This window comes from Myotis yumanensis, unplaced genomic scaffold (genome assembly GCF_028538775.1).
Source record: "Myotis yumanensis isolate MYYU_CA2020_CCGP unplaced genomic scaffold, mMyoYum1.0.hap1 SCAF_2, whole genome shotgun sequence".
Classification (NCBI taxonomy): domain Eukaryota; kingdom Metazoa; phylum Chordata; class Mammalia; order Chiroptera; family Vespertilionidae; genus Myotis; species Myotis yumanensis.
Window position 1 is genome coordinate 26,862,171 of NW_027223753.1, and position 532,999 is coordinate 27,395,169.

At 42.8% G+C, this 532,999-nt stretch overlaps 12 protein-coding genes, 1 long non-coding RNA gene and 1 pseudogene across 32 annotated transcripts; 7 read left to right on the forward strand and 7 right to left on the reverse strand.

Annotated features, from left to right (window-relative positions):
- Positions 1 to 865: 865 nt before the first annotated feature.
- Positions 866 to 8,439, reverse strand: UQCRH (ubiquinol-cytochrome c reductase hinge protein). The gene is made up of 4 exons (XM_070404826.1): positions 8,277 to 8,439; positions 4,825 to 4,848; positions 3,937 to 4,098; positions 866 to 1,074 (listed from the first exon to the last, which is right to left on the reverse strand). The coding sequence occupies exons 1-4, from the start codon at positions 8,328 to 8,330 to the stop codon at positions 1,042 to 1,044; spliced, it is 273 nt and encodes a 90-aa protein (XP_070260927.1). The 5' UTR covers positions 8,331 to 8,439; the 3' UTR covers positions 866 to 1,041.
- Positions 8,440 to 8,773: 334 nt separating this feature from the next.
- Positions 8,774 to 28,694, forward strand: LRRC41 (leucine rich repeat containing 41). Of its 3 annotated transcripts, none has more exons than XM_070404842.1 (10): positions 8,774 to 8,972; positions 12,744 to 12,830; positions 13,473 to 13,543; positions 21,054 to 22,194; positions 25,746 to 26,006; positions 26,535 to 26,699; positions 26,790 to 26,888; positions 27,460 to 27,582; positions 27,806 to 27,881; positions 27,991 to 28,694. In XM_070404842.1, exons 1-10 carry the CDS (start codon positions 8,774 to 8,776, stop codon positions 28,208 to 28,210), a joined length of 2,442 nt encoding a protein of 813 aa, XP_070260943.1. In that variant the 3' UTR covers positions 28,211 to 28,694. The 3 variants fall into 3 exon arrangements, with proteins under 3 accessions (XP_070260943.1, XP_070260945.1, XP_070260944.1); XM_070404844.1 differs by lacking the exon at positions 8,774 to 8,972 and adding an exon at positions 9,067 to 9,165; XM_070404843.1 differs by lacking the exon at positions 8,774 to 8,972 and adding an exon at positions 10,687 to 11,248.
- On the reverse strand, positions 28,534 to 51,263 carry RAD54L (RAD54 like). Its single transcript, XM_070404847.1, has 18 exons — positions 51,214 to 51,263; positions 51,047 to 51,130; positions 49,263 to 49,382; positions 44,276 to 44,336; positions 43,433 to 43,568; positions 42,990 to 43,059; positions 42,569 to 42,857; positions 41,996 to 42,120; positions 41,542 to 41,692; positions 35,811 to 35,937; positions 34,713 to 34,787; positions 34,468 to 34,598; positions 33,792 to 33,902; positions 33,498 to 33,621; positions 33,180 to 33,258; positions 32,683 to 32,862; positions 29,112 to 29,275; positions 28,534 to 29,018 (listed from the first exon to the last, which is right to left on the reverse strand). The coding sequence occupies exons 1-18, from the start codon at positions 51,214 to 51,216 to the stop codon at positions 28,808 to 28,810; spliced, it is 2,241 nt and encodes a 746-aa protein (XP_070260948.1). The 5' UTR covers positions 51,217 to 51,263; the 3' UTR covers positions 28,534 to 28,807.
- An 865-nt stretch (positions 51,264 to 52,128) lies between these two features.
- LOC139003242 (uncharacterized) lies at positions 52,129 to 52,851 on the forward strand. The gene is made up of 2 exons (XR_011470229.1): positions 52,129 to 52,420; positions 52,579 to 52,851. It is a non-coding gene; the product is annotated as an uncharacterized lncRNA (long non-coding RNA).
- Positions 52,852 to 56,240: 3,389 nt separating this feature from the next.
- Positions 56,241 to 68,747, reverse strand: LURAP1 (leucine rich adaptor protein 1). The gene is made up of 2 exons (XM_070404845.1): positions 68,445 to 68,747; positions 56,241 to 62,924 (listed from the first exon to the last, which is right to left on the reverse strand). Exons 1-2 carry the CDS (start codon positions 68,640 to 68,642, stop codon positions 62,403 to 62,405), a joined length of 720 nt encoding a protein of 239 aa, XP_070260946.1. The 5' UTR covers positions 68,643 to 68,747; the 3' UTR covers positions 56,241 to 62,402.
- Positions 68,748 to 72,250: 3,503 nt separating this feature from the next.
- Positions 72,251 to 82,138, forward strand: POMGNT1 (protein O-linked mannose N-acetylglucosaminyltransferase 1 (beta 1,2-)). 2 transcript variants are annotated; one of them, XM_070404827.1, is made up of 22 exons: positions 72,251 to 72,346; positions 72,809 to 72,964; positions 73,813 to 73,927; positions 74,052 to 74,170; positions 74,830 to 74,895; positions 74,983 to 75,096; positions 75,961 to 76,078; positions 76,269 to 76,367; positions 76,525 to 76,652; positions 76,995 to 77,065; positions 77,294 to 77,369; positions 77,564 to 77,647; positions 77,736 to 77,777; positions 77,971 to 78,029; positions 78,361 to 78,433; positions 78,516 to 78,644; positions 78,729 to 78,854; positions 80,309 to 80,373; positions 80,569 to 80,613; positions 80,826 to 80,961; positions 81,283 to 81,392; positions 81,477 to 82,138. In XM_070404827.1, exons 2-22 carry the CDS (start codon positions 72,845 to 72,847, stop codon positions 81,562 to 81,564), a joined length of 1,983 nt encoding a protein of 660 aa, XP_070260928.1. In that variant the 5' UTR covers positions 72,251 to 72,346; positions 72,809 to 72,844; the 3' UTR covers positions 81,565 to 82,138. The 2 variants fall into 2 exon arrangements, with proteins under 2 accessions (XP_070260928.1, XP_070260929.1); XM_070404828.1 differs by lacking the exon at positions 80,569 to 80,613.
- A 2,120-nt stretch (positions 82,139 to 84,258) lies between these two features.
- Positions 84,259 to 89,084, reverse strand: TSPAN1 (tetraspanin 1). Its single transcript, XM_070404830.1, has 8 exons — positions 88,957 to 89,084; positions 88,451 to 88,515; positions 85,814 to 86,020; positions 85,529 to 85,603; positions 85,314 to 85,412; positions 85,086 to 85,235; positions 84,887 to 84,970; positions 84,259 to 84,701 (listed from the first exon to the last, which is right to left on the reverse strand). Exons 2-8 carry the CDS (start codon positions 88,505 to 88,507, stop codon positions 84,654 to 84,656), a joined length of 720 nt encoding a protein of 239 aa, XP_070260931.1. The 5' UTR covers positions 88,508 to 88,515; positions 88,957 to 89,084; the 3' UTR covers positions 84,259 to 84,653.
- Positions 89,085 to 92,326: 3,242 nt separating this feature from the next.
- Positions 92,327 to 92,894, forward strand: P3R3URF (PIK3R3 upstream open reading frame). Its single transcript, XM_070404831.1, has 2 exons — positions 92,327 to 92,570; positions 92,851 to 92,894. The coding sequence occupies exons 1-2, from the start codon at positions 92,327 to 92,329 to the stop codon at positions 92,892 to 92,894; spliced, it is 288 nt and encodes a 95-aa protein (XP_070260932.1).
- A 35,461-nt stretch (positions 92,895 to 128,355) lies between these two features.
- On the forward strand, positions 128,356 to 217,685 carry PIK3R3 (phosphoinositide-3-kinase regulatory subunit 3). The gene is made up of 10 exons (XM_070404829.1): positions 128,356 to 129,181; positions 179,649 to 179,757; positions 181,687 to 181,785; positions 187,197 to 187,377; positions 188,023 to 188,148; positions 195,710 to 195,852; positions 198,829 to 199,005; positions 206,372 to 206,446; positions 206,883 to 207,053; positions 214,036 to 217,685. Exons 1-10 carry the CDS (start codon positions 129,076 to 129,078, stop codon positions 214,232 to 214,234), a joined length of 1,386 nt encoding a protein of 461 aa, XP_070260930.1. The 5' UTR covers positions 128,356 to 129,075; the 3' UTR covers positions 214,235 to 217,685.
- A 6,219-nt stretch (positions 217,686 to 223,904) lies between these two features.
- MAST2 (microtubule associated serine/threonine kinase 2) lies at positions 223,905 to 394,029 on the reverse strand. 10 transcript variants are annotated; one of them, XM_070404841.1, is made up of 31 exons: positions 393,599 to 394,029; positions 352,976 to 353,123; positions 345,761 to 345,903; positions 316,024 to 316,055; positions 296,279 to 296,473; positions 265,531 to 265,622; positions 258,678 to 258,753; positions 255,753 to 255,773; positions 253,865 to 253,943; positions 250,701 to 250,855; positions 248,557 to 248,632; positions 246,268 to 246,477; positions 239,512 to 239,613; positions 237,075 to 237,207; positions 236,225 to 236,286; positions 235,883 to 235,968; positions 235,262 to 235,470; positions 234,136 to 234,274; positions 231,592 to 231,724; positions 230,105 to 230,270; positions 229,491 to 229,592; positions 229,104 to 229,226; positions 228,814 to 228,923; positions 228,314 to 228,468; positions 227,816 to 228,099; positions 227,513 to 227,707; positions 226,847 to 227,073; positions 226,575 to 226,697; positions 226,022 to 226,158; positions 225,723 to 225,916; positions 223,905 to 225,425 (listed from the first exon to the last, which is right to left on the reverse strand). In XM_070404841.1, exons 1-31 carry the CDS (start codon positions 393,776 to 393,778, stop codon positions 223,960 to 223,962), a joined length of 5,553 nt encoding a protein of 1,850 aa, XP_070260942.1. In that variant the 5' UTR covers positions 393,779 to 394,029; the 3' UTR covers positions 223,905 to 223,959. The 10 variants fall into 10 exon arrangements, with proteins under 10 accessions (XP_070260942.1, XP_070260935.1, XP_070260936.1 ...); XM_070404834.1 differs by lacking the exon at positions 296,279 to 296,473 and having other exon boundaries at positions 316,024 to 316,052; XM_070404835.1 differs by lacking the exon at positions 296,279 to 296,473 and having other exon boundaries at positions 225,723 to 225,913.
- Positions 274,539 to 275,402, reverse strand: LOC139004373 (large ribosomal subunit protein eL42-like; annotated as a pseudogene).
- A 40,174-nt stretch (positions 394,030 to 434,203) lies between the features above and the next one.
- Positions 434,204 to 464,856, forward strand: IPP (intracisternal A particle-promoted polypeptide). Of its 7 annotated transcripts, XM_070404850.1 has the most exons (10): positions 434,204 to 434,243; positions 437,148 to 437,489; positions 441,383 to 441,814; positions 445,161 to 445,316; positions 447,405 to 447,572; positions 452,516 to 452,653; positions 453,657 to 453,779; positions 456,497 to 456,717; positions 462,689 to 462,809; positions 463,419 to 464,856. In XM_070404850.1, the coding sequence occupies exons 2-10, from the start codon at positions 437,198 to 437,200 to the stop codon at positions 463,475 to 463,477; spliced, it is 1,710 nt and encodes a 569-aa protein (XP_070260951.1). In that variant the 5' UTR covers positions 434,204 to 434,243; positions 437,148 to 437,197; the 3' UTR covers positions 463,478 to 464,856. The 7 variants fall into 7 exon arrangements, with proteins under 7 accessions (XP_070260951.1, XP_070260949.1, XP_070260952.1 ...); XM_070404848.1 differs by having other exon boundaries at positions 462,689 to 464,856; XM_070404849.1 differs by lacking the exon at positions 434,204 to 434,243 and adding an exon at positions 434,481 to 434,527 and having other exon boundaries at positions 462,689 to 464,856.
- A 4,104-nt stretch (positions 464,857 to 468,960) lies between these two features.
- On the reverse strand, positions 468,961 to 476,229 carry TMEM69 (transmembrane protein 69). Its single transcript, XM_070404855.1, has 3 exons — positions 476,143 to 476,229; positions 473,076 to 473,214; positions 468,961 to 471,449 (listed from the first exon to the last, which is right to left on the reverse strand). The coding sequence occupies exons 2-3, from the start codon at positions 473,115 to 473,117 to the stop codon at positions 470,736 to 470,738; spliced, it is 756 nt and encodes a 251-aa protein (XP_070260956.1). The 5' UTR covers positions 473,118 to 473,214; positions 476,143 to 476,229; the 3' UTR covers positions 468,961 to 470,735.
- Positions 476,230 to 477,975: 1,746 nt separating this feature from the next.
- GPBP1L1 (GC-rich promoter binding protein 1 like 1) lies at positions 477,976 to 526,895 on the forward strand. Of its 2 annotated transcripts, none has more exons than XM_070404857.1 (12): positions 477,976 to 478,073; positions 495,973 to 497,005; positions 497,827 to 497,940; positions 501,679 to 501,808; positions 502,204 to 502,490; positions 515,190 to 515,262; positions 516,450 to 516,643; positions 521,489 to 521,629; positions 522,323 to 522,481; positions 523,684 to 523,808; positions 524,727 to 524,829; positions 526,020 to 526,895. In XM_070404857.1, exons 3-12 carry the CDS (start codon positions 497,881 to 497,883, stop codon positions 526,170 to 526,172), a joined length of 1,425 nt encoding a protein of 474 aa, XP_070260958.1. In that variant the 5' UTR covers positions 477,976 to 478,073; positions 495,973 to 497,005; positions 497,827 to 497,880; the 3' UTR covers positions 526,173 to 526,895. The 2 variants fall into 2 exon arrangements, with proteins under 2 accessions (XP_070260958.1, XP_070260957.1); XM_070404856.1 differs by lacking the exon at positions 477,976 to 478,073 and adding an exon at positions 478,468 to 478,593.
- Positions 526,896 to 532,999: the final 6,104 nt, after the last annotated feature.

The following is a 532,999-nucleotide window of genomic DNA, read 5'->3' on the forward strand; positions in this document are numbered from 1 at the left end:
AAAATAACACTCCAACCAAGCTACCCCGCCAGGGCTGTCATCACATATTTTGATTCTCAAATTGTCCCAGATTTGAATAGTGGTTTTATGTACTTTTGACACGTTCCTATTGTTGAGTACTTCCTTCTTTCTGGAACAAAATGGTTTTTCTTGTATTTTCCCTGCCTAGCCCTGGGATCACCCAGGGGCTCTGGTTTCTTTTATTGGAGAATGAAGACCTCTTTGTGGGCTGAGCTAGGGAAAACATATATTCCCTGCATGGACACATATTGGCATATATATTTACTTACACTGAAATCTGTATTTACTTAGTTTATACCAATACCTTAACTCTGCAGGGTTCATTCTGTTTTTTTTTTTCCTTTTCCGTATTTGTAATTGCATTCTCTGCTAGCTTCCATTATCTTCAATATCCCACCTACCCAGATTGGTATGGTAACCAATCTCTCATTGCCAGCACCACCTACCTGGGTGCCCCTCCTTTCTCACCTTGCTTAGACTCCAATAACCCTACCTACACAAACCACAAACCTATCCCCTCTTCACTCCTTTTAATATATATATATATATATATATATATATATATATATATTTTTTTTTTTTTTTTTTTTTTAAGAAAAGCAACTTTGTTGGGAACCAAGACCAAAAAACTGTCAAAAGACACTTTTAAAATAAGCTTTCGTATGAACTGGGTATTTAATAATGATATTAAGCAATTACTGTTCATTTTAAATGTGATAATGGCATCAAATAAATACTGTCCTTATCATTAAAGAGATACATACTAGGTGATGGGTACAGAGGGGTTATTATCTATCCTTATGCTTGAAATTTCAAATAAGAAAATCCAATTAAAATAAAGGTATCAGATTACTGGACTTTTATTAAGATGTAATCACTCCTAAGTACATAGAAGCAACTTGCCTAACCAAAATCCATGAGGTGTTCACATGAACTTACAGTTACACAAATAAGAAACAAATGGCATATTCAAAACCACAAGGAAATATCCTGATGTCCAAGGGTGATTAATCTGCACATTTATTTCAAGCTGTTAAAGAGTTTGTGGGCCACCTAGAAGGAGGAAAGAAAGGAAGTCATTAATTGGCAGCTTTAATGTCATGGCTTACAGGGTTCTGCATAACCTAGACTGGTCCTGTCCCTTCTCTCACGATTCCCCTTCTCACATACTCACACCCCTCCTGAGCCACAGTGAAATCCCTTGTTACCCGAATCTCCCTTCTACCTGGAACGTTCTTTTCCATTTTCTCTCATCTTTTCCTTTAGAACTTAAGTTAACATGAAAGGCTTCTCTAGGCCCTATTTCTACACAAATCTGTTCCTCCTCTGTCTTCCCCACAGAAACATATACCTCCCATATCATAGTGCTTATCAATTCCACAAATATTTATACAATTCTAAATGCCAGGTACCGTTCTAGGTGCTGAGTGAGTTACAAAGGTAAACACAATAATATCTCCGCCTCTTATGGAACTTAGAGATAACAGAGAAATATAATATAGACATAAGGTCATTTCTGAAAGTGATAAATACTGAATAAAGTTAAAAGATGCACAGCCTCTTAAAATTTTTGGTCGCTGAAGGCTATCCTAAGATGGTTAAACCCAAGAGACTTACCAATTTACTAACTGTTCTCTGGCTCATAATGAAGAAAGAGACCATGCCTGTCTCACTCCCTGATCTTAATCTAGTGCTTTGCTCATAAAAATAACCATTTTTAACAATACATTTTTGTGGCATTAAGTACATTCATACTGTCCCACCATCATTAATCTCCAGAATTTTTTCACCTTCATCAACTGAAACTCTGTATCCATTAAATAATAATTCCCCATTTTCCCTTCCCTCAAACCTTGGCAACTACCATTTTTATTTCTGTCTCTATGAATTTTACTACTTAAGGTATCTCATATAAGTGGAATGACATTTGTCCTTTTGTGATTGATTCACTTAGTATGTCTTTAAGTTTCCTATTTTGTTTATCCATCAACGAACACTCGGGTTGCATCCACTGTTTGGATATTGTGAATGCTGCTATGAATTACATGTTACATTGTCTCTGTAGTCTACCTGGTTTTAACATATGCATAAATATATTTTTCAAGTCCTTGAACAAAGTCTCAATTCTTTTGGGTATATACACAGAAGTGAAACTGCTAGATCAATATAGTAATTCTATGTTTAGAGTTTGGGGTAAAGTGCTTGATTTCCTTTTTTTTATTTTTGAGAGAGAGGGAAGGAAGAGACAGAACAGATTTGCTGTTCCACTTATTTATACATTCATTGGCTAATTCTTTTTTTTTAAGATATGTTATTATTGACTTCAGAGAGAGGAAGGGAGAGGGAAAGATAGAAACATCAGTGATGAGAATCACTGATTGGCTGCCTCCTGCACACCCACTACTGGGGATTGAACCTGCAACCTGGGCATGTGCCCTGACCAGGAATTGAACTGTAATTTTCTGGTTCCTAGGTCGATGCTCAAACCATTACTCAATGGCCAGGCAGTTGGCTGATTCTTATATGTGCCCTGACCAGTGAATGACCCTGCAACCTTGGTGTATAGGGATGACTCTAACCAACTGAGCTACCCGGCCCGAGCCTTGATTTCTTTTTATTGCCAAAGAATATTTCACTATATGGATATATCAGTTCATGGACACTTAAGTTGTTTCTACGTTTTGGCTATTAAGAATAATGATTCTGCTGGGCCAGTGTGGCTCAGTGGTTGAGCATCTACCCATGAACCTGGAGGTCACAGTCCGATTCCCAGTCAGGGCACATGCCCACATTGCAGGCTCGATCCCCAGTAGGAGGTGTGCAAGAGGCAGCTGATCGATGATTCTTAGGTATATACCTGAGTAGAACTGCTGGGTAACTCTATCTTTAACCCTTTGAAAAATGACACTGTTTTCTACAGGCTGTACCAATTTACATTCCCATCCGCAGTGCATGAGGTTTCCAATTTTTCCACATAGGCCCACACTTGTTACCTATTTTTTTGATAGGAGTCAGTCTAGTGCAGCAGTCGCTAACTGGTGGCCCGCGGACCACGTGAGGTCCGAAAGGTTGGCGACCGCTGATCTAGTGGATGTGAAGTAGTATCTCATTGTGGTTTTGATCTGCATTTCCCTGATAGCTATGGTATTGAACATCTTTTCATAATGCTTATCAGCCACCCAATCGGTTTTAACATAAGCAACCATATCAAACTTTGCCTACCCTATAATTTATTTTATTATTATTTTTAATGTTTTTTTATTTGATCTTTTAGAGACAGAGGGAGAGTGTGTCTACCCTATAATTTAAAATACCTTATTATTATGTCATAAAGTCAAGCAATTTTACTTAAAAAAACCCACAAAAAAAACTTTTTGGACTAACTGCTATGTAAAAGACACACTGGAAGATATACATTATTTTAAAGAATAGCCGGTTACTTAAAAGGACAAAATCCAGCCGAAACCGGTTTGGCTCAGTGGATAGAGCGTCGGCCTGCGGACTGAAGGGTCCCAGGTTCGATTCCGGTCAAGGGCATGTGCCTGGGTTGCGGGCACATCCCCAGTAGGAGATGTGCAGGAGGCAGCTGATCGGTGTTTCTCTCTCATCGATGTTTCTAACTTTCTATCCCTCTCCCTTCCTCCCTGTAAAAAATCAATAAAATATATTTATAAAAAAAAAAAAAAAAGGACAAAATCCTGCTTCCCCACTGTTTAGCAGTACAAGTTGGGATATCATTTCTCTACTCTGAGCCTCAGTTTCTTATCTGTAACATGGGGATGATATCTGCCTCAAGTGAAAGTGGTAGGATTATGTAAGATTACTTATGTAAAGTGCCCAGCACTGTACGTGCATATACTGGGCCACACCCTGGCCACTGTAAGCTTTTCCCCTCTTGACTTTAGGCTGACTTACACAGTGGTCCCTTGCATGCAAGAAGTCAAAGAGCTCCTCCGTGCAGTCCTCCTCTGTTTGTGACCTGGAGGAAACGCGCTCATCACAGAGCGCTAGCCGCTCCCGAGCCTTTACACATTTCTCCAACTGCTCGCATTGCTCTCTCACTGTTGTCAGGGGATCCTGATGGAGAAACAAACAAACAAAACAGAAAACAAAATGGGGGTTTCAGGTGGCGATCTACAAACCATATGCTTTGATTAATACAACCACTAAACCAAGGCAAGGTGCTGCCTCTGAATTACCGGGCAGAAGGCCAGCTGGCAGAGCCACACTGCCACCAGAAATGGCAGAATGGGGTCTCTCATTCAATTCTGATGCTAAGAGTAGGAAAAAGTTTCACATTTCTGCCTTCCAAGGTTGCCAGTATGCACTGAAAGCCTCAGTCCTATCTGAAAAATAAGGTGATAAAGGAAACCTGGCCAAACTTGAAGATCTATAGGAGGCCTTACTTGTTAACATAGCATTTGGGATTATGTAATGCCTGTGACTTTCAATCTGTCAGCAAGGCCTATGCATCCCAGCTAGAAAGGCAATGTTAACATAGAGAAGGGCCGTCCAGGGAATGGTCCTTTCAGAATTATTAAACCACGAACAGCAGAGGACTGAGTGCCAGGCCCTCAAAACGCTGCTCTGCTCCCCTGACACAATTGGAGAAGCCCCAAACCCAGAAACGACCCAGCTTCCCAGGCCCACACCCCAAACACTCCCCTGCATAGGAAGTAAAGGCCTTTCCCACTCCCATTCTCTCCAAGTGTCAAATACAGAGACTCTCAAAATGGCTTCAGAGTTTTATGAAGCGCAAACTTCTTTTTATTGTGATGGTTCCAAAACGGAGACAGCTCTTACCACTAATTCCTCCTCCTCTTCCTCCTACAAAAGGAAAACAAAATTAATGTTAGCAGCATTTTTATGACATATGTATTCCCAATCATATTTATCTTGTAATTACTGATGATAGACATTATATTAACCATGTTTTTAAATTTCTGTATTTTATGATGTTTTGACATTTTAGGGGCCCTGCCAATCCTAGAGACAGCCCCTCCCAGGGCTGGCTAATTTCTAGAGATAGCAACAACTTGCCTGGGGACATGCCTCTCATATGCAAAACAACCAATCCAAATCCCTAACCAACAACTACTTACTTATCTAACTCTCCCCTGCCCTAATCACCCCAGGGCCAAGTACCAAACAACTAGGGACCACTCCCCTAGCCCAGAGGCAACTGAAATGATTCTAACTACCCAATCCTAACCTTGCTAAAGCTTGCCTATCCTGCCTCACCCCTTCCTTCCCTTAGAAACCAAGGCTCTGGTTTCCCCTGCTCCTTCTGCTCCTGAGTGGTCCAGGCACTTCTCTATGTGGTCCTAGATGGTATGGCCTTATTACTCTAAGTTCTTCGGGGAACTATCTATAATAACAAAAGCGTAATATGCTAATTAGACTGGACAGCCGAAAGACCTTCTGGACGACCTTCCCGACAAAGGACAAAGCCAGGGCTGAGAGGGCCGAGCCCTTTGCACAAATTTCGTCCATCGGGCCTCTAGTACGTAATAAACTCTTCCTTCAAAAACAATCCTCTCAATGTCTGTAAGCTTACTGTACCTCGTTAAAACAAATCCTGGGTACACTTCAACAAGGACAGACTATCTCACTTTCATTAGCAACAACCTAAAGCAGCGTCGCCATAGGTGGTCCGGGAGGTCCCAAAGGTTGGCGACCGCTGACCTAAAGAATGCACAACACTATTGTGTATAAAGCACTTTCATATGATTTGATTAATCACAACAGCCCTAAGGGACTCCCAGTTGAGACGTAACAGCAATTATACATTTTCTGATATAAATTCAAGCTGCCATAAGTTCATATGGAACATTAAAAAAGTATTTTGTTCTAAATTCTGGTGAGTCCCATTCTTACTAGAAATAGCTAAATTTAGTCCTTACATCCTAAAACCAAGTTAGGAGAAAACTAACATTTTTTTCTAGATTCTGAACTTGAATTGGGAATATGAAAATGGCCAAACCAAAACTCTCCTTTAGCCAGAGCTTAACTAAAGATGGTTACAGCCACTGCTTTTTGGCTTGCGAAACTCCAGGGCTCTACGTAGACTATCAATATAAGATGTTGATACATGCCTCCATCCACAAGCTTGGAAACACCAGGCCCTTCCTATTTATTTCCGGTTCTGGTGCACATTCTCAAACTTAGCTTTCTGTCTTCCAAAGAGAACAATGTAGAAAAAAAAAAAAAATTCCCTAAGGGAGCATCAGCATAGACCTAAATCTGGGGCAAAGAGTCTATCTGATCAGTATTTCAACCTGTCACACATGTGTCCACATTTGGGAGAAGGGAAAGAGAAGGTATAGAAGGAAATAAAAGAACTAGCTCAGCCATCCCTCAATGTTTCCAAAATTCCAACACAATCTGGCTCATTCTCTACCATGTCCTTCAGAGAAGGGACCAAAACAAAGCCCGTGAAAGCTACGAGGGGTAGGGCAGGTTCATTTATTCCCACAATTGGCAAAGGCCTCTTCTAAACATAAAGACGTTTCCTTGGTCGGTTTGGCTCAGTGGACAGAGCGTGGGCCTGTGGACTGAAGGATCCTGGGTTCGATTCCGGTCAAGGGCACACGCCCAGGTTGTGAGCTCCATCCCCAGTAGGGGGCGTGTCATTGATGTTTCTATCTTTCTCTCCCTTCCTCTCTGAAATCAATAAACACACTTAAAAATAAACATAAAGATGTTATTTAGGAGGAAAAATTCTAGTTTTCCATTAAGTAAAGTTTCTTGACCTTGCTCTTTAAAGAAAATCCATACTAAAAAAAGTTTAAAAAACACACAAATCACACTCTGCCTGAGTTAGAAACCAGAAATCAATTTTCCTAGAAGCAAGACCTTTATATCATCCCCCCATTAGCAATACTACGACATTAATTGTTCTGTGTCTTTGATAATTTTGTGTCAAAAGTATCATGACTTGTTTTGGAAAAACAAACCCAACTACAAGTCTGGTTATGGAATACTTCCTGTAAAACTTCCAGTCAATGAGAAAAACCAACATTACACTAACTAAAAAGATTTAATCTCTGGGAGACCTCCGTTTTCTTAAATTCAAAACTGACTACTTATTCCTTTTCTTTGTCTCATCTGCCGCTGTGGTGAGCCCTACTGAAGTGTCTAATATCCTCCCTGAACTTCCTAGGGCTGGCTCCACGTCTTTCTGGTCCTCTTTCTGGAAACAGTAAGACTAGGAAAAATTATGGGATGAACTAGTTTCCAACTATCCCGAAGCCATAAGCACAAAACTGGCAGAGGATGGGAAATGTGACTGGCAACAAACGCCAGCTGCGTCTGCACGGCTGTGCCGCACTGTGGCCGAGTCTGAGCCCGGGACCTGCTCCTCGGTTCAGTCCCTGGCTCCGGATCCAGGAGCTGTGTGTCCTCAGACAAGACGCTTAACCTCTCTGCGCTCGCTTCCTCACCGGTGACAGGGCAGTACCAGCATCTAATACCTCGTCGGACGATTGCGTGGCTTACACGGATGAGCACACATAAAGCACTCGGAACAGGAAGCAGGCAATACTTATTACATCGGCGTTCTTACTCTGGAAAAGAACTCCCTTATGCCGCACATTCCTACACTGTCCCCAAAGAAAGATACCTTCCCCCTGCCCCCTCTAAGAAAAAGAAACCACTTCTTCACAGAAACCGGTGTAAAGGCACGTCTCCGGAACCTCCACAGAAGGTGTATGTGGCAGCGGTTCCTGACCGGAGCTGCTTCCCCAAACACGTCAAGTCAAAAATATAGGTAGTATTTTAAAAAACGTATTTTTATCGATTTCAGAGAGGAAGGGAGAGGGAGAGATAGAAACATCAATGATGAGAGAGAATCGTTGGTCGGCGGCCTCCTGCCCGCCCCCTACTGGGGACCATGCCAATTGTGGGGACCCAGGACCAGGCGCGTGCCCTTGACCGGAATCGAACCCAGGACCCTTCAGTCCGCAGGCCGACGCTCCGTCCACTGAGCCAAACCAGCCAGGGCTGGAGATGGTATTTTTCCAAAAGTAGTCAACACAGCATTGTCGCTCTTCACCATAGTCACAGAATAGGAAGGTCGAGGCCCAAAGACTAGTCATCTACTCGCCCAAGGTCACTCGACGGATTCTGGGGGTCAAGGGAGCCAGCGCTCCCTGCCCTGCACACTCCAGCGGGAGGGAGGTGGAAGCGGGGCCACGAGGGCCCCGGACGGGTTTGGGCGGGCTCGGTCCCGACCCCCGACCCCCTCCGGGCCTTACCTCCTTGGGGTCTCCGGACCCGGTCAGCATCTTCCGCTCGTCCTCCAGCCCCATGTCTGCCTACGGTTCTGGATTGAACACGAGCAGCCACAGCAGCGCCTACTCCACTTCAGAACCAAGAAGGACTTGCAAGGGTCACTCGGCGGATATCCGGCGACCTGGCCGGAAGTGCGGCAGACTCCTCGCAGCCCTGAACATACGCTCGGATTGGCATGTACCACCGTCCACAGGCAGGGGCGAGGGGTGGCTGGTATTTCCACCTGAGAAGGATTTACTAAGCAATGTCTCTTTCGTCCAGCCAGACCCAAATATGTTGATGTCGGGATTTATTTGAAATACTGCCCTCCAGGAAACTTTGTAAGTAGGCGGATCTACGCGCTGTTCCTTTAGCGCAGTTCTCCTTCTCACCCACATCGCTGATGAAACCGTCCTAACTGCTGACCTTTTCAAGATGGCGGCCCGCGGCTGTCACTCTCGGGCTCGCGCACCTCCCCAAGATGGCGGCGCCCGAGGCCTGGCGCGCCCGGAGTTGCTGGTTCTGTGAGGTAGCGGCGGCAACGACCATGGAGGCCACGTCCCGGGAGGCGGCGCCAGCGAAGAGCTCGGCCTCGGGCCCCAGCGCTCCCCCCGCCCTGTTCGAGCTGTGCGGGCGGGCGGTGAGCGCCCATATGGGGGTTCTGGAGAGCGGGGTGTGGGGTAAGTCGCGGGGTGAGGGGCTACCTCTGGCAGTGAGCGGAGGCGGCCCGGCGGCCGGGGGGCGCGGGGGGCGAGGCCGGGAGGCCCGGGGCAAGGCCCAGCCTGGGGCGCTGGAAGCCCGGCCGTCCGGTCGGAGCATGAATTCCGCGACTGACGAGGCTCGGCCGAGTGGAGACGGGGACCCAACCGGCAGGTGGACCCTCACCGCGGCCTGGCCGGGGGGCGCAGGGGGCGAGGCCGGGAGGCCCGGGCCGGGGCGAAGCCGGCGGGGCTCGGACTTCAGAGGCTGGACTCGCGGACCGGTTCGCGGGCACCGAACTGACACTCGGGCTGGACCGGGCTGGGGAGGCGAGGATGTCGAGCCGACGGGCAGGGATGGCCCTGCTGTTTGGGGGCGGGGGCCGAGGTGGGGAGGCCCGGCCTGAGGCCAGGAGGCCCGGCCCGGGGCCACCCAACCTGATTGACAGCGCGGAGCCTCCGCTCTCCGCCTGACACCCATGGGGGCCGAGACCCCGGAGGCCCAGCCGAGGGGAGAGGGCAGCCCATTGGGTTGAGGATGAGGAAAGGGCCGGGGCTGGGGGAGAGGCCGAGAGGCGTGGGGTGCCGAGGCCTGTCTGACGGCCCGGGGCCGAGGGGAGCGGACCGAAGACGGGGGCCTCGATGCCAAGCTGATGGAGCGACCGACTGACGGGCCCGGCCGGGAGCGCCCGAGGCCACTCGGATCGGCTTGGGCGGCGGGGCAGGGCCGAGAGCGGGTGAAGGGAGGCCCGGGGCCGGTCCGCAATCCGGGGAGGCTCGGATGACGGACAGGCGGGAAGGGCCCCGGAGGCCCCAGGCGGGGCCACGGCCCGGGTACCCCGTCCTGGGAGGGGGCGCACCGCCGCTAGGAGGCCCCGATCCGAGTGGGAGTGAGAGGAGGCCCCAGGCCTGAGAGCGGCGCGACCCGCGGGCCCGGCTCTGGTGGAGGGCGCCCGCGCTGGGCAGCCGAGGCCGGCGGCCGGGGGCGCTGGGATGGGGAGCCTGGGAGGACGGAGCGAACCGCCCAGCCGAGGGGCCGGGGAGCGTGGCAGGCCGCGGTGGGCCGAGTAACGGAGGGGAGCAGGCCTGCAGCCATGGGCACTGGGAGGCCTGGTGTGGGTGGGTGCGCCTGGTCGCAGCCTGGCCGCTGACGAGTCAAACTCGGGTGGGCATCGTGAGGACGAACAGTGGTGATGGAAGGGTGGAAAGGAGGCCCTGGAGGACAGGCCTGCCGCGCGGGGACGGGGAGGCCTGGGGCCTGACAGGCGGTGGTTGAGGGGTGGGGTTGAGGCCTGGGCTGAAGTTGGTGCCTATCGCAGGCCGGCCCAGGCCTCGGGAGGGGGAGGGGAGGTGGAGGAGGCCTAGGCCTGGGGGTGGGGGGGGAGGCCTCGGGAGTGGTGGTGGCGTCTCTGCCAGGAGGAAGGCCCAGGTGAGGGCAGGATTGGTGGCTCCAAGTCCTGGGATGGGGCTCTGGGTTCTGCCATGAGGAGGATGTGGAGAAAAGGCCCAGGAGTATGGGTTTGGGGGGTGGGGCCCCTGGGAATAAGCCCCAAGGCTGTGGAGATGGTCAGGGAGGCCCAGGATGCGGGCAGGCCTTGGTGGGGGGGCTGATCCTGAAGAGGCCGGTGTCTTTATGTGGGGGGGGCGGGGCGGGGGGGGGGGTGAATGCCTCAGGCCCAGTGGGGGAGGGGTGGGGAGCCTCGGCCAGGATCTATGAGAAGGGCCAGGCTGACCACAGGGACAGGAGGAAAGCCTCTCTGCGACCGGGCCGGGGCCGCAGAGAAGCCCTGGGGCAGGTGGAAGAAGGCCGGGGCCTGGCTGCTCAGCCTGGCGCTTCTAGGGCAGGAAAGGCCCAGAGGAAAGAGGACTCGGTGTGGGGGCCCCGCGTGGAGAAGAGGAAGCTTTCAAGGTGTGGGCTGGAGAGAAGCAGGGAAGAGCCCGGCTTCAGAATGGAGAAGGGGAGAGGAGCGTGTGGATCATCTACAGGAGAGTGGGTGGCTCCCCCGGGGGTAGATTGGAGGGAGAGGAGGAACAGCTCCATGGCCGGCTCCAGGGAAAGTCGCAGGAAACGCTGGATGTTAGGCCCCTTGGAGGAGCCGAGGAAGAGGCCTGCGGAGCAGTGCTGTTTGGGAGGGAGGTCTCAGTGCGGCCTGACAACCAGGAAAGGCTTCCTGGAGGAGGCGGACTGATTTTACTTTGTGGAGAAAGTGAGTCGAGGTAGCAGGAAAGGATACAATGAGGAAACATAAGTCAAACAGGCATGTTATACCTTGAATGCCAATGTATGGGTTGACTTTATCTGAAATGCAGTAGAGAGCCTCCATTAGTGTAATAGCATAGGGAATTCGTGCTTTTATTCAGCAAGTACTTTGAGTACCTACTATATACAAAGAATTGTACCAGATTCTTGAATAGCAAGATTCAGTTATTCTACAAATAAATATAAAAAGAGATACTAGAACGGAAGTTTTTAAAGATTTTCATTAATTATGGTATACTCCAAGTTCTTAAACTTATTCTTGGCTGAACAGAGATGCTATTGACAGAATAAGAATAGTAATCACCAACATTTAGTGAGCTTATCATGGCCAGCATGGCCTTAAAAAGATTACAAGCATGATCTTTTAATTTTCACAACAATGTTATGAGGTAGTTATTATCTCTTTTAAAATTGAGGAAATTTAGGTTTAAAGACATTAATTTGCCCATGGATTCATAATTTAGTGGTACAATCAGGATTTTATCCAGTTTTGTGCAACTCTAGAGACCAAACCACTTAGCCATATACTGTAATGCCTCTCAGATCTAGGGAAGTCAGCAAGTAAGTTTTGATTTTAAGATATACTGAATTTTGCCCTGACCAGTTTGGCTCAGTGGATAGAGCGTCGGCCTGCGGACTCAAAGGTCCCAGGTTCGAATCCAGTCAAGGGCATGTACTTTGGTTGCAGGCACATCCCCAGTAGTGGGTGTGGAGGAGGAAGCTGATCGATGTTTCTAACTCTCTATCCCTCTCCCTTCCTCTCTGTAAAAAATCAATAAAATATATTAAAAATAAATAAATAAAAGATATAGTGAATTTTGAGTATAGAACCTAACTATTTCTATTCTTCTTAGGAAAGTACTAGTTTTGGACATAGGGGGTGCCCAAAGAATGGAAGTAGCCAACCTGGAAGAATGGGAAGGGAATTCAGTAAAGGCTTAATAAAGTGCATGTGATACTTAAAAGATGAGTAGTTGTTATTCAGAAAGTGACAAGGATATTCCTGATGAGGAGAACAGCTTAAGAAAGTGAATCTCATGTACAGAGGCAGAAAGCAGGGTAACACCTTATATAAATGAAAAAAGTAGTTTAGTGTGGCTGAAGTGTAGGAGACAAAGCAGGGAGCTGGAGAAGTTTGTAGGACCCAGATTATGAAGGACTTATTTAATCACACATATTCAACAGGACTTTTTAAATGTAGGATCATTCATTATGCTTAGACAGAAGCAAACTGACCAGCTCCTAAATGAGCATATTAGCTTGCTTTGTGGGCCCTTGTAAATGTGTAGGGCCATGGAATTCTAGCTGCCAACTAAGTGGCTAAAGATAAGTGAACCAGAGTTTGAATTATCTTTAGGTTCATGTCTACAGGTTCCATTTGTCAAAAGAGAAGTTTGCTCTTCTTCTTTTTCTTCTTTTTTTCCCCCCAATAGGATAAATAATGCTTAGAACCTTGGCAGAAAAAAGTAAATTTTGTGTTTTGGTTTTTGTAGCCCTCCCAGGCCCAATACTTCAAAGCATCTTACCTCTGCTCAATATATATTACTTGGAGAGGATTGAGGAAACTGCCCTCAAGAAAGGTGAGTGTCTTTCTCTCTCTTTCTCAGTGAGTGATTGTAAGCAAGACACCATAATGTTCTTCAGGTAAATATTACACCTGATACCTCTGTAAAACTTCAGGATTTTCAAAAAGTACCCTCACACCTACTTTCTTATCTGATTCCTCAGTGCCCTATAAAACAAAACAAGTGTGTGATTCCTGGTATACTAATAAAGGTGAGACCACAGTCAAACCACAATTAATAGCAAAGCCAGACTAGAACCCAAATCTTCTGAATCTTTGTTTTTCTGTTTTACCAAGTTGCCTCCCAAGCCCCGCATTGGACACATCTGTTAAGAACTAACATTTATCTAATTAACCCTGATGTGCCAAGCACTGTACTAGGCACTCTGCCTGAAGAAACTTATTAAAACTTTTCAACAGTTCTGTGAAACAGTTATTATTAACTACATTTTACAGATAAGGAAACTAAGGAACAGAAAATTAAGTAACTTGCCCAAGGTCACACAGCTAGAGTGTGGTTTGCTGATATTTAAACCAAGGCAGTTTGTCTTTAGAGCCAGTTGCTCTTGTGAATCCAGAGAAGGACATTAAAAGGCTGATATACTTCACTCATGGTGGCCAAGGAGCAGCCAAGTAAATGTGATGTTTCTCCCTACAGGCCTCTCCACTCAGGCCATCTGGCGCCGACTATGGGATGAACTGATGAAGACAAGGCCTTCCGGTCTGGAAGTAAGTTAAGACATCAGGTAGAACTCTGGCCTGACTTTGCACAGTGAAAGCAGGAGCAGTACACAAACATAAGTTGTATATGGGTAAAGTGCAGGGAGGAATGGATTGAATGTGGGAGGAGAGCTCTGATGGCTTATCATAAGATCCCTCACCATTTGGCCTTTGTCACTGACTTGCTTGCTCACTGTGTTTACAGGTGACACAAAATAGAGAAAGGTAGTGATCACAATGATGGCAGAACCCCGATTCACAGAGGTCTTAATAGGCCTGAAGCAATGGTCAAACTTAACAAGATAAAATTTAACATGATAAGCCAACTCTTTTTATTTTATTTTATTTTATTTTATTTTTATTGATTTCAGAGAGGAAGGGAGAGATAGAAACATCAATGATGAGAGTCATTGATTGGCTGCCTCCTGCACACCCCCTACTGGGGATCAAGCCACAACTCTGGGCATGTGCCCTTGACCAGAATCGAACCTGGGACCCTTCAGTCTGCACACCGATGCTCTATCCACTGAACCAAACCAGCTAGGGCCAACTCTTTGAGTCTAAAAAAATTCCAATTGGGTGATCTCAGGGTAGGGGATGGAGGGGTCTGGCTTGTATAAAAAATTAAGGGGTTTTAGTCAACAGTGTGCTAAAGCCACTCATATAGAGACTGTACCCTGAGCTATGTGAACTAATGTAACTATAATATAGGCCGAAGGACAAGGGGGATAGTAGACCTGCCTGGCTCTGCAGTAGTCAGGCTACTCCTGGAGTATGGAGAAAGAAGTCAAAGCCACATCATGTGAGTCACATATGGAAGACTGGAGATGTTTTTCCTGAAAAAAGAGAAGACTTGGGGAACATGAACTCTTTTGAAATATTTGAATGGTTGTCTCATGAAAGAGGGATTAATTTACTTGTTCTGTGTGGAAGCTAAAGGAGGATAAATGTTTGCTAAACTGAGTGTAGAAGTTTTAAACTCTGAGCTTATTGGTGATGAAACATGCGAATTCCAGTGGTAAGAAGCTTTCCATCTCTAAGTGTTCAAATAGATCCTAGATAACTACTTGACACAAGGATATTGTAGAGGAAATTCAACATGGTAAAAGTTTGAACAAGATGAGTTTTAGGGCTCCTTTTAACCCTGAGATTCTGTTATTCATTGGTTCAGCTATAACTCATTAGAGATCTCATTTAAGCAGAACTTTATTTTTTACTCTATAATTAGGTGACTGGACAGATTGAGTTCAATAAACATTTACTAAAACTTACCACATACCAGGTCATAGGCTAGATATTGGAAATACATACACAATTCCTAATATTGAGGAATTATCAGTTTAGTGGGGAAATACATCATGTATGGTAGGGTAAGTGGTGTGATAGAGAGTAGCAAGGAGGCTGAGGGGAAAGAGAACAAAAAAATCTTTTCTAGGAAAGAGTGTTTGAACTGGGATTTATATGGTGAATGAGGCCAAATGACAAGGAAACAAGCTCTTATCTGGAACTGGAGATTGCATTTCTGGGATGCACTAGGTTCAGTAATATTCAGCTCCATATCCTTCAGCTTTTTCACTTTCAGATTTGGACACAACCCCTGGAGTTCAGTGTGATGACACTAAGGCCTAACAAAATCCTCAGGCACTATGTACAGGAATTAGCCCTTATTAGGAAGAGAATTGTATGCAAAAATATTAGAAAACAGTAACGGCTACATGCAACCTTTCAAGAAACATGAGATTCACTTTGTTCCATGTTTCCCAAGTAGTGTGGTTGACTAGCCAGTGATGGAGATTGTGATATCTTTCTCTTGGGGAAAGCTTTTTTCCCCAACATTAGCTTGAGCTTCCTGAAAAAGAATGTCTATTTGTTAAATTGTGAGGGTTTTTTTGTCTCAAAGCATTTCAGAAATTTAGGAAATTCCAGGCTTGGTGATCTAACAATCACCTAGACAGGGGTCCTGACTTGGAGCATATTCATTTATTCCAGAGGGTGTCTTCTTCTGCTTCCCACTTTTGCATGACAGTAACTGTCACTTCATTCATGATTTGAAAACACTTATTGAATGCCTGCTCAGTTCCAGGCACTGTACTAGGTTCTAGCAATACAGTGGTGAGCAAATTAGACATAGCCCCTGACAGCTTATAAAGCAATAGTATTTCTTTTTTTTTTATATATATATTTTATTGATTTTTTACAGAGAGGAAGGGAGAGAGATAGAGAGTTAGAAACATCGATGAGAGAGAAACATCGATCAGCTGCCTCCTGCACATCTCCTACTGGGGATGTGCCCGCAACCCAGGTACATGCCCTTGACCGGAATCGAACCTGGGACCTTTCAGTCCGCAGGCCGACGCTCTATCCACTGAGCCAAACCGGTTTCGGCAAAGCAATAGTATTTCTAACTGTAGTACTAGTGTGTGTGTAGTAAGAGATCTGTAGAGTACTATAGATATTCTGGAGACAAAGCAGTATGGAAATGAAGGATTATTCAATAAATGATTCTCTAGTAATTGATTAACCATTTGGAAAAAATAGAGTCTCAATTTACAATACACTAAAATAATTTCTATATGAATTAAAGATTAAATTGTAAAAAATAAAAACACAAAACAACTAAAAAATAATAAAGGTTAATGGTGCTACAGAGTGCTAATTATTAAGTGGACAGGATCAAATAAGAAAATATGGACATATTTGACCATATAAAATGCCAAAACTATGAATACAATTTAAAAGATACCTAAACTGGGAAAGAATGGTTGCAACAACATTTGCAAATCAAAGGGATACAGAGAATAAGACAAAAGCCCCAGTGGAATAAAATGAGTAAAGATTTGGATAAGTCACAAAATATATAAAAATCTCCAATAAAGTGAAAAATGTTCAATCTCAATAATAAAAAATGAGAAAGTAAAATTGTACTTCTTATATTGTAAAATCTTGTTTTGATTTGGTTTTGTTTTAAAAGATAATTCTAGGGATGGGTAAAACTTGCATTTTAATATGCTATTGGTGGGAGCAGAAATGTTACAACTTTCTTGGTGGGCAATCTGGTGATAATTGTCAAGAGTCTTTAAAATATTCCAATTCTTTGGAAATTCTGCTTAGAATTTATAGTATATAAAAATTGAGATACTCATGAAAATTTATTTCCAGATGTTCATTACAGCAAAGTTTAATATAAAAAAGCTAGAAACAATTTAAATACTCAATAATACAAGAATTATTAAATACTAGAGGTCCGGTGCATGGCATTTGTGCACTGGGGAGGTGGCAGGGGGGGGTCTGTCCCTCAGCCCGGCCTGCGTCCTCTCTCAGTCCAGGACCCCTTGGGGGATGTCCAACTGTCAGCAGGGAGTTGGCCTAAGCCAGCAATCAGACATCCCCTGAGGGGTCCATAGCACTGCCGTGAAGGTGGCAGAGGCTCCCACCACCGCTGCTGTGCTCCCCAGCCAGACTCCCTTGTGGGAGCACACTGACCACCAGGGGGCAGCTCCTGCATTGAGCGTCTGCCCCCTGGTGGTCAGTGCACATCATAGTGACCAGTTGTTCCTCCATTCAGTTGATTTGCATATTAGGGTTTTATATAAGATAGTACATCCATATTTTCAAAATATTAATAAAGTCATATTCTAAAAATATTTAAATACATGGTGATAAAAATGTTTAATGAAATGGTGCTATAATGTTTTAAAAAAGCCTTTGAAACTTCTGAATTGTCTCAATGTTATAAAAACAGGTATCTAAAGTTATTCACATACATATATGTACACTCCATAGAGTTGGTTTACACATGACTTTTTATTTTTATTGAATACAGAGAGGAAGGGAGAGGGAGAGACACATCAATGATGAGAAAAAAATCATGATTGGCTGTACACTGCATGTCCCCTACTGAGCCCGCAACCTGGGCATGTGCCCCTATGGGAAATCAAACCTCAACTTCCTGGTTCATAGGTCTATCCTCAACCACTGAGATACCCCAGCCAGGCTGCACATGATTTTTTGCTTTATAATTCCACAAAAAAATATTTCTATCATCAGAAAGGCAACAGTGGACAATAGTTTAGTACAAGAAAACATTTTGCCCTTCCTAGCTTGTACACACACTTCTTCTTCCCTCCCCCTTCTCTTCTCCCCCTCCCCCCAATGTCTGAGCTGCCAGCCCATTGTGCATAGGCCAAGGATTATGTTGGGGGCAAATATCATTTCACCTCTTTGGTGATGCCTTATTTCCCCTGCTGTCACTAAAATGAAAATATATGTGTGTGTGTGTGTGTGTGTATATATATAATTTTTTAAATTGATTTCAGAGAGGAAGAGGGAGAGAAATAGCAACATCAATGATGAGAGGGAATCATTAATTGGCTTCCGCCTGCATGCCCTCCACTGGGGATTGAGCCCACAATCTGGGCATGTGCCCTTGACCGGAATCTAACCTGGGACCCTTCAGTCCTCAGGATGACGCTCTATCCACTAAGCCAAACTGGCTAGGGCTAAAATGAAAGTATTTATTTTTTTAAATATATTTTGTTGATTTTTTACAGAGAGGAAGGGAGAGGGATAGAGTTAAAAACATCGATGAGAAACATCGATCAGCTGCCTCCTGCACGCCCCCTACTGGGGATGTGCCCGTAACCCAGGTACAAGCCCTTGACCGGAATCGAACCCTGGACCCTTCAGTCCGCAGGCCGACGCTCTATCCACTGAGCCACACCGGTTAGGGCTAAAATGAAAGTATTTAAATCAGTTTTCATTGAGTTATACAGGTCCATAAAATGAGTGGCTTGGACTAGATCTCTCAGGTATTTTTTAGCTTTGAAGTTTTAGCATAGATTTTAAAAAGTAGTGATGGAATAAAATGCAGTGAAAACTGCTGTCTGCTCATGCATTAATTCATGAGAATAAAAGCCACTGAGATAGTTGTCATAACTAACTTTATTACTCATTTAATCCTCACAACTTTATGATGTAAGTATATCTTCTTCACTTTGCAAATGATGAAACTGAGGCAGAAGGAGGTGCAATGACTAGCCTAAGGTTAGTTTGTGAACAGAACACCCCAGCATTCAAGTTGAGGCAGTCTGGCTCAGGAGCACATGCTCCTAATCACTATATCATGCTGCTCTCACATGATATAGAGTTTGAAGTGTTTCATTTCTGATAGAACCAATACTCTCTTCATCAACCAATAAAATGTCTGAAAAAGCCCAGTATATAGTTATCTAAACTACGTATTTCACATGCCTCATGGTCGGAAACAGCCACAATATCTTGGTCCACATCTTTGTCCATATTTTAGGCCCAGATCTATAATAACCATCGAACCTTCTCATTTTTGAAGTTGAAGCCTTGCTAGTGTTACCAATGTTTTTCAAGGGTGTGAGTGTGGCCAGTGAATGTGTAGGAAAAGTGCCAGAGTGAGGTAGGATTTATATTCAGGAATAACCCTTTTGCTAAGTAGAGATTTGGTTGCCAGGTATTTTTTTCTGTTCCCCTAACGCCCCCAACTGCTACTGGTGAGAGAGGTCCTCTGTTGCCATGCAGTTACCTCAAACATGAAGAAGTCATTCCTAATTAATATTCCAGCAGGCAAGCTTGGGGAATAGTGAGGGTAAAGGGAATGACACTTTGCCTCAGAATAATAGGGGCCCAGTTCCTGCCAAGAACCTCAGATATAGATTGGGGGTCACTCTGGTATGAGGGAATGCATAGAGGTCGGGTAAGTACCAATGTGTCTTTTAATCATGGGAAACACTCAGGCCCCCATTACCTTTGCTTCAGGCTGAGTAAGTACCCTGCTTAGCAGGCTCTGCCTCCATCAAGTCCATTTCCAATTGCCCCATCTTGGCTAATTATCAGCAGCAGAAGTTACATTTTGTATTTTACAGTTTACAAAGTACTTTAACTTTCATTGCCTCATTTGATCTTCACAACAAACCTGTGAAGCAGGTTTTACAGATGAAGAGAAGTTCAGAAAGGTCCAGAGTATAGTAGCAGAGCTGGCACCTGTATCAAGGTCAGTCAACTTTCTATGCACCTTAGGAGAGAATGGCAACTTAGAGAAGTCTGTGTCCTTTTGGGGTAGATAGCAGTAATTCCTAACCTCTGAGATCAAAATCATTAGGGGAGGCTTAAAAACAAACAGATGCACAGACCTTATTAATCAGATGTAACATAGAATCTTCAAGTCTGGGTACCCAGTATGAATTTTGGGCGAAAAAGTCCCACAGTAAATGCTGACGTGCAACTAAGGTTCAAAATCACTTGTACTTAAGTTCTTCTAAATGTATCAGAATAGCCTGATGAAGTCTCATATCCATCAAAGCAAACAACTATTGCCTTGGAGAAAACAAATTTAAGATTTGGTTCCTGCTCTCCAGGAATTTCTAATATGTCTGGGATAAGATGTACATAGGCAGAGACTCAATACCATAAGGCATGTCTACCAAAGTCTAAGACCTGAGTAGTCCCAACAAAAGAGGCAGGATGGTGAAGGGGGCATACAGAGAGACAAACACAGTGTGTGAAAGATTAGTAGATCCTTTCAGGAAACCAATTTGGTTTGGCAATGGGAAGCATTTTGGGCAAATGTAGGAAAGGACATAGAAAGCAGATTGGGTCAGTGAGGTAATCAAGTTTGGCCAGAGCAAAGCATTCATGGAGTAAGATGTGTGGGAAATAAACTTCTGAGGTAGGCAGAGGTTATATTGCGGAGGGCTTTTCCTGACAAAGTGAGGATCTTCAAATTAACCCTGGATAGTGGGAAGACATTGGGGATTTTATAACAGATAATGTACAAAAAAGAAAAATAAAGCAGAATAATGTAATCAGGTATTTCACAAAGATAAGTCCAGTGGACTTGTGAAAGTTTGGAATGGGGGAAGGGGAACAGAGAGCAGTCAGGAAGCTAATAAAGTCAGGTGTGAGATGATAAGGTTACTGAACAAAGGTGGGTAGTTTTAAGAATGGTAAGTTGGGATCAAATTCTAGAAACAAACATGGGAGAATTTACAGGATTGAGTAACTTTCACTTGTGAAGCACTTTAGCAAAGTGGTTTCTGGTACCAAACTTCCTGGGCTCAAATCTTTGTGTTTTGTAAAAAAAAACTTTCTTACTGGGTGTTTGAGAAACATCAATTTGTTGTTCCACTAATTTGTGCACTCATTGGTTAATGTTTGTATGTGCCCTGACTGGGGATTGAACCCATAACCTTGGTGTATCAGGATGATGCTCTCACCAACTGAGCTATCCTGCCAGGACCTGGACTCAAATCTTGATTCTGCCACTTCCCTGTGTAATCACAGGCAATAATCTATGTGCCTTTTTCTTTTTAACCTGTAAAATGAGGCTTATAGTAGTAATACATGCCCCAGAGATGTGAGGATTAAATGAATTTGCATAAATTACTTAGAATGTTGCCTGGCACAATAGCTAGGAGGAAGCTAGTACGATGCTGGTTCCATGGGTAGCACTCTTAGTATCACAGCTGTCTGGCATGTTCTCTGCTTTCAGAGTGTGACCTGTTGGCGAGCCAAGTTTATGGAGGCCTTTTTTTCCCATGTTCTACGTGGAACCATTGATGTGTCTTCTGACAGGCGTCTTTGTGACCAGCGCTTCTCACCTCTTCTGCATAGCTCCCGCCATGTCCGGCAGCTCACCATCTGCAACATGCTGCAGGGTGCAACTGAGCTGGTGGCTGAGCCAAACCGCAGGGTTCTGGAGACCCTGGCCAGTTCCCTGCACACCCTCAAGTTTCGCCACCTGCTATTCTCTGATGTGGCTGCTCAGCAATCACTTCGACAGCTGTTGCATCAGCTTATTCACCATGGGGCTGTCAACCAGGTGTCACTGTACTCCTGGCCTGTGCCTGAGTCAGCCCTTTTCATCCTTATCCTTACCATGAGTGCTGGCTTCTGGCAGCCAGGCCCTGGTGGCCCTCCCTGTCGCCTCTGTGGAGAGGCCTCCCGAGGCCGGGCCCCATCCCGAGATGAAAGCTCCCTCCTGCTGGGCTCACGCAGGCCTCGCAGGGATGCTGCTGAGCGATGCGCTGCAGCCCTGATGGCTTCCCGTCGGAAGAGCGAAGCCAAGCAGATGGCCCGAGCCCCACCCACCACTCGGGTTACACGCCGGAGCACACAGGAGAGCCTGAGAGCAGGTGGGATAGACCGTAAGAGGGAGCTGCACCCTCCAGCCACCTCCAATGAGGCTCCTGGCACCAAGCAGCCACCCTCTGCTCCAGCCACCTCCTCTGCCTCTCCTTCTTCTTCCACATCCGCATCCAAAAGGGCTCCAGCTAGCTCAACCCCACAGCCTAAGCCCTTAAAGCGTTTTAAGCGAGCCACAGGGAAAAAGGGTGCTCGCACTCGTCAGGGGTCTGGTGCAGAGTCTGAAGACCTGTATGACTTTGTTTTCATTGTGGCTGGTGAGAAGGAAGATGGGGAAGAGATGGAGATTGGGGAAGTGGCTTGTGGAGCTTTGGATGGGTCAGATCCCAGCTGCCTGGGGCTTCCAGCGCTGGAGGCCTCCCAACGATTCCGCAGCATTTCCACCTTGGAGCTCTTCACAGTCCCACTCTCAACAGAGGCAGCTCTGACACTGTGCCACCTGCTGAGCTCCTGGGTGTCTCTGGAAAGCCTCACACTATCCTATAATGGTGAGTGCCCCAGAGGGCCAGGGTTTGGGTCTTCCAGCAGCACATGTATGCCCAATCCTATGGAGGAATACCTGGGGTATGTGGCCCTGCCTGCCTCACAGGGAGGCAGAAAGCATATAGCATGGCAGGCTGTTGGTGTTAGGGAAGAACATGGGGTCTGCAGGCATGCTTACTAGTTGGAAGGGTTCCTGAGGGGCAATGAGAATCTGAAAAATGAGTACATTTTAGATATGGTAGGTCAAGGGCCAGTGGGAATAATGTATGCAAGCCCAGCTGGACTGAAGCTGGATCCCACTAGGCATATAAAAGCAGCTGTACAGACAAGGAAGCGTGGGACTTTTTTCTTTTTTAAATCCTCACTCCAGGATATTTTTTCAGAGAGAGTGGAGGGGGAGATAAATATTGATGTGAGATACATATCAACCGGTTACATCCTGCCTGCAACCCAGGGGGGGGGAGGGGGAGTGGGAGGGGAAGGTAATCCACAAATCAGGTACATTTCCTTGACCACAAATTGAACCTGCAACCTTTCCATGTGCAGGCAGGCAGTCTAACCACCTAGACACACCAGCCAGGGCAGAGGTGTGGGGCATTTTATCATACCAGCAACCTGCAAAGCAATTCTTTCCTACCTGGTTGTGCCCAGCTAGGCAAAGTTAATTCTGGCTAAATTTAGCAATTTGCCTAGTTTGCCGAGCATTGCTAGAGAAAATCATACAACTATGTATATTGGTGCTACTGTAGTTACCAACCTTAGATAAATCCTGTGTTTGCAACATCAGCTCCCATTCTGCCACTTCCAAACCTTTACCCCCCTTCCTTTCTTACTAGTAGGTGACCTTACCTCCTACTTCAGATAAAACAGACACCACCACACATAAACCCCTTCCATTTATTAGCCAGCCTACAAACTCCTCCACCACAGTGGAAGAGATAACCATCCTGTCTAATGCTTTTTTTTTTTGGTGCCCTTGGCCAGAATCGAACCTGGGACCCTTCAGTCTGCAGGCTGACGCTCTATCCACTGAGCCAAACCAGCCAGGGCTAAAGTTAACTCTTGCCTGTGCTCTGGATCCATACCCTCTCACCTTCTTAGGAAAGCTTGTTTCTTCGTATTAAGAGCTTTCATATACTGCTTAGTATGTGCCAAGCATACTTTAAGTATTCCCATTATGTTAACTTAATCCTTACAACAACCCTGTGAGGTTAAGTGACTTGCCCAGGATACCTAGGTAGTACACTGTAGAGCCAGGATTGAAACCCACACAACCAACCAGCTCCAGAGTCCATGCTTTTAAACCACTACTTAATGTTGTCTCCTCTCCATTGTCCCTCCCCCACCATCTAAACATTCAGTTGGGTATTTACCAAAATCTACCACCACCACCTCTCTATCCCATATTAACTAGACTTATTTTCTCTTGCCCTTCACAACCTCAAGAGTCACCTGTTTCCTCTCACAGCCCATCCAGTCTTGCTTGCATACCCACGATACATCAAAGATCTGTCAGCAAGTTCTTCCTTTGTTGCTAAATTCAATATATACCTTTCAGTCCTCACATTAGTTCTTGGCAGCATTTGCCATTAAGCAGTGTTCCTCATGAAATATTCTCATTCCCACTTCCTCAAAACCCTTTTCTCTGGATGTTTCTCTCTTTCCTAATGGTCAGAGCTCTCCCACTTTACACACTTCCTGGACAATTCTGTCCATTCCCTTGGTTTCAAAGGCCAAGTATGCTGAAGACCGCCCCTGTTCTAACATTAGTTCAGATCTTTCTTTTAAGCTCCAGACATATTCATCCAACTGATTACTAGATATCATTTCATAAACCACAAGCTCCCCAACCTGAATGTATCTTCTTCCCTCTATGATGCCCCTTCTCTTAATGGATATCACAGTTGACTCAGTTGCTGAAAAAGAAACCTGCATTATTTCTTACTCCAAATATATTTGGTTACCAGGTCCTATCTTTACAGTCTATTTCTCAAATCCATTTATCCCTCTCCACATCCTTAATTCAGAGTATTATTGCTTCTCACCTGGATTCATCACTTCAGCAGTTCCTCCTGAGTCCATACTCACCATGCAATCCACTGTCTATGCTGAAGTCCAAGCATTTTTTTCTCAAAAACTTAAATCATTTTTTAATTTAAAAACCCTTCAGTGATTTCCTGTCACCATATATCTTAATTTTGCTTACAGGGTCATCTTGTTTTCACCGCTGCTTACCTCTATCTTTAACATTTTACCCCCATACACCAGCCACTTTGATTTTTCAGTTCTTAGAACCTGCCACTCTTCTTCAGGCCTTATATATACCAGGTTCTCTGTGCCACTATAACTCTTCTCCCTCCATTTAGCCTATGTCCTTTATGTTCTTTATTGAAAAGAATGTTTTTTAAAAAAATTTTGAGAGGGATATATAGAGAGAAACATCAATGGGCTGTCTCCTGCATGCTCCCTACTGGGGGTCAAGCTCAGAACCCAGGCATTTGCCGATTGGAAATCAAACCAGTGACCTTTTGATTCATGGGTTGATGCTCAACCACTGAGCCACACTGACCAAGGTCCTTTGTTTTTTAGGACTCAGCTGGAAATCTTTATTGATGTAAGCTGAACTGGGTCTTATGTACGCATCCTTTGTACTTCCACAGTACTCTACTTACCCAGTTCCCATCATGTTTTTTGTTATCAGGCTATAGAGGCAGGAACAAGACCTGTTGCTCACTACTGTCTTAGCAAAAAAACCCCTACCTTATTGCTCTAGCCGGTTTGGTTCAGTGGATAGAGCATTAGCTTGCAGACTGAAGGGTCCCAGGTTCGAATCAGGTCTAGGGCATGTACCTCAGTTGCAGGCTCCTCCCCAGTCCAGGCCCTGGTCGGGGCACGTGCAGGAGGCAACCAATCGATGTGTTACCTCTCACATTGATATTTGTCTTTCTCTCTCTCTCTCTAAAAAAAAAAAAAAAAAAAAAAATCAATGGCAAAATATCCTCAAGTGAAGATTTAAAAACAAAATAAAACCCTACCTTATTTACCAAGTTCTGGTTTAGTTGAATGAAATAAGCAAGCAGATTCCACGGAATTATTTGCTTTGAGGCATTAAGCAACTTTCCTAACCTTCTGGATCCTACTCCTTTCTGTGGGATGTGTTTATCCTTTTTTGCCCCATTCCCACCAAATAAATTTTTAAAGTGGTCCCTATTGGATCATTGTCCTTGGTTCTCAGACGTTTCCCATGACTTGCAGAAAAAGTCCAGAGACCTCTGCTGCTGTCTAGGTCTATCATACAGCTGGCAGCTACATGCTGCCCCACCATATCCTGTCTTGTTTTATGACTGCCTGACTGATGCTTGAAGGCATAACCCAGTACAGTAGACATCAGTTTGCTGGTTACCTGAGGAAAAAAGCAAGATAGCATAGTTGAGACAAGTGATTTTAAATAATCTGACCCAAAGTTCAAGATTTTATAGTTATCAGTAGGAATATTTGGAGTTGTCTCTGAATGCTACCTTTGCTGACACTCCCACATGACTCTTTCCTGCCATAGGCCTGGGCTCTAACATCTTTCGCCTGCTGGACAGCCTGCGGGCCCTGTCAGGCCAGGCTGGATGCCGCCTCCGTGCCCTGCATCTCAGTGACCTGTTCTCACCACTGCCCATCCTGGAGCTGACACGTGCCATTGTGCGAGCCCTGCCCCTGCTGCGGGTCCTCTCTATTCGTGTTGATCACCCCAGCCAAAGGGACAACCCTGCTGTGCCAGGGAATGCAGGGCCCCCTAGCCACATAATTGGGGATGAAGAGTTACCAGGTGAAGCACTGTGTGTGTGTCTGTCTCTACACAAATGTGCAGGTGCATTTGTGTGGGGAAGGTGGGAAGATCTCAAATTCAGCCCTGCCACCTGGCTTATCTGGAATACTCCCTTTATCCTGCTATTCTTAAGGGCCCAGACTACAAACCTAATAAGGAGTGACCATGGCAGATCAGCCTCCAGAAAAGGGGTCTGAACCAAGAACAATTGTTAAACTAAATTAGGTCCTCCTGCTGCATGTATATTCCCTGAACTTCTGTATGTCTCCTATCCCACCACTCTGCATACTTTGTTATATTTGCTTGTCCAATTAGTCTAGTCTTCCTGGACTAAAAGCTCCATGAAGATAACGACTAGATTTCATATGTACTGCTCTATTCCCAGAACCTAAGACAGTGCCTAACATATAGTATAGGCACTCATGGACAAGTACACATATGACTTTAGTGAATCCCTTAAGGTCAGAATAGGACCTGCTATGCGGGTGAAGTAGATGGCCAGCTGAAATCTTTCCTTACCATATCCAGAAAACTGCCTGGAACAGCTGGAGATGGGGTTTCCACGGGGAGCCCAGTCAGCCCCACTGCTCTGCTCTGTACTGAAGGCCTCAGGTTCTCTGCAGCAGCTGTCCCTGGATAGCACCACCTTTGCCTCTCCCCAGGATTTTGGGCTTGTGTTGCAGACACTCAAAGGTAAGAACCAGAGTGGTAAAGGAGGGCAGACGGAACCTTGCATTATTTGTTGGAAAAGCTAATAAGGCCATGGCCTGTGCCCCCATCCAGAGTATAACCTAGCCCTGAAGAGACTGAGCTTCCACGACATGAATCTGGCTGACTGTCAGAGCGAGGTGCTCTTTTTGCTACAGAATCTGACTCTTCAAGGTAAGTTTTTTATCCAGAATCTGTGCATTCCTCAATGCTTATTGTGGCTCTGCCACTGTCTCACTGAGTGAGCCAGTTTCTATATTGGCCTTATGTCAACTATAATATAGAGCCTGCTTGGCCTTCTTTTTAAAAGATCCCAAACTCAACTCCTCCTATACTACACATGGAAAATTACTCCTAAAATTACTCTAAAAAGTGCCTCACCCAAAAGTTTTTACCTTTCAGTGGCTGACAGAAATGATGGTAGTGGAGAGATTAATGTGCTAACAGGCTCTCCTCATAGACTTGACTGCTGTTCCCCAGCCCTACAAAGAGGGCAGTCAATGGATAAGTGAAAGTGAATGGAGACTTTTGCCCATGCAGAGAACCTTCCTAAGTGAATATCTAGGCTTAATCTGTGGTTTGAATCTTGATTTAGTTCTAGCCTTATTGGGGGTCTTGGATAAATTCCTTTCTCTTTCTGGGCCTCTATAAAATGTTCACACCCTTTGCTAAGGCCAACTGGGGCAGGAGGGGCAGCACCAATCCTAATGCAGCCATCAGAATTTATTCTAATTTCTCTTGACAGAGATTACCTTCTCCTTCTGCCGTCTGTTTGAGAAGCGCCCGGCCCAATTTCTGCCTGAGATGGTTGCTGCTATGAAGGGCAACTCCACATTGAAGGGCCTCCGGCTGCCAGGGAATCGCCTGGGTGGGGGCAAGGCCCTGGGAATGGAGAGGGAAGAGAGGGGGGGGGGGGGAGAAGCCAGTCTTTTGACCTAGAAACTCAGTGGGAGCATGGGGGGGGGGGGGTGTTAGAATATAGTTGTGTGCTGAGACTTCAGAAGGCTGGGCTCCTCCCCAGCCAGAAATAGGCTGGGATACCCTTATTTCCTATCCTGAGTGTTTACCAGCATTTCTCCCCTTCTCCCTAGGGAATGCTGGCCTGCTGGCCCTGGCAGATGTTTTCTCAGAGGATTCGTCCTCCTCTCTGTGTCAGCTGGACATCAGGTATACATTGGGGGTTGGGAGGAGGGGAGGAAACACAGGATAGAGCTGCAGGAGCACAGACCAGAGATTAGTTGCTTCCTGGGTGTCTAACCCATCTCATCCCTACCAGTTCCAACTGCATCAAGCCAGATGGGCTTCTGGAGTTCGCCAAGCGGCTGGAGCGCTGGGGCCGTGGAGCCTTTGGTCACCTGCGCCTCTTCCAGAACTGGCTGGACCAGGATGCAGTCACAGCCAGAGAAGCTATCCGGCGGCTCCGGGCTACCTGCCATGTGGTTAGCGACTCGTGGGACTCATCCCAGGCTTTCGCAGATTATGTCAGCACCATGTGATGGGGCCCCATGCCTCATAGGTCCGTGCTCAGTATCATCAGCTTGCAAGGGCTGAGGCATGGGCTGCCCAGAACTCCCAACCAATTCTGTCTTTCTCTTTCTGCCACCTTTTTCCCCTCTATTTTCCTTCTTCCCTTGCACTGAGGTTCTGGAGGCCTTGGTGGGGCCCAGCAAAGGCATTCCCAGAACTGGGTTTAGAGGCTTTGGGCCTCTTACTCAGCAACCTGAGAACCCTGAGCCAGGAGGTTACAGTGGTCATCAGTCACTGAGGACAGCCCCCCCTCCCCCTGCTCTGGGGTTCCTGCTTTCCCACCTCAAGCAGGTACCCAAGCTTTAGAGAAATATAGGAGTGCCCACTACCAGGCCTCTTCTATGCTGGGCTCACCATGCTGCTCCCAGGCCTCAGTCCCTTTCATACCTTTATTCCTTTCTTTTTTTTAACCAAAAAAGTTTTTCTTATAAAATAAATTTTGGGCAAACATCATGCAGCCCTCTTGATGATTTTTCTCCCAGAGAACAAAATCCAGCAGGGCCCTATGGGGCAAGGAGCCCCTCTCCCTGTCTCCTCCCTCTTAACAGATGCACCCAGACTAGTTATCAGCGGAGGCCCCGCTGCTCTTCATGGGAACGCTGGTGGAAGACGAAGGTGATAGCAGTGGAGGCAGCATCCCAGGCAGCCTGGAGTACCTCATCCCTGAGCCCCCGCTTATCAGTGCTATGGTTCCATTGAGCGAGGTCTGAGGTGCAGTCAGAACCATCAGGGGGTGGCCTGATTTGGTGGTTGTTGACACAGCGGCGGCAGCGCAACCTGGGGGCAGAGGAAAAAGCTGTGGTCACTGTACACCCCATCTCCAAGCTATAAGGCAAATTCAGATAATGGCTACAAGGGCACTCCACCCACCTATCATGTGTGTCACTGAGGCTAGCCTCATCCAGGGTAAACAGCTCCTTCAGCTCGCCCAGAGAGAAGTGTCGTTCCACATCCTGCTCTTCATCCACCACACAACTACTCAGTGCCTTCTTGTGGCTCTGACGCTGAAAGATCTTCTCCTCGATGGTTCCTGCCTGGGGGAAGATTGGGGGAAGCAGGGAAGCAGGGCTGAGTCATCTCCATACATAGGGAGAAGGAAAAAACAGGGAATGAAACTATAGCCATCCAAGAGGAAGAAAGATAAATGAAAAGTAAGAACCCTGCAGCAATACCTCTGCTTAGCTAATCCCATTGTGTAGCCCAGTGGTCAGCAAACTCATTAGTCAACAGAGGCAAATATCAACAGTACGATTGAAATTTCTTTTGAGAGCCAAATTTTTTAAACTTAAACTATATAGGTAGGTACATTGTTATTAACTTAATTAGGGTATTCCTAAGCTGGCCTTTGCTAAAAACGTCCTCAATCTGAGGGGTCAACCTCAGCGAACGTACCCCACTTCTTCTAACGCCACTTCTTCAAAATAGACTCGCCCAGCCCTGACCAGTTTGGCTCAGTGGACAGAGTGTTGGCCTGCGGACTCAAGGGTCCCAGGTTCGATTCCGGTCAAGGGCATGTACCTTCGTTGCGGGCACATCCCCAGTGGGGAGTGTGCAGGAGGCAGCTGATCGATGTTTCTCTCTCATCGATGTTTCTAACTCTCTATCCCTCTCCCTTCCTCTCTGTAAAAAATCAATAAAATATTAAAAAAAAAAAAAAATAGACTCGCCCAGGCCAAAAACCGACTTCTGCGCATGGGCCACGAAGTTTCAATCACACGGTACGTGCACGCCCGCACGTGGTATTTTGTGGAAGAGCCACACTCAAGAGGCCAAAGAGCCGCATGTAGCTCGCGAGCCACGGTTTGCCGACCACTGGCCTAGCCTATCTCTTGGGAATATGACTTGTGCAGGTCTGCCCATCCAGGATGTTTTCTGTACCAATGGAAGGTTTCAGGACCTGGCTAAATTCCTTTAGGGTTAGCTGAGGTTTGTCTGTAGCAGCTTCACCAGACTTCCACACCAAGCCCAAGTCTCACCCAATAACTATCATTTGGGTATTATATGCCAGACCCTGTGCTAACACTGGGATATAAAGAAGAATCAAATATCCTTATTCTTGAACTCAGACTAGTGGAACAGACATATAAGCTACTTGGTACAATAGATTTCTGTACAGACTAGTAGCCCACAAGAGGGATGGGCAAAATGGAATAGTGTTGAAAAGCTTGAAAGTAAAGATGATCCTCAAGCTGAATCTTGAGAGAGAGAGAGAGAGAGAGAGAGAGAGAGAGAGAGAGAGAGAGAGAGAGACACTACATCATTTAGAAGGGCCGAGAGAAGGGAAGGCATTCCTTGCATAGGAACAAAGGAATAAGCCTGGCCTATTGTGGACTGAGGCGTTCAGCCTATCCAGATGACAGTGGAAGTACAGTAAAAGCTGGGACTGAGAAAGTCAGCAGAGTCTGTATTGGAGAAGCTTGGATGCCAGGCTGAAGAGCTTGACCTTGTCCTAAAAAGCAAAATCAGAATTTTTTGAAAGCTCATTCTGAAAAAAGTATGTAAAGAATGGGTTAGGATAAGACCAAAGGTAAAGAATTAGGAAGCTGCTTGCAATATCCAAGTAAGAGATTACTGTGACTTTAGCATGGGATGGAGAGGAAAGTTAAATTAAAAAAAAATTCAGGAGTTTAAAATCAATGGTAATTGGAATCTGATTGTTAGGAGAAAGAATAGACTAGTAGGATAATGCCCAGATTTGGGTTGAGTGGCCAATGGAACCATTAAATGACAAAATTCAGAAGGGGAACATGTTTCATCATAATGTATATGAAGTACTTGTAAGATATTCAGGTGGAGCCCAAGCCCATTTGCCTCAGTGGATAGAGCATGGCCTGCGAACCAAAGGGTCCCAGGTATGATTCCAGTCAAGGGCACATACCTTGGTTGCAGGCTCCTCCCCAGCCCAGGCCCTGGTCAAGGCTCATGCAGGAGGCAACCAATCGATGTGTTTCTCTCACATCAGTGTTTCTCTCTGTCTTTCCCTCTCTCTTTCACTCTCCCTAAAAAATAATGGAAAAATATTCTTAGGTGAGGATTAACAAAAACAAACAAATAAACAAACAAAAAATATTCAGGTGGAAATGTACAGCAGGTGATGGATACATGGGGCTAGAACTCAGGTATGAGATCCGGGCTAGCCCTGGCTGGCTTGGCTCATGGATGGAGTGTCGGCCTGTGGAACGAAGGGTCCCAGGTTTGATTCTGGCCAAGGGCACATGCCTGGGTTGCGGGCTCGATCTCCAGTAGGGGGTGTGCAGGAGGCAGCCAATCAATGATTCTCTCTCATCATTGATGTTTCTCTCTCTCCCCTCTCCCTTCCTCTCTGAAATCATTAAAGAAATATATATATATTTTTAAAAAGAGATTTATGGAAGAGTGCAAAAGGCAAGGGGAAGAAATCAAGCCTCATAGCTTACATTTTTTTTCTGTGAAGTAGGACAAGGTCTCTGCAGAAGAATGAGAGACAGGGTTAAGAAGGAAACTTGAGGGCAGTAGTGAAGGCTTAAAGTGGTTGTTGAAAGAAAATGAGATATGGCCCAGCCAAAATGGTGAATGTGATTAGTGGCAGTGCCCATCTGTAAGTGCAAATTTATCTGGTGTAAAAGCTGAGAACAGCTGTACCAAGTGAAGTTGGTATTAGGGAAGGAGTTCCTAAAAGGATACACAATAAGGATCAGGCCAAACAGAAAAGAAAGTAAAGCTAGATTTGAGGACTGGGGTCAGGGTACTAGGGACGTTAGGTTGAAGCAGATGTAGGAGGTATAAGAAAGCTGGAAGGACAGGAAGTGATAGCTGTTAACTAAAGTTTTGGGTACTATGTAAAGTTTCAGTATTGTTTAAGTTCCACAGTGTAGCCTTTAGAGTAATTAAAATTGGGGGAGGTCAAGGAAACATGAAGGCCAGAATGCTGGATAACGGCATGGTCCTTGAAGTCCACCAGGATGATAGCTGGATTGGGAAAGAAATAAAGATTGAGCTGGTGTCTAAAAAATCATTAACGAATTATGAAAATAGCAGGAGGTAGATGACTGTTGTAAGGAAAAGAGAAATCAAACTAGACAACTTGAGCTTCAAAAGAACTATAGGATGGATGGTCTGAGTGATCACTGAGAACTTGGAGAATGCCAATACCTCTTTTTAATACCATGGGACATGGAGTATAAGAAGACTACAAGGCCACATCAGAGAGTAGAAATCAGGTATGAAGGAAAGTAGGTGTCCTGTGAAAAGGATGGGGCCACAGGGGAGTTTGTTAACTACTGAACACAGGTATCCAGAGAGCATTGTAAAGAAGGGTTTGAAGGAATGGGGTGGAGAGAACAGAAGAATAAAAGGCTCCTGGCTAAGCCCATAGCTAAGGCCACTGCTAGAAGCAGAGGGCCCAAAGAGTGGCACTAAAAAATAACCCAAGATGGTCCTAAAGGTCTTATTCCATCCTTACAGACAGCAGGCGGTAGATATAGCAGGTCTTCTTTTGACCGTCACGCCAGACCCGAGCCATAGCTTGTTCATCATTAGCCGGGTTCCAGTCAGGGTCAAACATGACCAGACGGTTAGCCCCAATGAGATTGAGGCCACAGCCCCCCGCTTTGCTGCTCAGCATGAAGATAAAGTCAGGACTCTGGAAAGAGAGGAAGCAGAAAAGAACCTTTCGCAGTCTGAACTAGAATCCTCCTCAGCCCAGTCAACTGTTCTCTCACACATCTATATTCTTAGGCTCAGACCAATTGTGAGGATCACCAGTTTGCATACCATCCAACTTCCTAGCCCACAGAGTCAGTTCCCAGCCCAGCCATCATTAACCAGCCTAACCCTACCACACCCACCAGAAAAAAAATCCAGGAAGACACTAGAGCGCAGTCCCCTTATAGCTTCTCTATCAACCCTGATCCTGATGTTACTACATTGGTGGTGTGGGGGCAAGGGTTGTGCATTTACCGATGGACTGTTGAAGCGTTCTACAACCTTGGCTCGCTTCTTAATGGACATGGTGCCATCCAAGCGGACATACAAATACCTAAAGGGAAATCCAAAGATCAAAACCCAAGAAAGAAGCAGAGTTTCTTGGAGCCAGAATTATGAAGGGACTACACTAACCATACTTGAGGCTGTTTCATGCACAGCCTGAGGCCCCACACTCACAAAGGGAGGGGCAAGAACGAGGAGCCAGGATTCTGTTCTGTGGGAACACCTAAAAGACCAGGGGCTATTCTGCTTGGGGAGGCACTTTGGCAGCCTAGTTAGGCTCTTCCCTACCTTCGGGCCCGGCACAGCTTCTCAAAGAGGTCCAGGGTCTGGGTGTAATTGGACACCAGCACTACTTTATCACTGCTGCGGCTTCGGGTCACCGCCAGGATGTAGTCAAGGACCAGCATTTTACCTGGGGAGATGAACTATTAGTCCCCAGTGTGTCAGCCCAATGGCCCAGAATTCTTACTCTTGATATCCTGCCTTGAGACAAGATAGGTTTAGAATATAGAGACAATCCCCCACCCTTCATCCTAGAGAAGCCAAAACAACAACAACAACAAACGGTAGGAAAGGGCTCACCTGACAGCTGGGGCTCTAGAACCTTGGAGCTATAACCAGGGGGGAATACATCCAAGGCTCCTTCAAAGCCATCCTCTTCTTCCACACACTTGTCATAGATGAGAGCTGGATCTGGTAAAAAAATAAAAATTAAAATTAAAAATTAAAAAAAAGCCAGCTACATTGCTTTCGGAAATTTCCACTTCAGTTCTCATTAGAAAGAACCTCCTCTAGAAAGAAGCCTCTCCAAATGACCTTCTTCAGCACCAGATTTGCTTGGTCCCAAAATTCCAGTGTGTAGTCAGTGCCATCTGGGAGAATGAATGGATAACCTGGCTCACCAGTGTGTTCTCCCAACAAAAAGGAAGCTATACCAGAGACAGTACATTTGTTATTTTTATTCCTGTCTGACATTTTGTGTGCACATGTGTGCATGAACACACACACACACAGTCCTACATACCCCAAGCATCAAGCATAGGCTGGGCAGAGGATAAGCTGAAGTTTTCAAAGCAAAGGGTCTGGTTGACAAAGTAAACAATGTAGGGCTCATGCCTTGGGGAGGGCCGGAATCACATATGGCCTCTATGAGGACCCTGAGGACAAGTGTTAGTGAAGGTGGCTGGATCACCTGCGGGAGCCTACCCTCCTTGCTCACTCTCACAGAAGATCTCTGAGGATCATGGACCCAACTCACGATTACAAAGCTTCTTTAGTGAGGTGATGGAAGACAGGGAAGATATACTCATCTTGCCCTCACGCAACTCCTCTGCTGGCTTGGCCTGTCTCAGAAACCTCTGGTATAATTCAGTCTGAAGCGGTGTCAACCTGAAAAAAAGGCAGCTGGGTCAGTGAGAAAGGCTGAACCATACTTGGCCCCTCTGAGGACAACTTGAAAACTGGGCTTTTACTCTCTCCACACCCCTAAGTTGAGTTCAGTACCTACAACAAACCACCTGCTCAATCTTCACAGGCAGATACTTAGACAGGATATCAGATGTCCTCCGTATCAGACACCTAGAGAGAACAAGATAAAAAGGTAGCTGCTGGTAAAACCACCAAAAAAACTACTGGAATAAAAATTACCACCTAAAGGACCAAAAATGACTCTTTTGTACTATTAAATGTCAGAGACCCATCAGTACTAGGGCAAAGATATCTATACCGGGGTCGCAGTCATGGGAACGGAGACCCTTACAGTCTAGCTTTAACTGACAACTCTTTCTCTTCCCCTTCAAAAGGTTAGCTGGTCTTCAAGAAGAGGTCAAGGTCTCCCATTGTGTCTAGTGTTCTGATAGGGAAAACAAGCTGCAAACCACTAAGTCCTTAGGGAAGTTTCTGCATTTGCCCAATTGCTCTTGTCAAATGACCCAAGGCTCGATGAAATTAAGCCCACACCTCCTAGCAGACCAGGAAGAACAGGGGTCAGGCACCTAAGCAGCAGGTCCCGACACACTGTCTCCTTCCTGCCATCTAAAATTGGGAGGGAGAGGTGGCAATTGGGAAGAACAGGACTCTTCAGGATGTAAATCATCAAGTGTATATATCTATAACAGGAGTCCAGAATGTACCTGCCCTCCTGTGCTATGTGGGCCCCATAGAAAAAGCCATCTCAGTCTGGAAGCCACACCCATTCATCAGATCTACCCCTACCTATGAGGCCTGGGAAGGTAAGCGTGGTTCTTTAGGTTTGAGATCAAATGGTAAGAAGCTTCTGAAATACTAACAGTGTTCTGCGGTATATTTTGCTCAGGAAATCCAACAGCATCAGGAAAGAGCTTCCTCAGCAGGTTGCTAAGCAGACCAAAACCAGACCACAGGACTGAGGCCAGGAAGAAAGCAGGGACTTGGCCTGCAAGACCCTCTATTTTATTCTGTAGTTACAGTGAGAACACAGATCCCACTCCCTTCCTAGAATCCCGGCCTTCATAGGTCAAGGTCCCAAAAGATTGGCCTTGGATGGCTTAGGGGGCAACTCTGATGACCTCAGTTGGGGGAACCCAAATGAAGAGCTGCCTTCTAGTCCCACCCTGCCATTACCTATTCACAATGCTGGTGAGCTCCCGCAGTCGCTCCTCTCCTCGCTGCCTATCTGCCTCACTGGCAGCTGCATCTCTACCTTTCAAAATTGGCAACTCAAAATGCTTCTTGAACTCATGGGCAGTTCCTAGACGCAGAAGAGAAGGGGAAATTAAAGAATGTAGAAAAAGAATTATTTCCCACTGCTAGTAATGGCAGACTTCTTTGTTACAGACCAACCTTCCTGCCAAGACCAACAAAGCTAAACAAATTACAGGCAATTTGTTTGAATGAATTGGAGAGCTACCAAAACATAGAAGACTTAAAAGGCCAAATAGTGAGATAGTAGATTAAAATACAAACATGAACTAATCACATTAACTATAAATGGACAAAATAATCCAATAAAAAGATATTCCAGCCTGGCCAGTGTGGCTCAGTGGTTGATGTTGACCCATGCACCCAGAGGTAACTGGTTAGATTCTGGGTCAGGGCACATGCCTGGGTTGCAGGCTCCATCCCCAGTATGGAGTGTGCAAGAGGCAGCCCACTGATGTTTCTCTCTCATCGATGTTTCTATTTCTTCCTTCCTCTCTCTAAAAAAATCAATAAAAACACACATATTTTTAAAAAAGAAAATCCAATTATCAGATTGGATTTTTTTTAGAGCACCCACCTATATACTGTTTGTAAGAGATAAAGGTGCATGTATTAGTACAATGAAGTTCATGCCACAGTGTGGACAAACCTTGAAAACATTACACTAAGTAAAATAAGCCAAAGACAAAAGTGCAGATATAGGATTCCACTGATATGAAATATCCAGAATAGGTAAATCCTTACAGACAGAAAGCAGATTGGTGGCTGTCAGGGTCAGGGGTAAAGGGGAAATAGAAAGTAACTGCTTAATGGGTATATGATTTTCTTTTGGCCAGAAATTTAAAAAAAAAAAAACCAACATCTCCAAATAGCCAATGACTATATTAAAAGATATCTAACTTTATTCAACATTAGGCAGATGGAATGAGATATTACTAAACACCAACAAAATGACTAAAATTATTTATTTATTTAATTTGTTAATCCTCACTTGAGGATATTTTTCAATGGCTCTTCAGGAAGGGAGAGGGGAGGAAGGAGGGAGAGAGAGAAACAGAGACAGAAAAACATCAATGTGAGAGAGACAACATCGACTGGTCGCATCCCGCATGCACCCGACTGGGGGTGGGGATGGAACCCACAACCCAGGTATGTGCCCTTGACTGGAAATTGAACCCTCGACCCTTCAGTGCACAGGCCAAAGCTCTAACCACTGATAAACACCTGCCAGGGCGACTAACATTTTTGAAAATTTTAAAGATAAATATTGGTGCCCTGACCGGTTTGGCTCAGTGGATAGAGCATCGGCCTGCAGACTGAAGGGTCCCGGGTTCGATTCCCATCAAGGGCATGTACCTTGGTTGCAGGCACATCCCCAGTAGGGGGTGTGCAGGACGCAGCTGATCTATGTTTCTCTCTCATCGATGTTTCTAATTCTCTATCCTCCTCCCTTCCTCTCTGTAAAAAAATCAATAAAATATATTTAAAAAAAAAAAAAAAAGATAAATATTGGTGATACAGAGCCATGGTTAACAAACTACAGCCATGCGCCAGCCACCTGTTTCTGTAAATGAAGTTTTATTAGACTACAGCCATGCCCATTATGGCTGCTTTCACTCTACAATGGCAGAACTGAGTAACTGTGACAGAGTTTGCCTGTGAGCCTAAAACACTATCTAGTCCTTTAAGAAAAGAAATTGCTGACCCATGATATAGAGTAGACACTGGAATTCTCATACTCTGCTGGTACAATCACTTAAAGTGATTATAGAGCTGAACACATGCATAACATATGACCCAGCAATTCCACACTTAGGACAGAGAAATGCTTATTATGCTGAGGTAAAAACATGTGCAAGAATGTTCATAGCATCATTATTAAAAGAATAAAAAAACTGGAAATAAAAATTGTCTATCAATAGTAAAAGAAATAAATCATGGTATATTCACTAAAGGGAATAGTATACAAAAATGAAAAACTACAACTACAGGCAACAACACGGATGATTTCTCATAAATATAATGAACAGAAGAAACCAGATGCAAAGGAATATATACTGTATGATTCCATTCATATATATAAAGTTCAAGAATATTTCTGGGGAGAAAAAAGTAGTGATTAGGAGGGGGTGGGAGAGTGCCTCTGAGATGGGAGGGCTGCTGAGATAGTGAAAGTAGCTGATCTGGTGGTGGTCACTCCAATGTGTTCTTTGTGAAAATCTTGCTGCTCAGCTGGTCCTCACCTTAAGTGATTTTCCTAAGCGCTGTCAAGTTGGGGTGACACTAAAAAACCGTTCCACAATATCTAAGTGCAGGAACTTCCCAAATGGTGGTTACTGGGGCAGGGGAGAGTGAAAAATAGGGAGCTATTGTTTAATGGGTAGAGTTTCAGTTTTGCAAGTTAAAAAAAGTTCTGGAGATAGATGGTAGTGATGGTTGCACAACAATGTGAATATACTTAATGACACTTAATTGTACACTAAAAAATGGTTTTTAAAAAAAGAAAGAAGCTGCCCAAGACTGTCTGCTCTGAGGTCAAAGCTCTCGTGAGGTAACAAAAATACCTGGAAATATTATTTCCATCTACAGTTCATAGTGACCCCGTGCTCTGCAAAGAGCCTGCCACCTCTGCCAGAGAAAAATAGCCAGGGTGGGGAAATCCCAGCCACAGCAACCAGACAAAAAGAAATAAAAGGCATCCAAATTGGAAAGGAAGAAGTAAAACTGTCATTATTTGCAGATAACATGATACTATAGAGAGAACCCTAAAGATCCCACCAAAAAAACTACTAGAACTGATAAATGCATTCAGTAAAATAGCAGGATACAAAATATTCAGAAATTGGTTGCATTTTTATACATCAATAATGAACTAACAGAAAGAAAAACTAAAAAAAAAAATCCCATTTACAATTGCACCAAAAACATAAAATACCTAGGAATAAATTTAATGGAAGCATATACCATACACATGGATACCCAAAGCAACCTATAGTTTCAAAAAAATCCCTATCAAAATTCCAATGGTGTTTTTATAGAACTAGAACAAATAATCCAAAAATGTATATGGAACCACAAAAGACCCTAAATAGCCACAGCAATAAAAAAAGAACAAAGTTGGAGGGATCACAAGATTATAATAATCAAAACAGCATGGTATTAGAATAAAAAACAGACACACAGATCAATGGAAAAGAACAAAGTGCCCAGAAATAAACCCACACCTATACAGTTAACTAATACATGACAAAGGAGGCAAGACTATACAATGGGATAAAAATAGTATATTCAATAAATGGTTTTGGGAAAATTGGACAGATACATGAAAAAAAATGAAACTAGACCATCTTTTTATACCATATACAAGAATAAACTAAAAATGGATTAAAGACTTAAATGTCAGACTCAACACCATAGAACTCCTAGAAGAAAACATAGGCAATAAAGTCTGACATTTCTCTTAGCAATATTTTTCTGATATATCTCCTCAGGCAAGGGAAACTGAAGAAATAATAAATAGGACTATAGCAAATTAAAAAGTTCTTTTGCACAGCAAAGGAAACCATCAACAAAACGAAAAGATGACCTACTGAATGGGAGAAGATATTTGCCAATGATATATCAGATAAGGGGTTAATATCCAAAATTTATAAGAACAAACCAATAAAACAATCCAACTAAAAATGGGTAAAGGACCTGAATGGATACTTCTCCAAAGAGGGCATACATGGCCAATAGACATATGAAAAGATGCTCAATGTCACTAAGTGTTCAAAGAAATGCAAATTAAAACCACAGTGAGAGACCTGGCCAGGTGGCTAAGCTGGTTGAAGCATAGTTCCATACACCAAAAGGTTGTGGGTTCAATCCCCTGTTGGGGCACATACAGGAGGGAACCAATCGATGTTTCTCTCTCCATCAATGTTTCTCTCTCTCCCTTCCTGTCTCTAAAATCAATTTTTAAAAAGATCCTGGCCTGCCCTGACCAGTTTGGCTCAGTGGATAGAGTGTCAGCCTACGGACTGAAGGGTCCCAGGTTCGATTCCGGTCAAGGGCATGTGCCTTGGTTGCGGGCACATCCCCACTGTGGGGTGTGCAGGAGGCAGCTGATCGATGTTACTCTCTCATTGATGTTTCTAACTCTCTACCCCTCTCCCTTCCTCTCTGTAAAAAATCAATAAAATATATTTCTAAAAAAAGATCCTCCAGTGAGGATTAAAAATAAAAACAAAACCAAACCACGATGAGCTATCACCTCAAACCTGTCACAATAGCTATCATAAAAAAAATCAGCAAGTGTTGGCAAGGATGTGAAGAAAAAGGAACCCTTATGCAACATTTTTGGGAATGCATATGTTGCAGCTACTACGAGTAGTATGGTTGGAGGTTCCTCAAAATATTAAAAATAAGACTGCCTTTTGATCCAGCAATTCCATTTCTGGATATATATCCAAAGAAACCCAAATCTAATTTGAAAAGATATATGCACCCCTATGTTCACCGAAGCATTATTTACAACAGATAAGATATGGAAATGCCTTAAGTGCCCATCAGTAGAGGAGTAGATAAAAAAAGTGTTGATAACAGCCCTAACCGGTTTGGCTCAGTGGATAGAACGTCAGCCTGCAGACTGAAGGGTCCCAGGTTCGATTCTGGTCAAGGACATGTACCTTAGTTGCAGGCACATACCCAGTAGGGGGTGTGCAGGAGGCAGCTGATTGATGTTTCTAACTCTCTATCCCTCTCCCTTCCTCTCTGTAAAAAATCAATAAAAATATATATATTTTTAAAAGTGTTGATACATATATACTATGGACTATTACTCAGCCATAAAAAAAGAATGAAATCTTGCCCTGGCTGGTGGCTCAGTTGGTTGGAGCATCATCTTGTACACCAAAAGGTCACAGGTTTGATTCCCAGTCAAGGCATATACCTAGATTGCAAGTTTGATCTCTGGTCAAGGTGCACATGGGGGGCAGCCGATCCACATTTCTCTCAAACAAAAACAATGAAATCTGCCTTGGCTGGTTTGGCTCAGTAGATAGAGCGTCGGTCTGCGGACTGAAGGGTCCCGGGTTCGATTCCGGTCAAGGGCACATGCCTGAGTTGTGGGCTCGATCCCCAGTAAGGGGCGTGCCGGAGGCAGCCGATCAATGATTCTCTCATCATTGATGTTTCTATCCCTCTGTCCCCTCTCTCCCTTCCTCTCTGAAATCAATAAAAATATATTTTAAAAAAAAACAAAAAACAATGAAATCTTGCCCTAGCCAGTTTGGGTCAGTGAACAGAGTATCGGCCTGTGGATTAAAGGGTCCTGAGTTCGATACCCAGTCAAGGGCACATACCTTAGTTGCAGCCTCATTCCCCGACCCGGTCTGAGCATGCAGGAAGCAACCAATGGATGTATCTTTCTCACATCCATGTTTCTCTCTCCTCCCTACCCTCCACTCCTTCTAAAAAATAAAAAAATAATAATAATTATTATTATTATTATTATTATGGCCAGAATGGACCTTGCTGAGTTGCTTGGCAGAGCCAAGGTCTCCCTGACAAGAGAAGTCCTCCTACAAGTACTAGCATTCTCTTTTCTCTCCTCAGCTAGAGTTACAGGTAAGACTCCTCTCCAGTGTAGCAAACAAGGCTGGATTCTTACCCAGTATGCCTGAATTAACAAAATGTACCAAGCTGAAATACTCAAGGAGATCATTCTGGATGGGAGTCCCGGAGATGAGCACCCGCCGGCTGGTGTTTAAGCTGTCCAGAGCCTGGTAAGTCTGATTCTCAGAGTTCTTGAGTCTGTGTCCCTAAAAGGAAATTCTCACTTAGGCCTGGGCACAATATGGCATCCCTAATAGGAGCAAAGTCTTATGTAGAGAATCCAATCTCTAGCCATCAGTCCACAGCACCTCACCCTCCTCGGAGTTCCAAAAAGTGCTTACTCCCTCTTTTGACAGATTGATATCATGGGCTCTCCTCTCATTTGCCTCCTCCAAAGCAGCATGTTCTATACTCAGCATTCCCCAGGGACTGACAGACCTTGGAGGGAGTCCTCAGTGAGGAGACTCTGACAGACTTTCTCCTACCACCAAGACTGCTGAGTCAAGTACCTCATCACATATGACCAGACCAACACTCCCTTTCTGGAGGATGCCAACATGAAGGCGGAAGGTCTCGTAGGAAATGATGAGGATAGGAGAAGGCACTCTGGCTCCACGCTGGTTCATGAATCCTTCTACAACAGAAAAGGCGTCAAGGAACAAATCTTAGAGTATCTTAAAAAAAAAAGTTTGATAGTTGTTTAATTCAGCCTGGAAATAACTATTTCAACTATTTTCCATAGAATTCTCTTCTCTGCCACCCCTCATTGCCTTCAACCCTGGCCATCAGTAAGCATTCACATAAGAAAGGAATACAATGCCCAGCTGGTGTGGCTCAGTGGTTGAGCGTCGACCCAGGAACCAAGAGGTCACTGGTTCAAGTCCTGGTCAGGGCACATACCCGGGTTGCAGGCTTGATCCCCAGTAGGGGACATGCAGGAAGCAACCGATCAATGAGGTTTCTCTCATCAATGTTTCTATATCTCTATCCCTCTCCCTTCCTCTCTCTCTAAATATCACGAATAACATATAAAAAAGAAGAGTAGTTTGTGTAGAAGAGTAGTTTGTGTAAAGACTCCATACCCAGCTTTTTATCTATCTCGTCCTTAGAGCCTCCATCGATGGCCAGAGGTTGAATCCTCCCTCCAAGCCATTTCCCAACTTCATTGTACCAGTTCTTCACCAGGCTGGAGGGCGACACCACCACTGCCTTGTCAATTTCTGGCTTGCACTCTGGACTCTGGCGCAAAAGCGTCCACATCAACGTGATACACTGCAGTGTCTTGCCCAGGCCCATCTCATCAGCCATAATGCAGCCATGGCTGCCGGGGATGCGCCGACTGGTGACACAATCCCACAGGAACTTCACTCCCTGGGGAAGAACAGCACTCAGCCCACTTTGGCATCCACTCTGCTGCTGTCCTAAAGATGGCAGCCTCAAGCTCAGACCCTAGCCCATAACTCATTTCCCCGCTTACCCCCTCGCCCCCACCACCCCACTTACCTCTCTCTGATGAGGCCGCAAGACCTTACTGAGAATAGGATCAACAACCACATGGACAGGGAGTTTTTCCCTGAGAAAATACAGCAAAGAAAACATGGAGCTCAGACATAGGCAAGGGCATGCCCTAAGGAAGCTGTGTCCTGCTGATCCAGAAGCCACAGAGGCAGCTGCCTAAAAAAGGACCCTCTTGGCCTAGTAATCAAACCATAGTAAATTCCTGCCCCGGGGAAATTTAGGTAAGAGGGATGGGCTCTTTATGTTATCACCTCAACCCCGCCTGCTCCTGAGTGAGGAATCCCCACCTTGGTCGTGTCCACATGCTCTTGCCTAGGCACTCTCCTTCCCCACCACTCTCTGGATGGCACAGCAGTCATGACAGCACTCTGAAAACATATGCCCGTCCCCAGGGATCAGAACTGCTCAAGAAATACCAACACACATACTTGTCAAGCTTCAGCTGGTCATGGGCGCTCAGCGGGGGAGGTTCATACAGAACCAAGGCACCTTCTTCCAGGGGGTCATGGAGGGCCCGGCGGACCCCAGTCCTTTTGAGGCCCAATGCCCGAGAGCCCAGAGGACCTAGAAACCAACAATCTGTTAACTAAGCCTCTATGTTGAGGAGCTCCAGCAGGCCCAGCTCAAATTCCTATCCTTCACCAACCTTTCCTAAGCCTCCATATGACCCTCTCTCCCAGAACCTCTCCAAATACAGTTTGGGCACTGCTACCTGACCGTATCCCAGTCTGCCTCAGATCAGAGTCTCTATTATTTTAGTTTGCCATTCAACTACAAACCTCAGAAGGGCCCGGTCTTGTTCATCTCAACTCAAGTCAATCCTGGAAAGGTCTAAAACCCTGAAAGGGCCTTTCAAGACTTAGAGCTCTTGAGAGTTGGCCTCCTCTCTCCCAGCCCCAGTGCACAATGCTATGCTCTATATAGGACAAGGAAAACTTTGTAGAATCTAAGCCTCCAACAGAGTCAACCTCATAAAGATGCCATTGAACTCACTTGGACTAAATGAAACCTGGACCCATCAGTCACCCTGGCCCACCAGGAGCTTCCTGAGCACTGCACATCCCCACCAAGAAGATGAAGGGCGGCCTTGCTGACGCTATCAAACAGCTTTCTTTCATGCAGACCTCAGTGGAGCCACCCCATACACAGTCACCACTGGACTGGCATCTTCAATTCCAAGGTAAGCTTATATGTTCAAAAGCTGAGGTTTTAATCTATCCAGGCACACTGACGCATGACAGAGTTAAAAATAGAAAAGTCTCCATTTTTACCTTGATAATTTGGAATGGGGATTTTGAAAGGCTTTGACAAAATGCTTCGAATAAATGCTTCCTAAAAAGAAACAGAGAGAGAAAAACAGGGATTCAGGACTCTTTAGAGATGTTATGGAATACTATTTCTACAAATGCAGCCTAAAATGCCTATGTAAGCACCGTAATACAGTAAGAGCATTGTATTTTTATTACAGCTCATTAAGAATCACCTAGAACACTGTGCTCCATATTAGATTTGTACAACAGCTTCTTTTCTTGCTTTCTTTGTCTCTTGATTAAAATCTTCCCCTCAAGAAAACAAGAACCGAGGTCTCCTTCCTCTCACTGGTAACAAATGTGTTACCATCCTTATCTTACTAGACAAAGCTGGCCATTACTCCTCAAATATTCTGTCTTTGACTTCCAGCCACCGCTCTCCTACTAGTCCCTTCCCTGGGACCTCATGCTCACTCCCCTAAGGGGTTTTCTTTTTCCTCGGCCTAATCACCCTTAAAAGTAAGTGTTCCTCGGGGCTCGGATCTAGGCTCTTCTTTTTCTTTTTTAATCCTCACCTGGGGATATTTTTCCATTGATTTTTAGAGAGAGTGGAAGAGAGAGGGAAAGACAGGGAGGAAACTGCAACAGAGGTACATAACCTTGACTAGAATCAAACCCGGGATCTGTAGGTCTGCAGGCTAATGCTCTATCCACTGAGCCAAACCAGATAGGGCTCTAGGCTCTTCTGACTGCACACTCACCCTGACACTTCAATACACGTTGGAGGTATGGTACTAAATATCATCAATATGCTAATGACCCCAAGTCTATTTCCAATCAGAACCTCTCTCCTAGGCTCCACACCCACATTTGCAACCACCCCCAAACCTAGACATTCTGGTGTCTAAGGCTAAAGTCCTCATCTCCAGGGTTGCACTATGACTTTTGTGGGTCTGAGGCACTTTTGCCTTTGGGGCCAGAAGATAAGTAGTTTTTGCCACCCCAAAATGTGCCTTTTGGGATATGAATTGTTTTTTTAGGCTGGTTATTTTTAACAAACAGCATTCTTGGAAGAAGCTCTGAAAACCAAGTAGCAGTTATCCTGGGTAAAAGGACATCTACATTTGTAAGGGAAATCTTTATTTGTAAGAGTGTGTCCCTCACTGAACCCGGCCTGCCTCTACTATCAATGGAAAAGGCTTGGACTTAGATCTGCATACCCTTGTTTACTGCACTTTTCCTGGTCACCTCCCCTGACTCCACCACCATTTTTTGTTTTTTGGTTGAGGTATTTAAGGTGATGGCTTCTGCCATTTTGGCGAGTTACAGTTTTCCTGGGTCTCAGGAGGTATTCATATGATTATATATTATGAAGCTGTAATTTTTCTCCTGCTAATCTGTCAATGACAATTTGATTATTAGTCCAGCCAGAAGAACCTAGGGTAGAGGAGAATTTTTCCTCCCCCAGAGGCTCCTCCTCCACTGCTTTCACACAGGCTGTTCCCTCCATCTAGGTCACGTCCACTCTCTTCACCTGGCTGACTTCCGTGCCATCACAGTATGTCCCTCAAATTCAGGTCTTCACCAACCTCCAGACTGTTAGGACCCTACTGCATACTCCCACCACACCTGCACTTACTGTCATATAGTTACTTGAATGAATCCTGAATGAAAAGTCCCAGAGTACTACATGTAACCATGTAGAAACTTCATTTCTTTAATATAACTTTTCTCCTTTCTTTTCTTCTGATTCAAACTGGTTTCATCCAGTATCCTTCTTCCTTGCATGTCCACTCCCTTAATCATTAAGCCCGCAGGACAAAGAGATTCTGATCAGAATCAAATAATCTTAGGACAAAGCCTCAGGTCTGTTGACCAGCAAAGACAGTTTCAGTCAAACTAGAGACAACATCTAAGCCTCAGTTGTTTCAGCTCCAGGCCCCAAAATGCAGGAAAACCAGACGAACTGGGGCCATGGCTGACAACCACTCTCTACCCTAGCACTGACCAATCAGCAGAACCACAACCCTAACTCCATTAGTCACCATGATTAATGATGTTTCTCTAACGTAGCCCATCCATGGAAGCCATCTGGGAGCCAGGCTTATGAGCATTAATTCATTTGTGACTCCGGGTGTGGGTCATTTCCTGAACTAATAAATCCTTATTTTCTTTGCTGCAAGGTCCTGTTCGAGTTTTATTGAGCTTTGATGCACACAGGGAAGCAGACTCCTTTAGACCAGTAACATACATATCATTTGTTTATAACTCAATAAATAAACTTAGTGAATTACATACATACGGTAAAACTATTACAAAAAGCAAGAGATGATGAACATAATTCAAGATAGTGATTTACCTCTGGGGATGGGAAAAGGGGGGAGCGGTCCTAAGCCAGGAGTCAGATATCCTTAACACTGCCACGGAGGCGGGAGAGGCTCCTGCCACCGCCGCTGCGCGCACCAGCCATTAGCCAGGCTTCTGGGTGAGCAGCGCTCCCCCTGTGGGACTGGGCCTAAACTAGCTCTCCAATATCCCCCCAAGGGGTCCCAGATTACAAGAGGGCGCAGGCCCGGCCAAGGGACCCCACCAGTGCACAATCAGGGCCAGGGAGAGACACAGGAGGTTGGCCAGCCGGGGAGGGGCCGTGGGAGGTCTCCAGGGCGTGTCCAGCCCTTCTCGCTCAGTCCTGATCAGCCGGATCCCAGCAGCAAGCTAACCTACCAGTCGGAGCATCTGCCCCTGGTGGTCACTGCCCGTCATAGTGACTGGTCAACCGGTCGACTGTCTGTCCCCTGGTGGTCAGCGCATGTCATAACAAGCAAATGAGCGGCCTTAGCATATTACGCTTTGATTGGTTGAACAGCGGACCAGTCGACCAGACACTTAGCATATTAGGCTTTTATTATATACGATGTCACATATGTATTCTTTCACATTTATCACATAAAAATGTTTCTAAATGTTTGCTGCATGCACGCACAAATAACCTCCATTACATATTCCCATAAACAGATTCCCATTTTTTTCCTTCAAAATCTCCCTGTAAAGGAAAAGCACACTCCTGTATGTGTCCTCTACTCTCAATACTACACTGCTTCACTTCTGACTCCACATGTGTGTTTTCCACACATCAAGCAATTCTTTGGCACCACCTGGGTGTCCTACAATTTTTAAAAAATACATATTTTTATTGATTTCAAAGAGGAAGGGAGAGGGAGAGAGAGACAGAAACATCAATGATGAGAATCATTGATGGGCTGCCTCCTGCATGCCTTTTCCTGGGGATCAAGCCCTTAACCCAGGTATGAGCCTTGGCAGGAAATCGAACCGTGACCTCCTGGTTCATAGGTCGATGCTCAACCACTGAGACACTCTGGCTGGGCTACAATTTATTCTTAAATCCTCACCTGAGGACACATTTTTATTGACTTTTAGAAGAGGAGAGAGAAACATTAATGTGAGACAGAAACATCGACTGGTTCTTCACATACACACCCCAACAGACCAAGTAGCAAACCCACAACTTAAGTGCCCAGACTAGGATCAAAACTGCAACATTTTGGTGTACCGGATGACACTACAACCAAATGAGTCACTCCTGCCAGGGCTGGGAGTCCTACAATATAACTCAATTCTGATATTATCTACACACAGAAAGCATCAGATTAAGACTTCACAAGACTGCTTCCCCACCACCACTGCAGGTGGTTCTGTCTGACAGGCTATACGTTGCAGGGGTCCTCAAACTTTTTAAACAGGGGGCCAGTTCACTGTCCCTCAACCGTTGGAGGGCCGGACTATAGTTTAAAAAAAAACTATGAACAAATTCCTATGCACACTGCACATATCTTATTTTGAAGTAAAAAAACAAAACAGGAACAAATATAATATTTGTATTTGCATGTGGCCCGCGGGCCGTAGTTTGAGGACCCCTGCGTTAGAGGTTCCCACAACCCCTCCTTGGGTTTGATTAATTTACTAGGGCAGCTCAAAGAACACAGAAGAAGTTTACTTACTAGATTACCGGTTTATCAAAGGATATTAAAGAATATGAATAAATAACCAGATGAAGAAACACGGCAAGGTCTGGAAGGTTCCCAAGCACAGGAACTTCTGTATCTATGGGGTTTGGGGTGTTCCACTTCCCAGCTCATGGATGCAGTGCTGTTTACCAACCCAGTTGCTCTGGGACCAGGAAGCTCTCCAAACCCTGACCTTTTGGGTTTTTATGGAGGTTTCTTTACATAGGCATGATTAAGCATTGGCCATTCATTGGTGGGTTGGTTCTCCTGGCAACCAGCCCCAAAATCAGGTGCTTTACAAAAGTTATCTCATTAACACAAACGCAGGTGTGGTTGAAGGGGTTATAAATAACATTACTGAAATTCCAGAGCTCAACATCACAGTCCCTCAGAAAACTTGGTGGAAAAAGCTTTGGATGGAGCCAGGCAGATTTGACTAGGTTACACTGCAACTTTGGACAAGTAAACCCCTCCAAGACTCAGCTTCCTCATCTTAAAAAAAATGAGGGTTACACAAGATAATGCACAGAACCTGCCATAGTGATGATTACGTTTGATTTTACTAGACGAAACACATGAAAGCTGTAGGACTCTAAGTACTTCTTAAAACCATATGCAGAGTCAGAGACTGAACCAATACCCTGCCATGGCCTTCTTTCTCCTGTACCCTCATGTCCTCAGGAATCTGAGCCACCTGAGATCTGGTGAAGAGGACTCCACGATGTTTCTCTCCTCCCCTCTCCCTTCCTCTCTCTCTAAAATTAATAAAAAATATATATTTTTTTTTAGAAAAGGGGACTCCAAATCAGCACACATCTCTCAGGAGAAGAGGCCAGGCCTCTTCCAGTCCCCTGGACTGTGAGCAGGCCCACAGTCCCCACCAAAGTCTGTCTGCTGGCTACTCTAGTGTCTCCAGGGGTAGGAGCCCCCCTAGGCAAAACGACAGGAAGCATATACATTGGCAGGCTGTGGTTCTGACTTACATGCTGACTGCTGTCCAGACAGGGTGGTCGATTCGTTAGTTGGGTCAAAGCTTTCCGAAAAGGAGACAGGAAACACGCCTGGCTCTGGGTCTCACTGCTGGATTTCCGTTTCTTAGGAGTCTAGGAGAGAGTAGCGGGAAAGGTGAAGTCTAGAATACCACAATGGCAACTAACATTTAAAATGCTTTGTAATGTTAAACCCTGGCCGGATAGTTCAGGTGGTGAGTTAGAGCATGGTCCCAACACACCAAGGTTCTGGGTTGGATCCCTGGTTAGAGCGTCAACCAACGAATGTACAAATAAGTGAAACAACAAATCAACATTTCTCTCTCTCTCTCTCTCTCTTTCTCTAAAAATCAGCAAATAAAATTATTTTTAAACTTGATTAAGACACTTATTAAGTGCCAGACCCTGTTAAAAACTAATCACACTTATTACCATATATCATTTTCACAGTGATTCTAGGTTAAATATTTATTGTCCTTATTTAACAGGTGAAAATTGGAGCTTAATGAGTTTAAAGAACTTGCCTAATCTGAGATGGGGCACTGGAAGAGGTGAATGAAGTGGGCCTGTGAAGGGCAAGTCCACCAGTAGCATGGAGTCATGTAACCCCAAATCTTCACTCTAAAAGGCCCAAAGAATAATTGAGCAACTGTTTGCTTCCGCCCCTGAGTTTTCTCAAAGGAGAGACAAGAGTACAGCTGTCCCCAACTCTCGGGTCACTAAAACCACTCTCCAGTCAGTTCACACCATGGCAGTGAGGACCCCAACACCAAAAACATTTTCAGGAGCAACCAGAGCAGACAGCACCATGTATGACCCAGCTGCACCAAGGGCTGCCCAACTTCAAGTCTGAGACCCAGGTAAGTGGCAAGGGGCAGCCAATGTGCCGCCATCATAGGTAGAGGAGCCCCCCGGTAATACCAGGGGTGCAACTACAGAGCAAGCCCCACTGAGCCATCAGGCAAGAACCCACTTGTACCAGCTTGCCAAGGTACTTGAAGCTTCAGTGATCACAGAAAGGCACACCAGGAACAAACACCAGGCCCCTTCCCTCTCTCCGCATCAAGTCTGACATGCTTGCTCTCCATGCTTTTACTCACAAACTGCCCCTGCCCAAAATCGCCTTCTAGACCTTCTTTAGCTCATCTTTTCCTCCAAAGTTCCAGTGGGCAAGCCCTTGAACTGCTCTCTCTGAAGTTAATGCAGCACTGTCCTATTGATTTTGGTTTGCACAGATCCTGCCTACAGCCAGCCTCCGAAAGCCTGGGAAGAGGGAGAGAGCACAGGACCCAGCTCACAGCTGAACATACTATACTCGAGTATTAGCAGAGACCGGAGGGGAACCACCTCTCCAATCCAGGCCCACGTGAGCTCAGGCTGCTAAAGTGGACCCAGTACATCCCACTATTTTGTGACATTGGGTAAAGGGACAAAAAGCAAAAGAACAGGCTGCTAGTTGCTGTTGGGGAGCATTTTTTTTTTTTCTCAAGGCAGCCAAAGGGCCCAACCCAAGGTGCTCTTTTGCTTTGGAATACTCCTTCCTACCAGGATAATTGAGTCTACATTAGCTTCTGGTGAGCACTTGAGAACAAATATTTTATTTATCTATGTTCAATGCCTGACACATAGTAAGCACTCATTAAAAGGTTACTGAGAGCGGCCTCTGGAGGTCATCAGGTTCATTCCATGTAACCCCAGAAACTAAGTCCAGGATTCCTTTCTGCCCAAACACTCCTGCATCCCCACCTTTTCTATCCACTTAAGGGCAGAGTACTCACCACTACCCCAGGCTGCCAATCTTCATCATCAGGTCTGCCCTCCGGTTTCCTCTTGGCCAGCTGGCTGGGAGCTAAGCTCCTCCTCTGAAAGAGAATGGAAACTGAGCCCCCGCAGGAATCCTGCAGCCTAAGCCCACCGGCCCCAGTCTCCCCGAGGCCTCACTTACCATCCTAGAACCAGGAGCACAAATATCAAGTACCCATCAGCCAAAAGACCAAGGCACCCAGAAGCTGAAAATGCAGAACCAGGGCCAGTAGAGAGCGGCCTGCTATATTGGCGAGAACGCGTCTAACTAAAGAGGAGGATGGAGGGAGGGAATTCAGCCAGTGCCTGGGGTTTGGGCCCAAACCTGAGTGGCCAGTTAGCTGAGGCCGGAGAGCAGGCCAACCAAGCAGAGATCTGGGACGGCTGGGCAAAGTGGAGTCGGCACAATGGCCTCAGGTGGGCATGAAGGAAGGAAGTAGTTAGGGGGAAAGGCGGGGGAAGGGTAGTTACAAGCCAGGAGAGGCTGGGGTGGAAATCCCAGGCCAGGAGAGAGAGGCTGGGGTGGAAATCGGGGACCTGGGGAGGCGAGGCGCCCGAGCCCAGAGAAGGGGGTTTCCCAGGTCTGGACCGCAGATGCGAGGTCCGGACGGAGGGAGGCCGAGCAGGGATCCAGGCAGGACAAGTAACAGACCCAGGCTCGGGAGGGGAGCCCCAGACGGAGCTAAGAAAACGGCTGAGACGAAGGTGCTCCCGGCACGCCGGCTGAATCTGGTTCTTCCCAAAGCGCGCGTTAACAGCCGCCGGGGCTCTCCGGTCCCGCCAGGCCGGGGCAATCGAACCTCCCGCGGTGCGGCTGCCGCGCCACCCATTGGCTCCGTTCGATGCGTTCGGCGCTCGCGACCCAAGGAAGGGGCGGGCCTAGTGCTGCGACGTCACAGGTGCTCGGCGCTCCGCAGCTGAAGAGGCGAAAGGGACCGGCTTGGGGGTGGGGTTTAGGCGGGAGGGCGGGGCCAACGGCGGCGGGAGCGTGGAGCGAGGTGGGCGGGGCGAGCAGGCGGGGCGGGATTTCTGAGCCGGTGGGCGGGTCTCCAGCTCTAGTGCTGCGACGTTTCTGTCGTAGCGGGTGAGCTGGCCTGGCAGCAAGCAGCCCAGTGAAAGCTGAGGGTTATAAAAGGCAGTGCAGGTCTCCTCCCGGAGGCCCGGGAGCGGAGGTCGGGTTTGGGGTCGGACATGGCCTCCCCAAGGGTGGAGGTTGGCATTCCGTCTGCTCCGGCAGGGAGAGCCCCCAGGGAATGTGATCTTTTTAGTTGGGGATGTTTTGGAGAAAACTGCCTTCGTTTGCTAGGCAAAACCGGATTTGGAGTTTTTTGGAAACTTACTCTGTCAAGGTAAGAAATGACCAAACCCATTTTGTTTTTTTGTTTTTTACTGACATTTTTATTGATTGATTGATTTTTTGTGTGTGTGAAAGAAACAAAACATCGATGTTGTTCCACTTCATTCATTCATTCATTCATTCGTTGATTCTTGTATATGCCCTAACCAGGGACGCTGGCAAATTGGGAAAGAAGCGCTAATCAACTGAGCTACCCAGCAGGGGTCAAACCTGTAAGAATTGTAAAGAGCACGGGTCGGAAGAGATCAACCAAGGAACTTGTATGCACATATGCATGACCCATGGACACAGACAATGGAGTGGTGAAGGCCTGGGGCGGAGGCTGGGAGAGGTCAATGGGGAAAAGAGGAGACATATGTAATACTTTCAACAATAAAGATTTTTTTAAAAATAATAAATAAGCTGAAAGGAAAAAAAAGAGAATTGTCATGAGTTTATTTGAACCAAACTGAAGACAATGGTCAGGAAGCAAAACTTCAATGGATTGAGAAAATGCTCTGGAAAAGGGCAGTTTTGCCCAGCCAGTGTGTCTCAGTGGTTGAGTGTGGACCCATGGACAAGGAGGTCATGGTTTGATTTCTGGTAAGGGCACATGCCAGGTTTGTGGGCTGGATCCCAGTAGGGTGCATGCAGGAGGCAGTCAATAATTCTCTCTCATCATTGATGTTTCTATCTCTCCCTCTCCCTTCCTCTCTGAAATCAATTATATATATATATATATATATATATATATATATATATATATGGCAATTTTGCACCTTCTTTTATATATTACAATCAAAAGAGGAACCTAAGTGGGTTCCATGAAATCCATTGGTGATAGATTAGGGAGGGGGGAAAAAGCAAAATGGGGTGGGGAAACCTTTGGAATTGGATAAAAGGTAAAATGATACATTTTTTGTTACTTTTTTATTGATTTTTAGAGGGAAAGAAACATCAATGTGGAGTGAGACATCCATTGGCTACCTCTCACACACCCCTACTGGGGATCCAGCCTGCAACCCAGGCATGTGCCCTGACCAGGAATTGAACCAGCAACCCAACTGAGCCATACCTGCCAGGGCGACACATACTTTTTTTTTTACATAGGTGGGTACAGGATAATTAAGTCAACAATTAACACAATAACAATGACAATGAGGGGATTCGTGGTCTCCTGGCTCCAGTGTGGTAGTGTGTTTTGTGGCTATACATTTGTTTTTGTTGTTGTTAATCCTCACCCGAAGATACTTTTCCATTGATTTTTAGGGAGAATGAGAGAGGGATAGACACACACACACACACACACAGAGACATTGATTGGTTGCTTCCTGCACAGGATCAAGCCTGCAATGGAGGTATGTGCCCTTGACGAATCCAACCCGGGACCCTTCATTCCTGGGCCAATGCTCTATCCACTGAGCAAAACCGGCTAGGGCTGGATATACATTTGGATATAAAACTATAAAAAAGATGCCCTAGCTGGCTTGGATCAGTGGATAGAGCGTCAGCCTGCGGACTGAAAGGTCTCAGGTTCGATTCCAGCCAAGGGAACATGCCTGGGTTGCAGGCTTGATCCCCAGTGGGGGGCATGCAGGAGGCAACCAATCAATGATTCTCTCTCATCATTGATGTTTCTAACTCTCCTTTTCCCTTCCTCTCTGAAATCAATAAAAATATTTTTTTTTAAAAAAACTATAAAAAAAGTTGTAAAGAACTAAATACTCCAGTCAGGAAATGGTTACTGATGGCAGAGGAAAGGGTTTATACTTGGGATAGGGCCATGGCCAGGACTTCTGGGTGGGTTTTAGTTCTTGACATGGTAGTGGTAACAGAAGTGTTGGCCATAGAATCTTTCATTAAGTCTTACACTTGTTTTCTGTGTTCTCTACATTTGTGCTTTATTTTACGAGTCCAGTTTTTAAAAGAATAATAAGAATTATGAACAACTTTATGCTAATAAAGTCAATAACTTAGATGAAATGAACAAATTATTTGAGAAACACAACTTACCAAAATTAATTCAAAATGAAATTAAAAGACTGAATAGCCCTATATGTATCAAAAAAATTAAATTTGTTATAAAAATAAATCTTCCCGTAAAGAAAACCTCATGGCCTAGATGATTTCACTGATGAATTCTATCAAATACTGAATAATACTGCCAGTCTTACCAAATGCTTTTAGAAAACAGGGGAGGAGAAAACACTTCCTAACTCTTTTTAGGAGGCCAGCATAACCCTGATACTAAAACTTTTTTTAAATTTATCAGAAAATTGGGGCCCTAGCCAGTTTTGCTCAGTGGATAGAGCATCGGCCTGCAGACCAAAAGGTCCCAGGTTCAATTTCCGTCCAGGGCATGTACCTCGGTTGCAGGCTCCTCCCCAGCCAGGCCCTGGTCGGGGTGCATGCAAGAGAACCAATCAATGTATTTCTCTCACATCGATATTTCTCTTTACCTTTTCCTCTCTCTTCCACTATCTCTAAAAACCAACGGAGCCCTAGCTGGTTTGGCTCAGTGGATAGAGCATTGGCCTGTGGACTGAAGGGTCCCGGGTTTGATTCCAGTCAAGGGCACATGCCTGGGTTGCGGGCTCAATCCGCAGTGAGGGGCTTGCAGGAGGCAGCCGATCTCTCTCATAATTGATGTTTCTTCCTCTCTCTCTCTCCCTCTCTCTCTCCTTTCCTCTCTGAAATAAATAAAAACATTTTTTAAAAAGAGAGAATAAATCTCATTAAAAATAAAGAAATAAAAATCAATGGAAAAATATCCTCAGGTGAGGATTTAAAAAAAAAAGAAGAAAATTGGGGAAAACTGAATATCAACTATATTATATTGAGAAATTATTAATTTTTAGGTACAATAGTGGTAATAAAATCCCTTATCTTTTAGAGATACATACTAAAACACAGATGAATTGGAATTATACCTAGTTTTGCTTCAAAATAATCTCAGGGGAGAGCAGTTGAGGGAATAAATAAATCAAGATTGGCCATGAATTGACAATTACTGAAGCTGACTGATGGTTGCCTGGAAACCCATGATATTATTTTCTCTATTTTTGTGTATGCTTGAAATGTTATATAATATAAAAAATAACTGCAAGTGATTAAGATACTAAATATATAAAAACTACAAGTTCACAATAATAATTTAAAGAGAGAGCATCCCTGGCTGGGTAGCTCAGTTGGTTAGAGTATTGCCAATGTTGTGGATTCAATCTCTGGTCAGGGCACATATAAGAAGCAACCAATAAGTGCATAAATAACTGAAACAACAAACTGATGTCTCTCTCTCTCTCTCTCTCTCTCTCTCTCTGAAATCAATTTAAAAAGAGAGAGAGAGAGAGAGAGAGAGAGAGAGAGCAGCCTGGCCGGCATGGCTCAGTGGTTGAATGTCAACCTGTGAACCAGGAGGACACAGTTTGATTCCTGGTCAGGGCACATGCCCGGGTTGCAGGCTTGATCCCCAGGTGGGGGCATGAAAGAGATAAATAAGGAAAGAGATTTAAGCATTTACCTTAACATTCTGATATGAACTTTAATTCAGGGTAACCAAATGGTCCTAGAGGATGTGAAAAAGTTTTTCCATACAGAATTAGAACTAATAAAGGGAGAAATAATGGCCTTTGAAAATCATAATTTTATAATCCCTGGTGAAATAACCAATTCATAAAATGGTCATTAAGGGATAGTAAAATGATTTGGTGAAAAATTAACAGGGAACCTTATGATGCAGGATCAGGCTGTCACCACCTGAAAATGGAAGGAGCCTGGGACCTGAAATGCACAGTGGAGGAGAGCTGTCCAGCCAGAATACCTGTTCTCCTGTGTAAGTGAAAAATAAATCTTTATTGTGTTAAATCACTGAAATATGGAGCAATTCATAATAAAAGTTAGCTCATTATAAAATTATACCATTTGTATATATTAAAACACATAAGTATTCTATATAATAAAAGCCTAATATGCAAATCGACCGAACGGCAGAACGACCAGTCACTGATGCGAACTGACCACCAGGGGGCAGATGCTCAACACAGGAGCTACCCCCAGCCCATAGGCCCCAGGCCAGCCAAGGCGGGTGCCAGCAGGGGGCTCCCCTGATCTCCCCATCAGTCACCTCGCAGAGGGAGGCGAGCGGCGGTGGTGGGGGGCGGGGCCAGTGAGCAGGTGGGCACCAGGCCGGCCAAGGCAGGTGCCAGTGGGGGCCCCTCAATCGCCGCACCGGTTGCCCCACAGATCGGCCCTGATCGCTGGCCAGGCCTAAGAACCCTATCCGTGTACAAATTTCGTGCACCGGGCTTCTAGTATGTATATATTAAAGACACAGACATAGTGAACACACTGGAGTGTATGCCTGGGTCAGGGAGATGAATTAGAATAAGACTCAAGGATCAAAAGCAAATAAAACAAGAGACCTAGTATAAACCAATGATGAGAGTTTAACTATTAAAGAATAACAAATAAGGAAAAAATTACCCTGGCCAGGTAGCTCAGTTGGTTAGAGTGTCATCCCAATAAGCCAAGGTTGCAGGTTCAATCCCTGGTCAAGGTACATATGAAAATCAACCAATGAATGCATAAATAAGTGGAACAAACTGGTGTGTGTTTGTTTTTTCAAATATTGTTTTTCTTTATATATATATATATATATATATATATATTTTTTTTTTTTTTTCATTGATTTCAGAGAGGAAGAGAGAGATAGAGATTGAAACATCAACGATGAGAATCATTGATCGGCTACCTCCTGCACACCTCCTACTGGGGATCAAGCCCGAAACCCAGGCATGTGCCCTTGACCGGAATTGAACCCGGGACCCTTCAGTCCCTAGGCCAACGCTCTATCCACTGAGCCAAACCAGCCAGGGCCAAACTGGTGTTTCTCCCTTTATCTAAAATCAATCTTTTTTTTTTTAAGAAGGAGAAAAATCTACCCTTTTCAGAGAGAGCCTTGGCTAGTTTGATGGTAATTATCTTCTGCCTTGAGTTCAGAATGTTTCTGGAGAGGAGGCAATGTTGAAGACAGAGTTGTCCAGCAGGAGAATTTCAGGCCTGAAAAGTTCCCTAAACTGAGACCTTCATTCTCACCTCTTCCTGGTAGTGATGATTCAGGAGGCACTTGCTATTCTCCAGACATGGAGCCTGGACCTGTCTCCCTTGGCACCAGCCTAAGGGAGGCTGGACAAAGCATAGAGCCTCATTCTGGCCCTGGGTGCATCCTTCTGCCCACCTTCCATCTCTACCTGTGGTTGATGTTCATGTCCTAATTCCCAGAACCTGTTAGTATCTTAGCTTATATGCCAAAAGGGACTTTGAAGATATGGTTGAAGATCTTGAGGTGGGGAGATGATTCTGGATTGTCTCAGTGGACCCCATATAATTACAAAGACATGTAATCAGAATGTAATTCTCATAAGAGGAAACAGGAGAATTAGAGAAGAATGGAAGCAGAGGTCCGAGGAGTGAAGATGCTATGCTGCTGGCTTGATGATGGAGGAAGGGGCCATGAACCAAGGAATGTAAGCGACCTCTAGAACCTGGAAAAGGCCAAGCGGATTCTCCCCTAGAGACTCCAGAAGGTATGCAAGCTTGGCAACATTTTGACTTTTAATTTAGCCCAATGAAACTGATTTCAGAGCTGTGGCCTCCAGAACTGTAAGCTAATGCAATTGTGTTATTTTAAGCAATTAAGTTTATGGTAATTCATTACAGCAGCAATAGGAAACTAGTATGCTGGCCCTGCCGCTGGGCAGCACAAATCTGTTCTCCTAGGAAAGTGAGGTTTGTGAGAGTGGGAAGTGGAGAGGTAGATCTCCTAGAAGCCCCTGCAATCAAACTGAACTAGGTTCATATTACCATTCATTTATTACTTATATTACTACCTGAGCAAATGTCTAAGCAACAATACATTGTTAATAATGCATTGTTTATAGGGTTTCTAAGAATTAAATAATGTTTTAAATTACCTATTACCTAATTACCCACTTAAAAAAGTCACATCTCCTTGAGGGTTTATACACATTCATTCCTCCATTCAGTCAACAGGTGTCACTGAACACCCAGTGTGTGCCTGGCACCATGCACAGTGAGCTTGTGTCTACAACAAGCCCCAAGCATTTCTCACCTAAGGTGCCACTGAGCTTCCAGTCAGTCCAGTGCTCAACCTCGCTGCCCCCATCCTAAACGCAGGCCCTTACACTTGTCCACTCACATGGTCTCGTGTCTTCATGATGTACCCATCCCAGTCAGCACCACCCCTGATCCTCTCAGGCACTATTTCTGCAGTTGCCAAGAGCAAGTGCACCTCTGCCTTTATCATGAGCTCTGACAAAAGCCTCAGGCCCACTTGGAGGACAGTATGCTCCCTCTGATCATACTTGTAGCACTCCCCTTCCATCTCATTCTCTCTTAACTCCCCCACTTCCCTCCCTTCTCTTTCTCCTAGCTAGCTAGGAAGGTCTAAGTTAACAGGAGAGCTAAGTCTCAAGCAGCAGGTCCAAAGGCTGGTAGGAGGGAACAAGGATGTGTGTTTCCTGGATTCCTGAACATCTCTGCTAGTGAAATAGGGTATAAGATATTAAGATAGGATGCCCAGACCTACCTGGAGTGCCCAGGCATCCCAACTCACCGAACCTCTCCAGCTCCTCAACACCCTCACATGCCTATCCAGTTCAGCCCCTGCCATTAAACTGAACTAGGTTCATATTACCATTCATTTATTACTTATATTACTACCTGAGCAAATGTCTAAGCAACAATACATTGATAATAATGCATTGCTTATAGGATTGCTAAGAATTAAATGTTTTAAATTACCTAATTACCCACTTAAAGAAAAGTCACATTTCCTTGTAATGCCTTGACATATGGAGCCCCCAACTCCGTAGGACCCATCTGGTTTCCTAATCTCAAACCTCTCCACCCCAGACCCCACTTCTAACCTCCGCCGAGTGGAGTTTTGACCCCATGATTTTCGGCCCTACTCACCCTCCCTTCCCAGAAAAATGGCCCAGGATTGATTTCCCTTATATCTGCAGTCCAGGTTCGTGTACCTTTTACCCAATCCAAGTCCAAGGTTCTCTTTCCTCAGAGCCTATAGCCCTTTTCTAAACACTGAGCTGCCTCTTTACAGTAGGATGAGTACCCAAATATTAAAATAGGGGAAAATTGCCCTAGACGGTTTGGCTCAGTGGACAGAGCATCAGCCTGCGGACTGAAGGGTCCCAGGTTCGATTCCGGTCAAGGGCACATGCCCGGGGTTGTGGGCTCCATCCCCAGTGGGGGTCATGCAGGAGGCAGCCGATCAATGGTTCTCTCTCATCATCGATGTTTCTCTCTCTCTCTCTCTCTCTCTCTCTCTCTCTCCTTCTCCCTTCCTCTCTGAAATCAATAAAGAAATATATTTTTAAAAATAAAATAGGGGAAAATTGCTTTCAGTCCCTTTAGGCTTGGGTGTATTAACTGGGTGAGGTGGAGGAACAGTCTAACCAAGTGATAGAACTGTGGGCAGGCAAGCAGGCGGGAGACACCTGGGTTCTCTAACCTGGGCATTGCCATGGATGACACTGGGCAAGTCTCTGACTCTCTAGGCCTGTCTCTCCAGTCTGTCTGTGCTCTGAAGGGGCTGGTCTTCTGTCAGGCTGTGTTTGAATTTGGAGGTTCCCGCCAGCCACTCATGGCAATGGTGCATAATGACCACAAGGTGGCAGGCAACTTCTTCAGCTCAGAAGTTTGTAGACTAAACAAATAAGCAAGCTTCAAAAAGGAATACAAAGCAGTTCCCAAGGGCACACTACAAAATGGCAACAGAGTAGGAATTAGAAAAGGGTATTTGAATTTCCAGCCCCGGGGGTGGGGGTAGGAGGTCAGGAGCTCCAAGACCAGGAGGGGTGGTAAGGGGAGGGCTAGTGGGCAGCAGAGGAGAGGCCAAGAATATATTTTAGTGATATCAATCACATTGAGGGGATGGGAGGAAGAGAGAGGGTCTTTAGGGGACAGCCATGGACTGAATGTATTGTCCCACAATGATTGGGGTGGGGGTGCAGAATAAGAATTGAGGAGTTTAGGGGAAGTGGAGATGATCAACCTGGCTTCCTTCCCTTCTCCAGCATAGAATGAAAAGTAGAGAAATTGCAGCAGTTATTCTAGGATTTGGGGAAGACTCCTACAACTCAGGAGGTTACAGCAAATAGGCAAAGATCACCTGATATCCTTTTCGCCTTCCAATAATCTAGTTTCAGGGCCCAGGAAAGATAGGGACCGACTTATGGGCAGTTACCTGGGGTTCAAAGGGTTAATTTCCAAGAATTCATTCTTTGACATCAACCCTTGTCTCCTTGTCCCCTCCCCGAGCCTCAGGTTGGCAGCTTCCCTGAATTCCTTCTTTGGTGCAATTTTTTAGGGCCCTGGGACCCAGGCCCTGAGCCAGTCCCCTGCTCCCTCCTCGGGTCCTAAGAGTCTAGGGCTTGCTCTGAGGAAGGAAAGTGGCCTTTCCCTCAATCTCTCCCTCCTCCTCGGGATGTGGGCCCTAGAACTAAAGAGCCTCTGTCTTTCCCTGCCACACCACACCCCCCATTGTAATTCAAACAAGGGGATTCCTGTGTCCCAGTCCCTGGGCAGGTCCTTTTGATCAAATGGTAGAGGGTCGGGGCAAGGTGGGGGAGGGGGAATCACGGGGTTAGAAAAGCAGACACCTCCTCACTTTGGAGATTCTGGTACACCTCCAGAGCTCTGGGACCTCCAGCGTGTCCTCCCTAAGCAATGGGGACTCATCTGCATATAAGAGGCCCGAGGCCTGAAGTGGAAGTGGAAACTGAGAAGGTGTGGAGACACAAAGGCTGAACCTCCTGGCAGACAGATTTGGAGCCAGAATACAAGAATGGGGACAACCCAGGGACGGGGTAAAACACGAACTGACTGTGGCAGGGCAGGCCAGGACTTTTGAGAGCAGTAGGTGGGGGCCCTTGCCAGTTTCCCTCCCTAAAAGCACAGATATAGGAGTGCTGGCACCAGGCAGGGATGTGGTTACAGAGGAAGCGAGAGCCCCTAGGATGAAATGAGAATAACCCTGTTTAAAAAGTATGAACCTTTCTGAAAAGCAGCGTAAATATCTGACAGTGAGAAAGTTTCTTGCCAGGAGGGGTGGTATGTTCCCCCTCACAAGAAGTAATGGTTTGGAGAATAAATGGCATGGTCTGACTTAGCAGCAGGGGTTCGGATACCGCTATACTGACCTATTACCACCAAAGGACTGGTTCAGTGGAAGGGTTAATCCATCCTGGCAGGCAATGACATCACTCACCAAACAGGAAACCGTGGTTCTACCAACCCCAAAGGTTACTAGGAAGGCTAATCCTGAGTGACCATGTCCCTCCACAGCCATCCATCTTGGCCAAGGTTTGGGGGGGCGGGGGAGGGGAGAAGACAGCCAAGGCTCTTAGACATTGAGTGAAGCCATTATTCTCACATCTCTTCATGAGTGACCTCCTAAGGGCCCTAAATCCTTCACATCCTTACGTAGTTATGGAGGAAAAGGAAAGAGAGACCATCACACCCTCAAGAGCAGGGGTGGGGAAACTTCTGCCAAGGGCCATTTGGATATTTATAACATCGTTCACGGGCCATACAAAATTATCAACTTAAATATTAGCCTGCTATACTTGGTCAAACATTTAGTTAACTCATCCCTAATGCCTTGGCAGGGCCAAACCAAATGATTTCCTTATGCGGCCCATAGGCTGAACGTTTCCCACCCCTGCTCTAGAGTTAATATATCTATGGGGGAAAATATATATATATATATCTCCCCAATAGTTGAGGGATAGAGCACAGCCTCCCCAAGGACCAAAGAGATGGTGAAGCCAGATTTCCATGGTAACTGATTTCAATGCAGCCTCTTCCTAGTCCCAAATTGAGAGAGAATGAATTTCAAGGGAGACTAGGGCCTAGTGAAGAAAGAGCCACAGCAGAACAAAAGGGTGGAAATGTTGTTACAGGAAGGTCACATCATCCTGGCACTGCCCCCAGTACCAGTGGACCTCAAAGCCCAGCTCGGCATTTTCATCCTCTGGTGGTTCAGGAGGTCCACCTTGGAGCCCCTCCTCTGGGGGCTTCCACACAGCCCTCAAGTTCCCTAGCTTGGTGGCTGTCAGGTCCAACTGAGTCCTGGCCCTCTCCCCACCAGGTATAACCTTTGCCCAGTCCATCTCAGGATGGGGAGCCCTAAGGTTGCCCGGTTCATCCAGCTCAGGGGGTGCCACGGTGTCCAGGAAGCTGCCAATGGAGACACTGTCCAGCTGGTCAGTGGAGCTGACATCTGGCAGGCTGTCCCAGCTGCCTCTCCTTGAGTGGCCTGGGCTCCCACCTGTCAGGCTATATTGACTGCTGGTGAGGCTGCTGCAGTGGCTGGTCAATGTCCCCCGTTCTTCCAGCAGCCAGCGGAGCGCCTCAATGCCCTCATTCAAAGTCAGCAGCTGCTGTAGGATCTTCACGTCAATGGCTCGCAGGTAAGCCTGGGGGAGTGGGAGAAGGAATCAGTTTCGTTCTGGGCCATGCATTTCCCAAATGTTTCCAGAGACCCCTACCTTGTGGTCCAACCAACTATGTTTCACTCTCAAGAAGCAGGGAGCCCTGGCTGGTGTGGCTCAGTTGGCTGGACATTGTCCCGGGCACCAAAGGGTTGCCAGGTTTGATTCTATCAGGGCACATGCCTGGGGTGGAGGCTTGATCCCCATTGGGAGGCTTGCTGGAGGCAGCTGATCAATCGATGTTTCACTCTCATATCAGTGTTTCTCTCTCTTCCTCTCTCTCTAAAAATCAGTAAAAAAAAAAAAAGGTTTTCTTTTTTTTACAAAAAAGCTTGGAAAAAGAGGGTTTGGAGTGTGGGCTCAGAAGCAGACAGATTACTGTTTTAAAACCTCAGCTCACGCCCTAACCGGTTTTGCTAAGTGAATAGAGCAACGGCCTGTGGACTGAAGGGTCCCAGGTTCGATTCCGGTCAAAGGCATGTACCTTGGTTGCAGGCACATCCCCAGTAGGGGGTGTGCAGGAGGCAGCTGATCGATGTTTCTCTCTCATCGATGTTTCTAACTCTCTATTCCTCTCCCTTCCTCTCTGTAAAATATCAATAAAATATATTTTTTAAAAAAACAAAACCTCAGCTCTACCACTGATTGTCAACACCACTATAGCCAACTTTCGTATCTTCTTTGAGCTCGGTTTCCTTGTTTGTAAAATAGCGTTAAATCACTCACCTCACAGGGTGGCTGTGAGAATTTTGAGATGCTGTCTATTAAGTACTCAGCATGGTGCCTGCCACAGAGTTAGGTCTCAGTAAATGTTAAATATTAAAATCTGATCCTACTGAGCTTTGAACTTCATAGATAAGTATTACTACTAACTCCTGAAACAACCAGTCCAGAGTCACCAGTAAACTTAGAAACAGCCAACGAATAGTCTGACAGGAGGCCAGCTGTTAATTGGGAGGTAGACTGGACCAAAAGAAGACAGGAGCTGAGGGATAAAGAGGGAGCTAACCTGGTCCCCCAGTCACTTCAGGGTGCCGGTAGCAGTTATTAAGGGAGGGAAGAGTTGGCTAGAGCTTCGTAGGGTCAGAATCCCTCTGACTAGGGACTCAGTGCTTTCCTCCACCACACACTAGTCTCCCTGCTTGTTCTGGGAGTAAGTCTGACTGACTTGGTAATCTCTAGGGTCCCTTTCAACTCAGAGGCACTGAATCATCTTTCCCAAACACAAGTTTGAACCTGTCCCTCCCATGCTCAAGAGCCTTTATGGGCTTTGCACTGCTCTTAGAGAATAAAATGTAAACAGTTTAGCAGCTGGCATTCAAAGGCTTTCATAATATGGCTCTTGCCCATCTCCCTAGCTTCACTTCTAGCATACCTCCCTGGGAACCCCCGGTTCTGCCACCCGACTTAAAAGCTCCTTTTATTTAGTGTTATTTTTAGTCAAAGTAATAGATAGTCAAAGATTAAAGAGGCAAAAAAAAAAAAAAAGATTAAAGAGGCAAAAAGTTCTGCAAGATTTATTATGAAAAGTAACAGTTTCCCATCATTGTCCTAAATCCCACACTCCATAGACAACTATTAATTTTTTTAGCTGTTTATTTTGGTACTTACCTTCTAATTTCCAAATAACATGCTACTTACTAATTTTTAAGTCTTAGCTATTTTCTACTGACTTCTCACACAATAGGTTAAGGATTTAACTCTTTCAATTTACTCCCCATTCCTCTGCCATACAGGCACCTTTCCCATCTCCCCATATTCCCATTATATACAATAAAATTAATTATTCAGTGTTTATCTTATTAAAATTCAATCACAGCTAAGCCATGTGGTTTACTATAGTTACCTTATATTTCTTACAACTTTATGTTTTCCTTAGAATAATAATACATTGCCCAGCCAGCGTGGCTCAGTGGTTGAGCATCTACCCATGAACCAGGAGGTCATGGTTCAATTCCCAGACAGGACAATTGAATATGTTATTATTAATGTTATAATATGTTATATTAGTATTATTCATGTTATAATATTACTACTACTACTACTGTTTTGCTTAGTTTGCTATATAGTTGTCAGTAAGTCATCACCAAATTCTCCCCCAATTGTCTTAATTTCTCAAGGCTTTTAAACATATCATATACTTGTATCTATTCCATCTTAGAGGCAATAGATATATTGTATCTATTTCCATCTTAGAGGCAATAGATATATTGTATCTATTTCCATTTAGAGCCTTGAAAATTAGTGGAACTTAGCCAAAGCAATGTCTCCTCCAATTCAAGTATCCTTGCCAGCCCTAGCCAGTTTGGCTCAGTGGGTAGAGCGCCAGCCTGCAGACTGAAGGGTCCCAGGTTTGATTCTGGTCAAGCGCATATGCCCAGGTTGTGGGCTCAATCCCTGGTGTGGGGCATGCAAGAGGCAGCTGATCAATGATTCTCTCTCATCATTGATGTATCTCTCTCCCTCCCTCTCTGAAATCAATAAAAAGCAAGGCTTTTTTTTTGCCAGAAAAATAATACTCATTTCACACCATCTCTTTGGAAACAGAAGGAGGATAAACAGCTCAGCAGAGATGCAGCCTCAGAGGCCACTCCAACCCAATTCTCTTCCCACAGGGATTCAGGTTCCCCACTCCTCCCCTTAACACATACACATCAGACTCTCGGCCCAGCCCCGAGGCTGCAGTATGGCTTCCTTATCATTCAAGTCAAATCAGGACCTAGGATAAAATCCCAGTCCCGAATCCCTGGTCATGGATTGAGATTCTCAGACTATTATTACTAGGAAGGCTCTTAGATCATCTGGTCTCACAATCACTTGCCTTCACCCACGTTGGGAAGAGGCAGGCAAACTAAGGCCAAGCGAGAGGCCCTGCTCAGGATCTCAAGACCATTCAGCAGAGCTAGGACTTGAACCTATGCCTAAAGCTTTTTAAAAATACATTTTTTAACTGATTTCAGAGAGGAAGGGAGAGGGAGATAGAAACATCAATGACGAGAGAGAATCATGGATCGGCTGCCTTCTGCACGCCCCAAACTGGGGGTAGAGCCCACAATCCTGGGCATGTGCTCTGACCAGGAATTGAACCATGACCCCCTAGTTCATAAGGTGGGTGCTCAACCACTGAGCCACACCAGTGGGCTAAAGCTTTTTGTCAAACTGTTCTGTGGGGTTGTTGTCATAACAACAGTTATTTGGCTGGTAGTATGAAGAGGAAGTTGCCACTGTTTTTCCTTTCCACATACTAATGCCAGAGTCTGGCTGGGCAGGAGGGAAAAGGCCTAGAGGCAGGGATGACCTTGGCCTCAAGGGCAAGACTGTCCCCTCCCTGCAGGAGAGCTGGGAGAAAGACTGTTGAAGGACAGTATTTAGAGGGCTTGGTCCAGTTCTGTCACAAGTGGCTCCAGGGTGGAACCCCCCTGCCCTGCTCCTTGTCCTCCCTGGCTGTAAACCCGTGGGCAGGGCAGAGTGTAAAAGAGATTCATGACATCCTGGCCTGAAGAGGGAGAAGGGAATGGAGCAGGGATCCGTGGGGCACATAGGGAGCCTCTCCCTGTTAGGGCCCCCAGAAAGCTCCCTCCCTCCTGCCCTTCAAGGGCAGCCGAGGGCCCCAGGCCAGGCTGGGTCAAGAGTGGAGACCTAATCAGAAGTTAAACGTACCCCTTAAAGTTTACAAACAGGGAATATCCACCAAAGGCAGAAAAGAGTTAGAGCCCGAGATACGGGGCATGGCTCCTCCCTGTGTGACCTGAGCACCTACAAGCATGTTTCATCTGTGAGACGGGGAGAATGACGACGGCTTTCCTCATGTGAACGACATAAAATATGTAAGGTGTCTGGCACAAAGCAGGTCATCTAGGTTCAAAGCTTGGCTCTGCTTTTATATATATATGTATATATATTTTATTGATTTTTTTACAGAGAGGAAGGAAGAGAGATAGAGAGTTAGAAACATCGATGAGAGAGAAACATCGATCAGCCACCTCCTGCACACCTCCCACTGGGGATGTGCCCGCAATCAATGTACATGCCCTTGACCGGAATCGAACCTGGGACCTTTCAGTCCGCAGGCCGACGCTCTATCCACTGAGCCAAACCGGCTGCGGCTTGGCTCTGCTTGTTAACTTTTCGTTTGACCTGGGGCCATTACTAACCGCTTTGTGCCTCAGTGTCTTCATCTATAAAATACCACTTACCTAATGGTGTTGCCATGAGGATTAAGAGACGATCTTGTAAAGTGCTCGGCCTGAAGTCTGATACACACACTTGGTAAAAGTTAGTTTCCAAAGTAGGGCCCTCTAGGTAGGCTCTTTCTAGGCCTTGAGCTAAAGTCTGTCCAATGAGGCAAAGCCAGGCCCCTCCCTTAGGTGGACACTACTTTGGAGAATTTGGCTCACCTCCAGCCTTCAAGGCCAAGTGCTCACATGGCATTCAAATCCTGCCCCCGGGGAGCCTTCCCTGACTGCTCTGCCCATAAGGCTCTCCTCCCAGCCGCTCAGGCTGTGCGGAAGCCCCCAGGACCTCCTCCCCCTCTCCCTCACAGCTCAGCCTGGCACAGAGCTGGGCACACAGCGGGGCTCCAGGAAGACATTAACTCACATCCTCACTGTGGCCTCCTGGTTCTGGGCCAGAGAGCAGCTGGCAGTTCCTCCGTTCCCTAGAATTGGCTGTAAAGGGATGGCAGGTGTAAGTCACCACCTTCACCGGAATCAGGGCCCCGGGGAGCCTGGTGGTCCCAACTGCTCTTTTGGCTCTGAGTCTAGACCCAGCAGCGACGGGGAAGGGGGAGGGCGCCTGGTTCCTGTCCTCCCCAAGGAGGTGCCGATGAGATCCAAATGTCCAGTGCCCCCCGGGGTGGGTGAGGAGGGGACTGAGTCAGAGGTGATGAAACCAACACTGATAGTGCTGCTACTCATGTCTGCTGCGGTTCTAGGAAATTTCAAATATTTTAAGGGAGATCGGGAGAATGTTAGTGAAAGAAAGGATGTTTTTAGTGGCCCTCGTCCAGGCAGTTTTCACCCAAATCTTTACTGTGCTGACTCCAGCCGTGGACACTGGGGCCTCAGAAGAACAAACCCTGGACCCAGTTTGCTGGAGGAGAAAAAACTGGTTGCCTTATAATGGCGACTAGGGGATAGATGGTCCTGTGGATGAGGAGGTAGGGGTGGGAGGTGGGGAGATTTCTGCTGCGCTAGGTTCTCAGCGCTTCCCAGTCTTCGCCTCTCCCCTCCCAATTATTAGGCAGGAAAAACTTCCAAGAGACTGTGCCTCCCACCCCAAGCCTTCAGGACCCATCTACACTCTACTCACCCGTGGGGAAGCAATTGATGACCCCAGGGTATAGGGATTGACCTGGGAGAGATCCCGTTGAGTTAGGTGGGGAGTTTAAACTCCCTGGGCTCCAGTCCAACTCCGAGTCGTTCCTCCACCGGGGACTCAGGGACTCGGGGCTCGGGTCCTCCTCCAACCCCCACCTCCGCCCAGCCTGTGGAGCCCCACACTCACCAGCTCCATCTTCAGCGCCATGATCTTGTCCCCCAGCCCATGGCCCGAGCTCGGCGCCCCGGGGAGCAGCAGGGTGCCGGAGGGTCCCGGCTCCCGTTCCCCGCGAAGCCCGCGGAGCAGCCCTTCGGGGGTCTTCCTGCCCACCTTGCTCTCCACGTCTCGCAGGTCAGGCGTCTGGGACTCTGCAGTCCCCTCCATACGGGCCTGTAGCCTGAACCGAGCAGAGCGTCGGGACGGCGGGGTCCCGCTCCCTAGGGTCAGGTCTCCGCTGCTGGTGCGGAGCGGAACCGGTGGGTCCCTGCCCGCGCCGCGCGCGGGGGCGGGAGGAGCGCGCCGTAATGCTCAGAGAAGCCGCGCAGAGCCGTGTGTGTGTGTGTGTGTGTGTGTGTGTGTGTGTGTGTCTGTCTGTCGCGGGGGCGGGAGGAGCGCGCCGTAATGCTCAGAAAAGCCGCGCAGAGCCGTGTGTGTGTGTGTGTGTGTGTGTGTGTGTGTGTGTGTGTGTGTGTTGTGTCTGTCGCGGGGGCGGGAGGAGCGCACCGTAATGCTCAGAAAAGCCGCGCAGAGCCGTGTGTGTGTGTGTGTGTGTGTGTGTGCGCGCGCGCGCGCGTTCGAGTGCTGCGAACACAACCTCTGGCCTTGGAATGCTTAGGGCTGGGCGATTCTAGATTTGTAACTGAAGGAGCATTGTAAGAACTCAGCGCCTTCTCCCAACCCCCCCCCCCCCCCGCAGGAATCCAGCCAAGTACACAGCAGGCGCCCAATAAATGTTTGCTGAATGAAGGCTAAGCATGCTCAGTCATGGATGCGGGAGTTTAAGGAACAGTGGTAATGTAACCCGACAACCAGTGGGTCCCGGCTGCCTGTCACTATTTGAGCCAATTAAGCAGAGACAGGGTTGAATCATATGAGTGTTTATTCCAACAATGGCGGCAGTGTGGGAGAGCAGTTCTTCTACAAAAAGCTGTTCTGCCCCTCCCCACAAGCCAGCCGCTTATGTTGGGGAGAGGGACGAAGATTACATGGGGAAGTAAGAATTACAGGCATGGGAAAGTAGGCAAGGTATGATGGTTATAGGTTACAGGCAATGCGGGCTGGCGGGGGGGTCGCAGAGGGTGGGCACCTCCGGGCGCCTCCAGGACTAGATTGTTTAATCTTTCCATAATGATAGGTAGTTCTGGGAAAAGGAGGATAGACTGCATTCCAATGTTGGCTCCCATGTCCCGGGCTGTACAACTCTCAGCCAGGTTAGAATGTGTTTTCTCTAATCAGACAATCATGGTTAACAGCATGATTAATATTTCTTATCATTTTAGCTAGTCTCCACTATTCCATTTCTGCCCCTAATAGTTGCAGAGAGTTGCAGAGGGTGAGAGAAGAGCTGGGTCTAAAATAGTGGTTAGAATTTAGCAAGCCACTGACACCGCCTGTGTAGCCACTGCATTTAGACTAAAGCCGTGGTCGGCAAACTGCGGCTCTCGAGCCACATGCGGCTCTTCAGCCCCTTGAGTGTGGCTCTTCCTAAGCCTTAGGAGTACCCTAATTAAGTTAATAACAATGTACCTACCTATATAGTTTAAGTTTAAAAAATTTGGCTCTCAAAAGAAATTTCAATCGTTGTACTGTTGATATTTGGCTCTGTTGACTAATGAGTTTGCCGACCACTGGACTAAGGGAGTGAAAAGTGAAGTTTGACTGGCTAATGAGGAGAAAAGTTTATAGCCGAAGAGGTGCACCTGGGCCAAATCATGCTTGATCTTGTGAACTGATACTTGAACTGATACTTCTTGTGTTTGACCATGCATGTGAATTACTGTATCTTTGAATCTTGTCAAAATGCAGATTATGATTCTGTAAATCCAGGGCAGGGCCTAAGGATCACACTTTGAATAACAAGGTTATAGAAGATAATTCTAAAGTGCTTGGATTTTATTCTACAGGCAATGAGGAGCCATGAAAAACTTATGCTTTGGCTTGATTTTTTAATTTTTATTTTTGTTGTTGTTGTTGTTGATTTCAGAGAGGAATTGAGAGGGAGAGAGAGTGATAGAAACATCAATAATGAGATAGAATCATTGATCGGCAGCCTCCTGCATGCTGCCTACTGGGGATTGAGCCTGAAACCTGGGCACGTGCCAGGCTGAGAACTGAACCGTGACCTTCTGGTTCATAGGTCAATGCTCAATCACTGAGCCACACTGGCTGGGCTTGATTTTAGTTTTTAATCCAAGTAATTCCAGCCCGTGGTTACAGGATAAAAGATAGTTACACCTGCCCTATCCTTTCCCACCTCTAGTCCCAATGCCAAGAGGCAATCACTTTTAGCTATTTTTTCCTGGTATTTATACTTATAACCCCACAATGGGTTTATACCACTATTTCTTTCTTCCTTCCTCTCTTTCTTTCTTTTTGTTAATCCTCACTCAAGGATATTTTTCCATTGATTTTTAGAGAGAGAGTGGAAGGGAGGAGGAGAGACAGAGTGAAACATCCACGTGAGAGAGATACATCAATTGGTTGCTTCCCACACGCACCCCGACCAACGCTGGAGATTGAGCCTGCAACTGAGAGGTACATGCCCTTGACTGGAATTGAACCCAGGACCCTTCAGTTTAAGGGCCAATGCTCTATCCACTGAGCCAAACCAGCTAGGGCTATACCACTATTTCTTTTAAAAATATATCTTGCTGAAACCGGTTTGGCTCAGTGGATAGAGCGTCGGCCTGCGGACTGAAAGGTCCCGGGTTCAATTCCGGTCAAGGGCATGTACCTTGGTTGTGGGCACATCCCCAGTAGGAGGTGTGCAGGAGGCAGCTGATCGATGTTTCTCTCTCATCGATGTTTCTAACTCTCTATCCCTCTCCCTTCCTCTCTGTAAAAAATAAATAAAAAATATTTTTTAAAAAAAAGAGTGAAGTCTGGCCCTCACCGGTTTGGCTCAGTGGATACAGCAGCAAGCAGGGTCCGGGTTCCATTCAGGGCCAGGGCTTGTACCTCTGTTCCAGGCTCCGCCCTGGTCCCGGGCGTGCAGGAGGCAACCAATCCATGTGGTTCTCTCACATCCACGTTCTGTCTTTTCCTCTCTTTTCCACTCTCTCTAAAAATCAATGGAAACATATCTTCGGGTGAGGATTTAAAAAAAAAAAAGAGTGAAATCTGGAGCCAGGCAGTTAGTATTTGAGTCCTAGCTCTCCCAACTCGGTGACACTGAGCCTCACTCTCTTCCGCGGTAAGATGGGGACAGGAGCAGCGCCTCCCTCTGAGAATCCTACCCAGGTGTCCCTACCTGGAGCTGCTGGGGAGCTAAGTGAGCGGTACCGAGTGGTACCGAGTGCTCCGCACAGTGACCGGCACGGAGCAGGCACCGAGCAGGCGCATTCCCGTGCCACACAGGGACCCGGACCGAGGCGGGAAGGGACCTGCCCAAGGTCTAGGTGAGCGGCAGAGCCAGGCATCGGGCATTTAATTCCCTTTATTCTTCCGAGGCCGGCCCGCCGCAGACCCGGTGCAGCCTGCCCCGGCTCCGGGGACGGTGGCCGGTCCCAGCCCCGCGTCCCCGCCCCGGGGGTGCCGGGAGGTCCGGTCCAGGCTCCAGCGCGCCCACTGCATGGGCTGTGCCGCCTGGCGGTGCGGGAGGCGGGGAAGCAGCGCCCCAGCACCCACCCCGCCGGCCGCGGAGCTGCGGGGACTCCCCGCCTCGCGGGCTGCACCCCGCCCGCCGCTGCCGCCGAAGCGCCGCCCGCCGCCCTCTCACCCCGCAGCGGCGGCGGCGGCGGAAGCGGGGAGGCGGGCCGGGCGGCCGGGGCGGGGCCGCGAGCGGCATGGAGGAGGCGGAGGCCGCGGCGGGCCGGGCGGAGCGGGGCCGGCCCGGGAGGGCCCCGAGCGGGGCCCAGGGCCCCTGAACCGTGAGTGCCCCGGGCGGGGAGCGCGGCCGGGCGGGGCTCCCGAGGCCTCAGGCGGCCCCGACCCCGCGAGGAGCAGAGCGGGACCGGAGAGGAGGCGGCGAGGGTGGCACGGGGTGGAGGACGGGCCGGGGAAGCCGCCGCCCTCGCCCCCCAGGACGGGGAAGGCCCGGGGCTTGGTCCTGGTGGCGGCCGATGAGCCCTGAAAGCCGATCGTTCGCCCTCTTCCTCCGGGTCCCTGGGCAGCCTGCCAGCCCCCGGTCCCCCGTCCCCGGGGGGTCTCCCGGCGACCCCGCGGAAGGGCTCCTTCCCGGAGAAGTTGGGCCACTTTCCCGGGTCGCACGGTATGGGTGCCGGCGGGCCAGAGCTCCCGGGAGGCCCGCCCCCATCCCCCCGAGGCCTCGGACTCCGGGAGGAGCACCTTCCTCCCGGTGACCCGCCGGTCGGTCCCCTCCGTTTGCCAAGGCATGGGCTCGGGACGGCGCTGACCTCCTGTCCGGCATGGACGACTGGAAACCCAGCCCCCTCCCCAAGCCCTTTGGGGCGCGCAAGAAGAGGAGCTGGTATCTCACCTGGAAGTATAAGCTGACCAACCAGCGGGCCCTGCGGAGATGCTGTCAGGTATAGAGGCGTCCCAAGCCTCGCAGGGCTTCCTCCCGCCTTCCCCAGCCTGGGCTGTAAGCACTGGAGCCTTCTTGGCTGCCCTCACCCTAGAAAGTGGGGGTGTGGGGGGACAGGTTCCTCGCGGGGAAACCTCTCTGTGTCATGTCCCTGTAGGTACTGGTGTGGGCCCAGGACAGCCGTCTAGGCTTCCGACAGGAGCGTGAAGGCTGATGAGAGGCTTTGCCCAGGAGCCCACACCAGTCAGGCCGTCAGGGCTAGGACCCAGGTCTTCTGATGCTCAGCTGGTTCCCTGGGACTGGCTCCATCTCTCGGAACTAATTGTGGGGGGAACCGAGGAAATGAAAGCCTCACACTGAAAACTACAGGAGCTCTGGGTAGGGAAGAAGGGAAGGTCAGGGGTGTCCCTGAGGAAGGTGGTCATGACACTGGACCCCGCTTGGAAGAGTAGAGTTGACCCTGGGCCAACAGGAGGAAAGACCCCAGGTTCTCCCTGTGCCATCCCTGCCGCCAGGGCCCTCCTTTCAGGAAGACCCTCAAAGATCTGCAGGGAGGCCCTAGCTGGTTTGGCTCAGTGGATAGAGCGTCGGCCTGCAGACTGAAGGGTCCCAGGTTCAATTCCGGTCAAGGGCACATTTCCAGGTGCGGGCTTGATCCCCTGTAGGGGACGTGCAGGAGGCAGCCAGTCAATGATTCTCTCTCATCATTGATGTTTCTATCGCTCATTCCCTCTCCCTTCCTCTCTGAAACCAATAAAGATATATTAAAAATAATAATAATAATTTATTTAAAAAAGAAAAGATCTGCAGGGAGTATCCCTCTTTAGTCATCCCCATTCCTCCCCTCAGACAGGGGCTGTGCTTTTCCTACTGGTGACTGTCATTGTCAACATCAAGTTGATCCTGGACACACGACGAGCCATCAGTGAGGCCAATGAAGACGCAGAGCCGGAGCAAGACTATGGTGGGGCTTGGCTGAGGGTGGGGTTGGTGTGTGTGTCAGGTGGGTTCCCCGGGATCTCACGGCTGAAACAGCAGGCAGATCCCAAAGGATGAGACTCCCTCCATGACCTGTGGTTTCCTCACAGATGAGGCCCTGGGCCGATTGGAGCCCCCACGGCGCAGAGGCAGCGGACCCCGAAGGGTCTTGGATGTGGAGGTCTATTCAAGCCGCAGCAAAGTATATGTGGCCGTGGATGGCACTACGGTGAGTGGGCTGGTGTCCGCTGTACACTCCTTTCTATTCAGGGTGTGGTCCGCTGGCCCTGGGACCCACTGCCCGAGTAGGAACCGTCCCTCTGCCAATTTCTGCGTGGGTGGCTTTGGAGGCCTCAGTTCCTCATCTGTAACCTGGGACTAATCATGATTTCTACTTGTGAGGATTAAATGAAAAGTACATGAAGTATGTTACATGTAGTGGGATTTTATCAGGAGTCATTACTAGTATTAGTAGGTAGTTAGTTCATTGTTATTTATGTCATAATTACTTCCTGGTCCCTTCATTAGCCTTAGCTTGTCCCAGGCACTGGGACCTGAAAGTCATCAGATCTGGCCCTACTTAGAGGGATTAATCGACTAGAGCATGATGTCTCCAGCATGAGGCAGAGACAGTCACGTGCTCTAAGAGCCGTGAGAGCCGTGGAGGGGAAGGCCGTAGAGAGATGTGAGCTCTTGTGGTGCGGTGCTGTGGAGGCTTCCTGGAAGAGGTGGCCTTCAAGCTGGGTTGGAAGAGAATTGTGTCAGAGGCATAGATAGGCAGGTAGAGGTTTCATTTCATGCAGTTGTTGTTTTTCTTAAGTGCCAATAAGACAGAGAGACCTTGAATGCCAGAGTGAAGAGTTGGACTTTGTCTCTGCCACCTTGTAGGTACTGGAGGACGAGGCCCGGGAGCAGGGCCGGGGTATCCACGTCATCGTCCTCAACCAGGCCACGGTGAGCTTCTAGGGGTAGGGGACCTGGAGGGCCGAAGCTGAGTCCTCCCTGCTGGTGGCACATACTCAGTGGTATGTGCTTTGCCAGGGCCATGTGATGGCAAAGCGTGTGTTTGACACGTACTCACCGCATGAGGATGAGGCCATGGTTCTGTTCCTCAACATGGTGGCACCCGGCAGAGTGCTCATCTGCACCGTTAAGGTCAGTGACTACCGTGGCCCCATCCCCTAAGACCCAGCTCCAACCCTGCCCACGGTCCTGTGTTCTATGCCCCTTATATGGCACACTGAGAAGAGACTCTGGAGGAAGGTAACGCAGGTTCCGGTACTAGCCTTGTTATTTTTATTAATTGAGCATGTAGTTACTGAGCACGTACCGTGTGCCAGGCACTGCTGTGGCTACGGGGGCTACAATGGGAAGCAAGACAGAGTCCCTGCCCTTAAGGAGTTTGCTCCAGCAGAGCAAGATTTAAAAAAAAAAAGCAGCCAAATTAATGTTTAATGTCAGGAAATGATAACTTGTATGAGGAAGAAAATAAAGAAAGGGAGACAGAGTGATGGGGGATGTATTTTAGAAAGGGGAGGCCTCTGTAAGGAAATGGCATGTGAGCAGAATGCTGGAGGAAGTGTGGAGCGAGCCATGTAAATATCTGGAGGAAGAGTATTCTAAATAGAAAGAAGGGTATGGGTAAAGGCCCTGAAGTGGGAAGGTACTTGGCAAACTTGAAGAATAGCAAGGATGCCCGGGGAGCTAGAGCAGAATAAGGGGGGGAGAAAAGAGTGGGGAAGAGGGCAGAGAGAGAGCGGGGGACAGAGGTGCATACTGTGTGGGATTATGGTAAGGATTTATTAGCCCGGTGACTTCGGATGATTCTCGGATTTCTCCCTAAGCCGTCAGTTTTCTTACCTGTGGAATGATAGTATTCCCAGAGGGTTGCGGTGATAATTTAACAAGCTAATTTGAGGGAAAGGTCTGACGTGGTGCTTGACACTTAGTTGGTGCTCCATGAGGCCAGGTCTCCTGGAACTGTGCTGTTCAGGCTGACCACCTTCTCTGGTCTCCCAGGACGAGGGCTCCTTCCATCTCAAGGACACAGCCAAGGCTCTACTGAGGAGCTTAGGCAGCCAGGCCGGCCCTGCTCTGGGCTGGAGGGACACCTGGGCCTTCGTGGGACGAAAAGGAGGTGCTGGCACCATAGTCCACCCACCCTGTAGTATTAAGGGCCTAGGGGAGCAGAACCCCCGATGGGATGGGGAGGGAAGCAAGTAGGTGCCAGTGGTGGTGAGTTGGATGAAAGTGGGCAGGGAGATGGGAGGAAGCTCCAAAACTGGAGTCTGGGGCCCCCATTATTCCTCGTTCCTGCCCCTTGCCAGGTCCTGTCCTCGGGGAGAAGCATTCTAAGTCACCTGCCCTCTCCTCCTGGGGGGACCCAGTCCTACTGAAGACAGATGTGCCGCTGAGCTCAGCTGAAGGTGGGATTAGTGGGGGCTGGGCTCTGGGGCAGCGCTTGGGCTGGGCTGGGCATTTGGCTCCCCTTCTTGGGGCTTTATTCTCTTGACTGGGTGCCTGGAACTCTTCAGACCGCACTGGCCTCATGCCCCCATCCTGCTGACCCTATCTCTCCCTCAGAGGCAGAGTGCCACTGGGCAGACACAGAGCTGAACCGTCGCCGCCGGCGCTTCTGCAGCAAAGTTGAGGGCTATGGGAGTGTGTGCAGCTGCAAGGACCCCACACCCATCGAGTTCAGCCCTGACCCAGTGAGTGGGGCCTTAGGCAGTAAGGCTTGGACTCCTTCCCAGCTTGGCAAGGGGCCCTAGGACAGATCCAGGTTGGGCTTTCTCTACCTCAGCCTGGGAGGGAACCAGGGGCTGAGGATTTACACTGAGCTCTGAAAGATGGGGCATCCTGGGGAGGGAGGGCAGGCCATGTGAGCAAAGGCCCAGAGTCAGAGTTGGGCTGAGTGTGTGGAGGGCCCAGGACAGGGAAGACCCTCTGCCTTTTCCCGGAAGTCCCCCTCACCCCTCAAGAACTCTTCCCTTGGTAGGGATCCCAGTTTGAAGAGGGAATAAGGCAAGAGTTAAAAGCTGTTTCTCATTCAGCTCCCAGACAACAAGGTCCTCAATGTTCCTGTGGCTGTCATTGCAGGGAACCGGCCCAATTACCTGTACAGGTGAGCGTGGCAGTGGGCTGCATCCAGCACCAACAGGAGGGTGCTCAGTGGGTGGGAACCCCAGGCTCACCTATCTGTAGAAGGAACTCTTGAGGTGGGCAGGAAGACGACAGATTCTAGGTCCATTTACATATGTGGGTGAACATGGGGAATGTGGGCCCAGCTATAACACAGGGGAGCCCTGCATTGGGGGTACAAAGAGGCCTAACTTATCCTTGGGCTCCCCAGGATGCTGCGCTCTCTGCTCTCAGCCCAGGGAGTGTCTCCTCAGATGATAACCGTGTTCATTGATGGCTATTATGAGGTGAGTGGGATTTGGGGGCTCTGGGTGGGGCAGAGCACAGTGTTTCAAGTGCTGAGTAGCAGTGATCACTGAGGACTGGCGAGGGAGATAGCCCAGGCAAGGGCTGTGAAATGTGGGGGCTTGGCATGCCAGGGCCTGCCGAGGTGGGCAGGGGGGAGGTGACTCGTTGGATGACCAGTGGCCATGCCCCCCAGGAGCCAATGGACGTTGTGGCACTGTTTGGTTTGAGGGGCATCCAGCACACTCCCATCAGCATCAAGAATGCCCGCGTGTCTCAGGTACAGCCTTGGCAGGGATGGAAGGGGCAGACACCGGGCAGCACCGTCCACCCTAAAGCTCATGTGCCTGTTTCTGTTCCCCACCCAGCACTACAAGGCCAGCCTCACTGCCACTTTCAACCTGTTTCCGGTGAGTAGTAAGAACAAAACTCTTGGGCCTAAGGAGGGGAAGCATGAGCATAAAGTCTGGCCTTAGTAGCAAACTCTTTATCCTCCTCATCTGGAAAATGGGGAGCGTGCTGCCTGAGAAGTGGGATGAGGGTGGAGGAGACATGAGATTGGAACGGTCCCCTTGAGATCACGTTGTCCCCCTCCCGCTGCAGGAAGCCAAGTTTGCTGTGGTTTTGGAAGAAGACCTGGACATTGCTGTGGATTTTTTCAGGTGAGGGGAATGCCCTTCCATTGCAACCTCTATAAGCTGCATGGGGCCTCTTTGCTTGACTGGGTCTCCAAGGAAGAAGGCAGTGAGCTGTCTTGGAGCGCTTTCTGGAGGAAGCAAGCTCAAAGGCGGGGGAAGAGTCTGAGCAAATGTTGAGTGGCAGGTGTTGGGCTGGAGTAGAGAGTTGAAAGGATAAATGGAAAATGAGATGGAGATTTAAGGGGAAGAGCAAGGGGGCATGACTTTTGAGTTCCATCTCCAGCCCTTTGTGCATCACTGTATGACTGGGTTTGTCCTTGTCCTTCCCTGAACCCCTGGACCCTGCCTCTCTCAGTTTCCTGAGCCAGTCCATCCACCTGCTGGAGGAGGATGACAGCCTATACTGTATCTCGGCCTGGAATGACCAGGTAGGCTGAGAGGCCAGGGGTCGGCTGGGAAATTTGTAGAGGCCCCGAGCTAATACCTCCCACCGTGGTCGCCTATCCCCAGGGGTATGAACACACGGCTGAGGACCCAGCATTGCTGTACCGCGTGGAGACCATGCCTGGGCTAGGCTGGGTGCTGAGGAAGTCTTTGTATAAGGAGGAGCTTGAGCCCAAGTGGCCCACACCAGAAAAGGTGTTCTGGCGGGGTAGGGTAAGTGAGCCGGGGTCCTCTACCAGCTCCAAATCTCTTGACCTTCATAACCTTCCGTGCCCCCAGCTCTGGGACTGGGACATGTGGATGCGGATGCCTGAACAGCGCCGAGGCCGGGAGTGCATCATTCCTGACGTTTCCCGATCCTACCACTTTGGCATCGTGGGCCTCAACATGAATGGCTACTTCCATGTGAGTGGGAGGGATGTTGCCAGGGTGGGGGTTGGGGGGGAGAGGAGGGCACAGTATGGCAGATAGCACAAGGAGCATGGACTCTGGAGCAACCCCAGGTCTGCCTCTCACTAGCCACGTAACCGAGGGGAAATTACTGATCCTCTTTTTTTTTTTAATCTTTACCCGAGGATATGTTTTTTATTGATTTTTATAGAAAGAGAGAGAAACATTGATATAAGAGGGAAACATCAATCAGTTGCCTCCCTACATGCCCCGACTTGGGATCAAACCCACAACCTAGGTATGTGCCCTGACCTGGAATCAAACCCAAAACGTTTTGGTGTACGGGACAATGCTCTAGCCAACTGAGTCACCTAGCCAGGGCTACCTATCCTCTTTAAAAAAAATGTTTTTATTGATTTCAGAGAGAAGAAGGAAGAGGGAGAGAGAGAGAGAAACATCAATGATGAGAATGATGATCAGCTGCCTCCTGCACACCCCCTGCTAGGGATCAAGCCAGCAACAGAGGGTTCCCCTGTTCCAACCCCAGGATGTGCCCTGACTGAGAATTGAACCATGACCTCCTGGTTCATGGGCAGATGCTCAACCACTGAGCCAAACTGCTGCGCCTACTGATCCTCTTTTACCTCAGTTTTTTTATTTGTAAAATGAGAATTAAAATACTGTTTACCTAGTAGGGTTGCTAGGTTATGAGGTTTACTAGTAAATGAGTTGCTATAAGCAAAATGCTTTGAACTGTAAGCATTATATAAGGGTTAGCTCGTATCATTTTTATTATTACTATTCTTAGCATGAGGCTGGGTGCGGGGAGAGTATTTCTACTGCCAAGCACATATCTAGCCCTGCAAGTCCTGCCCTCTCCTGTCCTTGGAAGTTCTGCGGCCTGAACAGGGAGGTCCCAGGTCTCCACCCCCTATATGGCTGTGTCCAAAGGGCCACTCCTGTTATAGCAAGGGAGGCCTTGAGACAGTCCAGCCTGAAGGAATGGACAGCTTCCAGATTGAAACCTCCTAGAAGTCAGAAGGGCCCTGAAGACCAGCTAATATAAGACCTCCACACATTTCCCCAAGAGGGGCAGGCATTTACCTCAGCACCTTAGTCACAGGGGTTTCTGCCCCCAGTCCAGCCAGCCCCTTTGCCCACTACTTCCTGGCTTCCGTGGACCTAGAACAGCTGGTCCAGGGAGAACCACTGGGGACAGGGACTAGCTCAGGGGTCAGTGGCATGAGCTGCTGGTGTGGAAATGAGCTCTCTGGCAATGCTTAAGCCCAAATTAAAGGCAAGAAGAGCCCGCCAAGGATGTTGCAAAGAGGACAGGAAGACAAGGAAATTAGAGGGAACTTTACAGGTCCAGGACTTAATCTGTGGGCCTATGGTTATGTAGTGGGTCAGTGGGCAGGTGTGGGCCAGACAATGGAAGGCTCTGATTTGCACCTTCACACCCGCTCCAGGAGGCCTACTTCAAGAAGCACAAGTTCAACACAGTGCCAGGTGTCCAGCTCAGGAACGTGGACAGGTAGGGGCTGGGGACAGGGGGCAAAGGGCAGGATATCTGGGAGTCTTGATGACCATTATTTGACAGTCCCTTCCAACCCTGGGGCCTGGATGTTTATCCCAGCCTGCTGTCCCCCAGTTCCCATGTGAACCTCAGCCCTGCTCCTGGGATCTTGGGGCTACCCTCCCCCTTGAACCATTTCTCCCTCTCCTTCAGTCTGAAGAAGGAAGCTTACGAAGTGGAAGTTCACCGGCTGCTTAGGTATGGCCTAAGGCATTAGGGGTATGTGGCAGGGAGTGAGGAGGAGTCAGATACTAGGGTCTAGGCCTCATAATTTGTGGGGCCCGCTGCAAAATGAAAAACAGGGCTCCTTGTTCAAAATAAGAATTTCAAGACGGCAACAACTAAGCAAGGGGCCTTGTGTGATACACTCATGAGTGAGGGCCTGTCTTACTCCCCTCCCTGCACTGCAGTGAAGCCGAGGTGTTGGACCATAGCAAGAACCCTTGTGAAGACTCTTTCCTGCCAGACACAGAGGGCCATACCTACGTGGCCTTTATCCGAATGGAGAAAGATGATGACTTCACCACCTGGACTCAACTTGCCAAGGTGCCCCTATGCCACACCTACCCTAGAAATGCCCCTTCCCCCAAGATACAGGGAGCCTTTTACCTTAGAACCTTTTCATTACACTTTTCAGACCCATCTTTTAACCTCCTTGTCCAGATTTGTATTTTAAAAGCTGCTACCTCTTAGTAGAAGTACTTTAAGAAAAAAATTAATTTGAGAGATGGTAAAAAGGAAAAAAAAGATGCTATCTCTTGCAGATTGAAGAGACTGCTGAGGAGGGATGGGGGCTGGGCCTTGGGTCCTCAGTGGCCCCTCCCCACAGCTCTCTGACCCATGCCTCTCCCTACTCCACCCCCACAGTGCCTCCATATCTGGGACCTGGATGTGCGTGGCAACCACCGGGGCCTGTGGAGGTTGTTTCGGAAGAAGAACCACTTTCTGGTAGTGGGGGTCCCAGCCTCCCCCTACTCGTGAGTGACTCTTTTCTGCCCTTTGAAATGGGAGACTGGCTGGATGGGACATAGCTAATGACCTCTTTCCTATTACCTTCCCAGGGTGAAGAAGCCACCGTCAATCACCCCAATTTTCCTGGAGCCACCCCCAAAGGAGGAGGGAGCCCCAGGAGCTGCAGAACAGACATGAGACCTCCTCCGGGACCCTGCAGGGCTGGGTACTGTGTACCCCCAGGCAGGCTAGCCCTTCACCCCATCATGTAGGATTTTGTAGACACTGGCAGGGGTTGGGGCTGGTTTGTTTTTAACATGAGACTTAATTACTAACTTCAAGGGGAGGGTTCCCCTGTTCCAACGCCCCTATTTCTGAGTTGGAGGTCTATTTATTTACTTCCTTGTTGGGAAAGGGCAGGATAGTTGCTGGAATCCCTGAGCAGCTGATCCTGCCCTTTGTATACTCCCTCCTCCCAGGCCTGGCTCAGAATTTAACCTATTTATTTACTGTCCTGAGGGCCTTGGAAACAGGGTGAAGCCTGAAGGAACTTGATTCTTTTATGGACTGGGGTGCTGCCCTGAGGGTGTGGCTGGCTCTTACTCAGGAAACTGCTGTTCCCCACTCCTGGACAGGCCCAGCAGGGGCCCGCCCACTGATGCAGACGCATTCAGAGACCCTCACCCTGAACCAGGCCTCTACTCAGCCTCATCTTTGTCCAGGTTTCCAAAGCTGGATAAGGTGGTCATTGATTAAAAAAGGAGAAAACCTCTATGGATGTGTCTCGTGATTGTGTGTGTGTGTGTGTGTGTGTGTGTGTGTGTGTGTGTGTGTGAGAGAGAGAGAAAGAGAGAGAGAGAGAGAGAGAATGCTCATGAAGGATGGTGAGTTTTCCTTACTGCCCTCCATATAAGGTTTATCTTACATTTGGGGCCATTTGGCCACCAGGGGATGCCCAAGTCTCAAACTTCAAGGTTTTTCCCTAGGCTCCACCCTAGAGCCTGACCTGTTGGGGCTGAGCTTGGAGTAGCCACCCCACACCCCTTTCCCACTGTTTAACCACCAACCTGTTTCCTGCCTAGCTTGTCAGGGCCAGGCACTTGTCCCCAGATATGGAGCAAAAGAAAGCAAAGAGGGATACTTAGATGTGGGAAGGCAATGGGAGCACAGGTGAGTATAGTGAGGCATGGGCGGGAAGAAAGTGGGTGAGACAGAACCGGGTTGGGCATCATTCAGGAGGCTAGGACTGGGCTGCAGATGGAGACATAGGAACAAGGATTTCTGTGGCCATTAGTGCACTGTATGCAGATTTCATAGCTGGGCATTTTTTCTGAAGAAAAGCCATTGTTTTTTTTTTTTTATCAGATTCTCACCCAGCCAGTGATCCAGAGAGGTTAAGAAAATCTAAATCATAAAGGTACCAGAAAATGAATGGGATTGGCTATAGGGAATGGATGAGATACCCCAAGCAGGGGAAGTATGACATTTACGGGAGCTGTGAAGGACTTAGGATCAGGAGAGTACAGAACACTTCTAGAGCAACGGTCTGCCTGCAGAGCCCGTGGGAGGCGAGCCTGGTGAGCACCTGTAGAGCCTTGGCCAGGAAGGCAGGAACTCCCGCCCTCTCGCCGGCTCTCTGCCCCCCTGCCTCCCCCACAGGAGCCTGGAGCGCAGCTCGGCGATGGCACGGGTAGTGTGTGGCTAGGACGTTTCTTGCCACCCTGCTGATTTCAGTGTTTGCTGTAGCTAGAGATAGTGTTTGAGGTGCCATAACAGCCAGATTGAGGAGCAATTAGCTCACTATGAGGCGGAGGCCCACCCTGGGCAAACAGATCAGCAACCTTCCTTGTCAGGCCCTAAACACTGGCCCGCCCCACCCAGGCTGAGCACTTCCTGGTGTTGCTGGTAGTACCCACCATCAAGAAAGCCTGGACCCATCTCAGGAGTTGTGTGTGCAAGGCATAGTAAAGTGGGGAAGGGGGCTCATTGCCCACCCCCCAGCAGGCTCCTCATTTTGGCCTCAAACTAGCTCTCAGGCACCGTATGGCTCTGGCCAGGCCACTTCCTCTCTGGGCCCAGCAACAGGTGGTAGTTCCTGGCTACCTTAGGAAAATCTGGGAAGAGGGATCCAGGGGTCAAAGGGAAACAAGGGGAGGACTGGTTAGCCAGGCTGGGCTTTGCTTGGTAGCAGACACCATGTTCTCTAGCCATAGCTGCCTCCTGGTTCGGCAGCAATCAGATCTGTGTGGGGGACATTCTGGCCTTCTGGTAAATCTGTCACCATATCAGATAGTGTGGGCCTGAAACTAGTCACATGTGTTTCTAGGCCTAGTTTCTTGAGGATGGGGGTGGTTAAGACAACATGGAGATCAGATCTGAAGAGCACCAGGCAGGCCAAGACCAAGAACACGTTCTTTCTGAAGTCCCCAAAGCAGGGAGCGGTGTGGGGCTTTGCCTGAGTGGGAAGGGTAGGCAGCTTGGATCCTCCAATGGGGCTTCCAGAGGGCTTCTCAGAGTCTAAGGGGTGACTCCCTCCCATTGCCCTGGCAATATTTTTCATCTCCCCTGCCCCCACTTGGGCACAAGCTTGTTATTTTCATAGCTTTCTGGTCCAGTGCCCCTACTCAGGAATGAGTAGTTTCAGTCCAAAGTCCTCCCACATTATAGGAAGGCAGGCTGACCCAGCCCCCACCTCCTCCCTCAGTGCCCTCTCGGCCATCCCTGTTATGCTCCCTCCCAGGCCTGGAATTCACATGGAGAGAAAAAATAGCCACCCACCTCCACTTCTCTTCTGCTCCCTTCCCAGGGGCCTTCTGAGTCTCTAGCCCACAGGAATCTGAGGCCAGTTTAGGCAAGATGGGTCCCTCTCCCCAATGATACACATGAAAAGAGTCCCAGTGGAAACAATTTAATTGGTTTATGAATTCTGAAATGCCTTCTACACATCCACCCGGTTACTACTAATTTTGCATGTGCTCAGGATATAGGGTGCCTTATTCCCCAGTGGAGTACTGGGGTCACCAAGAGCTCCTGTTGTCCTGAAGGGGTAGCAAGGGTTTGAGAGACAGACTAGAGGAATGGGCAGGAGAACTGGCTACCCTAGAACTGGCTCTGGAACAGGTGGGCCCCAACCCCACCAATAGAAGGGGTAGTCCCCATGTGGCCCCACTCTGGCCCAAATGACACTGTTAGATCCTGTCGCCACCCTGATCACGGCCTTTTGGCAGTGCCAGGGTGCTCTTCCCAGTTCCTGTGTGGCAGGAGCAGTGGCGGAGGCAGAGGCAGACTTATTTCAAATTGCAGTACAGGTACATGGACACAATCATGGCAGCCAGCTGGTGGGGAAGGAATAGGGAGAGATGAGGGGACATGATCATGGTCCTTGAGCTTTCGTCCCCTGCCCCCCAAACTCCCTACATGAAGCGGTTAGAAGTCTGTGTCCTCTAGAGAGGCCTCAGAGATGGGACAAGCACCTCTGTTCCAGTGGGGATATCCTGCTCCAACCTTCTCACCCCCTTACCTCCAAGCCCCCAATTCCGGCTGCCACACCACCCACAGTGATTGCATTGGTTCGGACGTCACTCAGAAGCTGCTTGAAGCAACCCTTGGGGAAGGGAAAAGAGCATCTATAGTCAGCCCCTGCCCCCCCCCCCCCCCGCCCCGCCTTTCAGCACTCCCAGGCCATTCAAACAGCCCCAAACTTCCATGCCAGCCCACACCTGTACAGGTCTGTCCTCGGCCCTCTTCTTGGTGCAGGGTTCCGTGCCATTGACATCATTAAAGCAACAGTATGGGGGAAAGACCTGGTTATCTGTGAAGTAGGGAGACTCCTCAAAATCCGTGTAGTTGTTGAAGCCACAGCACTTGAGCTGGAGACAAGGAGGGGAGGGTGTCATTGGGGCCTTGCCTCTCTCTCCCCACTCCAAAGCCTCCCCAGCCCGCCTTACCCCTTCCATGGTGCTGTTCCACACTTGTGTGAAGTCCTTCTGGGAGCCATAGTCCTTCCTGATGGTTTGCACTGCCACCAATGTCAGGTAGTGCTCAGCCTGGGTAGAGCAGGACAGTGCTTAGGGCCTGAGAGGCAGGGTGGCCATTCATGGGCCACAACCCACTTCCAGGGCTTTGCCCAATCTTACTCCCTTGCCCCATCCTCAATCCTCACCACTGAGGTATACACCAAGGCGACCACAGCAGCTGCGACCTCAGCAATGAAGATGATGAGGAGGATGAAGAAGAACTGAATAGGAAACAGGGGTCTGAATTTTAGGGAGAGACAGTCCCTCGTGAATCCCTTGCCCTAACCCACCCGCCATAAAAAGGAGGCAGGGGCCCCTTCGCTGAGGCCCTTGGAGTCCAGAAGAGCGTTTGGGGATCCCCAGGGCCTGGTGTCAAAGGTGAGGGGACCCCAAGCCTTGGTTATGGGCCTGTGGAACTGGGTTTGACACACCATCATGAGGGCACACTTGTTCTCAGTGTGAGCACCGTAGCAGCCCAGGAAGCCAAGAGCAAAGAGCACAGCGCCAGCTGCGATGAGGAAGTAGCCCACGTTGACAAACTGCATGGCACTGGACGACAGCGGCCCGAAGATCTTCAGGAAGGATGGCCCATCGACTGACACCCAGATCCCCACTGCCAACAGGGCCACACCACATAGCTGGAGACAGAGAAGCAGACCTTGAAACAGTGCTGGCCAGCAGTTCCCTACCACACAATTGAGTCAGGAAAATGGGAGATGAGAAATTTCCCCTTTTATTGGCTAAGAAGTCTAAAAACTCATCCAGTAGGGAGGGAAAACATCCTGTAAAGCCAGAAGGATGGGAGCTGGGATACCCACAGCCGCACCAGGCTGCACACCTAGGCAGATATAAATGGGATCAGAGGTTCCTAAAATATCCCTGTGGTGGTAGGGGGGGGGGAGGGGGGGACATGGGGGTGCCCAGACTTTCCCTCACCGATGCCAGGGTCCTGACACATAGCTAGGAGTGAAAACAAGCAGGTGAGCACCTACCCCACCCTATTTCCTCCCCAGGCTATGGGTGTCTGGAACACCTATGTCCTCTGATAGGTGGAAACAGGGGGGTGGTAGCATTGAGCAGGCTCAACAGTAACCCTGGTAACGAAGGCGGGGTTGAGGTTTACACCTACTCCCAACCTTGGAGAGGAAGGTGGTGAGAAGGGACAAGGACCCTGGGGCCCCATTTGGCTCCTTTCCAAGGTTCAACTCCAGGCCTGCCCTTTATCCAGCCTAGACCTCTCCTTGTAGAGACTGAGGGGGGAGTACAGTCAGAGCTCTTGGAGGCTCCCTAGCTCAGCTCCAAACCTCAGAGGGAATCCTGAGGCCCAGAACGGGGAGGAGGGCACTGCCCAGTTCCCAAACTCTTACAGCAAAGCCTTTCGGAACCAGAGTTTCAGGGTATGAGTCATCCTGACACAACCTTGGTGCCCAGTCCCCACTTTCCAGCTATAGGAACTGAGGCTAGAACCAGGAGTGAAGTGGCAGATCATGGCTGCATTCCAGGCATGTTTGCCCAAGGACAAAAAGCTGGACTTTCAGCCTGCAGGGTCAAATTTCAAGGAGTCTGAGGCCTGCCCTGCCCTGCCCAGCCTGGCAAGGCCTGGGCAACAGAGGCCAGAAACCAAACCGGATTTGCCTTTAACCCCCTCCGGCCAGAGTCTTTACTGTCCAAACTGATGGGATCCTGTTGTCTTCTCTACATACATGAATAATGGCTGGTTCTCCAAAGCCAAAGGGAGCCCGAGACACAGCCCACACTGGAGTCAGAGTGTTTTCTTACCCCAGACCAATTTCTCCAAATTCATCTACACTCCATGTCTCCACTTCCTCGCCTTTGACTCACTCTAACCCACTCTATGTGGCTCCCAGGTCTCCGGTGACACCCTATGCTAAATCTGGGAGACGCTTGATACAATAACGTCCTTGGCCTCTCTATCTCGCTCTCCTTGTTTTCCTCCCTTGCTCTTTCTCCATCTGCTTCCTGGTGGTCATTTCTTCGCTTGTTCCTTATAAGCTGGGCTTCTTGGAGTTCCCTCTCCCTGAGTGCTCTCACCCACTGAGTAGCTTCCATGACCACCTACAGGCACATGACTTTCACATATCATGTCCAGTTCCCACCTGAGCTGCAACTCTGAGCTGCCTATGATATACCCCCACGTTGCTCACACCACAAACAGGGGCATCATCTCCAAGACCTCTGTCTCCCTTGCCTCCTCTTGCATCCCTCAGCCACCATCTGAGGCTTTCTCCTTTGTCTACTTTGTACATTTCTCCCCATCTCCACCACCACCTCCAGGATTTATGCCTCATTGCTCAGCTTCCTCAAACATGCCCCACATAATCTGTTCCTGGTTTTCTGAGCAATGTCTGATATTACTGCCTCTGGGCCTTTCTGCATGCTTTACAGTTCCCTCACACAGGGCAAATCCCCGGCCTCAGCCACTTCCTCCAGGAAGTCTTTTCTGACCCGGTGGACTTCATCCCCCTCCTATGGTCTCCCTTAGCCCCTGTGTTAACACCAGAAATACTACGCTGTAACTGTCTGCCTATCTGGCCTGCTGGACCTGAGGTCCTCCAGGGCAGAGAAAGAGCTTGCTCACCTATTACCCAGCATTCAGCACTGAATCTGAGGCTATAAACGTGTGTTTAATGAATAGGGCTGCTTGAGGCAGACCTTCTGCTGTGAGGGTCTGGTCTTCTCTTCTTTCAGCTCCCCATCATACAGAGGCCACCAAATTTCCTCCCACGGTAGGTGACTTAGGGCAAACCCCTTCCCCCCTCTGGGCCTCAGTGCTATGAAAAAGGGAGAATTGTTCCCATTAACCTGCCCTGCCCTAAGTCTGGACTAAAGCTTCCTGGAAGGGAGGGGATCCCCAAGTTTCTCTACTCCAACTCATGTGTCATCCAGGCTGCGGAGTGAACTCAGCATTTGGGGAGACCTCTGCATCATAAAGGGACACTGGCAGGAGACTCTGGGCACAGTGGCTCCAATTCCCCAGCTTGAGCCCTGCTCAGGTTGTTATCCACTCCTGTAGGGAGCCCCAAAGAGCTCACAACCCCCATACTTACAAAGATGAGAAAATTGAATAAGATCATCATGGTCTTAATGAAGCTGTAGCACTGCATGGTGGCTCCTGGGAGGCAGACATGTATGAGTTAGAACCTCCCCCTGCAACCCCCAGGCTGGCCCTGGCCCTGACATTGAACCCTGACAAATCAGACTCCAGACTCCAGAACCCATATGTTACCAAGCTTCCCCTGCATCTGGACTCTGACACCTCAGGACTTTTCCCAATTCCCATCCTGACACTCCTACCTCTCTGTACTGCCCAGACCCTCAACCAGCACCTGACACCCAGATCCTAACACTCCAGGTTCATCCCCCCGCACCCAAGCCCAATGTCCACACTGTAGGTCACTCCATGCCCTTCCCTGGCACCTATATATCCGTGACCCCTGCCCAAACCAAGAGTAGACTCCTCCAGGGCCCTCCCCAGGGTCCTTCCAGCTTCCCGAACCTGCTTTCAGATTGAGTTCCCTTCATAAGACAATCTCTACTCTATGCCATCACCCACCTGTTCAGGACTCTTGGTAGTGACTTCTGAAAGAAGGATCTGCTGAGGCTCCAGCGGGGACAGATAGCTCCAGGGAACTGCCACTGAGTGGGCAGACAGGCAGCTGGCTCTCACACAACACTGCTCACCTGCAGGCGGGGCAGGTGTTTTAAAGGCTTCCTCTGCCCGCCTGCCCGCCTGCTCCACCCCAGCTCTTAGGCCTTCTCTTGCCCCTGCTGCCCCCTGCTGCCTGGAGATCCGTTCCCACAGCCACAAGAGCAGTGGGACTCCACCTGCCAATACCAAGCACGGGCAATACCCTTCCTGATCTGAGAAGGGAGAGAGAAATCTGGGGATGGGCAGGGCCCCAGAACTTCTGAGTGCCACCCCCCACCACAGTGCACACATGTTTCTTACCCTGTATCTACAGATACATTCATACACACCCTACATGCTGTGCTCACAGGCATACACACCTACCCAAGTTGCCATCTATATATTCACACACAAACAAAAACACCTACTGATGCTCACGAGTACACACACACACACACACACACACACACACACACGCACGCACACGCACGCACTTTCAAGGCAGTGACCAAGGTTTGGCAGCTTCTGCTCCCTCCTTTGAATAATAAAAAGCTCCTAGTTCTTTTCCTTTCACAAAAAGTTCAAATTCCCCATCTTCTTCCTCCCTTCATCTCTCCTCCTCACTCTTCTCCCTCTCCACCCTTTTCCCCCCAAACTTCGCTTCTTCCCTTCTTCCCTTAGCACTCTGTGTACACCCCTTCCCTTTCTGCCAGCAGGTGGCACCATGGTCTCAAGAAAGCATCACTGCCAGCTGTAAGGCCCTGCAACGCCCACCATCGAGGCTGCCATCCCACCTCCTATTCCAACATTCCTGATGGAGGTGCTGGGGCAGTCCTGGCTTCTGAGTCACTCAGACCAGGTGCTCAGATCCTGGTTCTGTTGCTTATTAGCTGTGTGACCCTAGGGGGCATTTCTCAGACTTGGTTTTAATGTCTAGTCGGTATAACAGAATTGTTATTGGGCTTTAAGAAGAGATTTTCTCCCCAATCTGGGACATAAGCACCCTTAGTGCAAAAAGGTCCGAGTGGGGAAAGTCCCAGCCAGAGCCGGTACGGCATGGACAAAGTGGATTTTAAATTTTGTTTTGTTTTTGTAATGGGAGGAGGCAGCTGAAGAGACAAGAGAGGGGGGAAACTGACAACACAATATTTTTACGGATCATGTTTTAAACGCAATACATATATAGTAAATCATTTTTCCTTCACAACAATCCTATGAGATAGATTCTCTTATCTCCTTTTTATTTTTAATCCTCACCTGAGGATATTTTTCCATTTATTTCCAGACAAAGTGGAAGGGAGAGGGAGAGACAGGAACATCACTGTGAGAGGGACACATTGAGCCTAGAGGTACCTGGCCTTGACCTGAATCAAATCGGGACTCTTCAGTCTGAGGTCTGACACTCTATCCACTGAGCAAAGCCAGCCAGGGCTCTTATCTCCTTTTAAACATGGGGGAACAGAGGCACAGAAAGGTTAAGTTCTTGCCATGATCACACAGCTTATAAGTGGCAGAGCCAGTATTCAGCCCAGTCAGTCTGGTGCCAGAGTCTACGTCTTACCCCCCATCAAACAGACTGTCTACATTGATGGAATCTTGAAAAAGGCAGGACGGACTGGCTTCCAGAAAGAGCAGGGAAAGAGGCCTTGGTCTGGGACTTGAGTAAGAAGATGGCCAAGGGCAGGTGGGTTTATAGGTATAGTGGCTAGAAGTGGATGGGGGCTGGGTTGGTTTCTAAGACTGAGGATGGCAAGAATGGAAGCTGGAAGGGCAGGAGGTGTAGGGACTTTGAGTGTGGCGTGGAGGGCCGCTCAGTCTCCCAGCTGTCTCCTGAGGGAAAAGAGACAAAGTGGAGGCGGGGAAGTGGGGAAGGGAGCCTGTTCAGGTGGAATACGAAGGAAAGAAAGAGGGGGCTAAGATTTAGAGGAAAAGGAGCAAGCCCAAAGTTCCACAAGAACTCAGTACAAGGCCTAGCAGAGCCATTGATGTTTCTGTCTCCTACAAGAAAGGAGATAAACCCAGGGTTGGAACCTCTTACATCCCCTGGTGATCTAGCCATTTCTCTCCCTGCACTGATTGTCCACATGGCTTTCTCTTTTGTCTCGGGAAGAACTGGAACCAGGTCACATTAATCTATGTCCCCAGTGTCCTGCACATATGAATTTGTTTGTGAACATTTCCTGAATGACTGAATGAGTGCAGAATAACAAGAGTTAAATGTCGGGGCTTTGGACCTTGGCCATGATGGATCTGAATCCCTGCCTGACCCTGATTGTGTGACATCACCTGAACCTCAATTTCCTTATACGATCAACCTTCATCATTCACAGATTACATGTTGTGAATTACTTACTCATTAAAATTTATTTGGAACCCCAAACCAATATGCATGGTACTTTTGAGGTTATTCATGGACATGTGTACAGCTGCAAAAAATTTGAGTTGCCCAACTTGCATGTTCTCAGCTGAGGTTGAACAGGAGAACACCCTGCCTTCTCATTTCAGCTATTATAATGTAATATGATGTGGTCTTTTTAGTGTCATGCTTTTTGCATTTGGGGGCTTTTTGTTGGTGATTTTGCTGTTGAAATGGCCCTAATGTCATGCTGAAGTGCTATCTAATATTGCTAAGCACAAGAAGGTTGTGATGTGCCTTCCAAAGGCCACATGTGTGTTATATGAACTTCATTCAGGTATAAGTTATAGTGCTATTGGCTGTGAGTTCAATGTTAATGAGTCAACATTAATTTTTAAATTAGGTGTGTTTAAACAGAGAAACACATAAAACTAGGTGATGTACTGATCAATCGCTTGATGAAAATGTTATGACCTGGTAGGAATCTAACCCCACACTTCTCCTAGGAGCATTGGTTCAATATTTGCTAATCCACTGTTCATAGTGGTAGCTTTATTAGAACATAACTACCATCAATAACAAGAGTCGAGTGAAATGGGAATAATTATAGAATTTCCTTGTAGGGTTGTTGTTTGTAAGGTATTTGGTATCAAATTTGGCACATAGTAAGTGCTCAATAAAATTGTTAATAGTGTTAATGTGGATGAGTGAGAAAATAAGAATTGATTTTCCCCTACTCGGAGTTCCTTTTTCCCAAAGGGCCGAGCTGAGGTTTTCTGGCTGGGCTGACCCACGGAGAGAACCTGACCTATGGGGAGGGGCCGGGGACCAGGACCTGTAATAAAGAGCCCCACCCATATACACTCTGTATGTCATAAAGACCTCAGCTGCCCTGGCCAGCAGCACCCTTGGGCACACTCACAGAAGCTTTCTGTGCCCATGGGGCCTTCTCAGCTTGTCCGTGCCCCTCGGCCCCAGGGCTTACGTCCCCCTTACCGCAGGCCAGGTATGGGCTGGCCTCGGCCCAGGTTTCCCAAGATGTTCAAGTGTAGCCGCAGAAGGTACCGGCAGAAACCCCAAAGCCCAACTGCCACCACTGCAGCCACCAATCTTACCACCATGGCCAGAGACATCAACAACACCCACAATGTCACCACCAGTGTGTGGATCCTTCCACTGCAAGGTTAGCCAAGGGCCCCGAGCCAGGATTTGGGGTTGGAAAAACAGGGTCACTGAAGTTTCCCCCACCTTAGCCCTGCATAGGAACTCAAGGGGACACATGCTCTGTGAAATATTACCCCAAAGGTCTTGATGGCGGTCTTCCGAAAAGGCGGAGAGCCTTAATGGAAGACGTATTGGCTGGAAGTGGAGGGCTTGGGGAAGTGAATGAATCTAAGAGCAGTGGAGCTTCCAGGACTGCTTGCTGCCTTCCTCACACTCTTCCCTCTCCTTCCTCTCCTCAGTTCTCAGACGCCTCTGTCAACCTGGCAGCTTTCTGATCCTCTAGAAATGCCCAGAAACTAGTCCAGAAGCTTGGCTGGCTCCGGACCTGTATCTTCTGGGGGCCATGGGTGGTGAATAGCAGCCTAATACAATCATTTCTGCCCACTCCACTCTGAGGTATTTGCAGCTGACTGCAGGGTACGAGGGCTGGGACAGGCGTCAGTGACAGCAGCCGGGATCACAGTTAGACAGTGGAAGGACAGGACAAGGTCAGCACCAACTCCCCACCTTTGGCTTCAGCTTTTGATATACCCTATGAGGCCAGGGCCTTCCTGCCTTGCACTCACATCTGCACAGGGGAAAGGGTCTGCATAGACAACTTGGAACCTATAGGGAGCCAGGTCCTTGGGGAGGGAGATAGAGGAACAGATCAGGAAAGGATAGGAGGAAAGAGATTTCACTGCTTGCCTGTGACCCTGTGAATGATTCAGTGCGGTGTATGTGGCTCTGTGTGCCTGGGATGGTCAGTGTGTAGGTGTAGCTGCTGGTGTGTGTGTCTGAGACCAGAACAATGGGAGTGTAAGTGGCCATGTGACCGAGTAAGCCTTGGCAATCGAATGTGCCTCTGTGGCCAGCTGTGAGTGTTAAGGTGTGTTTGTGAGGGTATGGGTGTACCAGAGAGAGAGGCATCAGCTCTGCTAAGAGGAATGAAGGTCAAGAGGGGGAGGGGGCAGCCTGAACAAGGAAATGGTTGCTTCTGAGAGGGTGTACCACCTTCAGCCCCCAGTCACTCTCTGAGGTCAGTATTTTCCAGGACAGGAAAACAGCTGAGCCAGGCCTCTGGGGGTGGGGCAAGACAGCTTGAGTCCAGAAGAGGGAGGGTGCTAAGCATTCTGGCCTGGGGATTTTCCATTTGAATTTCTGAGTGTGCGCCCATGTGCCACTGGGTGTAACTGGGTTTCTGCGGGATGTGTCTCCATGGCATTGTGTCTCAGTGGCAGGAAACGTTGTGAGGGGCCCTGTCTCTAACGTGTCACTTTATGAATGGGTTAGTGTGTGTCTCAAGGTCCCAAAATCTGGCTCTAGTTCCAGGGCTCCCTTCCCTGAGGGTTGAGACCTTTGGCCTGGCCCCTGGGGTTCAGGAAACCTGTGGGGAGAAAATGAATTGTGTCTGTGTCCATCTTTTCCAAAGCCTGCCCGAGAATGGGACCCTGAGAGGAGGGGAGGGACAGAGAATTCCCTGACATATCGTGGCCAGACAGTATTGGGTGGGGGATGAGATTCCTGAGGGTACTGGGGGAGCACTGAACTTCAATCAGAGCTGGAAGGTGGCTGGGCTAGTCCCCAAGGGGGGCTTACACATATAAAGACACATGACACAATCTGTGCAGACATGTAAATATAAGTGGACTGACAGATGCACAATGTATCAAATACACATGCTTGCAAGTTCATGCCTATAAACAGAGATATGCACAGACACTAAGACACATAGACCTCCTCACATGACACATGCAACACATCCACATGCCTACAAATGAACACACACACAAACATGCATGCACTCAGACACAAGCATATAGACACATGCAATCAAACTCATGCCAACCCAGACACACAGACACACACACATACATGCAGACACACTCACCAGACTTCCCTGCCCCTGCAGCCCTGGGACCCAGAAGCCTCCCTCCCCTACATCAGTGTGAGTGTGCGTGTGTGTATGCATGCCCAACACTGTGTCTGTGTGTCTCTGTGTCTGTGAGAGTAAGTCTGTATGTGTGTGAGTGAGGGGGTGCTGAGCTGTGGGAACCCGATGACATCATCTCTTCTGGCTATTTTTAGCTCCCTCTGCAATGCTGGCTCCTCCACTGCCCTTCCCCCTCCAGGCTCCCACCTCTCCTCCCCGTCCAGACTCCAGAGGCAACAGCAGCCAGAGGGCACCCACCACCCCAGTCCAGGTGACCCCGTGGGTGACTGGGTTAAGGCTCACTCTCTCCCACCCTGCCAGAGCTCCCCAGAGGCAGAGAATACTGGGGAGCTCCCAGGCCAGAGGAGAAGGCTTGGGCTGTGTGGCAGCTTGGATCAGGGGCCTTGGTTAGGTGAGCTGACCTGGCTGGTCTCCAGCCCCTGGAGTGCCTCTGCTTCTGCTTTTCAATCTGAAACTCTGTCTCAGTCAGTAGTGCCTGCTCTGTGCCAGGGAGGGTGCCAAGTTCTGGAGATAAAGCAGTGAGCAAGACAGTGGGAGTTCTTCCTGGTGGGAGTCGCAGCTCCATGGGAGACAGACATTAAACAGATCACACAAGGCCCTGCACTAAATTGTGGGGAGGGCACTGAACACTGGTAACAGGGGGGCTTGGTCCTGGATGATGTTCTCTGTCTCTTTCAGTCTCCCGGAGAGAGCCCCTGAAACCAGGAGGGCATAATCCCTTTCCTTGCATCTTTCACCCTGACAGTCAAACCTCCAGAATTCCACAGAGCAGGGCTTCCTTCCCACAACCCAGGCTGTGCCCCCAACATTGCACCAACCCACTATCTAAGTGGTGGCCCACTGCTATTCACACCCCCCTTTTCTTGGGAACCTCCTCACAGCGGATCTGTAGATGAGAACACTGAGGCCCACTAGAGTAGTCAAAGTCATAGACATAAACGAAAATGGTGGTTGCAGGGCTTGAGGGGGAGGGAAGAATGGAGGGTTATTATTTAATGGGTCCAGAGTTTGGGTTTGGAGTTGGATGGTGGTGGTGGTTGCACAATATACTTAATGTCACTGAACTGTACACTTAAAACATGGTTAAAATGGTATAATTTGTGTCCTGTATATTTATCACACATACACACAAAAAGCTGGATTAAAAACAAAACAAAAATACTAAGGCCCGAAGAGGGCCTGCGCTGGACCACACCTCCGAGCACCTGTGAGCAGCCAAGCGGAGATGGAAGGCAAGTGGAGGAGGAAGTGAAGGTGGCACAGGTGTGTTGGAAGGCCTGGGTGTGAGAGGAGAAGAGGAGGGGGAGGAGGACGGTGGCCTGAGGGGTCCATGCCCTGAGAAAGGTTTCCTGCTCCAGCCAGTCTAGGCAGCCAACGGGGAAAATCGGGTTTGGCAGCTTCAAGCAAGTCCTCAGAGCTGGAGGGTGTGTGTGTGTGTGTGTGTGTGTGTCCAGACAGCTCTGGGGAGGTGACTTGGGGGCAGGCCCCTTCTCTAGCCCAGAGTCTAGCCAAACCATTGGGGGAGCAGTATGTAATCCTGGGACCCTTTGGAATTTGGGGGGAACAGCTCAGGACTGGAGGCAGGAATCCCGAATTCCAGTCCTTGTTCTGCCCCAAATCCCAGATGTGATCCTTGGAAAGTCCTGCCCCCTTTCTTGACCTCTCAGAAAGGAGCCCCTGGAGGATCAGGTTTCCCGCCCCTGACTCCCGCACTCCGGGTTTTCCTGGGAGTCTGACTCGGCACAGGAACCTGAGTCAAAGGATAGGGGTTCAACAACCAGACCAGCCCCAGGGCGCCAGGTTGGAGGTCACTTGTCACCAATCAGTCAATGGCCGGAAGCCCAGCTCCAGCCCCACAATGCAGTACCGGTCACCCCACCCTTACCAGTGCCCTCACCCAAACCCCCCACTTCCGGCCTCTGTTCCTTCCTCGCCTTCAGGGAAAGCTCCCTAGGGAATCTCCCATATCTCCTCCACTGGCTCCCTGCCCAGGGCTTAATCCTATCTCCCCTCAGGCTAGACTCTCAGTAAACGTTCTCTGGAGCATGGGACAGGCCAGGAAGGAAAGGCAGTTGGGTGGAAGGGCCTCAAAGGTGGAAGGGCCTCAAAGGAGCCTGCTTTTCCTCTACCTTCAGATACTGGAGCCCTAATGAGGGGTTAGGGGGGATGGACTGAGTGTTGGGGCCTAGGACTGGGCTGCCTGGGCATATCACACTGATGGATATCCATGGGAGTGCTACCCTTCCCCTATCCAGCCATCTCCTTTCTTTGTTCTCAGTGAATTCAGAGAAGTAAGCCCAGAGCTAAGACTTGTCTCTTCTGGAAAGCAATCACAGAACCCCCAGCCAAGTGGGTACTGGCTATTGTTGCTATGTCAATGACAAATTCATGAAACACAAACATCATAAGTTCTAGATGCATAGAATCTAGTCATGGAATCTTAGCATCACAGAATTCTAGCACTGTGTATCTCAGTTACAGAATCTTAGACATATAGAATTCTGACATCACTGAGTCCTAGAGTCCTGAGTCCAGTTAGTGAAGCCTTTATCTTTAGGTGGATGTCTAAACCAGAGGATTCCCATTGGTGCTGGGCAAAGGAGTTCATACATGAACACTAAGGAGGAGGTGGAGAGCCAGGACACATGAGCTTTGGGAGAGGTAACAAATCTGTAATTAAGCAGAAAGAAGACAGATCTCCTCCATGAAGACCCAGTCCTGGTTCCTGAGGATGAGGGCAGGTGGGGATAGAGAGAGGGGAACTATATAAATAAAGACAACATAACCTAAAGAAAAAATCAAGTAGCACAATACATGGCCCAAGGCCTCCAGCTTGCCTGTGATTGGGGTTAACATCAGCCTAGGACATTTTAATGACAACCCATGTCTGGCTTTTTTGGGAAAGAAAAATATACAAAACAGAAAAGAGTCCTTATACCACACTTTTCTTGGGGTTGCTGGGAGGAGCAGACTCTCTCGAAACAGGATGCTGAGCCTTGAGCAACATGGTATGCACCAGGCCACCCTGTGGTGGGTGGTAGTCAGAGCCTCCAGAAAGGTCTTGGGAAGGACCCTGGTGGAGGGCACCTGTCTGGGTGGTGCCGGGAGTGGAGCATCCTTATAGAAGTAGCCAACTGTGAGACAGCACTTTGTCTGATTATGGCGTTGGTTCCTCAGGAAACAACAGGGCTATTTACCTCGCATTTTGGGGAAACTACTGCAACCTCAGGAACCCAGAAGGAGCAGCTCCAGAGAGAGGCAAATGCCAGCCCCTCCTGGGCATGGGAAATGGGGCAATGTCAGCTGGAGAGCCTCTTGCTAGGCTGCTTGTCTTTGGACTCAGCTCAGTACCTCAGCCCTGACCTCTCTCTCCACACCTTCATTTGCCCCTCTCTCTCTTTGCTTGCCTGCTGTTCCACCTGCTTACATCTGCTGTGTGACCTTTGGCAAATGCTGTCCCTCTCTAGGCCTCAAACCTCCTTTGTTCTCTTTTGAAGTCTATAATTGGGTCCTAAGTGCAGCTTTTAGTACTTTACAGTCCTGGTTTTGTGCAGGTCAGTTCTAACTTCAGGTATCTCCATGCTCAGCCTCCAGAGAAAAGTGTCAGGCAGCTTCAGGGGAGAATACAAAGACTACGAATAGAAATAATGTTCACAGTTGACATCCGACGCAGGATGGGGCAAAAGTAGATTTACAGTTGTTCGAATAGAAAAAGACATGCAGGTTATGATTATTGCAATAGCTTTGTTAACTCTGTGTTTCCCCGTACTCCCAACACAAACCTACTTTTGCCCCACCCTGTATGTGTCAGTGCCTATGACAGATGTTTTCATAAATCTTACACAACGCCCAACAACCACCCTGTTTATGTAAGTCATTGCTCCCATTTTTGAGATGAAGGAACTGAGGCTGAGGGAGGTAAATAACGTGCCTAAGACCATTCAGCTGGGGAGTAACAGAACTGGAATCTTAACTAGGATAGTCTTAATCTGAAGGCTGTTATTTCGGACTAGAGGCCCCGTGCACAAAAATTTGTGCACTGGTGTCCCTCAGCCCTACTTGTGCCCTTTCACAGTCTGGGACCCCTCGGGAGATAACCACCTGCTGGCTTAGGCCGCTCCCCGGGTGGTAGATGGCAGGCCCGATCCCTCGGTGCCTGCCCCACCTCCCCGGGTCGTGCACATGGCAGGGCTGATCTGGGGGTTGGGGCGCCGCCCGGGTCGGGTCACACACAGGACGCCCCAGGTGAGGTTGCACACGGGATGCCCTGGTGGGCCGGCTGATTGCTGCTGCCCCACCAGGCCACCCCAGGTCCAGTCGCACATGGACACCTGCCACCCCGGGTCGCAGGTAGCAGGCCCGGATGGTGGCAGGGCAGGCGGGATGGCGCTGTCCCGCCCTGCCCGCAGTATGCAAATTAGCCGCCATCTTTGTTGGCAGTTAATTTGCATATCGCACTGATTAGCCCATGGGAGGCATAGCGAAGGTATGGTCAATTACCATGTTTGTCTATTATTAGATAGGATTAGTATTATTCCATGTGGTTTTAATAGGTCAAATAAAAACCCAAGGATGAGAGTTTCAGGGAGAAGTGGTCCATGTGGTCAGCCCTGAGAGGAGATGAGTTCCTTTTTGGGAAGTGTTCAATAGGGGCTGACAACTTGTACTGTTAAAAAAAAAAAAAGCTGATGGAGAGGCTCTTTCTATTGGTTTTCTCAGCTCAAATTGGAGATAGCTAGGTTGGGGTGGATGTGAGAGGTTGGAGTAGAATAGCTGGTCTTGGGGCAGGCGGGGGGGAGGGGGGGTCAGGGATTTGAAGGGCTGTTGCCACTGCTCCTAGAGATAGTGTATATGTGTTGGGGAGGGTCTGTGAATGGGGGCTGCTTCACTCTCTGGGATGGGCTAGCCCCCTCCCCCTCAGTTGGAGCTGAATCCCTAAGCCTCAGCAACCTTGCGCAATTACCTCAGTTAACTGACTCAAAGGAGGCGGGAGGACTTCAGATGTATCCTTGAACCCTGCCCTGCCCAAGGTTGGGTCATCACAGGAGGCAGGAGCCAGGAAGTCATTGGCTCAGAAGGTCAGGTCTGGAGGCAACCCTGGGGGTCATCTTATCCAGATTCTTTGCATAAGTGTGAGGGAGGAGTTTGAAGTCTAGGAAGGAAACAGGACTTGCCAAATAGCACAGCCACTGCTGTCCTCATCAAGTCCTGGTACTCCTCTTGGCCCTCAGGACATAGTTGAATCTGTTCTGATTCTTGCTCTTGAGAGCTTACATCCTAACAGGGAAAACAGGCTTTGTAGATGGTGTCAGGGCTAAAAGAAAGGTTCATACTTTGTACACAGGGAGCTTCGCGAGGCCAGCACACAGAACCTTATAGGCTTCAAGAAAGAAGCACAGGTGGTTTTTAAGCTGGGCTTAAAGAAGGGACAACATTTTAGCTGATGCAAAGGGCTGAAAGACTGCTGGCTGGGAAACAGCATGAGCAAGAGGGGACACTGACTTGCTATGTGGGACCAATGAGTTGCCCTGCAGGCTGGCCCATGTGCTGGAAGTCTGATGGGTTATTAGTATAAGCCTGGGCTAGGACTTGAGGTCAAGACTGTCTGTGCTCTGTAAGCACCTAACAGTCACAGAGGTGCAGGCCACAGGTATACAGGGCCCAGTAGGAGTCTGGTGGGGGCATCTGAGGAGTCTGTGATTGGGAGATTCCTAGCGGTAGAGGTGGGTCTGCTGGACTCTCACCACTCGGCCCAGGCGATTTCCTTTAAGACATACACATGCACGTAAAGTCTCTGTCCCACCTCCCTCGACAGGACCCAGGCCCAGCCCGAGATGGGGCCCAGCCAAGGGGAGGAGATGCGGCTTCCTTCTCACTTCCCCACAGCTCCTAAACCTGCCGCTGGGCTGGGCCGGGACTGGGTGGAGACGTCCTCGGTTTCGCATGCAAATCCGCTCCGGATTTATTCTCTGGGCGTTCTTTCCTTAAAGCGCGACGCCCCCGGCGCCAGCATAGGCTGGGAGTGCCTGCTCCGGCCCTGACCCCAGGGCGCCAGGGCCTAGAACTGGGAGGCGAGGATGCTTTCTCTGCCAGTGGATCCTGCTGCTCCCGCCCTCGGGGATGAAGGGAGGGGGTCCCGGGATTGGGCGGGGGCTGAGCTGTAATTAACTACCACGCTGGATGGGGAGCTGAAGCCTGGTCTGGAAGACCCTCCCAAGGAGGAGATCGGGAGCCCCTTCCCTCCTCCCCCCCAAGAGGCCCACCAAGGGTGTGGGGTGTGGAGGGGATCTTGGGCAGGTGAGACCTACCAGGCCTGAGGTTTTGGTAGAGAGATCTGAAGGTTTAGGGCTAGAGAGATGGGGTGGAGGACGAGGGGAATCCCCGGCCCAGGAGGGGCAGCCCCAAGCCTGAGCCGGGCCCGGGTGCCTAGCCTGGTCTCTGTACAGCTGTGGTTTGGGCGCTAAGAACCAATTCGATTGATCCCTACCCTCGTCTTCCAGGGATTCCAAGCTGGAGTTAAATCTCAGAGGCCTGAGAGCCTGGGTGGATGGAGTTGGAGAGACGGATGGGGGTGCTTCGTGCACTTCCAAGGGCTCCAGTTTCGGAAAACAACTGCAGAAATGGTGAGAGCAGTTTATAGAAAATGCTATCCAAACCAGCATGTATGTATCATTATGGAGAGATGGCACTTATTGAATGCTTACTGCATGCCGGACCAAGAGTATTCAGTACATTGACAAACGAGATGTTTACTTTTTCTTGGTATTTTTTTAAGCAGAAAAGGCCAATACTGCTTTTATAAATTAAAAAAAATAAATAAATAAAAGGAAATATATCTGGGATTCAGTGCTGCTAAATTTGGCCTTGGAAATTTTGCTTTAATGGGGGAACAAAAGTCTCTGGAAGAGTGGAAATCTGAGCTGAGTCTTAAAATGTGAGGAGCTAGTCAGTGAAAAGGGAGGAAGAGAAGGATGTTACTGATGGAATAACATGAGCAAAAACAGGTGAGAAACAGCACAGTGAGTTTGGGAAAACCCCAAGGTGTGAGAAAGGGAATGGAGAGAGATGAGGTTAGAAAGGGAAGCTGGGGCCAGACTGGGGGCTTAAGTGACTGAGGCTGGTTTTCTCACTGAGAGCTGTCGAGGGGTTTTTCAGCCGCTGCTGGAGGAGATAGGCTTCCTGCAGGCCCTGTGGAGGCAAGGAGACCTGTGAGGAGGAGGATAGTGGCATGAACTGCAGCAGCAGCCTTGGGATGAAAAGAAATGGATGGATCTGACAAGTAGAAATGACAGGACTTGGTGATGGATTGCATGGGAGACATAAGTGAGAGGGAGGTGAAAGGACTGTATCCTGATTTTCTACCTGGGTCCCAGGGTGGTGCTACTATCTGAGACAGGGAGTGGGAAGAGTAACACATTTGAGGGGAAGCTGAGTTCAGTTTTGGACATGCCTGTGACCACACCCCTGGACAGACCCTCAATAATTGGGGTCCTGTCGTCCCACCTGGCAATTACTCGGTCCAGAAGATGGGAGGGGTATCATTAGGCACTGCTGGCTGTCTGTTCCTTGGCTGCGGCTGGCTGGAGGTCTGGGTGGGGAGGTGCTGGGGTGGGGGTTGCCACCGCTGGGCTAGCCTAGTGAGTGTTTTTTTGTGGTTCTGGGCCTCCAGGTGGTTACTTTGGACACAATCATGTTATAGGAGCTTGAGGATTGGGTTGTCAGGTTGTTCCCAAAGAGAGTCCCAGGAGCCGGGCAGTGCTCTGTGCTGCTGAGATTACTGTCTCCATTGGACAGCTGAGGAAACAGGCTTAGAAATTGAGAGGCAGAGCCATGACGTGAACAAAGGTCTATGTGATGTCTTCTCACAGTACTAACTGCCCCATCATCAAGGCTGACATTTACTCCAAGAGGGACAGGGAAAGCACCAGGGCCATGGCTCCTTGGGGGAGATGTGCAATCTGGAGGGGTAGTGGGTTCAGGGAAAGCTTCCTGGAGGTGGTGCCATTTGTGTTGTCATAGAAGCAGCATCTTGTTTTCTGCCTCCTCAGCCAGCAATCGTTGGCAATTGGCCATTGCCTGCAGCGAGGGTGACCTTGTCATCTGGGGGAGCTCGAGGCAGAATGTGTCCACAGAACCCAGAATGTGGCAGGCTGGAATTCTTTCAGGCATTTCAGTCCTGAAACGAGGGCACTGCTACCTCAGTCTTTGGAATCCATCAGCCTGAGTATCCCTTTGGCATTGGCTCTTCACTGGCAGCTGGAAGCCCAGTGCCTATTCATTTTCATATCAGGGTTCAGCACAAGTTTATGTTCTGTTCCCAGGTTTTGTTTTACTTTTTAAAAAGGAGGTATCGTGTGATAAACTGATGAATTCTTTCTAAGGGAGGACTGGCAATTACAAGAAAAGCTGATCTTCCTGTGGATGATTGGGGAAAAGTTATACTACCACAAAATGTAGCAAACCTTTATCGATCACCCACCAGGTGTTCCCCTCCCAGGTGTTCAAGTGGCTGAGGCAGACTTACATGGTAAAGCAAATTCTTGGGAGCTCAGAAGGGGTAACTTAAAAAAAAAAAGTTTGCCCTGATCGGTTTGGCTCAGCGGAGAGAGCGTCGGCCTGTGGACTGAAGGGTCCCGGGTTCAATCCCGGTCACAGGCCTGTACCTTGGTTGCGGGCGCATCCTCGGGGGAGGGGGGTGGGGGTGGGAGGGTAGGGGGGTGGGGGTGGTGGGGGTGGTGGTGGTGGTGGTGTGTGTGTGCAGGAGGCAGCTGATCGATGTTTCTCTCTCATCGATGCTTCTAACTCTCTATCCTTTCCCTTCCTCTCTGTAAAAAATGCAATAAAATATATTAAAAAAAAAAAGTTTGCACCCTAGCTGGTTTGGCTCAGTGGATAGAGCATCAGCCTGCGAATTGAAGGGTCCCGGGTTGGATTCCGGTCAAGGGCACATGCCTGGGTTGTGGGCTCGATCCCAGTAGGGGCCATATAAGAGACGGCCAATCAATGGTTCTCTCTCATCATTGATGTTTCTATCTTTCTCTCCCTCTCCCTTCCTCTCTGAAATAAAAAAAAAACCAAAAACCTAAAAATAGTTTAATATTTGCTTACTGTGAAAAATACAAGCAAGTAAAAATATATAATACATGTATATATCATATATATAAAGCATCTAAGAGATAAACACTAACATTTTATATATTTTCTTTCTTTTTTTTAAAGATACCCTCTTGAAGAGCAAGTGCCTTTTATTTATTTATTATTTTTTAAAAATATTTTTTTATTGATGTCAGAGAGGAAGGGAGAGGGAGAGAGAGATAGAAACATCAATGACAAGAGAGAATCATTGATTGGCTGCCTCCTGCACGCCCCTCACTGGGGATCGAGCCCGCAACCCGGGCATATGCCCTTGACCAGAATTGAACCTAGGACCTTTCCACTGAGCCAAACTGGCTAGAGCTATATTTTCTTTCTCTCTCTCTCTCTCTCTCTCTCTTTCTTTCTTTTTAATTTCTGGGCATACATGGTTTTCTTTTACAAGGTTAATATACTGCATAGACAGCTTTGTATCTTGCTTTGTAATTCGACAAAATTATAAGAACTAGCCAATATCATTTAAAAGTCTTTAAAATTTTCTTGCCCTGGCAGGTAGCTCAGTTGATTATAGCTTAATACCAATATACCAAGACTGTGGGCTCAATCCCCGGTCAGGGCACATACAAGGTGCAAGCAATAAATGCATAAATAAGTGGAATAACAAATTGATGTTTTTTTTTCTCTGTCTCTGACTCTTTCTCTCTTTTTCCCTTCCCCTCTCTAACAAGCAATCAATAAATAAAATTTTGATGGCTGCATAATTTTCTACTACATGGAGTTACCATATTTTATTTTACCAAATGTCTATCCTTAGACATATAGATTCATTCATTCTTTTTTTTTTTTCTATTATAAAAATGCTGTGATGAAAATCTTTGTGCATATATATTTTGGAATATTTTCTTACCAATTTTTCTGGAAGTGGAATTACTGGGTCAGAGGATCAAGATATTTTGAAGGATCTTGATATGTATTGCCAAAATGCTTTCCAGAAAGGTTGTGCCAATTACATTCCATGACCCTGATAGAAATGTACCTGTCTAATAGCATAGCACTGAGTATTAACATTTAAAAAAATTCTTTCTACTTGTATGCATATATGCTTAACCCATGGACACAGACATAGGTTGATGAAGGCCTGGGGTGGGGGACAGGGATGGACTAAAAGAGGGTCAATGGGGGAGAGAGCGGGAGGGGACATATGTAATACTCTCAACAATAAATATTTAACTTAATTCTTACTAATTCAATAAGCAAAAAATGGAATCTCATTTTTCTGATGCTGAGAAGTTTTTTGGAGGCCAGAGTGGCAAGGGTCTACTAGGTCAATTTTGGTCTAATCTGACCAAATTCCTCTACTGATCAGACTGTCTCCTTCACTAAATTGGTAGGATTTGGCCATCATTGTAAACATCTATAGTTTTTACTTGCCTAGAATTCTCTCATTTCTTTGTTACAGTCTCCCAATTATTTGGGGGGGAATATCCCTCCTCCATTTTGGTCCATGTAGTTCCAGTGGGCCTGCCTCATCCCCGAATTCCCGAGATAGGCTTTGGGACACTGGCCTGGTCAATCATCACAGTGATTTAGTGATGGCATTTCACCCAAGTTGGGCAATGGAAGCCTTTTTCTAGAACAACGGGGACAGAGCCCTCTCTCTTATTAGGGGGTTGGTGATAGGAAGAGTTGGCTGTTTTTGCAACTCAGGAAAAGCTCACCTGTGACAGAATTCAACATTAGTTAAGTAGTGCCAAGAAATGGAAAAGATATATACCTGGAAACTTTGTTTGTGATCCTGGATTCAGACGCCTGGCTTTTCATTTACATGTGGTGACAAATTCCCCCTTTAAAAAAAAAAAAAAAAAAAAAGAAGGAAAGAAAGAAAAGATGCCAGTTTGAAAAAGTCCCATGGTTTCACATGGTGTTCAGAACAGGCAAATGTGCCTGAATTGTTACAGAATTATAGATCCTGAAGGTTGAAGGATATTCACCACCATCTTCATTCATATTTTATACACAAATCTTCATCTTTTTTATTTAGATATCAGTCTAGCTTCTGCTTGCATAATTCCAAGGGTGAAGCACTCACTGCCTTTGAGGTAATCTGGCCCATCTTTGAAGAGCCAGCACTTTTCTTTCTCATGAGCTGGAAGAAGACAAAAGAAGGGAAGAATCTAATCTGATGACTCAAATATTTGGCTATATAAAAGGGAGAGGTTAAAGAAGTTGAGTTTAGCATATATGCCTAACCCATAGACTCAGAAAACAGTGTGGTGATGGCCAGAGGGAAGGGATAGCAGGGACTGGGTGGAGGTGTGCAAAGGAAGTGGGGGAATGGGGACATCTGCAATAGTGTCAACAATAAAAAGAGTTATAAGAAAAAAAGAAGTGGAGTTTATAGGGGCAAGATAAAGCTAAATGGTTTGAAGGAGATAAAGGGTTTTTTGTTTGTTTTGCTTGGAGAATTTGGGAGCCAGGAAGGGAGGGCTGTGGAGAAAGAGAAGAGAAAGGAAACTGAAATAATATGGCATAGTAGCAGAAAGGCTTTTAAGAACAAGAATGTCTAAATTTGGGGGGTTTTCTGTGGTTATGCTAAGTCCCTTCTGTGCCATGAATCTTCAGTGAAGTCTGGTAACAAAGCCTTCTGATAAGTGATAATTTTTGGCATGCATATGGTAGTTATAGAAAAGGTTGAAGACCGGGTGCAGGTCAGGGATAACACATGTGAGATGTGAGGCAAATCCATAAGCTAAATTCAGATAGTGGAAGCACAGATTCAGGGACAGAGGTGATTAGGACAATGTGATTGTCCTGATTTTTTCAAAAATCTTTGGGAATATTTGGGGGGATCTTTGAAATGAGGGTTTGACCAATCTTATCTGGTTCCTAAGAGACAACGAGAACCCTAGCTAATAACTGGATTGTACTATATTAAGATTAAATCAGCCTCCCTAAAGCTTTCATATGATCCAAAGGTATTTGCCCTTGGGGGGGCCAAGCCTATTCAGTTTGTCCCACATGGCAATAACATTGTCATCTGGCTTTGGGGTCAAAATCTGGGTTTGAATTTGGAATTTCCCCTGACCAGCTGTATGACCATTTTATAATCTAGTGGGAAGAGACTGAAAATATGCAAATAAAATAAGGAATGTGACAAGTAAGTGCTATGGAGATGAAGTAAGAGGGAGCTGGAGAGCCACGGGGGGCGGGGGGGGGGGGGGGCGTCATTTGCCATTTTATATACGGCAGACAGAAGAGACCTCATTGGTTAGGTGATTTTGAACAGAGACCTACAAGAAGGGAGGAAGAAAGCTCTGCCTATACTTAGGGGAGGACTGTTTCAGGCAGAGGGGAGAACAATTATAAAGGCTCTGAGGTGGGAGTGTGTGGGATGTGTTCAAAGGCTAACAAGGAGGCCAGCGGCTGTTTGTCATCTAAAAAATGTTGGTGATAATAGTGCTTGTGTCATAAAGTGGATGTGATGAGTAAATGTGATAATGTTTAGTGCAATGTCCAGGCCTTGTGAGCTATTGTTAAGATGACAGCTGAGTCTTCGACCTTGTTGACAGTTCTTTTGGATAATGATTTGTGGTTCTCCCTCCATTCCAGCTCTTACTCTGATTTATGCTCTTGTTAGCCTATAATCTGCAGTTTGTTCATCAGTCACTAATGGTTACCAGCACCTACTATATCTTACACAATAGGTTACAGGGCTTTCATAAGATGCCTACTGTCCCCTGGGGGAGAATGCAAACAGCCACCATACAAAGCAAAGCACAACCAAGAGACTAATTAGCAAAGTGTTCTGGGAGTTCAGAGGTGAGTTCACCAAAGGCTTCCTGGAGAAGGTGACATTTGGGCTGACCTTTGAGGAAAGGCTTTTCATGTTTGGAGATGAGGTGGAGAAGGCATTCCAGGAGGAAGAAAAAGCTGTGAGCATGGGCACAGAGGCTGGCATGCCCAGGTCACAGGTGAGAAAGGGGAAACTGCCTGGCATGGTACAAACATAGTGCATTAGAGGGTAAGAAATGGGGGGAAGATTTTGAAGGGACTTGATTGTCAAGTTATAGAGTTTGGACTTACTCTGTAAGTAACAGAGCTGTCAGACATTTTAGGCAGGGAGTGATATGGTCACAATTGTGTTTTCAAATGATCTGTCTGGCTGCAGAGGAGGATAGTTTAGAGTCAGCAGGAACATGAAGGTGGGGTGGGGGGGAGACCCAGCAAGGAGGCTGTAACAACTGTCTTAGTGAGTACTGATGAGGTCTTAGGAATGGAGATGGGAAGAAAAGATGACAGAGATGCAGGGAGAAACAGAATGCTCTAACTCTTCTCTAAGGATCACCAGGGAGCATATAGGAATTGCCCAAGTACGGTTACAATGAATTGTGCTGTTAACTCTTCTGAAATTGGGCTATTGAGGTCAGCTATTTTCAGTTCCACTTCACTGAAATACCATTCAGAAAGAGGAGATGGACAGGAGTTATGAGTCTGCCCTGGGCACCTTCCTGTTTTGGCATTTGATAACTGCATGAAACTTTAGCATCTTGGGGCACCCTAACCATCACTCTGTCTTTTAGAGATCAGCTTTCTGAGCAGGGATTTCTCATGACTCCCAAAGCAGCTTGAATTGAGAGGTGGAGAATTGAGTTTTGGCCCTAGGAATGTCAGGTTTAAAGCTCTGTAAACTTGGAGCAAATAATACTAGGATTCCCACATCATCTTTTCAAAAGGCTTTTTTTTTTTTTTTTTTTACTTTCTAAATGGTCTAGCTAGCCAAAGAAAGAAATCAAAGATCATCTAAAATTTGATAATTTGGGAGAATCCTAGATCTGCCATGTTGCCAATTCCTTTAAAAAAGGAAAGTTAGGCCCAGCCGCGATGAACCAGGAGGTTATGGTTTGATTCCCTGTCAGGGCACATGCTTGGGTTTCGCAGGCTCAAACCCCAGTGTGGGGTGTGTAGGAGGCAACCAATCAATAATTCTCTCTCATCATTGATGTTTCTATCTCTCTCTCTCCCTTACTTTCTGAAATCAATAATAAAAAAATATATATATATATATTTTTTAAAGGAAAGTCAATTCAGATTCTGGGCTTCTTCGTTCATGATACTAGTTGGCTGAATCCATAGTATCACTTTCAGGAGGCTGAGGAAGGGGTTTGTCTGATCTTGAATATGGGTGACTACTCAGTCACCTCCTGTGGAGCTTCCCCAGTGACAGACAGCAAAGTGGTGGACTGACTTTGGGGTAGAGGGACTTTGGGGGCGGGGGGCCCAGCTGAGCATTTTTCAACTTCAAGCATTTTTGCCCACATTAGTTAATTAACTGACAGTTTGTCCAAGTGGAGCTGAGGGATGGTAGGACTCAGGGAGCTCATGCCAGATCACGTTTCCAGGGTCTGGAAGGGACTGATAATGTGACTGCAGTCCTAGGGCCAGAGTGCTGGAGTGTTTGGAAAGGGGCTAATGGACAGGAGCTAATGGACAGGCTCTAGTGCCAAGTGCATGATGGTCAGCTGGTTTGTCCGAGACAGTGTGATAAATGCCCCATTCGGTCCAGGAGCAGTCATGGTCAGAGAGACCCAGGCAGACCCCGTTACTGATCTGATGACAAGTGCATGGGGTATTAGCTGCTGTACCACAGATGTCGTCTCCGGAGGACTGTCTCTTTATCCAGGAGACTGAATGAGATTCTTCACGGCCAGAGATGTCACATATGATTTGTTTGAAACAGGAAATTTCAAATCAGAACTCAGCCAATGATGAACTCTCCTATTCTTCACTATGTGTTTATCTTCTTTAAGAAAAAGCAGAAAGAACATGCCCATTTTCAGAAAATGAGTGTGTTAGCACAGCTCATAGTAGCTCGGTGTAGGCATCCGTAATTTCACCTTTTAAAATTCGCTTTTAAAATTTTACATAAGTAAATGTATTATTTTTGTGTGAACATTTCTGTGGGTTTAGACCATAGGTTGGCAAACTAAACTGCAAAGAGCTAGATAGTAAATAGTTTAGGTTCTGTGGATCTACAGTCTGTCATAGATACTCAACTTTGTGTTTGGAGCACCAGAACATCCACATAGAATAAATACATAAATGAATAAGCATGACTTTATTTATAGATACTGAAATTCAAATTTGTAATATTTTCACAAAATATCCTTTTGATTTTTCTCTCCAATCATTTAAAAATATAAAAACCATTCTTAGCTTGTAGAGACACAGGTGATGGGCTGAATTTGACTCTTGAGCTGTAGTTTTCTGACCCCTGGTTTAGACCAGGTTTTCTCAGCCTTGGCACTATTGGCATTTAGGGCCAGATAGTTCTTTGCTGTGAGGGGTGTCCTGTTGCACTAAATGTTTAGTAGCATCCCTGGCCTCTACCCAACAGCTTCCATTAGCATCACCTCTCCTTTTGAATTGTGACAAATAAAAAAGACTCTAGACATTGCCAAAGGTCCCCTAAGGAGCAGAATTACTCCCAGTTGAGAACCACTGGTTTGGACAATCACATACAATCATTTAATCACCACCACAATCAAGATACAGAACAGCTCTATTATTTTTTTAAAAAGAGTCCTTTATATACCTTTGTAGTCAACACCTCCTTCCATCCCAATCCCTGGCAGTCACTGTTTTCTGTTTCTACAATTTTTTCTTTTCTAGAATAACATAAATGGAATCATACAGAATGTAGCCTTTGAAGTTTGACTTCTTTCATTTAGCATAATGCATTTGAAATTCATTCATGTTGCTGAGTGAATCAGCAATCTATTTCTTTTTATTGCTGATTAGTATTTGAATTTATGGATATATATCACAGTTTATCCATTCACCAGCTAAAAGATATTTGTGTTGTTTGTAGTTTTTTGTGATTATGAATGAAGCTGCTTTAAACATTTGTGAGCAGGTTTTTGTGTGAACGTGTCTTTATTTTTCTTATATAGTCAATACCTAGGAGTGGAATTTGTGCATCATATGGTAATTATATGTTTAATTTTATAATGAAAGCCAAATTGTTTTTCAAAAGTGGCTGTACCATTTTAAATTTCCACCAGCCATGTATGAGAATTCCATTTGCTTAACTTTTATCTGTTTGTTTGTTTTTGTACCATTCTAATAGGCATGAAGTAGTGTCTCATTGTGGTTTTAATTTGCATTTTTCTAATGATTAATGGTGTTGAGCATCTTTTTATGTGCTATCTGTATATCTTCTTTGGCAAAGTGTTTGCCAATTTTTAATGAGGTGGTTTGTTTTCTTATTACTACATTCTTTATATATTCTGTATACAAGTCCTTTGTTGGATATGTGATTACAAACATTTTTTGGCAGTCCATAGCTTTTCTTTATTCTCTTAAGAGTATCTTTCACAAGCAGAAGTTTTTTTAATTTTGAGGAAGCCCACTTTACCACTTTTTTTTCTTTTATGGATTGTGCTTTTACATCATATCTAAGAATTCTTTGCCTAACCCAAGGTTACAAAGATTTTCTCTTATGTTTTCTTCTAGAAGTTTTAGATTTTATATTTAGGTCTATGATCCATTTTGACTTAATTTTTGTTTAAGGTGTATGTGTTTTTTGTTTTGTTTTGTTTTCAGCACATGGACTTCTACTTTTTTTCAGCACCATCTATTGAAAAGACTATTCTTTCTCCATTGAATTGCCTCTGCACTTTTGTCAAAACTCAATTGAGCATATATGTTTGGGACTGACTATCTCTGGGTTCTGCATTCTGTTCCATTGATCTATTTGTCTACCTTTTGCTAATATTGCACTGGGGCTACCCGTCCAGGGCAATAAAATTCTTAAAGCTGAATTCTTTTGAAACAATTGTGAGTTTTTAAAAAATATATTTTTATTGATTTCAGAGAGGGAGAGGGAGAGAAATAGAAACATCAATGATGTGAGAGAATTAATGATTGGCTGCCTCCTGCACACTCCCTACTGGAGACGGAGCCCACAACCAGAATTGAACCTGGGACTCTTCAGTCTGCAGGCTGACTGACACTCTATCCACTGAGCCAAACCAGCTAGGGCAACAGTTACGTACTTAATCAGTGTTCTGGCATGCTTAACACATTTAAGATTGTGAAATATTTAAAATCCAAAACTTAAGTTTTGGTGAAATACTTGGATCAATTGGAGGGTAGCAGAATTGATGACTCATAGTATAAGGGTGCTGAAAAAACACTGAAACACTTGGGGCTTTGGGCAAATTGCATAGCTTTCTAAGTCACAATTAAGAAGAACGAAGGAATTCAACAGTGCATTCAATAAACATTTGTGGAGGAGTGTTTCAGGTATTGGTTTATAAATATAAATCACACATCTGAGTTTATAGAATTTACTTTCCAGGTGGGGATATAGTCAATCAACAACAACAAAAAAGTAAGTAAAATTATTTCAGATTGTGATAAGTGTTAGTAATAAACTAAAATAAAATACTGGAATAAAGGTTGAGTGGAGGGGGCTACTTTGGCTAGCATTGTCATGGAAGTCCACTTGGAGGAAGTAACAGTTGAACTGAGACCTGAATGAAGAGAAGGAAGTAGTTATAGTGAAGATTTGTGATAAAGAGCATGATAGGTAGAGGGATAGCAGGCAAAAAGGCCCCGAGGCCTATCTGATCCTGACAGATACAAGGCCAAAGCTGATGTGAATGAATGTTGGTCTATGTGGGGATTGGGGGGGTGGGGGTGGGGTGAGAGGATGAACTGAGAGATAAGGGACCTTTACAATCAACCCTCCACTGTGCTTCTTCCTCATCTGCCACTCTGCTCTGCTCCTCACATGCTACTTTCTAGGCATTCTGAACTTCTCTATTCTCTAAACAAGCTGTTCTTAGTTGTCTTGCGGAGTCTATTCCCTCAAGCTGTAACCATTCTCTCATTTCTTTGAGAAAGATAATTTCCCAAAGTTTTAACAGGGCATCTAGATGAAGCCACCTACCCCACCCAGACTACCTGCTTACCTCTGGACTGTTACATGACAGAATAAACTCCTCTCCTTTTTGATATACTAGAGATTGTGTTAGAGCGATTTAGCCTCTACTCTAACTTTTTCTCACCTGCCTGGTGAACTCCAACTAACCTATTCTGCAAGACAAAGCATTAAGTACTACTTTTTCCATCCTGTCCAGGGAAAGTTCACTGTTTCTTCCTCAATGGCTTCAGAGTACTTTGCATGTACAGCTATTATTATACCATTTCACTCAGTCAATGAACATTGACTAGGAGCCTAATATAAGTCATGTACTGTGGTAAATAAGGACCATAAGGTCTAGAAATAAAAATAAACACGTGAAGAAATACTTGTGAAGTATTTCACTTGAGAAGTAAGTTGGAGGGGAGCACAGATATCCCTCATTCTTCCTTCCTCCTCAACTTCCACATTCAATTCTAACAAGCTGTCAAGGAATGAAAAAGGCTGTATAATCCAGATCTTAGGAAACTAACAATGGGAAGAAGGGAAGGAGGAAGGCAGGTAGCATCAGAACAGCTATTGTAAGTCACACCAGCCTCAAGGGGCAGATTTCAGCCCCACCAGCAGAGGAGGGAACAGCCAGAACAGAATGCATTGCCCCTCCTGGAGGCCAGAATGGGTTGCTGTCTGTGTTCACTTATTGGAGATGCGGTAAGCTCCTGGGAGTCATCTGTCACAGAAGCTGAAAAGTCATGGTGGCAAGATGACAAGCCTTTGAAGAACTTATTCAAGAGGCCCTAGACTCTAGAGCAGTGGTTCTCAACCTTCCTAATGCCGCTACCCTTTAATACAGTTCCTCATGTTGTGGTGACCCCCAACCATAAAATTATTTCCGTTGCTACTTCATAACTGTAATTTTGCTACTGTTATGAATCGTCATGTAAATATCTGATATGCAGGATGTATTTTCATTGTTACAAATTGAACATAATTAAAGCATGGTGATTAATCACAAAAACAATATGTAATTATATATGTGTTTTCCGATGGTCTTAGGCGACACCCGTGAAAGGGTCGTTCGACCCCCAAAGGGGTCGTGACCCACAGGTTGAGAACCTCTGCTCTAGAGAAACTCTCAGACATGGCTGACAGACAATGAGGTAAGGTTAATTCCTATAAGTAGGGAAATGGGTGTTTATGATAGAATGACTTGGGTATAAAAAAAGTTATAAAATAATATAATCTCTTTTGGTACAGGCAAATGAGGCTGAGGATATGTGGGTTTATTTGGGGGTTCCATCTGTGAATTTTAGGAATCTAACTAAAGTTTATTTCTATACCATGCATTCATCACTATCACTAGAAATAGAGCCAATCAAAATGTTTAGGACAATGATCAATATAACATTAGAAAATGTGCACATGGAAGTAGATGGAGACTTCTAGAAGCCTTTTGAATTGCATGATTCGAAAGATAACCTGAAATTGAAAAAGCTATGTAAACTTCTATTAGATCACTGAGCATATATAAAGAGAACCCATCCAAGTCTTCAGGAGGGGAGAGAACACAGCCTTACTTAAGTTTTTTAAAGATGTTAACTAGTCTGTAGCCCTAAGGAGATGCCAGCGAATGGAGTTACAGTGTTGGATATGGTTAGAAGTGCTCCTGTATAAAAATAGCCCCAACTTCCACCAGGAACATTGGCCTAGTTACTGGGTATAGATGAAAGAAAAAACCATTCAGTTAGAGACTTATGAGAATCCCAAAGTTGAGGGTATTTGGGGGGAAGGGTATACCTAGCATGAGAAAGTATATTTTTGGTTGGGCACTCTAATGAGATGCTCTGAGTGGTGGGTACCAGATGTGGAAAAGTGATAGCAGAATCTCTGAGTCTGACAAAGAGTTTTCAAGGCTACCAAGACCTCAGTGTCACTTGGCTGAGTGTTGAATGCTCTGACCAAGTTAGTAGGAGGGTTTATAATCAAAGGGCTGTTCAGATTTTTCCTCTGCTATATTAGAGGGCACAAGAAAAGGTGCCTACTGTTGAATTGGGGCTCTGTTTCTTATAGAAGGCAGAAGAAACAGAGCCAAAGATTCATACAGTGTGAATCAGGTCACCCATGTAATAGGCAAGGACTAGGGCTGTCCTAAGGTAAGATTTTGGGGAAAGTTCCATTTGTCAGACCAAGAATAGTCTTTTAGATTCTTTCAATTGTTAAAACTAACATGGAAAAAGGAGAGGAGTCAGTTCAAGTCATGAAGTGAAGGAAACTCAACTTAGGTGATTGTGGATACCCAGACTGCAATGACTACTATACTTGAGTACTTTATGGGACAGAGGCAAGCCAACCAACTAAGCCACCAGCCAGGGCAAACAGGATGGATTTTATCTGTCTTGTATAAGCCTACCAATATGAAGAGGTGGGGGTTTCAGGAACCCTTGTTACTTACTGTTCAGAGGTTACTGGAGAAAGTAACTGGTCATTTAAATTTACTTGGAAATATTTACTTATTCATTTATATATAAATATATATAAATTCTCCCAAACCTTGGAAAAGCATAAACAGTGGCTCTTCAAAACAAAAAACAAAACAAAACAAAACCACCCACAAAACAAAACAAAACAACAAAAAACAGTGGCTCTTCAAGAGTAGTGAACATATTTTTTTTTTAATATATATTTTATTGATTTTTTACAGAGAGAAAGGGAGAGAGACAGAGAGTTAGAAACATCGACCAGCCGCCTCCTGCACATCCCCCACTGGGGATGTGCCCGCAACCCAGGCACATGCCCTTGACCGGAATCGAACCCGGGACCCTTCAGTCCGCAGGCCGACGCTCTATCCACTGAGCCAAACCGGTTTTGGCAGTGAACATATTTTTTATCTGCCTAGATTTTCTTTGAGAAACTGCCCCTTCCCAGTTCTCAATCTATGTAGTTTGGCCACAGCTGACCCCATATTCTGTTTCTAAGGGTGCCACATGACCCTAAGCCTGTCCAATTAGAACGTTTTATTCGACTAGACTCAGTAATTGGTTCAGAAGTGAGCTTGTGGCCCAAGCAAGGCTAATGAGACTCAACCCCTAGAATTTTTCTGCAACTATATGGAGAAACTTGTACTCTGCTAGATGGAGTTGCTAAGCAAGTGGAATGTCGGCCTACAGTTCCTGGAAGCTATCCTGGGGAAATATTGTTACCACCTGGGGAAATATCAGATGGAAGGAGAACTGAGAATTAATCTGGTTCCTGTCAGCATTGAGGACCTCTCTACTTAGCAGTGTGTCAAGTGAGGCTACCCCTTTATTTGGATTAAGCTAGTTTTCTGTTAGTTACAATTATAAAAGCATGCTAATACAATAGTGGTACTAAACCATATGGGAGACATTACAACTTGAATAATTTTGCTTGGCCTCAGTGAAAGGTGATGACATGTAATATCACACAGAGGTAAGTACAGACTGCAGGAAGGGTCTCCATTATTAACAACTAGTCCTACCCCATCCATTATAGAAAATTAGAAACATTCATAATGTTTATGTTTATGCAAAATTATTCCATGATTTCAAAGGTCTTTTGTGTTCTCAACTTGGCATTATCAGGACAGATCTAGAGCACCAAATTCAGAAGTCAGCTTAAACTCCAGGAAGAAGTCAATTCCCTCACACCTTGACCTCTTTTGGGAGTTGAAGGCCTTGGTAACCTTGGTGAGCTACTTAGTTCAGGCTTGTCCTGGAAATTACTGACCTTCGCTGATAGCAATTTTGAGGGCATCAGAGTAGGTGCTATATTAGAAAAATGAAGAAGAAAGGAAAGTCTATCATTTTTGTTATCTCAAGTCTACCTGACAGTGAGGTGCAACACTAACAAAAAAGCAGAATTCCTGGATCAAAAGTGGGAAATCACAGGTAACTTCTGAGGAAGAGCAGATGTGTCAGGCCCTAGACTACACCTCCTTTGCCCTTGTGTTTTCCAGCGCTAGGCTGGTTGTGTCTAGTAACTGGCTACTTCAGGTCTGTGAGCATGCTGATGGTTTTTCTTTACTAGTGACACTCACAGGCCACTGAGAATTAGGCTCTGAGACAGGTCTATCAGGAAGCCTTGGACACCATGTTGTGAAGGCTGAGTTGGAGAGAGGAGTGATGGGCAGGACCCAAGCAAAGTGTATGTGTGTGTGGTTTGTCCTCAAAGAAAACTCTCAAAGCTTCCCAAGGAAGAGGACTAGAGCATATGTCAAGGGAGATAGCTTCAAGACCTGATTAATGGGGTTATACAGAACATTTGACATTTCTGGCTGCCTAGCATCTGAACACCCTTCCCATTTTGGAGGACTCCCAAATCAGATGGGAGGCAGGGCCCGTAAACTCTAATACATTGTTGAGTATGGTGCCAGGAGATGCAAGAATGAACTAAAATCCTATTTTTAGGATTTGGGGCTGTTCATTGAGCTCAAAATAGATAATTAGAGGTAAGATATACATATAACCTGAGAATGGGAAAGGAAAAGTCACAATGATTGACCAAAATAATTTACATGGTCAATTGAAGGTTTGCATGAAGGTTTATTTGGTGAGATAGAAGGATTAAATGGTCAAGGATACATACCTCTGTTGTGGGCTTGATCCCGGGCCCTGATTGGAGTATGTGTCGGAGGCAACCAATCCATGTGTCTCTCTCATATCGATGTTTCTCTATGTCTCTCTCCCTCCTTTCTACTCTCTCTAAAAATCAATGGAAAATATCCTCTAGTGAGGATTAACAAAAACAAACAAACAAAAAAGATAGAAGGATTAAATAGATTTTATTTAATGATTTGTTATTTTGATTTATAACTTTTAAATATTTTGACATATGGTTTGTGAGCTCCCATTTTTTTTCTTACTCTGGGCCCTGCAAATGTTAGGGGTGGACCTAACCTTAGAACAGGGACAAAGCTAGGTGTTAGGAAGCAATAGAGTCAAGAAATTGACTACTACTTGTGTCCTTTCCATTTCCTACTCCTTCTCCTTTCAGAGCATTTCCTTCATTTTTCTTTGGCTTTCTGAACACTGGCTTCGTTTGAAGCTCAGCTCTCAAGGTGGACAGTGGCTACAGCCAGCTCTAGAAATTCCATGCTGCAGGTCTAAACCCCGGGAGAGACCAGTTCTTGTTTGAGGTAGTATTTTCAAATATTTGTGAAAGAAATTTTGTCTCAGCCTGTGTCTCATCAACTATGCTGAGGGAGAAGGTCATGAACAAATTAAGAAGAGAACTGTCATAGTGAACTGGGTGGAGGTATTAAAAGGTGTCTACTCCCATGGGATAATTGACCAACCAGCCTGAGTTGTCAAGCCACTCACACTCTCAGGCCTTAACCCATAAGCAGTGCTCTTGGAACTGGTTGATCCACCCAGGGAGGTCCTGGAAGTGAGTGAATCATCTGGAGAAGCAGAGGAGGAAAATACTACCAATAAATGGAAAGATTTTCAACCAGAAAGGCTGTAACCTCATTTTGCAGTAAGCCATTAATAGGTAGGGATGTGCTGATTACTTAATCAGTCATCAAGTGCGGCCTTATCTACCGCCAAAACATCTCTTAAATCTACACAAGGCTCTCCATCTTTTGCCTACATTGTTCCAACAATTTTTTTTGGTTTGTTAATTCTCAACTGAGGATATTTTTCCATTGATCTTTTAGACAGTGGAAGAGAGGAAAACATCAATGTGAGAGAAACACATCGATTGGTTGTCTCCTGCATAAGCCCTGACCAGGGCCTGGGCCCAGGAGGAGCCAGCAACCAAGGTACATGTCCTTGACCAGAAATGAACCTGGGACCCTTTGGTCCACAGGCTGACACTTTACCCACTGAGCCAAACCAGCTAGGGCTCAACAGTTTAAAAAAAAACAAAACATTTTTATTGATTTCAGAAAGGAAAGGAGAGGGAGAAAGAGATAGAAATATCAATGATGAAAGAGAATCATTGATCAGCTGCCTCCTGCATGCCCCTCCCTGGGGATGGAGCCCACCACCAGGGCATGTGCCCTGATCAGGAATTGAACTTTGATCTCTTGGTTCATAGGTCATGCTCAACCACTGAGCCACGTTGGCCGGGCTCAACAATGTTTACTTTGTCTTCAAATGTCTTCAGAGTTTGCCCCTTCCATTCACTCTTTCGATCTGTGATGATTCTCAAATACAAATCTGATCATGCCACTCCTTTGCTGAAAATTCTTGAATCCATCCTCTCTCTCCCTCTCCTTTCCTTTCTGAAATCAATAAAAATGTATTTTTTTTTAAATTGTTGAGCCCTAGCTGGTTTGGCTCAGTGGGTAAAGTGTCAGCCTGTGGACCAAAGGGTCCCAGGTTCATTTCTGGTCAAGGACATGTACCTTGGTTGCTGGCTCCTCCTGGGCCCAGGCCCTGGTCAGGGCTTGTGCAGGAGACAACCAATTGCTTTTAGTATAAAGTACACATTTCTTATCTTGGCTTACAAGACGCTTTATGCTTACTCTATAGCTTATTCTCTCACTGTCCTCTACTTCCTTCAACATTAGAACAGCCTGCACAATTTTCAGTGCCTCTAAGAGATACATGCTTTCCTCCAGGCCTTTGCACGCGTTATTCTCCTTGGCAGCCTATATTTCCACTTGGCCTGTCATCTAGAAAAGGAACTAACTTAGATGTGTTGTTTTTGAGGTCTTCCAGGAGGCATGCAGATAGATAGGAGATGGGTTAGGACTGGTGCTTTAGGAGGTTGAAGAGGGAGGCATCCTGAGGTCAAAATGGGTGATTAGCTTCCTACTGGAAGAAAGACATGCTTCCTCAGAGGGGAAGGCAAGAAAGCAAGGATGGGTACAAGTTTATAGGCTCTGGAGGGGTTATAAGGAGAGGGGGCATTATGTCTGTTGGTCTCTGTGAATTAAAAGTGTAGGTCATATTTACTCATCTGAGGATGGAAGGTAGCCTGAGATGAGTGGTGAAATTTAGAATGTCATAGGAAACAGATTCAGGATAAGCAAAAGGAATACTGATTATGACCAGAGACCAGCCCAGAGAGAAGTTGGTAAATGTTTTTACTAGTATTTACCTAAGCCCAGCTGTCTAAGTATAAGAGCAGAAGGAGGACTCTAGTTTTGGTCTAGGGTTTGGCTTTGGCAGGGTGACTTTTTTGGAAGGATAGGAGAGAGACACAGTTGAAGGTATTGGGATAAAATGATTTAAAAGATTCACTTTGGGGTGTGGCCTGTGGTTCCTAATACTGGAGCTAGTCTATGACAGAGTTTTATCAGTGTGAACACATGCTTAGTTTAAAGTGACCTAGAGTCACTTCTTGGGAAAGATGGTCCTTTATTTTGAAATTATATTCTCTCTACATCTTGATACTAAAATGTCTTTTAAAAATTAAATTATGGTGTGTGTATGAGTTTCCTAGGGCTGTCATAACAAATGATCATAAACTGTGTGGCTTAAAACAACAGAAATGTATTCTCTCCCAGCTTTGGAGTCGGAAATCGAGATGTTGGCAGGACTGTTTCTTCCTGGAGGCTTTCAGGGAGAATCTGTTCCATGATTCTCTCCCAGCTTTTGGTGGTTGTAGGCAGTTCTTGGTGTTTCTTGACTTGTAGGTGTATCATTCTAATCTCTGCCTCTGTCTCAAACTGCTTTCCCCTCTGTGTCTGTGTCTCAAATCTCCTGCCTTCCTTTATAAAGACACCTGTCATTGGATCTAGGGCCACCCTAAATGCCCTTTTTTTTAAAAAAAAAATATTTTTATTGGTTTTAGAGAGGAAGGGAAAGAGAGAGATAGAAACATCAATGATGAGAATCATTGATCGGCTGCCTCCTGTACACCCCCTACTAGGGATTGAGCCCACAACCGAGGCATGTGCTCTGACAGGGAATTGAACTGGTGACCTCTTGATTCATGGGTTGATGCTCAACCACTGAGCACCCTGGCTGGGCCCTTTTTCCAAATAATGTCACATTCAGAGCTTTTGAGGGGTTAAGACTTGGACATATTTTTTTTTGGGGGGGGCCACTATTCAAATCACTTGGCCAAAAATAAAAAAAGTGGGGGAAGGTCAGAGAGTGTCATCTATTAAAGTTGAGATTCCAGAGAGGGAGCAATTCCTGGGAATTTATTGTCTGGTTCTTGTTTGCAGGGTACTGGGAGAACTTAGAAAAAAAAACCAACCAACAAGGTCTTATGTCAGGATAGGGTACTAGGCTAATTTCCTTCATTATCCTGAAAAAGAAGACAAGGGACAAATTAGAGTTGTGGTTAGGAAATGCATCCAGAAATCAATGCTGCAAGAACAGAATCTGGAGGAGTATGAAGTTAAGAGTCAGCAGTCAAGGTTAGGAAAAGGTTAAGAAACAGAATAAAGCTATTGGAGGAAAGATGGGTAAATAAAGGGTGCTATATTGCCCTTATCTTATGGACTCAAGGAGAGTTTAAAAGCCCAGAGGGCAGCTAAACTGTTATTGTTTGTTCACATGAGTCTCTCCTACTAGATGGTTGGCTCATCAAAGACAGAAATAGTGTTTTAATGAACATTCAGCATAAGATCTAGCCTGTGGAAGGGGTTCATTGAATTGAACTGAAAGAGCCTTTTTCATTTTGGACTTCTCTCCCCCTCTACCTTTAACATTTAATATATCTACTTTAAACACAACTATTATATTTCATATTTTATGTATATGATGACCAATTTTCATTTTTGTTTATTATATGAAAACTAGAGGCCCGATGCATGAAATTCGTGCAAGGGGCTCAGCCCTCACAGCCCCGGCTTCGTCTGGAAGGTTGTCTGGAAGGTTGTTCTGCTGTTTGGTCTAATTAGCACATTAGCTCTTTATTATATAGGATATGCTGCTTTTGAACATATATCCCCAGTACCTTGTATGCCTTTACTTAGCCCTAATATTACATAATTTAGAAATTCACTCATTGGTACTAAAAGGGAAGAAATAAAAGTATGGGGAATAATAGTAATCTTCACTGAGCATCTCCTTTGCAAGAAATATAAGATGAGCAGAACACGGGTAGTCTCTACTCTTGAATTAAAAAAATGTTACTGTGGCTATATATCACTTTTCAGTCAAATTCTCAGAGCTAAAGACATAAAGTAAAGTGACCAGGCCTTTACATTCCATGCTTATATCTTTCTTATTCAAATGGTGATCTTTGAGCCCTAAAGGTTTCAACATTTTCCCAGATTTCAAGGATGATGACCCTGCAGGAAGGTATCTAGGGAGGCCTTTGGTTTAATACATAGGTTTTATAAAATATTTATAGAAGATGCTTACAATTATATTGTTCATAAAAGTGAAGAATAATGCTATTCATTTTATTTTTATTTTTAAACCAAAATTTTCCAATACAGGAACTGGACTGATTTTGCCCTCTAGCAATGAAACATATTAGGCAATATTTAGATTTGATATCTGTGGAATTACAGGATGATTACTGTACATTCCAGAAAGGAGGCATGAACTACAAATTGTTCCAAACTATTGAAATAATGACTACAGGAAGCGAGCATACTTCAAAGCCCTATATGGTGTTACATTTCAGAAATGAGCTGGGCTGGAAAATGAAACCAGCTTCTCTTCTTGCTGTTGAGTTTTCCTGAATTTCCTACAAGCTGCTTGGAATTTTGCAAACAATTCACAGCTGATAAAATAAAAGGGCAGCGGAACTGTCTGTGGTAAAGACCCTAGAGGCAGCCAATAGGAAAGAAGGGTCACTGTCTGCCCTTCACAGTTCTGTAACTAAAAACTGTACAGTTTTAAAATGTTCTTTTTTGTGCTTTTAAGTAAATGGGAGTCAGCTGAGGAACTACAGAAACTATCATCAAGGTAACCTGAACTTTGACTGCCCTAGACCAGTGATGGCGAACCTATGACACGCGTGTCAGAGGTGACACATGAACTCATTTTTTTGGTTGATTTTTCTTTGTTAAATGGCATTTAAATATAGAAAATAAATATCAAAAATATAAATCTTTGTTTTACTATGGTTGCAAATATCAAAAAATTTCTATATGTGACACGGCACCAGAGTTAAGTTAGGGTTTTTCAAAATGCTGACACACCGAGCTCAAAAGGTTTGCCATCACTCTCCTAGACTGTAGTCGGCAAACCATGGCTCACGAGCCATATGCGGCTCTTTGGCCCCTTCCGTGTGGTCCTTCCACAAAATACCATGTGCGGGCGCGTGTACAGTGTGATTGAAACTTCATGGCCCATGTGCAGAAATCAGTATTTTGTGGAAGAGCCACACGGAAGGGGCCAAAGAGCCGCTTGTGGCTCGAGAACCGGGGTTTGCCGAGCCACAGTTTGCCGACCACTGCCCTAGAACCTTCTTGGAGAGTTTAGTTTCTTCTTACAACTTTTGTTTAAGAACACTCAAAGAACACGCACACCCCCACTGTGTGTCAGGCCTGGCGCTGGGCACTGATGATTTGGGTACACAGCTCTCCATCCATGAGGAACTCCAAGAGTGGTGGGGGAGAGATAGACCCAGAAACAGACACTTTGAACATTGTGTGTCAAGGGTTGTGCAGAGGCCAACACAGGGGGCTGCATGAGCACAATCCGGGAGATCAGCTGCGCACAAATGCGAGTTTGCCACTTTATTGTGGAGTGTGTTGAATGGAGGAGAAATTTTCTGTTCTGAGAATTGTAGTACTTCAGTATAGGTAGTCTTAGGAGTGACAAAAAGAACTGTGTAAGAAGAGACTGGCGAGATAGGCAGGGGCTAGATCCTCAAAGCCTTGAATGCCAGGCTAGGAGACTTAAACTTATCCTAAAGGCAAAAGGAATTACTGCAGGGTTTGTACAAGGGAATGCCATGTTAAGATTTTTAATTTAGAGCCATCACTCTGTGAGATGATGAAGAAGAGGTTGTAGTCTGATTAAAGGTGATGAGGAACTCTTTGGAAACCCGATCTTTGGGTCAGCTTTCAATAACAGCTTTTCAGGCTTGGAGCTAATCATATGGATTGGAGAAGAGACCACATATTTAAAGCAGGTGCATACTAGTTTGGGGCAGCCCAAATGTCACCTCCTCTGGGGAGCCTTACTCACCTGCATGTGGGCAGAGAGTATCACTGTTTTGGGGGCTCACACAGCACTTTGTCAGTTTCATTATTCTAGCGTTTATCACATGCCTGGAATTAGTTATTCCTTTGTTGGCCTCCTCTGAGGGCTCTGAACTCAATGTTAGGCACTCTGTCTTACTCATTTTAGCATCCCCAGTGATTGGAAGCATTAATAAACATTTGCTAAGTGAATGAAGAGGAGAGGCAAGCTGTGCGGTGTAGTGGGAAAGGCACGGAACTGGCTGACTGGAACTGGGACTCTAATCCTGGCTCTGCTACTAAGTGCCTGCGTGACTTTGAACAAGTCTCCTCACTGCTCTGGGTCTCAATGTCCTCATCTGTAAAATGAGAATAAAAATACAACCCCCCTCCTCAGGGTGATGGAGATTAAATGAGGTAACAGAGCTCACCAGCTGCCTGCCCTGTTTGTGCTCTGCCCTTGTGAAACAGCCTGGACTATTGTTCCTGTCATTTGGATCTCATTTGCTTTCTCTCTCCTGGTGAGAGCCAAGCTGAAAGCTGTTGCCTCAATGGAGGGGAAGTTTGCAGCAGTGGCATAGATACCATCCAGGTGACCCCTGTGTTGCTGGAAGGGCAAACACCAAAAATGGCGGGGGGGGGGGGGGGGGGGGCCATGTTAGGCTAGAGCAGTGGTTCTCAACCTTCCTAATGCCTCGACCCTTTAATACAGTTCCTCATGTTGTGGTGACCCCCAACCATAAAATTATTTCCGTTGCTACTTCATAACTGTAATTTTGCTACTGTTATGAATCGTCATGTAAATATCTGATATGCAGGATGTATTTTCATTGTTACAAATTGAACATAATGAAAGCATAGTGATTAATCACAAAAACAATATGTAATTATATATGTGTTTTCGGATGGTCTTAGGCGACCCCTGTGAAAGGGTTGTTCGGCCCCCAAAGGGGTCGCGACCCACAGGTTGAGAACCGCTGGGCTAGAGGGAGAGACTTGCTTTTTTTGTGACCCTTTAAACTTTAAAGCTAAAGGAGAACCCGAAGAGGAGAGAGCGAGGCAGAGCAGATCTACATCATTTGCTGATGGGTCTGAGGAAGCCCTCAAACAGTGTCCATAAGCCCAGGAATTTAGCAGCATCTGGAGGAATGACACTTCTATGAAGACTGCTCATTTATCTCATGTCATAATTTTCCAGTGCCTTGGGCTGATCTGATGAATCTTATTATGGTTTTGCAAGTTCCAAGAAATAAGTAGAGGTGATGTAAAAAAAAAAAAATATTGCAAATGCCAAGTAAAAGGTATACCATTCTGGAAAAATGGGAAAATCATGATTTTAGACACTGCTATCTCAAGAGATAGCAATCAATTCTCAGGTGAGAGGTCTTTCTTGAAGATCCACCAGCATTGCTCTTTTTAAATTCTAAAGGCAAACTTTTCCATCAAAACTTGATATACCTCTACCTTACAAGACTGGGGATGTTCTGAAATCTGCAACTGATAATTTGTAGAGTTTTCTTGGAATGTCATTTATTGAGTTTATTTAGCTTCATGGACTTGGTCTTAACACAAGACAAGTGGTCAAGGAAAGAGGATAAGAGGGGGATTGAGGCCAGTGATCCTTCCCCAAAGGTTAAGTCAGTCCTGGGGTTAAAGCTAGTGACCTTAAAAAATAATAAAAGTATGTTTCCATTTTGCAAGGCTTTTAAAAAATATTGTGTGCTCAGATGACACCTTTAATCACGAAGAACTTTTGGCTGAGCTCCAGGCTGATTCTGTTGGCGCAGAGAGCTCTGAGATCATACCCTATATTCAGTTCACAGAAGAAATATTTCATCCATCTCTGAAATAAAGAGGGAGCAATGGATCTTATTGGAACAGTTTCATAGCAAGACCATACCAGGGTGAAAAGTGAAGGACAACCCTATCCATTTGGAGGTATAGAAAGAAACTATTAATTCTAAGTACTTAAGTGGCATTTTCATTCTCTGAGTGTTTCCTAATAAACTAAGAAGCTTGCATAAATCTGAAAGCAATATCCTATTTCACCGATATATAAATAAAGACAGACAGATTTTGTGATTTACCAAAGACTACTTTTATTGAAAAAAGAAAGGAGAGAGGCAAAAGGGAAAAAGAAAACAACTCCAAAGTAGCAGGTTGTGATCCAGGAGTTTGAGCTCTTAGAGCTGAATTTAATCCACACCCAGGCCAAATATAATTCTCCAGGATGGAAATGGTCCAGGACACCAGAGCTAATACCTTTGCCAAAGAGCCTGAGGCGATTTGGTGACAAACAGTCAGAACCTCACTTCTATTTCTCAACTGAAAGAAAGAAAGGCCAGCATCATGTGACAGGCACTGCCCACCACGGCAGGCCAGGGGTTCAAGCCCATTGGAAGAAAGCGAGTGTGCTTCCCCTTGATTCATCATAGCCTCTTGCATCAATGTTATTCTTTGGAGGTTTTTTATTCAAAGGTTTATTTGTTGGACAGTTGGGTCAATACAATTTTAGGTGGCAAGGTCGGATCACAGTTTTATTCCATGTGCCAGTCTTGAGCACCGGGTTATATACTGTGCTGCTTCTTTATTACATCTCCCAAAGCCTTAGCTGTGGGAAAGGCCTGGGTGGTTGCTCTGTGTGTTAGAAACGGAAACCCCGCCACTAAATGATGCTCTAGAAATCTGAAAGCCATTATTTTTTCCACACTTCCTCTCTTCACCTTCATCTTGTTTGGGAATGCACAGGGACACCGGTGAACAAAAATAAACCGACTTGCCCTTGACTGATTGTTCTGCCTTTTGAGTTATCAACTGTGAGTACTTCTGGCTCCCAGATATAGAAGTAAAGAGACTGCTGGGAAGCCAGACCACAAATTAGAGTTGACTTTCCAGCATCTTCTGCCTAGAAGAAGGGCTCAGAACATTCAGATTAATAATGTGCCCTGTCACAAAGTTGATCTGGTTTCTGAGTTACATTTGGATTTTAGAAATGCAAGAAAGCAAGCATATAAGAATCCTAATGTGTTTTTTTTCCAGCTAAACCCCGTCCATTCATTCTAGTGGCTCTTTTTAATCCGTGACTCTATACCCAGGCCACACACATTTTGAGCATCTGCTCCCAGGAACTGTCTCAACTCAGAGCACCTTTTCAGGAAGACAGGACCACTTTAGGAGGTAGAGGTGGAATGTGGCAACTCTTCCACAGGCTTGACTCAAGGTAGGAGGTTTTGCTAGGGCTTGAGTCAGGTTGTCAACCCAAACACAATAGGCTTTGTTGCTCCCGAGTAAAGAGGAAATGGAGCAGTTTTTGGCCTCCCAAGACTCTATTGTAGGGTCTGCAGAACGGCAATTCCAGGCACAACCTTCACACAGATACAAATCTGCTCTGACTATTCATTGTTCCCCAGCAAGTGAATCAGATGTTTCTGAAATGCATATACACGTTCAGCATTTTCATACTGAAGTCTAACACAGTTTTAGGCTTGGGGTGGGGGGGAGGAGAGACTGGGTGCATGCGGGAGAGGGTCTGTCCAGAGCCCATTTGGCTAGGGATACCAACCCCTGTGATTTATCTCAGAAATCACACACACATTTTTTTTTTTTTCTTTTCTGGCTTGAGCACTCCAGCGGAGGGGGCCCGCTGTGGCGTCCCACTACTTCAGGTGTGGGAGTTACCTTTGGGTTCAAAAGTCCTTAGGTGGGAAGCGCAGAGAAACTAAGAAATGCCTCCGGAAGAAATGCCCAACTGCCCCGGGAGAAACCGGGACTGGGCTCAGGTAGCCGCGGGGGAGGTGGCCGGGGGCCATGGCACATCCTCTTACTGAGCGGTAACGGTCCTGCAAGGGGGTCTGGGGGCCTTTGCTGTATTCGACAACTTGGCCCAGGGGGTGAGGTCTGCGAGGAGGGGCTCTGCCCGGGACCTCCTACGGACAGGAAGCGCGCGCGTCCCACCAAGTGACAGCAGGCGCCCCATCGGCCCGCTCCCCTCCCCCGCGGCCAGCCTCGGTCCTCCCCCTCTCTCTCTCCACTCGCCCGGGTGGACCGAGCCTCAGCGGGAGCCTCGCCTGTCTCCGGGCAGCCTGAGCCCCGAGAGCTCGCCTAGCCTGTCAGTAACCGCCGTTTGCGCTTTCTTTTTCTTTTTTTTTCCCCATCCTCGCCTTTTCTTCCCCCCTTCTGCCTTTGTCCCGCTTAGTAACTGAGCTCGGACCAATCGCTGCCTCACCGGCCGGCACCGGCTGGCCCCTGATTGGTCCGCTCGGGGCGCGCAGCCGTCTCCCGCTCCTCCGCTGGAGCGAGGCAGACAAAAGACGCAGGCTCTGGGCTCGAGCAACCGCGACCAGCCAATCCCGGGCCGCTCCAGCCGCTCCCCCCCCTCGCTCCTCCCCCCGCCCGCTCGCATGCTCGGGGCACCGGCTCCTGGCGTGCGGCCAGCGCCCGGGCCGTACCATTCTGACCGAGGCCGGGGGGAGCGTGGGTGGGTGACGAAGGAGCGGAGGCCCCGAGAGCACGGGGGAGAGTTGAAAGCGGAGATGGAGGATAGTTTCAGAGGGTTTCCTCAGGCGCCTCACAGAATTCCCCCGTCTATCCAGGCTGGGTGGAGTGGGAGGGGCAGTGGCAGTGCTGGCCGTCCCCTGCCCGGAGCGGTTGGGTGGCGCCTCAGCGGGGGAGCTTGGAGGCGGGGAAGGGTGTCCCCCTCCGCGCCGTTAAAATGAAACTAGTGACTGGAGTCCAGAGCAGAGCGTGAGGGCAGCGGGCGCTGGCGGGCCTCCTGGCAGCCGGCGGGAGCCCCGGGCCGGACGGAGCTAACTGAACTCTCCAAGCAACGGGCCCCACGCCCGAGGCTGCAGCAGCTTGGGTCGGAGCCCGAACCAGCGGAGCCCGAGTCCGGCCCCTGAGGGGATCGCGCTCTGCAGACCAGTGGGGACCCCGAAACTTGAATGCACTCCCCAGCCCCCTTTTTATGCCTTCCTTTGTCACTTCTCCACCTTGCTCCCAGCGCGTCCTTTTTCTTTTTTTTTCCTTCTTTTCTTTCGTCTTCATTTACCGAAGGACACAAAAGTGGCTTCTTCCGCGGGAAGATTTGGAGGCGGTGGGAGCTCTCCTCTTGGAAGAGCGACTGTGTAGAAGGGATTTTTGGGGCAGCCGCTTGTGAACACCGTTGCCTTCCGGCCCCCCTCCGCCCAGCCTCTTTGCACCTCCCGGGGAGCAGAGCCCGTCGATTGAAAGTTCGGGGGCATTTTGCTGGGTTCGGCAGAGGAGAGAGGTGGAGGACCTCGTCCTCGTACCGGTAGTTGCCTGGACTTAATACCGGCCATTGGAAACCCTGAAGTACATTTCCGGGTGGGACTTTTACAAATATATATATATATATATTTTGAAGTATCAGATTAAAAAAAAATATATGCTTTCTATATATTTCTTGACGACCTGCTCCTGACAGCGCGATGTACAATACGGTGTGGAGTATGGACCGCGATGACGCAGACTGGAGGGAGGTGATGATGCCCTATTCGACAGAACTGATATTTTATATTGAAATGGATCCTCCAGGTACTTGGGAGAAACAAAGAATTTTGTGATGGGTCTGATGTGTGTTTCACAAGATCTCGGTGGTGTGTGCAGGGCAGGATGATTGCTGGGTTCGCTAGCTTTGGGATGCGGGGCAGGTTTTGCAGTTTGAGCTGCAGTAAAACTGCTGCTGGTTTGCACGGTCAAAGTTTGCAGTTAGGACCCTGATCCTATTGTCCTGCGAGGGTGGGGGTGGGGGTCGGAGTGGGGGTGGGAGGGGAGACCGGCCTTTTTTGTTTTGTTTTTTTAATTGTTCTTTTATTTTTTTTTTACTTTTTTTGCCTTTGCGTGTCGTTCTGGTTTTTGTCCCCCCCCCCGCCCCCCCCCCCCGCTCCCCCCGCTCCCCCCGCCTCCTTCTTTTACAATTAAAGATTCTTCTACTTGCAAAGGATGCATTATATCCCAGTCTTGAAGCCAGTCTTTCTCCTTTTGGGGGAATTCTTTAAAGCTTGTCATTTCTTACGTTTGTCTCATTTGGTTCCTTGTTTTACCTTCGTTAACTTCTGAAACTGGCTTGCCAGTGTGATTATTCATTTTAAGACCCCTCCCCCCTTTTCTCTTAAAGAAACCATTCAATGCTGGTTAGTGATTTTCAGGGATTGGGCGTTTTTTATTCAGTCATGGCCTTAGTCTGAGGTTTTTCTTCTTTGGATATAGTCGCTCAGAGAGATCTACGTGCAACATCTTATTACTCTTTAATTTGTGGTGATTTAACTTAATTTATGGGATAGGGTTTGATGTAACCTCAATTCTTACATTAAAAAAGGAAGAACCTTTCTTGTGTGAATATATGTGATGTGTACATATATGTGATAGGTTCGGAGACATATAAAGTATACATATACTGTATTTCTACTTTAGAGCTTTGTCTGAGACCCTTACAGACATCTTGTGTATCAGGTAGGAAAGGAAAAGGAAGGGAAAATGGGAAAAGTTGGGTAATTTTTTTTCTTTAAAATCTACCCCATTTTATAATTATTAGCTGTCAGATTTTCAAACCGGGTTTGCAATTATGGACAGTGCTTTATGTAATGATTTTGAATAAGTAGAGGGCCTTTGTGACTCCCAGTTTTTGTTGAGCATGAATTCGTGATGTCTTTTAGAAATGTGTTATAGTTATACCTACAGAATAATTTGTGTCATTGGAGAACCTCAATTATTATAAGCCTATGTATTTTTGGAAACGTATGAAAGGATTTCCGACCATGCCAGTGTAATGAAGTATAACTGCCTTATAGAATGTATGCAGAAATTATTTCCTGTGTCCTTGTGAACAGTGAACTATCCTCTTTGTTTTTCCTCCCAATTAGTCACAGAGTGTTAAATTATGCTATATTAAAAATTTACTAATATTGAATTAACCTTTTTCACTCTTAATGATCGCTTGGAATTTTTTCCTTTTCCCTTCCATTTGGAGCCTTCATTATTTGCTTTTATAATTGTGACTGCAATCCAGATGCAGCCTTTCAGTGTTCCATAAAGTTTGTAAGATTTGCCACCCATCTATTGTGTGTATTTCCCCCTTTGTTCCCCCCTAATGATAACGCATCATTTCTGTTAGATGCATTTGTCATTCATCTGAATGGAAATTAAGTACATCATTGGTTCCTCTCTTGTAAAAAGTAAGATTACTAATTTTAGGTTTCTGTTATTATAAGAATTATATATTCAAACTGCCTTAGAATCATACTGTGTCTTGTCTTACAGGCATACAAAGGGATTTTGTTGGGTGGAGAAGTGAGTGGGGAGGAGGGGAGAAAATGAAGAAGGCACTAATGTTTGAAAAATATGGGCCTAGTAGAAGAATATTGGCCAAGTTTAGTTGAGTTGTCAAAAAAATGATTTTAAGAATAGTTGGACTATTATAATTATGTAGTGATGTGGGTCTTATGGGGTTATATAGAAAATTCTGATCCAAACTTTGTGTATTCCATGGCAGTAAACTTTGGAGTTATATGCATATGTTGTTCTTTATTACTTTTTTTGTTCTGATCAAGACAAATTTCTTAATGTAGAATATTGTTAGTTATTTCTAACAGCTTTTTAAAAAGGAAGCACACTTGAATATGCTGAATTGCCTATGAAGTGAATGGTTTTTACTGGAAGTAATGTGAACATCAACCTTGTTTTGTGTAATAAATTAAATTTTGAAACGTTTAAACTAAGTAAATTATTAGTGAAGAGGTTGTAGCATGTCCTGTATCTGACTTTTTCCTAGCTCCTCACCCAGATCAAGCTCTTATTATTTCCTGCCTGGATTGGTGTGATAGTGTACTAATTGTTGTCCCCTGTTTCTATTCTGTCCAGTCCACAGTATCATTAAAGTATCATCTGATAATTTACCTTCCAATGGTAAATCTTCCAATGACTTTAAAAAGTTACCAAAGGGCTTCCTTTTGCCTAATGACTAAAGCTCCAGATTGCTTATCCTGTCATAGAAGTCCCTCTATTTTTGCTTCCAACCTAATTTTCCTCTCTATTCTCCTACTGGAGTCCATCATAAGTTCTATGGAAGCTATTTTGTATTTGCTGTTCTTGAATGTATGTTTTTTTTCCTTTTTCTGGGATGCCTTTCATTCCCAATGGTTACTGGTTGAAATTTTATAAATGCTTGGGGCCCAGGTTAGATGCCTTCTTTACCAGGATGTATATTCCCTGACCCCTTCTGTTAGAAGACATCACTCTGTTCTAGCCCTTTTCATGTCCAAAGCTTGTAGATAGTGGTCTATTAGCTAGTACTTTAGTTTTGACATTGTTACTGTTTTTATTTTGGGAAGATGTAATCAATGATTTCTTTTTTAAATTAGTGGATACAATTTTTTTTAAGGTTGTCTGTGGACCTTTTTTGTTCTGATCAAGACAAATTTCTGAAATTATCTTTAGGGAAGCAACATCTCTTCAGTAGTAATTAGAAAATTAAATGCTTTAATTGTTTGGCAAAGCATAAATATAGAAAGGGCTATAAAGTGGTTCTCAATTTTTTTGGTCTCAGTACTTAAAAAAATTTTTTTAAATTGATTTCAGAGAGGAAGGGAGAGGGAGAGAGAGATAGAAACATCAATGATGAGAGAGAATCATTGATCGGATGCCTCCTGCACACCCCTTACTGGGGATCGAGCCTGCAACCCAGGCATGTGCCCTTGACTAGAATCGAACCCGGGACCCTTCAGTCCACAGGCTGATGCTCTACTGAGCCAAACCGGCTACTTGTTTTATACTCTTAAAAATTATTGAGAGCAATAAAGATATATTAAAAAAATTATTGAGGATCCCAAAGACCTTCTATTTGAGTTATATCTATTGAAATTTACTGAATTAGAATAAAAATGAGGAATTAAAAATATTTAATTCATTCATAAATAGTAAAGTATTACATGTTAACATGTAACATAACTTTTTCAATAAAAAACTATATTTTCTTTAAAAAAAATATTTTTATTGATTTTAGAGAGAAAGGGAGAGGGAGAGAGAGGAGCATCAATGATGAGAGAGAGTCATTGATCGGTTGCCTCCTGCATGTCCCCTGCTGGGGATCCAGGTCCCAACCCAAGCATGTGCCCTGACCAGGAATCTAACTGTGATCTCCTGGTTCATAGGTCGATGCTTAACTGTTGAGCCACGCTGGCCAGGCAAAAACTATATTTTCGAAAAAAGTGATGAGTGGCATTGTTTTATTTTTTTTTACAAGTAACTTTAATGTCTGGCATAATAGAAGACATCAAAATTTCCACGTCTGCTCCTGGGTCTGTTAAGATATCACAGTTCATAGCCTCTGGAAAGCTCCACTGTACAGTTGTGAAAGAATAAGAGTGCAAAAGACAAATCATGACTTAGTAATACTATGAAAGTATTTTTGACCTCTTGGACCCTCTGAAAGGGTTTAGAACTACTAGTCCAGAAGTTACCTGACTACACAATTTGATGGCCAACCTAGTAAAGTGTCTTCTGACTTTTTTGAAATCAGATGAAAAGATTGTTTCAGGAAATTAACTTACTCTAGCATACTTGGTATTTTCATCGTAGTAAAATTTAGATTAACATTCTGGTACACTGGTCCTGTGGTTGGGGAAAAGATCTGTGGAGAAACACATTGAAGAAATAGGTCACCTGCCACCCTATGGTCCTTATTGTTAACAGGTTGGGCATTCTATTTCTGTGGTTGAATTATTCTTTATAACTCTGAACATTGGATAGGTTTCATCTTATATAAATGCTTCTCCTATGTGTGGTAAGATATTTCTTTTATAAGCTAGGTGTCAGTTTTATTTTATTTTATTTTTCTCAATCCTCACCCGAGGATATTTTTTTCTACTGATTTCTAGAGAGAGTGGAAGGGAGTAAGGAGGGGGTGAGAAAGAGAAAGATTGATTGGTTGCCTCCCTCATGCGCCCCTACGGGGTGGGGAACCTGCAACCCTTGACTGGGAATCAAACCCGATAAGCTTTGGTCTGAGGGCAGACACTCTAACCGCTAAGCAAACCAGCCAGGGCAGGTGTCAGTTGTTTTTTTTAAAAAATATATATTTTATTGATTTTTTACAGAGAGGAAGGGAGAAGGATAGAGAGTTAGAAACATCAATGAGAGAGAAACATCAGTGAGCTGCCTCCTGCACACCCCCTACTGGGGATGTGCCCGCAACCAAGGTACATGCCCTCGACCGAATCAAACCCGGGACCTTTCAGTCCGCAGGCTGACACTCTATCCACTGAGCCAAACCGGTTAGAGCAGGTGTCAGTTTTTAATGATATTGTAGTATGGACAAATCTAGTGTCCCCTTGGGAATTCGACCAGGAGAACAGGAGTTCGATCTCTTGCTATGACGTGCGCTGATCACCAGGAGGCAGTGCGGAACATGGCGGGTGTCCAGCGGCAGCTGTGAGGTGCTGAGGGAGCGAGGGAAGGAGGAGGCGGGGAGGCCAGGGGAACCAGGTGGTGGTGGTGTGCGGGTGGCAGGGGAGAGGGGAGTGGAGGTGGAGGGGAGGCCGAACCGTGCGGTGGTGGAACTATGCGGTGGTGGAACTGTGTGGTGGTGGGGTGTGGGCGGCGAGGGAAGGAGGAGGTGGGGAGGCGGGGAGGTGGGGAACCTGATCAGCCCTGATCGCTGGCCAGGCCTAGGGACCCTACTCATGCACGAATTTCGTGCACCGGGCCTCTAGTGTTAATATAATCAAATGATGTAAAAGCGATGCCATTTTGCATTTTATTGAGAAAGATTAGTGCTTTTGTTGAGTATATTACAGTTTATAGTATAACCAACTATGTTTCATGAAGGTATGGTGATTCTCCATTGCATAATGTTTTTAAAATTTATTTTCATTATTGTTTTTATGCTGAATGCCTTTATATTTTTCTTATAATGTAGAAGAGATTGGACATGTTTATGGTCACCATATTTAATGAGGTACGTAGAAAAATAATTATAAATATGTCTGTGATATCATAATTTTTATTGATATTAAAGGGGGATTCAGATTGAGTGTTAATAGAAAGAACACAAGCTTTGGAAACAGGTGATATGGATTTCAAATCCGGCTTTGCTTCTTACCCTGCCTAAGATTATATGGCTAGTACTTAGCCTCTCTGAGCATCTATTTTCTCTTTTGTAAAATTGAGCTAATACCTACCTTTCAGAATTGTTCTGGGGATTAGATGTACTATATCTAGCATGGTGTTTGGTACATGGTATGTACGCAATTCATTGTAGCTTATGTTTTTTTTAAAAAATATATTTCTTTAGAGAAAGGGAGAGGGGGAGAGAGAGAGAAACATCAATAATAAGAATCATTGATCGGCTGCCTCCAGCAGGTCCCCTACTGGGGATCGAGCCCGCAACCCAGGCATTTGCCCTTGGCCGGAATCGAACCTGGGACCCTTCAGTCCGCAGGCCAACACTCTATCCACTGAGCCAAACCAGCTAGGGCGTAGCTTGTGTTTTAAAAGCATATTGATATCATATAATTATTCCACATCTGTCTCTTTGGATACTTTTGTAGACAAATCTTTTGAGCTATCTAGTCTCATTCTTTTCTTTATCCCTGACATTTTTTTTTTTAATATTTTATTGATTTTTTACAGACAGGAAGGGAGAGAGATAGAGAGTTAGAAACATCGATGAGAGAGAAACATCGATCAGCTGCCTCCTGCACATCTCCTACTGGGGATGTGCCCGCAACCCAGATACATGCCCTTGACCGGAATCGAACCTGGGACCTTTCAGTCTGCAGGCCGATGTTCTATCCACTGAGCCAAACCGGTTTCGGCATATCCCTGACATTTAAACTGCGACCATTTTGCTTTTAGAAGAGTTTTTTGGGGCCTTTTCTAGTTATAACATCTCACGAATCTATGGAAATGTCATTCCAAGTCATCCTTTCTTTTTAGTTTCTGATGCCCTTGCCCAGTTCCGCAGCACCAGATCCATAGCACCTCACATTTGAAATAATTTGTAATGATGGTAATAGCTGCTAACACTTGTTGAATATTTTTATAGACCAAGCAGTATAGTAAATGCTTTTATATGTACTATTTCTTTTAGCCACATAACAACCTTATGAAGTAGGCATTATTACTATCCTACTTTACAGACAGGAAACAGACTTAGATATGTTTAGTAACTTATTCAATGCTTCACAGCTAGCAAGTAGCAGAGCAGGTCTTTCTGACTGCTAATGCCCAGGTTCTTAACCAGTACCTCCTATCTGGTTGCTCTGTTTCTAATTTCTTTTTCCCCTCCCTCGTAAGTTTATCCTGAATTCTTCAGTCAGATTAATTATACTGAAATGTTATTTTCATTGTCTTACCACTCTCTTAGAAATAATCAGCAGCTCTCTATTTTTTATACATCTTTTAAGAGATCGTCTTCTTTTTATTTATTTATTTATTTATTTATTTTTAAAAAAAAATATATTTTATTGATTTTTTACAGAGAGGAAGGGAGAGAGATAGAGAGTTAGAAACATCGATGGGAGAGTAACATCGATCAGCTGCCTCCTGCACACCTCCTACTGGGGATGTGCCCGCAACCCAGGTACATGCCCTTGACCGGAATCGAACCCGGGACCTTTCAGTCCGCAGGCCGACGCTCTATCCACTGAGCCAAACCGGTTCTGGCGAGATCGTCTTCTTTTTAAAAAAAATATATTTTATTGATTTTTTACAGACAGGAAGGGAGAGGGATAGAGAGTTAGAAACATCAATGAGAGAGAAACATCAATCAGCTGCCTCCTGCACACCCCCTACTGGGGATGTGCCTGCAACCAAGGTACATGCCCTTGACCAGAATCGAACCTGGGACCCTTCAGTCCGCAGGCCGATGCTTTATCCACTGAGCCAAACTGGTCAGGGCAAGAGATCATATTCTTAAACTTGGCATATGTGACCTTTAGTAATATGGCACCAACTTACATTTCCAACTTAATTACTTATCCTCTCTTCTCATTTCTCTTGTAGCCCAACTCCTTGCTATCCTCTGAATATACCTTGCTTAGTCACAACTCCAACCTTTTGCTTATGCTGCTGCTTATATTTAGACCAGTGGCCTGGTGCATGAATTCGTGCACATCGAAAAGGAAATTATTTAGAAGAAATATTTTAATATAGCTATTCACCCTTTCTCTATAATAGAAGTGTCAACCAAACTCACGATTGACAATGACAGATAGAAACACACATGTGCGATTGGTGCCAGTGAGAGCTTTATATGTATTGCGCATGCACGAGGAAACTTAGCCTTTTATACATATAGAATGAACTTGCTTAATTAGACCTGCTTTCTGATGTAGCTAAACTTTTTCCAGCCTAGTGAAGCATCCCAACTTCTCTTTCAGGTAATTGTTAGCAACACAGCAGTAAATATCAACACGAAGCAGATTATTATTGTAGATCACGCAGGGAGAACAAAGGGTAAAATATCTAACTGCAGCAGTGTTTGACTATATTCTGCACAGTGAGAAAACCTGAAGTCATTTTCAGGGTCCACCATTTTTTTACTTCTTTTCAGTCGGGTCAAGTCTCTAAGCTTTCTAAATCTCTATTTTCCGGCTAATGAAAAGAAAAGAGGATTCCACCAAGTCTTCTATCTACCTACTCCAGGACTTCTGTGAGGATCAAATGAGATGAGGCACATGAAAACGCTTCATAGACATTTGGTTAAAGTGTAAAATGTTTCCGCCTGTGTTCCTGGACTGAAGAAACTGCAGGGAGGCTAGTCGCTAGGGAGAGGAAGCTGGGCGTTGCTACGTGATGTCATTACCTGGAGCCCACGGCTACCATTTCCAGGCTAGGCTGGAGGCTGCATTTTGTGTCATGGGGTCTTGGCAGCAGTGGCTGTGATTTGGTGGGATGTCGCTCAGGGGTGGTGGTGGGGCCTGTATCCCACTTGGGAGAAGCTGAGTGTTAGTTTGTCAGCGCCAGGTCCATGGTGCTGGCCAGTGTGTGTCATGGCAGCTCCTGCATTGAGCGTCTGCCCCCTGGTGGTCAGTGCGCGTCATAGTGACCGGTTGGACGGTAGGAGGGACACTTAGCATATTAGCCTTTATATATATAGATACTATACTGTACTATAATTTACTTTCAAAAGTAACTTTGAAAAAGAAATTATCTTAAAGTTCTTAGTTTCCATGGTGGGCTATGAAGGGGAGAAGAAATTAAAGCGAAGGAAGCCATGGCATGCATACATGTTTCATTTTACTTTATGTGTTATAGTTGTTAGTATTTTATTTTTTAATTTATTTATTTATTTTTTTTATATATTTTATTGATTTTCCACAGAGAGGAAGGGAGAGAGATAGAGAGCCAGAAACATCGATGAGAGAGGAACATCGATCAGCCGCCTCCTGCACACCTCCCACTGGGGATGTGCCCGCAACCCAGGTACATGCCCTTGACCAGAATCGAACCTGGGACCTTTCAGTCCGCAAGCCGTCGCTCTATCCACTGAGCCAAACCGGTCTCGGCTATTTTTTAATTTTTTAAATGTATAAACGTGTTTTTTTGTGAGTTTTTAAAAATATTTTTATTGATTTCAGAGAGGGAGAGGGAGAGGGAGAGGGAGATAGAGATAGAAACATCAATGATGAGAATCATTGATCAGCTGCCTCCTGCGTGCCCTCTGCTGGGGATCGAGTCTGCAACCCTGGGCAAGTGCCTTTGATCAGAATCGAACCCAGGACCCTTTAGTCCACAGGCCGACACTCTTATCTACTGAGCCAAACCAGCTAGGGCAAAGTTGTTGGTATTTTAGAGTAATTAAATTATGATTATGTGTTTTTGCTTAATAGTGTAATGCTTAAGTGCTTGAGGATAGACAATACTATAAAATAGGGAAGTGTTGCTCACTGTTAGACTCAGGTTACTTGGATTTGCAAGTTAGCCCTGTATACTTCTAGCTTTGACCTTGGACAGTTTCCTCATCTGTGTAGCAGGGGGAAGAATATTAATCCCATCGTAGGGTTATTGTGAAAATTATGAGTTAGTACGTGTAAGATACTTAGAGCAGGTATCTGTTGTTACTATTATTTTCATTACTATTAAGCTAGGATGCTTTGTGACATATCTCTAGTCTTCCATTCAGAGTAAGAACCAGCCTAAAATTTAAATTAAATTGAAAAGCAATTTAAATCTTTATTCCAGCCTTCAAAAATGCTAAAGGGTATTAACATTCATCCCATATTGCAATACTACTTAAAATCTGATTTATCCATTTTTTTGTTTTGTTTTGTTAATCCTCACCTGAGGATATTTTTCCATTGATTTTTATTTTTTATTTATTTATTTTTAAAAAATATATTTTATTGATTTTTCAGAGAGGAAGGGAGAGGGACAGAGAGTTAGAAACATCGATGAGAGAGAAACATCGATCAGCTGCCTCCTGCACACTCCCCGCTGGAGATGTGCCCACAACCAAGGTACATGCCCCTGACCGGAATCAAACCCAGGACCCTTCAGTCCGAAGGCTGACACTCTATCCACTGAGCCAAACCGGTCAGGGCTCCATTGATTTTTAGAGAGAGTGGAAGGGTGGGGGAGAAAGACAGAGAGAGAGAAACATCGATGTGAGAGAGACACATCAATTGATTGCCTCCCACACTAGCCCCAGCCAGGGCCCTGCATCGAGCCTGCAACTGAGGTATATGCCCTGGACCAGACTTGAACCCGACACCCTTCAGTCAACAGACTGACACTCTATCCACTGAGCCAGACAGGCTAGGGCTGATTTCTCCATTTTTGATCAGTATCTTTGCATGGTTAAATCCAAAATTATATCTCTCACAAACTCTCTCACAATAACCTATACAGTTTCATTCTTTGTTTCTTTCCTTTCTTTTCAAACTTACTAGTTTCTCTTCCAGGAGTACCCGTTTCCCTTTCAGTGGTTCTCAACCTTCCTAATGCCGCGACCCTTTAATACAGTTCCTCATGTTGTGGTGACCCCCAACCATAAAATTATTTTCATTGCTACTTCATAACTGTAATTTTGCTACTGTTATGAACCGTAATGTAAATATCTGATATGCAGGATGTATTTTCAGGGGTCGCAACTCACAGGTTGAGAACCGCTGCTTTAGATGCTCTCCTTTGCTGGTTTAATTACTCTGATCTGTATGATAAGGACCAGGAAAAAAAGGGAGTAAAGAAAATAAGCTGAGAATACTCATATAGCAGCATTTTTTATTTTGTCATACTTAGCTGCCATAGAGGGTATAACATGTTTTGACTTTTAGAAACAAGTCTGCTTAGTTTTAAAAGGGCAGTCAGGTGGTTCAGACCCTGTTTGCAGGACATTAGTTCAGGACTTTGGGTTTAATCTTTCTCCTAGTAGTCATGAACTATAAGAGCAGCTATCATATCTATGTGACTGAGACTACCTGGGCCTCTCCTTTGATTCCTAGGGATCAACCATGAGCATTTAGAGTAGAGTTGCTAGATAGAATACATGTAATATGTCGCATACAACATTTGGGACATATTTATACTAAAAAATTATTTGTTTATCTGATATTCAAATTTAACTGAATATGCCAACCCTAATTTAGAGAGATGCTAGTCAGTTGACTAAACAATATTTTTTAGTATTCCCTATGGTGACAGCCTGGGTAAATGCAGAATTGTTGAAGTACCTTGGTATATTTTGGGAACTGTAAGTAATTCAGTTTTGTTGAAACATAATGTGTGTGATAGGAAGTGGTGGTACATGAGTCTGGAGAGATAGGTGAGGGCCAAATCATGAAAGGCCCTGAATGCTACACCTAAAGGCTGGATTTTATCCTGTGGATAGTTGGGAAGCCACTGACTGATTGGTTTCAAGTAGGGTAAAGATTTGTTGGTTCCAAAGTGAAAAGTAGATTGGAGGAGAAGAAGATTAAAGAAGGGAAACTGCTGGTTAGGAGGCTATTTCAATAGAGATGAAAAATGTTATAAAAGCCTAAGGTTAAAAAAAAATATGGGTGGGCGGAACCCATGCACAAAATTCAGGTGGACTCATGGAGATTTCCACTGTAATTTTAATTTTGTTTTAGCAACAGAGACAATGTATTAGCCAATCTTAACTACTGATCCATAGTTCGGCATTCATATGTACTTAATATTTATAACCAAAGGTTTTATTTTTGCTTAATCTTCTAATCATTTTTAAAAAAGTAAATGGAAATATAAAACCTCCCCCCCCTCCCTAAAAAAGCCCAAATTAAGGTAGTAGCAGTGAGAATGAATAGGAGAATTGTTTAAAAAGTAGAATTGATGGAACTTAGAGATGATCCTGAAAAAAATGAAGGAGAAAGAATCTAGAATAAGTTTTAGTTCTGGCTTGGGAGATGGTGGTATTATAAGCCAAGAGATGAAATTTAAGGAGGAAGGACAGATTTGGATCATATAGTCTGTAAAATCAAAATGAGGCAGAGGTGAAATGGCTCAGGCTTTCTCCTTTTGGAGGGGTTCTTTTTCTCTTAGGCTTTACTAGGAGAGGAAAAGTGACTGGCTTTTACTGCTTCCAGTTTTGAAATCTACAGCAGATGGTAGTAAATCAGGTACTGAGTTCCTCAAGGTGTGGGAGAGATTGCAGTGGGACCCTGGCTGTTCCCAGGGTATTAGTTACTAAGGTCATATTAAGTTTCTAGATGTGTAAGCTGCCTCATCCCTTTTGCAAGCCAGTGGACATAAATTATAAAAAAATTAACTCTTAAGATTCATGAGTTATGCCCGGCTGGTGTGGCTCAGTTGTTGAGTGTCGACCCAGGAACGAAGAGGTCTCTGGTTCTATTCCAGGTCAGGGCTGATTGATGATGTTCCTCTCTCAACGATGTTTCTATCTCTCTATCTCTCTCCCTTGCTCTCTCTCTAAAAAAAAAAAAAAATCAATAAAAACATTAAAAAAAAACAGATTCATCAGTTAGGTTTTGAATAGTGGAAATGTGAATTGCTACAGCCATTTCGGAAAGTTTTGCAATACTATATAGTAAAGGTCCTCTTCTGGAAATCTGTTCTGTAGAAATAAAAGTATCAACATGTAAAAGCATATATATGCAGTATTGTTTTGTTTATTTTTTAATCCTCACACGAGGATATGTTCTTACTGATTTGAGAGAGAGAAAGATAAACATCGATGTGAGAGAGAAACATCAATCGGTTGCCTCCCATGTGCACCCTGACTCGGTACGTGCTCTGAACGGGATCAAATGTGCAACCTTTCAGTATACAGAATGATGCTCCAACCAACTGGCCAGGGCTACCTTGTTTTTCTTTAGAGTTGTATTCCTAAATGATATATTTTAGTTTTGCCTGGTTTTGGATTTCATATATATATGGAATTATAACATATATATTCTTTTATTATGGTTTTATTCAGCATTATGTTGAGTGATCTATACTGTTTTCACATAGTTGTAGGTTCTTTTTTTTGTTAGTATATGGTATTTCATTGTATATCACAGTTAGTTTCTACTATTTTTTAAATTTAAATTCTTTATTGTTGAAAAATTGCACGTGTCTCCCTTTTCCCCTGTTGATCTCTCTCCACCCGCTCCCACCCCCCAGCATAATTTCTACTATTGATAGATATTTGAGTAGTTTCTGTTTTGGCTATTACGGACAGTGCTGCTATGAACATTTATCACATGTCCCCTGTTTTCACATCAATGCATTTCTATAGGGTATATTTAGGATTCAGAATTCCGTGTATTTAGATTCTAGAATATGTGTATCTCAGCCTTTCTAGAGAATGCCAGACTACTTGCCACCATAATAGTATACTAGTCTGAGTTATTCTACATCTGCAATAACCCTAGGTATTATCAGATATTTACATTTTTTCAAATCTCATAAGTGTGTAATGATCTCCTTGTAGTTTAAGTTCATTTGCATTTCCTTATTCCTAATAATATTTGATCATCTTTCCTTTTTGAAAAACATATTTTTATTGATTTTAGAGAAGAAGGGAAAGGGAGAGAGAGATGGAAATATCAATGATGAAAGAGAATAATTGATCAGCTGTCTTATTTTTTCATGTGTTGGCCATTTGGTTATCTTCTTTTATGAAATGCCTTTTCATGTCTTTTGTCCATTTTTCAGCTGGATTGTCTGTTGTTTTTTCTTACGGTTTTTTAGGAGCTACGGGTTCTGGATATCAGTCCTTGTCTGTAACATATATTGCAAATATCTTCTCTTAAGGTGACATTTTGAGTAGAAATGTAGTGAAGGGTGTGGGGATAGTTGAATGAAGGGTATTACAGATAGAGTGAACAGCAATTACAAAGACCTCAGGGCAAGAGGGGTTTTGAAATGTTGCAGGAGCAGCAAAGGATGCTTACCTGAAATTGGGAAGGAGAGGGGTGAGAAGATCTCAGAAAAAAATGAAACAAAATGAAAAAAAGACTCATGGAATGTAACTAGTAAAAATCTAATCCAATAAAAGAGAAACATGCAAATTGACCGTATCTCTGCTACACCCACCAGCCACACCCACCAGCCACACCCACCAGCCAATCAGGAACAAATATGCAAATTAACCCAACTAAGATGGCATACTAGGCACCAGTGGCCTGGGTCCGGGAAACATCATAGGGCACCCAGGTCACTCTGAGGTAGACCCCGTGTGGGCCCTGAGCATCCTAGGAAGGGCCTGAGCCAGGGTGCTCCTGGGCAGGGCCTGAGCCTGCAGTCAGAGCCGAGGGAGCTCCTGCCCAGGCTTAAGGCTGGGTTAGAGGCTTGAGGCCTGGGCAGGTGCGGAGCTGCCGATCGGAGCGGACTGGGGGTCCCCTGCCGAGGCCTAACACCCTTCTGGCCTGGGCGGGGGCGGAGCCTGCGATTGGAGCGGGCTGGGGGTCCCCTGCCCCGGCCTAACGCCCAGCCAGAGGCCTTAGGCCTGGGTAGGCGATCGGAGCGGGCTGGGGGTCTCCTGTCCAGGCCTAACTTCAGGCCAGAGGCCTTAGACCTGGGCAGGGGCCGAGCTGGGGATCGGTGTGAACTACAGAGGAAACACCTTTTCTGACCGCTCATTGGCTAAGCTCCCTGTATGCCACTGGTAATATTCTTAGTAACTTGGGTAATAAGAATCCAAGAAGGTGATGTAGGGTTTTTCCACCTCACTCCTGGAGAAGAAAACGAAGGTCCGCTGCCGGAGGGCTAAGAAATGTCATATCCTGCCCTAGCCGGTTTGTTTCAGTGGATAGAGCTTCAGCCTGCCCACCGCAGGATCAAGGGCATGTACCTAGGTTGCAGGCTCCTCTCTGGCCGGGGCCCAGGTCAGGGCTCATGCAGGAGGCAACCAATCAAAGTGTTCCTCTCACTTTGATGTTTCTCTCTGTCTTTCCCTTTCTCTTCCACGTTCTCTAAAAATCAATGGGAACATATCTTCAGGTGAGGATAAAAAAAATAATAAAGAAATGTCATATCCTGTGAAAGACAATCGACTTATTGAGAGTCATATTTTGGTAAATGGCAGAGAGATAACTATTATAAAGAAAGTTGTCATTTTTTTAAAAAAATATATTTTATTGATTTTTTACAGAGAGGAAGGGAGAGGGATAGAGAGCTAGAAACATTGATGAGAGAGAAACATCGATCAGCTGCCTCCTGCACACCCTCCACTGGGGATGTGCCCGCAACCCAGGTACATGCTCTTGACCGGAATCGAACCTGGGACCCTTCAGTCTTCAGGCCGACGCTCTATCCACTGAGCCAAACCAGTCAGGGCTAAAGTTGTCATTTTTTCATGGTGAAGGGACTGGAGTCTGTGTTGATGAACATACCTTGGTGGCTGCGGTGACTGGCAGTGGCTGCAGCAGCGGGGTGATGGGTCTAGCGCCTTCCCCTGATCAGCCTAGTCACCTCCCACAAAGGGAGGCCAGACTGTGGCTTAGGCCCGCTCCCCAAGGGGAGCAGGGAGCAGGCCTAAGCCATCAGTAGGACGTCCCCTGAGGGCTCCCAGTATGTGAGAGGGGGCAGGCGGGGCTGAGGGGACCCCCCCCCCCCAGTGCACGAATTTCATGCACCGGGCCCCTAGTGTAGGTTATAAAATCCATTCCTTGATATTACTACAAATATATAAAAACTAGAGGCGTGGTGCACGAATTCGTGCACCAGTGGGGTCCCTCTGCCTGGCCTGTGGCATCAGGCCAAAACTGGCTCTCTGACATCCCCTGAGGGGTCCTGGATTGAGAGAGGGCACAGGCCAGGCCGAGGGACCCTACTGGTGCACAATCGGGGCAGGGGAGAGACGGGAGGTTGGCCAGCTGGGGAGGGACCGAGGGAGGGCTCTAGGGCATGTCCGGCCTGTCTCACTCAGTCTCGCTCAGTCCCAATAGGCCGGACCCTACCAGCAAGCTAACCTACTGGTTGGAACATCTGTCCCCTGTTGGGTCAGTGCATTTCATAGAGACTGGTCAACTGGTCAACTCTCTGCCCCCTGGTGGTGAATGCACATCATAGTGAGCAGTTCAGTGGCCTTAGCATGTCATTAGCATATTACACTTTGATTGGTTGAATGGCCGACTGGTCAACTGGACACTTAGCATATTAGGCTTTTATTATATAGGATAGAATATGGTAAAGGAAAAAAATCGGAATATGATCAAATGAAAACATTGATTTGATGATGGGATTATGGGCAATTTCCCCCCTAGATTTGTTATTAAAAAGTAAAAGCAATGTTAAAAAAAGTACATTTGAAAAGATTTATGAGTATATACTAAGTTTGAAAAAAATTAATCTTAGGAAAGATAAACTTGGAGCTGCCTCTTTCAGGCATTGATAAGTAGAAACTCTGTATTAGTTTCTTATTGCTGCCATAACCAATTACCATAAACTTGGTGGCTTAAAACAACACAAATTTATTTTTTGCAGTTGGATGTCAAAAGGTTGGCAAGCTGTATTCCTTTTGGATGTTCTAAAAGAGAAATCTGTTTTCTTTTCTTTTCTTTTTTTTTAAAAATATATTTTATTGATTTCTTACAGAGAGGAAGAGAGAGGGATAGAGAGTTAGAAACATCGATCAGCTGCCTCCTGCACATCTCCCACTGGGGATGTGTCTGCAACCCAGGTACATGCCCTTGACCGGAATCGAACTTGGGACCCTTCAGTCCACAGGCCGATGCTCTATCCACTGAGCCAAACCGGTTTCGGCTGAAATCTGTTTTCTTGCCCTTTCCTCCTAGAAGCTGCCTGCATTCTTTGGCTTCTGAGCCCTCAGTCCATTTCACAGCCAGTAGTGGTGCATCCTAAATCAATCAATCAATCTCTCTCTCTTGCTCGCTCTCTCTCTCTCTCTCTCTCTCTGCCTCTGCCATTTCTTCTCTGCTTCTGTTGTGCTATTTCCTTTTTAGCCTCTGAAATTTCTGCCTCCTCCTTATAAAGATCTTTGTGATTTCTTTGGCTCCCTTGGATAATTCAAGATAATCTTCTCATCTTAATATTCTTAACTTAATTACGTCTGCAAAGTTTCTTTTGCCATGTTATGTAACATTCACAGGTTCCAGGGATTGGGATGTGGACATTTTTGGAGGGTCATTAATTTACCACAGATTCTATACATTTGAGAATAAATTCACTAACTCTCTTGTGATTTGATGCGAGGAATTGGAAGTACAGATAAAAGAGAGAGGATCCTTATTAGCAGAGAATGAGCTTGATGAAGGTTGTATCTTAATTTTGAATATTCTACAACATCTGCCATAGAGGGCTACCTTATAGTTAGCCTTACATGATGTGAGGGGTCTCTGAAAGACTGGAAACTTCTAAGTCATACCTTCATATAGTTGCTGCTTCGAGAGGAAAGAGGATTGTACTTTTTGTTAGAAGACTGGTTTAAATTTGGCCTGCTTAACAACTGTGTGACATTGAATAGTTCTCATCTGTAAAATGGGAGTAGTAATACCTTTAACAAAAAATATTTTTTTCACCCGAGGACATGTTTAGAGAGAGAGAGAGAGAGACAGACAGACAGACAGGCAGACAGACAGACAGACAGACATGGATCAGTTGCCTTCTGTATGTGCAACTAGGGATTGAACCCACAACCCAGGTATGTGCCCTGACCAGGAATCGAACCAGCAACCTTTCGATGCACAGGATGAAGCTACTCTGGCCAGGGCTCTTTTTTTAATTAAAATTTTTTAATTAAAAGTTGATTTTTAGAGAGGAAGAGACAGAGACAGACAGACAGACAGACAGAGAAACATCAATTTGTTATTCCACTTATTGATGCATTCATTGGTTGGTTCTTGTATGTGCCCCGACCAGAGATGGAACCTGCAACCTTGGCGTATTCAGCCTATGCTCTAAACAACTGAGCTACCCAGCCAGGGTGGGAGTAGTAATACTCAATTCACAAAGACTTTTATAAGAATTTAAAAATGTAATATACACACACACATTTGCAAATAAACATTTATGTAAGGAAATAATACTTAGCTTAGTATCTGGCATATAGCAGGCACTCTCTTTTCTTGAAGGTCAGTGTTTTTGTGATACAGTAATAGGGAAATGTTAGAGAAGTTAGGGTGCGGGGCATGTGCGAGGTTTCGCTAGAGGTAGCTGCACATCTCACTTACCAGAAGCTACCTGACTAGTGTGTTTGACTCTAAGATCAGAATGGGTAAGATTTTGGGATAAGAAAAGTATGGGTTAATATTTGTAGCTAATATGGTTGCTTATCATTCTTTTTCTATGACTCATTTTACTTTTTCTATGAGAAATTTCAAAAATTTGTTTCTGGCCCTGGCCGGTTTGGCTCAGTGGATAGAGCGTCAGCCTGTGGACTCAGGGGTCCCGGGTTCGGTTCCGGTTAAGGGCATGTGCCTTGGTTGTGGGCACATCCCCAGTGGGGGGTGTGCGGGAGGCGCCTGATTGATGTTTCTCTCTCATCGATGTTTCTGACTCTCTATCCCTCTCCCTTCCTCTCTGTGAAGAATCAATAAAATATATTTTAAAAAAAAAATTTGTTTCTGTCTCCAGGCTGACTTCTTTTTTTTTTTTTTCTGCCTTCAGTAAAATTCCACTGCTGTTACTTCAGCATAATTATTATTGGATTTTCAGTTCCTCTCTATGGTAAGCCTAAATGCTGATGATTTCATGCATTAATTCAACAAATATTTATTGAGTGCCTTCTATCTGTGAGACAGCACTAGAGCTACAAAGATAAGAAAATGTGTGTCCTCGAGGAGCTCACAGTTTTAGTACAAAGACAGATCAACAGCTAAACTATAATGAAAAAGCTTTATATCAGAAGATTGAGAAAAACTCTGAGATTAAAGAGGAGGTAGTGCTTAATTAGGCCTAAAGATGTGAGGGAAGGAAAAAACTATACACAATCTGAGTAGCTAGATAATGAGGGGTTGGGGGAGAGGGAGGAATGGGCTTTCTGTGAGGTACAGGGAACCATATGTACAAAGGCATGAGAAAGTTTGTATGTTGGGATGAGCTGCAGGTGATTTGGTGTGGATAGGGTGAAAGGAAATGAGCATAGAAGAATAAGAAGGAACCAGACCATGAATGGTCTTATATGCCATGCTTAAGTGTTTGAACTTTATGCTATAGGTAGTGGGGAACTCTCTTTTTTAAAAATATGTTTTTATTGCTTTCAGAGAGGAAGTGAGAGGGAGAAAGAGATAGAAACATTAATAATGAGAGAGAATCATTGATAGGGTGCCTCCTGCATGCTCCTACTATGGATTGAGCCTGCAATACGGGCATGTGCCCTGACCAGGAATGGAACCACAACTTCTTGGTTCATGGGTTGACGCTCAATCACTGAGCAACACCACCCATTAGTGGGGAACTCTTGAAACATAATATGCTACACCAGTGTGATTAGATTTAGAACTCAAAAACCGCGGGGAAGGTAGGAAAAGAACAAGAAGATTGGTGTTTGGAAAGCCTAGGGAGATATTTTTAAGGAGAAAAAAATGGCTAACATTCTAAAACTTAAAGTGATTATGTAAAATAAAGATAGAAAAGTTTCTGCTGGATTTTGTTATTGAGAAGACATTAACAAGACATATATTTAATAAATGGGGTAGAAATCAAATTATAATAGATTGAAGAGTGAATGGGAGATGAGAAAATAGTCTACGAATATTGACCAGTGTTAGAAAACTTACTGTGAAGCATAAGTGAGAGGTAGATAGAGAGAGGCGTAGATCTAAGAAACACATTTTTGTTGTTGTTGTTGTTAATGATAAAAGGATTGAACATGTTTTGTTTTGGTGGAGATTATAAAGTAGAGATCAAGTTGAATATATATATGGGTGTGTATGATTTGATGAAACAGGAAGGTGATGAGTTTGGAGGTCAGGAGGGATTATTACCCAGGGAAGAAGGAGAGATACCTTTGTCTAACTTATAGGAAGAAGATGTGTTTGAAGAGAATGTAGGTTGGAAAATTGGGTGAGGTCAGATTTCTTTTTTCTGGTGTAGGGCAGTTGTGAGAGAAGAGGTATATAGAGTGTTTGGCTTGAGATATGGAGTAGCTAGCCACTGGTCATTGGGTGGGATGGAAAAGGTCACTGATCAAAGGCATATAGATTAATTACTAATAGGATAATTAATCTCAGTTAAGATGAAGGATTTATAAATTTGTAGTTGCATAAATTCCCATTTTGTTGTGATTTCTTCAGCAGAACTCAGCAAATGTGGTATGGGAACAGAGGAAGCAGGTGGTTAGATTGATTCCTCATGGTTGAGAGATTTACGGGCTGGTGTGGCAAAAGAACAACAAGGAACTGGGTGGAGATATTGACAAGAGAGGGAATAGTTAAGTATATTACGACACATTGATATCAAAAGCTATTTTGAAGCTCTTAAGTTTTATATTTATAAAGAGTTTATAAAAGCTTATTTTATAATGTTAAGGTAATAAAAGTGCTATGTTATACAAAAGTTTATTAGTAACGATCAACTGTAATATTCTAGGCATAATGATGAAACAGTGCTCTCAAAACCAAAGAATATTGGCGACTCCTATTTGCACACAGATAATACTTTGACAGGAATTATTATCTTCACTCTATAGGTGAAGAAAATGAAATTTAGCAAAGGTGACTTATTGAGAGTCATATTTTGGTAAATGGCAGAGAGATAACTATTATAATACTTACTGATTATTATTTTATATATGCAGTCTTTCTTAATATTTTTCTTAAACATTGCTCTAATTTTCATTTTTCAGTTAAGAAAACAGACTTAGAGGAGAATAATAATATGAGCAATAGATAACTAAAGTATCAAAAGAGTGATACTGCCCATGGCTCAGTGGTTGAGTGTTGACCTATAAACTGGAGGTCACAGTTGGATTTCCATAGGGGTTGTGGGCTCATCCTCCCCCCACCCCCATCCCCCCAGACAGGGGCAAGAGGTGGGAGTGGGTGGCTGATCAATGGTTCTTTCTCATCATTTATGTTTCTTTCTCTCCCTCTCCATTCCTCTCTAAAATCAATAAAAAGATATTTTTAAAAATCAGAGCTAGAAGGAACTATTATGATGTAATCAAACATTTTATAGGTAGGCATACAAGGCCGTTTAAGAGGCTTGTCCAAAGTTACATTGCTAGGTTATGGCCAAGCTGTATTTTATTTTAGACCAGTAGCTTTCATTCACCATTGATTAGTAATCTGTGAAAACGATAGGTCTAAAATATTGTTTCACTTTCATATATGTGTTTGTGAGCAATGCTAAGAAGCAGTATTCTTTTATGGGAATGGAATATGCCTAAAACTTATCATGCAGTAATCATCCTATTTTCCAGCTAGAGAAGTCCTTGAAAATATAATGAATTCATTGCTATCAGGAGGAAATTATTATTATTATTAGCATTTTTGGAATCTTCAAAGCAGTTAATTTTAATTAACTGAAGAAATTGCTGTTTACCTATATTATATCATGTGAGTAGGCAAAAAAAGACTGTCAAAAGGAATTGAAATCTGAAGGAACTTAGTCTCTAGCTTAGGGAAAGATCAAGGGGGAGGGAAAAATCACATTAGTCTTTCAACCTAAATGTTTTAAACTTTTAATTAATTATTTAAATGTCATTTCTCCTAATTGTTGAAATCATTGTTTGTTTTGGTTGTGAGCAGTTTTTTAGAAAAACATTTTTAAAGAAAACCAGCAATATAATTTAAAGAAAATATCATGTATGTCTCTGAAGATAAGATCATACTTCAATTTTGCTGAGCCAAGAAGCTCAACTAAAACTGTGTTAGAAACTGCAGTTTTCTGTGTTCTGATTGGCTGTCGCACTGTTTTCATTCAGAGTTTAGTTTTGTTAACAACATCTGATTTGGTATTGGGATTTAGCTCACAAAGCAGGTTGGTTGTTGAGACATAGGAAGGAGTTAGTGTTAGTAGTGAGCATGCTACAGATAATTAATTTCAGTGGGGAAAAATAGTATTTGTCCATGCATGAGCAAATTGTTCTGCATTTCAATGCTGCATGCCAAATAGTTGGTGAACTCTGTATTTGAATGTGGCAGCTCACTGATGCAGGAGGGAAATTTTGTTTAATCATTGTCTTTTAAAAAGAATTTAATTAAAGCTGTCTATTGCAATGGTTCTCAACCTGTGGGTCGCGACCCCTTTGGGAGTTGAACGACCCTTTCACAGGTTGCCTAAGACCATCGGAAAACACATACATAATTACATATTTTTTTTTGTGATTAATCACTATGCTTTAATTATGTTCGTTTTGTAACAATGAAAATACAATTTCTCACCTACTATTTTATATCTCTAGTTATACTAAACTATCAGTAAACTTCCAGTAATTAGGCCAAAAGTGGGAGGGACTTTTTTCTTAATACAGCGATGACTGCTTTTATTCTTGTCATTTTGGTTCTGTATGTATTACCTAGGTCTGGTTTAGTGATAACTGAAAGACCCTGAATGGCTAATACATATTTTTGGTGCCTACTATGTCACCTTTGCTGAGTGTAGGGGAGAAAAAAAACCTTTCCTTTATAGGTTCAGTTACTGGAGCCTGTAAATTAAATTGACATACACCAGCTTAACTGGAAAAAGAGTTTGTCACTTATACACGCAGGAGTTTCACAGAAAAACAGTGAAAACCCAAAGAAGCAGTTAGGTGGGGTAAGGAGGCAATCAAAGATAGATCCCTGATGATACCCCAAATGGCCTGGGGAAAGGAGCCTATAACAGATTTAGAAAGAATGGCCAGAGAGGTAGAAGAAGTACAGGAGAGTGTAGGGTCTCAGATACTGAGTAAAGAGGGTGTTTCAAAATGAAGAGAATTATTAACAGTATCAAATGCTACAGATAAGGGCTGTGAAGTGTCTACTAAATTTAGCAACAGGGTCACTGACCTTGGCAAGAATGGTTTTAGTGGAGTTGTGAGGTTGAGAGGCAGGATTGTAATATATTGAGGAGGCAATTTAAATGGAGAGGCATTCATTGTACAGCTCTTTGAAAAACTTGGGTATAAAGGAGAAAAGAAGCCCTAGCCGGTTTGGCTGAGTGGATAGAGTGTCAGCCTGTGGGTTCGATTCCAGGCTGGGGCACATGCCCAGGTTTCGGGCTCAATCTCCAGTAGGGGGCATGCAGGAGGCAGCCAGTCAATGATTCTCTCTCATGGATGTTTCTATCTCTCTCTACCTCTCCTTTCCTTGCTGAGAGTAATAAAAATATATTTTTTTTAAAAAAGAAAGAAAAGAGGACATAAATTATAGGGTATGGGTTCTTAATCTGGGATTTATGGACCCCTCTTTCTCAAAATTATGTGCAAACTGTGTGTGTATGTACATTTTGTTGAGAGAGAAGTCTTGAAGCTTTTATCATCTCTTCAAAAGAGTTTAAAACCCAAAAGAACCACTTCTATCAGGAAGCCTGTAGTTGAGTTAAATTTGGGCATATTTATAAACTTGTAGGAAAGGAGCGAGGAAAGTACGAGAGGCTAGAGTGTAGGAATAGGGTACAGGAGGACTGTAGTCTCTCTGGTGGTAAAAGAGATGAGATCCAGAGCATTTGGTAGAGGTACTAATTTAGAAAAGAAAGGAGAAATGGGTGTAGATGGACATAAATTAATAGGTGAACAGCAGAAAACTGAAGAATTTAGAAAATAAACAATCTTTATTTTCTCTGTTATGTGGGAGGTGAAATAGAGTCTACCAAAAATGAGTGAAGAGAGGTAGAATATGATGTTTGAGGAAAAGGTTTGAAATAGCCATAGAGAGCAGTTAGAGAGAGGGAAATATAGGGAAAGATTTTTGGATCTTGTTGAGGTACTGTGATTGGAGATCATTATTAGTGAAACCAAACTGAAGATGATGTAGTTCTTAGTACACCACCCCCTTTAACACTCCCCCCCAACAGCCTAAGGCAGGGGTGGGCAACCTTTTTATGAGTGCGTGCCAAAACCAGCAAAATCTCTGACTCAAAATTCTTCTGCGTGCCAACCCTAATTTTTTGAGAACATGTTACGCCTACTTGATATCTCTTAAGGTGTACGTATGTGAAGAACCTTGAAGAAATACTAAAATTCATTCGAGCGACAAAAACATAGTATATGATGATGAAAAATACATTTATTTTTTAATGTATACATGTACACTGATAGTCTGACAGAAAACTTTATGACAAAGTTTGATATTATCAATGGGACTTTTGCTGCTGCATCACTGATGACAGAGATTTTACATCAGGTTTATATTTTGTGACCTTCAGAGATATGCACGAGCTACAACTTTCATCCGCCAGGCTACTCCTATTACGAGACTTAACAAAATTCATCACTGAGAAAAAAGATTCACAAGTGTATGTGGATAAAACCAAAACACTGGTAGGATCTAGGAAGTCAGGGAGAGTTAAGGCAGAGGTATAGAAATTGCTCTTCCCCTCACTCGTCAATCCATGTCTGTGGTCTTTAAGATAACTTGTTATGTAAAATTATTTATTTATCTAAGATGCACCTACACTGAGTTTATCTGAAAAATAAAAAAGTCGATATTAAGAAAAAAAAATTGTAAATGGAAGATTATAAGAAAGGGTTTCGCGTGCCAGCAAAAGTTACTGGCGTGCCATGTTTGGCACGTGTGCCAGGGGTTACCCACCCCTGGCCTAAGGAGAGAGCAGAGAAGGCATGAAAATGGATTGAGCTATGGTTGTGATCTTCACAGACAGTTGTAGTTGGGAGGATAAGAGACAAAAAAGATAAAGTTGAGAAAGAGAGGGAGTAAAGACCAGCATTGTGTAGAAAGTATGAGTTTTTCCCTAGCTGGTTTGGCTCAGGACATAGAGCGTTGGCCTGCGGACTGAAGGTGCCCGGTTTGATTCCAGTCAAGGGCACATGCTGGGTTGTGGGCTCGATCCCTATTAGGGAGCGTGCAGTAGGCAGCCAATCAATGATTCATCAATGATGTTTCTATCTCTTTCTCCCTCTCCCTTCCCCTCTGAAATCAATAAAAACATATTTTAAAAAAGTAATGAGTTTGAGGAATTGGACTCTCATAGAATAAAAGAACAGAGAGAGTACTGAAGTAAGCGGGAAAGCTGTACAGATAGAAGTCAGAGCACATTTGTGGGATTATGCACAGGATTGTCATCCTAAATTTTTGTTTATTTTTTATTTTTTTTTTATTTCTTTATTGATTAAGGTATTACATATGTGTCCTTATCCCCCCCATTATCCCCTCAACCCCCTACTCATGCCCTCACCCCCCCTGTTGTGTGTGTCCATTGGTTAGGCTTATATGTATGCTTACAAGTCCTTTGGTTGATCTCTCCCCCTTACCCCCACCCTCCCCTACCTTCCCTCTGAGGTTTGACGGTCTGATCGGTGCTTTTCTGTCTCTGGATCTGCTTTTGTTCATCAGTTTATGTTGTTCATTATATTCCATAAATGAGTGAGATCATGTGGTATTTATCTTTCTCTGACTGGCTTATTTCACTTAGCATAATGCTCTCCAATTCCATCCATTCTGTTGCAAATGGTAAGAATTCCTTCCTTTGTACCGCAGTGTAGTATTCCATTGTGTAGATGTACCACAGTTTTTTAATCCACTCATCTGCTGATGGGCACTTAGGCTGTTTCCAAATCTTAGCTATGGTGAATTGTGCCGTTATAAACATAGGGGTGTGTTTGTTTATTTTTTAAATCAAATTTACCAGTTGTGTGTTTAAAAAAAAATCCACAGATGCCCTAGTATCATTCTGTATCAACTGAATCAGAATCTCTAGGTATTTGGACAAATGAATTTTTATTTTAAAAGTTCCACATGTAATTTACAGAAAAAATTTAAAAATTACATATAGTAAAATTTATTCTCTTTGTTGTACAGGTCAATATGAGTTTCGGCAAATGCATAGTGATGCCCTTTAGTAGGATAGAGCAGATAGGAGAAACAGGTTTGATGAGGAAGATGTATTTGTTTTTGAACACCATCTAATTTCTTCCAATATTTTCCCCATCTCTTAAGTGTAGATCAGGTGGATACACTCTTTCTGTAAAGAGTCAGTTATTAATTAGGCTTTGTGGGCCACGTGGTCTCTGTTGCATATTCCTTTTGTGTGTGTGTGTTTCCAACCATTAAAAAAATATAAAAACCATTCTTTGCACTGTATAAAAACAGGCAGAGGGCCATAGTTTGCTGACCCCTGGTAGGTAATCGATACAGCAATAAATCAAGCTCTGATTTGTAGGGTTTGCTGATTTTTGAAGTGTAAATAATCCTACCATGGCTGACTTTAAGCTACCAATGTGATTTACTGAATGCAACATTTGAAAGAGATGTGCAGGCTCTGGCTGGGTGGCTAAGTTGGTTAGAGCGTCGTCCCTGACAGAACTACAGAACTCATCTCAGTATAAACATCAGATAATCTATTTTTCTTTCAATATACCCCCTAAGTCTCCCTTCATTCTTTTGCTAGAATCCCACTGTTGTTTTCAACTGTCATCCTGGTGCTTCCGATCACCCTTATCCTGGGGATCGTGTTTGCCTTCATTGTTGGCCTCCATTTTCCTGTATCCTACACCATCTTCTTTCCTAGGTTTATTTTTTCATTTTGGTAGAAGCATCCTTCAGGAGCTTCCTAAGAAAGTGTGTCAAGAGTTCATTGTTGCCTAGCCTGCATGGATCAGTGGCTGAGCGTCAACCTGTGAACCAGGAGGTCAAGGTTTGATTCCCGGTCAGGGCATATGCCCTGGTTGCGGCGGGCTCGATCCCCAGTGTGGGGTGTGCAGGAGGCAGCCTATCAATGATTCTCTCTCATCATTGGTGTTTTTATCTCTCTCTCCCTCTCCTTTCCTCTCTGAAATCAATTAAAAATATTTTTTTAAAAAGGGAAGTTGTTTGAGACCTTGTATGACTGAAAATGTCAATTCCACCCTCATAGGTACATAATTGATCATTTCAGAGGGTATTTAATTTTAGGTTGAAATACCATTTTCCCTCAGAATTTGAAGGTTTTTTCCAGTATCATTAATTTCTAGTGTTGCTGTTGAGGAATCTAAAGATATTGTAGGCCTTAGTCCTTTGTGACCTGTTTCCCCTCACCCCCCTACCTTATGATAGATGGATTTTAGGACCTTCTCTTTATCCCTGATGTGAAATTCCACATAGCTGTTCTTTGATGTGGGTCTTTTTTAATTGTGTGTATACCTTGAATACATGTGTGGCACTTTCATTCTGGAAATGTATGTCCTTCATTTCTGAAAAAATTTTCTTACTTATTTTTAATGTTTTTTTTTTCCTGCTTTCTGGAACTTCTGTTGGTTCAATGTTGGATCTTCTGGGTTTATCCTCAAAATCTCTTTTCTTCTATTTTTCAGTACTTTCTCTTTTGTTCCACTTTGTTCAAATTTATCTGCCAGTTTGTCAATTGATTTTTTTAAAAAAACTTCTATTGTAATTTTAATGTATAATAAGGGCTCTTGTTCTTTTTTTATTTCTATTCTTTTGTTGTTAATCCTCACCCATTGATTTTTAGAGAAAGTTGAAGGAAGGGGGAGAGACACAGAGAGAGAAACATCGATGTGAGAGAGACATATCAATCGGTTGCCTCCCCTATGCTTCCGACCAGGGCGAGGACCCAGCCTGCAAGCGAGGTATGTGCCCTTGATGGGAATTGAACCCAGGACCCTTCAGTCCAAGTGCCAATGCTCTATCTACTGAACCAAACCGGCTAGGGCTCTTTTTCTTTATTGATTTTTAGAGAGAGTGGAATGGGGGGAGAGAGAGAGAGGGAGGGAGAGAGAGAGAGAGAGAGAGAGAGAGAGAGAGAGAGAAACATTGGTGGGTTGCCTCCCATATGCACCCACAACCTAGGTATTACCCTGACTGGGAATAGAACCTGCAACCAACTTAGCCACTGGCCAGGGCAGGGCTCTTGTTCTTTAATGTTATCTTATTATAGATCTAGTTTGTGTTTCATAACCTTTTATATTTCTAAGGATATTATACTGTGAAGTTTTCCTTGAATTCTTTGTTTACTCCTGTTTCCTTTCTGTTTGTTTTGGTCGTGATCTATAATGTTTTTTAAAACTTTTAAATAATTATTTAAAATTCATAGTTGACATACAATATTATATTAGTTTCAGGTGTACAACATAGTGGTTAGACATTAATTAATAATAATTTTAATATCTGATACATATTGAAATTATCCAGATTGCCTCCATAATTAATTTATAACTGTGTTTCTGAATAAAAAGCCCAGTAAAATGGACATTGAATGTTGCTTTTGTCTGTTTTCTATAATAGTCTCTAGTCACTTTTTAAAATGTATTGACAATTTTTAAAAATGATATTGACTGCACAGCTGGTGTGGCTCAGTGGTTGAGCGTTGACTTATGAACCAGGAGGTCAAGGTTTGATTCCTGGTCATGACTTATGTCCGGGTTGCGGGCTCGATTCCCAGTGTGGGGTGTGCAGGAGGCAGCCTATCAGTGATTATCTCTCATCATTGATGTTTCTATTTTTCCCTCTCCCTTCCTCTCTGAAATCAATAAAAATATATTTAAAAAAGTAAAAAATAAAATGATATTGACTTTAGAAGAGTCCAAATCACTTGGCTTATTGAATGCCCTAAATTCTTGATTTACCTGAGTATTTCCTCATGATGTCATTTGACTTGTTATTCTGTTCCTGTTTTTTTATGTATATTGATACTCATGTCTGAAGTGATGGCTTTCTTCAAATGTCTTACAGTTTTGTTTTGTTTTATATTTTATGGTAAATATACATAAGATAAAATTTATCATTTTGACCATTTTTAAGCATATGGTTTTGAGGCATTAAGTACATTTACATTGTTGTGCAACCATCACTATCATCAATCTCCAGAACTTTTTATGTTACCTAATTGAAATTCTGTACTCATTAAACAGTAACTCCCCATTCCCCTCCTCCTCCCGCTCCCCAGCCCATGGAAGCTACCATTCATTCTCTATGAATTTGACTACTTTAGGAACCTCATATAAGAGAAACCATATATTTATCCTTTTGTGCCTGGCTTGTTTCTTCAAGGCTCTTAATGTCTTCATGAAGACATATCAAAGTTTATCCATGTAGCATGTGTTAGAATTTCTTTCCTTTTAAAAGGCTTTTTTCTTATTCAAGAATGAGATATTAAAAAGCTAATTGGAGCCCTGGCCAGGTAGCTCGGTTAGAAAGCATCGTCCTCAATACACCAAAATTTCGGGTTCGATCCCCTTTTAGGAAACATACAAGAATCAGTCAATGAATGTGTAATTGGAACAATAAAATCTCTCTTTCTCTCATCAATAAAAAAAAAAAAAAAGCTAATTGGAAGGCCCATGTAAGTGGGCAGGATGTGTTAACTAGAGGCCTTCATTGAAAGGTGATAAGATAATGAATCTCTTTTTCATTGGTAACCACAAAATATCTGTATTTTTAGGTCTTTTGCAGGGGGTCTTATCAGTTTCTTCAGAGGAAAATCTCCCTAAATCAGTGATGGCGAACCTATGACACGCGTGTCAGAGGTGACACGCGAACTCATTTTTCTGGTTGATTTTTCTTTGTTAAATGGCATTTAAATATATAAAATAAATATCAAAAATATAAGTCTTTGTTTTACTATGATTGCAAATATAAAAGAATTTCTGTATGTGACACGGCACCAGAGTTAAGTTAGGGTTTTTCAAAATGCTGACACGCCGAGCTCAAAAGGTTCGCCATCACTGTCCTAAATTCTCCCTGGGGGAATAAGCTTGGAGGCTCACTGTTCAGAGAACTGAGGTCAGGGAGGGGGTTGGAGGACATTTACCTGTCTAAGTGGACTTCTCCTTAATTCTGTTTTCAATTAGGGACTTACCTTAGCCCCAGCTGTGCTTAGTGTTCAGGATTTCTTTAATTGTTTCTCTGGACTGATGAGTTGACAGGCAGCCTTTGTCAAGGGTTGGGGAGGGGTATTGCGGTGTGTGTGTGTGTGTGTGTGTGTGTGTGTGTGTGTGTGTGTGGCGTGGGGAGGAGAACTGCTCTTTTTATAGACTTTCAGCCAATCCTGTTTTCAGCTCCATCTCTCAATCCTCCCTTCAGAGATGCATTGTGCCTCCAATTCTTTTTTTACAGGACTTTTTCTCTCTTCAGGCTTAAGTTTCAATTTTTGCTCTTCACCAAGTCAGATTCATCTGGTTGCTTTACCTGTATTAAAGTTTTGTTGCTATCCTCTGCTGTTGCTTCCTCCTCTGATCTCTTTGCTATTGTGTGTTCATACCTTTAAAAATAGATTATATTACCATTTGAAGTAGAGGGAGTGAAGAATCACATGTATTTAATCTGTATTTTAGCTATTGTACTTTACTTGCATTTTTTTTTTTTTTACCCCATCAGAGCTTTTCCAGTAGAGACATCTCTGAGCTCCTGGCTAACTCAGTTTGGACCAGCAGCAGTGGCGTCACCTGGAAGCTTGTTCTAAATGCAGAATTCCAGGCCCAAGCCATACTAGCAAACCATATTCTACATTTTACAGGATCCCTGAGTGATTTATAACCACATTAAAGTATAACCACATTAATTCACTGTGCCTGCTACAGTGCTTGACACATATTAAGTGTCTTCTGTTGGACAATCAAATTTAGAAAAGTCCCTGTAGTTAGAAATATTGTTTTGGGAGCAGAGTGTAGGTATTATTTAAAGTTATGGGAGTAGATGAGAGGACAGAATAAAAAGAAGGCCAGGGAAATAATAGTTTTAAGGTGTGGATGAAGGAAAAGAGGTCCTAGGAAAACTCAGAGCTAAGGAAGAACAGAGGCCCAGAGGCCATGAGGAAAATGAGCAACCTTTCAAGAGAGAAGGCTGCAAGGTTAGTAATGTCCTCCATGGAGAGCCAGATTTCAGAGAAGGCTGGGAAGTGGGGAAAAAATATTTTCTGGGAAGATATTGAAGTGATAAAATTTTTTAATTAGAATGTGGGGAGAATGATCAGGGAAGACGCTCCAGAGAACATAATGGAATGATTAACAATAAGACGATGGTTTGCTGGAGAGGCAGCTCAGAGCAATATTGGGATGATTACGCAGGAGATGACAGCTAAAATGAACTTGCACTTTTCCCTACTTCACACTCCCCATGTGCCAGGCATTTCTTTTAATTCTCTCTTGGACTTACTTTATTTCCTTATTTCTTTTCTTCTTCCTTCTTTTTTTTTATTCTTCTTCTTTCTTTTCTCTCTCTTTCTCCCTCCCTTCTGCCCTCCCTCTTTCTCCCTTCCAACCTTCCTCCCTCTCCCTCCCTCTGCCTACCTCCTTCCCTCTCTCCCCCTCCCTTCCTCCCTCTGTTTTAACCCCTAGAGTGCCAAAAGTGCTGGGACCGCTCCTCCTGCAGTGGCCAGTTCTAAGTCTGCTTTTATTAGTGATGATGATATTGCTAAATATGTCAATTCTTGCTGTGAAGATGACGATTTTGTGGAAGATATTGAATATGTAACTTCATTTACTTGCGATTCATAATTTTTTTCCTAAACTGCTGTAAAATCAGCAAAAATGCCTTGGCAATTTTAGCATAGTTCCTAATATATTGGTTGGCACTCAAAGGGTTAAATACATGTTGTTCCTTTAGTCTGGGACACTATATGTCTTGTCTTCCTTGACTCTCTCTAGATTTAGTGCCCTTATTTTGTGCTCCATGGCACCCTATTCTTTGTCTTTCTCTTAAAAAAAAAAAAGACATAAGCATTTACCATAACATTCACCTTTTAAAATATACTTTGAAAATACTTTCTCTTTAATAAGTCAGACAAAGAAAGACAAATACCACATGATTTCACTTATACGTGGAATCTAAAGAGCAGAATAAATGAACATACAAAATAGAAGCAGACTTAAAAATACAGAGAGCAGACTAATGGTTTCCAGAGGGGAGGGGGGTTGGAGGACTGGGAGAAAAGGTGAAGGGATTAAGAAGTACAGATTGGGAAGTGTGAGTGGGGAGGGGGTGAAAAAAAAAAAAGAAGTACAGATTGGTATTCACAAAATAGTCATGAGGATGTAAAGTACAGCATAGAGAATATAGTCAATAATATTGTAATTATGTATTGTGCCAGGGATACTTGAAATATTGGGGGAGACCACTTTGTAAAGTGTATGATTATCTAACCACTAAGTTGTATACCTGAAACTAAGGCAAAATAATATTGATTGTAAACTGTAATTAAAAAAGAAAAAAATTTATCTTTTACTTATATTGTGTTTAACCACAGTATAGTATTGTATGTTTTGCTTATTTGAATTGCCTACTGGACTGTCTTGTTACTATCCTAGGCACGTAGCCTAGCACCTATAGCTGACAGCTAATATTTATTCATTGCTATATGCATATGCTGTTTTAAGTTTACACATCAACTTATTTAATCCTCATAGGATATACTTTAGCCCCATTTTTATGGGTGGAAGATACAAAGACCTAGATTAAGTAGTTGCTAAATCAGTATTTATTGAATGAACATATTTATTGTATATGTACCAGGCACTGTTTAGTTTACAGTAGTAAGATAGTCTTTGGCCAGAGTTTCAGACAAAATGTTGGTTAAAACTTGACATAGCAATAAGAAGGAACAAATGATTGATACATGAAACAACTCGGAATGGATCTCAAGGGAATTATACTGAGTGAAAAAAAAAAGTCAAGTCCAAAAGGTCACATACTATACTATTCCATTTATATAGCATTCTTGAAATAAAATGATAGAAATGGAAGAAAAACAAAACTTTTCCCTAAAATGGGGGAAAGATAGCTGGCTCCTGGTTTTGTATTTGGAAGCAAAAGGCTTGAAGGCCTCTGCAACTTTCCTTACATCACTAGATGTGCCTCATCTCCCCCCAGCACACACTGGAGAACATTCAAATGTTCTTTTAGCTTTTCTTTTATTTCATTTTTGATTTAAAGCCATCCTTCATAAAGTCAAATTACAGCATAGGCTTTGAGGGCTGAGATCTGTCATTGCTTCCTGGTTTTAATAAGTACCTAACTTTTATTCTTAATTTTAAAAATTAAATATTTTTTTTGGAAATAATTTCAAATTTACAGAAAAGATGCAAAAATAAGAATATGAAGAACACACAATATGTCCTTTGTTCACCTGTTAACATGTTATTCCATTTGCTTTATCATTCATGCTCTCTCCTTATATAAAACTAGTGCCCTGGTGCATGGATTCATGCACATGGAAAGGAAATTAATTAGAAGGTGGCTGGCTGGGTGGGATTGGGTGAGACGGGCCAGACACGCTCTGGAGCCAACCTCCCATAGTCCCTCCCTGGCCGGCTGCACCTGGGGCAGTGCCGCAGCTCGAAGGGAGTCTGTGGAGTGAACGGGGTCCCTCTGGCAGGTGGGGTCCGTTGGCTTGGCCTGCGGGGATCGGTCCAAAATTGGCTCTCCAATATCCCTCAAGGGGTCCCGAATTGCAAGAGGGCAGTTCTCAGGTGATGCACCCCAGAATCGAGCTCCCTCCTCTCTGGTCCCAGGGTGCATCACCCAAGAACTGCCGCTACCAAGTAACTGCAGCTCAGCAGTTCCTGCATTGAGTGTCTGCCCCCTAGTGGTCAGTGTGTGTCATAGCTACTGGTTGGATGGTTGAACGGTCCCTTAGCCTTTTATGTATATACTAGAGGCCCGGTGCACAAAAATTTGTGCACTCGGGGGGCAGGGGGGTCCCTCAGCCTGGCCTGTGCCCTCTTGCAGTCTGGGACCCCTCAGGGGATGACCACCTGCTGGCTTAGGCCCGCTCCCCGGGGGATTGGGCCTAAGATGGCAATCAGACATCCCTCTGGCAGCCCGGCAGCCCTCGGGGGATGTCCACGTGCCAGCGGGGAGCAGGCCTAAACTTCAGTCGGACATCCTTAGTGCTGCTGAGGAGGCAGGAGAGGCTCCCACCACCACCGCTGTACTAGCAGCCATTAGCCTGTGAGAGCGCCCTGACCACCAGAGGGCAGCTCCTGCATTGAGCATCTGCACCCTGGTGGTCAGTGTGTGTCATAGTGACCAGTCATTCCCAGTCTTTCTGTTGTTAGGGTCATTTTGCATATTACCCTGTTACTATATAGGATAGAGGCCTGGTGCACTGGTGGGAGCTGGCTGGTTTGCCCTGAAGGGTGTCCCGGTTCAGGGTGGGGGTCCCGCTTGGGTGCCTGGCCAGCCTGGATGAGGGGCTGATGGCTGTTTGCAGCTGGTCACACCCCCTTCAGGGTGGGGGTCCCCACTGGGGTGCCTGGCCAGTCTGGGTGAGGGGCTGAGGGCTGTTTTCAGGCTGGCGAGTGACTGAAGCTCCCAACCTCTCCTTTTTTTCTTTTTTATTCTGGGATTTATTTACCTTCTATGGCTGTCACTGGAGCTGAGAGCCGGCTTTAGCTCTGAGGCTCGGCTCCAGCTCTGAGACCTTGGCTGCTGAAAGCAGGTATCTGGGCTTTGTTTAGCTTCTATAATTGCAACATAGTTGCTTAGAGTGCAGCTCAGAGGCCGGCAGCAGCAGGCGGGGGAACCTTGGCTTCCTCCATCACTGGAGCAAGCAAGCCTCCTGTTCGCTTCAGCTGCCTGGCATCCGGCCGCCATCTTGGTTGGCAGTTAATTTGCATATTGCCCTGATTAGCCAATGGGAAGCGTGTCGGAGGTACGGTTAATTACCATGTTTGTCTATTATTAGATAGGATATATATATATACCAGAGGCCTGTTGCACGAAAAGATTCGTGCAATAGGTCTTCCCTTCCCCTGGCTGCTGGCACTGGTTTTCCTCCGGCACCTGGGACCCAGGCTTTTGCTCCGGCCGGAGCCGCCTTCAATCTTCACTGCTCCGGCCGGAGCCTCCTTCAAGCCTTTGCTGCTCTGACCAGAGCCGCCTTCAGTCTTCGCTCCGCCGCTTCGTGCCTACGTATGCAAATTAACCTCCATCTTTGTTGGCGGTTAATTTTCATATCTCGCTGATTAGCCAATGGGAGGCGTAGCGAAGGTATGGTCAATTACCATGTTTGTCTATTATTAGATAGGATACTAGAGGCCCAGTGCATGAATTCGTGCATGGGTGGGGTCCCTCTGGGTGGCCTGCAGGGATTGGGCTGAAACCGCAGTCCAATGCCACCTGCAGCTCCTACCTGCCGCTCCCACTCATCCTGGCCCCACTGTGCCTGCTGTGGGCTCACGTCCAATCAGTCCCAGTTGGAAGAGGCTCGCTTTGCTCTAGCAGTGCTCGCCAGCCATGAGCCCTGTGTCTGGTGCCCTCCCGAGGGGAGTGGCCTGCGGCATCAGGCTGAAACTGGCTCTCCGACATCCTCTGAGGGGTCCTGAATCATGAGAGGGCATAGGCCAGGCCGAGGGACCCCATTGGTGCATGATCGAGCCAGGGAGGGACCATGGGAGGGCTCCAGAGCGTGTTCGGCCCATCTCGCTCATTCCTGATTGTCTGGAGCCCAGCAGCATACTGGTTGGAGCATCTGCCCCCTGGTGGTCAGTGCACGTTGTAGCGAGCGATTGAGCAATCTTAGCATATAACATTTTGATTGGTTGAACAGTTGACTGGTCACCGGACAACCAGACACTTAGCATATTAGGCTTTTATTATATGGGATAACTAGAAGAGTTTTAAATTTTGCAAAATTAGAGTTCAGTTTTTATATGGAAAGTAGCCACAATAGCCCAGCACTTCTTGGCTATTATAAATAATGCTGCTATATGAATATCCTGTATAATAAAAGGCTAATATTGCAGATTGTCTCCTTGTCTGGGAGTTCCACCAGGAGCTTGACCAGGGGGTGGGGCTGGCCAGCCAACCGCCTGCGGCACCTCCCCCTGGCCGGTCCCACCCCCACCCCGATTGGGGGCAGGGCTGGCCCACCAACTGCTTGCGGCCCCTCCCCTGGCAGGCCCCTCCCCCTGGCCGGGTCCCCCCCAGTCGGCCCCCCCACCTCCATCAAGGGCAGGGCTGGCTGGCCAACTGCCTGCGGCCCCTCCCCCTGGCTGGCTTGGTTCAATCTGCCCTGATCGGGGTGGGCTGGCTGGACCCCACCCATGCACGAATTTGTGCATCAGGCCTCTAGTTGATATATAAAATTTTGTGTGGATGTATGTTTCATTTTTCTTGAGTATATAGCTAGAATTGAAATTGCTGCTGATGCCTGGCTGGTGTGGCAGTTCCATTCCCAATTAGGGCACATGCACAGAGATTGTGGGCTCCATTCCCAGTGTGGAGTGTTCAGGAGGCAGCTGATCAATGATTCTCTTGTCATTGATGTTTCTACCTCCCTCTCCCTTCCTCTCTGACATCAATAAGGATATCTATCTATATCTATATCTATCTATCTATCTATCTATCTATATATATATATATAAAAGGCTAAATGACCAACCATCTGTTTGTCCGACCATCCGATTGGCCGGTACATATGATGCACACTGGCAATTTAAAAATAAATGTTGACTCGTGCATGTGCGATACATGTAAAGCAGTCGCACACGTGTTTCAATCGTCATTGTTGATCGTGAATTTGGTTGTTTTTGTTGACATTCAGCGTGAACCACATCACCGTTTATTCATCGACCGTCCAACTGACCGACCGGCCAGTCCATATGATGCACACTGGCAATCCTATATAATAAAAGTATAATATGCAAATTGTCCCCTCAACTGGGAGTTCGACCAGGAGTTCAACTGCTTGCTATGATGTGCGCTGATCACCAGGGGGCGGTGCAGAACATGATGGGTGTTGGTGATGTGGTGCTGGCAGTGGGCGGCAGTGGAGGCGCTGCTGGCCCTGATGGGCCCTGATGAAAGCGGACCACAGTAGGATGGTGTAGCAGGTGAGCGGGCGGTGCCAGGCCAAGGCAGGTGCGAGTGTGGCCCAATCACCCTGCCGATAACCCTGCAGATAGCGACCAGCAGCAGTGGCAGGGGGTGGTCCTGCCGCTGGCTCCCAGGTGCTGAGGGAGCCAGGCGGGGGCCTGATGACTCAGGCAGAGGGGGGCACGTGGAGGTCCAGGGTCCAGGTGCTGCCCAGGGCCCAGAGGTCAGCTGGGACCTGCCCTTCCATTCGAGATGCTCATGCTTTGATCGCCGGCCAGGCCTAGGGACTGCACCCATGCATGAATTTCATGCACCATGCCTCTAGTTTAAAAATAAATGTTGACTCATGCATGCGCCATATATATAAAGCTCTTGGTGCCAATTGCATGCATGTTTTAATTTTATAATATCATATATACTATTTTGACATGTAATTTTTAAAAATATAAGTCTTTATTGTTCAGATTATTACATTTGTTCCTCTTTTTTCTCCCCATAGCTCCCCCAGTTGTTTCTCTTTTTTCTCCCCATAGCTTCCCTTCACCCGGTTCCCACCCCACCCCATACATTTACCCTCCCCCCCATTGTCCTCATCCATAGGTGTTCGATTTTTGTCCAGTCTCTCCCCGTACCCTCCACACTCCCTTTCCCCCGAGAATTGTCAGTCCACTCCCTTTCTATACCCCTGATTCTATTTTATTCACCAGTTTATTCTGTTCATCGTATATTTTTTAAAATCTTTATTATTCAGATTATTACAGTTGTTCCTCTTTTTCCCCCATAGCTCCCCTCCACCCGGTTCCCACCCACCCCCTCCTGCCCGTAACCCGCCCCCCACTGTCTTCGTCCATAGGTGTATGATTTTAGGCCAGACTCTTCCCGCACCCCCCACACTTCGTTCCCTCCGAGAATTGTTAGTCCACTCCCTTTCTATGCCCCTGATTCTATTCTATTCACCAGTTTATTCTGTTCATCAGATTTTTTTCTTTTTAAATTAAATCTTTATTGTTCAGATTATTACATTTGTTCCTCTTTTTTTCCCCCATAACTCCCCTCCTCTCAGTTCCCGCCCCACCCTCTGCCCTCACTCCCCACCCACTGTCCTCATCCATAGGTGCACGATTTTTGTCCAGTCTCTTCCCGCATCTCCCACACCCCTTTCTCCCCCAAGAATAGTCAGTCCATTCCCTTTCTATGTCCCTGATTCTATTATAATCACCAGTTCATTCTGTACATCAGATTATTTATTCACTTGATTCTTAGATTCACTTGTTGATAGATGCATGTTTGTTGTTCATAATTTGTATCTTTACCTTTTTCTTCTTCTTCCTTTTCTTAAAGGATACCTTTCAGCATTTCGTATAATACTGGTTTGGTGGTGATGAACTCCTTTAGCTTTTCCTTATCTGTGAAGCTCTTTATCTGACCTTCAATTCTGAATGATAGCTTTGCTGGATAAAGTAATCTTGGTTGTAGGTTCTTGGTATTCAGCACTTTGAATATTTCTTGCCATTCCCTTCTGGCCTGCAAAGTTTCTGTTGAGAAATCAGCTGACAGTCGTATGGGTATTCCCTTGTAGGTAATTGAGTCTCTTTCTCTTGCTGCTTTTAAGATTCTCTCTTTGCCTTTTGCTCTTGGCATTTTAATTATGATGTGCCTTGGTGTGGTCCTCTTTGGATTCCTTTTGTTTGGGGTTCTCTGCGCTTCTTGGACCTGTAAGTCCATTTCTTTCACCAGGTGGGGGAAGTTTTCTGTCATTATTTCTTCAAATAGGTTTTCAATATCTTGCTGTCTCTCATCTTCTGGCACCCCTATAATTCTGATGTTTGTACGCTTGAAGCTGTCCCAGAGGCTCCTAACACTATCTTCGTATTTTCGGATTCTTTTTTCATTTTGCTTTTCTGGTTGGGTGTTTTTTGCTTCTTCGCATTTCAAATCTTTGACTTGATTCTTGCGCTCCTCTGGTCTGCTGTTGGGTGTCTGTATAATATTCTTTTTTTTTTTTTTAATATATTTTATTGATTTTTTACAGAGAAGAAGGGAGAGGGATAGAGAGTTAGAAACATCGATGAGAGAGATCAGATCGATCAGCTGCCTCCTGCACGCACCCCCCTGGGGATGTGCCCGCAACCAGGGTACATGCCCTTGACCGGAATCGAACCCGGGACCCTTGAGTCCGCAGGCTGACGCCCTATCCACTGAGCCAAACCGGTTCGGCTGTATAATATTCTTTATTTCAGTCAGTGTATGCTTAATTTCTAGTTGGTTCTTTATCACAACATCGAGGGTCTCATTAGATTTCTTGAGGCTCTTACCAAGTTTATCGGCAGTTTCTAGAAGATTATTGAAAGACCTTAAAAGTGCGTTTTTTAGCTCTATATCCTCCATTTCTGTCATGTTTCTTTGTCTGCGCATTTTTTATGCTTTCTTGGTGCACCCCCTTGTGGTCTTTGTGCACAGTCTTGTTGTAGTTAAGCCTTGATTGTTGTCGGCAATACTGGGGGTGAATTGACCTCCAGGCTAACTGGCTATGAGAGTCAGCTGTGTCTGCAGTGGGATAGCTTCTGTGCTGGATCTCTAGGGCGGTGCTAATCTAGCCTTTGCCTGAGGCTATCCGGCAAATGCCTCTGTGCAGGGCTCGGGCCGGGTGGGTCCCTGGGGATCTACAGGGCGGGCGGAGCGAGCAGTTATGGCTGCTCTCAGTTCCGTCCCCAGCGGCTCTGCAACCGCTGCAAACCTCGGAGAGAAAGCTGCCTTCCCGCTTCTCCCGTTTGAGTCTGGGTCCCTAGAGACTCGCCCGGATCTGGAGCTCAGAGCCTGAAACTCCCTCCCGATTGAAAACAACAACCGTGCCCTCCGCCGCCGGCCCGCTCCACATGCACTCCGCACCTTAGTATTTCACTTCAGCACTGCGCCTCCTCTGAGTCTCAGTATGGTTGTAGAACTTCCACTCAGCCAGCCTTCCTGTGGTTCTGGATGATGTCCGTTCCATCTTTTAGTTGTATTTTTGAAGTGGTTGTTCGAGGCAGCAAACTCCAGCGTTAACCTATGCCGCCATCCCATCAGATTTTTTATTCACTTGATTTTTAGATTCACTTGTTAATAAATATGTATTTGTTGTCACTTTGTGGTTCATAATTTTTGTCTTTACCTTTTTCTTCTTCCTCTTCTTAAAGAATACCCTTCAGCATTTCATATAATACTGGTTTGGCGGTGATGAACTTCTTTAACTTTTCCTTATCTGTGAAGCTCTTTATCTGACCTTTAATTCTAAATGATAGCTTTGCTGGGTAGAGTAATCTTGGTTGTTGGTTCTTGCTATTCATCACTTTGAATATTTCTTGCCACTCTCTTCTGGCCTGCATAGTTTCTGTTGAGAAATCAGCTGACAATCGTATGGGTACTCCCTTGTAGGTAACTAACTGTTTTTCTCTTGCTGCTTTTAAGATTCTCTCTTTGTCTTTTGCCCTTGGCATTTTAATTATGATGTGTCTTGGTGTGGTCCTCTTTGGATTCCTTTTGTTTGGGGTTCTCTGTGCTTCCTGGACGTGTAAGTCTATTTCTTTCACCAGGTAGGGGAAGTTTTCTGTCATTATTTCTTCAAATACGTTTTCAATATCTTGCTCTCTCTTTTCTTCTGGCACCCCTATAATTTGGATGTTGGTACGCTTGAAGTTGTCCCAGAGGCTCCTTGCACTATCTTCACATTTTTGGATTCCTTTTTCCTTTTGCTTTTCCAGTTGGGTGTTTTTTGCTTCTTCGTATTTCAAATCTTTGACTTGATTTTTGGGATCCTCTAGTCTGCTGTTGGATCTCTGTATATTATTCTTTATTTCAGTCAGTGTATGCTTAATTTCTGCTTGGTCCTTTTTCATATCCTTGAGGGTCTCACTAAATTTCTCGGAGGTTTCTAGAAGGTTCTTGAGTAACCTTATAACCGTGGTTTTGAACTCTATATCCAGTAGTTTGCTTTCCTCTATTTCTTTCATTTGTGACCTGTTTCTTTATCTCCGCATTTTGGCTGCTTCCCTGTGTTGATAGGGTGGCTTTCTGTGCTAGGTGTCCTATAGGGCCCAGTGAGTCAGCCTCCCCAGTCACCTGACGTGGACAGTCTTGGTGCACCCCTTTGTGGGCTGTGTGCACAGTCTTGTTGTAGTTAAGCCTTGATTGCTGTTGGTATCACTGGGAGGAATTGACCTCCAGGCCAATTGGCTGGGAGGACCAGTTGTGTCTACAATGGGGGAACTTCTGTGCTGGAAACACCCTTATAGGGCAGGACTTGCCTCAGTGGGGCTTTGGTGCTCACTGAGTCTGCCCCCTGAGTGTGTCTCTTATGGATGTAAAGAGTTGTAATCTGGATGGTCTCACTCTGACCACTGGGTAGACTGGCTCTTGGATCTCCATGGGGGTGCAAAGTCACCACTGCCTGAGGCCACCCAGCAGGAGCTACAGAGAGATCTGCAGATTCCTCCTCTTTGTTTGGGGTTTGGAGGTGCCCAGATGAGGCGCAGCTGTGAAGTAATGCAGGCTGCTGATGAGCCTTAGCCCATCTTTTGGAAGCTCTGAGGTTCTTTGACCCAGCTGCAGTTTGTTAGGTTTTAGATTGCAAAAGGCCAGGCCATTAGTATGCAAAAGCCTCTGCACACAGCGTGCGTGGGGTTGTAAATTGGGTGGGGCGTGGTCTCAGGGAATCATGGGGCAGTGCAAACATCAATGGTTGCCCATCAGCCCTGCCCCAGAGAGGTCCCTGGGTCTCCGTGTCCCGCGGCCCTGTGCAGGAATAACGAACGCTGTGAGCACCTCTGAGAGAAAGCCGCTCTTGCATTCCGGCCCGATGCCAGACAGTCCAGTTTCTTCCTGTATGAGTCTGGGTCCCCAGAGTCTCACCCGGAACTGGATTTCAGCGCAGCTGGGAGTTTGTATCTCCCTCTCGATTGTAAAAGACCACAGCGTACCCAGTTGCCAGCCCGTTTGCGCGCCTCTGTGCCTCCGCACTTCCGCACCTCTGCACCTCCTACCAGTCTAGATGCACTTTTCTCTTTCCCTCTAGTTGTCTGACTTCCACTCAGCCAGCCTTCCCATGGTTCTGGATGATATCCGTTTTGTCTTTTAGTTATAGTTTTGATGTGGTTGTGCAAGGCAGCAAGTTCAGGTGTTTACCTATGTCGCCATCTTGGTTCTCCCGACATGTAATTTTTTGCAGTAACGTAATTACTTCACAAATATTTCTTCTAATTAATTTCCTTTCAATGTACACGAATCCGTGCACCAGGCCACTAGTTTAAAAGTAAAAGAAATTGCTTTTGACTCTATGCTTAACCTTTTGAGGAACTGCTAGATCTTTTCTAAGCAGTTGTATTGTTTTATATTGCTATCAGCAATGTATGAGTTATAGTTTCTTCATATCCTCACCCACACAGTGATTACCTGTCTTTTTTTATTAGAGTCACACCTAGTGGGTGTGAAGTGGTATCTCATTGTGGTTTTGATTTTCATTTCTGTGATGGCTGATGAGATTGAATCTCTTTTCATCTTGTTGGACATTTGTATGTCTTCTTTGGAGAAATGTCTATTCAGATCCTTTGCCCATTTTTAAATGAGTCATTTGTCTTTTTATTATTAAATTGCAAGAGTTTTTAATATATTCTAAATACAATAAAAAAGAAATCCTCACCTGAGGATATTTTTCCATTGTTTTTTTTAGAGAAAGTGGAAGGGAGGGGGAGAAACAGAGAGAAACGTCAATGAGATAGACACATTTGATTTGTTGCCTCCTGCATGTGCCCCAACCAGGGCTGGGATTTAGCCTGCACCAAGGTACATGCCCTTGACTGGTATTAAATCTGGGACCCTTCAGTCTGCAGGCCAACGCTCTCTCCACTGAGCCAAACTGGCCAGATTTAAATACAAATTTTTTAAATCACATATATGATTTCTTCTCATTCTGTGGTTATCTTTTCACTTTTTTGTTGGTGTCCTTTAGAAAATAAAATTTTTTTTTGCCCTACCTGGTCTGGCTCAGTGGATAGAGCGTCAGCCTGTGGACTGAAGGGTCCCGGGTTCGATTCTGGTCAAGGGCACATTCTTGGATTGCAGGCTTGGTCCCCAGTGTGGGGCATGCAGGAGGCAGCCGATCAATGATTCTCTATCATCATTGATGTTTTTACCTCTCTCTCCCTCTCCCTTCCCCTCTGAAATCAATAAAAATATATTAAATATTTTTTTTTTAATTTGAAGAGATCCAGTTTATATTTTTCTTTAGTTGTTTGCACTTTTGGTGTCATATCCAAGAAACCATTGCCTAATCCATGGTCATTAAGGTTTAAGCCTGTTTTCTTCTAAAAGTTTTATAATTTTAGCTCTTACATTTAGGACTGATGCATTTTGAGTTAATTTTTGCATAAAATGTAAGATAGGAGTCAAGCTGCATTTTTTTTTTTTGCATGTGGCTATTTAGTTGTGCCACATCCATTTGTTAAAAAGGCTACTTTTGTACAATTGAATTGTCTTGACACCTTTGTTTAAAATTATTTGACAATAAAGAGATTCTGTTTTGAAGAACATACTCACATTGTTTCCCTTTTCCCTCAATATTGTCGCTTTTTTTGTTAATATTTTTTTTGCAACAGTCTAGCTTATAGAAAAGTTTCAAGTACAGTAAAAATAATTTGATTTTCTTGACAGTAAGTTGCCAACATGATGACTATGTTTGTGTTTCATAAACAAGAACATTCTCCTACATAACCACAATACAACCATCAAAATCAGAAAATTAACATTGATTCATTACTATCATTTCATTTTTGGATTCAGGTTTTGTCCATTGTACCAATAACGTCTTTTATAATAAGAATTCAGTCTAGAGTCACCCCTTGCATTTAATTGTCATGATTCTCTAGTCCTCTTCAATCTGGAAGGAACCTCTCTTGTCTTTCATGACCTTGACATTTTAAAAGATTACAGGCCAGTTATTTTGTAGAATGTCTCTCAGTTGTGGTTTGTTTGATGTTTCCTCATGATCAGATTCAGTTTGTGCGTATTTGGTAGGAATATCACGGGAGTGATGATGTGTTCTTCTCAGTATATCCTATTGGGGGCCCATGAGTTCATCATTACTAGTGGTATTAACCTTGATTACTTTATTAAGATGGTGTTTGCCAGGCTTCTCTGCTATTATATTAGTCTTTTTAAATTTTTTGATTGCTAAGCATTTTGTGAGAAGGTCCTCTGAGATTATATAATTAATCATTAATCTTTTAGTTTTTCATTTATTTCTGCATGGGCACATAGATACCTTTTTTACATGGCTTATATTCCTTATTATTATTTGTATTGATGTTCCAGATTTGGTAGTGGGAACCCTTCAAGCTGGAGTCTTTATTCTTTGGTCATGACCCCTCATTCTTTGAGCAGTTGCTTCCTTTTTGGCATGATTTCCAGGTTTATTTAGTACTTGCTGTACTCTAGCCCTGGAATTAGCCATTTCTCCAAAGAGCCCTGGCTCCTTTTAGTAGAGAATAACATTAGAAAACAAGAATTGAATGCTAGGTGTAGATATTGGGGTGTTGCCGATCCCCGAACTTCTCAAGGGACAGAGCTATGGAATAGTTGTATTCCCTACAAATATAGACATTTACATATATCTATCTAGTTCTCTGAATTTATATCAATATATGCAATCCCAGTCCAAACCAGAGAGTTTATTCTATTTTTTTTACCTTTCTATATTTGTAACTTTCATTTTAGACTATGAGAAACCTGGCTTCTATTATCTTTTTTTATTTTTTTATTTTTTATATTTTTATATTTCTTTATTGATTTAAGAGAGGAAGGGAGAGGGAGGAAGAGATAGAAACACCAATGATGAGAATCATTAATTGGCTGCCTTCTGCACACCCCCCACTGGGGACCAAGCCCGCAGCCCGGACATGTGCCCTTGGCCGGAATCGAACCCGGGAACCCCCAGTCCGCAGGCCGACGCTCTATCCACTGTGCCAAACTGGCTAGGGCCTATTATCTTTTTTTAAAAAAAAAAATGTTTTTATTGATTTCAGAGAGGAAGAGAGAGGGAGATAGGAACATCAATGATTAGAGGGAATCATTGATTGGCTACCTCTTGTCCACCCCCTACTGGGGACCGAGCCCACAACCCAGGCACATGCCCTGACCGGGAATCAAACAGTGACTTCCTTGTTTATAGGTTGATGCTCAACCACACTGGCCAGGCTCAATTATCTTTAATGGTTTTACTTATTTTATCTATTTCTCTGTATGTACCCAATCTGTTATAGCTATTCTTGCACTAGAGGCCCAGTGCATGAAAATTCATGCACATGGGGGATCCCTCAGCCCAGCCTGCGCCCTCTCACAGTCTGAGACCCTTGGGGGATGCCCACCTGCTGGCTTAGGCCTGCTCCCCGAGAACAGATGATCTAAAAGAAATAATCATATCCTTGGGTAAGGATTTTTTAAAAAGGTAATGGTTGCATGAAAATTCACTGCTGGCAGGGCTGAGAGGACTGGGGGACTCCTGGAAGGGCTTAGAGGGCTGGGCACCACCATCTTGTGGCTGTGGGCACTGCCATCTTGTGAGGGTGTGATGGTCAATTAGCATATTACAGCTTTATTATATAGGGTTCCCCCTGCCACCTCCCATCCCCCACCCAAATAGAAATTTTTTTCACCCTTCTCTGGCTTTGCCCCTCTGCATTTGAGATGCTTACTTCCAAGGACTATGTCTCTAATACTGTGCCATCTGGGCCCCATGCTACTGCCCTTCCATCACCCATCCCAGGCTGTCCCCATGAGGACCCCTTCCTCACCTGCTCAAGCTCTGAGATCCTGTGCTATGTTTCTGCCCTTCTAGATGGACATAGTCCTCTCTTAGCTGCTTCCATCTCTGACATCAACTCTTGGCCATTATGCCCAGCCTCACTTAGTGGCGTTTGGACTGAATTATTTGCGAAGGAGAGCCACATCATCTTTTGAGAGACAATTAAGTTTTTTTTGACATCTGTCCAAAATTAAAAGTTAGTGCTTTATAAGAAGGGAAAAGAAGTTTTGGTCAAGATGGTAGCATAGATAAATGTAGTACTCACATCTTCCCACAACCACATTAAAATTACAACTAAATTACAGAATAGTCATCGCTCAGAGTACCTGAAATCTGGCTGAACAGAAGTCCTATAACTGAGGATATAAAGAAGAAGCCACATTGGAACTGTAGAAGGTGCGGAGGCATGGGACAGACTGGTCCCATACCCACATGTGGTGGTTAAAAATCAGTAAGGGTATCTTGGCTGTGGAGATCCCCCCTAAGCGGTCCCAGGCCCCTCAGTCCAGGGTTCCACTGCCAGAAGAGAAGTTTCCATAATTTCTGGCTGTAAAAATCAGCAGGGATTGTGGTTGATAGAGATGGAGGGCTCCTGGATTTCCAGGCATTCTTGAAGGGCCCACACATGGACTTACTCAGACTTGCTCAGAGCTCCAGCGCTGGGGCAGCAGCTCAAAAGTCACAGGAACATATGGGGAGGAACTGAATTGTCTGGTTTTAGGACTAGGGCTAGAGAGGCAGCTTTCTCTCAGAAGTGCTAGTAGAGGACATTGTTCCACAGAGCCATCAGGATGGCACCATATCTGAGTCTCCATCAACCTGGATAATAATGTTAGGCACCCGCTGATGCCCCAGCCACCTTAGTGATTCCCTCAAACTTGGGCTCACCCAAGCCATTTCCAGTGGCCTTTTTATACAAAGGGCCTTTCTTAGCTCATGCTTCATACTTTTGTAAAGTCTCTCAAACAGGTAGCATTTGGTATGCAGTACCTCTTGCTAAGTGACCCCAGACCTGGCATTAGCGGCAGCCAGCCTTGGTTTGCAGCTTGACCTCTCCCTGGGCACCTCCAAGCCCAGCACAAGTAGCAGCCATCTGCAGATCACTCTGTAGCTCATGCCAGGTGGCCCCGGGCAGGGAACAGGCAGTGGCTGACCTTTCACCACCTGGGAGGTCCCAGAGCCAGTGTACCTGGTAGACAGTTTCAGAACACCCTGATTATAACCCAGCCACCTGCACCAGTGACATACTCAAGGGGCAGACTCAGCAGCCACCAAAGCCCCACCGAAGTGAGTCCTGCTTCATGAGGTCAGCCCCTGAACAGCAGCTCCTCCACTGTAGTTGCAGCAGGCCCTCACAGTGATGTGCCAACAGAAATCAAGGCTCAACTACAGTAGGAAAGTGCACACAGTTCACCTGGGGTACACCTGGGGCTCCCAGCTCAGGTGACTGGGGAGGCTGTGCCACTGGGCCCTACAGGATACCTACTACATAAGGTCTCTCTACCAAGTCCAGGGAATGTAGTAGCTTAATCTAATACATGGAAACAAACACAGGAAGCAGCCAAAATGAGGTGACAAATGGGTTCTAAGTGAAAGAACAGGAAAATCTCCAGAAAAAAGAACTAAATGAAATGGAGGCAAACAATTACCAGATACAGAGTTCAAAACAAAGGTTATAAGGATGCTCGAGGAACTTAGTGGGAACTTCAGCAGCATAAGTAAGGACATGGAAACCATAAAAAAGAACCAGTCAGAAATGAAGATTATGTGAACTGAAATGAATAATTTATAGGGAATCAACAGTGGAGTCGATGAGGCAGAAAATCAATCAGTGATTTGGAATATAAGGAGCCAGAAAACAACCAATCAGAACAGCAAAAAGAAAAAAAAATTTAAAAAATGAGGATAGTTTAAGAAGCTTCTGGGACAACTTCAAGTTTACCAACATTCTCATCATGGGGTGCCAGAAAGAGAAGTCAGAGAGCAAGAAATTAAAAAAATAATGGTTGAAAACTTTCCTAATATGATGAAGGAAATCCTATCTAATAAAGAGGGAATATGCAAATTGACTGTCATGCCCTCACAAAGATGGCAGTGCCCATAGCCACAAGGTGGTGGCGCCCCGTCCCCTCAGCCCTGCCAGAGTCCCCCAGTCCTTTCAGTCCTGCCGGGGGGGTTGGGGGTGGCAGGCACACAGTGTGGCTGGACCTGCCCTCAGCCTCCCAGCCGTCCAGGGCCTGGCCAAAGCGCAGGCAAGCCTCAGATGGCAGCTGCCCAGCTGATGCCTGAGGCACAGGCAAGCCTCGGATGTCAGCCTCCCAGCCACCCAGGCCGGGCCTGAGGCGTAGGCAAGCCTTGGATGGTGGCTGCCCAGCCACCCAGGGCCACCCAAGGCTCAAGTAACCAGGGCCAGCCGAAGCTTATGCTGCCATCAGTGGCAGCAGCAGAAGTGTGATGGGGGCATCGCCTTCCCCTGATCACCAGGTCGCCTCCCGCCCCTGAGGGCTCCCAGACTGTAAGAGGGGGCAGGCCGGGCTGAGGGACCCCCCCTCCAGTGCATGAATTTTCATGCACTGGGCCTCTAGTAGATATATAAGCCCTGAAAGTACAGAGAGTCCCAAACAAAATTAACCCAAAGAGGCCCATATGAAGACACATCATAAATAAAATTCCAAAGGTTAAAAACAAAGAGAGAACTTTAAAAGCATCAAGAGAAAAGCAGTCTTCTACAAGGGCATGTCCATAGTCTGTCAGCTGATTTCTCAACTGAAACTTTGCAGGACAGATGGGATTGGCACAAAATATTCAGTGATGAAAACTAAAGACCTACAATCAGATTACTCTAACCAGTAAAGCTATTGTTTAGAATTGAAGGACAGCCTTCAGTTGGCTGGTGTGGCTCATTTGCTTGTCCTCCCACACACCTTGAGGTTGCTGTTCTATTTCCCCATCAGGGCACATGCCCAGGTTATAGGCTTGAACCCCAGTATGGGGCATGCAGGAGGCAGCTGATTGATCTTTCTCTCCCTTTCTATTTAAAATCAATTCTGTATAATAAAAGGCTAACATGCAAATCGACTGGTGAAACGACCAGTCGCTATGATGTGCACTGACCACCAGGGGGCAGATGCTCAATGCAGGAGCTGCCCCCTGGTGGTCAGTGTGCTCCCACAGGAGGAGGGCCACTCAGCCAGAAGCCCTGAGCTGGGCTCATGGCTGGCGAGCACAGCGGTGATGGTGGGAGCCTCTCCTGCCTCTGTGTCAGTCAGACATCCCCTGAGGGCTCCCGGACGGTGAGAGGGCACAGGCCGGGCTGAGGGGGACCTCCCCATCCCCAGTGCACGAAATTCGTGCACTGGGCCTCTAGTAAAAACATACTTTGAAAAAAGAATTGAAGGACAGATAAAGAGCTTCCCAGACAAGAAAAAGCTAAGGGAGTTCATCACCACCAAATTAGTATTACAAGAAATGTTAAAGGTCCTTCTTTAAAAAGATAAAAAATAATGAAAAATAAGATGGCAATAACTACATATCTATCAACAATTACTTTAAATGCAAATGGATTAAATGCTCCAATCAAAAGACATGCACAGTGGCAGAATGGATAACAAAACAAGACCTTTTCATATGCTGTCTACAAGAGACTCACTTAAGATCAAAAGACACATAAAGACTGAAAATAAAGGTGTAGAAAAAGATATTTAATAAAAATGGAAACAAAACAAAACATGAAAGCTTGGGTCGCAATTGTTAAACCAGGCAAAATCGCCTTTACATAGACAGACAAAGTCTACAACAGGAGACAAAGAAGGACCCAGCAACTCCACTTCTGGGTATTTATCCAAAGAAACCCAAAACACTAAATCAAAAGGTCATGTACATCCATATATTCATTGCAACATTATTTACAATAGCCAAGATATGGAAGCAACCTAAGTGTCCATCGGCAGATGAATGGATAAAGTAGTGGTGCATATATTCAATGGAATATGACTCAGCCATAAAAAAGAATGAAATCTTATCTTCTGCAACAACATGGTTGGACCTAGTGGGTGTTGTGCTGAGTGAAATAAGTCAGAGAAAGACAAATGCCAGATTATTTCACTTACATGTGGAATCTAAAAAACAAACAAGCAGAACAGAAACAGATTTACAGATAAAAGAGAATATTTTGACAGTTGCCAGCTGGGATAGGGGTTAGAGGATGGGTAAAAAAGGTGAAGGGATTTAGAAGTACAAATTGGTAGTTACAGAATAGTCATGGGGATGTAATGTACAGCATAGGGAACATAGTCAATAATATTGTAATAACTATGTATGGTGTCGTATGGGTACTAGATTTATCTGGGTTATCATTTCGTAAATTATATAAATGCCTAATCCTGGGGTTGTACACGTGAAACTAATATAATATTCTATGCTAATGTGTTTAAAAATAAATTTAAAAATATAGGAAGAGTAAAGACCTCAAATAGCTTGAAAATTATACTTTCCAGGCAATTATTGTTATAGTTCTAAAAGGATTTTTTTGACTAATGTTTAAGATTTAACTAACATAAGCCCTGGCCAGGTTGGTTGAGCATCGTCCCATGCATCAAAAGGTTCCCATGCATCAAAAGGTTACGGGTTCAAATCCCAGTTAGGGTGTGTGTGGGAGGCAACCAATCAGTGTTTCTCTCTCACATCCGATATCTCTGTCTCTCTTATTTGTCTTCCTTCTTCCCCCTTCACCCCCTCCCTCTCACTCTAAAATCAGTAAAAACATTTTAGAAAAAAAAATGCTATTTGATTTATAATTATTTGAATCTCAGTGTACATTGGTTAATGAGTGGTCCTGAGGAAATAAAACAAATTATAATTTACATCTACAAAATAATATTCATTTTTCTTCTAGCTCTTCCACCAAAGCCACCTAAGCCAATGACTTCAGCTGTTACAAATGGAATGAAGGACAATTCTGTTTCTCTTCAGGATGCAGAATGGTACTGGGGGGATATTTCAAGGTAACTAGAATGCAGCTATTATTGAATGTATTTTTTAAAAAATCACTTTTTAGAATTAGTAGTTAAAATGTTTTAATGTCCCATTAATTGTCATTTAAAGATGACCATTTAAGAGATTGTGTGGTAACATTTCAAAAGTTTCTAAATGCTTTTCTTCACACACACACACACACACACACACACACACACGCACACACACACACACAAAATGACAAGAAAATCTTTAAATTATGGGTATGATTTTACTTTTAATACTATATTGGGGATATATCTGAATAAATAATACATACTCTTAAGATAGTTACACATATCTTAGGGTGAAAGATACTTATAGGTACTTAATTTTCCTTACCTTTTGTCTCTAAGGCAGTAGTAGTACCACAATCTTTACATGTGCAAGAATCAATTGGGTGGGGCTTAGGAATCTGCATATAACAACCTCCCCAAGTGATTTTGATGCACTCTTCACACACCTCATTTTGGGAAACAGGACTCTTGGACAAATTTCTCTTTGAGTGAAATGTGGTTTTGGAAATATTTGAATCTAGAGAAGGAATATACACACACACACACACACTCTCTCTTTCTCTCTCTCTCTCTCTCTCTCTCTCTCTATATATATATATATATTTAAAATTTGAATATTACATTTCCTTGTTTTTAAAAAACACTACACATTTCAGCCAACTCAGGTTTCAGGTTGATGCTATATTCCTCAATATGATTGTCTCCCTCTTTCTTTTGTCTCTTCTCTCCCATTACCAAAATGGCACTCATTCCTTCTTTTCCTTACCCTTTTAACCATCTTTAAATGTACAATTCAGTGGTATAAAGTACATTTACATTGTTGTTCAACTGTCACTACCATCCATCTCTGGAACTATTTCATCCTCCCAAAGTGAAATTCTATACCCATTCATAGTACACTAACTCCCCTTTCCTCCTATTTCCCCAGCCCCTCCCTGGCAATCACCATCCTACTTTCTGTTTCTATGAATTTGACTACTCTAGATATCTCATACAAGTGGAATTATACAATATTTATGCCTCCAAAGTTCATCCATGTCATAGCATGTGTCAGAATTTACTTCCTTTTTAAGCTGAACAATATTTCACTTAATATATATCTACTTATCTATCTGGACATTTGGCTTTGATGAACATTTGGATTGTTTCCAGCTTTTGGCTAGTGAGTAATGTTGCTATAAACATTGCTTTCATTTGTTTTGGGTATATACCCAGAAGTGGAATTTTTAGGTTACATGGTAATTCTATGTTTACTTTTTTGAGGAAGACAATATATATTTATATTAAAATTATCAGAAAAAAATTTATTTTAGCATTATACAATAAAAGGATCTATTATATTTAAATATCGTTTAAATTTATATTTTAAGACCCTGTGGTTCTATAATTCAAGGTCAACATTATACCCTGTCATTTCCTTTGAGTGTTCCAGTATTGTTCCTTAAAGTCCCAAACCAGCTCCGGAGAGAAATTTATTATCAGTATAAGTTCATATTGGAGGATATTATATTGAAAAATTGTGAATTTATTGAATTTCTTCCTCTCTGATCAGACAGCTGCCAGTGTTGCTTAAATATAACCTTCTTTCTAAACAGCTGCTGGTTTTTCCTGAAACTCTGCAAGTTCAGAGCTGCCTAAGGAATCCCTAAAGGCTTAATGGAAAACTATCTCTTATAGATAGTTGAAATCTGGACAAGTTTAAGAAGTAAATAGCCCTTCCTTAAATTGCATAACACCGAAAATCAAAACAGAATGAACATACCTAGAGGGAGGAACTAAATGACCTCTGAAGGCCCTATGATTCTATAACTATACCACTTCCCAACTAGCCTTAGTAATAATATATGAAGAGCACAAATGACACTTGTGTTTTTTTTTTTCATTTTTACTATAATTCTTCAGGGAGGAGGTAAATGACAAATTACGGGACATGCCAGATGGTACCTTCTTGGTCAGAGATGCCTCAACAAAAATGCAGGGAGATTATACTTTGACTTTGCGGTGAGTATTTTTCAGCATTTTTATTAGCATTATTTATTTCTGGTATACAAAGATTTCTGTATTTTGTTTAAATCTTTTTTTTTTTTTTTTTTAAGTAATTTTATTTTATTTTTTTAATTCTTTTTTTTTAATTAAATCTTTATTGTTCAGATTATTACATTTGTTCCTCTTTTTTCCCCCCATAACTCCCCTCCTTCCAGCTCCCACCCCACCCTCCACCCTCACTCCCCACCCACTGTGTTCCTCCATAGGTGCATGATTTTTGTCCAGTCACTTCCCGCATCTCCCACACCCCTTTTCCCCCCAAGAATAGTCAGTCTATTCCCTTTCTATGTCCCTGATTCTATTATAATCACCAGTTCATTTTGTACATCAGGTTATTTATTCACTTGATTCTTAGATTCATTTGTTGATAGATGCATGTTTGTTGTTCATAATTTGTATCTTTACCTTTTTCTTCTTCTTCCTCTTCTTAAAGGATACCTTTCAGCATTTCATATAATACTGGTTTGGCGGTGATGAACTCCTTTAGCTTTTCCTTATCTGTGAAGCTCTTTATCTGACCTTCAATTCTGAATGATAGCTTTGCTGGATAAAGTAATCTTGGTTGTAGGTTCTTGGTATTCAGTACTTTGAATATTTCTTGCCATTCCCTTCTGGCCTGCAAAGTTTCTGTTGAGAAATCAGCTGACAGTCGTATGGGTATTCCCTTGTAGGTAATTGAGCCTCTTTCTCTTGCTGCTTTTAAGATTTTCTCTTTGTCTTTTGCTCTTGGCATTTTAATGATGATGTGTCTTGGTGTGGTCCTCTTTGGATTCCTTTTGTTTGGGGTTCTCTGCGCTTCTTGGACCTGTAAGTCCATTTCTTTCTCCAGATGGGGGAAGTTTTCTGCCATTATTTCTTGAAATAGGTTTTCAATATCTTGCTGTCTCTCATCTTCTGGCACTCCAATAATTCTGATATTAGACCGCTTAAAGCTGTCCCAGAGGCTCCTTACACTATCTTCACACTTTCGGATTCTTTTTTCATTTTGCTTTTCCAATTGGGTGTTTTTTGTCGAATCTTTGGTTTGATTATTGTGCTCCTCTGGTCTGCTATTGGGTATAATATTCTTTATTTCAGTCCGTGTATGCTTACTTTCTAATTTCTTTATCGTAGCATCGAGGGTCTCATTAGTTTTCGTGAGGTTCTGCACAAATTTATGGCAAGCCCTCAAAATTGCGATTCTTAGCTCCATATCCTCCATTTCTGTCATGTTTTTTTGTCTCCGCATCTTTTATGCTTTCTTGGTGCACCCCCTTGTGGTCTCTGTGCGCAGTCTTGTTCTAGCCAAGCCTTAATTGTTGTAGTTAACACTAGAGGGGTTTGACCACCAGGCCGACTGGCTATAGGAATCAGCTGTATGGAAAACGTCTGCCTTCTGGGGAGGCGCTAATCCAGCCTTTGCCTGAGGCGATCGGCAAATGGCTGTGCGCAGGGTTTGGGCGGGGCGGGGTCAACAGGGCGGGCGGAGGGAGCAGTTATGGCCACGCTCAGTCCCGTTCCCAGAGGCTCTGCTTCACAGAACCCCGGCAGCCGCTGCAAACTTCGGAGAGAAAGCTGCCCTCAGGTTCCAACTGATGCCGGATAATCCCGCTTCTCCCGTTTGAGTCTGGGTCCCTAGAGACTCGCCCGGATCCGGAGCCCAGAGTCTGAGACTCACTCCCGACAGAAAACGACAACCGCGCCCTCAGCCACCAGCCCGCTTTGCGCGCGCACCTCGGTACCTTTGTATTTTCCACACTGCGCCGCCTCTGAGCCTCGATTTGCTGTTCTCTTTCCTTCTAGTTGTAGAGTCTCTCTTCAGCCAGCCTTCCTGTGGTTCTGGGTGATGTCCGTTCAGTCTTTTAGTTGTATTTTTGAAATGGTTGTTTGCGGCAGCGGTCTCCGGTGTTTACCTACGCCGCCATCTTGGTCTCCTCTTGTTTAAATCTTTATATACACATTTTTCATATTTTAATTTAAGATAGATACATAATTTTTGTTTGGCTAACTATCCTTTTTTATACATTAAACATTTAAATGTTTTATAAAAATGACAGTTTTTATTTTTTGGTAGCAGTAAAGTGAAAAAGCTTTAATGTAAGGAAATAAGATGTATACTGTTGACCTTATGAGTGTAGAAGAAGTGATGTGCACAGCTTAAGGTTGTTCATGATATGTTGGGAATCCACCTCTCTACTAACCCTATTATTTTCCTTAATGCAGACTTCAGTGTTAAAACTCAACCTTACTTAGGATGATGATGATATGTAGAAGATAAAGCAATTCTCAGTCTGTATCATGCCATCCACGTGGGCATATTAGAATCTCATAAGTGGTGGTTGTATCCCTTTTATATTTACAAAAGTGGGACATATATTTTTTAAAAATTAGGAAAACTGCTTTAGATATTCCCACATTTAATTTTAACCATTAAAATAGCCTAATTACAATAAAGTCATGATTTTTAAAAAAATAAAGTGACTATCTAAAGAAAAGAATAACAATAGCAACAATAACAACTTTCTTGTACTAAGCATTTTACACGTAATAACTTATTTATTTCTCACAACCACCTTATGACACGTAGGTATTAATATTTCCATTTTATAGATGAGGCAACTAAAACTTAAACTGATTAAGAAAGTTGCCTCAAGACACATACTAGTTGCTAGTAAGTGGCAAAGGATAGGTTCAAATCCAGATTAATCTGGCTCTTTGCTGCCTTTCCATCCTAGTATCTTTAAGAAAAAGAATCCCATATTTTATGCTAGAAATTTGGAGTCACTATATTAGTTTCTGGTAATGACATTGAAAGAAATTAATGCCATAGGACTTCAGTTGTGCTGAGGAATAATCAGTGTTTTCTGTTGATTCAACACAATTTTTTCTCATTCTAGTCAGGCTTCTGTCTTATCATTCTACAGCAGTGGTTCTCAACCTTCCTAATGCCGCGACCCTTTAATACAGTTCCTCATGTTGTGGTGACCCCCAACCATAAAATTATTTTTGTTGCTACTTCATAACTGTAATTTTGCTACTGTTATGAATTGTAATGTAAATATCTGATATGCAGGATGTATTTTCATTGTTACAAATTGAACATAATTAAAGCATAGTGATTAATCACAAAAACAATATGTAATTATATATGTGTTTTCCGATGGTCGTAGGCGACCCCTGTGAACGGGTCATTTGATCCCCAAAGGGGTCGCGACCCACAGGTTGAGAACCGCTGCTCTACAGGAACTGCTAAACCAATGGCCACTTCTCTTTCTTACTTTGCCTGACCTCTTAGCAGCATTAGTCATAGACACTTCTTCCTAGAAACAGTTTATTATCTTGGCTGTTGTGATATCACATTCTTCTGATTTTCTTCCTAATTCTAGGCCACTCCTTTGCTCAATATCGAGATGTTAAGTGTTTCTGGGTTCAGACTTGGGCCTTCTCTTCTCTGTATTCATTTTCCCACAGTGAAGCTTGTCCTGTCCCTTGGCTTTAATATACAGTTATGCAGTGAGATTCATAAACCTTATCTCCAGCTCTGACCTTTAGAACTCCAGATGCATATATCCAGTTGCCTGCTTGCTTTTGCCGCTAGATAACTGTTATGCCCAGATTTCAAGATTCCCAAGAAGCCACCAGGGAGCCATCCAATCCGATGCAAAAGCAAAGAGTCTTTTATTTTAAGCCCGGGCTTAGCTCTTCTACCTTCCTTACTGACGCAGCAGCAGGTGGCAAAGAGAGAGCAGTCTGCTCGAACCAGGGGTTTCATAGAGGGTTGGAGTAGGGGCGGGAGAGGGGGCTGCGCCCCCCGCCGATTGGCCAGGTGCGAGCCGGTGACCCATTACACAGGATGTGGTCATAGCGATGGCGTGCACTTCCCTTGATTACCATTGGTTAGTCCAGAGAAATGGTGGGTGTGGCTAGCAGAGGCTCCTTCCGAGGGGGAAGGAGCCTTCACTGAGCACATGGTTCCATACAAAATGGAGGTCCCTTAATGGATGGGAAGCCAGCCACTCGGCTCCCATGCAAGGCCTGCCGCCGTGGGCGTCACCGGGAGGCGGGCCGCCCACCACCCCACCTGGCCCTTGGGTCGCCCGCTGCTCGGCCCGAAAGTGACTCGGAGGCCGAGGAGGGCGGCCCGGGTCCTTCTGGGCGTCCGCGGGCCTGCGCCTATCTGGTCAGGCGCTGCCTCGGCCATGGCTGCCCGCCATCCTCCCTGTCGGATGCCTGCGGGGCCACGTGCCCCGCCGGCCCTTTCAATAACTAGGGGAGATACTAATTTTAACATGGTCAGTGCAGAATTTTTTATTTCAATCCCAACTCCCCTACCCAAACTGTTTCTCTTCAAGCCTTCACTCTTTTTAAGCAATAGAACCACCATCTCTACAGTTACTCAAGCCACAAGTCTTTTCCCCTCTCTCTCACTCTCATATCCAAGTCATCATTAAATAAATCCTGCCAACTCTACCTTCAAATCTATATTAGTAATTTCTTCACATTTCTCTCCCATCTAAATCTAAGCCACCATCATCTTGCTTGATCTTTTGCAGTCATCTCCTAACAGGCCTCCCAGCATCTTACAATTTCTAATCTTCCCCATCCCTGTTGACTCATTTTCCGCACAGCAGCCAGAATGATCATTTACAACAATATTCTTCAAGACAGTTGTCTGTAGGCATGTCTTTTCCCTCTCCTTTCATTGTCTTTAATCCATTCCAGTCAGGCTTCCATCCTTACCATTCAACTGAAACAATTTTATCAAGATCACTTAGTGTTCTCTACTTTGTCAAGCCTCAGTTGATTATTTCCTCTTTGTTGAAATGCTTTTTAAAACATTGTTTTTTAGAAAAAAATAAAAAATTAGATAGTTTTTAAGATAAACACTTAGTTCTCCATTCACTTTATTAATTGCTTTCTCTTGGTTTCCTTTGCTGGTTCTTCCTCATACCCTGACCACTAAACATTGGTGTGCCCTTGGGCCCAAACCTTGAACCTCTTTTGTTGTTGAGCTGTGCTTATCTAAAGTTCAGGAGAAGGTCTGGGCTAGAAGTGTAATTCATTCAGGGAAAAAAAAAAAGATACATAGATTATTTCTCTTAAGTGATTATTTTTGCCAAATTTATTGATACTGACTGCTGTTTAGGTATATTAACCTTTAATAAGCAAGATATTTATAGATAAAAGAAATAGTTGTAAAAATAATATGATATTACATATACTTTTGCACACATACTTATATATGCCTTTTCACCTGTTCTAGCCTCAGCATAATAAAACTTGTTTATTATGTGACATCAAGCTTTCACATCTTCATATGAAAGTAATAGTACTTCAGTAGAATTTTTTTTTGGCAAAATCTACAGTTGTTATCTTGTTGTTTACAGGAAAGGAGGCAATAATAAGTTAATAAAAATCTACCACCGAGATGGGAAATATGGCTTTTCTGATCCTCTGACATTTAATTCTGTGGTGGAGCTCATTCACCACTATCATCATGAATCTCTTGCTCAGTACAATCCCAAACTTGATGTAAAGCTGATGTATCCAGTGTCCAAATACCAGCAGGTATGATTACACAAGTTCTTGATAGCTATTCCTCAAGTAATTATTTAACAGGATTATTTGATTCTGACTTACCAGTTAAAAAAAGAAATCTAGTTGTTTAAAATTTTCTACTGAAGATTTAAGAATTTTAGAACTTATTTTGTGGCAACTATGAATAGCTTGTTACATGTATTTATTAACTTTATATAAAATACTTTTGTTGCCTGGTTGGTGTGCTCAGATGGTTGAGCATCAACCTACTAATCAGGAGGTCTCGGTTCAATTTCAGTTAGGGCATCTGCCCAGGTTGCAGGCTTGATCCCCAGTAGGGGGCATGCAGGAAGCAGCTGATCAATGACACTCCCTTATCATTGATGTTCATATTTCTCCCTCTTCCTTCCTCTCTGAAATAAATAAAAATATATTAAAAAAATACTTTTGTTTATGTTTTCTATTTATACTTTTTTTCTTAATTTTTAAAGTATTAACTATTTTGTTGTGATATAAGACTGATCTTCGTGTTAACAAAAGGATTTAGTGCTTTTGTATGCTTGATATTAATCCAGTGGTTTAAACTTACAGTAGACATGCAATTTAAAAATAAATAGATGTAGAAATTAATGTAGAATTGTTGACATTCTTTACTTCTTTTGTTTACCTGCACAGGATCAGTTGGTAAAAGAAGATAACATTGATGCAGTAGGTAAAAAACTGCAGGAGTATCACTCTCAGTATCAGGAAAAGAGTAAAGAGTATGACAGGCTATATGAAGAATATACCAGAACATCCCAGGTTAGTATGTTTTTGTCATTTAGGCCAGTAAGTATGCAACATTATAGTTACATCAAATTTTCTTTAATTCACCTGACAATCTTTAGAGGTCTTAATATCTTAAATAGCCTTTTTGGGACTTGGATGATATAAATTCCTCGCCTATTCATAAATCACTTTTTTATTGGTTAAGGATATATTTTATGTCAGTGTTAACTAGAATAAGGTTTGACTGCTAGTGACAAAAAAATAAAATAACAAAGGCTTCAGATAGAAATTTAATTTTCTTTTATGTATAGGCATTTCAGGAGTTTTATGGCAACTCCACAGTAATTGGGGCCTAGGTTTCTTCTGTCTTGATGCCTTGCTCTCCGTGGAAGTTGGCTTATTCCAATATCAACCATAACAACCATATTCTAGCAATCAGGAAGGAAAAATAGGAATGAGAATAAAAGGAATGTTTCCTATTTTAAAAACTACTTGCTAGAAACACACACTGCTTCCACACTCTGCCCACTGGTTAGATGTAGCTGCAGATCACAACTAGCTGCAGGGGAGGTCTTCTATAACCATTAGAAAGAATGTGGGAGGTTTGTATTGGTTTGGAGTGATTTCTAAGATATACTAAGTAAAAAATGCAAGCTATAGAAAAATATATGTGGCATACTGTCATTTATGGTTAAAAAATTGTGTAGAGGGTGCTATATGTGTACATGTTAATATGTACTCTGATCAGAAACTGATACTGTATATCCTCTGGGTAAGATAATTAAGACAGGGAGAGTCCTAAAGTAGAAAACTTACTCTTTACTATATATCCTTTTATATTGTTTGATATATTTTTTCCTGTTTGCATGTATTACCTTCTTAAAATATATAAAATGAACTGAATTAGAATTCAGGAGATTTATTTTCTAATCCTGGTTATGCTAAAAATTGCTTGTGTCCCTTGAGAGATTATGTGTTTCAGATCCCATCTGTAAGATGGAGATATTGGCAACCCCAACTATATTTGAGTGAGTGTGTGTGGGAGAGAGAGATAGGTAATCTGGTTACAAAGGTCAGTATAACCATCCAAAAAACACTTATGAACACCTCGTCTAGGCATGATACTGTGCTTGACTCCAGAAACACAGAGGGAGAGAGATGAAGCCCTATTCTTCAAAAGTTTGAAGTACTCTGACAATATTTATTAAACACAATCTGCATTAGTCCAAATGTCAAATTTTAATTCCTTTCCTCTGCATTAAACAAAGCAGTGATGGATTTTACTATATTTGTGTGTGTATACAAGTATACACACAACACACAACACTATGTTTAATCTCACAAAGAATATTGAGTAAAAGATGCAAAAGAATACATGTAATACACATCTGTTCATATAATGGACAAAACCAGACAGATGTTAACTTTTTTATTTTGGATGGGAACATAAAGTGGTAAAATCATGAAGAATCACAAAGAATCATCATAAAGGATAGTATTATCACCAAGGAAGGGGAGATGGACTGGGAAGAAGAGAGGTGTGATTGGAAAGGATGCACGGAATTTCTGGGGGTGCTGGTAGTGGATGTTTATCCTTTATAATAAAAGCCTAGGTGGCGTCACGTGTGATGTCATCACAAGATGGCCAACATAACATGGCCACGACAAGATGACTGGCAGGGGAGGGCAGTTGTGGGCAATCAGGCTATCAGGGGGAGGGCAGTTGGGGGCAACCAGGCTGGCAGGGAAGGGCAGTTGGGGACGACCAGGTTGGCTGGGGGGAGGGCAGTTAGGTGTCAGTCAGGCCAGCATGGAGTGGTTAGGGGGCGATCAGGCTGGCAGGCAGAAGCGGTTAGGGACAATCAGGCAGGAAGGCAGGTGAGTGGTTAGGAGCCAGCAGTCCCAGATTGTGAGAGGGATGTCCGACTGCCAGTTTAGGCCAGATCCCACAAGGATCGGGCTTAAATCGGCAGTTGGACATCCTCCAAGGGGTCCCAGATTGGAGAGGGTGCAGGCTAGCCTGAGGGACACCCTCCCATGCACGAATTTTGTGCACCAGGCCTCTAGTTTTATAATAATTTGTTAAGCTGTGCATTTGTTTTATGCACTTACGTTATATCTCCCACTAAAAATGATAAACATTAAAAACAAATGGCTGTCCTATGATCCAGAAGGTCACAGTTCGATTCCCAGTCAGGGCACATACCCAAATTTCAGGCTCAATCCCAGTGCTGATGTGCAGGAGGCAGCTGATCCATGATTCTCTCTCATCATTGATGTTTCTATCTCTCTTCCTCTCTTTTCCTCTATGAAATCAATAAAAATATATATATTTTAAAAGGCACATGGCTGCCCTAGCCAATTTGGCTCAGTGGGTAGAGCATCAGCCTGTGGACCAAAGGGTCCTGGGTTCGATTCCGGTCAAGGGCACGTACCTTGGTTGCAGGCTCCTCCCTGGCCTGGGTCCTGGTTGGGGCACATGCAATCGATGTGTTTCTCTCACATCAATGTTTCTCTCTGTCTTTCCCTCTCTCTTCCACTCTCCCTAAAAATCAATGAAAAAATATCTTCGGGTGAGGATTAACAAAAAAATAATAATAAAAAATAAAAAGGCACATAGCTGTATACAAAACCAATATGAATATTTTTATAGATCAGAGGTGGAACAGGCATCCATAATAATAACCATAAATGGAACTTTCAGATTTGGAAATAAGTAGAGGTCACTGAGATTTGGACCTCCCTGGTTTTTTCCTTCTCAGTCTTTGCTGATTTCTTTGCTGATTTCTCCTCTTTGATCTTGGTCGTCTGCTCTCGCTGGCTTGGGCGCTCACTTGCTCTCTCGCTCACTCGCTCTCTCCAGATTTATTCCAACTTTTTTTTTTGAGAGAGAGAGAGAGAGAGAGAGAGATTGATTTGTTGTTCCATTTATTTATGCATTCATTGGTTGTTTCTTGTATGTGCCCTGATCTGGGATCGAACCTGCACCCTTGGCTTGTTGAGACAGTTCTCTAACCAACTGAGCTACTGGGCCAGGTCGTCTTCTCTTTTCTAGTTACTTATTTACTCTCCGGTAATTTCAAACCATCTCATGGTTTTACACACCATTATATGCTAGTAACTCCCAAACGTCTTTCCAACCTTCCTTTTCCACTCTGCTTTTCTTTTTTTCATAATGCTTCTTACCTTCTAACATACTATGTACTTTACTTACTTACCGTATCTGTTATTTATTGTCTGTATAATCCCCTAAACTATAAGTTCCAGGAAAGCAGAAATCTTTAAGCTTGTTCACTTATGTATCCCAAACACTTCTAAATTCTCTTAGCTCTAGACTCCTTCATCCAGCTGCCTAATGAACAGCTTCACTTGGATGTTTAGTAGATATCTCAGATTTGACATGTCCAAAATTGAACGCTGATATTTCACCTCAATACTGTTCTACCCTTTGCCTTTCCCATTTCAGTTGAGAGCAATCATATCCTCAAGATCTTTCAGGCCAAGATCCTTGAAGTCATTCTAGTAGACTCTTTCTATTATACCTTGTATCCAATCGATCAGGAATTCCTGTTGACTTTACCTTTAGAATATACCCAGAATTCAACCCCTTCTCACCACATTCATTGCTAATACCTTGATCTAAGCCACTATCATTTCTTGCTTTGATTTAGCACAGAAACCTCCTGTCTTTTCCTTATCCATGTTCCCCTTCCCCTAATCAATTCTCGACATAGCAGCTAGGTGATACTTGTAAAACGTAGGTAAGATCACAGCACTCCTTTGTTTAAGACCCAGCTCTGGTTCCACATTTTACACAGACTGAAAGCCAGACTTGTTTCTGTAATGGCCATTATGATCTGTGCCCCTTTTCCTCCTGGACCTCATTTCTTAAACTCTCTTCGCTGTGCCCCAGCCACACTAGCCTCCTTGCTGTTCCTTGAATATACTAGACCTGCTTCCCACCTTTGTGTTTTGCACTGGCTGTTTCCTTGCCTGCAACACATCCCCTGGCCCCAGATAGTCACCTGGCTAACCCCCTCACCTCGTTCAAGTCTTTGCTCAAATGTTGTTATCAAATAAGGCCTACCTGACAACTTTATTTAAAATTGCAACTTTCCAACCTTCCTTTTCCACTCTGCTTTTCTTTTTCCCATAATGCTTCTTACCTTCTAACAAACTATGTACTTTACTTACTTACCATATCTGTTATTTATTGTCTGTATAATCCCCTACACTATAAATTCTAGGAAAGCAGAAATCTTTAAGCTTGTTCACTTATGTATCCCAAACACTTCAAATAATGCCTGGTATATAATTATTGTTTTATTTGTTGAGTGAGTCTATGCAAGATAATGAACCCAAAGCCTCCACATTTGGTCAGGGCATGGGTCCAGACTAATGGTGTGAAGTCGAGTCTAGTGGAGGGCTAAGCCCCCTGTGAATAGAGGCTAGAAAAAATGGCCACTGTTGCATGTGGCTTTGGCTTGTATAGAGATGCACTTCTCCTTTCTTTTCTTTTTTTAAAAAAATACAATTTTATTGATTTCAGAGAGAGGAAGGGAGAGGGAGAGAGAGAGAGAAGCATCCATGATGAGAGAGAATCATCGATCGGCTGCCCGCTGCACCTCTCCTTTCTGACATGGCTGGAGAAAGCTCCACATGCTGTGAATGTGCTTTGTAATATTGGGGATTTCACAGTATATTATGAGTTCAAAGCAACTGATATGAGACCAGGTTCTGAACTTGGAATCCCTGGTTGGAGAGCTGGGTTTGGGGGGCAGATGGAGGCAACCAAATGCCACTAGTAGGTCGAAACTAGAAGAGGGCTAAATTTCTCTACGTGAGAATTCAGAGCAGGACTTGAGATGGGGCTTAAAGCCTTGGGAGGTGAGTGAAGAGAGCGAGGATCCAGTGATTAGTGGTACAGGAGATGGGCTGGGACAATAAGTGTTAAACAGAGATTAAATAATTGACCTCCTTTGTTTATAAGTGTTGTAGTGTTCATAAGTATTGTAGAACTCCTTGTGTTGTGTGTTTATAAGTTTTATAGACTTCCTCTATATTTCTATGAAATCTTAGATAAAATCTAGATTGCTGTGATATAAGTGAATTCTTCCCAGAGAATGGGAGAGATGGTGTTGGTTGGCACAGGGTGAGAATTGACTACAGGTGAGGCTATTTAACATCTGGATTACGTATAATTAGGAGGAAAAGTGATTGGACTTAGTGATAGATTGGGATAAGGGACAGGAATTTGGCAATGAGATCATTGGTGACCTTGGAAGAGCAGTCTCTGTGGAATGGTGAGTACAGAAGCCAAAATAGAGTGAGTTGGAGTATGAATGAGAGATGAAGAAAGAGAGACAGCCATATAGACAACTCTTTCAAGAAGTTTAACTGTGACTGGGCGAGGATTTAGGTTAGGGATTTTATTTTTCCAGAGTGGTGTCACTAGAACTCATTTGTATGTTGATGAGAAGGAACCATTAGATGGGGAGAGTTAATGATGTAAGAGGGGCTGGCTGATGTAATGGATGGAAGTACCTGAGAACAGAAGAGAAGGTGAGCCCCAGAGCACAGGTAGATTAAGGGAGGAGGAAGAAGGAAGGGGTGTAGATCCAGGTAGGTTTATAGTTTTGGTAGTAGGTATAGTGACATTGTTTACAGGGGAGCTGCTGCCTGGACAGTGATGTCAAATACTTTCCCGTTTGCTGCCCTATTTACCAACACATATACCAGTGTTAGTAAAGTCTATATTATTGGTGTTTTCTTTGAAGATACAGGGCCAGAGCTTTGTAAGTATTTTCTAACTTTGCAAGGGTGCCAGTACCCTTTACTATAATTTCAGAGTGCAGAATTTGTAGCTAAATATTTAGATGTGGGCATTTCAATAAGTTTGCAGTACTATTTGAGATATGTATAATATTACCTCAATTATTTGGGACATCATAAAGGTTTGAGCTTCCCTCATCAACCTTTGTTCCAACCCTTTGAGCAGTTGCTTATCCCTGAACATCTCCTAATATTTCATGTACATGCCATGCCATCTGTGTGCGATGCTGCATTTCCCCCCACCCCAGTTCTTTAAGAACTAGCTCAAATGCTGTCTTCTTCATGAAGCCTCTGTAAAGCAATAAGTAACTAATTTATCCCACTTGATTTCCTTACCACGACATGAAACAGAACCTATTAGAGTTCAGAAATCTATTTCACCTGTGTAGTTCAAATCCTGAAAGGTAGTCTCCATGTTTTATGAATCTCTTTATCACCAGATGGTACTTCCTGTATAGTGGTTTTTCAATAATCATTTGTTGAAATTAATCAATGCTGGATAGTTGAGGAATTATCTTGTAAGCACCAAACCTTTAAAAATTATAAACATTCAGGATAGTAATCTTTCTAGACCTTTATACATATTTCTTGACTTTCTAAAGTAAATAGAATAAAGTCTAATCCTCTTTGAAGGTTTTAGGGGAATCATGAGTCAGATGCTAAAGTCTACAAATACCCTCAGACTTCTTACCCTAGTGCTGAATGGGCTTTTGTTTTATGGAGTTTTCATTTTACATCTTAGTCTGCATCTGATTTTTGCAGCTATTCTCCCCTTTTTCATTTTCTGCTTTAATCAGATGAATTTACTGATGATTCTGTTTTGAAAACTACATGCTTTAAAAACTAAAGCAAGAATAAATAGACTCTGGCCCTAGCTGGTTAGGCTCAGTGGATAGAGCGTCGGCCTGCTGACTGAAGGGTCCTGGGTTCGATTCCGGTCAAGGGCACATGCCCAGGGTTGAGGGCTCGATCCCCAGGAGGAGGTGTACAGAAGCTAGCCAGTCAATGATCCTCTCTCATCGTTGATGTTTCTATCTCTCTTTCCCTCTTCCTTCCTTTCTGAAATCAATAATATATATATAAATATTTTTTTTTAAATCTTTAAAAAAGAATAAATAGACTCTGTAGGGCTCTTCTGGGGATAAGTCTTTGCATGTTGTTGCATGGACTCCTCTGCTCTATCCATGCACCCCTTTAGCACCTTTTGGGGGTCAGCACTACAATAGGTGCAAAGGCAGGTCTTTATCCTTGTCTTCAATGTGTCAAGGGGTTAATCCCTCTTAGCAACTTAGGTCTTTCTGTGGTTCTCAGCTATACTTTTTCTTTGATTTTAGGGTTTGAATGATTCATTTTGCATATAAATAATAAGGGTAGGAGTTAAATAAAGGGTCTTATTTTAGCCAGGCGATTTTCAACTGTTGTCCCACAAGAATTTTTAAAACATGCAATACCTGACTATTTAGTCAGGGGTACTGACCTCTTTTCCCTTAGTTTGTCAAATAAAAAATGACACTAGCCAACATAACAATAGCCGTCGGATGTGAATGAATCAAAATTATACCTGTTTTTTGGTCAGATTGGCAAAGAATATATTTTTTGGTGTGCTGCAGAATTTTAGTAATCAGTTTATGTGTGCCATGAGATGAAAAACGTAGAAAATTGCTGGTTTAGCTTTCTGAATTTAGTCTTACATGGAACTGTAAAAAAGTTACAAAAAAATAAAGATAATAAAGTATATAGCTTTTCTTTTTTTCTCCTATAGGAAATACAGATGAAGCGGACGGCAATTGAAGCTTTTAATGAAACAATTAAAATTTTTGAAGAGCAGTGTCACACACAAGAACAGTATCGCAAAGAATATATTGAGCGATTTCGCAGAGAGGGGAATGAAAAGGAAATTGAACGGTAACTCTACCTAATTACCTCCAAGTACATCAGTGAGACAAGATGTCTTTTCTTCCCCAATAATCTCTGTTGTGTTTGCTTTTACCCCTCAAACTTCACAGTCCTTTCATATGGAAGTACTTGCTGTTCCCACCAGTGACACCAAACTGAACCTCCTCTCTTCTGCATTCTTTCTCCTCTTCCTAAATATTAGCTCACCCTTTAGGACTCAGCTTAGACATGATTTTTTCTAGAAAATTTTCTCTGATTCCCTAGACTGGTTTGGAGTCTTTTTGTCCCTATACCTATAGTATCTGCTCCCGACCCCTACTGTAACATTTACTGAATGTCCCACTTACGAAACTGCAAGCTTGTTGAAAGTAGGGATGTTGGCTTATTTTCCTGATAGTCACAGCACCTTTTATGGTGCGGAGAGTACATAGTGGTACTCACTGAGTATTTGTTGAACTGAACATCAATAGCAGCAGTCTGAGAATAAATTGGAGGGGGAACAGACCGTGGGCGGGATGAGCAGCTGGCTGACTGTTGCAGGTGGCTGTAGTCTTATGTCATCAGGTTAAAAGCTGGTGAGGGCCTGAACCAGAGCAATGGCAGGAAAGGAGGTGGAGTTAATGGACATGTTGAGGACTTGAGGCCTGACCAGGAATGATAGGTGTGGGATAAGTCAAAGTTTACTCCTACCGACTAAGGGATGGTGTTATCCACAAAATACAGACAGTCCTAGGGTTACATCGGACTCGACGTACATCGTTTTGTGGTTACGTCGCCATCTACCATTTACTTATAAAAAAAAATGTTCTGTCATTTCGACGTATGTACATATGTGCTTTATGTTTTTTATTATTTATTTACTACAAGTAAAGGTCAGGAATTGTTATCTTTCTTTTAATTTTTTTTTTACTGTTTCACTTCATTACTGCTGTGTATGTGCTCCATGGGAGTGACGTAGGTGCTTATGTAGGTGGGTTCCGACTTACGGCAAAAATCGCATTACGTCGCGCCATAGGAACGGATCTCCGATGTAACCCGAGGACCTACTGTAGAGAGTATGAGGAGAGTTTGGGGTTAGAACCAACGAGTTTGAGGTTCCTTTGAGAACCCAGTGGAGTTGTCTGAAAGGCTGTTGGATTTGGAACTCAGGGTACAGGAAGGATTTGGGAGGCATAAGTGTGTAGGTGATGGTAGATGGTAAGAATGAGATTACACAGGGAGAATGAGCAGTATGGGAATTATTGGATCTGGCAACCAAAGGATATTGTAAGCTTTTATTAAAGCAAATTTAGTGGAATATTGGAAGACTGAGCCAGAAAGCAGTGGGTTGAGGAGTGCAGAAGTGGGTAATAAATAAAAATGAATCCTATTCGTTGAGTACCGCTATGTACTCTCCGCACCGTAACAGGTGCTGTAACAATCAGAAAAATAAGCCAAGAAAAAAGCAAAATTATTTCTCATGTTAGCACCAAAGTGTTAGTGAACTTATTTGTGCAAAAGAATAGGGCTAAGTGGTGTGAGGCAGTGTAGCCTAATGTTAAAACCATGGGCTTGGATTCTGTGTTGAATATTTACTAGCTATGTGATTTTGGGTGAGTTACTTAATTCTTAGGGCCTGTTTCCTCCTCCATAGACTGTGGATAATATCTTGTTGAAATGCCATGAGAATTAAGTCACACACACACACACACACACACATGCATTAATGATGCAGAAAGGCATGTCTGCGTGTGTGAGTGTATCTTGGCATTTGCAGTCAATAGCAATTATTAATAATGAAGAAATAGAAAAGATTTTTTAGTTCAGTGCAATGGGAGGTAAAGTAACATGATGACATTTTAATAGTAATATAAAACCACATATTGAATGATAAGTGAGTAGTGTGGACAATTGTGCCTTAAAAGGATTCAGAGCACAACAGAACTTTGTGTGCTGGGAAAGCTTATAGCCACCACCTACTGAGTATTTACCAAGATGAGCTAGGCATTGTTAAGTCCTTTTACATGTATTATCACATTTAATTTACACAGTAACCCAATGAAGTAGGTGCTATTTAAGTACCCATTTTAAACAGAAGAGGAAATAAAGGCTCCGAGAATTTAAATAACTTGCCCATAGCCACACAGTAAGTGATAGGCCAGAGACTCATACTTAGGCAGGCTGACTGCAAAGTCATTGCTCTTAACTGCTATTTTGTGTTATCTCTTTATATCATCCGTATAGCTTTTCTGGTATTTGTTCAATCATGGCTCAATCGAAAGCCCAAACAAGGGCTTTCATACTCTGTCTTTTGTTGATTTTTTTATTTTTATTTTTAGAGAGAAGAAGGGAAAGGGAGAGAGAGATAGAAAATTGATGAGAGAGAACATCGATTGATTGGCTGCCTCCTGCAAGCCCCTCACTGTGGCTGGAGCTCACAACCCAGGCATGTGCCCTGACTGGGAATCGAACTGGCAGCTTCTTGGTACATGGGTCTACGTTCAATTACTGAGCCACACAGACTGGGCCATACTCTGTCTTTTGGTTCCATTTTTATTTGCCTTGGCTTCATCCTCAGGCAGTCTTTCCCTATGAGATGGCAGTATAGCAGCTGGGAGTCCCTAGAATCAAATACATACTCATAATTTAGCAATCCAGGTGGAAAGAAAATCTCTATTTACAAGAGTAGCAAAGTCCTGGAATTGACTCTCATTGAGTCAGTTTGGGTATTACTCCTATTCCTGAGCCAGTCACTGGCCTGAGGGTGTGGATAAGATGGAATGGAATACTTTTATTGGTCATGCTGGGTTGTGTGGATGTTCACCCATGAATCTAAACGAGGGCAGGGAACCTATACTACAGGGACCATCAAGGTGCTATTACTAGAAGAGTGGGAATGGATATGGTCAGATGTTGACCACACTTAAGATATTAGGCTCTGCTCCCACTATAGAATGCTTCTGCTTGATTCCTATTTTAGCCTTAATATGTCAAATACTTTCACAGAATTATGATGAATTATGACAAATTGAAATCCCGTCTGGGTGAGATTCATGATAGCAAAATGCGTCTAGAACAAGATTTGAAGAAACAAGCTTTGGACAACCGGGAAATAGATAAAAAAATGAACAGTATCAAACCTGACTTGATCCAGCTGCGCAAGATCCGAGATCAACACCTTGTGTGAGTAGTGTGGGAGGGGTGGAGGGCAGGGGTACCTCGAGCACCAGATTTCTGCTGGCACTAGAAACGTTAGATTTAGAAGAACAGATTTGTAATTGAGAAATAGCCAGTAAGAATGTAGGAAAGTATTCCTATTAGTAGTAGGGTTACCAGAGTTGACCTGCAGTCAATGTGTGGGAGCAATATAGGACTCCAATCTGTACAGATGCCTTGGAAATCTCAGAGGGTGGCTGTGGCATGAGCAAAGTGATGTAGCTTAAAAAGTACAGAGTAATGTTTGCCTAAAACACAAAAACCAGAATCTTTGGTTGCATATTAGAACCACAGAGATGGAAATTGTCCTTCATGGGCACAGGCAAGGACACTAATAGTGCGGGCCTGTAGATAAGTATACAGAACCACCTATTAAAGGGTTTTTATATCTCAGAAATGAAATTCTGTATTTAAGTAATAGAAACGTGTTGATAGCAAGCATGAAAGATAATTTGATCTGAAGAGTGGAACCTAATTTTTTAATATTATGGAAAATGATATGATTTAGCTAGATATAGGAATATTATTTAAATATAGATTGAAAGATATATTATCAGAACAAATTGTGTGGATTAGATTTTTAGGACAAATGACTACTTCAAAGAGAAAAGCTGTGAGAAAAGAGAATGTATTAAGTTTAGTTTTAGGAAATGAATGGACTGTTATGAAATATGTTTATGGGTTTCATGCATGTAAAACAACTCAATTCAAATTCCTGGCAGAAAGCATCTGTGTGTTTTCCATAGGTATCAGGCTTTTTTTGTGTGAAAAAGGGAGAAGGGATAAAATACAAGCTTAGAAGCTGGAACAGTACTGTTGAGTTTCAGTAGAGGAAAATTTTATTTATTTATTTATTTTAAAATCTTTGTGTTTTTTTTTTTCAATCTTTATTGTTGAAAGTATTACATATGTCTCCCTTTTTCTCCCATTGACCCCTTCTAGTCCACCCCCGCCCCAGGCCTCCACCACCCTATTGTCTGTGTCCATGGGTTATGCATATAAGCATACAAATTTTTTGGTTGATCTCTTCCCACCTACCCGTCCACCATGGCCTTCCCTCTGAGATGCGACAGACTGTTTCATACATCTATGTATCTGGATTTAGTAGAGAAAAATTTAAGGTGATTGTTTTAGGGGCAAACAATTACAAGTACACTATGCCGAGTAGTTCTTAATAACACTCCTCTCTAGAGATCATTTCAGTTTGCTATTGTGACCTCCCCAAAAGTCAAGCACATATACAGAGCATACAGAAGAGCTTTGGAAACAAGGCAAGAAGATGCCCTTATCAAAAATCAGGGTTATGTCTGCTCTTGGAATACTTACATGGTTCTGGTCACATAATGAAGCTGAAAAAATGCTCAGGAAGTTGTTGCCATGAACCAAAGGAATGAGTGGAAGCACTTCTTTGGCCTGGAAAGCAATGAGATACTAAGAAATACACCATCCAAATGGGCACGAATACGTGAGGCAACTGGACCTTAAAAGTTCCTTTAATGGGATAAATAAACCAAATATGAAAGAGAGCTTAGACAACATCATGGATGATAAGCCAGGACCTGCTAGTAAAGATAGTTAGGATGTTCAGGGAGAAACAGACAACCCTTATCTCTCTTGGAAGGACTGCTTCCGGTAGGATAGTCCAGTGTTCCACAGTCCATACTTTGATGTTTCTAGCAAAGACAATACTAGGTGTGGTGGACTGGATGTGTTCCAGGGCTGAAATTGTGTAGTCAGTGCTGAAGAGGAGACTCGTAAAAGGAATTTGGTTGTTTATTTGTAATTCGTTTTCGTGAGGAACTAGTTTTCATGATTACCATTTACTTTTCTTGGTATTCATAAACCTAAATTCATAAATTCAAAATAAAGACTAACTTACCATAACAATACAGGTGCATTAATGATGAGTTTTGAGTAATAGGTACTAGGGGAGTTTACAGCTAAAGAGTTCTGCGGAGGGGTGGTATGTTTTGTTATATTTTAAAACAGTTTTATTGAGATATAGTTTACATCCCATACAATTCACCCATTTCAAAATATATAATGCAATATTTCTATCATAATCATAGATAAGTGCAAGCATCACCATAATCAATTTTAGAACATACCCATTATGCCAAAAAGAAACCATGTATCCTTAACCTTTCATCCCCCTACCACCCTATTCCCTCCAGCCCTAAACAACCACTAATCCATTTTCATGGCAGAGAATGTCATCATGAAGTACTGCCAGGAAATGAGTGGAGCAAAAGTCCCTTTCCCCCATCACTGCCAAATTGGGTGCTTCCTCGGCCCCTAATCATTGGGTCCTGCCATCTGGTTAAATACTGCTGTTCCAGAAAATTCAGAGGTGCTCTTCACAGTGCTCTCCTTATTGGCCACCAACAGACTCTGCATCTTAAAACCTCCTGCCCACCATCCAGGGTGCCTTGTACATGGGGCACCCTTTTCTTTTGCCCATCTCATAATATAGCCAGGCTCTAGGGAAGCATGAATTCCCCTCCAGGACTTCTGCTTCAGCTTCAAAGTATTTTTTTGGTATTACCCTCTCTCAGGGACTGCCTAGTTTAGTCCTCTTCCTTGGACTGAAACACAAGCACTTTTTCTATTAGGGGGTGGTAGTTGGGTTGTAAGGCTAATTAGACCTTTAGAAAGGATACTATATATACACTAGTGGCCCAGTGCATGGACTCGTGCACATTGGAAGAAAATTAATTAGAATTCCTGGGGAAGTGCCGCTTGAAGGGACTCTGGGGAGTGAATGGAAAAAAAAGAAAAAGAAAGAAAACTCATGCTCGGGTCTTCTGGCTTGCTGCACTGGCTCTGGCGCAGGGACTAATGCAGGCGGTCCTGGGTGGAGGCCAGCAGCGGGGGTGGGAAGGGGTTGGTTAAGATGGGGCGTGTCTGGCCAGACATGCCCTGGAGCCAACCTCCCATGGTCCCTCTCCAGCGGGCTGCACCTGCCAACGGCTCAGGGCGGCTGTGGAGTAAGCAGGGTCCCTCCGGCAGGTGGAGTCCCTGAGCCTGACCTGCAGGAATTGGGCTGAAACCAGCTCTCTGACATCCCCCGAGGGGTCCTGGAATGCAAGAGGGAACTCTGCAAAGTTGCTGTCGTACATGGTGTGGAATGCAAATCAAGTGTGCAGTAAACCAGATTCAGGGCTGACAGTGCCCCAGGAACAACATAACCTATGGCTGAAGGTGGAAGCACTGAAGGTAGAAGCGTGTGCTGGCCCTGCGAGGAATTGGGCTCCCTCCTCCCTGGTTGCAGGGTGCGGCACCCAAGAACCACCGCTGCCAAGTCACCAGAGCTCGGCAGCTCCTGCGTTGAGTGTCTGCCCCCTGGTGTTCAGTGCACGTCATAGGTGTTGGCTGTTCAAACAGTTGGACTGTCACTTAGCCTTTTATATATATAGATATATAGAGAGATTTTTTTCCCCTACTTGCTGGGTTAAGGACTAGGTAAGGATAACTAACACCAGCTATTTTTCCTCTTGTTTTTCTTAAGATAAGTGTAAATTGACTACAGTAGTATTTTTCCTGTTTTTTAGAAGAGAATACTGAAGCATAAGTAGAGGCTGATTAAAACCACACAATTAGTGGGATGAGAACTGGATGTTGATGTTGGTGGAAATGGGGTCCTGCCACAGAGTTGTGAGGAAAGCATTTTGGGGACCATGCAGGGGAGGATGAGGTGTAATGGTAAGGTTTTTTGAAGCTGGAGCAAACACAAAGGACTGTCCCCAAGTGCCCGGAGTCTGTGTCTCAGCCATGGGCAGGTGGTTCAGCTTCGTCCTGCTGTGGAAGAAGTTCAGCCTTGTCTTCATTAAGCCCAGAAGAAGGGCCAGGGTCCAGAAATTCTGTACATTAGTTTAGTCCATGCTAAAGCTTAGTCTGGTTTAGTTTCTGTCCCCGTTTGGCTAGCTTAGTCTCTGTTCTCCTCTGCGCTGGGCTGCTGTATCCAGGCCCGTGCTTTCCGAGCCACACTTGGAGCCTGCACAGCCAGGCGGGCGCTCGGGCTCCCTGTGGCTGCCAGGAATGCATGGCTGCTAGGGAGGGAGAACCCAAGTGCAGGACCAAATGGACGAACAAATGTGTGCTACCTAGTGAGGCCTTTGTTAAGCTTTGATGATAGCACTTCGGGCTTTCAAACTGACCAGTCTCTTTCCCAGGGCTTTGTGGGCTTGTCCTTCCCCTAACCAATCAGGTCTTTTCCCCAGATTAGACACTGTCCCTTTGTGGTTGCCATCCTGGCTTCTACTGGGCATTCACTTAACAAAAGAATTTCCCCTTTATTGTTTATTCTCCCCACCCCCATAGTCCCTGCAAGGGGACCGGTGGTACCCAGGGAGATTAGAGAGTAGGTCCTTCCTCCCCATGCAGGGAGGAAGGGAGGAGTGTTAATCCTCTTGGCAGAACCATATGGCTATCTCCTGGAGTGTGTGAAGCTGTAGCTTCCGACCTAATTAAGCTTAGCCAGTTTTGCTCCCTTCTCTTTATTAATATCTAGGTACCTATGCTAACAACATTAGGTCTTTTTATTTCTTGGCCTCAGCTTTTTCCTCTAGAATGTACTCTTTAGGAGTGATCTAGGCATTACTCAATCATAAGATAAATATGAATTGCCATACTAAAGTCACTTGAGCTTTTTCAAAATCATTTAAAAATATATATATTTTATTAATTTTTTTACAGAGAGGAAGGGAGAGAGAGGGATAGAGAGTTAGAAACATCGATGAGAGAGAAACATCGATCAGCTGCCTCCTGCACACTCCCCACTGGGTATGTGCCCACAACCAAAGTACATGCCCTTGACCAGAATCGAACCTGGGACCCTTGAGTCCGCAGGCCGGTGCTCTATCCACTGAGCCAAACCGGTTAGGGCCAATTTTTATTTTGTTGTTGTTAATCCTCACCCGAGGACATTTTTCCATTGATTTTTAGAGAGAGTGGAAGGGACGGGGGGGGGGGGGGGGGGGGAGTAGATAGAAACATCAATTTGAGAGAGACACATTGGTTGGTTGCCTTTTGCACGTGGCCAGGGATCGAGCCTGCCACTCAAGGTACATGTCCTTAACTGGAATCGAACCCAAGACCCTTCAGTTTGCAGGCCGACGTTCTATCCACTGAGCCAAAACAACTAGGGCAAAGATAAAATTTTTTAAGGACAGAAAGTTTTGGATGATAAGAGTACTTAGAGGAGGGTATCTGGATATTTTGCTAATAAAAGTGGTGGTATAGGAGGGGGTTTGTTACTCAATAAATTCTATCATGATCATACTAGTTGTTTTCTGGCTTCACTAAGCATATGAAATGGAACCCAGGTTAACTGAAAGACATGTCTTATTGAGAAAGGCTGTGAAACCTATCTAAAAGAACTTTAAATTAGTGTGATGCCAAGTTATATAGTGTACTTGGGGTTGACCATGAAGATTTATTAAAAACAGCCCACCAGCAAATATTTATGACTACTTATTGAATTTCTACTATGTACTGGCACTTTTCAGCATTGGGATTAGCCATGAGCAAGACAATCCCCTTTCTTTAAAGCAGCTTACATTTTATTTTATTTTATTTTATTTTTATTAAAAAATATGTTTTTATTGATTTCAGAGAGAGGAAGGGAGAGGGAGAGAGAGTTAGAAACATAAATGGTGAGAGAGAATCATTGATCAGCTGCCTCCTGCATGCCCCCTACTGGGGATTGAGCCCACAAGCTGAGCATGTGCCCTGACTGGGAATTGAACCTTGACCTCCTGGTTCATGGGTCAGCACTCCACCACTGGGCCATACCAGCCAGGCACATCAGCTTACATTTTAGTGGAGGAGACTGTCAAGAGAAGAAATGCCCAAACCTGTAAGAATTTTTATGAGTTTATTTGAGCCAAACTGATGACAGTTGCCAAAAAGACAAAATCTTAAGGGACTGGGAAAATGCTACAAAGAATGGTGATTCATTGGTGATAGGTTAGGAAGGCAGGAGAAAGCAAGGGTGTGTGTGTGGGGGGGGGCATTGGGGCGGGGAATCTCTGGAATTGGATGAAAAGTAAAACAAATAGACACACTTTACATAGGTGGGATAGGAGGATAGTTAACACTTAACACGATAACAAAGGCGATTTGTGGTCTCTGCTCTGGTGTGGTAGTTGTGCTTTGAGGGGTGGGAATGGGGGGGGAGGAGGAAATTACTTTGATATTACAAAGGTATGTTATTATAGATGCACAAAAAAGACAATATGCAGGCTCAGTTAAGGTGAAGATTGACCTTTGTTATGGAAAATTACTGGCCATGAACTGTTTTTAGTTAAAAATTTTACTTTCAGACCATCCTATGTAGTTACTTTAGGTCTCTGAGTTTGTAAGACCACCATGTAAGCCTCCCCTGAACTTGTGAGGTTTAGTATGTGGCCCCTTTTCAGCCACAAGACAAACATTAACAAGTGAAAATACAAAACAATTTCAGGCAAGGGCTAAGAAGATGATGAAATACAGAGAGTGACCGGGGGATTGCTTTAGTTGGGACAATGAAGGTAATCTTCCCTTGAGGGAGGTATTTAGGATGAGATCTGAATGAACAGGGGCCTGGTTGGGGGACAGCAATGAAAGAGTTTTTATATTCCACTGGTTTTAGACCATCAGCCACCTCAGTGGTTTATATCATTTTACATCTAAAATGTTGTATTTTCCTGGCTGGGTGGCTCAGTTGGTTTGAGTGTAATCCTGGTACGCCAAGGTTGTGGGTTCGATCCCCGGTCAGAGGACACAGGAGAATCAATCAATGAACGCATAAATAAGTGGGACAACAAACCAATGTTTCTCTCTCCTTTGCTCTCTCCAAAATAATTTTTTAAAATGTTGCTGTATTGTAAAATACTATGATTTGCCTGGTGATGAAGTAAATTCTGTGGTTTGCTTAGGTGCAAGTATAGACCTTAAAATTTTGTTTTAGAATTTTAAACTCAATATAGAGACCACATAGGAATTGATTCCTCTGGCTAAGTGGAAATCACAAATATGTGACACCATACTGATCTGACTAATGACTTCAGCAACGTGTGTCTCCCACTGTGTTTGAGTGTAAGTGTGTGTGCTTATGGTAGTAAAACCTTCTAGAAAAAGAAAGTGCAAAGTGAGAAGTCTCATTTCAAGTTAGCTCTTTGTGTTTCTGCCTTTTTGCAGAAAGTTGAAGGGAAAGTAATGGAGAAACTAGTTTAGGGAAATTTCTGGCCACTCTGTGGGATTGGGAAAAGTCAGAGGTTCCTGGACTCTGGAAACTTGGTTGGCTTGGACGCAGTTTGCACAGATACTGACACTGCTATCTTCCCTCTGGCAGATGGCTCAATCACAAAGGAGTGAGACAGAAACGTCTAAATGCCTGGCTGGGAATCAAGAATGAGGATGCTGATGAGTAAGTTCTCTCTGTACCTTTCTGTCAGAGGGCTTTGTTCCCAATCTAAGACCTGGGCCTTCTTAATACATGTTAAATATTGGTTTTTATTGTCGTTTGAGGACATTGAATTAAGAACTTTGCTCCTCTTTTGAATTGAATTTTCTAGAGTACTCTATAGGCATTTGAGATCAGAGACCTGCCTAACTATATGAAACAAAAGCATTGGTCTGAAGGTCATTCAGACATCCACGTGTCAGCTTGTTGGATGAGACATGTGAATTCTGTGCTTTCTGTACCATAGCAAGTAATGAAGTTGTTGAAAAGTATCCAACTAATTAGAATTTCATTTTATCATTTTATGGATAAAGATTTAGAAGAGAGTTTTATTTGTGAATTTGCTTTCAGATATAAGTAACCTGATTGATAAAATAATATTTTAACATTTAATTTTTAGGACCTATTTTATCAATGAGGAAGATGAAAACCTGCCCCATTATGATGAGAAAACCTGGTTTGTTGAGGATATCAATCGAGTACAAGCAGAGGACTTGCTTTATGGGAAGCCTGATGGTGCATTCTTAATTCGTGAGAGTAGCAAGAAAGGATGTTATGCTTGCTCTGTGGTGTAAGTCTTCCTGGGAGTACGACCTTTTGAAAACTTCTGCATTGATTAAAAGAAAATCAGTCTCTCATAAAATTCAGTAAAATTAGTTCAGGTGCAGTAATGAGGGCCCAGGGCTTATACCATTAATATTTTATTTTTAATTTTTATTGTGTGTGTGTGTGTGTGTGTGTGTGTATATATATATATATATATATATATATATATATATATGTAAAATACCGGCTCTTACACAAAATACTGACTTCTGCGCATGGGCCACGAAGTTCAATCGCACTGTACGTGCGCGCCCGCACGTGGTATTTTGTGGAAGAGCCACACTCAAGGGGCCAAAGAGCCGCATGTGGCTCTCGAGCCGTGGTTTGCCGACCACGGTCTTAGACCATTAGTATTTTATAAAGAAATCAGTTCCTTTAGGAGAAATGATATCTGAAATCATTTTAGGGATTTTAATTTAATGGTAAGTAGATTAGGCCTTGCAGTATTGCTATTAGATTTTAGGTATTTGTGAAAAGTAATGTGAGATCTTCCATTGAAAAGATAACTTAATTCTTTTTTTTAAATGTATTTTTATTGATTTTAGAGGGGAACGGAGAGGGAGAAAGAGAGAAAAACATCAATGATGAGAGAGAATCATGGATGGCTGCCTCCTGCATGCCCCCTACTGCGGGAACCGGGACCTTCTGGTTCATAGGTCCACACTCTACCACCAAGCCACGCATGCTGGGAACCACTTAATTCTTTAGTAGTCTTCTGCATGCCTTACTTGGTCTTCATTATCAGATTTAGGAAGGCTTGATTGAATAGAAATGTTTTTACTTCAGCAGAAAAACTCTATCTAAATTTTGTACTTAAATAGCATTCTGTTGGGTAGTGATAGGTAATGTTGGGTGCTTTCCATAAGATCATCTTATGAATTTGTTTGGAAAAGCCTATTTAACTTTTAATGGAAAGTGAAATTCTGGGGGCAACTAACCATATGTTGGTCAGATTTTTGCCTAAGTGTTATGTATATTCCTTAGAAAGGCAAATTTCTTCATTGACAAAGACCATACTTAGATTAGAGGCTTAGTATGATGATTATGAGAGCAAGCTTTGGTGCCAGATGTACTGGATTCAAATTGTGACTCTGCTCCTTACTAGATGTATGATCTAGGGTAAGTTACTTAACTTTTCTTTGCCCAGTTTCATTTTCTATAAAATAAGGATAATAATAATACCTACTTGAAGTTTTTTTCAAGTATTTAGTGAATTAATATATGTAATGTAACGTGTGTTGATCAGTGCTAGCTCACAGTAAGTAACCTTACTATATTATTGTGATAGTGATGCTACTGATGGACATGGCAGAAGGCAAGCAAAGATGACCAAGTGTTTTTCCCCTCAAAGAGGGCAGTGTGGTGAGGATGAACAAAAGGTGCTCATTAACAGAGTGCTCAGTGCTTTACATGATCATCTTGTCTTTAGAGGTCTGCCTCTGTCATGGAGTCAGAGTTTGAGTCCAAGTTTACCTGGTTTCAAAGCCCACATTTTTCTATTGCAACACACTTCATTTCACAATTAAATATCGAAGATAAATAGAATCACTGTGAAATGGTATAATTAGTTGCCTGTGCACATGAAGAACTTTTAATTCTGGTGGAGAAAAAGAGGATTGGGGGTTTTGCGGAAGAGGTGGCATTTGAGCTGAACTTTGAAAGGATGAATAATGGGATACCTATGGGCAGGACGTGGGAGGAATTGAAAAGTACATTGGATTACTGTTTTCCAGAGATAGGGCTACTTGAAAAACATTTTATTTCTCTGAAACACGGACTGCTCAAGTTATATGAGTGGAAATGGCAGGAGAGGATAGTTCTTGTAGGATTTGAGATCTCTTAAGAACAATAAAAAGAAGGAAGGTGATAATCCCAGTGCATCGGTTCCTCACCCTCACCCCAGATCACTGGGTTGCAGGCTCACATAAGTCCAGGGAGACCGAGGAGCAGCTTGAATATCTTAGGGAGCTGGGTATTCTTTTTCTCCTTTTTTTTTTTAAAAAAAAAAAATATATATATTTATAAAATAAGGATAATAATACCTACTTAAAGTTTTTTTTAAGTATTTAGTGAAATATATATATATATATATATATTTATTGATTTCAGAGAGGAAGGTAGAAGGGAGATAGAGATAGAAACATCAATGATGAGAGAGAATCATTGATCAGCTGCCTCCTGCATGCCTCCCACTGGGGATTGAGCCCCCAACCTGAGCATGTGCCCTAACCAGGAATCAAACCATGACCTCCAGGTTCATAGGTTGACATTCAACCACTGAGCCATGCCAGCCGGGCTTTTTCTCCTTTCTTTAGCCACAGACTTGGCCAGACTCAAGTCCACAGCAGTGTGGATTTCCCTGGCCTATTAAATCCAACTGCAGTCATATATCAAATTGGAGTTCACATTGAAGATTTTCGGAAGCAAAAGAGTCTGGCATCACAAAAACTTCCACTTGTTTGGTAGCCACTCTGGCTACAGGAAGCCTGCTTACAGTGATCTCCAATATACTTAAGACATGCATGGAAGAGAGTTTCCTCTGGCTAAGTGGAAATCACAAATATGTGACACCATACTGATCTGACTAATGGTGTCCTAAAGGAGGGACATGAATAAGTTCAGTTTTTTAGGAGACACTCATACCAAAATTAACATGATCATGTAGTAGGAAGCGAAGGCATGGAACACCTTTGTTTTTCCATTTTAATTTTTGTTAATGACATCATAAAAAAGCTCCAGAATTATCTAACTTTATAGCCTTCTGAGAATAAAGACCTACAGCCAGCAGTGCATATATTCCTCTAGATTAGGGAGTCAAGTGGTGAGCACTTGTGATCTTGTTGTTGCCACTTGGGATTCAGAATTTGATTAGGGATAGAACAACTAGATAGATAAAGAAGGAAACAGAAGACTTGAACAGACTATAAAACAGCTCAACCTAACAGACATGTTTAGAATATTCCACCTACCAATAGAGGACACATTCTTTTCAAGTGCACATGAAACATTATTCAGGATAGACCACAGGTTAGACCACAAGTCTCAATAAATTTAAAAGGATCGAAATAATACAAAATATGTATTCTAACCACAATGGAAATAAATCAGAAACAAAAACAGAAGGAAATTTGGGAAATTTCACAAATGTGGACAGTAAACACATTCCTAAATAACTGGTAGACCAAAAAAGAAAATAAGAAAAGGAAATTAGAAAATACTTTGAAATGAGTAAAAACAAAAAAAACATAAAAACTTATGGAATGCAGTGAAAGCAGTGCTGAGAGGGAAATTTATAACTATAAACATTTATATTAAAAAGATCTCAATAGCCTTACCGTCTTCTACCTTAAGAAACTACCCCCCCCCACCAAAAAAAAGAAGAGCAAATTAAGCCCACACAAACAGAAGGAAAGGAATAATAAAGATTAGAATGGAAGTAAATGAAATAGAGAATTAAAAACAATTCAAAGTCAGTGAAACCAAAAGTTGGGACCAACAAAATTGACAACCTCTAAATTGACACACACACACACACACACACACACACACACACGACACACACACCCGACACAAATTACTAAAATCAGGATGAAAGAGGAGACATTACTTGTAGTCCTTATAGAAATTTAAAATGATGATGAGGGAATACTATAAAACAATTATATGCCAGCAAATTAAATAATCTAGATGAAATGTACAAATTCCAAGAAACACACAAATATCAAAACTGACTTAAGAGGAAATAGAAAATCTGAAGAAAACTGTAGCAAGTAAAGAAGTTGAAGTATTAATTAAAAAAATAAAACTACCCACAAAGAAAAGCCCAGGCCCAGTTGGCTTTACTGGTGAAGTCTATCAAATATATTTTAAAGAATTAACACAAGTCCCTCACAAACCCTTACAAAAAATAGAAGAGGAGAGAACACTTCTCAACTCATTTTATAAGGGTAATATTACACTGATAGCAAAACCCAAAGTTTTTTTGTGTGTGTGTGTGTTTTTTTTAATATCTTTATTGATTTTAGAGAAGGGAGAAGGAGAAAGAGAAACATCAGTGATGAGAGAGAATCATTGATCAGCTGCCTCCTGCACTGGGGATCAAGCCTGCAATCCAGGCATGTACCCTGACCAGGAATCAAACCGTGACCTCCTGGTTCAGAGATCGATGCTCAACCACTGAGCCATGCTGGCTGGGCCCATACAAAGTTATCACAAGAAAAGAAAACTATAGATAATTGTAGTAGGAATTATCCCAGGAATGCAAGTGTGGATCAGTATAAATCAATCAACACAATAACCCATGTTAATAAAATAAAGGACAAAAATTAGACGATTATTTCAGTAGACGCAAAAAGCTTTGATAAAATCCAACAACTCTTTTTTTTTGCAAGGCAAATATCTTTACTTCTACCTACATTTTTTTGTTGTTGTTGTTAATCCTCGACCGAGGATATTTTCCCATTGATTTTTAGGGAGAGTGGAAAAGAGAAGGAAAGACAGAGAAACACTGATGTGAGAGAAACACATTAATCAGCTGCCTCCTGCATGAGCCCCAACCAGGGCCCGGGCCGGGGAGGAGCCTGCAACCGAGGTATGTACCCTTGACCCGAATCAAACGACCCTTTTGGTCTGCAGGCTGACACTCTATCCACTGAGACAAATCAGCTAGAGCAATCCAACAACTCCTTTATTTTAAAAAACACTGAACAAACTAGGAGTAGGAGGCTACTTCCTCAACCTGATAAAGAGTTATCTATGAAAACCCACAGCTAATGTCATACTTAATGGTTTTCCCTAAGATAGGAAAAAGACAAGGATGTCCACTCTTACCACTTCTAAGTATTGCACAGAAGGTTCTGCTAGGGAAGTTAGGCAAGAAAAAGAACTAAAAGGCATCCAGATTGGAAAAGAGTAAAATAAATGAGTTCATCAGGGTTGTAAGTTAAAAGATTAGGATACAAAAATCAGTTGTATTTCTATATACTAGACATGAACAATCTGAAAATGAAATGAAGAAGACAAGCTATTTATAATAACATAAAAAATGATTAAATACCTAGGATTAAAACAAAAGCAGTACAAGAGCTGTGCAATGAAAACTATAAAACAATGGAAGAACTTAAAGAAGATCTAAATAAGTAGAAAGACATCCAGTGTGTTAAGATGGCAGTGCTTCCCAAATTGGTCTACATGTTCAAGTAATCCCTTTCAAAAATCCCAGCTGGATTGTTGCAAAAATTGACAAGATGATCCTAAAATTCATGTGACAATGCAAGGGATCCAGAACAGCTAAAATAATCTTGAAAGAATAGAAAAAAGTTGAAATACACCTCCTGATTTCAAAATTTACAACAAAGCTATATAATAAAAACTGTGAGGCACTGACAATAGGATAAACATGTAGATCAGTGAACATAATTGAGAGTCAAGAAATTCTTACACTTATGGTCAATTGGTGTTCAACAAGGGTCTCAAGACTATTCAGTGGGGAAAAAATAGTCATTTCAACACATGATGCTGTGACAACTGGTGAGCCACATGCAAAAGAAGAAAGTTGGACCCCTACCTCACACTATATACAAAAATTAACTAAGAATGAATTATAGATCTAAATGTAAAAGCTACAAGTATAAAACACTTAGGAGAAAACATAGGCATAAATCTTTGTGACTTTGGGTTAGGCAGTGGTTTCTTACATATCCAAAGTACAAACACCAAAAGAAAAAATAGATAAATTGGTCTTCAACATAGTTAAAAACTTTTTTTCATCAAAGGAAACTGTCAAAAAAGTGAAAAGACAACCTACAGAATAGGATAAAATATTTAGAAATCATATATCTGTTAAGCAACTAGTGTCTAATACATAAAGAACTCTTAATAAAAAGACAAATATCCCAATTTAAAAACGGGCAAAAGATTTAAATATACATTTTTCTTAAGATATATAAATGGTCAGTAAGCATATGAAAAGTTGCTCAATATCAGTAGCCATTAGAAAACTGCAAATCAAAACCACAATGAGACACCACTAGGATGACTACAAAATAAAAAAGATGGACAATAAGAAGTGTTGGAAAGAATGTGGAGAAATCGAATCCTCTTACACTGCTGGCAGGAGTATAGAAAGGTACAGCCATTTGGGAAACCAGTTTGGCAGTGCCTCACAAAGCTAAACCATGTGACTCAGCAGTTCCACTCTAAGATATACATCCAAGAGAACTGAAAATATATGTCCGTACAAAAACTCATACACCAATGTTCAGAGCATCATTCATAATAGCCAAAAAAGTGGAAACAAACCAAATGTTCATCCATTGATGAATGAATAAACAAAATGTGGAATATCCACACAATAAAATATTTATTCAGCTATAAGAAAAAATGAAGTACTAATACATGCTACAACATGAGAGACTTTGAAAATAGTGTGCTAAGTGAAAGCCAGGTACAAAAAGTTGTGTGATGTGATATATGATTCCATTTATATGAAATGTCCAGAAGAGGCAAATCCAGAGAGACAGAAAATAGGTTAGTTGCCACAGCCTGGGGGAGGGAGGAATACAGAGTAATTGCTACATGGTTTCTTTTTAGGGTGATGAAAATATTCTAGAATTAGATAGTGGTGATTGTTGCACACCCTTGTGAATATTCTAAAAAATACTGATTTATACACTAAAAAAATGTTTTTTGGTTTGTTCTGCCCCTCTTAGTATTCTTGCCTAAGTTGAGTGACAACATGGAGCCATCCGTTTTAGCTTTACCCGGTCTTGGTGGGAGGCAGCAGGTCTGTAAGGGAGTGATGGAGACACACATGGATGTGACATTTTACAAACTTGGTTGACAAACATTTCTGCTCCTCCTCTATAAAATAGTTGCTTTCAGGCTTCTGGGATCCCCTTATTACTTCCTGCCTTAATTCCGTGGTGTTTGCGTGTTGTATCTTGCAGTGCCGACGGGGAGGTGAAGCACTGTGTGATCTACAGCACTGCCCGGGGCTACGGCTTTGCGGAGCCCTACAACCTGTACAGCTCGCTGAAGGAGTTGGTGCTCCACTACCAGCAGACATCCCTCGTTCAGCACAACGACTCCCTCAACGTCAGGCTTGCCTACCCTGTCCACGCACAGATGCCCTCGTTCTGCAGATAAAGTGGGAGTGGGAAGAGCGGTGGCTCTCTAGCGTTTTTTTCTACAGTTTTATTAGACTATGAGGGCATTCTTTCTACGTAGACTGCTTGTTTTGCACAAGAAGTGATTCTGTGAATGTGAAGTGGAGAGGCCGAGCAGCAGCGGTCAGGAGGGGGTGTAAGGGGCCTCTGGATCTTGGGGACCCAGCTGTGCTGCTGCACTAGCATAGGAAGCTGGAAGCAGATGTGGTTTTTTGGGAAGTCTGTTTCACTGGGGTTTTTGGTTTTTTTTTTTAGACAGGCACCCTCAACAGAACACATTAGGCTTGAGGGGGTGGGGGGTTATATCTGGAAGCTTCTGCAGAGTCCATGTCCTCTTTGGGTCTTCAACTCTGAGAATGCGATGGGTGTGGCTCTGTGGGGAGTTCTGTTTTGATCTGGCAATCTCTCTTAACTTCCTCCCAAAGAGAAGGTTGTTTGGTTCTGTGGTAGAATGGCATTCAGTGAAGAAGACAACCAAAGGAGAATGGGGGGGCTTGGGATTTCATCTACAGACTCTCAGTCAAGGGGTAAAAACCCTCCAGCTGAAGGTCTTGTGTTTCTTAATGTAACGTAGACATCAGCGTCTCATAGCTCCTCTCTCTGAAAAACATTGTTTAGAAACCAAATTGATCCCAGAAAAACAATGTTTGTTACAGGACTAAGGTCTGATGGAAGAAGGCAGCACTCGTGTCTGAATGCACACTTCTGTACCGAAACTTGAAAATAAAAGGAAAGCTAGAATTTGTTAGTTTTAGCAAACACTAAAATTGGTCAGTGTAACCCCTCTGCCCTGCCCTTGTTTCTCTGAGGTGAGGAATAGTGGTTTTTTTTGTAGGCATGGTAAGCTTTGAATCATAAAATGAAGTTGGTGCTTGTGTGGTGTTTCCTTAGCCTAAAGAATGATCTGTTGTTTGAAACCTTTGTAACTTGTTTGTATGAGTAAAGAAAAGGTGCAATCCAGTGCTTTTAGATGGCTTGATATACCAAATAATGATATAGAACAACATTCTTATATGTGCTTCCCCAAGTTTAAAGGCCCTGCAGAAACAGTGATCATGTTAATGACTCACCCCTGTCCTTTGCTGGGTAGGGCTTCAGGGCATTCATGGGTTGCTAAGGCTGTAGCAGGAAGGGACCAGATTGGGGGCAGGGACCTCAGTATATCACAGACCCAGAGGCTCCGGTGTCCAGGGCAAGGGTTATACCACATTACCCATGTGCTTCCATACTTTTGTCAGGAAAGGATCAGATGGTTTGGAGTTCTGACTGTTAGTGAAAACCATCTGGAGGCTCTTCTCTGCCTCTCTGTGATCCTGCCATTAAGATGATGTGCACAGACTGTCCTGATTTTAGGCCAGGATCTTCTGCTCCAGGTGGTTTAAGCCTTCCAGCTGAGTGGAGCTAGGCGAATGAAGTTGGCCGCAGGCATCTCCTCCTACCTCCATTATGCCCTCCCCCAGCAGTTGACACTCATTGGACAAATAGAATTCAGCTGCCTCTGAGCCAGTCCTGGAACCGGAATAGGCTCAGAGTGAGTCAGCTGTTTGAGCCCAAAGCTGTGCAGTCAGGCGTCCTGGCTGAGCTATGCAAGAAGCCAATATCTGGGTCTTGGTACTTAGGCTTACAGCTAGGAAAGCTCTCCTTTTGGGGATGAAAGAAACATATTGCTTTTCCTGAGCATTTATCTTGGTTTCAGGGTCTAAAATGAACTATGACATAGAAATTAGACATAGATGAGGATAGGAAGGAAAGGGCATATCTTTGGCTTTTCCTTGGTTACGTTGCAGTTTCAAAATTGGATGAGGCAGACAAATGAAGCCCCTTCAGTGTCACTGTTCTGACTTAAGCCCTTAACTGAGTGAACTGCACATCCCTTCCCCAAACTGCCAGATTGAAATCTTGCTGGAAGTTTTAGAGTAATGGCAGGCTGATTGCTGCTAGACACACCTGGGTAGCCTTGCACCTGGTGTTGAACCTGCTTACACGGTTAGTTGCTCAAGATTGGGTGCAAGGAATCCCTCCTTTCTGGTACTAAAATTTAGTGTTCTGAATGTCTTAAATGAAAATGGGGATAAGGATACACAACTGTAATGTTGAGCTGTGTGTTGCTCCTTGTCAGGCAGATGTTAAGGGTGTGCAGGGAGAGAGCTAACGTCATCTATGATCTCACTTGGGATGCTGGCTTGTGGAGAAGGGCTGCTCTTTTTTAGTCCTACATTCCTTCACTTTCTGTTTCCTGTTTTTCATTCTCCAATTTGTTGCTTTGTGGGGACTAAGACCTAGGGATCATTTGAGAAATTGAAAAGTGTCTTTGCCACGATTTGCTTGATCCTGATGAGTCAGTGGAAGTGGCATAGGTACCAGTCTACTAACCATGTGGAGCAGTACTATGCTGCTTCTTTACTCTGTGGTCTAGGCGGCAAGCCTTGGCCTCCATCTGAGTCTAGTTCTGTGTCCTGGGATGCTTTTTTATGGCATCTTGACTGCATCCTCACTGAGGCAGAGGGTAAAGAGACAGAACAAGACCAGAGTGGCCCATTGCTTTCCTGGCTAGAGAAGCCAGCTACCAACATGAAAGCAGCTTGGGGCAGGCTGGACATAGCTCCTAGGCCCATCTATTCCAGATGGAGCTTTCATCACTGAACAATGTTCTGTCACACCAGACCATAGATGCTAAACCTTGGCCATGGCTCAGGCCTCTCCAGGGTAGCTGTGTCCTTATTGCTGATTTAGTCAAGGTTGAGGAATCCTAATAACTCTCCTACCCCATTTCATTTCCAAGCCCTGATGGCACCTCCCAGTTGTTTTGGGCCTCATGTGCTCTGGGAACGCTTTTTTGAGAGCCAGTATGGTGTCTTCCATGGGTTTCTTCTTGCTGCAAGGAACCAGCACCCTGGGTCCTCTTGGGCCAAGAATTGCATCTGGGCAATTCCTAGTTTTCAAGGTTAAGACTCCAGAGTAGTCCTCTATGAGGCTTTAGTGGCCTCAGAGCAGAGGGTCCAGATGGGGGTCTGTCTGGGCCCTTTGCTGCCAACTGCTCAGCCTTGCTCCAGCTCCAGCCACTTGTGACAACCTTGTTTCCTTACAGATTCCAGCATGTGACTTTGGTGCCCTGTTGTTACTTGTGAAAAACCTATTCTGTTGTCTTTGATGTAGTCAAAAAAATTCATGTAGTTTACGTAAAAATACCTGATTCACAAGGAAGCCAACTATATGTCTTGTGTTGGGACAGTTCATAATGTAGTTCCTAGACCACTTTTGCAAATTGTTCTTGTCACCAGATGTGTTCAGACATTGCTGTGCAGTTGTAGGGGAGGGTGGGGGGAAGATGGGGAAGATACCTTTTGGTCTTTTTGTTTTGGATCTTCCCCAAGAGGGGACAGTTTGGCCAACTTGCTCCAGTAATGCAATAAAGACATTTCAATAAAGTACCTTTTTTGTCCTCGTGCTATAGAGGGAGGTGGTTTGGGGTTAGGAGCAAGGGGAAGAGGTCTGGGGTGTTGAAAAGCCCTGAAACTTCCAAACCTTCTCTCCCATGAGCATCAGAAGATTGGTCCTGCAGCTGAACTGGGGCCACCAGAGGCACTTCTATCCCTGAAGAGAGGACGTCGACCCAAACAGGTATGAAGCCAGAATCCTGTCTGCCTGACACAGACACATGGAGACTCAGAAACTAATCTGAGAAAGTTAAATCCGAGAGCCATTTCCTCCTCTCCCCATTCCTGACTATTAGAAAGCCCGGTTTATTGATTCTCATCACATCTTTCTGCCTGGAAATAAAGGTATTTCCATTTTGTTTTGGAGGCAGGGGAAATGGGCTCAGGCTTAACGTTTGTCCTCTTGTTGCCCCAGGCCCTTGTCACCATTCTGCCAGGCACTTTGTTGAGGTTCCTATGCGTTGGGAACATAGTCAACAAACACGTGATGACCTCTGCTTGCACAGAACATTGCAGTTCTCACCCATGTCTCAGGCCCCATGGATGTGCACTGACTTACAAATCAGGTCAGATAAGGGGGAATAGTTTCCTTGTTCTAAATGACCTTGCCTATGACCTCCCTCACTACATTTTAGCTACATGGCACCCCCAAGGCCACTGCTAGGAATTATGGATTATTTCTCAAATTCCTATCTTCAGTCCAGTCCTCTCTTCTGTACTCCATCTGCTGGCTGGATATCTCTACTAGGAACTTCAGCATCCCACAGATACTGCTAACTTATTTACAGAGAAACATGCTTGGTTATGAATTCCCTTTTTTTTTTTTTTTTTTTTTTTTTTTTTTTTTTAATTAAATCTTTATTGTTCAGATTATTACATTTGTTCCTCTTTTTTCCCCCCATAACTCCCCTCCTTCCAGCTCCCACCCCACCCTCCACCCTCACTCCCCACCCACTGTGTTCATCCATAGGTGCATGATTTTTGTCCAGTCACTTCCCGCATCTCCCACACCCCTTTTTCCCCCAAGAATAGTCAGTCCATTCCCTTTCTATGTCCCTGATTCTATTATAATCACCAGTTCATTCTGTACATCAGGTTATTTATTCACTTAATTCTTAGATTCATTTGTTGATAGATGCATGTTTGTTGTTCATAATTTGTATCTTTACCTTTTTCTTCTTCTTCCTCTTTTTAAAGGATACCTTTCAGCATTTCATATAATACTGGTTTGGCGGTGATGAACTCCTTTAGCTTTTCCTTATCTGTGAAGCTCTTTATCTGACCTTCAATTCTGAATGATAGCTTTGCTGGATAAAGTAATCTTGGTTGTAGGTTCTTGGTATTCAGCACTTTGAAAATTTCTTGCCATTCCCTTCTGGCCTGCAAAGTTTCTGTTGAGAAATCAGCTGACAGTCGTATGGGTATTCCCTTGTAGGTAATTGAGCCTCTTTCTCTTGCTGCTTTTAAGATTTTCTCTTTGTCTTTTGCTCTTGGCATTTTAATGATGATGTGTCTTGGTGTGGTCCTCTTTGGATTCCTTTTGTTTGGGGTTCTCTGCGCTTCTTGGACCTGTAAGTCCATTTCTTTCACCAGGTGGGGGAAGTTTTCTGCCATTATTTCTTGAAATAGGTTTTCAATATCTTGCTGTCTCTCATCTTCTGGCACTCCAATGACTCTGATATTAGACCGCTTAAAGCTGTCCCAGAGGCTCCTTACACTATCTTCACACTTTCGGATTCTTTTTTCATTTTGCTCTTCCAATTGGGTGTTTTTTGTCGAATCTTTGGTTTGATTATTGTACTCCTCTGGTCTGCTATTGGGTATAATATTCTTTATTTCAGTCCGTGTATGCTTACTTTCTAATTTCTTTATCGTAGCATCGAGGGTCTCATTAGTTTTCGTGAGGTTCTGCACAAATTTATGGCAAGCCCTCAAAATTGCGATTCTTAGCTCCATATCCTCCATTTCTGTCATGTTTTTTTGTCTCCGCATCTTTTATGCTTTCTTGGTGCACCCCCTTGTGGTCTCTGTGCGCAGTCTTGTTCTAGCCAAGCCTTAATTGTTGTAGTTAACACTAGGGGGATTTGACCCTCAGGCCGGCTGGCTATAGTAATCAGCTGTGCGGAAAACTCTGTCTTCTGGGGAGGCGCTAATCCAGCCTTTGCCTGAGGCGATCAGCAAATGGCTGTGCGCAGGCTTTGGGCGGGGCGGGATCAACAGGGCGGGCGGAGGGAGCAGTTATGGCCACGCTCAGTCCCGTTCCCAGAGGCTCTGCTTCTCAGAACCCCGGCAGCCGCTGCAAACCTCGGAGAGAAAGCTGCCCTCAGGTTCCAACTGATGCCGGGTAATCCCGCTTCTCCCGTTTGAGTCTGGGTCCCTAGAGACACGCCCGGATCTGGAGCCCAGAGTCTGAGACTCAGTCCCGACAGAAAACGACAACCGCGCCCTTAGCCACCAGCCCGCTTTCGCGCGCACCTCGGTACCTTTGTATTTTCCACACTGCGCCGCCTCTGAGCCTCGATTTGCTGTTCTCTTTCCTTCTAGTTGTAGAGTCTCTCTTCAGCCAGCCTTCCTGTGGTTCTGGGTGATGTCCGTTCAGTCTTTTAGTTGTATTTTTGAAATGGTTGTTTGCGGCAGCGGTCTCCGGTGTTTACCTACGCCGCCATCTTGGTCGACTCTCGGTTATGAATTCCCTTATCTTCTTACCACCAAATTTACAAACCTATCTGTATTCACAAAACTCCTCTCCTGCTCACCTATTAAATTACACAAGGTAGCCCTTGGATCCTGTTTTCTCTCACCTTCTCAGGGACCTCCCATGATCAGTTAGCAATTCTTTCAACATTGTTTCCTCTCAGTTGAATCATCCACTGACATTTGAACATGGCCTTTATTGCCTAATGTAATTAAAAAATATGATTATGGGCCTCAAATATCCTAAGCACCATGTCTCTCCATCTCTGCTATGCCAGCTCATGCTTGGCTTCACTTTGTGTATAGGCTCTCTCCAGGTGGAACAGGGCCTCCAACAGTTCAGACTCATAGCCTCTGACGACTCCACCGAGGAGAGGTGGTCTTTTCAGGTCCTGACTGCTTGCTTGTTTTATATATCCATGGTGACTACGGCACAGTATCCATGAGAAGAGGGCCTTGTTAGGCTCAGCCTAAACTATTTTTGAAAAAATTGTCTAAATTTGTCTTAATGCCTCACCTCCTTAAGCATTTCAGTACAGTTTCCACCATTACCTGAAACTGCTCTCCTTCATGTCTTCAATAACCATCACTGTTGACTATTCTCCAGGAAAAACTCTACCATTGGCTCCATGACAACTCATTCATCTAGACTTCCTCCTGTATCTGTTCATTTTAATTATCCTGGACTCCTGCTCCTTTCTCAGGTATGCCTTTCCCCTGGCAGTTCTATCCATATCCATGAATTCACCTACCATCTCTAGACTAAGTATGTCCATCTGTTTCTCCTGCTCAGACCTCATATTCAGTTTACTGTCTGCATAATGTCACCACATTGTCCGCTTTCTCTTCCATTATCTCAGTGAATGGGAATAAGTAACTCATCTGCTTATGTAAGTCTGAAATGTAGATGTTATTCTTGATACCTTCTCTGTTTCATGTCTAAATAAAACCCACCATCAACCCATACACAAATCCAACTTTGTAAGAATCGAAGTATCACTTCTCAATCCACTGCTTCACTATCATCTCTAACTTCCATACCAGAAGGCCTCCCTTCTTCCATTCTTGACCTCCTCAAACCTACTGTCGTTATAGCAACTGGAGTCGTCTTTTCAAAGTACAAATCTGAAACTGTGTAAAACCATTAAATAACTTTCAATCGCTGTTAGGGTAAATTATAAAATTCTTAAAATGGTAAGGCTTCTCCCAAGTTCAAGATCTCAGTCCCCACTTCAATTACTCTTCACTGGCCCCCTCCCTTTGGGTTATTCCTAATGTCTTGGGTCTTTTCCCTTTTATACATATTCTCTGTACAGTCCCCATGAACTCCTATGCCTTTAATTACCAGCTATTTGCTGATGGCTGCCAAATCTGTGTCCAACTCCCTATACCTTTCCTCTAAGACAGTGGTTCTCAACCTTCCTAATGCTGCGGACCCTTTAATACAGTTCCTTATGTTATGGTGACCCCCAATTTCATTGTTACAAATTGAACATAATTAAAGCATAGTGATTAATCACAAAACAGTATGTAATTATATGTTTTCCGATGGTCTTAGGCAACCCCTGTGAAAGTGTCATCCGACCTCCAAAGGGGCCGCGACCCACAGGTTGAGAACCGCTGCTCTAAGAAAACTCCTGTTGTCCCAGGTTAGACCACCATAATGAGTCACTGCATTATTTTCTTTCTGGTCTGCTTATTCTACTTGAGCCTCTATACTGCAGCCAGTGATCTTCCTAAAACATAATCTGCTCATACCACTTCCTGTGGTTTCCTCCCAGAAACTCCTCACTGCCCTCAGGCTTATCAGGCAGTTTCTCAGCTGCCCCACTAGCACTTACCCCGTGCATTACAGGATGCTTAGCGTCTCTGTGCCTACTCCTCCCAACCCTCCTCTCCTGCCTGCCATTTCCATCCCCTTAGGGGGGCAGGCAGTCTCTCCCCCATGAACTACGTAAGTTGTGCATGCCCCAGCCCCTTTGCCCCATGGTGTGGTCCTTCCAACCAGATCCTGATGTACATGGGGGGTGGACTCCCTCAGGCAACCAGTTACCTTTATTCCTAGTGTCCAGTGCAGGGGTCGACTATTAATGAACGACTGAAGGATAAGTGAGTTCACGAGGGAACTGGAAAGGCTGAGGGGCCAAATGTCCCACTTGTGCTTTGCCTTGTGGGCAGAGCACGCCCTCTGGCGGCCACAGCCTTCCCCATGCAGGGTGACCAAGAGCTGCAGGGTGCTTGAAACACCCAGCCAGTGACCCAGATAGGTTTTCCAGTTTCCAGGCCTCTTGTTACCTCTCCTTTGGCCCGGGGCATTGGATTATGGACAACAGTGGAGACAGCAGTTTCATAAAGCCCTTCGTCATCTGGAGGCACTCTTCTAGCCGTGGCACTCCACCTCAGCCCTGCTCCTGCGAGGCCATGACTCCTCCGACAGAATGGTCCCACAGATGTCCCCCCTCCCTCGAACACCACCCACTCACCCAGTGCAGTTCTCATTGGGGGGCTGCCCAGGTCAGCAATGTCCATCTCCAGTGCAGAAGCCTGACAATAGCCCAGGAAGGGCTCACTGACGACAAACATTCATGACTTGTTACTAAACACAGAAGGTGGTTCTCTATTTTCGTCTCACCTGGCCTCCCAGCATTTTACCAAGTAACTCCACCCATTTTAAAACTCTTCTCTTGGATTTTATTGTGCCCTTCTGGCTGCTGCTTCTGAGTCTTTCTTTGCCTTAAATGCTTGTGCTCCTCAGTACATCATTATTTTTTTATTTTATATATTTTTTGTTTTATTTTTTTCAGCTTGATATTCTTTTTAAAATAATTCTTTATTGTTGAAAGAATTACACGTCACCTTATTGATACATTAATGGCTCTCTGTTTTCTATCATCAGTCTAGATCTCTATTGCGTTCAAGACCCATACATCTAGTTACCTTGCGGATGTCCCCCAAGTACCAAGTTCAACTCTTTACCTCCCTCCACCTTTCCTCTTCATTTTCTGGCTAAGAGGCATTCTAACTTGGGGTAGATATGTGGGTTCTAGAGTCAAGAGATATCTAGGTTCTAATCCTAGCTCTGCCCAAGCTATATGATTTTGTTAATATCTGAAAACCCGAGTTCCTTACCTATAAAGCAGGAATATTAGTCGCTACATGACCTTCTTGGGTTCTTCATCACCTACAGAAAGTCTAAATTCTTGTAAGACCATCAGTATGACCCTTGCCTAACTCACTACACCCATTTCCACTTTTGGTTCCTTGAATATACCAGGCATATGGTTAAGCGCTATACTCTGCCTAGACAGCCTTACACTAATTCCTACTCTTCTCAGCAAATTACTACCTATTACCTATCCTTCAGGTTTGAGCTCAGATGTCATAATCTCTGGGAAGCCAAGGTGGGTTAGAGACCCCTCTCCTGACAGTAGAAACTGTTTTAGTCACTCTATTATCAGCAATAACATAGGACTTTGAGTTACATTTGTGTTGATTGAGGAAAGAAGCAAAAGACAAAGATGGTTTCTAAGAGCATGTATTATACAGAGCTGAGTTAAGAAATGGCAGACAACTGCTATGTTTGCTTTAAAAGCTCATTGGTTGCCACTGCCAAGTCCTGATGCTTGTGAGGGGCCCCTGGGTCTCGGCCCCTTTGGAGCAGGTTGGGCCCAGGCTCCTGGGTGAGGGGGCAGCTTCTGCATGGAAGGTTCTGCCTCCTGTCACCTGAGGCCTCAGGCACTGTGGTGATGCCCAGGGCTGGCTCCTCCTTCTCTACCTGCGCACACTCAGGCTCCCAGCGCCAGCTTTGGCTGGAAAGCTGACAAGGGTGGGCCAGCCCAGGGGCGTTGGGTGGCCATGACTTCCCCTCCTGCCTAGGAGACAGGTTCTCAGGATGGGCTGGAGTTGTGGCTTCCAAATCCTGGGAGCTGACCAACCCACCTTCCGTTGTTGCCTTTCTGCTTATGGATGCCCGCTCTGGGCCCTCAAGAAGGAATTTCCAGGACCATGGGCCTGGCCCTCCAGGGGTGGAGGAGGCAGGGGGGCCACTGGTGGGGATGAGTCCTGGGGAACTGGGACAAAGTGCTGTTAGTGCCTGGGTGTGGAGGAGGTGGGCCTTCAAGCAGCCTTCAGGGGGGATGGGGTCTGTGGGTCCAGCCCCACCCAGGCTGGGAGTTGGTGACAAGGAGCTGGCAGCCTCCTCAAAGACTTGCAGGATCCCAAGCTTCCTCTGGGGGTCACCAGGGCCTTCCATTCGGGGGTCCCTGGGCAAGAAGGCGTCTTCTTCCTCCCCCTCTCCTGCTCCTCTGAGGGGCGGATCCTGGCCCACTTCTGGGTTAGGTACCAAGCTTGGCTCCTGCACACCTTGGCTGTTCTCAGGCCCGTCATCGGCGTCATCCTCTGAAGAGTCAACCTCACGGATGGCTTCCTGCTTCTGCAGTGACTCTCGCCGCTCGGCCCGGTCCTGTCGGAGGGTGCCTAGAGCTCGTGAGGGAGCAGGCTGCAGCACTCCTTTCCCTGGCAGCACCCCCTTCCCAGACAGCACACTCCTGGTCCCAGCTACCTCCAGAGGACTGACTTCCCTGGGTGGCAATTCCTTCTTGAGCTCAGGGTGGGGCAGGTCAAGGCTATGCTTTCGAGAAGTGGCTAGCTTCTTCTCAGAAGCAGCAAGTGCAGCCGCCAGTTTCTCAGCTGACTGCACCCTCTTAAGTAGTGGTGAGCGGGGAGGCTCCGCACTCTTGGGCCGGGAGAGTTGCCTGCCTAGGGGAGGCGACACGTGAAGCTTGGTGGGGAGGGCCTGGGTTCCATGGCCAGACAGGGGTGATGGGGAGCGCTGGGGTGAAGCTGCTGGTGGTGGAGAAGGGGTGTGGGCCAGTGGTGACAGTGGGATGCTGCCTGCTGACTTGCGCCGTGGAGAGCGGTACTGCCGTTGGAGCTTGGGTGCCAGACCGTGCAGGGAGCTGGGCCGTGTATGCCCAGAGCCGGCTGGAGAGCTGGGCACACTGGAGCTGGGGGAGCTGCTCTGTGACGAATTCCCTCCCACTTTGCACAAACAGACAGAAGCAGAGAGAGCAATGTTAGCTGTTAGAAATGACTGAGGGGCAAGGCAATGCTTAGCTCTGGAATGTCCCAGGAGTATCAAGGTTACCCCATCGGTGAACCAGAGCCCAGGCCATAGAGATGAAGTCACCCTCCACCCGTCACCTCCTCTCCAAGTCAGCTGGATCTTTCAGGGGGTGGGTTGAATGACAGTTTCAGAGTGGGACCCATGAGAACCAGAGGGCAGGCGCTTTCCTACCTCCCAGGGGCTGTCTGCGATCTGCAGAGAGCCTTTCCTACCTGAATGCACAGCATCAGGAGTCACCCGGTAGCCCTGAGTGGGAGATCGGGGGGAAAGGCTGTGGCCGTGTGTGGGAGAGCCCGGCCCGCTCTCTCCTGATGACAAGGAGCGGTTAAGGGAAGAGAGGCTGCGGCTGGTGTGCAGCAGGGATGCCTGTTTAGTGATCTTCCGGAACAGGGAGCTCCTTTTTCTGCTGCAGAGACAAGAATCAAAGCTGTCTGACTTGGTGCACAGGGCACAGCACACACAAGCACCACATACTGGCCCAGAGCAGACCCTAGGGCCAAGTCTGGCTCACCTTTCTTGCCCATCTTTGCCCCGGCTCCGCTTGCTTCTTCGAGCCATCTTGGCCTTGTAGCTGCCCCTCCGTGCCGGCCCCACTTTAATGGATGTGTTCTCCAGGGGAGTTGTTGAAATAGACAACTTGTTTCCACTCTGGGGACCAGAACATGAACCCAGGCTAAGGTGGTGGCCATATTTTTGATCCAACTCCTATCCCTGGGCATGGCTAGACCACAGCTCTAGGCTTTGTCTGAACCACAGACCTGTCTTCTCTTTACAGGTTAGCAAATGGCTCTGACTGGAGCCCGAGTAGTTTGGGTTGAGAAGGTAGAGAGGAGGCTTACCTAGCCTGCTCTCCAATCCTACCCAAGGCCCAGAGTATCACTGGACCTTGGTCAGTGAGGGTGGTGCCTTCTAGCGAAAACGCATCGCTAAGGCCGTACCCAAACTGTGTATGTGCATCTGTACTCAGTGCCAGGTGTACGTGTACTCGACTCCTTCTCCCCTATGGCCAGTCACAGCCTCCAAGGCTGGGGTCGACCACAGCAGGCAGCACACCCAGCACTAACCTTCAGGATCAGCTCCACCACCTCAGTGTGCACCAGCCCATGCACAGGCTCCCCGTTGACATGAGTGATGAGGTCGCCCTGACGAAGCCCCGCCTCACTGGCTGGACCTCCATCCTCCACGTGCTGCCCCAGGGAGAGAACAGTTATCAGCCTGGAGCCGGAGCCGGAGCCGGAGCCTGAGGGTAGTGTGGGCAGGGTCAGGCAGGCCCTAGTAAGGGGAAGGCAGAGCAGTGATGAAGCTGGGGGACAGCGGGTCTGGATGCCCGACATACCCACACCATGTGGTGCACAGTGTAGACGTCCAAGTCACCCATGTAGACACGGATCGCCCGCAGGGTGAAGCCGTACTTCTTGCCGGCTCGGTGAATGATGATGGGGGTCCTCGAGTTGCTGAGGGCTGGCAAGAAGTCCCTGCTTGGAGAAGAGTCCCTGGATGATGGGTTGGATGACTGGGAATGTGGGGACATGGGGCTGGCCAAGGGAGAGCAGGTGTGGTGTTCTGGAGAATGAGAAACCAGGACTTAGTGGGTCAGGGGACCCTGGCCTGGCAAAGATCCCAGACCAGCCCCCCGCCTAGGCTGTTGATCACACACAGCCCTAGCCAGAGACAGCCTTAGCCCAGGTATGTCCTCCCCACAGCCTCTGAGCAGCAAAGCCCCTCCTGTACCCGAGCCCTCTCAGACCCCAGCAGGTGATGAAATGGCAGCTGGCATTTTCTGAGTGCTTGCTTATGTGGATCAGGGACCATATAAACCCTTCATACATATTTAGAGACTTCTAGTTTCATAACAAAGGGACAACAGTGACACGGTCTCTCAGGTACCTGCGCCCCAACATACAATGCACAGACACACCTGCCCTGTGCAGACTCCTGCACAGGCCCACGGAGATTCCAGGGCCCTTCCTGTGAGTTTTATCCTAGTTCCCCAAGGCCTCACCTGTAGGAATGAGGAGGGACAGGGCTGTGGCTGAGGCGGACTTGATCACTTTGCTGATGGGGCGAGGGGTGCGCTTTTCTATAGAGTCCCCTGAGAGCAGCCGGTGGCGGGCCCTGCGCACTGCCAGGTCACTGATGGCCTTGGCTGTGGCTCCCTCAGCCAGCTGTGGGGTCCCACGGCCTCGAGTCTCCATGGCTGTGGGCCCAAATGAGCAATGAGACCTGCGATGCAGCCGAGCTGCCCCTCCCTGCCTCCCTGCATTATGGTCCAGCCTGGGCCCTTTGGCCACCTGCTGGGCCACACCTGGACTAGAACCACTGCTCTGGCTAGCAGGCTCCTCATCCAGCTTCAGCTGCTGCTCCACTGGCCGTTCAGGGATAGGCTCAGACATCCCTTCTGCAGATGTGGGTGTCAGAAGCCATATGCCCTCCTGCTGCTGCCTCCTGGGGGTGCTGGTAGCCTCCTCAGGGCCCTCTGGGAAGCGAGGCACGTCCAGGAGGCCTGAGCAGTGACGCCGCACGGTCAGTGGAGGGCTAGAGTCACTTTCCGTGTGGGAGGACTCAGACACCGACAGCCGCTTCCGCAATCTGCAAGACACAAGGCCTGCGGTGAGATGGCCTGGGGTCTCCCTCCTCCAGCCCAGGCTTCCTTAGGGTCTCACAGAACACTTCTCAGACCTTTCGGAAGAGCCGCTCTTGTGGACGCCCCCTCACTGCCACTAGCACTCCTCCCCAGGATCTGAATCCCGCCCATAATCTGTGACAACTGAAGGATGGCTGTGCTCCCACTCTGGGTGCTCACATCTCAGGGGAGCCAATCACCCAGCTCCGGTCTCGACCCTTCAGCCCCGCCAGGCCATCTGAGCGGTCTTCCTTCTCCTCACTCAGGCTGCGCTTGGTGGGGGGTGGTGTCCGGCGCTCCTCGAGCAGCGACAGCCGCTCCATGCTACTGTACACCTGTGGGCACAGAAGACGTGCTGGGGACGGGCTCCAACAGACAACCTAAGGAGCAAAAAGTGTCCCTGCACCCGATCCCCAGAATCTGAATCAGTGCTTCCCTTCCTTCCCCTGTACATACCCTTGAATGTTCAAGGAAACGGCGATTCCGCTGGGCTGACCTGGCCTCACCCCTGGAGTGGTTCTAGAAGTGTCTGTCATATGCAGGCCCTGCCTTTCCTCCTCTTTTTCCTGAGGAAGCCCCTTCACCTCTTCCCCAGCCTGCCCCAGGCATGACCCCTGACAGGTCCTCTTCTTCCAATCCTCCAGCCTGCCCTAGCCAGTCTGGGCCTGCCTCAGTGGTACCTTGCTGAATCTGGGAGAGCAGGAAGAGAACTGGCGGATCTCAAGACAGCCATCTTCACTCACTTCCTCCTCATCTTCTGAGTCCACGTGGTGATACCGATCTGAGCGGGCTGGGTCAGGCAAACAGAGGACAGTCCCCTTCAGAGGCCACTGGTGGTGGCCTCTTTTGACCCTAACAAACCTCGGGAGGGCCTGGGGAAGTTGCTCTCCCCATGCCAAGTTCAGAGTGCATAGGTATTTCTGAAAAAGCAGGGAGGAGCCCTAACCCTCCTGACCCATCGTGGCCTTACTGTCAAAGTAGCTGGTATCATCTTCCGATTCCAGTTGAGGAATGAATTCAGCCTTCTGGCGAAGAAGTCCTGTCCAGTCCAGACCAGTGAAGAATGGGTGCTGCTTCACCTCACAAGCACTGCCTATGGACAGGGAGGGCGTGGGCCGGGGGGCGGGTGAGCAGGTGGAGCCCAGGTCAGCAAGTCCAGGGAGAACCCAGACCTCAAGAAGCTAGGCCTGGAGCCTCAGCTCAGCACCTTCCCAGATGATCTGCCCAGAGGAGCAGGGCGAGTTTCAGGACCCACAGGCACTACCCACACTTGAAGCCTGACCCTCCCGGTGGCATGGACTCAGCCTCCCTCTTCCCTCTTCCATGTGATGAAAAAGTTTAGTGGGGCCTGTCCTACCTGTACCCAGTCTCTCCAGAGGGTTCTGGTGGAGCAGTTTGGAGGTGAGGTCTTGGGCATCTGGCGGCAATGCATCATCCCCCTCAGGCCACACAATCTCATCTGAAGGGTCGTGAGGGGTGAGGAGAAAGGGAGTGGGTGAGAGAAGGGCCTCAGAAGTTGTAGGCAGAGTGGGAGATGGAGAAGGTGGTCCTCGGATAGAATCAGGGTAGGGAGGCATACAGGGCTCAGCCCAGAATCCCTGAAAGCTTGCCTGGGACCCCAATTCCTTAGGTTCCTATCCTCCTAGAATGCACGCCGCAGAGCATGGCTGGCTTTCTGGTCCAGGGTGGGCACTGCAAAGCCATGACTTCCCTGAAGCTCCAACTCCTCCTGCCTTTACAGTCCAGACACACGTACATGCCCACACAAAACTCACACTCACAGGATACGCACACAGACAACACAGGTACATAACCAGAACAAGCCCAGGTGACACACAGTGTGGCTGTGCGCACACCCAACTAAGAGGCAAGCATACACGACGAGAACCCTAAGCCTCATGGGTGCATGCGTAAATCATTATCTGTGGATCCAGACTCTGCCTCCCCGTGGGCCAGGGTGATGGTACCTACCACTGATCACTTGCCCAAAGAGCTCCTCCGGAGTGTCTCCAAAGAAAGGGACGCAACCCACCAGGAACTCATACAGGATTATGCCCATGGCCCACCAGTCCACTGGCTTCCCATAGCCCTGACGCAGAATCACCTCAGGCGCAATGTACTCCGGAGTCCCGCATACCTGGGCACAGAGAAATCAGGCTGACTCAGCTTCCTGAGGCAGTTCCCTGGCATGACAGCTGGAGGGGTGATAAAGACTCAGCTAACTTTGGTTAATGATCAAAAGCAACCAGGGTACCAGAGTTGGAACTGTTGGTGGGGTGAGTTTATGTATCTCCTAATTACCCACGGATAGCAGCTCCAGGGGAGCCTTGCTCTTGACTGAGCCAGGAGGTTCAGAATGGACCTCACACCAGTCTGAGTGTCAGTGGTAATATGACCCATTTTCTCCAAACTCTGAGGAAGATTTTGGATTTTATATCTATACTAGAGGCCTGGTGCACAAATTTGTACACGGGTGGGGTCTCTCAGCCTGGCCTTTGGGAATCGGGCTGAAACCGGCTCTCTGACATCCCCCAAGGGGTCCGGGATAGTGAGAGGGCACAGGCCAGGCTGAGGGACCCCACTGGTGCCAGGGAGAGAACGTGGGAGGGATCTAGGGCGTGTCCGGCCTGTCTTGTCCAGTCCTGATTGGCCAGACCCCAGCAACAAGCTAACCTACCAGTTGGAGCGTCTACCCCCTGGTGGTCAGTGCACGTCATAGCGACTGGTCGAACGGTCGGACACTTAGCATATCAGGCTTTTATTATATAGGAGTAGAGGCTGGGTGCATGACATCAGTGCACTGGAGGGGGGGGGGGGGGTGTGGTCCCTCAGCCGGGCCTGCATCCTCTTGCAGTCTGGGACCCCTCGGCAGACATCCCCCGAGAAGTCCTTAGCGCTGCTGTGGAGGCAGGAAAGGCTCCTGCCACCGCCCCTGCACCAGCTGTGAGCCCGGCTTCTGGCTGAGCACACTGACCACCAGGGAGCAGCTCCTGCGTTGAGCATCTGCCCCCTGGTGGTAGGTTCTCATCATAGCGACTGGTTGGACATCTAGCGTTGCTGCGTAGGTGAGAGAGGCTCCCACCACTGGTGCTGTGCTCACCATCTGTGAGCCTGGCTCAGGGCTTCTGGCTGAGCGGTGCTCCCCCTGTGGGAGTGCACTGACCACCAGGAGGCAGCTCCAGCATTGAGCGTCTGCCCCCTGGTGGTCAGTGGGCGTCATAACGACCGGTCGTTCCACTGTTCAGTTGATTTGCATATTAGCCTTTCATTGTATAGGATAATTCTCTGGTCCACCCTATTTTCTAAATGTGTGACCTATCTTAATGCTTCCTTGGAATCAAAAGATGAAAAAGATAGGAGTTCCCAGTCTTAACATATACCTACACGGTAAGCATACCCCCTGTCTTTATTCTGAGGCCTGGAATTCAACCCCCAAAGTCTCAACCATCCTTCCTTACCTGCTTGTCCAGGAACTCCCGGGCATCCTTTTCAATGTGGCCCTCGTACAAGTTTGTTGTCAGACTCATGAGGCCAATTTTAGAAAGGCCAAAATCAGTGAGCTTGATATGCCCCATGGATGTAATCAGGAGGCTGGGAAACCAGAGACAGAGGATGGAGTTATTTCCTCGTTTTCTAAAAGTGCTAACCTTACTGTGTGCCAAATTTCCCCACTCAGGCTTCTGAGGGGCTCCTGTGGGCCAGCAGGGTAGCTTCAGTGAGAAGACAGGGACTTGTAAGGAATAGCTCTGGCTTTGTGAGCACTGCATTTTGCACAAGCAACCTGCTCTCTGCCCATTCCCCCAACCCACTTCTGTTTGCTGCCTTCACTATTCTTCCTGGGGGGCAGGGGGCAGCCAGCCTAGGAAAACTTTCTTCCACAGAGCGGTCAGCCTCATCCTTAGGCTGCAGCTATTCCCAGTCCTCTCTCCTCACCTGGTGGCTCTCAACACCCCTGACTCAGAGGCACATACTCTTGTTCCATGTCCAGGGTGGGTCTTAGAAAGAGGGTTGATTGGGAGAAACTAGAAATCAGATCTCACAAAGAACTGTCTTTTTCCTCTCCTTTCACATACTCCACCTGAGCCATTTCATTTTGTTTGAAGGCTGCTCCCGGCCATGCCTTTATTCTATGATTCCCAAATCAGTATCTCTGGTCCTGACTTCTGAACTCCATGTCCATCGACTACCCATATGTTTTACAGGCACCACACACTCAACCTGTCCAAACTAGTCATCTTCCCAACTGGCCCTCTTCTTGGTGAAAAGCATAGTTTCTGTTACCTACTGAGCTCTGTGGTAAGTGCTTTATTGATTATTCATAAAAATACTAGTATTTTGGCTCCTGGAAGGTCTTACAGAATAACACAACAAATGTTATTGTTCCCATTTTAAAGAGGAGGCACAGAGGCTCAGAGAGGTTTAATGCAGAATCGAGCTCATGGAGTTAACGAGTGGTCATCTGAACATGGGCCTGTCTCCTGTCAAAGCCACTTTCCACTTCGGAGGCTTATCTCCATCACAGTCCCAGGCTAGAACTCCGGACGACATCCCAGACTCCTGCTCTCTTGCTTCTTTCTGCACGCCCACCCCAACCTTGTCATCTCCCTTCTCCTCCCCAACATTATGCCCTCTTCTCCATCCTGACTGTTTAGGTGCAGGCATTGTTGTTCTGGCCTCACTACTGCAGTGGTCTCACTATCTCTTTCCGCTGGCAGAGTGATTTTCCTAAACTAAACCCAAAGTCTGAATGTGTCACTTTATCACATCTTTGGTTCATAGGCCCTTCAAAGACCTCTAGGATCCTTTAAATAAAACCCAAACTTAACAAAAAGGCCCTTGAGGATCTAATTCCTGCCTATCTCTCTGGTCTTATCTCTTACTACTGACCAACCACACTGTACAACAAGCATGTCAAACTCAAAGGCTAACAGGGGCCAAATAAACAAGGTTTGAGTTTATGTGGGCCGCAAAAAAACAAAAGCTTCAATTTTCATAGAAACATAAGTTTACTTCGATAGAGACATGCTGAATACAAAGGGCTGAAATAAATGAGCAATCGTTAACATAAAATAATAGGGAATTTTAATAAAAATTAATATTTTTTCTTGAACATTAACTTACCAGACACTGAATAACTGCACATATTAAGCATAACGCAAATCAACCTATTTTTCTTGTTCTCTGAAAGCAAAATATTTCCTGTTGTGCATACCAACCAAGTCAATACAAGACTAATAACGTGGCAAATATTTGCTGCTAGTATTAGTGGAGAAATGGTGTGCCTGCGCATAAGGAAAATGAGTGCAACATGATTACAGTAATCAGTCATAAGTGAATGTTGTAGTTCGTTATTAGTAATTATGTATAACAGGATATTGTAAAAATTAAGTTACGAAATTTTTATTAAAACGTTTCTTACATACCGTATATTGGCTGCGCTGCAAAAATATTCATTGTGGTTTGCATGTGGCCTTCGGGCCACAAGTTTGACATGCTTGCTGTACAACTTGTAGTTCCTGAATGGGTCACACCTCTGTGCCTTTGCAAATCCCACTCCCCAGCTTTAGAAAGCTCTTCCCACCTTTTTCCAGTTGACTAATGCCTTTGGAGAAACCGCCTGTACACGGATATTTCTGTCTTCCACTCTAGACCAGGGACCATGTTATAGCCCATAATATCATGCTGGCACAGAGCAGATGTCAGCAAATGTCAGAACACTTGTGCACCATCTTTCATATATGCTGATCCTTTTGTTCCTGCCTGGTTTTCTAAGTGGCACTCCTCAGTAACTCTCACATGTCACCAGAGCCTTACAATGCCCCTGCCAGACCCTGCTGGCGATGGTCTCTTATTAGAGTGGTCAGGGATAGTGTACTGGGCATAGATGGATACCCACACGAGCAACCGTTCTGGTATAGATTCAAACATGCTCTGTCGACCTCCATTTATCTAGAGACCCAAGATGGAGAACTTGGAACTAGGGACCCAGATAGTGGGCGTACTTGTCAGGCTTGAGGTCACGGTGCACGATGCCGTAGTTGTGTAAGTACTCCAGGGCCAGCACGGTTTCCGCAAAGTACAGACGCACCATGTCCACGGGCAGGGCCCCGATGTTCTTCAGCAGAGTGGCACAGTCTCCTCCTGCAACAAGGCGGCCGCTGTGAAGGAAGGACCCAACTCTCTGCTCTCTGCAGTCTCAGGCTTACAGTCTCTAAGGCCCCAGGGCAGACAAACTCATGGGAGACCCTGGTGCTAGAGACTGTGACTCTAGCCTCTCTGCTGCTGGCATGGGTGGGAGACAGTGTGAAGGGAAGCAGGAGGGAAGGTGAATGGCCGTTTAGGCCATTGCCAGGCCAGAGAGAGAAGGAACCCAGGCCTCTATGCCTGTAAGTTGATTTGTAGAGATAGGACTACATTATTTTAGGATGAGAATCCTGTATATTGCAAACGCATCTGGCCGAGAATTCAGCATTGTTCATTTCCTTCCTGATGGCTGTCCTTTAATTTTTGAGTGAAATAACAGTGTAAACTCCCAGCATGCATCTACTAATTAAAAGGGGAGTTTTGTTCAGCGTCAACTTCAAGACTTAGGCAAAATATCTTTGGAAGCTGTACACAGCAGTAAAAAGGGGAGAAGGAAGGCCACCGGCCATGAAGTTCTCCTGCTCCATCCTGAAAGCATTTTGTGTGGCCTTAGGGGGTGTCCCTTTCACAAGCCATCAGCCAGGGCAATGGCTTTCCTGTCTTCTGAGGGTCCAGCTTCCAACCCTGGGCTTTTGCCACCTCTTTTGTTCCTGCCTGGTCTAGCAGTAGAGGCTGTGCAGGCTTTGGGATGCAAGATTCTAGAGCCGCCAGGCTGACACATCCTGTCCCAGAGTGCCTCTCATGCACCTGCCAGGGGCAGCCTCATGGTAGCTCCTGCTGCAGAAGCCTCTTCCTGTGAGGGGCAGGGAGCTGTGTGCCCACCATCGCCAAATGGGCTGAGATCCTAAGGCAGAAACCAATGTCACAGAGAGACTGAGAAGCCGGGCCATGAGACTTTACCCCCAAGTAATCGATTGGTCCCAGCTCAGGGATGTCTCAGATTGTGCCTTTGGCCTCCATGCCAGGCCACCTTTCCCCAAGTACCTTCAACATACTCCATCACCATGCAGAGGTGGCGCTTGGTCTCAAAGGAGCAGAACATGCTGACCACAAAGGGGTTCTCGGCAAAAGTCAGTATGTCACGCTCCACGAAGGCCTGCTGGATCTGGTTGCGTAGGATCAGGTTCTGCTTATTGATCTTCTTCATGGCAAAGCGCTGCCGGGTGGACTTGTGCCGCACCAGGAATACGGCCCTGGGAAACACACCCCATTCAGTCCCCTCATGGACCCTCAGCGCCTGAGCTGTGCTCTCCACCACCCAGAGTTGGGGTGGCCAAACTGCCTGCTCTCACACCTTATAAATGCCCAGAACAAAAGGGCAGGGCTGAGAAGGAACTGGGCACCCTGTCCATAGAGCTCTTCAATTTCCCAATTTCTCAGTCCTGGGGACACAGCTCAACCCTTCCCCAGAGCTCAGTGAGAGGAGTGGGAATCGCCTGGGAGAGGAACAGTGCTCAGATGTCAGAGGAAAGGGAACTCTTGCCCCTCCAGGAGGCTTTCGGGAGAGGGTTCACCCCGAGGTATCTGGGCAGCATATACTTATAGAAGGAAGAGCCCAAGGGCTGACTTAGCTGCAGCCCCTGCCTCACAGACCCCTGCCTTTACCCATAGGCGCCATTGCTGATGAGCTTAATGGTTTCGAAGTCCTCTTCACAGGGTGCCTTTTTAGATGTCAAAGATGCCCCACGGCCCTGGAAGACAAGGGAAAAGTCAACAGGCAGGCATGCTTCTCAGGGGCTCTATGTTTAGGGAAGCTTGGCTCCAGCACTGGCTCAGCTCTTAGCCCTGCTGCGGCCTCCTGCCCAGTCGCCTCTAGGAGCTGAATGACATCTTGGGCTGTGCACACAACCCTCACCCCCTCCTCCAGATGTTCTAGTAATGAGAACTCACGGCCCTTTGCTTCACAGGGCCCGATCCAGGACTGGGGCAGGAGCATAGCATCTTTACCTCAACTGAATCATCGGTCTCCGGAGTATCAGGACTGTCATAGCTGCTCAACTGGGCCATTTCTAGAAACAAAGCAAGTGTGCATGGCACTGTTGCATCTTGGCAGTCCACACATCACATGGCAGGTACACGTAGGGAGGCACTTATGCTTTCAGCATCAGTCTGTGATTCAAATCTGGTCCTGCATCTCTCCTGGGTGTAGTCACAGCTTTTGAACTGGTTTGCCAGTAATACTGCCACTCCTATTTCTAGAAGTCCAGTGCCATTTATAAGGCCTGGCAAATTCTAGAAAGCTTCCCTCAAACTTGGGACAATTGCTGGAAAACAGGACCCAAAGCTGGGCTCAGTTCCCATCCTGCTGGCCAAGGCGGCTCTGCCAGGTGGGGCTAGGAAGCAAGGAAGGCAGGACACCAGACCAGGGACATGGCAGCCCAGTTCAGCAGGAGCGCAGTGGGAGGCCCTGAAGAATGGAGATCAGCTTCTAACAACCTGAACTGGGACCACCCCAAAGATACAGAAGGATTTATAAGGTGGCAGCAAGAGAGGTCAGCATGCAGAGGCAGCGAGCGTTTTTAAAAATGTGACTGTGTTCCTTTTGTTGTTCTCTTTTGACCTTGGGCTCTAAATCCAAGCCAGCTAAGCCCAAGGCAGTCCAGGTTGGCTCTATCAGGCAGATGGGAACAATTCTGAAGGAACCCTATGGCAGAGGACATAGGGTTCCTCCTACAGCCCCGAGTCCCCTGGTGCTGTGCCAGGTCCATGTCCAATCTAAGCCTCTTCTCCAGGTGGTTTCCCTGCTCTTATAGCTGGTTGGCTGTGGCCTCTCTGCAGCCACCAGCAGCATGCTTACCCTCCAGGGGATCCCGCGTGAGGCCCAGCTGGCTAACAATGTAGCGGGGAATGTCACATTTAATCCCTTGTCCCTCTTTGGCATGGCCCTCAGCTGCTTCCAACAGGTGGTAGAACTCTTCAGGGTCAAACTCCTGTACCAGGGGAGAGAGGTAGTCAGTGGTGAGAGCCACAAGTGGAGGCTGTTGGCCTCTCAGATTTTACAGCCTACAACCAGCACAGAATGCACAAGATCTTCCCTTGGTGATGGGGCACCCCGACCCCTGAATACCCAGAAACATCATGACTCAGGGATCAGGAGAATGAGGACAACACTGTCTTACAGGGCACTTCAAGATTAGATACTCTAAGCATAAACTGTCTCTCCAGCAATAAGAACCAGAGCTATTGCTTTCAAAAGAGCTCAGCCTCCTATTCACTTGGTCCAAAGCCTTCCACCAGCCAGATGGCACTATCAGGTGTGTACATGCACCCAGTCCACAGGAGCAGTCCTGGCACATTCTGTTATGGCTCACAGCCCTGGCGGTGCATGCGTGCCTTTAGCTCAAGCATGTCAAACTCGCGGCCGGCGGGCCACATGCCTCGTTTATTTATTTCTGAGTAATATTCCATAGATTTACTCCTAAGAAAGATTTATTTAAATGAGGCATATGGCCTGCGGGCTGCGAGTTTGACATGCTTGCCTTTAACTATTTACAGAGCACCTCCTATGTGCTAGGAGCTAGAGAACCATGTGGATCAGAGCGCAGCAGTCCTTGTCTGCATGGAGCATGTAATAAGGGGGGGGTCCTATTTACTAAATGCCTAGCTAAACTCTCATAACACTTCTGTGACCTCGGTGAGGAAATGCAGGCTCACAGAGATGCACTGACTTGTTCATGGTCACAGAGGTAGGAAGGAACACAATACCAGCATTCAAACTGAGGCCTGACTCCGACCCGTTTACCCATGGACTCCATGTTCTCGAGGGAGAGGCCTTTTGCTTCACCACAGCCCCAGCCTCCACTGCTTTTACTTATGGTCTCATTATTTTAGAGAACTATAGCATTATCTATCTAGATATAATGTGAGCCAGACCTGGAAGTCCTTTAAATTTTATAATCTTCCTCAGTCCCTGTAGTCAGAATGTGTCCCTCATAAATCCCCTTCTCTGTTCTCCTGTCACTGTCCTAGTTCAGGCCACTCCTGTCTCTCACATGAATTGCTTTAAGTGACTGCAGTCTCTGGCTCATTCTGCCCTCTCTTCTAATTCACTATTCATGTTGCAGCCAGAGTAATCTTTCTTAGGAGTAAATCTATGGAATAGTACTCAGAAGTAAACAGGAACAAATTATTGACACATGCAACCACATGTATGAATCTCAAAAAAATTATGCTGAGTGAAAGAAGTCAGAATATACTCTATAATTTCATTTATATGAAACTATACAAAAGGCAAACTTATCCATAGTGAAGGAGAGCAGATAAGTGGTTGCCTGGGAGGGGGGAAGGGACTGACTGCACAGGGGCAGGAGGAACTTGCTGAGGTGGAAGAAATGCTCTTGATCTCACCTGTGGCAGTGACTATCCAGGCTAAACCTCACTGAACTGTATACTCAAAAGGGGTATGTTCTAGTATATATAACTTATACCTCTATAGACGTGGTTTAAAAAGTATATCTGACTGTCACATTCTTACTAAAACTTTCTGATGGTTTCAAGTGGCAAACTCCTGAGCCGAGAACTCATCACTCTACGTGATATTGTATGGACTCCTTCCAGGTTAACCCCTAACCAATTCTTCAAACACACAGGGTGCCCATGCCCCTTACCTGGCCAGCGCCATCCTATTCAAGTTGTGGAATAAGCTTCATGCCGCCCAGGGAGCTTCCACTGACTGCCCACCCCCAGGAGGATGGGAGCACCTCTTCCCCATGTTCCCGCTGTGCCTCTTGCTCACCTCAGCTGCAGCATTTCTTGTGGTATCGTAATCATTACTTACATGTCTCCAGGCCTTACCCTAAGGCACTAAAAGACTAAGTCTAACTGCACTCCAGAGGAAGCCTCTCAGGGTCAGGGACTCTGCTGGATTTATATCTGTACCTCCAGTTTCTAGCATGAAGGTGCTCAGTAAAGCATCAAATGATTAAACGCAGGACTCAACTTGTGCAAACAAAACTGGTCTGTGCTCCTCAGCCCTCAGGCCCCCACTTAACTCAGGGCCTGTCCAGTGTGGGGATGGGCCAGACTAGTACCTCTCCCGGCCACACCCCTCAGGACCATCTAGTTTTTCTCACAAGAACTCGTTTGGTCCCCCACTGCTTGCATATCATGTTTAAATAAGGACTTCAGCAGCAGAAATGGCAGTGGGTGCCACGAGTTTTGCTGATAGCAGAATATTCCTTCATAGCCTCACTCCCACCTCTCCAATCCCCACTAACCTTTCCCAGTCCACTCACCAGGCATTCCAGGAGGCGAGCTGGGCGGGCAATGACAATCATCAGCTTTTTCACCAGCTGCATCACAAAAGCCACTTCTGAACTCTCTGAGCGCTCATGAGCCTGTCGAGAAGACAAAGGTTGCTTAAGCAAGCCACTGGCCCAGTGTGGTTGAGCTAAGCAGGACCGGGCTGGGCAGAGCTATAGACAGGGAGAAACAATATGGTGGCATGGAGAGCTCTGCAAAGTGAAGAACCAGGGAAGGCACGTGGGCTGGGAGAGGGAACAGGCTGCTAATTGGAACCACGTGAGCTTTAGAATCCTAGTGAATCCTATGTCACACAGACACACTGCTTTACCTGCTCCTCTACCAACAAGCTTCACTTACCCTCCAGACGCCAGTTTAACCCTCTGAGTGCCAACCAATATCCTAGGAACTATGCTAAAATTCCCAAGGCATTTTTGCTGATTTTACAGCAGTTTAGGAAAAGAATTATGAATCGCAAGTAAATGAAGTTACATATTCAAAAACTTAAGGAAACCTTTACTACATTTGTTTTCATCTTTGACATATATTGTTTGCTGATTGTATTATAAAATACTAAAAAAAATTTGAACAAAACATATAATGTTAAAATAAAATTAATGTTGACTTTGAATACATGAATGAACTACTAGCATCTAATAGTGACACTGCAGGAGGAGTGCGATCACGCTCCCGGCACTTTTGGCGAAAGGCAGGAGGAGCGCAATCACGCTCCCCGGCACTCTAGGGGTTAAGGGGCTACTCTCAATGAAGCCTTCACTAATGTTCACTTCCCACCGCAGACTGTCAGGAATAGAGAGACTTCCAAGCAGGAGACTGATGGGACCAGATAGGTGTTTTATTTATTTTTTAATTATAATTTGGATATTTTTCCCCAATGATTTTTAGAGTGGAAGGGAGAGAGGTGAGGGAGAGAGAGAATCACCCATGTGAGAAAAACACATTGATTGGCTGTCTCCCGCATGCACCCTGACCGGGCCAGGGATTGAACCTGGAACCCAGGTATGTGTCCTTGACTGGAAATTGAACCTGTGACTCTTTGATGCATGGGCCAACACTCTAGCCACACCAGCCAGGGCCAGATAGGTGTTTTATTGTTTTTTAAAAATATATTTTTTTATTGATTTCAGAGAGGAAGGGAGAGGGAGAGAGAGACAGAAACATTAATGATGAGAGAGATTCACTGATTAGCTGCCTCCTGCACACCCCACACTGGGGATCGAGCCTGCAACTTGGGCATGTGCCCTGACCGGGAATCAAACTGTGACCTCTGGGTTCACAGGTCGACACTCAACCACTGAGCCACACTGCCTGGGCCAGAAAGATATTTTAGAAAGGCCATTCTGCCTAGATTGTGAATGACGCACTAAAGTGGGAAAACTTGAAAGCAGGAAAATGCATTAACAAACTATTGCAATAATGCAGATGAGAAAGGCATAAATCCAGGCAGTAAAAATGGAGAGAAATGGACAGGTTGGGGCCATTTCATCTATCATTTTACAGATAGATGATTGAGTAGACTTGACAGTGGATGAGCAGGAACAGACAGTAACTGAAATTACAATTTTAGAGAAATTTTAGTGAACTCATCAATGAAATACAAAATATAAGAAGATAAGCAGTTTGGTGAGGATAGGTAGAGAATATATTAATTACATTTGGTTTTAGAGAAGCAGCAGGCAGGTGAAAAACTAAGTTCTGTTTTGGACTCGCAAAGTTTGCAGTGCCTCTAACAGGTACTTTCTTGGATTTTTGCTCAGCCCAGGAGCCTTTCTCTTTCTTATGGAAACTGTTCTGCCTTCTAAAAGCCACATTTGTATTATGTGGTTTCACCTCTCCCTCCACATCCAATAGCTGGCCAACGTAGATTAGTTTCCTAGGAATTTAAAAATGGATGGAAAGACAACTGTTACTATTACTGTGGCAGAACTATGCAATCTACTCTTGGGTGAAAAGGGTAGGCCACGTCTACCAAAGAGATAAGAGAATAGACACACAGAGAAAACCAGAGATGAGAGAGGAGGAATGCTTCCTGGGAGTTCAGAGGTTCTGGTCTGTAGTTCTGTCCCTTCCTAAGGCCTAGCTGCATTTCAGTCTTCAATTCTCCAAGACCCACCCCTTTTATAATTAGTTTCCCTTTCCTGCTTCAAGTACTGAATTGGCTTTCTGTTACTTGCAACTGAATACTAACCAACCTGGAAAGTCAAAGTGGAGGAATCCCGTAGTCAGTGGGGCATTGATCTGGAGCTCAGGAGAAGAGGGAGGGAAGCGGCCTCAGGTGGGAGTCCTCGGCATGTGGGTGACAACAGAAGGCATGGAGTGGGAGAGTGAGAAGAAGAAAGGAGGAGGAGGAGAATGGATGCTCAGGATAGTGCCCTGTGGAACATCAGCATTTAAGAGATAGGCAGAAAAGGAACTTGTGAAGTGGCAGCAAGACTGGAGAGAACAGAGTCATGGCAACCAGGGGGAAAAGATTAAGGAGAGGTAGTCACAGCGTAAAGTTCTGTAGAGAGGCGAAGATGAGGCCTGAAGAGGTCATAGGATTTGGCAATTGGCCAATTAGTTCCTTGGTAACTTTTGCTTGAAACAGTTTTAGTGGAATGGTGGGAAAGGCAAGTAGAAGGTAGAAGATTTAGCAGTGAATGGGTTGTAAGGAAGAAAAATGAGGACTATTTGAAAAACATTGGCTATGAAATGAAAAGAGAGGCCTGGCACTTGGTGAAATCTTGTTTATTCTTTTAAGAGTTAGCCCAAATGTCAACTCTATGAAGCTTCTTCCAAGTCCCCTGTCCTGCCAATCCCCTTCCCAGCACAAAAAAACAGAAGTAACTGCTTTCTTTTCTATGTTCTCCCAGCTGTTTGCTCATACCACATGGTACTATCATGTTATCTATAATTAATGTGTCTCTACAGCAAGCATGTCAAATTCAAAGGCTAACACGGGCCAAATAAACAAGGTTTAAGTTTATGTGGGCCGCAAAAAAACAAAAGCTTCAATTTTCATAGAAATGTAGGTCCATTTCGATAGAGACATGCTGAATAAAAAGGGCTGAAATAAATGAGTAATCGTTAACATAAAATAGAACATTTTAATAAAAATATTTTTTTCTTGAACATTAATTTACCAGACACTGAATAACTACACAAATTAATAAGCGTAACGCAAATAAACCTATTTTTCTTATTCTCCAAAACCGAAATATTTCCTTTTGCGCACACCAAACAAGTCAATACAAGACTAATGATGTGGCAATTGGCTGCTAAAATATTCACTGCTAGTATTAGTGGATAGAAATGGTGCACTTACGCATAAGGGAAATGACTGCAACACAATTATAGTAATCAGTCATGAGCGAACGTTGTAGTTCGTTATTAGTAACTAGAGGCCCAGTGCACAAAAATTTGTGCACTCGGGGGGTTCCCTCAGCCCGGCCTGTGCCCTCTTGCAGTCTGGGACCCCTTGGGGGATGTCCACCTGCCGGCTTAGGCCCACCCCCTAGGGGATTGGGCCTAAGCTGGCAGTCAGACATCCCTCTGGCAGCCCGGGAGCCCTCGGGGGATGTCCACTTACCAGCGGGGAGCAGGCCTAAGCTGCAGTTGGACATCCTTAGCACTGCTGAGGAGGTGGAAGAGGCTCCCGCCACCACCGCTGTGCTGGCAGCCGTTAGCCTGGCTTGTGGCTGAGCAGAGCTCCCATGTGGGAGCGCACTGACCACCACGGGGCAGCTCCTGCATTGAGCGTCTGCCCCCTGGTGGTCAGTGTGTGTCATAGTGACCAGTCATTCCCAGACATTCTGCTGTTAGGGTCAATTTGCATATTACCCTTTTATTATATAGGATTATGTATAACAGGATATTGTAAAAATTAAGTTATGAAAAAATTTTTAAAACTTTTCTTACATACTGTTATACTGGCTGGGCTGCATAAATATTTGTTGTGGGCCACATGCGGCCCACGGGCCTCGAGTTTGACATGCTTGCTCTACAGCTATACTGTAGGGTCTTATGAATAGAGAGGCTGTCTTTTTTCTTCCCTCAAATGCTAAGCCTACCATAGTGCTTCTTACATAGCAGGTGTTAGTCAATGTTTGTTAACTAAGTGTATGAAAATCTATGACCTTAAGCTCTGGAATATTACAAACATGGGTTTGTGGTCTAGCTCTGCTACTTAACCCCTTAAAGCTTTAGTTTCCTCATCTGTAGATTTAGAGAATAATAATAGTCCTCTCCTTACAGTACTGTTGTGAAGATTAAGTTGAATAATGGAGATAATGTAGTGTCCAGCATGTATTAAGTGTTCTATAAATGATAGTAATTTTTATTATTTTAAATCTAAATCTTATCATGTCACTTTTCAATTTAAAACCAGTGATTCCCTATTGCCTTTATGTTAAACTCTAAGCTCCTCACAAGGCTGCCGCCTCGCTACCCCAGGTCTAACTCTTCAAATTCTTCCACAACTCTGCCCTGCAGGTACCCTTCACTTTAGTCATGCCAGACTACTTTATCTGCAGTTCCTGGAATGTACCAAGTTCCATTACATCTCTGAGAGGTTGTTTATAATGAACTCCTACTTAATCGTCAAGATTCAACTCTTTCTGAACTCTCCATGTAGCGTCTCCTCTGTGCTCAGAACTGACCTTTATTTATTTTTCTTTATTGATTTCAGGGAGGAAGGGAGAAGAAGAGAGAGATAGAAACATCAATGATGAGAGAGAATCACTGATTGGCTGCCTCTTGCACAACCCCCCACCGGGGATGGAGCCCACAACCCAAGCATGTGCCCCCAGCCGGAATCGAACCCGGGACCCCTCAGTCCGCAGGCTGACGCTCTATCCACTGAGCCAAGCCAGCCAGGGCAGAACTGACCTTTATTTAGTGTTCACCAATCACACTTACTACCATAAACACAAGTGAGATAATTCCATGGAGCACTCAATGTAGCGGCTGGCACACAGTACATTCAATAAATTATAGCTGTTATTTTTACTGTAAGTACGTGTTGATGGGTCTATAACCCCAGTCACCAGCAAATTCCTTCTAGAACCTGCACAAAACTTTTTCTGCATTCTCAGGGTCCAGCACATTAGGGAACAGATGATGCACTAGCTCCAGTTTTAGGGCTCTTCCTACTGCACAAAAAAACCGACGCCCCGGGGCAATGAGTCTGAGAAAATGCCCGAAGGTTTTGGGCAGGGCTCTGACTGTAGCATGTCAGATCAACCATAGATGTACAAGCAACCTTGGAAGTCACGCTAAGTTGATCCTTTACCTGATGCCTCAAATCCCTGATTCCTATCTACTACTGGAGAACTGTTAGAAAGTTATTCTTGAACATAAACAAATAGCTGCCAATGGTTTTCTAAGGTCATATTTATACAATCTTAAATTTAAGTATTCTTTTGAAATCAGGAAAAAATATTTTTGTAGAAGGAAGTACTTCCTCATCTATTAAATCAGAACCTTTCTCACTATAACTCTTGCTCACTGGGCTAGTACGTCTTATTTTTTTTTTAAAATATATTTTTATTGATTTTAGAGAGGAAGGGAGGAGAGATAGAAACATCAATGATGAGAGAGAATCATTGATCAGCTGCCTCTTGCATGCCCCCTACTGGGGATCGAGCCCGCAACCTAGGCATGTGCCCCTGGACAGAATCGAACCTGGGACCCTTCAGTCTGCAGGCCGACACTCTATCCACTGAACCAAGCCGGCTAGGGCTGGGCTAGTATGTCTTTAGGGGACAGAGAATAATGTGCTACCTCTTATATGTGAGAAATCTTCCAATATTTGACAGCAATAATCATGATCATCTTTAGTCATCCTTTCTCTAGATTCAACTGTTTCCTACATTTAAAAAAATTCCCTGCTCCTAATTTCTAGACTAATACACTGAAGTCCTGTTTGATCTTTATTCCTGGGTTCTTAGCTCAGTTGGTACTACACCAGAGCAAGGTCATGGGGTCTAGACTGGGAAATACTGTACTGACATGAAGAGCCCGGAGGACACAGGCACATCTCTCACTGAAACTGTACGAATGGTGTAATTTGGGGCAACTGTGAACTGGGTGGGAAGGCACCTGCCCATCTTATTGAGAGGTGATAGGAAAACAAACATGGAGCAGTGGTTAAGAACTCAGAGTCTCCTCTGGTCTTGACCACCTCTGAATTACTTTAGGTCCCCCCCCCTCCCCCCCCCCCAACTTCACACTAGAGAAGATCAGGTCTTTAAACACTTAAGTCTCCACTAAAGAACTTCTCACCAGGCAAGTAGAATGTCAGCAAATAGATACACCCACAGTGCGAGCCTTGGGCCTGCTTTCCCTTGGCTAAGGAGAAAGTCTGAAGGCTCTACTTACACCAGTATTTCTACTAGAAGAGAGCTGCCTATAGCCATCTGGGCTGCTTTTTGGCTTTGAGTTACAAAATCTCCTAGTCAAATACTTATGAATACTACCAATATTGGAGTCTCGGGCAGAGTAATGGGAATTAGAAAAAGAAAGGACACTGAGATCTTCTGATACCAAAAGGCTTCCTCAGTAATGCAGGGGACAGAGGAGGAAGCTGAGTCCGTCAGCACCACACTTGGAGGTGGGCCCTGCACACTAGCAAGGAGGTGGCAAGCAGGCTGAGAAGACTGAGAGCCCATTAAGGCCTTAGCCTTAGCTTGGGACGCCTAATCCACCACCACGTGGACGATTCACCAGAGTTCCAGCACAAGGACACTCACATCTTGCAGAAGTTTCTCTAAATTCTCTTGAAGTTCGTAGAAGTACTGTGATGTAATGAGGCCACTCCGAGATTTATCCAGGCAGTCTCGGGCCATCTCAATCACTTGATGATGAATAAAGCTCAAGGCTCCATCTGCCAAGGGCAACACGCTGTCTGGAGTGTTGGAGGAAATGAACTCTGCTAGGCGCTCTTCCATCTGTGCAGTGGCCTGGGAATAAAAATAGGAAAAGTGACACTTCCCTTCTAATTCTAGCTCAGCTGGAGTTAGGCCTGAAGGACCCTGTAATAGTCTATGTGATCCTGGTTTCCTGATGTTGTATTTGGGGCACCTGATGACTGGAGACATGAGAACATCACCTTCAAGTCAAGTCAGAACATTATGATCAAGTTCTTCTCTCACCTGACCTTGGCCATCTCCCCCGACTCCTTGGTGGGCATGCTCTTTTGTTCTAAGGACACTGCATTGCTTACTGTCCTCCTCCTTTATTTTGCTGTTTCATGCCTTTGTCTGCTTATGCTGTTCCCTGTGTGTAGCTTTTTCACCCTGCCTGGCAAACTGCTATTACTCCTTCTAATCTCATTGCAAGCATCATCTCTCCTCTGGGAAGTTTCTTATTCCTTCAGGCAAACTAAGGTTTCCTTTCCTTTGTGCTTCCACAGGACCTCTCAACTATATAAATTTAGTGATTGGACTTTGATGGTTTCTAAACCTTCTTCTGAATTGGGAACTCCTTCAAGTCAGAGAAAGTTTGATTTATCACTTGATCTTAGGACCCAGCTGAGCCAAGCAGATGTTCAGAGAATTTACTGAATGAGTGAGCCTGCTCACAGACAGATTCCCAGCAGAACAGAATGGGATTCTGGCTCAGAAGCCTCTTGGGGACCTTGCACAGTCATGTCAAAATGACAAATACACATCAGTTAACAAGTTTCTAGCTGCCTATCTAGGACTTGGCCTTTGTTCCTTTGCCACCAGATGGAAATTTCTGATTTCCAGTGTGTGTTTAGGGGTGTGTGTGTAAACACATATATAAGTATATATATATATATATATGTATTATGTATGTGGAGAGAAAGTAAAAGAAGTGGGGAGGGAGGGGAGGGAGGAGGGGAGAAAAAAATGGGAAGGAATTTTAACACATTTTCTCTAATAAAACAGTTCATCTTACATGACTGACTCGGAGACATGCACATGAAACACAAACATGCAACGCTAGAATGACAACACAACACCGAAATATATGAGGAGGAAACATAAGAAGCATTTCTAACACTACACACTCCCAAACTTCTTTAGAAAGGACCAAGCATAGCAAAACGATTTCCTACCTGTTCATTTTGCCCCTCTTCTTTGCTCTTATTCTCCAAAGCTAGACAACATAGACTATAGGGCACAGAGCAGCAGAGAAGCAATAGCTAACACTTACTGAGTGCTCAATATGTCCTGGGCACAGATGGGAAAGAATGTTCATTAATTTTCATAAACTCCCTATGAGTGCTCCCTGTGTACGTCAAGAGGGAAAGCACAGGGGCTTCACGCCTTTTCCCTAGGCCACCATGTGTGTCCTGGAGATTGTACCCGAGTCTAGAAAAGGACACTTTCTAGAGCGGGGAACCACACACTGCAGACCCTAGATACAGACAAACAGGTAGACCCAGGAAGGTCTAAAAAGAGGATGAAGGAGGCTGAGGACACCCGCTCCCCACCGTCATGGCCCAGGAGCCTACGTCAGTGCCCTGGTCTCATTAGAAGAGGGCCCCTCATTAGAAGGCCAGGTCAGAGTGTATAGGCATGTGGTGTTCAAAAAGAAATGCAAATGGGAAGCAAGGTCCTAGTTCCACATACAGGGAGGTTTATGGCCAATGCAGACTTGTGAAGACCATTTCTCAACTATCTCAGGATAATAACCAACTTTCCTCCCTTAGCATTTTCCTACTTGAAAATACAAGTGCAAATCTGAGTAAGCAACTCTGAGATCTCCCACATTCCTGCTCCCTCTGGCCAACTTCCCCCTTCCAGCACACCTGTCTGTGCACTCTGTGGTGCCCGGCAATGAGGGGCTGCTATGAAATCTGCATGAACAAAGGTGTTTCCTAAGCTCATAGACCTCTGTGCCTTCCTCTTCCCGAGCAGTCTGGTATCCTACTCCTCCTGGTGCCTTTCTGCTCTTCTTCTCGATACCTCTGGAGACTGCACTCCATCCCTCACCATCATCTTTCCATTGGGGCTGGCTGTAGGCAGCCATCCTCAGAGGCATCACCAGTCTCCTTTAAAATGGATCCTTACCTTGGGGAATCTTTCTTTGTATACATGATTCATCATTATTATTTCACTGTCAAAGGAAACTGGGGACCGTCCAGGACTAAATAAGAAAGAAACAATTGTGTTACTTTAGTGTCATGGAACTTTTGAGAAAAAAGATGGTCATCCCCAGAACCCTGCCCTCCCACTATCCCCAATACCCACACACTCCCACCTTAATGATTGCCGAGTTCTAGAGCCTTCCTTAATCCTGAAGTTGCTAGTACACCTTGTTCAGCTAAAAATGATACCATCTGGAGCTAGACTACCTTCCTGTAAGAAGACTGGCTTTTACAAGACCTCTGCCAGGGCCTGAAAAGCCCTGCAAAGGAGGAGACCAATCCTGAGTCTACTGGTGGCTTTCCTAGGGTGACCTCCCCCAGAACAGGACTCTCTCGGTCTTCTTTACTTTGGCCAGTGAAATCAGGTATACCCAGCATGTTCTAGGAATCAAATAAAACCACACCACCACCAAAACAACCAGAGGAAGCCAGCGTATACCTATATCTTCTTCCAAACAAGCTGCAGCCAATAGGGCTAACAATAGCTCTGACCTGGGGGATGAATGAGGACAATCCAGTCTACAGCGAATTACAGGCCTGGGTCACCTAAATCTTCCCCTTTGGCCCATGTGTGGTTACATCCCCTTAAAGGATTTCAAAGGTAGAGGCTCACAATTGAATGGATATTTGGGTAGTGCCCAGTTTTGTGCCCCTGGCATGTGATCCAAGCTGCGCTGGGTTCAACATTGTTCCTTTATGCCTTTTTTCCCTGAAGTGGGCCATGGTCTGCCTGCTGTATTGGTGCACATAACCAAGTATTTTAACCAGTTACTGCCACGATATTTTGAATTTAATTTTAAAAAGTCTGCTGCTTGCACCTATGACGCTTATGGCGTACAAATGGTTAAGAGTAACACAGCAGGTATTTCCCTGAGACGCTATAGTCCTCTCAATCTCAAATGGCCTAAAAGGTACCCTTTACTCTGTGTGGATTGTGGAGAGCACCAAGTTTCTGGTGTTTCTCTGTGTGAGATAAAGAAAGGCACTGGGATCTACACGCCACATTCACTAATTTCTATTTTTGATCTTTTGCACTACAGTCCTAGCCAACCGCACCAATCCCTGAACTTGAACCAGTCTGTGGTCTGGCTCAGCTCACTCACTAATGCTCAAGTGCCACTATTACCTGCTCGGACTCTTCCTGGGAGGCACTGCTCCTCTGGGCCCCACCCTGAACACGTTAGCCAATCTGTTATTTCCCAGAGACCTTGGGAAGCTGAACTCAGTCATTAAAGTCATGTTTATTTTCACACAATACAATATACAGATGATGTATTATAGAATTGTATACTTAAAACATACATAATTTCATTAACTGTCACCGCAATAAATTTAATAGAAATTTTTGAAAAGCCATGCTCATTTTAATCTACACCTTTTCCTTTACCTGGAATTTTGAGAAGAGCCAATTAATCTAAGGAATTCACAGAGAAGTCAGCTGTTAAGGTTTAGTTTGATGAGCTTAGGTCATCCAGGGAAATGAGATAGAGTCAGATGAACATTTAACTCCGCTTCTGAAGTGGGCTTCTTCCCTGAGTCAGCCACAGTGTCTTCAGCACAGTGTTTTCTCAGCTGGCTTAGCTCATAAACCAAGATCTCTGGGCTCTACATCCAGGTTACCGTCAGAATGGACATCACTCTCCTTTTACTGAATGGACTCTAAAGTGTATTTCTACTGCTACTTTTAAAGGGAGTAAAAGGTGGACCACTTGGTAGCATCATCAGGTACCTCATGGGGTGGTGAACTGAGCTGTAGCCAAAGCCAAAAAAGCTTGAGCTTCACTTCACATTGGTCTGTGAATGTGCTAAACCAGGGGTTGACAAACTCTGGTCCAAAGACCAATTCTGGCCCACTGCCTGTTTTTGTAAACAAAGTTTTCATAATGTCCGAGGATAAGTTCATACTACGAAAGCAGATTTAAATAGCTGCCATACAGATTGTATGGCCTGCAAAGCCTAAATGATTTACTCTCTTGCCCTTCATAGAATAAGGTTGATGGCTCCTATGCTGGGCAAACTAGCTGAGCTCCACAGGTTCTGGGACTCAGTGAGTAGAGGACCCCTCACCTGAGGCTGCGAGAACGGGGCCGCATGGCTGGGGACTGCCTTCCCTCCTCATCTGGTACACTCTCCGTGCTGAAATGCTTCGTCAAAAAATGTAGCTCATCGGCTGTAGGCTGGAAAGGCAACTGGTGCAGCTTTTCCTGCGAGGAGCATGATGACTAGAGGGGAAGATTAAAAAACAGCATTAAAGACATGTTCAAGGGCAGTCCAGGAACGAAGAACTGAAAAAGGTCAGGGACTTCCCAGTCAATGTAAACCCAAAGTCAATCCAAAGTAAGCCTTCTTTTCATTGCTCCCTTCAGCCTCCACTGTTTATGATCCCAATCATCTCAACCCCTTCAGGTCCTCAGTCCTGAGAAAGCTAAGACATTAGGGTGCTTCCCAAGCCTTGCAGATTTGAACCTAGATGATCAAGTGACATGCACTGTAACTACCTAGAGGGCCTCTTTAGGTGGCAAAAGCAGATTCTTCTGTCCTGGCCAGTGTGGCTTGTTGATTGCACCAGAAGGCTGCTGGTTGGACATAAATTGATGTTTCTCTCTCTGTCTCTCCCTTCTTCTCTCTCTAAAAATCAATTTTAAAAATATCTTAGGTAGACGGGAAGAGATTAACCAAAGAACTTATTACATATATGCCTCACTAGTGGACACAGACAATAGTGTGGTGAAGGCATGGGGTGGGGCAGGGGCTGAGAGGAGAGGGGCTAAGTGGGGAGAAATTGGGGGACATCTGTAATACTGTCAATAATAAAAAATAAAATTAGAAAAGCAGAACGAAACTTTTTTTTAAAGCAGATTATTCTGCATGGAACCTTTGCCCTCAATGAAGCTTTTGGCTAGTTGGAATGGCAAGTAAAATAATAAATCATGTCTTTCTGGCTTAGGAAATTTGTATGTCCAGGCTAAAAATGATATCCCCTTAAGTTTTCTTCCCACAACCTTGGGAGAGCCCTTGGAATGGTTCAGCAATGTTATCCAGAGGACAATTGGCTTTGCTGAGGCTGTGAAGGCTGTGCCCAGACTCTAGGGCAGTGATGGCAAACTTTTTGATCTCGGAGTGTCAGCATTTTGAAAAACCCTAACTTAACTCTGGTGCCGTGTCACATATAGAAATTTTTTGATATTTGTAACCATAGTAAAACAAAGACTTATATTTTTGATATTTATTTTATATATTTAAATGCCACTTAACAAAGAAAAATCAACCAAAAAAATGAGTTTGCGTGTCACCTCTTGACACGCGTGTCATAGGTTCGCCATCACTGCTCTAGGGATACCAGTAGGCAAAAAATATCCATCAGGGGAGAAAATGACTTTTAGGTCTAGGTTACTTTTAGATTTCTAAAAGATTAGACTTGACCTGAAAACAAGTAAGAATTCTAAACACTGGCCCTGGTCAGTGTGGCTGGAGCATTGTCCTGTACACCAAAAGGTGGCAGGTTTGATTCCCATCAGGGCGCATTTGGGAGGCAACCAGCCAATCAATGTTTCTCTCTCCTCTCTCTTCCTCCCTCCCTCCCTTTCTCTAAAAAAAATAAAAATAAAAAAGAATTCTAAACATTGCCCAATGACTGAGACTGCAAACAAGAGCCCATTGTCAATGACAATAGACCACTGAGAGAGGGAGCTGCTACCCTAAGCATTCTACAGATGGAGCCATTGCACTTTAGTCCCAGGATCAGTGAACTCCCCCTTTAACTGACAAGGCTGGCTAAGAGACCAGGCAAGTCTAACACCACTGGCTCAATTTCTGTTCTCCAACTGATAGAGGATCTTGGGTTGAAATATCTAAATCCATTTAGAGTAAAAACCACAGAGAACTCTGCAAGCCTCAATACCAAGTGAGAAATCAGATTTTTTTGGGGTGCACTGTGAGAACGGGGCCACATGACTAGGGACTGCCTTCCCTCCTCCTCTGGTACTCTCTCTGATAAAATGCCTCCTCAAAAAGGGCAGCTTTTGACAGTGAACACTTCTCTCATGGAATGCTGTTAATACATGAAGTTGTGAACAGCCAGTTAAAGGTCTCCACAGGGTTCTGTCTTGGCCAGATTTTTATAAATTATTTGGATAGAAATTGCAAAGAGTATCCTCACCCAACTGCAGCTAACATGAAGCAAAACTGGTAAAGTATCCCAATAAAATAAGTTAGAGCAATGTGTTTAGTTTATTAAAATTTAGTGAACAGAATATATACATATTTAATATATATGACTCTTAACTTGGGTCTAAAAAACACCTGTTTGAGTAAAAGATTATGGGGGAAAGGGTATTTAATAAGGAAAGATCTGAAGCTTAACAGCTGCCAAGAGACCAATGAGATCTTTGGATTAATTTAAGAATAATATTGACATCAAGGGAGAAATGATACTCCTTTTACCTACTTGGGATTCATGAATATAGACAAACTGAGAAGACCTGAAGAATGGTGGAAGACATGGGGAAAGGGTCATCCAGTCTGTGGCCTAAAATAATTACTATTTGGCCCTTTACAAAAAAAAGTTTGCCAACCCTGCCATCCTGGCTTCAATTAAGAGTTGCTTAATGAGAAAGACTCATTTTAGGATCAATTGTGCACAGTACCAATTAGGACATTTGGGGTGTTTTAGGTTAAAACCGTCTCTAAAAGAAATATAATTAGAAATGTTAGAGAAGGACCCAGCTTTTTGTTGAAACACATCAAATTTAAATATCAAGTAACAATTATCCTTTCCTTCTTTTTTGAAAGGAAAAGGTGAAAAAGGAGGAGGAGGGTCTACCAGGCCTTGGGGCCACTAAGGGGTTATCTGCTCTTGGTTGCAGACCTAGAAATAAAGTGGGGAGGACAGGGGAACTGTGCTTAGGAGCCCCACTGCCTAGCCTCATTAGCAAAGCAAAACTCCATCCTCAAGCCCTTCTCTGATTCCACCAGGAATAACTGATGCCCAGAGAGCATGCTGGCTAATTCTTTCCAAATGTATTTTTATTTTTAAATGGATCTGGCTATGGCTATAAAGGGCCAGCGGCCCTCTGCCCCACTCAGCCTCATCCCTGAGCAGCTTCTTTGTGTCTGGCTTTGGAGGAAAAGTTGAGAACTGCTTTGCAACGCTGTAGGGACAGACAGCCATAACCAGTAGGGAAGTATTACCTAAGGGTGAAGGAGGTACGGCCACAAATTTGGCTACTTACTGAGACAGTAGAACTAGGAGTGTTGGTTCCATAGCCTGAAGAAGGTAAAGAGGCCAAAGACCAGCGCCGTCCATCAGTCCTATGTAAGAAAATACTGTTAGGCAGTTTCTACTGGACCCTACGCTGAGCCTAGGACTTGACTGTCTTTCCATCAGCATTGTCTTCGGCAGTCGGTCCACTTCCCTTGTCTCAAAACAGCACTGCTTAGTCCAGTATATGCTTTCATGTCTCTCTCTTACGTGGGCCAATTGTGTGTTTTCGGCTGCAAAGACGGACATCTCTACTAAAAAGAGTTAATGTCTTTGATTAATCTGATAACAGATGAGAACATCTGTTATGCAATACTGTCATTTTGGAACAAAAATCCTTAAACTCTCAACTTATTCACTTTTAGAGAAACAATGACAGAACACCAGCTAAAGGCATCATCACAAGGAGAGAAATGCCACTGAAATGCAGTTATTTTCTCTTTTGAAGGCTCCATGTGAAGGCCTCTTTGGTCTTCCCCAGGCCACTGGGTTGACAACCAGAAAGAAGTGGACTACTATCTGGGTCTCAGTATGAATCAATCAATGGCTAAGTGTCAAAGGCTACCTAGGATCAGTGGGACTCGCAAAACCAGTCTTTGAGAATGTTTGCCAAAGAGTGACAGTAACTTATGAATCAGGAGTGAGGTGGCATAGCCTTGCTATACATGTGGTTTTGGGGGCAGGCTTCCTGCTGCTCTTGGGAGGATGCACCCTTACGCTCTCATCATAGAGAACCAGTTATGTGTTTTGCTGTAAAAAAAAAAAAAAAAAAAAAAAAAAAGAAAAAAAAAAAAAGAAAGAAATGTCAAACAGGTATCATCTGGCCTACAGCTTCTATAACAAGAAAAAATGATTCTTTCCTGGACTGTGGATGTGCTACAACACAAGTGTTCTTTCTTGTGGAGCTTGGAGTGTATAGTCTGCTCTGGTTGAAGTGGAAGAAAAACTTCTTTGCTGCTATCCACAGAACCATAGGACATTAGCAATGGAGGGCCGTTAGAAGTTAAGTTCAATAGCCTCAATCTTCAAAGAAAACACTAAGACCCAGATATCTGGGTAATTTGTTCCAGGCCTCACAGTTAAGGGAGAGGAAGGAAAAAGGAATCAATAATGCTAGGGCTTCTTTTGCAGCCCTCCTCCCCATCCCCACCAATACCTAGCAGCCTTTTCTATTATGTTCTTTAAGGGAATAGCCCAGGGTTCCATGCCACATGCACATGACTCAAACTTCATGCCACCCAGACAGCAAGCTCTGCTGGAACCTAGTCTCTGAGGCAGGAGACTGCTCAAATATGATGTTCTTTCTGACCTCCTTGTTGGGTCCTGGAAGCTCTCCATAAGAAAGCAAGTCAATTCCAGGAAAACTGAGCTCAGCAAAGATGGGACTAGTCTAACTTAGGGAGGGATTTCCCAAACCCTTGTCAAATATACTTTTTCACAGGTGACTTTTCCTCCTTTAGTTAGAAATAAAAACCAATTGCATGGCAACCAGTTTTCTATAAACTGAAGAGAAGGGACCACCCGAGTCAGAAAGAAATGTCACTAAAGGATGTCTTCATTTCCTCTGCCTGGTCATTTCACTGAATGACTGAGGAAAGTTGTGGGAATGAGGGTGACTTGTCTCCAGGCTCAGAAGTTTTAAACTATTGAGTAATTTCTGCCTCCAAGCATATGACCTCTGAGTCTTGGTTCCAGCAGGTAGAAGGGGTTCTCTTAGGGCCCCCTCTGCTAGTTATGAAAGGCCAAATGTCTCTACCCAGAGAAGACTCATCACACCAGTTCTCACCAAGCACAAAAGCATTTTGTCTGGCCATGCAAAGCAGTTTCCCAGCCCCTCGCCCCATCAAGTCCGCTATTACCTGTCTGCTCTGTGGCCATGACTGTAGTGAAAAGACATACATTATAGTGAGAATCAAAGGAAACCAGAAAGACTGATCTGTTAGGCTCCTGGCATTTGGTTGAACTTGGCAAAGGCCAAACTTCTTTTTAGAAACTTGTGTAGTTTGAAGTAAAATTGTAGGACTGACAGGTCTATCCTTAGCATGTCATTACTAGTAAATCTGTTTTTGTGTATGTGATATTCCAAACTAATGTGATCCTATAAGACTCAAGCCTGACCTCAGTACTTTGGGAAACATAATTCCTAAGTACTTTGTTTGGCAGGGTTGAAATCCTCTTCTCCACTCCCACCAATACTATGTTCTATAAGGGGATAGCCCAGGGTTCCATGTTCCATGCATATGCATCAAACTTCATGCCACCTAGCACAGACCTGTTTAAATCTCAGTATATTGTAATACCATCACCCAAAGCCCAGGGAATGAAACTGATACAAGGGCACCAATGGAACATGCTATCTACCTGCCTGGAATGGTCTCTACAACCTGCGTCATCATTCCCAACATGGCAGGCTCTTTCTTACCCTTCAGGTCTTAGCTTAAAAGTCAATCCTCCAGAGAGGCATCACATGACCACCCCATATAGGTTCTCCAGCCCCATTCCTTCCTATACTTTCATGCAGCATCATATTCTTTAACTTCATGGTACTCGTCACAATCTTTAACTATGTATTTGTCTGCTTGTTTGTTATTTACCACTCACTCAATCAATAAGCACTGAGTGAGTGCTCATTATATACCAGGAGACACAGTTTTCAACATATTAAGGTATCACCATTAAAGGTACTTTGGTTCTGATTGAGGGGAAATAGAAAACAATCAAATAAGAAAATATCAGGCCGTAACCGGTTTGGCTCAGTAGATAGAGCGTCGGCCTGCGGACTGAAGGGTCTCAGGTTCGATTCTGGTCAAGGGCATGTGCCTTGGTTGTGGGCACATCCCCAGTAGGGGGTGTGAAGGAGGCAGCTGATCGATGTTTCTCTCTCATCGATGTTTCTAACTCTCTATCCCTCTTCCAGCCTCTCTGTAAAAAATCAATAAAATCTATTTAAGAAAAAAAAAAAAGAAAATATCAGGTATTAGAAAGTATTAGCTTGAAAATGGATGATTTGATGGAGAATGACTGACGATTGGGGCTCCTTCATATTTTATGGTTAGGAAAGGCCTCTGCTGACATTTAAGATGAAAAATGAAAGACAAAAATGAGCTAATTAGGTGAAGATCTGAGGAAACAGCATTCCTTACGATGGGAACAACAACTACACAGACTCTACAAAGTCTACTAAGTTTCAAGAAAGTAGGGATTATGTCTATTTTGCTACCACTATATAACTAAGTACCTAACATAGTACCTGGGCATACTAGGTGCTCAGTAAATATTTACTGAATAAATGGGAAATGACTCAATGCCACGTATAGAGATCAGTCACAGGCCTTGTTGTCCCAGCTCATACCTAATCTGAGGCTACAGTTCACACACAGTCAAGGCAGGAAGGTTGGGATAAGTAAGACTTTTCATCTGGGCTGGAAAAACAAATGCACCAACACAACATATTCCTATATTGTTTAGTGTTCCTACTTGGATCCTTGGTTAACTAATTAGAAGTGACACATGGTAGGAGAGATGAGTCCTTGAGACAAACTCAGATATTATTTGTTCAGAATAAGGCAACAGGGTCAGAAGGGACACCCTTATCAGCCATCAAACTTCTCCCAACCTTCTATGTCCTTTCAGCTATACAGAATCCTAAAGAGGGAGGGAATGGATTGCTTTTGGGTTGTCATTTGAATAGTGAGTTAATACTATTTCAAGTAATCTGCTCTTTTTTTATTATCTCTTTAAAAAGTAGTCTAAGTATAAAATTTTGAGTCAAGCTGTATATATCATTCTCTATTCATTAAATCTATTTAGCACACATGGCTATTTTTCCAAATCTGGAGCCATGATTTTTTGGAGGTCTTAATGCCAGAGACTGATTCTAACCAAGAATATTTTTAAAATAAAAAATAAAATAAAAGAACATGAATTTTGCCAAGAAATAATTTTAGAAAATGTTCTGGCCCAGCCAATGTGGCTCAGTGGTTGAGTGTCCACCTATACCCAGGTTTCGGGCTCAATCCCCAATAGGGGATGCGCAGGAGGCAGCCAATCAGTGATTCTCATCACTGATATTTCTCTTTCTCTCCCTTCCTCTCTGAAATCAATATATATATTTTTTTAAAAGAAAATGTTCTGAAAAGTAAATTATTTATACATGGAGCCTTGGTATGTGGTGGGGACGAACTCATTCAGTCAGCTTTGTATTTCTCCAGAGGCCAGGTGGTACTCTGGCAATTGGCTGAGCTGTCAGGATTGCTATCATGTGCCAGAGATAAATTTATATCACTTTCAGAGACTTAAAATGTGAGGAGGAATATAAGGATGGCTCTGCAATGCACCAAATCTTTCTAAATTAATGTGAAGACATGGTAGTCACTTTATCCCCAAGGAAAAAGAGACTGGAACTGGCTGAGTTAGAGGAGTAAAAATATACCTCTGGGTCCTCCTGGGAAAATAGCCCATTTTCTTTCTCATTGGTCATGCTAGGAATAGCTCTCAATTGAGAGTATAATGTTTTGGAACACAACTTCAGGAAATCAGGGACTTGTGCTTAGAATTATAAAAATAAATTCATCCCTAATATCTACTTGCCAATTCAAACATTCAAATGCAAATACCTAGAGCATATAGAAAACAAAACATGAACCTGGGTGAGAAAAGCAAGGAAAGAATTTTGGTGGTTGGTAGCCAAAGGTAACACACTTGGAAGGAAGAAGCTGACGTTAACCGACATTCGTGCAAGTTCCACACATGCTAAACACACAGGAGGTTTTCTATCAACTTACCTACGGGCAGGAACAAAGGAAAAGTGAGCAGGTGCATTTGGAGAGAAATTCCGGGGACTGTCCAAAGGACTGTTACCTGTAGATGGGGGAAGGAAAAGAAACAATTTGTGAAGTTTACTTCTGAGGAGGGCTGAGAAAACCTTTAAGGAAGATATCTTCCCCTCACGTTGGCAATTAGCACATATGGTTATTTTTTCAGGCCCACCATCAGTTTAATGATTCTCTCTTTGTAAAAGTGTGGCAGCCCAGAGGTTTCTCTCTCTTGTTCCCAAGTTGCCTTTAAACATCTCTGTCTCCCAGACGTTCATTCAAGATCCAGCAGCAACTTGTCAATTTCCTGCCCTCCTAGAAACACCTCAGGTTCCAATATGACTAGATGAATTAACTCAACTTTCCAAAGGCTTCAAGAATTCATTGAGTACAGATGGAATGGCCAAATGTTCAAACATTTCTCAAAGGGCAACAGACTCTTGGTCCCAAAGTCTCTTGTACTTATATCCCTGCATACTGCATCTAAGAGGCTAACCCAGAAATAAGTGTGCTTAAGAGATGTGTGTGCTTAAGAACAGAAGTTCTCAGGCAGTGTTCTTTAAAATAGTCCATACACAAGGCCCCCAAGTCTATAAAATATGTCCAACCTCCTCATGGTGTAGGAATTAGCCCCATCTCTTTATCAGTTTTCACATGTCCCCTGTCACTTGCTAACTTACAGCTCAGAAGCTTTGAACAAAACTGTGTGCTTATCTTTGCCTTAGTGACAACAGTTCTCGAACTTAAGCCTGCCATACTCCTCAGGTCTAACTTTCAGCTGGGGGCTGGTTATTAGGAGTCCCTAGCTGGCAGAAGCTATCAATGTGTTTCTATCTAAAAGGCCATGTCAAAGTAAGCATCATACTCCATGATGTGCTGGCCACTCAGCCAATCCCTGTCTGCCTTCTCACTGCTATGTTCACCTCTGTGAACCAACATCAGCTATGGGATGCTGCAGCTACCCCAAGGCCTGGTCGTCCAGCGTGCCTTCGCTTTTTCTGCAACAGTTTGTTTCCTGCATAGAGCATGGATGTTCCCAGGTGCCACAAAGCTGCCCAATTGTTTCCCATTATCTCCATCCAACAGGGTCTGGTAGCACTTGTTTTTCTGTAATGATCCAGGAAAAGCCAGCCTCTCAAACAATGCCCAACAATCCTATGCAGCAACTCTGTATCAATTATATAAAGGTGCTCTTTTAGGGAGAACTAATTTGGAAGAGGCACTTTCAGCTTTCACACATCCCCTTGACTGGGGTCCTCAGAGCAAAACCTTTGAAGCAGATAGGCTCTCAACCTAGTACCAATTCTGGTTTTCCATACTATGAATATAGGCCTTTGTCCTATGATCTAGTCCAGCCGTGGGCAAACTACGGCCCGTTTGAAATGAGTAAAACTAAAAAAAAAAAAGACCGTACCCTTTTATGTAATGATGTTTACTTTGAATTTATATTAGTTCACACAAACACTCCATCCATGCTTTTGTTCCGGCCCTCCGGTCCAGTTTAAGAACCCATTGTGGCCCTCGAGTCAAAAAGTTTGCCCACCCCTGGGTTAGAGGGTAGAATATAAAGAATCTTCCAGGTGCTCAAATAAAGCTGGTATTCATAGAACATACATATGTAACATATAATTAACACTAACAGAAAAATAGCTGCAAAAAAAATACACAGAACATCAATAAGCTGTGAGACAACTTCAAGCAGCCTAATAATCCTTAAAAAAGAAGAGAGTGGGAAATACAGAAAACATACTTGAAGAAATAAGGGCTGACAATTTTCCAAATTTAACAGATAAACAAACTATAAACCTACATATCCAAGATTATCCAAGAATCCTAAGCATAAGAAAGAGGAAAAAAACGATGCCGAAGCACATTATATTCACCCGGCTGGTGTGGCTCAGTGGTTAAGTGTCGAACTATGAACCAGAAACTCATGGTTTGATTCCCAGTCAGGGCACATGCCTGGGTTGCAGGCTCTATCCCCAGTCAGGGCATGTGTGGGAGGCAACCAATGTATCTCTTTCTCACACTGATGTTTCTCTCTCTCTCTCCCTCTTCTCTCTCTCTAAAAAAAAAAAATCAATTAAAATTTAAGGAAAAAAAGTGGCTAAATGCTCCAAAGAACCATATATATGCTGTCTACAAGAGATCCACCTCTGAACAAAAGATACACACAGACCAAAAATAAAGGGCTAGAAAAAGATCTCATGCAAATAGAAATGTTTAAAAAGCTGGGGTAGCAATATTTATATCTGACTAAATATTATTTAAAACAAAGGCTATTGTAAGAGACAAAGAAGAACACTGCACAATGATAAAGGAAGAAATCCAAGAGGATATACTAGGTGTACCAGTTAATAATGCGGATTTTTTTCAATAGATGTAGTTACACATATGTTGATATATATGCGATATGATATGTATGCTATTTTGTTGTATTGACAGCAAGCTTCAAAACTTCATGTCAAATTTGCTGAAGGTGTTAACATCACAGATATTTTTACGCTTAAAAATGTTGAATGTCATGCCAAAAAAAAGAGAGCATTTGCGGGAAGTTTTAATTCATTACTTTATTTTGAAGAAAAGTGCTGCTGAAAGTTATCATAGTCCTGGCTTGTTTGGCTCAGTGGATGGAGCACTGGCCTGCGGACTGAAGGGTCCCGGGTTCGATTCTGGTCGGGAGCGCGTGCCCAGGTTGTGGGTTTGATCCCCAGTGGGGGACGTGCCGGAGGCAGCCGGTCAATGATTCTCTCTCATCATTGATGTTTCTGTCTCTCTGTCCCTCTCTCTTCCTCTTTGAAATCAATGGAAGTATATTTAAAAAAAAAAAAAAGAAAGTTATCATATACTTTGGGAAGCTTATGGTGAACATGCTCCATCTCAAGATACTTGTGAACGCTGGTTTAAACTCTTTAAAAGTGATGATTTCGATGTGAAAGACAAAGAACATCCAGGTCAACTGAAAGTTTGAAGACCAACAATTACAAGCATTATTGGATGAAGATGTGTGTCAAACACAAAAACAACTTGCAGAAAGATTAAACATTGCTCAGCAAACAAGTTCCGATTGTTTACAAGCAATGGGAAAGATTTTAAAGGAAGGAAAATGGGTGCCACATCAAATGAATGAAAGGCAAATGAAAAACCGAAAAGTCATCAGTAAAATGTTGCTTCAACAACACAAAAGAAAGTCTTTTTTGCATCAAATTGTGACTGGCGATGAAAAGTGGATTTATTTTGAGAATCCCAAATGCACAAAATTATGGGTTGATCCAGGTCAACCATCAACAGTGACTGCAGGTCAAATCGCTTTGGAAAGAAGACAGTGCTCTGCGTTTGGTGGGATCAGGAAGGGAGTGGTATATTATGAGCTTCTAAAACCAGGTGAAACCATTAATATTGATCGCTACCGACAACAAATAATCAATTTGAACCACGCCTTCATCGTGAAATGACCAGAATGTGCCAGAAGACGTAGCAAAGTAATTTTGCTTCATGATAACGCACCATCACACACTTCAAAACCAGTTAAAGACACGTTAAAACAGTGGTTCTCAACCTTCCTAATGCCATGACCCTTAAATACAGTTCCTCATGTTGTGGTGACCCCCAACCATAAAATTATTTTCGTTGCTACTTCATAACTTAATTTTGCTACTTTTATGAATCGTAATGTAAATATCTGATATGCAGGATGTATTTTCATTGTTACAAATTGAACATAATTAAAGCATAGTGATTAATCACAAAAACAATATGTAATTATATATGTGTTTTCCGATGGTCTTAGGCGACCCCTGTGAAAGGGTCGTTCGACCACCAAAGGGGTCGTGACCCACAGGTTGAGAACTGCTGCGTTAAAAGATCTTGCCTGGGAAGTATTAACCCACCCACTGTATTCACCAGACCTTGCTCCTTCAGATTACCACTTGTTCCGATCGATGGCACACGCACTTTCTGCGCAGCACTTCAAAACGTACGAAGAAGTAGAAAATTGGGTCTCTGAATGGTTTGCCTCAAAACAAGAAAAGTTCTATTGGGACGGTATCCACAAATTACCTAAAGATGGGGGAAATGTGTAGCTAGCGATGGACATTACTTTGAATAAAGCACTTTTGATGTTTCTCTTGAAATTATCGTGTTTTCTTTGATTACAAAATCCGCATTATTAACTGGTACACCTAGTAACCTTTTCAAACATTTATGCACCCAACATAGGAACACCTTGATATATAAAGCAAATCTTGATGGACATAAAGGGAGAGATCAACAGTAAAATAGTCACAGTGGGGGATTTTAACACCCCATTGACATCAATGGATAGATCTAGACAGGAAATCAACAAGAAAACAACCACCTGAAATGACACACTAGATCAGAGGGATTTAACTGATATCTTCAGAGCATTTCACACAAAAGCAGCAGAAGATATATTCGTTTCAAGTGCACATGGAACATATTCTAGGGTAGACCACATGTTAAGACACAAAACAAGTCTCAATAAATTTAAGATGATTGAAATCGTATCAAGCAGTTGAGCAGTTTCTTTCAAAACTAAACATACCCTTAACCATATGATCCAGCAATCAAGTTCCTTGGTAATTACCCAAAGTGTATTGAAAACTTAAGTCCACACAAAAATCTGCACAGATGTTTACATCAGCTTTCTTCATAATTTCCAAACCTTGGAAGTAACCAAGATGTCCTTTACTAGGTGAGTGGATAAACTGGTACAACCAGACAATGGAACATTACTCAGTGCTAAAATAAAAAGTGAGCCATAAAGCCAAGATAAGACATAAAGAAATCTTTTAAAATATATATTTTTTTTATTGATTTTTAGGAAAAGCAAGGGAGAGGGAATAGAGAGATAGAAACATCTATGAGAGAGAAACACTGATTGGCTGCTTCCTGCATGCCCCCCACTGGGGATCAAGCCCGCAACACGAGCATGTGTCCTGACCGGGAATCGAACCATGACCTTCTAGTTCATGGGACACTCAACCACTGAGCCACACCAGCCAGGCGACATAGAGGAATCTTCAAAGCATATTACTAAGTGAAATAAACCAACCTGAACGACTATATGACAGTCTGGAAAAGGCAAAACTATGGAGACAGTGAAAAGATTAGTGGATGCCAGGGACTGGGTAAAGAGGAATGAAGAGGTAGAACACAGAGAATATTTGGGCAGTGAAACTATTTGTATGATAATCAATGGTAGATACATATAATTATATCCACCTGGATTTTCTGCAGTGATTTGAGGAGAGATAATAATGATAACTAACATTTTTGATGATAACTGAGCATGTTACAGATATTGACTCAAAGCTAGAGTCCACAGACCCAGGCAGGCTGAAAAGGCCTGATGATGTTCTTAATCAAACCTCTCTAAGGAAGATTTAGTCCTAAACTCTAACTGCCAGGAATCTAAATAGAGAGATAATCATCTGAGAGAGAAGCAGCCAATAGTAATTACTGCCCAGTACTCACATTACAGTTGGAAAACTAGGTCTAGACGTGCTAAATTTACTTCTATTTGATGAAAAGGCCAGTCAGATATATGCTGAGTTTTTACAAAGTTCCAGGGTAGAATGTGCTATCTGAGTTAATGTATAACCCAGTCAATTTTGTGGGGGAAAGTATGGAAGCACAATGAGACCTTTGCTTTAAAGGCCAAATATGTCTTCAATTCCTTGGGTCCCATCCCCCCACCCCCATGCTCTTGGTGGTGTCCTCTAATGTAAGAGTTAGTGTTTGAGAGTTTAATTGATTCTTGGAAAAGGGCCATAGCACACTGAATACCTGGATCTGGGCCCAGTAAAGTGAGACCCTTCTATAAAGGACAAAGATCAATTTCAGAATCACCAGGCTCTTAACGTGCTCAAAGAACTACTCCACATGCCCCCTCCCTTTCTCCCTCCAAAGACACAGTAAACTGTGAGCAAAGAGACAAACCCAAGTGGAACATACCTATCTTATTTGGCTTCATGCTGTTTCTCTACTTTGGTACTCTTTTATTGCCCAAAGACAGATAAGCCCATAGCTTACCAAATCCAGGCAGCAAGTTCTGAATGGCTTCCTGTGGTTTCAAGTCTGCTCCATTTACATTACCCCTAGGTCTGGAACTTCCACTGTAAAGCAGTAACCCTTTCAACAAAGCTGAGTTACCTCATCTGGCTCTCCCGGGATATAAGAATACATGTCTAGAGCAAAATACATGGCTAACTCAAATTAGGTTGTCTGCCTCATGATTTTTATATATTCCTCAGCCAGAGGCAAGTAAATCGGTCTTTATACTGTCTGGAGGAGCCAAATGGAGCAGAGTCTGAATGCATGAAATCATTTGCTTAAATTCCAATATGTGAAGTCAATGTCAATATGAAACAAATATTTCTCTCACTTTCACTGATTCCCATTCTAACAAAGGAACAGTTATCAGAAGTCCCATGAGGCAGAAAATCATCACTGTTGGCTTTAATCCATAGGCATGGTAGGACAAATGTTAATGGAGCCTTTATCACATGGCCCCAGATAACTGGAGCCATAATGCACTCTTAACACAGCAGAACAGAGGCTATGGCCCCAGGATACATACTGAGCCCCAAGATAAATAAAGCACAGGACCAAAAGAAATGTGGACAGGTCAAAACAACTAAGTCAAAAACTGACGGAACACACAGAAAGCATGCTCATGAGCTCTGTATGCTTCATTCAGCAAAATGAAGTGACAATGTAATGTTTTGAACTACACAAAGTGAGAAGTAGGAAAGAAATTGGGCATCTTTCATTTCATCTTTCTTAACCTTCAAGCACTCACCTGTGTGTCCATGGAGTGGTGAGTGCGGCCGTGGTAGTGTAGGTGATGTGCTAGAGGTCACAATCAAACTCTTGCGGTTACTTGTCCGACAACTGCAATAAAAACACAAATGTTAGTTAAAACAGAGCCACATACTATGGGCCCAAAGACCTTAAATGGCTATTGAGGAACAAAAGAATGACACCATTCTGTGGGCTGAGCAGTATATTGTTTTAAACTGGGTTAGCAATTACTGTTTGCACCAGTGAGATTTCATAATTCACTATGTTCCACCTTGGAATAACTTTTGTCACTATTTTAACTTTTACTTTGTATTGCCATTGCTATTTTACCTTTTGCTTCCCAAGCAAACAGAAGGAGCTCCCTAAAGGTAATAATCATTTCTTAAATGGTATCTAATGAAGAATAACCACTGCAAATTTATTTAGAAAATAAAAATCATAAGTCATAAATATTCTCATATCTCACAAAAATGAATGTTCTAGTCATAAAAACTAAACTATTAACTTAATCTATGAAATTTCTTTTTTTTAACTGCTTAATCCATTAATTAATATTCTCATCTCACCATAAGCTTCAAAACAGGCCTGGGTTCCTTCTATAAAGTTGGTTTTCCACTACATGTTAATGTCTGAGGCTTTTTCTTGTGGTTGGAGAAAACCAAATCATGATGGAAAGCCATTTCATGCTACATCTGCCACTTAAATACATTTATTTGAAAGTCAGCCCATCTTTTTTGTTGTTAATCCTCACCCGAGGACATTTTTCCACTTATTTTAGAAAGTGGAAGGGAGAGAGACAGAGAGAAACATTGATGTGAGAGAGACACATCAATTGGTTGCCTCCCACATGCACCTCGACCAGGGCCAGGGATCAAGCTGCAACTGAGGTACGTGCCCTTGACCAGAATGGAACCCGGGCTGGAAAGTCAACCCATCTTTAAAAGGCATTAGGGAAGCTTGCCATTTATATTCATCCAACCCAATATTTACTGAACATCTACTATGCACTAGGCACTGTTCTAGGCACAGGAGGTAAAAAGTAAGGAAGAACAGAAAGTCTCTACCCTCAAACTGGAGTGCATAGTACTGACAAAAGATAGAGAGAGAGAAAGAGAATATTCAAGAAATGGCAAGAAAGTCAAGTGGGTGACAGGAGAGGAGAATAATAGAAAAAGAAACAGGTTATAGAAGCTATGAGGGTAGGCCACAGCCAGACTCTGTAGGACTAGTAGACTGTCATAACGAGCTATTGGAAATGTGAGAGAAACCACTAGAAGGACTGAGATCAATCTCAAGAACAAGATTATGATGAGAAATTATAAGTACCTTTCCCTAAGAAACCATCATACCTACGCCAATCATGAGCACCCTTCATTACTTCAGTAGCCGTTAAATGTCCAAGACTTCTATCCTCTAATTAAGCGGTTCTCAACCTGTGGGTCGCGACCCCTTTGGTAGTCGAACGACCCTTTCACAGGGGTTGCCTAAGACCATCCTCTATATCAGATATTCACATTACGATTCATAACAGTAGCAACATTACAGTTATGAAGTAGCAACGAAAATAATTTTATGGTTGGGTCACAACATGAGGAACTGTATTTAAAGGGCCAGAAGGTTGAGAACCACTGCTCTAATTCAACAGTCCCCTCTATTCCTTGACCTTAAAAAAAGTTTACACCATTTTCAAGGCCATTATTGACAACAGTTCATTCTCAGTCATTTTATATAATCTCTCAATATCATTTGACAGTTTTAACTCTCTTTAAAAAAAAAAAATCAGGATATAATTTACACTCAATAAGATATACAGATCTTAAGTGTTCTGTTCAATGAGCCTTAACAATTATATACATCCACATAACATACCAAACAAAAGACAGAATAATTACACTATCCCAGAAAGTTCCCATGGGCCCCTTTCCTGTCAACTCCCTGTCCCCCAACCATTTTATATAAAAACTGCTGTTTGAAACTTTAACCCTGCAATTTTGGCTTCTGTAAATACTTGCTTGCCTAAATAATAAGGAAAATAAGATTACTCCCATTCCGAAGAGGCCATAAACTATGCCCCAGAGTTGTCGGTGCTGGCACCAGGCCAAGCCTTGAGATATGGTCTCATGGCCCCTTCCCAGCACACAGGCCTTCTTTCTCAGAAGGCCCAGAAGTCTCATCCCAAATTTGGGAGACAAAGGACTGGAAAAAGTATAAATAAAGAGAGTTGCCTCTGTGTGTGTGTGGCGGGGGGCGGGGGTGGGGTGGGGGGGGGTGTGCCCAGAATTTGAAAGACACATTTTTCTGTGGGCCTGCGCATAATTAAAATGTAACTCCCTTTCTCTAAGCGTGGCTTCGTTTTTCCTCCGGTCTTCTGTAACATCACCATATATTAATTTTGTATTGCTGAACTTCCTATAAGTAGAGTTATAAGTTATGCATTTTTTGTATATTTGGCTTCTTTCGTTCAATCTAATATCTGTGTAACTCTTCTTGAGATATTTCATTTAATTTCTAGAACATAATACTTTTCCTCCTAACTCACTAGCTGCTCCTTTTCATTCTCCTTTGCTAGTTCCTTCTCCTTCTGACCTCTAAATCATTTAGTACTTTAAGGCTCTGATCTGAAATGTCTTTTCTTCTCTCCCTATATTCATTCCCTAAATGATTTTTCCAGTTTCATAGCTTTAATTCTATGATGCTGATTGATACCCAGCTTATTATTGCTAATTCTGTGCTCTCTCCGGATTGCAATACTCATATATCCAAATGCCTATTGACATCTCCAACTGGATGTCTAAAAAACATCTCAAACTTAACACTTCTAGAACAGAGCTCTTAATTTCCCTCTAAAACCTGCTACTACTCCCCTAAGTTGTATTTATCTCATTACAACATGGCACCACCATTCATCCAGAAACTTGGTAAAAACCTACAAGTCATTGCTGATTCTTCTCTTTTCTTCACACCAAGATCCAAAACAACCAGCAAGTTCTATGGATTATACCTTTAAAATATATGCTGCCCTGGCTGGTGTTCTCAGTGGTTAGAGCATCAGCCCACACAGTGAAGGGTTTGCAGGTTCGATTCCCAGTCAAGGGCACATACCTGTGTTGCAGTTAGCTCCCGCCCCTGGTCGGGGCACATATAGGAGGCAACTGAACTATGTTCCTCTCTCACATAGATGTTTCTCTCTCACTCTTACTCTCTCTCAAAAAAAAAAAAAACTTAAAAAAATAATCATTCCAAAAGAAGGCAGAAAAATAACAAAGAAAGAACAAGTACAATTGGTCCAAACAGAAAACAAACAGCAAGATAATAGACTAAAATCCAGTTACACCAGCCTTGGCTGGGTAGCTCAGTTGGTTAGAGCGTAGTTGTGGTCCTGATATGCCAAGGTTGCAGGTTCGATCTCTGGTCATGGCAAATTCAAGAAGCAACCAATGAATGCATAAATAAATGGAACAATAAATCAACGTGTGTGGTTTTTTTCTCTCAAATCAACAAATAAAAAAATTATGCCAATAATCACATAAAATGTAAATGTTCCAAATGAATATTTAATTAAGACAGAGATTGTCAGATTGGATAAAATAGCAATGACACAACAATGCGCTGTTTATTCTTTGTGACAGGTAAAAACTAGAAACCACCTGAAATGTTCACTAACAGGTGAATGACAAAGAAATTATAATATATCCATACAATGGAATTCTACTCAGCAATAAAAAGGAATAACTATTCATTCACACAATGGATGAATCTCAAAATAATTATGCCAAAAGCAAGAAGCAAAACAAAAGAACACATTCTGAATAATTCCATTTATATAAAATTCAAGAAAATGCTAACTAATCTATAATGACAGAGAGCAGATTAGTGGTCGCCAGAACAGAGGTAGGGAAGGGATTATAAAGAGGTGTGAGGGCCGGAACCGGTTTGGCTCAGTGGATAGAGCGTCGGCCTGCGGACTGAAGGGTCCCAGGTTCGATTCCGGTCAAGGGCATGTACCTGGGTTGCGGGCACATCCCCAGTGGGGGGGTGTGCAGGAGGCAGCTGATCGATGTTTCTCTCTCATCGATGTTTCTAACTCTCTATCACTCTCCCTTCCTCTCTGTAAAAAATCAATAAAATATATTTAAAAAAAAAAAAAAAAAAGGAGGGAGAGACCAAGATGGCGGCGTAGGTAAACACCGGAGACCGCTGCTGCAAACAACCATTTCAAAAATACAACTAAAAGACTGAACGGACATCACCCAGAACCACAGGAAGGCTGGCTGAAGAGAGACTCTACAACTAGAAGGAAAGAGAACAGCAAATCGAGGCTCAGAGGCGGCGCAGTGTGGAAAATACAAAGGTACCGAGGTGCGCGCAAAGCGGGCTGGTGGCTGAGGGCGCGGTTGTCGTTTTCTGTCGGGAGTGAGTCTCAGACTCTGGGCTCCAGATCCGGGCGAGTCTCTAGGGACCCAGACTCAAACGGGAGAAGCGGGATTATCCGGCATCAGTTGGAACCTGAGGGCAGCTTTCTCTCCGAGGTTTGCAGCGGCTGCCGGGGTTCTGAGAAGCAGAGCCTCTGGGAACGGGACTGAGAGCGGCCATAACTGCTCCCTCTGCCCGCCCTGTTGATCCCGCCCTGCCCAAACCCTGCGCACAGCCATTTGCCGATCGCCTCAGGCAAAGGCTGGATTAGCGCCTCCCCAGAAGGCAGACGTTTTCCATACAGCTGATTCCTATAGCCAGTCGGCCTGGTGGTCAAATCCCTCTAGTGTTAACTACAACAATTAAGGCTTGGCTAGAACAAGACTGCGCACAGAGACCACAAGGGGGTGCACCAAGAAAGCATAAAAGATGCGGAGACAAAAAAACATGACAGAAATGGAGGATATGGAGCTAAGAATCGCAATTTTGAGGGCTTGCCATAAATTTGTGCAGAGCCTCACGAAAACTAATGAGACCCTCGATGCTACGATAAAGAAATTAGAAAGTAAGCATACACGGACTGAAATAAAGAATATTATACCCAATAGCAGACCAGAGGAGCACAAGAATCAAACCAAAGATTCGACAAAAAACACCCAATTGGAAAAGCAAAATGAAAAAAGAATCCGAAAGTGTGAAGATAGTGTAAGGAGCCTCTGGGACAGCTTTAAGCGGACTAATATCAGAATTATTGGAGTGCCAGAAGATGAGAGACAGCAAGATATTGAAAACCTATTTCAAGAAATAATGGCAGAAAACTTCCCCCATCTGGAGAAAGAAATGGACTTACAGGTCCAAGAAGCGCAGAGAACCCCAAACAAAAGGAATCCAAAGAGGACCACACCAAGACACATCATCATTAAAATGCCAAGAGCAAAAGACAAAGAGAAAATCTTAAAAGCAGCAAGAGAAAGAGGCTCAATTACCTACAAGGGAATACCCATACGACTGTCAGCTGATTTCTCAACAGAAACTTTGCAGGCCAGAAGGGAATGGCAAGAAATATTCAAAGTGCTGAATACCAAGAACCTACAACCAAGATTACTTTATCCAGCAAAGCTATCATTCAGAATTGAAGGTCAGATAAAGAGCTTCACAGATAAGGAAAAGCTAAAGGAGTTCATCACCGCCAAACCAGTATTATATGAAATGCTGAAAGGTATCCTTTAAGAAGAGGAAGAAGAAGAAGAAGGTAAAGATACAAATTATGAACAACAAACATGCATCTATCAACAAATGAATCTAAGAATCAAGTGAATAAATAACCTGATGTACAGAATGAACTGGTGATTATAATAGAATCAGGGACATAGAAAGGGAATAGACTGACTATTCTTGGGGGGAAAAGGGGTGTGGGAGATGCGGGAAGTGACTGGACAAAAATCATGCACCTATGGATGAACACAGTGGGTGGGGAGTGAGGGTGGAGGGTGGGGTGGGAGCTGGAAGGAGGGGAGTTATGGGGGGAAAAAAGAGGAACAAATGTAATAATCTGAACAATAAAGATTTAAAAAATAAATAAATAAAATTGAGGCTTGATCAAAAAAAAAAAAAAAAGAGGTGTGAGGAATCTCTTGGGAGTTACAGATATGTTCATGATCTTGGCTGTGCTAATGTTTTCACATATGTGTGCCTTTGGCAAACACCATCAAATTATATGTTTTAAATATGTATATTCTATTAGACATTATATTTCAATCATACCTCAATAAAGATGCAAAAAAATTTTTTTTATTGATTTCAGAGAGGAAGGGAGAAGGAGAGATAGGAACATCAATGATGAGAGAAAATCATCGATTGGCTGCCTCCTGCATGCCCATACTGGAGATCGAGCCCACAACCCAGGCATGTGCCCTGACCAGGAATGAAACCGTGAACCTCCTGCTTCATGGATCTACGCTCAACCATTGAGCCACACTGGCTGGCTGCGAAAAAATTTTTAATGCAAGTAATATCAAAGTCACTCTTCTGCTTAAAATTCTCCCTATCTCACTGAGAGTAAAAGTCACAGTTCTTACAACAGCCTACAAGGCTTTTATATGGTCTGGATTTCTACTCTGTCTTTCTCTCTTACCAACTCCATTCCAGCCACATGGACCTCTATACTTTTCTTAGAACATGTGAAGCATGCCACTGCCTCAGGGCCTTTACAAATGATATTTCCTTTGCCTATATTTCCCCCAGATATGTCTCATGGCTTGCTCCTTCACCTCCACCAGGTCTCTGCTCAAGTACAATCTTTTTAACAAATTTCCCCCTGATCATTCTATTTAAAATTGTAACCATCCCTCAAACTCTCTTATCCCCCTTTCCTGTTATATTTTTATCCATAGCACTTACTACTATCTAACAGTATATATTTTGCACAGTCATTTTGTTTGTTGTCTCTCTTCCCATGAGAATCTAAGTTCTACGAGGTCAGGAGCTGCTGCATGCTTTGTTTACTGCTGTATTCCTTGATGCCTGGAACACTGCCTGGCACATGGTAAGCTTCCAATAAATACTCATTAAATGAATGAATAAATGGATGAGTATAATTTGTTACAGTATTAAAATAAGAGGATACCTGTACACCTGGCCCATGTAAGGCATATCAAACCATTATGACTAAAGTCCCTGTGTACAGAAATAAAGATTTCTTAAAACTGCAGGGACAGATAATTGATACTAATTTCATTTGCCATATCTTATTTAAAATAAAATTCAAAACACTGAAGATCATATGTCCAGGCCACATGCCTTTTTACGAAGGTACACATAATCTCACTTGGCAAATCAGCAACAGCTGCCAGGGGGAAAAAAGGTCAGGCACCCCGGTACAGATGCCATGACTCAGCTGAGATCCAAAACTAGGAAATGGCTAATTTTTCCATTTCAACAGACTCTGGCCAATTCTCCAGGATCCTAGAAGATATAAAGTCTTAATTCTTTCTTCCCAGTAAGATGATAGATAGTACTGGATGTTTACAGAGTCAGGCACACTAACTCTTAGCTGATGGGAGGTAACCTGGAAGCCTCTTGAGTTGATCCTCTACTGCCTTTGGTTAAACCAGACTGCTGCCCAATACAGGAGTCTCCCTCATCTGCCTTCCAGGATCCCCCAAGTGGATGTCTGAAACTGCAAATAGTACCAAACCCTATTTATACCATGCTTTTTCCTATACATACAACATGTGGCAAAGTTTAATTCATAAATTAGGCACAGTAAAAGATTAACAATCCTATATATATAATAAAGAGCTAATATGCTAATTAGACCAAACAGCTGAACAACCTTCTGGATGAAGCTGGGGCTGTGAGGGCCGAGCCCCTTGCACAAATTTCGTGCATTGGGACTCTAGTAACTAATATTAAAATAGAACAATTATAATAATACTAGAGGCCTGGTGCATGAAATTCGTGCATGTGTAGGGTCCCTAGGCCTGGCTGGTGATCAGGGCTGATCGAGGCCTCCGGCTGCCGGCCGGGGCCTTCCTTCGTTCCGCACCATCCCCTGGTGGTCAGCACACGTCATAGTGAGTGATTGAAATCCTGGTCGAACTCACGAGGGGACACTTTGTATATTAGCCTTTTATATCTATAGATACTGTAATAAAAGGCACTTTCTTTTACAATATGCTGTAAAGAAAGGGTTGTTACTAAATATAATAAGGGTTACCTGAACACAAGCACTGTGATATCGTGACAGTCAATCCTAATAACTGAGATGCCTACTAAGTGACTAACAGGTGGGTAATGTATACAGTGGAGATATGCTGAACAAAGGGATGATTCATGTCCCAGGCAGGACAGAGCCAGAGAGTGCACGATTTCATCACACTACTCAAAAAGGAGCACAGTTTAAAATTTAGTAATTGTTTCTCTCTAGAATTTTCCATGTAATGTTTTTAACCCATGGTTGACTGCAAGTAACTGAAACTGCAGAAAGCAAAACTGCAGATAAGGGCAGACTACTGTACCACCCCAGTCCCTTGGTCACTCAGAGCAAGGCCTGGCATTTCATCTTCTTACATCTTTACCATGGTCATCTCAGTGGATAGTGGGAACAAGGACCAAGGCACACTGTACCATAATCTGTGGTACCACTGAACTGTGGCCATATTTAGAGAATTCCTAGCCTTCAAAATCCCTTCCTTCAGTAACTAGCAGGTACTCAGAAAATCTGAACACCTGAAGGATCTGCCATAAATTTATCTGAGAAGTCTGCTTCTCAGCCTGAAGCAATATAGGGTAAGGAGTAGGATGCATGGCTGCAAACCCCTGAAGCCTCTCCAATCTCCCAATTCCAGGAGTCCAGCTGCTCTTAGGAACTTGAGCACTTCACAATTGGTTAGCACTTGGCTACTTCCTTTCAAAACTTAGAATGAAAACAAAACAAAACACATTTCTGTTTCATTAAGTATCATCAATGAAATAGAGAAGAATCTAGGGCCATTTAAGGTCCAGCACTTCCAGATGTTATTTCAGAGTAGCAACCAAACTGATGACCCAGTGAAGATGGAGAAGCTACAGAGGGAGAAAATACATATTCTTTTAGTCAATTAAGGGTGCTGTTTGAAGATGATCCATTATTTCTCTCTTGCCTGGATTAATAGCTTCCTAACTAGTCCCTCTAGTTTACTCTTGTCTTCTAGCCTCAGTCTGTTCCCAGAACAAGCAGCAAGAGTGATCCTTTCTAAAGCATAAATCAGAAGATTTCACTTATCTGTCCAAAACCTTCCAAAGGCTGCTAATTTCATAGACATATCTAGCTCTTAGGACCATACATAAATTGTTTCCTATACCTGGAAAGTCCTTCCCCCAACTATGCAATAGCAAAAATCCCCATACCTCCTTCAAGATTTTACTTAAGTGTCACCTTCCCAATTTCCTTAGACAAACTGCAACCTGCTCTTCCCCAAATGCCTTTACTCTACCTTTCCATCTTTCTTTTTGGATGGCAAGTCCCTTTGGATTGATCAAGTAATTCCTTTTTTCTGAAGTGAACATATCAAGATTTTATTGTCATATAATAAAACAAAATATGAAGCTTAGAACTGGACCACTTGACCCTTTCTCTTCTTATCTCCTCCCAGTTAAAATGCTTGCATCTCTTAATAACCACCATTCTCTTAGATCTGCAGTTAGGCTCAACACATTCAAGCCTCAGCACAATCTTCTTTGCAGTTTTAGCCTTTTTTTTTTTTTTTTTTTCCAGAAAATCGGCTTAGTCTGCCCACCATAGCCACTTTGCTTCCTGTCATAACGCCACTTTCCCTGTGCACACAGAGAATCCTGGCCCTTCTTGTACTGTGTTACTTTGTGGGGCTGATGCTTGCCACACTTCTTACAGAAAGTTCAGCGGGTTTTAGGAACATCCACCACGTTTGCAAGAGTGCTATCGGCAGAGAAAAGCAATCAAGTAATTCTTAACCCCTGGTCCATAGTTTGGAAATTATACAGTTTATTCTCTTTGTTAAAAAAAAAAAAGTAGTTGTTATTTTTGGCCTAGCTGGTTTGGCTCAGTGGATAGAGCATCGGCCTGCGGACTGAAGGATCCGGGATTCGATTCTGGTCAAGGGCACATGCCTGGGTTGTGGGCTCAATCCCCAGTAGGGGGCATGCAGGAGGCAGCCAATCAATGACTCTGTCATCATTGATGTTTCTATCTCTCTCTCCCTCTCCCTTCCTCTCTGAAATAAATAAAAAAATATATTTTTTAAAAGCAGTTACTATTATTAAAGTTTTAACAGGTACTCTTGTCTTAGATTAACTAGCATCACAACCGTCTGAACCAAATTAAAAGATCTTAACTCCAATTCTTCCCCACCCTCTTCCAAATTTACATTTTATTGTGGTCCAGTATTTCAGATCTATTTTGCCTTTATATGGCCAAATTATTAATTATTATTGTACTATACAATAACTGCTTGCTTAGATTTACTCATCTATTTTCCAATTTCTTTGCTCAGCATTCCCTCTTGGATCTCATACTTTTCTTCTTTTTTTCTCAATATACACCTTAGCAATTATTTCTGTGAGAATCTAATAGTGACAAACCTCCTCAATTTAACATTTGTCTGAAAATGTCTTTACTTTGCTCACTGACTTTTAATGATAATTTAGCAGCTCCTCACTTAATGCCATCTATGGGTTCTTGGAACTATGGGAAAACAAAGTATGATGAAACCAATTTTACCAATGGCTAATTGATATAAACAAGAGTTAAGTTCCAAGGCATCTCATCAAAACTGTAACAAAAAGACATTAAAACATCAATCGAGGACCTGCTGTATACAATTCCACAGCATCTTGCTGAGAATAACTTCTTTCTCAATTCCTTAAAAACATTATTCCATTGTCATATTGCTCCTGTTATCACTGTTGAGAAGCTTGTTCTTAGAATTGTTTCTTTGAAGTTAATTTTTCTTTTTTCTCTGCTGACTTTTATTTTCTTTTTGTACTATTAACTTCTTATATTTTTTAGATATAATTCACATACCAAAGAATTCAACCTTTTGAAGTATACAATTCAATGTGGCTTTAAAAAAAATCCTCAACCAAGGATATGTTTTTACTGATTTTTGAGAGAGAGAGAGAGAGAGAGATGTGAGAAACATCAATTGGTTGCCTCCTGTATGCACGCTGATCCAAGATTGAACCGGCAATCTTTCAGTGTACAGAATGATGCCCCAACCAACTAAGCCACGTGGCCAGAGCCAATTCAGTGATTTTTAATACACTCACAAGGCTGTGCAACCATCACTGCTATCTAATTCCAGAACATTTTCACCACCTAAAAAAAACAAAAACAAAAAAACCACCTGTACCCTCCCCCAGACAACCACCAATGTACTTTCTGTTTCTATAGATTCATCTATTTTGAGTATTTCATGGAAACGGACTCATACATTCATTATGTGGCCTTCTCTGTCTGGCTTCTTTTATTTAACATAATGTTTTCAAAACTCATCCATGTTATACTATTTATCAGTATTTCATTTCTTTTTATGGCTAATATTCTATTGTGTGAATATACCACATTTTATTTATCTAGTTATTGATTGATGGGTATTTGGATTGTTTCTGTTTTGGAGGTACTATAACTGATGCTGCTATACATATTTGTGCATTTCCATTTTCTTGGGCGAACTCCTTTGCTGAACTCATTTATTAGAACTCTTTCAGCTTTTGTGGATTCTTGAGAGTTTACTTCCTTTTAAAACCTCTGTTTTTATGGTTCTGCAATTTTGCTGCAATATATATAGAAGAGGATTTATTTCTACTTGTCATGATTCATATTATTTTGTTTGTTTGTTTGTAATCAATTCTGGAAGGTGTAAGTCATTATCTCTATGAATACTGTCTCACCCCCAATACTGTATATTCTGTTGGACCATTTTATTGTACCTTTCATTTTTCTTAGCTCTCATTCATATTTCACATCTTTATATATCTGGGCTGCACTCCAGATACAATGTTACAAACTTTGTCCACATGTTGGGTTTTCAAATTCAATGATGCAATACTACTGAGTCTAATTAGTATACTTTTCTAAATATGCCTGCCTGGTCTTTTAAAATTAAATGTCTTTTCTTTCATTTTGTTTCCTACTTTTATATTCAAAACTAGAGGCTCGGTGCACGACATTCATGCACTGGGGTGGGGGGGCCCCCCAGCCTGGCCTACGCCCTCTCACAGTCCAAGACATCCCCCGAGGGGTCCTCAGCGCTGCAGTGGAGGTGGGAGAGGCTCCTACCACCACCACTGCCACTGTGGCTCACCAGCCATGAGCCCACTGGCGAGCCTGGCTTCTGGCTGAGAGGTGCTCACCCTGTGGGAGTGCACTGACCACCAGGGGGCAGCTCCTGCATTGAGCGTCTGCCCCCTGGTGATCAGTGCGCATCATAGCGACCAGTCGTTCTGCCATTTGGTTGATTTGCATATTAGCCTTTTATTATATAGGATCATTTTAAATATAATTATTTTATCGATTTTACCCATAATATTACTCTCTGAAGTTCTTAAGAGTCTAATCTTACAGTTTCAACTTTCTATTTATTTTCACTTGTGCTGAAGTGTTCCCTTCTATGGTCTATAATTTTGTACTGTGAACTCACCTTCAGTCCAGCTTTATTCAAGGGAATGTTGTGCTACCTGATTTGAGGGTGTGTCATTTAAAATAAAATTTGAATTTGTTTCTGAAAGATGTGTCAGGGTTACTGCCAGCCCAGAACAGTTCCTAGACCACACCAACAGTATAAACTCCAATCTTCAAATTCAGTTAGATAAAGGCTTAGAGTTAAAAATTCTCGAGGGAGACTTGCTTCTCTCTTTTTGTATGCAAATATCTTCTTTTTATTTTTATTTTTTCAGTTACAGATGACATAAAATATTATATTAGTTTCTGGTGTACAACATAGTGATTAGACATTTATACAACTTACAAAAGTGATTATCCCAATAGGTAGGCATTTTTCTTTATTACTAAGAGAACTACTTAAAACCCAGAGGAGATTAAAAAACTTCTTTTCATCCAGTAGGTAAACTGTTTCCCTAGTCCATTCCTTCTCTGAGGGTAAAGTCCTTTGAGGGTCATTTAGATGTGGGTCTCAATTCTACACTAACCTAGAGGATGGTATCTCTACCTGAGACAAGACCAAGGCCTTATACCCTTTCCCTGTCATGGATATCAAGACTAGTACACATCCCTCCCGGGCCGTCTTCCTTGGAAGTTTTAACACTGATTTCCACAGGTTAGGTGTTTTTTGTCTCTTAGATTTAGGTCCCTTGGGATTTTCCTCACAGTCTACTGAATTTAGCTAAGCATTTAAAACCATGATCAAATAGCTAATATTTATTAAGTGCTAACTGGGCACTGTTTAAAGCATTACATATACTATCTCACATCCTGTGAAGTTGGTGTTTTATTATCCCCTTTGTACAGAAAAGGAAGCTGAAGCACAGAGAGGCTAGGTAGCTTGCCCTAAGCCACAATGAGGTACTAATATTTTTGTTGAAAGCCTAATGGAATTTACATTCTCTCTGCCCTAGGACTTTAATGTGGAGCTCCATTGTAAAAATGATTCAAAAGGCAAGTATCCAGAAAAACAAGGACATTTTGTATAATCTTACTAAATTCAGGGGTAAGAAAAATGGTGGGCAGATAGGATATCAAGAACTACCTTATCATCAACAAATCAACAAACACCAAGTGCTGGCGAGGATGTGGAGAAAAAGGAACTCTCGTGCACTGCTGATGGGAATGCAGACTGTTGCAGCCACTGTGGAGGACAGTATGGAGTTTCCTCAAAAAGTTAAAAACGGAACTCCCATTTGACCCAGTAATCCCACTTCTAGGACTATTTCCCAAGAAACCAGAAACACCAATCAGAAAGGACATATGCACCCCTATGTTCATAGCAGCACAATTAACCGTAGCTAAGATTTGGAAACAACCTAACTGCCCATCAGCAGATGAGTGGATTAAAAAACTGTGGTACATCTACACAATGGAATACTACGCCGCTATAAAAAAGAAGGAACTTTTACCATTTGCAACAGCATGGATGGAACTGGACAGCATTATGCTAAGCGAAATAAGCCAGTCGGAGAAAGATAAAATACCACATGATCTCACTCATATGTGGGATATAATGATCAACATCATTTGATGAACAAGAATAGATTCAGAGAAAAATGGCAGCGAAGGTGCGGGGGGGCGGGGGGGGGGGAGTTAGAGAGCAACCAAAGGACTTGTATGCATGCATATTAGTATAACCAATGGACACAGACACTGGGGAGGTGGGGGCTTACCCAGGGTGGGAATGGAAGGGGGGTGTCAATCGGGGAAAAAGGAGACATATGCACTAGTAAAACTTTAGACAATAAAAGAAAACAACAACAACAAAAAAAACTACCCTAGGCCCAGTCGGTGTGGTTCAATGGTTGAGCGTTGACCTATAAACCAGGAGGTCACGGTTCAATTTGCAGCCAGGACACGTGCCCAGGTTGCCTGGGCTCAATCTCCAGTAGGGGGCATGTAGGAGGCAGACGATCAATGATTCTCTCTCATCATTGATGTTTCTATCTCTCTCTTCCTCTCTAAAATCAATAAAAACATATTATAAAAGAAAAAGAACTACCCTAGGCAGGGATCTAATATACAGCATGGTGACTATAGTTAGCAATACTATATTGTATATAGTAAGCCCTCACTTGACATCATCAATAGATTCTGTGACTTTAAGCAAAATGACATATAATGAAACCAATTTACTACAGGTTAATTGATATAAACAAGAGTTAAGTTCCTAGAGCATTTCAATAAAACAATGTGACTTGAGGACCTGCAGTAATTGAAAGTTGCTATGAGAGTAGAGCTTTAATGTTCTCACCATAACAAGGACAAGAACAACGACAAAATGGTAATTATGTGAAATGAACGATGTGTTAACTAACCTTACTGTGGTAAACATTTCACAATAAATATGTGTATCAAACCATCACACCAGTACACCATAAAACTTACACAATATTATATGTCAGCTATACCTCAATAAAGCTGGGAAAAAGAAAATAAAAGAAAAAAGCTACTATAGGGATTGGAGCAAAATGTTGACATAGCGACAAATATTTGAGAGGAGACCTGCTTCAGCAAAGACTATGTTCTCACCAAATTCTTCAGTCATGACCATCTTGACTACCATTGCCACCACCAACTCTAAATCAAGGTGCAGCAAAGAACTATCTCAATCCAGACAAAAATTAAAGAGGTACAGATTATCTCTACACTGGACAATCCTGAACCCTTTCACTCTGTCAAAGCAAAAAAAGACCACCAACCATGCAAGGAAAGCGTAATTCAGCTCCTAGCAGATTATAACAGCCAAACCTAAAAGTCTCAGCAACATGCTCCTGCAACAATCACAATTTACAGCGAAAAGAAACAATGTCCAAGGTACCACCGTGGATTTAATATACCCAGAACACTTGGAATAAATCAATAGTTTTAAAGGAAAAGATATGAGGAGAGGGGGAAATTGGCCAAATGTAAACCAGTGCAATCTCCTCCTCCCCTGGAATCATGTGATATAGTGGGAAATTTCTCTAACAGGGCAGGAGCCGCATGTCCCCATCCTCAATCTAAAGATGAGAAAAGAATTGCCCCCCACACCTTAGTAAATGCACCCACCACCTAGAAAACCAGACAATTCTGCCATTGGTGACTGTAGTTGATGCTCACATTCCCAGAGTTCTATCTAAATAGACTTGGTAATAGAGATGGGAGAGAAATTTAAAAGCCTTAGAGTGAACATTGCTTCAGAATCTGGGTATTCTAAGCATGTCTAAATTTCCAGTGGCCAGGACAGTGCCTGATACACAGTTGTTATTTGGATAACTAATAAATAAGATAGAACAGTCCTGTAATGTATTCTTAAAGCAGTACATCTCTTGTAATCAATGGAAAGACTAAAGATATATATATACATATACATATATATATATAATTTTTTTATTAAGGTATTACATATGTGCCCCCCCCCCCCCCCCGTTGCCTCCTCACCCCCCCTCCACTCATGCCCTCACTCCCCTGTTCTCTGTGTCCATTGGTTAGGCTTATATGCATGCACACAAGTCCTTTGGTTGATCTTAAAGATGTATTTTTTTTAATGGAGTACACTTTTACTACAGAGGCCTTCCACAAATATGGGCCTTGATAAAATGAAGTAATGTAAAGTTATTCCTGATTGCATCGTGTTTTGGGAAGCTGTAGTATATTTGGTTTGTCTTCTCTAGTTCCCATGATTTCTTTGGAAGTTCCAAATTATAAGCCCAATCCCAGGTTACACTTCCAGACAAGTTTCTTTGAGAGCTACTGGTTAAAGGGAAGTGCAAAATGTCTTGTATGTAGCACAGGAGATTTTAAGAATCAGTGTTCCACCAAAATGAAAGGTTAAGCTAACAGGAAGGCAGAAGATCTGGGGAACTCAGTGGAGAGAGGAACCCATTATAACAGCTATGCAAAAGGACTAGAGAATAACCAGCCCAAATTGAAGCAGAAGATGAGAGGGCTTTAGAAGTAGTGTGTGTGTGAGAGAGAGAGAGAGAGAGAGAGAGAGAGAGAGAGGGAGGAGTGGGGAGAGAAATGGTTAAATCTACTGTTATACACTGAGAAGCATTTTGCAGCTCTGGTGGAAATTTTGGGGATGAATAAAATGAGTGCCATATAGAATATAAAGCAATGCAAAAGTGAGGCAATTATTACATTCAGGAAAACAAAAACAAGCATAATCATAGCATACAATTATTCAATGAGGAACAATAATTATGAAATCACAATAATTTGATATTAAAGTAGACAAAAAGAAATCAAGGTGATTAGTTTTGAGAAGCAAAAATCAAGGATGATAGGAGAGGTATTCTCTAATAACTAGTTTTTTATTATAAGCCTTAAATAACTGATTTAGAAATTATGTCCATATATTACTTTGACAAAATAAAAATTAAATTTAAAAAGTGGGTGGCTTACATATATGTAAAGTGAATAGGAAGGGGATGGTTAGGGTAGAACATTTACTCAGGTGGGAAAAGAAACTTCTAACAAGCAATAATGTGATAGCAATAATTATTCTGCATTTTAATTGGTACAACCGTTTTTCAAATCTAAGTTATAATATGTTTAAAGAAAACTATCAAATGATCACATCAATGGTCTGTTCAAAATCCTCTGATAAATGCAATAACCAAATAAATATCTAAATTAGTTATTAGAATGTCATTCAAAACCCTTCATGATGTGGCCCCTGCTTAGCTGTCCTACACATCACCATCTCTTCATAAATCCATCCTCCACACACTTTACACCCAATACAAAACCGTCCATGTCATTAAGCACCCACTCCCTTGCACATGCTATTTAAATACCCTACCTAACAAAGAGTTGTTAATTCTCAATTCAAGAGTTTCCTTCTCTCTAGAACCTCCCTTGTGTTCTCCAGGACAGAATTAGAGATTGGTTTCCATACACCTGCACTGAATTGTGTATATCCTTCCATTATGAAATTTACTAGAGGCCTGGTACACAAAATTCAGGCACTTCGGGGGGGGGGGGGGGGTCCCTCAGCCTGGATTGCGAGAGGGCACAGGCCAGGGCGAGGGACCCTACCGGTGCACATCATAGCAACTGGTAGACCAGTCGACTGTATGCCCCCTGGTGGTCAGTGCACATCATAGCAAGCGGTTGAGCAGCCTTAGCATATCATTAGCATATTACGCTTTGATTGGTTGAACGGATGACCGGATGACTGGACACTTAGCATGCTAGGCTTTTATTATATAGGATAATGCATCTCCGTGCCACTCACACCACAAGCCAGGTAGCTTTACAGAAGAAAACTAACTAGCTGCAAATGAGCAGGGTGAAAAATACAATAATTACTATTATCAATTATTATTACAACAATAATTCTAGTTATTGTTACTGACAAATTTCAAGGAACAAGTAATCTTTGTCTTATAAAGTTGTGCTGGAAAATAGAATAAAAGTTGCCTAAGTTATTTTATGACAGTATAAATTTGATTCAAAGCCAAAGAAAATTATAGATCCATATATATATATATATATATATCCAGATTTATAAAATAAAGGGAAAAAATACATGATCATCTCAATAAATGCAGAAAACACATTTAACGAAAGTCCAACATACATTCATAACAAAGTTCCCTCAACAAACTAGGAATAGTTAACATCCTCAACCTATGAAAATCCCACATCTAACACTTTAATGAGGAAAGACTGAATGCTTTCCTCCCTAAGAGGAAACAAGGCAAGAATGTCTACTTTTGCAATTCTATTCAACATTGTACTAGAGCTTCTTGACAGTGAAATAATAATAATAATAATAATAATAATAATAATAGCATCAAGATGGGAAAGGAAGAAGTTATTATTCATAAATAAAATGACCCTATATGTAGGAAATCTCAAGGAACTTTATAAAACTATTAATAAACAAGCTTGGCATGATCATAGGATACATGAATATATATATATATATATATATATATATATATATATATATACACATAAGTTGTATTTCTATATAGTAGTAACAAACAATCAAAAAATGAAATTAAGAAAATAATTCCATTCACAAGAGCATTAGAAAGAATAAAATAGGAATAAATTTAACAAAAGAAGTGTAAGACTAGTACACTAAAAACTATAAAATATTGATAAAGAAGAGTTAAATATATATATATATATATATAGAGAGAGAGAGAGAGAGAGAGAGAGAGAGAGAGAGATATTCCATGTTCATAGATTGGAAGGCTCAATATCATCCAGGTGACAATACCTGCCCCAAACTGATCTATAAATTCAAAGCAATCCTTATCAAAATTCCATTGGGCTCCTTCATAAAAACTGAGAAGCTGATAGCCTTTTAAACAAATTATGCTGGAACAAATGAATAGTCATATTTAAAAAAGAAAAAAATAATCTTTGACCTTTAACTCATACCATACACAAAATTTAACTCAGATGGATCATAGATAGAAATTTAAGAGCTAAAAACATAAAACTTCTAGAAGAAAACAAAGAAAAATTTTATGCCCTTGAGAACAAATAGTTCTTAAATACAATACCAAAAGCATGATCCATAACAAAATTTTTTTTACTTCAAAAGACTCCCAAGAAAATAAAATACAAAACACAGATGAGGAAAAAATATTCACTAATCATGTGTCTGATAAAGGACTTGTATCCAGAATATGTAAAAAACTCAAAACTCAATAAGATAAATGAATCAATTTTTAAATTTGAATAGACAGTCTACCAGACATGGTAAGATGCTCAAATCGTTGGTTAGTGTCTTCTTCCTCATTAGTATAGTGGTGAGTATCCCCGCCTGTCAAATCACTGGTTAGTAGGGAAATGCAAATAAAAACTACAATGAGCTACCATTATAAACCCACAAGTATGGTTATAATCAAGAAGACAGAATACGTAGTATTTATGAAGATGTAGAAAAATGATCATGGGAATATAAAATGATAGTTAATACAGAAAAGTAAGCTTTTTAAAATTAAGCATAAACTTACCATACAACATAATTCAATTCCTAGGACTCTGCCCAAAAGAAAGAAAAAACATACGTCCACACAATGACATGTTTTATGTAAATGTTCACAGCAACATCTAATCTAATAATAGACAAACATGGTAATTGACCGTACCTTCGCTACACTTCCCATGAGCTAATCAGCACAATATGCAAATTAACCGCCAACAAAGATGGCGGCTAATTTGCATATGTAGGCGCCAAAGGGCTTCTTGCTGCAAACCTTCCTACTTCAGGTCTGATGATGTCTATGGCAAATCAAAAGTTATTTAAATCCTAAGCTAGTCCATGTTCCAGAAAGTTGTCAATACCAAACTTCTATTCCCAGGAGGTTTAAAGTTAGGTCAGTGAAAAGCCAGTGACATAACTGCCTCTTCTCTCTTCAGGGACACCAGTTACACCACAGTCCATATCTAGCACTCCCTCAAAGAGGGTTATGCCAACAATGCAATACTCATGCCTGAGTGCCAATTAATAGGCATGAATCATATTCTTAGAAGATGTGTAAGCTAACTAATGGCTAGAGGTTAACTAATGCAACCTGAATCATAATTATATTTACTATGCCTCTTAAGGTTGATCATACTTGTGAAATAATAGAAATATCCTATATAATAAAAGGCTAATATGCAAATCGACAGAACGGCAGAACGATCGGTAGCTATGACACGCACTGACCACCAGAGGGCAGACGCTCAATGCAGGAGCTGACCCCTGGTGGTCAGTGTGCTCCCACAAGGGGAGCACTGCTCAGCCAGAAGACGGGCTCATGGCTGGCAAGTACAGCAGTGGTGGCGGGAGCCTCTCCCACCTCCGAGGCAGTGCTAAAGATGTCCGACTGTCGGACATCCCCCGAGGGCTCCCAGACTGCAAGAGGGTGCAGGCTGGGCTGAGGGACCCCCACAGCGTATGAATTTCATGCACCAGGCTTCTAGGAGATATATATATATATATATATATATATATATATATATATGTATGTATTTTTTTTTTTTTTCATACACACACACACAAGTTTCTGACCCAGGGGTCCTGAAACCCTTGTAAATTCCTAAGTAATAAGAACACTAGGGCGCAGCAGGTGTGGCTCAATGGTTGAGCATCGACCTATGAACCAGAAGGTCATGGTTCAATTCCTGGTCAGAGTACATGCCTGGGTTGCAGGCTCGATCCTCAGTGGAAGGTGTGCAGGAGGCAGCCGATCAATGATTCTCTCTCATCATTGATGTTTCAGTGTCTCTATCCCTCTCCCTTGCTCTCTGAAATAAATTTTAAAAAATATATGTATATAAAAAAGAACACTAGGAGCATCTTTTGTTCTACTAAGGTGACTTGGAGTGGACTCTTTAATGGCTCTTAGATGGAGGCTGGTCACCAGAAAGACCAAGGCATGATCAGAAGCTTGGAATTTTCAGCACTCCTCTCCTACCCTCCAGAGAGAGTTAATAAGTAGTCATACCTACATGAAGAAGCCTCCATAAAGTCCCAAGTATGGCGTTGGTGAACATATCCATACTGGGAGGATGACGCACCCCTATTCCATGAGACAGAAGTTCCTGCACTCCAGGTCCTCCCAGACCTTGCCCTATGTACCCCTTCATCTGGCTATTCATTTGTATCCTTTATCATATCTGTTAATAAACTGGCAAACGTAAGCAAGTGTTTCCCTGAGTTCTCTGTGAACTGCTCTAGCGAATTAATCGAAGCTGAAGAGGGGATTGTAGGAATCTCTATTTGCAACCAAATCGGACAGAAGTTGTGAGTAACCTGGAGATGTAGTGGATGGCATCTGAAGTCTGGTGGCAGCACTTCTGTGGGACTGCGCCCTTAACCTGTGGGATCTGGCACTGTCTCCAGGTAGAAGTATCAGAATCAAGCCAAACTGTAGAACACCCAGGTGGTGTCACAGAGAATTGCTTGGTGTAGGGCAGCGGTTCTCAACCTGTGGGTCGAGACCCCTTTGGCGGTCCAACGACCCTTTCACAGGGGTCGCCTAAGACCATCCTCCATATCAGATATTTACATTACGATTCATAACAGTAGCAACATTACAGTTATGAAGTAGCAACAAAAATAATTTTATGGTTGGGTCACAACATGAGGAACTGTATTTAAAGGGCCAGAAGGTTGAGAACCACTGGTGTAGGGTAAAACCTCCACACATTTGGTGACCAGAAGTATCAGAAATAAAAGGTTCTGTGTGAGTAGTAAGGAAGGAAACACACAGTAGGGAAGAACCAGGTTTTCCCTATATAGAAGGAGGAAAACTGAGTATTTCTAATACAATACCCATCCAAGACACTTAAGAGGTAGAATCAGGGCCTTCTTGATCAGTGACCGATGTTTTAGATAACAGACCTATTCCTTCTCATCAAGGAACAAACAGAAATATAATACAGCGTTAAGTGGGCATCATTTAAAACTGTTTCCTGACTGTCCTACAGATTATTATAGGCAACAATTTGTAAGGTCCTAAGCACATCACTAAGGTGCGGTTAATAAAGAGGGTTAACATTCTGAGCAGGGTTAGTTCTAATTACCATGCAAACGGACACTGTGTTCTAGCCCTTTTGGGCAATGCAGCCAAAAGCCTCAATAGCTGTATCAGTTTCCTAGGCTGCCATAACAAAGTACCACAGACTAAATGGCTTAAACAACAGATATTTTTCCCTCACAGTTCTGGAGGCTAGAAGGTGTCTGCAGGGTTAATTTCTTCTGAGGCCTCACTCCCTAGCTTCTCAATGGCTGTCTTCTCTGTGTCTGTGTTTTAATCCCTTCTTAACATGCTTAACCTTAGTTACCTCTGTAAACCAATCAGTAGGGAGTCAGCTAGAGCTAGAACCCTTCCAACACAGACAACACACTAAAAAGGGTTTCTTGCTGCAAACTCTCCCACTTTAGGAGTTATACTCCATGGGGATATAAGACATCCAAACATGGCCACTCCATGTGTGTAGATCCTATTTTCCTCTCTCCTGAGTCGTCTATTTTCAAATAGAGGTCAAATTCACTACTGCCAATAGCTCTCAATTTTTAGTTCTCCACTATTCACATTATTTACTGAAATAGTTTTTCTTTTCTTGTCACTTTGCTCAATTGCTTAAAAATTGCAATATTTGATAGGCACATGTACATGGTAAGGATTTTCTAGAATTTAGGTTCATCATTGTGTTCACTAAGCACTAATTCTATCCTAGACTCTGAATGTGAATACTAAACAAAAATTAAGTGCCCTAACTGGTTTGGCTCAGTGGATAGAGCATCGGACTGCAGACTGAAGGGTCCCAGGTTCGATTCCGGTCAAGGGCATGTACCTTGGTTGCAGGCACATACCCAGTAGGGAGTGTGCAGGAGGCAGCTGATGGATGTTTCTCTCTCATGGATGTTTCTAACTCTCTATCCCTCTCCCTTCCTCTCTGTAAAAAAAAAAAAAAAAAAAATCAATAAAATATATATTTCTTAAAAAAAAATAAGTTAGTGGAGGACAGCAATGAGCCAGGATAAAAGAAAAAATGAATGTTATACGCCTAAAAGAAGAAAAATTTAAAAAGGAGACATAAAGTTAATGGCCTAGAAGTGACAATGGACTGTGAAATACCAATTCTCAACCCTAGTATAGGGGGAGTTGTTAAAGAATGTTATGAATATGTCACCTTGGGAAAAGACAGGCTATGTAATTATTTAGGTTCAAAAATACTATATTACATAAAAGAGTATAGATGGAGCAGCAGAACAGTATAGTTGTTAAGAATATGATATCTGAAGCCAGGCTGCTTGGGTTTTAGCCCCAGTTCTGCCACTTATCAGCTGTGTTATCTTGAGTAATTTATTTAATCTCTCTGTTCCTCTGTTTTCTCATCTGCAAAACCAACATTACAATAATATCTACCTCATAGAATTGGTGTGGGAATTAAATGACCTACAAATTTTAAGTGCTGAAAATGGTGCCTGAGAGTTATTAAATCTTCAGAGATTTTTCATTTATTAACTAAATACACAACAGCACATGTTTCATCAAAAATATTACAGCAAAGAGGTTAAAACCACAGACACTGGGGTAAGATTCTGTGGGGTTGAACGACAATTTCTGCTGCTTATAAAAAATTTCCTTAACTTCTCTGTACCACAGTGTCTTCCTTGATAAAATAGAGTTACTTGAATTATTCACTTAATCACTAAAATGGACCTGTATTATCACCGTATCTGGGTATTTTAAGGATTAATTTCAATACAAATAAACCAGTTAGAAAATTGCTCAGCAAATGTTGCCTATTCTTCTTTTGTTGTTTCATTTCTTGATGAAGGTGACACAGAGTCTGTCCTGTTTTTCCTAGGTTTATCTAACATGTGAATCAGTCAACCGAAAATCTCATGAAGCAATCCTCACTTCTGATAGAGGCATGATTTCAAAACATTAGGCAGATTGGATTTCTGCCACCTGCCATGATGGGAAACAGAGACCAGGTTTACCCTTGTGCCTTCAAAACTACAAAAACAAAAACAGCCCGGCTTGTGTGGCTCATGGTAGTGTTGGTCCATGCACCCAAGTGTCTCGGGTTTGGTTCCTGGTCAAGGGCACATGCCTGGGTTGCAGATTTGTTCCCTGACCCCAATCAGGGTGCATGCAGGAGGCAACCAATTGTTATGTCTCTCTCACATTGATGTGTTTTTTTTTTCTCTCTCTCTCTCTTTCCCTCCTCCCTCCCTTCCACACTCTCTTAAAAAAAAAAAAAAAAAGTCAATGGAAAAAATATCCTAGGGTGAGGATTAACAAAAAACAAAAACACATGTGAAACAGTTTTTAGACATTGCACAGATGGTTAACATAGAGAGTAAACCTTAAAACTGACCCAAAGTAAGTCCTAAGATTGCCCCAGCTTACTACTGGACAACATTTCTAGGAAGCAATGCCGGAAGAGGGTACTTCCCAAAAAGTCCAGCAGTTTACATAAGTTGAGGAAACAGAATTAAGAATTTAGGAAAGCTAAGGTGGCTAGAATTTAGAAGGCAGAGTACCAGAGAGAGAACTATACAGAGAAAGCTCAGCAAAGGGTTCTTCTCAAGTTTTGAGCTGAGTACCAATCTGTGCATGTGGGTAAGGAAACTATTCAATAAAATTAGCAGGTGGTACACTCCCTAGAGCTCACATAAGGCCAGGAATAGATCATGCTCCCACTAGCCTGAGTGGAAAAAAACACATATTGCATGGGCATCGGGTAGAGTACTCGGAAAGTACTGCTTCAATATTAAGGAAAAATTAGCCCCGGAGACGACAACCAATATAGCGGCATAGTAAACACCTGAATTTGCTGCCGCGCACAACCACATTAAAACTACAACTAAAAGACAAAACGAATACCATCCAGAACCACGGGAAGGCTGGCTGAGTGGAAATTCTACAACTAGAAGGAAAGGGGTGTGGAAATGCGGAGGTACGGAGGCACGTGTGAAAGGGGCTGGCAGCTGGCTACACTGTTGTCTTTTTCAGTCGGGAGGGAGAAACAAGCTCCCGACTGCTCTGAACTCCAGTTCCCGATGAGAATTTGGGGACCCAGACTCATACGGAGAGAAACTGGACTGTCTGGCATCGGGCCGAAATGTGAGGGCGGCTTTCATGCAGAGGTGCTTGCAGCGGTCATTGTTCCTACACAGAGCCTTGGGACACAGACCCTGGGACCTCTCCGAGGCAGAGCAGACTGGCAGCCATTGCGGTTTGCTCCATCCTAGTGATTCCCTGAGACCCCGCCCCACCCAATTTACAACCCCACCCAAGCTGTGTGCAGAGGCTTTTGCATATGAATGGCCTGGCCTTTCTCCGCCTAAAAACCTGGGCAGACTCAGTGAGCGCCAAAGCCCCACTGAAGCAAGTCCTGCTCCATAATGGTGTCTCCAGCACAGAAGTTCTCCCACTGTAGACACAACTGGTCCTCACAGCCAATTGGTCTGGAGGTCAATTCCTCCCAGTGACATCAACAGCAATCAAGGCTTAACTACAAGACTGTGCACACAGCCCACAAAGGGGTGCACCAAGAGTGTCCATCTCAGGTAATTAGGGAGGCTGAGCCACTGGGCCCTATAGGACACCTAGCACACAAAGCCACTCTATCAACACAGGGAAGCAGACAAAATGTGGAGACAAAGAAACAGGTCACAAATGAAAGAAATGGAGGAAAGCAAACTACTGGATATAGAGTTCAAAATCACGGTTATAAAGTTACTCAAGAATCTTCTAGAAACTTCTGAGAAATATAGCGAGACCCTCAAGGATATGAAAAAGGACCAATTAGAAATTAAGCATACACTGACTGAAATAAAGAATAATATACAGCCGAAACCGGTTTGGCTCAGTGGATAGAACGTCGGCCTGCGGACTGAAAGGTCCCAGGTTCGATTCTGGTCAAGGGCATGTACTTTGGTTGCGGGCACATCCCCAGTAGGGAGTGTGCAGGAGGCAGCTGATCAATGTCTCTCTCTCTCATCGATGTTTCTAACTCTCTATCTCTCTCCTTTCCTCTCTGTAAAAAAACAATAAAATATATTTTTTTTAAAAAAGAATAATATACAAAGATCCAACAGCAGACTAGAGGATCCCAAGAATCAAGTCAAAGATTTGAAATACGAAGAAGCAAAAAACACCCAACTGGAAAAGCAAAAGGACAAAAGAATACAAAAATATGAAGATAGTGCAAGGAGCCTCTGGGACAACTTCAAGCGTACCAACATCTGAATTATGGGGGTGCCACAAGAAGAGAGAGAGCAAGATATTGAAAACCTATTTGAAGAAATACTGACAGAAAACTTCCCTTACCTGGTGAAAGAAATAGACTTACACGTCCAGGAAGCACAGAGAACACCAAACAAAAGGAATCTGTTATGCCCAGATTTCAGGATCCCCAAAAGACCACCAGGGAGCCAGCCAAGTTCGATGCAAAAAGCAAAAGAGTCTTTATTCGAGCTAGCTCGAGCTCCCCGTCTACCACACTCGCCGACGCAGCGGCAGGAGGCAGAGAGAGAGAGCTCTGTGGGGAGGGGGGTTTTATAGGGGGGTTGGAGTAAGGGGAGGAGAGAGGACTGTGGGCCCTGCTGATTGGCCAGGTGCGAGTCGGGGTCTTGTTACACAGGATGTGGTTGTGTCTATGGCGTGCACTTCCCTTGATTATCATTGGTTAGTTTAAAAAAATCCTAGGTGTGGCTAGCAGAGGCTTGGGCTTCCGGGAAGAAGCTCCTCGCTGAGCTCATGGCTAATGGCTGCTGCCCAAAAATGGAGGATCTGGGGCAAGATGGAGGGCGTAGCCCTCGCCCTTTCAGAATCCAAAGAGGACCACACCAAGACACATCATAATTAAAATGCCAAGGGCAAAAGACAAAGAGAGAATCTTAAAAGCAGCAAGAGAAAACAGTTAGTTACCTACAAGGGAGTATCCATATGACTGTCAGCTGATTTCTCAACAGAAACTATGCAGGCCAGAAGGGAGTGGCAAGAAATATTCAAAGTGATGAATAGCAAGAACCTACAACCAAGATTACTCTACCCAGAAAACCTATCATTTAGAATTGAAGGTCAGATAAAGAGCTTCACAGATAAGAACAAGCAAAAGGAGTTCATCACCGCCAAACCAGTATTATATGAAATGCTGAAAAGGGTATTCTTTAAGAAGAGGAAGAAGAAAAAGGTAAAGATAACAATATGAACAATAAAGTGACAACAAATATATATCTATCAACAAGTGAATCTAAAAATCAAGTGAATAAAAAATGTGATGAACAGAATAAACTGGTGAATAGAATAGAATCAGGGGCATAGAAAGGAAGTGGACTGACAATTCTCAGGGAGAAGGCAGTGTGGGGGGTGCGGGAAGAGACTGGACAAAAATCTCACACCTAAGGACAAGGACAGTGTGTGGGGGGGGGGTGAGGGCAGGGGGTGGGGTGGGAACTGGGTGGAGGGGAGCTATGGGGTGGAAAAGAGGAACAACTGTAATAATCTGACCAATAAAGTCTAAAAAAAAAATTAGCCTCAAATGCTGCTCTGGGCCCACTTACAAAGCCTAACAATACTCCCTAAAACAGTGGTCGGCAAACTCATTAGTCAACAGAGCCAAATATCAACAGTACAACAATTGAAATTTCTTTTGAAAGCCAAATTTTTTAAACTTAAACTATATAGGTAGGTACAGTGTTATTAAGTTAATTAGGGTACTCCTAAGGCTTAGGAAGAGCCACACTCAAGGAGGCAAAGAGCCGCATGTGGCTCGAGAGACACAGTTTGCCGACCACGGCCCTAAAAGCATCAAACTATTTCCAAATAATTTTTTTAATCCTCACCTGAGAATTTGTTTTTACTGATTTTAGAGAGGAAAGAGAAAAACATCAACTGGTTGCCTCCCATATGAACCCTCACCAAGATTGAACCCACAACTGAGGCATGTGCCCTGACTGGGAATTGAACTGGCAACCTTTTGGTGCAAGGACAACACTCTAACCAACTGAGCCACACTGGCCAGGGCTACTTCCAAAGAATTTAACTGTATCCCCCAAAAAAATTCAAGGCACTTTAAGGAAATACAAACATCCAGCAAACAAGGGAAAATCATCTTGCCATATTATTAAACTGGTACTTTACATGGGACAGATACAAAAGAAGAATGGAATGAAACACTATTATAGTAACCATGTAAACAAGCCAAGGGGGAGAAAAAACACACATGAAATTGAACAAGTTTTCAAGCCAAAGGTGCAAGACATTGTTTCAGGTTGTCCTAAGATCACAGGTTCAAGAGATAGCACTTGAAACCATGTGCACACCTGAGGCTGTGGGTGCCACCCAACTTACAATCTTTTTCAATCTCATACCAAGGTCTCATTCCAATCTCATCAGAAAGAGGTGACTTCAGGGAGAAGTCAGCCTCTAACATTGTCCTATGACAGTCTAATACTGCTTAAATTGTAGAATTTGAGCTCCTATATCAAATAATCTCACCTAAATCTGTATAAATTGTGCTTCTACTTAAACTTTTAGTTTTCCAGGTTACTTTTGTTTTCTACCAAAAAGCTTAACAAATCCCTATTGATCGATCACACTTTCCATCTTGAAAATTTTTTTCAATTGGCTTCCAACATACCTCTGTTGGTTCTTCTCCTTTCTGAAGAGCTATTCCTCAATTCCCCAACCTTTTAAAGTCAGATTGTGCCATGGCCTAAACCTTTGATATTTCTTTATTCTCCATCAATAGTCACTCAGTGGAGGATTTCATAAATCTAATTATTTATTTCCCTTATACAATTCCTAATCACGTATCTTTAGCCCAGAGCTCACGTCTAACTGAATGTCTAATTAGCTATCACTTGCAATTTCCACGTCTTAGTTCATGATAATTCCAACTTTGTAATTGTTCATCCCCAAATCTTCAGTCCTCATCTTTTTCTCAAACTCTGCATCCTATCCATCAACAAATCCTACCAATTCTACCTTCAAAATACATCCCCAAATCTGACCACTTCTTACCATTTGCACCACCATGGGTTCAACCAACCATTGCCTCTTACCTAGATTATACCAGCAGCCTTCTATCTATAGCCAGTGATCCTTCTGATCTAAATCAGATCATGACTTCTTCTGTTTTAAATCCTTCAAAGGCTTCTCATCTCAGCATAAAAACAAAAATCCATATAATGGCTTTAAAGTTCTACTTCATCTGGCTCCACACTATACAACTCAAACCTCATTTCCCACCTCTCACCTCCTAACTTATCCCACACCAGCTTCACTAAACTCTATTGCACAAAAAACACATGAAGCAAGCTCTTAGATCAGGCCTTTGGCACTTCCTCTTGCCTCTGTCTGAACCACTCTTCTTTTATATGCCTCTATTCTGGCTCCATGACTTCCTTTAAGTCTTTACTCATATGTCAAATTTGCATTGAGGACCTCCTTGACTATCCTCCTATAGAGTAATATGCAAATAGACAGAATGGCAGAACCGAACAACCAATCAAAGCGTAATATGCTAATGATATGCTAAGGCAGCTCAACTGCTTGCTATGACATGCACTGACCACCAGGGGACAGACAGTTGACCGATTGGCCAGTTGCTATGACATGCACTGACCACAAGGGGGCAGATGCTCGGACTGGTAGGTTAGCTTGCTGCTGGGGTCCGGCCAATCGAGACTGAGCGAGATGGACCGGACATGCCCTGGAGCCCTCCCGCAGTTCCTCCCTGGTGGGGTCCCTCAGCCTGGCCTGTGCCCTCTTGCAATCCGGGACCCCTCAGGGGATGTTGGAGAGCCAGTTTCAGCCTGATCCTGCAGGCCACTCCCCTTGGGAGGGCGCCAGGCGCAGGGCTCATGGCTGGCGAGCGCTGTTGCGGCAGCGCAAGCCTCTCCTGATTGGGACTGATTGGGCACAAGCCCATGGCAGGCACAGTGGGGTTGGGATGAGCGGTAGAGGCAGGTAGGAGCTGCAGGCGGCGTTGGACTGCGGGTTTCGGCCCAATCCCTGCAGGCCACCCAGAGGGACCCCACCCATGCACGAATTCGTGCACCGGGCCTCTAGTCTTCTATAAAATGACAATTCCTTCTGCCCTTATCCTACTGTATTTTCTCAGTATCACTTATGTCCATTTGTTATACAGTTACTCATTAACTTGTTTGTCTCCCTCCATTAGAATTTAACCTCCCTGAGGGCAGAGACTTTATCTCTTTGTGTTCACTGTTTTGTCCTCCATGCCTAAAACAATGCCCAGAACATAGTCTATACTCAAATAATGTTTAATATTTGAAAAGAGAGGCAGAAAGAAAAGGGGGGAGAGGGTTATTTTCAGCAATCTGAGCAAATCACTTAATCTGTTTTGGAATAAAAATTTCCTATTGTATAAAATGTGGTGTTGGAACTATTTAACCTTAGAGAGCTCTAGCACTGTCATGCCATGCTTCTCCTAGGGGTGATCACAATCAGTAAGGGCACACATCTAACTACTAATAGATATCCTACCATCTGCTGAAATTTTGAGCAGAGATCTGTGAAATTCCTTTTACTCTTCTTTGTGACTGGGTCATGACTTTTATTCAGTTTCTCCCCATTATTAAGGAGAAAGGTCTGGATTTTTTCTATTAGGCCGGAAGCAATCACCCAGGCTCACATTCACACTACTGCAGGTTTCTTACCTCCACTGCAGTGGGCGGCTGGAACAGGGACTGCCAGGGTTGCTATGGGCTTGTGGGTTCAGGAAAAAAGCAAGAGGAGAAGCAGCCAGGGCACAATCGGCACTATATGGAACTTTAATGAGCGATAGGGCTGGAGCCAATGTGGGTGAAAACATGTGCTGGTTTACTTCAGATCCTCGGCAAAAAGTAGAGATTCTGACAAGGTTTCATAGTAGAAAAAAACAAGGTCAGTGATCACTTTTAACCAAAAAGAAACAACTTCAAAGTGTGTTAATTTAGGCAAGAGATTTAAGTAAATAGTCAAAAATCATTCTCAAATATCATACTTCAGTACTAATGTTGGCATAGAATGACCATTAAGACTAAAACTTAATCTACAGAATTTAAACCAAAAATTCAAGCTTTACATAGTCAAAGTCTTTAGAATTGACTTCTGGGAAAATATTGCAAATTTACTACAATTCATCAATTAGCAAGCAATAGAATATTTTGTGTGTAATGATTAAAACTTCCTAAAGAAATTATTACCATAAAAGTAAAACATTCTCAATAGCTTATGAATTGTTAGATTACATCTACAATAACACCAACTTATTTAGCTAACTTTTGCCTGAGTATATCAAATAATGTCACAACTCCATATAGTAAAATTTGCTTCTACTTAAAGTTTAGTTTTCCAGGTTATTTCCCCCCCCAAAAACAATCTGACCATCTTGCTGTGTTAAGTGCGAATAAAAACTATTAAGTAAATAAGATCATTAGACTGGAAACAGATAGATAGTAAATATAGATTTCTCTTTTGTTGATCATTGACAGATATGCCACAGATGATGATAAATTATTAACAGATTTGCATTTAATTTGCTATAGTAGCAGCATGGCTTTCTACACAAATACCATATTAAACTACAATATCTTATTCCCAAGATTAAAAACAAACTTAAGTATCACCTAAGCACCTAAACTGTTTAAAATGTTAATTTCCTGTATTGTTATTGTTGACTGTTTGGATATGGATATGTGACATTCTACTTGTGTTTAATTATATATATATATATATATATATATATGTATATATATATATATATATTCAAAGGAAATCTTTACCTTCCTATCCTTCTAGCTATCTTCAGCATACAGTATGAGGATACAATAGGATAGAAAAGTGGAGGGCAGACAATTATTTAAAGTTACAGGTATGCCCAAATTTCCATAAACAACATATTTTTAAAAATTATAAGAAGTAAAAATATTAACTTCTGACTAAGAATTTCCATTTTTCTAAAGAACTATTTCAAAAATAAGCTCCCTAATACATATATATATATATATATATATATATATATATATAATATATAAGACATTTAGTTCTTGTTAAACTGAATAGTTTTGCTTATTCAAAATTTTGGAGACTTAAATCTTATCACATAAAATGAAGATTTAGCCATTTTGATGAATATAAAATTAGGATTATAAAAAAGTCTGCCAAAACCAAATCTCCTTCTCTTTTTGCTCCTAATTACCACTCTGCAAAAATGGTTATACATGGGAATAGAGTCTAAAAAGGATTGTTTGAAAAAGTTAAAGTGATTTATAAACTATTTACTAGCTCCTCAAGGAGAATTTTCCTAACCTAAATTCAAGTCACTAAGAAAGATACAATGATTGCCAATATTTGGAAAACATGGTTTTTGACCACTTACGCTTTATTAAACTACATTTTTTAATTTTGCTAACAAGTCAACTTTACTGCAAATGACACTTTAGTTGATAAAGCTTCTTTTTCATAGTCTTTAACTTTTTAGTCTTAGTATAGGAATAAACCATTTCTTTAAAAGTACAGTTGACCCTTAAACAATGTGGGATTAAGGGCACCGAGCCCTTGTACAGTCAAAAATCTGTGTATAACTTTGGCTCCCCAAAAACTTAACTATAATACCTACTGCTGATTAGAAGGAAGCCTTGCATTTTGTATATGTATTATATACTGTATTCTAACAATAAAGTAAGCTACAAAAAATGTTATTAAGGAAGAGAAGTTACATTTACAGTATTTATTGAAAAAAAGCCACGTATTAGTGGGCTTGAGCAGTTCAAACCCATGTTGTTCAAGGGTCAACTGTATGACAAACCTTATAATTATATACTTCAAACAAATCTGATTTCCAAGTTCTGGTAGAATCATTAATTCAATTAATGAGCATCTACTAACACAGAAGGGTAATGACCCAAAGGAAGCCCACTGGAGAAGTCTGTCTATTTGAGTATGCCATGCTGTCTCTGTGTAAGCACCAACATTCAAGGGAATACAAGTGCACTCCCTCTGCTCTATGAGTTATGCAAAGGCAGTTCAAGATAGATCACTGAGGTGGAATGGATTCTAGGACACTTCTGTCACCGATTCCCCAATTTCCTGATCAAGTCACTCAGCACTTCCTCATTTTAAATAAGCCTGAGCGGCTCTCGAAAAAAGATATCCTGGGGGGAAAGGCTTCTTCCATTTTTTAGTTTTAAATACTCACCTAAATACCTTCTATATCACACAATATAGAAGTAAAATTTAGGTCATACCCTAAAGGACTCAGGCTTGATTCTACAAAGGCAGATTTGAGGTCCTGAGCTGACAGGCCAGGGGCAGAAATATAATTAACCTCTCTAGCCAAAGAAGGAGATGCTTTCGTTTCCATTTCTTTCTCACATTCATGGGGCTTGTACAGCAGTTTTGACACTAACTTTAAACACCTGCTTTTAAGGCAGGAAAAAAATACCACACAATCGATCTTCATTGTTAACCCAGTTCCCCAAGTACCTAAAAACCACTAAAATGACATCCAACTCAATTTTCAGAATTAGAAACCCCATATGCCCCTGCCAGGGACCACTGTTTTGACCTTGAATTTATGAAGCCAGCTCAGCCCTCTTCCTGACAGACATCTCCAAAGCAGAGTCTTTACCCAAGTAAATGAAGGACTGTTAGTTGGCATTAGTTCTTTTCCTAACTGCCAGTTTCCACTCAGAGACCCCAGCCTCCTTACTGAATCCGCAGGCATGGTGCTCCCAGTCTCTCTCTCCTCCGTTTCATCATATTCCTGGCTACTCAAGCTTTTGCCCTCTCACACTGGAGTCTTGGCAGGAAGTTTTCTCACACAAGGGGTATGCAGTCTATACGCCAAAGGAAACTTACAAAGGCTTCCCAAACTTAATAGAAAAATTAAAGCACTTTTCTTTGAAAACATAATATTCAGGACTTCTCCCGAAAAGACCTAAGAGCCCAGAGAGCAGCAGTGAGATGAGGAGTTCCAGATCCCAAATGAATCAGCTGTCCGTCCTCTGATCTGCCTGACATCATTCACACTCAGCCTGTAACAAATCAGAGCTCCAGAGAGCACCCTGTTCTTCCTCAGTAACAAGCACCAAACTCCCTCCCCCACAAATCAGCTGCAACCTCCAAGCCTGAGGCTTGGCAGCAGAGAACACACTGGCAGAAACTGTACATACCAACTTGAAAACTCACCCTGTGACAGAAATACTATTAACTCAGAAGGCGTGGGCCAGGCCAGAACAGCTGTTGCAGCGGGCAAGGGATTGGAAGATAGCATATTAAGGATCCCAAATCGTTAAGTTAATGAGCTAAGGATATGAGGGAATTTCTGCAACATTATTCAATCTCAAACCCAGGCCTATGGAATACTGACAGAGCCTTAAGGTTAGGGCTTAAAGCATAGTCAATATTCAAATTCTGAATCTGATCAATTTAAGTAAACTCTGTATCCCTTTTTTATACAAAGTTCAGAGCCATTTTCTATTCAATTTCTACTATTCTAATCACTTGAATAACCTTGTAGTGAAAAAAGCCATAGGAAAAGTTAAAGAAAATAAGCCCAGAAACTATTTAGTTTAATTTCATTCAATAACTATTAATGAAACCATTTATATGGCAGATATTACAAAAGATATTGAGGTAAGCTGCAAAAGAACTCTCAGGATAAGCTAATTAATTTCTGTATGCTTCAGTTTCCCCATCTGTAGAGTGAAAATAATTAAGGTACATAGTATATAGGTTATGGTGAAGATTAAATACATGAAACAGAAGAGTGTCTAGCACAGAGGAAGTGCTAGAGAACTGTTAGCTATTATATGTCTTGCCCTCCAGGAGCTAGCTCTCAATCTAAAGGAGGCGATAAGCCCAAACACATAAGAAACCATCTGACAAAAACAGCCTGTCGTGAAGAGAAGAGCCAAATGATCAAGTAAACTGTAGAGCTAAACACTGACAGTGAAAGAAACCAAAGAATAAGCAAAAGTCTTGTCCCCAGCTCCAGAACACGTGACAATTCTGACAGGCTCCTCTCACTCATCAAGATGACAAAGTACGTCAAATTGTTTTTCTAGGGTAACATTCAAAGGATTAATTCATACTCCAACCAGTACTTCTTCAATTGCAGGTCACAACTCTTTAGTGAATTATGAAGTCAATTTAGGAAGTCAGGACCAACATTTTCTTTAAAGAGAGACAGAATAAAATAGAATAGAAAAGAAAATATCAGTGTTTCACACATAGTAAGGGTAAAAATCATTTGTGAACTTTGTGTTTGTGACATTACTGAAACATGTATAAATATACAAGTGTAAACACATATGATGGGTTAAAATGTAAAGTCCATTTGTAAACAAGGGTCATAGTCAGTCTAAAAAATTTGAAAGCCACTGTTCTAATTACCCAAGAAACTCACTCTGGCCTAGTAGCTGCAGTCACTCACATTTCCTCTCCATGTACCAGCCCAATCACTAGCCTCTCACAGCCCCTATTTCAGAATCCCCTGTTCTCTACAAGTCCTAATGAAAATGAAAATGCTCTCTCAGAAATCTAGCACCTCACAACAAGTAATGAATCCCACTCTGGGAAAGTCTTGTGATGATATCAGGGTTGGTCACCAAAGTCCACACTCCCACAACTAGGAGACTAGTCAGTGGAGATTTATCCCCATCCCAAGTTAAGGCCACACAGTTAAGGCACAGCCCTAAGTTTCTACTCAATATTCTCCAGTTCTCTAATACCCAATCCCAGGCTACCAAATATTAACGACGACAACAGCAGCAACCAACATTTATAAGTACTTACTAAACCACGGGTGGGCAAACTTTTTGACTCGAGGGCCACAACGGGTTCTTAAACTGGACCGGAGGGCCGGAACAAAAGCATGGATGGAGTGTTTGTGTGAACTAATATAAATTCAAAGTAAACATCATTACATAAAAGGGTACGGTCTTTTTTTTTTTTTTTTTAGTTTTATTCATTTCAAACGGGCTGTAGTTTGCCCATGGCTGTACTAAACACTCTACACGTAATACCCACATAGTTCTCATCACAGCCCTATGACATATGTGCTATTATTATTCCCATTATATCCTTTTAAATCCTGTCTTCAGATAAGGTGGTGAATTGAAGTAATCTCTAGAATCAATTTTATAAACTGCTTTATTACATAATATCTTTGAGTAGAAGACCCTGACAACAATAGCACATGGATTTCTCTCTAGCCTGGTTCACAATAATAAAGTGGAAGAGGAAGAAGAGCACGGAGCTCCTTAAATAATGCTAAAGTCAAAAAATATTTGTTTGATTTTTAGAGAATGAAAGTCATGTCTTATGACCTTCATCTGACCCAAGGAAGATATCACTCTTACTCCCCAAGGTTTAACACATCCCCACATAGAGCACTTTCTTCACATTTACTGTCATTAAAATCCATCTGTGCCAATATTCCTGAAGCTTTGTCAGCACTAGGAAAGCTTAACATTTCCCTGGTACAGCACTCAACAGTTTACAGTATGAAAAATAAAACATCCACCTCTTCTTATTCATTCATGCAACTATCTGTTGACTGTGTGATCACCCTTAAAGCCAGGTAAGAAAGGGCCTCTGCCACGGGCTTCTCACTTTAGAGGTGCTGCAAAATAACACAAATACAAAAAAATAAATTAATTAAAAGATGTGGGGTGGCCTCTGTCACTTGTGATCTGGCGTTCTGCACTGGCAAAGTGAAACCCTAAAAACCCATTCTTATGACTTACACTGTTCAGACCTGAGGAAAACACTTGTCCACATCTTTCTTTATATGTCCTTTTTAAAAAAGCAATCATGTCAGATTGCTATTTATGAATTGTAAAAGTGCAATGTCAAAGAAAACTCTATCTAAAATTATAAAGTATTCAAGAAATAGAGAGTCTTAGAAGTAAGCAAAAAGACAAATTAACCTGTCAAATCCTTCCTCTCAGGTTAACATGAATGTAATAGATTTCTTGGCTAATACAAGTATTGTTTCCATGTACAGCTAAATATCCATTTACATTATTTCTGTTCCAATTCATGGTTCTAAAGATATTGCTAATTTAGCTCAGTATCCATAACAGCTGAGAAACATTTTGCAGAATTGTGGAATTCGTATTACTAATTAAATATACTTATGTGCAGGGTTAGACATAATGTAAGGCCAAAGACCAATATTATGTACTGGTAATTGAACAATTACTAAAAATTATAATTTGTTTTAAATAAAATATGTGCTTAGATGTATCTAGAAATCACAATTTTTAAATTTAAAAAAAAGAACTGTTTGAAAGAAAGAAATCTTTAAGCTCTGATTTGTCCATCTCATGAGGCAGATTACCAATGAAGAGCTGATGACTCTCAGGGTGTCTCACAATTCTTCGGGGTTTAGCATCACGTTGCTAACCTTGCCTCACAGAGTGGTCTAGATCCCCTCTGGGGAGGAATACTTGTTGTTCTCAAACTCTTTGATCTCTCTGAGGCCTCTGCGGTAGAATCTGAGATTCAGGCTTAGACTCTGAGCAAGGTTGTGAAGCTGGTACTTTAATGTGAGGTGGTATTCCAGTAACTAGAGCAGCTCCACAGAGTGAAAGGTTCTTACTGGCCAAGAAAATGTCCTCAAGTCTTTCTGTACTGTCTGAGCGATGTCTGAAGGTGCTGGAAAAACACTCTTCTGAGTATCCTCAGGAGGTTGCTGGATATGGGTTAGAAGGCACCTTCAGCTCCTAGAAGCTATTGCACTTCCTTGCCACATAGCCTTTTCCAACATGGCTGGATACTTCGTCAAGCTGGTACAGTCTCTATGGTGAGTCTACTTAAATAGACAAAGTCTTATATACCATATCATAATCATAGGAGTGACATTCCATCATCTTTACTATGTTCTACTGGTTAGAAACAAATCACAGGTATTGCCCACACTCAAGGGGACCAAGATTACACAAAAGTATGAACACCTGGAGGAGAAAGCTATATGGGGACCACCTTAGAGTATGTTTATCATGCATGACTATGAAGAAGATTCACCAACAAATAATCCCAAACTGATTTCTATAAACTATTTTAGGACCATTACAGATCAAGGTTTAGTTGAATATACTGCTATGTTTGGTTTTCTTGAAAATATCCTAGCACTGAAAAGATTAAATATCTGAAAATATTGTTATGTGGCCCTAGATATTGCAGATAGCAATCCTATATAATAAAAGGCTAATATGCAAATCTACCGAACGGTTCATGGGTCAACATGAGCCACACTGGCTGGGATGATTTGTGAATTCATGGTTCATTTTTAAATCTATATATTACTTTAAGATTTTTTAAAAATATATTTTATTGATTTTTCACAGAGAGGAAGGGAGAGGGATAGAGAGTTAGAAACATCGATGAGAGAGAAACATCGATCAGCTGCCTCCTGCACACCCCCCACTGGGGATGTGCCCACAACCAAGGTACATGCCCTTGGCCGGAATCGAACCTGGGACCTTTCAGTCCGCAGGCCGATGCTCTACCCACCGAGCCAAACCGGTTAGGGCCTAAGATTTTTTTTTTTTTACCAATTCTGATTTCTATTGCTGCCGCAGAACAAATATCCTTTAAGCAGAACTTAACTTTTTTAAATGTAAGAAATAAAACGATTCAAGAAAGTTTAATTTGGCGTTATTGTTAAAATAACACAATTTTTTACATTTTAAAATACTTTATGTAAGCTAGTATATTCAAAATATCATTTCAATATATATATAATATAAAATAATTAATATAAATAACAATTTGTAAGATATCTTGATTACAACATAGTGATTTTGCTGAAATTAAGCTGAAAAAAATAATGTACATTTGAGTACCTTGGGAATTATTTGCCTTGTTGCTCAGATGAACATCTACTAGATGGTTACAGTATTAATCCAATTGTCATCTTGCTATTTTTGCCAACTTTCAATAATATAAAAATTGATAACAGGAAAAAATGATGACTGGTTATAACATCTGTCTGGTTCCCTTATTAATGATGAGGTTTTTGTTAATCTTTAAATGTTTTCAATTTATATCTGGATGAGAGCCATGATTTTATCTTTTTTGGAAAATTGCCTGTTAAACAGTGTTGGAAGTTCTCCATCAAAATGCCCAATAGATTCACCTCATAGAGCCACAGAGGAAAGTGTACCTCATGTGGGCTGCCCAGGCTTCCAAAAGTAAATCTGAAGTGGTGATCTGAACTTGGCTCCCAGAAGTGAATCTGAAGTTTACTCACTCTCTAATTTTTCTAACTGTAACTGTCCTCTAGATAATTTGCTTTGTTTTAGGTTTGTTTACAACTGGTAAGTTTACTCCCATTGGTGGTAGCAATGACTGAGATGCTGTTTTTATGGTCTGAACACTCCAGGTATGTACCCAAGGGAAATGAAAACATATGTCCATAAAAAGGCTGTACACAAATGATCATAGCAGCTTTATTCATAATATCTAAAAACTGGAAATGACCCAAATACCATCAAACAAATAGTGGTATATTCACACAAGGAAATACTAAGCATTAAATGAACAGGAGTACCGAAACATGAAGGAACCCAAATACAAAAGAGTAGATAGATACTGTATGATTTTCACTATATGAAATTTTTCCACAGGCTAAAGTAATTTATAGGGCCATAAAGCAGATCAATGGTGGCCTTTGGCCAAGAGGTGAAGGAAGAGTTGACTGCAAAACTACACAAGGAATATTTTGGGATAAAATATTCTATATATTGATTGCAGCTGAGGGCCCCAAAAAGTTTATTTCCATGGGTTATAACATCAGTGACAATTGTACTACAAATAGAAACAAACATTTTTATTGGCTTAAACAACAAACATTTATTTCTCACAGTTCTGGAGGCTGGAAAGTCTAATAAGATCATTGTACCAGCACATTTTGTTCCGTGTGAGGGCCCACTTCCTGGGTTGCAGACAGTCACCTTCTTACTATGCCCTCCTGGTAGAGCAAACAGTGACAAGGTTACCGTTTGCAAGCCAGGAAGAAAATCCTCTCCAGAAACTGATCATCCTGGCATCTTGTCTTGAACATCTGGCTTCCAGAATTATGAGAAAATAAATTTCTGTTGTTTAAACCACCCTGCCTCTAGCATTTTTTTATGGCAGCCCAAGCAGACTGATACACCATCCAATGGGAGAAGACAGACAAATAATTCTTTATTTACAATTCTGTAAGAGTTATGAAGGAAAAGTACAGGGTTTAATGAAGGCACATTCTGGGAAACTCAACTTGGGCAAGGGACAGCAAGGTATGGGTGAGGTCAGAAAATCCTTTTATAAGGAAGTAAGACATAAGCTGAGACTTGATGGATAAGTAGGAGCTAGACAGGTATAGAAGGAGGAAAAACATCCATCTCAGGTATAGGGAACATACTGTGCAAATATATAGACAAAGACAAGAATCAGACAGTTTTATGGGCCATATCATGACTTTCAAGTGTAATGTAACAAGTAATAAACTATTCACTAAATAAGTTGAAATGAAAGCTAATCATCAAATATGCACTTTAAAAAACCTTTTCTGGCTACTGTATAATGGATGGGTGAACTGAGGGTAAGCAATGCCAGTCAAAGAAAGACCAGTTAGAAGCTATAGTAGTAGCAGAGGCAAGAGATCACTATGGCTTGGACTATATGAACATGCCAGTGGTAACAGAAAGAAGTAGAGGAAATTGAGAGATTTGAGAGGTATAATAGAAAGGAGTGTGGGTGTGAAGAGCAAAGTAACAAGAATAACTGTTTTCTATCTTGAGAATAAGAGAGGAGTAGGTTTTTGTGAAAGACAATGGCTTCAGTTTTATAAATGCTCAAGGTGAGATGTCTCTGAGATATCCAAGCAGATTATAATGAATTGGGAATTGTGAGGTCCAGACATATAAATGTGAGGATGATTTCATAACAGTAGCTATTCTCAACACAATAGTGACAAAACAGGCTCTGAAAGATATTCAATCTTCAGATCCTGTGTCCACATACTTATGGCTCACTGATAAACCACATACTTTTATTTTTAACAACAAAATGGTTCCTGCTACAAAATTAGTGATGACAATTGCTCTACCCCTGCCAACGTCTGCCACTGGAGAACCTATATGAGATCATTTTCTATATATATATATAAGCCCAATTTTTAAAAGACTATTAAATGTAACACAATGTTATCATTCTGGTCTTCACAGTTCTTAAAGATACCAAAATTTCCTGATTTTCAAAGTCCACAGAGAAACTAAAGCCCTGTATCAGACAGGCACCACTTTTACCACACAAAGGGTTTACTATGTGTAGCAGGTGGTATCTCTTTTTAGCACACTCCCCAGAAGCATTTATCCAGGCAAACACCATCAAATTACATCAGAGCGGGAAAGTACATGACACTGTTTCATATGTCAGTTTCATAGGAACAAAGTTTGACACATCACATCCTTAAGCCCCAGAAACTCCTCCCTGCTCACTGCCTATCATTGCAGACACCTGGCATTTACTTTCATCTAATATCTGATGTCCAAGTCCACTGCCCAAATTAGTAAGTCTACAATGCAAAAAGGATAACTATCCCTAAGGACTCTAAAAATAAAGGCCACCAATAGCAATATGCAAGCCTGTGCATGTGTGTGTCTGCAGGTCCATTCTTAACCCCCACTGATGCTCAATGCCTCAAAGAAAAAAGACGTTTCAAGAAATATGAGGACAATCGTCTTAAGTTGGTTAGAAAACTTTAACTTTCTGGGTAACTAGAAACATAAACACTATTTACATTGAGCTCCTGAGTGTGTTGGGCCTAGGTATTGATGCTGAAATTCACAAACAAACAAACATCCTATTTGAAAGGAATTTCCAAGAGGAGGCCCTTCCACAGAGCTGGGCAAGCGAAGCCAGTCCAAGCTGTTTCAATTGAGAAAAAGCAAAATACAATATTCCTATACCTTGGGTAAACAAATACAAATAGATTTACTACTTCATTTTCTTTCCATTCTTTTCCAGAGTCCAGGCCAGTAGTTCTACACTTTCAACATGATTATCAACTCTTCTAGGTCTGATATTCTAAGATTTTTTTAATATTCTAAGATTTTTTAATGCATTAAAAAACATCCAAATGGGTTTAAACATGATATAGCTTTCTAAAAATGAAGATGATTTAATTTCAGGAAGCTACATCTAAAATAAATGGTATGAAACAAGCCAAAGAAACTTTCATAACCAACTTGCCCCAACAAAGCCCTTATCATTGCAGCCTGGATGTTCTCATTCCCCAAGTTGAAATTTAGTAGGTCTCTTCCCTAATGTGATCAAAGCCAATATTTGTGGCTTTTCTAAGGCACACTATTGTTCATTTAACTTGGTTTGGGGTCTTACTGATCTGTTTTTCTATAAAATTTACAACTTCAAACAGGTAATTATGACCTGCTAATAATAAAAACAACAAGTAACAACTACATTTTTTGAAAGGTTACTAATAACAGGCATTGGGCTAAATTCTAAAACAATAACAAACAGCTATGTGCTTAATTGCAGGCACTATGCCATACACTTTATGTGTGTAATCTTTTACAGATAAATTGAGACAACTGAGGCTACTGTGAACAAACTGTCAGTATTCCTAAGGTAACTCTACATGTAACTACATGTCTTCAATTTTTGCCTATTCAAGAACATTGAAAAAAAAAATTCCAGCAATTGTTCCCTCCTCTCCTGCATCAGCTATTCCTTCTCTACAGAATAATTTCTCTGAAAAACAAATATGATGTAATATCTCCTATTTATATTTTTAAAAGGGAGATTCAACTCTATAACCTTTTCCAGCTATTACCTGATTTCTGTGATCCTCTTTTCATCAAAACTCTTTGAAAGAATAGTGTATACATACTCCTTAACTCCTCTTCCAAAATATCAGAAAAGGAACAAGAATAATTAAATGAAACTCTATATACCATTCTCTTAGATTTAACAACTGTTAACATTGTGCCACGTTTGCTTTTTTCTCTACACACACACACACACACACACACACACACACACACACACACTTTTGGTTTGTGGACAAAAAGGGGCCACATGCTAACCTAACTAGCTCAGGGAAGGCTTGCGTGGAGGTCTTGCAAAGTGGCAGCCTTGCAAATTCACAGATCTAAGGTAACCACAAAGGAAGATCTGAAATTAAAACATTAAACTAAAAAGCAGTTTATGGTGGGTAGTCATGTCCTAGGCCAGTATCTTCCATGACAAAGGTCAATTTTTACCTTAACAGGGCCTACTGAAGTAATTTTCCTTTTTCCGGACCCCTCAAAACACAGACACCACTCTGGGGAGACCACAAATCCCCTCATTTTTATTGAGTTAATTGATGACTGTTAACTATCTTGCACCCACCTAAATAAAAGAAGTATGTGTCTATCATTTTACTTTTCATCCAATCCCAGAGGTTTCCCAACTTGCTTTCTCCCACCTCCCTAAATCTGTCACCAGTGGATTTCATGTAACCCATTTATGTTTTCTCTTTTGATTGTAATGTATAAAACAGGGTGCAAAACTGCCATTCTCTGGAGTATTATCTCAATCCATTGAGATTCTGCTTCCCAGCATTTGTCAAAAGTTTGGCTCAAATAAACTCTCAGATATTCTTTACAGGTTTGAATGTTTCTTATGTTAACAAATTAATTAGCTGAACCACTTGAAAGTCAGTTATAAGCATCATAACATCTCCTCTTGCAAATACTTCCACTATTAACAACCTTGGCTTGAGAACAATGAAGACCCACCACACAACTGTCACACTAAGGAAGTTTAACACTGACACAGTATCCTCTACACTAATAAAAGAGAAACATGGTAATTGGCGTACGACCGCTACCCTTCCCATTGGCTAATCAGCGTATCCTTATGCAAATTAACTGTCAGCCAAGATGGCGGCCGGCAGCCATGCACTGAAGCGAGCAGGGAGGCTTGCTTCCTCCAGGGACTGCAGACTCCAACGTTCCCCGCCTCACTTGCCGGCCTCTCAACTGCAACTCCAAGCAACTATTACTATGTTGCAAATAAGAAGCTAAACAAAACTGGCTTTCAGTCAGCCCCGGACCGCAACATTGTATCCACGTTTTCAGCAGCGAGGCCTCAGAGCTAAAGCTGGCCCAGAATAAAAAAAAAGAAAAAGAAAACAAGGAGCAGTTGGGAGCTTTTAGTCAACTGCCAGCGGGAAAACAGCCCTCAGCCCCTCAGCCAGCCTGGCCAGGCACCCCAGCGGGGACCCCCACCCTGATCCAGGACACCCTTCAGGGCAAACCAGCCAGCCCCCACCCGTTCACCAGGCCTCCATCCTATATAGTAAAAGGGTAATATGCCTCCCGGCACTGGGATCAGTGGAGCAGCGAGGTCCCGGCACCGGGATCAGCGTGACAGGAGGCAGCGCCCCAACCCCCTGATCAGCCCTGCTCTGTGCCTGATAGGGGGGAGCTCCCCAATCCCCCAATTGCCCTGCAGCTCTGTGTTTGACAGGGTGCGGCGCACCAACCCCCTGATCGGCCCTGCTCTGTGTGTGACAGGGTGCAGTGCCCCAACCCCCCGCCCCCACGGGCCCTGCTCTGTGTGTGACAGGGTAGAACCATAACCTCTCCATTGGCCCTGCCCTGAGTGTGACAGTGGCGGTGCCCCAACCCCCTGATCGGCCCTGCTCTGTGGGTGATAGAGGGTGGTGCCCCAACTCCCCTCCACGGGCCTTGCTCTGTGTGTGACAGGGTAGAGCCATAACCTCCCCATTGGCCCTGCCCTGAGTGTGACAGGGTGCAGCTCCTCAACCCCCTGATCGGCCCTGCTCTGTGCGTGACAGGGTACGGAGCCCTAACACCCCTGATGGGCCCTGCTCTATGAGTGACAGGGGGCAGTGCCTCAACCCCCCTGATGGACCCTGCTCTGTGAGTGACAGGGGGCAGCGCCCCAACCCCCTGATCGGCCCCTGCTCTGTGCGTGACAGGGGGTGGCGCCGCAACCTCCCCATCGACCCTGCCTTGAGTGTAACAGGGGGCGGTGCCCCAACCCCCCAATCAGTCTACCCTGAGGGTGGCATTGCAACCTCCCGATCCGCCCTGCTCTGTGCATGACGGGGCGGCGCTCCAACTCCCCAATCAGCCCTGCTCTGAGCCTGACCAGGGGCTGCACCTAGGGATTGGGCCTGCCCTCTGCCACCTGGGAGCAGGCCTAAGCCAGCAGGTCGTTATCTCCCGAGGGGTCCCAGACTGTGAGAGGGCACAGGCCGGGCTGGGGGACCCCCCCCCCCCCCGCAGTGCACAAATTTTTGTGCACCGGGCCTCTAGTATATAATAAAGAGCTAACATGCTAATTAGACCGAACAGCCGAACAACCATCTGGAGGACATTCCAGGCAACCATCCAGACAATCTTCCGGACAAAGCCAGGGCTACCAGGGCCAGCCAAGGCTGCGAGGGCCGGCTGGGGCCGCTAGGACCGGCTGGGGCTGAGGGCCGAGCCCCTTGCATGTATTTCGTGCATCGGGCCTCTAGTCTATCTATCCTATATAATAAAAGCCTAGGTGGTGTCATGTGCTACGTCATCACAAGATGGCCACCACAAGAAGGCCAGCAGGGAAAGGCAGTTGGGGGCAACCACACCTGCAGGGGAGGGCAGTTGGGAGTGACCAGGCCTGCAGGGGAGGGCAGTTAGAGGCAATCAGGCCGTCAGGGGAGTACAGTTGGGGGCGATCAGGCCGTCAGGGGAGGGCAGTTGGGGGCAATCGGGCCGGAAGGGGAGGGCAGTTGGGGGTGATCGGGCAGGCAGGGGAGGGCAGGTGGGGGCGATTGGACTGGCAGGGGAGCAGTTAGGCGTCAATCAGGCCGGCAGGGGAGTGGTTAGGGGGCGATCAGGCTGGGAGGCAGAAGCGGTTAGAGCAGGGGTGGGCAAACTTTTTGACTCGAGGGCCACAATGGGTTCTTAAACTAGACCGGAGGGCCAGAACAAAAGCATGGATGGAGTGTTTGTGTGAACTAATATAAATTCAAAGTAAACATCATTACATAAAAGGGTACGGTCTTTTTTTTTTTTTTAGTTTTATTCATTTCAAATGGGCTGGATCCGGCCCGTGGGCCGTCGTTTGCCCACGGCTGGGTTAGAGGCAATACAGCAGGTTAGTGGTTAGGAGCCAGCAGTCCTGGTTTGTGGGATCGGGCCTAAACCGGCAGTCGGACATCCCCCAAGGGGTCCCAGATTGGAGAGGGTGCAGGCCGGGCTGAGGGACACCCTCCCCCTGTGCACTGGGCCTCTAGTCTATACTAATAAAAGGGTAATATGCTAATTAGACCGGGAGACCTTCTGGAAGATCGGCCATGGAGGGTAGCTGGGGGACATGAGGCCAGCCGGGGAGGGCATTGGGGGCCATGAGACCAGCAGGGGAGGGCAGTTGGGGGCAAGAAGGCTGGCGGGGTGGGGGGGGCTGTTGGGGCAGAGCGGGTCAGCAGGCAGAGTGGTTAGAGGCGATCGGGCAGGCAGGCAGGTGAACAGTTAGGAGCCAGCAGTCCTGGATTGTTAGAGGGATGTCAGACTGCCAGTTTAGGCCCTATCCCCTAGGGGTCCCAGATTGGAGAGGGTGCAGGCTGGGCTGAGGGACATCCCGCTGTGCAAGAATTTCATGCACTGGGCCACTAATATATATATATATGTGAAAGCCTCAGTGACTGTTACGACCAGTTGACCGAACGACCAGATGCTATGACACGCACTGACCACCAAAGGGCAGATGCTCAATGCAGGAGCTGCCCCCAGTGGTCAGTGCACTCCCACAGCCAACCTCCCGTGGCTGGCCAACCTCCCACGTTCCCTCCCCCCGGCCGGCCAGCCCTGATTGGCCCCAATCGGGACTGGGCAAGATGGCCCTGATCACCTGCCAGGCCGAGGGACCCCACCCGTGCATAAATTTGTGCACCGGGCCTCTAGTTATCTAATGAAAGTTTACAATCAAATTTTCTCAATTGTCCAAATAATGTCCTTCCACTATTTTTTTTTAAATCCAGGATCCAAACAAGAATCAAATAGTACATTTACTTACTGGGTCTCTTTTGTCTCCAATAATCTAGAACCCATCCTTAATTTTTTTTTAATCTTTCATAACGTCAACATTTTTTTTCTTTAAGTCCAGGCCAGTATAGTTCCACAGACTGCCTCCACAATTTGGACTTTTCTGATTACTTCTTTATATATTATATTGAGGTTAAACATTTTTAATGCAAATATTATGTAGGTAATATTGTCTCCCATTCTCTGAGTCCATTCGAATCAAGCTTTGGGCGCTCCTCTCATCAATATGGCTTACCAACGTCACCAACAGGGACTTCCTTATCACTAAATCCTAAAGTCAATTCTTAGTTGTTCACATGAGATAATCTGTCAGCAATATTTGACACACTTTCTTCTTGTGGGTTTGGAAACACCACTCTGTTCTGGTTTTCCTCTAACTTCACTGGCTTCTCCTTGTCAGACTTTATTGAAGAATTCTCCTTATATTCTAAACAGTAAATATTAAAGTGCCCCCAAAACTTAGTCCTTAGATCTCTTTTCTTTTATTTTTAATTGTTTTCATTTTATTTTTTTCCATCTCTTTCTTTTAATTTAGACTCACTTACTCACCAGCTTCCAGGGCCAAGACAGGAATCCACAGGAAAAAAAACACTCATGAATGGGATTACTCTAAGTCAGTGGTCGGCAAACTCATTAGTCAACAGAGCCAAATATCAACAGTACAACGACTGAAATTTCTTTTGAGACCCAAATTTTTTAAACTTAAACTATATAGGTAGGTACATTGTTATTAACTTAATTAGGGTACTCCTAAGGCTCAGGAAGAGCCACACTCTGCCGACCATGGCTCTAAGTAATACCAAGAACAGTCCCCAGGAGGGATTATAATCATAATCACAACCATCCTATATATTAAAACCCAGCGACCAAACGGAGGAACTACCAGAACAACCAGTTGCTATGATGCGCAATGACCACCATGGGGCAGACACTCAATGCAAGAGCTGCCCCCTGGTGGTCAGTGCGCTACCACAGTAGGAGCACCGCTCAGCTGACCAGAATGAGTGGCTGCTCCCGCTGCGAACCTGGGCCAACGGGCAGGAACCTGGGCTGCGATCATCGCCTCCTGGCCCCAGGCTCCTCCTCCTCGCTCCCAGCCACCTCGTCTAGATGCCCGCAGGACGCACAGAGCTTCCGCCAGGTTCTCAGACCTGACCCCGGAGGCTGGGAGGCGGGTTCATGCCACCACGAGACTGAAGCCTACTCCACCGCCTCTCAGTGCTATTGTCCCTGGGCCTGGCCCTGACCGGGTCCCCTGGAGAGGCAAGTGCTCCAGCTCCACGGAAGATACCAGACCAGGGAGCAGCTGCTCAGAGGGCGAGTCCACAGCCACTCGGCAGACCAGGATGAGTGGCACTCTCACAGCGGGCCAATGCCTGCAGGCCATGCCCCCCATCGGTGCACAAATCCCATGCACTGGGCCTCTAGTCTTATATAATAAAAGCCTAATATGCAAATTGTCCCCTCAACCGGGAGTTCAACCAGGGGGCGGGGCCAGCCACAGCAGGCAACCTCTAGGGACCCTACCCATGAACAAATTTCATGCACTGGGCCTCTAGTCTATATATCTAATCTAATAAATGAGAAACATGCAAATTGACCATAACTTCGCTATTCCCCAGGCCACGCCCACCAGCCAATCAGAGCAACTATATGCAGATTAACCCAACCAAGATGGTGGCCGGCAGCCACGGAGCTGGAGCAAGCAGGAGGCTTGGTTGCCCCGACGATGGAGAAAGCCAAGCTTTCCGCCTGCCCTGGTCAGCTGTGGCCTCCGCTAAAGGCAACAAAGTTTCAATTATAGAAGACAAATAAATCCCAGATACCTACTTCCAGCCAGCCTCCACTGGGAGCTTGGGTGGCTGGGGGCCGTGGCCAGCCTGCAAACAGCCATCAGCCCCTCTCACCCAGGCTGGCCAGGCACCCCAGGGGGGACCCCCACCATGAAGGGGCTGTGGCCAGCCTGCAAACAGCCATCAGCCCCTCACCCAGGCTGGCCACACCCTCAGGAGGGAGGGTCCCTGCTAGGGGGCTTGACCAGCATGCAAACAGCCCTCGCCCCTCACCCAGGCTGGCCAGGCACCCCAGCAGGGACCCCCACCCTGAAGAGGCTGTGGCCAGCCTGCAAACAGCCATCAGCCACTCACCCAGGCTGGCCAGGCACCCCAGAAGGAACCCCCTCCCTGAAGGGGGTGTGGCCAACCTGAAAATGGCCCTCAGCCCCTCACCCAGGCTGGAAAGGCACTCCAGCGGGGACCCCCACCCTGAAGGGGGTGTGGTCAGTCTGAAAACGACCCGCAGCCCCTCACCCAGTCTGGCCAGGCACCCCAGCGGGACCCCCACCCTGATCCGGGACACCCTTCAGGGCAAACCAGCCAGCCCCCACCTGTGCACCAGGCATATAATAAAAGGATAATAGGCAAATTGACCCTAACAAAAGAACGACTGGGAATGACTGGTCACTATGACACACACTGGCCACCAGGGGGCAGACGCTCAATGCAGGAGCTGCCCCTGGTGGTCAGTGCGCTCCCACATAGGAGCTCTGCTCAGCCACAAGCCAGGCTGACGGCTGCCAGCACAGCAGTGATGGCGGGAGCCTCTCCCGCCTCCTCAGCAGCGCTAAGGATGTCCGACTGCAGCTTAGGCCTGCTCCCAACTGGCAAGTGGACATCCCCCGAGGGCTCCTGGGCTGCCAGAGGGATGTCTGACTGCCAGCTTAGGCCCGATCCCCCGGGGAGCGGGCCTAAGCCAGCAGGTGGACATCCCCCAAGGGGTCCCAGACTGCAAGAGGGCACAGGCCGGGCTGAGGGACCCCCCCAAGTGCACAAATTTTTGTGCACCGGGCCTCTAGTATATATATATATAAAAGCCCAGCGACTAGAACGGCAGAATGACCAGAATGACTGGTGGCTATGACGTGCACTGTAGCAGCCAACCAGCCTAATCTGGGCCCCGATTGGCCCCCCCACCTCAGCCGGCCCGGCCCCCAACACCCCTATCGGGGGCAGGGCCGGCCACCAACTGCCTGCCGCCACTCCCTGGCCAGCCCTGCTCCTGATCGGGGCCGGGCCAGCAGGCCAACTGCCCGCAGTCCCCCCCCCCCCCCCGGCCCCGGCTGGCCCCGCCTCCGATCAGCCCCAACACCCTGATCGGGGGTGGGGCTGGCCAGCCAACTGCCCGTGGCCCCTCCCCCCCGTCAGCCTGGCCCAATGGGCCCCCATTGGGGCAGGCCAGCTGGACCCCACCTGTGCACAAATTCGTGCACTGGGCCTCTACTAATGTAATAATCATCTACTTACAAACTGCCTCTTCTGGGAAGGCTCAACTCCTTCTGAAAAACAAAACACAAACATGTTAGATAAATAGGACCCATCTTGGTCCTACAGGTCTATACTAAATGTCCTAGGACAGTGGTCGGCAAACCGCGGCTTGAGAGCCACATGAGGCTCTTTGGCCCCATGGCATGGGCCACGAAGCTTCAATCGCACTGTACATGCACGCCCACATGGTATTTTGTGGAAGAGCCATACTCAAGGGGCCAGTTTGCCAACCATTGTACTAGGGGATTTATAGTATCCTATCTAATCCTATCTAATAAAAGAGAAACATGGTAATTAGCCATAACTTCGCTACCCTTCCCATTGGCTAATCAGTGAGGTATGCAAATTAACTGCAAACCAAGATGGCAGCCGGCAGCCAGGAAGCTGACGTGAACAGGGAGGCTTGCTTGCTCCAGTGACGGAGGAAGCCAGGTTACCCGCCTGCCTTGCCGGCCTCTCAGCTGCTCTCTAAGAAACATTGTTACAAATATAGAAGCTAAACAATCCCCAGAAACCTGCTTTTAATCAGCCGGGATCTCAGAGCTGGAGTCGCAACAAAGTTTCAAATACAGAAGGTAAACAAAGCACAGAAACCTGCTTTCAGCAGCCGAGGTCTGAGCTAAAGCCGGCTCTCAGCTCCAGTGACAGCCATAGAAGGTAAATAAATCCCAGAATAAGAAGAAAAAGGAAAAAAGGAGAGGTTGGGAGCTTCAGTCACCCGCCAGCCTGAAAACGGCCCTCAGCCCCTCACCCAGACCGGCCAGGCACCCCAGTGGGGACCCCCACCCTGAAGGGGGTGTGACCAGCTGCAAACAGCCATCATCCCCTCACCCAGGCTGGCCAGGCACCCAAGCGGGACCCCCACCCTGATCCAGGACACCCTTCAGGGCAAACCAGCTGGCCCCCACCCGTGCACCAGGCCTCTATCCTATATAGTAAAAGGGTAATATGCCTCCCAGCACCGGGATCAGCGGAGCAGCGAGGCCTCCTGGCCTGGGATCAGCAGAGCCACAAGGCCTCCAGAACCCGGGATCAGCGAAGCTGCGAGGCCTGCGAGGCCTCCTAGCACCAGGATCAGCGGAGCAGCGAGGCCTCCCAGCACCGGGATCAGCAGAGCAGCGACGCCTCCTAGCACCGGGATCAGCTGAGCAGTGAGGCCTCACTACCCCGGTGTCAAGCGGAGCTGCAAGGCCTTCCGGCACTGGGATCAGCGGAGCCGTGAGGCCTCCTGGCCCCTGGAGCAGTGTGACAGGGGGCCGTTCCCAAAGCCCCTGATCGCCCTGCGGCTGTGTGTGTGACTGGGGGTGGGGCCACAACCTCCCTATCCGCCCTGCTCTGTTCGTGACAGGGGAAGGCGCCCCAACCCCCTGATCAGCCCTGCTGTGTGTGTGACTGGGTGTGGCACCTCAACGCCCCCCATGGGCCCTGCTCTGTGTGTGATGGGGTGGAGCCGCAACCTCCCCATCGGCCCTGCCCTGAGTGTGACAGTGGGGAGTGCCCCAACCCCCTGATCCGCCCTGCTCTGTGTGTGACAGGGGGTGGCGCCGCAACCTCCCCATCAACCTTGCCTTGAGTGTGACAGGGGGCAGCGCCCCAACCCCACAATCAGCCCTACCCTGAGTGTGACTGAGGGTGGCATCACAGCCTCCTGATCCGCCCTGCTCTGTGCATGACAGGGGGCAGCGCCCCAACCCCTGATCGGCCCTGCTCTGTGTGTGACAGGGTACGCAGCCCCAACCCCCCTGATGGGCCCTGCTGTGTGCGTGACAGGGGGCAGGCCCCAACCCCCTGATCAGCTGGCTCTGTATGTGACAGGGGTGGCGCCACAACCCCCTGATCTGCCCTGCTCTGTGCATGACAGGGGGCGGCGCCCCAACTCCCCAATTGGCCCTGCTCTGAGTTGGACCAGGGGCTGCGGGGAAGGCACCTAGGGATTGGGCCTGCCCTCTGCCACCCGGGAGGGGGCGTAAACCAGCAGGTCATTATCTCCTGAGGGGTCCCAGACTGTGAGAGGGCACAAGTGGGGCTGAGGGATACCCCCGACCCCCGCCCACCAGTGCACAAATTTTTGTGCACCAGGCCTCTAGTTATCTTAATAATGGCAAAGACTAAATATTTCTAAATGATAACCTTTTCCTTTGTCTCTTAAATTTTAGTGCAATTTTAAGTATCACCTCTTTATTCTTCCTTCCCCAAAGGAATGTCTCTTAGAATACTTGCGACACTTTCCCCACTAGATGGAACCATCTCGCCAGTGTAGATTTCCAGGCACTCCTTAGGCCAGCCATTAACTGCTGATGAATTGTAAAGGATTCATGCCATTAGTTTGAGGGATATAAAAGGAATGAATTGATTTATTTTTTAATTAGAAGATATTTTAGATAAATAAATATGTACAGAAAATAATAAAGAGATGAATACACGTACCACTGGCATGAGAAAGAATCCTTACAAAAACATTTGGGGTCCCTGTGACTTGCTTTCCAAATCTATCACGCCCGAACTCCCACTAATCATCACTTAACAGCTATTCTTAATTTTTGTTTATCTTTTCTGTATGTGTTCCTGTATTTTATTACATATATATTCATTAGTTATTTAAAATTATATATACACAGTTTCAAAGTATATGTATTCATCTGTTGATATCAACATTATAATTGGGGAGATTCCCCTATGACCCTTGAACAAAGTGGAGATTAGGGGAACCAACCATAGTAAAAAAAATCTGTGTATAACATCTGACTCCCCCCAAAAATTACAGTTGTTCCTCAGTCTCCACAGAAGATTAGTTTCAGGATTCTCTGCTACCAAAATCCATGGATGCTCAAGTCCCTTATATAAAATGACATAGAACAATGCATACAATCGGCCCTCCACATCCATGGATCCCCATGGATGGAAAATACTATTTTCCGTAACAATTGGTTGAATCTACAGATGCAAAACCCAGGGATACAGAGAGCCAACTGTCTATTTATTGGAAAAAATCCACATATAAGTGGACACATGCAATTCAAACCCGTGCTGTTCAAGGTTCAACTGTATTTCACTTTAGTTCATTAATTTTTAGTAGTCAGTCATCCAATCTATAAATACACTAATATTTATTTACCCATTCTCTAGTAAGTAGAAACTTAATTTTCTTTCCATGTTTTTCTTCTCCATCAAAATAATGCTCCTATAAACATGCTTGTATTTATTATCTCATGCACACGTATTTTGTAAAAAAGGTTTCTTAGAAGTATACACTAGACGTGGAAATGCTGAGTCATAAAGTGTCAGAAATTGCTCCCCCAAACTGCACCAACATTCTGTAAGAGTTCTTCCCACACCGGTCTCACAAATTCCTGACACTTATAACTAAAACTCTACTCAACATTTCAAATCCAACATGCTCCAAACTGAACTTGTTCTTTCCACTAACACTAACTCCATCCACAGCCTTTCCCCATCTCAGATGATAGTGATTCTATTCTTCTGGTTGTTCAGACAAAAACTCTGGATGTCTGGACTCCTTTGTTTTTATTTTTTTGTTTGTTTGTTTTCATAAACCCCACAGACCATTCCTCAGAAATTTAAATGGCTCTAACTTTAAAATACATCCAGAATACAACCATTTGCAACTATCTCCACAGACATACGCTTACACTCTTTTAAACAAAAATCTTAGATTTAGTCATGTTTTAGAAATCAGAACTTGGACGGGGGGGCAGGGGGGGATATTAAAGTAATAGCATATACATGTTATATATGGTATAACACCCCAAAAATGTATTAAACACATTAAAATTTCTATAGCAAATGTATGATAGCCACAGTAAATATGATAAAGACTCTAAAGAGTCTCAGTTCAATTTTGTTAAGTTTTTCTACTAAATGAGTTATAAAAAACCCTGTTAGTTTTTGGTACTGCAATCTAAGCCACCATGGTCCCTCCCTCAACTATCTCCCAACTAGTATCCCATTCCTGCTTCTACCCTTATACCTCTATAGTCTATTATCAACATAACAAAGTGATCTTTTATTTATTTTTTTTAATTAGTAGAAGGGAGAGGGAGAGAGAGAAACATCAATGATGAGACAGAACCATTGACTGGCTGCCTACTACATGCCTCCCACTGGAGATCAAGCCTGCAACCCCGCATGTACCCTGACTGGAATCGAACTGTCACCTCCTAGTTCATAGGTCCATGCTAAATCACTGAGCCATGCCGGCTGGGCGAGCCCTACCAATTCTACCTATAAAATACCTATCTTAAGTCATCAATTTCACTTTATCTCCACTGCCATGTCCCCTAGACCCGTGGTCCACAAACTGCGGCTCGCGAGCCACATGCGGCTCTTTGGCCCCTTGAGTGTGGCTCTTCCTAAGCCTTAGGAGTACCCTAATTAAGTTAATAACAATGTACCTACCTATATAGTTTAAGTTTAAAAAATTTGGGTCTCAAAAGAAATTTCAATCGTTGTACTGTTGATATTTGGCTCTGTTGACTAATGAGTTTGCCGACCACTGCCCTAGACCAAGCCAGCATCATTTTGTAACATCCATCTAATTGGTCTCCCTTTAAGTTAATTTTGTTCACCTTAACTTTTAATGTTATGTAATGTGAATGTCATGTAATTAATATCTGCTTTCTAAGTAACATTATGTGAATTTAATAAATCAAACACTGTAGTTCAAAAAGATCTTTTTAAATTGGGTCATTTCTATTCTTAAAACGCCTCAATGAATAAAGTCTAAAATCCTTTCTGTAGCCTACAAGGCACTGGCTGCTACTGCTTACCTCTTCAGGATCATTTACACAATTGTCCAGTCTTGTAGTCTGATCTCTTACACATGCAATATTCCCACTCACCTACAGGTCTTTACTCCTGTTCTCTCTACCTGAAATTCTTTTTATACATTCTTGGAGCTTAGCTTAAGCCTTATTTCCTCTGGGAAGATTTCCCTACACAGTTTCTCCAGCCTCCCTCTATGTAATTCTAACTCTTTACTATAATTAGTTGCTTAACTGTCTATTTTCTGGGACTGTTAGCTCTGAGAAGAGATTAGTCTTGCTCACAATAACATTCCTAGCACCCAGCACAATACCTAGTCTGGTGGGTACCAAATGAATATTTGATTAATAAATCAATGAATCAATCAAGTAAGTAAATGGTACTTACTAATATCGGTATCATCATTATAAGGCTCAAAATAGGATTCTGTTCATTGGGAATTAACACTGATGAAAACTGTCAACTGCAATTAGGTCAGCAAAAGGGGCTTTATGGAGAAAGGACATATTCTTGTTGTCACTTATTTATTGACAGTTGTCTGGCTGGTAGCTAGCTATTCCAGTGATTTAAAAAAAAAAATGCTTTCAGGCCCTGGCCAGGTGACTCAGTGGGTTGGAGCGTAATCCTGTACACCAAAAGATTATGGGCTCAATTCCCAGCAGGGCACATACCTAGATTGCAGGTTTGATCCCCGGTTGGGGTGCGTATAGGAGGCAATCCATCGATGTTTCTCTCTCACATCAATGTTTCTCTCTCAGTCTCTCATTTCCTCTCTCTTAAAAAAAATCAATAAAATATATCCTTGAGTGAGGATTTAAAGAAAAAATGCTTTCAGGGAGAGTGAAACATTACCTACCAAAGAAATCTACTTTAAAGCCATATACTAATTGGCCTTAAAAGGACCATTATCTCTCTATATAAGTATCAGTTCTGGCAGCAAATCAATCTGCTGGAATGCACAAAAACCTCCCTTTCCCATGTAGCAAATGAACCATTACTACTGCTCTGGGCATTATGGTGTGTTAGCTCCATTTATTCACATTTGAGTGTTAGTCTATCTTGAGGTCAGGAGCCAAGGGGGAAATCAGTGTATATGCAGCTATGGTACTCCCATGAAACTTTAATGTATTTCATTCTTCTTGTTCTATTTGCTTGTTCCATTAAATTCACATTATCACTGAGAAAAGGTTCCAAAAATAGAGTATTTATATTATGCAAGAACACTAAGAAACATGGGAAAGCACAGAAAATTTGAAGTTCAGAAAACTAGGTTCATGTTATGGCTCAAAAATATATAATTTGTGCAGCCTGGGATTTCACCTACCCATAGGCTTAGCTATAGTGCTTATGAAGGTCAAATAAAATAATGTATAGAAAAGTATTTTATTCTATAAATTGTGGCACAAATGACATGCTCTCATGAATCTGAAGAACAGTTTGATGATACTAACAGGATTTTTTTTCCTTTACTTTCCAATTACAGTTGATCTAACAGGATATTTCTACATGACTCAAGAGTCAGAAAAATATTTAAATACAGTTCTACTACTTACTTTGCTCATAAAATCTTGTTCAGTCATTAAACCTTTCTAAATCTCATTTTTCTTATCTGCACACCTGAAATAAAAATACCTATTTTGCCTGTCTCATAAAAGTTACCCCAAGGGCTCTCGCCAGGTGGCTCAGTTGACTGGAGCGTCTTCCCATACACCAAAGACTGAGGTTTTAATTCCCTCTCAGGGCACATACCTAGGTTGCAGATTAGATCCCTGTCAGGGCACGTATAAGGGCAGCTGATCAATGTTTCTCCCTCTCTCTCTCTCTCCTTCTCCCCCTCTCTCCCTCTCTCCCTCTTCCCCCCCTTTCTCTCTCCCTCTCTTCCTCTTTCTCTGGAATCAATAAATATATCCTCAGATGAGGATTTTAAAAAAAGTTATCCCAAAGCTAGAATAAGAAAATATATTTAAAAGCTTAAGGTTCTCATATAAAAAGATGCTCCACATCATATCATCAGGGAAATAGAAATTAAAATAATAACGAGATACGACTACAACACTGAATGCTGGGAGGGTGTGAAGCAACAGAAACTCTCATATACTGTTGCTAAATAATACAGCCACTTGGAAAGACAGTTTAGCAGTTTCTCCCAAAACTAAACACACTTCTACCTTAGGGTGGGGCAAGTGGGCTCCTTGGTATTTTCCCAAAGGAACTGAAAACTTACGTCCTCACAAAAATCTGCACTTTGGTGTTTATAGCAACTTTACTCATAATTGCCAAAACTTGGGTGAAACCAAGATGTCCTTCAGTAGGTGAACAGATAAATAAACCGTGGTATAACCAGATAATGGAGTACTATTCAGCACTAAAAAGAAATGAGCTATCAAGCCATGAAAGGCATGGAAGAAAGTTAAATGCGTATTACTAAATGAAAGAAGCAAATCTGAAACGGCTACATACCATATAACTTCAACTGTATGACCTTCTGGAAAAGATAAAACTATGAACACAATAACAAGATCAGTGGTTGCCAGGGGTGGGGGCAGGTGGAGATGAATAGGCAGAGCACAGAGGATTTTTAGGGCAATGAAAATACTCTGTATTATGATGATGAAATATATGTCATCATACATTTGTCCAAACCCACAAATTACATAACACCAAGAATGAACCCTAACGTAAACTATTAACTTTTGGGGTGATTATAGTGTATTAATGTAGAGTCATTGTTAGTAAAAAACATAGCATTCTGGTGAGTGATGTTAATAAAGGGGGAGACTATGCATGTAGGGGCAGAGGGCACCTGGGAAATCTCTGTACTTTCCCTCTCACTTTTGTTACAAACTTAAAACTACTCTAAAACAATCGTTTTTTTAAAAAAAACTGTGCCCCCAAAATAGCTTAAGACTTGACGGTTTGGATTATCATTAATATTAAGGAGTTGCATTTTTCTAATCTGACCTGCCTGTGCAAGCTAATGCATGAGATGCTATTCTCCAAAAACCAACTCTGTCCTTAAAAAACTCAAGAATAGAGATAGATTAAAAATGGCGGCAGAGTAAGTGGGTGCTGCAGGGACATGCTCCCAGGAACAAACTGGTATTACAACTAAAATACAGAAAAAGGTGCTGAATAATCAACAGGAAACTCGCAGGAGAGAACCCTGATACCCGAGGACCCAAAGTGCAGACCACATAGAGACTGGTAGGAGGGGTGGAGGCACGAAAGGGCTGACGGGGTGCCCACAGACAGCAACTTAAGTCCCAGAGAGATGTCTCAGCTGTGGGAGGTTGCCACTGAGAACTGTGGGATCTAATCCCCAAGCTGGGCCCCCCAGCAGAGAGCAACAAAACTGAGGAGGGTACTCACATAACATCTGACTGCAAAAAGCAGTGGGGTGCTGTCTGCCAGGGATTAACAGCTGAAAATTCAGACACCCTCTTAAAGGGCCAACACACTAAACTCCCTGTGGAGCCACCCATCTTGTGCTCCAGCAGAGGGAGGGTGAAGTGGACTGGACCTATGAGTGCAGAAGCTAGGAATGGGGACTTGGGGGACAGTCCTCAGAAGGCAGACACCCCAAGTTTTATGAGCTGAGTCATTCCTCACACAGTGGAGGACATCTTTCCCACATAGACATTTGCCTTGCCTGGGGGGAAGACAGTTGACACACCCTATTGGAAAACACCTGGCGCTGAGGCCACTTAACCATTTGTACACCATAAGCGTTTATAGACACAAGCTGCAGACCTTTTTTAATCAAATTCAAAATATCATGGCAGTTAACTGATTAAGAGATTAAAAATTAACAATTAGCCTCCAGGCAGAAGGAACTGCCCCACCCTATTGAAAAAAAACTCTCCCCACACCTGAGGACAATTACCTGGGGGCAATTCAAGTTGGAATCCTATCAGTCTGTAGGCAGAGGTGGTTTCTGGAGCCCTTGAGTCTGTGCCTGATCTAATTAGTCAGAAACAGCCTTTAACACTGTCCTGCACTAGAGATTGAGAGCTGTAGAGGATCCACCTAATACGCAGTCACAAACCCAAACAGAAACCTAAAATGAGGAGACAAAGAAATAACCCCCAAACGAAAGAACTAGAGAATTCTCCAGAAGATGAGATAAATGAAGCAGAGATAAGAAATTTAACTGAATCAGAGTTCAGAATAATGATGGTAAAAATGCTCAACAGCAAGAAAAAAAGAGGTAGTAACTATGAAAAAAGAACAGTCTGGGATAAAGAATGACATAACACAAATAAAGAACACATTGGAAGGAATACACAGCAGATTAGGGGAAGCTGAGGATCAAATCAGTCAATTAGAAGACAGAGTTGAAAATATCACTCAATGTCATCCTAATAAATTTCCAACACACACAAAAAAAACACCTCAAGAATTTATTGCTTAGAGTCTCTAAAATTTTACTATTACCATATTGGATCCCTCCAACTGACAAACTTTTTTAAAAAAATCTTTATTGTTGAAAGTATTACATATGCCCCCCCCCCTTTTCCCATTGACCCCTTCTAGCCCACCACCCCCACCCCTACCCCAGGCTTTCACCACCCCATTGTCTGTGTCTGTGCATTATGCATACAAGTTTTTTGGTTGATCTCTTCTCACCCACCTCTGCCTCCCCTCTAAGATTCATCAATCTGTTCCATGCTTGTATCTCTGGATCTATTTTGTTCATCAATTTATTATGTTCATTAAATTCTACATATGAATGAGATCATGTGATATTTGTCTTTCTCCGATTGGCTTATTTCACTTAGCATAATACTCCCCACAACTGACAAGCTTTGATAGTCCCTGTAGAAGATGATATTTCCCAAAGAGTTTAATGTCTTACTACAATGAACAAAATAAAAATTCTTGAACTATATTCTAAAGTTGCAAAGAAGCTATACACATTAAATGCTAGAGAAATAACCACTCACTCCCTTTCACTTATCCACAACTTATAAAGGTATTACATACAAAACAAACGGTGGTGTTCCCATGGGGAATCATTGTCTATCTATATGCATTACTCATTATTCACAATGACTAAAACCATAAAATATTTCCCAAGAAAAGACAAAGACCAAGTGTCCAAAGGCAGTAACCACTACCCCCACAAATAAATATGCAAGCCAAGAGTCACAAGGCTAGTGTTTGTACTTTATATCAATAGTCACCAGCATGGAGATGACTGTGGGCCAAAAACTGTCTCTGCCTGAGGCAGCTGCCTCCCTGAGTCTAGCTCACACTTTCTACTTAAATTCTCAATCATATTCATTCATTCATTAACTCACTCATTTATTCATTCCTTTTCCATTGCAGTAGCAACAGTTTTCCAGAGAAGGAAAATAACAAGCTCTTAAAAAAAAAAAAAAAAAAAAAAAAAACATAACTCAACCTTCCACTCCACTAGAAGTGAATGAAGAATTGGGTTTTAGAGACAACTTCTCAACTGATATCTAAAATCAAGTGGAGGCAAGAGGCATTCTCCGCCACTGAAAAACTGGTTATTTCATTACAGAATTTGTAAGGAAATCCATAAAGTGTGACTAACATAAGTAACTACTGGGGTGAGAGTAGGAATGGAGAACAACATTCTGGGGCCCACTCAGACTCCATTGCTAATGACAATATCATCCTGTACTTCAGTGTTCCACTGAATGAAAAAAAAAAATACATGTTTAACTATTTATTGAAATCAGTACTAATGATAATACCATCGTGTACTCTGAGTAAAAGACAAATATGTTTAACCATTTATTAAATTACAAGATAAATACAGAAAAGTACACATAGCATACAACTGAACAAACCAGTGTAACCAACAGGCAGATTTTTTAAAAATATATCTTTATTGATTTCAGAGAGAAAGGGAGAAGAGATAGAAAGATCAATGATGAGAGAGAATGACTGATCAGCTGCCTCCTGCATACCCCCCACTGGGGATAGAGCCCATAACCTGAGCATATGCCTTGACCAGGAATGGAACCATGACCTCTTGGTTCATAGGTCGACACTCAACAGCTGAGCCTTGCCAGTTGGGCCAACAGGCAGATTTTTAAAAAATGTATATTACCATCAACCTAGAAGCATTCTCATGCTCCCTCTTGGAGTCACTCCCTATGACACTCCTCCCACAAAAAACCATCATCTTGATTTCTAATTTTATAGATTAGTTTTGGTATTTTGGTATTTTCTTTAAATTGAATATACAGTACATACTCTTTTGTTTCTAACACTTGTGCTCAGCATATGTTTAATTCAAATCCCAGAAAGCAAAAAGTAAATGAAAAAATTACAATATTTGAAGTAATAATGGCTAAGAAATTTCCAAAATTATTAACAGAAATTAATACACATTTACAGGAAGCACAATGTACCCCAAGAAGGATTGATTTTTTGGGGGGGGAAGGATTGATTTTTTAAAATTCAGACTAGGTAAATGATAGTAATACTGAAAAACACAAAAGACAAAAAAATCTTAAGAGTCAGAGAATAAGATCCATAACCTTTGAAGTAACGACAATTAGAGTGGCAATATGTTTCTCTATGATAGAAACCAAAGACAGCTAAATAACATGTACAAAGCGTGAAAGAAAATGACTAACAACTAAAACTGTGCACCTATACAAACTATCTTTCAAGGTCAAAGGCAAAATAACATTTAAATAAATGTAAGCATTGACTACCAACATTCCTATACTAAAAGAATGTCTAAATGGTGTACGTTAGGGAGAAAAAAACGATCCCAGAAAGAAAGTTTAAGACTCAAAATGAAATACTGAGAAAGAAAACTAATAAACTTATGTAAATCTCAATAAGTACTGACTGTATAAAATAACAACAATAGCAGAAATACCTAATTTATAGAGTTTTTTAAAGGAAAAAGTTAAAATATTGGACAAAAATAGCATTAAGTTTGGAGTGGGTTTTGAGAGGGAAGGATTCCTTATGGTGTTCAGGAGGAGGTTAAAATCTGAATTTGTTCTAACTCAGCAATAAAGTTAGAAAAATCTAGTAAGAAAACAAATCAAAAAAGCTCTATCAGTATTTTTAAATGGCAAAAAAAATGAAGAAAAAGAAGCAATAAGGTATAGAAATGTAGGACATGGAATGCAAGAAATAATATGGCATGAACAAGGTCAAATATACCAGTAATCATCATAAGTATAAATAGAAACATTTACCTGTATATACAGAAAAAACATACAACATACTGCATGCCATTTGCAACAGCTATACCAAAAGCAAAATGACATGGAAAGGTTAAAATAAAAGGATAGTTGGGCTTTAGAAAAATTAACAAGACAGAAAAACTTCTGCTGATATTTATCAATAAACATATCTTAGGTGAGGTTTAAAAACCATTTAAAATCCAAAAAGTTTTTGTCAACAATGTTTTCCAATATGCATTATGTTGTCATATATTCTCCAAAATAATTAAGTATCCCTAAACAATGGCACTTTAAGTACTTTCATTTTTGAACATCAAAGCCAATAAAGGGGGTAGGAAACATTGCACAATTCTCCTGATAGTAATAATTTTATAAACATAACAAATATTCTCAATTCAAAACCTGGAAAACTGGGTTCTCCTTATAATGAAAACTGATTACTGTATCTGCCTTATGGTCAGATACTTACTTAATGTGAAAATGATGAAGCCAATTTGTTTATTATGGCTAGTATTTGACCTTTCAAAGTTAAAATAAAATCACCTCCCATAAAGTTGATTGGGAAATAAGGCAAATATAAAAGTGCCTTCTTTGAGACTGAACAAAAATTGTACACCTATGGATGAGGACAGTTGGGGGGGGAGGGGGCGGTTTAAGGGCAGAGGGTGGGTTGGGAACCGGGTGGAGGGGAGCTATGGGGGGAAAAAAGAGGAACAACTGTAATAATCTGAACAATAAAGATTTAATTTTTTTTTTTTTAAAGTGCCTTCTTCTATTCACAAAGAACTTCAACTTCAAAAATCTCTCACTGGAGATGCTCCAGAAGTAGCAGCAGGATGAGAACCAATGTTTACCATAAGGAAGACCCAAATCTGACCTGCTCTTCATGCAAAACAGCGTCAATTCCTACACAGAATAGAGGCTCCTCTAGTTTAAAAGAAAGATGCTCACACATTATCTCCCAGATGCTTAGTGTGTGACCATGCAAGCTGAAACCACTACAGCTTTTTTCTAATAAGTAGGAATGAGGCCAATACACAGAGCAGAGAAGCTGAGCAAAAGACACTAGATTACCCAACTCTGAAACCCATCCAAACTCTTTCCATATTTGTAAGTCAATACATTCCTTTAATATTTATGAACCAGGAGGTCATGATTCAATTCCAGGTCAGGGCACATGCCTGAGTTGCGGGCTCCATCCCAGTATGGGGCATGCAGAAGGCAGCCAATCAATGATTCTCTCTCATCATTAAAGTTTCTCTCTCTCTCCCTCTCCCTTCCTCACTGAAATCAATAAAAATATATATATTAAAATATATATATATATATATTTAAAATATTCAAAGTCAAGTTTTCTGTTACTTTTGTTCAGAGTATCTTAACCTATACACCTAGCCCAACCACTTAGAAGTTGTCTGTCCCTGAGGAAGTTACTGAGCTTCACATATCTGAAAAAAATGACCTATCAGAAAACTCACCACCAACTCCACTGCTATCACCTCTCTCCATCCATTAGATCAGCCGTGGGCAAACTACAGCCCGCTTGAAATGAATAAAACTAAAAAAAAAAAAAGACCGTACCCTTTTATGTAATGATGTTTACTTTGAATTTATATTAGTTCACACAAACACTCCATCCATGCTTTTGTTCCGGCCCTCCGGTCTGGTTTAAGAACCCATTGTGGCCCTCGAGTCAAAAAGTTTGCCCACCCCTGCATTAGATCTTCTTGCCTTTTTGACCACAACAGTCTCATAACTGGTCTTCCTGCTACAGCCCTTGCCTCTATAGTCTATTTTCAATATGACAGTGGAATACAGAAGGGAAGGCATTGAGTTTTTCAAAATCTGACCATGGTTATATAGCTAGAATATGGCAGAACTATAATCTGAACCAATCTCCTGTTCCTTCTTTCAAATTATCTGTACTTGAAAATACAGACAATACCTACTTGTCATCAATGTCATGATAATTAAATGAAAACTATAAGCTAGCAATGTAGGACACAAAACACAATAAATGCATTATATACTATACTGCCACGTCCCAGGGAACCTGGCAAAGAAAATTGCCTGGGTCAAAGCAGGATGTTTCTTAGCTGACTTTCTGAAAACTATGAGGAAGTCCACCTCACCAAAAAGCAGTTGGTGAGGCCCAAACATTTATTTGGATTTTCATCTTCTAATCTGAGGTTACCCAGTAGATTACCTGTATAACTGGGTACACTTTAGCTTTTGTGTTTTTATGTATAAAAATCTAAAACTAACTTTAAAAATTTTACATTATAAGTTATCTGTTTAAAACAAATAATCTAAACTGCTGTTTTTCAAGCATTACTTCTATTTCAGAATGTTCTAATGCAGTCTTCTGGAGAATAAACTTTAAAGTAATAAAGAAGAAGAAAAAGGAGGCAGTAAAAATACCCTCCAGTGCTATGTAATCCACAATTTGGAACTCCTACAATCCTCCTATATAGTAAAAGGGTAATATGCAAATTGTCCCCTCTATCAGGAGTTTGACCAGAATTCAACCAGAGTTCAACAGGGAACAGGGCCGGACTGGGCCAACCTCACCCGGCCCCTCTCCCCACCCCCGCACCTGCCCGGCCCTATCAGCCCCATGCACGAATTCGTTCACCAGGCCTCTAGTATAGAAATAAAGACTCAGCAGAAGGGCATCAGTAAACAGGGTAGCAGATACTGGAGACTGACTCAGTACATGGGAGAAAAATAACTGACTTAACACTAAACAGGCACAATAACTGAAAATATTCCCATTCAACAAATAGGACTCCCTTTCTGAATCCTGGCATCTAAAGAGAAATAAAGATATAAATAGGCAATGCATTAAATGTGCTTACAAAGCCAGCCATTTTTAACAGCTACTTGAATATACATCACTATTTATTAGAGGTCTTCTGAGTACTTTATAAATATTTCTCAAAATACTCCCAAAAAATCAAGTGACACATCTAACTGAACCAACTGTACTAATGAAAGAAATTTTAAAAGGCATTAATTTTTAAAGTCTGGTCATACTGAACAACTGCTGAAATTCAGTGGGTGTTCTCAGTGGGCTTTGAATGGTTACAATGCCATTAATAAGAAGCACAAATAATAACTATAAATATAATAATTTGATCAAATTTTACCAATTCTATATATTTTCTTTTTGAGCACTTAAAAAAAAAACAACAATGTTAATTCACAGTCATTAAAAAGACCCTAGTTGCTTTGCATACACACAAAAAAAGTACTTTACAAATGTAAAACGAAATTAAAACAAAAGAAATAGCTACATTTCATAATGAGATCTTTACCAGGGGGACTGTTTTACACTGAAAGCTTTATTATATCAATCCTTAAAACAGCCAATGATGGACTAAATAAAGCTTGCTTATTCCTATTAAGACTAAAATGGGATGATCTACTTTACAAAGTATGAAAAATTAATGATCGAATTTAAAAGAATTCTGGTATGTATTCTCTTAGTGCTAAGGGCATTCATTAAAACTCAGTTGAAATTGTCTATCATCCTCTTTATTTCCCCCTTCATCTTACTTGCCTCTTCCTGTGCCAAATTTCACAAGACTTACGGAGAAAAAGGCTTCCAAAACAAGTGTCAGATATATGGCTATTATTTATGGCTATATTGTATGTATGTATGCAGTGAGATTTAGGAAAGTTCTTAAAACTATGTGTAGAGCCAAACATATTACACATATATGTCACTTTATAAAGAGGGGCAAAGTGAAGAGATAGGTACAGTGGTCAGGAACAGAATGTTTACTGTAAACAATCTGCCAGTAGTAATGTCTGCTATCCAAAATTACGGTTGCATTCAGCATAGTCTAATTTAATTGTTCCCTTCACTTAATATAATGTCAGTCAGCCCAAACAGCAATTTTTTCTATCAAAGTAGAAACAATTTTTCTAATTATAACTATACATAATGGCATAATGAAGAACTTAGTGGCATACTACCCTGCTTCAAATAAATTAAATAAAATTGAAGCAATCTGTTCAGTACATTTTTAAAAGACACTCAGAGGAAGGAGATCAGTAAAAAGACTCTGTTACTCACCTGTAACCCTCTCCTTCGTAGAATACTGGAATCATCCATAATAGATATCAGACAAAAAAAGCCACTCCCCAGACAGTCAACTAGTAGTGCCTACTTGCTTACTGCTGGGTGAAGAGGCAATCAATCCCGTTCTCCATGCTGTGCCCACTAACCACGGCTCCACTCAACCAGTTCTCCCTCAGTCCAGCATGAGCAGATAATCACTGCCTCACATCAGTGCCACGTCTTTCTTCACAGCAGTACAGATGGATCTCACTGAATCACCACCAAAACTGGGGAAAATATCTCATATTTATTTTCTTTTCCATACATACTCCTTTGGTTGAAAATATCTGAAGTACCAAGAAAATGACAAAGGTTCAAAAGAAATTCCGATCTTTGATATCCTAACTTCACTGATTAAAAAGGTTTAACAAACAACAGTCTCCACCTACAGCTATTAAGCTTATAAAATTCATGTCACGTTTTCCTTTCCAAAAACAAAACCACTCCACATGTTTTAAAAAAGATAACAATTCTTCAGAAATACAAAGAAAAACATATTATTCTGATGCCTGTATTTTCGGACTTAGGCTGCTGTAAAACCAGTTAGTTTTGACTCAGTCGGCAAAATTCCTTTCATCCTTTGTACAGACAAAGCAAATGTCAGATTCTTTCGATACTGTCACAGGCTCTTTTGTTTCTTTATCTCTAGATACACTGTTCTTTACTTCTTGGACAGTCACGAAAGCCTCTTTCTTCAGAAGCTTAGATCATTGCTAAAGTCGGTTCCCCTGCTCTTTTATGTCTGGAGGGGGCTAGTACATATGTGGTGAGCTCTGAGCACGGACAAATTCATTCATCTATTCATTGCTGTCAGTACTGTCACAGGAAAAGCTCCCCATTCCATCAGACTTCTAAAAGGACACAGCATGAAAAAGTCTAGTTTTACCCAGGCTTTAATAATCTCAGAACAATTTATTTGGTCACTGGATGCCATTTTCAAAGCAGGTATTGAGCCAAATTTAAAGATGTTTCTAGTCTCTTAATTTATAACTTAAAAATCATTTTTGAGAGCTCCAGAGTGAAAAATTACCTCTCATGATTTTGTCATTTAAATGCTCCATAAGCAATGTTTTCAACTTTCCAATTCTATAGTAATCACCAGAATTCTAGGAAACACAGGTGGAAAGTGAGGAAAGTTGTTGATTTTTTCTAATGAGTCACAATAAAAAAAATTGTTAGCTAAGGCAACACTATATTTTTAGGAACACGTTATCTACCAATTCATAGTTGTTGTTCTCCAAATTATAGGACATATTATAAATTATGCACTCACCAAAGGATTTCAAGAGATATTAATCCAAATTTCCCCAATTTGAGAAACAAAGGTACACATAAAGCACCCTGAGTCAGGCTATTATACACGCTCAGGAATAAATATAGTAATAACTACAGAATGGATTCAGACTGCATCCAACAACAAGGAAAAGCTGTCCCTTATATAATTATGGCAGCTGCACTAACAGTCTGGGGCTTAAAAGAAAGTCTATTTACAAAATCTTTTTCTGGTATTCTTACAGCTGACTTAGTCACAAGAGCTGTAGCCACATTGCTGAAAATAGCACAGAAAGCAGGATCCACCTCCCTTTCATTCAGTAAAAAAACTTCTAATCCTTAACACAACCAGTGTGGTCTTTCATTGTTAGAGCTAATAAATCCACATCTCCATGGACTTCTTCCATCTGCTGCTTTAAACAACTAACAGCTGGATTATGTCCATGGGGAAAACAAACACAAGACCTGAACAGACAGCTTATTTGCATAGGGTGTGCTATCCACTAGATGAGTATCTGCAAAGTCAAAGGCTTTTTTTTAAATATATTTTTTTAATTGATTTTAGAGAGGAAGGGAGAAGGAGAGCGAGATAGAAACATCAATGACGAGAGAGAATCGGGCCTGCAACCCAGGAATGTTGTAAACATCATTACATAAAAGGGTACGGTCTTTTTTTTTTTTTTAGTTTTATTCATTTCAAACAGCCGGATTCGGCCCGCGGGCCGTAGTTTGCCCACGGCTGGTTTAGACATATGGATTGATAAGAAAAATTACCCTAATGCAGTGGTCAGCAAACTCATTAGTCAATAGAGCTAAGTATCAACAGTACAATGATTGAAATTTCTTTTGAGAGCCAAATTTTTTAAACTTAAACTATATAGGTAGGTACATTGTTATTAACTTAATTAGGGTACTCCTAAGCTGGCCTTTGCTAAATATGTCCTCAATCTGAGGGGTCGACCTCAGCGAACGTCCCCCCACTTCTTCTAATGCCACTTCTTCAAAATAGACTCGCCCAGGCCAAAAACCGACTTCTGCGCATGGGCCACAAAGTTTCAATTGCACTGTACGTGCGCACCCACCCGCACGTGGTATTTTGTGGAAGAGCCATACTCAAGGGGCCAAAGAGCCGCATGTGGCTCGCGAGCCGCAGTTTGCCAACCACTGCCCTAATGGTTCATATTGAATAAATTTGATTTATAAATGATGTGATAATTGAGCTGAAATGCCTTATTTTTTTTTTTTTTAAATATATTTTATTGAATTTTTACAGAGAAGAAGGGAGAGGGATAGAGAGTTAGAAACATCGATGAGAGAGATCCATCAGCTGCCTCCTGCACAGCCCCCAGTAGGGATGTGCCCGCAACCAAGGTACATGCCCTTGACCGGAATCGAACCTGGGACCCTTGAGTCCGCAGGCCGACGCTCTATCCACTGAGCCAAACCGGTTCGGCAGAAATGCCTTATTTTATAACTAGACAAATGATGGCTCTATTATACAATTTCTTAGCAGGGGATATAACCTGCTCAGAAATTATATAGTAGAAACTTGAACTCATGTTTCTGATGGAACATGCAGCTTTCTAAACAGAACAGTAGAGGAGGGTTTCTTGTCCCAGAAAGAATTTCATCAACTTCTCTACTATACATTAATTTGGTGTTAATTAATAAGACTATCTGGCAATGAACTACCATGAATTGTAGAGGTTCCAAGTTCTGTGCTTTGCTCTGTGTACAGTATTACATGCAGTGACTGTGAAAGGCCTGTGAAAACACCCCCTTCAGGGTGTTTTGTAACAAAAGTTAATTTTTCATTGTGCTTACCTTGGCTTGTTTACCATGTAAAGGAATAAACTGAGTACAACTGCATTGCTAGTTCAAAATTAGGTTCATGAAATCATCATTACCAGAATAAAAATTCAGTGTTTAAAATAACTAAGTCCTAGCCAGAGGAATAGGATAAGAAAAAAATATAAAAGGCATACAGATTGAAGACAAACTGTCCTATTTGAAAATGACATGGTTGACATGTAGAAAATCTCAAAGAATCTACAAAAAACTCCTAAACTAATGAGTTTGACAAGTTCACAGGATAAAAGCCCAATGCACAAAATCAACAGTGTTCTTATATACTAGAAACAAACATGTAGAAACTAAAAGCTAAAATACAATAATACCACTTACAATCAGAAAAAAAGGATTCCAGCTCACTTTTCCCCCCCCATGTAACCTCTCTTAATTTTCAGCTCCACTTGAAATAAATTATCAAGGCTAAGAGACTAAGACTGGTATAATCTGACAAAACATATTCAAAATATGTATGCTGAAAGTTACAAAATGCTGATTAAAGGAAACAAAGAAGATCTAAATAAATGGGAGAGATACACTGTATTAATGGGTTAGAAGACTAAAATAGTAAAAATACCAATTCTCCCCCAAACTTATCTATAGGTCTAATGCAACTCCTATCAAAATCCCAGAAAAACTTTTTGTTGACATAAACAAACTTACTTTGAAGATAGTCCTATAGATTAATGAAACAATATAGAACCCAGAAATAGATGTATACAAATATGCACATTTTTGACAAAAGTGTAAAAGCAAATCAATAGAAAAAGGACAGACCTTTCAATAAAATGCACTGGACATCCATAAATAAGATCAATCAATCAAGCAAGCAAGCAATCCAACCTACACCTTACAAAAATTAACTCTAAATAAATCATAGATTTAAATGTAAAATTAAAAACTAAAAAGTTTTTAAGAAAACATAGAAGAGAGAGAGTCCAAGATGGTGTGGGGGAGTAGGTAGAAGTTATACTCATCTCCTCCCAAATCGGAAATACAACTAAATTATAGAACAATCAACCTGAAGACTAGCTGAAGAGAAGTCTTATAAGGACATAGAGAAGAAGCCACATGGAGAATAGTAGAAAGGGTGAAGAAAGGAAAGGGGCTAGACCAGGGGTGGGCAAACTTTTTGACTCGAGGGCCACAATGGGTTCTTAAACTGGACCGGAGGGCCGGAACAAAAGCATGGATGGAGTGTTTGTGTGAACTAATATAAATTCAAAGTAAACATCATTACATAAAAGGGTACGGTCTTTTTTTTTTTTTTTTTTTTTTTTTTTAGTTTTATTCATTTCAAACGGGCCAGATCCAGCCCGCAGTTTGCCCAAGGCTGGTAGCCTCACACCCATGTGAGGCAGTTGAGAATCCAGAGGGAATATCTCAACTGCAGGGGTCCACCCCCTAAGGAGCAAGAGGTTTCAACCCCATGCTGGGCTGCCCAGAGCACCAGCACTGGGAAGAGGAGCCCACAAACATCTAGCTGTGAAGATTAGTGGGGTTTCTGACTGCCAAGTGCCAGGGTTCTTGTTCCAGCATCTAGAAGGGTTCAGCAATCTGGAGAAGGGCTGTGTGTAACTTTGTGTGTAACTTAATAAAGACTCCAGAGACAAAGCATAATTTTGAAAGGCATTTGGGGGTCAGAGGAGCCTAGCTAAAAATACTAAGATCTCCTCGTCTCAGGACCCCTTGCTTTTTATTAACACAATTTGTTCTAAGGCGAGGTGGAGATACACACTTCAAAGGACAGTCCATTGTCAGAATGGAAGAATTTGCCTACGGCTGTTCAGGTGTTTGGCCAGTAGGAGGCAATAATATGTAGATTAAGATGTCCTGAGCTGTCTGGCAGCAAGCAATCATCCCTTTTCAGGTTTGGGGAAATGCCTTCAGCTATTCCCAACAGGTGACAACATATGTGACTCAGCCCTTGTTGAGTCCCCAAATTCCATCAACCTTTTGATGAAACTCTTGCAATTATGACATGCTGGAATTGGCTTCCGGCAGCCAGGGTGAGACAAGAGACTGCAAGAAACCCAGGTGCCCTTTTATAGGACCAGTGCACAAAATCACATTCACAGGCACTCACACTGACCTCCCGTGGAGGGACAGTAGCTCAGAGCAGACTGGAGTCATACAGGGAGAGATTGGGTTGTGCAGCGCTTGGGAGAGGGCTGGAAGAACAGCTGCCAATGTACCTGTGTTGAGTCCTTTTCCCACACCACCCAAGGACAGTATCTTTCCTGAGTCCAGCACTCCCCTCCAAAGAGCATCAGTTTGGAGAGATGTACTGGTTCTAACTTCCCGACTCCCAAACTTGCACCCTGCAGAGGAATCAGCTAGCTGCAGCCAGCCTGGGCTCACTGCCTACTCTTTCTTGGAAGGCTCGTAAGGAGATCGGGACAGACTCAGGGGGTGTCAGAGATACACAGGGAGAGACTGAGTGGAATGGCTCTAGGGCAGGTCCATTCCCAGACCTACATACGCCCTGACTGTGCAGAACCCTCCTTCCACACAACCAAATCTTAATCTGTTTTAGCCTGATGAACTCTACTGGCCTCACCCTGATGACTCGCTGAGACCCCACCCATTGCAAAGGTCCACAGGCCCCAAGGAAAGGGGGGTGGCTAACCTCACTGTAACCTAAGACTTTTGCTGAGTGGCCTCAGACCCAGCACTGGTGTCAAGTTTGAATCTGTATCAACCTGGTGAACACCATCACCCTACCAGGTGACTCACTGAGAACCTGCTTCATGTAACTCATATAACGCCAGAAGCTCTTTCCCTGGCTAACAGGCAACCGGCAGGTGGAGGCAAATCTTGGAGTGCTTTGAGCCTTTTGCTGATCTGCCCCAGGCTCAATACTGGTGGAAGCCGAGCTGGATGAGTAACTTGGCCTCTCCCATGCACACCCAGGTTCAGCAGAGGCAGCCACAAACTGTGGATCACTTTATAGCTCCAACTATGTAGCTCAGGGCTGATCACAGGCAGCACCTTACACTGACCTGCACCCGAATCCCTTCCAAGAGGCCCCACAACCAAAATACCTGGTGGTGGGATTCAGACCACATCAGAGCACCACCTAATTAGCTCCACAAAAAGCACACCCAAAGGGAGATCTCAGCAGGCACCAGACCCTGCTGGGGCGAATTCACTGCATAGGGTCAGCCGACACAGCAGCTCCTACACTGTGGTCAGGGTCAATCTTCATAGTCAACCAGCCCGAGGGTCAACCCCACCCATGGATGGGCCAACAACAATCAAGACTCAACTACAACATAAGGGTTCACATAACCCACACAAAGGACATTCCTGGAGCACCAAGCTCAGGTGATCAGAGAGATTACACCGCGGAGCCCCACAAGACACCTACTACATAAGGCCATTATACCAAGACTGCAAGGCACAGCAGATCTACCTAATACACAGAAACAAACACAGAGAAGCAGCCAAAATATCATGCCCCCAAATAAAAGAACAGGAGAAATCCCCAGTTAAAAAAAAAAAAAAAAAGAACTAAATGAAATGGAGGCAAGCAAGTCCAGATACAGTTATAAGAATGCTCAAGGAACTTAGGGGAAGAATGGATGAACTCAGTGAGAACTTAACGTAGTGGTTCTCAACCTTCTGGCCCTTTAAATACAGTTCCTCATGTTGTGACCCAACCATAAAATTATTTTCATTGCTACTTCATAACTGTAATGTTGCTACTGTTATGAATCGTAATGTAAACATCTGATATGCAGGATGGTCTTAGGCGACCCCTGTGAAAGGGTTGTTTGACTGCCAAAGGGGTCGCGACCCACAGGTTGAGAACCACTGACTTAAAGAGCTAGTAAGCATAAAAAAGGACATAACCATAAAAATAACCAGTCAGAAATAAAAAATATAATATCTGAAATTAAAAACTACACTAAAAGAAATTAACAGCAGATTAGATGAAGCAGAGGATCAAGTCAGAGATCTGGAAGACAAGATAGCAGAAAACATCCAAGCAACCAAAAAGAAAAAATAATTTTAGAAAATGAAGGTAGCTTTGACCTCTGGGACAATATCAACTATAACAACATCTGAATCATAGGGATACCAGAAAGAGAAGAAAGCATGGGATTAAGAACCTATTTGAAGAAATGATAACTGAAAACTTCCCTAACTTGGTGAAGGAAAAAAAAGACACAAGTCCAGGAAGCACAGAGAGTCCCAAAGAGGCACACACCAAGACATATCATAATTAAAATGGCAAAGGTTAAAGACAAAGAATCTTAAAAGCAGCAACAGGGAGAACAATTTTGCAAGAAACAAATCTTGCTACCAAGAAGCCACTTGAAAACAGAATTATTAAACAAAAAGTTTACAAATAACTATGTGCTCTCTATCTTATTTTCTAAAAGAACTTTAACTTATAATTTATATATATAAATTTTAAATTAAGTTATAGTAAATGCTATATTTACATGTATTTTATTAAGCCAGAAAACTATGGAATAATAGAATTTCTGAATTACAAGAAATGGTTTCTGGGATAAAGACAATTTCAAAATAGATTTATGAAAAAAATTAGCAATGCTTTGACCAAAATTGCAGTATGATTTAACATAAAGTAATTCATAGTCAAAACTATATATAAGTAAGCTCAATATTTTAAAAAGTTGTAAGATATACAGGGTATCATCCACTTGCCCCCCAAAGATCATCCCCTATACCTCAAACTGCAGGATCATTATTAACTATATCCACAGGTTGCCCTACCCTCTTCTGTCCAGATGGGGTCAACCAATAAGCAGCACCAGCAGGAGATGACAGAAAGGAAAGAGGGTAAGGGAGAGAGTCAGGAACAATTTATTCTCCTTGGTTGGTCCCTGCTGGGTCATGTTAGGCTGGCTGCATCCCACTACTACAAGTCATATCAATTGTCAGGTTGTCTTCTACACACAGCCACCTCTGTCTCCCAAATTCCAAGCATCACTTCCTCCCCTCATCCTTTCTCCAATGCTAGATAATAGCAACAGTTTACTATTAAGCAGAAGGTACTATGTGTATATTGTCATTTCACTATACTCTACTCATATCCGTTTATTATAAGCTCACAATTTGTTCTGTTTCCTTCCAGGAACTTGACTAATATGTGGATTAAAATTAAATGTATTTTCATTTTTATTTGCACACTCTACAGAACAGAAATTCCTTTCAACTCACAGAGAAATTTTTATGTAATAAGAATCACGTAACTTATTTACTAGTATGCACAGCCCACGAACATGGACAATAGGGTAGTGAAGATCTGGGGGGTGGGTAGGGGCTGGGAGGAGGGGGGAACGGGGTGAAAATGGGAGAGATCTGTAACACTATCTACAATAAAAAATGTAGACAGAAAGGAAAGAAAGATAGGACCAAGTAAACCTCTCCCTACATGTAATCCCAATAAAAATCTTCAATATCTAAATAGTTGAGAAAATTATCAATAAATCCAACCAAAAATTGCAACTCAAATAATCCAACCTGCCAAAGACTTTTCTCTCCACTTATGTACAACTCTTAAAATAGACTTCAGAGTCAGACCTACCTGCCCTAGCCGGTTTAGCTCAGTGGATAGAACGTCAGCCTACAGACTGAAGGGTTCTGGGTTCGATTCTGGTCAAGGGCACATATCTCGATTGCAGGCTCCTCCCCAGCCCAGGACCCTGGTCAGGGTGCGGGCAGTAGGCAACCAATCGATGTGTTTCTCTCACATCAATATTTCTCTGCCTTTCTCCCTTGCTTCCATTCTCTCTAAAAATCAATGGAAAAATATCTTCGTGTGAGGATTAAAAAAAAAAAATCAGACCTGCCTGGTTTTGAATTCCTGCTCTAACATTCACTTACAGCAAAGTATTTAACTTTGCTTTGTTCACTATTGTATTCCAGGCACCTAGTACAATGGTGATATATAGGGGGTACTTCAAAAATATTTGCGAGATGAACGAACAAATGAACAAATTCCTGCGAGCCTGAAATTTCCTCACCTGTAAAATAAGATAATTACATCTACCTCAAAAAGTTCCTGAGAAAATAAGGAAGATGTTTATGCAAAAGAACTTAGGTGTACAGTCCAGTAAATATTAGTTTTCTATCCCAACTCAAGTATCTCTAATAATTTGACTGTTTCATGACAGAATCTACCAAAATCAGTACTTTTCAATCTTTCCTCAATATTGTTAAATAAACCTATGAATAGCAATACATGACATTAGTGGTTCAATTAAAAGACTTTCTGTACAAAATTTAAAAAACAGGACGAAACCTACAGTTATAAATTTTAACTAGTGATTTAATAATACCATTTTTATACATATAAAACTTTGTGCAAAGCTTGCATAAAATTTGTCATGTATTCTAACCCTAAGTATGTCAATAGTCCCAGTAAACTGATTTATTTTAAAAAATAATTTTAAGTGCCTTTTTAAAATACCAAAGCCACTATTTTTAAGGCAATACACCTTAGATTCTTTACAAATTATCACAGAAGATAAATGTTTAACAATCTAAAATTCAGCTCCAATTTGTTCAGGCAAAATAATGAGTCTGTTCTTTTGCTTCTCTCTCTCTCTCTCTCTCTCTTTTTAAAAAAATATATTTTATTGATCTTTTACAGAGAGGAAGAGAGAGGGATAGAGAGTGAGAAACATCAATGAGAGAGAAACATCGATCAGCCTCCTCCTGCACACCTCCTACTGGGGATGTACCCGCAACCAAGGTACATGCCCCTGACCAGAATCGAACCTGGGACCTTTCAGTCCGCAGGCCAACGCTCTATCCACTGAGCCAAACTGGTTAGGGTTGCTTCTTTCTTAAGAATTCTCTTGATACTAAGCAACTAGGCTACTAATAGTCTGTTCAATCTCATGAAACTCTCCCAACTTTTTATTTTAAAGTCTCTTATGAAATACTACTCTCATACCTTTGAAAAGACACTAGGTGGCATGAGAAACATGTTCCTCTTATAAAAAAGAAAATGTAAAGTACAGCAATTCTCAAGTTAATAGGCAGTGAGTGCACTTAATCTAAACTCCTGAAATTCTTACTAAGTTGAAGACTTCACTATCTTATACTATTTTCCCTTTCACATATAAATTGTTCATGTTTCCCTACATTCCTTTTCATTCTCTGCATTTTCTTCCATGATGACTTAATTCACAGCTTCCAAATCCCTATCTATAGTTCTAAAACTGATCTCCTTTACTCCAGATGTCTGTTTCTAAGAATATCTAACAAATGGATAGCAACATACAAAAGAATTAATTTGGACACCCCCCCTACTTCACACTTTACACAAAAGTTCATTTTAAATGGATCAGTGAAATAAATACATGAACTAAAACCATAAAACTCATAATAGATAGCATAGGGGTAAATCTTCCTGACCTGTTATTTGGCAATGAATTCTTAGATATGAAACCAAAAGCACAAGCAACAAAAGGAAAAAATAGATAAATTTGACTTCAAAAATTTTCTGAATCAAAGGACATTATAACAAAAGTGAAAAGATACACAGAATAAAAAATAACTGCAAATCATAGATCGATAAGGGCCTAGTATCAAGAATAAATAACTCTTACAACTCAACAACAAAAGGACAAACAACATAATTATTTGTTTTACTTTAAATATTTTTTATTTTTCAATTATAGTTGACATACAATATTCTATTAGTTTCAGGTCTACAACCCAGTGATTAAACATTATATAACTTACTAAGTGATCATCCCAATAAATCTCATAATGATCTGACACCATACATAGTTATTATAATATTGTTGACTATATTCTCTATACTGTACTTTACTATTGTAACTATGATTAGTCTGTAACTACCAATTTGTACTTCTTAGTCCCTTTACCTTTTCACCATCCCTGCCAACACTCCTCCCATCTGGCAACTGTCAAAATATTTTTTTTCTTTAATATGTTTTCATTAATTTCAGAGGAGGGGGGAGAAAGATAAAAACATCAATGAGGAAGAATCATCAATCAGCTGCCTCCTGCATGCCCCCTACTGGGGATCAAGCCCACAACCCAGGCATGTGCCTTGACCAGGAATTAAACCATGATCTCCTGGCTCATGGGTCAATGCTCAACCACTGACCCACACTGGCCAGGCCAAAATATTTTCTGTATCCATGAATCTGTTTCTGTTTTGCTTGTCAGTTTATTTTGTTCATTCAATTGTTGATAGATATGTATTTATTGCCATTTTATTGTATTTTTTCTTTTTTTCCTTCTTCTTAAAGAAGATCCTTTAATATTTCATGTAATACTGGTTTGGTGGTAATGTACTCCTTTAGCTTTTTCTTATCTAGGAAGCTGATGTACTTCAATTCTAAATGATAGCTTTATTGGGTAATCTTGGTTGTAGGTCCTTGCTTTTCATCACTGAATATTTCTTGCCAATCCCTTGTGACCTGCAAAGTTTCTGTTGAGAAATCAGCTAAGAGCTTTATGGGAACTCCCTTCTAGATAACCAACTGCTTTTCTCTTGATGCTTTTAAGATTCTTTGTGTTTAACCTTTGCCATTTTAATTATGATGTGTCTTGGTAGGGGCCTCTTTGGGTTCATCTTGCTTAGGACTCTGTGCTTCCTGAACTTGTATGCCTATTTGCTTCCCTAGGTTAAGAAAGTTTTCTGTCATTACTTTCTCAAATATGTTTTCAATTTCTTGCTTTCTCTCTTCTCCCAGCATCCCCATGATGCAAATGCTGGCATACTTGAAGTCCCAGGGCTCCTTATACTATCCTCATTTTTTTTGGATTTTTTGTTCTGATTGGATATTTTCTGCTTCCTTATCTTCCAAATATCTGATTTGATCCTTTGCTTCATCTACTCCAATGTATTCTTCATTTCTGACTGGTTCTTCCTTATTTTCTGTTTTATGTTTCCTATCTCTTGTTGAAGTTCTCACTAAGTTCATCTACTCTTTCCCTAAGTCCATTGAGCATACTTAGAACCAGTGTCTTAAACTTTGCATCTAGTAGATTGTCTCCATTCTGTTTAGTTCTTTGTTTCCAGAGTTTTGTTCACTTCTTTTTTTCTGGAGTTTTGTTCTCTTCTTCCATTTGAGAAATGTTTGTTTGTCTCCTCATTTTGGTAGCCTCCTGTGTTTGTTTGTATGTATTAGGTAGAGCTACTATGTCTCCCGGGCCTGGTAGAGTGGCCTAATGTATTAAGTATCCTGTAGGTCCAGTGGCATGGCCTCCCAGTTCACCTGAGCTGAGCCCTCCAAGTGTGTGTGTCCCCTACCCCCAATGTGTGGGCTGTGTATACCCTTCTGCTGTAGTTGACCCTTGATTGCTGTTGACACATCAATAGGAGGAATTTACCCCCAGGCTGATGGGCTATAAGGACCTGACTGCAACCACTGTGGAGGATCAGCTATGCAGGGGCCCACCCAGTCCATGGAGCAGGACTTACTTCAGGGGGCTCCGGAGACCACTGAGTTTCCCCCTTGAGTGTTGTTTGTGGAGGTGGTTGGGGGTGCTTCTATGTGATATGAAGCTGTCCACCTGATGCACTGGTTCTGGGGCCTCCTGGTGGTGCAGGCCAGGTTTCAGCCACCACCTATGTTCTACCTGGGGCCACCTGGCATGAGCTACAAAACGATCTGCATATAGCTGGTATTTGTGCTAGGCTTGCAGGTGCCCAGGAGAGGCCAAACTACAAACCAAGGCCAGCTGCAGTTAATGCTGGGCCTGGGGTCACTTAGAGAAAGATATGAGGCACACTGAAGCCATATGCTGCTTGCTAGAGAAATTTTAGGTAAGTGTGAAGCATGATCCAAGGCAGGTTGTTCATATGGAAAAGCCACTGGAAACAGCTTGGGTGTGTCCAAAAGTGGGATTGGGTGGGGGCTCTGGGAATCACCAGAGTGGGACAAATCATGAGAGCCAGGCTAATGGAGAGTCTGATATGGCTCCTGCCTGCTGGCTTTGTCGGGGGAGGTCTCAGAAAAGGAACAATGGTCTCTGCCAGCACTTCTGTCTGGGAGAAAACTGCCCCTCCAGCTCTTGACCTGATGCCAGACAATTCAGTTCCTCCCATATGTCTCTGGTGCCTTTTGAACTACTGCCCCAGCACTGGACCTCAGAGAGAGTGAGTCCAAGTCAGTCCAGGTACAAACCCTTTAAGAGGAACACCTGGGACTCCAGGAGCCCTCAGCAGCCATCCCTGCTAACCTTTACAGCCAGAAGTTATGGAGACTTCTCTTCCTGGCCCTGGAAACCTGGGCTGGGAACCCTAGTGTGGGGCTGGGACCCCTCACTTCATACTGAATTTTTTCATAACTCTCAGTACATAATTAGTATCAGTGACAGGATAAGAGGTCAGAATATATTCAATTAAATTCCATTAATTTTCTATTCTTCACTTTGAGAAATTAAACTACCCAAATCCTAAAAAGGGAAGTAATAGATGTGGCAATGACAAATGACAATCAATGATTTATTCATAAAGCAAGGGACCAGCTTTATTAACACTTACCAAGCCAGCGGTAAGAGAAGGTGCAGACTGTCCAAGGGACTGATTCCTCATTCGAACCAGGTTTGATGCTTCTCCTGAAGACTGCCAAGTTGCCTGTCCCACACTGCTATGTACACTGCTGGACAAGGGGAGCAGCTGCTTACCTTCAAATAAAAAGTTTAGAAAATATACCTGTAATTATTTTAATTAATTAATGAAAAATACAATGATATCAACTGGATAAAAGTGTATTGATCCAAAACAAAGTCAAGTTCCTCCATATCCATTTCAGAATCAGTTTAGTTAGTATTCCATTTGGAATTCTCACCACCACCAAGACAGTTGGAATTTTTAAATGTAGACCTTTAAAAATTCCAACTGTTTTGGTGGTGGTGAGAATTCAAAATGGAATACTAACTATCTGTAATATCTACCACCATGCCACCTTCTACCCTCAACCCTGAGACCTGACCTAGCAGGCTAGGAGTTTTCCAGTCTCTTCCATTCTATTTAGTTTTTCACCAACTCAATGCAACATGACCGTCTTCTAATTTGGCCCTTAGGTTTCCAGAAGACAAACACTGAATCTATACTACTCTTTCAAAATTCCATGTGTTCAACCAGGACTGACTACCTTAATCCCATTGAAAGACTATAAGAAAGTCACTTAATAAAGACTGAGTATCTAGAACTGCGATGATTTTCTAATTGAGATACAAGTCTCATTTCAATCCCTTCCTCCACACCATTCTTCAAATTGCTGGTAGTGATCTAACCAAAACAAATGTGGTCCTATCATTCCCTTTCTTAAAAATGTCTAAAGACTGCCTACTGTTTAAAGAATTAAGCCAAACTTTTAAAATACTAAAAGGATCCTACATAAATCCAGATTATTTTCCTGGCCTTATCTCCCTCAGGTGTTCCATACCTATTCACTCACTAACCTTCAATTTATGCCCTGTACTTTCACCTGCCTTTATCTTGATCACCCAATTCACTTGAAAATACTTCCTCTTCCTGGCAAAATCCTATTCGTAATGGAAATAACCACTATAATAAAGATATAAGCAAAAGAAGGTTTGGTTTTGGTTTTTCTACTACATACTCTTTTACTGCAAACAAAACGTGACAAGTTATTTAGAGAGCAATTTAGCAAAACTTATAAAAATGTTGATTTGAGTATGTTTGGACCCAACATTCTACTTGTAGAAATGTAGTATAAAGAAAAAAAATGTAGACCAGGATGTTCATCTTAGCGATTCTCACCAAAATAAAATTAAAAATAAGTGTTCATTACAAGTTAAAGAAATTATAATATTTCCACATAATAAAATACTAAACCCAGTAAAAATGAGGCAGCTCAACATTTAATCAAGAGAAAAATGCTCAACAGTTCCTGTTGAGTGAAAAATGCAGAAAGTATGTAGCATATGATGCCATTTTTTAAAATAAAAGTTTGTATATATTTTAAATTATTTTTAAATGTATGTTGAAATATAATGGAATATATGTAAGTGGGTTTGGAGGGAGGAAAACAGAAGTAATGATTAAGGACTTTTCCCTTTTTCCTATAGCCTCTCCCTCAAAGGGTGACTTAAAAGGAGGCTCAGTGCCTTGTAATTCACATAAAGGTAAACAACCTGGATATTTATGTAAATTTGCTGCAGAACATGCAGCAACATAGACTACTGGTAACAGCCAACAAGGTACATGCTGTTATTTGCTCAAGGTCACACAGTTAATGGGTCCAGGAACTATTGTGGTGTTCAATGAATCTGTCTTCAAAGCTAGTGGCTAGTTTAGGGCTTTTGTGTATAGTACCCCAAGTCTTTCCAACTAATTCTTCTCATAAATATTTACTTATCTTCTTCAGTTATCAACCTCATTCAGACAAACATCACTCAGGGACTAGCAAAATGTCTGTCTTTTTAATTCTAGTGTCTTTACACCTATTACAAATGCCAAATACTTTATTTCAGGCCATCAGCATCTTAGCCACTCTTGTTGCAGCTCGAGGAGGATTCTTTTTGCTCTTTACATGCACAGAAACATATATAGACATACTCTTTAGCCTTTAAAAGGAGTCTCCATCTACTTCATTCTTCCTCTCATACATACCATCCTTGAGCCATATACCCATGAGTGTCAGGTTTTTTTAAATGTTCCTCTGGAGGGCATGAACGAGTCACACATCCCCACACCTAGTCTTGCCTTATGATAGGGTTTATCACATCCTATTAAAACTCTTTAATGCCCTACTAAACTATGGGTTCAATAAGGATCAAAATAAGAATTTCAAGTCATTTAAAAATTCCTTGAAGAAAGATGATATCTGCGTGTGGAAGAGGGACTCAGCACAAGGATCCTGGCGGCTATCCCTTCAGCTCTCTCCTCCCACAACTCTAGTCCACTCTGTCTTCCCTCAGCCGGAACCCAGGTTCCTGAAAGCAGAAATGGCCCAAGACTATCATTAGGCTAAATAATTACATCAGATGATCCTAATCTATGTACCAGAAAATCCTGAAGCCAAGGAGTTTTTCTCACTTATTGAAGAAATGTTGCTGATGGAGAAAGCTCAAAATCTTCAGGAACATAATCAAGGTAGTAAAGAAGACAGCAGCAGAGATAGTGATGGAGAAAGCAGTGAGGAGCTAAGTAAAGAAAGCTCTGATGAATGTGAAGTTGGGGTGATAAAAGGTACTACTATGGTTTAATCTTCATATATTTTCATTACTGTGTAATAGAAATATAAAGAAGAAAACTGCAAATAAATAAATGAATAAATAAATAAATGTTCCTCAAGAACTTAATTTTTTAGAGGATGGTAGTGAAGTTGGGTTCCCTTTTTAGTATCACGTATATACTGCCATATACCTGCTAAATTAGGGGATAAAACTTTAGTAGATATACATTATAAACAAACCATCCATTATAATAAAGAGATAATATGCAAATTAACCCTCATGCCCTCACAAGATGGCTGCCTACGACCAGGCCGGCAGGAGGGTTAGTGAGGGCCGACCAAACAACTGACCAAGCAGGCTGCATGAGGCAACCAGGCTGGCAGGGGGGTTAGTGAGGGACAACCAAACAACTGAACAAGCAGGCTTCTTAGGGCAACCAGGCCAGCAGGGCGGTTAGTGAGGGACGACCAAACAACTGAACAGCAGGCTGCGTGGGGTGACCAGGCCAGCAGAGGGCTGCGTGGGGCGACCAGGCCAGCAGGGGGGTTAGTGAGGAACAACCAAATGACTAAACAGCAGGCTGCTGGTGCAACCAGGCCAGCGGGGGAGGCAGGCGGGGGGGGGGACCAGGTTGGGGGGGGGGGACAGTTAGGAGCAACCAGGCTGGCAGGGAGGGGGCAGTTGGGGGCTACCACGCCAGCAGGGGAGGCAACTGGGGGCAACCAGGCTGGCGGGGGGAGGGGGGGCAGTTAGGGGCGATCAGGTCAGCAGAGGGGGGGGCAGTTAGGGGCAACCAGGCAGGCAGGCAGGTGAGTGACTAGGAGCCAGCTGTCCAGGATTGTGAGAGGGATGTCCAACTGCCAGTTTAGGCCCGACAGGGATTGGGTCTAAACCGGCAGTCAGACATCCCCCGAGGGGTCTCAGATTGGAGAGGGTGCAGGCTGGGCTAAGGGGACACCCCCGCCGTGCACGAATTTCATGCACCAGGCCTCTAGTCATATATAATAAAAGCCTAGGAGGCTTCACACCCTCGCGCAACATAATCACAAGATGGTCACCACAAGATGGCTGCGTGCATAGTAAAGGCGGGGCCCAGTGGCCGCTCCGTGCAGTGAGGCCTGGGGGTCCCACGGCTGTGCTTGACACGGAGGAGGCCGGTCCCGGTGTCTCCACAGCCTTGCATGGAGGAGGCAGGTCACAGAAGAGAGGGCAGTTGTGGGTGATTGGGCCAGCAGGGGAGGGCAGTTGGGGTGATTAGGCCCCGGCAGGGGAAGGCAGTTTGGGCGATCAGGCCAGAAAGGGAGGGCAGTTGGGAGCGATCAGGCCCCAACAGGGGAGGGTAGTTGGGGGTCATCAGGCCAGCTGGGGAAGGCAGTTGTGGACGATCAGGCCAGCAGGGAAGGGCAGTTGGGGGCAATCAGGCCGGCATGGAGTGGTCAGGGGGCGATCAGGCTGGCAGGCAGAAGCGGCTAGGGGCAATCAGGCAGCCAGGCAGGCAGGCGAGTGGTTAGGAGCTAGCAGTTCCAGATTGTGAGAAGGATGTCCTACTGCTGGTTTCAGGATCGGGCCTAAACCAGCAGTCAGACATCCCCCGAGGGGTCCCAGATTGGAGAGGGTGCAGGCCAGGTTGAGGGACACCCCCCACCCCCCTGCACAAATTTTGTACACCGGGCCTCTAGTTGTATAATAATACAACAGAGAAGTAATTTCTAGATTATTTAGCACTTTAAGTGCCCAATCAGTCACCGGTGACTGACACTATACTTTCCATCCGGAAGACAAAACAGGCTGGGCGCTTAACGTGTAAGAATAAACTGAAAATATTTATAATTAATCTAAAAAAATTACATAACCTCCCCATAATGCTAAAATGGCATTTGCTAAAATCACTGAGAGTCAAGATTCCTAACCTGATAAAACGTGTCTTACTCCAAAAGCCTGTGTGATGTTTAATAAGGAAGCTCTAGAAGTGTCCCTATTGAAAAAAAGAAAGAGCTTTGTTCAAAGGCAATTAGGCAAGAGAAGAAAATAAATGCATAAATGCGGGAGGGGAGCTTTTTCCATAAAGCCCTCCACACAACACAAAAATAATAATGGTGATCTACTCAAAACTTGCATAAGCCCAGAGAAGAGCCTGCCTGCCTTCTGTCTGCAAATGTTGCCAAGTTCTCCAGATGAGCTGCCTACTCCTCATCTATATATTCCAAAGGAAAACTAGTTTGTTAACTTACCTATCAACATACAAAGGCTAGTATCATATCTCTATCTCTCTTCAAAATAAGGCCTGCTGGGGAAAGAGGCTTACACAACTGCAGAAGATACCCATTTGGACATATATAGTCAGGGCTTGAAGTGTACCAAGAATTGACAAAAATTTGAGGAAAACAAACAACATAAAACAGAAGCAACAATATGTTCAAATGAAGCATCTAGCTCTTTAGTAAATAAATAATCCAGGAAAAAAAATAATTCCAATTAATATTCTTACAATGATTCAAGAGGCCATTATACAAAATATTCCCAGTTAAAGATGGATGACTGAGTATATACTTTTATCTTTTGTCCCCCAGGAAACTTCATTAAAATTAGAAATAAAATAAATAAACAAAGGGGAGTAAGAAAGAGAAAAGGAGGGAAGGAGGGTATGAGAGAGAGAGATAAACAAATTATAAGGAATGAACAAATTATTGTTGGGAAAATCTAAAGAGGATAGGTGAATCATAATCAATAGAACTGGGCAAAAAAAGGCACAAGGTATAATAACCATATAGGAGGTTGCAGTTAAATGGGGTATCAAGCTGCCCTGCAAAATCGTAGATAAGTTCAGAAATGCAAAATACCTAAAAGGACATAAAGTAAGACATAAGGTTGAAATCAGATTAACTGAAAATCTATAGGTAGAACATTCAAACACAATCACAGTCCTACATTGTACCACCCAGTAGCCAGGCCAACATCTCACAGGAGAGAAGGGATATAGCATCACAGAGCAAAGCAATGGATTCTAGTAGTTAGGAGTCGAAAGAAAAAGAGGTGAGCCCTAGTCAGTTTGGCTCAGTGGATAGAGCATCGGCCTGCGGACCAAAGGGTCCCGGGTTTGATTCCAGTCAAGGGCTCATACCTCGATCAGGACTCATGCAGAAAGCAACCAATCGATGTGTTTCTCTCACATCAATATTTCTGTCTTTCCCTCTCTCTCTTCCACTCTCTCTGAAAATCAGTGGAAAATATCCTTGGGTGAGGATTTAAAAAAAAGAAAAGGAAAAGAGTTGATTCATAAACAAAAGAAAACTTTAAAAAAAAAAAAGTTTTGATCCAGCCCTGGCTGGTTTGGCTCAGTGGATAGAGCATCGGTCTGCGGACTGAAAGGTCCAAAGTTCGATTCCCGTCAAGGGCATGTACCTTGGTTGTGAGCACATCCTCAGTAGGAGGTGTGCAGCTGATCGATGTTTCTCTCATCGATGTTTCTGGCTCTCTATCCCTCTCCCTTTCTCTCTGTAAAAAATCAATAAAGTATATATATATAAAAAAAAGTTTTAATCCAAAAATAAAAAATCTATTTACTCACAGAGAATTAGAAGATAAACACATCCTTAAAAGAAGAGCAGAATGCCTGGCCAACATGGCTCAGTGATTGAGCGTTGACCTATGAGAATCAGAAGGTCACAGTTCAATTCCCACCGAGTTGGGGCACATGCCCGGGTTGCAGACTCGATCCCCAGTGTGGGGCGTGCAGGAGGCAGCCGATCAATGATTCTCTTTCATCATTGAAGTTTCTCTCTCTCTCTCTCCCTCTCCCTTCCTCTCTGAAATCAATAAATATATTAAAAAAGAGAGGACAATTTTTAAAAAAAGAGAGAATGCTACAAAAAATTAAATAAGAAACAGCTCTTTATGATCAAATACATGTCTGACAAAATAAAAATATCAATAGATGAGTGAGAAGATAAAACGAAGGGAACAGCCCTAAAAAGGGACAAAAATAAAAAGAAGTTGAAAACTGTTTACTCTTAGGCCAAGGAGTATGGCAGGATTATATTTACTTCTCTAATGATCTAATATTTTAGCAGGAGTCACATGGATTCTCTTTTTATCACACTCTATTGATTGCTTAAAATTATGCCACATTTTAATTGCTTCATATTTGGAACATGACTTCCTTGTATAATTTTTTCCCCTTGAATTTTTTAACTTTTCAATGGAAAAGGTGTGAAGACACTATGGGCACTAAATGGGTTTTCAAAATAGGGGGTGAGGGGGGAAGAAAAATCAAAAGAAGCAGAGGATGTGAAGTCCATAGAAGTAAGTAGAGAGCAATAGTCAGATTAAAAGGAAATAATCAGTGATAGTGGTCAACCAAGAAATATTAGCAGGTTCAGGAGGTTAGTGTTCAGAGATACCAAGAGGAAGTTAGTAAGGAGAGTTAGCCATAAGTGTTCTATACAAAACTACCACCAGAGAAGAAGCTGTCAAGATGCCAATTCAGTTGGTACACCTTTAAATATTGACAACACAGTCTCACATTTCTTAAAAAAACAAAACAGATACTTACCTGACAAAGAATTGGCCAGGCTTCCTCTCCGTAACTTAGAGTCATCCTGACTAAGCTGTCGTTGAAGTTTAGCTTTTCCAGTGGATGAAAATATGTCAGGATTACTGAGCTTCCTGAAGAGCAAGGGACTAAGTCCAGGTATAACATCCTTCAGAGAAAAAAGTAAAACGTAATTCTTTAATGTCTTTTCTGAAAGTATCTAAGAACTTTATATTAAACATCTCTACAGTACTCATTATTACAGTTAAAAAGTGCCAACATTTTCTATTTCCTGTTCAATACATAAAGTCAGAAACATATTTTTTACTAAAAGCTATTTGGATATGCTATGAAGGATGTGGGATATTGATCATAAAATGCCAAACAAAAAAGAGGAGGAAATTCACAAGATGATAAGACATTTTGATAAGATGTATTATTTATAATTAGTACACACTATGTTAATTTACTTTTCTCCTTTTTTTCACATTCTTCCTCTATCCATCCAGTAAAGAAAAGCTTTTTTCTTTTTTTTTTCTTTTTCTTTTTTAAATATATTTTATTGACTTTTTACAGAGAGGAAGGGAGAGGGATAGAGAGTTAGAAACATCGATGAGAGAGAAACACCGATCAGCTGCCTCCTGCACACTCCCCTCTGGGGATGTGCCCGAAACCAAGGTACATGCCCTTGACCGGAATCGAACCTGGGACCCTTCAGTCTGCAGGCCGACGCTCTATCCACTGAGCCAAACCGGTTAGGGCAAGAAAAGCTTTTTTAAAAAAATCATGAATACCAAGCCTTCCTTTACCTGTTATACAAAGTTAGAAACACCTCCAGCATTCAATTAATGCTAAAATAAAACTTGGAGCTTTCTTTATATGTCCATAATAAGAGCTACATGCTTTCAGTGAAAAAGTATAAAGTACTATGAAGAAAATACAGACAATATGAAACTTTGACAGTGCCTCCTCTTTGCCTTTATTTTAGTCTAGCAGTGGTCGGCAAACTCATTAGTCAACAGAGCCAAATATCAACAGTACTTCTTCAAAAGAGACTCGCCCAGGCCGAAAACTGACTTCTGCGCATGGGCCACAAAGTTTCAATCGCACTGTACGCGCGCCCGCACGTGGTATTTTGTGGAAGAGCCACACTCAGAGGGCCAAACAGCCGCATGTGGCTCTCGAGCCTCAGTTTGCTGACCACGGGTCTAGCCCATCCCGCTCCATCCCAACACCTCTTCCTCCTCATTCAGTAGTGTCCAACATATCAAGATTCAACATTTTGGAGCAACCCCACCTAATTAACAGCTTAAATGAGAAACTATTTTGAAACAAAATAAAGCAAATGAGGCATATTTTCATATTTCAATGATGGAAGCTAAAATAAACAAGGTAAATAACACATCAAATTGGAAGTACTAAGACAAAATGAGAAGCTTAAGGATAAACAACTGAAATCTATATTAACAGACTTTTGAAACAAGACTCAAGTAACACATACCATGGCAATACTAAAAGTCACAGGCAGCCCTAGCTGGTGTGGGTGTGACTCAGTTGGTTGGAGTGTTATCTGTGCATCGAAGAGTCATGGGTTTAATTCCCAGTCACGGCACATCACATACCCAGGTTGTGGTTTCGATGCCCCTCGAGGTCCCTCTCTCTCTCTCTCTCTCTCTCTCTCTCTCTCTCTGTCTTCCCCTCACGCTCCTTCCCTCTCCCTCTAAAATCAATAAAAACATATCTTCAAGTAAGGATTTAAAAAATAATAAATAAATAAATAAATAAATAAGGGGGAAATGAAAAAATGCCTACCTCCTTGAGAAAAGACTTTTAAAAATCCCTCTTAGGTCATATACTTTGATTGGTGATTTCATAAACATGGGAAAATACTATGCATAATATAATTTACAAATACCCAAGCATAAAGAAAAGAGTGAAGTTGATGAGAAGAAAAAAAAATTAATTGGTAGCAAAAAGATCAAGTGGGATATTTAGGCACTGTATCATTAAAACAATCAATGTGAGCAGCAAGAAAGGAGAATTGGAAGCAGAAGTTAATGCAAAAAGAGAAGGCAGCAAGGGAGCAGCCTATAGTCCCACTATTTGGTGTGTCAACGAAGAAATAGCATCTATGCATCAGGGAGAAAGCATGGATGGAAGCAGGGTTCGGACACTAATGTTAGTAACCCACCAAAAATGGCTGGCCACTCACAGAGGCAACACCCCCAGCAAGAAAATTTGGGTAGAGGAAAATGAGAAAGCCTTGGAAGATATCAAACTAAAGTAAAATCCTACATGAAGGCAATACAGAAAGTAAAGGTCCATTCCATGAGAGCGCCAGCACTTGATTGGATGACTGCTACACTGGATGTGCAATTAGTCTTAGCCAGAAAAGGAACAACAATCAATAGGGTACTAGATCAGCACCAAGAGAAAGTCATATCCTTTCCAATCTCCTTATTCCATATCATAACATACCAAAGAGAAGAAGCCAGGAAATGGAGAGAGAAAAAATAAAAGCAGATCATGCCCCTTCTTGTTCCAAGTCTCCCCTGTCAAAACCTTGCAAGGGGAAGAAAATATATATTAAACTGGCCATGAAATTTAACTTTTAAATTAGAATGTCTTTTTTTAACTTTTACTTAAGAAGCCTGCTCATTTCAGAAAAGTCCACATACCTCAGAATATAAGTCAATGCATTTACACAATTTAAACATATTCATGTAATCAATATCAAGATTTTTTTTTTTAAAGCCCTGACTGGTATGGGAGTTGTCCTGTACACTGAAAGGTTGCTGGTTTGATTCCTGGTCAGGGCACATGCCCGGGTTGTGGACTCAATCCCCAGTAAGGGGCATGCAGGAGGCAGCCAATCGATGCTTCACTCTCGTATCCATGTTTCCGTCTCCCTCTCCTTCTCCTTTCCTCTCTCTCTAAAAATCAACTTTAAAATATTTTTAGCCTGGCTAGTGTGGCTCGGTGGTTGAGTGTCAACCCATGAATCAGGAGGTCACATCTGATTCCCGGTCAGGGCACATGCCTGGGTTGCGGGCTCAATCCCCAGTAGGGGATATGCAGGAGGCAGCCAATCAATGATTCTCTCTCATCATTGATGTTTCTATCTCTCTCTCCCTCTCCCTTCCTCTCTGAAATCAATTTTTAAAATTTTTTTTAAAAATGTGGTGTTTTTTTTCAAGACATAACCAAGGGCCTAAGAAAGTCCCTGTGTTCCCTTCTAGTCACTCCCCCAGTTCCCTCCAGAGTAACCGCTATCCGGGCTTCTAACAGAATAGATTATATAAAGTGAAAATCTTATATGAACCACTCAGTATGAACTGTTCTGTGTCCTGCTTCATTTGCTCAACTAAGCTTTTATAGCAGAACACACACACAAAAAAAATAGCAGAACATTATTGAGTTTATACAAGAAGTCATTAAGGGAGAGGATAGGAGAACTAAACAAAAAAGACAATACCACAAATAGCCCAAGAGAGAAAGAAAAAGGGCATGGGAAACAGAACTTCCTTACTGACTTCCATACTAACCTACTTCTTGCAGTTTTCTAGTTCCCATTTCTAGTTCCTTACAAAGTCCAGTCAAATTACATGCTTTCAGGTTCAATGGGATAAGACAGTGACCTTATAATAAGCTCTTCCTTTCTGCTTAAACTAGATCAGATTGGTTTCTATCATTATTAAGATCAAACCTAGAATGACTTCCGGGTTTCTGACTTGGGTGGGATGCTTATCAACCCTGGGAATACAGAGGGAAAAACAAGTCTACAAATAAAACACTGCTATGGCAATAGTAAATATGAGCCTAACTACAAATTACAGTACTTTTCCAATAACTATTAAGGAAGCTATAAACATTTAATAAGAAGGAAGGGAGGGAGGGAGAGAGGGGGGAAGGAAGAGGAGGGAAGGAAAGGAGGAAAGAAAGAAAAGGAAGGGAGGAAGGAGGGAGGGAGGGAAGAAAGGAGACATTCATAACTCTTTTCAACTACATGAGGGCTATTTCCTACATTGTAAAAGAGTAATCTTCTTACTGCAGAGGCCAGAATTAGAATTACTGGATGAAAATAACAGAAGGGTTAGTTAGAAGGAAGAATTGTCTTACAGTGACTACTAGACCATCTTAAGAGGGTATGGATTGTGCCAGTAGAAATATGGGGGCGGGGGGGGGGGGGCGGGTAAAACATCAGGGTGCTAAAGCAGTAAATTCTCAAAATGTGGTTCCCAGGCCAGCAGCAACAACCTCACTTGTGAACTTGTTAGAAACAAATTCTCAGGCCCTACCCTAGAGCTACTAAATCAGAAATTCTGGGAGAGGAGACCAGCAATCTATATTTTAACAAGCCTGCCACGGGATTCTGAAGCATACTAACATTTGAGAACTGCCAGACCAGATAAAAAACTTTCAATATGATGCCACCAGCACACAGATATGTTGATCAGTTGTGAGTATTATATCATAAATAATTCAAAATTGATAATAAAGTACTCAGGTTTGCAACTAGTTTAATTTCCTAATTAAATGAAAGCAGGTTCTTGGTAAACACTACTAGTATAATAAAGTCAATTCGTTTGCACTGCAATATTCTTTCTTAAGTGAGATTTTTAAGAGACAGAATTACAGCAAGCATGGCAAAAATTACATATAACCTGTATTTATCTATTGTGGCAATATTGTAACAGTAACATCTAACATACGCCATGCACATTTCAATTGTCAAATAAAATTTTAAAAGGTGAAAAGTTGTCTTACTATACAATCTCTACATATTCCTTCCAATTCTGAGAGAGTATTGCTTTCTCTTTTAATTCAGAGTACTAAATTGTGGCTATTTTGCCTCCTGGGAGTTTTCACAGCATTCTCCCTCTCTTCGCTCAGAACCATCTCCCTCCTCCACATTAGCAAAGCAATTCTCAGGCTAACTACCCACAGGCTAGTGCTCTGCTTATACTGTACTATGCTATGAAAAATATGATACAAAGTAAGCACAGGATTCACAGCTGAAAACAGGAGTCTACACACTAAAAATATGTCTATCGGGCTAAAAACCTGGGTTAACTTTAATTAGGAATTGTTTACCCCATAACTGGTAATTAAGTAGGCAAAAAAAATTTTATACCCTATGGCAATTTCTTCCTAACCTACACTGCCAAGAGTCAAATGCAGGTGCCATACTGCTCAAAGTCCATTCTCTTAATCCCTATCAAAAAGCCTTTGTTTGATATCCATATGCGAAAAAAAACCTTGACCCCATACCTCAAGCATATCAAACACAACATATACAAAAATTAACTCTAAATGGATAATGAATCAAACCATAAAACCTAAAACTATAAAACCTCAGAAGAAAATACAAGAGTAAATTTTTTTTAACTTTGAGTTAGGCAAACTTCTTAGGACAAAAAGCACAAGTCTAAAGAGAACAAATTTACAAATTGGACTTCATCAAATTTAAAAACTACTATTCTGTCCTGGGCTACATGGCTCAGTTGGTTGAGCATTCTCCCATGCACCAAAAGATCACCAGTTCAATCACATTGGGGTGTGTACAGGAGGCAACTGATCAATGTCTATCTCTCCCATTAATGTTTCTTTCTCTCTCTACCTCTCTCTAAAAATCACTAAAAATGTATTTTTTTAAAAAACTACTCTCAAAAGATACTACTAAAAAAAGAAAAATCACACTTAAAAAAAATATTTGCAAAACACATCTGAGAAAGGATTGGCATTCAGTACATAGAGATCTTTCAAAACTCAATAATACGAAAACATATAAGCCAACAAAAACATGAGCAAAAGACTGAACGGACACTTCCGCAAGGAAGAGGCAAATATGATATGAACACATAAAACTATCTTTAGGGGGAAAAAAATTTAAATCAAATGAGGCAACATCAGCAAAATGGTGGAGTACTTAGCTCCAAGCTAAAGCTAACATCCCCACTTCAAAACCACCTTTCGCAGAAATCTGGAAAATAGTCAAAGGTTTATAACAGCTAAGAGAATACTAAATCAGGAAGTCAACTTAAGCCCAGCCAGTGTTGCTCAGTGGTTGAGTGTCGACCTATGAACCAGGAGGTCACAGTAGATTCCTGGTCAAGGTACATGCCAGGGTTTCGGGCTCAATCCCCAGTAGGGGGCATGTAGGAGACAGCCGATCAATAATTATCTCTCATCATTGATGTTTCTATTTCTCTCTCCCTCTCCCTTCCTCTCTGAACTCAATAAAAAAATAAAATAAAATACATTTTAAGTCTCCTGGACAGCATGGCTCTGTAGTTGAGCATCAACCTATGAACCAGAAGGTCACAGTTCAATTCCCAGTCAGGGCATAGGCCCAGGTTTCAGGCTCAATCCCCAGTGTGGGGCTTGCAGGAGGCAGCCAATCAATGATTCTCTCTCAACATTATTGTTTCTATCTCTCTTTCCCTCTCCCTTCCTCTTTGAAATCAATAAAAAAAAATTTTTTTTAAGTCAACTTAAGCCCTAGCCAGTTTTGCTCAGTGGATAGAGTGTCAGCCCTTGGACTGAAGGGTCCCAGGTTTGATTCTGGTCAAGAGCACACACCTGAGTTGCAGACTCAATCCCGGTCCTATGTTTCGTGCAGGAGGCAACCAATCAATGGGTCTCTCTCACACTGATGTTTCTTCTCTCTCTGTCTCTCCCCCTGCCTTCCATTCTCTCTAAAAATCAATGGAAAAATTATCCTCGGGTGAGGATTAACAAAGAAGTCAACTTAAAAATAGAGATAGCTTTCTGAAACGTGTGAAGGAAAATGATCGTAAAAATAGGAAGCCAAAGAGAAAGGTACCTAGGTTCAACTGGAAGCATCAGCCCGCGCCCAGAGAAGCACACTTTGTGAAAACCAATGGAAAGGAACCTGAGCTGCTGGAACCCATTACCTATGAATTCATGGCATGCTAAGTGTAAAAAAAAGAAAAGAAAAAGACCTCTGTACAGATAAAAATGTTTCTCTTAACTGAGTAGAAGTGTGGTGTCCCTTCCCCCCTAAAAAATAAAGAAAATTTCTGTCCTAAAAATAAACAAATAAAAAGTAGGAAAGCTTTGTGGCATTTTTACTTGCCCTTACTCCACTCATTCCTTGATGTAGGGACAATCTTGAAGACATCAGCTAGTGTCCCTGGTTCTGGAAGGAGCAGAACAGACCTTATTTGCAAATTATTGTTTATGTCTGTTTTAACTTGCCTGGAGACTACATAAAGGACTAACACTTGGCACTCTTCTGCATGTCACCAGAATCTGTTAAAGGTAGGAAAGCAGCAGGCATTTCTCAAAAACACTGTAAAGTGATCCATACACCCATAATACCCTGGGCAAAAGATTACAAATGAAGCATGCAACAGACTGCCTGAGGTTTGGGAACAAAAAAGAGAGTTACTTTCGGAAATTAGGGCAATCAAAAGCACCCGTGAATATAGGGCAATTTCTAAAGCCCCAGGCAAAATTCATGCTCAAGAAAGACCTAAAAAAACTTTAAACTTTCATCTCAGGCTGATCCCTAAATTCAATACAGTCTCCCTGGCTAAGTATTGAAAGAGGGCCTGAGCACAGTCAATCTGCAAAGGCTGGGAGGTTTATTTTATTTGTTTAGCTCTTAGAGATCATGGAAATCTTCATCAAAACACAAGCTAAGGAACAGAGACCAGTACTATACACAGCAAAGAACACAGTTTTTGCAAAAATGGTTGAGGAAACTCACTACACAGTCAATCTACAGTCTTCAACAGTCAAAAAAACAGCAAACCCTAAGGAAAGGGGAAGGCTGATTTCCAGAGTTAGCAATATTCAAATGTTTACTTTTCAACAAAAAAAGCCACAAAACATACAAAGAAATACAAATTTATGGCCCATTCAAAGAATTAAAATAAATTAACAGAACCATTCCTGAGAAAGCACAGCATTGAACATAGTAATAAACTTTAAACTTATTCTCTTAAATATGCTCAAATCTGTAATGGAAAATATGGACAAAGAAGGAAAGGAAATCAGGGGGAAATGCATGCACAAAATAAGAATATCAACAAAAAGACAGACATTATTAAAAAAAACCAAACAGAGGTTCTGGAGAAGAAAAGGACAAATAAAATGAAAATTTCAGCAGAGTTGTTCAACAACAGATTTGAGCAAACAAAGACAGAATTAGCAATCTTGAAGACAGGACCACTGAAATTATACAGTCTGAAGAACAGGGAAAAAAAATTAAGAAAAATGAAGAGAGTCTAAGGAATTGGGGGGGGGGGGGGCGGGGGGAGTGGAGGAGACCTTCAAAAGAAACAATAAATTAAGGGAATCCCAGAAGAAAAAGGGAAGACAGAACATCTGAAGAAATAATGGCCCCAAACTTCCCAAATTTGATGAAAAATATAAATAAGAAGCTCAACAAACTTCAAGTAGGTTAAATTAAAAGAGATGCACATTGAGACATATTATAATCTAATTGTCAAAGCAACAGCGAAGATAAAATAGTCCTAGCAGCAAGACAGATGCAACTCATCATGTACAGGGGATCCTCAATCAGATTAGCCAATTTTGCATCCGAACCAGATGCAAAAGGACTCTACAAGGAAGGAGAACATATTTAAAGTGCTGATAGAAAAAACTTTCAACTAAAGTTTTTAAATTCTTGCTTTACCTGAATAAGCTTCTTTCTAATATTAGATGTATAGCCATTTTCTCAGTGGGCTAATCCATAAGGCAAACTCTCTAAAACTTAGTTTTCACTATGAGACCTTTCAGATAAAAGTTTTCTACCTCATTTTGTAAATCTTCTGAAGACCAGGGATGCTAAATTGCAATATTTTAAAATACATTTATTTATTTCAGAAAGGAAGGGAGAGGAAGAGATAGAAACATCAATGATGAGAGAGAATCATTGATTGGCTACCTCCTGCATGCCCCCTTCTGGGGATTGAGCCTACAACCCATGCATGTGCCCTGACTGGGAACTGAACTAGTGACCTCATGGCTCATAGGTCAATACTCAATCACAGAGCCACACGGGTCAGGCAATTACAATTCATTATGTATTATCTCACATAATGTGAAGAGGCTTTATGTTTTTTGGGTTTTTTTATAATTTTTTTTTTTTTTTTGCTAAAAGTATTACAAAGGGTATTACATAAGTGTCCTTTCCCCCCCGCCCCCCGCCCTTGACAAACCCCTGCCCTCCCTTACCCCCCAGTGTCTTATGTCCATTAGTTATGCTTATATGGATGCATACAAGTCCTTCAGTTGATCTCTTACTCCCCTCCCTCCTGTCCCCCAACCCTCCCTGGCCTTCCCACTGCAGTTTGACAATCGGTTTGAGGCAGCTCTGCCTCTGTATCTATTATTGTTCAAAAGTTTGTAATGGTCTTTATTATCCATGAATGAGTGAGATCATGTGGTATTTTTCCTTCATTGACTGGCTTGTTTCACTAAGAGGCTTTATGTTATGAAGTTTTGTTATCTTGGTCTCATTTTTTATTCAGTATCTCACTTACAAAACCAATGGTATACTTTAAAGCACTTAAATCTCTTCAACCATATCTTCTTTAGAAATGTTATAAAACTGAGATTTACTTTTAACATTTCACTTGTTGAAAGTGGCCATATTAAATTACAGAACATGAAAACAATTTAGGGAAAAAGTACCTTTAAAGAATAATTCACAAAGTATGCATGAAATCATTACATGACATTGTTTTGAGAATCCTTTGTATGAATAGCTGCTCTAAGCTAAAGTTATTATGGTCAGTATAACTTAAAAGTGTTTAATTGTCTACTTTACTAATAAGCCTCAAAAATAGCACTTGTGAGTTTGAAATACTTCATGTTTGGCAATCATATGTACAAATGATTATGATTGAAAAAAATCTCTTGGTTAAAAAAAGAAGAAACTGTCAACTTTGAATTCTATATCCAGCAAAACTGTCCTTCCAAAAATATAAGAGAGAAATTAAGACATTCCCAGATAAACAAAAGTTGAGGGAGTCCATTACCACTACAACCACCTGAAAAGCAGTCCTTCAGATTGAAATGAAGACACAAGCAAAAACTTTAAGCCATGTGAAGATATAAAGATCTTTAGTAAAGGTAAATACATAAGTAAATAAAAAACCAGTATTAGTATATTTTTGGTTTGGTAGGGAGTGTAGGAGGCAGCAGATCAATGATTCTCATCTTAATGTTTATATCTCTCTCTCCCTCTCCCTTCCTACTCTCTGAAATCAATTAAAATATTCTTTTTAATTTTATAAATGAGTGAATGAGCTAAACAGCAGAATGAAGAGGAAAGAAATGGTAAATTAGAAGACAAAAATATAGAAATTATCCAATACAACTAGCAAAGAGAAAACAAACTGAAAACAAACAGAGACCTATGGAACTATACATAAAAATCTAATGTCTGCTTCATCAGTGTCCAAAAGTAAAGTACAAAAACAAGAAGGCTAAAAAAATATATACTAAAATAAATAATAGCTGAAAATGTCCCAAATAAGTCAAGAAGACATAAACCTATAGATTCAAGAAGCAGAGTGAACCCCAAACAGAATAAACCCAAAGAAATATGACAGAAAACAATTAAAATTCTGAAAAATTATAAACAACAGAAAACATGAAAGCAGAGAAAAATGACACACTACATATCAATAAAAAAAAACTTTCTTTTGAATGACAAAAGATTTCTCATCAGAAACCATAAAGTTCAGAATAAAGTGACACAGTATTATGGGAGTGTTGAAAGAAAAAAACTGTCAACCCAGAAGCAATATCCAACAAAAATAAACCTTAGGAAGAAGGATAACTATGAGAATTTGTCAGCATAAGACCTATCCTATCCTATATAATAAAAGGGTAATATGCAAATCAACCAAACGGCAGAATGACTGGTCATTATAACGCACAATGACCACCAGGGGGGCAGATGCTCAACGCAGGAGCTGCCAAGCTGCAGTGTCTTGGCAGTGGCGGTTCTCAGGTGATGCACCCGGAACCAGAGAGGAGGAAGCCCAATTCTGGGTTGTGTCACCCAAGAACCACCCTCTCGCAACTGGGACCCCTCTGGGGATATTGGAGAGTCAGTTTCGGCCTGATCCCCGCAGGACAGGCCAAAGGATCCCACCTGCCAGAGGGACCCCGCTCACTCTGCAGACGCCCTTCAAGCCCCAGTGCCACCCCAGGTGCGGCAGCCAAGGAGGGACCACAGGAGGTTGGCTCCAGGGTGTGTCTGGCCCATCTCACCCAGTCCCACCCCACCGGCCACCTTCTAATTAATTTCCTTTCAATGTGCATGAATCCATGCACTCGGGCACTAGTGTGTGTGTGTGTGTGTGTGTGTGTGTGTGTGTGTGTATGCCTAAGCAACCAAATGACCGGTCGCTATGACACGAACTGACCACCAGGGGGCAGACGCTCAACGCAGGAGCTGCCCCCTGGTGATCAGTGCACTCGCATGGCAGGAGTGCTGCTCAGGTGACTGATGGGCACCAGACACCGGGCTCACGGCTAGCAAACACAGCTGCGGTGGCGTAAGCCTCTCCCACCTCTGCGGCAGTGCTACCGAACGGTGGTGGTGGCAGGTACAGCAGAGCCGGGATGAGCGGGAGCGGCACCCAGCCCAGGCTCGGGATCCTCCCCAGCTGCCTGCCACTTGGCACACTACTACATCCCTCAAGGGATGTCAGACTACAGGGATTGGGACAAAACCGGCAGTCCTACATCTCCCGAGGGGTCCCAGATTGCAAGAGGGTGCAGGCCAAGCTGAGGGACCCCACTGGTACATGCACCAGGCCTCTAGTGATAATATAAAAGACTATAATCAAGCAATAGAAATATCAAGGAGATGTTGAAGGGATTTTTAGAGTAAGTACTGCCATATACTCTAAGAACTGATTTATTTTATAAGAATATGGGTTGTATGGATTTTCATCCTCATGTCTAATATGCCTTTTCAAATAGTATACCATTTATTTACAATTTTGTCATGTTTCCTCCCATAATCTGTCTGGCAATAGCCCCATTCATCTTTGAAAATCCAGTTCAGATGTTACCTCCTTCCTGAATCATTTATAGACTTCATCAGAGAGAAGGCTCCTCCTTTGATACTTTTATAAATGATGTACTTTTCTGTTGTTGCTCTTATCACATTGTATTTTGCTCCTCCTATTAAACTATGAGCTTCTTAGTTTAAAAAATTAAGACATTTATGCTACAAACATGAATCAGAATTAGATAAACTCACTAATGAGATGAGAGATCTCAAGAAGAAATTGGAAAAAAGAAAAATGAAAAATGAGAATTACTGGAAAAGAGGTACTCGGTGAAAAAGGTAATGGGATTAAGAAGTACAAATTGGTAGTTACAAAATTGTCACAGGAAAGTATAGGGAATACAATCAATAATCCTATCTAATAAAGAGGGAATATGCTAATTGACCCTCACACCATCGCAAAGATGGCGGCAACCACAGCCAATAAGGACGGAATATGCTAATTGACTGTCCCACCCACAAAGATGGCAGCACTCACAGCCAATAAGGACAGAATGTGCTAATTGACTGCCCCGCCCACAAAGATGGCGGCACCCACAGCCACAAGATGGCTAGCAGGAGAGGGCAATTGGGGGAGACCAGGCCGGGGGGGTGGGGACAGTTAGGGGTGACCGGGCAGGCAGGCAGGTGAGCAATTAGGAGCCAGCAGTCCAGGATTGTGAGAGGGATGCCCAAATGCCGGTTTAGGCCCAATACCCAGGATCAGGCCTAAACCAGAAGTCGGACATCCCCCAAGGGGTCCCAGATTGGAGAGGATGCAGGCTGGGCTGAGGGACACACATGCCCCGCCCCCTCCCCAGTGCACGAATTTCGTGCACCGGGCCTCTAGTATTGTAATAACTAGATATGGTTTTCCAGGTGGGTACTGGAAGTATGGGAGGAATACTTTGCAAAGAATGATTGTCTAGCCACTGTACACACTTAAAACTAATACAAACTAATACTGAATGTAAACTATAATTGAAAAATAAAATATATTTTTTAAAGAATAACTGGCCTGAAGAAGTTCATACTCATCCTCAAAGAGGAGTGAGGCTCTTATTACATTAAGCTCATCTAACTGAGCCACAGTCTCAGGAGTTAAAAGCTAAAGCAAAACTATGAGAACTGGATAGTCTTACGCAAAAGAATAAAGGTAGACCATCACCTCACACCATATGCATATACTACCTCAAAACAGATCAAACACCTAAATATAAGAGCAAAAACCATAAAACTTGGCCTGACCGGTTTGGCTCAGTGGATAGAGCGTCGGACTGCGGACTAAAGGGTCCCAGGTTCGATTCCAGTTAAGGGCATGTACCTTGGTTGGGGGCACCTCCCCAGTGGGAGGTATACAGTGCTGGGGTCCAATCCCAGCAGGTCCAGGGGTCCCCAAAGGTGTGGGCGGAGTCGGCGAAGAAGGAATGACACGAAGACAGCCTTCAGTTGATCAGCAGCCTAGTCAGGACCTATAGCCAGGATTTCCAGCCAAAGTTCTGGTCGGAGCTCTGGTTAGGAACTGATGAGGTTCTGATGTTTATTGTCTTGTTACATCCATATTTATACCAGCCAATTTTAATCCTGTCAATTTCTATTACAAAGGTTAGGGCGTTTCTTATCTCCATTCCAGGGAGTAAAGATTATGTAGCTTAACTACCCGCCTGGCACTTAATTAAGGGGTTGTATCCCCTCCCTAACCTCAGGGAAAGATCCCCACCTGGGGAAACAACCTTTCTCGGAGAGGTGACCTTGGTTAAAACACATGGCGCTAAAGAGAGCAAACATATTAAGAACAATATGCTATATATGCCAGGTCCCTTGAAACATATGCTGTGCAGATGTTTCTTTCCTGCAGCGACTGTGTCAAGCAGCAAGGATGGACCGGCTCCCGGCAATACAGGAGGCAGCTGATCGATGTTTCTCTCTCATCGATGTTTCTAGCTCTCTACCCCTCTTCCTTCCGCTCTGTAAAAAAAAATCAATAAAATATATTTTTTTTTAAAAACAAACCATAAAACTCTTATGAAACATTGAGGTAAATCTTCACAACCTTGGATTTGGCAATGGTTTCTTAGATATGACACCAAAATCACAAGCAACAAAGGAAAAATAAATAAAGTATGCTTCATTAAAAGTAATAACTTTTGCCCAGCTGGTATGGCTCAGTGATTTGAGTGTCAACATATGAACCAGGAGGTCATGGTCCAATTCCTGATAAGGGCACATGCCTGGGTTTCGGGCTCCATCCCCAGTAGGGGACAGGCAAGAGGCAGCTGATCAAGGAGTCTCATCATTGATGTTTCTATCTCTCTCTCCCTCTCCCTTCCTCCCTTAAATCAATGAAAATATTTTTTTTAATTAATAACTTTTGTGCATCAAAGGATACTAGCAAGAAAGTGAAAGACAATCTACCCAACAGGAGAAAGTATCTTGAAATCATATATCTGATAAGAGTACTGTATCAAGAATAACTATAGAACTCTCACAATTCAACAACAAACAACCCAGTTTAAAAATAAAGGACTTGCCCTGGCCAGTGAGTATGATCCCATGCACCAAAAGGTTGCTGGTTCAATTTCCAGTCAAAGCATATGCCTGGGTTGAAGCTCGATCTGGGATAGGGGGCACATAGGAGGTAGCTGATAGATGTTTCACTCTCACATCAATGTTTCTCTCTCTCTCCCTCCCTCTCCCTTTCTCTCTCTTTAAAAAATCAATAGAAAAATCTTTTTTTAAATGGAAAATAGCCCAGCCAGTATAGATCAGCAGTTAGCGTCAATCCGGAAACCAAAAGGTTGCTTGCCAGTTCGATTCCTGGTCAAAGCACATGCCTGGGTTTCAGGCTCGATCACCAGTGGGGAACATGTAGGAGGCAGCCGATGATGTTTCTCTCTCATTGATGTCTCTATCTCTCTATCCCAATCCCTCCCTTCTCTCTAAAAATCAATAAATACATATTTTATTTTAAATTTTAAGTGTGAAAAAAAAAGACCCAGTCGCCTTTCTCTCTGGCGCCCATCCGGCTTCCTGCTGGTTTTTTTCCTCTTCCACATGGCTAGACTAACAAAGTGCAAAAAGCCTAAGGAGAGCTCTCACTAGCCACCAAGACCTGAAGGTGTGTGGGTATAGCCAGAGACAAGCCCTGCAGGCAGAGGAAAACAAGCTTTTCCAGATTAGCTTTCTTGGGGAAAGGCCTTTATTTATTTGCATTCAAAATGGTTATTAGCCAAAACTCTGTGGGCCTACTAGGAATGAAAAGAAACTATGGTAACAGGCTGTGTATACCCAAAATAAGAGAATTTCCACATAGTTCTAGCTGAGGACTGTATTGGAGTTTGAGCCCTGTGGTAGGGACTAGCTAGATATTGACCAAACATGATTCACCTTCCTCTTGGGCACAATTCAGATGATATTTCCCAGCCCTCTAACAGTTAGGCATTGCCCTATGATTGAACTCTGGCAAGGGAATATGGGAAAGTGATTAAGCCATTTCCAGACCTGGCCCATCAAAGCCTCCCACGTGGAAACATGTATAGAAAATATTACAGCCTCCATTAGTCTGGGTTCTTTTTAATGTATCTGTTACAGTAACTATATTCTTTAATATAAAAGACTATTAGCATTAGAGATAGTAATAAAATGCCCCTTTCTCTTCCTAGTCAAAAGACAGGACTCAGATGTTCCTGAGTTACTTGGTATCACACCTTTGAAATAACTTAAGAAAATTTTTAACACTATTTCTAAACTCTGCTTTTAGAAAAATATTCCTGAAGGTCTCAAATAGTCATAAAAATTAGAAGATCTAACATTACTATGTTATCTCTGCTTTGCTGAAATATAGGCACAGAAACTATGTGGCTTGTTAATCTCCAACAAATTAAGGGTTAAAGCATGTGTGCCTCTGCTACTCAGGTCCACCAGTAGGAAGTATTGCTGCATTAAAGGTGGCAAAACTAAAATACCACAGAATTTTAAAATTTTTAAATAAATAAAGTCCTTTGCCCTAGCTCCGTGGTCAGCAAACTGCGGCTCGCGAGCCATATGCAGCTCTTTGGCCCCTTGAGTGTGGCTCTTCCTAAGCCTTAGGAGTACCCTAATTAAGTTAATAACAATGTACCTACTTATATAGTTTAAGTTTAAAAAATTTGGCTCTAAAAAGAAATTTCAATCGTTGTACTGTTGATATCTGGCTCTGTTGACTAATGAGTTTGCCAACCACTGCCCTAGCCGGTTTGGCTCAGTGGATAGAGCAGGGGTGGGCAAACTTTTTGACTTGAGGGCCACAATGGGTTCTTAAACTGGACCGGAGGGCCGGAACAAAAGCATGGATGGAGTGTTTGTGTGAACTAATATAAATTCAAAGTAAACATCATTACATAAAAGGGTACGGTCTTTTTTTTTTTTTAGTTTTATTCATTTCAAACGGGCCGTAGTTTGCCCACGGCTGGGATAGAGCATCAGCCTGCAGACTGAAGGGTCCCAGATTTGATTCGGTCAAGGGCACATACTCGGGTTGTGGGCTCGATCCCCAGTAGAGCGCGTGCAGGAGGCAGCCAATCAATGATTCTCTCTCATCATTGATGTTTCAATCTCTCTCTCCCTCTCCTTTCCTCTCTGAAATCAATAAAAAACATATCTAAAAAATAAAAATAAATAAAGTCCTTGGCCCGTGTTTATTCTTAATTACATTCTAAAACCCGGGGAGACTTCTCAAGTGCACATGGGACATTTTCAAAGATAGACCCCATATTGGGACATAGCAAAGTCTCTTCAAATTCAAGAAGATTGAAATCATATCAAGAATCTTCTCAGATCACAATGGCATAATATTAGAAATAAACTACAACAAAAACAACCACAAAAATTCAAACATTTGGAGACTAAATAGCATGTTATTAAACAACTAGAGGCTTGATGCACAAAATTCATGCATGGGTAGGGTCCCTAGGCCTGGCCAGCGATCAGGGCCAATCTGTGTGGTTACCGGCAGGACAAGTGGGAGGCCCCCACTGGCACCCACCTTGGCTGGCCTGGGGCCTGCAGGCTGGGGGCAGCTCCTGCATGGAGTGTCTGCTCCCTGGTGGTCAGTGTGCATCATAGCAACTGGTCATTCTGCCGTTCAGCTGATTTGCATATTAGACTTTTATTATATACTATGATTGGGTTACCAAAGAGATCAAAGAAGAAATAAAAGACATCCTGGGAAAAAATTACAATGAAAACACAACAATCCAAAATCTATGGACACAGTGAAAGCAGTCCTGAGAGGGAAGTTCATAGCATTATAGGCCTACCTCAAAAAACAAGAAACACTGGTAATAAATTATATAACTTACCACTTAAAGAATTAGAAAGAGGGCAACAAGAAAAGCCCAGAGTGAGCAGAAGGAAGGAAATAATAAAGATCAGAGTGGAAATAAATGACATAAAGACAAAAAAAAAAAATCAATGAAACCAAGAACTGGTTCTTTGAAAGGATAAACAAGATTGATGAACCTTTAGCCAGGCTCACCAAGAAACAAAGAAAGAGGACCCAAATAAACAAAATCAGATATGAAAGAGGTGAAATAACAACGGACCCCACAGAAATACAAAGGATTATAAAAAAAAATCTATGAGCAACTTTATTCCAACAAACTAGACAACCTAGAAGAAATTGACATATTCCTCGACAAATACGACCTTCCAAACTCAATCAGGAAGAATCAAAAAATCTGAATAGGCCGATACCTATTGAGGAAATTGAAGCAGTAATCAAAAAACTTCCAGCAAACACGAGCCCTAGAGCAGATGGACTCACGGGGGAGTTTTACCAAACATTCAAAGAAGAACTAACACCTATCCTCTTCAGACTATTCAAAAAAAATTCAAGAGGAAGGAACACTTACAAGTTCTTTCTATGAAATCAGAATTACCCTAACCCCAAACCAGATAAAGACACTACGAAGAAAAAGAATTACAGGCCAGTATCTCTGATGAACATAGATGCTAAAATCCCCAACAAAATCCTAGCAAATCAGATCCAGCATTACATTAGAAAGATCATACACGATGACCAAGTGGGATTTATTCTGGGGATGCAAGGAAATCAATAAAAATGATACATCACATAAACAAACTGAGAAATAAAAATCACATAATCATATCAATCAATGCAGAAAAAAAGCATTTGACAAAATCCAACACCCTTTCTTGATAAAAACTCTCAGCAAAGTGGGAATAGAGAGATCATATCTCAACATAATAAAAGCCTTATATGACAAACCTACAGCCAACATCAAACTCAATGGGCAAAAACTAAAACGATTTCCCCTAACAACAGGAACAAGACAAGGATGCCCACTCTCACCACTCCTGTTCGACATAGTACTGGAAGTGCTAGCCATAGTAATCAGACAAGAAGAAAGGCATCGAAATTGGAAAAATAGTAAAACTGTCATTATTCGCAAATGACATGATATTGTACATAGAACACCCTAAATACTCCATCAAAAAATGACTAGATTGCCCTAGCTGGTTTGGCTCAGTGGATAGAGCATCGGCCTTCGGAGTGAAGGGTCCCACGTTCGATTCCAGTCAAGGGCACATGCCCTGGTTGCAGGCTCAATCCCCAGCATGGGGCGTGGAGGAGGCAGCCAATCAATGATTCTCTCTCATCAATGATGTTTCTATCTCTCTCTCCTTCTCCCTTCCTCTCTGAAATTAATAAAAATACTTTTTAAAAAAATGACTAGCCAAAACCGGTTTGGCTCGGTGGATAGAGCGTCAGCCTGCGGACTGAAGGGTCCCAGGATGGATTCCGGTCAAGGGCATGTACCTTGGTTGCGGGCACATCCCCAGTAGGAGATGTGCAGGAGGCAGCTGATCGATGTTTCTCTCATCGATGTATCTAACTCTCTATCTTTCTCCCTTCCTCTCTGTAAAAAATCAATAAAATATATATTTTTTAAAAAATGACTAGATTTAATAAATGAATTTGGTAATGTAGCAGCATAAAAAAATAACACCCAGCCCTAGCTGGTTTGGCTCAGTGGATAGAGCGTCGGCCTATGGACTGAAGGGTCCCAGGTTCGATTCTGGTCAAGGGCACATGCCTGGGTTGCGGGCTCGATCCCCAGAAGGGGGCATGCAGGAGGCAGCCAATCAATGATTCTCTCTCATCATTGATGTTTCTCTCTCTCTCTCTCCCCCTCTCCCTTCCTCTCTGAAATCAATAAAAATACTTTTAAAAAAATTAACACCCAGAAATCTATGGCTTTTTATACACCAACTAGTAGCCCAGTGCACAGATTCGTGCACATTAAAAGAAAATTAATTAGAAAAAATATTTCAATATCATTACTCACCCTTTCTCTATAAAGAAGTGTCAACTAAATTCACGATTGACAATGACAGGTAGGAACACACGTGTGTGATTGGAGCCAGTGAGAGCTTAATATGGATCACGCATGAGCGAGTCAACTTAGCATTTTATACTTATAGAATAAAATTGCTTAATTAGACCTGCTTTCTGATGTAGCTAAACTTTTTCCAGCCCAGTGAAGTACCCCAACTTCTCTTTCAGGTAATTGTCAGCAACACAGCAGTAAATATCAACACGAAGCAGATTATTATTGTAGATCACGCAGGGAGAACAAAGGGTAAAATATCTAACTGCAGCAGTGTTTGACTATATTCTGCACAGTGAGAAAACCTGAAGTCATTTTCAAGGTCCACCATTTCTTACTTTTCAGTCAGGTAAGGTTCTATACTTTCTAAATCTCCATTTTCTGGCTAATGGAAAGAAAATAGGATTCCGGAGAGACAACCAAGATGGTAGCATAGGTAAATACCTGAATTTGCTGCCGCGCACAACCACATTAAAACTACAACTAAAAGACAAAACGAATACCATCCAGAAACATGAGAAGGCTGGCTGAGTGGAAATTCTACAACTAGAAGAGGTGTGGAAATGCGGAGGTACGGAGGCACGTGTGAAAGGGGCTGGCAGCTGGCTACACTGTTGTCTTTTTCAGTCGGGAGGGAGTAACAAGCTCCTGACTGCTCTGAACTCCAGTTCCAGGTGACAATTTGGGGACCAAGACTCATACGGAGAAGAACTGGACTGTCTGGCATCAGGCCCCAACATGAGGGAGGCTTTCTCACAGAGGTGCTTGCAGCAGTCATTGTTCCTGCACGGGGCCGCAGGACACAGACCCCAGGACCTCTCCGAGGCAGAGCAGACTGGCAGCCATTGGGGTCTGCTCCATCCTAGTGATTCCCTGAGACCCCGCCCCACCCAATTTACAACCCCACCCAAGCTGTGTGCAGAGGCTTTTGTATATGAATGGCATGGCCTTTCTCCGCCTAAAAACCTGGGCAGACTCAGTGAGCGCCAAAGCCCCACTGAAGCAAGTCCTGCCCCATAAGGGTGTCTCCAGCACAGAAGTTCTCCCACTGTAGACACAACTGGTCCTCACAGCCAATTGGTCTGGAGGTGAATTCCTCCCAGTGATACCAACAGCAATCAAGGCTTAACTACAACAAGACTGTGCACACAGCCCACAAAGGGGTGCACCAAGAGTGTCCACCTCAGGTAATTAGGGAGGCTGAGCCACTGGGCCCTATAGGACACCTAGCACACAAAGCCACTCTATCAACACAGGGAAGCAGACAAAATGTGGAGACAAAGAAACAGGTCACAAATGAAAGAAATGGAGGAAAGCAAACTACTGGATATAGAGTTCAAAACCACAGTTATAAAGTTACTCAAGAATCTTCTAGAAACCTCTGAGAAATATAGCGAGACCCTCAAGGATATGAAAAAGGACCAAGCATAAATTAAGCATACACTGACTGAAATAAAGAATAATATACAGAGATCTAACAGCAGACTAGAGGATCCCAAGAATCAAGTCAAAGATTTGAAATACCAAGAAGCAAAAAATACCCAACCGGAAAAGCAAAAGGAAAAAAGAATACAAAAATGTGAAGATAGTGCAAGGAGCCTCTGGGACAACTTCAAGCGTACCAACATCTGAATTATGGGGGTGCCACAAGAAGAGAGAGAGCAAGATATTGAAAACCTATTTGAAGAAATAATGACAGAAAACTTCCCCTACCTGGTCAAAGAAATAGACTTACACGTCCAGGAAGCACAGAGAACCCCAAACAAAAGGAATCCAAAGAGGACCACACCAAGACACATCATAATTAGAATGCCAAGGGCAAAAGACAAAGAGAGAATCTTAAAAGCAGCAAGAGAAAGAAAATCAGTTACCTACAAGGGAGTACCCATATGACTGTCAGCTGATTTCTCAACAGAAACTATGCAGGCCAGAAGGGAGTGGCAAGAAATATTCAAAGTGATGAATAGCAAGAACCTACAACCAAGATTGCTCTATCCAGCAAAGCTATCATTTAGAATTAAAGGTCAGATCAAGAGCTTCACAGATAAGAACAAGCAAAAGGAGTTCATCACCGCCAAACCAGTATAATATGAAATGCTGAAGGGTATTCTTTAAGAAGAGGAAGAAGAAAAAGGTAAAGACAAATATTATGAACAACAAAGTGACAACAAATACATATCTATCAACAAGTGAATCTAAAAACCAAGTGAATAAAAAATCTGATGATCAGAATAAACTGATGAATATAATAGAATCAGGGGCATAGAAAGGGAGTGGTGTAACAATTCTTGGGGAGAAGGGAGTGTGGGGGGTGTGGGAAGAGTCTGGCCAAAAATCATACACCTATGGACAAGGACAGTTGGGGGGGGGGGGTGTAAAGGGTAGAGGGCGGGGTGGGAATTGGATGGAGGGGACCTATGGGGGGAAAAGAGGAACAACTATAATAATCTGAACAATAAAGATTTATTTTTTTAAAAAAATACCAACAGCATATTTCACAGACCTAGAACAAACTCTCCAAAAATTCATCTAGAATTAAAAAAGACCCCAAATAGCCACAGCAATCTGGAGAAAGAAGAACAAAGTTGGTGGGATCACAATACCAGATATCAAGCTATATTACAAAGCCACTGTTCTCAAAACTGCCTGGTACTGGAACAAGGACATATAGAACAATGGAACAGGACAGATAACCCAGAAATCGACCCAAGCCATTATACTCAATCAATATTTGACAAAAGAGGCAGGAGCATACAATGGAGTCAAGACAGTCTCTTTAATAAATGGTGCTGGGAAAACTGGACAAATACATGCAGAAAAATGAAACTAGATCACCAACTTACACCATACACAAAAATAAACTCAAAATGGATAAAGGTCTTAAATGTAAGATGGGAAACCATAAAAATCTTAGAAGAATCCATAGGCAGCAAAGTATCAGACTTATGTCGTAGCAATATCTTTACTGATACAGCTACTAGGGCAATGGAAACTAAGGAGGAAAAAAACAAATGGGATTACATCAAAATAAAAAGTTTCTGCACAGCAAAAAAAACCATCAACAAAACAACAAGAGAGCCCACTGCACAGGAGAACACATTTGCCAATATTATCTACACTAATAAACAAGAAAGAAGCAAACTGACCGTACCTTTGCACCGCCCCACAGCCAATCAGGAGTGAGTATGCAAATTAACCTGACAAAGATGGCAGGTTAATTTGCATACACAGGCACCAAGCGGCCGGGGGCGGAGCAGGAACATCCCTGGGACCTAGGCGCTCTGAGTTGGCACACACACAACTGGCCGGGGGCAGGGCGGGAACATCCCCCCCAGCAAGCGACCATACAGCAGAGCCCTGCTTGCCCCTGGCCGTGGCAGCAAGGGCAAGCAGTCCCCCACAGTTAGCGAGCAGACAGCAGGGCCCCCACAGAGAGCAGACACCAGGGCCTGCGGTGGCATCAACAGGCAGGTCCGCAGAGAGCAGAGAACCATGGGGAGCAGGCCTAAGCCGTCAGTAGGACATCCCCTGAGGGCTCCCAGAATGAAGAAGGTGCAGGTCAGGCTGAGGGACCCCCCCACCCCGTGCATGAATTTCATGCATCGGGCCCCTAGTATCCAATAAGGGCCTAATCTCCAACATTTATAGGGGATCATACATCATAACAAAAAGAAGATAAACAATCCAATCAAAAAATGGACAAAGGTCCTATAGACATTTTTCTTTTTTTTTAATATCTTTTTATTGATTTCAGAGAGGAAGGGAGAGGGAGAGAGATAGAAACATCATTGATGAGAATCATGGATCAGCTGCCTCCTGCATGCCCCCTAGTGAGGATTGAACCTGTGACCCAGGCATGTGCCCCCCACCGGAATCGAACCTGGGACCCTTCAGTCCGCAGGCCGATGCTCTATCCACTGAGCCAAACTGGCCAGGGCTAAATAGACACTTTTCAAAAGTGGACATGTAGAAGGCCAAGAGACATATGAAAACATGCTCAAAGTCACTAATCATCAGAGAGATGCAACTCAAAACAACAATTAGATACCATCTCACACCTGTCAGAATGGCTATCATCAACAAATCAACAAATGACAAGTGTTGGCAAGGATGTGGAGAAAAAGGAACCCTCGTGCACTGCTGGTGGGAATGCAGACTGGTGCAGCTACTATGGAAAACAGTATGGAGTTTCCTCAAAAAATAAAAAATGGCCAAGACCAGTTTGGCTCAGTGGATAGAGCGTCAGCCTGCGGACTGAAAGGTCCCAGGTTCGATTCCGATCAAGGGCATGTACCTTGGTTGCGGGCACATCCCCGGGGGGGGTGCGTAGGAGGCAGCTGGTCGATGTTTCTCTCTCATCGATGTTTCTGACTCTCTATCTCTCTCCCTTCCTCTCTGTAAGAAATCAATAAAAATAGACTTAAATAAATAAATAAATAAATAATGGAACTCCCATTTGACCCAATAATCCCACTTCTAGGAATATATCCCAAGAAATCAGAAACACCAATCAGAAAGGATATATGCACCTCTATGTTCACAGCAGCACAATTTACAATAGCTAAGATTTGGAAACAGTCCAAGTGCCTATCAGCAGAGGAGTGGGTTAAAAAACTGTGGTACATCTACACAATGGAATACTATGCTGCTGTAAAAAAGAAAGAACTCTTACATTCGCAACAGTATGGGTGGACATGGGGAGCATTATGCTAAGCAAAATAAGCCAGTCAGAGAAAGATAAATATCACATGATCTCACTCATCTGTGGAATATCATGAACAATATAAACTGATGATCAAAAATAGATCCAGAGACAGAGAAGCATCGAACACTGTAAAGCTTCAGAGGGAAGGCAGGGGAAGGTAGGGGGGTAAGAGATCAACCAAAGGACTTATATGGATGCATATAAGCATAACCAATGGACACAGACACTAGCGGGGTGAGGGTATGTGCTGAGGGATGAGGGTGGTAGGGAAGAAGTCAATGGAGGGAAAAAGAGACATATGTAATACTATATGTAATACTTTAAACAATAAAAAATTAAAAGAAAAAAAAATAACCTAGGGAGACTACTTCTAGGAATATAACCTAAGAGACCCAAAACACCAATCAGAAAGAATATATGCACCCCTATGTTCATAGCAGCACAATTTACAATAGCTAAGATCTGGAAACAGCCCAAGTGCCCAGTAGGAGATGAATGGATAAAAGATCTGTGGTTCATTTATACCATGGATACTATGCAGCAGTAAAAAAGAAGAATCTCTTACCCTTTGAGACAGTATGGAGGGACCTGGAGAGTATCATGCTAAGTAAAATAAGTCAGTCAGAAAAAGATAAGTATCACATGATCTCACTCATAAGTGGAATCTAAGTAACAAAATAAACTGATGAACGGAGTGGATCCAGAGGCATGGAACAGAGTGTGGAATCTGGGAGGGAAGGCGGGGGAAGGGTGGGTGAGTGGGAGGTAATCAACCAAAGACCTTGTATGCTTATATGCATGTGCTTATATGGACACAGACAATAGGGTGGTGAAGACCTGGGGCAGGGCCGGCTGGAGGGGGTCAATGGGGGAAAAAAGAGGACTATGTAATACTTACATTAATAAAGAATTATAAAAATAAATAAAACCTAAAGAGACTATACTATCTTCTAAGCCAGTTACTTAATAAAGAAAAAGTTTCCCTAAAGGGAAAATGTACAAACTAAAGCCTCCTTTCAAGCTGAACAAAGTAAAAGAATAGTTCAAGAACATCCACAAACCAAAGGTCCAAAACATATAATATTCTATTATATTTCTTTCTAAAAGCAGATGAGAACTGTAAAAAAATATGAATTCTATTTTCATACATTCTGTACATGTACCTTTAAAATATGATAAGTAGCCCTAACTGATTTGGCTCAGTGGATAGAGCGACGGCCTGCGGACTGAAGGGTCCCAGGTTCGATTCCGGTCAAGGGCATATACCTTGGTTGCGGGCACATCCCCAGTAGGGGGTGTGCAGGAAGCAGCTAAATTGATGTTTCTTTCTCATCAATGTTTCTAACTCTCTATCCTTCTCCCTTTCTCTCTGTAAAAAAATCAGTAAAATATTTTTTTTTTTAAATAAAAATAAAATATGATAAGTAACCATTATTGAGCACTTCTTGGTATTGGCTTTGTAATAAGTGTTTTATATGGATTAATTTATTAAATCCTCACAATAACCCTATAAAATAGGTAATAATAGCTCTATTTTATATTTATACGGGATAATTGAGGCTTAGAAAACTTAAGTAACTTGCCTCAAGTCACAGAGTTGGAATTTGAAGTCAGAGAATGACTCAATTTTAATCACTATACATTCACTAAGAAGTACTTATTTAGAACCTTCTATATACAATTCTAGAAACTGAAGATATAGCAGTAAGAAAAACCCAAATTCCTCCCCTCATGATCCATATATCTAACTAGAGGCCCGGAGCACGAATTCATGCATGGGTGGGGGTCACTTGGCCTGGCCAGCGATCAGGGCTGATTTGGCCATCTCACCCAGTCCCAATCTGGGCCGATGGGGGCCGACTGGCTGGGGAGGGATCGCAGGAGGTTGGCCCACCATCCAAGGAGGGACCGCAAGAGGGCTCCAGGGAGTGTTCAGCCCTCTCACCCAGTCCCGATCGGCCGGACCCCAGCAGCAAGCTAAACTACCAGTCGGATCATCTGCCCCCGGTGGTCAGTGTGCATCATAGCGACTGGTCAAATGGTTGACCAAACATCGACCAATCGGTCGGACACTTAGCATATCACACTTTTATTATATAGGATATGGAAGAATGACAATAAACAACAAATATGTGACACTAACAGGTGACTAAAAAGAGGAAAAGACAATGACTAAGCATGTTACTTCAAAAACTGGTCAAGGGCCCAGCTAGCATGGCTCAGTGGTTGAGTGTCAACCTATGAACCAAGAGGTCACAGTTCTATTCCCATTCAAGGCACATGCTCAGGTTGCAGGCTCCAATCAATGATTCTTCTCTCATCACTGATGTTTCCGTCTCTCTATTGCTCTCCCTTCCTTGCTCTCTAAAAACATTTTAGAGATTTTCACATTTTTTTGAATGTGAAAATTCATTTAAAAAAATAAATAAGTAAATATATATATATATATATATATATATATATATATATATGCCTAAGCAACCGAACGACTGGTCAACCGGTCGCTATGACATGCACTGACTACCAGGGGACAGACACTCAATGCACAGGATTGGGCTCCCTCCTGTCTGGATCGGGCCTGCAGGGATCGGGCCGAAACCAGCTATCCGATATCCCCTGAGGGGTCCTGGATTGCGAGAAGGCACAGACCAGGCCTCTAGTAATCAAATAAAAACTGGTCAAGGGCCCTAGCCGTTTTTGCTCAGTGGTTAGAGCATCAGACTGAAGGGTTGCGGGTTCGATTCCAATCAAGGGCAGGTACCTCTGTTGCAGTCTCAATCCCCAGCCCCAGTCTCTTTCACATCAATGTTTCCCTCTCTCTCTCTCCCGTGTCCTTCCACTCTCTGAAAATCAATGGAAAAAATATCCTCAGGTGAGGATTAGCAACAACAACAAAAACTGGTCAAGAAAGACCTCTTTGCCGAAACCGGTTTGGCTCAGTGGATAGAGCGTCGGCCTGCGGACTCAAGGGTCCCGGGTTCGATTCCGGTCAGGGGCATGTGCCTGGGTTGCTGGCACATCCCCAGTGGGAGATGTGCAGGAGGCAGTTGATTGATGTTTCTCTCTCATCGATGTTTCTGGCTCTCTATCTCTCTCCCTTCCTCTCTGTAAAAATTCAATAAAATATATTTATAAAAAAAATAAAAAAAAAAAAAAAAGAAAGACCTCTTTGAGGAGGTGATATATGGACAGAGACCTGAATAAAATGAGGAAATGAGGATGCCAGCCATATATCCTATCTAATAATAGACAAAGATTCAAATTGACCATACCTTCGCTACGCCCACCATTGGCTAATCAGAGCTATATGCAAATTAACCGCCAACAAAGATGACGGTTAATTTGCATACGTAGGCGCGAAGCGGCCGAGCAAAGACTGAAGGCGGCTCTGGCTGGAGCAGTGAGGGCTTGAAGGCAGCTCTGGTCGGAGCGAAGGCCTGGGTCCCAGGTGCCGGAGGAAAACTGGTGCCGGCAGCCAGGGGAAGGGAAGGCCTATTGCACGAATCTTTTCGTGCAACAGGCCTCTAGTCCTATATAATAAAAGGCTAATATGCAAATAGACTGAAAGGCGGAACAACCTAACAACCAGTCACTATGACATGCGCTGACCACCAGGGGGCATGCACGGAACATGGCGGGCGTTGGCAGCAGATGGCAGAGCGCGAAACATGGCAGGCCATCGGCCGCGGTGAGATGGTGGAGCAGGTGAGCAGGGGCACCAGACCAAGGCGAGGCATCAGTTGCTGGCATCGGAGTGAGCCTCTGGTGGTTACTGAAAATTCTTTGCTCCCGTGTGCCACGGTCCTGCCCTGCACTCGCACCTGCTGCCGGCACTGGCCCTGCTCGCACCCACTGCCAGTGCCAGAGCCACCGCTCACATCTGCTGATGGCGCTGCCGGCCCCGATCACCCCTGAGGGCTTCTCTACCACCCCCTGCTCCTGAGGGGTGATCGGGGAAGCAGCCACCGCTCGCACCTGCTAATGGTGCCGACCCCGCTCACACACACTACTGGCACTGGCCCCAATCACTCTGCACCATCAGCAGGTGCGAGCAGGGCCAGCACCATCAGCACGTGGGAGCAGCGGCAGCAGGAGCGGGGCTGCTGGCAGATAGGGGACTGGGGCCACAGCAGGAGGGTCCAGGCGGAAGTGTGGAGGATGGGCACAGACCTGCCGCTGTGCCCACTGCAGCCTCGTGGTCCACAGTTCCTTTCAAGGTGCATGAACTCATACAAAATATATATATATATATATATATATATATATATAATTTGGAAAAAGAATATCTCAGGTAGGAAAAACTACCAAGTGCAGAAGTCCTCAAATAATAATTTTTAAAATGTCCTCAGGCAGGAGAGCACACAATATACTTGGAGACCATCAAGGCAGCCAGTGTGACTAGAGCTCAGTGAACAAGAACAGTGGAAGGAAATGAGATTTGAGAGGCCAAAAGACAGATCATGCAAAATCTTAAGAGGAAAAACCAAGCATTTTGGATTCTCACTTAAACTGATAGAAAGCCACTGTAGGGTTTTTTAGTAGGGATGAGTGACAAACTCTGATTTAAGCTTTTACAGGGTGATACTGACACTGATCTTGCTATGTACAAAGTACCATGGGGAAGGGAGACTAGAGGGTGGGGTAATGGAAGATGAGGTGGGGTAATGGGAGGTGGAGTTGGGGTAATGGGAGATGAGGTGGGGGTGGGCAACCAGAATAGAACCAGGAGACTTTTACAATAAACCAGACGAAAGATGATAGAGGCTAAGCTTATGGTAGTGATGGGACTAGTGGGGGAAAGTCTCATGCAATCTGAATGTAGCACCAACCAGACCTGATGGGCTGAATGTGAACTATGAGGTCAAGAAAAGAATCAAAGACAACTTCCAAGTTTTGGTCTGAATAATGGATGGTAGTGCTATTTGCTGACATGGGAAAGATTGGGGAAGAAGCACGCCCAATCAGCATGGCTCAGTGGTTGAGCATCGACCTGTGAACCAGGAGGTCATGGGTTTGATTCCTGGTCAGGGTATATGCCTGGGTTGCAGAATCAATCTCAGTGGGGTACATGCAAGTGGCAGCCAATCAATGATTCTCCTTCATCATTGATGCTTCTATCTCCGCCCCGCCCCCCCCCCCCCCCATCCTCTCTGAAATCAATTGTTTTAAGAAGCAGACTGGGAAGAAAGAAAAAATCAAAAGTACTGTTTTGGATACATTAAATTTAAGAGATCTAAATTTAAGAGATCTATTAGCTATTCAAATGGAAATACTATATACCAATAACTAAAAATAGGAGTCTAGAGCGCAGAAGAAAGGTCAAGACTAGAGAAATAATGTGGGAATAATCAGCATACAGATGGAATGTAAAGCGATACAATCTGATGAGATCACAACAGGTGGAAAAGGCTATAGAACAGTGGTTCTCAACCTTCCTAATGCCGCGACCCTTTAATACAGTTCCTCATGTTGTGGTGACCCTCAATTTTATTGTTACAAATTGAACATAATTAAAGCATAGTGATTAATCAAGAAAACAATATGTAATTATATATGTGTTTTCCGATGGTCTTAGGCGACTCCTGTGAAAGGGTCGTTCGACCCCCAAAGGGGTTGCGACCCACAGGTTGAGAACCGCTGCTATAGAAGGAAAGACTGAAATCTCTGAAGTACAAGTGAGATAGGAAGAAAACCAAGAAAGCACGGTTCAAGAAGCCAAATAATGGAATGATCAACCATGTCAACGAATAGGTTAAGTAAAATGGAGACTGCAAACTGGCCACTGGGTTTGGCCAATGACGACCATGATGTAAGTGTTCCATTGGAATGATGGGAGACAAAAGCTTGACTGGAGTGGGTTCAAGAAAAATGAAGGGAGAGAAATGAAAACAAAAGATAAGAACAACACTTTCAAATAGTTTTTTATAAAGAGGAGCATTCTCCTACTCATAGACAATTATTTCATGTCATTTGCTCTTTTGCCTCAATTACTGCAAGAACCTCTTAACTTGTCTGCTTCCACATACCCATTCGGTCTCAATAAAGTAGCCAAATAGAACAGATTAAAATGAATGTTACCTCAAGTGCTTCCTTTGCTCAAAACTCTCCAATGGCTTCCCATCTCATTTAACATAAATGCTGAAATCCTTACAACTGCCTTCACAATTTGAAATTCTCCACAATCTAGCCCTTCTCTCCCCAAGCTTTCCCCTCTAAGCGCATCTACTACTTTCTCTTATTGCATTCCAGCTACACTGGACTCTTTACTGTACCTCAAAAACAAATTTTAAAGGTTGGAAGCCCAAGGTACTTCCTATTCCCTCTACCAAGTATGCCCTTCTTCGGATAATCTAAATGCTTCTATCTCTTACATCTTTCGGGTTTTTATTCAAATATCCCATTCCAAAGAGATGTCTTTCCTGATAATGCCATTTAAAATCATAATCCCCCATCATTCCATATTCTCTTTCCCTGCTTTATTTTCTTCATAATACTTATCACCATATAACATACTACGTATTTTACTTATTATCTATTTCTCTCTACTAGAATAGAAACTTCATGAAAGTAGAGTTTAAATCTGCCTTTTTCACTGCTATAATCTCAAGAGTACTCAAAAAAAAACACGAAGTTTTTGAAAATGTAAACTATTATAGCATATTTATATGTTGATGAGAATCATCAATAGAAAACTAATGATTCAGGAGTATGAAGGAATAATTATAAGAATAAAACTCTTTTTTATTTTCTTTATTGATTAAGATATTACATATGTGTCCTTATCCCCCCATAAGAATAAAACTCTTAATCAGATGTAGATTAAGATGGTAGGAACGTACTATTCATACTAATAGAAGGTAAATGATGTGGGTACAGATACAGGAGAGTGGATGATTTATAATGGGAGCTGGTAAAAAGTTCTCTTCTGATTACCTGTTTCTTCCCCCTCAGTGAAACAGGAAGCAAGAACATCCATTAAGAGTCAAGATGAGCCCTAGCCAGTTTGCCTCAGTGGATAGAGTATCAGTCTGCGGACTGAAGGATCCCTGGTTCGATTCCAGTCAAGGGCACGTACTTCAGTTGCACCCTCCAAGCCCTGGTCAAGGGCATGTGAGAGGCAACCAATCAATGTGTCTCTCTCACATCGATGTTTCTCTCTGTCTCTCCCACTCTCTCTAAAAATCAATGGAAAAATATCCTCGGGTAAGGATTGCTTAAAAAAAAAAAAAAAAAAAAAAAGACAGCCCCAGTGTGGCTCAGTAGTTGAGTGTTGACCCATGAACCAAGAGGTCACAGGTTCGATTCCCGATTCCCAGTCAGGACACATGCCCTGGTTTCTGGCTCAATCTGCAGTGGGGGGCACGCAAAAGCTTGACTGGAGTGGATTCAAGAAAGATGAAGGGAGAGAAAATGAAAGCAAAAGATAAGAACAACTTGCTCTTTTGACTGAATTACTGCAATCAATGTTTCTCTCATCGATGTTTCTATCTATCCTTCTCCCTTCCTCTCTCTCTAAAAATCAATTTTTAAAAAAAAAGAGTAAAGATGACAAAAACAATGTTCGAAGTTTGAGGAGAGAGGAAAAATTAAACTATCATTTAACAGTGAAGGGACCAGGGAAATGTCACACGAATGACTATCAGTACTGACAGACTCCTTAAGGTCCACGATCACTAATTTTGATGTCAACATGATCACGTTTTCTTACCAGCCACATTCAGCTGCCTACATACAGGTGAATAGGCAGAATTGGTTTAATTTGTCAAACAAGTATCACAAAAGGGAAAAGAGGCAAGAGAATTGAAGGTACGTGCACAGGAAAGATTATGTTAGCCCATGAAATGTTAAGTTGGATAAGGAGAAAAGTAGAGGTAATTGACAATGAAACAATGGTTTAAACAAAAAACAATGATCTGGACGTTCCAAAGAACTTTGAACAGTTTTTGGAGAGAAATTCTGAAAGGAGTGTGAACTGGAGAAAAGGAAGATGATGTAAAAGTCAGAGTGTGTGGCAAGTTCAAAAATAAAATTTTAGAGGAGAAATTATTATTGGTAAAAATAAAATATATTTTAAAAATAAAATATACCTAATGAACATGGTATTAGGAGGCTCAGGTTGAGGCCAATACTTCACACCAATTATTCACTATACATTCATTGTACACATGGTTATAGCACTGAGAAAAGGAAACAGTCTTTGGGTATTAAAATGAGGTACAATGTTAACAAAAAAAGTTGTCAAATATGTCTCACTAACAATACATTATGTGTAAGCCCTTACTCCCAACAGGCTTGCAGCCTCTGCTCTCCCTTAGCCCTTGATCCAACAACCCATTTTCAAAGCCCCTTGAATCCCAAGTATGTATATTAATGATGAATAACAACCAACACCTACTGATGAAAAGTAATAATTACCAAGGTACCATAGAGATTTCACCAAGAAAGTACAAAGCTAGTTAGCAAATTTAGCAGAGAACCATATAGTAGCTAATATCAGCAATGAAGGAACTATACTCATTGCAATATTTGGCTGCCTCTGCTAGTCCTGACTGTAGGTCACCATCAGTAACTGGTGGAAAAGCTTTTAGGGTGATTTTTAGGCTAAGGGGCATTCAGTAGAACAAAGATGGGAAAACTCTGTAAACAATGTGTTCTACCCTCATCAGGAAACACTGTCCAACCTGTTTCAACCATCCCAGGCTCTCTGCTCCCAGTACCCTTGAGGAAATCAAATCTTCCCAAGCTAACAGGTTTTCAGGAGCTGGCCCTTACCCATCTTACTTCTGGATAAGAGGAGGAGGAAAGACTGCCAGGCTGGAATGGCTCAATGGTTGAGCGTTGACCTATGAACCAGGAGGTCAAGGTTTGAATCCCAGTCAGGGCACATGCCCGGGTTGTGGGCTCAATCCCCTGTGTGGGGCATGCAGGAGGCAGCCGATCAATGATTCTCTCTCATCATTGATGTTTCTATCTCTCTCTCCCTTTCCCTTCCTCTCTAAAATCAATAATAAAAATATTAAAGAAAAAAAGAGGGGGAGGGAAGACTAATAAACTTTCTGTATTGAAAACTAAGAATTCTCAAATGCCCATGTCTCAATCACCATGTTCTACATTCTATCCCCCACACAATTGCCAGAATAATCCAGCTAAAACACATGTATCACAAGACCATCAGGCTCCCCTATTTACTACCCTTTTATTTAGTACTAAAGATTAAATAAAGAGATGGTGCTGATTTTCATTAAAAAAAAAATTTTTTTCCGTTTTGAATTGCATGCTATTCTTTTTTTTTAATTTTGTTTTATTGCTTAAAGTATTACAGAGTATTACATATGTCTCCTTTTTTTCCCCCCATTGACATTCCCCCGGCCTCCCCTACCCCCCAGTGTCTTGTGTCCATTGGTTATGCTTATATGCATGCATACAAGTCCTTTGGTTGATCTCTTACCACGCCCCTTCCCCCCCCTCCCGCCCCCCCAACCTTCTCCAGCCTTCCCGCTGTAGTTTGACAGTCTGTTCAATGCTGCTCTGCCTCTGTATCTATTTTTGTTCATCAGTTTATAATGGTCTTTATTGTCCATAAATGAGTGAGATCATGTGGTATTTTTCTTTCATTGACTGGCTTATTTCGCTTAACATAATGTTCTCTAGGCCCATCCATGCTGTTGCAAATGGTAAGAGTTCCTTCTTTTTTTACAGCAGCATAGTATTCCATTGTGTAGATGTACCACAGTTTTCTAATCCATTCATCTGCTGATGGGCAGGCACTTCGGCTGTTTCCAGATCTTCACTATGGTAAATTGTGCTGCTATTATAAAAAAATTTTTGAAAATTTCTCAATGGTGCTGAGGGAATTCTAGGAACTAAAATTGAACTCCATCTTCCTCCATCCTCAAAAAATGTCTCATTTCTTCTACTTGACTACTTCTATCATAGTACCATTATTACTCCAATCACTCAAATTCAAAATATTTTAATCATTTTCTCTCCCTTCAATAAATAATCACTTATTAGCCCTATTGTGAGCAAAACCCCTGACTATACATTATGGTAAATAAAATGATGATACAGTTCCTATCGTCAATAATTTATAACTTAAAAGCAGAAATGAAATCTACAAAATAAATACAGAAGGATAGAAGTGCTAAAACACTATTCATTCATTCATCCGTTCATTCAGCAAATATTTATTTAGAGCCTACTATATACCTAGGAATGGATAAAACAATGTGCTATAGAAACAAAGTGGGATAAAAATATTTATTAAGTACCTATCTACTATATGCTTTCTAATCATTATTTCATTTAATCTCATAGAACCCAAGTTTTTACTTTTGTATCATGGAATTGTGAGAATTGGAATTTCAGAAGATTCACAGATTTACTGAAGCCCAATCAAAGATCCTCTTAGGATCCTACATAAAAATAAAACAATTCAAAATTAAAACTTCATAGATAGTTTCTGTGGCACTTGAGTTAGGCCTGGAAGCTTGAGTAGAATTTTAACGAGCAGAGGCAGAGAAGAAAGAGCTTTTCAGATAGATGATTAATTAAAATAAATACATGAAGTGCCTAGAAATAAATGAATATTTACTGAATGCCCATTACATACCAGTTAAACACTAAAGGCTGAGGATACAATAATGAATAAGATAGCCTCTCAACAGTTTTTTCTCTGATGAGAGACTGACAACCAATTATGGTATTAGTTAGCAAATATCTATTTCAAGCACCAGCACATATCTATGTTTCTAATAATTATTCAGACTAATAACTATGTTTCAAATACAATACTAGGCCTTAGGTATACAACAGTAAATGAAACAGTCTGACCTGAAAGCGAAATAGACAATTTGTATTTATGCAACAGTGGACACAAAACTAAATCTTGAGAACCAAGAAGGGGCATCTAACTCTGATTCTTCAAAAAGTGGTAAGTATCAAGTAGACCTTGAATGCCAAGGTCTTCAGACTTCATTCTATGGGTATTAAGAAGCTAATGGCCAGCACCGGTTTGGCTCAGTGGATAGAGTGTCGGCCTGCAGACTGAGGGGTCCCGGGTTCGATTCCGGTCGGGGACATGTACCTTGGTTGCGGGCACATCCCCAGTGTGGGGTGTGCAGGAGGCAGCTGATCGATGTTTCTCTCTCATCAATGTTTCTAACTTTCTATTCCTCTCCCTTCCTCTCTGTAAAAAAATCAATAAAATATATTTTTTTAAAAAAAGAAGCTAATGAAGATTACTTAAGATAAAGAAATGATCAATTTAACAAATATCTATCACTGGAACTTGGGTAGGCAATGAGGTCTAATTTTTTTGTAACAGAATGCAGAATAAATTAGAGACTAAAAGCCGAGAAATGCAGTTGAAGTATTACAACAGCCAAGACAAAAGTTTATAAATGCTGAATTAAGTTAATGACAATGAGAATAAAGATTTGAAAGATGTCAACAGAGCCCGGATAAGGGGGTTAAGGGAAAAGGAAAAGTCAAAGACCACCGATACAATTTCAAGTTTGATGACAAAAACAAAGAAAAGACACAGCACACTTCAAAGGAGAAATAATAGGTTCTATTTTAATGATACAGTAAGCCACTAGAGATCCAAGTCCTGCATCCTACTCAGAATTTATTCCTAAAAGCCAGTATAGTATAAAGCATAACAAGCATTACTCCATGTCATGAGAAATGGAGAACAAAGTCATTGAGAGGTGTATGTTTGTTGATTGGCTAGGCTCCTACTCCCTGAATGAATGGAGCCCATCTAGCCTCTAACACACACAACTGAAATTTTTACCTTTTCAAAATCAAATAATTACAAGTTATGGACTTTCAAAGATACTATCAAATTATAAAAATCACAAATGCTGAAAATCTATGCTGGGAACATTAAGCCCAGAAAAGGAAATGTACAGCTAAGGAAAAATGTCAGGCATAGAGTCTCAGATCACTCTACAAAAAGGTTCTGTAACACATGCCATTAATAAAGAGGGCCATAGACCCTTGTTCCACATCCTAAGCACCTGCCACAAATAGGAAAGCCTACCAAAAAACAGAGTACAATTACGGAAAGAGCTAAGGACAGAGGACATATCCTCGAAAAACACTTAGGTGACAGGAAAAGAAAACAAACAAAAAAAAGACACACAGGAAGCAGTCAGGCAAACAGAAGTGGAATGGATATTATGACCAAAGAAAATATCAAGGAACACACAGTCAATCGTGACAAAGAGGATGAGGACTATGGGAAGACTATCAGATTTAATTATTTAAAGGTTTCTGGGACTGCTACCTATCTGTGTAATTCTTTCACAATTAAAACTTTTCACAAGTAGTCATGCATTGCTTTTTAATTTCAAAAGACATTTTAGTATCCATCCTGGTACATTCACACAATGGAAAGCTATACAGCAATGAAAAGGAACCAACTATTTCCACAAGCAACACATGGATGGATTTCACAAACATGATTTGAATAAAAGCATCTAATCACAAAAGAGTACAAACTGTATGATTCCATTTATATGAAGCTCAAGAAGAGGCAAAACTAATCCATGGTGATAGAGGTTGGGAAAGTGGTTGCCTTTCGAGGATTGCAGGGTATAAAAATGTTCTACATTTTTATCTAAGTAGTGGTCACATGCATATATTCACACCTCAATAAAATAAAACAAAAAATGTACAAAGTTATTAGTGACCTTGAAGACATCAGTTTTGGGACAGTTAAAGTGCAGAAGCCAAACCATAATATGAGAAATGTATACAAAGTGAGGAAACTGATTCATTTTTCAAGAAGGTTGCTAGTGAAGCAAAGAAGAGATAACAAAGTAGCTTGGGTGGGTTACACAATTCAGGGAAACTGTGTTGTTTTTATTTTATTTGAGATTTAAGGCAAAGAGAAAATAACATACATAACAAGGGCAAATGAGATAGAATGAAACCAAGAGCATTAATAGAGGGATTTAGCTTCAGAGAGGAGGATGAATACTTTTCTCTGAGATTGATGCAAAGGATGAGTGAACACAGAAATCCTGACATAAATAAGAGGAGAAAATCAAGTAACCTTGAACTCTATAGTGAAGCATGCAATAAAGACAACTGGACCAGGTAAATTGATTAAGGAAAGGATCTGAACTTTAAATACATTTTTTAAGTTCCAAATAGGGCCCTAACCGGTTTGGCTCAGTGGATAGAGCGTTGGCCTGCGGACCCAAGGGTCCCAGGTTCGATTCAGGTCAAGGGAATGTACCTTGGTTGCGGGCACATCCCCAATAGGGAGTGTGCAGGAGGCAGCTGATCGATGTTTCTCTCTCATCGATCTTTCTAACTCTCTACCTCTCTCCCTTCCTCTCTGTAAAAAATCAATAAAATATATATATTTTTTAAAAGTTCCAAATAGGTACTGCAGAAAATATAAAAGGCAAGGATGAACGGAGAAATTACAGCAATAGGACAATGCTCAGTGGCCTGAAAGCAAGGGCAGAGATAGCCCATGGTGCAGTCCGCTCAGGGCTGGGTGGAGAACAAAAGGTGAAAGAACAAAAGGGGGGAAATCCAAATGCTAGCATGTGCATCACTGAAACTATATAATAAGGAGCGGTGTCTCGGGAAAATACTTATTTAACTGATGGAAAGCAGGAAACCTAATAGAAGTCTTAAAAGATTCAAAGATGAAGTCACTAGGTCTCGAGTGCAAAAGGAAAGCTGTCACTAGAGTTCATCACAGAACATTTTTCTGCAAATCCCACAAGATCAAAGATCACACAGTCTCCTTTCACTGAACTTCCTACAGCTACAAGTGGTAACTTCTCCCGGATAAAACTGACCTTTAACCTCTACCTCTAACTACACCTACACTTGATTAATAAATCATACAAACGAGAGAGACCAAGATGGCGGCATAGGTAAACACCGGAGACCGCTGCCGCAAACAACCATTTCAAAAATACAACTAAAAGACTGAACGGACATCACCCAGAACCACAGGAAGGCTGGCTGAAGAGAGACTCTACAACTAGAAGGAAAGAGAACAGCAAATCGAGGCTCAGAGGCGGCGCAGTGTGGAAAATACAAAGGTACCGAGGTGCGCGCGCAAAGCGGGCTGGTGGCTGAGGGCGCGGTTGTCGTTTTCTGCCGGGAGTGAGTCTCAGACTCTGGGCTCCAGATCCGGGCGAGTCTCTAGGGACCCAGACTCAAACGGGAGAAGCGGGATTATCCGGCATCAGTTGGGACCTGAGGGCAGCTTTCTCTCCGAGGTTTGCAGCGGCTGCCGGGGTTCTGAGAAGCAGAGCCTCTGGGAACGGGACTGAGCGTGGCCATAACTGCTCCCTCCGCCCGCCCTGCTGATCCCGCCCCGCCCAAAACCTGCGCACAGCCATTTGCCGATTGCCTCAGGCAAAGGCTGGATTAGCACCTCCCCAGAAGGCAGACGTTTTCCACACAGCTGATTTCCACAGCCAGCCGGCCTGGTGGTCAAACCCCTCTAGTGTTAACTACAACAATTAAGGCTTGGCTAGAACAAGACTGCGCACAGAGACCACAAGGGGGTGCACCAAGAAAGCATAAAAGATGCGGAGACAAAAAAACATGACAGAAATGGAGGATATGGAGCTAAGAATCGCAATTTTGAGGGCTTGCCATAAATTTGTGCAGAGCCTCACGAAAACTAATGAGACCCTCGATGCTACGATAAAGAAATTAGAAAGTAAGCATACACGGACTGAAATAAAGAATATTATACCCAATAGCAGACCAGAGGAGTACAATAATCAAACCAAAGATTCGACAAAAAACACCCAATTGGAAAAGCAAAATGAAAAAAGAATCCGAAAGTGTGAAGATAGTGTAAGGAGCCTCTGGGACAGCTTTAAGCGGTCTAATATCAGAGTCATTGGAGTGCCAGAAGATGAGAGACAGCAAGATATTGAAAACCTATTTCAAGAAATAATGGCAGAAAACTTCCCCCACCTGGTGAAAGAAATGGACTTACAGGTCCAAGAAGCGCAGAGAACCCCAAACAAAAGGAATCCAAAGAGGACCACACCAAGACACATCATCATTAAAATGCCAAGAGCAAAAGACAAAGAGAAAATCTTAAAAGCAGCAAGAGAAAGAGGCTCAATTACCTACAAGGGAATACCCATACGACTGTCAGCTGATTTCTCAACAGAAACTTTGCAGGCCAGAAGGGAATGGAAAGAAATATTCAAAGTGCTGAGTACCAAGAACCTACAACCAGGATTACTTTATCCAGCAAAGCTATCATTCAGAATTGAAGGTCAGATAAAGAGCTTCACAGATAAGGAAAAGCTAAAGGAGTTCATCACCGCCAAACCAGTATTATATGAAATGCTGAAAGGTATCCTTTAAGAAGAGGAACAAGAAGAAAAAGGTAAAGATACAAATTATGAACAACAAACATGCATCTATCAACAAATGAATCTAAGAATCAAGTGAATAAATAACCTGATGTACAGAATGAACTGGTGATTATAATAGAATCAGGGACATAGAAAGGGAATAGACTGACTATTCTTGGGGGAAAAAGGGGTGTGGGAGATGCGGGAAGTGACTGGACAAAAATCATGCACCTATGGATGAACACAGTGGGTGGGGAGTGAGGGTGGAGGGTGGGGTGGGAGCTGGAAGGAGGGGAGTTATGGGGGGAAAAAAGAGGAACAAATGTAATAATCTGAACAATAAATATTTAATTTAAAAAAAAGAAAAAAAATAAAAAATAAAAAAAAAAAATAAATCATACAAACACATCCTGTCCATTCAGAAATTCCATGGATATTTTTTCACTGCTTTCTGTGTTTTCCCATCAAAGATGTTTTCAGTGGGAAACTCTTAGAAGGCAGAGCCTATAACCTATGAATTCCCTGTTCACAGCATCAGGCTTGGGATTGCACACATGCAGGTGTTTTAAAAAGTGCTTTCTCGTGAAATAGATGGTTATTGAGAACTTAAGAAACGATTCTGAACATACTCCTACAAGACTATAATGATGGCCAAATCAGAGAATGCTTAGGAATACGCATTCAGTTTTTATACCTGTCAAGAAAGCCTCTAGGAATTAGGATAACATTTAAAGGTGTCTGTTACATGTAACCTTTTATTGACTTTCCCTATCTTATTCTGTTTACCCTTCTAGGTAACTCCTTAATATACCCCTTTAGTAAGCTGCTTCTTTGCAGTGCATTTACTCCCAGCCCACATTCCAGCGTCCCTTCTTCCCATCCAGAACCCCTGACTACAAACGCCCGTAGACCATCTTTTCACCCCCTACTCCCCCATTCCCCATTCGACCCCAGGCCATCACTTCATTTCTCCACTCCCCATTTTTCTGCCTCTCCAGACCTCCCACTCCTGCGGAACTACTCAGTCCCCACCCCTCAAAGCCCCAGCCCGTCTTCCCGCCGGCGATTCCCCTCCCCCACCCCTTCCATTCATGCTCCCCCTCCACCCCTCCCCACCCCACCCCGGACCCCGGCCCTCCCTACCTGCTCCTTGACCTCAGGCCCCGTGGGCCCGGTCCGCTCCTCCAGCCGCTGCCTCCCGGGCGGCGCTCGCCGGCGCGGGGGCAGAAGCTGGGGCAGCTCGGCCGCCCGCTGAGCCCCATCCTCCCCGCGGGCAGCCGGCAGGGGCGGCTGCGGTCGGTCGCGGCAGCGGCTCCGCTTCATATCGGCTGCTGGGCCCCGCGGGCGTCAGCGCCGCGACAGTCCCGGCCCCGCACGACTCCGGGCCGCAGCGCTGCCGCGCCAACCACCGCCCGCAGCCACCATGGCCCGGCGGGCGCCCGAGGCCACCGACCCCAGCTCGCGGCTCCCCTGCGCTTTCTGGGGCCCTTTCGGCGCTCCTCACGGAGAAGGCAGCATCGTCGCCGCCTCGTTTTCTCCCACCCGGCACGCGTTTAGCCGGCCATCCGCAGCCGACGCCGCCGGCTCTACAGCCAGCTGCCCGCCCGCCTCCAGCCGGGCCCCGCCCCTCCCCACCCCTCCCCTGGCGCGCGCGCACGGGGAGCCCGCCCGCCACCTCCAGCCGCGCGCGGCCTCCCGCGCACGCGCCAGCGAACGGTCGCGAGAGACCCGCCCGTGGCCCCTCTGTGTAGTGGGGAGAGCGGAAGCGGGTGGGGCACCCAGCGGGCAACTGCGGCTGCAGACACTCATTGATTCTTTCATTCATCCATTCATAAAAATGTGTGCTCGGCCAAGGTAAGTGGTAAGGATCCAAAAATGAGTTAGAACTGGCCAGTGCCTTCAAGGAACTATGGGGAGAGGGACCCAGCGCAGGAAGGAGTCAAAACATACGACTAATTCATAAAATACGAATGCAATGCCTTTTTATGGAGAGCTTGCCACTGTCACCTAATCTTCACACTTTGGAGGCAGGTCTGCTCATTCTCATGTTACAGATAAGAAGACCGAAGTGAAGTGACATGTGCTCTGCAAATCAGTGAACAAATTAGACCTGACCCAAATTCTGGCTTTTATGACCCTTTCCACTGTTTCCCGCTGCTTCCAGAAAGTAAGACGGGGTGTGCAAAGTTCTATAAAAGAGGAAGAAGTGATGGATTCCTTCTGGGGAAAGGGAGAACAAAAAGGCTTCCAGAATGATTCCCATGATTCCCCAGTGACAATGAAGTCATCATGTTATAACCCGTCCAGCCTGGCCACAGCCAGTCCATCTGTGGCCTGAGCAGCCTGGCCTGTCACTTCAGTGACTCATCTGCTCAGCAACGTGGCTATAGATCATCACTGTCTGGCGTCCTGCTCTGGCTTCAGCTAGTCTGCCACAATGTTGTATTTTCCCTTCTTTTGACTTGACCATAGTTCTTTCCCCGAAGGCTGTGCTCATTTTTCCTGGACCTCCTCCCTGAACCCTTTCTGAAAAATAATAGCTACCATTATAGAGTGCCTACTGGACCTACAGATACTGGGCATCAATTCACACATATGCAAACAAGAAGTAAGTTTTACCCTGATACCCCAAGACTGCAGGTGTAAGCCCAGGTCAAAAGTAGCCAATGAATGCATAAATAAGTAGAACAATAAATCGATATCTCTCTCTCTTTCTTCTTCTCTCTTAAAAATAATTAATCAATTTTTTTAAAAGAGGGAAGTTGTGTTATTTCTAATTTACAGTTGAGGAAACTGAGACACAAGTTACATAATATGCTAAATATGATACAGCTAATAAGTTCAAGGCCAGGACTCAAAGCAACGTCTAACAGATACTGGAGCCTACACACACAATAGAATATATAGCAAAGGTGATGTGATATCACTCCATGATTAAATTACATGAGATTCTGTCTTGTTAGCAGACTCACTCTCACTCTACTAATGGCTTTGAAAAAGCAAGATACCATGTTCTGAACTGCCCATGGAGAGGGCCATGTGGCAGGAAATACCAGAGAATCTCTAGGAGCTAGGGGCAGCCTCTGGTCCAAGAGCCAGCAGCAAAGAAAAAAACCCCAAAGTGCTAAGTCCTACAACCATAAAATCCACAACCTGAATGAGCTTGGAAACAGATCCTTCTCCAGGTAAGAACATAGCTCAGCCATACCTGAATTCCGGATCCACAGAAACTGTGAGATAAGTGTGTGTTATTTTAAGCTGATAAGTTTGTGGTAACTTATTACACAGAAATAGGAAACGAATATAACAGCCAGATACTCACCTTCTCAGCCTTTCATCAGCCAGAGAGGGCCATGTGACACAATCTGGCCTGAATCCACTCTTATCCCTCCTTCCTCAGTTTAATAAATGACAAGCCTTTTTTTTTTTTCCAGTTACTCAGGCCAAAACCTCAGAATGATCCTGAGTCTTCTTTCTCACGTCATATCCATTCCACTAGTAAATCCTATGCAAATTAAGAGGATAGACAAGCCTGGCTAATGTGGCTCGATTGGATGGAGCTTCATCCCAGTGCACAGGAAGGGACTTGGGCTCAATTCCCAGTCAGGGCACGTACCCAGGTTGGGTTCCATCCTTGATTGGGGTGCGTGCGAGAGGCAACCGATGGATGTTTCTCTCTCACACTGATGTTTCTCTTTCTTCCTTCTGCTCTCTCTCTCTCTCTCAAAAAAAAAAAAAGTATTAATTATCTGAGAGAGAAGTGATGATAACAAGTACTACCAAAGTGATAGTAGTGATGGAAGAGAGTAAATGGATTTTAGAGAGACTTAGAAAGTAAAAACAGGACCTGCTACCTGCACCTGGGTACAGAGAAAAAGAAAAGACTTGAGAATGATTTCCAAGTTTCTGTCTTGGGTAACTGAGATAGGGAACAATGAAGAAGAAGTTTGAAGGAGATTATGATTAGATAATTGTTTTAGATGTGTTTACTTTTAAGTGCCAAGTGAAGGTGTTCAATGAGCTATTGATTAAAGTGATGTAGAGCTCAGAACTGAGAGCTACCAATATTTAGACGTGTAACTAATACACATATAATCTTAATCTTAGAGTATAAATATGATCACATCACTTTTCTTTTTTCTAGTTAGTCACTTGGGTCCCTCATGTCATATTATCAGAAAGTCTAGTATTCCCTTTATTATCTTAAAACTCCAAGGTTCTTATATATTCTAAAAGGTAAGTGTGGCAGTTATCTAGTGTTATATAACAAAACAACCCAAAATTTGTGACTTAAAACAACAATCATTTATTTGGCTTACAATTCTGTGGGCCAACTAGGCAATGATTGCTTGCTAATCCTAATGGAGGATACTCTCAGGGTTTCTAGGGGGCTGGGGAATGTACACACCCTCTTGGAGAAGGCTGCTTTCAGTGATACTAACATGCTCTTCTATGAAAGACTCCCGATGTTATTCAAAGGAGCCCACATTACTCTTCTAAGAGTCAGCTTTAAGGATTCCTTATTATAATTATAGCAGAAACAGATACTTGTCTCCCAATACCCATTCTCCGTTTTATCATTGGACACATGGCCACCTAGAATAAAAACAATTTCCCAGCCTTTTTTATGGCTAAGTAGAGACTTGTGATTAAGCTCTTACCAATGAGATGTGAGCATAAGTGATGAGTGCAACTCTTAATTTATGTTCTTAAAGAGAAAAGGCATGTCTTCCCTTTCTCCTTTTCTCCCTTTACCCAGCCTGTTTCTTGGAAAGTGTTCATAATAGAAATTTATCTTGGACAACAGGGATGAGGAAACATTTTAGGGATGGCAATGCAACAATGTAGAAAGTTCCAAGATGAACTCATAGAGCAGAGCTGCCATCCTTGCTCTCTGTACTATTATGTGAGAGAGCACTATACTTCTATCTTGTTTAAGTCACTGTTATTTTGGGTGTCTGTTACATGTAACCAAACCTCCATTGTTTTCCGTTAAAATGGTGTCTCTAGAGAAGCTGATGGATCACAAATGTAATCTTTGGCAGGGCATGGGCTCCAGATGGAAACTGAATCCAATTAAATACATTAGGATACATTTGGCATCTCAGGAAAATCAGTAATCTCAGGGAAACCCAAGAATAAAAGTAAAGCTGGCCTCAGGGAATTTGGACTGGAAGCATCTCTAGGATCCTCAGCAGTAAAAGTTACAGCAGTTCTCAACCTGTGGGTTGCGACCCCTTCGGCGGTTGAACGACCCTTTCACAAGGGTCGCCTAAGACCATCCTGCATATCAGATATTTACATTACAATTCATAACAGTAGCAACATTACAGTTATGAAGTAGCAACAAAAATAATTTTATGGTTGGGTCACAACATGAGGAACTGTATTTAAAGGGCCAGAAGGTTGAGAACCACTGGTTTAGGACAATTTATTCCATGCTGTTATTACCATGACTAAGTTTCTCTCTTGATCTCTACTTTAATTCATGTGTCTTTTTGCTTTTCTTCCCAGAATTAACCAGCTTATTTACCCTCTGTTATGTATTATTGCTCTATACCATAACTTTTGCCTAACAATATTTTCTACTTAGCCAAAACTTTGTCTTGATCAAAGCCTCTTCTCTACTAATTGTCTCTCTATACAACTTAAAATTTTCATTTCTTACCTCTAATATCTGATCCATTCTCTACTTCCTAATTCACTTACCTAAGGACAAGAAGCTAATTGCCCATACTTTACCTTTCAAGTTACTTTAGTAGCTGCTGGATAACCTACACATTAGTCAGGGGTACCTTCCAGGTCCAATCAGCAATGTCTAGAAATTTGAAAGATAGTATCAAGTGGTACAAAAGATGACTGCCTAGGATTGTAAGGGAGGGATAATCTATCTATCTATATAAAACCCTAATATGCAAATAGACCGAATGGCAGAACAACTGAACAACCTGTCGCTATGACCTGCACTGACCACCAGGGGGTGTGTGCAGACCATGGCAGGCGTCAGCAGCAGGCGGCAGAGCATGAAACATGGTGGGTGTTGGCTGCAGTGGGATGGTGAAGCAGGTGAGCAGGGGTGCCAGACCAAGGCAGGGCACCAGTCGCTGTCATCAGGGTGAACCTCTGGTGGTTACTGAAAATTCTTTGCTCCAGTGCACCGTGGTCCCACCCAGTACTCGCACCCGCTGCCAGCGCCGGCCCCGCTCACACCCGTTGCCGGCGCCCAGCACCAGTCCCGATCACTTGGCGCTATCAGCGGATGCAAGCAGCGACTGCTGGCCCAATCGCCCTTGAGGGCTTCTCCACCTCCCCCTACTCCTGTGGGGCAATTGGGGCAGCAGTTGCCATTTGCACCCACTGAGGGCGTCGGCCCCAATCACTCCGCACCATCAGCGGGTGCAAGCAGGGCTGGCACCATCAACTCATGGGAGCAGCGGCAGCGGGAGCACAGCTGCCCGCTGCCGGCAGACAGGGGACCCGGGCTGTGGTGGGAGGGGCGTGGAGGATGGGCCAAGACTCACCTCTGTGCCCACAGCAGCCTTGTGGTCCACAGTTCCTTTCAAGGTGCACAAATTCTCGCACTGGGCCCCTACTATTCCATAAAGGGGGATGGTAGGCTTCTTTGGAACTATGAGTAACATGTCTTGTATAGATACATTGGAGGGGGATAAAAGTGGAAACCAGAAACCACTTAGGAGTGTATTGCAAAAGAATAAGTAAAAATGGTCAGGTACTTATCAGAGTTTTACAGTAATAGGGCTAGACAGGAAGGTACAGATTAAGGAAATATTAAAGATGTGGAATATACAGGACTTGATGATTAGCCAGATAGGGAAAATGAGCATATGGGATGAGTCCAATAATCTTCAGGAGTCTGGTTTAACCAGGAGGATGCTGTTGTCTTTCACTGTTCTAGAGAACACTGAAGGAAGAGCAAGTTTCATAATTTCATTCACTCATTTATCCACACAGTCAAGAAGTATGTGTTTAACCATGAAAGAGAAATACTGACAAATGCATTAACTGGACATTACAAAAGAGTCCAATATTGGGATATGTTGATTTCATGGTGCCAATGAGATATATCAGATGAATGTATGGGTCTAAAATCCAGGGAATGCTCTCAGCCTGATATACTAGTACTAGAGGCCCGGTGCACGAAATTTGTGCACGGGGGGGCGAGGGGGTAGCCCTCAGCCCAGCCTGCACCCTCTCCAATCTGGGACCCCTCGGGGGATGTCCGACTGCCAGTTTAGGCCTGATCCCACATCTGGCAGTCAGACATCCCTCTCACAATCCAGGACTGCTGGCTTCTAACCACTTGCCGGCCTGCCAGCCTGATTGCCCCTAACCGCTCCTGCCTGCCAGCCTGATCGCTCCCTAACCGCTCCCCTGCCGGCTTTATTGACACCTAACTGCTCCCCTGCTGGCCCGATCGGCCCCAACTGCCCTCCCCTGCCGGTCCAATCACCCCCAAATGCCCTCCCCTGCTGGCCAGATGGCCCCCAACTGCCTTCCCCTGCTGGCCTGATCTCACCCACAACTGCCCTCACCTGCCGGCCATCTTGTGATGACATGGGGGCGGCCATTTTGTGACAACATGGAGGCGGTCATCTTGTGATGATGCAAGAGTGTGAGGGTCAATGTGCATATTACCGCTTTATTATAATAAACCAGTAATATGCAAATTGACCCTCACTCCATCACGCCATCACAAGATGGCTGCACCCACAAAGGAGGAGGGTTTCCCGTAACACAAGATGGCTGTGTCCACAGTGGAGGCGGGGTTCTCGTAACGAGCCGTAATGAGCAATCAGCAGGGACCTGAGGCTGTGTGGCGCCAGGCCAGGGCGGGGGACCACTGCTCTCCCCCACCGGCCTGATCTCACCCCCAACTGCCTTCCCCTACCGGCTCAGTGGGGCTTGATGAGGGACCTCAGGCCGTGCCCCCCCGCCCTGGCGCTGGGCTGGGGGACCTCAGGCCGCACCCTCCACCCCGGCGCTGGGCCAGGGTACCTGAGACCATGCCCCCAGCCTAGTGGGGCTTGATGGGGGAACTCAGGCCACGCCCCCTGCCCCAGTGTCGGGTTGGGGGACCTCAGGCTGCACCCCTGCCCTGGCGCCGGGCCAGGGGACCTGAGGGTGCACCGGGGGACTTGAGGCTGTCCCCCCTGCCCGGTGGGGCTTGATGGGGGTGGGGCCAGCCGGGTCTGGGTCTCACGCGATTTCGAGGTGCATGTGGGTGGGCGGGGACTTGACTGTGGATCCCATGGCGCGCCCCAGACTCTGACAGGAGGAAGATTTTCATGTACATTTTACTAATTTTCTTTCATCTCTGACACTTCTATTATAGAGAAAGAGCAAATAGCAATATTAAAATATTTCCTCTAATTAATTCCCTTTTAATGTACATGAATTTCATGCACCGAGCCACTAGTATAGGATATGTGACAGAGTGAAAATGCTTACAACCTTCTCTCCCATCCTGGAGCCTTCTCCTGGGCCAAGAGAATTCTATGGATGCCAGGCTGCTTTTTTGGACTTTGAGAATGCAGTAAAAGGAGAATGAGAAATAGGAAGAATACAGGCATACCTCAGAGATTTTGTAGGTTCAGTTCCAGACCACTGCAATAGAACAAATATCTCGGTTGTTACATAAAATTTCTCAGGAGCCAAGAAACTAAGAAAGGGACTGATAACTCTAGCATTACATTGTGAATTTATTAAGAAAACTTACATATGGGGTGTGCCTCCGGTGGCAGTGAGAAGACATGGATATCCTCTGTGCCACATGGCAAAGGCTAAGGGGTTCTATGGGAAGGGCAGGTTGGATACTGGAGCGTGACCCTCCCCAGGTAAGAAGAAAACACCTTACTTGCTTGCCCAGAGGTGGGCCTGTTCCAGGAACCAGCGCAAACCAGCACACTGTAGGGCATAGGGGAAGTTCGATCAGTCTCTGAGGGGATTTTTGGGAAGCAATCTTTGTTCTGGGCAGGATCTAGCAAGCAGTTCAGCAGTGGCAATATCATGAAAATATCTCTCTTCCACAGCAATAAAGCAAGCCCCACTAATTGTTTTGGTTTCCCAGTGCATATAAAAGTTGTGTTTACACTATACTGAAGTCTATTAAGTATGCCATAGCATTGTGTCTTTAAAAATGTACATACCTTGGCCTGGCTGGGTGTCTCAGTTGGTTGGAGCGTTGTCCCATACACCAAAAGGTTATGGGTTCAATCCCCGGTCAGGGCACCTATGGGAGGCAACCGATCCATGTTTCTCTCTTTCTCTATATCTCCCTTCCTCTTTCTCTAAAACCAATAAAAACATATCCTTGGGTGATGATTTTAAAAACATGTATACCTTAATGTTAAAATACTTTATTGCTAAAATGTGCTAACCATCATCTGAGCCTTTTGCCAGTTATAATCTTTTTGCTGGTGAAGGGTCTTGCTGCTATGTTGATGGCTACTGACTTATCAGGGTAGTGGTGGCTGTGGTAATTTTTAAAAACAAGACAGCAAGAAGTTTGCTGCATTGATTGACCTTTCTTTTCACTGATTTCTCTGTAACATACATTGCTGTTTGATAGCATTTTACTCACAGAATTTTCAAAATGCTGTGGCTGTTTTGATCTTCTATCCAGACCACTAAAACTTTCTCCATATCACCAATAAGGCTGTTTTGCTTTCTGATCATTTGTGTGGTCACTGGAGTAGCACTTTTCATTTCCTTCAAGAACTTTTCCTTTGCATTCACAACTTGAATTACCGAAATGTGGCACAAAGACATAAAGTGAGCAAATGCTGTTGGAAAAACACCACCAATAGACTTGCTCAACACAGGTTTGCCACAAGCCTTCAATTTGTAAAAAAAACAAACAAAAAAACAGTATCTTCCAAAATCAATCAAGTGAAGTGCAATAAAATGAAGACAGAAGTAGAACTTAGATAAAGAAGCTAAGTTGAGCCCTGGCCAGGTGATTCAGTTGATTGAAGTGTCATCCCATACACCAAAAGGTTAGGGGTTCCATTCCTAATCAGATCACATACCTAGGTTTTGGGTTCCATCCCCAGTCAGAGCATGTATGGGAGGCAACCTATCCATGTTTCCCTCTCACATAAATCTCTCTCTCTTTCCCTTCCTCTCTCTCTCTCTTTCTGTCTCTCTCTCTCTCTCTCTCTCTCTTTCTCCATCCCCCTTGCTTTCTCTAATGTCCTCCAGTGAGGATTAGGGGGGAAAAAAGTCTCTCTCTCCCTTTCTCTCTCTAAAATCAATAAAAACATATCATCAGGTGAGGATCAAAAAATAAATAATAGCAATCAATGGCAAATAAAATAAGAAAATCCATTTCACCCTGACACTTATATTTTTGTTGTTAAAGTTTTATAATTTAGATTTTAAAAAATTATAATAGACTTGGGGATATCTTTGTAAACTTCAGTCATTATTAATTGAGCTAGTCTCAGATCCATGTCTTGTCCCTCCTCTACTTTGCCCTATCTTGCAGGAAATTAACTCAAGCAAGTTGTATTTCTAAAGTGTCCTAATGTGGCCCGGCCCACGTGGCTCAGTGGTTGAGTGTCGACCTATGAACCAGGAGGTCACGGTTCTATTCCCAGTCAGGGCATATGCCCGGGTTGCGGGCTCGATCCCCAGTGTGGGGTGTGTAGGAGGCAGCCCATCGATGATTCTCTTTCATCATTGATGTCTCTCTCTCTCTCCCTCTCCCTTCCTCTCTGAAATCAATAAAAATGTTTTTTAATAAAAATTAAAAAAAAAAATAAAGTGTCCTAATCTGGTTACTTTTGGTTACTGGGAGGGATATTGAGGAATCTCTGCTTCAGGTAGCATCTCCAACATTGGCTGTGTCTTTTCTATGGTTCCAGGTCTCACCAGTCCCTTCCTCCTATCTCAGCTTCCACAGAACAGTCCTTCCTTCTGTGGTTTCAGTTCCCACTGAGTGGTACCAGCTCATGGTCTCTGTTAACCACCTCCTCTTCTGATTCTCCAACCTAGGGATGGTGGAAGTTTCCTGCTGTTGCTAATTTCTGAGTTGCTTCCCCATCCCCTGTTTCACTTCCAACCTATTTGTAACTAGTTCCTTGTATTAAATTCCTTCTATTTAATTACTGGCACAGGCTCTGTTTCTCTGACTAGACCAGGGGTGGGCAACCCCTGGCACGCGTGCCAAACATGGCACGCCAGTAACTTTTGCTGGCACGCGAAACCCTCTCTTAAAATCTTCCATTTGCAATTTTTTCTTAATATTGACTTTTTTATTTTTCAGATAAATTCAGTGTAGGTGCATCTTAGATAAATAATTTTACATAACAAGTTATCTTAAAGACCATAGACATGGATTGACGAGAGAGGGGAAGAGCAATTTCTATGCCTCTGCCTTAACTCTCCCTCCTTCCTAGATCCAACCAGTGTTTTGGTTTCATCCACATACACTTGTGAATCTTTGTTCTCAGTGATGAATTTTGTTAAGTCTCATAATAGAAGTAGCCTGACGGATGAAAGTAGTAGCTCGTGCATATCTCTGAAAGTCACGAAATATAAACCTGATGTAAAATCTCTGTCATCAGTGATGCAGCAGCAAAAGTCCCACTGATAATATCAAACGGAGTGATAAAGTTTTCTGTCGGACTATCAGTGTACATGTATACATTAAAAAATAAATGTATTTTTCATCATCATATACTGTGTTTTTGTCACTCGAATGAATTTTATTATTTCTTCAAGGTTCTTCACATACGTACACCTTAAGACATATCAAGTAGGCGTAATATGTTCTCAAAAAATTAGGGTTGGCACGCAGAAGAATTTTGAGTCAGAGATTTTGCTGGTTTTGGCATGCACTCACAAAAAGGTTGCCCACGCCTGGACTAGACCCTAACAGGTTGACCTAAATAGTGTGTATAAACCAAGAGAATTAATTCCATGCAATCATCCATCAAAGGACAAGAAAGGAGAACATGGAGACTAAAGAATTCCTGAAGCAATGAGTTAGATGGGAGTTTTTCTACACAGTTCTTCTATGGAATCCCAGAGGGTGGGCTATCTCCCCTAACATGAATCATTCTTAGTAGTCAATCTTAAATTCTATAATCATCTGTTGAATGTCCATTCATGCTATATCCTGAGGGAGATACAAAAATGAACTAGACATGATACTTGCCTAGAATTAAGGATCTCAGAGTCTAGTATAAGAAATAAAACATGCACAAGTGATCAGAAATAGGCAACACTTGTGTATGAGGATTCAAAGGAAGAAAGGGTCAATGCTAGCTGTAGGTCCAGGAAGGAGATGCCATTTGTACAGAACCTTGAACTATTTTGATATTGAGAGATCATAGATGGAACAGCATGAACAGAGGGGACTTGGGAAATGCAGGTGGTTTATAGTAAAGAAGTATTTTAATTTCACTAGTGCAGTATGTGAATAGAAGTAGTGAAAAATGTAGATGGAAAAGGCAGTAAGTCAATCTTAGAAACCCTTCAAAATACAGACTTCAGACATTGGGCCATGAGTTGGCAAACTACAGACCACAGGCCAAATCTGGCTTGCTATCTATTTTTGTTAGGCCCGGGTCACAGATCAACATTTGCAATAAAATACCTACTGCTTGATCCTTTAAAGTACAATTTGTGATGATAGAAAACACTAATTTTTTTAAACACTAATTTTTTTAAGTAAAATGTTATCTCCCATCCAAAAAGAATTCTACTCTTTCCATGAGTTTTTATGTTTTATGCAGAGTTTAATGAGCATCATTATGACTATTACTTTGAACTCTTTATCTAATAGACAGCTTACCTTTGTTTCACTTAGTTCTTTTTCTGGGGTTTTGTCTTGTGTTTTTGTTTGGAATGTATTCTTTTATCTACTCCTTTTGCCTGTTTGTTTCTCTGTATTAGGTAGGTCAGCTATGTCTCCTGGTCTTTAAAAAAATGGCCTATTTAGAAGGTGTCCTGTGGGGCTCAGTGGTGGAATCCCCTCTTGTCAGAAGAGACACGTGCTGCACAGGTGTTCTCGGGATGGACTAGTGTGGCCTCCTGTTGTGGTTGGGCCAGGACTGCTATGGACACACTGGCAGGAGAGGCTAGTCCCTGGCTGGGCTGGCTGTGAGGCCTGGCTGCAACTGTTGTAGACACACTGCTGCATGCTGGTGCTGACTAAGGCTGCCCACCGGGTGTGACAGGGCAGGAGCCACTTTGGAGGGGTGCCAGCTGGGTGGGTCCTCAGGGAAATGCCAGGGCGGGGTGAACAGTGCTAGCAAGGTTAATGGAGAGTGTCAGAAATGGCCCTTGCCAGCATCAGACCAGCAAGGAGGAAGGAGAGGGAAGAAAAGTGAGAGAGAGAATGACACCCACCAACACTCTGACTCAGAAGGAAGTTCTAACAGAACCCTGTCTCTCCAGCACACACCCTAAAATTAGTCAATGTATCACTTTGATGTATGACCCAGGTGCTTTTCAAACTGCAGCCTCTGTGCTCGGACTCACAAAGAGCTCAAACTTGGTTTTCTATAGCCCTTTGGCTCTCCCAGATGTAAGCCCTGCTGATTTTCAAAACAAGATGTTATGGGGCTCCTTTTCTGGTATAGGTTCCCCAGTCTGGGGCTCAGAATCCCTCACTTTTGGGAGTGGGGGACCTCAGTTTATAACATTCCCACCTGTGGGTCACCACAGGAGAAGTGGCAGGTAGGGTGGGTCCTGGCTAGATTTATCTTTGCCCCTCCTACCTGTCTCAATGTGGCTTTTTCTTTTCTTTTTTTTTATAAATATTTATTGTTGGAAGTATTACATATACTTTTTCCCCCATTGACCCCCTTCAGCCTCCCCCTGCTCCCCGTCCCAGGCCTTTACCACCCTATTTTATGTGTCCACGGGTTATGCATATATGCATACAAGGTCTTTGGTTGATTACCTCCCACCTACCCACCCTCCCCCACCTTCCCACCGAGATTCCACACTCTTCCATTTCTCTGGATCCACTCCGTTCATCAGTTTGTTACTTAGATTCCACATATGAGTGAGGTCATGTGATACTTGTCTTTTTCTAACTGACTTATTTCACTTAGCATGATACTCTCCAGATCCCTCCAGGCTGTCTCAAAGGTAAGAGGTTCTTCTTTTTTTACTGCTGCATAGTATTCCACCGTATAAATGTACCACAGATCTTTTATTCACTCATCTCCTGATGGGCACTTGGGCTGTTTCCAGATCTTAGCTATTGTAAATTGTGCTGCTATGAATATAGAAGTGCATACATTTTTTCTGATTTGTGTATTGGGTTCCCATATATTCCTTGAAGTGGGTTCAATGGGTCAAATGGCAGTTCCATATTTAATTTTTTGAGGAAACGCCATATGTGGCTTTTTCTTTATATCCATACTTGTAAAAAATTTGTTCTGCTAGTCTTCAGGTCATTCTCAGAGACAGTTGCTCTATATGTAATTGTAGTTTTGGTGTCAATGAGAGTAAGTGAGCTCAGGACCTTCCTACTCTGCCACCTTGAGCATGAAGCCAGAAGCCTTGCTCTTGAAATGCCATTTTAGCTTTTCTGTGGAAAATCGTTCCTTGCTTGCGGTTGATGCACTGCCCCAGCAAAAAATGTGTCTCCGGATCATTGAATCACTGCCCCCCTCATGAGTTTGTTTTTTTAAGTATTCAGTTATTATTATATTTTGAATTTTGTCAATAATAAGTTTGTAGCCGAAACCGGTTTGGCTCAGTGGATAGAGCGTCGGCCTGCGGACTGAAAGGTCCCAGGTTCGATTCCGGTCAAGGGCATGTACCTGGGTTGCGGGCACATTTCCAGTAGGAGATGTGCAGGAGGCAGCTGATCGATGTTTCTCTCTCATCGATGTTTCTGACTCTCTATCTCTCTCCCTTCCTCTCTGTAAAAAATCAATAAAATATATTTTTTAAAAAAAAATAAGTTTGTAGAAATTTGTTTTTCCTGTTCTTATAAAAACATCTACATAATATCCTTAGTTTTCCCTCTTGGCCCACAAAGCCTAAAATATCTACTACCTGATCCTTTAAAGAAAAAGTTCGCTGACCTCTGGTCTGCATTAGGCAGTAAAGTAGCCACGCTCAGCAATGTGCTTTGGGACATCTGGTTGCATTTGGATAATCATTCCAAGCAAAATGGACCCCAATACAGTAATCCAGAAGAGAGACAATGAGGACTGTATTAGTCAAAACTTATCTGGCTGCAAGTGATCCAAACCTAATGTAACCACATAAGCAAAAGTGAACATAGAACACACTGTTAGTTGCCTATCCAATATCCATTTCTCTATCTTCTATTCTAACAGACTTCCAATTTGCTATGGAGCACCAATGTATGTAGTAGCTAAAAATTCTAACCTTTCTAGAGTGCAAATGGACGTCATCTGTACTTAGCGGTGGTCATATGGCTCAGTTCTGGCAAATGAGAAAATTAAAGGAAGTTTCAGAGTTAGGCTTCCAGAGGTATGTGGTTGGTGTGCTTACTCCTTCAGTCCTTTGTCCTTTCCTTCTTTGTCCTTTGTCCTTTCCTTCTCTTCTTGATAAGAAAGCAGACTTTGCTTGGGAGGTACAGCCACTATCCTGCCTCATATTAAGCATGGTGGAACAGGAAGACAGAGGAGCCTGGTCTTTTATGACATTCTGTAACCTGAAACAGTTTCTCTTACCCTGGAATGCCTATCTCCAGGTATCTTTTTATGGTCGGAAAATAAATTCCTATATGGTTAAGCCATGTTAATAATTAGTTGCAACTGAACACATCCCTAGCTGATAAAGAGAATGTATTAGAAGGATCCTAAGAACTCACAGATTATACAAACTGAACTGGAGTTCAACAAACTGTTCTTGAACGATGCTGAGTACTGTAGAGCTTGCCTCTTTATTTCATTGCTTAATAAATAGTAAGGACTGATTTACTATATCATGATATCCTCTTACAATGCAATATTATATAACCACTATAATGATATAAATTAAAAAGTACATACTAGCCGGTTTGGCTTAGTGGATAGAGCATTGGCCTGTGGACTAATGGGTCCTGGGTTCGATTCTGGTCAGGGGCACATGCCTAGGTTGCAGGCTCGATCCCCAGTAGGGGGCATGCAGAAGGCAGCCGATCAATGATTCTCTCTCATCATTGATGTTTCTATCTCTCTCTCTCCCTCTCCCTTCCTCTCTAAAGTCAATAAAAATGTATTTTTTAAAAGTATATAGCAGCATGAAAAATGCTTCTAACATAACCTTAGTTATATTAGCAATGCTCCATGTATAAATTCAAATCAACAAAAGTGTACGGAGTAGAAAATTAAAGTTTACCCCAGGGTAATATTGTTAAAAGTTTTGTATGTTTACAAACATTTTTCTATGCACAGAAAATTGTATATCCTAATTTTACTTATCAGTGTATGTTGAGCATTTTACATATCATTAAATAGTCCTCTAAGACATATTTAATGGCAGTTTGATAATCAACTTTTAAAAAATATACAATTATTTATTCAACCATCTCTTTATCTGTAAAACTATGGTAGCTTTTGGATGCAAGTAATTGAAACCCACTCAAATAAGCTAAAGGTGAAAAGATGAGCTGTTATAAGGATACTGGACTATTCCACAAAATGAAGATAAAGGAATGCCAAAAGTGACTAGAATGTACAATGGAATGCTCCTGCTAATACTTTTCTCTCTCTCTTTTGTCTCTGCTTCTCTCCACATCTCTGCCTCATTCTCCTCTCTCTGCCAACTGGAATTCTTTGCCCTTCAGTCCACCTGGAGGATAACAGTCTGACACAGTTCCTGAATTTTTACACTCCTTCCATTCAAGATTACCTTGAACTAAACTGGAATTCCAAAGTAAGAAAGACATATAACTGACCTAGTTAGGACAGGTTAGGTCTACTCTGGTCCAATCAACAGTGGCCAATGGATGAAGGTCCCACTTGAGGTTAGAGTAAGGAAGGTGATGATATGAATAGGTCCTTCTGTTCTCAGAGAAGGGTGAATCACTGTAAGCTAAGAAGATACCCCCAAAGATGTCTACTAATGCCTTCATGTGTCAATTTACCTTCTTAGAATGGACAGATAAGTGAAATCATCACATCAACTGATATGGGCATTGTAAGGCCAATTTGCTTTCCAAAGAAAGCATCAGCCTACACTTCCACCTGCAGTGTCTGGGAGTTCCTGTTTGCCTACACCCTGCTAACTCAAAAAAACTGAAGGCTCTGACATTTCCTTATTTTGAAAGGGAAAAAGTGGTATCTCAATGTTGTTTTAATTTTTTTTTAATCACTAGTGGGCTGAGCATTTTCTTAGGTATTGATGGACACAGCAGAGCTGCTTTGTGAGCCTCTCCTTGGTAAGATTGTGAAGATTCTCCCCCACAGGGCTGAGGAGTGAGGCTTTCTGATGGGACAGATGAAGGGATAGGACCTCTGAAGCTGTTATACAAATGTCTGCATTTCTTTCAGGCTGCCTACGCCTGCTGGCCAGCCACTACCATCCCCTGCCTGGATCCCCTCCCTCCCACCAGCAGAAAATCTAGATGTCCAGGTCTCCTAGCTCTGTTGGAAAGTAATTATTTGCAGAGCAAGCTCAGAAGCCCCTATTAGCAGAGTCAACACTGTACTACAACCTGTACTACAGCAACCTGTACTACAGCACAGAAGCTGGGTATGTGTGGTACCAGATCCAGCTATCTGGAGAATTTAGCTGTATTATCTTGTGGGTGGAGCATGCAACTATGAAGACTGAAGTTTCATTCCCCTGCCATTCATCTCTCTGCGATGTTTCACCCATCCCACCCACAGCCTCCAGTGCACATTTCTGTCATTGCATTTGGCATACTGTGTTATCAATATCTGTGCTAGTGTCTTTTTCCTCCATAAAGTATCAACTCCTTCAGGACAGGAGTTGAGGTCTGTCTTGTTCATCTCTGTGTCCTCAGTTCTGTGAAATTCCTCTACTAGACTTGCTCTGCCAGTATTTCATCAGAGCTCCCTGGTTGGGAAAGATAAAAACTAGAGACTATAAGTACAGTAGAGGCCCAAGAAGGACCATTTGTTATCCGAAAAGCTAAAGAACAAAAATATTTTTTACTGAGGACTGAATTTATAAGACTTATGGTAAAGGGAAACTAGCATTTTCTAAGTAACTACTAAATGCCAGGCATTTGTACTAATCAGTCCTCTCATTCACTTGGTTTTTTGCTTATAGCTGTCAGGCTCCCTGTACTATAAGAAAAACAGTAGTCAGCATCTCCAGGCTTACATTATCTTAGATAAGAATCTGCAACCAAAAAAGAAAGGGATTCTCTCCCACAGTCTATAGATTAAGCCAAAAAATTATTCTGATTAGGTCTACTTTGGTCACATGTCCCCTGTGGGACAATCACTGAGCCAGGAGAGGAACAAGTTTTGTTAACCCAAACAACGGAAATGGAAAAGCTTGCTGGATAGCCAAGAGCCTTAGTTACCAGGGCTAAAAAAGTATTGGAGCAACTGTCTGCTTTGGGATCCTTTCCTCTAACACTATAAGGACTGTCTTCTTGTGCCTTGAGGGAACGAACATGCCTTTTTAGCCAAGCGTTGAATACTGGGCCTGGTCTGAAATAATATGGAGAACTGAATAGTCAGCACATCTGGGTGAAACTTCTCCCACTACTAGGTCTTCAGATAAGAAATTTCAGGTCCAGGCAGAATCCATATCAGTCCCCAAGCAACTGGGGTTGTTTTGAGACCAAACACAGTCATGCCCCATTTTTTTAATCCTGCTTAATTTCCAGTCTCCTTCACTAAATGATAACTGACTCTCAAACTCATTCTTCCTCTAGCCATTTTCTTCACTCACTTTTTAAGAGACTTGCTATGGAAATGTATTCATCCATCCCTTCAAAAATAATTTATTAAACACTTGCTATGTACCAGGACTATGTTGGGCACCTTAAAAAACTTAAAAATAGCCCCTAGCCGGTTTTGCTCAGTGGATAGAGCATTAGTCTGTGAACTGAAGAGTCCCAGGTTCAATTCCGGTCAAGGGCATGTACCTTGGTTGCAGGCTCCTCCCTGGACTGGGCTCTGGTCGGGCGCGTGCAGGAGGCAACCAATCAATGTCTCTCTCACATCGATGTTTCTCTCTGTCTTTCCCTCTCTTCCACTCTCTCTAAAAATCAATAGAAAAATATCCTCGGATGAAGATTAAAAAAAAAAACTTAAAAATAGAAAACCTGCCAAAACCGGTTTGGCTCAGTGGATGGAGCGTCGGCCTGCAGACTGAAGGGTCCCAGGTTCGATTCCGGTCAGGGGCATGTACCTGGGTTGCGGGCACATCCCCAGTGGGAGATGTGCAGGAGGCAGCTGATCGATGTTTCTCTCTCATCGATGTTTCTGACTCTCTCTCTCTCTCCCTTCCTCTCTGTGAAAAATCAATAAAATATATTTTAAAAATATGTTAAAAAAAAAAAAAAAATAGAAAACCTGCCCGGCCAGCATGGCTCAGTGGTTGAGAGCCGACCTGTGAACCAGGAGGTCATGGTTCCATTCCCGGTCAGGGCACATGCCCGGGTTGCGGGCTTGATCCCCAGTGTGGGGCATGCAGGAGGCAGCCGATCCATGATTCTCTCTCGTCATTGATGTTTCTGTCTCTCTCTCCCTCTCCTTTCCTTTCTGAAATCAATGAAAATATATATTTTAAAAAAAATAGAAGACCTACAGGGGGTTAAATCAACAGATGTCAGCCTGACCAGATGAAGCTTTCCACTGAGTCCTTTCAGACTCTTCCTGAATCCCAGGTCTGCAGATCACTAAACAAAACAGGTGTGTGGACGAAAGGGGCCACGTGTTAACCTGACAAGCTCAGGGAAGGCCTGCATGGCGGTCTTACAAACTCAGAGACCTAAAGTAACCACAAGGGATGGTCTGAAATTAAACTTTAACTAAAAGCAGTTATGGTGGGTAGTTACATCCTAGGCCGGTATCTTCACTGACAAGGTCAACCTTTACCTTAACTGAGCCTGTCTTTTTGCACCTAAAGAAACATACCCTTGAAATGTCTGGGTAACTTGTAACTTCCCTTTTTCTGGACCCCTTGTGGCACAACCTAATGTGCCAGGCACCAGGACAGATACCACAAATTCCTTCATTATCATCATGTTAATTGTTCCTGCACCCACCTACGTAGGTGTCTATCATTTTACTTTATATACAATCACAGGGGTTCCCTGCGCCTCTCTAGTCTATCACCAATGGATTTCATGTAACCTACCTAGTCCCTTCCTTTGATTGCAATGTATAAACACAGATGTAACCTGCCATTCTCCGGAGCATTATCTCAATTCGTTGAGGTTCTGCTTCCAGCATATGTTGACAGTTTGGCTCAAATAAACTCACAAAAATTCTTTACAGGTTTGAATGTTTTTATGTTAACAGATGTGACTACCAGGTGTGGTTTCCAAGTGTCCCCTTTATGATTCAGTTACCAAAAAATACAGGACATTTTTTTCAATCAAATAAATAAATACATCTATCTAAACAATTGGGGACTTGAAAAAGATAAGACTGTTTTTTTCTGGAAGTGGAGTATAATTGACTTCACACATATGTGCTCAACTTGTACCTTGGCCCAAAGCTGATGGTCTCACCTCACCAGCTATCCCCACAGTTGGTGATTTTCTTTAAAATTTAGCAACAGCAGCAATAGCTGGGTAATTCTAATAGCAAGGTCAACTGCTCAAGGGTATTTCTGAGAACTATGGTTTCTTAGTAAAACCAAAAAAAAAAATAGTCCCCCTGGGCTTCTTCATCTCTACTCTGTTCTATTGTCAGGGAAAGTGATAAACTCAATTTCCCCAGGCTAGAGTAAGCCACACTTCAGCCACCATACACTGATCTCAGGTGCTTTTAAATGGGGCATATAGTACTATCTAGTATCTTTCCAGAACTCAGTGTGAACTCTTAAGCCTGACCTTGTTGTGTGTGTGACAGGAGTACAAACAGCACTAGTTGACCAGCCATGTCTTCTAGGGTGAAACCTTCAAACTGTCAAAACCTTACGTTGTCATGTGCTACAAGAAAGAAATCTTCCCAAAAGCCTTGGGATGAAAGAGAGGCAAAAATAGGCAGAAATGCTATTTGCTTAGAAAATCCAGGCATTTCATCAGTGATAGTGAGAGGAAACTGATATAAACCTGCAGGCAAGGCAAAGGAAGTAGCCAGAGTAGTCTCTTGCATACTCAGTGTCCATTGTATGCAGAGCTGGCAAAGAGGCTGGACCAAGAAAGAAAAAGCAGACATCTCTCCCCTGGTGGCTCAGTTGGTTGAGCGTTGACCTATGACCCAGGAGGCCACAGTTCAATTCCCGGTCAGAGCACATGCCCGGGTTGTGGGCTCAATCCCCAGTGTGGGGCATGCAAGAGGCAGCTGATCAATAATTCTCTCTCATCACTGATGTTTCTATCTCTCTCTCCCTCTCCCTTCCTCTCTGAAATAAATAAATATATATGTAAAGAAAAAAACACCTGATTGAGATCTCATCTTGTGTTAGTTTCTATTATTTATAGATAAACTGGAATGATATGCTGTATTAATTAAATAGATAGAGGCAGCAAGTTTGGAAAGTCATAATCAATCTCTCCAATATCCAGAAGATGGAAACTCTGCAGACAAGCCAGCCTTGGGCAGGCCAGGAGGAGAGAGATTACACCAGAGGGACTGATGTATCCTTGGGAGAGTGGGTGCCTTAATTTGAATTCCCCTGGAAACAGATCCTGAAGCAAGGATTCAAGAGCAAGTAATTTATTAAGCAGTACAGGAAATAACAGCAGGGAAGTGAGTAGTGAGAAAGAGAAGGGAAAGAAGTCAACAAAGAACAAGTTATCAAATCAGCTATCACTATAGGTGACTGGAACTTAATCCCATAGAGAAACTGTAGGAAATTATGTAGAATACAGGTCTCAGAGTTATTCCGTGTCAAGGGTGAGGAATAGAGCCTGTCAGTCATTGGTTGAGAACTACTCCAAGGGATACTAATTCCCTCCATCACCATCTCTGTCACTGCACACCCAGCCTGCCACATACCTGGACTGAGTGGCCTTCAGGCAAAGAGATGCAGATGCAAGCAGATGGAAGTTTGTTCCTCAGTACTTAAGTGATAAGGCCCAAAGGGTAAAGGCAGGGTACCAGCAGCATCAAAAGGGCTGGAGCATGGTGTGCATCAAATCTTTGTGAGACTTTGGGCAGACTTGAAGAAGCTTTGTGACCCTAAGTAACAAAGTTAGGGAGCTGAAATTCCTTTCCCCCTCTCTACTACAAATTACTGTGCCAAGGCCTACTGGAGAATTCTGGTGGAGGGTGCCAAGCAATTGAAGGTTCCTTGAAGAGATGGCTGGAGCGTAAGAATATAAGCAATTTTCTCTCAATTCCTGTGAGAGGCCTCTGAGTATTCCTTAGAACAGTGGTTCTCAACCTTCCTAATGCCATGACCCTTAAATACAGTTCCTCATGTTGTGGTGACCCCCAACCATAAAATTATTTTCGTTGCTACTTCATAACTGTAATTTTGCTACTTTTATGAATTGTAATGTAAATATCTGATATGCAGGATGTATTTTCATTGTTACAAATTGAACATAATTAAAGCATAGTGATTAATCACAAAAACAATATGTAATTATATCTGTGTTTTCCGACGGTCGTAGGCGACCCCTGTGAAAGGGTCGTTCGACCCCCAGGTTGAGAACCGCTGCCTTAGAATGTCTGAGGAGATTTTTGAGGGGCACTGAGGTCCTGCATGGCAAATGGGGGCTAAGCACCACTGTGATTGGACATTAACATTAAGATAGCTTCTTTTTAACCCATATTTGGTGAGGCCTAGAATATTCTGATTGCACAGAGCTGTGGTACGACTCTATGAGATGCATATACAAAGGGGCTAAGGCAATACTGAATACAGAGGCAAATTCAATACAAGACAACTTTTATTACTATTGTGATCTCAGTCAGTGAAAAGAGTCATCAAAGACAGAAAGGGCACATCTCTAAGAATTCCAAGTCCTTTTTAACATAAAATTTTTACATGTCTGTCTGGACTTTTGGAGGTAAAAGAGAATCAGAGGCCATCACTTTCCCTACCCCATCTAGCCCTTCTGACCTAAGGTATTTGTGTCAGTGTGTATTTGTGCATGTGTGTGTGTAATCACATTAGTATGCATATCTCTGTGTTTGTTAATAATGTGCATGTAGAATTTGCATGTTAATGTGTGTACATGTTTGTGGGCACGTGTGTCAGTCTGCGGGGGTTGCGGGGAGGTATCAATATTGCCCTGTTTTCCTCTACAACTTGCATCAAGCCCAGTGGTCTCTCCTTCAAAGCTGCCCTGTGATCCTGAATCTGGGGGAAAATAAAGAGGCAAATTATTCAGACAGCACTTACTCTTGGGGCCAGCTGCAAAGAGACTGGGTGGTGGGCTAAATAGATGATTCATAGTCCAACCAGGCACAGCCCAGACCAGAGCCTAAAGAGCACATCTATGAGCATGAGCAGGGGGGTAGCAGGGACAGGAAACAGAAAGCAGAGAAAGATAGGGACAGGAGTGAGATAGGGCAGCTCAAAAACTGGAGTCAAGAGACAAGAACTGAGAAGCCCTTTTCTATGATATACTGAATCCAGATAATGATTTTCCAACCCCTTATCTCAGGAGGCTCAGATTGGCCAGGGAGAACTTCCTGGACAGCCCTTGTTCAATGCCAGCCCAAGCTGAAGCAGGGCCAAGTTACAAAATAAACTGGATGAAGGCGGAAATTCAGCTTGGCTTCCCTGGGACCTAACACAGCAGCCAGAGTCAGAGCAGATACACGCTCCATGTGCAGGAAATCCACTAGCCACTTTGGCCATACAGGAAGCAATCATCCTCACAATAACAATGGCATGTGTTTGCACAGACACAGATAGTTTATGAGGCCCTTTAACTGTATTAACTCATTTTTGCCTCATATGAGTCCTTTGGGGACATTGTCATATGCATTTTATAGATGACGGGATATAAGTTTAGAGGTTAAGTAATTTTCCTGTGATCATATAACTTGTTAGTGAACACATCTAGCAATTCAGGTTTGTCTGACTCCAAAGCCAGAACATTCTCTCTCTTTCCTTTCCCAAATTGGTCTCCTCGGTGCTCTATTCCTGGAGACATACACTGTAGAGGCCCCTGGAAAAAAGAGTCCACTTCATTTGGCCCTATAAATCCCAAGAACCTGCCCTAGCCGGTTTGGCTCAGTGGATAGAGCTTCGGCCTGAGGACTGAAAGGTCCCAGGTTTGATTCCGGTCAAAGGCATGTACCTTGGTTGTGGGCACATCCCCAGTAAGAGGTGTGCAGGAGGCAGCTGATAGATGTTTCTCTCTCATCGATGTTTCTAACTCTCTATCCCTCTCCCTTCCTCTCTGTAAAAAGTCAATAAAAATATATTTAAAAAAAACAAAAAGCCAAGAACCTGTTTTTCTTCAAGCAAATAATGTCCTCAGCTCAGCCATCTGATGCTTTTCCTGCCAATTCACTCAAGGAACTCTGTATGAACTGGGATAAAGCAAACTTGGGAGCAGAATGTCTCATAGTCTATCTTGGTAAATGTTCTATGTGCATTTGAAAACAATATCTATTCTGAGTATAGAGTTCTATAAATGTCTTTTAGGTCAAGTTTGTTGATAGTATTGTTCAAAGCTTCTGCAGGATACACATGCCATCAAGGTCAGAGACAATGAGAATTGACATGAGTTTCAGTCCATCCTTGTGAGCTCCAACTTGTGCTCCGGCCATTATTTTTCCAGTCTTTTTTCTCTCTCTATTTCATTTGGCTATGTCTTCTATTGCTATGTCTTCAGGTTAACTGATCTGCAGTATCTAATCTAATGCTATTCCCATCCAATGTGTTTTTCATTTCATTCTTTTTTTTTTCCTCTAGAAGCTTTATTTGGGACTTTTTCTTATATGTTCCATGTTTCTGTTTAACATGCTCATACATGCTCATCCTTTTACCTTTTTGAACATATGAAATGTAGTTAAAATAATTTTAATGTCTTTGTCTATTAATTATATCATCTGTGTCACTTTTGGATCTGTTGTCTACTGATTGATTTTTCTCATCATAGTTTATATTCTTTGCTTCTTTGCATGACTGATAATTTTTTATTGGATGCCTTACTTTGTCAATTGTTGGATGCTGGATATATATATTTTTAAAATATATTTCTTTATTGATTTCAGAAAGGAAGAGAGAGGGGGAGAGAGATAGAAACATCAATGATGAGAGAGAATCATTGATCGACTGCCTCCTCGTGCCCCCTACTGGGGATCGAGCCCGAAACCCGGGCATGTGCCCTTGGCCGGAATCGAACCTGGGACCCTTCAGTCCTTAGGCTGATGCTCCATCCACTGAGCCAAACCGGCTAGGGCAGATGCTGGATATTTTTTAATTTCTATAAATATTCTTTTTTTTAAAATATATATTTTATTGATTTTTTACAGAGAGGAAGGGAGAGGGACAGAGTTAGAAACATTGATCAGCTGCCTCCTGCACATCTCCTAATGGGGATGTGCCCTCAATGAAGGTACATGCCCTTGACCGGAATCGAACCCGGGACCCTTCAGTCCACAGGCCGACGCTCTATCCACAGAGCCAAACTGGTTAGGGCAAATTTCTATAAATATTCTTGAGCTTTGTTCTCAAAAAGTTTGATTCTTTCAAGGCTTATTTAAAAAATATTTTAAAATATGTTTTTATTGATTTCCGAGAGAGAAAAGAAGAGGAAAAGAGAGATAGAAACATCAATGATGAGAGAGAATCATCGATAGGCTGCCTCCTGCATGCTCTCTACTGGAGATGGAGCCTGCGACCTGGTCATGTACCCTGACCAGGAACTGAACCATGACCTCCTGGTTCATAGGTCAATGCTCAACCACTGAACCACACCGGCCAAGCTCAAGGCTTATTTTTAAGCCTTTTTAGGTGGGACCAGAAAAGCTTTCAGTCTAGTGACAATTTTGCTATACAACTGAAGCATTACTCTACCTGGTGACCTACTCTGGCTCTTGGGAACATGAAATGTTTCCAGCCTATGTGAGACCAGGATTTTCCCACCTACCTTCCCAAGACTTGGATAGTTTTCTTACACACATGTTCTGATCAGTACCCAGATGAAGATGTGATGGAAACCTTCTAAAAATCTCCAACGTGCTCTCTCTTCTCTATGCTACTCTTTCCTCTCTGATACTTTATCTTGCAAATTCTATCCACCTTGGCCTCCTCAAGCTCTCAACACTGTCTCAACTCAGAGAATGCTGGACTCTGAGTTCTCCCTCCCTGAACTGTGGCAGGAAATTCTCTTCATGAAGCTGAGGCAATTACAGGGCTCACCTCATTTGTTTCCCTTCTCCCAAGGACCACTCTCTTGTTCTGCCTGTCTTCTAACATCTGAAAGTATTGTTTCGAATATTTTGTTCAAACTTTTAGATGTTATATGCTGAAGGATAAATTATGGTTGGAAGTGAAAGTCTATGAGGAGATACTTGAGATTATGTAAATATTCTGTTCTCCAACATATTTTTATCCAATGGTTTTAGCATCCATTGACTATTCTTATTTATATCATCTATTGCCATGATGGTTGAAAATAGTGATTTCCTGACTATCATTCCTTCTACATTTTTTAGTTGGCCTACTACCATGAAAAATAGCTTATATGCATTTAGATATTTAATTAGTGTAATGAACAGGCTCTAGAATCGTCTCCATGATCCCTGCCTCCTGGTGTTCACTACCTTATGTGGCCCCTTCCCTTTGAATGTGTGAGACTTGTGACTTGATTCTAAACAACAGCATACAGCAAAGGTGACTATATGTATGTGGTTATCTATGTGTGATCATACTACATAAGATTTAACTATCTTGCTAGAAACTGTCTCTCCTTTTCTAGCCATGTTGTGAGCTACCATATGAAGAACACTTTGCAGAGCTAAGGTTGGCCTCCTGTCGACAGCCAGGAAGAAAGAGAGCCCTCAATCTAATAGCTGGCCTGTAAAAAACTGAATACTGCCAACAACCAGGTGAGCTTGGGAGCAAATTCTTACCCAGTCCAGCCTCAAGTGAGATGGCAGCCTTGGTAAACTAGCTGATTAAAACTTTGGAGAACCCTGAACAGAGGATCTAACTAAGCCATGGCCAGATTCCTGATACTCTGAGACTGTGAGATAATAAACTAAGCCATGGCCAGATTCACAATTTTCTGAGGCTCCAAGATAATAAATGTGTGTTATTTTAAGGCACTGAATTCATTATATCATTGCTATATAGCAATAGATTGCTAAAACAGTTAGAAATTCATATCTTTTAGTATCAGGACTAAAAGGACTCATGGAACTTTTTCTGAATTATATTTTTAAACTATAATATACATTAAGCATGGAAATGAATTAAACCTACAACTAGATCTTCAAATTACTGTTTTACAATATATTTAAGAAGAATAAAGCCAATTCTGTCTCATTGCTCTCAATAGAAAGAAGTAAAAGGGTTCTTTATACCATTAAAAGTAAAATTAAAGCTATTTTTATTAAATATGTTTATATTGATTTCAGAGAGAGGAAGGGAGAGGGAGAGAGATAGAAATGTCAATGAGAGAGGAACATCAATTGGCTGCCTCCTGCACGCCCCTCACTGGGGATCAAGCCCACAAACCAGGCCCGTGCCCTGACCAGGAATGGAACTGGTGACCTCCCAATGCATGGGACAACACTCAACCGAGCCACATCAGCCGAGCAAAATAATAACTAATTTAGAAGTATTGAGTATGTCATATTTATATAATCATTTTTTATTATTTTTTTAATCCTCATTCAAGGATATTTTTCCATTGATTTTTTTTTTTTTTAAGAGAGTGGAAGAGAGAGGGAAAGACAGAGAGAAATCTCGATGTGAGAGAAATACATTGATTGGTCCTGCACGTGCCCTGACCAGGGCCCTGGTCGGAGAGGAGCTGGAAACCGAGGTACATGCCCTTGACCGGAATCAAACTTGGGACCCTTTGGTCCGCAGGTCAACTATCCACTGAGCCAAACCTGCTAGGGCTATATCACCTTTTGATTTTATAGTTTGTGTTACATATAATTTACACGAAAATAAATATACATCTATATGTAAGGCATTTAAAATATTTTACTGGTGGTGTATATAATGAAACACTTTGGAATTTACTGTCCTCTATGTATACCTTTTTTTGTCCTATTATTAAAAGCCACCTTTGTTTTTAGAAAACCCTAAAGCCTTCAGGTTTTTCACTCTATTTAGAACAGTGGTTTTCACCCTTAGTTGCATATTAGATTCACCTAGGGAATGTTCAGAACATTAGAAGACTATGCCCCACCCCAAGCCAATGTAACCAGCATCTCTGGGGGTTAGGCATAGTATTGTTTTTTAAACTCTTCAGGTGGTTCTAATGAGCAGCCAGGGTTGACAAACTACTGCCTTTGAAATAAGCAATTGTCTTTGAAAAGTACTTTGTGAAAAAAGACTCAGTTGGAAAAACATCCTGTTTGAGGTGTGATTCTCTGGCTAAACCCAACTCCTGGAAGCCCTGAAACTGACCCCTAGAGGAAATTTAATCCAGATCACAAGATGTCCAGCCAGCATTCACCTCACTTCTCTTAACCAAAATAAAGTCATGAGTATTAGATAAAGGTCAAAACCAACACATGTTTTAGATGCAAAGGGGTCCTCAACCAAGATTCAAGAAGTTTCAAGTTTTGAGGGAAGTAAGGACAATGGTGAACTGCGAACTTCGAGGTCAGTTCTCTTCTGCTGTGTAAATAAGCTACTTTACTTATCCTTTGATTCTCTGTTGACTTGCTTGCCAAATTAGTAAATACAGTGACTGCAGAACAATCAAGCACTTCTGGGCTGAGCACCAAAAAAGAAGCAGTAGGTACTTCACATAATTTGCAGACACTCCTTTTCTCCCATAACCATTGCTTTGAAGAAACCACTGCATTGTTTTCTATCTCCTCTGCATTTCAAGGTTACATATTTCCTTGGCTAATATGAGAAATCTGTTTTGTCTCTGCCTCTGATAATTCTACAGCAAGTTTTCTGTTCAAACCTAAAAGTTGGCTCTTTTATCAAAATATCATTCTTTCCAACTCAAACTATTATTTCTCAGGGGAAATGAACAGAAAGAAAGAAAAACACAAATAGTGAGCTTCTGATTAATAAATTTAGTCTATTTTATTTTTAAATATATTTTATTGATTTTTTACAGAGAGGAAGGGAGAGGGATAGAGAGTTAGAAACATTGATGAGAGAGAAACATCGATCAGCTGCCTTCTGCACACCTCTTACTGGGGAAGTGCCCACAACCAAGGTACATGCCCTTGACTGGAATTGAACCTGGGACCTTTCAGTCCGAAGGCCGAAGTTCTATCCACTGAGCCAAACCGGTTAGGGCAGTCTATTTTATTGTAAAACAGATTGCTTAATTAGCAAGTCTCCATTCTCTAATCTTTAACATTATCTTCCAAGGAAAATAGTAATTATTATCCAAATTGTATACTAACAACTCAGAATCTTTTTAAAATGAAGTATGGTCTCTAACTCATTCGCAATCAGCTCCCTCTGGTGTCCAGACTGTGATCTCTAAATACCATTTCCCATTAGAGAGGACATTTCTATTTACTAGATGGGATGCTGCCTGATTCATGAATTGTTGAATAAAACCAATTAGATCTTTTTTTAAAAAAGTATCTATGTTATAGTTGTTATTAGCTAATTTATTAATATTCATAAAGGAAGAAAGCAAAAGGAGAGTCAGATATTATAAGCATTGTTATCTGGGCAGCTTCACCAGGAAGCTACAGTTTCACACTCCCCAGGAAACAACCAGTCCATTCCCTGTGGATCACTGGGGGAGACATCAAACAAATAGTGAAGTCAGGGTGACATAGGGAAGGTGCTTGTCTGTCAGTGTAGCCTGGGAAAAGGATCATTGGCTGGGAAGGTGGAGCCACTGCAAGCCCAGGAAATCTTGGAAGGGTAAAATCCCCAAAGAGTTCCCTCTCTCATATGCTCTTTTTCGCTCTTGCCTCTTGTGCCCATGCACTCACCCTGTTCTCTCTCTATAACCATGTGGCCTTAAGCAGCTGCATGGCCCACACGCAATGGACTGCAACTGGGAACACAAGCCAAGCTAGACAGATGCTGGACTGGACTGGACTTTAACATAGTGCAAAAATTCTGGGCAGTGGCCTTAATTCTAATCCTGCTGAAGACAAGATGGGACTTCTTCCATGGCAAAATGGTCAGAGATGGGACCTCGGAGGGAACTCCCTTAATTTTGCATCATCAATAAAGCTTCCCACAAAACCCCATCCTCCCATAGAGGCCTCAGGAAATTCTTTTCCCCGGGGCACCCCAAGAACTCATTTCCACCTATAACATCTAGAGCTCTGTGGAGAAATAACTGATTCCAATACTTGCTATTGTTTTGGTTTTTTTGGCCAACTTAGTGGGTATGAAATAGTACCTTCTTGTAGTTGGTTTTTTGTGTGTTTTTTTTTTAGTATTTTTATTGATTTCAGAGAGGAAGGGAGATAGAAAAATCAATGATGAGAAAGAATCATTGATTGGCTACTTTCTGCACGCCCCCCAATGAGGATGGAGCCTGAAACCTGGGCATGCACCCTGAGGGAATCGAACTGTGACCTGCTAGTTCATAGATGGATATTCAACCACTGAGCCCCGCCAGTTGGGCTCTTCTTGTAGTTGTGATTTCTATTTCCCCAATGACTAATGATGTTGAGCATATTTTTATGTGCTTATTTGTCATTTGTAGATCTTCCTTGGGGAATGTAAATCACATCCTTTGCTCATTAAAAAAAAAAAAAAAAGACTATATTTAGAACAGATTTAGAATTACACAAAAGAAATGAGAAGACGGAACAGAGAGTTCCATATATCCGGTACTCAGTTTCCTCTATTATTAAAATTTTGCATTAGTATGAAACATTTTTTTTCAATATGTTTTTATTGACTTTAGAGAGAGAGGAAGGGAGGTAGATAGAGAAACATCAATAAGAAAGTATGTACATTTTTTATAATTAATGAATTGATACTGATATATTATTAACTAAATTCCCTAGTTTTTCAGTTTCTTAATTTTTACCTAATGTTTTTTCTGTTCCAGGATAGCATCCAGAATTCAATTATTATATTTAGTTGTCATTTTTCTTAGGCTGTGACAGTTGCTTAGACTTTCCTTGTTTTTGATGATCGTAAGAGTTTTGAGGAATGCTGGTTAGGTATTTTGTAGGATGCCCCTTTGGAATTTGTCTGATGTGTTTTTCATAATTAGACTGGGGTTGTGGGTTTTGAGGAGGAAGATTACAGTGCCATTTTCGTCACCTTATATCAAGAGTACATATTATCAACATGACTTGTGATTGTTGCCCTTTGCCCATTTTTAAATTGGGTTATTGTTTTTGATTTGTAAGCATTCTTTATATATCCTATATAATAAAACCCTAATATGCAAATTGACCGAACAGCAGAACCACCAGTGGAATGACTGGTTGCTATAATGCACACTGACCACCAGGGGGCAGACACTCAATGCAGGAGCTGCCCCCTGGTGGTCAGTGCACTCCCACAGGGGGAGCACCACTCAACCAGAAGCTGGGCTCATGGCTGGAGAGTGCAGCAGCGGTGGCAGGAGCCTCTCCCACCTCCACTGCAGGAGGGTGGTAAGGAGCGAGAGGTCCAGGAGCAAGAGGGTGCGGGCCAGGGTAAGGAACCCTCCCCTCCACCTCCAGTGCACTAATTTTGTGCACCGGGCCTCTGGTTCTAGATATAAGTCCCTTACCAGATGTATGATTTGCACAAATTTTCTCTCATTCTTTGGTTGTCTTTTTTTTTTTTAATATATTTTATTGATTTCTTACAGAGAGGAAGGGAGAGGGATAGAGAGTTAGAAACATCGATGAGAGAGAAACATCAATCAGCTGCCTTCTGCACATCTCCCACTGGGGATGTGTCTGCAACCCAGGTACATGCCCTTGACCGGAATCGAACCTGGGACCTTTCAGTCTGCAGGCAGACGCTCTATCCACTGAGCCAAACCGGTTTCGGCTTGGTTGTCTTTTTTTTTCGTAATATTTTTTATTGATTTCAGAGAGGAAGGGAGAGGGAGAGATAGAAACATTGATGAGAGAGAATCATTGATTGACTGCCTCCTGCATGCCCCCTACTGGGGATCGAGCCCTCAACCCAGGCATGTGCCCTAGATCAGAATAGAACCTGAGACCCTTCAGTCTGTAGGCCGACACTCTATCCACTAAGCCAAACCAGCTAGGGCCTTTGGTTGTCTTTTAACTTTTCTTAATGGTGTCCTTTGAAGCACAAAAGTTTTTAATTTTGTTGAAGTTCAATTTACTTATTTATTTTGTCACTTGCACTTTTGGTGTTGAAGAAGCCATTACTTAACCCAAAGTCATGAAAATGTATGCCTATGTTTTCTTTTAACAAGTTATAGTTTGGGGCACTTATATTTAGTCTTTTGATCTGCCTATATAAGAAATATCCAAACTTCAAACTTATAGAGAATTTTTATGAGTTCATTTGAGCCAAACTGACAACAATGCCAGGAAACAAGATCTCAAATACTCCCTTGAGGGTGGTTATGCCTCTGAGGGGTCTAAAAAAAGTAATTACTCTGGCATTTCAAAGTAATGTATTACCTTAGATGCACAAGAACAATGGATAGGGCTTGCTTAAGACAAAAATAACCTTTAGTAGGGAAGTTGTAGGCTGAGACATGACTACCCACAATGACCTTCCCAGTTAGGAATTATGATCAATCACCCTGTGAGGTTACTTTCAGTTAGATTTATTACAGCAACTTTTTTTCATCTACAAAATCATGGTTGAAAGAAAATGAAGGAGAGCTAAATAAATGGAAAGATATCTTGTGTTCATGGATCATAAAACTTAAAATATTGTTCAGATGACAATATTCCTTATGTAAGAAATGCAATCTTCCTTACATTCCCCCCTAATTCCAAATGTATAAAAGAAATGGCAAAACTATCATTATCTGGAACATTTAAGATCTTGCTTCCTAACAATGCTGTCAGTTTGGCTCAAATAAATTCTTATAAACATTATCTACAGGTTTGGACATTCTTTCATTGACATTTTGAAGTCTTCAGTTACAACTCTTATATTTCTTTTGTTAAATTTATTCCTAAGTGTTTTATTATTTTCATGCTATCACAAATGAAATTGTGTTCTTTCTTTTTTTTTTCTTTTTTTTGTTAATCCTCACCAGAGGATATTTTTTCCATTGATTTCTAGAAAGAGTAGAAGTGAGGGAAAGAAGGGGAGAGACGAGAGGAGAGAAACATCAATATTAGAGAGACACATAAATTGGTTGCCTCCTACATGCACCCCAACAGGGGCAGGGGGGATTAAACATGCAACCCAAGTATGTATCCTTGACCAGGAATCGAACCATCCAATGCATAGGCCAATGCTCTAACCCATTGAGCAACACCAGCCAGGGCTGTAATTGTTTTCTTTTCTTTTCTAAAATATATTTTTATTGACTTCAGAGAGGAAGGGAGAGGGAGAGAGGGATAGAAACATCAATGATGGAGAGAATCATTGATTGGCTGCCTCCTGCACGCCCCTTACTGGGGATCGAGCCTACAACCTGGGCACATGCCCTTGACTGGGATCGAACCTGGGACCCTTCAGTCCACAGGCTGATGCTTTATTCACTAAGCCAATCCAGCTAGGGCTGTAATTGTTTTCTTAATTTTCTTTTCAGATTGTTTATTTCTAGACTATAGAAATACAATTGATTTTTGTATACTATTTTGTATTTGCAACCTTGCTGAATTCAATTATTAGTTCTAATAGTTTTTTTGTGTGTACATGGATTCTGTAGAATTTTTTATGCAAGATCATGTCATCTGCAAATAGAAAATTTTATTTGTTTATTTTCAATCTGATGTCTTTTCTTTCTTAATTTCTATGGCTAAAGCTCCACTGCAATGATGAATCGAAACAGTGAGAGCAGACATCTTCATCTTGTTCCTTACCTTAGCGGGGAGAGTATTCAGCCTTTCACAAGCAAGTATGATGTTAGCTGAGGGTTGTTTTGTAGATTCCCTTTATCAGAATGAAACCTATAGGTGGGGATACATTCTATTCCTGGTTTGTTGTGTGTTTTTATCATCAAAGGTCACCTTATGTTTTAAATGGATCATTTTACTTCTCTGTAGAAAATGGATTGGAATGGACAAGGTCTAAACAAGGAGACTGGTTAGGATGCTATTGTGTTAATCTAGGTGAGAGATGATAATGACTTCCAGTTTTCTAGGCAAGAAATTATGAAAGAGAGTGGGAACTAACCCAGAGACCACCAGAATAATCAGAGCTATGAAGACAATAGAACTGATAGAGCTTTGAGACAATTGGGCACAGCAGATAATGTTGCTGTCCTGCCCTGCTCTACTTCAGTAGGCGGGTACAAACTTGCCCCCAGCTACTATGGGTGTTGGCTGATAATGGCTCACACCTGCACTTCTCTTAACACTTGACATTAGCTACCTCATCCAGAGAAATTTGAAAGGTTTCCATCCCTTTAGAACAGTGGTTCTCAACCTTGACTGCACATTAGAATCACTTGGGAATCTTTTTAAAATCCTGATTTCTGGGCCTCATCCTCCAGAAATTCTGTTTCTTTGTTACTAATGTTGTGGCTCCACCCCTTAACAAAGAAACAGAATTTCCGGAGGATGAGGCCCAGAAATCAGGATTTTAAAAAGATTCCCAGGTAATTCTAATGTGCAGCCAAGGTTGAGAACCATTGCTTTAGAAGATAATAACTGAAAGGCTATCCACCATATCTAACAGGACTATATATTACAAAGATTATGATCCTTGAACTGGCCACTGGGAATGAAAGCCATCTCTTTAGCATGGTGAACTCAGCTATTAATGAAAGCCATATATTATGCTGTTGAGATTATCTATGATAATTGGTCCCAGAAGTTTACTAAGCAATTTGCAGGACTTTGGAGATAATTAAAATACTTGTGGTTAGACAATAAAGGAAAACAAGTTCTCAAAAGTTATGTTAGGCCCTGGCCGGCTTGGCTCAGTGGATAGAGTGTCAGCCTGCGGACCAATGGGTCCCGGGTTCGATTCTGGCCAAGGGCACATGCCTGGGTTGCAGGCTCGATCCCCAGTGGGGGGTGTCCAGGAGGCAGCCGATCAATGATTCTCTCTCATCATTGATGTTTCTATCTCTCTCTCTCCTTCTCCCTTCCTCTCTGAAATCAATAAAGAAATATATTTTTTTTAAAAAAAGTTATGTTAGTTTAGCCCAGCTGGCGTGGCTCAGTGGTTGAGCATCGACCTATGAACCAGGAGGTCACGGTTCGACTCCAGGTGAGGGCACATGCCTGGGTTGTGGGCTCGATCCCCAGTGTGGGACTTTCAGGGGGCAACCGATCAATGATTCTCTCTCATCGTTGATGTTTCGATCTCTCTCTCCCTCTCCCTTCTTCTCTGAAATCAACAAATATATATATATATATATATATATACATATATTTTTTTTCTTTCAAAGTTATGTTAGTTTATGGAGTGATGGAAATAATTTGTTTCTTTTTTTTTTTTAATATATTTTATTGATTTTTTACAGAGAGGAAGGGAGAGAGATAGAGAGTTAGAAACATCGATGAGAGAGAAACATCGACCAGCTGCCTCCTGCACATCTCCCACTGGGGATGTGCCTGCAACCCAGGCACATGCCCCTGACCGGAATCGAACCTGGGACCTTTCAGTCCGCAGGCCGACGCTCTATCCACTGAGCCAAACCGGTTCTGGCTAATTTGTTTCTTGACAGTAGTAGGCTATATGACTTTATACTTGTGATGGCCACATGAATGTGCCTCAAGACTTTCAACTACAGGGAGCATAATAACCAAAGGCCCTTGCTGCTGGGCCTAGAAATCTATCACCACATTTGAACCAATGATATGTTTCAATGGACTATTTCCAGACAATGAATGGGCACAACAAGGATACTAAGGCAGGTGCATTGTGAAAGTTCCTAAGAAGATCAATGTTAGCTCAGACTCCCAAAGACCTTGCCTGCTGTTCTTTCCTTAGACTTCCTAGCATTCAAGGACACTCTCAACTTTTTTACATTCTTTTTCATTTGGATCAGGCTTGCACTGTGATCACAGCCTTTCTTGGTTCCCTCCTCATTTCTATTACAAGTGTTGTCCTAAAAAATATTTTTAAATCCCTTGTATGTTTGATTTCATATTGGCATCTGCTTTAAGGATAACCTGGACTAACACAATACATGTCAGAACTCAGAACTGTACATTCAAAAAAGGGTGAATTTTACTGCATGTAAATTATACCTCAATAAACTTGGCTTAAAAATGTTATGTTAGTTTTAAACATTTATCAACAGCAGGTGAGTCAAGTCTGTTTCTTCTCCATTCTACTTCTACCATCTACTTACAAGGTTATATCTTGAAACAGGCACATATCTAGGTTGCAGTTCGATCCCCAGGGATAGGGCTCATACAGGAAGCAACCAATCAATGTATCTCTCTCACGTGGATGTTTCTCTCCCTTTCTCTCTCTCCCATTCTCTCTAAAATCAATTTTAAAAAAGATTTTTTCGTTAAAAATAATAAGTAAATAGGCTGATAAATTAGTAAAATTATGACCTTCTATTCATCAAAAGAAACATTAAATAAAATATATAGATGAACCACAAAATTGGAAGAAAGCATTGGCTATGTGGATGAACAGGGCCACATGCTAACCTGATAAGCTCAGGGAAGGCCTGCATGGCAGTCTTGCAAACTCGAAGACCTAAAGTAACCACAAAGGATGGTCTGAAGTTAAACTTTAACTAAAAGCAGTTATGATGGGTAGTCACCTCCTAGGCGGGTATCTTCACTGACAAGGTCAACCTTTACCTTAATTTAGCCTATCTGTCTTTTTGCATCTATGATAATACTAGAGGCCCGGTGCACGAATTCGTGCGTGAATACGGTCCCTAGGCTTGGCCTGTGATGAGGGCCATCTTCCCTGGCTGCCCGCAGCCGGCCCCACCCCCTGCCGCCATCCACCCCCGTTCCCCGTTTGCCATCAGGTGATTGGAGCCTGCCAGCTGGGGGGAGAGATCAAGAGGTGGTCAGTGCGCCTCACAGTGACTGGCCATCTGAGGCTTGCCTACACCTCGGGCCGGCCCTGGGTAGTTGGGGGGCTGAGGGGACTGGGGAACTCTGGAGGCAGGTGCGCGGCCTGGGGGCAGGCCCGGCCTTGCCATGTGCCTGCCGCCCCAGCGGGGCGGAGGGGACTGGGCGCTGCCATCTTGTGGCTGTGGGCACCGCCATCTTTGAGGGCGGGGCAGTCAATTAGCATATTCCCTCCTTATTGGCTGTGGGCACTGCCATCTTTGAGGGCGGGGCAGTCAATTAGCACATTCCCTCCTTATTGGCTGTGGGCGCTGCCATCTTTGTGACACCATGAGGGTCAATTAGCATATTACCCTTTTATTATATAGGATATCCTTGAAATGTCAGGGTAACTTATAACTTCCCTTTTTCCGGACCCCTTGGGACACAACCTAATGTGCCTGGGAGCCAGGACAGATACCACATTCCTTCATTGTTATCATGTTAATTATTCCTACACCCAGCTAAGTATGTGTCAATCCTTTTACTTTTTTTTTTTTTTTTAAATATATTTTATTGATTTTTTACAGAGAGGAAGGGAGAGAGATAGAGAGCTAGAAACATCGATGGGAGAGAAGCATCTATCAGCCGCCTCCTGCACATCTCCTACTGGGGATGTGCCCGCAACCCAGGTACATGCCCTTGACCGGAATCAAACTTGGGACCCTTCAGTCCGCAGGCCGACGCTCTATCCACTGAGCCAAACCGGTTTCGGCAATCCTTTTACTTTTTATCCAATCCCAGAGGTTTCCCACACCGACCTCCCCTCCCCCGTTTTCTTTCTCCCACTTAGGCTTTTATATATAGAGAAGATGCTCAAGGTCACTAATCATCCAAAAGATGCAAATCAAATGACAATGAGGTACCATCTCACACCTGTCAGAATGGCTATCATCAACAAGTCAACAAACAGTGGATGTGGAGAAAAAGGAGCCCTTGTGCACTGCTGGTGGGAATGCAGACCGGTACAGCCACTGTAGAAGATAGTATGGAGTTTCCTCAAAAAATTAAAAATGGAGCCCTAACCAGTTTGGCTCAGTGGATAGAGCGTCAGCCTGCGGACTCAAGGGCCCTAGGTTCGATTCCGGTCAAGGGCATGTACCTTGGTTGCGGGCACATCCCCAGTAGGGAGTGTGCAGGAGGCAGCTGATCAATGTTTCTAATTCTCTATCCTTCTCCCTTCCTCTCTGTAAAAAATCAATAAAATATATTTTTTTAAAAAATTAAAAATGGAACTCCCATTTAACCCAGTAAACCCACTTCTAGGAATATGCCCCAAGAAACCAGAAACACCAATCAGAAAGGACATATGCACTCCAATGTTCATAGCAGCACAATTTACAATAGCTAAGATTTGGAAACAGCCTAAGTGCCCATCAGCAGATGAGTGGATTAAAAAACTGTGGTACAGCCCTAACCGGTTTGGCTCAGTGGATAGAGCATTGGCCTGTGGACTGAAGGGTCCCAGGTTCGATTCCGGTCAAGGGCATGTACCTTGGTTGCGGGCACATCCCCAGTAGGGAATGTGTAGGAGGCAGCTGATTGATGTTTCTAACTCTCTATCCCTCTCTCTTCCTCTCTGTAAAAAATCAATAAAATATTTTTAAAAATAAATAAATAAACTGTGGTACATCTACACAATGGAATACTACACTACTGTAAAAAGAAGGAACTTTTACCATTTGCAACAGCATAGGTGGACCTGGAAAGCATTATGCTAAGCGAAATAAGCCAGTCAGAGAAAGATAAATACAACATGGTCTCACTCATTTGTGGAATATAATGAACAACACAAACTGATGAACAAAAATAGACCCAGAGACATAGAAGCATTGAAAAGATCGTCCAACCTCAAAGGGAAGGCAGGCAGAGAGGGGAGGAGGGGGTAAGAGATCAACCAAAGGATTTGTATGCATGCATATAAGCACAACCCATGGACACAAACAGTAGGAAGGTGAGGGCATGTGCTGGGAGGTGGGAATGGCTGAGGAGAGGTAAATGGGGGGAAAAGGAGAAATGTAATACTTTGAACAATAAAGAATTTAAATTTAAAAAAACATTAAACATGGAATCTTAATCTTAATTTTCCCTCTTATATAAATAAAAATTGGCTTATTCCATGTTTTAAAAAATGAAATACATTTTACACTTACCAGGTTATGTAAAATTGAAGTGTTGGCAAAGATGTGGAATAAGGTAACTCTCATTCACTGCAGGAATGTAAATTGAAACAAAGAGTTTGGAAAAGACATATTTTTTAATGAAATTGAAGATGCACATACAGTATGCTTCAGCAATTCTGCTGCTAGGTACATACTGTGAAGCAGAGGTTTTCAAAATGCTGGATGCAATCCAATAGTAGATTGTGAATTTAATTTTAATGGTGAAGTATAATTTTCTGAAAGGTAAAATCATGACTCTCATGGAAATATAAAATAAACACATGTCAAAATATTATTTATATTAATTAATGAGGGAGCCAGAAAATATAGGTATGTTGTATAAATTTGCTAAGAATCAGGCATGTTGAAATGAATCTGCTGAGAGACAAATGTGGTTTAAAATCCCATAGGTCAATATAATTGTAGTGTTTTGGAATATCTCTTTGACAGAGTAGACAAGAATTACTTTAAATATCAATTTGCTTATAAAATAGCTTAGTCCCGTGGTCGGCAAACTGTGGCTCGCGAGCCACATGCGGTTCCTTGGCACCTTCAGTGTGGCTCTTCCTCAAAATACCGGCTCCTCCACAAAATACTGACTTCTGCGCATGGGCCATGAAGTTTCAATCGCACTGTACGCGTGTGCCTGCACGTGGTATTTTGTGGAAGAGCCACACTGAAGGGGTCAAAGAGCCGAATGTGGCTCGCGAGCCACGGTTTGCCAAGCCGCAGTTTGCCGACCACTGGCTTAGTCAATAGAAAGTCAGAAGTCCTAATGGATTCAAGTCCTTCCAGTTCCTGCTGGACAATGCCTGGCCTTACAGTGAAAGGGCTAACCCAAACCCAACCCTAACCCTCACCCAGCAATCTCTTTCACTCATTTCCAAGTCTTTAACAATTTTTCCTGACACTGGGTCCCCTTTTAGCATATTTCATAATGCAACCAAAAAGAAGAAATAAAAATTTAGTGTATTGCTGATAGTAAGTATGAAGTCTTATGAATACAGTCAACAATATACTGTAGTTAATTATTATGTATGATGCCAGGTGGGTACTTGAAATACCACCCAGGGACCACTGTGTTTAAAGTACATGATTGCCTAACCACTATGCTTCTGTACACCTGAAACTAATACAAAATAATACTGAATGTAAACTGTAATCCTATATAATAAAACCCTAACATGCAAATCAACCAAATGGTGGAATGACCAGTCGCTATGACGCACACTGACCACCAGGGGGCAGATGCTCAATGCAGGAGCTGCCCCCTGGTGGTCAGTGCGCTCCCACAGGGGAAGCACTGCTCAGTCAGAAGCCAGCTCATGGCTGGCGAGTGCAGCAGCAGTGGTGGCGGGAGCCTCTCCTGCCTCAGCTGCAGAGGGGGGGTATGGAAGGAGGGGTCCCTACTGCAAGAGGAATGTCTGACTGCTGGGGATCAGGCCTTAGCCAGCAGGCGGACATCCCTCCAGGGGACTGGACTGTAAGAGGGTGCAAGCTGGGCTGAGGGACCACACACCCCCCCCACACTTGCACAATTTTTGTGCACTGGGCCTCTAGTTGAAAAATAAAATAAAAAAAAAACGTTGTGTGAATGTTTTGTTTCAGGTATATTCATTTATATACACACATATGAGGTATTTTTGGGTTTGATGCACAATGTTTTTGTTCACTGTGGTCTAGGGTCAAAAAGTTTGAAAGCCACTAAAGTGACATGAGTTTCAACATGGAAAATAACTGGACGTTTTGAGTTCTACCTTCATAGTTGATATCCATTCACATTGCCGGGACCAGTCCGGCCAACTCAGAAAATGATCTGAGTGAATGGTAAATAATAGAGAGAAGCTACAAGTATCACATCATTCCGTTGTGCACCTGAAAAGAGTGTGTTATATGTCCATTATATTTCAATAAAACATAAAGTTAAAAAAAAAAAAGATTAGAAGCGACTTGCCGTATGTTCCTCTCTGTTCTTCCTTGGCACTGAGGTTCGCTGGCTGCCTCGGACGCCACAAGAATGGAGAGAGCGTCCGCGGAGTGCAAAGGACGAGCCGACCAGCCCCTCAGGCAGGAATTCCCGCTTGCAGCCGGACGGTTCGCTGACGCGAGCAATCAGGCACCAGCTCTGAGCCGCGTGAGCGCGACGCCGCGAGGCGTCGCTGCCCGCGAGCGTAAGAGCACTGCGCAGGCGCAGACACGCCCCCCGCCCGCTTCGTCACCCGCGCCGGTTTCCCCGCCCCCTCCTCCGGCTGCGCGCGCAGCGCTGGAGCCGGCTCCGGCGGGAAGGGGAAGCGGCCGGTAAGAAAGGCTTAGCGTTCCGGATGCTTCTGTGACGGGGTTGGGACTTTCCTCTGGGGGTCTCTCCGGCTCTCGGGATCCCTGAGGAGGAGGAGAGAGAGAGAGGAGCCCCTGAAATCGGCTTCCTCCTTCCGCTGAGGCGTGCCTCTGCTAGTCCAAGTGTTTTCGCCCTCACCGGAGCTTCTGTGGTCCGGTCCGCCCCCCGCCTCCGCTGGGGAACCCCAAGGCCCAGCCCCCGGCCAGGCTGCTACCCCCGGACGGGTCTGGAATGCCTTCCCCGCCATGTAGGTAGCGCCGGAATGTGCATCCGCCTTCAGTGGCGCAGCAGCGTAAGGGTAATCTCCAGGCAGCCCCCACGTCAAGCACGGAGCCTCGTGGTTTTGTTTGTTTTGACACTTGCTTGTCCTGTGATTCCTTCTGACACCTTTTGCGGAAGCAGCTTTCGTGCTTCACTTCCTCTGGGCTGGCTGCTCCGCCGTTTCCTAGTAATCGGACATTCAAGTTTGAGGCTCCGGATGCTCGTCTCTTACATCCCTGTGCCATGTCCCCGAATTAGGATCTTTCCCTGCGGAAGTGCTGTCACACCCTGTGTTCCTTTTGGGATGGAATACACCAGTGGTGGTGGGATAGTAGCAGCAGTTTCTAAAAGCGTGGTTAATAGATCAGGGTATCTTCTGTCGCTGCCAGAGTGGGTGGTTCTTCAGTGAGCTCTTAGCGGCAGGAGGCAACATTTTAGCCCAGTGGCTGTGCTTGATGCCTTGAAGGTACCTTGTGTGTAAACCACCGGGGGAAATCTGCTGACAGGAAGAAATCTAAAACAGAATAAAGCTTGATAGCCAGGTCATGTTTAATAATATCTGCAGGTCAAATTTCTATGTAGAGACAAATACACTGTTTACTTTTATATGCCAGTTAAACAGCGGCATTCTGTAGGTACTGTTGTGAATAGCAGCCGCCTGGCAACGTCTCAAATTTCTCAAGTTAATTCCTAGATAATTATGATAATCAGCTTAGTTATTTTTATTTTGATGAGCTTTAATGCTATAAACTTAACCACTTTTTTCTAACATCAGCCCACACCATTCCTGTCAGCCTAAATTACAAAACCCTAGCCATCTTAGATTTCCCCTGTGCTTCATCTCCTTATATTAGTGAATCTCATGGTTTCTTGATTTAAAAAAACAAACAAACTTGGATTTATATCTTTGATTCTCATTGTTGAAGCTGAACCAGCTGTGTTTTAGGACTTTGCTGCCTCTTAGCTTATCCCCCTGAAGGCTCAAATAACGGTTCTGAAACATGATGTTTACTCTGATGAACCTACAAAAGCTCAGGTCCAAATTTCTGTGCTTGGATTTCTCTATAACATGGCACGTGGGAAGAACCCAGGATTTAGAATAAGAAGACCTGGATTCAAATACTGGGACAGCCATTACATTAACACTGTGTTGTTAGGAAACTTTGAGCTTGTTTCCTTTTCTGTCATTTTGAATAACAGTATCTTTTCCTTCCAGCCTCTTAATTATTGTGAGAATTATAGTTGACATAATGTGTTGAAAAGCTATCAGAGTTGTATAAAAACAACCTAAGCGCCCCAGCTGGTTTGGCTTGCAGTGGTTCTCAACCTTCTGGCCCTTTAAATACAGTTCCTCATGTTGGGACCCAACCATAAAATTATTTTCGTTGCTGCTTCATAACTGTAATGTTGCTACTGTTATGAATTGTAATGTAAATATCTGATATGCAGGATGGCCTTAGGCGACCCCTGTGAAAGGGTCGTTCGACCGCCAAAGGGGTAGCGACCCACAGGTTGAGAACCACTGGGATAGAGCGACGGCCTGGGGACTAACGGGTCCCAAGTTCGATTCTGGCCAAGGGCACATGCCCGGGTTGTGGGCTCGATCCCCAGTAGGGGGTGTGCAGGAGGCAGCTGATCAATGATTCTCATCATTGATGTTTCTATCTCCCTCTCCCTTCCTCTCTGAAATAAATAAAGAAGTATATTTTTAAAAAATACCTAAGCCATTGTTATTTCTCATTGTACTAACTCATTTTACCAACATTTGAGAACCTAATATATGTTTGATTCTTGTGCTATAGCTATGAAAGATAGTCCCTGCTTTGAGGGACTTCCTTTCAAGGAACTTTCAGAGAGAGAGAGAGAGTAGGGAGTAGGGTGATAGAGTGTCTAACAAGATAGAGTGTGATATAGATTGTAAAATAGGTAAGCACCAAACCCAGAGGAGAGAGGAACAGGGAAGAGTTCCTAAAGGAAATTATATTTGAACAGTCTTGAATTATAACGAAGATCCAGAGGGAAGAGGTGTGTAAGGACACCATGAGAGTCACTTTTAAAGAACTGCAAATTGTTAGGTTTTATTGGAGTATTAAGTTCAAAGAGGAGTATGGGAGATAGGACTGGATAGATAGACAGAGGTAAGATTTGAAGGACTTTTGTGCGCTAAGGGAAGTGTACAAATTGAAGGATTCTAAGCAAACAGTTACCCTGATCACAATTGTTTTTTGAAAGTTCATTCTGGCTACAATGTGTGCTTCCTTACTGCAGTGTACAAAAGCTGCTTTCTGCCTTTGTGCCTTTCCTTATTTTCTTTACTCCACCCAGAAAGGCTAATGCCCTCTCCTCATACTTACTATCTTTCAGTATCCAGTTCAGGTTCCATTTTTCCATGTCCTCCAATTATTTTAGATCCTATTACTTATTCCTTTCTCTGAAACCCTAGGAATGGTACCACACAGTTTAGTCCTTATTTGTTTCATGTGTGTTTTATTCCCTAAGTATATTGTAGGTTCCTTGAGGATAGGGAATGTTCCATAAGTATATGAATAAAAGACATGTTAAACACAAAAATATGATGTTTGGTCTCTTTCTGTTTTGTTTTTCAGGGTAGGACCAGATTATGGGCAGAAGTCCTTTAAATTAATTTATCATCATCATGGCTAATGAGGGCTGTCCCAAGGCTGGTGATAGTCTTTTTTCATCAGATAAACATGCCCAACTCATCTTGGCCCAGATCAATAAAATGAGGAATGGACAGCATTTCTGTGATGTGCAGCTACAAGTTGGGAAGGAAACTTTTAAAGTTCATCGGCTGGTTCTGGCTGCCAGTAGTCCTTACTTTGCAGCTTTGTTCACCGGAGGAATGAAAGAGTCCTCAAAAGATGTTGTACAGATTCTAGGAATTGAAGCTGCAATATTTCGAATACTTCTAGATTTTATTTATACAGGTATGTTAAGTGAGTCTGTAGTTTCAAGTGAAGAATGATGCAGTAACTCATGTACTGCTATGGAAATATAAATTGATATTACTTATATGGAAAGTAATTTCACAATTTATTATTATGAGTCTTTGAAAAATTCCAATCTTTTGACCTTGTAGTCTTTTTCTAGGAATACTAAGGAACTAATTAGGGATTCAGGCTAACATTTATGTACCAGGATATTTATAACATTATTTATAATAGTTTAATTGAATGCAATTTAATTCTCCCTCAGTAGGTTATATGGTTAAATAAATTATGGTACATATAGGTAATAGAATATTTTTTAGATCTTGCAAATGATTTAAATATATACTATCATGGAAGGATGTTTGCATTATATTAAATGAAGATAATCTGTATGTAAATACCACTTCAATTTTGTTTTTAAAAAATCATTTGTTTGTATTTTGTGCACAGGAAAAAGACCACAATGTTGATGTTTACCTCTAGATGATGAAATATGGAAGATTCTTATTTTTCCATTTTTTTCTGTTTTTCCTTCATAATGTCATAATCAATATGTATTATTTTTTTATTTTTATTTTTTTTAATATATTTTATTGATTTTTTACAGAGAGGAAGGGAGAGAGATAGAGAGCCAGAAACATCGATGAGAGAGTAACATCAATCAGCCGCCTCCTGCACATCCCCTACTGGGGATGTGCCCGCAACCCAGGTACATGCCCTTGACCGGAATCGAACCTGGGACCCTTGAGTCCGCAGGCCGACGCTCCCTCCACTGAGCCAAACCGGTTTTGGCCAACATGTATTATTTTAATCAAATCTTTTACTTCTAAAATTTTTGTGAAGAATTTTAATGATATTAGAAAATCCACATAAAAACTATATATAAAGTTTTAATCTTATATAACAAATATACATGGGAAAATTTTTAAAGAAATATAATAAAATGGTAATAGTGTATGGATATGTAAAATGTGTGATTTTCATATTCATTTTTATACTTTTCTACCTAAAGTTTTTTTCTGTAGTGAATACATATTACTCTTATAATCAGGAAAAAAAGTTTAAAACAATGACTGTTGTTTGGTCTAGTTTTGAGAATACACCATACTCTCCATAAAGGAGATAATTATGTGGCCTGATAAAGTGTTGCTTATTTAATGCATAATATTTACAACTGGAAAATAACAAAAGGTAATTTTTCTTTGTGTAGTTTCATATTCCTTTTTGGAAAATTTCAGAAAAGAACTTAATTGTGAGGATTGTAAAAATGACTTTTTTATCTACTGAAAGTAATGCAGCTCTGCCTATTGGCTAATGTACAAGTTAACATTGAGAGGTTCTTGATCTGTCTTTTGTAAATGACTTGTGTGAGTTGGAAACTGCTTCATAAATACCCCTGCTTCTCATACTTGAAAAATGGAAATGAACAGATTAATCCAATGGAATTAGTTGAACTACATAAAAACAAGAAATGCCACAAACTGTCTACTCCGCCTCTGTTGTCTGATAGTAGCAAGAAGAGATATATAGTGAAAGAGAATGTTCATGGCATCATTACTATATTGCTGGTGATTACCACTTCCATCAAAGAATAAGAAGTGGTAAAACCCAGAGAAATAAAAGTTACTGAGCATATATAGGGAAAAATAACATTGTACAATGTTAACATTTAAGGCTAAAACTGGTGTAACAGTTAAGAACAATGTTTGCCTGCTAGTTAAAGATATAAAGTGGCTTAACCAGATAGGAATTTATTTATTTTTCCACAAAAATTAATCCATAGTAATTCAAAGGCTGGTATAGTGGCTTCATGATGTCATTAGTGTCCCATTGTTCATCCATCATTTTGCTCCACCATCTGTAGTATGTAGCCTCTAACGTTATCACTGAACTCCAGCCAGTGGAAGGAGGAAGAGGAAAAGGCAAAAGAGCCTGCCCCCTGAGACTATCCTCTTTTTAAGCTTTTCTAGTAACCCTAACCAATAACCGCTACCTATATCCTTTTGGCTAACCTCAGTCAAAAATTCATTTCTATCTGCCAAGGGAAGCTAAGAAATATAATTTTTAGCTGGGCACAATTGCCACCCATAGCAAAATCAAGGTTCTATTAATAAAGATGAAAATAAATTTTGGGCATATATATTGGTCAGGGAACTTTGTAATTTGATACAATTAGTGTTGTTGTTTTTTTTTAAAAAAAGAACATGTTCTTTGATTTTCATTGTAGTGGCATTTCCTTTTCGGGGAATGGGGGGGCAGCAAAGCCTGTTATTCTGTTGATTTCTTCTTTAGACTTACCTATACATTCTTTATTAACTATTCACAATTCTGCTAAGCCTTAACAGATTTCTCACCTTAGATTTTTTTATGCACTTCACTTAGAATCAAATGATCTGGGTTTGTTATCTAGCTCTGCCACTAATAAGCTATGTGATATAAGGCATTTCATTTAACTTTAGTCAATTATTCATTCGTTTTTTATATTTATGAATACTTTTTGAGCTAGGCACTATGTATATGAAGTAAAGACAGGAGTGGATGGCCTCTACCTTCACAAAGTTTTCTAGGTAATGCAAATTAGGTATTTACAAAATAAAAATGAACTTGTGAGAGCCTCATTTTTCTTATGATAAAATGGGAATAGTAGCACTTCATAATTCTTGTGAAGGTTAAATAAGATAAAATTTAATAAATGAAAAGGTAGTTTTTATAATCTATAAAGCCTTATTAACTTGGTGGGCATTCTTTTTATTACTCTTAAGTAACTCTTGGCATAATCCAGTAGCAGTCATTCAGCCCCCTTATATCACAACCCATGATCTTATCTTCTCCAACTAAGTTTGTGATGAGTTCTCATTTTACTCAAGTAAGTTTTATCTCAGTTTTCTCTGAAGTCACTACCATTTACTCCCATGGTGGATTCCATTTCTTATACTTTTGGAAAAAACCCTGTTTGCATTTAACAAGCTATATTCTGCCTCTCACCATAATATCTTTGGTCATTCATTCATTCAAAACAAAATTTTTGAGCACCTAGAGTGGACTAGGCATTGGAAATACAGAAGGGGCAAGTCTTGACCCAACAGACTATAAATCTAATTGGGAAAACAAACTTTAAACAAATAGTTTAGAGGAGCGAATGGGGAGAAAAGGAGTAAAGGAAAAGTACAAAATTGAATGGAGAGTTTATCCTTATTAGGAAGGAGAATTACAGTGGTTTATTTTCCTTCTAAATATGATCGACTATTCAATGTCCTCCCAAAGTCACTATGTAAATATATGAAAGTGAAGCACTCTGAAAAAAGTGAGATATATGTGTGTATATATATATATATATATATATATTTAAGTAAATGTTAACTAATTAACTTAAATGTTAACTATTTACTTAAATGTTAACTATTAATAACTTCTCATATGTTATAGACTCTTAGTTATACCTAATATTAAATTAACATTTGTACATCATTTTATCATAATTCAAGATACCCTGTCTTGCCTTCCCCAGTGCCTAACTAAATGTTTATTAGATACATATAGGTTTATGTTAAAAGCATGGGGTTTGGTGTCAACTCCTACCCTCAACTCACTTAACCATGTGATTTGAGGACAAGTTACTTAAACTTTCAAACAAAAAAACAAACCCTACTATATGGGGTCGCAGTCAGGGTTAAATGAATGTATAAAGCAATTAATGCTGTATCTACTTCATTGTAAGTGTTCCATAAATGTTCTGTATCTTTATCATTTAAGTTTTGTGCTCTTTCTATAAATCCTTTGTTGCCTTTTTACTTAGCTTTTGGTGGAATCAAATATAATGCCTCTTTAATATAAGTCAAATGTTTGTTTTTATTTTACTGTACTGGTTATTTGTCTCCCTGTTTCCCTAGGCATAGTGGACATAGGTGTGAATAATGTCCAGGAGTTGCTTGTTGCAGCGGACATGCTACAATTGACTGAAGTTGTTAATCTTTGCTGTGCATTTCTGAAAGGACAAATTGATCCACTGAACTGCATTGGGATCTTTCAGTTCTCTGAGCAAATTGCCTGCCATGATCTTTTGGAATTCACAGAAAACTATATTCATGTCCATTTCTTGGAGGTTCAGAGTGGGGAAGAGTTCCTGGCACTTACAAAAGATCAGTTGATCAAAATTTTGCGAAGTGAAGAGCTTAGCATTGAGGATGAATACCAGGTCTTCTTAGCTGCAATGCAATGGCTTCTCAAAGATCTGGGAAAAAGAAAAAAATATGTGGTGGAAGTGCTAGACCCAATTCGGTTTCCTTTACTACCTCCTCAGAGGCTTCTAAAGTATATAGAAGGTAACTTTTTGTTGTATATCAGTCAACTACTTATCCAATGGCTTTTTTGCTTTCTGAAATGTGATAGTGTTTTTATTTTTCAGTTCAATAGCAGACATTTATTGAATGATTACTATATGCAAGTTACAGATTTGTGTTTTTATGGGTAGATAGCTGTATTTCCATATTTCTGCCTTTTTTTTTCTTTTTAAATATATTTTATATTTTACAGAGAGGAAGGGAGAGGGATAGAGTGTTAGAAACATCGATGAGAGAGAAACATCGATCAGCTGCCTCCTGCACACCCCCTACTGGGGATGTGCCCACAACCAAGGTACATGCCCTTGACTAGAATCGAACCTGGAACCCTTCAATCCGCAGATTGACACTCTATCCACTGAGCCACACTGGTTAGGGCTTCATATTTCTACCTTTATTTTAATAAAATCCTTATGTACCTTTCTTGAAATTAAATACTAATAGAGGTTAGAGCTATAGATAAAATTAATGACTGAGCTAAAATACTGTTGTCTTTGGCAGTACTAATTATTTCAGGATAAGATTTCCTCTTGTCGCTTTTAAAAAGTCAGCAAAACCTAAGAGTTGAGGAAAATGCATATGCTAAAAACAAAAACAAAACTTAATAAATCCTGTAAGTCCTCTCATTATAAAATAAATTTTATATTGATATATCATAGCTCCTAAGTGCCTTTGAATCATCTTTAGGTTCTAAATTTTGAAAATACTTTTCACCATAGTATAAAATAGTTTTATCTTTATATTAGAAAAATGATAATATTTAAATTTATTTTTTTAAACTACTTTAGACTTGATTTTAAGATTTGAAGGTTTTTTTGTTTGTTTTTTTGTTAATCGTCACCCGAGAATATTTTTCCATTGATTTTTCGGGAGAGTAGGAGAGAGAGGGAAAGACAGACAGAAATATCAAATGTGAGAGAAACACATCGATTGGTTGCCTCCTCCTGCACGTGCCGAGACCAAGGCCAGAGAGGAACCTGCAACCAAGCTATGTGCCCTTGACCAGAATCGAACCCAGGACCCTTTGGTCCACAGACTGACACCCTATCCACTGAGACAAACTGGCAAGATTTGAAGTTTTTACTCTTGTCCTACACTGAATGAAACTTGAGGATGTGACTGAATTATAAATAATGTAAGGGCTAATTCTCTGGACATCTTTTCTACTTTAGTTTACTTTGTTTCTCCCATCTAAAATTTGAGATCTAGGTGTTACGTTCTCACCACTTCTTTCTAGCTTGAGACATGAAAGAAGTGGAAGAATGGAGATTTGCTAAGGCTGAGGTCCTTCCTTAGGGACTTGGTTCTGAGCTTTCTTATGAGATCCTAATATTGATCTTGTGTCAGGACCTACCTACTTAACCCAGCCAAGGATGTATCTCATACAGACTTTGGCTAGCAAGGTGCTCTGTTAGATGGCAAACTCTGGCGATCCTCTCTACCTTTACTGCTGGTCCTATAAGGGATTTTCCTTTTATTGGTTTTGTTTGACTTCTCAAGTTGGCTTCTTAACTGCTCATTCTACCTCTCTCCAAATTATTAGTTATTAGTAAGAATTCTCAAGATTTTTAAAATTGACCTTCTTTCCTCAATATTGCATCTGAGATGTAGGGACAAGCCTGGGAGATATCCCTTGCTAGCATAAATGGGCCTTTGTGCAAATTTGAAAATAGTGCCCTTTTAGGGGGTCTTAGAGCTTTCCAGATGGGATACAGGTTGACTTTCATCCCCAATTCACCTCCTCATCTAAGTACCGTTGAGCAGGAAAAATCTACCCAATCATGCTCAAAGTCTCTAGGAAATGGATCTCATCCCAGCAGCTCATCCCAATAGCTCTTTTGTTTCTTGCTTTGACTATAATTTTTAAAAATTTATGACATATTTTATACCCTTTTGTTATTAGGTTGTATGTATTGAATTTTGGGCTACTTTTTTTTCATTTTGTTAAATAATTGTGATTCTATTTCACCTTGCCATCTTTATTTAGAAATCCTCATACATGTATTTTAAAATTGTCTAGTATGAAGCATTTATTAAAAATATGTTTTTATTGATTTCAGAGAGGAAGGGTGAAGGAGAGAAAGATAGAAACATCAATGATGAGAGAGAATCAATGATTGGCTGCCTCCTGCACACCCCCTACTGGGGGGTGAGCCCACAACATGTGCCCTGACCAGGAATCCAACTGTGACCTCCTGGTTTATAAGTTTATAACTCGACGCATAACCATTGAGCAACACGAGTTGGGCTGAAGCATTTTTTTAAAAAATATGTACTTATTGATTTTAGAAAGAGAGAGAAACATCAATTTGTGCCCTAGCCATTGTGGCTCAGTTGGTTGAGCATCATCCTTACAGGGTTTAGTTTAAAAGGTTGCCGGTTCAATTTCTGTTCAGGGCACGTGTCCAGGTTGCAGGTTCGATACCCAGTAAGGATGTTTTCGGGAGGCAACCAACGAATGTTTCTCTCTCACGTTGATGTTTCTCTCCCTTTCCCTTCCTCTCTCTCTCTCTAACAATCAATAAAAAACATATTAAAAAGAAAAAGAAACATTGATTTGTTGTTCTACTTATTTATGCATTCATTGGTTGATTCTTATATGTGCCCTGACCTGGGATAGAACTTGCAACCTTGGCATATCAGGCAACACTCTAACCAACTGAGCTACCCGGTCAGGGCCATGAAGCATATTTTTAAAAACAATCTTTGGCCCAGCCAGCGTGACTCTGGTTGAGTGTCAACCTATGAGGTCATGGTTTGATTCCCAATTACAGGCTTGATCCCCAGTGGGGGGCATGCAGGAGGCAGCTGATCAGTGTTTCTCTGTCATCATTAATGTTTCTCTCTCTCTCGCTCCCTCAAACTTCCTCTTTAAAATCAATAAAAATATATTTTAAAAAATAATCTTTGATTTAAGAAAAGTATATTTTTTAGTAGCAATGAGAAAAATAATATTTGGTATTATAGGAAATGGTGTGGTTAAATCACACCATTGATGATGAGTTCTTTATTTATTTTTATTTTTAAATATATTTTATTGATTTTTTACAGAGAGGAAGGGAGAGGGATAGAGAGTTAGAAACATTGATGAGAGAGAAACATCGATCAGCTGCCTCTTGCACACTCCCTACTGGGGATGTGCCCGCAACCAAGGTACATGCCCTTAGCCAGAATCGAACCTGGGACCCTTGAGTCCGCAGGCTGACGCTCTATCCACTGAGCCAAAGCAGTTAGGGCTTATTTTTTGATTGTCAATTATTTTTATGTAAGCATATCTTTTCAGTATTTAAAAGTTGATTAAGCATTATCTTTTTAAACATTACTTTAGGAGTATCTGATTTTAATCTTCGTGTTGCATTGCAAACACTTTTGAAAGAGTACTGTGAGGTGTGCAAATCTCCCAAAGAGAACAAGTTTTGTAGTTTTCTGCAGACATCTAAGGTTCGACCTCGGAAGAAAGCAAGAAAGTATCTGTATGCAGTAGGTGAGAACATTTATTTATTTATTTAATTTTTCTTTCTCTTTTTACATTGTATTTATTGGAGTGACATTGGTTAATAAAATTATATAGGTTTTAGATGTACAATTTTATAATATACCATAGTTGATAGAGGTTATCTTTATTTTCAGGATCAAAATATTTTAATATTTTATTGTTATTATACATGTCAGAATATTCAGGTGTGTCAAATAGACATATTTAATTTTATATGCAGACTACAGATTTACAATAACTGACTACAGAAATATTACTTTAAAAGTTGAAAATTTGCTTTAAAAGTATCTGATTTTAATCTTTGTGTTGCATTGCAGGAAGAAAAATGAACCTCAAAAATATTAACTATTCACAGTGGCATAGATGGTCATTAGGGATGATAAGAACCAGTGGTCTCCAAAGTGTGGGTGTGCAGGATAATCCATAGGCATATCAGATGAACATATTAAAGCCTCTCTTTCTTTTTATTTTAAAAAACATTAAACCATATCAGTATTTGATATATATATATGTATATATATATATATTGACAGATCGTCTAGATTTATATAGATAATATAACTTATATATAAATATTTTCTGTATAATTTATATGCATGTAATTATAACTAGAGGCCCGGTGCACGAATTTGTGCACGGGGGCGGGGGGGGGGCGGGGGGAGGAACCTCGGGAAGTTGGCCCGTCAGGGGGAGCAGAGAGACTGTGGGAGGTTGGCTGTGGGAGTGCATTGACCACCAGGGGGCAGCTCCTGCTTTGAGCGTCTGCCCCCTGGTGGTCACATCATAGTGCACATCATAGTGACCGGTCGTTTGGTTGTTTGGTCGTAACTGTCGCTAGGCTTTTATATATATAGATTTTATATATGCTATAATGTATAAGTATGTAATTTTTTAGTGCATGCTAAACTTTTTTAATGAGATGTGCAGTCAAACGTGAATTTCAACTTGCTATTTTTTTTAAATATGTTTCTATTAATTTTTTTAGACAGGAAGGGAGAGGGAGAGAGAGAGAAAGCGATCTGCTGCCTCCTGTACACCCCCTAATGAGGTTTGAGCCCACAACTACAGTGTGTGCCTTGATCAGGAATTGAACCAGCAACCTCTTGCTGCATGGGATGACACTCAATCAACTGAGCCACACCAGCAGGGCTCAATTCACAATTTTTATTTGAAAGAGACACTAATAGAGATCATAATGGAACTTTTTAAAAAATATGTTTTTATTGATTTCATTTCCTTTTTTTTTTCCCCAAAGCGAGAGAGAGAGATGAGAGGGAGAGGGAGAGGAAAGGTAAGGGGGGGGGGGGAGAGAGAGAAAGAGAGAGAGAGAGAAAAACATTGATCCCCTGCTTCCTGCATGCATCCTGACCAGGGATGGAGCAAGACGTGGGCATGTGCCTTGACTGAGAATCAGACCGTGACCTTTTGGTGCACAGAATGAAGCTCAACCACCTGAGCCCCACTGCCCAGGGCAGAAACTTTTTAACTAGACAGATAACCAGCTCCTAGATTATGTTTTTTGTTTTTTTGGGTTTTGGTTTTTTGGTTGTTGTTAATCCTCACCCGAGGATATGTTTTCCCTGTTGATTTTTTTAGAGACAGTGGAAGGGAGTCAGGGGGAGAGAGAGAGAGAGAGAGCATCAATGTGAGAGAGACACATGGATTGATTGCCTCCCACACCCCCCCCAACCAGGGCTAGAGATCAAACCTGCAACCTGGGTGCATGCCCTTGACCAGGAATGGAACCCGAGAGTCTTTGGTCTGCGGGCCAACACTCTAACCACTGAGCAGCACCAGCAAGGGCTAGATTTATGTTTTATCTAATGTTCTATATAACTAAGACCAGGTAGTACAACATTGTGGTTAATTCACTTTATTTAAGCCATAATCTTTCAGGACTTGGCACATTTAAGAATAATATATGTATATATGGCAAGCTCTAAAGCATTTATTCTTTGCTATGAAATAGTTACACTGAATGTCTAGATGTAGATGGTTAGATTTTTCTCCTTATTACCATTTCCGTATTTAGCAGTAAGGGATTTGCTATGGTCCTTCTTTCCTTCCTTTGTTCAGGTGGATATACTCGGTTGCAGGGTGGTCGTTGGAGTGATAGCAGAGCCCTCAGCTGTGTAGAACGTTTTGACACCTTTAGCCAGTATTGGACCACTGTATCTTCACTTCATCAAGCTCGATGTGGGCTGGGAGTAGCAGTTCTGGGAGGGATGGTCTATGCTATTGGAGGTAATGATGAGAATGTCTTATTTCCCTTATTAATCTTTAGCTATAAGTTGGCTAAATTCTTATATGCTTTACATATATTGTGAGGCAATGAGGTATACATAGCTACATTGTGCTTAATAAATATTTATTGAATAAATGAGTGAAAGAAATTAAAAGAAAACACAAGATATTGAATATTTCAGACCAGAGGGATACTATAATTTATCAGAAGGCAGAATATTTAAGTTTGATGTTGTCTGGGTTTTTGTTGTTGTTGTTGTTATTGTGGTTGTTTTAAATATATTTGTACTGATTTCAGAGAGGAAGAAAGAGAGATAGAAACATCACTGAGGAGAGAGAATCATTGAGTGGCTGCCTCCTGCACAACCCACACTGGGGATCAAGCCCAAAACCCGGGCATGTGCCTTGACCAGGAATCGAACCATAACCTCCTGGTTCATAGTTCAACTCTCAACCACTGAGCCACACTGGCTGAGCACTGTTTTTTAATTGCTTTTTAAAATACATGTTTTATTGATTTTAGAGAGAGAGAGATAAAAACATCAATGATGAGCCCTAGCCCAGTGATGGCGAACCTATGACACCCCTGTCAGAGGTGACATGCGAACTCATTTTTTTGGTTGATTTTTCTTTGTTAAATGGCATTTAAATATATAAAATAAGTATCAAAAATATAAATCTTTGTTTTACTATGGTTGCAAATATCAAAAAGTTTCTATATGTGACACGGCACCAGAGTTAAGTTAGGGTTTTTCAAAGTGCCGACACGCCGAGCTCAAAAGTTTCGCCATCACTGCCCTAGCCGGTTTGGCTCAGTGGATAGAGTGTTGGCCTGTGGACTAAAGGGACCTGAGTTCGATTCTGGTCAAGGGCACATGCCCAGGTTGCGGGCTTAATCCCCAGTGTGGGGCATGCAGGAGGCAGCTGATCAATGATTTTTCTCTCATCATTGATGTTTCTATCTCTCTTTCTTCCTTCTCTGAAATTTAAAAAAATTTTTTTAAGAAAAGTTGTTCATACAATGTGGCACCAAAACTTAGGTTGATATATATCATTAAAAAATTTTTAAATTCTGAAAGCTGCATTACAAATCATTTTTAATTAATCAAGTTATCCAGATAGTGGGACATACAAAAACCAAGTCAACTAGACATTTGGATATATTTCTTGATTGAAATCATTGTGTTTTCTGAAACTATTATTGTGAAATATATGCTCCAACCAACTGAACCACACTCAACAAGGCTCTAAATACTGTTTTAAAAAATTAAGATATAATTCACATACAATCAAATTCACCATTTAGAGTATATAGTTCAGTGGTTTTTAGTATATTCACAAAGTAGTGCTACTGTCACCACTCATTCCAAAACATTTTCATCTCTGCAAAAAGCTTCTCTTATCATTTAGGGAAATTTATTTTTTTAATTTTATTTATTTTAGAGAGGAAGGAGAGGAGAGATAGAAACATCAATGATGAGAGAGAATCATTGATCTGATGCCTCCTGCACACCCCCTACTGGGGATTGAGCCCGCAACCTGGGCATGTGCCCTTAACTGGAATCGAACTCAGGACTCTTTAGTCCACAAGCCGACGTTCTATCCACTGAGCCAAACCGGGTAGGGCATTTAGGGAAATTTTTATATCAGTGTAGGGAACTATTTACTAGCCATATTCTCAGACTCCAACCAAGGGTCTACCTTGCAAAGCAAGCCTTTCTAAAGATAGGCAGTCTCAGACCTGCTATGTTAACTTCTGCACAGTAGGAGTTTTGTATACATTCAAGATTCTAGGCCAGTGGTTCCCAAACTTATTTGGCCTACCGCCCCCTTTCCAGAAAAAATAATACTCAGCCCCTGGAAATTAATTTTTTTTTAATGTTAATAGCAGTTACTCATCGCCCCCAAATGCACCTGTGGCCATCACCGCCCCCCTGGATCGCTGCAGCGCCCACTTGGGGGCGGTAGCGCCCACTTTGGGAATCACTGTAGGCCCTCATACAGTTAAATGTGCTGCAAATATCTTTCCTACTCTGCTGCTTCACCTTTCACTTATATGGTATCTTTTTTTATTTTTTATTCTTCTCCCGAAGGTATGTTTTCACTGACTTAAGAGGGGAAGGGAGAGAGAGAAACATCAATTGACTGCCTCCGTTTCTTGCCCCTGCCAGCGATCAAACCCACAACCTAGGTATGTGCTCTGACCGGAAATCAAACCAGCAACCTTTCAAAACCTGGGTTGAGGCTCCAACCAACCTGAGCCACACCAGCCAGGACTTTTTATAGTGTCTTTTGATAAACAAATGTTTTTAATTTTAATGTAGCCAACTCTATTATTCTTCCCCTTTATGGTTAGTGTTTCTTTTACCTTGTTAAAGAAATCCTTCCCTGCTCCAAAGTCATGAGGATACATATCTTTGCTGCTTTCTAAAATTTTATAGTTTTTCCATTTACATTTATGTCTATAATCTACCTGGAATTGAGTTTTTAAGGATAGTGTGAGTAGGGAACCAGTTTCCTTTATCCCCCCTCTATAGATATAACCAATTATCCTAGCATAATAAAACTTTTCTTTCTTCACTGCTCTGCAAACTGTCTTATGCCTAGTAATCATATATGCATAGATCTGTTTCTAGATTTCTTTTCTGTTCCATTGGTCTATTTGTCTATCTCTATCTTAATTACTATAGCTCTATTTAAATCTAATGAGCTTATCTGATCGGATAGTTTCTCCTTAATTTCTGGGAGTGTTTGCCTATTCTAGATCCTTTGTACTTCCCATATAAATTTTAGAATCATTTTTTTAAAAAATAATACTGTATGATTCCACTTATGTGAGGTACTTAGAATAGTCAAAATCTTAAAGTATAATGGTGATTGCCAGAGGCTGGGAGAGGTAAAAATGAGGAGTTTTTGTTTAATATGTATAGTGTTTCAGTTTGATAAGATGAAAAGGGTTATGGTTGTCATGGCTATACAACATGTGAATGTGTTTAACATCACTGAACTGTAAACTTAAAAATGGTTAAGATAGTAAATTTTATGTTGTGTTAAATGTAACAAAAAAAGATTTTTTTTAAAATTGGGATTATATTATATCTATAAACCAGTTTGGGGATAATGGTATATATATATGTAATTTTTTGTTGTTAATCCTCACCTGAGGATATTTTTTCATTCATTTTTAGAGAGTGGAAAGGAGAGGGAGAGACAGAGAGAGAGAAATATCGATGAGAGAGAGACACATCAATGGTTGCCTCCCACATGAGCCCTGTCTAGGGCTGGGAATCAAGCCTGCAACCAAGGTAGATGCCCTTGACCAGAATCAAACCCAGGACCCTTCAGTCCATGGGCTGACACTCTATGCACTGAGCCAAACTGGCTAGGGCAATAATCATCTTTACATTGACTCTTCTATGTCATGAAGATGATACATCTCATTTATTTAAATCAGGGGTCCTCAAACTTTTAAACAGGGGGCCAGTTCACTGTCCCTCAGACCGTTGGAGGGCCATAGTTTTAAAAAAAAAACTATGAATAAATTTCTATGCACACTGCACATATCTTATTTTGAAGTAAAAAAACAAAACGGGAACAAATACAATATTTGTATTTGCATGTGGCCCGCGGGCCGTAGTTTGAGGACCCCTGATTTAGATATTCCTTAATTAAAAATTTTATCTAAAGTTTATAAATTTTAACCATCAAGGTCTTATACAAGCTTTGATTAGATTTACTCCTAGGTATAGTATATTTTTAAATTCTATTTTAAGTAATATCTTTTTTTTATGCTCCTGAGATGTATTATATGTAGATAGATAGATACAGATATAAAGATAAAGATATGGACCTGTAGACACATTATATACTTACATTACATATATATTACACTTATGTGTGTTTGTGTATATATATGTGATTGGTATCTTCTTTTATGTTGTTATTTAATTGTATGTGTGATATGGGACTTCTCTCCACAGCTTAAATCATAGTTAAACTGTAGTTTTACCCATTTTCCAATAAATTCCATTAATTTCCACTTAATTTTTTTCGTATTTTTAGACAAAGTGACTACAGGTATCAAATTCATATATACAACTCAGCGTTTTGTGTGTTTTTTTTTTATTTATCTTTATTGTTGAAAGTATTATAGATGGCCCCCTTTTTTCCCCATTGACCCCACACCTGTCCCCACCTGTCCCCAGGCCTTCACCACACTATTTTCTGTTTGTTGCTAGATAAGAATGACATTACTAGTAAAACTCAAATTTTACAATTGTCAAAATGCAAATTGTGTGGATTGTTTGGGTCTGTGGTCGGCAAACCGCGGCTCGCGAGCCACATGCGGTTCTTTCGCCCCTTGAGTGTGGCTCTTCCACAAAATACCACGTGCGGGCGCGCACGTACAGTGTGATTGAAACTTTGTGGCCCATGCGCAGAAGTTGGTTTTCAGCCTGGGCGAGTCTATTTTGAAGAAGTGGCATTAGAAGAAGTGGGGGTACGTTCGCTGAGGTCGACCCCTCAGATTGAGGACGTTTTTAGCAAAGGCCAGCTTAGGGGTACCCTAATTAAGTTAATAACAGTGTACCTACCTATATAGTTTAAGTTTAAAAAATTTGGCTCTCAAAAGAAATTTCAATCATTGTACTATTGATATTTGGCTCTGTTGACTAATGAGTTTGCCGACCACTGGTTTGGGTGATAGAATTAGAAATAGATAATAGGAAAATTGTGCCATTACTACATTAAATGGACTTTACTAAATGATAGTGCTATGATTTCAAAATAACACTTGCTGGGCAAATGAATTTTAATAAATAGTATAAAATCAGACATAATAGTTGAATTTCTGACAACATAAAATGCTACTGAATATTGTGTTATGGTTCTGGACTATTAGCATTACTAAGTCTCCTGATATGTGTCTCTTTTATTTAACATAGGTGAAAAAGATTCAATGATTTTTGATTGTACTGAATGCTATGATCCAGTTACTAAACAGTGGACAACTGTAGCTTCAATGAATCACCCCCGCTGTGGCTTGGGAGTGTGTGTGTGTTATGGGGCTATCTATGCTTTGGGTAATTATGCTGTTCAATTTAAGGATATCTAATGTTATTTAAATTCTTAGATTCTGATTACTTAGAAATTTTCCTTCCCTCCCATAAGAAACATTTTCCTTTCAGCTTTATAAGTTATTCTTCTCAAAATACTATTACTTGGGGGATATTGTAAAATGTGGAGTTCTTAGAAAGAGATAGAGATAAAATATAGATGAGATATCCAATGAAACTCTTTAGCTGATAGTTAAACTGCATGACTAGTATAAGCAGGCTATATATGCAGAAGTTGTTTCAAAAGGTAGTTTTGCAAAATACCAAATTTCCTATGCAATATGTTGAAGTTTTAGGTTTACTTTATTTATTTTTAAGTACATTTTTATTTTATTTATTTTTAAAATATATTTTTATTGATTTCAGAGAGGAAGGAAGAGGGAGAGAGATAGAAACAGCAATAATGAGAATCATTGATTGGCTGCTTCCTGCACACACCACACGGGATCAAGCTTGCAAGCCAGGCATATACCCTGGCTAGAATTGAACCATGACCTGGTTCATAGGTTGGCGCTCAACCCCTGAGCCATGGCAGCTGAGCTATATTTATTGATTTTAGAGAGAGGAAGAGAGCGGGATAGAGACATAGAAACATCGATGAGAGAGAAGCATCATCAATCTGCTGCCTCCTGCATACCCCCTACTGGAAATTGAGCCTACAATCTGCACATGTGTCCTGACCTGGAATTGAACCGTGAACCAGGCGGCCTACGCTCAACCACTGAACCACACTGAGCGGACTGTTTTGTTTTATTTTAAATTCCTAGTTGAAAATAGGCAGAGAGTTAAAAGATCTGAGTTCTACTCACAGTCAAATTCTAACTTTTCATGTGATCTTGGACAAATAACTCCTCTATTCCATGTGATAATCATCCATAATATGAAGTTATTAGGTTAGATGTTTTCTAAGGTGTTTTTGATAAATAAGATTCCTTTATCCCAGACATAACATTTTTCTGTTTGGTTATAGGTGGATGGGTTGGAGCTGAGATAGGGAACACCATTGAACGATTTGATCCTGATGAAAATAAATGGGAAGTAGTTGGCAACATGGCTATGTCACGCTACTACTTTGGCTGTTGTGAAATGCAAGGTGATTGATTGCTTTATAAAATGTTTTTCTTGAAAATATCTATAATAATAAAAGTGTAATATGCAAATTGACCAAACGACTGACGTCTGGACGACCTTCTGGACAACCACGCTATGACACCCACTGGCGCTAGGCCAGCTAAGGCGGGTGCGATACAATTGGTTGGGGGCCTGGCCATGGCCCCATGATCACCCTGCAGAGGGAGGCCCAGGCCACCGGCTGGTGGGGCGATCAATCAATCGGGGGGCTCCACGATCGCCCCAAAGAGGGAGGCCCAGGTCAACAACTGGCAGGCTCCGGTGGGTGGGCGGGGCCTACTTCTTTGGGGCGATTGATTGTGGGGCTCCCGGACTGAGAGGGCACAGGCTGGGCTGAGGGACACCCCTGCCGAGTGCATGAATTTCATGCATTGGGCCTCTAGTATATTTATAAAAACTGAGCCTGAGGCTTTTATTTACACAAAAGTATATTTATGTCTATTAATGTTTATTAAGTATTTAACATTAACAATATGGAAGTTCTGCTTTTAACCTCATATCTTTTTAACTTCTTATTTCTTTATTTCTGTATTGTCAAATAATATATTTTTCTCCAAAATAAACAAAGTTAGAATTTAAAATTACAGATAGGCAAAAACACCTGACTAGCAAAATAAGCATTTAAAATATAATTCTTGCCCTAGCCCGTTCGGCTCAGTGGATAGAGCATCGGCCTGTGGACTGAAGGGTTCCAGGTTCAATTCCAGTCAAGGGCACATGCCTAGGTTGTGGGCTCGGTCCCGGGTAGGGAGTGTGCAGGAGGCATCAGATCAATGATGCTCTCTCATCATTGTTTCTATTTCTCTCTCTCTCTCTTTCTCCTCCTTTCCTCTCTCAAATCAATAAAAATATATTTTTTTAAATAAAAATAAAAATAAAATGTCATTCTTGTCCTGGCTGGTTTGGCTCAGTGATTAGAGTGTTGGCCTATGTGCCAAAGGGTCTCAGGTTCGATTCCTGTTTGTGTTATGGTTCTAGACCATTAGCATTACTAAATCTCCCCAAGGGCACATTGGTTGCAGATTCCCCAGCCCCAATAGGGGTGTATACGGGAGGCAACCAATAGATGTGTATCTCTCACATCAGTTTCTCTCTCTCTTCCCTTCCACTCTCTAGAAATCAATGGAAAAAATATCCTCGGATGAGGATTAAAAAATAAACTAAATTAAATGTCATTCTTTATTGTTATTTTGTCTCCCATTCAGGCCTTAGGAAGTATTTTTAAGTAAGGAGAGAATATAAAAAACAATCTTCACATTCTCTTCTTATAGGCTTCTTCAGTGTGTTTTTTAATAGGGTACGTTGTGATTTAGGCCACGTAGAATATAATGCTACAATAGATTTGAAAAATGTTGCACTGAATATTAAAATGGTGTACGGAAATTATTTTAATTGTCTATTATACCCTGAGAGATAGGTAGTTCTGTCAAATAAAACCTGATTCTCTGTCCAGAGTTAGAGAGCAAATTTATATGTACCTGCAGAGTAGGAAATAGTCTGCCCATTGTTATATGACACCTCAGCCTACTTTGTTCCCAGCTCAAGTTCTTCCTGCTTTGTGAAGATTTCAACTAGCATTTAAATGTACAAATTACATGGTGCAAACTATATTAATATTATAATGTTCTCTAGTTGTTTTATATTTATTATTTTTATCTTCCCATCTAAAAATCATAGAGTCAGGCATCTTAGAGATTATCTATTTCAACCCCTTTATTTATAAATGAGGAAGCTGAAGATTAGGAAGGCTGTGAGTTATCTCTTTTCATAGCTGGTTACTAGATAGCTGGAGCTAGAACCCAAGTTTATTAACATTTAGCTCACATTTCTTAAAATACCATTAAAGTGAGGAGTTATAACCTATAGCTCCTCACTTTAGAATGTGGGAAACACACTGGGTACTCAGAAATAATTATAAATTGACAGAACCATTAGTTTCAATCAAATTTAAAAATGAACTCTCTGTGAATTATATTCTATTATACTCTAGTGATTAATCTGGTATTTTAATCTAGCCATATAAATATTATCATTTAAATTCAATTATCTATTTTATGTCCATCTGAACAACAGGTAGGCTTTCACAGTTTAAGTGCATAATATTTTAAAATATATATATATATTTTTATTGATTTTAGAGATGAAGAGAGAAAGCGACAGAAACATCAATGATGAGAGAGAATCATTGATCAGCCTCCTGCACATCCCCTACTGGGGGATTGAGCTAGCAACCCAGGCATGTGCCCTGACTGAGAATCAAATCATGACCTCCTGGTTCTTAAAGTCATTGTTCAACCACTGAGCCATGCCTGCCAGGTTTAAATGCATAATATTTTTTAGGGGGGGAAAAGTCCCTTTCCCTTTCCTTTGTTACCTATACTTGGTAGCATATGGTACTTGAGACCATTAAGCAGACAATAAGATGGGAAATCCTTGTCTGACATTTATTTTCTTATAGCATCATTAGGCTCGTTGAAAATTTAATTACACTGTAAATTCATACCCCTAACTCTTTGTAACATGCTTAAATGTGAGCTGTAATAAACTAGACAGATGTCAATTTTCTGTTAAAAAAATTGGAATAGCCCTACATTAAATATAACAAACTGAAATCACAACTTTTGCTAATTATTGTGTCCTATTTTCTATAGCATCTGAGCAAAAATATTCAATTTCCAGGTTTAATTTATGTAATTGGGGGCATCAGCAATGAAGGAATAGAACTTCGTTCTTTTGAAGTTTATGATCCACTTTCCAAGCGTTGGTCTCCACTTCCTCCAATGGCAACCAGGAGAGCATATCTTGGGGTGGCTGCACTCAATGACTGCATATATTCTATTGGAGGGTGGAATGAGACTCAAGATGCTCTTCATACTGTAGAAAAATATTCCTTTGAAGAGGTAAGTTGGATGATTTCAAATATTTAGTATCCTGTTATTCTTTTAATGTCTTTAAGATCTGTAATACTCTAGCCAGTTTGGCTCAGTGGATAGAACCTGCAGACTGAAGGGCCCCAGGTTCAATTATGGTCAAGGGCACATACCTCAGTTGCAGGCTCAATCCCTGGCCCTGGTTGGAGCTAGTGTGGAAGGCAACCAATCGATGTGTCTCTCTCATATCAATGTTTCTCTCTCTCTGTCTTCTCCCCATCACCCACCCTCCACCCTCTCCCCCCCAATCCCCCATCAGTGGAAAAATAGTCTCGGGTGTGGATTAACAACAAAAAAAGATCTGTAGTGATGTACATTCTATCATTCATGATGTTGATCATTGAGGTTTTCTTCTCTTTTCAAAAGAAGTAAATATTGGTGTCATTGATTTTTTTTCTACTTATTGTCCACTTTCTATTTCATTTATTTCTTTTCCTATTTTTTTTCCTTCTATTTGTTTTGGGTTTAATTTGCTCTTCTTTTTCTAGGATCTTAAAGTGGAGGCTTATCTGATTGACTTTCAGACCTTTCTTTTCCTATAATGTAAACCTTTAAAGCTATAAATTGTTTTCAAGCACTTCTTTAATTAGCATTTATCTCAAAATATCTTCTAATTTTCCTAGTAATTCCTCCTTTGACCAATGAGTTGTTAGAAATCTGTTATTTAATTTCCAAATATTTTGGGGGGTTTCCAGATATCTTTGTGTCAGTGATTTCTAATTTAATTTCATTATGATCAAAGAGCATACTTTGTGGTGGTAAATATTTCATGTGCACCTGAAAATAATTTGTTTTCTGCTGTTGTTGAGTGTATAAATATCAGTTAAATCAAGTTGATTAGTGTTGTTCAAGTATGTCCAACTTGTCTCATTGTTTTGTAAATTACTAAGAGAGAAGTGTCGAAATCTGCACCTATCATTATGGATTTGTCTGTTTTTCCTTTTCATTTCTGAATCTTTGTTATTAAGTCTCCACACATTGAGATTATTATGTCTTTTTTTTTTTAAATATATTTTATTGAATTTTTACAGAGAAGAAGGGAAAGGGATAGAGAGTTAGAAACATCGATGAGAGAGATCGATCAGCTGCCTCCTGCACAGCCCCCAGTAGGGATGTGCCCACAACCAAGGTACATGCCCCTGACCGGAATCGAACCCGGGACCCCTGAGTCCGCAGGCCAACGCTCTATCCACTGAGCCAAACCAGTTCGGCTATTATGTCTTCTTGATTAATTGATCCTTTCATAGTATGAAGTGTTTTTCTTTACCTCTGTAATAACCTTTATTCTGAAGTCTACTCTGTCTGACATTAATGCAACCATTAATGTAGCCAAGTTGTGTTTTGATTAGTATTTGCATGGTATATCTTTTTTTCCCTTCTACTTTAAATCTATGTCTTTACAAACTGCATCTCTTGTAGGATAACATATAGTTGTGGTCTATGTTTTTTATGCAGTTTGGCAATGCCTGACTTTCAAATGGAGTCTTTAGAGTTTTTACTATTTATATGTAACATCATTACAGATATGGATGGTTTTTAGACTTCTATTTTGTTGTTTTTTTATTTGTATAATCCATTTCTTTATCCTTTCCCCCCCTTTTCTATCTTTAAGTTGATTGTTTCTTTTATTTTGCAGTTAACCATATCTCTTCACCTTTTTTCTAAGAGATTTAGGGCTTACATTATTTATTATATAAATTTACATTATATACATATATATTTCAGTGTATCAAATTTAACTTCAAATAATATTATACTACTTCATTTTCAATGTAAAAAACTTACAAAAACTTACTTTCATGCCCAACTCTAATCCTTTGTGCTATTTTATTTCTGTATTTATTGTTACAGTTACTTAAACAATAAATTATATTTGAAATACATTTTTAATGAGAAAGTCTTTGATAACTATGGATATATTTACCATTTCTTCAAATATTTTCTTGCTCTCTTACTGGGACTTCAATAATAGGCATGTAAGCCAGAACCAGTTTGGCTCAGTGGATAGAGCATCAGCCTGCGGACTCAAGGGTCCCGGGTTCGATTCCAGTCAAGGGCATGTACCTTGGTTGCAGGCACACCCCCAGTGGGGGGCGTGCAGGAGGCGGCTGATCAATGTTTCTCTCTCATTGATGTTTCTGGCTCTCTATCCCTCTACCTTCCTCTCTGTAAAAAAATCAATAAAATATATATATTTAAAAAAAAATAGGCATGTAAGATCACTTGATATTGTCCCACAGATCATTGAGGGTCTTAAATTTTTTTCCATCATCTTTTCTCTTTGTTCTGTAGTTTGTTTTTATTTTCCAGCTTTATTGAGATATAACTGACATATAAAAGTTGCATATATTAAGGTGTACAGTGTGACATTTTGATATACATCCTATATAATAAAAGTGTAATATGCTAAGTATCGGACCGATCAGTTGACCGCTCAACCAGTCATATGATGTGCACTGACCACCAGGGGGCAGACGCTCCGACCGGTAGATTAGCTTGCATCCCTGATCACAGGCCAGGCCAAGGGACCCCATTTGTGCATGAATTCGTGCACCAGGCCTTTAGTTGACATTATAAAATGATTATCACAATCAGGCTAATTAATATATCCATCACCTCACGTAGTTTCCTGTTCCTTTTTTGAGTGTGGTGAGAGCACATAAGACCTGCTTTCTTAGCAAATTTCAAGTATAGAGTATAATATTATTAACTATAGTCACCATGCTGAACATTATCTCTCTAGAACTTATTTACCCTGCATAATTGAAACTTTGTTCTCTGTGCTTCAGTTTGGATAGTTTCTATTGCTGTGTCTTTAAGTTCATTAAACTTCTGCATATCTAAACTTCCAATTTGTAGTGTCTAAGCCACTATAGGGAATTTTTCATTTCAGATACTGTATTTTTTAGCTCTAGAAGGTCTTTTTGTTTGCTTATTTGTTTGTTTTGTTTTCCACTTCTCCCATCACAATGTTTATGCTTTCCTTTAGAACCTTGGAAATATTTATATCTGGGGCTTTTAAATTTTATTTTTCAATTATAGTTGACACAATATATTACTTTCTGGTATGTACAACATAGTGATTAGCCATTTATATACCTTATGAAGTAATTACCACAATAAGTCTAGTACCCATTTGATACTATACAGAGTTATTATAATATTATTGACTATATCACCTAATGATAAACATAACCCCAACATCCTAGTTTATATTAATCAGCTATAGATATTTTTGTGACTATATCTGTCTTTTAAAATATTTTTTTTAGCTATGCCAACTTTGTGATATGTTCTGTAATTTCAGATAATCAAATAACCTTTAAATTTATTCTTCAGTTTCGGAGGACTTGCTGGGTTCATTTAAGTTCAAATCAGCAAACACACATTGACTTTCTATAATGTGCTGCAGCTATACTGGATACTGGAATGTGATGCTCATTAAGTCCCTGTCCTCAGGGACTAAACTTGGCCTGGTAGCTCAGTTGGTTAGAATGTAGTCCTGATACACCAAGGTTGAGGGGTCAATCCCCTGTCAGGGCACATACAAGAATCAACCAATGAGTGCATAAATAAGTGGAACAATAAATTGATATTCCCCCCCCACTCCCTCTATGCCTCCCTTCCTATCTCTTTCAAATCAATCAATCAATTTTTTTATTTCACTTTCTAGCATTGGGGAATAATCATTATTCACTTTTCATGATTTTATAAACTTTGTTCATCATTTACTTTATTCCCGGGATCCTTTATACCTGGCTACTTGCTCATTTCTCTCTTAATTATTTCCCAGGACCTTTATTAACTTTTCTATTTTCTGGGTATAGAATTTTCTCTGAAAGTAGGGATTTATAACTCATTTTGGCTATAGCAGCTTATTGAAATTTCTTCAGGAAATAACATATACCAGGAGTTAGCAAACTTTTTGTTCAAGGGCCACAATCTCTTCTTTTGCCATTTTTATATTTATTTATCTACTTATTTTTTTAATCCTCACCGGAGAATATTTTTCCATTGATTTTTAGAGAGAGTGGAAGAGAGGGAAAGACAGAGAGAAATATCGATGTGAGAGAAACACATCAATTGGTTGCGTCCTGCACATGCCCTCACCAGGGCCCAGGCTGGAGAGGAACCTGTAATTGAGGTACATGCCCTTGACCAGAATCGAACCTGGGACCCTTTGTTCTGAAGGCCGACACTGTATCCACTGAGCCAAACTGGATAGGGGTATTTTTGTTTGTTTCTTATATGTTTGTATTGATTTTTATTTTTTATTTATTTTTTTTTTAATTTTCCATTTTCATTTGTCTCTGGCAGGGCCTGGTGGCAATTTAATATTCTTTTTTTAAAAAATAATTTTTATTTCTTAAAGTATTACAAAGAGTATTACATATGACTCCTTTTTCCCCCCTTGACATTCCCCCGGCCTCCCCTACCCCCCAGTGTCTTGTGTCCATTGGTTATTCTTTTTTTTTTTTTTTTTAATATATTTTATTGATTTTTTACAGAGAGGAAAGGAGAGAGAGAGAGAGTTAGAAACATCGATGAGAGAGAAACATCGATCAGCTGCTTCCTGCACATCTCCTACTGGGGATGTGCCCGCAACCCAGGTACATGCCCTTGACCGGAATCGAACCTGGGACCTTTTAGTCCGCAGGCCGACGCTCTATCCACTGAGCCAAACCGGTTTCGGCTCATTGGTTATTCTTATATGCATGCATATAAGTCCTTCGGTTGATCTCTTAACCCCCCTCCCCCCAAACCCTCCCCAGGCTTCCCACTGTAGTTTGACAGTCTGTTCAATGATGCTCTGCCTCTGCATCTATTTTTGTTCATCAGTTTATATTGGTCTTTATTATCCGTTTCAACCTCACCAGGGCCGTCCCAATGTATTGATTTTTAGACAGAGAGGAAGGATGAAGGAGAAAGAGATAGAAACATTGATGAGAGAGACACATCGATTGGCTGTCTCCTGCATGCCATCCCTGTTGGAGATTGAGCCCACAACCTGGGCATGAGCCCTGACCTGGAATTGAACCTGGGACCTCTTGGTCCATGGGATGACGCTCAATCCATTGAGCCATACCAGCCTGGCTTATTTTTGTTTGTTTTTTAATAACTTTTTAATGTGGAAACAATTCTTAGTTTGTAGTCTTATACAAATAGGTTTCCCACCCCTAATCTATACTACTTTTCTGAAATACGTTTTGCAGTCACTAATTCCACCAGATGGTCCTTGCAAAAAGGATTACATGGTTAAATAAATTTGGCAAGTGTTTTTTTGCTATGTCACTCACATAGAGATCTATAAGGCTCATTAGCATTTCAAAGACTTTTTAAAGCCCTTCTGTAAACTGTAGATAAGCACTTATCTTCTAGGACAGCCATTCTCAACCTGTAGGTCGCCGCTTTGGGGGTCGAACGACCCTTTCACCATCAGAAAAAACATATATAATTACATATTGTTTTTGTGATTAATCACTATGCTTTAATTATGTTCAATTTGTAACAATGAAATTGGGGGTCACCACAACATGAGGAACTGTATTAAAGGGTCTCGGCATTAGGACGGTTGAGAACCACTGTTCTAGGAGCTTTGTGGGTTTGTGGTGTGTGTGTGTGTGTGTGTGTGTGTGTACGCACATTACCTACTTGTATTCCATAGAACTAGTTTTTCAGAATGCCTGCCTATATAGAGTCTCTAGATTTATTTTCTGATAATAATTTATAATTAATCACAGACTTTTCAATTATTTTCCTCTAAAATTACTACTTTGTCTACATCTACTTGAAAGTTTATTTTAAAATGTTCTATATACTGATGTGACTGGATTGTAAGTTTGAAATTTAAACATAAAAAGAACCATAGTATCTGCTTTCTTCACAGTTTTCTCTATTATTATTTTATGACACTGCTAACTTATTTTTTTCTCTTAACCAGGAAAAGTGGGTTGAAGTTGCCTCAATGAAAGTGCCTAGAGCAGGCATGTGTGTTGTGGCAGTCAATGGGCTTCTGTATGTTTCTGGAGGTCGATCTTCCAGCCATGATTTCTTGGCACCAGGTACCTTGGATTCAGTTGAAGTTTATAACCCTCATTCAGATACATGGACTGAAATAGGTAATATGATCACCAGTCGTTGTGAAGGAGGTGTTGCTGTACTATGAACTATAAACTGTAAGAGAGCACAAGAAACATTTTGAAAATATAGGTTCTGACTTTTTGCAAATCACACATGTATTTGGTCATAGGACCCTTTGATTCTGTTGAGTTTTCCATGTATTTGATAGATAAATAACTAAAGATTATTTTTCTAAGAATTTTGAGTGAAAAGGATATGGATTCTGTCCTAAATTAATAAAGAGCTCACAAAAATTTGCCACGCTTACTAATAGAAATGCTATTTATGTTCAAGAATTGTTCAGTTAGGAGTAGAGTCCTACTTGTAAAAATTATTTACTAGAAACTTCTTGGCAAATAGCTCCTTTAGCAGCTTCTCCAGTGCAATTCAAGCTGTAACATGACCTTGTGTGATATAAAAATATCAGTGGAACAGTTTCAAGATGTCGAAATTCATAATGTAATCCAGAGCACAATTTTTCTTTTTCTTTTTTCTTCTTTTTTTTTTTTTTGTTAATCCTCGCTCAAGGATATTTTTCCATTGATTTTTAGGGACAGTGGAAAAGAGAGGGAAAGATGGAGAGAAATATCAATGTGATGGATGTCAATGAGTTGTCTCCTGCATGAGCCCCGACTGGGGCCCAGGCCAGGGAGGAGCTTGCAACCAAGGTAGGTGCCCTTGACCGGAATCGAACCCGGGACCCTTTGGTCCACAGGCCGACGCTCTATCCCTGAGCCAAACTGGCTAGGGCCAGGGCACAATTTTTCTTGGCCATAGTTTAATTTATAGTGAATAGCCAGTGAAACAACATACTACTTTTACTTGATGCTAGGAGTTTCACTAGCCCCAAACTTTTAAAAAACATATATTTGTATTGATTTCAGAGAGGGAAGGAGAGGGAGAGAGAGTTAGAAATATCAATGAGAGAGAATCATTGATTGCTTACCTCCTGCATGCCCCACACTGGGGATTGAGCCTGCAACCCAGGCATATGCCCTGAGTGGGAATCAAACAGTGACTTCCTGGTTCATAGGTCGACGCTCAGCCAGTGAGCCACACCTACCAGGGCTAGCCTCATACTTTTTCTTGGCAGCAGATATATGGAAGGGACATATATAACCACTGTTAGAAACATCTAGCTACTTATATAGAGAGGTAACAGCATAAAAAAAAGCTTTTGCTCACGTCTTTTGTCTTGATGCTGAGAATGCAAATAATTAAGAGGAGGTTCTTAGTGATAGTCCTTTATTGCAATAGGATGATGGAATGGGTGATGCACCTACTATATTTTTCCCCTATTTTCTAAATAGGCACCAAAAATATGTTTGGCTTTGGGAAGATGGAATTTTATTAGATCATCTAGCTTTGTAAAGTTTACTTGTACTTGGGCAAGCCTAAGTATGAGCTTATTACAAAGCTACTGCCTGGCTTGAAGAAGGTAGAATTTTAGATACCTGTGAAAATTTTTATAGACACTGACTCATAAGATGAAAGGCTTCTGATTCAAAACTACTTCTCAAAACTTATTTTTCCCCTGAGAAGCATTTTAAAGAATTGTTCTCTGTCCAGTTCTGAAAGATTTGTGTACATGATCATTACTTTTAAGTTATTTCTACTAATCAGTTGGAGCCATTTATATGAAAGATCTTGCATACAGTTGCGTTTTTACCTAGCTCATTCCAGGATTTGATTAGTATATTCCCCCTTTTCTTTACTAAAGTCCTTCAGTATATAGTTATAAGTATCAATAGCTTCATTAGAATGAAAGCTTTATGTAAGCACTAAAGACTCAGGCAGCATTAATATCCAAAATATTTGGATTGGCCCACAAGAATACTTCATAACTTAACCATATGCTTGTATTAGGAAAAGCTTATGGCCCTGGCCAGTATGACTCAGTTGGTTGGGCATCATTCCATGCACTAAAAGTTTGCCAGTTCGATTCCCAATCAGGACACATGCCCAGGTTTTGGCTCAGTCCCCGGGGGCGAGGGGGGGGAGGGGGGGGTGTGTGGGAAGCAGCTAATCAATGTTTCGCTCTCACATTGATGTTTCTTTCTCCTTTTCTCTCTTTAAAAGTCAATTTAAAAATCTTCCAAAAATAAGAAAGAAAAGCTTATATAGTGCACCAAAAATAAGAAAGAAAAGCTTATATAGTGCAGACAGAAAGCTCTGAAAGTCTGAAAGGTCACAAATACCTAATTGGGATCTGTAAAATGTAAAGGAATGAAATGTCAAGTTAATTTGTAGGTTATTTAAGCTCATGTGCCTTTAATATTTCTAGTTACAAAGAATCTGCTTTCAAAAGAGATTTATAGCCGAAACTGGTTTGGCTCAGTGGATAGAGCGTCAGCCTGCGGACTGAAGGGTCCCAGGTTCGATTCCGGTCAAGGGCATGTACCGTGGTTGTGGGCACATCCCCAGTGGGGAGTGTGCAGGAGGCAGCTAATCGATGTTTCTAACTCTCTATCTCTCTCCCTTCCTCTCTGTAAAAAATCAATAAAATATATTTAAAAAAAAAAAAAAAGAGAGAGAGAGATTTATAGCCGAAACCGGTTTGGCTCAATGGATAGAGCGTCGGCCTGTGGACTGAAAGGTCCCAGGTTCGATTCCGGTCAAGGGCATGTACCTGGGTTGCGGGCACATCGCCGGTAGGAGATGTGCAGGAGGCGGCTGATCGATGTTTCTCTCTCATCGATATTTCTAGCTCTCTATCTCTCTCCTTTCCTCTCTGTAAAAAATCAATAAAATATATTTTTAAAAAAAAAGAGATTTATAAAATGCTCCTAATTTAATTTTCATTATTGCCTAGCAACCTAAAATGGCAATGTGAAAGGGGGGCATTATGTACTACTGTGGCAGAAATGTAATGTCAAGACAATGTTTAGCCTTAATAGGTCCAAATGATCCCTGAAAAATAGGTAATTGTAAATGTGCTTATTGTTTCCTAGGTAATGACAGATTGTTTAAAAAAGAATATACTGCCCTAGCCAGTTAGGCTCAGTGGATAGAGCGTTGGCTTGCGGACTGAAAGGTCCCAGGTTTGATTCTGGTCAAACGCATGTACCTTGGTTGTGGGCACATCCCCAGTAGGGAGTGTGCAGGATGCAGCTGAATTGATGCTTCTCTCTCATGGATGTTTCTAACTCTCTATCCCTCTCCCTTCCTCTCTGTAAAAAATCAATAAAATATATTTTTTAAAAAATAAGAAATAAAAATAAAAAAGAATATACTAATAAAGTATTTTGATTTTTGCTCTTCCAAGATTTTGCTTTTCCTTCTGAGAAAGATCTTCTGAAGAGTATGAGTTTTCATATATATATATATAAATATAAATTTTCTTTTTATTGACTTCAGAGAGGAAGGGAAAGGGGGAGATAGAAACATCAATGATGAGAATCATTCATTGATCGGCTGCCTCTTGCACAACCCCTACTGAGAATGGAGCCTGCAACCTGGGCATGTGCCCTTAGCCAGAATCAAACTTGGACCTTTTGGTCCACAAGCCGATGTTCTATCCACTGAGCCAAACCGGATAGGGCAAGAGTATGAGTTTTCTTTATCATCAGGCTATAGTAAACTGTTCTCTACCTTAATAAAGAAGGATCATGTGGTGGTTTCAGCCACAGGCTTTAACTGGTATACTTCTTTTTTTTTTTTTTTTTTTAAATTAAATCTTTATTGTTCAGATTATTACATTGGTTCCTCTTTTTTCCCACCATAACTCTCCTCCTCCCAGTTCCCACCCCACCCTCTGCCCTCACTCCCCACCCACTGTCCTCATCCATAGGTGCACAATTTTTGTCCAGTCTCTTCCCGCATCTCCCACTCCCCTTTCGCCCCCCCAAGAATAGTCAGTCCATTCCCTTTCTATGTCCCTGATTCTATTATAATCACCAGTTCATTCTGTACATCAGATTATTTATTCACTTGATTCTTAGATTCACTTGTTGATAGATGCATGTTTGTTGTTCATAATTTGTATCTTTACCTTTTTCTTCTTCTTCCTCTTCTTAAAGGATACCTTTCAGCATTTCATATAATACTGGTTTGGCGGTGATGAACTCCTTTAGCTTTTCCTTATCTGTGAAGCTCTTTATCTGACCTTCACTTCTGAATGATAGCTTTGCTGGATAAAGTAATCTTGGTTGTAGGTTCTTGGTATTCAGCACTTTGAATATTTCTTGCCATTCCCTTCTGGCCTGCAAAGTTTCTGTTGAGAAATCAGCTGACAGTCGTATGGGTATTCCCTTGTAGGTAATTGAGTCTCTTTCTCTTGCTGCTTTTAGGATTCTCTCTTTGTCTTTTGCTCTTGGCATTTTAATTATGATGTGTCTTGGTGTGGTCCTCTTTGGATTCCTTTTATTTTGGGTTCTCTGCGCTTCTTGGACCTGTAAGTCCATTTCTTTCACCAGGTGGGGGAAGTTTTCTGTCATTATTTCTTCAAATAGGTTTTCAATATCTTGCTGTCTCTCATCTTCTGGCACCCCTATAATTCTGATGTTGGTATGCTTGAAGCTGTCCCAGAGGCTCCTTACACTATCTTCGTATTTTCGGATTCTTTTTTCATTTTGCTTTTCCGGTTGGGTGTTTTTTGCTTCTTCGCATTTCAAATCTTTTACTTGATTCTTGCGCTCCTCTGGTCTGCTGTTGGGTGTCTGTATAATATTCTTTATTTCAGTCAGTGTATACTTAATTTCTAGTTGGTTCTTTATCACAACATCGAGGGTCTCATTAGATTTCTTGTAGATCTCATCAAGTTTATCAGCAGTTTCTAGAAAATTATTGAAAGACCTTAAAAGTGCGTTTTTTAGCTCTATATCCTCCATTTCTGTCATGTTTCTTTGTCTCCGAATTTTTTATGCTTTCTTGGTGCACCCCCTTGTGGTCTTTGTGCGCAGTCTTGTTGTAGTTAAGCCTTGATTGTTGTCGGCAATACTGGGGGTGAATTGACCTCCAGGCTAACTGGCTATGAGAGTCAGCTGTGTCTGCAGTGGGAGAGCTTCTGTGCTGGATCTCTAGGGCGGTGCTAATCTAGCTATCCAGCAAATGTCTCTGTGCAGGGCTTGGGCGGGGCGGGTCCCCGGGGATCTACAGGGCCGGCGGAGCGAGCAGTTATGGCTGCTCTCAGTTCTGTCCCCAGGGGCTCTGCCTCTCAGAGTCCCGGCAACTACTGCAAACCACGGAGAGAAAGCTGCATTCCAGTTCCGACCGAAGCCAGACAGTCCCGCTTCTCCCGTTTGAGTCTGGGTCCCTAGAGACTCGCCCGGATCTGGAGCTCAGAGTCTGAAACTCCCTCCCGATTGAAAACAACAACCGCGTCCTCCGCCACCGGCCCGCTCCACATGCACTCCGCACCTTAGTATTTCACTTCCGCACTGCGCCTCCTCTGAGTCTCGGTATGGATTTCTCTTTCCTTCTAGTTGTAGGATTTCCACTCAGCCAGCCTTCCTGTGGTTCTGGGTGATGTCCGTTCCGTCTTTTAGTTGTATTTTTGAAGTGGTTGTTCGAGGCAGCAAACTCCGGCATTAACCTATGCCGCCATCTTGGTTTCCTCCCTCTGGTATACTTCTTAACCATACCAGACCTGAGGCCCTGAACCTAAATGTCCCCTATACCTGGGCTCCTGAGCATTAAAGAGAAAAAACCAACATGATATAGAAAAATGTTAGTTACATGCAAACAAGTGGTTAGAATAAGATGGAACTTGGAGACATTGTAGAAAATAAGTTTACCAGGGGTGGGCAAACTTTTTGACTCGAGGGCCACAATGGGTTCTTAAACTGGACTGGAGGGCCGGAACAAAAACATGGATGGAGTATTTGTGTGAACTAATATAAATTCAAAGTAAACATCATTACATAAAAGGGTATGGTCTTTTTTTTTTAGTTTTATTCATTTCAAACGGGCCGTAGTTTGCCCACGGCTGGCTAGGCAAAGTACCGAAAATTAGGTACAGCAGTATAGCGGCAGATTCAGAAATTACCAAAAAATCGGTACAGCGGTCTGGTAGGGTTAATGATCCAAATAAGTTCTAGCTCTGTGGTGTTATATTTGTTTGCTTAGGGCTGCTGTAACAAAGTACCAGAGAAATTTTTAAAAATATGTCTTTATTAATTTTAGAGAGGAAGTGAAATAGAAACATGAATGAGAAACATTGATTAGCTGCCTCCTACTGGGGATCAAACCCACAATGGGCCCTGATCAGAAATTGAACTGATGACCTCTTGGTGCATGGGTTGATGCTCAACCATTGAGCCACACTAGCAGGGCACAGAAATTTAAACAACAGAATTTATTGTCTCATAGTTTCAGAGGCTGGAAGTCTGGACTCAAGGTGTTGGTAGAGTTGGTTCCTTCTGAAGGCTTCGAGGGAGGGATCTGTTCCAGGCTTCACTCCTGGACATAGATAGCCATCTTCACATTCACATGGCATTCTCCCTGTATACATGTCTCTAAATTTTCCCTTGTTATAAGAATTCCAGTAATATTACGTTATAGCCTACCTTCATGACCTCATTTTATTTTTTTTCTATATATTTTATTGATTTTTTACAGAGAGGAAGGGAGAGAGATAGAGAGTTAGAAACATCGATGAGAGAGAAACATCGATCAGCTGCCTTCTGCACATCTCCTACTGGGGATATGCCCGAAACCAAGGTACATGCCCCTGACCGGAATCGAACCTGGGACCCTTCAGTCCGCAGGCCGACACTCTATCCATTGAGCCAAACCGGTTTGGGCTCATGACCTCATTTTAATAGTTATTACCTCTGTAAAGACCCTACCTCCAAATAAGGTCACATTCTTAAATATTGGGGATTAAGACTTCAACACACAATTCAATAACAGGTGTGTAAGAAAGTAAACAGGCTACCAATCTAGACTCTTATCTCTTCACTGCAAGAATCATCCCTAGCACAGAAGTCATATGTATATAATTTACTTATGAAATTTGATATTTGAATACTTATACAAAGATAACATACCAGGTGAAATCATTTCCTTATTTATATTCTTACAATTCCTTTTTTATGAGACTAAGAATCTCAAAAGACAAGGTTTTCAAATTAGAGTCTTAAGGTGATATTTTGGCTGTTTTGAAAAAGCTTTCTGGGAGTTAACATGTAACATTAGATAGCCCTGCTCATTAGAATATCAAGATGGCTCCAGCTTGATTTTTCCTAATTTTATGTACTAACAGCTTTATCTTTTAAATAATTTTGACCTGCTGGTGGTCTATTTGGTGATAAGTTGCATCTATACTCTGCCAAATATCCTGATAAAAACTAGAAAAAGTGTCCAGATTCTCTTTAAACATGACTTCCCCTCGTGACACTCCTCCCAAATGACTTTAGAGCCACAGATCCTCTCGGCTCATATAACTAGGTTGTACCAGGTAAAATGAGCTTGGGAAGGCAATCCCCGGGGCAACTGCAATGAAAACTCTGCCCTGGAACTGCTTATTGTTTTCAGACATTCATGGACTGAAGTTTTCCTCTTGAAATGGGAGAGCATGTGTGTTTTTCAATGATCATAGATTCTAGCAAAAGGGATTTTTCCATCTTTTGCTTTTAATTTTACTTTTTTTTCCTTCAAAATAAAACTTTGAAATGAGTGGACCACTATATAATTCCTGACACTGAATGAGAACTCTTAACCTAATATGACATAAAAAGGACTTAAGGATTTTCAAGCTGTTGATCATATAATTCCTATGAAATAGATTTTTTAGAAGTGAAAAAATGACTAAATTACCATTGGTGGGAAACAAAGAGCTAAACAGTAGTAGAAGAAAAAGGATATGTAAAACAACCTTACAAGGCTGTAGCCAACGTGCTAACATCATTTATTGAGTAGTTTTATATTTATTCTCCTTGACCAGGTTTCTGCAGTCCTTTCTCTGGATAAATATTTTTAAGTAGTAAAGTGATTACAAACGATAAAAAGGCCACTAAAGTGACTACTATCCTCAGGGCTTTGAACCAATTGGGATAATCTGGCAAAAGAAAAAGTTCATTATGTAATGCTATCCCCAAACCTATTATTACTGTGAGTATAGCTTCACTGAGCCTTTCAGAAACAAGGAAGGCAAACCATGAAAACAGGACAGGAGCTGTACTACTAGCTAAATTTAGGTAGTCTGGTTTGGCTGGACTACCTTCTGGCAGAACAAAACCCCATCTGATCCCTCCCAAGAAAGATAGGAAACTGGCTCCATAAGCCATCTGAGTAAAAGCTAATACGGGGATATAAGTCTTTACCATCACCATGATCAGTGGTGGAGCAAGGAAAGGGATTAGTCCCGCCAGAGAGATGTATAATGCTGGCTTTGGGCTGTCAGGCAGGTATGTGATAGTTTTCGGTGGCCTGGCTGGAAGCACTTCTTCCTTCTGCTTCTTCTTAAAGTTGCATGGGGAAGTATGATAGTATTGTGTCTTGCTCATACACACTGGAAATGATGAGGAAGGCCTAGGCCTTAGAAACAAAGGTGAAAAGTTCTGCTGGAGACATGCCTTGAGAGAAAGTGTTTCTATTCTCCTGCTGGCTCCTAGTCCAACTGTGAAAGGGTACTTCAGCATCTACGTAGAGAAAATAAACCAGAAGACAAAAGCGGATTTTTAAAAATGTGTATCACCAAATGTCTTAGTTAATTCCAAACTAGAACAATATAAAAACAAACTAACTGCTTTCTGTTAGCACATCGAACTTTACAGAAAGGTTGGACTACAGAGTGATGTTATTGCTGGCTAAGACTATTAACAGCTATACCACATACAAAAGAAACTACTGAATAGAAGTCACTTATGTTTTGGCTTACCACTAATCTTATCCCATGAGAAAATATCTCAAAGAAGAACAGGTAAAGACTGGATATTTAGTATTTGGCATTATAAACTGCCTCTTGTACTTATAAATTGCAAAAGCAGTTGCACTAATCACTGAGGCAATGCTATTTTGTGTAGAGAAAAGCAGTGTACCTTCCAATATAGCTTTATGAACACTGCATACTTTTCATAGCTCCATGCTTTTCTATATGGCTCTACCTAGCATTCTGGCTTACTTTTCTATTTTGGAACTGTTTCTACAAATTCAGCTTAAAACTTTATCCAATCTGCCCTGACCAATTTGTCTCAGTGGACAGAGCATCAGCTTGCTGACTGAAGGGTCCCAGGTTCAATTCTGGCCAAGGGCACATGCCTGGGTTGTGGGCTCGGTCCCCAGTGTGGGGCGTGCAGGAGGCAGCCAATCAATGATTCCCTCTCATTATTGATGTTTCTGTCTCTCTCTTCTGCTCCCTTCCTCTCTGAAATCAATAAAAATATATTAAAAAAACAAAAACTTTCTCCAATCTGATTTAATGCTCCTATAAGAAAGTACCCTATGTGTACTTCCATTATAATTCTCTCTGTGAATTAAAATTGTGAGTAGACTTGAGAACCAGGACCATATTTTTTCTTTGCCTTAAAAAAAAATCCTTATGCCTTTCATGTTATATGACCAAATAAACTTCTCTGCTGACTCTATGCTTTAGTAAGCAGATTCCAGACTTCAACTAGTAAATAGATTACAAGTAATTCAAGAAGTGTTTGATGAAAGCAAAAATGAAAGTTATTTGAGAATTTTGGTGATTCCTCAAAATGCTAGGAATGATTCCATCTTGGGACCTCTTTTTTCCTTTAGTCTAGAATGTTCTTCTCTGAACTACCTGCATGGCCCATTCCCTAATTTCTGACCACCCCATTTATATAAAGTGCAATCATAAGTCTATTTTTTAATTTATTTTTTAGTCTTTATTGGTTAAGGTATTACATATGTGTCCTTATCCCCTCATTGCCTCCCCACCCCCCAGTTCATACTCTCAGCCCCCTAGTGTCTGTGTCCATTGGATATGCTTATATGCATGCATACAAGTCCTTTGGTTGATCTCCCCCTTCCCCCCACCCTCCCCTTTGTAAGTCTATTTTTGACAAGTCGTATTCCCTTCTCCTGCTTTATAGTACTCCATAGCACTTACCACTTGATATATTAAATATTTTACTTATTTGTACTTTACAAACACACACACACACACACACACACACACACACATACACATCCAAATATCAGGAAAGGTTTGTGGTTTTTTTTGTCTGCTTTTTCACTGCTATTGCCCAGCCAAATCATGTATGGCAAGTAGTGTTCAAATATTTGCTAGATAAACCAACCTTTGAAGATGCTTGAGAAAACTTCTGGATGAAGTGAAGCATACTGGGACCTAATGAAGTCTTGCTCAGGAAGATGCCAGGCAGTTCTGATTAATGTATTTTTATAGCTAAGTGGACACGCTGAATCAGAAGCATGTTGCTGTGTACAAAATAAGATGTCAAAAAAAAACAAAACCAAATAGATGTCACTTAATTTTCTTCATTTTATACATAATTTTCTTAAAGTAACTTGAGAATTGCCTGGCTGGCATGGCTCAGTGGTTGAATGTCAACCTATGAACCAGGAGGTCACAGTTCGATTACTGGTCAGGGCACATGCCTTGGTTGCAGGCTCAATCCCCAGTGGGGGGCATGCAGGAGGCAGCCAATTGATGATTCTCTCTCATTGATGTTTCTATCTCTCTCTTCATCTCTGAATTCAATAAAAATATATTTTAAAAAATAATAAAGTAACGAGAATTTCTTCTATATAACAGTTTCCTTTGAAAATCATTATCATTTTCAAAAAATCAATAACATGTTAATAGATCCTTTCCTTCTCTGAAAATATTAATGCACAGAGATCTAGATTTTACAGATAACCATCATTTCCCAGCTGTGTGTCCTTAGATAAATTGCTTCCTTGAAGTGCCAATTCCTCATCTTTAAAACTGAAGGTCAGCCCTAACCGATTTGGCTCAGTGGATAAAGCGGCGGCCTGGACTGAAGGGTCCCAGGTTCGATTCCGGTCAAGGGCATGTACCTTGGTTGCAGGCACATCCCCAGTAGGGGGTGTGCAAGAGGCAGCTGATTGATGTTTCTCTCTCTCATCGATGTTTCTAACTTTCTATCGCTCTCCCTTCCTCTCTGTAAGAAATCAATAAAATATATTTAAAAAAAAAATTAAACTGAAGGTCATAGCATCCATGTTCTTTTTTCCCCCTTATTTATTTTGGGACTTAGGAGTTTATAGCTCAAAATAATGATGATAATACAATTCAGCTGTGAACCAGACACTGTGTTTGATATACAAAAACTAATTAATTACAAAAACCTCATCAACTTAGTGCTGAGAGACTGTATAACCTGGTAAGCTAGAGCACAAACTTTGGAGTCAAACAATCTAGATTGGAATCCTGGCCCCACCACTTACTAGCTATGACAGGGGAGGGCAAACTTTTTGACTCGAGGGCCACAATGGGTTCTTAAACTGGACCGGAGGGCCGGAACAAAAGCATGGATGGAGTGTTTGTGTGAACTAATATAAATTCAAAGTAAACATCATTACATAAAAGGGTATGGTCTTTTTTTTTTTTAGTTTTATTCATTTCAAACGGGCCAGATCCGGCCCGCGGGCCGTAGTTTGCCCACGGCTGAGCTATGACTTCAGACAAGCATTTAATCTTGCTATGATGCAGTTCATTCACCTTTGAAGATAAGGATTATAATAACTACACAGGATCGCTGTAAAAATTAAATCATTTGATACATGTAAAGAGCTAAGAACTGTCCCTAACACAAAGAAAGCACTCAAAAAATACCTGCTGCCCTAGCTGGTTTGGCTCAGTGGCTAGAGTATCAACCTGCAGATTGCAGGGTCCCAGGTTCGATTCTGGTCAAGGGCACATACCTAGGTTGCAGGTTCGATCCTCCCGGCCTGGTCTGGTCTGGGTGCGTGCTGGAGGCAACCAGTCAATGTGTCTCTCTCACATCGATGTTTCTCTCTGTCTCTCCCCCTCCCTTCTACTCTCTCTAAAAATCAATGGGAAAATATTCATTGTGAGGATTAACAAAAAAAATTTTTTTTACCCTAGTTGGTTTGGCTCAGTGGCTAGAGCATCAGCCTGCGGAATAAATGAATGGTCCCAGGTTCCATTCTGATCAAGGGCACATGTTTGGGTTGCAGGCTCAATCCCCAGTAGGGGGTGTGCAGGAGACAGCCCATGAATGATTCTCTCTCATCATTGATGTTTCTCTCTCTCTCTCCCTCTCCCTTCCACTCTAAAATCAATAAAAATACATTTAAAAACTAAAAGTTTTAAAATTTTAAATTCTTATTTCCTCCTTATTCTTTTTTAATGCTTTTTCATTACTGATTTATTTTACTTACATAATATAAGTAGCCAGTAAAGTGACTGAGAATATGAATCCATATGCCTTATGTGAGTCCTATTCTTTGTTCTTTTTCCCCCGTTTTTTTTGTTTGCTTGTGTGTGTGTCCCCCACTCTTAACCAGAAAAATGAGGTGTCTACAAAAATCCCAAACCAAAAATTTTTTTTAATCCCAAACCCACAGTTGCCTCTCCATTAACAATTTTAATGAACTAACTTCTTTTATTTGTGTGTTGTTGTTTTTAGTTACTGATTTTTAGAGAGAGGGGGAGGGAGAGAGACATTGATTTGTTGTTCCACTTACTCATTCTTGTATGTGCCCTGACTTGGGATGGAACCCGCAACCTTGACTGTGGGAAAGACGCTCTAACCAAGGCAATGAACTAATTTCTTGATCACAAATCTGGGAATTCCTGTATACTGGTCAATGTCATTCTATACATAGGAAGCAAGTAGTGAGTTAAGTTATCCTGGGCCTCTGAGTAGATCTTAAAATGACACCCACCACATACACCTCGTAACTCCCAGACACACATTTCTCTGCAGGGCCCACACAATCAGTTTTATGCAAAATCACCTGCTTAAGGGCCTTCTGGACCACCCCACTTAAAATCCCAGCGCTCTCTCCAGCTTTGGAACTCTCTATGCACTGTGATATATGTGCTTTCCAACTCGTGAGTTCAAGCGAATAAATGATACCCTAAAACCCGGGGACGGCCAATTGGTTAGGGAATTAAGAACAGACCTAAGGGTTAATCCGCTTCAATTCAGGCGAAACGCTCAGTATTTCCACTGCCCCAAAAGAAAAAGTTGCAAACTGCAAGCCTCAGAGCCCATATCAGAAAAAAGGAGATGGAGTCTGAACTCTCGGATCCTCGGTGAACTTTCCCCAACAATGCCCGTCTCGCCGGTTTACTGCCAACCCCGATTGCCCCCCTTTCCAACCTGCATTTCTGGCAGCAGCCCTACTACTCACTTGCCAGTGTCCCGCGGAGAGATGAAAACCTGAGCTGCAAGAACAACCAAGTACTCCTGAAAAGGCACTTCCGGCAAGTGGGGTAGATAGTCCTTCACTTCCTGTCAACTGAAAAAAATGAATCCGGGTAGGATCGTGAGCAGCGCTAAGTGGTTCCTACTTTGGGCTTTCCTTTCCGTCTTGGGTCATTCTCTGTATTTAGTGAAATCCGGCTTTTGAAGTCTGCAGAGTACCTGACGGGTCCTTGCCTCTCTATTCCAGGTTTCCTAGGCAGTTCGGTAGGTAGAGTGCAACATCTGAAACAACCTCAGAGGGATGGTGGGAGAAGGTAGGAGAGATTTGGAGTCTAGACTAAGTGTGAGTTGGCCAAATTGCTTGTTATCTCTGGAACTCATCTTTTAGTGTGCATAACAACAGGGTTTCTCAGATCTACGGGGCATATCTTACTGCGATTTAGGGTCCTAATAAGCAAAAGTAAATATGGAACATAGTGTTAGTTGCCTATCCAATATCCATTTCTCTATCTTCCATATTAACAGAATTCCAGTTTTGTATGGGACACCAGTGTATGAAGAAAAAAAACTTTTTACTTCCATTCTCTTTGCTAGGGCCTGGATCCTTCATTAAGAAATGAGGGGATGCCGAAACCGGTTTGGCTCAGTGGATAGAGCGTCGGCCTGCGGACTGAGGGGTCCCGGGTTCGATTCCAGTTAAGGGCATGTACCTTGGTTGGGGGCACATCCCCAGTAGGGGGTGTGCAGGAGGCAGCTGATTGATGTTTCTCTCTCATCAATGTTTCTAACTCTCTATCCCTCTCCCCTCCTCGCTGTAAAAAAATCAATAAAATGTATTTTTTAAAAAGAGAAAGAAATGAGGGGAGCCTGACTGGTGTGGTTCAGAGGTTGAGCGTGGGACCATGAATCAGGTCACGCTGTGGGCTCAATCCCCAGTGGGGGGCGTGCAGGAGGCAGCTGATCAATTTTTCTCTCTCATGGATGTTTCTCTCTCTCTCCCTTCCTCTCAATAAAGTCAATAAAACTTTTATTTTTAAGGAAAGACAGGGAGGATGGGGGAGGGGACGGGAAAAGATTAACCAAAGAACATATGCATATATGCATAACCCATGGCCGTACAGTGTGGGGAAGGCCTGGGGTGGGGCTGGGACTGGGTGTAGGGGGACAGAAAGGGGGGAATGGACATCTGTAATACTGTTAATTTTTTTTAAAGAGCACAGGGGTAGGATTTTCATGCTCATGAAAGGTGTAGTAAGAGCTTTGGGGGTGATTCAAAAAGATCATTCATCCTGTCACCCTTGGCTTTAATTTTTGTCGGTTATGTGACCTTGGGCGAGTTCGTTCCCTTCTCCATTTTACAATCTATCAAAGAGGAACAGCACCAAGCAATCTGAGTGGCCTTCTTAAGCCAAGTAAAAGGACAGCTCAAGAGGCCACGCTAGCCAGTTTCTCCATCCCTCCGGATTCTGCGTGGCCCAGCTTCCTGGCTGCGGGTCAGCGTGTGGTTGAGCTCCCATTGCTGGATGGGCTCGCAGCAAACTCTTCCTAACTGTAACCGCTTCTGGTCGCGATAGGCTTTCGCTTTTATTTCCTCCTTTGTGCGTCTTGGCAGCGCCGCCCCTTCCCGTCGTGCAATACCCATGAGACTTTATTTAGTTTGGGGAACAGCTTCTCCGCTGAGCGGAGGCCAGAAAGCCGCACTGTGCCGGTCCGGGGCGTGACGCCAGCCGGCAGCGGAACTACCACTCCCGGCGGGTAGCGCGTCGCGCGCCGGAGCGCTGGCCTCCCGAGCCCGGTCGTGTGGCCCGCGGGGGGCTGGAGTCTTAACGACACGCGCTCGCGAAGGAGCGGAAGGTGGGGAAGGGAGGGTCGGCAAACGCACGCCCCTACGAAACGGGTTTGCTAGTCCTTGTCGAGGTAATTTGGGGACGGGGTGTGGGAGGGTGAAGAACGAAGGAGCAGGGAAAGGCGGGTACACACAGACACACACCCCCACACACTCATTGACACGCGTCCCGGCTCTAGGGTTGAGCCGGGGGAGGAGGGGGGGGGCACCAAAGTCCGCGGGCCCCGCCTCTGGTCGAGGCGGAGGGAGCTGGGGGCGGGGCCGGGAATAACCGCCGCTCACGTGCCCCGAACGTTGCCGGCGTGGGGCGCCGGCAGGGTCACCCGAGCAGGGCGCGTGCGCGTGCGTCCCTAGTGGGCGTTGGGAGTGGGCGTGTGTGTGCGGCGGTGTTGAATGGGGGCGGGCTGGGCCGAGCGTCGCTCCTCCCCCTCCACCCGCCGGGCCCCTCCTGGGCAGTGTGGGCCGGGCAGCCATTTTGGGAAGAGCTTTGTTATGGTTGTGGGCTCTCCAGCTCTGCGGGACCAGGAAGCCGAGGACGCGTCCTCAGACACCGCGGTGTCGCGTGCCTAGCTGCAGCCCGGCCGCTGCCCAGTGAGTGGGAGCTCCCGACCGCGGGGCAGGAGGAGAGCGAGGGTTTTCCCGGCGCGGGACTCCGCCCGCTGCCTGCCCGGCCGTCTGTGGAAACTAGTTGGAGGCGGCTCTCACACAGGTGGTTGGGTGGAGGTGGGCCCGGGCCAGGGGAGCGGAGCCTGCGGGTCGTGCGGTGGGCACCGGGCACCTCCCCCCGCGCGTGGGCTCGGGACGCGGGCGGCGCCGCGGCGGAGGGCTCCCGCTTCAACTCGGGTCTGCGGGTCGCAACGCTCACCTGCGGCTCTCGGGCTCCTCTCCAGGCGTCTCCGCCTGGCGGTGGAGTGACTTGGTTCACGGGTTTCCTTTTCTTCTTAGAGGAGAGCCAAGGGCTTTTTTCCAGTGAAGGGAAATAAGGAGGAAATAATCGTGTTAGTCAAATGCGGTGTGTGTGAGGGGGAAAAACCTTTAACCCCCAGCGTTCTGGTTCTCCTTGGCAGCGGGGTGTTTTCGTGGATTGAGCGCCTACCATCAAGACCCTCGGAAAAAAGCTGGTAGATCTTGAAGTATGAGGAGGATGTTTTGTGGGGGTTTTTTTGTTTTTGTTTTTTTCTGTTTTAAATCTACCTCTAACACACACACACACACACACACACACACACACCCCATACCCCCGGTGAAATTCAAAAGAAACGCTGAATCTAAAATGGCTGTAGCTTGGGGAAGTGCCCTGAGCTTCGGTAACTTAAAATACGTTAAGTCGTCTTAAATTTTTAGTTGTTTCTCCTACGGGGACAGCTTAATCTTTTGATCTTTCGGTTGTCTTGTAACTGATGTCTTATCTTGAAAAGGCCTCGGTAGGTGAAAACAAACGTGAGGCCAAAGAAGTTTGCTTATTCCAAAAGTTTACGTAAGAGCGGGTGCGGGGGTTGTGTGTTGTCATTGCTTATAGTTTTGAAATTGTGCCGTGGTGTTAATTTTATCTTCCAACTTTGTGCTCTGAGGTTGGTTTGTCATATTGGTTGAAATAACTTGCTCTTTGATATGATTTATTGCTTCGGAAAAAACGGAGTCCGTGGGTGGTTCATGTTTTGGTTTAGTAACGAGTCGCTCTCCGTGTCATCCCTTCCCGAGTACAGTGACGGGTGTCCTCGGGGCGCCGAGCCCCGGGGTCCGGGCCGCTGGCTTTTCCGAGGTCTTTTCTGTGTCATAACCCGAAAGGGAACCTGCGTGCTGTTAAGTTTGGGTCGTTCATTAGAGGAGTGAAGACAAGTGAAAACAGACTTCAGCCGTGGAGCGCCTGGTGGTTGTGCCCTTTTAGACAAAAGCCTGTCTTTTTGTTTGCTTTTTTTTTTTTTTTTTTTTACTTTAAGATCCAGAAGTATAACTGAAAACAAAAAGGCAGAGAATGTAAACCAGAAACAGTTAACTTAAGTGTTTGGGAAGGTGCTTGAGTTTCGAATTGTAATCTGCCTAAACGATAATAAAATGCTAATGTGAATGAGAACTTTGGAATTAATAGTTAAATAAGCTGTCATTCCCCTCCCCCACCACGAGAGAGTTAGTGTCAATTTACCTTCCTACATTCTTTCAATACAAACATTTATTTTTTAGGATTTTTTGTTCTTATTTTGGTGGTTTTACAAAAAAAGAAAAACATTTAAAGTGCTTTATAGAAATTACAAGTCAGTTTGGTTTTTTTGTCATCGTTTCCTACTGGACCCCGTAAAGTTAGATGCGACCTTATTGTAATTTTTTTTTCAGGGTACTCAAATGGTTTGTATATGGTGATATATTCTTTCAATTGATGCTGGATAGTATGCTATCAGAGCTCTTGAAATTTGGCGGGGGGTGGGGGGTGTTATGAAGCTTTTTTTATTTTGAGTGATTTCAACTAGTTTTCTCTATCAGTGGCTGTTTAAAAGCTTGGCTAAGGAGGGGGCACATGCAACAATTTTAATAAGTTTGGAATAGTAAGAGATCTGGGGCACATTTCTGCTTACAAATTCATTTTCAAATGCTCAGTTAAAGATAAAACACAATTCTGAATCAGACTTCAGCAGATTGCATATGTTTTATGGTTAAAGTGTATACACTTAATAACAATGATAACTCTAATGTGCCAGGAACTGACTCCTCCTTGAAGTGCTTTACATTTATTACTTTATTATTCCTATGAGGTAAATATTGTTTTACCCCTCATTTTTTAGTTGAGGAAAAAAAGCCCAGAGACTCATCCAGCTAGTATTTAAACCTATGCTATTGGAAAGATTCGAACACACAAAATTTTAAAGGATCAGCTGGAAAAGTAGTCCATAGAAAAGATAAATTTTGGTGTGTGTGTATATATGGTTTTTCAAATGGCTGGTAAAAAATTCTATGTGGTGCATAGATAATACTGCCTCAGAAATGACTATTAATCAAATTCTGAATTTTATTTCCCGCTGAAGTCTGCTCAAAACAAAACTGACTATAGTCAAACTTCAATAGTTCAATAAGCACAGCTAATCGTTTATTGTCCAAAAGTATATCTTAACTAAAGAGGTAAAATATTGCTATTGTTATGTAAATTGGATTTCTATAGGTGATTTCAAATAAACTAGGCAGATATATTTAAAGGATTCTAATAGTTATTTTCCTTTACTGAAGCAAATAATCAGCCTTTAATTGATCTTTTGGACAAATTATTTTTTATTTTATTTATTTTTTAATTCTTTTTGTTGCTTTTTTTTTTCCCTAAAGAGGAAGAGGGAGGGAGGAAGGGGGGGGGATAGAAAGGGAAAGGGAAACAAACAGCAGTGATGAGAGAAAATCATTGATAGGCTACCTCCTGCATGCCCCCCCCCCCCCCCCTGGGGATCGAACCCACAACCCTGGCATGTGCCCTTGACCGGAATCAAACCCGGAACCCTTCAGTCTGAAGACTGATGCTCTATGCACTGAGCCAAAACATCTAGGGCTTTTTTCTTTTCTTTTATCTTTTTTTTTTTTTTTTTTTTGGTGAGAGAGAGAGAGAGAGAAAGAGAGGAACATCCATTTGTTGTTTCACTTTAGTAATTGTGCATTCATTGGTTGATGCTTGTAAGTGCCCTGACTTGGGATTGAACCCACAACCTTGGTGTATCGGAATGATGCTCTAACCAATTGAGCTAACCAGACAGGGCTATTTTTCATTTTTTAAACAGAACAGGTCAATTATTCTCCTTTTTAAGAAATGCAGAAGCACATGACTTGGGGTGGTGAACACAGTGCAATATGCAGATGATGTATTAGAGAATTGTACACCTTAAACTTATGTAATTAACAAATGTAATCCCAATAAATTAAAAAAAAAAAAAAAGAAGTAGTACTGCAAGAGGGTGAACTATGTATGGTGCCAGTATCAGCATGCTGGGTGCTAGGAATACCTAGATGACCTTAAAACATTTCCTGCCACCAAAGAACTTGGTGGTATAACAAATAAACACAAAAATATTCATAGTTTAACAACATAGCTGTCTTTCAAGTTGATTTTTTTTTTTATATTTTATTGATTTTTTCAGAGAGGAAGGGAGAGGGATAGAGAGTTAGAAACATTGATGAGAGGGAAACATTGATCAGCTGCCTCCTGCACACCCCCTACTGGGTGTATGCCCTTGACCGGAATCGAACCTAGGACCTTTGAGTCCGCAGGCCAATGCTCTATCTACTGAGCCAAACTGGTCAGGGCTCAAGTTGATTTTTTAACGTATTAATTAAATTTACCTTTTTTAAATACACTTTTTTTTTTTTTAATTTCAGAGAGGAAGGGAAAGGGAGAGAGAGATAGAAACATCAATGATGAGAGAGAATCATTGATCGGCTGCCTCCTGCATGCAGCCTACTGGGGATTGAGCCAGCAACCTGGGCATGTGCCCTTAACTGGAATCAAACCCAGGACTCTTCAGTCCGCAGGCCATTACTCTATCCGCTGAGCCAAACCAGCGAGGGCTACCTTCCTTTTCTATGATAAAACTATTTTGCCTTATATTAACCAGACATCAGGCTAAAGAATCACCAGCATAAACAAAATTTTAGTGCACATTTCTGAGCAGTAGGTCTATTTATGTGGAATAAGTTTTGTTTGTTTTCAAAAAAATTTTTTAATTAATTTAAGTTTGACTATACTTTAAATTTAGATTGCAAACTCTTGTTTCTGCTCATTATAAGTTTAAATTTTATTATGTAAAATATTCCTTTTTGAATTATTGCTATTCTTAAAGTTTATATTTATAAGTATCTTGAAAAGTTGGTTTGGGTGCTCTTTAGCTAGTTAATTAAAAGGTAGAGCTATTCCAGTGTTTCTGCTATGTGTTTATGAATTATTAGCTCGACTTTTTAATTAGTCTCTGCAGGTATGATGGAAAGGGTAGTGAGAACCATTATTGTGGGTTTCATAAGCTAAAGCCTATAATATAGTCCAATATATAATCTCTCTATTCCTTAACTATGTATGGTGCCCTTCTCTTCTACAAGTGAGTGTACAGAGGTTCTGAGAAGTTAAATAAATAATTGATATGACATAAGGAGAGATGGGTATTCAGGGAGTTTTATCTGATTCCAAAGAGCTGTTTCCACTACATCATGTAGACAGATAGTATGATATAGTAATTAAGGGTACCAACTTTATAGCCTGAGTTTGAATCTCAGCATTGTCACTTGACAGCTTTATGACTTGGGGAGAGTTTTAGGTAAGGTTTCTGTGCTGTTTCTTCCTCTGTTAAATGGGGAAAGTGGTACCTTCTCATAGGGTTATTGAGGTTAACAAATAAAATATCTGTAGAGTTCTTAAAACAATGCCTGACAATAGCAAGCACTTCATAATTGTTAAATATAAATTGTCTGAAATTATCTTTAATGTACATCCATTTACCAATAGAGGGAAATCAGAACAGATCATTGCACATGGAGTTTTTTGCTCTGTTTTTCTTTCTTAGATTCAATGTTTCTGTTGACTTTCCTAGTTTTTGTTTGTTTGTTTTTTGTTTTTAAGCAGAACCCAGGCCCTACACACTGTAATTGACTGATTTTCTTTCAAGCCTCTTAATTTGTATGTTTCTTCTCTTTTTCTTTGCACATTGTTGAAGAAACCAGGTCGTTTGTCTTGCAGAGTTTCTCATATTCTAGATTTTCTTGATTTCCTGTAAATTGGTAGTTAGATGTAGAAGCTTAGATTGAGATTGATTTTGGGGGAAGGGGAGTCAGGAGGCTAACTTCATAGGTGATTCTGTGCTTTTTGGGAATTCCCTTCCGACCTCGTTGAATATTAACTTTTTAGATAGTTTGTTTCCTGTCCTTTTTTTCTTTCTAGTATATATTTATTGTATTATAAAAATTGAGCTAAGTATGCTGGGTTTGCAGTGGTTTTGTATTCTGGTTTTGGGTACTAGTGAGTAGTTTTCTCAGCGTATTTGGTCTGAAATTTTCTCTTCCCCCTATTGTTTTATTCTCACCATCTATTAAACATTTTATTCTTAACACTGATTGAATACACACTTTTGGCAGGTACTTTTCTTTTCTTTCCCTCAGGGGAAAACATCCTGGCAACTATTTTTAATACTACATATATTCACCCATTTAATCATCAACTTTCCAACAACCTCGAAATTATAAATAAGGATTTGAAGCAAAAAGAAGTTGAAGTAACTTGTTAGCCCAAAGTTGTACAGCTAGTAAATGACCGAGCCAGCTAGATCCAGAGTCTGCTCTTCTAACTTAAAAGTAATGTTTGGGTGGGAAGCAAAGTTTATTACTGAGAAGAGAAAACACTTGAAGTAAAAATGTATGTCTTTTTATATAGTAGTCACTACTATTAAATCTCAGTTATAAAAACGATAGTTTTTTTTTTAATTAAATCTTTATTGTTCAGATTATTACATTTGTTCCTCTTTTTTCCCCCCATAACTCCCCTCCTTCCAGCTCCCACCCCACCCTCCACCCTCACTCCCCACCCACTGTGTTCATCCATAGGTGCATGATTTTTGTCCAGTCACTTCCCGCATCTCCCACACCCCTTTTCCCCCCAAGAATAGTCAGTCTATTCCCTTTCTATGTCCCTGATTCTATTATAATCACCAGTTCATTCTGTACATCAGGTTATTTATTCACTTGATTCTTAGATTCATTTGTTGATAGATGCATGTTTGTTGTTCATAATTTGTATCTTTACCTTCTTCTTCTTCTTCCTCTTCTTAAAGGATACCTTTCAGCATTTCATATAATACTGGTTTGGCGGTGATGAACTCCTTTAGCTTTTCCTTATCTGTGAAGCTCTTTATCTGACCTTCAATTCTGAATGATAGCTTTGCTGGATAAAGTAATCTTGGTTGTAGGTTCTTGGTATTCAGCACTTTGAATATTTCTTGCCATTCCCTTCTGGCCTGCAAAGTTTCTGTTGAGAAATCAGCTGACAGTCGTATGGGTATTCCCTTGTAGGTAATTGAGCCTCTTTCTCTTGCTGCTTTTAAGATTTTCTCTTTGTCTTTTGCTCTTGGCATTTTAATGATGATGTGTCTTGGTGTGGTCCTCTTTGGATTCCTTTTGTTTGGGGTTCTCTGCGCTTCTTGGACCTGTAAGTCCATTTCTTTCTCCAGATGGGGGAAGTTTTCTGCCATTATTTCTTGAAATAGGTTTTCAATATCTTGCTGTCTCTCATCTTCTGGCACTCCAATAATTCTGATATTAGACCGCTTAAAGCTGTCCCAGAGGCTCCTTACACTATCTTCACACTTTCGGATTCTTTTTTCATTTTGCTTTTCCAATTGGGTGTTTTTTGTCGAATCTTTGGTTTGATTCTTGTGCTCCTCTGGTCTGCTATTGGGTATAATATTCTTTATTTCAGTCCGTGTATGCTTACTTTCTAATTTCTTTATCGTAGCATCGAGGGTCTCATTAGTTTTCGTGAGGTTCTGCACAAATTTATGGCAAGCCCTCAAAATTGCGATTCTTAGCTCCATATCCTCCATTTCTGTCATGTTTTTTTGTCTCCGCATCTTTTATGCTTTCTTGGTGCACCCCCTTGTGGTCTCTGTGCGCAGTCTTGTTCTAGCCAAGCCTTAATTGTTGTAGTTAACACTAGAGGGGTTTGACCACCAGGCCGATTGGCTATAGGAATCAGCTGTATGGAAAACGTCTGCCTTCTGGGGAGGCGCTAATCCAGCCTTTGCCTGAGGCGATTGGCAAATGGCTGTGCGCAGGGTTTGGGCGGGGCGGGATCAACAGGGCTGGCGGAGGGAGCAGTTATGGCCACGCTCAGTCCCGTTCCCAGAGGCTCTGCTTCTCAGAACCCCGGCAGCCGCTGCAAACTTCGGAGAGAAAGCTGCCCTCAGGTTCCAACTGATGCCGGATAATCCCGCTTCTCCCGTTTGAGTCTGGGTCCCTAGAGACTCGCCCGGATCTGGAGCCCAGAGTCTGAGACTCACTCCCGACGGAAAACGACAACCGCGCCCTCAGCCACCAGCCCGCTTTGCGCGCGCACCTGGGTACCTTTGTATTTTCCACACTGCGCCGCCTCTGAGCCTCGATTTGCTGTTCTCTTTCCATCTAGTTGTAGAGTCTCTCTTCAGCCAGCCTTCCTGTGGTTCTGGGTGATGTCCGTTCAGTCTTTTAGTTGTATTTTTGAAATGGTTGTTTGCGGCAGTGGTCTCCGGTGTTTACCTACGCCGCCATCTTGGTCTCCTCAAAACGATAGTTTTTTTAATGTGACAAATAGACTATTTACTAACATACATAGGGAATTTGGAGCCTTTCAGGGCCAGTGTAGGTGCAAATATTTGATAAAAGTTACTATTAAATAACCTGTTTGTAGTATAGTTGATAACTTTTGGGACAAATGCTAGTAAAACAGTTTTACTGGTTCTATACCCTTAGTTTCGGATACTTGCATAAATACATAGTTATCTAAATCTTATAGCCAGAATTTAATGTGTCAGATTGCATTAGATAGTAAATTTACATATGTATCATATTACTAGTATTCTTATTGGAACTGTTGTGATTTCAGTGAATTCCATTTCTATAATAAGTGTTTAAGTATGGTTGCAGCAAGTATTTGTGACTTTGAAAGACAAAATATTGGAAAGGAGATTAAACACCTGAGAAAGGTTATAAATTTTAGGTTTTAAAATTTTTCTTTGTAAAATTACTTTCAGGAAATGTTTTTTGGAATATGAAGCAGAAGAAAATACACATTAAAGTTTATTACTAATGGGAAGACTGGAAAAATTCTTATGCTGTACATTATACTAATGGGGCTTTAAAGCGATTCTTGATTGTTCCATTTATCTGTTTATCATTTTAACCCCTTTCCAGTGTTGCATTTTTGTGACTCTTAGGGAGGAAATTGGAAAGGCTGTGTGCCTATAACTTGTATGTATACACACATACACATATCTTATACGTACACTTTCTGTCCTGGACCCCTGGTAGCTGTGCCACTCAAATATACTTGACTGAGGACTGGATAGGTGCAAAGAAGCAAGGACAATTTAGAATCCATTCTATTGGCTGGTGGCAGTGGCAGTTTTAGTGGAGCAGTTTCCTGAGGCTCTTCCTGTGGTGTGATCTTGGTTGGTGGTCTTGACTAAGCTTTACTTGGTTTCTGCATGTTTGCCATGTTAAGGAGGCTCTCATTCATTCTCTGAACTCTCTATATCTGATAAATTCCTTTTCTGGCTTAATCTACCTAAATACGGTTGGTTTCTTTCAACCAAGGACCCTAATTTTTTTAATTGTCAATTTGCTCCCTCCAGAAGATTTTGTTTGTTACTGCCTCTATTTAAATAGGGTCGTTTCCTAACTAAGTGAAAAACTTCCATGAATGTCTTTTTAAAAGGTAATCTTTTAAAAAGAATTTTCCCTTTTATCTAATCCCAATTCTTTTTTATCTTATTTTATTTTTATTTTAGAGGAAGGCGGAGAGATAGAAACATCAGTGATGAGAGAGAACCACTGATTGGCTGCCCCCTACATGCCCCCTGCTGGGAATCGAGCCCGCAACCTGGGCATGTGCCCTTGACCGGAATTGAACCTGGGACCCTTCAGTCCACAGGCTGACGCTCTATCCACTGAGCCAAACCGGCTATGGCATAAACTTTTTGAAAATAGATTTTTCATTGATTTCCGAGAGGGAAAGGGGGGGGGGGTGGGCAGAGAGGCATCAGTGATGAGAGAGGATAATCATTGACTGGCTACCCCCTGCACACCCCCTACTGGGGATTGAGCCCACAACCCAGGCATGTGCCCTTGACCGGAATCAAACCTGGAACCTTTCAGTCCCCAGGCCGACTGCTCTGTATCTACTCCCAATTCTTAAAAGCAGTAGTTCTCAACCTTTAAAAATTTGTTTGGAGAAAGGCCTGGGTATTTTGTCTTGTGTTGTGTAAGATTGGTGGATCATAGAGGTTTCACAGCTTCAACTTTATATTTGCCAAACTGTTTTCTAAAGTGGTTATACAGGTTTACACTTCCACCCACAATATATGAGAATTCCTTGTTGTTTTACATCTTTATCAATACTTGATAGTTGCAGAAGTTTTTGCCAGGTTAATAGGTTTGAAATAGTCTCTCATGATTTTACTGAGGTTTTAAAAGTAGAAATTTGTGAGTGATTCAAGGTAATGTTTTCTGTAGTGCTTTATATTATTTCAGAGCACTTGCATATCACATACATATCTCTTGTGGACAGGGTAATACATAAAATTTCCAGTTATATTTTTTGACAAATAGGTTTGTTGTCATCAAGTTTGTACTAGAAACAGATTTTTTTTGTTTATTGGAACCCAAATATATGATAGCAGGTTTCACTTCTCAATATTGATAACTATGATATTAAGTATTTTCTTAATGGGAAAATGCTATAGTGAAAAAAAATCTTAAAGGTGTCTTATGTGCCCTTTTGGTTCATTCCTGCTCACATTTCATGTCCTTTATGAATTCTTAAATAAGGATTTTTCTCCTCTGAAATTAAAATAAATACTAAAGTAGAAAACGACTTTCTACTTTTTTGTGCTGAAGTATCAAATATGAAGATTAAAAAAGTTACATAATGTGCTCTGGCCAGCATTGCTCAGTGGTTAGAGTGTCGGCCTGCACACCAGTGGGTTGCAGGCTCCATTTCCACTCAAGAGCATGAACTTGGGTTGCAGGTCTGATCCATGCCCTCAGTCTGGGTGTGTGCAGGAGTCAACCAATCAATGTGTCTCTCTCACATCACACTCTCTCCCCCATCACTTTTCCCCTCCTTGCTTGTCCGGTGGAGATTTTAAAAAAATTTTTTTAAATAAAAATTAAGCAACAGGCTTACCAGTAACCCTGGTGTTTTCCTTATTGAGGACTTAGGAGGGAAGCAGATATACAGACAGTTAGGAAATGAGTATAGAGTCTTGTAGGGTTATTCAGTCTTTTAGAGGAAGTGAAAGTGTTAAAGACATCCTATCTAATAAAAGACAAAAAGGGTAATTGACCGTACCTTCGCTACACTTCCCATTGGCTAATCAGGGTGATATGCAAATTAACCACCAACAAAGATGGTGGTTAATTTGCATACGTAGGCTCCAAGCGATGGAGCGAAGCCAAACGGCCCCGAAGCCAAACGGCCCCGAAGCCAGCTGAGCAGCGAGGCCTCACGGTCCCAGGATCAGCGGAGCCGGGAGTCCTCACGGTCCCGGTGCCAAGAAGCCGCGAGGCCTCACAGCCCCGGGATCAGCAGAGCCAGGAGGCCTCAAGCCCCGGGATCGGCGGAGCCGCGAGGCCTGTGGGGGGTGGGGGGCCACTCTGGCCGGAGCCCAGCCAGAGTGAAGGCCTGGGTCCCGGGTGCCAGAGGAAAACTGGTGCCAGCAGCCAAGGGAAGGGAAGGCCTATTGCACGAATCTCTTCGTGCAACAGGCCTCTAGTTTAAACATAAGTAGTATTCTCAGTTCATGAGATTTGAAAAGGAAATATTAGGACGAGTGAATAACTGAAAATAGGCAGGAGTTACTGTTTTGGACTCTGCAGTTGAAGGGATAGGAATGTTCAAAGAGCTCTTAAGAACAGGAAGATAAAGGAGCTACTAATTGATGTAATTGTCAACATCTCTTAAATTATTACGTAACAGTCATCCTGTGTATACTAAGATTATCTCATTTGCTATTAACCCCTATCAAGTGATTCCCATTTGTAGGGGAGATATAATATGTAAACAAGTAAAAGTAATGCATGATGGATGCTTGAGTATAGATATGTGCATGATATAATGCTTCATGAAGCAGGAATTTAAGTCACCCACTTACAGGTGAGAACTGATAGCTTGAAAGTGAATGAGAGAGTGAAGAGATTCCAAAGAAACAAGAAAAAATGCTGCATCAGAGCTTTTGAGTAGCTGTTATATTGACAGAGCAAAAGATAACGTGGGAAAAGAAGTAATCACAGGGTAGGGAGAGGATCAGGATATCATAATGCAGTCCATTCACACTGCTCTCTGACAAAGACTTCCCCAGCCCTTCTTGAATATTATCAATGTAAGGGTGACAGTTTTTCTTTTTCTTTTTTAATATGACGTATCCTTTTCCTAACATTCTACTTATCCAAATAAAATCGGCAGCCAGTATCACTGAAACATTTTGAGATTTTATAGCTTGGTGCAATCCAAATCTGAAAACTGTAGTCTTAACGATACAGTGTCATAGAAACCAAGAGAAGGGATTTTAAGATGGGATTGGCCCAGGAACATGTAAACAGTATAAGCCATTGAGTGTGGTGAGTCACAAGTTTCTGACCTTTGAGAGTGTATTGGTCAGGGTGTTTTGTTGTAGATAAATGTTTAAAAGCATGGTTTTGTGTTTTTCTTCAACCACTGACAACTTTCATGGGTGATAGAACAGAGTAACCAAGATTTGGGTTTTACTGGGATTGGAGTTTGGGAGTTGGATACAGGTTTCAAGAGAAGAGCCAGTGTGTTCAGGGAGTACATCATGATGGACTAGGTCAGTGGTCGGCAAACTGTGGCCCTTTGAGTGTGGCTCTTCCTAAGCCTTAGGAGTACCCTAATTAAGTTAATAACAGTGTACCTACCTATATAGTTTAAGTTTAAAAAATTTGGCTCTCAAAAGAAATTTCAATCGTTGTACTGTTGATATTTGGCTCTGTTGACTAATGAGTTTGCCGACCACTGGACTAGGTAATTTAAACTACAGAACTATGCTAACTGGTCTTACTTTAAATTCATGATAACTTACAAATGTGGGCCCTTACTGTGCTGGGAAACTAGTGTATTTAGTTCATTCACTCTCCAGTTCTCATTTCATACCCTAACTCTTCTCAAACTTGCTCCTTCCCATTCTGAGGACTTTGTTTCTACTTCATTGAGAAGATAGTTGCAATCAGAATAGACAGTCTAAGCCAGTGATGGCGAACCTATGACACGCGTGTCAGAGGTGACACGCGAACTCATTTTTTTTTGGTTGATTTTTCTTTGTTAAATGGCATTTAAATATATAAAATAAATATCAAAAATGTAAGTCTTTGTTTTACTATGGTTGCAAATATCAAAAAATTTCTATATGTGACACGGCACCAGAGTTAAGTTAGGGTTTTTCAAAATGCTGACACGCCGAGCTCAAAAGGTTCACCATCACTGGTCTAAGCTCTCATTGTAGTAGTACTCAGGTATTCAGCCTCCCTCTACTATTACTGTAAATAACAAAGCCATTGAAGGCCAATCTCTGGCATATCAGATCCCACTCTTCACCTACTCAAGGGCATTGTTTTCAGCTTCATCAACTACATCAGGTTTTTCTTCTTTACTAGGTCATTCCCATCAATGTACCAAAAAAAAACTTCTTTGATCTAGCTGCTACCCTATTTCATTGTTCTACAACAATCAAAGGAGTGTTGCAATCTACAGTCCCTTAGAACCCACTCAAATCAGGCTTTCATGCGGCCCTATGCAGCATAGTCACTGGTAATGTACATGCTGCTAAATCCAGTGGTCAGTTCTCAGTCTTCCATCATTTAATAGCATTTGATATAGTTGATCATTCCTACTTTCTTGAAATACACTTCTGCTGAACTTCTTTCTGGGTCCCTATACTCTTTTGGTTTTCTCCTCAATGGTCCCAAATTTTAAAGTTTTACTTTGTGGCTATTGTGACTAAAGCTGCTATGAACATTCACTTACAAGATGATTAAAAATTAGACACTGTGTTCTTTTTTATTTTCCCATAGGTTATTTTTTTGTACTCTATATTATAGCCAAAGCCCCAGTGGTGTTATAGAGGTAACTTGAATTACTGTATATATGTGGGAGGGAAGTAATTTGGTATAGATTGAGGAATAAATAGGGGAGTGAGAAAATGAAAACACTAAGTGTACTCTGCTCTCTATAGAAGTTTTGTTAAGGAAGACTAAAGGAAAATGAGCATAAATACCTAAAGGGAATACAGACTCGATGAGAGATGGGGATGGTTTTTGTTAGTTGAATAAAACCAGAGTAGATAGAGGTTGTAGGTACCAGTAGTCGTAGATGTGGACTGTGGAGAAAATGAGAACAATTGAGATCAAAATACACACAAGGTAGAGTGGTAAAGGAAACCTAAGGTAGAGAAGATTGAGATAAGGCACTTGTCAGGGATAGTCTGTACTAGCAGTATAAGTTTAATTATAAGGTGTAAAATTAGGCCATGTTGTGAAGTACCTCATAGATTGACGGGGTGAATATGAAATGCCCAATAAGTCATAGGTTTTGAAAAGGTTGATCATCACCCTGCCGGTGTGGCTCAGTGGTTGAGCCTTGACCTATGAACCAGGAAGTCATTCGATTCCATCAGGGCACATGCCCGGTTTGGGGGGCTCAATCCCCAGTAGGGGGTGTGCAATAGGTGGCAGATTGGTGATTCTCATTGATGTTTCTATCTCTCCCTCTCCCTCTCCCTCTCCCTCTCCCTGAAATAAAGAAAAAGAAAATAAAAGGTTGATTATTAGTCAAATAGTTATGAATGGTTGGATCTAGTATTTAGATACAGGTGATTTTGTTATATTGCAGGGAGAAAGCAAAAGCCCTTGGATAAAACTTGAAAAAGAATGAAGTAGATACAGCATTGCTTACATTTAATATTGAATGTTTTTATTGACATCCAAGAGATTTATTATAATTATTTAATTGTGGCAGAATACACATAATATAAGATTTACCATCATAACCATTTTAAACTGTACCATTTGGTCACATTAAGTACCTTGACAATGTTTTGCAATCACTGCCACTATCTAGTTCCAGAATTTTTTCATTATCCCAGACATAAACCTCATATGCATTAAGCATTCAGACTTCCTTTCCCCTAGTCCCTGGTAACTGCTCATCTGTGTTCTGTCGCTGTGGATTGGATATTTCATATAAATGGAGTCATATAGTAATATTTGTCATTTTGTGTATCTGGCTGCTTTCATTTAGCATAATGTTTTCAAGGTTTATCCATGTGGTAGCATGTATCAGAACTTTATTCCTTTTTATAGCTGAACAATATTCTATTGTATGGATGTATGACATTTTGTTTATGTATTCATCAGTTGATGGATATATGAATGGGTTGTTTTACTTTGTGGCTATTGTGACTAAAGCTGCTATGAACATTCACTTTAAAAATTTTGTGTGGACAGATGTTTTCATTTCTCTTGGATATATACTTAGGAGTGGAAATGTTAGGTCATATGGTAGCTCTATAACTTTGTGAGGAATCACCAAATATTTTCCACAGCAGCTGCACCATTTTATATTTCTACCAACGATGTAGAGGGTTCCAATTTTTCTGCATCCTTGCTTTATTATAATTTATTAAACCTTTGAATCTTTTCTACTTGGAAGGCATCATGCTAGATGTCATGTGAGTTTCAAAGAAGGACATTCTACAAGCAACAAATTTTTGGCCTGCTGCTGGGAGTTAAGATAACATTTGTAACTCTTTCTGAAGAAGCAAGTGTTAAGTGCATTAGAAGGCACAATTAAAGTACTTAAACAAAAGCCACTTCACTTAGTCTGCCTTTAAAAATGGTTACAGCCCCAAAAGACATCACCAAAGGACTTTATAATATATTATAAAAAGTGCCCTGACCAGTGTGGCTCAGTTGGTTGGAGCACATCAGCCAGTGCACCAGAAGGTCATGAATTCAATTCTTTCTATCATCTAGATTATTAGGTCAGTTTGTTTTTTAGTCTTTTTTTTTTTTTAATATCTATTTCTATTCATTTTAGAGGAGAAGAGGGAGGGAGAGAGGTATAGAAACATCAGTGATGGGAGCTAATCATTGATGGGCTGCCTCCTGCATGCACCCCTCTGGAGACCGAGCCCAAAACCCTGACATATGCCCTGACCAGGACTCGGATCCATGACCTTCTAGTTCATAAGTCAACGCTCAACCACTGAACCACGCCAGCTGGGCTGTTTTTAGTCTTCTTAAAAAGTGTTTTTAAAACTTATTTTCTATTAAGGGCTGCCCTAGCTGTAATATTGCAAATTTATTGTGTTTTTTTGTTGCTCTATTTATTTTGAAATTTTCTTTACCATTGCCTCCTGTCTCACACAGTAAGCAATCTGACACCCATGCTTCCTAATATTTTTACTTTTTGATTAATTCCCAATATATGACCAACTTCCTGTTATCACATTCTCCCTTGAAAGTATTCCTTTCTCACCACACCCAAGTTGGAACACCTGTGAAGGCACCTTGCTGCATGGAAGCCCTCAGTTAGCTTGGCCTTATCCCTGTGCCAGGATGCCCTTCTCGTTCCACTCAGGTTCCCACTCCTACTGGGACACTTGCTTGTGTTGCCTAATGGGTTCTGACATCCTGCACTGTGCCGCTACTTTACACACACAAATTTCTCCATTCTCCACCCCACATGGACACCCTTCACATCTGGTTAGGCCCCAACACCCTGCTCTGGGTCTCTGTAGCACCTCCTCTGCCACCAAGAGATCCTTAACTTGCTTGACCCCACCTAATGGCTTTGGACAGGATTTCATTAGGAAGGAGAAGGAGAGGGAACTGCAAGAGAAAGTCATTTTCTAATTTTTCAATGTGATTAGAGAACATGGGTGTTTTATTCTTTGGAACTAATTGAAACAACTAGTGTAAGGTCAGTTTTTATGACTATTCCATTTTTTAAAAATATATTTTATTGATTTTTTACAGAGAGGAAGGGAGAGGGATAGAGAGTTAGAAACATCGATCAGCTGCCTCCTGCACACCTCCTACTGGCAAATTGCCCGCAACTAAGGCACATACCCTTGACTGGAATCGAACCTGGGACCTTTCAGTCCGCAGGCTGACGCTCTGTCCACTGAGCCAGACCGGTTAGGGCTAGTCCATTTTTGCTGAAGGACTAGATATACTCTGGATGATTGATATATATGTATGTTTACATGTATATGTGTTTCAACTTATAAAATACATTATTCAAATCATTTACCCAACTTCATATATGCTTATTCTATTACTACTCTTTAAGTATTACAAGTATATAAAAAAGTGTAGAGAACAAGTGGATAGTCATGTACACATCACTCAACTTAAGAAATAATGTATTATAGATAAAATTGAACCCCCCACCCCATGATCTTTTTTATTTCTTTCCCTTTATTTCCCCATGGAGGTATTTACTAGCCTGAATAATTAGATAGATGATGACTGTGGTAATAAATGAGCAAGTTCTATGGCTCTTCGACCATTTATTTATAGCAAGCTAGCTGTTCTATGTATAAATCTAACACTTTAATTTGCATTTCCTTTTTTTTTTTTTAATTGACCTAAAGAGAGGAGTAGGGGGAGGGAGAAACAGACATGCAGGCATCAATGAGAAAGAGAAACATCAATCGGTTGCCTCCCTCATGCACCTTGACTAGGAATTGAACTGCAACCTGGGTATGTGCCCTGACTGGAAATCAAACCCAGGACATAATTAGCATTTCTGAATTCCTTTGATAGCTAATTGGATTAATGGTTATATAAAAAAGAGCTCTTGCTTTGGCCGAATGATTCATTTGATTGGGACAAGGTTGTGGGTTTGATTCCCGATCAGGGCACATACGGGAGACAACTGATCGATGTTTCTCACATCCATGTTTCTTTCTCTCCTTCCTCTCTCTCTAAAATGATTGAAAACATATCCTTGGGTGAAGATTTTTTTTAAAGCAGACTCTCTTCAGGTGGCTTTTCTAAAATTCTTAGAATTATAACCAGCTTATTATGTTGTTATAAGTGGTGACACATTAATGTCTAAATCAGACTTAAGAGTTTTGACTCCTAAGGACCTTTATTTGATTGAACATTTGATTGTCTCATTTTAGCAATTATATATAATAATGATTTCGCCTTGTGATAATGTTACTTTGTTTTTGTTTTTTTTTATAGTGTTAGATTCCTGTGGCCTTTTAAATTATTGAATAATGATGGATATGGATCCAAAATAATAAATGACTTCTCTACTGAAACAATAGAAGATTCTTCACATCACCTTCCAGTAGCTCAATTTCAGTCTTCAGGAAAGGGCAAAACAAGTGAAATACAGAAAACTGCAGAGAAGAAAACCTCACTTTGGAACTGTCTTTCTCCTTGACTACTCCTTAACCCTCATCTTTCTACTTGTTTTAATTTTGCTGTGAATATATGAATAGTGAAGACCAAAGAAATAGAAGATACATTTGGGAGCTTTATACCAAGAAATTTGCCTTGAAAGCTGCTATTCTTTGGAGGGAAAAGTATATCAAGTTCCTGTCTGATTTTTTTTTTTTAACAAGATTTCTTATATCCTTAGATTTTGAAGAATAAAACAAATATAAATACATATCTGCACACTATTTTTAGCAGCTGTGTAAGAATAATGAGATTTGTAAATTAAGGGCTTTTCATGTGGATGTTTTGCCACTGGAGTTGAATGCTCAGAAGACCTTTTATAGCTCTTTAATATTATATTTTTGATCTGTCACTTAGATGACATTATTTGCCCTTGCAAGTCCACCTGTCTTTCTAGTTATGCCCTTGTTATGAACAGTGTTTGTACTCACTGTGCAAATATCCATGTATTATCTATTTAAACAACATCATAGAGCCATCACTCAAGGAAGTTGAATGAGGTGAACATAGACATAGGTCTTTCCCCTTCCCCCCATTTTTAAATGTAACAAATACTTTTTTTATCTTCCCCTCCCCCTCCCCCCTCCCCCTTTTCCCTTTTGGAAACCGCGTCAGGAACTAGGTAGTTTAAGATGAGCAATTGAGGGGACTGAGAGAGTGATCCACACAGAGCCTGGCTTCTTTGTGCTTCATCATAAGGTGTGCTGCTGGTCAGCCTTATTAAGCACCCTTCTAACGAGAACCTCGTGGGAAATCCAGCTGGCAGACTCAAGGAGTTCAGGAAACAGGACCACAGAGGTTACACTCTGGGGTAAATATTCTCCTATGTCTAACTTGGGAAGAAGACTGTGTGTGTATATGTATCGTGGAAGATATACTGCTTTCTGGTGTATTTGATTTTGGAAAATATCAGTAGGGTGATTTGGAGACAATAATGGATCTTTCAGGAAAAACTGATGATAGTTGTGTTTGAGGAAATTAAAATGTGAACTAAATAAAACTCTTGAAAGGTTGTATCTTCCTTCTCTAGGAAGATTTTTTTACTGCCTTTTTTTCCCTACTGGTTTTGCCAAAAGTTACCGAAAGGAGATTAATCTCTTTTTATAAGTATCTGTAATTTTGAGTAAATGTTTATTCTTTTTTAAAAATATATATTTTTATTGATTTCAGAGAAGAAGGGAGAGGGAGAGAGAGAGAGAAACATCAATGATGAGAGAGAATCACTGATTCTTTGCCTCCTGCACGCCCCCAACCCGGGCATGTGCCCCTGACCAGGTCAAACCCAGGACCCTTCAGGCCACAGGCCGATGCTCTATCCTCTGAGCCAAACCAGCCAGGGATAAATGTTTATTCTTAAGGTTCTTCTGCTATAACTCAAGAATTCATTAGCTTTTTTCATATAACCTTCCAGGTCTAGGTCACTTTTTGTATGTGTGTTTTTCATGGATATATATTCACAGACCATTTCTTTGTTTAAAACTTCTCTGAAGTATGGATTCTGATTAGTAATCTAGACAGACTCAGAGGGCAGGTCTTTCTGTAAAGAGCAGGATCTTAAGTAATCACAAACTCCTTTACACATTAGTATCAAGATCTTGCAAGCATAAATGATGAGAGTTCTCTCATTTTCAGATCCTGGCCATGAGGTTGATGCCTCACCTTGCTGAAAAGAGACACTGGACCTAAATGGCGCAGCATGACTTTGTTCCTGCTTGGCTAAATTTTTCAACACCACAGGCAGTTAAGGTAATGGTCCATTCCTATAGTAACTACCCAAATACCAGGGTTTTTTTCATGCCCAACTTGTCTATGGCTTCGGTTTTACAGTCTAGGTGTTTTTGGATTTTGAGCTTTGCCAGAGGATTTCAAATATGTTTTCACAGACTAATTACCTTTGTTCTATTTTATATTTATGATAGATAGATAGATAGATAGATTGATTGATTTCTGAGAGGAAGGAAGAGGGAGAGAAGATAGAAACATCAATGATGAGAGTATCATTGATTGGCTGCCTCCTGCACGCCCCGCCGCCCCCTGCTGGGGATAGAGCCTGCAACCCAGGCATGTGCCCTCACCCGGAATCGAACAGTGATCTCCTGGTTCATGGGTAGATGCTCAACCACTGAGCCACACCAGCTGGGCAAATTTCAGTATTTTTAATAAAGCTACAGTAAGCAAAGTTGTGTGGTATTGGCATAAGGATGGGCATATTAAAGCAATGGAATTGAATAGAGAATTCAAAAATAGTCCTAAATATGTAGCCAGTTGATTTTTTACTAAAGTGCCAAGGTAATTTAACGCAGAAATTAAAAACCATAAAACTTCTAGAAAAAGAATAGGAGAAAAATTGTTGTAACCCACTATAGTGGTTAAAATAAAAAAGACTGGCAATACCAAATATTGGTGAAAATATTAATAAATTAGATGTAAAAATGTCTATGCCCCAACCTGTAGTTTTCCTATAAGCCCTTGTCAAATATATCTATATTTCAAATGGCTTTTTAGACTTTGGTCTCTATCATTTGAGATTAAAGAATGTCATAGGATAAAATTATTTGGAATAGGAAGGGACATTACAGTTCATTTGTAAAATTGTTTCATAAACTGCTTTCTTTTTTGTGTGACTTCAAAGACTAATTCTTCCTGACTTCTTTACTCATGTGTGAGTAAAATGAGGATGATGCCAAATTATAGTACTGTTATAAGTATTAAGTAATGTTTGAAAATGAGTCTTTTATAAAACTGCTAGAGGCCCGGCGCACGAAATTTGTGCGCGGGTACGGTCCCTAGGCCTGGCCTGCAATCAGGGCCATCTTCACCAGCTGCCCGAAGCCGGCCCCGCCCCCCGCTGCCACCCACCCCAATTCCCGTTTGCCATCGGGCAATAGGAGCCTGACGGCCGGAGGAAGGGACTGAGAGGTCAGCCATTCCCGCTTGATCGCCGGCCCCGCCCCCTCTGTGGGTCACCCTCTGTGTGTGGGGAAACTGGCAGGGCAGGGGCCTTGGCCTAACACTACCTGCATCCCCCACCACCCATCCTCGGTTCCCCGTTTGCCATCGAACGATCAGAGCCTGCCGGCCAGGGAAAGGAACCAAGAGGTGATCAGTGCACCTCATAGTGACTGGTCAAGCGGTCATTCTGGTCAGTCTGCTGTTAGGGTCAATTTGCATACTGCCTTTTTATTATATAGGAGGATAAAAACTTTGTGTCGTTGTTAGTGTCCTACAAAGGTGGGCATTAAACCACTCCTCCAGTCTGAAATAATTTATAGAAATAATCTGTTTAGAATTTTTTTAAGGAAACATTTTTTTTTAATATATTTTATTGATTTTTTACAGAGAGGAAGGGAGAGGGATAGAGAGTTAGAAACATTGATGAGAGAGAAACATCGATCAGCTGCCTCTTGCACACCCCCTCCTGGGGATGTGCCTGCAACCAAGGTACATGCACTTGACTGGAATCGAACCTGGGACCCTTCAGTCCACAGGCTGACGCTCTATCCACTGAGCCAAACCGGTTAGGGCTTAAGGAAACATCTTAATTTTTCTTTCCTATTGCGAGATTAACTTAATATTTTTAAGTGTGAAGTTTTGGGACTTATTCTTTCTGGCAAGGTTGTTCTGTGTTTTGTTTTTAAATAGATCTTTATTAATTTCAGAGAGGAAGGGAGAGAGAGAGTTAAAACATCACTGATGAGAGAGAATCATTGATCGGCTGCCTCCTGCATGCCCCACACTGGGAATCAAGCCTGAAACCTGGGCATGTGCCCTGACTGGGAATCAAACAGGGACCTTCTGGTTCATAGGTTGATACTCAACCACTAAGCTACACTGGCTGTGCCTGGCAGGGTTTTTTGTGATTAATTGAAGTAGCTGCCTTTTCTTTCCTTCTGGGATAGTGTAAATGAGTTAATGATTGAGTATGTAACCTAGGCCCTCTCTTGACTAAGAGGCCTTGTGGTACCCTTATTATGGCCTATCTATAATGATAAAAGCATAATATGCTAATGAGACCGGACATCCTTCCAGGGGAAGCCAGAGCTGCGAGGGAAGTCCAGGTCCCAGGTGCCTGCTGGTGGCTGGAGGGAAGCCCAGGTCCCGGATGCCAGAGAGAAGCTGGTGCCGGCAGCTGGGGGAAGGAAGGCCTACTTTTGCACGAATTTCATGCATCAGGCCTTTAGCCTATATATATAAAAGGCTAATATGCTAAGTGTCCGACTGTCCGACTGGTCACTATGATGCACACTGACCACCAAGGGGCAGACGCTCAACGCAGGCGCTGCTGTGACGCGCACCGAGAAATGGCACTGCAGACCTGGTGCCCACAAAGCAACACTCGGCTTCCCCCAAGTGGGACACAGGCCCCGCCACCACCCGGAGCAACAGCCCACCAAATTGCAGCCAACGTTGCCGAGACCACATGGTGCAAAATGCGGCCCCCAGCCCAGCCCGGAAACGGTGGCTATGGGCGCCGGGTAATGACATCACGTAGCAACACCTGGCTTCCTCTCCCTAGCGATGACTAGCCTCCATCCAGTTTCTTCAGTCGAGTAACGCAACTTGCTTTATAGCCAGCTGCAAACATTTCACACTTCAACCAAATGTCTATGAAGCCTTTTCCCGTGCTTCATCTCATTTGATTCTCACAGAAGTCCTGGATAGGTAGATGGGAGACTCAGTAAAATCCTATTTTCTTTTCATCAGCCAGAAAACGGAGATTTAGAAAGCTTAGAAACTTGACCCCACTGAAAAGAAGAAGAAATGGTGGACCTGGAAAATGACTTCAGGTTTTCTCACTGTGCAGAATATAGTCAAACACTGCTGCAGTTAAATACTTTACCCTTTGTTCTCCCTGCGTGATCTACAATAATAATCTGCTCCCTGTTGATATTTACTGCTGTGTTGCTGACAATTACCTGAGAGAGAAGTTGGGGTGCAAGTTTATTCTATATATATAAAAGGCTAAGTTGACTCACGCATGCGTGATACATATAAAGCTCTTGCTGGCGCCAGTCGCACACATGTATTTCCATCTGTCATTGTCAATCATGAATTTGGTTGACACTTCTATTATAGAGAAAGGGCAAATAGCGATATCAAAATATTTCTTATTAGCACCAAAGGACTTGTATGCATGCATATTAGCATAACCAATGGACACAGACACTGGAGCGGTGGGGGCTTCCCTGGGTTGGGAATGGCTGGAGCAGGGGTGGTCAATCAGGGAAAAAGGAGACGTATGTAAAACTTTAGACAAAAATTATATACACACACACACACACACACACACACACACACACACATATATATGTATTTCTTATAATTAATTTCCTTTCAGTGTGCACGAATCCATGCACTGGGACACTAGTATTCTCATAATGGCAGTTTCTGCCACAGTCATTTCTTGTTTTCTAAAAGCCTACTACAAAACCTAAGAAAGACACATCTACTTACTGTTTGTTTCCCTATTCTTTATCATCTTAGTCACCTACAGCCACCTTTGAAAAACACGCAGAGCACCTACCCCGAGGAGATGGTAGATTTGGAGTAAGCCGTCGTCGACATAATTCCTCTGATGGCTTTTTTAACAATGGACCTCTACGAACTACAGGAGGTGAGCCATGGCAAACTTCCATGTTTATATTTAAGCTACTCATTTGGGGCAAGCCCAGCATGAGGGTGCATGTCCATAATCTTGAAATTAAAATCTTTTCTAAGCATAGTTCTCAGTTAAATACTCCAACTATGTTGGCTTTCTAACGTTATGTTCTCAACTATATTGGATGTTCTCATGAGTTATTTATTCAGTGGAAGAACTCATATAGAAATACATTAAAAGAAAATATATTTTGTGATTTCTTTTCTGTAAACTTAATCTTTTATTTAAAAGGTCCCCCCTGAAGGGCTTTTGGTGATACCATAAACCAGATCAGGAAGCATCTGGCCAAATTATTTCTGAATTTCCAGGAAGCAAATAATCTAATGTGTTACTTTTCCTTACTGTTCTAGATTCCTGGCACCAGCCCTCCCTGTTTCGCCATGATTCTGTGGACTCGGGTGTCTCTAAGGGAGCATATGCTGGAATCACAGGAAACCTATCTGGTTGGCATGGCTCTTCCCGTGGTCATGATGGCATGAGCCAGCGTAGTGGGGGTGGCGCAGGAAACCATCGCCACTGGAATGGCAGCTTTCACTCCAGGAAAGGCTGTGCCTTTCAGGAAAAGCCACCTGCAGAGATTAGGGAAGAAAGGAAAGAAGACAAGGTGGAAAAGTTGCAGTTTGAAGAGGAAGACTTTGTAAGTATTATGATGGTTTAGTTGTGCAGTTAAAACCTAACAAATAATGTCTTAATTACAAGACCCTATTAGTAATGAGAACATTTCAGAAATTACTAAAAATTGAGTCCCTAAGTTTAGATTTTTATTGTTTTCTGAGAGGAGTTGATTAGCATGAAGATGTTGTCAAAATTCTTGTGTAACTTTGAGCACGTCTTTTGTTTTCATCTTTATGCCTTTGGAACTTTAAAAAAGATCCTTAATTTCTGTTAAGTTTTGTAAGGTTTAGTATTCAAATATATAATAATGTTAAAATGTAGTCCTGCATATTAAATTGTCTTTCTCCAATTATCATAAGAGGGTTTTTTCTCTTAAATTTGCCCTTTTATATAAAAGTTATAATAAGTTCTAAACATGCAATTAGTAGTACTCTAGCTGTTGTCTGTTTATTCAGTGAAACTTGATGCTATTGTGTGTTGAAGTACATGCCTTTTGGCTCCAAATCAAAAGTACTCTTATAAGCAAATGCATGAAAGAATAGGTGGAGTGATGAAGAAACAAAATCTCTGTTGTTCATCACATTTTGAAAACTTGGTGAAATCATCAAATCATCAACCAAATAAGTTTAATTGTATTCTTATTATAAAATGAGTTTCTTTTTGTACTTCTATTCCTATAATTAAATGAACCCACTGTAATTATAATTTATATCTGACATGAATATTTATCTATGACCACAACCAGCTGAGCATATATAAAACAAGTGTATCTAGGTCTCTTTAATAGTTTGGTTCATTATGTGCTTTGATAAAAAAAGAGATTGTAAAAAAACTGAAGTAGTATGGAGTAGAGTTGAAGTTATTTAGAGTACCTTCTAAACTAGGTATTAAACAACTGATGGGCATAGTTTGATAAGAAAGTCCTTTATCATGTCAAACTTTAAACAAAAAAAAGAAAATGTAAAAAAAAAAAAAGAGAGTCCTTTATCAGTTCTGTGGCATTCCAACTGGGAAATGAATTGATGACAGAAAGAAAAAGGTTAAGGTAGCATTATCTTCATCTGCTAAGTGATTTAAATGGAAGTTTGTTGTCAAATCAAACCTGAACAAGGTCAATAAGGGCAAATTTATTTTGCATTTATGTTTTTTATACAATATTCTAAGTCGGTGGTTCTCAACCTTCCTAATGCCGCGACCCTTTAATACAGTTCCTCATGTTGTGGTGACCCCCAACCATAAAATTATTTTCGTTGCTATTTCATAACTGTAATTTTGCTACTGTTATGAATCGTAATGTAAATATCTGATATGCAGGATGGTCTTAGGCGACCCCTGTGAAAGGGTCGTTTGACCCCCAAAGGGGTCTCAACCCACAGGTTGAGAACGGCTGTTCTAAGTGTACATAGAGTATGAAGAAAATGATCAAGTTAGCACATCACCTAACTTTGTGAAATATTAACATTTGCCAAATATGCTCTAGACCAGTGATGGCAAACCTATGAAACGCGTGTCAGAGGTGACACGCGAACTCATTTTTTTTTTGTTGATTTTTCTTTGTTAAATGGCATTTAAATATATAAAATAAATATCAAAAATATAAGTCTTTATATTTAAATCCAAGAGTCATTGCTCGTAAACAATATTCAGGGAATGATTAGCACGTTATCGCACCTCATTGCGCATGACAATTGGTTCTATTGTTGCGTGGGGTGACCTCTGCTACAGTTTTAACATGTGCTGGCCGATTTTGACACGTGCGCTAAGCCACACAGCAGCTGTGTGCATTTGTTCACTCGAGGTGACTGGTGAATGCATGCATTTACTAGACCTATGTAGTATAAACTTAAATTTGCTGTAATACATATAGAAAACTTTTCTGTGAAATTAAACTTTTCATTCCTACTTAATTTTACACAAACGTGTCTACATAAGTAAACTCGGGTAAACTAACTAATTTGTCAGTTTTTTAGAATACACATTCAGAAAACCGACTTTCAGCTTTAACAGACTCTCCCTTGCCTGAATTAGTCCATTATATCAAGACTTTACTGTACTCAAATTGAGTTTTCTACAAAAGAGTTAGAAAAGATACCACAAAAAAACTAGCCTGTACTCAAAAAAATGTTATGGTTATGAAAAAAAAGTTTCAGATTAAAGAAAACCAAAGAGAACAACTAAAGGCAACTTGTGAACCTACATTGGATTCTGGATGGGGAGAAAAACAATGTTTTCAAAACTTTGTTTTGCTATAAAAGATATCAGTGTTACGGCTTAAGTAAGGGTTGTGGATTATAAATAGTATTTATTGTTAACTGCCTGGTTTTTATAATTATACTATGATTATGAGAGTGTTCTTTTAAGGAAATACATAATAAATTTTTGAGGATGAGTGACATCAAGTCCATCAACCTGCAAATGCTGCAGAAGAAAAATATATATCTACAGAGAATGAATGATGGAATAAATGTGGTAAAGTGTTGACATCATTGGTGAGAGCAAAGAGGACGTTATCAACTCTGCTTTTGTGGAGCAAGTGCAGAAGCGGAGCTTCAAGGGTAGTATATTAGATGGAGCCTATTGATGAGTACTGTGCGGCAGCTCAAGGAGTTTGATGAAAAAAGCTTTCTCTCAATTACCAAGGGGGGCCTGGAGCTACCTGAGGATGAAGAGAAGAAGACAATGGAAGAGAGCAAGGCCAAGTGTGAGAACATGCAAACTCATGAAAGAAATCTTGGATAAGAAGGTTGAGAAGGTGACAATCTCCAGTCGGTTTATGTCTTTATCCTGCCGCATGTGACTAGCACCTACCTACAGCTGGACAGACAGCATGGAGCAGCATATCATGAAAGCCCGGACACTTTGAGATTACTGTACAATGGGGTACATGATGGCCCAAAAGGACCTTGTGCTGCTGTTTGAAACTGCGCTGCTCTCTTCTGGCATCTCATGTGAGGATCCCCAGACCCACTCCAACTGCATTACTGCATGATCAAGCTAGGCCTAGGCATTGATGAAATTGATGTGACAGCAGAAGAACCCAGTGCTGCTGTTCCTGATGAGATGATCTTCATCATCCCATTAAGGGTGATGAAGATGCCTCTTACCTGAAAGAAGTCGATAAGGAGTTCCTACCTGCAGAACTTGCTCTCCCAGCAGCCCTGAGTGTGTCCCCAGCCCACCTGGTTTTCTCTGCTGATGTCTAGTGGTTTTTTTCTCTTCTGTCTTTCTGCCTAAGGCAGAATACAAGAGTCTCAAGCCTTGCCTTCTCTTCCCACATTTGACATCAGGTTTGGATGTTGTTTATTTGGTGGGAGAAGTTGTTTATTTGATTTTGAAATTAAAGTAAGCAAAAGAAAGAAGATGACAGTTTTATACAAAACATAATATAAATAATTATTAGAATGGCGTAATAATTAATGGTATGAGTGATTGGCTAATAAGAAGTAAGGAGAATACTAAAGAAGATTGAAATAGCAGATAAAAGGAGCAGCCACTCCACTGTTCTCAAAACTGCCTGGTACTGGCACAAGAACAGACATATAGATCAGTGGAATAGAATAGAGAGTCCAGAAATTAGCCCGAACCAATATGCTCAATTAATTTTTGACAAAGGAGGCATGAACATACAATGGAGCCAAGATAGTCTCTTCAATAAATGGTGTTGGGAAAATTGGACAGACATATGCAAGAAAATGAAACTAGACCACCAACTTACACCATACACAAGAATTAACTCAAAATGGATAAAGGACTTAAATGTACGACAGGAAACCATAAAAATTCTAGAAGAATACAAAGGCAACAAAATCTCAGACATATGCCAAAACAATTTCTTCACTGATACAGCTCCTAGGGCAGTTGAAACTAAAGAGAAAATGAACAAATGGGACTACATCAAAATAAAAAGCTTCTGCACAGCAAAAGAAACCATCAACAAAACAACAAGAAAACCCACCTCGTGGGAAAACATATTTGCCAACGTCATATCTGATAAGGGCTTAATCTCCAAAATTTATAGGGAACTCATACAACTTAACAAAAAGAAGATAAACAATCCAATCAAAAAATGGGCAAAGGATCTAAATAGACACCTTTCAAAAGAGGACATTCAGAAAGCCAAGAGACATATGAAAACATGCTCAAAGTCACTAATCATCCGAGAGATGCAAATCAAAACAACAATGAGGTACCATCTCACACCTGTCAGAATGGCCATCATCAACAAACCAACAAACGACAAGTGCTGGAGAGGATGTGGAGAAAAAGGAACACTTGTGCACTGCTGGTGGGAATGCAGACTGGTGCAGCCACTATGGAAGGCAGTATGGAGGTTCCTCAAAAAATTGGAAATGGAACTCCCATTTGACCCTGTGATCCCACTTCTAGGAATATATCCCAAGAAACCAGAAACACCAATCAGAAAGGATATATGCACCCAGATGTTCATAGCAGCACAATTCACCATAGCTAAGATCTGGAAACAGCCTAAGTGCCCATCAGTAGATGAATGGATTAGAAAACTGTGGTACATCTACACGATGGAATACTATGCTGCTGTTAAAAAGAAGGAACTCCTACCATTTGCAACATCATGGATGGAACTGGAGAGCATTATGCTAAGTGAAACAAGCCAGTCAATGAAGGAAAAATACCACATGATCTCACTCATTCATGGATAATAAAGACCATTACAAACTTTTGAACAATAATAGATACAGAGGCAGAGCTGCCTCAAACTGATTGTCAAACTGCAGTGGGAAGGCCAGAGAGAGTTGGGGGGCAGGAGGGAGGGGAGTAAGAGATCAACCGAAGGACTTGTATGCATGCATATAAGCATAACTAATGGACATAAGACACTGGGGGGTAAGGGAGGGTAGGGGTTTGTCAAGGGTGGGGGGGAAAAAAGGACACTTATGTAATACCCTTTGTAATACTTTAAGCGAAAAATAAAAAAAATAAAAAAATTTGTGATAAAAAAATATATATATATAATAAAATATTTTAAAATCAAAAAAAAAAAAAAAAAGGAGCAGCCACTAACCCTAAGGCTAAGATGAGCACCTAAGGAAAAATTCCCCATTCCCCCATCACCACCCCAGACTGAGATCCAGACTTTGTTGAAAAAGGCTTTGCTGTGGCTCACTGAATGGCTGAGCAATTGCTGAGGTGCTTCTCCAGGGAACATGCTGGAAATCTGCCTTCTAGAGTACTTGATAATGCTGTTCATGGAAGATGCCTCCCTGTTACAAAATCACTCAAGTCAGAGCTCACTTCAGAACCTGGCTTAGCAGGAACTGGGTGCTACAGGAGTCTGCTGAGTAAGCATACTGGGACAAGAAGCAAAAGTTTTTCCATTGTTTTCTACTGATTAAAAAATTAGCATGCCAGCTGACAAAGGAAAATTATTAAAGTGCACAGAAACATTTACACAGCAGACAAAATGGATGGCTTTGGAATTAAGAGACAATAAATTGATAACTACCACAGGGTTCTATCATTGTTCATACTACCCAACAATATTCTCTTTCAAAACAAAGCCCCCAAGGACAAATCTTTTGGAAATAGAATCTAGATTGAGCTGCAGAGTCCATCCGGTGTGGCTCATCCACCTATGAACTAGCAGGTCACAGTTTTCCTGGTCAGATTACTTGGCCCTGATGCAGGCTCGAACCCAGTAGGGGACATGCAGGAGACAGGGGATCAATTATTTCTCTCATCGATGTTTCTCTGTCCTTCTCTGAAATCAATTAAAAAAAATTTTTTTTTATAAAGAACAAATAGAGAAGAAAGACAAGGTTCAGATAAAAGGGGGAAAGTGGGGCAGGGGAACAGCCAGGACATCAAAGAAAGTGAACCATCATTTCTTTTTTGACCCTCTATGAAAATAACAGGAGAGCTCTAAAGTACGATGTTTTTAAAAAAAGCTATCTTGACCCACATTTCCAAAAATAATCACATACAAATGAACAAATTAAGGAGAAACAAATAGATTAAAAGTTAGAATTGAGAAAAATGATAAAGAAGTTGTGGCGGGAAAGGCTCCAATCTACACTAATAAAAGAGGAACATGGTAATTAGCGTACGACCGCTACCCTTTTCATTGGCTAATCAGTGAGTATATGCAAATTAACTGTCAGCCAAGATGGCAGCCGGCAGCCAGGCAGCTGGAAGCGAACATGAGGCTTGCTTGCTTCAGTGAAGGAGGACCCCAACGTTCCCCGCCTGCCTTGCCGGCCTCTGAGCTGGCAGTTTGAAACATTCTAACAAATATAGAAGCTAAACAAAACCCCGGGGATCTCAGAGCTGGAGTTATACATTGTTTCGATTATAGAACGCAAACAAACCAGCGGAAGCCTCAGAGCTAGAGCCAGAGTTAAAGCTGGCCCAGAATAAAATTTAAAAAAAAGAAAAAAAAGGAGCGGTTGGGAGCTTCAGTCAATAACCGCCAGCCTGAAAGCAGCCCTCAGCCCCTCACCCAGACTGGCCAGGCACCCCAGTGGGGACCCCCACCCTGAAGGGTGTGTGACCAGCTGCAAAAAGCCATCATCCCCTCTACCAGGCTGGCCAGGCACCCCAGTGGGGACCCCCACCCTGATCCAGGACACCCTTCAGGGCAAACCAGCCGGCCCCCAGGCCTCTATCCTATATAGTAAAAGGGTAATATGCCTCCCAGCACCGGGATCAGCGGAGCCTCGAGGCCTCCTGGCACCGGATCAGCATGACAGGAGGCAGCGCCCAAACCCCCTGATTGACCTGCGGCTCTGTGTGTGACAGGGTGTGGCATCCCAACCCCCTGATTGGCCCTGCTCTGTGACAGGGTGCGGCGCCCCAACCACCCCCGCCCCCACAGGCCCTGCTCTGTTTGTGACAGGGTAGAGCCATAACCTCCCCATCGGCCCTGCCTTGAATGTGACAGTGGTGGCACCCCAACCCCCTGATCGGCCCTGCTCTGTGGGTGATAGAGGGCAGCGCCCCAACCTCCTCCCCCCCACGGGCCCTGCTCTGTGTGTGATGGGGTAGAGCCATAACCTCCCCATTGGCCCTGCCCTGAGTGTGACAGTGGCGGCGCCCCAAGCCCCCTCCCCCCCCCCACGGGCCCTGCTCTGTGTGTGACGGGGGCGGTGCCCTAACTCCCCTATCGGCCCTACTCTGTGCATGACAGGGGGGAGCTCCCCAACCCCCTGATGGGCCCTGCTCTGTGCATGACAGGGGGCGGCGTCCCAACTCCCCAATCAGCCCTGCTCTGAGCCCAACCAGGGGCTGCACCTAGGGATTGGGCCTGCCCTCTGCCACCCAGGAGCAGGCCTAAGCCAGCAAGTCGTTATCTCCCGAGGGGTCCCAGACTGCGAGAGGGCACAGGCCGGGCTGAGGGGATCCCTCCTTCACCCCCAGTGCACAAATTTTTGTGCACCAGGCCTCTAGTCCTATATAATAAAAGGCTAATATGCAAATCAACGGAACTGCAGAACGACCGGTTGATATGAAGCGTACTGACCACCAGGGGGCAGACGCTCAACTCAGGAGCTGCTCCTGGTGGTCAGTGCACTCCCACAGGGAGCACTGCTCAGCCAGAAGCCCTGAGCTGGGCTCACCACTGGCGAGCTCAGCGGTGGTGGCGGGAGCCTCTCCCACCCCCACAGCAGAGCTAAGGATATCCGACTGATGGCTTAGGCCAGTGGTCAGCAAACTGCGGCTCGCGAGCCACATGCGGCTCTTTGGCCCCTTCAGTGTGGCTCTTCCACAAAATACCTACTTCTGCGCATGGGCCACGAAGTTTCAATCGCACTGTACATGCGGGCCCGCACATGGTATTTTGTGGAAGAGCCACACTCAAGGGGCCAAAGAGCCGCATGTGGTTCGTGAGCCGCAGTTTGCTGACCACTGGCTTAAGCCCACTCCCGAGGCCTCCCAGACTGCAAGAGGGCACTTTCTAGACCAGGGGTGGGCAAACTTTTTGACTCGAGGGCCACAATGGGTTCTTAAACTGGACCGGAGGGCCGGAACAAAAGCATGGATGGAGTGTGTGAACTAATATAAATTCAAAGTAAACATCATTACATAAAAGGGTACAGTCTTTTTTTTTTTTTTTTTTTTTTAGTTTTATTCATTTCAAACCGGCCGGATCCGGCCCGCGGGCCATAGTTTGCCCATGGCTGGGCTAGGCTGAGGGACCCCCCCCCCCCCCGAGTGCATGAATTTTGTGCACCAGGCCTCTAGTATATGTATAATAGGATCCTTACCCTTCCACTCCGCAAAAAAGAACTCAAAGGAATGGTTTAAATAATAAAAAGTGTAATTCAGGAATAATTTATATTACAATAAGATTTGTAGCTACAAATTGAAAGGATAGCCAGAACAGCCAACATCTAGATAGTGACAAAATACTAGATTCAAACAATAAAAAAAAAAGTCCTTTGGTCATCCAGGCATAAAGACCAAGTGACTCATAAAAGAAAGAAAATCAGACACTTTGACAACAAACCTTTATAACAAATCAGTGTAGTAACAGTTGCAGTATTCAGTAAAAGAAAACGTGAGCCAAGGGTTTTATGCTATGTCAAACTTCCCTTTAGTTATAAAGGTTAAGTATCAATGTATAGAAATTCAGAATACTGTTCCTAAGGCTTTTCCTGAGGAAAGTACTAGACAACAAGCTTCAGACAACCAAACTGACCAGAAAGACAGCAAGCAAGCAACAAAAGGAATGGTGGTAAATATTAAGTATATGCTTAATTGTAGAATTAAGACTAAGTGAGAGTTAAAATAAAGTATTGGCATGTAATAGCTATGGCTCTGTCAGTCTATTTACAGCATAACTATTTTAATGAGAGAATGGGGAAAACATGTACAAAAAATTAACATTTTAATCATACTGGTGGTATAATATTGTTATTGTTTTTCTCAGACTATTGTAATATGGAATAAAGCTATTGAATATGATATTCTATACCTGTATCCTTGAAAGTCAGGATTCTTGGTGTAGAAGAAAGGAAATACAGATATAAGAAATGTTCAGTAAAACCCCAAGGTACTCAATTTGAATTAGAAATATCGCCCTGACTGGTTTGGCTCAGTGGATAGAGCATCGGCCTGCGGACTGAAGGGTCCCGGGTTCGATTCCGGTCAAGGGCATGTACCTTGGTTGTGGGCACATCCTTGGTGGGGGGTGTGCAGGAGGCGGCTGATTGATGTTTCTCTCTCATCGATGTTTCTAACTCTATCTTTCTCCCTTCCTCTCTGTAAAGGATCAATAAAATATATTTTTTTTAAAAAAAGAAATATCAATAAGAAGTATTTTATCTTTGAAAATGTGTCGTATACACACACACCTGCCCCACTGAAAAGATCTGCTCTCTCCACTAAAAAGATCTAAAAACAATGATCAATCCCACAGCAATGAGCATTCCTAATGCCCAGATTGTGGTCTTGAAATACCATTACTGGAAAGAGCATGTATTGTAAGATAAGCTTGGAATTTTTTGTCATACTAAGTAGCAAAGAAGAAAAGACTACTAGAGTTGTAGCAAAAGGATTCAGAAGCCAAATTAGAGGTTCCCAACTGGCCAAACATTGGATAGTTCATGTATCAATTAAGGTTAATAACTGCAAGGGTTTAGTCACAACTGAAATTAAATCTGTGAGTTCACAGTAATATTTCATCTTAGAAACTAGCATGCATTTTATCTTTTCCATATGAATCATACCAGTGAGTCACCAAATAGAGTAAGTTCCTTTTAATGGAAGTATAATAGCTAATAAAGAAGGAGTGATAAAATTAGAAGGTCATTGTTTTGCAGCTTGTAGTGAGTTAATAGTTTTAGGCTGTAGGCATCAATGCGTGCCACCATCTCACAAAGAAGCACAACCGGATGTATATGTCTCCTAAAAGAAAAACACAACATCAATAAGAAGTTGCCTTGCCAAAATAAAGAGGCAGGGAGAAGATTCTGTAACCTCTAGAACCAATTACCAATTTATAGAAAATACAGAGGTATAAGATTTTTTAAAGTAATCTGTAGATGAAGAGAGTTTGATGTTTTTTGTAGACAAAACTATAGTTTTGAGGGATACACAAAAGCAAAGAGTTGATCGCTGTAAATCAGGAAAGAAGGATTTTCTTTTTGTTTTTGAATGAGGCTTATAAAATGTTTACAAGAATTTTGCCTGTTTGTTTTATGCAGTTATTTTACATTTTTAAAAATCACTGGAAAGAGAGCAAAGCTATCACATAAATAGGGGCAGTATTTCTGAAAACTCTAGAAAGAATGTGACTAAAAATGCAGGTATCTGCCTGGGCAAAGGTGTAATGGCCACCTTAACGAGAAAGGTGTCTTAAGACTGGCAGACAAAGCAGGCAACTCCATAGAATTTATTACAAGGTCATTTACATAATGGAAGATTGGGTTGAAGACCTAGGAACTCTGCAGATTATTCTCCTCTATGGTATACTTTAAAAAAAGAAAATTTTTTTAAAATATATTTTATTGATTTTTTACAGAGAGGAAGGGAGAGGGATAGAGAGTTAGAAACATCGATGAGAGAGAAACATCGATCAGCTGCCTCCTGCATACCCCCTACTGGGGATGTGCCTGCAACCAAGGTACATGTCCTTGACCGCAATGGAACCTGGGACCCTTAGTCCACAGGCCTACGCTCTATCCACTGAGCCAAACCAGTTAGGGCTGGTATACTTTTTTGATAGTGTAACTTGGGTACTAATAATTGATAAGACAAAGGGACAAAAATGCAATAGGGCCTGGGGCTGTACCTCCTGGTGGTCTTGTGATAGAGTATTGTTTATCATTGCTACTGTCAGTAGTTTAATATTTATCTCAGTTGTCATGCCATTTAGGCTATTAACTAACAAAAATATTTATAGCTTCATTTTAAGGAACGCAGGTAATTGGAAGGCTTTGATATGCTTGCTAAGAACAGTGAGCTTAAATATCACATGCTCTCACTCATTTGTGGAATATAAACAACATCATAAACTGATGAACAAAAATAGATACAGGGACAAAGAAGCATCGAACATACTGTCAAATTTAAGTGGGAAGGCAGGGGAGGGGGGTGGTAAGAGATCAACCAAAGGGCTTGTATGCATGCATATAAGCATAACTAATGGACACAAACACTAGAGGGGTGAGGGCATGTGCCAGGGAGTGGGGGAGGTGGCGGGGGGGGGGGGGGCGTCGATGAGGGAAAAAGACATATGTACAACTATTTGTAATACTTTAAACAATAAAAAAAAGATTCAAAAAAGAACAATTAGGTTGGTCAAAGCATGAAACTTAAAAAATCGAATGAAATTGAGACACAGAGATGGAGTTGGTGTTTTTCACACCTACATCTATAAACTAGGCCTATTAAAACATCATATTCTAAAAAAAATCATATTCTGTCACTAATTTATCCACTTATATAGTGAGTTGGTGTTTGTATCTGCTTATTCTATAGTAATGATTCTCACCTTGACAGATAGAAAATACATACCTGCTAGGGCCCTACTCCTAGAGATTTTTATTCAGGAGCTCTGTAGTGGAGTCTGGGCATCTTTCTATTTGTTTAATTATCCATGGTCAATTGTGCCAAAAAGACATTTCTTATTCTATTACCAGATCTTAAAGTTTAGGCTTGGACACCAGTGTCATTCTCAAGTCCAGTCTATTGCTCTTTAACACTTCTCCATCCTTTTCCTCATCTTCCTTTACTTCTGTTGCCTTCATTACTCTCCTGGACTATGAAATCAGTCTTCTAATGGTCTCCTAGTTGATGTTTAAACCCCTCAAATACATCCTTCAAGCTGCTACCAGACCATGTAAACTAATGCTTGGATCATGGTTAACACTGTTTATGAAAGATGGATCATTACCTATAGAAATAAAAATCAGTCTCTGAGAAATACTCCACAATCTGGCTCTTGCCTACTTTGCCAAACATCTCTTTCCTCACAAAAGGATCCCCTCTTTCCCTAGCACTAATCATGTTGAACTATTTGCAGATTGCTGAATATTCTATTCTTTTTCATGCTTTCCTGTCTTAGTGTTCACTGAGCATTCTGTTCTTTAGAATCGCTCATATTCCAGCTTTCGAAATCATCTTTAAGGACTCTTAGTCATCTCCCAATGAAAACTTTTCTAAGAGCACTTCTCTTTCACATGAAATTGGCTATTCTTAGTACTCCTTCTTTAATATGGATATTTTCATAGTCTCTATAACCTTTTATTGTACCTATTTATCTTCAAGTTTATCTTTATAGTGAAACTAACCCTTGTGGGGACAAGGACTCTTTTTAATTGGCTTAATTACCTTTGTATTACTATTGCAGTCCCTGGCACATGGTTTGCTTCTGTCCTAAAGCAATCTTAGAAATGCTAGAATTACTACACATCTCACTGACAGATTGTCCTTAAATCTGAGAAAAGTGATTCACATTCTTATTCATTCAGCTTTCTGTGGAAAGAAAACTTGAACATTTAGTCTGTTTTGTTTTGTTTTTTACTCCTCTTTTTAAAGGAAATGAAACCCAGAAGAGCCTAAGATTAATATAAGACCTATCTATTTTGTATTTCAACATCATTTATCTATTAGTTATTTCTGAATACAGCATTAAGTAAATGCTGCTGATATTATTTGATAGGTTCCATGGTGGTACTACTTTGCAAAAGGTGCCAAAATGATTAGCTTTCTGTATCAACCATTAATATCCCTTTTTTCCTAGCCTTCTTTGAATCCAGAAGCTGGCAAACAGAATCAGCCATGCAGACCTATTGGGACCCCTTCTGGAGTGTGGGGTAGGTAGATTTTGCCATTTTCAAGGCACAACTTTAAATTTTTCATATCAGGGAGAGGAGCAAAAATTCTTTATCTCTCGTTTTGTTTCTTTATCTTGTTTCTCATCTCATCTGTTTGCACATAGTAACTAACACCTATTAACTCCTACTCTGCCCCCCCAAATATCATTGAAATGTAATGAGTTAGAATACAGATTGTTGAGAGCTTAAAGAGCCCTGAACGTAAAGCATTTTTTTTTCTATTTTTGAAAGCAGATTTTAAGCAAAGGGAGAATAATATATAAAGCTTATAAGAAGTAATTTTTAATTAACATTGCTAATTTACAATTAAATTGAGTTATATGTATTATCGGTGTCTCCTAAATATTTGGTAGGCATATATAACAATGTATTCTAAGCATTCTTCCACATTACTAAATAGTCTTCTAAAGTGTTAATTTGAAAGGCTATATAATACCACATCCTATAGACCATTTTATTCAAGTTCCAGTTGCTGAGTTTTTTGTTTTGTCTTGGCAATTACAAAGGATGCTTATTATATAGGGAAAGGAGAAAATATATAAATACATACATATATATGGGAGTAACTAGCCTTATAAAAAATTAACAGACAAATCAGTGTATTTCAAACCAAACATGATGTGGCATTAGGGTATTTGGCATTTACAAACTGTACTCTCCTAGTCCCTACATTAGACATGTTCAGTAGTCAGGCATCATATTGGGAAGGCTTTATCTAAATACTGGGTTTGGACCTTGAGTTTTAGGATTAAGGGTGGTTGCTGTAACATTTCCCCTTTGTCGATGGTATATGGCAGCTTCCCCAGTTTCCTGATCTCCATTCCCATGCTGACAGGAGCTGCCACCCTTGGATATATTCTTGTTTGCTCTGTGCCTGAGTGATACACCATATGCTAGAAATGTTATGCCCCTGAAAGACTACTAACATCTTTGGGCTTTCTGGTTGATTTATCACTTTAGAATCAGGTGCTTAATATACTGTCTTTTTTTCTACAATTCCTAAGTAGTATCGCTTTTGAGGGTATCTGTTAAGTACACATCAGGAATGTTTGTCCCTCAGTCTCAATTGTCAGCTCTTCGTTGATTGTGAGGTCTTCATATAAACTGTGCTTCCTGTTAACTAATATCTTTACATTCTTTTGTTTCTCCACTATTTTATTTCACAGAAAACCCACCTGGTGCCAAACAAACCTCCAAAATGCTAGTTATCAAAAAAGTTTCCAAAGAAGATCCTGCTGCTGCCTTCTCTGCTGCATTCACCTCACCAGGATCTCACTATGCAAATGGGAACAAATCATCCAACATGGTTCCAAGTGTCTATAAGAACCTGGTTCCTAAGCCTGCACCACCTCCTTCCAAGGTATGATTTGGAATCCATGTAAGAACTTTACAGAGCAGAAGTTTGGGGATAAATCGGGGGGGGGGGGGGGGGGGGGGGGATAGTAAATTTATATTTTTCTGTTGAATCATTCACCAAATATTCAGAACATGTTATATATGTATGTTTTTGTATTCTATCTCCAAACTCTACTGCTGATGACTGGATTTTTAGTAGGCCTCTCATTCTTTTTTTTTTTTTTTTTTTAATATATTTTATTGATTTTTTACAGAGAGGAAGGGAAAGAGATAGAGAGTTAGAAACATTGATGAGAGAGAAACATCGATCAGCTGCCTCCTGCACATCTCCCACTGGGGATGTGCTCGCAACCCAGGTACATGCCCTTGACCGGAATCGAACCTGGGACCTTTCAGTCCACAGGCCGACGCTCTATCCACTAAGCCAAACCGGTTTCGGCAGCCTCTCGTTCTATAGCTTCATCTCATAAACCTTTTTTTGTTGTTTTTTTTAAGTCAATGATTTTTTTTTAATAGATCTTTATTTTTATTTTTTATTTTTTATTTTTTTTAAAATATATTTTATTGATTTTTCACAGAGAGGAAGGGAGAGAGATAGAGAGTTAGAAACATCGATGAGAGAGAAACATCGATCAGCTGCCTCCCGCACATCTCCCACTGGGGATGTGCCCGCAACCCAGGTACATGCCCCTGACCGGAACCGAACCCGGGACCCTTCAGACCGCAGGCCGACGCTCTATCCACTGAGCCAAACCGGCTTTGGCAGTAGATCTTTATTAATTGCAGAGAGGAAGGGAGAGGGAGAGAGAGAGAGAAACATCAGTGATGAGAGAGAATCATTGATGAGCTGCCTCCTGCATGCCCCACACTGGGGTTCAAGCCCACTACTCAGGCATGTGCCCTGACCGGGAATCAAACTGTGACCTTCTGGTTCATAGATCAACACTCAACCACTGAGCCACACTGGCCAGGCAAACCTGCTTTTTCTGATTTGCTTTTTCCATTAATAGCACTAACATACATCTGATCATTTAGCTGAGTATCTCGACTGCTTCTTTCCTCTTCCTCTTGATTCATTCCCCTATACCAAAAAATTATAAAGTCCCTGTCAGTTACTACTTTTCTAATGTCCTATGCCCTTGTCATCTCATCTTTACTATTGTATATACATCTATTTCCTCATTTTTCTATTAATCTTCCACAGAACTGCCAGAATGATCATCCTTGAATATGTCATGTCCTTTTCCTAAATCCCTTCAGTGGTCCCAAACCATCTATATAGTAGGGGCTGGTAAACTTTTATGTAGAGGATCATATAATAAATAGTTTAGGCTTTGCTGGTCACATATGATACATGGTTTTTGTTTAGCCCATGGGTCATAGCTTGCCAACCCAATCAAAGATATCTGGGTAGGTGAATTTAAGATAGCAATGAGGGTTGTCAGCACTTGTCAATTGTTGATGAGAGATTGAGGAAAATAACTGATAAAATATTTTTAACCTTAGCAGTTTGAAAGTTTTTGGTAATCTTTGAGTTGAGGTTTTAGGAAAGTAGCATAGGTCTGAAAGAACAATTCAGGAGATTCTGGAATTATGTAGGTTGAAGTGGAGATAGTGGCACATTTGAGACTTGACAGTAAAAAGAAATAGAATATAAGTGTAGGTGAAGTTAAGTGAAAGGATGAAGAAAATCTTTAGGAAGAAGCCTGTGAAGACACCTGGAAATGTACTTGAAAGAGGTCATTAAAGGATTATGGTCCAACAAGAAATAACAAGAATAAAACTTACAAGTGGAATTTTTTTTTTAAAGGGTTTAAGATACTTGTTCCTCTGATGTGGAATGAAAACAGTGTGAATTCAAGTCAAGAGAGGAACTACTATTAAGATATAATAGCATAGAAATTAATAGAAGGGCTTTGGAGTAGATTCCACTCTATGCCTTCTTTGTGATATGACCTTGGACAAGTTTCTTTTTTTTTTTAATATAGATTTTATTTTATTTTTTAATATATTTCATTGATTTTTCACAGACAGGAAGGGAGAGAGACAGAGAATCAGAAACATCGATGAGAGAGAAATGTCAATCAGCTGCCTCCTGCACACTCCCCACCGGGGATGTGCCCGCAACCCAGGTACATGCCCCCAACCGGAATTGAACCCGGTACCCTTCAGTCCGCAGGCCGACGCTCTATCCACTGAGCCAAACCGGTTTCGGCTGGACAAGTTTCTTAAGTTATAAGTTTCCATTTCATCATCTATAAAGCGGAGGTAATGATACCAGGGACCCCACTGGTGCATGAATTCATGAACTGGGCCTCTAGTTTAAAATAAAGTAACACTATGGAAACTCTTCATAAACTCTTAAGGAAAGGCACATAAGGTGCTGCCATGTTGACAGTAATAGCTAGCATTTATTAGTACTTACTATATACTAATTTTAAGTACTTCACAAAATTTTCTCATTATTCCCCAAAAAAACCCTTAAAAGACTGGTATCATTTCTTGTAGGAGTGCTTAGCACACTTTAATACACAAACAAATAATCTAAGGATCTGTTTAAAATGCAGATAAAGGATGACTGGGGTAGGGTTTGAGCTTCCATATTTCTACAAGTTCCCAGGTGATGACAGTGAGAGGGAAACAGAGTTCTGAGTAGCAAAGTCTTTCAGCCTATATTTTTGCTTATAGGACACAATTGGTACTTATGATTTATATATATACCACCAGGATAGAAGCTCCATGAGGTTTGTAGAGATTCCACTGATCTTGTCCATCACTGTAAACTCTAAGGTCTGGCAGTATTTTACTCAGAGCAAGAATTCAAGCATTTACTGAATAGATTCAAATTTGGCTTCTTGGCTCTGGCCAGAGTACCAGAGGAAACCCACAGGGCTAACATCACAAGCCCTGTTGTGTAGGACTAAATTGAAGATAGATTGAAAATAGGAAAACTGATGTAAAGGCTGCTGCTGTTGTCCTTGTAAAAGGCAATGAAGCTTGAACAGGGAATGTAAAAGTAGGCAAAGAAAGGAGGTGGGGATGGCACATAATGGGAAGCAGATTAGACAGGAAGAAAACAGAGAACACTTAAGTATTCTTCCCTGAGAAACTGGAAAACTATGGAACCATTTCCCCGGAGTTAGATAAGTGAGAAAGATCAGTTTCAGGAAAAGTTGGAAAGAGTGGTTCTGGGTACCTTGAATATAAGATGTTAGAGGAAGGAAGAGGTGAAATGACTAGTAGGCAAATGGGAATTTATCTGTTCATTTTTCTCTAGATGTTCAACAAACTATTAGAACGAGATTGAAGATACAAGGGAGAAATAATTGACAAAAGAACAAACAGATGCAGAATAGTAGAAAGGATGAAGCTATCAAAGGAACTTGAGGTGCAAAGGAAGTAATTAGGGAAAGTTTGGATTCAGTGATTTCTATTTTTCAGTCCAGTAGAAAGCACAAAATCATTTGAGGTAGAGAATTGGGCTTGATTTGTAGTTTGGAGGAAAAGACAGCACATTGTTTAAAAGAAAACAGTGGTCGGTATGTGGTTAACTTTAGAGTATTTCCATATATAATTCCTCTAATAAAAAGATGTGGGCATAATTGTTTTCTCCGGTGAGCAGCACAGTGTTTGAGTAATGGAAGATGAAGATCAAGTTGAGCAGAGATATAGGTATCCTTTTGCATATAACACTGCCTGTTAAACCTTCCGTACTACTATGACAGAAACCTTCCATGTTTCTATGCTCTGTGTATATTTAGCCTGTCATAAGCAGCCGTCTTTAGATTTTTCAGCAAGCAAAACAATCTTTTCTCTGTCTTTTATCTGCTTGCGTGTTCTTTTGGAGTCATTGTGAAAAAAGTTACCACATACTACTTGAGTAACCTTGAACGAATTGTATAACTTTCTTAACCTCAGTGTCATTCTCTGTAAAAAGTGAACATCATAATTATGCCTGATTGACTTAAGAATTAAATAAAACAGCATGATGAGCATCTGATGCACGGTAGATAATCAGTTAATTTCCTTCCTAAAGTCTATAGTATCCTCTTTAATACCAAGAAAGAATTATTTTTACTCAGACCCTTTCTTTGTTGTGAATGTCTCTCGGTTTTCATTGTTTCTTTCTGGAGAAAGGTTGTTTTCACTTGTTTCAGTCTCACTCCATCAACATGCTTTGCCTTCCCTATTCTCTTCAGATAGTATAATTGACTCTGTATTCCAGCTATGCTGTCATCATAGTTGGGGCCAGGGCCAGAGTAACAGAATGTGCCCAGACCCCACGAGGCTGGGCAAAAGGAGGGCCGTTGGACTAAGCAGGAATGTCCAGCCATTTATGTTGCCCACCCTGGGCTGGAACTAGCCACTGAAGTTTCTGGAAAACAGTCTTTTTCTGGTGTGCTTTTTTTTAGGGTATCAGGGTTACATTTAGGTTAACACACCATAAAAGAATACATTTTGGTGTCACATAATTTTGGAAAATGTTGTATATTATATCTGCTTCTCAAATTCACATGTACAGTTAGATGTTTTGAGAAATAGCACAGTAAAGAAACCTGTTGAATTTTATTCACTCCAGCATGTTCCAGGCTTGTTGAACTAGAGTTTTTTGTTGTTGTTGTTTTTGTTGTTGTTGTTTTGAAAAATACTTATTAATATCCATGGATCTTTTGGTTCCCGTCTGCCTTTTTATTTCAAGTGCCTAAGAGGTTGCATTCTTCCCAAACATGTTGAAACGGGTTTGCTCTGGAAAATAATGTTCCCGTGTAACATTTCACTCTTTGCCTTGTGATCTTACAGGCTGAGCTGTCTGCATGCTTGTTCTGATTTGTTCTTTCTTCCCATGTAGCCCAGTGCATGGAAAGCTAACAGAATGGAACACAAATCAGGATCCCTTTCCTCTAGCCGGGAGTCTGCTTTTACCAGTCCAATCTCTGTTACCAAACCAGTGGTACTGGCTGGTGGTGCAGTTTTAAGCTCTCCCAAAGAGGTGAGTGAAGATAAAGCAGAGGCCTTTGCTAAAGTTGCCATTTCCCATTTACTTTACTGACGTACTCAGTGTGACCTATACAGCTCTAACTCGATTTCCTTTGTATCTCTGCTTAGCTCAGAGTTGTTTGTTTACTGGTGATTCCTGTTAGCATTGCAAAGATGGGCAGTAGCTGAGTGGGGTAGTTGCTTTGGAATAGACCAGGTTCAGCCTGTGTTAAAACTGACATTATGCTGGTGTCTGTAGAAAAATCAAAGAGGTGCTATGTAAGCCATTTAGTCTTATTTAATTTTTTAAATTTTTTTATTGATTTTAGAGGAAGGGAGAGAGAAACATCAATGATGAGAATTAGTGATGGGCTGCCTCCTGTATGCTCCCTACTAGAGATCGAGCCAGCAACCTGGGCATGTGCCCCGACCAGGAATCAAACCATAACCTCTTGGTTCATGGGTCCACACTCAACCACTGAGCCACACTGGCTGGGCAAGCCATCCAGTTTTAACTTTAAAAAACCAGCAAAGCTAAAGTATGTTTAAATGAAAAGGATAGTTAGTTTGTTAGTTAGCTTGTCTGTTTGTTTGTTTTGGGTGTCAAAGACAGAATGATAGCTAGGCTACCAGATTCTGGAAATCAATCCATGTAGAAGTGACCCGGAGAATCCCAGTAGTTGCTGTTTGCAATCTATTTGTGCAGAGTCCCTCCAGCACCACTCCTCCCATTGAGATCAGCTCCTCTCGTCTGACCAAGTTGACCCGCCGAACCACCGACAGGAAAAGCGAGTTTCTGAAGACTCTGAAGGATGACCGGAATGGAGACTTCTCAGAGAACAGAGACTGTGACAAGCTGGAGGATGTAAGAGCATAAGATTTTTTCTAGGCAGCATAGGTGTTTTCTTATGCTCTCTGTGTGCTTTTTTTCTTCTTAGGAGAAAGATGTAGCAAGTTTTTAAATGTATAGAAAAGTGTCTGTAGGACTAACAGCCTCTGGTAGAATGAGTTTAATTCTTTGTTCAACAGATTTCAAATTAGGGCTTATTTTAATGATAGTTGCCTTGGGACTCAGTATTCTTCAACTGAGCAGCACTGCTTTAGTCCTGAACTGGTCAGGTCTGTAAGAAGTTGGTAAATAATAGAAGCTTTTGTCAGTTAGGGCTATATTGCATTGCAAAATAAGAACAATAGTATCTAGTAGCTTCTCCATTGTTGATATAACCTGTAGATGGTGGCCAGATAGTATCCTTTGGAAATCTTAGCAAGTCCTCATTTTTTTAAAATATATTTCTATTGATTTCAGAGAGGAAAGGAGAGGGAGAGAGAAAGATAGAAACATCAATGATGAGAGAGAATCATTGATCAGCTGCCTCCTGCACAGCCCCTGCCTGGGATCGAGCCCGCAACCCGGGCATGTACCCTTAACTGGAATCGAACTCAGGACACTTCAGTCCACAGGCTGACTGCTCTATCCACTGAGCCAAACCAGGTAGGGCAAGTCCTCATTTTTTAAAAAATATATATATATTTTATTGATTTCAGAGAGGAAGGGAGAGGGAGAGACAGAAACATCTATGATGAGAGAGAATCATCGATCAGCTGCCTCCTACATTTTCCTGAGCCTGAAACCCAGGCATGTGCCTGACCAGGAATCAAACTGTGACCTCCTGGTTCATAGGTCAGTGCTCAACCACTGAGCAACACCAGCCCGGTGCAAGTCCTCATTTTTTTATTTCTTTTTAAAGATCTTTAAGTTAATTTTAAAGAGGGAGAGAGAGGTGACAGTTGACAGCAAAACATCAATCGGCTGTCTCCTGCACGTTCCCCACAACCCAGGCATGTGCCCTGACCTGGAATTGAACTGGTAACCCTTTGGTGCATGAGGCAGCTCCCAACCAACTGAGCCACAGTGGCCAGGGCTATTCCTCATTTTTAAATGGGGAAAACCTATGAGTTGAAGTCTTCTGTCAAGCACTTCCCTGGGTTCTGACTCCTCCTTGTTGTATATCGCTTTTCTTGCCTGAAAGGATTGTTACAGAAAGTGAGTTCTTTTCCTTATTGCAGTTGGAGGACAACAGCACACCTGAACCAAAGGAAAATGGAGAGGAAGGCTGTCATCAGAATGGTCTCCCTCTCCCTGTAGAGGAGGAAGGGGAGGTCCTCTCACACTCACTGGAAGCAGAGCACAGGTAAGTGAGGATCAGATCACAGAGAATGCTATGTGTGGCTTGCAAGGAGCTGGACCATACTTAAGACATCTCGGGTTGAGTCCAGCATGCAAATGGAAGTCCCATGAGCACCCTAACTTGTTCTCTGTATGCCCCAGATTGACCTGTTTCTCAATGGGTGTTCCTTAACAGAATCAACCAGCTTTTTGAAACTCCTAAGGCTTTTCTGTACCTTCAGACTCAGTTTATGGCTCCAGTTGAAAAGAGGAGAGGGAGACCTGTTTCCTGGGACTGTTGTGCTCTCTCCTTGGACCCTCCTGGCCCAACTGAGCAGTTACTATAAGACTCCTTGAAGGAACCTTGGGAGGCATGGGGCCCCAATTGTGGAGCTTGTTCTTTAAGTGAGACCCTTAAACGCAGAGCAGCCAACTGTCTGGGCAGCTGAATGGCACATGGGGCCTACCAAGTGATACAGTACCTTTCTGCAGGAGGCTCCCGTCCAGAGGAACTTTTGGGGTCATAATGTTAAGGAGAACATTAATGTCATGAAATTGAACAAGAACTTCATTACATATGGAAATGTGCTAATTTGCTCACGAGACAAAAGTGAGATTTATTCCTCTGTTTTGTCTATGGGACAGTGAGGGCCCTTGCAATTTGGCTCCTTTGATTTTGCTGTCTTATTTTCTGCTTTTAGTATCTCTTCTCTGTAACTCTTATGATCTGGAAAGAGCAACTATGGAAATCCCCCATATAGTTACAGGCACCTAAATAACAATAATTAAAGCTTATTTCACTGGGGATAAAAGAACCTAAGTTTCTTGTCCAACATCGAAATGGGTACCATTGCCCCTGGGGAGAAAAGTTTTCTGTGGAAAGTTGTGGGTTTCCCACTTATGCTTCAAGGTATGTTTTCTTTGCCTGACCTCCTTCCTCCAGGTTATTGAAAGCAATGGGATGGCAGGAGTATCCTGAAAATGATGAGAATTACCTTCCCCTCACAGAGGATGAGCTTAAAGAGTTCCATATGAAGACAGAGCAGGTATGTCATACACCTTTCCTGGAGACCAATTAACGAGTAGGGAAAATGAGATGTCAGGACAGTCGTAGCCCTTAAGGAGCCCAGCTTAGTGTGAGAGAAGGACCTTGAAAAAGAAAATATAAGTTGCCATTATATATATATATATAAATAAAACCTAAGCGACCATTCGATCCTTCACCGGTAGCTATGATGCGCAATAACCACCAAGTGGCAGACGCTCAACACAAGAGCTGCCAAGCTGCAGTGACTTTGTAGCTTTGGTTCTTGGGTGACACACCCGGAACCAGAGAGGAGGGGAGCCAGATTCTGGGATGCGTCACCCGAGAACCACCCTCGCAATCCGGGACCCCTCAGGGGATGTCAGAGAGCCGGTTTCAGCCCGATCCCTGCAGGCCAGGCCAAGGGACCCCCCAACTGGTGCACAAATCCGTGCACCGGGCTCTAGTCAAAATACAAAAGAACATTTAAATCTGCCTAGGCAATAGCGATCTGCAGTGTTGCATACAAAAACCAGGTCAGGGTTAGCAGGTTCCAGGAGGTAATATGTGCTTTCATCCTGGAAGCTTTCACCCTTATCAGAACCACAAGACTATATTCCAGAGTTGTGAAATAAGCCCTTGGTCCCTAGGGAAGCAGGCTCACCCTCTTGTGATGTTAGCCCTGTGGGTTTCCTCTGGTACTCTGGGCCAGAGCCAAGAAGCCAAATTTGAATTTATTCAGTAAATGCTTGAATTCTTGCTCTGAGTAAAATACTGCCAGACCTTAGAGTTTACAGTGATGGACAAGATCAGTGGAATCTCTACAAACCTCATGGAGCTTCTATCCTGGTGGTATATATATAAATCATAAGTACCAATTGTGTCCTATAAGCAAAAATATAGGCTGAAAGACTTTGCTACTCAGAACTCTGTTTCCCTCTCACTGTCATCACCTGGGAACTTGTAGAAATATGGAAGCTCAAACCCTACCCCAGTCATCCTTTATCTGCATTTTAAACAGATCCTTAGATTATTTGTTTGTGTATTAAAATGTGCTAAGCACTCCTACAAGAACTCTTGCATCTCTTAGAAGGCCTCCCTCTACATTCTGCCTAGAATTGAATGGAGGCCTGGCCTTTCCAGGTCCCAAGGGCTCTGTGTCAATATTGATGTTTTGTTTTGTTTTTTTCTTTGTTTCCCATGCTTACACAGCTGAGAAGAAATGGCTTTGGGAAGAATGGCTTCTTGCAAAGCCGCACTTCTAGCCTGTTCTCCCCTTGGAGAAGCACGTGCAAAGCAGAGTTTGAGGATTCAGATACAGAAACCAGTAGCAGTGAAACATCAGATGACGATGCCTGGAAGTAGGCACATAAATGTTCACAGTTAAATCTGACCCATAAACTCAGCTTGTGTGCTTACGGAGAATACAAAAAAATCTTTTCCTTTTCTTATGTTGTTGTTGAATATTTCATGCACAAGGGAAATAATCATATCCCAAAGAGAGAGCGATTGGCTTGTTTAGCTTTTGTTGTTTTTCTTTCCTGTTATTTGCTTAGTAGAGAAAATTTGTGTGGTGAGAAATATTTTTAAAATGCACACACAGTATATATGGGGCGATGCACAAGTGGGAGCTGACAGTGCAGAGAGGAGGAGACACTGGTCTGCAGCAATAGCTTCCACCAGCCCTTGGGGCACTCACCCCTGTGCTCAAGCAATCATTGTCAATGACAAAGTGACTATTGAAGTTATAATTGTATTAAATTAATGCTAATAATTTGGATATTTTATTTTATTTTTGGCTGCTCGGGTAACGTTAGCCCTTAACCAAGCAATGTGGGGGTTTTTTTGTTTGTTTGTTTCTTTTTTTTCTTTTTGGGTACAGCTGTAAAATATTTGGATATAGGAAATGTGTTATTCTTGCAGCCTTGATATTCAGGGTGGATTGTAAAATATAAATTTTTGTGAGATTTCAAAGATTAAGATTATTTTGATAACATTATTTACAGATTTAAAAGATGTGGTTATCACAAGTCTTGAGGGGGAAACTACTGCATAAAATAACTAACTTGGAATAAATATTTTGCATCAGTTTGGATTGTCTTGTGTAAGAAGTATATTTTCTTTAAAATTAGATTGAGTGGTTTCTTTTTTAGGGGAACTACTTCTGGCAGTCTGAGGAACATCTGAATTCACACACACCTGTTTCTCCTTTTAGCAGCTACTTTTTTGAAAAACCTGTGCAATAAAATTACCAGTAATGAAATCAGAAACCCAAGTTTATTTCCAGAAACTGTAATTCACTGCCCATGTATTTACCAATGTATGTATATTAAGGAAGGTCTGTGCCTCAACTTTCCTGCCAAATAAGAACATGTGGGAAAGGGTTTGAGCCAATGCTGGCTGGGTGACCAGTGGAAGAGACAGATTTTTTCATTCAACAAATACTCCCCAGGTTCTTGTGTGTCCCAGGTATTGTGCAAGGCTCTGGGTGATACAAGGAGTGCCCGGACCAGTAGGGAAGAGAAGACACAGTTATGTTAAAAATGAAAATTTAACCCTGGCCAGGTAGCTCAGTTGGTTAGAGCCGTAGTCGGCAAACTGCGGCTCACGAGCCACATGCGGCTCTTTGGCCCCTTGAGTGTGGCTCTTCCACAAAATACTACGTGCGGGCGCGCGAACTGTGCGATTGAAACTTTGTGGCCCATGCGCAGAAGTCGGTTTTTGGCCTGGGCGAGTCTATTTTGAAGAAGTACTGTTGATATTTGGCTCTGTTGACTAATGAGTTTGCCGACCACTGGGTTAGAGCATCATCCCCATATGCCAAGGTTACAGATTTTATTCCCAGTCAGGACACACACAAGAATCAGCCAGTGAGCCTGATCAGTTGTGGCTCAGTTTGTTGGGCATCGTTCTGTGCACTGAAAGGTTTCTGGTTAGATTCCCAATCAGGGCACATGCCCAGTTTGCAGACTCGATTCCCTGGTAGGGAGTGTGCAGGAGGCCGTCAATTGATGTTTCGCTCTTTCTCTCTAAAAATCAATACAAATATTTTTTAAATCAACCAATGAATGCATAAATAACTAGAACAACAAATCAGTGTTTCTCTCTACCTCCCTTCTCTTTCTAAAATCAGTCAATAAAAAGAATATCCCTGGCTGGTGGTGTCGGTGGTTATAGTGTTGGCCCACTCACTGACTCAATTCCTGGTCAAGGGCACACACCTGGGTTACAGATTCAATCCCTGCCATGGTTGGGACCCATGTGGAAGGCAACCAATCAATGCGTCTCTCACATTGGTGTGTGTGTGTGTGTGTGTGTGTGTGTGTGTGTGTGTGTGTGTGTATGTGGCCCGATACCCGCCCTCCCACTGTAAAAAGCAATGGAAAAAATATCCTCAGATGAGCATTAACAAAAGTAATATATCTTCTTTTTAATGTATTTTTATTGGCCTAGCTGGTTTGGCTAAGTGGATAGAGCATCGGCCTGTGGACCAAAGGGTAAAAGGTTCGATTCTGGTCAAGGGTTCGTACCTTGGTTGCAGGCTTCTCCCCTGGCCAGGGCTCCTGCAGGAGGCAACCAATCAATGTATTTCTCTCACATAGATGTTTCTCTGTCTTTCCCTCTGTCTCCCACTCTCCCTAAAAGTCAATGGAAAAATATCCTCGGTTGAGGATTAACAAAAAAATGTATGTATTTTTTTATTTTTCAGAGAGGAAGGGAGAGGGAGAGAAGTATAGAAACATAAATGATGAGAGTGAATCATTGATCTGCTGCCTCCTGCATGCTCCACACTGGGGATCAAGCCCACAATCCAGGCACAGGAATCAAACCATGAACTCCTGGTTCATAGGTCAATGCTCAACCACTGAGCCATGCTGGCTGGGCTAAATAAAAAAAATATTTCAATGAAAGTTTAGGCCAAGATCTGATGGACAAGCAGAAGTTAAACAACAGATATTTACTGGCACTCTTTGGCAGTCCCTACAGTAGTACATGGTCCCTAGTGGATATAGAGTTCCAAGATGATAGTAACAGGCCTGATTTCATGTTAGAAGGATGACTAACGAAGTGTGGGCTGCAGGTGGGGTTTAGGTTAGAGACAGATCAGAATGACATTTGCTAGATTCTAAGGTTGGGAAGGCAGAGACCCTATCTGCCTTCCTGTACTTGTCGCTTCTGCTACTGGTATAAACAGTCCATGTGCAAGCTGTGGAAATAGTGGCTGAGATAGAACAGTAAGAACTATATTGTATTTCATGGAATATATATACTTTTTAAGACATTTTAAAAAAAATACATATTTTATTGATTTTTTTACAGAGAGGAAAGGAGAGGGATAGAGTCAGAAACATCAATGAGAGAGAAACATCGATCAGCTGCCTCCTGCACACCCCCCACTGGAGATGTGCCCGCACCCAAGGCACATGCCCCTGACCAGAATCGAACCCGGGATCCTTCAGTCCGCAGGCCGACACTCTATCCACTGAGCCAAACTGGTCAGGGCTTAAGACATTTTTTATGCACTAAGATAATGCTTGCCAAATTGTGACACCCCCGTTAGTCGTGAATCTGATCTCAGTGTTTAAAAATATGCATCTTAAGAATCAATGAAATATATTCATGCACCACATAATGATGTTCCAGTTAACAGACCAAATGTACAACAGTGGTCCCATCTATAATAATACATGCTTAACATGCTAATTAGACCAGACAGCTGAACAACCTTCTGGATGACCTTCCAGACAAAGCCGGGTCTGTGAGGGCCAAGGCAGGCACTGCAGCTGCAAGGGCTGAGCCCCTTGCACGAATTTTGTGCATCAGGCCTCTAGTCTATATCTATATATATAAAAGGTTAAGTGTTTGTCTGACCGGTAGCTATGATGTGCAATGACCACCAGGGGGCAGACGCTCAGTGCAGGAGCTACCATGATATACACTGGCCATTTAAAAATAAACAATAACACGGACCTGGTGCTGATAAACAAACACTAAGCTTCCCCCAAGTGGTGGTGGATACAGGCCCCACCACCCCAGAGTGACACCCCAACAAATCGCTGCCAAGACCCCATGTCACAAAATACAGCCCACATCCCAGCCCAGCCCGGAAACAGTCACTGTAGGCACCTGGTAATGATGTCACATAACGCCTGGCTTCCTCTCCCTAGCAACTAGCCTCCTTGGAGTTTCTTCAGCCCAGGAACCCAACTTGCTTTATAGCAGCCAGGTACAAACATTTTACAGTTTAACCAAGTGTTCATGAAGCATTTTCCCGTACCTCATCTCATTTGATCCTCACAGAAGTCCTGGAGTAGGTAGATAGGAGACTTTTATTAGTCAGAAAACAGAGATGTAGAAAGCTTAGAAACTTGACCCAACTGGAAAGAGAAATGGTGGAACTTGCCCTAACCAGTTTGGCTCAGTGGATAGAGCGTCGGCCTGCAGACTGAAGGGTCCCACGATGGATTATGGTCAAGGGCATGTACCTCGGTTGCAGGCACATCCCCAGTGGGAGGTGTGCAGGAGACAGCTGATCAATGTTTCTAACTCTCTATCCCTCTCCCTTCCTCTCTGTAAAAAATCAATAAAATATATATTTTAAAATGATGGAACTTAGCCCTGGCCGGTTTGGCTCAGTGGATAGAGCGTTGACCTATGGACTGAAGGGTCCCAGGTTCAATTCCGGCCAAGGGCACATGCCTGGGTTGCGGGCTCGATTCCCAGTACGGGGTGTGCAGGAGGCAGCTGATCAATGATTCTCATCATTGATGTTTCTATCTATCCCTCTCCCTTCCTCTCTAAAATCAATTTTAAAAATTTTTTTAAAAATGGTGGAACTTAAAAATGACTTCAGGTTTTCTCACTGCACAGAATATAGTCAAACACTGCTGCACTCAAATATTTTACCCTTTGTTCTCCCTGCATGATCTACAATAATAATCTGCTTCATGTTGATATTTACTGCTGTGTTGCTAACAATTACCTGAAAGAGAAGTTGGGGTGCTTCACTGGGCTGGAAAAAGTTTAGCAACATCAGAAAGTAGTTCTAATTAAGCAACTTTATATCTATAAAAGGCTAAGTTGACCCACGCATTCGAGATACATATAAAGCTCTCACTGGTGCCAATTGCACACATGTTTTGATCTGTCATTGTCAATCATGAATTTGGTTGACACTTCTATTATAGAGAAAGAGTGAATAGTGATATTAAAATATTTATTATAATTTCCTTTCATTGTGCACAAGTCTGTGCACCGGGCCACTAGTAAAATGAAAATAGAGCTAAAAAAAAAAAACCTGTCACCTAGTGACATACCCATCATAAGCACAATACATTACAAGTTTGTGGTGATGCTGGTGTAAACAAACCCATCCTGCCAGTTGTATAAAAGTACAGTACATACATTTTTCCTATATAATAAAAGGCTAATATGCAAATTGACCGAACAGCAGAGTGACCAGTCACTGTGACACACACTGACCACCAGGAGGCAGACGCTCAATGCAGGAGCCAGAAGCCAGCCAGGCTCACTGCTGGCAAGCACAGTAGGCCTAAGCTGGCAGTCGGACATCCCCCAAGGGCTACTGGACTGCGAGAGGGCTGAGGAACCCCCGGCCCCCGAGTGTATGAATTTCATGCACGGGGCCTCTAGTACCGTACATAATGCTTGATAATAAAGACTTAATGGTTTATGTATTTACTATACTTTTTATTATTTTAGAGTGTGCTCTTACAAGTTTGCTCTGAAGCACTGTGCTGTGTTATGTGGGCAGCAGCCTCATATATCTCATGCATACTACATCTTTTGAATATTCTCTTGTGCTTGATTAAATCTCATATTTTGGACATGCTGTGCAGTAGCAGTGGGGAAACTTTTTTCTGCCAAGGGCCATTTAATATAAATTTATGTTGCTATGAAAAAAGCTAGATTTTTTAAATTATCTCAATATATCTCATTGATGTTTCTCTCTCTGTCTCTCCTCCTCCCTTCCACTCTTTAAAAAAATTAGTAGAGCCCTGACCGGTTTGGCTCAGTGGATAGAGCGTCGGCCTGCGGACTGAAGGGTCCCAGGTTCGATTCTGGTCAAGGGCATGTACCTTGGTTACGGGCACATCCCCAGTAGGGGGTGTACAGGAGGCAGCTGATCGATGTTTCTCTCTCATTGATGTTTCTAACTCTCTATCCCTCTCCCTTCCTCTCTGTATAAAAATCAATAAAATATGTTTGTTTGTTTTTTAATCAGTAGAGCCAAACCAGCGTGGCTTAGTAGTTGAATGCAGACCTTTGAACCAGGAGGTCACGGTTCAATTCCCTGTTAGGGCACATGCCCATGTTGCAGGCTCAATCCCCAGTGTGGGGTGTGCAGGAGTCGGCCGATCAATGATTCTCTCTCCCTTCCTCTCTGAAATTAATTTAAAAAAATTTTTAAATCAATAGAAAAATATACTCAAATAAGGATTAACAAAAAAGGCAGAATAAGCGAAGCAGCTGCACCTTCTTCCAGGACATACAAAAGTCTATCCAAGATGAGTAGGGTAAAGCTCAGGATGCCATAAATGCCACCATTGTCATGAAGAACCTGAGCCTGGCTCTTTTGCATCTGCATACCCTAGGTTCAGCCATTAAAGACTCCTTTCTTTTTTTTATGTGTCTTTATTGTTTTTTTGAGAGAGAGAGGAAGAGAAGATAGAAACATTGATGATAAAGAAACACTGATCAGCTGCCTCCTGCACACCCCCAACGGTGATTAATCCTGCAACCCAGGCATGTGCCCTGACTGGGAATCGAACCAGAGACCTCTTGTTGCATTGGAGGACATTCAATTCATTGAGCCATGCTGGTCAGGCAAGACTATTTCTTAACTTCCTGGAAAACCACTTCCTAGATGAGGTGAAATTCATCAAGGAGGTAGTTGACCACCTGACTAACAGGCCAGCTGGGTTGGACAAGTATCTGTTTAAAAGGTTCACCCTCAAACATAACTAAGAGCCTTTGGAGACCAGAGACCTCTGAGGGCCCTTCTGTGTCCCCTGGTGTCAGGCTTCTCTGCCTGAGCCTCTCCCTGCAGCCACTAGGCAGCCTTCTAACCACCATGGTGCCCTCTCCAATGCCCTGAACCAAATGGAAACAAAGCTTTTGGCAGAAGAAAAAAAGACATGGGTTCCTGGCAGAATGCTCATAAAAGCAGA

Coding starts and splice junctions, on each gene's coding strand:
- GPBP1L1 (XM_070404857.1), top strand. CDS start 497,881: ATGGCGCAGCATGACTTTGTTCCTGCTTGGCTAAATTTTTCAACACCA. Junction 516,644..521,488: donor CTGCACCACCTCCTTCCAAG/GTATGATTTGGA, acceptor CTTCCCATGTAG/CCCAGTGCATGGAAAGCTAA. Junction 522,482..523,683: donor ACTGTGACAAGCTGGAGGAT/GTAAGAGCATAA, acceptor TCCTTATTGCAG/TTGGAGGACAACAGCACACC.
- LURAP1 (XM_070404845.1), bottom strand. CDS start 68,642: ATGGAGGGGACTGCAGAGTCCCAGACGCCTGACCTGCGAGACGTGGAG. Junction 62,925..68,444: donor TGGCGCTGAAGATGGAGCTG/GTGAGTGTGGGG, acceptor CCACTCCCCCAG/GCTTACCTGCGAGCCATTGA.
- UQCRH (XM_070404826.1), bottom strand. CDS start 8,330: ATGGGGCTGGAGGACGAGCGGAAGATGCTGACCGGGTCCGGAGACCCC. Junction 4,099..4,824: donor AAGAGGAGGAGGAATTAGTG/GTAAGAGCTGTC, acceptor TTTCTCCATCAG/GATCCCCTGACAACAGTGAG. Junction 1,075..3,936: donor TGCATGCAAGGGACCACTGT/GTAAGTCAGCCT, acceptor TCCTCCTTCTAG/GTGGCCCACAAACTCTTTAA.
- PIK3R3 (XM_070404829.1), top strand. CDS start 129,076: ATGTACAATACGGTGTGGAGTATGGACCGCGATGACGCAGACTGGAGG. Junction 179,758..181,686: donor TACTGGGGGGATATTTCAAG/GTAACTAGAATG, acceptor ATAATTCTTCAG/GGAGGAGGTAAATGACAAAT. Junction 207,054..214,035: donor TGTTATGCTTGCTCTGTGGT/GTAAGTCTTCCT, acceptor TGTATCTTGCAG/TGCCGACGGGGAGGTGAAGC.
- TMEM69 (XM_070404855.1), bottom strand. CDS start 473,117: ATGCTTCACTTCATCCAGAAGTTTTCTCAAGCATCTTCAAAG. Junction 471,450..473,075: donor TTTCTCAAGCATCTTCAAAG/GTTGGTTTATCT, acceptor TTCTCTACGTAG/ATGCTGAAGTACCCTTTCAC.
- RAD54L (XM_070404847.1), bottom strand. Junction 43,060..43,432: donor GACCAGCTGAAGCTTGACAA/GTATGTGTGTTG, acceptor GTATTTTCTCAG/GGAAAAACTCCCTGTCCATG. Junction 42,858..42,989: donor TGCGGCCTCATCAGAGAGAG/GTAAGTGGGGTG, acceptor GTTCTTCCCCAG/GGAGTGAAGTTCCTGTGGGA.
- P3R3URF (XM_070404831.1), top strand. CDS start 92,327: ATGGGGCCTTCTCAGCTTGTCCGTGCCCCTCGGCCCCAGGGCTTACGT. Junction 92,571..92,850: donor GTGGATCCTTCCACTGCAAG/GTTAGCCAAGGG, acceptor TCCTCTCCTCAG/TTCTCAGACGCCTCTGTCAA.
- POMGNT1 (XM_070404827.1), top strand. CDS start 72,845: ATGGACGACTGGAAACCCAGCCCCCTCCCCAAGCCCTTTGGGGCGCGC. Junction 72,965..73,812: donor CCCTGCGGAGATGCTGTCAG/GTATAGAGGCGT, acceptor TCCTCCCCTCAG/ACAGGGGCTGTGCTTTTCCT. Junction 76,368..76,524: donor GCCGCTGAGCTCAGCTGAAG/GTGGGATTAGTG, acceptor TCTCTCCCTCAG/AGGCAGAGTGCCACTGGGCA.
- IPP (XM_070404848.1), top strand. CDS start 437,198: ATGGCTAATGAGGGCTGTCCCAAGGCTGGTGATAGTCTTTTTTCATCA. Junction 441,815..445,160: donor GCTTCTAAAGTATATAGAAG/GTAACTTTTTGT, acceptor ACATTACTTTAG/GAGTATCTGATTTTAATCTT. Junction 453,780..456,496: donor TGGCTGTTGTGAAATGCAAG/GTGATTGATTGC, acceptor TTCAATTTCCAG/GTTTAATTTATGTAATTGGG.
- LRRC41 (XM_070404842.1), top strand. CDS start 8,774: ATGGCGGCGCCCGAGGCCTGGCGCGCCCGGAGTTGCTGGTTCTGTGAG. Junction 27,583..27,805: donor GCTGCCAGGGAATCGCCTGG/GTGGGGGCAAGG, acceptor CCTTCTCCCTAG/GGAATGCTGGCCTGCTGGCC. Junction 27,882..27,990: donor CTGTGTCAGCTGGACATCAG/GTATACATTGGG, acceptor CATCCCTACCAG/TTCCAACTGCATCAAGCCAG.
- TSPAN1 (XM_070404830.1), bottom strand. CDS start 88,507: ATGCAGTGCTACAGCTTCATTAAGACCATGATGATCTTATTCAATTTT. Junction 85,413..85,528: donor CCTTGGTGTATACCTCAGTG/GTGAGGATTGAG, acceptor TGCTCTACCCAG/GCTGAGCACTACCTGACATT. Junction 84,971..85,085: donor CCGAGGACAGACCTGTACAG/GTGTGGGCTGGC, acceptor CCCTTCCCCAAG/GGTTGCTTCAAGCAGCTTCT.
- MAST2 (XM_070404841.1), bottom strand. CDS start 393,778: ATGAAGCGGAGCCGCTGCCGCGACCGACCGCAGCCGCCCCTGCCGGCT. Junction 235,969..236,224: donor AGACCGATGATTCAGTTGAG/GTAAAGATGCTA, acceptor CTTGTCTTCCAG/GGCCGTGGGGCATCTTTGAC. Junction 225,917..226,021: donor GGCAAAGATGGGCAAGAAAG/GTGAGCCAGACT, acceptor TTGTCTCTGCAG/CAGAAAAAGGAGCTCCCTGT.